The 560,826-nt window shown below is 56.3% G+C and overlaps 7 protein-coding genes and 2 long non-coding RNA genes across 20 annotated transcripts; 7 read left to right on the top strand and 2 right to left on the bottom strand.

Annotated features, from left to right (window-relative positions):
* Positions 1-3,228: 3,228 nt before the first annotated feature.
* PPRC1 (PPARG related coactivator 1) lies at positions 3,229-24,655 on the bottom strand. 2 transcript variants are annotated; one of them, XM_065552691.1, is made up of 14 exons: positions 24,262-24,655; positions 16,841-16,993; positions 15,966-16,118; positions 15,174-15,272; positions 11,295-14,370; positions 10,481-10,534; positions 9,867-9,927; positions 9,461-9,531; positions 8,450-9,185; positions 6,147-6,323; positions 5,554-5,620; positions 4,170-4,291; positions 3,802-3,953; positions 3,229-3,558 (listed from the first exon to the last, which is right to left on the bottom strand). In XM_065552691.1, the coding sequence occupies exons 1-14, from the start codon at positions 24,370-24,372 to the stop codon at positions 3,455-3,457; spliced, it is 5,136 nt and encodes a 1,711-aa protein (XP_065408763.1). In that variant the 5' UTR covers positions 24,373-24,655; the 3' UTR covers positions 3,229-3,454. The 2 variants fall into 2 exon arrangements, with proteins under 2 accessions (XP_065408763.1, XP_065408764.1); XM_065552692.1 differs by having other exon boundaries at positions 9,461-9,528; positions 24,262-24,654.
* Positions 24,656-30,593: 5,938 nt separating this feature from the next.
* On the top strand, positions 30,594-32,946 carry LOC135972815 (uncharacterized). Its single transcript, XR_010589356.1, has 2 exons — positions 30,594-31,268; positions 32,323-32,946. It is a non-coding gene; the product is annotated as an uncharacterized LOC135972815 (long non-coding RNA).
* A 13,722-nt stretch (positions 32,947-46,668) lies between these two features.
* LDB1 (LIM domain binding 1) lies at positions 46,669-88,355 on the top strand. 3 transcript variants are annotated; one of them, XM_065552690.1, is made up of 11 exons: positions 46,669-46,834; positions 81,749-81,851; positions 82,421-82,465; positions 83,115-83,190; positions 83,513-83,615; positions 84,052-84,224; positions 84,690-84,812; positions 85,134-85,217; positions 85,794-85,917; positions 86,198-86,340; positions 86,848-88,355. In XM_065552690.1, exons 1-11 carry the CDS (start codon positions 46,810-46,812, stop codon positions 87,076-87,078), a joined length of 1,230 nt encoding a protein of 409 aa, XP_065408762.1. In that variant the 5' UTR covers positions 46,669-46,809; the 3' UTR covers positions 87,079-88,355. The 3 variants fall into 3 exon arrangements, with proteins under 3 accessions (XP_065408762.1, XP_065408761.1, XP_023956220.1); XM_065552689.1 differs by having other exon boundaries at positions 86,198-86,346; XM_024100452.3 differs by lacking the exon at positions 46,669-46,834 and adding an exon at positions 68,389-68,527 and having other exon boundaries at positions 86,198-86,346.
* Positions 88,356-115,417: 27,062 nt separating this feature from the next.
* On the top strand, positions 115,418-161,295 carry LOC101944711 (prominin-1-A-like). Of its 3 annotated transcripts, none has more exons than XM_065552686.1 (25): positions 115,418-115,630; positions 124,928-125,171; positions 132,909-132,970; positions 133,423-133,628; positions 135,201-135,321; positions 135,565-135,628; positions 136,617-136,706; positions 138,586-138,776; positions 139,128-139,202; positions 139,750-139,813; positions 140,271-140,430; positions 144,530-144,682; positions 147,762-147,885; positions 148,472-148,563; positions 148,962-149,046; positions 151,671-151,814; positions 153,806-153,877; positions 154,171-154,263; positions 154,431-154,484; positions 155,923-156,003; positions 156,440-156,508; positions 157,023-157,112; positions 157,721-157,833; positions 159,275-159,298; positions 160,264-161,295. In XM_065552686.1, exons 1-25 carry the CDS (start codon positions 115,433-115,435, stop codon positions 160,313-160,315), a joined length of 2,721 nt encoding a protein of 906 aa, XP_065408758.1. In that variant the 5' UTR covers positions 115,418-115,432; the 3' UTR covers positions 160,316-161,295. The 3 variants fall into 3 exon arrangements, with proteins under 3 accessions (XP_065408758.1, XP_065408759.1, XP_065408760.1); XM_065552687.1 differs by lacking the exon at positions 115,418-115,630 and adding an exon at positions 122,764-122,900; XM_065552688.1 differs by lacking the exon at positions 115,418-115,630 and adding an exon at positions 124,826-124,843.
* A 4,205-nt stretch (positions 161,296-165,500) lies between these two features.
* HPS6 (HPS6 biogenesis of lysosomal organelles complex 2 subunit 3) lies at positions 165,501-172,210 on the bottom strand. The gene has a single exon (XM_005289431.4). The coding sequence runs from the start codon at positions 170,716-170,718 to the stop codon at positions 168,247-168,249; it is 2,472 nt and encodes an 823-aa protein (XP_005289488.2). The 5' UTR covers positions 170,719-172,210; the 3' UTR covers positions 165,501-168,246.
* A 19,868-nt stretch (positions 172,211-192,078) lies between these two features.
* On the top strand, positions 192,079-352,567 carry ARMH3 (armadillo like helical domain containing 3). Its single transcript, XM_008179796.4, is given in 29 exon segments — positions 192,079-192,129; positions 192,131-192,181; positions 192,714-192,747; positions 192,750-192,769; positions 192,930-193,024; positions 193,026-193,074; positions 194,055-194,162; positions 195,395-195,487; positions 201,624-201,698; positions 202,895-202,981; positions 214,290-214,346; positions 215,897-215,940; positions 218,553-218,613; positions 219,318-219,364; positions 220,152-220,227; positions 222,489-222,582; positions 228,246-228,347; positions 232,664-232,722; positions 234,510-234,575; positions 235,753-235,822; positions 237,078-237,138; positions 245,749-245,837; positions 263,556-263,638; positions 264,674-264,800; positions 271,420-271,495; positions 315,027-315,105; positions 344,695-344,811; positions 348,878-350,953; positions 350,989-352,567. Coding segments are annotated over 28 exon segments (2,064 nt in total). The 3' UTR covers positions 348,971-350,953; positions 350,989-352,567.
* A 23,628-nt stretch (positions 352,568-376,195) lies between these two features.
* On the top strand, positions 376,196-508,721 carry KCNIP2 (potassium voltage-gated channel interacting protein 2). Of its 6 annotated transcripts, none has more exons than XM_065552682.1 (9): positions 376,196-376,354; positions 494,000-494,095; positions 496,620-496,744; positions 499,084-499,153; positions 500,034-500,104; positions 502,940-503,047; positions 503,852-503,956; positions 504,709-504,771; positions 505,357-508,721. In XM_065552682.1, exons 1-9 carry the CDS (start codon positions 376,282-376,284, stop codon positions 505,402-505,404), a joined length of 759 nt encoding a protein of 252 aa, XP_065408754.1. In that variant the 5' UTR covers positions 376,196-376,281; the 3' UTR covers positions 505,405-508,721. The 6 variants fall into 6 exon arrangements, with proteins under 6 accessions (XP_065408754.1, XP_065408753.1, XP_065408757.1 ...); XM_065552681.1 differs by lacking the exon at positions 376,196-376,354 and adding an exon at positions 441,729-442,113; XM_065552679.1 differs by lacking the exon at positions 376,196-376,354 and adding an exon at positions 452,526-452,759.
* A 3,099-nt stretch (positions 508,722-511,820) lies between these two features.
* LOC135972952 (uncharacterized) lies at positions 511,821-514,008 on the top strand. The gene is made up of 2 exons (XR_010589568.1): positions 511,821-512,698; positions 513,136-514,008. It is a non-coding gene; the product is annotated as an uncharacterized LOC135972952 (long non-coding RNA).
* Positions 514,009-517,230: 3,222 nt separating this feature from the next.
* OGA (O-GlcNAcase) lies at positions 517,231-560,361 on the top strand. 2 transcript variants are annotated; one of them, XM_024100493.3, is made up of 16 exons: positions 517,231-517,309; positions 524,137-524,188; positions 524,518-524,615; positions 526,252-526,382; positions 527,457-527,628; positions 534,668-534,766; positions 534,924-535,208; positions 535,673-535,831; positions 537,146-537,756; positions 538,184-538,358; positions 541,994-542,079; positions 542,959-543,063; positions 544,820-544,905; positions 546,743-546,935; positions 557,025-557,184; positions 558,006-560,361. In XM_024100493.3, exons 2-16 carry the CDS (start codon positions 524,160-524,162, stop codon positions 558,140-558,142), a joined length of 2,526 nt encoding a protein of 841 aa, XP_023956261.1. In that variant the 5' UTR covers positions 517,231-517,309; positions 524,137-524,159; the 3' UTR covers positions 558,143-560,361. The 2 variants fall into 2 exon arrangements, with proteins under 2 accessions (XP_023956261.1, XP_005289448.1); XM_005289391.4 differs by lacking the exon at positions 517,231-517,309 and adding an exon at positions 517,336-517,823.
* The last annotated feature ends 465 nt before the right edge of the window (positions 560,362-560,826 follow it).

Below are 560,826 nucleotides of genomic sequence, written 5' to 3'. Positions count from 1 at the left end.
AGGCCCCAAGAAAACAGGCTGGGAAACAGGGCTCAGACAGCAAGCCTGCCCCGGGGCATGGCTATAGGGACCAGCCCAGAACCAAGGGGGATCACACCTAACCTCCCCCCAAAGCTCCTGGGGGTGCTGAAGGCCAGCTGTGCTGGTGGCCTGGCCCGGCCCTCCATCCATCAGCTGCACCGAGCCATTCCCAGCCGCCGATTGGCTGGGAGTTCGACCCAGGGCAGTAGAGAGGGCAGCAAAAGCCACGCCAGGCGCAGGTGGAGAGTGTCTCTGCACCCTGGGTCCAGCCTGCGGGATGCTGAGACCCTCCAGGTCACAAGGGCAGAGAGGAGACGCAACCCGTCCCCACCACGCACAGTGCGCCCGGGCTCCCATGCGCCCGCCCCCCGGCCCCATAGCATCCCATCCTGCAGCATGAAACAGGCCCCCCCACCGGGATGGTACGTTCCCAAAGCTGGCCAGGGCACCCAGACACCTCCGATCCTGCTTCTCAGCCGATGTCCTGAAGCTCCCCTCCCTTCCCTTGGTTTTGAAGCAGTTCCAAGCTCTTCGGCTTGCAAAGCGCTGGGGCAGGGCCAGCGGCAACCCCCCCCCGTGCTGAGCCTTCAGCTCGAGAGCCAGAACCCCCGTGTCTCGGTCAGGGAGGGGCAGGGGGCTGCAGGGCTAATGGCACCATTCTTAACCCTTCCCCTGCTGAGTGCGATGCCAAGCTGCAGAGCCCTGCTGGCCCTTGTTGCCCACCGTCTGCAGGGCAGCAGCAGCCAGAGGCCCCTGCCCGGCCAGGGAGAGCCCCTGCCTGGCCCCCGTCTGGCACCGGGCCCTGCCTGGCCAGGGAGAGCCCCTACCCGGCCCCCGTCTGGCGCCGGGCCCTGCCCGGCCAGGGAGAGCCCCTGCCCGGCCAGGGAGAGCCCCTGCCCGGCCCCCGTCTGGCACCGGGCACTGCCTGGCCAAGGAGAGCCCCTGCCCTGCAGAGCTGTCGGACTGGAGAGACTCCAGAGCAGCAGAGGGAGCGAGCTGGTGAGTTCCATTCCTTACCCCTGCCCCCCTTGTGCCCTTGGCCATCCATGCCCCAGAGCCCCCCGGGGCAGGGCCGCTACCAGGTGCCCGTGAGAGTGACTGAGGGGCAGTGCGTACAGGGGAGCTGCCAGCATCCCCCAGGCCAGGAGGGCGAAGTGCCTCTGTAGGCAGCTGGCTGCTCGAGAGCCGCAGGGTCCAATCCCCCCCCCCCACACACACACGCTGTGGACAGGGGCGGGCGGGAGCTAGGGAACTCCTGCTGCAAGCAGTGGCCTCCAGAAGGGAGGAGGGATGCAGGGCCAGCCGCTCCTGCTGATTTTGCATTTCAGGGAGGGGCCCGTTGCTGTACCCAGAGGGTGGGCAGGACTCTGCCCCCCATAGCAGGGGAAGGGGGAGCTCTCCCTCCAGCCACGTCCCATCTGTGAACAGCTCTGAGCCCAAGCCCTGCCCCTGTGACCGACGCAAACCCTGCTCCCCAGGCACCTGGGCTGGCAATTCAGCGCCAAGGGCTCCCACCGCAGCGCTCACTGGACAAGGCTGAGCCCTGGCAGGCGTGAGCGGCTCCTCCCCGGCCTGTGCAGAGTCCCGGGCCGGGGCACGGCGCTGGACGCTAGGTGCATGCAGTACCACCCTGTGGTGCACATCGGAACTGCAGCTCGCCCAAGGCGCCCCTTCAGCAGCAAGCGAAAGGGGGGGTTCCTGGCCACCATGGCTCTTTGCTCTGCCCTCGGGCTACTGGAGAATTGCTGGTATTAGCTCACAGCCACCCCTGGGCAGGCGGGCAGCTCCCCAGCCAAGGGAGCAGAGTGCATGCCCCTGCGCGGTATGCCTAGGGCACCCGCGTTATGCACGGCCTGGCGCAGGCAGAGCGCAGCTGCATGCTGTGTGCCATCCCCTTGCTGGACAGAGTGCACCAGCTCCAGCAGAGACAGGGCCCCACCATCCTGCAGGCCCAGAGCCAGGGGCAGGGGCACACGGACTCGTCCCCATCTCCCCCTCCCAGGTGTTGCAGAAACCCCACCCCTTCCTGGGGGCAAAACTGCTCAGCCACACCCCTGCCCTCGGCTCCTTCAGCTCCACCCCACAGGTCGGCCTCCTCCCACCCCACCTCTGAGCCTCTGTGCAGGCAGCCCTGCCTTGGCCCCCCCAATCCACTCTGCCCTGCTGCCTGCTCCGCACTCGTGGAGCCGGCTGGGGCCCAGGGCAGAGCCTGGCACTAAACAGGAGTCAACAAGCCATGCTCCCCTCTTCCCGGAGCCATCCCAGCCCTGCTGGTCCTCAGCTCCCCACGCCCGCCCTGGGCTTGGGGTACACAGGGGCTGCGCCCTGGCTTGTCAGGCACCAAACCCGCGAGTGCTAAAGCCAGGGACAGACAAGAGCCAGGTTCCAGCCCTGCCTGCCCGGCTGCAGAACCAGTGACCCCACCTCCGTGGCAGCTGCAGAGCTCTCGGGGGCCAGCTCCAGCTCTGTCAGGGCACAGCAGGGTTAGAGGGACCCTAGCGCAGGAATCTCTCTGGCCTGAGCCCTGCAGGCCACCTGGGACGATTAACCGTCCTTTCTGCCCTTGTGACATGGGCCCAGTTACTTTAGCTGCTCCAGGCCTGGCCCCGCCCTCCCTCAGTCTCTGGGGGTTCAGAGCCACGTCCCTGCCGGTTACAGGGTTCTCTCCCTGCGCTTGCTCTGGGGAAGCACCCAGCAGGACTGGACAAGATGACGCCAGGACAGTGACTGCAGAGGCCACGGGACGCAGGTCGGCCATGCTGAGGGAGGAGCACGATGCCGTGTCCCTGTGCCCCCCGGCAACCTGGCCTGGCGCAGAGAGAAGGTAAGTTCCCTGTGTTGAACCGTCCCCACAGAGGAGGTCAGACGCACAGCTCCAGCCTTACTACCAGCATGAGACCCCCCAGCTCACACGCATTCCACTCCCCCCCGGGAGGCCAAGGGATGGGACGTCCCTGGGCCGGGCACTGGCTCCCCGGCTCTCCCCTGGCACTTGCAGGCAGCTGCGGTGCAGGCTCAGCCGGGGGTGCCATGCTGGACCCCAGCTGGGCACTGCTGCCCGGTGCCAGGAACTGCCTAGAGACTCACTCCCAAGGCCCATCTCAGCACAGCCGCCCACACCCAAGCGCCACGAGGGGGCGCCCCTGGGCCCAGCCCACCCAGGGCGCGCCAGGCCCAAGCAACCGAAGGAGGGAGACAAGCCAGGACTGGGTTGGACCCGGGTTTATTAACCGGAGTGACTGGGCTGGGGCAGCCCCTCAGTTAACAGAGACAATTCATCTGCCTTAAATATTTGTTATAAAAACAAATGGTTTAAAAAATCTGGTTTGACACTTTTTTTTGTCTTTTTCGTTTCTCTGTAAAGCCCTGCTCAGCTGCAGCCAGGCCGGGACACCTCCCGCGGGCACCGGGCAGAGCCGCCATGGGCCCAGCGCTACCTCCGCAGGTTGCGCTGCGCCTGTTTCAATAAGGTGTCGAAGTCGAGGGAGTCGAACTTGCTCTTGATGGGGGCAGGGTCTAAATCTTCCCGGTTGGAATCTGGAGGAGACAAGGCTGCAGTGAGCGGCGAGGCGCTGGGGTGGTAAGGCACCGCGAGGGGGATCGTCCCCACTCCACAGAGGTCAACCCCCCACAAGGCAGTGCCGGACCTGGGGCTGCCGCCCCCCTGCTCAGAGCTCTCGGCGGCCCCAGGGGAAGGGGAGAGCTCTGCTCAGCAGACTCCTGCCGCGGGGCTCCCAGGGTGGCCCAGGCCCTGGCGACATCTCGGGCTCCCCGACTCACCCAGGTCCGCGTAGTTCCTCCGGCAGAACTGGCGGCGCCCCCCGAAGCACAGGTCGAAGGGCTGCTCGTCCGGGCGCCGCAGCTTGTGGCCGCTCTCGATGGCGGCGAAGGCCTCCTTGGCATAGCGGTAGGTGACGAAGCCGTAGTTGTCCCTGGGGGGAGAGGAAGAGCTGGTGACTCGCTGTGTCCCCTCCCATGGGGCCTGGCGACTGGCAGAGGCTTCCCAAGGCTGAGGTGCATGGGCCCGGCCGTGCCCACCTGGGCAGGGGCACAGCCTGCTCTGGGCAAGGACGGGGTGCCAGGAGCTACCCTGACATTCCCTAGGGAGCCCCAGCAATCCCCGTCCCCAGGGCAGGGCCCGGCCTCACCCCTCAGCCCGGAAGTGGAGGGTGCACTCCTCGATGTCCCCGAACACGGAGAAGCGGTGCCGGAGCTCTGCCCGCGTCATCCTGCTGGGGATCTTGCCGATGAAGACAACTCTCCTCTCCTCCTGCAGGGAGCACAGCACAATGCAACGAGCTGGGCACAGCCCTGGAGTTCGGCACACGCTCACCCAGCTCACCCCGAAAGCTGGCATTACAGACTCCGCCGCGCGACCCCGGCTGGTGCCACTTCCTGCCCAGCTCGGCGCCCGATGGGGCCCTAAGGCGGGGGTCCTGCCCCCAGCTCAGCAAGTCGGGGTGGAGTGCGGTGGGGCAGGGCCCTGCCACGCCCCCACTCCGGAGCAGCATTCACACCTGGTAAGCCCCCAGCCAGAGGGGCTCCGAGCCCCCTGGGGAAGCAGGGAGACAGTCCGGACACTCACATAGGACGTCCGTCCCCTTTCTCTGCCCCCGGGGGGGGGGGAGGGGGGGGCTCAGCTCTGAGCCCTGGTGTGGGAGGGGCCAGAGACCTGGTCAGCTGGGCTCCTCACACCACACACTTACCCCGGAGCTCCCAGAGACCAGGCACCCCCTGGTCCCTGCACGCATCTGGCCCATAGTTCCCAGGGACTGCCCCCCCACTCAGCACATGCCCCCACTCCCCTTAGACCAGCACATGCCCGGCCTGCAGCTCCCAGGGATTGCCCCCCACCCCACCCCCCATTGCACCAGCACACGCCCAGCCCATACTTCCCAGGGACCAGATCCTCCCCCCCCATACTTCCCAAGGACCAGATCGCTCCCCCCCCCCCGTGCATCCTGTCCCCCCTGCCCACATGTTCAGCCCATACTTCCCAGGGACCAGATCTCCCCCCCCCCCCCACGCCCAGCCCATACTTCCCAAGGACCAGATCCCCCCCCACCCCCCCACGCCCAGCCCATACTTCCCAGGGACCAGATCCCCCCCCACCCCCAGCCCATACTTCCCAAGGACCAGATCGCTCCCCCCCCCGTGCATCCTGTCCCCCCCGCCCACATGTTCAGCCCATACTTCCCAGGGACCAGATCTCCCCCCAACATGTCCCATCCCTCCCCCCCCACGCCCAGCCCACACTTCCCAGGGACCAGATCCCCCCACACCCAGCCCATAGCTCCCAGGTCCCCCGTCCCCCCCCCCACATGCCCAGCCCATAGCTCCCAGGGACCCCCCTGCCCAGCCCATAGCTCCCAGGTCCGTCCCCCCTCACCCCACATGCCCAGCCCATAGCTGCCTGGGACCAGATCCCCCCCCACATGCCCAGCCCGTAGCTCCCAGGTCCGTCCCCCGCCCCACATGCCCAGCCCGTAGCTCCCAGGGACCCCCCCCCGCTTGGTGCACACCCTCACTCACTATAGCACGTTCCTTGTGGAGGACTTTCGGGTGCTGGCAGTGATCCGGAGGGTCGCCGTAATCGTATCTGGCAGGGCACAATCAGGGCTGTTGGGAGCCAGGAGAGCCAGGACACCAGCCCCCCCCCCGTGACCGGCCCCCAGAGCTGTTCCTGGCTTTGGGGCTGGCGCCCGGGGGAGGCCACAGGCTTGCCAAGGGCCTTGGGCATGTACCCTCAAGCCCAGCGTGAGGCCACGGCCACCCCTGGCTGCACCCCTGGCTGCACACCTCCGGCCAGTCCCTCACGCGACCTAGGGAACAGGAGATGGGCCGGACGCTCCCCAGCCCCAAAAGACAGGGCTGGGGAGCCGAGGGAGGCTGCTGCTTCCCCAGGTTGGGGGTGGGGGGACAGGCACGGGACCCTCCCAGCCTGGAGACACCCGGAGAATATCGGGGCAGCAGCAGGACAGCAGAGCGGGGGTGGGGGGCACCACTGTTACAGTCGCTGCCCCAGATGTGCAGGGTAGGCAGCGGGGGCCCAAACGGCGCAGCACAGTCTGAGCCAGGAGGGCCTGGGGTGGGGAGGGACCAGCAAGTCCCCGGGGTGTCCTTACCTTCTCCTCCGGTTACTCCTCCTGCGGGGGGATGGGGAGCGGGAGCGGCTGCGGGAAGCCGAGGAGGATCTGGACGAGTAGGACGAGGACGAGGACGACCTCCCCCGGGACCGGCCGCACGACCCGCAGCTAGAGCGGGAGGAGGAGTGGGAACTACGGGAGCGTCTTGAGCGATACCTACCGAACAAGCACATCACCCGGTGAGCCCCGGCGCCTCCCACCACCGGTGGGCCCCAAGCCCCTCACCGCCCGCCCCAGCCTGGGGCTTCCTCCCATCCCCAAAGCATCGAGGCCGCGAGGTGCTGTCCAGACCCACACGCACAGGACACTCAGCACTGCCTGGGGCGCTCCAGGGGACAGCTTTCCGCCCAAGCCGACCTCCTGAACCTCATGACACGAAGAAAGCCTTCAAAACGTGCCCCTGGCAGGACAGCGCCTGCCTGAGTCTGCAGAGAGCCTGAGCCAACGGCCGTGTTCATTACGGTATGGCACCGACTCTGAAGCCTAACGAGCCGCTGGTGGCCTGGCCCGCACTAGCTGTCACTGAACGGTTTGGCTGCCAGGACAGAGGAGCATGCAGTGTTCGGCACCAGGCACCGGATCTGCCTGCAGGGCTAGCCGGGCAGCACGGCTCCCCGGGACGGGGAAGGGAGCAGGGTGGGCGGCCCGGACACGGCTCCACTCACTGGTTGCCTGGGGCGCGAGGTGGGGAGCAGACAGACACGCGAGTCCGGTGCCTGAGTCCACGCTCAGCGGCTCCTCTGCCTGCAGCGGGACCAGGCTGGGCTGGGCCCTGTCGGGGAGCGAAGGGGCTGATCTGACGCCAGCCCCCGTCCGGGCTGGCCGAGAGGAGCTGAGCACAGCGGGCGAGGGGCAGGAGAGGCACAGATCCTCTCGAAGAGCCTCCAGCCCTGCTGCTGACGGGCACATGTGGAGGGCAGCTGGGTGTGGTCATGGGCAGGCGGCTCGCGCGGGGGCAGAGTGGTTCCCTACGATCGATGGTGGCGGGGGAGTCCCGCACCATTCAAGGCCTCTTGCCCTGGAGAGGACAGTGTCTCTGGGGGTGCGTGTCAGCCCGGCCGATAGCCAGGGGCTGCAATGAAGACGGAGCGTTCGGGCCTGGCGGGGGGCAGCTCACAGTGCCTCGAGGCGGTCGTGGAGCACGCTGGCCCGGCTGTATGGAGAGGAGAGGAGAAGTGCCCCCGTCCCTGGCCTGCACAGCGGGACGTGGGGGCCGAGGAGCCCGATCCCACGGGGCCCAGGAGCTCCCCACCGCCTGGCAGTGCCAGCAGTGCCGGGCGGGGCACAAGGACAATGGGATTGAGGGGTACACACTGGATGGTGGGGAGCGCCCTCAGCCGTGCCAGGGCTGCTCCAGCCATTTCAGACTGGGCTTGGCGCTGGGGGAGCAGAGGTGATCATGCCCTGGCTGGAGGGACCGGGCAGCCCCCCCCCCCCCGCTTGCTCTGCGACGCCCAGCTCCGGAAGGCAGCGCCAAGCCCCCGGGCGTACTCGTGGGAAGGAGACGGGAGGCAGAGCTGTTCCCACGCAGCTCCAGGCCTCTCTGGCTACTCAGCAGCGACAGCCGGGCTGGGCACCCCGCCAGCAGTGGGACTTGGTCCGACCTGCGTGGGCCGGGCCGGGCGCCAGCCCCGCAGTGCGTGAGCCCTGGGGTCGGCGCGGACGTCCTGCCTACGCCAAGGCCTCCGGCGCAGGGGCAGCCCTGCTGAACGAGCGCCTGGCTCTGCCCGGGCAGACACAGCCCTGCTCACTCCACGGCTGGCCCGGTGCCCCTCGACGTGGCTACGACACAGGCGAGCGATGGACAGCCCATGGGCCCTGTGCTGCGCCGTGGCTGCAACCAGCCCACGCGGTGCTGCACCGGCGGCTTCCCACACGGCTGAGCGGGTGCAGAGAAGAACTTGGGCTCCGGGTTCTGTGAAAACCCCCTTCGACGAGGGACTCAAGAGCACCCCCCGGAGCTATCCCGCCAGCTTGGTGGGGGGCGCACATGGCCCAAGTCAGGGAACGAAGCTGCCCCCCAAGCATGGCCATGCTGGGGGACCCAAACCCAGAGTCACTCCCTGGCTGAGCAAGTCTGGCTCAGCGTGGGCGGGTCCCCCAGCCCTGGGGCATCACCCCGCCCTCCACATGCCCAGCAAATGCCATCACAGGGGCCCATCCCCCGAAGATCCCCCGGCGCTCTGCAAGGCGCGTCTCCCAGCCGCCAGAGGGCCCAGCCACACGACGGACAGACTCCGTGGGGACATCCAGCTACGGCGAACGGTGAACCTGCCACTTACCTTCGCCACCGCTTTGGAGGGGGGGACAGCGACCGGGACCGAGACCGGGAGGATGAGGAGGAGGAAGACGAGGAGGCGCTGGCCCCGCTGGACGTGGAGCTGAAAGAGCGGCTGGCGCGGGCCCGGGGGCTTGGCGAGGCCCCACGTCTCCGGTAGCAGCGCAGGGACCTCTTGGCAGCCAGCTGCTTCGGCTGCGGGTCCCGAGTCTGCGGCTCCTCGTCCCGGCAGGGGGACGCGTCCGGAGACAGCAGGACCGAGGTGGGGGGGCTGCTCCTGCCAGCGGCAGCCTGGCTTTGGGCACTAGTCCGGTGATCCAGCTGCTCGCTGGAGCCAGGGGCAGCGCCAGGCTGGGGGTTGAGCCCGGGCCAGGCCAGCGTCCGTGTGGAGAGGGAGGAGGGCAGCTTGATGGTGATATCCTGGTGATGTTTCACGTTCCAGCGGGAGCCCAGCTCCGACGGGGCCGGCGTGCCGGGGAGCCTGGCGCCCTCCTCTGGCTGGGCGGAGCCACGGACGCAGTAGTCATGGTCTCCGGAGCCCACGTGGCTGGGGGGTGGGCCGCACGTCGTGGGGGGCGGGCCCTTCCCCCGAGGTTTGCTCTGGGGCAGCGGCTTTGCTTCCATGAACTTGGCAGTTCTCTGGCTGCCCTCCTGGGGGGCAGCCCCAGGCTTCCCCAGCAGTGAGACGGCAGCCAGGGGCTTCCAGAGCTGGTGGGGCGGTGTCGCCGGCGGGGTGAGGCCTGCGAGGGAAAGAGGGCGTTCAGCGAGGCCCCCACGACACAGCATGCGCCCCAACGGCGAGCAGCATTCCGTGGCCTGGGCCCCCACCCCCGCTCAGCATTCCCCATGGCAGCTGCCAGCCGTGCCCCCCTCGGGCACTCGGTGCCCCCTCGCCTCCCTGTCTGCTCTGTGGCTCTCCCAGCCCCGGAGCGAGGAGCCGAACCTGGGCAGCGCTTGCCAGACGGATGCCAGATCCCCCCCACCCCCAGCAACCCCTCCAGCCCCAGGGCTTTACCGGCGACATTGGCCAACTCCGGGGCATGCAGGCTGTCCGGTGGGTTCTTGTCCTGGTGGCTCTCTGATCTGCTGGAGGGAGAGAGGGGTCAGCGCTAAAAGCGGCAACGGCCAAGACCCGTGACCTTCCGGGCCAGGTCTCTCTCACCCCCACCTCACTGGGGAGTGCGGGCTGGCGGGGCCCCTGCGCCCCACCCAAAGTGCCCATCACCGCAGCCCGGGGCACAGATGGCACAGGCCTGGGTGCCCGGGCAGGAGAGCATGCCCCGGGGGCACTCGCTGTCCGGCTCACAGCAGCACAGAGACACAGCACCAACCCATCCCCGGCTGCCCAAGCTCTGCCCGCACCCCTCCCTCAGGCCAGGAGCCCCAGGGCTGGGCAGCACTGTGGGCACCTCCAGACTCACCCAGCGTTCCCCAGCGCCAGCCTGTCTCTAGGGCGTCGCACGTGCAGCTCCTCCTTCGTGGCTGAAACGAGAGCGAATGCAGGGATGGCTGAGGGAGACGCTGCCACGGGGGGAGCCCAGCGTCCCCACTCCAGGGCCTGCTAGCTGGGAGAGGGGGCCTGGTTCCTCCTCACCCCTGCACAACACAACATCTCTGCTGGGGTCCCCTCCCTCCGGGCCTCATCTGGGGCCCCCCACTGGCCCAGTTAACATATGGGGCAGGGGTGGGGAAATGGGCCAGGTCTGCCCTTCACGGCAGTAACATTTGCGCACTGGCAGCCTTCAGGCTGCTCCGATTTACGCCGGGACCCATTGTTCAGCTAAGCCGGGAACTTCTGCTGAGCCACAGCCTCTGCCGTGGGGCTGCCCCACCCAGGCTGGGGACCGCAGTCCCTGCTACCCGCCAGAAACCCGACGCTTGCTGAGCTTGGGACGGAGCGTCGGCCAGGCCGGCACCTCCCTGGACGTGGGATTGCAACAGGCCTGTCGGGCTAGGGGCCGGGTCAGGCACATCCCAGCCCCGCAGAGCCTGGGGGCAGGCCGGGGGATGGCCGATCAGGGCACCAGCCGCTCACCTTCAGTCTTCTCAAACTGCTCCAGCAGGCTGGACAGGTCGGAGGCTTCGATTCCTGTGGCGGGAGAGGAGACGCGGCTTGTCAGGTCCCTTCCGGCCTGGGGTCCTGAGCTCGGGCAGAGGGGTCAGGCTGACGAGCCCCACCCCCGGCCGGAGCAGCGCCGAGGGACACTCGCTGGCACCGTGGATGGCCACGCTGCTGCCATGGGGCAACGGGGCCAGATCCGGACCAGCCGGGATTCTCGTGAGCCAGGGCTCCAGGGCAGAGTGCAGCAGGAGGGGAGACCCGCGGGGAGCAGGGGCCTTGCCATGTCCCGACAAAGGGGGGCAGCCTTTCCAGTGAGCAGGAAGGAAGGGGGCTCGGGTTCCTCCCAGGGGGCCCCAGGCAGCGGGGAACTCTCAGGCCGGATCCCCGCTCAGGGCAGCCCCAGAGATCTGGACTGGCCAGCCTGGGCCGAGCCCCCCAATCCCAGGGGAAGGGCTCTGCCGTAGACAGGTTCAGCTTTGCTGCTACGCACCCTGAGCCAGGCCCGCGACACGCCCCCTCGGCGCCCCCCCATGAGCCCCTCCCCCACCCCATCCTCGGCATCCCACTGCCTCCTCGTTGCCCACCCCCATCATCCTCACTGCTCCCTCCTCTACGCCCCGCCTCCTCCTCGGCACCCCACTGCCTCCTCCCTGGATGCCCACCCCCATCATCCTCACTGCTCCCTCCTCAGCACCCCACTGCCTCCTCCCTGGACACCCACCCCCATCATCCTCACTGCTCCCTCCCCCCCCACAGTGCCCCACTGCCCCCAGCGTGGCTCCCTCACCGATTTCACTGATGAAGGCCTGCACGATGTCCTTCCTGGCGCCAGGCTGGGCCGGGCTGATGAGGGGCTGGTGTCTCCAGGGCTGGGCAGGGGCCGGCTTGGTGGGCTGGCTCTCCTCACGCACTCTCAGCAGTGCCCCCGTTTTCCCAGGGATGGACGTGTGCCCAGGCGGCCGAGGATCTTGCAGGACAGCTCGCTTGGGGTCTGGCCGGGCCCCCTCCAGCCGGCTGGGCACTGGGACCTTTGCTGGAGCGGCAGCCTCTGCCCTGGGGCAGGTATCAGGGGGCGCCCCCACAGGCCGAGGGGCAGGGGACTCCCTTGTGGGCTGAGCAGGGGGATCCCGCACAGGCCGGGCAGCGGTTGATTCCCCCACGGGCCGAGGGGCAGCAGCAGAAACAGACTCCCCCACGGGCGGGGCGGTGGCAATTGGGGGCTGGGTGGCAGATGACTCAGCCACTGCCTGGGAGGCAAGGGGCTCCCTCATGGGCTGGGCAGGGGGCTGCCCCACAGGCCATGGGGCAAGGGGCTCCCTTGTGGGCTGGGCAGGGGGCTCCCCCACAGGCTGAAGGGCAGGGGGCTGCCTCGTGGGCTGGGCAGGGGGCTGCCCCACAGGCCGGGCAGTGGTTGACTCCCCCACAGGCCGAGGGGCAGCAGCAGAAACAGACTCCCCCACAGTCCGGGTGGTGACAATAGGGGGCTGGGCAGCAGATGACTTCCCCACAGGCTGGGGGGCAGGGGGCTGCCCCACAGACCAGGCAGCAGTTGACTCCCCCACGGTCCGGGCGGTGGCAATAGGGGGCCGTCCTACAGGCTGGGCGGCAGGTGACTCGCCCACAGGCCGGCTCTGCCTCCTGGGATCAGATGCCCGGCCAGAGGGCTGTGGCCCGCGCTGGGGGGGCTGGGCTGGCACCTCGTGCTTGGCAGCAGCGGTGGCCTGGCTGGCTAGCACTGGCTTCATTGGCTGTGCTGTGAAAGCGGAGGGCTCTTGGCAGCTTGGTGCCAGGGCGGCTGGGCTACCTGGGAAGGGGTTTGGCCCCGGGCTCTGCAGAGCGGCCCCTGGATCGCTGTACACCATTGGAGGCACTGGCGGCGGCAGGGGGACCCCGGGCCAGTAGGATGGCTGGAGGCCCAGGGGCCAGCCCATGGGGGCACACGACACCCCTGGGCCGAAGGGAGGCGGTGGCAGGGCAGGGGTGGGCCAGGTCACAGCTGGCGGGGGCAGGCCAGGCACCAGGTGAAAGGCGTTGGGTGTCCCGCCAGCGGCCGGTGGTGGAGGCAGACTGGGGTAGCTGGCAGGCGGGGGCCCAAAGCAAGGCCAGGAAGGCACTGGTGGGTAGAGGGCATAGGGCGCTGGGGAGGCCAGCGGGATCACTGCAGCAGCAGCCCCCAGGGCCGGCGGGAGGACAGGCAGCTGTGGCCCCGGGGGCACTGGAGCCGGCAGGGTCTGGGGGGGCCCCGCAGGTGCCTTTCTGGCCAGAGGAGGGGTGGCAGGGGGGCTGGCAGGTTTCTCTGGGCCCCTCTGGGAGCTGGGTGTCTCCACGGGCTGGGCAGGCTGCGAGGGCGGGGGGCGTACAGGTGCCATTAGGCACGGGATCTCGGCCAGCTCCGTGGGGGGCTCGGGGACGCTGGGCCACTTGCTCGCTGCCTGCTTCTCCGCCTCCTTCTCGTCGGCCCCACTGGGCTGGCGACGCAGCATCCGCAGCCGGTACTCGGTCAGGCTGAGTGCCCTGGGCTTGGATGGCCAGCCGGCAGCCTCCCCGCCAGCACTAAGGTCGTCGTGCGGGGAGACGCTCCCTTTGGTGGGGGCAGGCCGGCTCCCCTCACTGCACCCAGGAGCTCCCTCTCCCTGCTCGGCTGGGCCGGGTCCCACGGCAGCCGGCTGCTCCCCGGGGCTGGGCACGGCCCGCTCCGAGGGCCCAGGGGTCTCGGCGCTCTGCACAGCTGGCTGCGTGTTGGGCTTCTCAGCCTCCAGCACCTCAGAGCGACCCTTCCTCTGCAGGCCGCCCCCTGCTGCCGCTGCCCTCGGTCTCCCTCTGGCCGATCGCAGCTCCATCTGCCCTTCCTTCTTGGCCTGCTCCAGCTGCTTTTCCAGGAAGGTGGACACTTGCACGGACGGCCGGGCTGCCCGGCTGGGGGAGCGCTGGGTGGCTGGCGGCAGCACCGCGGACGTGGAGCGGAGCCTGTGCACCGCACAGTCCCCATCTGGCTTGGCCTGGCCCTTCTGCGATTCCTCCCTTTTCTTTTTCCGGCTTTTCCGGGCCCTCTCGCGCCCTCGGCCCTTCTCGGTGCCCTGGCGCTTCCTGCCCACTGGCGCCTCTGTGCTGTGCCGGGAGCTGCTCTCCAGATCCTGGTCTCTTTGCCTCGCCTCGTCCTTCGCTTCGGGGTCAACCCCCCGGGGGGACTCTCTCTCCTGGGTCGGGCTGGTAGTGTCCTCTTGGGGGGCCCTGACGGGGCCCCCAGTCTCGCACCCCTGGGCAGGCATTCCCACTGGCACCACACCATCCGTAGGCAACGGCTCCAGGGCACCATCCCCCTCGCCAGCCAGGCAACCGCTGGCTCCCTCCCCTTCAGCTGGGAGCTGGGCTCCTGGACCCAGCTGCTGCAGGACCACGGGGATCTCCAGGCTCTCGCCTTCGCCCGGCACGATCTCCAGCAGGAGCGGGCCGGTTAAGAACTCCTTCGCCACTGGCTCGCTGGCAGGGTCCAGGCACACGGTGAGTGTGGGCAGGCAGTACGGGTGCATGGACTTCACCAGCTCGCTGAGGGACCCAGCCCCCGTGCTAATGATGCAGGGAGTGTCAGTGTCTTCAGGCCACGCCGCCTCCTCACCCCCAGCTTCGGTGCACAAATCCATGGGGCTCTCCCGCAGACCGCCCGTCACTGCCACGCCGCCGGGCTGCCCAGGGCTAGCAGCCTCCTCCTCCTCCTCCCCATCGCTGCGCTGCGGCAGGGGCTGGGGCCTGGGGAGCTTCCGCTCCGCCCGGGGCGCTCTGCTGGGGCGCGGCTTTGGTGCTGTCGGCTCTTCGAGGCAGCTCAGTGGATGGTTCCAGGGCAGATCCACAGGGCCCATCTCCAACTGGCAGGGAAAGGGGGAAGAGGCAGGTGATGGTGCTGCCCCCCAGAAGCAGGGCAGCCCCGAGGCAGAGCCGTGCACCTCACATAACTTAGGAGGCGACTGCCAGTGGGCTCAGCCGCCCCTGCTAGCAGCCAGAGCAACGCCCTCTCCTCGTGAGGCGCGTGGACTGGCAGGGACCAGGCCAATAGCACTTTGAGCCCCATGGGGGGGCACTTTTCACTGATTTGCAACAGCCCCACCCTGCTCCTGCCCCTTGACAGGCTCCCGAGTTACGGCCAACCCTCACTGCACTGGAGTTGGCCGCCTGGGGGAGAGCATGCCCCACGCCGCAGGAGACAAGGGCTCGAGGATTTAGTCACCCTGCAGCCCAAGGGGCAACCGACCAGCGCCAGCAGTGCTGGGGTTCCAGTTGGCCAGGACTGCGAGCCCTAACTGCCTGGCCAGGCTCCTGCCCCCCGCCGGCCTGGCCCGGTGCCGCTCCCAGCCCCGCAGAACCACGCCAGCGGGAGGGGCAAAGGCAGGCGGCCCTTTAAGAGAGCGGCGCGCTACGAGCATGAAGATGCGTGTCCGGGCGCTGCGCGGCAGCTGCAAAGCCAGAGCAACCCCGCTTAGCCGGCCGGGCCACTCCCTGAGCTCAGCAGCGGCCCAGAAACCAGGGAGATACTGGAGCGCAGGCGAGGGCCAGCACAACCGGAGACCCCCCACCCATGGGTGCGAGCAGGACAACCAAGCCTGCTGATGGCTTCCCCAAACACCCGTGCTTGCCCCGGCCTCCGGCTCTCGCCGAGGAGCTGCCCTCTCACCTTGCCGATGGCGGCTGGGCCGCTGAGGCCCCACGGATCGTCTAGGGCGGGAACGCTGCGCTCAGGGGAAGCCCGGGACAAGCTGAGAAACTTCTGAAACTGATGGGTAGGAAGGAGAAGGTGGAAAACACAGACCTGCCAGTCAGAGCCTAGCCGGGTGCGGGGTGAAGCCGCATGGCCAGCAGCCTCCCTGCACCAGCCTCTCCCTCCCCACCACATGCCCAGCATGGCAACTGGCCCCCCATCTCCAGGATACGCCCCAGCCTCCGCAGGCTCCCAGAGCTGGAATCACACCCCGCTCTAGTGCCTGGCTCACCAAAGCATGAGCAGTCCGAGCTGCCTACATGCGCTGCCTACATGCCACGGCGGGAGCGCAGGCCGCTTCGCTTTGAGCATCTCTGCTGGTCTGTAGCCAACAGCAAACGAAGGTTTGTCCCACCCCCAGCCCCGCTCCCGCTGGTTTCCCACAGGGCAGTTCCTACATCTCACTGCTGGGGAGGCAGGTGACCGCCAGGGGGCGCCCTGCAGCCTGCCAAGGCGGTGCAGTGATATCACCAATGACCAGGCCCGGCTCAGGGATGGGGGGAAGGGGGGGTTTTCCATTACAATGGCATCGGGATCTGGAGCCTCCTTTCCCAGAGCCCCCCCCGGGGGGGAGCAGCCCCAGAGGCAGGAGGGTTACCATGTCTACGCATATGCTGCTGCCACGGGCCAGGGGCTAAGTGAAGCGGAAGGGGCTGGTCTAGGCACCTCCTGGGAAGGGAGGTAAGACGGGCAGAGAGCAGCTCGTACCGAAGAACTCTCGCGCTCCCGGGGCAGTGCCAGCAATTCGGAGTCCAGGGTGGTGTCAAACGGAGACAGGGTCTCGTCGTCCGTGCTGTCCAGAATCTCGGTGATGGCCGTCAGCAGGGACAGCTCGTTTGGAGCATCCAGACAGGCCTTGTTCTGGGGAGAGAAGAAAGCCCTCACATCAGGGGCACAGCCAGATACCAACCCCGCCCTGCCACTCTCAGGACATGCTCTAGCCACTCGTCTTCCCCTCTCTTCACACCTGTCCCTGGCCAGCAACACGGAGGCTCAGAAATGCGGGTGCCACTGAGGGGCCAGTGGTAACTAGCTCTGCCTCTTCCTCAAATGTCCTTCGAGCAGGGCCTGGCTAGGGAGGCGCCCCCAGGACTGGAACGCTCCCGTTAACCGGCACAGCGCTTGGCTCAGAACCGAGGCAGGGAGGCGCCCAGGATTAACGCTGCCGTGAGGCTGAGGCAGGGGAATTAGGAGCAGGCTAGCTGGAGTGGGGGCCGGCAGAGGTTCTTGGCAAAGAACCCTTGTGAGACGGAAGAAAAGGAGGGGAAGAGGAACGACAGGAGAGAGTTGGATCAGGGACCGACTCCTGGTCGCTATTCCTGGCGCTGCTCACCTCACGCCCAGCCAAGCGGGGCGGTGTCCGGCAGGGAAAGCAGCAAACAGAGGGGCCAAAGCAGGCAAGGGACGGAGATTCCCAGACCTGCCTTATCCTGCCTCGCCCCCCACCCCCCAAGGTCACAGAACTGGAGATGCCCCAGGCAGCTTTGGATCCAGGGCTGTGGCAGGTCCCGCGTTCACCCATCTCGCGGGCGGAAGGCCACAGCCCAGCTGTGTCCCCCGCCTCTCTGTGGGCAGCCCGTTACCTCGGTCAGGGTGCCGAAGTCCTCGATGATAGAGATCATGGAGGAGTCCAGGTAGCTCTGCATCGTTCCCAGGATCCCTTCGGCCTCCAGGATAGCATCGCTGCAGGCAGGAACCAAGTGCAGGCTCAGCTCATCTTCCTCCAGAGAGAAGCACTAGAGCGGGGCAAGAAGACAGGTTGGGGGGGGAGAAGCCAGTGCTCACCGGGCGATAGCCCCCGTTCTGTTCTGCACAACAGGGCCCTGCTCTACGAACATAAGAACAGCCAGACTGGGTCAGACCAAAGGTCCATCTAGCCCAGTGCCCTGTCTGCCGACAGTGGCCACTGCCAGGTGCCCCAGAGGGAATTAACAGAACAGGGAATCATCCAGTGATCCATCCCTTGTCGCCCATTCCCAGCTTCTGGCAAACAGAGGCTAGGGACACCATCCCTGCCCAGCCTGGCTAATAGCCATTGATGAACCTAACCTCCAAGAATCTATCTAGCTCCCTTTTGAACCCCGCTATAGTCTTGGCCTTCACAACACCCTCTGGCAAGGAGTTCCACAGGTTGACAGTGCGTTGTGTGAAAAAATATTTTCTTGTGTGTGTTTGTTTTAAACCTGCTACCTATTAATTTCATTTGGTGGCCCCTTGTTCTTGTATTATGAGAAGGAGTAAATAACACTTCCTGATTTACTTTCTCTATACCAGTCATGATTTTATAGACCTCGATCATATCCCCCCTTAGTCGCCTCTTTTCCAAGTAGGAAAGTCCCAGTCTTATTAATCTCTCCTCATACAGAAGCTGTTCTATACCACTAATCATTTTTGTTGCCCTTTTCTGAACCTTTTCCAAGTCCAATATAGCTTTTTTGAGATGGGGCGACCACATCTGCACGCAGTTTTCAAGCTGTGGGCGTCCCATGGATTTATATAGAGGCAATATGATATTTTCTGTCTTCTTATCTATCCCTTTCTTAATGATTCCCAATATTCTGTTCGCTTTTTCGACTGCCGCTGCACACTGAGTGGATGTTTTCAGAGAACTATCCACAATGACTCCAAGATCTCTTTCTCAGGTGGTAACAGCTAATTTAGACCCCATCGTTTTGGATGTATAGTTCGGATTATGTTTTCCAACGTGCATTACTTTGCATTTATCAACACTGAATTTCATCTGCCAAATTTCATCTGGAACGACAGGGGTCCCGGGGCGCTGTGCTAACAGAATAAAAGCCAGCCACCTTCGGGGCTCTATTTGCCCCTTAGCATCCTAGCCCTTGGGGAGGGAAGTGTCACGTTCTCAGACTTCTCGCCACAACCACGCAGGCCAGAAACTTATTTTTTCCAGTGAAAGAGGAGATAGATTGTGTGAATCACCAGGCTCCAGGAGCTGGGGCTTTAAGAGCACCACCAAGTATTGTGAAGCTCATGATACAGTTGAGAGTTGGCAACCCTGAAGCCCCTGCATCCAGCAACCAAGGAGAAGCACTTCAGCCCACTGCTGCTCCTTTAAATGATGAGCAGTGAAATAGCATTGAGTTGTTGACATTAGGTTTCAGAATTAACAGGGCTCGTGAGTATGCGGTGAAGAATTACAGCTTAGAGGACTAGTTCACCAGGAGACTTAGCACAACGGGGTCACGGGGATGTTGGAGTGTAAATCCCCCAGGCCCACCCCCAACTAGCAATGAAACTGCAGACGGACCACCACATGCTGGGATCTGGCCAATCCTTGGGCAAGGGGGACAGAAGTCCCATGAGATCTAACCCTGCTCCCCAATGCACATACCGCTCAGCACCTTGGGTTAATCTCAGCAAACACCACAGGTTTTATGTACTGGGTTTAGTGTAGCCACTGTGCCCGCGTGAGCCATGGCTTGGGGCAGAGATGCCCCCAGGCACCAGGGGGTGCCTCAGGGAGTAAGGGGGGTAAAGTCACTCCTGCAGCCTCCTCCTCTCGCAAGGAAGGATATGGGTACACTACAACCCTCCAGTGGCACAGCTCCAGCGCTCTGGCTGTGCCACTGACGCTTTCTACGTCGACACAAGAGGTTTTTCCATCGATGTACTTAGCCCTCCTCTCCGAGAGGTGCTAGCCAGCCAGCCGCGTCTACACAGGGTTAGAGCAACCTAGCCATGGCACACAGGGCGTGCAATTATTCAAAGCCCTGAGCGATGTACCTAGGTTGATTCCATTTGTAAGGCCAGGACGCAGTGCGGCAGAGCCCTTACGCTGGCCTAGTATAACCTGGTTACTTTGAGGGGTGTGTGAACAAGGAGTGTGCAGATTGGAGCGCGGAGTCATTTGCAGAGGTCTCCAGAGTGCTGGCCCTTCAGTCTGAACAGGCATGCCCCCCTGAGACGAACGGGGCAACACTTGCCTCTCAGGGCTGCTTAGACTCAAGAAGGCACCATCCCACTTCCAGCAGGTTTTCTTGGCCACCAGAAGGGCTAGGAATTTAAGCCCCAATTTTCCAATCTGTGCGCCTGAAGTTCTGCTTACATAAAGGTGACCTCCTTTACCAAGGTCCCAAACAGCCCCGACTCTGGCTGGAGTCACTGGCAACACCTGCAGCTCATCTCCACCTCTGACCTAGGAGCTGAACTTCGAAACCCAGGCTCAGGCATTCTACACGGAACGCTTCTGGTCTGCAGTCCAAGACCACGGGAAGGGGTTGGACTCTGTGTCACATGACCAGCTCCTCCGCCAGGACAGCACGAAGATCTTCTGTCCTGCCAAAAGCAAATTCCCCCGGCCGGCCGCTGCTGCTGCGGGGATCGATCATTTCTCGAACGCCAGAGCATCAATATTCCTGAGGCAAAGGCCCCTACGAAGTGAATTAAAGACAGAGAGGTTGTGATCTGTAGCTTGTGTTTGGTGGATTGCTTGACAGGCTGCAGATCTGGGCCCTGTACAGGAAGGAGATCCCTCTCCGGTCTCGTGCAGAAGACGAGTATTAGGTAGGAATGAAGCTGCCATAGTTCATTAGCTCGTACTACGCCAATACGCAGGGAGAAAGGAGCATGTAAACCCCAGCTTAACCCCACGCACGGCATTCCCCTCCAGAGCCCAGGACGCTCCATTTCAGAACACAGACTCTGGTGAATCATTCTAGAGAGATCAGGAAGGATCAAAGGAGCTGGGATTCATGCAGTACTAACACGCCCAGTAACCCAGCAGCTACTGCAGGGCTTGGAGTCAGCCGTAACAAGCAGGCGCATCTCACCCCAGGGAGGAGCCACGCGGTCGAGCAGGAGTTCGCAGGAGTCGGAATCGCCGCCGTCAGACCAGTCACCAGCTCATGCAGCGTCTGCATTTGCAGTCCAGTTCGTGAGGAACCCCACCCTGATGCTTCGCTATTGCAGCATCCAGGCCACTTCACTGTTCCAAATGCGTCACAATCAAAAGACGCTTTCAGGAGTTTAACGAGGGTTAGAAAATCGATTTCCCGTGGGAGGGGAGAGTGTCTCCTGCAGGCCTGAGAAGTCCGACAGCCACATGGGAACATATCAGTGGTCCGTCTAGTCCATTGCCCTGGATGTGCGTGGCCAACGCTGGATGCTTCAAAGGAAGGGGTTAATTCTCCCGCATCACCTCACTGCGGTGCTATGGTTCGGAGGGCAGACTCGTCCTGGTGCAGAGGTTACCCCCAGAGCCTTTGCTCGTACAGGCAGTGTCCCGGCCCCTGCTGTTGGGGCAAATGTCGAGCGGTCTTCGGAGAACTTACTGACTTGTTTGCCTCGGTATCCTGCAGCAATGAGTTCCACAGGTTGGGGGAGTCATTGGCTAATGAGACCATGTTCCCCAAAAGATCCCCTTGGAGCCATTTTAAATGTGGTGCCTTTTCAGTTCTTCCCACCTCCTCCTGTTCACAGATCACAGATGGGGTCAGTTCACCCCCTGAGGGTGCTACCCCATTCATGGAGTTACAGCTCTTTTACTACTGTCCTTTCCTTCCTTGACTTTTCCCCTCCTCTAACCCCACCACCTGACTGGTTTTTGTTGCCTCCTCTACAACTTCTCTCCCTCCCCAGAATGGGGGCACCAAAGCAGACAGAAACATTGCAGCTCGAGCGTTTGACGTGCCTGCAGCCAGGCTCCCAGGCTCTGGAGGGGACCAGTCAAAGACACTCTCCTTTGCTATGCCCAGGCAGAGCCAGCGCTCTCTGGGCCCAGGACATCGGCCCTCGTTAGAAATGCAAGCTGGGAGCCCACGCGGTCACTGGTAGCAGGAAGGGGCATTTGCCAGCCCCATTTGTGGGTGAGCGAGAGGAGAACCTCAGCCCTCACTGCTGCTAGCGAGGGCTCTCAGCGTCAGGCGCAGACCAGCAGAAGCAGAGAATCAGGTCTCCTGATGAAACCCAAAGGAGCCTCATGGAGCTGTGCAGAGGCCACCTGGCTCCACAGGCGCACGGCATGCTGGGATGCAGGTCCCACAGGGTGGCATCCATCTGCTTCACTTCAAGCCTGCTGGGCACAAAGTCCGATCCCCTGGTGAGCTGCCAGCCTGGCCTTACCTGGGCAAAGCTGGCCGCCCGTGAATGGAAGGTTCCCAGAGGACAAACCTCTCTCAGAGGGGCCCCAAGGTTTCCAGAGTCCCATTGGCACCACCACCAGCTCAGGCTGGACTGAGCCAAGAACCTGTCCCATCCTAGGGCTCTAGAGCAGGACAGGCCCCGGGGGCAGGTCTTCGCAACGGGCAAAACAGGCTCAAAAGCAGCCAGAGAACAAGTTTTCAACACAACTGGCATGACAGCCCCTCTCCCCAGACAGCCCCAATCCTGGCATATCCACGGGCCTGAAATCACTGGGCTTGGTGTTAGCAGAAAGAGGATCCCAAGACAAGGATGTGACATCATCACCCAGCAACTACTTGGGAGGGTTCTTGCATTGAATTTTGCCTCTATCACCAAATGCCTCCAGGACAGCTCCCTGTCTCGTCAGCTAAACTCCCACACAGCTCAAGCTGCAGCCGCGCTGCCAAAAGACAAGAGCTGCTGCCTACCCGTCCGCCAAGGCATCTCCTGGGATGCAGTTAAACAGGACGGCGTGAAGAGGCAAAGAACCCGTCCAGGATACAGGGCATCTTTGAAGAGAACTGACTTCCAGGCAGACGTGGGAACACGTGTGCTTTATAAAACATGAACAAAATAAACGCTTTTCCCAGAACAAGAGCGACACGGTGCGTGAGGGAATCTCTTTTCTTGGCCCGACTTCTGCTGGTGAGAGAGAGATGCTTTCGAGCTTACAGAGTTCTGATTCAGGACAAAGCCATTTCAGAATGGCAGATCCTCCACTAAAGCAGGGCCAGCCCCCGTCCATCATCCCAGAGAGCGGACAGCAAGTGCCTGCCACGCAAAAGCAACAACGAAATCAAGTCCTCTACCGCTCCCATAAATCTCAAGAGAAGCTAGAAAACCAGAATCTGTTCCCTGCATCTAGCACTTCTCATCCATACAGCTCAAAGCACTTTACACAGGACGCCAGTATCATCACCTCCATGGTAAATATGGAGAAACTGAGGCAGGGGGCTAGGGAGTGGCTTGCCCAAAGTCACCCAGCACATTAGGGGCAGAGCAAGAAACTGAATCGAGGACTCTTGAAATCCGGCCCAGTGCTCCATCCACTAGACCCCACTGCATCCCATGTTGTCCAACATAGCCAAGGTATCTTTAACAGGCCTATTGTTGAGGTATGCAAGCCCTGAACACACAGCTCAAGGGGGCAAGTCTGCGTTAAAGTGTCCTCAACTGTCCCCAGTTTCCAAAACTCTTATTTCTCTGGTCCCCACTGTGCACTCCTGAAGTCCAAGCATGGTGGCCCGGAAAGGGGGAGACTCAGGGAAAATTTCCCTAATCCAGGCAAGGCTTAAGTGTCCCATTCCCTAATCAGCCGCTGCCCGCCCCCAGGTACTACAGTAAGAGGAACAAGGGCCCACGCACTGCAGGAATGACACAAGGACACAGGTCTCGCCAAGGAGAAGGTGGGGGAACCCTGCACCCCTGGGTGACACTACAGCAGCTCCTTGCTAGCACAGGCGGCTGTCTATCCCAATGCTCCAACCCAGAATTAGGCATGCGCTGGCCACAAAGATTAATTTGCGACTCCTTCGCCAGCTGACCCAGTGTCACCTGGTTCCCCCCTATGGCAATAGAGGCGCAAGTCTCCTCCACACACACGCACCCCACACAGCACTGAGGATCTGTTCCCCCCCCCCCCCCCGAGAGAAGCCCACCGTGCTGGGAGGGGAGAAGATGGGCCAGAAGCAAAACTACAGTCATGTGGATGGTTAGCTTCTCAAAGGAGCTTGACAACATTAAGAAGTGAAACCGCTCCATGGGTTATTTCAGGCCGGATACAGGTGGTTGGCAGCCGGGCACCGGCGCTGTGGCTGGAGAAAGTCACACTCCCACGGCCTTTTGAATGCAAGAGCCAACAGCCCCCAGCCCTGGCCAGGCAGCACACCCAGGGGCCGGGCACCCAGGGCGCGGGAGTTGGAGGTGACAGCCGGCCACGCTGCTGCGACTGACGGCAAAACACCCACGTTCATCTCAAGCCCTGCAGACTAGGATCCCCAAGAAACCAGCTCTGCTGTGGTCTGCGAGGAGCAGCCCCCCCGGCTAGTTCTCCAACCAGCTTCTCCAGACCCCCCCCCGGCTAGTTCTTCAACCACCTTCTCCAGACCCCCCCCCCCCGCTAGTTCTTCAGCCACCTTCTCCAGACCCCCCCCCCCCCGCTAGTTCTTCAGCCACCTTCTCCAGACCCCCCCCCCCCGACTAGTTCTTCAACCACCTTCTCCAGACCCCCCCAGCTTCTAGGTCAGCCGGTCACTGCTCTGCACTGATGGTGCACGGTTTGGTGCCAGGTGCCTTCCACACCCAGGTGTGTGTGTGTGTGGGGGGGGGCGCTGTCACACCCAGGTACGGGGGGGCAGGAAGGGGGAGCGCTGTCACACCCAGGTACGGGGGGGCGGCGAGGGGGGGTCGCTGTCACACCCAGGTATGGGGGGGCGGCGAGGGAGGGTCGCTGTCACACCCAGGTCTGGGGGGTGGGCGAGGGGGGCCCAGCCCCCCAGGATGCCGGCGGCGGGGGCCGCAGAGCCCCAGGTCAGCCCCCGCACGAGGGTCACTCCGGATTGCCCGGGGGGCTGCAGAACGAGGGGCCCCCAGCGGCCGGGCTCACACCCACGTGCCGGCGCCAGAGCCCGGCTGGGCGGCGGGCGGGGCCCACGTGCGCTTCCCCCCCCCGGCCGGGCCCCAGGAGCTGCGGGGCGCCGCACACGTGGGGGCCCGGCCGGCTCCAGCCCGGGCCCCGCACCCCGCCCGGCGCCGCAGCGAGCCCCGCCCGGCTCCGGCCCGCAGCCTCCACGTGTCACCGGCGGCGCGGCCCGGCCCGGCCCCGCTGCCCCCGGCCCGGCCCGGCCCGGCCCGCGCCTACCTGCGGGGGGCTGGCGGGGGGCGGGGGCAGCTCCGCGCCGCTGCCGCCCCCCCGGCCCCGGCGGGTTCCCCTGGCCCCGGCGGCTCGCCCGGCGCCCCACAGCGCCGCCATCTTGGTGCTCGGCTCCCAGCGCGGCCAGTGCCGGCGACTCACTCGCTCGAGGCCACGTGATGGACGGGGCGGCGCGCGCGGAACTACAGCTCCCAGCAGGCCGCGCGGCGCCGCCTCGGCCGGGGAGGGAGGGGGGCTGAGTCGCGGGGCATGCTGGGAGGCGGGTTCCGCGGGGCGTCATGGGAAGTGTAGTTCCCCGGCACTGCAGCGCTATCGGTGTTCGGGACTGTTGTCTCCGGCGTCTGCACCTTGAGCAAGAAATTTGGACTTTGCCAAAAAATAATGGCCGGCCCCGCAGGGGAGGGAGGGGACATTTTGAGAGTGGGCAATGCGGGGGGCGGGGCTGACGTCGCGGCCATCTTTGTTGCGGGCAGCGCTGACCAAAACCCAGCCCCCCTGGGACCGCCCCTTCCGGGCGGGGGAGGGGGGGTGAGCGGCTGACGTCACTGGTGCACGGTGCCAATCAGCGCCACGTCATCCCCCGCCCCCCCGCCAGGCGCTTTTCCCGCGGATAGAGCCCAGGCTCCGCCCACTGCCAGCTGCAGCTTCCCGCCACGTGGGCTGCGGGGCCAGGCCCGGCTGCAGCTCGCCCGGGGGCTGCAGGGACCGGGGCCCCGAGCAGCAGGGCCGCCCCCAGGCTCGTCCCCCGGCTGGGCCAGGGCCAGGGCCGGGGTCTCCCCACAGCCCCAGACCCGGCTGCACCAGGCACCAGGAATATATAGCCTAGTGCCCGGGGTCTGCGGGGCCCTCGAGAGCCGTGTGACAAACGCCTTCCTCTGGGCAGCGCTTCCCCCCGCTCTGCACCACACGGGCCCCATGGCCGCAGCCAGGGCAAGACACTCTGTCTGCCACAGCGCGGGGCGGCCAGCGCCAACCGCCGGCCTGAGCCGTCCTCGCAGGAGAGGGCCCGTCTACCCCCCGAATCTGGTGGTGCTGAGTTCTGTGGTGTTCGAGCCCTGCCCGGCCTGCACCAGGCTGCCGCCTGGGTCTCGCACCCCTGCACAAGGCAAACTGCCGTATGGCCGGGGGAGTGTCAACATTTCTGTAAAGGGAAACTGTTGTACTTAAAGTACTGCACAGGATCTTTTCAGGGGGAATAAGGCAGAACGCCACATTTATTAGTAATACATGTATTCATTAACACTGTATCATATGCATATAATATATTACACTTACACTCACACACACACAAACACGCTCCGTCTTGTTGTTACCAATTAGTTGCTCCCCTTAACTTCACTGGCCAGGTGAGTTAGATGGGGGAGGGGGTGGAGCCGGGCTTCTGCAGATCCGGATCAATGCTCCCATGTTGACAAGACACCTCACTTTTATAGCAGCTTTTCTCTTATGCAAATCTATACCAGATTTAAACTCTGTCTGTGTTTATTGGTCCTTTGTGCTGCTTTCTTTTGAGTGTTGTCCCAATGCTGCAAAGAGGGTGTTTCCAAAAGAAGGTGCTTGCTTCTAACCCCCGAGGCCCTGGGTATGTCTGCTTGTCTTTAATGAGCCCACTTGACACGTTTTATTGTCCTTGGGTCTGGCTCCCAGCCCCTCTCCGAGGGTTGAGGCTGTCTGGAGGTGCTGCCTTCCACGCCTTGCTCATCCACACCTCATTCATTCAACAGGGCAATTGATTAAGGGGGGGGGGGAGAGCTCTTGTTCTACTGCTAGCAAAAAGAAATTTTTCTTCTATCTTATTCTATCCTTAGGGGCTATAATATTATACCAAGGGCAATGCAGAGTTTCTAAATGAGGCTTTGATACAAAGTCCCATGAAAACAGAGGTCACACGTGGGTAGACCCACCACAAGGTTATAGGAAGAGACACAATGTAAAGTTATATGAAAATTATCAGAGATTTATTTACAAAACCACCTGCTCACTGCCCAAGCAGCAACCAACCTGTCCTCCTCTTTGCCCACTGATTTGATCAGGTCACTCCCCACCCGCCTGCCTCTCTGGCCCTTTGTGAATGTCACATCACATTCAACAACCTCAAAACGCTGCCCCTCCCGACTGCCTTCATCTCACGCCACTTCACCCCTGCCCCACCCCTCTGCACCCCCAGTGCCCCACCCTCATGCACCCATTTGTCTTGGCAGCTTCTTACACAAACACCTTAGGTTCGTGCCTGAGGTCAGGGTTGAGCAGGCCAGGCACTGGCAGAGAAGGGGGGAGCCCAGGACTGGAAAAGCAGGGGGATGCTGCAGGTTTTGGACTGAGGGACATTGGCAGAGTTTTGGTGGAGAAGGGAGTGGAGGACTGGGCTAACAGGGGGCTGCAAGTCGGGAGTGAGGGGCACCGGCAGACGGGGGAGCCCAGGGCTGGGCTAACAGGGGCTGCAGGTCGGGAGTGAGGGGCACCGGCAGAGGGGGGAGCCCAGGGCTGGGCTAACAGGGGGCTGCAGGTCGGGAGTGAGGGGCACCGGCAGAGGGGGGGAGTGGGGAGCCCAGGGTTGGGCTCGCAGGGGCTGCGGGTTGGGGTTGAGGGCCACTGGCTGAGGTGTGGGAAAGGGACCAGATTAGAATAGGAAGGGGATTCGGGGGTCAGGGCTGATGGCTGGGCATGGGCAGAACTGAAGCAAGGAAGCTGGACTGGCACCTGCCAGTTCTGCACATGCTGAGGTTTGCAGGATTTTCCCCTCCAGGCTCCTGGGTTAAACCTGCCAGCGTTGGGGTTTCTGGCTGTCCACCCCAAGCTTGGCCCTGGTAAGCCCCAGGCAGGTTTCGCAAAGGAAGTGGGGGGCCCGTGCTGAAGGGCTGGGGTCAGGCAGGGGCTTGTCCAGCCCTTCATTGCCGCTCTGCCGGCTTCCTCTGCGCAGTGTGGGAGCGAGACGAGCAGGGAGCCGGGTCCCAGCAGCTGAGATCGCCCACCCAACACTGACCGGCCCGCAGGGAGCACAAGGCTGCACCCGCCTCAGTGGCCATGGCTTCCTCTATTGCTATATGGTGTGTATCCCCCTCCGAGTACCAGCCAACCTCCAGGAGTATCGGGCACCCCCCAGCTCTGCCCCGGGTACCCCGGTGAGTACTGGGTGCCCTGACATCCACAAGTACCAGACACTCCCCACCTCCATGTCCTGCCCCCTCTGAGTACCAGCCCCGCTGAGTACCGGGCATCCCTGCCCCTCAGCCCCCTGAATACTGGGCATTCCTGCCCCTTAGCCCCGCTGAGTACCGGGCATCCCTGCCCCTCGGCCCCCTGAGTACCGGGCATCCCTGCCCCCCTGAATACTGGGCATCCCTGCCCCCTGGGGCCCCTGAGTACCAGACACTCCCCACCCTCATGTCCTGCCCCCTCTGAGTACCAGCCCCCCTGAGTACTGGGGATTCCTGCCCCTCAGCCCCCCAGAGTACTGGGCATCCCTGCCCATTGGCCCCCTGAGTACCGGGCATCCCTGCCCACTGCCGTTCAGTTTATTTGTTTAATGATTTTCTTCTGGTTTTTGCATTTTTAAACACAACCTGATCAATTCCCAGGGAACGTCTAAAACCCGCCCCCCAAAGGAAGGGTCGGATCCATCCCGACCGGCTCCTGTGGGCTGGCGGGCATGGCTGGCACGTCCCAGCATGCCAGGTTTGACACGTGAAGAGGAATCTAACCTCCCCCGAACACTGCAGATGGGCAGCGTCAAGTCGCACAAGGGGGTGAAGGGCCCTGTGTCCAGGCCCCTGTCTCAGCTCGCCCGGGGCCCAGGGCCTCCTGCATCAGAGGCAGGCGATGAACTTCTCCCAGCCAGCGGACACTGCTGCACTGACCCGGCCGTGGGGAAGGCTTCGGCCTCACCCCGTTAGTGGTTGGCTCAAGTCCTGCGGCAGGGGGTGTTTATGGCTGTTTGTAAGGGGGACGCTGGCCTATGCTCTTCCTGCCCCGGGGCCGTCCAGCCGTGGATCTCAAAGCACCGTTCGTGGTGTTGCGTGAGGCGTAAGGCATCGCCTTATCATTGCTCCCATTTCACAGGTGGGCAAAGTGAGGCACAGCGCAGGGCCAGTGTCACACAGCAAGTCCATGGCCGAGCTGAGAGTAGAACCCAGCCATCCTGTGTTAATCGCTCGGCCCTCCTTCCCCGGCACACAACTGAGCCTTTGAGTGGGGCAGCCGGAAGGGCTAGAGACAGGGCAGAGTCCTGAGCGTTGTCACCGCCCGAGGGGGCCGGGCCTCCTCCTGCCAGCTCTACAGCCCTCCGCCTTGGGGGGCATCCGTGGACAGAGCTCACCCGCCAGGTGCCTGCCAGGCTGGGGGGACAGACCCTCCGTTGTGGCTCCCCAGTGCTGCCTGTAGGTGGCGCTTCTGCACTTTCGCCCCTAAACCAGAGTGTGCAGCCTCCTCCCAGCCTGCCTGGGGTGATATGACACACACACACACACACACACACACACACACACACACACACACACACACAACCCCCTCCTCCCAGCCTGCCGGGGGTGATATCACATACACACACACACAACACACACACACACCCCTCCTCCCAGCCTGCCGGGGGCAGTGTGACACACACACACACACCTCCTCCCAGCCTGCCGGGGGCAGTGTGACACACACACACACACACACACACACCCCTCCTCCCAGCCTGCTGGGGGTGATATCACACACACACACACACACACCCCTCCTCCCAGCCCGCCGGGGGTGGTATCACACACACACACACACACACACACACACACCCCTCCTCCCAGCCTGCCGGGGGCAGTGTGACACACAACACACACACACCCCTACTCCCAGCCTGCCGGGGGTGATATCACACACACACACACACACACACATGCCTCCTCCCAGCCTGCCGGGGGTGGTATTACACACACACACACACACACACACACTCCTCCCAGCCTGCTGGGGGTGGTGTGACACACAAACACACAGACACACACACACACACCCCTCCTCCCAGCCTGCCGGGGGTGGTATCACACACACACACACACATGCCTCCTCCCAGCCTGCCGGGGGTGGTATTACACACACACACACACACACACACCCTCCTCCCAGCCTGCCGGGGGTGATGTGAGACACACACACAGACAAACACACACACCCCTCCTCCCAGCCTGCCAGGGGTGGTGTGACACACACACACACAGATACACACACACACACCTCCTCCCAGCCTGCCGGGGGTGGTATCACACACACACACATTCTCTTGCAGTTGTTCACAGCTGCCCTGGGGAGCTGGAGGGAAGCACCAGTTCAGGCGGGTGCCCCCCTCCGCCCCTTGCTGTGCTCTGGGCCAGCTGCTGCAGTCGGGGGGGACCCGACCTCTGCCCGAGGAAAGACCCTGCAAACCAGAGCGTCGGCCCAGCCGGCAGCTCTCTGCCCTGTTCTAAGGGGATTTCTCAGGCAAGGACCACGCTAGAATCTCAGGGGCCATCAGTGCCCAGTGGCCTGGCATAGGCCTGTCTTGGATGGGGCAGTTGGGGGCGCAGCTAACATTCCCTGCCAGTTCCTTCGCCAGGAGGCTGAAGGCCCAGGAGAAAAACCCGGTCCCCTGCAGCCCAGGGTTTGCAGTGTCTGGGGGGCTGTCCGTGTGGCAGAAGGGCCCATGCAGGGCAGCCTGGATGTCAGGAGATCCTCTGGGGTGCTGTGGGGAGCCCTGGGAAAGGGGAGCTGGGTCCGCGTGTTCCTGTCTCTCCATGGCCGTGGCCATTTGAGCGAGAGATGTGAGAGTTTGCGGAGACCACCGGTCTGGCAGCTTGGCCGAAGGCCTGGGTGCAGGCCCAGAGCCAGGACAGCGCGGGCAGGGGGCACGGCTCATGCCCAACGTCCACAGGCTGCGTGCCCCAGCCCTGCCTGGAGTTGCTGTCTGGGCGGAAGGTCAAAGGAAAAGCTGGGTGCCTTTCTGGGAGAGCAGTAAGGGGCCAGGAGGCATTACCTGTGCTGGCTCTTCCCGGGGTGCAGAGCCCCCCTTCTCTCCTGCCAACCTGAGCACACCCAGCCTGGGTTTCCTGGCTGCTTCAAATGCCCCAGCTCCACCTGCCTGCAGTACCAGCACCCACCCGTGTCTCGGGATCCATCTCCTTCCTCCCGCCTGTGTCTGGGCACCTGTGATGCAGTGCCTGCCCCACACTGGGCTCTAAGGGGTTGATAGAGCTACGCAAGAGGGAGCCAATCAGAGAAGGGCTGAAGGGAGCAGCCAATCAGGGCCAGGCAGGCCCATATAAAAAAGGGAGGGCAGGGCAGAGGAGGGTAGTTTTCTGCTGGGAGCCCAGGGAGGGAGGGATAGACGGTCGGTCGGTCGGTGTCTTGGGAGGGCTGAGAGATCTGCCAGCACCCTGGACAGAACAGTGCTGCTAGCAGGGACCAGGGGAGCGAGAGACAGCTCCTGGCTGGCTGCTGGGTTTGCAGGCAGAGGCCCTGAGGCAAGGGCAAAGAGGATGCTGGGGCCACGAGGAAGTGGCCAGACAATTTGCTGTAGGAGCCACTAATGGAAGTGTCTGAACAGCGGCCTGCATGTCCCCTGGATGGGGGGAGCACAGTGGGTGGCATGGCTGGAGGGCTGTGTTGCTCAAGAGGACGCTGCAGTCCCTAGAGAGACATGTGGGTCCTAGAGCAGGAGTGATGACACCGCCCAAAGAGGGCGCACTAACACGCAGAACTAATTCCCAGGACAGCCAGCAGGAGGCACCACAGTGGTGAGTGAACCCCTGTGACAGCACCAAGAACTAAGATGTTTTATGCAAGATGGGTCATGTGAGGTATCACTGGAACGGTTATCATCTACTGAACGTGTTTTTCCAGTGCGTGTGCCTGTATCATTTCTGTATCTGAAGTTAGGAATATTGACCATGTAACAACTACAACTGTGTGTATTTGGGAGCGTGTCCACCAGACAGTGGGCAATCAGCACCAATGGGCCATTAAGAAGAAGAATAAGGCTGGTAAGATACGAATCTCCCGCCTTTCTGAGACGCTCCTGTGGTTGCTGTTTTGATACTACAGGGTCAGGTGATCACATCACCTGGTACTAGACCCCCCCCCCCCATCTTGGGCTTCCAGTGTTTTTTCCAGGGAGTGGGGGTCAGACTGGGAAACAAAAGATTCCCGCCTCACGTACATTCTATTTAAGGCTGGGGAGTAAATCAGTCAGGACTCTTCTCCATTGCCTCCCGGCCCAAGAAGGAAGATTGCTAAAAAACCCCGAAGGGAAAGGAACTAAGCTGAGGGAAAGGCCAGGGCTGAGTCCGGGCAGAGACGGGGTCTAGCCTGTAAAGAGAGAGAACTGGAACGCTAAGCTTCAGAAACTCTGCAACCCGCCCAAAACAACCTTTAGGCTGAGAAATACATTTTGTAACTGGTTTCTTGAGTGTATTGAGCTTAGTTTGCATGTTTTGTTTTATTTGCTCCGTGATCTACTTTGGTTTGTTTGCCAGCCCTTATAATCACTTCAAATTTACCTTTTTGTAGTTAACAAACTTATATTTTATTTATTACAAAACCCAGTTTATGCAATTCCTATCTGGGGCGGGGGGAAGCTGTGCATATCTCCTCCCACCCTGAGGGAGGGGGCGAATGTTTATGAGCTTGCGCTGTGCAGATCTTTCCATACAGCACAAGACATTATTATTTTGGGTTCATACCCCAAAAAAGGAGTGTCCGTGAGTGCTGGCCATTCCCCTAGCTAAGCCCTCCCACGGAGCTGATTTCAGCCTGTCTGCAGCTGGGTGTGGCCTTACCTGTGTGTGCTGGAGAAGGCTTGAGAGCCTGGCACAGCAAGAGCAGGGTGAGGAAACCCAGGCTTAGTGGGACCCCAGCACATCAGGTGGCGCCGCAGGAGGGGGTTCAACCTGTCTGTGACATTCTATACCTTGGGGAGCGTGCTGTAACCCCCATATTCCTCATTTTCCTGTCATGGTGATCTTCCCTTACAAGGCATGCTTCATATGTATCCGGGGAAAGGTTCTGATCTGCTGAAAGTCATTTCTCTCTCCATAGATGTGTATCGTTCATGCATACGACGTTATGAGAATTGTGTTTGGTTGTCACTAAAACATGCTGTGAGCTGGGGAATCGGCCAGATATTCGCTCCCCAGAGGCAACAGCAAGGAAAGTAACTAACGCCCGGGCGGGGAGTCGAACAACCCATCAGCAGCCATTGTCCAGCAAGGGAGCTACAATGCCATGACTCCCCTGCACGAGGCCACCCCAGGGGAATTGTTAACCTTGTTTGGAGAGACTCAGCAATGCCCCCAGACGTGCCTGGACTTGTGCTCCCCAAGCACATGGACTGAGGGTATAAAACAGGCAGTGTGGACACATACTGGGCCCTGCTCCTGCCCCCACCTCTGCTGCAAGCGACCGGGCCACTGAGAAGAAGACAAGACTCCAACACAGGAGACTGGCCCAGGTTCAGGGGACAAACCTGTGTACTAAGGACTGCAACATCCAGTGGGGTGAGAAACTGCGTCATCTACTTGCTGCCCAGCCTAATGGGCTGAGAGTTTCGGCTGCCAGCTTATGTTGTATTTTCTTTTGGTACCACTCTGAGTTGTTGTGCTTTGACTCGTAATCACTTACAATCTAGCTTTGTCGTTAATAAATCTGTTGGTTTATTCTACTGAAGCAGTGCGTCTGGCTTGAAGTGTGTCAGACTCCCCTTGGGCAGGAGTGGCGACAGGGTTTTTGGCACCCTAGGCGGGGGTCCTTCTGTGCTCCCAGTCTTCGGGGAACTTCCGCGGCGGGTCCCGGAGCGAGTGAAGGACCCGACACAGAATTGCTGCCAAAGACCCGGAGCGCGGAAGGACCCCCCCACTGCCGAGTTGCTGCACCCCCAAATCCTGGCGCCCGGTCGCCTAAATGGAAGTGCCGGCCCTGCCCTTGGGAGAACAAGCCTGGCACATACCAATTTCTTTGTTAAATTGATGAACTCATATAGGCTTGCGGCGTCCAGCGGGCACAACTGGACACTGCAAGACGGAGGTTCCTAGGGTTGTGTCTGGGACTGGAGATATCGGCTAGTGTCATTCGGTCGCACAATCCAAGGAGCAGTTTACACGCCAGAGGCTGTGCGTGACCAGCCCAGGGGTGAGGGTTCTCACAGCAGAGCAGGGTAAGGCTGGCTCCCAGAGTCGAGGGTCGGAGTGACGGAGCAGATCACCGGTCCGGATAACACCAGGGGAACGTCACAGTGGCAGTCCCAGCTCTCTGCAGGCGGCTGGCCTAGGAGCCCCTGGGCAAGCTCACGGCAGAGGGTGGGAGGGCACTGGGGAAAGTCCTTGGGCCTGCAGAGGGGGAGCTGTACACCGTCTGGGTGATCGGGTCTGAGCGTCGGGGAGGCCAGAGCGGAGGCGGGTCTGGGAGCACGGAGCCCCGCCTGCCAAGCACGGCGGAGCCAGCAGCTGCGCATGGCTTGGGCAGTTGCCATGTAACCAGAGCAGTGGCTGAAGCATTTGCAGGGATAAAGTAGGGTTACCCTATTTCAACACTGGAAAAAGACATTCCACGGGGGCCCTGGCCCTGCCCCTGTCCCAACTCTGCCCCTTCCCCACCCCTTCCCCAACGTCCCTGCCCCAACTCTGCCCCTCCTCTGAGCACCCCGCATTCCCCCTCCTCCCTCCCGCTCTGATCTTGGTTGGGGGTTGCTAAGTGCTTCCCTGCTCCCCACTTGCCCCCCTTCCCCTGCGCCCCCCTGCACCCCCTGCCCCTGCAGCCTCTGAGACCCCTGCTCCCCACTTGCCCTGCGCCCTGCAGCCTCTATGCCCCTGCCTGCCCTGCTCCTCCTCGCACTGCTCCCCACTCACCCTGCAGCCCCTGCACCCCCACCCATGCAGCCTCTGCACCCCCGCCTGCCCTGCCCCTGCACCCCCCCCGCCCCTGCCTGCCCTGCTCCTCCTCGCCCTGCAGCCTCTGCACCCCCCCGCCTGCCCTGCTCCCCCTGCAGCCTCTGCCTAGCGGGGGCTTCAGACGCTCGGTGGCGACCGGGGTGGCGCGGGTCCCTGCAGCCCTGGCCGCAGCCTCCTTCCTGCCGCCACCGAGCACGTTCCCTGGCCTGTTGTCCCCGCCGGAAACAGCTCCTGCGGCGTCGGGTTCTGAGCCGCGCGGGGCAACGGGGCCACAGGAAGGGTCCCCCAGTGGCAGGGGGGTCCTGCCCGAAAGGGAAACACGAGCCCCCCCCGCCCGAGCTCGCTACAATGTAGCCGGGGCAGCTGGGCTACATGTAGTCCCACAAACTTATACAGGATCGTTTTAGGGGTCAAGGCAAAGATGCCACATTTATTATTAATCTGTAACTATTAGCAAATACCTCAATGCTTATACACATACACTCACACACACACACACACACCAAAATGTTCTGCAGCTGCTGGATAGTTACCAGTCCTGAGTGTAGTTTGAGTTCACAGCTTGGGATCGTAGCTCGTGGCAGCTAACTGGCCAGGAAAGCTGAGCACGAGGGGGAGCCGGGTCTCTGTCGGGCGCGCACCGATGCTCCTTGATGTTGATAGCAGAACGTTACCCAAAGTCTCTCATTTCACCCTTCCTTTTTATAGGAGTTCTGGATTCAAAGTCTCTAGGTCTCGCTGTGTCAGGCCGCCTCTGGGTTTGGTACTTGATCACCAGTCAATTGCAGGCGTGACTGTCAGCCTGGGACCTGGCTTTGATCTTCCTTCTGTTGTTTCTTTTTAGGGTGGATGCTTCTTGCTTGAGTTAGGGCTGTTGTCTAGTTCTTCAGCCGTTGGTATTTGAACTTTATCTCATCAGGACCGGCTGGTGCTGGAGGTTGATTCTATCACCCATACATCCCTCATTCACACATCTTAACTAGACTAATAAAATTACAGCAGGGTTTGCAAAAATGGGGCTGCACGGCGCTGCGGACCCGGCCGATCATGCTGGGGCCAGGCGGACCCTGGCTTATGCCTCCCTATTTCCCTGGACATGTCGGGCTTTTTGGAAATTCCCCCAGACGGGGATTTGAGCACCAAAAAGCCGGACATATCCGGGGAACTCCGGATGTATGGTAACCCTAGGATAGAGCCTGTGACAAAGTGGGGGATTTTCTTGTGTTTTCCTTGGTTTTCCAATGGTTTGCATGCAGAGGGGGTGGGACTCAGTGTTACTGGTTTAATGAGGTGAGGGGAGAGGGAGTTTGTGGTTACAGAGGACCAGAGAGGTAACTTGGGACCCCAGCCGATGGCCTGGAGAGTGGGGACCCCAGCAACCGGTGACCTGATGACCTGGCGCCTGCCAGTTCTGGCCAGTGGGAGGACAACGGGCTGGGGAGAGAGGACCCCAGTGACCTGACCAGCCGGTTCCAGCCAGAGGAGGGCTGAGAAGAGAGGAGGCCCAGGTGACCCTGTTTACAACCCTGTTTCCCTGGAGAGAAGACAATGGACAGAGGCGGGGTTTGGGGCCGGGGATCTCAGATGCCCAGCTGGGAGCAGGGGGGCTCCGGACTGGAGAGGGGGGGCAGGCAGAGCCCACCTGGATGCAGAGAGACTGGGGTGTGCTGGGCTGAGAGAGGCCAGGCCTGAGGCCCTGAGAGTTTCCTGTGCTGGGTTCAACTCTCAATAAACCCTCCTGTGTTACGCTGGCTGAGAGTCGCTCTGGTCTAGAGAACAGGGTTGCATCAACCCCTTTGGGGGTGAAGGCCCCGGGGGTCCAGAGCGAGGGGACTCCCCGAGGGGGCCCACAGCAAAGACAGACGTGCTAAGGCTCAGAGAGGTGCAGCTCCAGGAGGTGGAGGGGCCTGACCCCGAAGGAGAGTGGACCCCCGAGAAGGGCTGTTGCACTGAAGAGGTTTCCCCCAGGGACCGAACGGGGCCAAGAGTGGGCGCGATCTGTCAGTCCGGGACAGAGCCCAGCCGGGGGGCTCTGGCCAAGCCTGCTATACCCAGACCAAGGCAGCTCCACCCCAGCAGTTGCCAGGCTGCGGCACAGGGGGCTGGTTGGAGGGCAAGACGTGGGGTCCTGGGACTCTCACTATGGCCAGCGAGGGCAGACAGAGCCCCCATGAAGGAAGGGGGGTGTGTGTCCGTCCCAGCTCTGCTCTGGGCTGTAGTGAGATCACAGCGCCCACGGCTGAGTGCTGTGCCCCTGGGGGGGCAGCGGCAGAGCCATGGGAGGAGATGGCCTGTGCTGCTGGGGACCAGGCAGCTCGGCGTGGCCCACGGGCAGCGGTTACCAGCAGCAGGACACCCGGCGGTTGAGGGGTGTGCCCTGGGCAGCACCTGGGGATGCTTGGCTTGGGCCCGGGCTCTCCGCCTCTCCAGTATCCCCAGCAGCTGTGGCCCTTGCGATTATCTGCTCCCTCCTTTGCTGCATTCAGGCAAAAGCCTTCGCCCGTGTCCCTCGTCCCCTCTCTCTGCCCTGGGATCTACCAGGTGTTCGCCCAGCGACGGGGGCTGTGGTGTGCCAGGTGCTGTGGGAGGAGAGGGGACACGAGCACAAGCCATAGTTATTGTCCCAGCTCTGGTCTCCAGGCCAACAATGATCCAGCGTTGCTTTTCTTCCACCGTGCTTGTTCCCAGTCGGGGTGAGCTAGCAGGATGGGGGTCTGGAGGGGCAGGTTAGGGGTTGCACGGGCACCCTGCAGGCAGTCCTTGTGTCAGGGCTGTTCCCCTGGAGTACTGCCCCCAAAGGGGGAGAAGGATCTCGTTCAAATCACGATTTGCAGCAGGGCAGTTTACTGGGCCAGCGCCCCCAGCTGGTGGAAAAGGGAACCACAAGCTCCGGGGCGGTGGGGAGAGCTCCTTGTGCAGCGTGGGTCCCAAACCAGAGCGCTGCCTTTGCCTCTGTTCTCTTTTCCGGCGCCCACGGATCATCGCGCACTCCGCACAGAACGGGGCAGTCACGGCTCTGTGCCCGCGGGCGCCAGGGAGCCATGAACGCCTGGCAGCGCAGGGCAATTTCTGGGCCTTTGGAAAGAGCTCTGGGGCTTGAGGCGAGCGACTTCCCTCATCAAAACCTTGGTGTAGCTAGATGGTGAGGGGGCGAATGAACTGTGCCCCCGAGTGCTTCCTCTAGCGCTTTTCCCGTTCTGCGCCTGCAGCTACACAGAGCCTGGTTTGAACCCTCACCCATCTGAGCAGGGCAGCTGGCAGCAAGGACACGGGGGGGGCATGTTGGCCGACGGTTGTGGGATTTGATATTTCCAGGGATTCTCTGGCACGGTTGCCGTTTTAAGCAGGCTGAGAGGGACGGGTTAGATGCTGAGGGGGGCTACACATGGTGATGCCCTGGCAGGATGCAGGCAGCACCGGTTAAATCCCCCCCCCCCCCGTACTGTTGCATTGTGATATCACAGTGGTTCTCAACCATGCAGGGGTGTAATCAGGAAGGCCAAAGCACAACTGGAGTTGCAGCTGGCAGGGATGTGAAGGGTAACAAGAAGGGTTTCTACAGGTATATTAGCAACAAGAAGGTCAGGGAAAGTGTGGGACCCTCACTGAATGGGGGAGGCAACCTAGTGACAGATGATGTGGAAAAAGTTGAAAGTACTCAATGTCCCCCCCCCCCCCCTTCCCCCGCAGTCTTCACAGACAAGGTCAGCTCCCAGACTGCTGCACTGGGCAGCACAGTATGGGGAGGAGGCGAGCAGCCCTCAGTGGTGAAAGAACAAGTTAAGGACTATTTCGAAAAGCTGGACATGCACAAGTCCATGGGGCCGGATGCGCTGCATCCGAGGGTGCTGAGGGAGTTGGCTGATGCGATTGCAGAGCCAGTGGCCATCATCTTTGAAAACTCCTGGCAACTGGGGGAGGTCCCGGATGACTGGAAAAAGGCTAATGTAGTGCCCATCTTTAACAAAGGGAAGAAGGAGAATCCGGGGAACTACAGGCCAGTCAGCCTCACCTCAGTCCCTGGAAAAATCATGGAGCAGGTCCTCAAGGAATCAATTTTTAAGCACTAGGAGGAGAGGAAGGCGATCAGGAACAGTCAACATGGATTTACCAAGGGCAAGTCATGCCTGACCAACCTAATTGCCTTCTATGAGGAGATAACTGGCTCTGTGGATATGGGGAAAGTGGTGGACGTGATATATCTTGACTCTAGCAAAGCTTTTGATACGGTCTCCCACAGTATTCTTGCCAGCAAGTTAAAGAAGTATGGATTGGATGAAAGCTGGCTAGATTGTCCGGCTCAACGGGTAGTGATCATCGGATCGATGTCCAGTTGGCAGCCGATATCAAGCGGAGTGCCCCAGGGGTCGGTCCTGGGGCCGATTTTTGTTCAACATCTTTAATAATGATCTGGATGATGGGATGGATTGCACCCTAAGCTGGGGGGAGAGGTAAATATGCTGGAGGGTAGGGATAGGGTTCAGAGTGACCTAGACAAATTGGAGGATTGGGCCAAAAGAAACCTGATGAGGTTCAACAAGGACAAGTGCAGAGTTGTACACTTAGGACGGAAGAATCCCATGCACCGCTACAGGCCAGAGAGCGACTGGCAGGAATGGCAGGCTTGTATAATTTTTGGTGGTGCCCAGAACAGGTCCAAGTCCTGCCCTCCCCCCCACACACACACCTGCCTAAGACTCTGGGAGGGAGTTTGGGTGCTGGGGGGTGGGCTCTGGGCTGGGGCAGGGGATTGGCGTGCAGGAGGGGCTGTGGGGGTGGGCTCTGGGAGGGAGTTAGGGTGCTGGGTGTGGGGGTTGGCGTGCAGGAGGGGCTGTGGGGGTGGGCTCTGGGAGGGAGTTAGGATGCTGGGTGTGAGGGTTGGCGTGCAGGAGGGGCTGTGGGCTCTGGGAGGGAGTTAGGGTGCTGGGGGGTGGGCTCTGGGCTGGGGCAGGGGATTGGCGTGCAGGAGGGGCTGTGGGGGTGGGCTCTGGGAGGGAGTTAGGGTGCTGGGTGTGGGGGTTGGCGTGCAGGAGGGGCTGTGGGGGTGGGCTCTGGGAGGGAGTTAGGGTGCTGGGTGTGAGGGTTGGCGTGCAGGAGGGGCTGTGGGCTCTGGGAGGGAGTTAGGGTGCTGGGGGTGGGGGTTGGCGTGCAGGAGGGGGTGTGGGGGTGGGCTCTGGGAGGGAGTTAGAGTGCTGGGTGTGGGGGTTGGCGTGCAGGAGGGGCTGTGGGGGTGGGCTCTGGGAGGGAGTTAGGGTGCTGGGTGTGGGGGTTGGCGTGCAGGAGGGGCTGTGGGCTCTGGGAGGGAGTTAGGGTGCTGGGTGTGGGGGTTGGCGTGCAGGAGGGGCTGTGGGGGTGGGCTCTGGGAGGGAGTTAGGGTGCTGGGTGTGAGGGTTGGCGTGCAGGAGGGGCTGTGGGCTCTGGGAGGGAGTTAGGGTGCTGGGTGTGGGGGTTGGCGTGCAGGAGGGGGTGTGGGGGTGGGCTCTGGGAGGGAGTTAGGGTGCTGGGGGTGAGGGTTGGTGTGCAGGAGGGGCTGTGGGCTCTGGGAGGGAGTTAGGGTGCTGGGTGTGGGGGTTGGCGTGCAGGAGGGGGTGTGGGGGTGGGCTCTGGGAGGGAGTTAGGGTGCTGGGTGTGGGCTGGGGTAGGGGGTGAGGGGTGTGGCACTTACCTTGGGCGGCTCCCGAAAGCAACCCCCCCCCACCCTGGCAGCGGCTCCTAGGAGGGGATATCCGCTGCCTGCAGGCACCACCCCCGCTACTCCCATTGGCTGCAGTTCCAATGGCAGAGTCGGTGCTTGGAGCGGGGGGCAGCGCGCGGAGACTTCCCCCCCCACACACCCAGGGGCCGCAGGGCCGTGCTGCTGATGGTGGCAGTAGGGGCCCCCAGGACCTTTTAAATTGCCCAGGGGCAGCAGGCAGGGCTGGGAGAGAGACCCAGCCCCGAACATTGGTGGGGCTGGGCCCTGAATATTCCTGGAGCCAGGGCACCACAGGCCCATATAACTCACCGCCCCTGCCGACTGGCTAAGCAGCAATTCTGCAGAAAAGGACCTGGGGGTTACAGTGGATGAGAAGCTGGATATGAGTCAGCAGTGTGCCCTCGTTGCCAAGAAGGCTAACGGCATTTTGGCAATGGTCCTACTAACGCAGCCCCGCAGATCGAGGGAAGTGATCATTCCCCTCTATTCGGCACTGGTGAGGCCACACCTAGAGTATTGCATCCAGTTTTGGGGCCCCCAGTACAGAAGGGATATGGACAAATTGGAGAGAGTCCAGCGGAGGGCAATGAAAATGATTAGAGGCCTGGAGCACATGACTTATGAGGAGAGGCTGAGGGAACTGGGATTGTTTAGTCTGCAGAAGAGAAGAGTGAGGGGGGATTTGATAGCTGCTTTCAACTACCTGAAAGGGGGTTCCAAAGAGGATGGATCTAGACTGTTCTCAGTGGTGGCAGATGACAGAACAAGGAGCAATGGTCTCAAGTTGCCGTGGGGGAGGTCTAGGTTGGATATTAGGAAAAAACTATTTCACGAGGAGGGTGGTGAAGCACTGGAACGGGTTACCTAGGGAGGTGGTGGAATCTCCATCCTTAGAGGTTTTGAAGGCCTGGCTTCCCTGGCTGGGAAGATTTAGTTGGGATTGGTCTATGAAGGGTCTGGGGCTGTAAGCAGGTTTCAGGGGATCTGCCAATTAGGGCCAGCATTAGACTCACTGGGGCTCTCGTCAGAAAGTTGAAGTCCCGCTGCATGGGGCTGAAGCTGTTGACCTGAATGTGATGGGTTAGTTGTTATGACTCACCGCTGATCGCATCCGACCAGAAGATTGATAGGTTCTTGTCCAATTCAGACGACAGGGGCCGAGAACTCAGAGCTCTGTAGCGGGAGAGGACTCGCGGGGTACTCGGCAAACCACTTACACTGAGGATAATACCAAATTGATAAAAACTTTATTGAGATTAACAAAAGAATAATAAATACTATGAAACTTATGACTGTAAAACAGTAAAAGAATTCCAAAACTCCTGGTGGTAACGTTCCTTTGAGTAGTTCCTACTCAAACCTTAACCTAACATACTCACACCCTTCCTTGAGGACCTGGTCAAGGAGGTGAAGGACCAGCCTTACTCCTGGCATGCGCGATAACACGATGGTGCTGGCTTCCCCAGTGGTTCGGGATGTTGAGTAGTTCTACTACACTGCACAGACTGAGCTGACAGTGTGATGGAAGATAGAATGATAGTCTATAGAATAGAGGGGAACAAAGAAAAGAAAAAGCTCCCTAAGATATCCGTACATGGTGCGTTAGAGGATCCTGACGCTATGTAATTCAGCCCCAACCTACTATCCCCAAATCTTATTTCCGTACCCTAAGACGTTTATGGGGGCCCTTCTCCTACAGGCTAGTGGATCATGACACTTACTCCCTCCATATTAATAAGGATGATCTCACTCCAAAAACTGCCAACCTAGGCTCTCTTGCCAACTTCCAGGTTTGTGGTGTGCCCTGCGGTTACCAACGCCGGATAAACCTGTTCAGTGTTGGGTGTAGTTCCTCCCTTCAGTTCCCCAAAATTCAGGGACCATTTCTATCTGTCCCAAAGGTTGCCAGCTTTTATGCTGACTTACTCTTAACTGCTCATACGTGTAGCTATTGAGCGGATCTTACCGGATACAGGCCGGTCGGCTTCTTGCATTTCAGCTAAACTTATTCTATGTATAATGATTAGGAAACACATATCATATGCCTCAACACATCCTAATTTCATAGGAATTAATACTGACAAAATATAAGAATCAGACATGAAATGGATGAATTCGGAAAGAGAAACACGTGACTTGATACGGCTGGCTGGATTAGTGGGATCGAATAGCTAGCCAAGTAACTCTATGGGCTACAAAGCCCAGGCCCTGACCCCGCCCCTGAGCTGAAGCTGAAGCCTGAGCAATGTAGGTTCGAGGGGGGCTCCTGTGGCGTGGGGGCCCCCGGCAACTGCCCTGCTTGCTATCCCCTAATGCCGGCCCTGGCTTTTATATGCAGAAAACCAGTTGTGGCACGGACGGGCCATGGAGTTTTTCTAGCATGTTGGGGGGGCCTCCGAAAGAAAAAGGTTGAGAACCCCTGTGATATCACACAATACTGACCAGAAGAGCTGCCCGCCCAGTGCTGGCTGGCTGGGTCTCGGTCTCCTGGGTCCCTGGCATTGTCTCTGCCTGGGCGCGCAGTGGGGTAACGGGATCCTGGTGGGTGGGTGGTCAGCTGGGAGACTGTCTTTATTTAGGGTCTACCGTCCTTCCCTCTTCTTGGGGCACCCGGCTTCAGGTCCATGCAGGCTCCGGGTCGGGGCAGCCTGCGGCAGTCTCCCAGGTGTAGCCGTCTTCCTCCTGCTCCCCACCCCTTCCCACAGCTGGCCCTCCAGGAACCGGTTAGCGCAGGATGAGCCGGGAATGGCTCTCCCCTCTCCGAGAGCGAGGCGGGGCCCTTCCCAGCCCCATAGCAGTGGGGAGCTGGCAGGACTGCAGGCAGCAAGGTGGGCGTGACAAGCTGGCCCGGAGACAGGCAGGGGTCGGGGAGGGAGCCGGCCCTGTGAGGGGATGAGGCTCGGCCTCCCCACAGGATGGGTTTTGGGGCCAGGCTCAGGTGGTGCCCATAGGATGCGCGAGCCTTGGAGACCACTTGGGCCTTCCTGCCTCGTGGGGCTGCTCCCTCAGACGCAGCCGGGCACCCGGGGCCACAGGGGAGGTGGGACAGGGCTCTCTGCAGCAGCCACGTGGACATGCCTGCCTTCCCCAAGCCGTGCCAAGCTGGGGCTGAGAGCACCCGGAGCACGCGGCAGGAGAGCTCAGCCTAGGCAATGCCCCAGCGGGAGGAGATGGGGCCAGGGTGACCCCTTCCTGGGACCCCTTCCCCTCCTGCTCATGGGGCGGTGGGTGCTGGCCAGGAGGGTGCCAGGCCTTTGGGCTGGAGTCACAGCCGGGAGGCTGCAGCCTGTCTATCTGGCAGGATCCGAGCAGGAGCCTCTCTCCCCACGTGCCGCCCCTGCAGATGGGGCTGCCTGGGGCTTTAACACCCCCCCCGCCCCGGGCTCGGGGAGAGCGCTGGGGGGGGGGGGGGGGAGAGAATTGGTGGGGGGGAAGGTCTGTGCCGGGAGGAGCCTGCGAGAGCTCACCTGACGGCTCCAGCTCTTCTCCCGCTTTGCGCTTCTCACCAGGGGCGGGGTGCCAGGGGCACTTCATACTAGAGACCTGCAACGTCACTTGGGCCCGTCTTGCTCCATGGGGCCTCCATGGGCTCAATTGCCCGTTGGGGTGGTGGGGTTAGGGCAGGGGGGTCAAACTGCGGCCCGGGGGCCACATCCGGCCCTTCAGACGCTTTAATCCGGCCCTCGAGCTCTCGCCGGGGAGCGTGGTCCGGGGCTTGCCCTGCTCCGCATGTACCATGGCTCCGCGTGGCTCCCGGAAGCAGCGGCATGTCCTCCCTCCGGCTCCTACGCGTAGGGGCAGCCAGAGGGCTCCACACGCTGCCCCTGCCCCTGCCCCAAGTGCTGCCCCACAGCTCCCACTGTCTGGGAACCAGGAGCATTCATGACCCGCCATACAATTTCCATACCCAGATGTGGCCCTCGGGTCAAAAAGTTTGCCCACCCCTGGGTTAGGGTCTGCTCCAGTCCCCCAGCAAAGGAGCCCACTGGAATGAAAGGGCAAAAGGCCAACAGCTGAGACAAGGAAAGGTCATGCACAATTCACTGTTAGCCTGCGGAACTCACTGCCACAAGGAACCACGGAGGCCAAAAGCTCATCAGGTTCCCCCAGTCGTTTCCTGTGGCTAATGAGAGGGTGTCCCAAGTGACATCACAGGGGACGTGGAAGGGCCACAAACCCTCCTGCCCCAGGGCAGAAGCCAGCCCCTGACTGCCACAGCCAGGGAGAAACTCTCCCCAGGGGCCAGATATTCTATAAGTGCCCATCGGGGGGCATCTTACACCTTCCCCTGGGGTCAGCCTTGATGCCGGGCTTGGCAGCCCCAGAACAGAGGCGGGGTCCCCCCTCCCTGCCCCCTGGGCACCAGCCCCAGCTGCCTATCCCGGGGCAGGCTCCGCCTGTCATTAGGGGCAGGGGGGAGGGTGTATCTCAAACTCCCCTCCCCTCATGAGGCCTGTGCATCTGGGCCAGGAGAGGGCTGGCCTGGTGCCAAGCAGAGGAAGTGGCCCAGAAGTGGCAGGGAGGGGGATGCCGGGAACCAGCCCTGTGGGGGCCCCAGCTCCCGCCCGTGCCCCTCCATGCATGTCTCCGGCAGCAGCTGGGCCCAGGGCTACGGCCCCGGGGCCTGGCAGGCAGCACTGGGTACGGGACCCAGGCCTGTTCTAGTGGGGGCAGCTGCAGAGGGCGAGCGCGGACCCCTAGCCCTGCTCCAGTGGGGACGGGGGTGGGAGCAGCTGCCCTGGCGACCCAGAGGCCCAGCTGAGGAGACGCAGCCGGTTCTGGCCAGAGGACAGAAGTGAGGAGAGGAGGCCCTGATTTACGACCCTGTTTACCTGGAGAGAAAACAATGGACATAGGGGGGTCTGGGGCCGGTGATCTCAGATGCCCAGCTGGGAGCAGGGGGGCTCGGGGCTGGAGAGGGGGAGCAGGCAGAGCCCCCCTGGATGCAGAGAGACTGGGATGTGCTGGGCTGAGGGAGGCCAGGCCTGAGGCCCTGAGAGTTTCCTGTGCTGGGTTCAATCACTCAATAAACCCTCCTGTTTCATGCTGGCTGAGAGTCACTCCGGTCTAGAGGACAGGGCGGGTGGGGGGCATTATTCTCTCTGGGGGTGGAGGCCCCGGGGGACCCAGAGCGAGTGGACTCCCCGAGAAGGGCTGTCTCACTGAAAGGGGCACCCCCCACGGACCGCACGGGGCCAAGAGCGGGCACGATCTGTGAGTCCGTGACACATGGGCACCTCTGGCCATGGCAACGCAGCGGGCGCCGAGGGGCTGCACAGGCAGCCATGACCAGTGATTGCCTGTGAACTAGAAACAGACATCCGGGCCCCAGCCCAGCCCCCCTCTACTGCCCTGAACCCCCTCACAGCCTCTTCCTCCCTGATCCCACGGTACACCTTCCCTTCCCCTCCCTGCCCCCCACCCCCTCTTCCTCCCTGATCCCACGGTACACCTTCCCTTCCCCTCCCTGCCCCCCATGCTCCCCGCCCCCCACCCCCCTCTTCCTGCCTGATCCCACGGTACACCTTCCCTTCCCCTCCCTGCCCCCCATGCTCCCCGCCCCCCACCCCCTCTTCCTCCCTGATCCCACGGTACACCTTCCCTTCCCCTCCCTGCCCCCCACCCCCTCTTCCTCCTAGACCTCCCACCTCCTTCCCCACCCCCACCTCCCTAGCCCTCCCCAACACGTTCCCGACCCCACTGTATCACCAGACCCCCTCTAAGTCCCCGCCTGGCTCATGTTACACCAGGCAGCCCATGGGGCCCCACGGCTCCGTTCGGGTCCAGCCCCTGTGTGCTGCTCTGTTAGCTCCAGGCCCAGGCCAGAGGGGTCAGCCAGTCCGACCCCCACGGGAAGGGGCTGCTGCACCCGGGCAATGTGGGGTGTCCTCACTCCTGTGCTGTGCTAGGGACAGCAAGGATGGGGTGCGCACACACATGTGCTCGCACACGTGTATGTGCGCACACACACATACATGGTCACACATGCATGTACGTGCACACACATCACCTGCACACACATGAACACAGTGTGCACACACACATGCATACATGGTCACACATGGGTGTATACATGCACACATACCTACATACACATGCATGTGCATACATGGCCACACATGTACATACATGCGCACACACATGGGCCTATGCACACACCCAGATGCAGTCGCACACACATGCACTCTGGCCCTGCCATCGCCCACCCCTCAGCCACGGGCACACACACCTACCTGCACACACATGCACATAGTGCACATACACACACACGCATAGGTGGCCACACATGCCCGTATATGTACACACACACCATGCACACACACGTCCACGTATGCACACAAGGATGTACACACACCTACACAGTCACACACGCAGGTATATGCACACACACGGCTCCATGCGCACACCCAGACGCGGACCCACACTGGCCCTGCCTCCCCCACACGTTTGTGCACACGCGCGCGCACACACACACACGTATGTGCACACGCGGGCCACGCATGCACACAGCGCGCCCCCACGCACCTCCACACGCATGCCCGGCCGCACACGCACGTACACACGCGCACCCCCCCCCCGGGTCCGTGCGCACCCCAGACGCAGCCGCACACGCACGCACGCACGCTGGCCCTGCCCCCGCCGCGCACACGCACACGCACACGCACACACTCTCACACACACACACACCCGCGCACGCGCGCGCGCAGCAGCACAATCACCATGTCAGAGATTTCGGCTCCGGCCCGGTTTTTTCCGCGCTGCGTCACGCGCCCGTGACTCCCCCCGGGGCGGCCAGCGCGTGGGAGCAGCGCCGCGGGGAGCCCCTGCGCCGGGGGGCCCCGCTCGGGGGGGCCGGCTCGTGTCCCGCTCGCCGAGGGCAGCCCATGCCCGGAGCCCGCCGCGGGGCACCTCCAAGCTCGCCGGGGCCCGGCCGGGCATGTGAAGATGTCAGTGGGGTGCGCCTGCCCTGGTGAGTGGCTCCGGCCTGTCCCCTTCGCGCGTGGGGGGGAGGGGTGCGCAGGGGCAGAGCCCGGCGCTGGGCACCCACGCGAGACGCGGGGCTGGGGTGCGCGCAGGAAACTCTCTCCGTGGGGCCCGGGGGGTACGAGCCTGGGGGTTGCAGCGCCTTTTGCGGGGGGGGGGGCAAGTGGCGGGCCCCAGGGGAGCTGGCATGTGGGGCCCGGGGGTGGGGGTCCGTGTCGGGCTGGTGGAGCACACGGGGCGGCGTTCCCAGCACAGGGGAGACGGACCCACAGAGTCTGGCTGCGTCTAGTGGGCGGTGGTGCCCCTTGGCCCGGCTGGGGGGGGGCTCGGGCACCGTGCCGGGGGGTGCAGTGGTGCCCCTTGGCCCGGCTGGGGGGGCTCGGGGCATTGTGACGGGGGTGCAGTGGTGCCCCTTGGCCCGGCTGGGGGGGGGCTCGGGGCATTGTGACGGGGATACAGTGGTGCCCCTTGGCCCGGCTGGGGGGGGGCTCGGGGCATTGTGACGGGGTGCAGTGGTGCCCCTGGGCCCGGCTGGGGGGGGGCTCGGGACATTGTGACGGGGGTGCAGTGGTGCCCTTGGCCCGGCTGGGGGGGCTCGGGGCACCGTGACGGGGGTGCAGTGATGCCCCTTGGCCTGGCTGGGGGGGGCTCGGGGCATTGTGACAGGGGTGTCGGGGGTACAGTGGTGCCCCTTGGCCCGGCTTGGGGGGCTCGGGCCATTGTGACGGGGGTGCAGTGGTGCCCCTTGGCCTGGCTTGGGGGGCTCAGGGCACTGTGGAGGATGTGCCAGACTGGCACTGGAGGTGGAGCCGTGGGCACCCGCCAGCTCTAACTCAGAGAGGAAATGGTTGTAACTACCTGGCTGTTGAGGGGCACAAGCTGGGTGCAGGTGGCACCTGGGGGCAGTGAGTGGGGAGAAGTGTGATGAGATGGCAAGGCCTCAGCTTTGTCCCAGCCAGGCTCTTGGCCCCCTTTCCCAGCCTCGGGCCCTTGCCCTGCAGGGAGGCTGCCCCGAAATGGCCTGTGGGGAGCGTCTCTGGACTCCGAGGGGCCTTTCACCCTGCCAAGCAGTGGGGGTGCCTGGGGCGATAGTGGGACTCCTGGAACAGTGCAGCAGGTGCCCCATGCTGGGAGAAGAAGCAGGCCTCAATGGTCCTCCGGCCCTGTGCATGGGTGCTGCGAGCTGGCTGGGGTAAAGGCGGAGGGTTGGGGCGGATGTGGAGTCGCTGGGGACGTGGGCAGTGCTGGTTCAGGAGTGTGGGGGCAGCGGGGAAGGGGTGAGATGTTGCTCATTCCCTCCCATTTCCTCACTCCCTTCCTCTGCCCCATCTGCCCAAAGCCATTTGGGGACCTGCAGGGCACTGCAGACTGCGGGGAGAGTGTACCGATGGGTTAGGGGCTGTCGTGGGGTCTGGCTGGCAGAGCCGACAGACAGTGAGGGGTGTGCGGGGTCTGGCTGGCAGTGGCGGGTGCCGGATCGGGCTGGCAGGGCCGGCGGGCAGTGGTGGGGGGTCTGGGTGGAAGGGCTGGTGGGCAGTCGGGGGTGCTGGATCGGCCTGGCAGAGCCAGCAGCCAGTGGGCGGTGCAGGATCTGGCTGGCAGGGCCGACGGGCAGTGGGGGGTGTGGCGGGTCTGGCGGGCAGTGGGTGGTGTGGGGTCTAGGTGGCAGGGCAGTAGGGGGTGCGGGGTCAGGCTGGCAGGGCCGACGGGCAGTAAGGAGTGTGGGGGGTCTGGCAGGCAGTGGGGGGGGGTCTGGCTGGCAGGGCCGACAGGCAGTAGGGGTGCGGGTGGTCTGCCGGGCAGTGGGGGGGAGGTGGGGTCTGGGTGGCAGGGCCGACGGGCAGTGGAGGGTGTGGGGGGTCTGGCGGGCAGTGGGGGGGAGGTGGGGTCTGGCTGGCAGGGCCGACGGGCAGTGGAGGGTGTGGGGGGTCTGGCGGGCAGTAGGGGATGCGGGGTCTGGCTGGCAGGGCCCACGGGCAGTGGAGGGTGTGGGGGGTCTGGTGGGCAGTGTTGGGGGTGTGGGGTCTGGGTGGCAGGGCAGTGGGGGGGGGTCTGGCTGGCAGGGCCGATGGGCAGTAGGGGTGCGGGGTGGCAGGGCCGACTGGCAGTAGGGGGTGTGGAGGGTCTGGCGGGCAGTGGGGGGGGGGTCTGGGTGGCAGGGCAGTGGGGGGGGTCTGGCTGGCAGGGCCAACGGGCAGTAGGCGATGCGGGGGGTCTGGCGGGCAGTGTGCGGGGGGTCTGGCTGGCAGGGCCAACGGGCAGTAGGGGGTGTGGGGTGCGGGGTGAGGCCCTTCCTCACGTGGGGCGTTAGCTGACGCTCCCTGAGCCTGGTCTGAAAGCTCTTGTCTTTGATGCGCCTGGACCCTGTCTGTGAGCAGCCGTTGGCAGGGCCCGGCCCGGGGGCTGGGTATGGGCTGAGCCCCCCCCAGTGCTGCCCTTCCCCTGACCGGGAAGGGTTTGGCTGGGGCTGATGCTATCATCTGTGGGTCCTGTGCAGACTTGGGGGGGTGGCTCAGGAGCCCAGGCACTAGCCTGGGGCCAGGCGACCTGGATTCAAGTCCCTGCTCTGCCACAGACTCCTTGTGTGACCTTGGGTGAGTCACTCAGCTCTGTGCCTCAGTTTCTCTGCCTGTCCAGCGGCTGCCTCGTGGGGCGGGTACAAGGAGAGTGTTACGTGTGGCCGTGCGGTTGCCCGGGCGCGATGTGGCTCCAGCCGCCCCCGCGTAGGGCTGTGCTGTGCGTGGGGTGAGGAGGTGTGCTGGGGGGGGGGGTCGAGAGCCCGAGCACAGGGGCCTGCCTGCCCCCCCGCCGTGGGGCCAGCCCCCCCAGCAGGGCACAGTGCAGGCTGTGCAGCCCCTGGGCCCAGCCCCCCATCCAGCTCCCCCTCTGTTCGGGGCAGGGGGCCCCTGGTGCCTGCCCAGCTGCCCCTCCCCCGCACTGGTTCAGGCGGCCCCTTCCCCCACCCGCCTCCCCCAGCTCCCGTGGAAGCTGCCAGAGTGCTGCTTCCTCGAGCAGAAAGTCACGTGAGCCTCCCTGCCAGCCCGGCCAGCCTTTAAAGGGCCAGCCCCAGCAGGTGCCCTGCAGCCCCCCAGGCCGGGCACTGCCCCACACGGCGCACAGGGCCTGCACCCCTTCTGCCCGTGCTGCCGGGGGGCCCCTTGGACCTGAGGCGGTCCCGCTGCAGCCTGGGGTGTGGCACCGGCCCCCCACCCAGCTGTGCCAGGAGGTTGTGTTGGGGGGCAGTGCCCGCTGCAGGGCACAGCTGGGGTGACAGGCGGGAGTTGGGGGGCACACCCTGATGCGGTGCAGAGCCCTGTGGGGTCACTGAGTCCGGCCCATCCCCCCACCCCTTGCGAGGGCCTTGGTAATCGTTTCCTAGGGCTCCCAGAGCACCAGCCAGTGCTGTCCTCCCCACACGTCTCCCCCTCCCCGACCGGGGTGTGTGTGTGTTATTGCCCAGGGGAAACAGCCGGGAGTGGATACACATGCATGTGTGTGTGCGTGTGTGCGTTCTCCATCCCTGCCTCCCTCCTCACGCAGGGCTCGAAATGCAGCGAGAGATTTCCCCGCCAGCCGCCTCCCCGGCCCCCCGCCCTGCCTGGGCTGTTTATGGGAATATAGAACAAGCAACCTCTGCCTCTGGCCGCCTGCCAGCCAGAAACATTTAATGAGCCGCTGGGCCCAGGCTGCGCGCTGGGGCTGCGTTAACTTGGAGGAGTTTCCTGCTTGGGATTGGCCATTGGGGGGGTCTGCTGCTCCTCCCCCCCCCGAGGAACCTCTCACCCCATGGATGGAGTGGGGTCCATGCCCACCCCTCTCCCTCTGCTCTGTTAGGGGCGAAAAAGCAACGGTGGGAGGGCAGATATCCTGTCCCCTGGAGGGAGTGGTCCCGCTCATCCCCTTCCTGCACCCCCCGATCTTGCATCAGCAATTCCCACCCCACCCCCCCGCTCTGAGAGAACGGAGCCTGGGGGCCGGTGCAGTGTAACGAGTGGGGCAGTGCCAGGGCCCAAGCACTGCCCTCGGCCCGGTGAGATTGGAGCAGCTCTGCTGCGTTGCACGGGGATCATAGGCCCTCTATTGCTAAAGGGGGGGGGATTCTCCTGCGCCTCAGGTGGCGGGGGAGGGTTGCTTTGTGGAGCAGGGGGGTCAGAGCTCTGTGCCCACTGGCACCGTGGATACCCTTGCGGACAGCGGTGGGCGTCGGGTGCTTGCCCCGGTTCCCCTTTGTGCTGAGCCCGCTGTGGGGTGAGGTTGAGGGGGTGAGTGTATGCGTGCCCCCTGCGCCCCTTCAACGGAGAGACAGCAGGAGAAGGGAACAGGCCCCACTAGGGGCTCGGCCCTGTGCTGAATCGCAGACCTTGGGGGGTGGGGGAGTCTGGCAGCTGCTGGAGGAGCCGGGCTGAGCTCAGACCCCTGGGGGCAGCAGTTTCCATAGTGCTCTGGGTTAGTCCCATGGTAGCTGAGTCACAGGCCCCGGGGAGGGGGGCAGTGAGCAGAGTTGCTCGCCCTGCCCTGCCCTGCCCTGCCCGCGGGCCAGGACCTCGCTCAGCCGCTCTGCAGAGGGGAAGTGACTTGCTGACGCAGGGACCTAGTAGCAGAGCCAGGGAGAGAACCCAGGTGTCCTGACCTGCAGGCTTCTGCTCTAAGTACTAGCCCTCCTTCCTCCGGTGCTCTGGGCGCCCCCGGCAGCCCCAGGACACTGCCCTAGATCAGCCCCTCAGTGCCTCTTGTCCGGCCTCCTCCTCTTGCCCAGCAAAACGGAGAGCGTGGGGGTGTCTGGGGGGCGCTGGCGTGGTTTGGGGGAGCAGGCGGGGTGTCTGGGGATGTGGGGCTGGCTAGGGGGAGATTTCCCAGCAGGGCTGGCTGTGGGGAGCGGGGCAGGGCTGGCTGTGGGGGAGGGTTCCCAGCACATGCGACAGTACATACACCCCCCCCCCCCGCGCACATGACTGCGCGCGCACACACACACACCCCCCTCTCCAGGGGTCTCCGACCCGTATCCTGTTGGCTGCAGGGTCTCCGGCGCGTCCCATGGGACAGGGTCTGTGGGGACTTGTCTGTGGGAAGAAGGCAGGGCTGGGCCCCTGCACTCCTGGTCCCCGAACCCAGCTCCCTGCTGTCTCTGGGTCTTTCTCTTTCGAAGCAGAACGAGAAGTCCTCCCCCCCCCCCCGCCCCGTTGCCTCCTCCCCCACGCTCAGCTGCTGGGCCTAGATCAAAACAAGAGGGACCGTTGGGGAAGGTTTGATCTCCCAAGTGTCCCAGACGCCAGCCGCACCCTCCGGGGCTCCGCCAGTGACCACAGATAACAGCCTGCCCCTCCCCTAGGGCTGCCTTTCCAGGGCCCTGGCATGGGAGGGGTGAGTCCCGCAGCCCCCAGGGCTGGGTGCAAGAACAGCAGATAGCCAGAGTGCAGAAGGACGTGTGTGTGGGGGGAAGCAGAGCTCCTGGTGTGGAGGGAGGGGGCCGTGGGGGCGCACAGAGCCCCTGGCATGGGGTGGGGGGTTGCAGGCATTCCCTGACCCCGAGGGGGATGCGAGCGTGGTGCGCAGGGAGCTTGGAGGCTGGAGGGATGCCAGGAGCTTGGTGGCAGAAGCTGCAAAGTGGGGGACCCGCGGCTTGTTTTACAGATGGTGATTTGTTATCTGATGGCGGCAGCTCCCAAGAGCCAGGCTCCCGCTGCGCCAGACGCTGTACAAACAGGGGACAGAGAGACGGTCCCTGTCCCAAGCGCTTAGGTGGAATGTTCTGCTTTATTTCACGCCCCCCATTGCGTCTGCCAGGGAAACGAACGGGAAAGGCCAGGGCGCCCTGGCTGGGGGCTCAGGGCGCCCTGGCTGGGGGCTCAGGGCGCTCTGGCTGGGGGCTCAGGGCAGAGTGGGAGCCAATGGTGGGGGGCCAAACCAAAGCGGGGTCAAGCTCCTGCAGTCGTCCCCTGTGCATGGACCCTGCTGGGGTTTGCCGGGCCCTGGAGGGGGTGGGGACGAGCGACAGCCTTGATGGAGGATTCTTAGAACTGGGAACCCAGCGTATTGTCCTGGGCTGGCCGGTGGGCGGAAGCAGAAGTGCCCAGCTGTGTGTCATAGGCACTTCACTGCATGCAGCGCGTGGGGATTCTCCCTGAGTGCAGGGGCCTGTGTTGTTGGAGGCTTGGCGCTATCCCCACGGGGCCTGCGGCTGTGAAGCTTGGCCTGATTGGCGAGGGCAGTGTGGGGAGAGGCGCGTGGGCCACGTGCCTCGGAGCCCCAGGTCAGCGTGTTACGTGTCCCCCTGGGGGGTCTGATCCACAGACAATGAGTCCGGTGTCTGGCTTTTTCGCTCCAGCTGTAGGGACTTGGGCTTTCGGCTTTGGAGGCCCCCTTCAGTGCTGAGGTGTGGGCCAGGATGGTTCTTGTCTCAGTGTCCTGTTTGCACCTCACCTTCCCCTTGTGCTGTGGACGCTGGCATGAGGAATCCCTAGTGAAACTGCCCCCCGGGCAGGTGTGAATCATGCGGGGAGGCCCTGGGCTCAGGCTCTGCAGGGCGGGGAGCTGGCGGCGCCCCTTGGAAGGGGCCCAGAGCGCACTGCAGCGGAGGATCGGGTTGTCTCTGAGTGGCTCCCGGTGCAGGCCGGCTAGCCATGCCAGGGCACTGCTGGGGGGAAGCTCCCAGCGCAGCACACGGCTCGGAGGGAGGTCGCGTGGCACTGGATTTCCAGCACGGCTCTCACCGCCATGGGGCCTGCCTGGCACACGTTGCTCCAAGCCCCGGAGAATCGCCTGCCGGTGCAGCAGCCCGGTCCCTCCTCCAGGCCCTGTGAAGGAGGAGAGGCTGCAGGCCTCACTGCCCCCTACCGGCCCGAATGCTGGCAGTGAATGGCTCCTCCCCCCAGTGCACATCACCCCCCCTTCCCCCCGGGGTCCCAGACCCAGCCTTCCGCGGGTCCCCCGGGTGTGGGAGAGGGGTGGAGTGTGGCCCAGGCCGCAGGACAGGCTGGGGCAGGGCTAGTGGGGACCGTGCCCCACTGGGGACTGCTGCAGGAAAACTCGGGGCCTCAGAACCATTGCAGCTCGCAGAGGGAGCCGGGGACAGACGTGAGTTAGTGGCTCTTAGGAGCCATCCAAGCCAGGGCCTGTGGGGTCTCTGGGGCAGCCTGTTAACATTGTGGAGGGGGCCAGGGCAGGGGGCCCTTGTCCTCAGCCTCGGGTGGGGTGGGGTGGGGGGCAGAATGCCCTGAGGGCAGAGGGACAGTGTCAAGCTTCCCCCTGGGGAGTGGGGGTGCAGGGATGGTTGCATCAGGACTGCCCGTGGTTCACTGGCAGCGCGGGTGTGTTCAGGAGCCCAGGGCTGGGGTAACAGGGGGCTGCAGGTCAGGAGTGAGGGGCACCAGCAAAGATGGGGTGGGGGAGCCCAGGGCTGGGCTAGCAGGGGCTGCGGGTCGGGATTGAGAGGGGGGGAGGCCAGGGCTGGGCTAGCAGGGGCTGCGGGTCGGGACTGAGAGGGGGGGAGCCCAGGGCTGGGCTAGCAGGGGCTGCGGGTCGGGATTGAGAGGGGGGGAGCCCAGGGCTGGGCTAGCAGGGGCTGTGGGTCGGGACTGAGAGGGGGGGAGGCCAGGGCTGGGCTAGCAGGGGCTGCGGGTCGGGATTGAGAGGGGGGGAGGCCAGGGCTGGGCTAGCAGGGGCTGCGGGTTGGGACTGAGATCACAGGGTCCCCGAGCAGCCTGTTGGTTTCCCCTCCGTCAGTACAGAGGTGCCTTGCCGTGCTGGTTTTGCCCACACCTGATCTCCGATTTGTGCCTGGCTCCCTCCATATCCTGGTTCCATTTGCTGGCTCCATCGGTGCGTTTGCTGGGACAGGTTGAGCTTGGCAGTGGCTTTAATTGTCCTCCCCCCCCCCCACCCCTTGAAACTCTGGCGAGCCCCTGGGTGTCGCTTGGCCCCGGCGTGTGGGACCAGGGCAGGGGTCTGAGCCCCCGTGGGTCTGCGGACTGTGTCTAAGGGGTCCGCGAAAGACTGAAAACTGATGCAACAGAACTGAACTATAGATACAGACAGTAGATTTCCAGAGGGGGCCTGTTGCGGATTGTGGGGGAGTTAGGGCCCTGCACCCCTCTTCCCGAGATTCACTGCGACTCTCAGCCAACCAGTAAAGCAGAAGGTTTATTTAAGGACAGGAACACAGTCTCAAGCAGAGCGTGTAGGTACGACCAGACCCCCTCAATTAGGTCCCTCTGGGAGGTTCAGGGAGCTTAGACCCCAGCTTGGGGTTCCCTGAGTTGTACCACCCAGCCCCAACCGAAACTAAACTCCCCACTCCTCCCGCTGCTCCTCTCCTTTGTTCAGTCTCCCGGGCAGAAGGTGTTAATTCTCCCCACCCCCGTTCCTGGCTCAGGTTACAGCTCAGGTAGCTTCCTTCAAGGGAAGTCCCACATCCCCACTGCAACCCCCCTGCAACATTCCCAGGTCAAATCTGCCCTGCTCCCTGCTCCGTCACAGGGCCGCACCTGCATTCGAAATGAAAATGAAAAGAGGTTGAGAACCACTGGGCTGGGGGATATTTCCCGCCCTGCAGCACCCCCGGGCAGGGCGGAGTTGGCGGTTGGGGTGCCCATCGGTTTGGTGGGCGCTGGCGAGGAGCTCCCGGCTGTGGCAGCAGGTCGCCTTCGGCCCAGCTGGCAGAACCGGGGCGGCTGTTCCACAGGAAGGACACACGTATCAGTAACAGGAAAGAAGCAGCAAAAGGAAACAGAAGCGATACATTATTGATGGGGCCGTTTGCTGCTGCTATATTCGGAGAGCCGCCCTTGAGCACTCAGCCGCCCGGCACTGAGCGGGGGAGAATGCGCGCAGTGAATGGTCTGGGGAAACACTGAACCCCGTCTTGCCCTCATGGGGGACGGAAAAGCCAATTTTAAAATAAATGTTTATAGTTTATGGAGTTAACATTCTCCAGTGGTTCGAGCCGGGGTGTCTGGGAGCCAGGACTCCTGGGTTCTGTCTCTGGGAGGGGAGTGGGGTAGAAATGGGGGGAGAGGGGGCTGAGAGCCAGGACTCCTGGGTTCTGTCCCAGCTCTGGGAGGGGAGTGGGGTAGAGCAGAGAACTGGCAATCGGATTCCTGGCTCTGGCCCTGATGGGCAGTGTGACTCTGGGTGAGGGAGGTGCCTCAGTTTCCCCTTGTGTAGCCTGGCGGTGGTGCTGCTCACGCTGGGGGCGTGAGGATTAGCAGATGGGTGCTGATGGCCTGAGGTGGAAGTTGTGCTGGGTTTGCAGGAGGCCAGGGTCTGTTCCCATCTATGTGTGGCTCCTGGGCTGATGTGACCAAAAAGCTCCCAGAGAAACCAATATAAATGAGGGGGAAACGCGCACAGTCCCGGGACACTGGCCCAGCCAGACCACCCTCCCACCCCCTTTCTGTGCGGCGATAGCCAGAGCGGACTGGCTGGTGAGATGAGCCTGAGGCTGGGAGACTGGTCAGAAACCGAGAAAATCCAGGTCGGGAGCTGTCAAACCCAGAGGTTCTGGCTGACTCGCCCAGGCCATGGGAAGCTGAGTGCCTGGCGTGAGTCAGAAATCCAGAGAATGGCAAAGACCTGCTACGGGGAGTCAAAAGACCCACTCGCCACGGGGGGCTGAGCCATCGATTTCTGCAGAATCTGACTTTTAACGTTTTAAAAAACCCCAACGTTTCTGGCCCTGGTGTTTTGGGAGCAGCTGTCCCCGTGGGCGAGCAGCGTAACAGTGCAGCGATACCTGCCGGAGACTGCAGACAAGGGCTCCCAGCCCTGCTGCTGCCCTGCCAAACTGGGAGTGAAAGTCACCTGGCTCCGGTCAGTTTCAGGGGGCTCTGCCAGGCATTGTGCCCGGCAGCGAAACTGTCAGGCATCAGGTCGGTTTCACCCTGGCCTCACTGCCAGGACCCAAAGCCAGAGGCTGGGGTGGGGGGACGCATAGCAAAGACCCCTCCCCCCCCCTTCTGCAGCTGCTGGGTGGCCCAGGGGACAGAGACAGAAAGCAGCTGGAGTGGGGGGAGCCCAGATTTAGCAGACAACATCTGGCTGGAGGTTGAGGGATGGAGCTGGCCTCAGGGTGCAGCTGCCAGCAGTTCCAGCCCCTCCCCATCCCCCCAGGAGTCTGAGGGCTTCCCCCTCCCCCATTCCTGGAGAGCTGATGGCAGCCTGATTCAGCTCCCTGCTGGGGGGGGTGTCTGACAGGTTCTTCCCCTTGCTCCTGCCTGCATGCCCAGCCGCTCCTGCAGGATGCTGTCCTGACTCCGCACACCCTCCACCCAGCCACGCTAGGCAATCCTGCAGCTGCGCCTTCCCCACGGGCCAGTTCCCCCAGCTCCCAGCACTGTGTGTGAGAGCGGCACCTAGCGCCCCCTGACCGAGATCCGGGCCCCGCTGTGCCGGGTACGGCACCTAGAGCTCCCCCCCCCCAACCGAGATCCGGGCCCCGCTGTGCCGGGTGCGGCACCTAGAGCCCCCCCCGACCGAGATCCAGGCCCCGCTGTGCCGGGTACGGCACCTAGAGCTCCCCCCCCCCAACCGAGATCCGGGCCCCGCTGTGCCGGGTGCGGCACCTAGAGCCCCCCCCGACCGAGATCCGGGCCCCGCTGTGCCGGGTGCGGCACCTAGCCCCCCCCCACGACCGAGATCCAGGCCCCGCTGTGCTGGGTGCGGCACCTAGCGCCCCCTGACCGAGATCCGGGCCCCGCTGTGCCGGGTACGGCACCTAGAGCTCCCCCCCCAACCGAGATCCGGGACCCGCTGTGCCGGGTGCGGCACCTAGAGCCCCCCCCCCCCCCCCCCGACTGAGATCCGGGCTCCGCTGTGACGGGTATATAATCAGAACCAGTCCTTGCCTGGAAGCGCTCGCAGTGCAAACAGCCAAAGAGAGGCGGGGGGGGGGGCAGGGTCTGTCTCCCCAGAGGGCGAGCCGAGGGGACCCCCCAGCTACAGAGGGAGTCTCTCTAGTTCTGCTGCTCTGTGCTGAGCTCCCCCCCTTTCTCCGTCTGTAATGTGCTGCGTGGGAGTGAATGTGACATTGCCGCTGTGGTTACACCAGAGCCTCCCTCCCACCCACCATGTGTGCGGCTCCGGTCTCCTTTGCAGCCGTCTCAGATTGCAAACTCCTCGCTGCCTGCTGTCACCCTGTCCCCAGCTTTCCCCGCTGGGGCTGGGGTGATTTCCCCGCCCCTGGGATTTACTTGTCTGTTTCCCAGCCAAGTCTCTCTGTCGCTATTTGTCAGGTCTCGCTGGATCCCCCTGGGTCATCTCTGTGCTCCCTGCCCTTTGCAGCTCCTCCCAGCTGGGCCCCCCTGCCGCCCGTTGGTGCGGGGGGCCCCCCACTGCGGGTGGTTGAATAAGCACAGTCCTAGTAACGATGGCTCTGGGCACCTCCCGGTCACTCACCGTCCTCCAGCCATTTTCGCTGCAGGTCCCAGAGTTTTGCCCTGGCCACTTGGAGTGCTTTTTCCCCCCATTCAGACTCCCAAGACACCGGATCCAAAGGGCTAATTGCAGGAGCCCAGTGGGATCTGATGTCCGCGATGACTCATTTCTATGCACAAATGTTGGGTTCACAGCACAGCCCAGCCCAGCCGCCTCGGCCTGATGATCCAGCGGGAGGTGGTGAATTTTCAGGGTGAATGATTCATTCTCTGTGAGGAATACTGTCTGTCTGTCTGACTGTGCAGCGCCTGGCATGGCCTGGGGCTCCTGGGGGCTTTGAGAATACAAATAGATAATCGTAAAAAGGCTCCATTCCCTCCTCCCCACCCCCCTACAGCCAGAAGCCAAAGGGAGTTCACAGACCCTTCCTCTGAACATTAGGGGGTGGAAATTCTCAGCGGAGAGCCCTCAACCCTGCAGCTTGGTCCCGCCGTTGGTTTGACACAGTCTGAGTCTGTTGATCTTCAGAGCACGATGTGAAGCCATAAGAACGGCCAGACTGGGTCAGACCAAGGGTCCATCCAGCCCAGTCTCCTGTCTTCCGACAGTGGCCAATGCCAGGTGCCCCAGAGGGAATGAACAGAACAGGGAATCATCAAGTGATCCATCCCCTGTCGCCCATTCCCAGCTTCTGGCAAACAGAGATTTCGGGCTACCCAGATCATGGGGTTGTGTCGCTGCCCATCCTGGCTAATAGCCATTGCTGGGCCTGTCCTCTGTGAACTGATCTAGTTCTTTTCTGAACCCTGTTACGCTTGTGGCCTTCACAACATCCTCTGTCAAGGAGTTCCACAGGCTGGCTGTGCACTGTGTGAAGAATTTCCTTGTGTTTGTTTTCAACCTACTGCCTATTAATTTCATTGAGTGACCCCTGGTTCTTGTGTTATGAGAAGGAGTAAATAACACTTCCCTATTCACTTCCTCCACACCAGTCATGATTTTATAGACCTCGATCATATCCCCCCGCCCCTTAGTCATCTCTTTTTCTAAACAATCCCAGACTTTTTAATCTCTCCTGTGGGAGCTGTTCCATACCCTTCATCATTTTTGTTGCCCTTCTCTGTACTTTTTCCCATTCTAATATATCTTTTTTTGAGATAGGGTGACCAGAACTGCATGCAGTGTTCACGGTGTGGATGTACCATAGATTTATATAGTGGCATTATGATATTTTCTGTCTTATCTCTCCCTTTCCTAATGGTTCCAACATTCTGTTCGCTTTGTTGACTTCTGCTGAACATTGAGCGGATGTTTTCAGAGAACTAGCCATGGTGACTCCAAGATCTCTTTCTGGAGCTAATTTAGACCCCATCGTGTTGGATGTAGAGTTGGGATTGTTTTCCAGTGTGCATTACTTTGCATTTATCAACATTGAATTTCATCTGCTATTTTGCTGCCCAGTCACCCAGTTTTGTGAGATCCCTTTATAGCTCTTCGCAGTCTGCCTGGGACTTAACTATCTGGAGTAGTTTTGTATCATCTGCAAACTTTGCCCCCCTCCCAGTTTACCCCTTTTCCCAGATTGTTTATGAACATGTTGAACAGCGCTGGTCCCAGTACAGATCCTTGGGGGACCCCGCTACTTACCTCGCTCCACTGTGAAAACTGCTTATTCCAACCCTTTGACCAGTCACTGATCCATGAGAGGACCTTCCCTCTTATCCCATGGGCAGCTTACTTTGCTTAAGAGCCTTTGCTGAGGGACCTTGTCAAAGGCTTTCTGAAAATCTAAATACACTATATCCACTGGATCCCCCTTGGCCACATGCTTGTTGACCCCCTCCAAGAATTGTAACCGCTTGGTGAGCCCGATGTGCTTTGCCTGCCGGGGTGGCTCGCAGCGACCTGTGTGTCTAGGTGCGTTATGTGATCCCAGGCCCTGCAGTACCTGAGCCCCCTCCCCACAGAGCAATCGTTCTCTGCTTGGGGGAGTCATGGAGAGAGTTAGATTTTTTTTTTTATGTGAATGTGAGTGAGGTTTGTGTGTTGTGTGTGTCTGTGCCATGTAGTGGGTGTGTGCCTGTGCCACGTGTTGTGTTTCCCTGCGGGGGTGTGTGTGTGAAGAATCAGTCCCAGCTCTGAGTGTCATGAGGCCCCATCTCTCCTCTCTCTTGTGGCAGTGAGTTCCATAGGCCCCGGCACCTGTGACAGTTCTGTCTCCCACGCTCATGAACCTTTCCTGATGGTCGATGGGGTCACTGGTCCGGTGGGGGACAGCTGTGGCAGGAGGTTGTGCTCACACAGCGGGGGAGGACGGGGTGTCTCAGAGGAGCCAGGGTTTGAATACCAGACACCTTGCACTGCGTCCTGGGAGCTGTGCAGCGAGGGGGCCCTGGGATGCTGGTCAGTACGGTGCTGAGGCCTGTCCCCGCTGGCGCTGGCCCAGGGTGCGTGGCAGCTTCGTTCCTAGGCTCGCTGATCCTGGCGGTGGCAAACGTGCGGGTCACCGTGACTGCGTCTGTGCCTGGCTGGAGAGGCCGGGCTCTCCTGGCCAGGCCGTCGGAAGGGCTGGCGGAGTGATTGGGGGTGGGGCCGAATTCTCTAGTTCTGCCAGAGGAGTTTCCTGATGTGAATGTGCTGGGACTCGATCGATAAATCCCCAGGCCTGTGTTTAGAGATGAGGCGGGGAAAGCAGCCGCAGGCATTGATGGAGCGTAATGCTCGGGGTGGGGTATTTTCCCGTATTAATTTACTTGCCTTAATGGCTGCAGGGGACTGCTGGGAATGCAAAGCATCAGGCTTTGGACTAGCTGGTGTCCCTGGAGCCCCGGGCTGAGCTCTCCGCCAGGCTCCCTCGCTTCCCCCGCCCGGTGCCGGCAAGGACGCAAGGCCTTCGATCGCTGTATTCGACTGCGGGGGCAGCGTCCGGGGCTTGGCTCCGCCTGTGCAGCTCCCAGCCCGAGGGGGCCCCTTCGGCCCCCCACACCAGAGACCCTGGTGCTCCAACCCCTGTGGCCAGTAGTGAGCAGCCAGCTGTTAGCCTCGCAGGAGCTGGCCGCGGGGCTGGGACGGAGTCACACACGGCTGGTGTTACCCAGCGGTCAGCTACTGACCTTCCAGCGTAAGGACCGTGCCTGGTGCAGGCTGGTGCCTGGGGTTTGGCAGTGTCTGCTCTACCTGGGGCTGGAAGATCCCGGCGGCGCTTTCTGGGAGGAGCAGGGGTTTCCCTTGATCAGAATATCCCCACTCGTGCAGCCTCGTTGCAGTGCTCCACCCCAGAGGTGGCTGCATTTCAGCAGTGCTGCGTGTGTAGGGTTTGTGAAGGGCTTCGGTCTGAGAGGCGTCATATACCTGTGACAGGTGGTTACGCCCTGCGAGACGAGCCCTGAGCGAGGTGTATGTATGGGGCGTGGCCCATTGGAGGGGCAGGAGGCTGGGCCAGCTCCTAGGTGGGTGTCCATACTCCCCCTCACTGCCCCCCCCGGGGTCTGCTGGATGGGACTTTGTTCTCCGCTCCCTGGCCCCCCGGCTGTCCCCAGGGCAGGGGCTCTGCAGGGCAATGGCTGACAGGCTGCCCTGGTGGTGGCCGCTGCCGTGTTGTGTGTGTGCAACACGGCTGGTGTGCGAGGGGAGAGGGTGCTGCATGCAGGGGCACTTCCAGCTCCTCCTGGGGGATCGGGGGCTGCAGGGCAGGACCTGGTCAGAGCTGGCTTTGCTCTGCCTGTACGAAGGCCTGGCAGGGTGTAGCAGAACAGAGGTGAGGGGGCTGGCAGGACTCCATAGGACTAGGGGGATCCCATGCTGCGGGGGGGTAGCCCCCTCAGGTCTGGCTGTGAGGGGGAGCAGCCCCAGGGAACGAGTGCCACCCAGGATTGCCTGGGCTGGAAGACACAGACTACCCCAGACTACAGGGTCAGATTTTGTAATGCCACCACCTGGCCTGTGGCCTCAGTGAGTCCGCTCTGGAGCCCTGTGCGTCTGGCTCTCCATTCCCCGCCCAGCAGTGCCAGGGAGCGGCCGGTAATTGGCTGGCTGAGCCAGGCCCCATGTGCAGTGAGTTGGGTGGGTCTCAGCTCGGTTCCTACCAGATCACAAGAACCCCCTGACTGAGGCTGCCTGGGGCCTCGGCTGGCTGCTCACCAAAGAGACCCCACAAGAGCAGGGCCCTTCCGGGGCAGGGCTGGGCAGTGGTGGAGCTACGCGGAGGCATTCGCTTCCCAGGGCTGTTACACGCTGGCCTTGGGATTGGAAACAGGCCCGAGTCCCCCCAGCCGCTCTCGGTGCCTCTGACGTGTTCCATTGGGTCTGCCCTGGGCCGGTGTGTGCGACACGCCCCTGCCAGCTGCTGCCTGTCTCTCAGCCCAAGACGGCCTGGGGGCCACCATGAGCCCCGCACTGCCGGCTCGGAGACCCTTCCCCCCTCCCCCGCACACCCAGAACGCACGGGGCAGAGCCAGGCTGTGGAGGGATCTGGGGGGCCACAGACAGAAGTGGGATCAGGGCCCCAGAGATGGGGGGATTCAAGGTGAAGGGGCCCCGCTGGGCTGCATCCCGTAAATGCAAGAAGGGGCCCCAGCGCCCCCGGAGGGAGGGAATGGACACGCCCCTCCCCAGCTGCATCCCAGCCTTCCCTCTCCAGCCAGCGCCTATTTAATTATTAACTCCGCTAGAACCATAAACAGCTGGGGCTGCTGCAGCCACGTGGACCCACTGTCGTCAGAGCCGGGCAGGACGGCGTGAGCAGCCCCCGAGGGCCGCGGAGCCTTTGGGGGAATCACAGGATGTACTCCCTCTGGGTGTCCTGGGGTACCCGCCTTCAAGCGCTCAGTGTGCGAACATTCGCGCATGTCTCTCTGCGCCGTGTGACCGTCACGCGGGCGCTGGAATCTCCGGTGCCCGGCTAGACCGTATAAGGGGGAAAATTGCCCAATTTTGCAATATTTGAAAATACAGCAGCAGCCACGTCCGCATCCCCTCTTAGCACAAAGAGCATGTAAACACGTGGAAACGAACAGACAAGTGTGGTTTCATTTGAGGCACCATCTGAACAGGGAACGTGTTCAAATACTTCTCTGCCTTCCCCCACCCATTGTTGTTACTGGGTGTGTGTGCTGTGGAAGTGTGTAGCTGCGAAGATCAGGGCCCCTCTTGTGCTGGGCATCGCACAGACGCAGAGATAGAGAGTGGCAGGCCCTGCCCTAAGAAGCTTGCTAGCTAAATAGGCAACGTAGAGAAAGGGTGGGGGCGGAGGGGAAACTGAGGCATGGAGCAGGGAAACAACTTGGCCAGGGTCATCCAGCAGGACAGTGGCAAAGTCAGGAACAGCACGGAGGTCTCCTGAGCCGCGGGCTAGATCTTTGTTCACCGGGCCGTGCTGCATTTCTGTAGCTTTCGGTGCCCAGGCCCGTCGGCTGCTCAGTGCATGGGCGCTGCACCAGACCTGATTTACGTTTAACAGCCCTTTTGGTCTGTTGGCGGCAGCGTGCGGCGTTAGACGCGTGTGCACGTCCACGTGCGCACGCAGAGGAAGCTGATCTGAGCGGCAGAGCCTTGAGTTGCCTGCCGGGGCCGTGGCACGCTACGGCAGGGCCGACGGAGCGGTGCTTCAGCATGATCTATATCTGTGCACCAGGTAGAGGGTGGCTGGCCATGCCTGGCGTGTCGGGAGGGCACAGAAGATCAGGCACAGCCTAGGAGCACGGTCATGCGGGGGCTGGGCGTGGGAGCCCGGCCAGCTTCCCAGAAGAGGGGACCAGCAGGGTGAGAGCAAGGCCACATGAGTCCCCCCCTGCCCTGGCTGATGTCCTGCGGGAAGATAGCTGGCCTCCTTCATGGAGTCCCCCAAGCTGCCTCCCCTTATTGGCTGGCTCTGCATGGGGTTTCCCCCGGCCTGGGGGGTCAGTGGGATGGTCACAGGGTGGCTGTGCCAGAGGGGTGGTCCTGGGTGGCCCCTAGGAGAGGGGTTAGCTCGGGCGTGACTGACCCAGGGCCCTGATCCCATGTGAGGAGTCTCAGCGGCTTAGTGGGAGTGGGCCTTGTGAGTATGTCTACACTGCAGTTAAACCACCGTGGCTGGCCTGACTCCGGCTGGCGGGGTCTAAAGGGCTGTGTAGATGTCTGGGCTCGGGCTGGAGCCCGAGCTGTGGTACCCTCCCCCCTCGCAGGGTCCCAGTTATACAGCCCCACCGCCCGATCCCTGTGAACCCGAGTCAGTTGGTCTGGGCTGGCCACGGGGGGTTAATTCCAGAGACAGGCTGGTGAGGACGCACCAAGCACCCCAACCTGCGTCGTGGGGTTAGCCGTGCATCTCCTGTGGGTACCACGGCAGAGATGTGTTACTCGGAGAGGGCCTGGCCGACTGCGTCCGCACGCATGGGGTCACGCGTTGTTTCCTGCCTGCCTCGGGGCAGGGAGGAACACGGGGGGACAGAGAAGTGTGAGGTGCCGCAGCATGCTCACATGGGGTCCCCCAGTGCTGTCTCCCTGCGGAAGAGAAGGGACCCCGTTTGCTACCTACGGGAGTGGCCCCCCTGTTACCATTCCTGGGAGGACAAGGAACCCCAATGCTGCCACCCCAGCCTCTCGGGGGAGGAGGGGGCCCTGTTGCCCACACTCCAGAAGGATGGTGGGGTCAGAGGGCAGAGCATGGGGGTGTCCTGGCCCCAGGTGTGGAGCTGAGAGCTGTGTAGACTCCTGTTTTGGGTCCAGAGGGCCTCGGTGTCACCCGGCTGGTGGCTGTGACGTAACACAGGGAGCCGGGTGAAGCTGATAACATCAGGGCGTGTGCGCAACAGCAGGATTGTTGGTGTGATAGGGGGTTGGTTTGTGCACGTGCTTTCCACTGGAGGGTTGCTGTTTCCTACCACCTGCATTGCCCGACGTGGACAACGCTTCAGTGATGGGCGCGCCAGAAGTACTGTAGGCAGACCGATGTCTTAACAGCCTGCCGCTGCGCCGGCACCCCCCTCCGCGAAGCAGCAGCGGTACAGGTGTGGGGAGTTGGGGGGGAGAGACTCAGTACAATACGTGTGCATTAGCTAAACCCCAGGGATAGTACGTTCTCCTGTCTACACCTTGTCCGTCTGGGCTGGGAGCTCCGTAGGGCAGGGACCTGGCCTTCTGGTCTGTAAAGTGTCTGGGTCAGCATGGCCCCGGGGGAGGTAAGATAACCTGGGCTGGGGGCTCACAGCACCACAAGCCGAATGCTGTACAGCGCTGAGCCCCATCCCCAGCGTCCGAACCCAGCCCAGCACTGGGGTGGCTGGAAAATTTCCATTCAAATGTTCGTTTTTCAAAATGAAATTGGATTTTTGACCAAATGCAGATTTTTCATGAAACCTCCCATTGAAAAAATAAAAAGGGATGTTTGTCAAGAAACTGGAAATATGCGGGGTTTTAGAAACTGAAAACCAACTTTTTAAAATTTCAAATAGGAAAAAAAATGTGATTTCCGGTTGCGGAAAGCTGGAAAAGATGCTGTTTTCTGATGAAAACCTGAAAAAAATCTAAGAAAAAAAAAAGAAACAGTAAAAAAATTGTAATTTTCTCTGGGGGGGAAACCCCACAACCATTTCCCGGCCAGCTGCGCTCAGTGTGCAGCTGTCTTCACCACACTGACGCTCCCCTGCCCCGCCCGGCCCGGCTGCAGGCATGTCACCGAGGGGGCCGGAGTCTCTTATCGCCCCGGAGCAGCAGTTCCCAGGCCTGGGTTGTATCAGCCGGTTGCAGAGTGTGGGCCTGAGCTCCGCCGCCATGAACGGTGGCTCCTCTTTAATACGTGCAGGCAGCTAGACGCATTTAGTTGCTGCATTTCTGTCGCTCCCCCTGCGCCTTCCCTCCATTCAGTGCCTGGCCCCGCTCCTGCACAGGGCGCGGTGGGAGAGGTGCCCCAGAATACCCCAGCGCAGCCATGGTTGGCAGGTGTGGTGGGTGTGACCGTGGCTTTGTCAGAAACCGCGGGGAGGGTTATACTGGTGCAAGGACAACTGAGCCACTGGCCACTTCATGCAGCCAGTGTCCCTGCTTCGTGCAGACACCCCGAGAAATGAGGAGTCACGTTGTGATGTGAGAACCTCAGTTGTCTTTCTTTGTTAGAAGTAAGTTCCTAGCCCTCCTGGTTGCAGAGAAGAGCTTGTAATAAAGACCCCTAATGCTCAGAACCTCAAAGGCGAATAAAAGACGCAAAACACGTTACTTTTAAAATCATGATTTGTAACCAATCTCATGATTTTTAGTGCTGGGGGATTGGCTGTGTCTGTTTTTTCTAGAGCAGCCCAGTATGAATGACTCTTCCATTTAGTTAAGGGGAAAAGAAGAAAGAACAAAAGCAAAGTCTCCAGGAGAGAGCACAGTGTGTGCGTCTCCTCTGGATCATACCACATCTGCGCCGCCTCACAAAATGGCAGCTGCGTCTAACCGGGTGAAATTGCCACAGGCAGCCAAACTGACTTGGCTGACATGAAATAGGGTTAGGAAGTGAACGGGGCGGTTCTTTTGGAGACTGTTCATTCCTAGCACTTTGCATCTCTGCAGCCCAGCCACTCCTGCCCCTCTTGGTGCATGGAGCGGGACAGAAGTGGAGGCAGGAGCAGGATGGAGAGGGGAAGGAAGCAGTATGGTCCACTCACCCTGCACAGGGTGGGGGGCCAAAGCCTGTTCCCGGCCTCTGTCTCTTGTTATAATGACTCGGCCTGGACACTCCTGCATCTGGGGGAGTCTGGCTCTGAATTTCACAGCGCAGGCCCCTCCCTTGTTAAAAATCCACAGCAGTAGCACAGATTAAAGGGGTCCTCCTCTCCCACCCCCGATCCTTCCATCAGCCTCCGTACCCGCTTTGTCCCAGAGCTGCAGGCCGCGAGTGCTGGTGAATATGTGATCAGATTGATTGTCATTTTCTCAAGGCCTTTTCTATTCCATTCCCAAACCACCCGCCTCTCAGAAAAGCCTCCGAAAGCCCCCACTTTATTTATTTATTTTGTATTTAAATGGGGCTGCTCCAGATTGATAGCGGTTAAGGGGAGGCGGGCGAGAGCCATCCCTGGGCCCATACACCAGGCTGCCTTCTCCTCCTAAGGACCCACTTTCCCTGTGATTCTAGTCATGCCCGTCCATCTCCCTGCCTCCCTCTCCTTCGGCCTGGGCTACAAGCCGGTTTTGTACCGATTTAAACAGATTTCAGAGTAGCAGCCGTGTTAGTCTGTATCCGCAAAAAGAAGAACAGGAGTACTTGTGGCACCTTAGAGACTAACAAATTTATTAGAGCATAAGCTTTCGTGGACTACACTACCACGTGGGCTGTAGTCCACGAAAGCTTATGCTCTAATAAATTTGTTAGTCTCTAAGGTGCCACAAGTACTCCTGATTTAAAGAGAGTTATATGGGTGCCACCCCCTGGCCCCTGTGGATGCAGGCACAGTGGTATGACAGGGCAGCTTATTTCCACTTTGATGGGAAGCACCTGGCACATCCCTGGGGCTCCTACACACAGACCATCCTTGGAGTGTCCCCGCCTGAGCTCTGGCTGGCTCCAGCCCCTGCTTGAGTTGAGCACGATCCTTGGCTCCCAGGCCGGAACCCGGCCAGCGTTGCCAACTCTGGTGTGGGGCTTAAAGCCCTAGCTCCTGGAGGCACGGGAATGAGGGGAGCCCCTCCGCCTTTAGAAAGGAGAGGACAAGGTCCTAGCCCTCCCCAGAGCGCCCCTGGGAAAGGGCAGGTCACAAAGGCTCAGGACTGGCACCCCCGTTTCTGATTTTTGAAAAGCCGGGTGATGTTTTGAAGCCGGGCGCCTGGCTCATGGTTTCTAGCCCGTGGGGGCTGGCCCTGCCTGGCATGACCCCCTTGGCACCCCGCGCCCAGGCTGGGGGATGGCTTTCAGGGCGGGTCGCTGCTCGGAGAGGGGCAGCCCCGGGCCCGGCGCTGCCCTTTGTCTGCCGGGCGGCGGCGCGGCGAGGCGAGGCGGGGCGGCGGCGGGGCCTCTCGGGCGGGCTCGGGGAGGGGGTGGGTCTGTGCGTGCGGAGCTCGGAGGCGGCTCCATCCCCCCGCCGAGGGCCTGGCAGGCGAGCCGCGGCAGCAGCCATTGTTCCCGGGGAAGCTCGCGAACAAAGGAAGGGGCTGCCTCGGCCCGGCGCCCCACGCGGCCGGCCCCACTCGCGCCCGCGGCCCCCCGTGGGCAGCCCGGCTCCGGCTCCGGCTCCGGCCCGGGGAACTTGGCAGCCGATGGCCGGCGGGGCGGGCGGGCCCGGGGCCGGGGCGCGCTAAGTTTCTGCCGGTCCCTGCGCTCGCCGCGGCGGGAGCGCGGCTCTTCTCCCGGGTAAGTCGGGCCGGGCCGGGCCCACGGGCGCGCGGCTCCGTGGGGTGCGGGGACCCGCCTGGGAAAGCCGGGGGGGCCCGATCCGGGGGCGCTGGGGCGGCGTGGCGAGTCCGTGGTTCCGCCGCGCGTGGGCCGGGCGAGAGGGGCAGCTCCCCCGCCCCCGGGAACTCCTTCATGGCGCGGATCTGCCGCTAGGTCCGGGGGGGGGTCCATGTACCGGGGACACCCCCCCCATGTCCCCACCTGCTCCGTGTTCCCGGCCCCCGGGGTCCCCCCCCCTTTCAGTTCTGCAAAGTTTGGAGGTGGGACAATGGCTGTTGTCTGGGGTTTGTCTGTCCTGAGCCCCCTGCCCTGGGGGGGCCATCCCCTGCTCCCTCCCCCCCGTCTTTGTGTTTTAAATTCTGGAGTGAATCGTAGGGCCCAGGGGAGAGGGACTGACAGCAGTTCCCCGGCCCCCTGTGGGGACAAGGGGTGTCCTGCTCAGCCCCCCTCAGCTGTACCCCCTGGCTGCTATCCCACGCCTGTACCCCACTGGGCTCCTTCCTCCTGGCCGGCTGCCCCCTTTGCTACTCCGCTCCCGCTGGCCCTGTGGCTTTGTCAGGGCCCCGCCGTCCCCCCCCTTTGGTACAGAACATTGCAGGGTTCCCCCGTTCCCCATGTGTGTGCAGTGACAGGGCAGGCGCTGCGATATGGTGGGCCAGTGTCCACAGGGACTAGGCTGAGAACTCCAAACTCATCCCACTAATGACTTTCGATCAAGTACAGTGTGTCAGGGATAGAACCCCCTGGGTCCAGGATTCGTGCCCCAGAACCGTGTTACTGTAGCACCCTCCCTTAGCGGGGTTTCACTCTCGGTGCTGTAGGATCCCCTGTCAGAGACAGGATCCCCGATTCGATGGACCAGTGGCTAGATCACACATGGCAGGACGCCCGGGCACTGCCACTGTACAAATTACTGCTGATAAATAGACGAAGCAAGGACCTGATGTGGGATGACGGTCCCGCTGTTCGTGGCCAGGACTGGAAGGGGTGTGCGGCGACCCACCGTCGGAGCCGGCCAAGCCCCAGAAACCACACAGAGCTGGAAATCCTGCTCTCCGGTGACACTGGAAGCTCTCTGGGGCAGGGACTGGCTATCAGCACGTAGGGTTCTGCTCCGGGATGGGGGATCATTGGTGCTAACACGGTACAGATTAGAATCACCCTCCATCTGTTGCTGTGAAATGAACGTGTGTGGGAGTGTTCGGCTGGTGGCGTTCTATCCGAGCACCCATTGTGACAGCCCTGGATACGGTACCGCAGACCCAGATGCTCCCTGAACAGTCTGGCCCGGGGCACCCCTGGGTGGGGAAGACGCTGCACTGTAGCAGGGGAGTTGGACTCCGGGTGAATCCCGCTGGGTGCTAGCGGACCCTTTCCGGCTAGCATTGTAACTCTCCATTGTGGAGCAGATTGTGTAGCATCGCACACATGCTAAGTAGGTGGAGTTGAATGTGAACTCACCCCCACCCACAACCCCCGTCTTGCCAGCTAGCACGTGTCTTGTCGGAGTGTTCGAACACATTAGCTAATGCCCTCTAACAGCCTGCCCTCCAATCCCGTATTGACTGCGTAGCCGTAATGCCCGGGTGCTGAAGTCATGGAGCAGGACCTGGTACAGCCTGTGAGCAGAGACAACAGGTGGATGCGAACAGACCGGAGAGGAGAAGAAAATGAGAAAGGACGGGTCAGCATGATAAACAGTGGTCTCAGGTCTTGGCCGGTTGTCTAGCACAGCTTCAGTTGTAAAGTCCGCGGGGCAGGGACTGTTTGCTCTGGCTTTGTCCAGCGCCTGGCGCGCTGAGGTCGTGGTCTGTGGCTGGGGCCTCGGGGGCTGTACCGCAATACAGGTGATGTGAGCTGTGTGGCGCGGACAGTCTCCCCTGAAATACCCCCAGTGCAGCAATCCGCACGCGGCTCAGGCGACCGGTAGCAAACGGATGAAGGTTGGAGGTGAGCCTGTGTTCCCTGGGATTCCCGCTGGGGCTCTCTTCTCACAGCAGGACGTGGAGGCCCCGGCTCAGCAAGGCTCTGTACCTATGCACAGCGGGCACGTCCACACTGCAGCGTAAGCCCCGGGTTCAAACTCGGCCTCAAACCGAACCCCTCTTCCGCCTACATGCCAGTCACGCTGACCCAGGCTCGGACGCAGGGCCTCATGGGGGCGGAGAGTCCGACCCTGAGTCAAGCCCGGACCCAGGGTTCAAGCCCTGTTGCTTTGCAGTGCGGACGCAGCCCCACTGGACCCGTGCTCTGGGAGCTCACCAAAAGTATCCCACAATGCCCCAGGACGACTTCCTTTGTCCTCGGGCCAGTCGTGTTCCTGCGCTGCCCCACGCCCAAAGGGCCGAGCGGCCCCGTTTCGGGAGGGCGCTGGGAAATCTGGGATATGGGTGGTTGGACTTGTCCCTGCAGAACGCTGTGTAGACGCTGGAGTCCGGGCTCAACAGTTCCACACCTGGGGTGACAGAGGAGTGGAGCTGCTCACGTCCCAGGTTAACAAACCCAGGGACTGCTCCCTTGAGCTCTGCTAACCCGGGGCTTGCACTCAGTGTAGACAGACCCAGTAAGAGCGAGTCTCTACCCCACAGAGCTCCCAGCCTAGACAGACAAAGGGGTGATTATGGGAAACTGAGGCACGGGAGATTAAGTGACTTGCCCAGGGTCCCGTGGTGAGAGTTGCGTGGGGATCTGGCTCCCAAACCCAGTTCATGCTACTTCCCCTGTCAGATTCTTATAACTTGTCTTCTCGTGCCTTCTAGTGGGAGCTAGGATGTTTGTTACTTCGTCCTGGGTATTGAGTGCAGCCTCTGATACCCGCTCTGCCAGAGGTCTGTGCCCTGCCTGGGGGGGCTGAGCCCCGGGCGTTGTAGTTAGTTTTCCGATTTAAAATAGCAAACCTATTTTGTGATCTGTCCCTCCCCCGCCCAAAGAAGTGGGGGGTCTTTGTGTGTAGCTGGGGTCGCTCCTGGGAAAAATCTGTTTCAGATTAAGCCCCCAAAGCTGCAGTGTATTGGGAATTAAAATAGTGGGGGTGGGAAGAAGTGCAGTGTGGATCCACAGCTTGTGAACGCCGGGGATACAGGTCTGTCTTCTTCCCTTTGGAGTCGGTGGGAGGAAGGGAGGCTGTCTTGTGGGTCAGGCCATGGACTGGGAGATCTGGGTTCAGTCCCTGGGTGTGTGTCCTTGGAGGAGTTGCCCTACGTCTGGTCTGCACCTGTGAGCTGGGGATAACATCACAATGACCCGGCTAGGGTGCCTGTGTTACTATTGCACTCTGCTGCACAGAGACACCTGCCTTGCTGTGTGTCATGGGCCCAGTACTGCAGGTAGCTGAAGGAGAGTCTCGGGTCCCTTTGGAGTAGGAAGTCCCGAGTGTTGCTGGGAAATTCTGACTCTCTCCTGTGTGCAGCAGTGAAGCGAAAGGAGCCTACAGATCCGGGAAGATACTTTACTCCCTCGCAACGAGGTGTGAGGGCTGGTTAATATTTGTCCAGGACTTGGTAGATGGAAAGCGCTACAGATATAGGGTGGGGTGATAAACCCACAGTATTCGGGTTGCCTCAGTGCTTGTGTGTTCGACTTGTGACTTGGCCCTGTAGGATCAGTGGATCTCTCTCTGGGACCCAGACCGGTAGCTGCCCTGCTTGTTGGACTTGTGAGTTCGTACATTCGTGCTTTCTCCTGCCATCGGAGCCAGAGCTGCTCTCGCCAGTCAGCATTTGGGGCCCGGGTGGGAAATGTGTAACCTCTTCCATTTGATCTTTGCTCTCCTCCCTCGCCCTTCCCCAGATCTGTCTCATCTCTCAGTCAAAGCACTGTACAAACGTAGGTCGCCATCAACAGACACTGCCTGGAGTGGAGAGGTTGGAGGAGCGTATGACTGGTGGCTGTTTTTTCTAGTTTGTTTGCTTTGTGCAAGTCCCTTTGCTGCCTCTCCTGCAGAGCGGGTTGTCAGCTTTCCTCATCTGTTCCCGAGTCTGGCACTTCTGGTGGTTTTCTCAGGCCCAGCTCTTGGAGTCAGGAGGTTCTGGGCAGACCTGGGCTTTTGTTACAGTAAATTACTAGGCCTTGTGGGAACGGACAGGGAGGACATCCTGAAGCTCTGACCCAAGTGTGACCATAAAGGCTCAGAAACTAGAAAGCAAGTGAGAAGACCCCCAAATTCATTGTTTTTGAAAGAAATCTCATGATTTGGGCGGCCTGACTCAGGTGGGGAAAGTGGCGCACGGAGGTGAAGTGACTTGATTAAGGCCACATGCTGAATGCCTGGCAGAGACAGGAGTGAAACTCCAGCGTCTTTGGCTTCCGGTCCCAAGCTCAGCTTTATGGACCACGTGTCTGTCTCTCTCTGTCATGGGACTTGTCGTTCCGTCACGCAGGAGCTGGAGCGTGTGTTGTTGTGCAGGAGATCAGAGGAGCGGATCGTTTAGACCAGAATGTATCCCTGTTCACCCTCCGGGTTCCCTTCTTTATCCCTGGAGTACGGGAGCACCCCCTCGTGGTCAGAGGTCGCTCTGCGGCACCCTGCCTCTCTTTCCCCCTCTTCACTGGGCACCAAAGAGCCACCTCCTCTCCTCTGGGATCAGGGCTGACTGAAGTTCCCACGTTCTGCACCAGCTTCTCCCCAGCTTAACAAGCTCTCGCTGCCAGGCCCTGTCTCCATTAAGTAGGTTTTATTTTTCCAGACAAGCACATAACAGACAGAACTGGCCCTCAGCTCACACTTTGTCCTGGGGCTTCTCAGCCTCCCTCCTGGGATCTCTGGTAATCCTGCTTCTTGCGGCTTCCCAGTCCCGCCAGCTCCCTTCTCACCGCCGGTTCGCCTGGAACCCCGGCCCCAGGGCGGCTTCCCGAGCACCCGGCTCCTTGTTCCGGAGACCCACCACTCCTCTGGCCTGGCGCAGCTTGCTCCACTCGCGCCTCCTCTTCCTGCCCTCGGGTAGGCCGCTCCAGCCCAGCAGTCCCCTGCCTCCTTTCACTGGCTGAGTTGGGTCCCCTGCTCTGACCCGGAGCTGGGCCTGGTCTACCCCCAGGGACCCACTATCCTGTGACAAGCCCCTTTCTCTTGCAGTTGGTCCTTACGCCCATCGGTGGAAGTTGCAGGAGCCCGTAAGCTCTTCCGGGCAGGGACCACGTTCTCTTCTGTGCACACGCAGCGCAGCGTATTACAGGAGCACTTGCAAAGAGTAGCAGTGCCGTGGGCTCCGGTGCAGGGGAGCTCTGAAGGCTGTGCTGGCCAGGGTGGCGGGAGCACCGCCTGGTTTCTCTGTATCCGGCTGGCCCGTGTGTCCTGTGGTAGCTTGGTAGCTTCCTTGACTATCCCGTAAGTTTTATGCACCTGCTCCGACAGTGGCCTTTGTGTCCGGGGAGCAGCCAGGGTCTGCACACAAGACAGAAAGTAGGGCTCCGGGGTGCTACCGTAACACCAGTAATTAATAATCACCGTCCCGTGTTGCGAATGAAGTGACGCTGTCCGAGCAGCAGCATCCCAAAGGTGTTAGCTCAGCGAGGAAACCCACCAGGCAGGCGTTGTTCACGGGCCTTTCCAGGCCCTGGGGAGAGGGATGGTCAGGGATTGTCATGGCACACATTGAGCTTTGAGCGAATGCCCGCAGCTGAGTAATACGTGGGGCTAACGCTCTGTCCCTAAGCCGCGGTCGTGGCCCCCTGAGCGTCCTGTATGTGGGAGCGACGCTCCAAGGGTCATTCCGCCCCGGCTACCTGGACGTCCAAGGAAGCTGCTCCGTGTTCTGTTGAAAGCAGAATCCAAAAGTTGTTACTCGTGTCACAGTAGCACCCAGAGGCACCAGTCAAGCCCAGGGCCCCGTTGTGCAGGCGCTGGACAGATGCAGTGATTTAAGGCCAGGCGTGACTTGGAACGATTGAGTTACCCGGTGCACACCCCTGCATGCACACTCTGATTTCTGTTCAAGAGCGGCTGATTTCAGTTTAGTTTACACTGATTCCTAATGGTCTGAAGCTAACCTGGAATAATCCAGAGTGGGTCAGGACCAAGTTAAATGAAACTGACACCACTTGTGCATGTAGACAAGACCGAAAGCAGTGTAACAGACAAGTGGAGAGCGTGATCGGAACGTGAGTTGCACACACTGGCCCTGGGGGTGCCCTGTCATTTTTGTCACTCCCACCGAGTAAACATTGCTCCTGGCGCGTCTCTCCTGGCAGTGGACTCTGAACTCTGCGCCCCGGATTCCGCTGGGTGTTGCTGAGCCTGGTCTGGGGCTCCCGGAGCGAACATCGCTGCGAGATGAAAGGGTCGGGTTGTTTAAGAACCCCGTCCCCACTCATTCTGCAGCCCGCCCTGTACCCCGACACGCAGCGTTGTCCAGACGCTCTGCGTCTCAGGACTTCCAGCGTTGTCCCATCTCGGCGCAATAGGCGGGAGCGTACCAGGGAGCTCTGAGACGCCGGCTCCATCAAATCCGCTCACCAAGAGCTCGCAGCGAGGGGCTGAAGCGTCACCCTGATAGGAAGGCAGCTGTCCTCGAGGTGGCTCCTGGAGACTACATGTCCCAGCATGCAACACTCCGCCCTGCTGCAAATCAAAACTGCTTGGCTCAGGATGGAGCACTGCATGCTGGGATCTCCAGTCTCCATGGGCTGGGTGGGTGCCCAGCTGGACTTGCGAGCAGGCTGGTGTTTCCAGACCAGCTCTGGGAGGAGACGCTGGGCAGATCTCTGCCTTTCCAGTCAGTCCTGAATGGTGCAGTCCACTAACACACTCAGGCAGGCCTGACACCAGCTAGCCAGAGACCAATACGCCAGACAAAGCGGGAGGAGAGTGCGTAATGCCCTGGTGCTCCAGCCCAACCCTCCAGCTGCCAGGGACGAAGGAAAGTGCTGGGAGGGCTCCCAACAGGCGCTGTCCTTGTGCCTGTTCTGGGGCGTCCGTATCTGGCTGGTGGGAGTCTGCTGGAATCCACACGCCCCCTGCTCTCTCATCTCCCCTATGCAGAGCCCCCCAACGGGGAGAAGAGTCTCCCTCGCGCCGCCTCCCCGGCCTCGGTGTTCTGGGCTCTGGTCCCGACGACACTCCAGCCGTGCAATTCATGACAGCCTCCCTGCTGGTGCCAGCCAGGGGCTCAGAACAGCAGCAGGGAACGTGGCCGGAGTCAGGCTCTGCTGCTGTGGGGAGATGTGCTGGTGGCACACGCAGGAGGACAGCGCTGGGTCAGGTCACCCGGGGAAGGTTTTCTTTGCTGCCACGAAGGTGAAAACCCCTTTTCTGAAGAGGAAGGCTGCCTGCTGCCCGGAAGGTTTTCTCACTGGCTGCTGGCAAGGGCGTTTTTCGAGTGTGTAACAGCACAACAGCGTTATTGGCTCAGCTCCGTAGCGGTGCGTGGTGCTGAATGGTCAAAGAGACCCTGTCACAAGCACTGTGGTTTGGAGAGGGCTCAGCGAGGCGCGGGGTGGAACGGGGTAGGAGACATCTGAGACTCTTCGAGGGGGTGGGGGGTGTCTAACAGGGTTCTTGCGGCTACCGTTGGCCAAGACTTGGAGCGTGGATCTTGTTAAAGAGACGGAAGTTTAAAGGGATAAATAGGGGCTGAGTGGCTATTTCTTGGAAGCAAAGGAAATTTGTGGGGCCGTGTCTGCTCTGGAGAAGAATTCTTCCGTCAGCCTTGCTGCATCTGCACCGGGGGTTGGGACAACCTCATGACCGCGCTCATGGGTGTGAATTTTTCACACCCTAAGCAATGTGTCTGCTTTGATCTAATTTTTAAATGTTAGACCAGGCCTAACTGACTCTCCAGAGACACCAGTGAGATTCAAAGCCCCGGTTTCAATAGGGGCTGGCACTGGGGGAACTCACTCCGTCAGTTTTACATCCGCTTGTTACCCCAGTGCAGATCCCTTCCTGGAGTCCGCTGGAGGGAGCTCCCTCTCCATGGCTCTGAATGAACTACAGGGAGAAGGGGGGGCCTGACGTTCCAGGGATTTCTACGGTGGAAAAGCCCCCAGCTTTCAGGTTTTGCTTATAGATGATAAAGAAGCAAAATATTGCCACAAACCCAACAGTGTAATTAACCCGCACAGCTAGGCACATCAAAGTCAGGAAAGGCAAGATTTGAAGTTGCAGACACACCCTTAACTCTGCCCCATTGTACACACGCAGTCTACAAGAATACCGCATCTACTACATTTTCTTCTGCAACTTCAGATGCACGGTTTGCATCCTCTGGTACTGCATCCCGCTCTGTGGGTCTGGTCCGTAGCCCATTGAAGGTGGGGGAATCACTGACTTCATGGATTTGGGATTAGGTCCTGTGTGCCCAGCACAATCCTTGTAAGTCCCGTACGTGAACTTCTCTTGCGTCATTTACTACAGATTAAGTACAGACTCAAGGGAAGGGGAAACGTGCTGGTGTGTAGGGGCTGCCCTTGTTTCCAACTAAGTTACCTGCTTCGTCCCCAAACTGCCCTCAGGAGTCTGTGCTGCAAATTGAAAAGAGAACGTCTATGACCGAGATGGTGACAATTATTAAAATTTGTGCCTGGGGCCTTGTCGGGGAAAAGTCCGAATCAGCCACAAGGCACCGGACCACGATGAGAACAGAAATAGTGAGTGCACGAGGGAGAAACCCTGGTGAGTCGCCACGCGTGTGTCTGCGCCTTGAAAGGGTGTCGTGGTGTTTGACTGAGCGCTTCTCCTCAGGCCACGTCTCCCTCGTGTGAGTCCGGCATCCAGCACGGCGGGGCCCTGATCCGGACACGATCCTTTCTGCGCCCTTGCAGACGCAGGCAGCCGGGAACTGTGCTGCTGTTGTGAGGAGAGGAAATACCACGAGGCGTCGCGATTCATCGCGGGCCAAGTGCTTTAGTTTTAGTGTCCACAGCTCCGTAGTGAAACTGGGGACGGAACCGTCGCTGTGGGTCTCGGAGCCTGGGGGCTTCAGCGGCCGAGGGCTTTCCGAAGGAGGAGAGCGGTCAGTAAGGATGACGGAGCGATTAGGGCGTGGGGGTCTCTCTCATGCACACACAGAGCTGGGGGTTTAGGAGGCAGTGAAGGTGCTGGAGACCGGGGCGCTGGCATGTGGCTCTGTGCATTGCTTGGCCTCCAGTAAGCACCAGTGTTAACGGCGTGATTGGCCAACGGGGCGAGGGGGGGGCCTATGGCTGCAGCTGTGTCTGATTTGAACATGGATGGTTGAGTGGGAAATACAATGGGGAAAATCTTGCCTTGAAGATGTTAGTGGTGATATGGTCCAGCACTGGGCAGTCACTGGACTTCTTTGGGTACAGAGACCTTGGCTGCTTGGCACCTTGGCAAATGCACCATTCCAATTTCCAACACCCCTGTTTTGGTCCATGAATTTTGGGCTCCGTTCCCCACAGCGCAGCCCTGAGACGAGGACACTTCTCTGTCCGTCTTTGCGTCGCTCTGTGGTGCCGTTCTCCGTCAGCGTTCGGGGTCAGTGGCTGATCTCACACTGGGGGAGCCTGATGGGCCCTGGTCGCTCCGGCAGCTCCAACACCGCCCTGCTGCTCCCCGAGGCTGTCACAGCCCCGCTGTTGGTCGTTTGGGTAGCAAGGAGGGTTCTTGGGAGCAGCCCCAGTGGAGGTTGTGGGCCTGGCAGTTCCAGGGGGCAGGATGATCCTGTGTGGATGGAGGTTGCCAGGTCTGCCTGGCTGCTCCCGGCTCCCGTCTGTGCCGCTGGCTCTGTGCCCAGGGGAGAGGCTGGTGGGGCGCCGGCTTGCGGCATGCAGAGGGAGCCAAGGATGGGAGTGACGGGGCCAGGGAGAATTCCCTCCCCACATCATGCGCCTCCTTGGCTCCAGCTACTCCGGGGGGAGCAGGCGTGCCGAGCTCGGCGCTGGGCCAGGGGATCAGGTCCCGCTGGGGCTGCAGGAATGGCACCGAGCAGAGACCGCTCTGGCAGTGACCCCGTGATCCAGGCAGGGCGGCCTGGTGGGGCACCCCACGCTGGCCAGGGCTGGATCCCACTGGGGCTCGGTCCTGATAGGATGAATTACCTGGGTCTGTCGGACACGCGGCCCTGCCAGCTGGGCCCTACGCACCCTGGGGGGCTTCCCCCCTTGGCCTGGGCATGCTGGGCACCTTTACTGTCTGCTCTGGTGGGAGCGGCTAGGGGAAGCCGGTACCTCCTAGCCCAGTGCCCCCTCGGTGCCCGCCCGTCTCGCCGCAGCAGGGCTGGGGTCAAGAGAAGCCGCTTGGGGCTGAGGCCCGATCGGTGACCTGCTGCCAAGGGCCCTGCTCTCAGAGACAGGGGTCTCCCTCGGGGATGGTGTCTTGGATCTGTCTGCCCGGACTGGCTCCTCTCCGAGCAGTGTCAGGCTGGGGTGCGTGTGAACCCGGCTCCGGCCGGCAGGGGCGCAGTGCCTGTGGGGGAAGGGCTGGGTGTGTGCTGGGGGGAGGCAGATATGGGGCTGCGAGCTCTGTGCCGTTCTGACGCCTGCCTGGCCGGCCCCAGGACCAAGCCTTGGGGGTGCTGGGCGAGGCCAGGCAGGCCCTGGTTGAATGGGCAGCAGGCCGGGTTGTGGGTGAAGCTGGCGGGTGGGGTTGCCGACCCGGCCAGGTGGCAGAGGGGGCTGGTATCCGTGTGGGAATGGCCAGAGGGCCCATCCCATCCCCCCCCAGTGCCCATGGCTGGAGGGGGCAGAGGGAATCTCTGGGAACGTGAGCCCCTGGGGCCAAATTGGGCCCGGAGAGCTCTCTGGGAGTGTTGGCTGGGCCAGTCCATGTGGGCAAAGCTCTGGCAGCCCCTGAAAACTGAGCGAAGAGCAAGGCACAGGCTTGTCATCGCTCGGGGGGCAGGGGGTGGTTAAGTGGTTACTGACCCGGTGCCTGGAACCCGCGAGCTTCCGAGCCAGACCAACAAGCCCTGCACGGACCTCCCAGCCCCCTTGTCCGTCCCAGAACCGCCCTGGCCCTGCTCACCAGAGGAGCCAGCGTGGCCCAGGATGGGCCTGGCCCCCCATGCCGTGCTGATGCGAAGACTCCTCTGAGATAGCGGTGACCCACTGATCCTACGAACGCCGCCTGCTGCCCCTGCCCCTGCCCCTGCCCTGAGCCTCTCCGGGGCGGCCGCCCGGCACCAGGTGTTTATAATGGAGCTGGGAGTCTCCGGGCTCCTCAGTGCGTCCAGCCACGCCCCAGACACGCTGGCTCCAGGGCAGGCGGGGCAGGATCAGTCACCCCTCCCCTCCCCTCCAAACTGATCTGTCTCCGCCTGCTGCCAGACAGGGACCAGAGGGGCGGGCGCGCCCCACGCTGCCCTGCATTGCTCACATTCCTGTTGGAGCCGTGGGGGGGGGGGGTCCCGGCCCTTGTGCCCCACCCCAGCCTTGTGCCCCACGGAAAGCTGGGGGGGGTGGGCTGGTTCTTTCGGACTGGCCAGAGCCTGAGCCGTGAGCTGGGCTCGCCAGTGACCCCTGCTGGACCCACAGTGTCAGTGCGGTGTGGGGAGCAGTGCCTGGCCCTCTGGGGCTGCTGTGACGCAGGGCCCTTGAGAGGACCAGGAAGGGAACAAAAATCTAGCTCTGTCGGTGCCCCTCACTCCCGACCCGCAGCCCCCTGCTACCCCCACCCCAGCTCTGCCAGCGCCCCTCACTCCTGACCCGCAGCCCCCTGCTATCCCCACCCCAGCTCTGCCAGCGCCCCTCACTCCCGACCCGCAGCCCCCTGCTACCCCCACCCCAGCTCTGCCAGCGCCCCTCACTCCCGACCCGCAGCCCCCTGCTACCCCCACCCCAGCTCTGCCAGCGCCCCTCACTCCTGACCCGCAGCCCCCTGCTACCCCCACCCCAGCTCTGCCGGCGCCCCTCACTCCTGACCCGCAGCCTCCTGCTATCCCCCCCTCCCCCCCAGCTCTGCCGGCGCCCCTCACTTCCGACCCGCAGCCCCTGCTACCCCCACCCCAGCTCTGCCAGCGCCCCTCACTCCCGACCCACAGCCCCCTGCTACCGCCACCCCAGCTCTGCCAGCGCCCCTCACTCCCGACCCGCAGCCCCCTGCTACCCCCACCCCAGCTCTGCCAGCGCCCCTCACTCCTGACCCGCAGCCCCCTGCTACCCCCACCCCAGCTCTGCCGGCGCCCCTCACTCCTGACCCGCAGCCTCCTGCTATCCCCCCCTCCCCCCCAGCTCTGCCGGCGCCCCTCACTCCCGACCCGCAGCCCCTGCTACCCCCACCCCAGCTCTGCCAGCGCCCCTCACTCCCGACCCGCAGCCCCTGCTACCCCCACCCCAGCTCTGCCAGCGCCCCTCACTCCCGACCCGCAGCCCCTGCTACCCCCACCCCAGCTCTGCCAGCGCCCCTCACTCCCGACCCGCAGCCCCTGCTACCCCCACCCCAGCTCTGCCAGCGTCCCTCACTCCCGACCCGCAGCCCCTGCTACCCCCACCCCAGCTCTGCCAGTGCCCCTCACTCCCGACCCACAGCCCCCTGCTACCCCCACCCCAGCTCTGCCGGCGCCCCTCACTCCCGACCCACAGCCCCTGCTACCCCCACCCCAGCTCTGCCGGCGCCCCTCACTCCCGACCCGCAGCCCCTGCTACCCCCACCCCAGCTCTGCCGGCGCCCCTCACTCACGACCCGCAGCCCCTGCTACCCCCACCCCAGCTCTGCCGGCGCCCCTCACTCCCGACCCGCAGCCCCCTGCTACCCCCACCCCAGCTCTGCCAGCGCCCCTCACTCCCGACCCGCAGCCCCCAGCTTAGCCCTCCCCCGCCCCCCCCAGCTCTGCCAGTTCCCTTCAGTCCTGACCTGCAGCCCCTGCTAGCCCAGCCCTGGGCCCCCCCTCTGGTGCTGTCATTATGCCCCCAGTGTGCCATCGCTCAGCGCCCTTCAGCCGAGGACTGTGCAGAGGTGATGCCTGGCTCTGCGGCAGTTTGCAGAGGTGGCGAAGCTGCCCCCGGAGCAGGCTGAGGAGACCCCGTCCCGGGGGCAGTGTCCTTCGCCCCCGGCGCAGAGCGGGCTCCTTCAGGTCCCTCGGCCCCTCCCGGCTGCACTGCCTGCAGGGCTGAGAGCGCCAGGCTTGGGGGGGTGGGGGCAGGCGGAGGGTTGTGCCTAGCCAGATGGGCCCGATCCTGCCAGGGCCCAGCTGCGATACACGCTGCTCGCTCCGTCACATGCCGAGTGCTGGGGGCTGCAGATCCCACTGACCTGCTCCCCCCTCCCTTTGTCTCTCCCCCCAGGCTGTTCCTCTAAGTCGTTCAAGCTGTACTCGCCAAAGGAGCCCCCCAACGGCAACGCCTTCCCCCCTTTCCACCCGGGCACCATGCTGGATCGAGATGTGGGGTGAGTGATGGCGGCGGGGCCGGTGACCTGCCGGGTTCAGGGTCTTCCCAGGCCAGGCCGCTGGTCTCCCCCCGTCCTTCGAAGCAGAGGGCGGATGTGGCGCGGCCGGGGCTGGGAAGGTTAGATACACGCAGGCTGAGGGGCCGGGGGGCAGGCCGGGGGTTAATAGCCCCGAGAGGTGGAAGAACAGCCCGGAAGACCCAGTGACCCTTGGGGTGTCCGACTCTCCTGGGCTCTGGGGGGAGCTGAGGGGGCTCAGCCTAAGGGCGGCGCCGGGGTGGGTTACTCCCCACAATGCAATGGGGCAGCCATTGGCACTCATGCCCCCGCTCCTGATGTAAAGCAGCAGATGGCTCCCCTGGGGCGGGAAGTGCCTCCAGCCTGCTCTCTGCTCCAGGCTGGGCTCGGGCCCGTGTGTGGGGAGAATCTGCCCCAGTGCAGAGGGACCTGCCAGCCCGGGCTGGGGGCAGAGACCCCCCGGGGGGCAGGGGGGCGTGGTGACAGCACAGGCTAGGTCCGAGGCTCCATGGGGTCCTGCCCTAACCGCCCGTCGTCGCCTCTCTCCGCAGACCTACCCCCATGTACCCGCCGACGTACCTGGAGCCCGGGATAGGGTAAGAGCTTCCGCCCCAGGGGCCGGGGGTCACAGCTCGCGCCGGGGGGGTCATGCCTGGTTGTGGGAGGCAGCAGGAGTCCTGGCGGTGCCACCCAAGCTGGGGCCGAGAGGGGACCGTGGGGGTGGCCTGGGGTGGGGAGCGTGGGGGCGGGCTGGGGCCGAGGCAGGGAGCGTGGGGGGGGGGGGGGGCTGGGGCTGAGGCAGGGAGCGTGGGGGGGGCTGGGGTGTGGGGCAAGGAACATGGGGGTGAGCTGAGGCGAGGAGTGTGGGACGGGGAGCGCGGGGGTGGGCTGGGGCTGAGGTGGGGAGTGTGGGGCAGGGAGTGTGGGGGTGGGCTGAGGCGGGCAGCGTGGGGGCGGGCTGGGGCTGAGGTGGGGAGTGTGGGGGTGGGCTGAGGCGGGCAGCGTGGGGGTGGGCTGGGGCTGGTGTGGGGAGCGTGGGGTGGGCTGAGGCGGGGAGTGCGGGGGCGGGCCGGGGCAGGGAGTGTGTGTGGGGGTGGGGCTGGGAGCATGGGGCGCGTGGGGTGGGGGGCGGGCTGGGACTGAGGCAGGCAGCGTGGGGGGCGGGCTGGGGCTGAGGCGGGCAGCGTGGGGCGGGCCGGGCGTGGCTGGGCCCCGCTGAGAGGCCGTGCTGTGCTTGCTTGTCAGGAGGCACACGCCGTACGGGAACCAGACCGACTACAGGATATTCGAGCTGAACAAGCGGCTGCAGAACTGGACAGAGGTGTGCGGCGGGGCTGGGGAGGGGAGTGTGGGACCTGGGCGCTCATGGGTAGCCTCATGCCCTCTCCCGGCCCCTTTGCGCTGGCCCTGCTCCCTCCTGCTGGGGGCTGGCTCAGGGTAGGGCGTTACCTGCTGGGCCGTGGCTACACAACCTGTGTCTACACTGGCAGAGCCCCTGCGAGTGACTGGCCAGACGCCAGGGGCCCATGGGCGTTCGAGCCGGTCTCAGCCCAGCCAGGATGGGGGGTCCCAGGCCCCCCAGCGGGGCGGGGCAGGTTAGGTTCTCTCCCCTCCCCGTGACACCGCCCGTCTCCCGCCCCCAGGAATGTGACAATCTCTGGTGGGACGCCTTCACCACGGAGTTCTTCGAGGACGACGCCATGCTAACGATCACCTTCTGCCTGGAGGATGGACCAAAGAGATACAGTGAGTGGCCGTGGGCCGGCTCCCTGGGCACTTACAGCCAGTCTGCGATGCCAAGTGCTGTCCGGGCTGGACGGGCCCCTGGGCTGCCGCGCTGGGTCTGTGCCCTGCGCCTCTGGGGCTGGTTCCGGGCTTGGCTCCAGGGTTACTCCGGGGCAGAGCTGAGCTCTGTGTCAGACCCTGATACCACGGTGACGGGCACCTTGCAATCCCGTGGACGGGGGCGAGGACCCTGCCTGTATGACCTCAGGGACAGGGAAACAGGCAAAGTGGTGGGGAGCCCAGGGCGGCTTCCTGCCACAGGGCCGTCTGGTCCTGCAGGCTGCCCACCCAGCACCTCTCAGGGCAGCTCCCTCTGCCCCACGGCTGCCGTGGGAGCCGGGTTCCTCAGTGCCTGGGGGCTGACTCTCTTCCTCCTTCTCTCCCCTCCCTGCTGCAGCCATCGGCCGGACTTTGATTCCCCGTTACTTCCGTAGCATCTTTGAGGGGGGTGCCACGGAGCTGTACTACGTCCTCAAGCACCCCAAGGAGTCGTTCCACAACAGCTTCGTCTCGCTGGACTGCGACCAGTGCACCATGGTGACCCAGCACGGCAAGCCCATGTTCACGCAGGTACTGCAGGGCTGGAGAGCCCATCCCGGGCCTGGCTCTGGGCACTGCGGTGGTGCTGGCCCTCGGGAGATGATTAGCCGCTGAGTACTGACCAGTGCGAGAGGGTATCTGGGGTTCCTGGGAGCTGCCGACGTACCAGCCTGGGCACCCCCTGTGTGGCTGCGCCTGCCCCTGCCTGCCCTGCAGCCCGAGATGCTGGCAGGTCGGAGCGTGTTTGGGCGAAGGGGGGCGGGTGCTGGTGCAAGGGGGGCCAGCAGGTGCCAGCCTGGAGTCTGTCTGGGGCTGCAGGCTGGCAGAGCGGGAGGCCTGTCTGCTGGCACCGTGGGTGAGGAGGCTTGAATGGCCCTCGCTGGGTGGGAGCCCAGGGGCGGTTTATTCACGGGGAAGGGGCAGCAGATCAGAGCCGGGAGGGTCGAGCTCGGCCGGCTCTTGGGTGTTTGGGTTTGACAGCCTGTCCCCCCCCAGGTGTGCGTGGAGGGGCGGCTCTACCTGGAGTTCATGTTCGACGACATGATGAGGATAAAGACGTGGCACTTCAGCATCCGGCAGCATCGAGAGCTCATTCCCCGCAGCATCCTCGCCATGCACGTGAGTGCCTGGCTCTGGGCCGGGGGTGCCCAGCGTGCGGCTGACCCAGGCCCCAGCAGGGCTGCGGCATGGCCGGGGGCAGGAGTCCAACCACACACAGACACCGCCGGGGCCGTAGGCGCGGGTGCTGTGACGCTCCTTGCTCAGCTGTCTCTTCACCATGCGACTCCCCGGGGGCTGCAGACCTGCAGGGACCAGCCTGGGTTCCCTGGGTGCACAGGCCGGGCAGACCAGAGTTCAGGTGGGGTGGGGGGCTGGGCTGTCTGGCTGCCGTTCCCAGCCCGAGCGTGGCTGAGGTGTCCCTGTCCCCCTGCACTCTAGGCCCAGGACCCCCAGATGCTGGACCAGCTATCCAAGAACATCACCCGCTGCGGGCTCTCCAACTCCACCCTCAACTACCTCCGGGTATGTGTGGGGGGGCTCGGCTCTGTCGCCAGGGGGCCCCAGATTCTTCCTGCGTGAGGGCTCTGTGGTTATCGCCCTGGGGGGCGGCTCTAGGACTCTGCCCTGCCACCCCAGGAGTCCTGCCTGGAGAGCAAAGCCCCCAGCCCTAGACACCACCGTGGTTGCTGGCTGGGCAGAGACCTGTGGGCAGGGAGAGGGGGACTTGAAGGGGTGGGGAGTGGTTATGCAAATATGGCAATGCATATTCATGAGCTGTGCACAATGTAGGACATGTCATGCCCCACAGGACCCCCCAGTGTTTGGTGGCCTGTTATTGCCCCGGGGAGTCCCACCCGCCTGGGGGACGGTCCAGAGCTCAGCCCCTCTGCCCTGGCACCACGGAGCCCGGCCCCTGTGGTGGGGATACGTGGGGCAGGGCAGGGGGGTGCGGGTGTGGCCCTGTGTGGCGGTGGCGGGGGGGTGGGGGGAGGGGCGTTCTGCGGCTGGGCCTGGGGTCCCAGGGCGCTGGCTTGGACGCAGCGGTGGCATCGCGCTGGGCAGCGGACGCTGAATCCTCCGCCCCCCCGTCCCCTCCAGCTCTGCGTGATCCTAGAGCCGATGCAGGAGCTGATGTCGCGACACAAGACCTACAGCCTCAGCCCCCGCGACTGCCTCAAGACCTGTCTGTTCCAGAAGTGGCAGCGGATGGTGGCGCCGCCAGGTGAGACCCCAGGGCCCGTAGCACCTGGGGGGGTCGGTGCTGTGTGTGCATGGCCTGAGGGTGCTTGGCTGGGAGCCGCGTGGCCTGCAAGGGGCTGGGCGTCAGGACTCCTGGGTTCTTTCCCAGCTGGGCAGCGGGGCTGAGAACCGGAGCAAGTGCCATGGGGCGCAGGGGCTGGGCAGGGCTCCTCGGGGTGAGGATGGGGAGCCAGCGAAGGGGCGGGCCGGGGCCCCCCCTCCCGCTCCAGCCCAGCCTGGTTAACGGCCCCCTCCCCCCGCAGCCGAGCCGGCGCGGCAGCAGCCCAGCAAGCGCCGGAAACGGAAGATGTCGGGGGGCAGCACCATGAGCTCCAGCGGCGGCAACGCGAACAACAGCAACAGCAAGAAGAAGAGTCCGGCCAGCACCTTCGCCCTGTCCAGTCAGGTACCTGTAAGCATCCCGTTTCCATTTCTCTTCCCCGTCCCGCCGAGCCGCCCCCGGAGCCCTCGCCCAGGCCGGGCCCATAGAGCCCCGTCTCCGGGGGGCTGAATGTGCAGGAACCGTCCATGTCCCGGCCCCCGACGGCCAGTTCCCCCGCATCAGGCTGGAGCTGGGGGGATGCGCTGGGGCAGAGCTCCCGTCCTGCCGTACCCGTCCGGGGCCACGTGGCATCCCAGGCTGGGCCCGGGGCGGTCCTGCTGGCGCGCAGCGATTCCAGTTTGTGTGGGGGTCCCAGCCCGCAGCGGAGCAGTGACCCGGGAGGGGGGAGGTCATAGGCCCAGCAGGTAACGCCAGGACCCCGCTGGTAATAGCGTGGGGCTGGGGTGTGGGAGAGGGGCTGTGGGAGGAGCGAGGGGCACTCGGGGCCGGAGCCCCGTCCTGTTGAGAGGGGGGCCGATGGCCAGGGCTGCCTCCGCCTCGATTATGTTTCGGGACCGTCTCCCCTCTCAGGATGTGATGGTGGTGGGCGAGCCCACGCTGATGGGGGGCGAGTTCGGGGACGAGGACGAGCGGCTCATCACGCGGCTGGAGAACACGCAGTTCGACGCCGCCAATGGCATCGACGACGAGGACAGCTTCAACAACTCGCCCGCGCTGGGCGCCAACAGCCCCTGGAACAGCAAGCCGCCCTCCAGCCAGGAGAGCAAGTCGGAGAACCCCACGTCGCAGGCCTCCCAGTAACGCCCGCCCGGCCCACGCCGGCCAGGCCCAGCCACCCGGACGCTTGCAAAGGAAAGGGACTGGGGAGCGGATCGGCGCTGCCTGGTACCAGGGCATGGGGCCCCCAGCCCTGCCAGCCGCCCGCCCCCGCTCTCTGCACTCCTGCCTTCCCATGGGGCCCCCTCTCCCCCACGCAGGGCTGGGGCATTGTAACCCCCTCCCCACCCCCCATGTTCCCCGGCCTGCCCTTGCCAAACGGGAGAGCCCAGCCCCGGGGGAGGGGAGTCTGCTTCCGTGGCCCCTGCCCGTTACCATCGGACCCCCTCCTTCGCTGGGGAAACCAGCAGCCGGCGAGCGCCTGAGGACCAAGGGTTGCGGTACACTGAGGCAGGGCGCGATGGGGAGCGAAGTGAGTGCGTCGCTCCAGCCCCACAACCCACGAAGCGGCTGCTTCCCCCGTCCCCCTGCGAGCTGGCCCGGTGCAGCCTGCAGCATCCCCTACGCGGGGTGGGTTGATTGGGCTTTGGGGCAGGTAGTCGTTCGGGAGGCTCGCCCCTGTCGCGCCCCCGCCCCCCCCCCGGCCGCTGGGGAAGTGGCAGCCGGGCAGGGCCACGTTTCCCTGCTCGCCTGGCTGGGAGAGGTTTGCCCTCGGGAGCGAGAGCGCCGGGCCGAGGTGGAGCGTTGTGTATATAGAAACCCGCCACGGAGACGAATCCCCTTCAGTCTGGGGCTGGGATGGGAGGAGGGGTCAGAGGCCGAAATGGGAAAGCGCCCCAAGTCCACGCCTGGTTTCCTTGCTGTTCCTCTCGCTCTGTGTGCGTCGGCCTGGGCCCCGTTACGGCCCCGGGCGCCTGGCCCCCCCAACTGTTTTTTTTTAAATAATAATATTAAAATTGTAAGTTTAAAAAAAAGGACCCCCCCCCCCCCACTCCTTCACCCCCATCCCCCCTCACCCTCCCCCCCAACCTGCCCTGATTTTTGTACAGGCTTCTAGGTCTCTTGGGAGTCTTGTTTTATATACAGTTCAGAGAGCTTCAAACCAAGGAGAGACTTTGCAGACATCCTTTCTAATCCCTCCAGGGGTGGGGGGGCTTCCCCCACCCCTCCCTCAATGTAAATCTTGTGTGCTGTAGTCCCCACTCCGCCCCCGCCCCTCGGGTTTGTGTACCTCGTGCTTGTACATTTCCGCGCTGTAGACGGTGTATGATCCTGTTCTTTCAATGTGTTCTCACTAGAGCAGCTGCCTCCTTTGATGTTAGGGGAAACCAGAAGAATAATAATGATTTTTAAAAGGAAAATCCTTCCCCGGCTTCTTCCGAGCAGGCAGGCGGGTGGAAGGGGGCACCGTCGCCAGTTCACCCCCGGGGCGTTCGCGGGCGTCAGGGCTATGCCGGGAGGTGGGGACAGGCGGGTGGAAGGGGGCGCCGTCGCCAGTTCACCACCGGGGCGTTCGTGGGCGTCAGGGCTGGGGAAAGGGGACACAGTCACCAGTTCACCCCCGGGGCGTTCGCGGGCGTCAGGGCTATGCCGGGAGGTGGGGACAGGCGGGTGGAAGGGGGCGCTGTCACCAGTTCACAGCCGGGGCGTTTGCAGGGGGTGGGGACAGGCAGTATGGCGTGGTTGCCCGGCACTCTGCAGAGGGAGGGGTGATGGTCGCCCACGACCCTGCGGTGGGGCAGCTCTGTGTGGCCAGGTGAATTACTGGGCGCCCGGCCGGGATGGGGTCAGGGCAGATCAGCTGCAGCAGGGCCGGTTGAGCCTGGGGGGCGGCAAGTGAGCGGGCGGGGGGTGGGCTGTCGGAAATGGGTAGGGGTGTGGGGTGGGTGTTCTCTGCTCCCACCCCTCCCCCACAGAGTGTGGTGGAGCAGGTGCCATCAAGGGGTGCCCGGCGGGGCAGGACTGGGGAGCGCGTCAGCAGCAGATCTCTAAAGCCCAGGGGCCCCCATGCCCTGGTGCCAGCCGCTTGGTGCAGGCCCCAGCTCCGGGCTGGGAGAAGGAGACCGTGAATTTCCCAGCCCAACCTGCAGTGTTTGGCTCCCAGTGACCACCAGGGGGCGCTGCTGCACCATACCAGGGGGCAGTGTCCCCATCCCCGTTCTCAGGTCACCCAGATGGGGGGCGGCCCCTGTGGGTCCCTCGGGTTGCCCCCTCTGGGGATGGGGGCTCAGCGTAGGTTCCATCTCCTGCCCCCCCGGGCTGCTCGCTCGTGTCGCTTCCCGCCCTCTGGGGGCCTAGAACCGGCGTCTGGGGACAGACGGGCCCTGGCTCGTCCTCTGCGCATCCCCAGCCCGACTCCGTCGCTGTCCTGAGCCGGGGGCTGGTCTGAGCCCCGCGGGGAGCCCCATCGATTCTGCTTGTAAGGCCCAGGGGAAAGCACCGCCCCACGGCGGGGGCAGCACCGTCCCTCTGCCATCCTCCCCCGTCCGATGGCCCAGACTAGCTCTCTGTCCGGGGGCCGTCCTTGGAAAGCCCCCCCCCCCCCCCTCCGGTGTCCTTCCGGCGTGTGTCCCCACCGAGCTGCCCGGCTCTGCCTGGGGCCAGGCCAGGTCGGGTCGGGTTCCCGTGGCCTGCAGGAGGCTGTGAGGGGAGCAGGAGGCTGGACGCTCGGGGGGGCCTCTCGAGGCCTCTCGGCTAAGATGGAGCATTGGGACCAGCCTGTCCAGGGCCTGGGGAGGGGCGAGGGGGGGGTCTGTCACTTCCCCATTGCTATGGTTTGGCATGAAATGGTGACGTGTGCCTTCCACATCACTCCCTGGGCATCATAATGTGCCCCCGCCCTGTCCCCTGCCTCACCCCTGGGCAGCCGTAATATGCCCCCGCCCTGTCCCCTGCCTCATCCCTGGGCAGCCGTAATGTGCCCCCCGCCCTGCCGCATCACCCCGGCACACCCTAATCCTGCCTTTTTTTTTTTTTCTTTTTTTTGGCCTGGTTTGTGCCATTTTGGGGTCATGTACGGTACCAATAAAAACGACTTTTTGGTTTGACGCTGTCCTGGGCTGTTCTTTCCGAAAGCCGCTCAGGCCTGGAGGCAGGTGCCCCCAGCAGACCCTGCTCTGTGGCCTGCCCGGGGTGGCACATCCCCCTGAGCGGGGTTACCCTGCCCCCAGCACTGCTGAGCGGTAGCCAGACGTCCCGGCCTTGTTGACTTCAGCCCAGTTTGCACATTGACTCCAGCCGAGGGCCTGGCCCCGCACGCAGGATTAGGAAGCAACGTTTTCCTCTCGGGCTCCTGTTCTCCACCCAGGCAGGGAGCCCCCGAAATGCATTGCCTGGTGCCTTCCTACTCCCACCCATGCCCTCCACATGGCCCCATCGCCTGGAGCGCTCTCCTGCTGTGCGTAGCCCCCCGAAGCTGCCGCCAGGCCCTGCGGCTCCTCTGCACCAGCTCGCCCCCATTTCCCGCAGGGGAACCGTCCGCTGGGATTCCCCCAGCTCTGGGGGCACGTGGGGCTGCAGCCTGGAGAAGGGCTGGGCGGCAGCGCGGTTACCACGCTCCCTGGAGACTCGCCAAGCTGCCGGCGGCTGGCTCCAGCAGGGACATGGTAGATCGGCTTGGCCTCGCGTTCTGCCCCAGCCTCCCGCTGAGTCCACGGCCCGGGGCAGGCACAGTGTGGGGGGACCGGTGGCCGTAAGGGGCCGGGAGCCTCAGCCCCAGGGAGGGTGGTGTCCAGGCTCGGGTTGTGCCAGCAGCTCCCCCGAGCGAAAGCCCAGCTTTGCTGGTGTAAGCGGCACCTGCTGGCCGCGCTATTCGGGGATCACAGCCCAGCACGCCCGAGCGACACAGCCGTGCTGCACATCCGTCCGGCAGCGCCAGGCATGACAAATAGCCCCTTGAGAACCCAAATCCCAGAGCCGAGGGTCGGTGTCTGCGCCGGCCCCAGAGCCGTCGGGGCCGCGGGTCAGGTTTCGTGGGCTGCAGGGTGTTGCGCTGAGCCAGCCCTTCGCCTTCACTGGGCCGCTCCGGCACTTCCTGCGGCTGCAGAACAGGGGGGTTGGGTGAACCCCGAGACTGGCACCTCTGTGCTGCAATCCCCCAGCCACCCACAGGGCGCGCCAGTGGGCACGTGCCCGTGGCTGCTTCGCTTGCCGGCTTCATCGTTACGGGCAGCAGCTTTTTGAGGTTTGTGTCTCTATGTAACACCAGCGATTGCAGACCATCCTCGCTCCTGGGGTGCCCCACAGCCCAGGCCCTGCCGCGGTGCAGGGCTGATGCTCGCTGCCCTCCACCTGTAGGCTTGCGGGGTGCCTTGGGCCAGGAGGGCCCCCCATCTCCGGGCAGGTGGGACAGCTCAGCCTTCCCATCCCGGGCAGATAACAGAGCAGGTTTTTGGCTTGGGGCCTGCACAGCTCGCCAGTGGGAGCGCGGCCTGTCTCAGCCAGGTGCCAGGATGCGCGGGTGCTGCCCATCGTGGAGTTCAGCTGGTGCAGACCCTCTCCCCACGGTCAGCCCTGGTGCCTGCCGCAGACCAGCTGGCAGCCTGACCTTCGGGCACGTGGCTGCAGGAGACCAGACTTCACGTCCAGCAGCGGGTAACTGGCAGGAGAGCCCTGCGACTGCCCAGAGCAGCTGCTGGTGAAGGCAGGGCCGTATCTACAAGGAAGGGCCTTCCTGGAAACCGAGGGGTGGGGGGAGTGAATGGGGAGCCAGCACCATGCGGGGTTGCACGGGAGACCTGTCTGCAGCCGCACAAGCCCCGACCTGCTGCAAGCCGGGCCAGGCAGAGGGGCTGGCACGTCTGGCTGGGCCGGGGATGGGCCGGGCACGTGGGGTGGGGCACATGGAGTCGAATCCACCCAGCTGCCTGCAGGAGCGGAGCTAGCAGCAGCCAGGCAGGCGGACTAGTGCAGACCAGCCCTGAGCAGGAGTGGGCCCCTGGGTACGGTCTGATGGGGACAGGGCCCCTCCGCGCTGGGAAGGAACAAACAGACCTGGGCCTGCCCAGCCTGGCTCCCAGCAGAGCCGGAGGCTGCCTCTCCCCTGGGTTTCCAGCTTCCACCCGCCCTGTGCTGAGAACGGTGATCGCGGTGCGTGCCAGGAAACGCGCCCGGCCAGGAGCCAGCACGGCAGGCAGGCTGCTCCGCCGAGGGGCTTGGGCCTGCTCCCGTGCCTGGCTGCCCTGGACCCACGCCCCTCCGCAGAGCCGCCGGCTTCCTGCGATTCACCATGACTCTCAGACGGCCAGTAAAGCAGGTTTATTTAGACGACAGGAACACAGTCCAAGACAGGTCTTGCAGGCACAGACAACAGGATCCCCCCCAGTTAGGTCCATCTTGGGGTCCCGGGGCCCCACAGCCCCCTTGGGGGAGGCAGAGCCCCGTCTGGGCTCCCTCCATTACCAGCCAGCTCCTGAAACTCTCCCTCCCTCCAGCGTCTCTCACCCAGCCTCCCCCAGCTCCTCCCCCAGCCTTTGTCCAGTTTCCCGGGCCAAGGTGTCACCTGGCCTCTAACCCCTTCCTGGGTTCTCACGTTACATGCTCAGGTATCTCCCCTCAAGGCCTGTCTCCCATCCCCAAAGCAGACCGTCCCAGCCAACCTCCCCACTCAGCATTCAAAGACCACATTAAGAACAGTCCCAGTTCGTCACAGGGCGAAGCCGGCTCTCCCGCCCAGTTCCTTCTTACCGCCAGGGTCGGTGCTGGAGCGCTCCCGTCCCTTGGCCTGCTTCCGCCTCTCAGCTGCTCGTTGCGAATGTCGCTGGTTGAGTTGTTAGTTTTCGAGTCCCCTTGGTGTGGTTTCGTGTTACACCGGACGGGATGTAGGATCCCCGGACTTCAAACCTTGCGACTGTTTCAAGAAGCCCCTGCCAGTCGGGGCCCCCCAGAGGAGCTGTTGGAAGTGCTCGGGGGAAGCCCACGTTAGCGACAAGTCGCGTCTGTGAACATTTCAAACCGCGGCCCGAAAAGGAACGGGACGCTGGTCTCCGGGCGCTCCTTATGGAGTCGGCCCTCGCATGGGCCCTGGGGCCAACCGGGTCAGACTCCACCCCCAGCGCCGTGACCTCAGTGTGGCGCACGCTGCCGGCACCAGCATCGACCCCCAGCCCCGGGACCGGGAGGGGACGTTCTCCTACGTCCCCCAAAGGGGAGGAGAGCAAAGACCCACGAGGGGCAGCTCTTCCCCTCCGGACGGCAGTGAGGCCCCAGCTCCCGTTGAGCAGGTGAGCCCACTCCCTGACCCGCCCACCACCGGGAAGCGCCCGACACCCGACGGTGCCGTCCACACCGGAGGCCTTTCAGGCCGCAAAGACCATCCTGTCCCTACCGGTACCGTCCACGCCGGCCACGGAGGGGCCTGCCTCAGGGCCCTTCCAACAGTCCCATGGGTGCGGGTCCGCTCCTCACCTCGGAGTGTCCCGCCAGTACTCGCCTGCGCAGAGCTACCAGACACTGGCCACAGGTCGGCCCACAGGCTAGAGAGCCCGGCGTCGGTCCCCACACTCCAGGCAACGGTCCTCGGGTTCGAGGCAGCGATCCGCAGTGGGTGGCGCCGACCTGTGGAAGGGCAGCACCTGTCCCCACAGCCTCGGTGCAGGGAGCGCCCGAGCCGGTCTAGTCGCTGAGTCCCGGGGCCGGTCGCCGGAGCGTTGTTACGGGTCGCCCAGGGCACGGCATCCATCCCCGACACAGCCGTCGTCTTGCACCGCTCATCACGCGGCAGGCGTAGATTGCCGGGTTACCGGCGCCGATCTGCCGAGTGCCGCCGCCAGTCACCGGGATTGCAGCATCCAGAGTCATCTCCCTCGCTCAGATCCTCAGCGGAGGTCCGGGGTCGGCACCAACGAGATTGGGGTGAGCAGGCGGCCTCAGCACCGGTGTGACAATGCGGTTCTGGCGGAACCCAACTGAGAGTGCCAACTCAGGACAAATTGCTCAAATAGGGCAGTTACAACCCAAGGCTGGGGTTTTTCCACCTCTAAGGCAAACCAAACCAGCCAGACTAAGACTTCGGTCTCCCCCACTGGCTAACCGCAAGTCTCACAAGCAATCTCCTTAGACACTCCAGTTTCCCAGTATTACCACCAGTGCCACACGTTATGGGGACAAATAGTTATAAAAACCAATACCCCCGTAAAAGAAAAAGGTTCTCCTGATCCCAAAGGACCAAGCCCCAGACCCAGGTCAATGTACAAGTCAGACCTTACCCACAAATCACGCTATTGCCAATCCTTTAGAACCTAAAATCTAAAGGTTTATTCATAAAAGGAAAAAGATAGAGATGAGAGTTAGAATTGGTTAAATGGAATCAATTACATACAGTAATGGCAAAGTTCTTGGTTCAGGCTTGCAGCAGCGATGGAATAAACTGCAGGTTCAAATCAAGTCTCTGGAATACATCCCCAGCTGGGATGGGTCCTCAGTCCTTTGTTCACAGCTTCAGCTTGTAGCAAAGTTCCTCCAGAGGTAAGAAGCAGGATTGAAGACAAGATGGAGATCAGGCACCAGCCTTATATAGTCTTTTCCAGGTGTAAGAACACCTCTTTGTTCTTAAATTACAGCAACATGGAGTCTGGAGTCACATGGGCCAGTCCCTGCATACTTTGCTGAGGTACAAGGCGTATCTGCCTTCTCTCAATGGGTCCATTGTATAGCTGATGGTCCTTAATGGGCCATCAAGCAGGCTAGGCAGAGCTAATCTCAGCTTGTCTGGGATGTCACCCAGAAGCATAGCATAAGTTTGCCATACAGACAGTATAGAGCCAATATTCATAACTTCGACTACAAAACTGATACACACATATAGACAGCATAATCATAACCAGTAAACCATAACCTTGTCCTAGACACCCCATTTGACCCCCTTTATACAAGATTTGGGTGCCACTACAGGACTTTGGTTGCAACAATGATCTATATGGTCCCAGTTTATGTCAATAACGTCACACCCCCAACGCAAAATTGATGCAGGAAGGGATGACACAAACATCACTGACTGCATCCCAAGAGCTCCCCATCCTGGGTTCTGTCCCACTACAGCTAGTATTGGGTTAGAAGCCATACCAGTGCATAACAGAAATGGTTTATCAAAATCATGTTCAACCACATGATTGAACCTCTTTACAAACTCAAGGTAACACTTAGTTAGAACAATAGTGAATTGGATCTGCTCTGGCAGCATGGTTCCTGTATGTGTCATGTGATCTTGCCAAGAGCTAAAGAAAACTGCTACTTTATCCATACAAGCTCGGGCCAATGTTTGGAACCCAATTAACATCGAATAAATGCAGATATTAATGTTCTTCATAGTACAGGAATCTTGGCATTTAGCCATGAAAGCAATATGGTAGTGTGCCTCAGTCTTCCTTTTCATACAGCACATTAGGTCTGGACTGTCCTTTCCCCTGTGAAAAGTTCCCATATTGTTTATATGCATTGCCTGTGAAACCCCAGTGTAACAAGGCCTTTTAACATAACGTGTGTTTTCATGTATTCCTTTTAACATGTTCAAGGAATTCTCCAAAAGATTAGGCACATTGTATATTTTTACAGTTTGTGGCAATAGCAACACATTAATTACAAAATCTAGCAATAACAACAAGTTCATTGCAAGTGTCCATCTACAGTCATGTTTGTCATGCCACCCCTTTGGCTCAATACCATTGGAGTTTGGGCATTTTAGGGTTAACCTGCGGCTTCCCTTTGCAAAATTCAGTTTTCTCTTTCCTCCTTGTCCTGCAGGATCAAACCCTGATTTCTCTTGCTTAACAGAATTCACTGGCTGATGGGGTGGGCCCTCTTTGCTAACAGCTATTAGCAAGTCCTTCCTTTCCCAGCCAGGCAAGTAATTTGCACTACCCCAGACCAGAGCCAGTCCACCAGTTTTCATATTCGTAACTGCTATCATCTCCAAGGCTGGACTCTGTCTTAAAGAGATACCACACAAATCCAAAGAGTCTGCGGGTGAGAGTTTGCTTCCTCTCCCCCGCATCCTCAAGCATTTAGCCATAAAACTGCTCTGCTCTGACACATCAGTAACCAAATCTGTCCTCAAACCCTGAAGCACAAACTGCTCATTTAAAGAATCAGAAAGGAGACATTCCTGTTCCAACACCATTGCCTCCCCAACAAGTTGGCCCCACACAGCCACTTGGTTATAGGGATGCCTCAATTCCTTAACAACTTTTACTTCCTCTGAGACCTTCTCAAAGCTACCCACACTGGATCTTTTACAAGGAAAGTTAGTGGATCCCTTCACAACAGACAATTTTTGGCTGCTAGGAACTGAAACTTCCTTGATTAAATCACTCTCACACCCTTCAATTGCAGGGAACTGCTTGCACCGAGTACCATGAGGATTCCTTTCTCCGGGAGCTTTTCTAAGCAGCAATTCACCCCTCACAGAAATTCTGCCCTTACCCTCTTCACCTAGGGCTTGCTCTAAAGGCACACTTTCCTGAGCAACAACAGACTCTGTCTGGGTCTTACTTACATTCAGGATCACCTTTGGCCCATCAGGCAGATCTCTACACAATCCCCTTTCAGGCGAACCCATAGACTTCCTAGATAAAAGGTTAGAAATATTTCCCTTCTCTTTGCCACACACAAGCTTAGGAATTTTTTCCTTTTTGCTACAAATTGTTAAACTGTCGGTAGGTAACACCACCAAATTACCTTTCTGCTCTCCTTGTGCCCTGGCTAGGGTATCACCCTGATCAGACAGAGTTGTTACACCCTTCTCCAACCACACATGAGCAACAGGCAAAATACAAGCACCAGAATTGTTTGGTCTCTGGGATTTTGCTAAGCCACTAACTGGATGCAACCTAGTTACGGGGCCATTCTCCCCAGCAGATGCAAACTTAGGACCATTCCCTTCCTGGGCTTTAGTTGAATCCAGAACCAACTCTGAGACAACTAAATTACTCTCAACCATCACAGGCCGAAAGGCACCTTCTGTCTGCTCCACAGACAAAAAAGAGTTGGAGACGCATTTTCCTTTACTAGACATACTGTTTGGGATTTCATTTCCCTTGTCCCAGCACCCCGGGCTGTTCACAGACAACTGCTTGGAGACTGGGGTAGCTTCCTCCATAGGCAAGTCAATACCCCTGACAGACACAGGCACATTTCCTTCACTGTCACTATTCTTCGCACAGGAAACAGATAAGGTATAGGGACACTCATCTTCCACTCTCCTTGCCTTCCCAAACTGCTGACTAGATAAAGCCATCAGCTCACAAGACTGCCTAGGCTCATCCAAAATCTCCTGGTTCTCCTCTCCCTTCGCTTGATCTAATTCCAGATTTACTTCTGAGACATTAGATAGACATTCAGAAACTTCATTCACAGCCGAACAGCTACTTTCCAAAGACAAACTTTTGGAGAAACCCTCCATAGGCACAACCTTAGGATCAATCCTCTCTTGTGCCTGGTTTGTATTAACTTGACTGACCATAGCTTTAATATCATTTCCAATCATAATATCCTTAGGGATTATGTCTTTTACTCCCACAACCATGGTGCCCTCCAATCCCTTCCATTTCAGGTGGATTTTAGCCAAAGGCACCCTGACAAAATACTTAGATAAGGCTACAACAGTTACATCTTCGCCTGGCAAATAATCTTCCTTCCTGACAAGACTTGCTTTAACCAGAGTAATATCTGCTGCGGTGTCCCTCCATGCCATACACCTCACTCCATTCACTTCTGCACTGCTAATAAACTCTGCATTATTTCCCCCATATTTAGCTTTAATGTGAGTTTTAAGGTCAAATCCTTCAGAGACAACAGAAACAGCATTTGCACACAGGGCACCAATGCTGGGCTCTGTGTGGCTTGCCTGTGAGTTTACAACAACAGGGTTAGCATTGGCCGTGGCATTTGGGGTTGCTGGTTTTGGGCTGCCCTTCAGTGTCGGGCAGTCTGGTCTCATGTGGCCCAGCATACCACAGCGATAGCATGTAACCTGCTGGGGATGTGAGTTCCTACCCTCCGGGCCCCCTTGAACTCCTTTAGAAGAGTCAGGTTTATTTTTAAATCCTTCCCTCCTCTTGAACTGGGGAGAATGGTGATCAGTTTTCCCCGGGGTTTTACACCCTTCTCGAGCCCTGTTTTGGGTATGGGCATCCGCAATCTCTGCCGCCCGTAGGACTGACTCAGGGTCCCTGTCACACACAGCTGCTCTCACATTGTCAGGCACAATGTCTAAGAACTGTTCCAAAGTTATTAAATCCAGCAGTTTTTCAAAACTCCCATGAACCTTGGCTCCCATAACCCACTTTTTAACAAAACCCATCAACTTATGAGCACATTCTACAAAAGTACAATCCTTAGGCATTTTAAACTCTCTAAACTTAACTCTGTAAGATTCAGGAGTAACCTTGAATCGCCTTAACACAGAATCCTTAAACCGCTCATAATTTAATGCTTCTTGTTCCCCCAAGTCATTAAACACCTCCCTGGCTTTTCCAGTCAGTCTGGTTAGCAGGACAGGCATTCGCTGACCCTCAGGGATCTGGTACAGATTGCAGAGGCGTTCAAAGGTAGACAAAAACTCCTCTATATCCTCAGTATCATTGTAAATGGGACACATCCTTTCCCAGTTTTTCTCATGGTGGGGGGGAAGTGGAGTACCAGGTGGGGATGACTTTCTCCGCTCTTCCATTACTTGGAGCTGAAGTCTGGCCGTCTCCTGTTCCATCCTGTGAGTCTCCTGCTCAGCAGCGAGCAGCTCTAGACGTCCCTTACGAGCTCTCTCTTCTCTCTCATCAGCCTCTTTCTCTCTCTCTCTTTCTAACTCTGCTATTTTTTGCTTCTCCAGCAATCGAAGATCTGCTAGCTTCTGTTCATGCTCAAATTGCAGTTTACTTGTCACCCTTTGCATCCTAATTTTTTCTGCATCTTCTGCAGCCTCAGGTAAGGGCTGTGCTCTTGCCCCCTGATCACTGGCTATTAGCAGATTTCTCAATTCTTCCTTTGTAGCTTTCTTTCTAAAGCTTATCCTCTTTTCTGAACACAAATTTTCCAGGGCTTTTTTCCCAAGTCCCTCATATGCTCTTTGCTCAGCCATTGCAGCAGCTCTTTAACCAACAAAACTCTCAATCCCAAAATTCAAATTTGGATAGCGTGGGGTTCTGACCCAAAGCTTAATTGACCTGGTTCTGTGGATCCAAGCACGACTACGCCACTGTGACAATGCGGTTCTGGCGGAACCCAACTGAGAGTGCCAACTCAGGACAAATTGCTCAAATAGGGCAGTTACAACCCAAGGCTGGGGTTTTTCCACCTCTAAGGCAAACCAAACCAGCCAGACTAAGACTTCGGTCTCCCGCACTGGCTAACCGCAAGTCTCACAAGCAATCTCCTTAGACACTCCAGTTTCCCAGTATTACCACCAGTGCCACACGTTATGGGGACAAATAGTTATAAAAACCAATACCCCCGTAAAAGAAAAAGGTTCTCCTGATCCCAAAGGACCAAGCCCCAGACCCAGGTCAATGTACAAGTCAGACCTTACCCACAAATCACGCTATTGCCAATCCTTTAGAACCTAAAATCTAAAGGTTTATTCATAAAAGGAAAAAGATAGAGATGAGAGTTAGAATTGGTTAAATGGAATCAATTACATACAGTAATGGCAAAGTTCTTGGTTCAGGCTTGCAGCAGCGATGGAATAAACTGCAGGTTCAAATCAAGTCTCTGGAATACATCCCCAGCTGGGATGGGTCCTCAGTCCTTTGTTCACAGCTTCAGCTTGTAGCAAAGTTCCTCCAGAGGTATGAAGCAGGATTGAAGACAAGATGGAGATCAGGCACCAGCCTTATATAGTCTTTTCCAGGTGTAAGAACACCTCTTTGTTCTTAAATTACAGCAACATGGAGTCTGGAGTCACATGGGCCAGTCCCTGCATACTTTGCTGAGGTACAAGGCGTATCTGCCTTCTCTCAATGGGTCCATTGTATAGCTGATGGTCATTAATGGGCCATCAAGCAGGCTAGGCAGAGCTAATCTCAGCTTGTCTGGGATGTCACCCAGAAGCATAGCATAAGTTTGCCATACAGACAGTATAGAGCCAATATTCATAACTTCGACTACAAAACTGATACACACATATAGACAGCATAATCATAACCAGTAAACCATAACCTTGTCCTAGACACCCCATTTGACCCCCTTTATACAAGATTTGGGTGCCACTACAGGACTTTGGTTGCAACAATGATCTATATGGTCCCAGTTTATGTCAATAACGTCACAACCGGCCAGCTCCCCCAGCCATGTATCCCCCTCCTCAGGCTCCAACAGCGAGGAGGAGAGCCTGCCTGCGGGCCAGAACCACCCATCGGGGGCACCGGCATTCCCCGCAGGACCACCAGGGGTAGCTTGGTCTCAGACCCAGGAGGTGAAGCCGTGTGAACTTCTTGTCTTGGAGACAGTTTGCTCACAGAGAGGAGACTTCACCAGCGTCCTGACTGGCTTTGTGGGGAGCAATTCCAGAGCATCGCCCGGGGACTCCGTGACACCAGGCTCACAGAGGGTTGCCTCAAATGGGGGCTGGAGGCCAAGGAGTTGGCGGAGCCCCGGCCTCCCTCTTTGATGTTTTAAGGTCGGCAGCCCCAGCCAGGGTGGCATTGCCGGTACACAAGGGAGTGGCAAAGATCAGAAAAACCCTGTGGCAGGCGCCTTCATCGCTGCCCCCCATCTCCCAGCGGGCAGAGCGTAAAGACTATGTCCCCGCTAAGGGGTACCAATATTTGTACACGCATCCTGCCCCAAGTGTCCGCAGTGAAGGAGCGCGACAGGCAGGGCCAACCAGGTGCGACACCCAAAAACAAAGAGGCAAAGAGGCTCGATCATTTTGGAAGAAAAGTTTCTTCAACTTCCAGCCTCCAACTGCAAGTGGCCAACCACCAGGCCTTGCTGGGCCGCCATGACTTTAACTCGGGCAGTCCATGGCCAAGTTCTGGGACTCGCTGCCAGGGGAGCCCAGGAAGGAATTCCTGGCCATCCTCGATGAGGGCAGAGGGGTGGCCAGGGCAGCCCTCCCAGCGGCCTCAGATGCAGCAGACTCTGTGGCCCGAGCCCTGGCCTCGGCCATCTCCATGAGGCGGGCGTCCTGGTTACAGTCATCGGGCCTTTCAACGGAGGTTCAGCAGTCTATCCAGGACCTCCCCTTCGGCCTGGCGCTGGTCTCTGAGCAAACAGACCCAAAACGGCCTGGTCGCAAAGACTCCAGGGCAGCCCTGCGCACCCTGGGCCTGCACACCCCAGGGCCGGCTAGGAAGCGGTTCAAGCCGCAATAGAGCCAGAGGTTTGGTAGCCAACGTCGGTCGCAGCCCAACTGGAAGAAGGGCAAGGGCTGTACGTGCCAGCAAGGTCACCAGTCAGCATCGTCTGCCCGTTGGAGCTCCACCTGCAGTCAACGGGGGGGACGCAGGTGTTTTGAGGGTGTGCTCGAGGGCGACCTTCCAGCCTGTGTCCTAGATCATGCTCCCCTGTTGTTCTCCAGCCACCTGTCCCCCTTCCTGGGCCTCTATAACATCAGACCGATGGGTCCTCAGCACAGTAGCGGGGCGGGGAGGGGGGCATATCCTCCAGTTTATTTCTACACAGCCCCCCGTATCCCTCTTCAGGGACCCATCTCATGAGCATCTGCTCGCTCAGGAGGCGCAAAGCCTTCTGCAGGTGGGAGCCATGGAAGGAGTCCCGCTGCATTTAAGGGGTTTTACTCCTGCTATTTTTTACTCCCACAGACCAAGGTGGGTCTGCGGCCCATCCGAGACCTGCGAGGCCTCAACACATATCTCAAGAAGATGAAGTTTCGCATGGTCTCCCTGGCCTCCATCATCCCTTCCCTGGTACGCCGCCCTCGATTTGAAGGATGCGTACTTCCACGTATCGATATTCCACGGACACAGACGTTTTCTGCGCTTCACGGTGGGGACCTCCCGCTACCAGTTTGCAGCGCTCCCGTTCGGCCTAGCAGCAGCGACGAGGGTGTTTACCAAGTGCCTGTTGGTGGCGGCGGCTTATCTCAGACGTCGGTATCCAGATTTCCCCGTACCTCGATGACTGGCTCAGCAAGGGCCACTCCAGGACCCAGGTCCAGTGCAGCGTCACCGTGCTGCAAACCACGTGCCGCACCCTGGGCCGGTTGATAGACGAGCAAAAATCAGTGTTAATCCCGGTCCAAAGGATAGAGTTTATTGGAGCGATGTTCGACTGCCCGAGCCAGGGCGTTTCTGCCACAGGCCAGGTTCAGGACGATGTCAGATTGTCTCAGCTCACCCGCTCACTGCGGCCCGGGTCGGCCTCAGACTGTTGGGTCACATGGCAGCGTGCACTTAGGTCGTCAGACTGCGGCCCCTTCGACTGTGGCTAGCCACAGTCTACTCCCCGTCCAGGGATCACCTGGACACTGTCATCCCGTCCCGCCGAAGGTACTTCCCTCTCTGCAGGGAGGACTGACCCAAGGTTGGTGCCGGAAGGAGCGCTGTTCCAGAGTCCATGGTCCACATTCTCCCTGATATCGGATGCCTCCGACCTCAGTTGGGAAGCACATCTCGGTACGCTGCAGATCCAGGGGATGTGGTCTCTAGAGGAGTTGGCGTTACATATAAACGTCAGGGAGCTCAGGGCCGTCCGCCTAGCCAGCGGTGTCTTCCTTCCCCAGTTGTCCGTCGGGTAGTGCAGGTGTTGATGGACAACGCGGCCTCGATGTTCTATGGCAACAGGCAGGGGGAAGCGTGCTCGTCGGTGCTCTGCCAGGAGGCCCGACGCCTGTGGGACTTTTGCATCCAGGACGCGATTCACTTGGAAGCTTCGCATCTCCCCGGCGTCCAGAACACGCTGGCGGATCGCCTCAGCAGGTCCTTTTCCTCTCACCACGAGTGGTCGCTCCACTCGGAGGTTGCCCGGACGCCAGTGGTTTCTCCAGGAATTGAAATTAGGGGGGGTTTCAAATTTACAGGGGGGGTGTCAGGGCCGATGAGATATATAAAAGAGATATGAATAAAGTAAATGTTTTGTTAGGATAATGCAAATGTAACATAAGGATAATGCAAGTTACACCAAAACACATAACAGGTCTAGATTTCTAAAAAAAATATAATTTAAAACAAAAAATTATTTAATTTAAATTGACTTTTGAAAAGTAAGCCATCATGGGATAAGAGGGAAGTCCTCTCATGGATCAGTAACTGGTTAAAAGATAGGAAACAAAGGGGAGGAATCAATGATCAGTTTTCAGACTGGAGAGAGATAAATAGTGGTATCCCTGAGGGGTCGACTGGGACCAGTACTGTTCAACATATTCATAAATGATCTGGAAAAATGGGTAAACAGTGAGGTGGCAACATTTGCAGATAGAACTGTTTCATAGAATCTCAGGGTTGGAAGGGACCTCAGGAGGTTATCTAGTCCAACCCCCTGCTTAAAGCACGACACATCCCCAAATGGCCCCCTCAAGGATTGAACTCACAATGATAGGTTTAGCAGGCCAAAGCTCAAACCACTATTCAAGATAGTTAAGTCCCAGACAGACTGCAAAGAGCTACAAAGGGATCTCACAAAACTGAGTGATTGGGCAACAAAATGGCAGATGAAATTCAATGTTGATAAATGCAAAGTAATGCATATTGGAAAACATAATCCTGACTATACATCCAAAATGATGGAGTCTGAATTAGCTGTTACCACTCAAGAAAGAGATCTTGGAGTCATCGTGGATAGTTCTCTGAAAACATCCACTCCATGTGCAGCGGCAGTCAAAAAAGCGAACAGAATGTGGGGAATCATTAAGAAAGGGATAGATCAGAAGACAGAAAATATCATATTGCCACTATATAAATCCATAGTACGTGCACACCTTGAATACTGTGTGCAGATGTGGTCACCCCATCCCCAAAAAGATATATTGGACTTGGAAAAGGTACAGAGATGGGCAACTAAAATGATTAGGGGTATGAAACAGGAGGAGAAATTAAAATGACTGGGAATTTTCAGCTTAGAAAAGGGACGACTAAGGGGGGATATGATAGAAGTCTATAAAATCTTGACTGGTGTGTAGAAAGTGAATAAGGAAATGTTATTTAATCCTTCACATAACACAAGAACTAGCAGTCACCCAATGAAATTAATAGGCAGCAGGTTTTAAAAAAACAAAAGGAAGTACTTCTTCACACAACATAAAGTCAACCTGTGGAACTCTTTGCCAGGGGATGCTGTGAAGACCAAAACTATAACAGGATTAAAAAAAAACTAGATACATTTCTGGAGAATAGGTCCATCAGTGGCTATTAGCCAGGATGGGGAGGGATGCAACACCATGCTCTGAGTGTCCCTAGCCTGTTTCCCAGAAGAATCATAGAATAGAATCATAGAATATAAGGGTTGGAAGGGACCTCAGGAGGTCATCTAGTCCAACCCTCTGCTCAAAGCAGGACCAATTCCCAACTAAATCATCCAAGCCAGGGCTTTGTCAAGCCGGGCCTTAAAAACCTCTAAGGAAGGAGATTCCACCACCTCCCTAGGGAACCCATTCCAGTGCTTCACCACCCTCCTAGTGAAATAGTGTTTCCTAATATTCAACGTAGACCTCCCCCATGGCAACTTGAGACCATTGCTCCTTGTTCTGTCATCTGGTACCACTGAGAACAGCCGAGCTCCATCCTCTTTGGAACCCCCTTTCAGGTAGTTGAAAGCAGCTATCAAATCCCCCCCTCACTCTTCTCTTCTGCAAACTAAACAATCCCAGTTCCCTCAGCCTCTCCTCGTAAGTCATGTGCTCCAGCCCCCTAATCATTTTTGTTGCCCTCCACTGGACTCTTTCCAATTTTTCCACATCCTTCTTTTAGTGTGGGGCCCAAAACTGGACACAGTACTCCAGATGAGGCCTCACTAATGTCGAATAGAGGGGAACGATCACGTCCCTTGATCTGCTGGCAATGCTCCTACTTATATAGCCCAAAATGCCATTAGCCTTCTTGGCAACAAGGACACACTGTTGACTCATATCCAGCTTCTCGTCCACTGTGACCCCTAGGTCCTTTTCTGCAGAACTGCTGCCTAGCCACTCGGTCCCTAGTCTGTAGCAGTGCATAGGAGTCTTCCATCCTAAGTGCAGGACTCTGCACTTGTCCTTGTTGAACCTCATCAGATTTCTTTTGGCCCAATCCTCTAATTTGTCTAGGTCCCTCTGTATCCACGTATCTACCACTCCTCCTAGTTTAGTGTCATCTGCAAACTTGCTGAGAGTGCAGTCCACACCATCCTCCAGATCATTAATGAAGATATTGAACAAAACTGGCCTCAGGACTGACCCTTGGGTCACTCCGCTTGATAGCGACTGCCAACTAGACATGGAGCCGTTGATCACTACCCGTTGAGCCCGACGATCTAGCCAGCTTTCTATCCACCTTATAGTCCATTCCTCCAGCCCATACTTCTTTAACTTGCTGGCAAGAATACAGTGGGAGACCATATCAAAAGCTTTGCTAAAGTCAAGGAATAACACATCCACTGCTTTCCCCTCATCCACAGAGCCAGTTATCTCCTCATAGAAGGCAATCAGATTGGTCAGGCATGACTTGCTCTTGGTAAATCCATGTTGACTGTTCCTGATCGCCTTCCTCTCCTCCTAGTGCTTAAAAATTGATTCCTTGAGGACCTGCTCCATGATTTTTCCAGGGACTGAGGTGAGGCTGACTGGCCTGTAGTTCCCCGGATCCTCCTCCTTCCCTTTTTTAAAGATGGGCACTACATTAGCCTTTTTCCAGTCATCCGGGACCTCCCCCGATCGCCAGGAGTTTTCAAAGATAATGGCCAATGGCTCTGCAATCACATCCGCCAACTCCTTTAGCACCTTCGGATGCAGCGCATCCGGCCCCATGGACTTGTGCACGTCCAGTTTTTCTAAATAGTCCCAAACCACTTCTTTCTCCACGGAGGGCTGGTCACCTCCTCCCCATACTGTGCTGCCCAGTGCAGCAGTCTGGGAGCCGACCTTGTTTGTGAAGACAGGCAAAAAAAACATTGAGTACATTAGCTTTTTCCACATCCTCTGTCACTAAGTTGCCTCCCTCATTCAGTAAGGGGCCCACACTTTCCTTGACTTTCTTCTTGTTGCTAACATACCTGAAGAAACCCTTCTTATTACTCTTAACATCTCTTGCTAGTTGCAACTCCAAGTGTGATTTGGCCTTCCTGATTTCACTCCTGCATATCTGAGCGATATTTTTATACTCCTCCCTGGTCATTTGTCCAATCTTCCACTTCTTGTAAGCTTCTTTTTTGCATTTAAGATCAGTAAGGATTTCACTGTTAAGCCAAGCTGGTCGCCTGCCATATTTACTGTTCTTTCTACACATTGGGATGGTTTGTTCCTGCAACCGCAATAAGGATTCTTTAAAATACAGCCAGCTCTCCTGGACCCCTTTGCCCTTCATGTTATTCTCCCAGGGGATCCTGCCCATCAGTTCCCTGAGGGAGTCAAAGTCTGCTTTTTTGAAGTCCAGGGTCCATATTCTGCTACTCTCCTTTCTTCCTTGTGTCAGGATCCTGAACTCGGTGCACATGTTCCCGGTGCACTACGCCATCACCCAGCAAGCCAGCGCTGACGTTGGGTTCGGCAGAGCTGTGTTGTAATCCACACGTCCATGAACTCCTTCCCGCCTCTGGTGGCACTGCTTGGGAGTCACTTACAACGGACATGAGCAAGCACTGGAGGAAGAAAAGACAGTTACCTGTTCCGTAACTGGTGTTCTTCGAGATGTGTTGCTCATGTCCATTCCACGACCTGCCCTCCTGCCCCTCTGTCGGAGTTCCCGGCAAGAAGGAACTGAGGGTGGGGGGAGCTGGCGGGCTCCAGAGGGCACCAGAGCTGGTCCACCGTAGGTAGTGCTGAGGGAAAAACGTCCAAGACCGGTGCATGCGGCGAGCGCACACCTAACATGGAAGGGACATGAGAAGACGTTACGGAACAGGTAACTGTTTTTTCCTCTGGCTGTTTGGCGGCGCTGCCCTGAGCTGCCGCAGCCATTGTCTTTCTTGTCCTCATTCCCCAGTGCCCACTGGGGCTTGGTGCTGCAGGAGCTTGGCCCATGGCGGGTATGAGGGCCCCCAGCCCACGAAAAGAGCTGGGCCATGCACGCGGTGCAACAGAGGCAGCAGGGCTGGGGGTGCTAAGCTGTGAGGAAGGTGCAGAGAGGGCCCGGATACCGTGGTGATGGGCACATGATAGCACTGGTGCAGGCTCCTGTAGGAAGGGGAGACAGGCTGGAGGAGGGGCCCAGACTTTGGGCAGGAAGCAGTAATGACCCTTGAGAGGTGCAAACAATGGGAACTGCTCTCGCCAGAGGGGCCTGGCCCCACGGGACAGGGTGCGGGGCAGGGTGGGAGCAGCTGGGATTCTGTCCTGGGGCAGGAGGGGTAGCAGGAGCAGGGACAAGACTCATCCCCAAGACCATGGCGTCTGGTGCTGGACAGACGCACCCCTGGGTCTGTCTGCTCTGACATTCCCAGGCCCTTGGGCTCCTACTGGCACCGCAGCTGATCCTGAGGGAGAGGGGGAGACCGAAGGCTGCAAAGTCCAGTCCCCACCCGAGCTGGGCCGGCGGGGAGACAAGCTGCCGCATAACCCTGAGCACGGGGGGAAGGGTGCTGGCAATTGGGAGGACAAGCCCTCCAGCTCGCCCACCTGTCCCCCACCAGGATGGTACCAGCCCTCATCCCACCCCCCTCGTCTCCACCCCCGGGGACCGGGGCCACCCGGCCAGTTGTCGGGGGCATCGTACCGGTTCTGGCCAGGGCACCTGCGAGGCCTGAAGCTGCCCCCTCTGCAGCGAGCCCCTGCGCAGGGCAGGGGGCTGTGCCCGGCCTGCAGTGATTGCCCCCCCTTCCCCAGGGGTTTTCAGCAGTCCCTGTACTAGGCCATCTCCTGCCCCAAGGAGATTCCCCCCCACGCCCAGCCAGCTCTCCCTGTGAGCCTCGCGGGTGAGGGGCGGGGAGGGAGGTCGAGGGGCGAGGTTCCCTGGTGTCCAGGCGGGTGCACCCCCCCAGCCCAGCTTGGCGGAGGTGCCATGCGGCCCCAGGCTCCCACCAGCTGCTCCTGCTGTCCATGGGGTTAGGGGCTGAACGCGGCCCTTGGCCAGCCTAGGGGCTTCATTGCTGGTTCGTTTCCTTAGCAACACGGCCAGGAACTCCTTTGCCGCTCGTCCCAGGGCCTGATCCTCCCTCCTGCCTCTGGAGACAGACGGGCCCCAAGCCAGCCCCCGCTGTGCCAGGGAGACCCCCGCCCCTGGGCCAGGGGGACGCCGATCCTGCCCCGTCCCCGGGGAGCCAGCCCCAGGAGGGCAGGGCACAGCCGCCAGGAGCCTCTGGCCTCCCCAGGGCAGAGCGGGGCCCGGGGCCCCGGGAATGGCAGCGTCTGGTGTCCCTGCAAGCTGGGGGAGACGCAGGCCCTGGCCCCAGTGCCCGGGATGATGCTGAGATGGGGGTGGGAGAGGCGGGTTAGTCTCAGGCAGGTGGGATTGGGAGCTGGCACAGGGCCCCCCACGGCCTGCCTCCGGGGCAGGAATCCAGCCCTCCCTGCAGGGCCCAGACCTCTGGGCGAGGCTGGCCCAGCCCCCATGTGCCGGCCGCTCTCGGCCGTAGTCCCGGGCAGAGGTGGGTTTGAGGCTGAGGATCGGCAATACACAAACCCCGAGGAGGCCCCTCTGTCACCCTCGGCGCAGGGGGCAGCCCCTGATCACCCTCCCCACCAGGGCCGGCTCCAGGGTTTTGGCCGCCCCAAGCAGCCAAAACAAACAAACAAAAAAGTTGCGATCGCAAATTCAGCGGGAGGTCCTTCACTCCCAGGCGGAGTGAGGGACCGCCCGCCGAATTGCCGCCGAATACCTGGACGTGCCGCCCCTCTCCTGACTGGCCGCCCCAAGCACCTGCTTGAGAAGCTGGTGCCTGGAGCCGGCCCTGCTCCCCACTTCACTTCCTGCTCCCGGGTCCAGGAAACCCTTCGCAGCGCTGTCCAGAGGCACCAGGAGCCGGCGGGCAGAGACCGGAGCTGGGCAAGGCCGGCCAGCCAGGTGCTGCGGGGCTTCCTGACGGTGGGGCAGGCACACGTGCAGCCCCGGGCCCAGGCGTCAGCTGATCAGGTCGGGGACATAACCCATGTCCCGGGCTGCTCGACGGGCCAGTCCCCTGCCAAAGGAGCAGGCCCTCCCGGGCCGGTGCGGGGCCGTGGCCAGCCACCAGTTGGGCAGGGCAGGAACAGATTGGACACGTTAGCTGGGCACCGAGGCGTGGTCCCTGCCCCACAAGGCTCCTGGTGCTATGCCACGCCGGGGGTGCAGGGAGCAGAAGCAGGGGGCTTGTTAAAGTGGCTGGGGGGCACTTGGGGCTCCTGCAGATGGCACCGGGGGAGGGGCAGGGCAGAGGGTGTCGGGGAGGGGACCGGTGGGGAGAACGTATGGAGGATGGTGGGTGTTGGAGGGGGTGGGAAGCTGGAGGGTAGGAGTCGGGGGTCTCGCAGCCGAGGGCAGCTGTGGCGCTCAGGGCCGAGGGGAGCAGCCACACTCTGCATGCGGGAGTTTTAACACCCATGGGTGCTGGTGCCGCACCAGCAGTTGGCAGACAGGAGTTTAAAGGTCCCGCCAGCGCTCACAGCGCAGGTCCCTGACCCCTCCCAGAGCCGTCCGCAAGGCCAGGGCAGAGCCGCACACCCAGCCCTGGCAGAATCATTCTCCGAACCACCCTTTCCCCTCGCTCCTGCACAAAGCAGCAGAACTGGGCACAAGCCCCTTGGGGAGCCCTTTGCAGGCCCCCAGTAGGACGCGGGGAGCCGGGAGCGGGGTTTCGGGGCAGGCCGGGCAGGGACGTGCGGAGCCGGGAGCGGGGTTTCGGGGCAGGCCGGGCAGGGACGCGGGGAGCCGGGAGCAGGTTTCGGGGCAGGCCGGGCAGGGACGCGGGGAGCCGGGAGCGGGGTTTCGGGGCAGGCCGGGCAGGGACGTGCGGAGCCGGGAGCGGGGTTTCGGGGCAGGCCGGGCAGGGACGTGGGGAGCCGGGAGCAGGGTTTCGGGGCAGGCCGGGCAGGGACGCGGGGAGCCGGGAGCGGGGTTTCGGGGCAGGCCGGGCAGGGACGTGCGGAGCCGGGAGCGGGTTTCGGGGCAGGCCGGGCAGGGACATGCGGAGCCGGGAGCGGGGTTTCGGGGCAGGCCGGGCAGGGACGCGGGGAGCCGGGAGCGGGGTTTCGGGGCAGGCCGGGCAGGGACATGGCTACACGCGAAGTTTGTTGCAGACTAACTTGAGTTACTTGGCATTAAAGTGCCATGTGGCCAGGCACGACGTGTTTGTTGTCAAGCACAGGCTGCGTTAACACCGCTGCTTTGGCCGTCTTGCACATCTGCTAAGTGCTCTTCCTGCTACCCCGTCACCGGAGTGCCGTCTCCCGCGCTGGGGCCATCCCGACTGGCCGTCACACCCCGTTTGGACGCTGGCCCGTTCCAGCCTGCGGGGTGTGTCGTGACCCTGATCATTGCCCAGCCATGCCTCGTGCTCACCGGGGCCCATGCTGAGGGCTCGGGCTGCCCTGCCCTCTGGAGAGAGGCATCCAGGCCCAGCAGTCGCTTGGCACGGGTCGCCCATTGGAACATTGGCAGGAGAGGGGGCCCGAGGAGCCAAGCCCTGGGTATCAGTGTGAGGAGAACAGGGACGGGACCTCTGGGAGAGAGCACTTGGTGTCTGCAGAGACTGGGCGTTCGCCAGAGATCCCATTGCTGTGGCTTTACCGACGTGGTCCTGACATAATTGTGTGACTGCAGATACGCTGGCGGCTGACGATGCTTCCCCAGCACGGCCAGAGAACGCTTGGAAAATAGCGCTGGCTGGCTCACAGAAAGCAGCTGGATGATGGGATGAAACAAGCACCATGGGACATAAGAGCGGCCAAACTGGGTCAGACCAAAGGTCCATCCAGCCCAGTCTCCTGTCTTCCGACAGTGGCCAATGCCAGGTGCCCCAGAGGGAGTGAACAGAACAGGGAATCATCAAGTGATCCATCCCCTGTCGCCCATTCCCAGCTTCTGGCAAACAGAGGCTAGGGACACCATCCCTGCCCATCCTGGTTAATAGCCATTGATGGACCCCCTTATCCCACCACCTAGAGACTTAAGAAATGCATAGGGGAAACTGAGGCATCCCTACAGTATTCAGAGGAAACATTAAGAACAGTCCCACTTCGTCACAACAACATCCTCTGGCAAGGAGTTCCCCAGGCTGACTGCGTTGTGTGAAGAAATACTTCCTTTTGTGTGTTGTGTTTAAACCTGCTGCCTATGGGAATTATTTAGTTCAACCCCAAGCCCCAGGATTGCCTTCCAGCAGACATCCCACAATGCATAGCACCAAAAGATCCCAGAGTGCATAGAGCCTCGTGGCGGAGCCGTGCACCAGGGGCTCCCTGCCTGGAGCGCTTGTTTCGAAGCAGTGCTGGGCTGCGTGGCTACAATGCGATGAAGCGAAAAGGCCTGAATCCCGGGATACCAACGCAGTGTGGACGCGCCGCTCGCTCGCCGGCGGTCACAGATCGTTTCATGTGGATACTCCAAACCCGCCCCGAACGTGCCTGACTCCTGTGACCTGGAAACTGGCCGCTGCTGTCTCTTTGCTCAGGGAACCAGCAGTGCAAAGACACCAGACAAAGGAGCCCACCTGCACTCTGCCTGCTCCATTTGTTTCCCATCAAATTGGCCCCGCCAGACCCAACCCCCCCGGGAGCGCTCCAAAGCCAGGACAGCCCGTTTCCTTTCTCCTGCCTCCAGTTAGGGGTAATCTCCGCCCGCGTGGGCGTCCCCTTGCCACACCCGCTCCTCAGCACAGAGAGCAAGCTGAAGGGGGTGACTCACTCCCAGGTACACTGGCGCTTTGAACTCCCGCCACGCCCGCCTGGGAACCTGTCTCCTTTCTCTGTTATCAGCAGACTGGAAACTCTTAGCTCATTGACCTCCATCTAGCTTATCCCGCTTCACCTATCGCCTGATCAGCACAGGAAAAAACTGGGTGGGTGCCTCTGATATGGTTTTCAAAAGGCTATAGCGGAACTGGAAAAGGTTCAGACAAAGGCAATAAAGATGGTCAAGGGCATGGAGAGGCTTCTGTACAAGGCAAGACTATACAGATCAGAACTGGTCATTTTAGAAAAGAGACGACTAAGCGTGGAAAAAGCCAGCGGAGAAGGATCGCTTACCCTTTCCCGCAATACAAAAACTGGGGGGTCGCCTGATGAAATGAACAGGCGGCAGATTTACTGCAGACAAGAGGCAGTACTTCTTCACACAACACGCAGTTAACCCGCGGAACTCATTGCTGTGGGATGTTGTGAAGGCCAAAGGTATAACTGGGTTTTAAAAGGAATTAAATAAGTTCCTGGAGGATAGATTCTGCAACAGCTATTGGCCAAGGTGGTCAGGGAACAACCCCAGGCTCGGGGCGACCCTGAACCTCGGCCTGCCAGAGGCTGGGAGGAGAAGATGGTGTGAATCACTCGATAACTGCCCTGTTCTGTGCACCCCCCCGTGCAGCTCTGGTACTGGCCAGGGTCAGAGGCAGGATACGGGGCTAGATGGCCCATTGGGCTCACTCAGTGTGGCGGGTGGAGAGGTTGTTAGAAGTCCGGGTCCCGGGTTTCTGGGTGACTCTCTGGCGAGCTGGGAGCTTTGACCCCTTCCTGGCTTCACAGCCGAATGAGAGGGGAGGAGGGGCTATTTAGGGGGCCACAAACGCTGTGTGTTTCTCATTCACAATGACTTCACTCAAGCACCAGAGCAAACAGGTGGGAGAAAATCTCGGTTGTTAGGAGTCCAAGGCCCTGCCCTCTCCAGTGAGGGGCTGAGAGGTGCCAGCAGGCGGCTCGGGGGGTCTCCAAGGGAGACCTCTGGCAAACGGGCACCAGCCTCAGCAGCTGCATCTCGCTCAGGGGAAGAACGAGCCAGCAAGAACCAAACCACAACATGAACAAGAACCCAATTTTCATGTTGCCTCTTCACACGCTCTGTACGTCCGCACCGTGTCCTGCGAGCACCCGCACTTCGGGCTAGCCTCCGGCATGAGCAGCGTTCCCGCAGGAGGCTTGTGCCTAGGGGCTCTGGCTGAGACCTGGGCCCCCAGGCGGTGGGTGCTGCACAGACCCCGACGGGGGGGTCAGAGACCCATGCTGCGCAGACCCTTGTGAGAGCCAGTGGCTGCCCCAGAGAGCCCGGTCGACATACACTCCCCTTTTCCCTGGCCCCAGTAGAGGCCCCAGCAATTTGTGCCCCTCTATTGAAGGGTGCGGAAGACCCAGCTGGTCCTGACCCCCCCACACTCTGTTCCCACAGGCAGGCTCCGTAGCCTAGACCAGGAAACGCCCTTGCAAATTCCACCCGCGCCAGGCCCTGCTGAGTCGGCCGGAGACGGGCTGGCTGGGCTGGGCTTGTTTGCTTCGGGAGCCATCCCGCCTCCTTCACGGGACAGGGGAGGAAACAGGCCCAGTGCAGAGATCCAGTCACAACTTGGGGGCTCCCCTCCCCAGCTCAGACACTAGCAAGGAGCAGCAGTGAGCGTGTGTGCGTGGGCACCCGTGTGTGCATGCACCTGGGGAGGGGCAGTGTGAATCGGGGAGTGAGCAGGGCCTGATGCTGGTCTCACACTCACGGGGTAAATCAGGAGTCGCGGGGTTCACACCAGGGTCCGAGCAGGATCAGGCCCACTACATCTACTGGGGGAGGGGGGTGGCTCGGATCCAACTGCTTCAGGGTCATTGGCAGCAAGTGGAGCCTAGCCGGGGGGGGGGGGGGGGGAGGGGGCGCTGTCAGGCTGCATCCTCTCCCCCCCCCCCCCCCCGCAGGAAGGAATTAAACTGCTGCAGCTCGATGGGAAGCTGCATCCCGCCCCCATGCTGCTCCCCATGGGCTGGGCCCATCCTGTGGGCTGAGACTGCTGCCAGCAGTGGCATTGGAGCAGTTTGTACAGTGGGGGGGGGGGGGGGGTGCTGAAACCCACTGAACCATGTATGTGATGGAAGCCACTCTGAGCCAGGGGGTGCTGCCGCCTCCCCTGCACCCCTAGTTCCATAGAATATAGAATCAGAGACGATCAGGGTGGGAAGGGACCTCAGGAGGTATCTAGTCCCACCCCCTGCTCAAAGCAGGACCAATCCCCAACTAAATCATCCAAGCCAGGGCTTTGTCAAGCCGGGCCTTAAAAACCTCCAAGGAAGGAGACTCCACCACCTCCCTAGGTAACCCATTCCAGTGTTTCACCACCCTCCTAGTGAAATAGTTTTTCCTAATATCCAACCTAAACCTCCCCCACTGCAACTTGAGACCATTGCTCCCTGTTCTGTCATCTGCCACCCCTGAGAACAGCCGAGCTCCATCCTCTTTGGAACCCCCCTTCAGGTAGTTGAAAGCAGCTATCAAATCCCCCCTCATTCTTCTCTTCTGGAGACTAAACAATCCCAGTTCCCTCAGCCTCTCCTCATAAGTCATGTGCTCCAGCCCCCTAATCATTTTTGTTGCCCTCCGCTGGACTCTCTCCAATTTTTCCACATCCTTCTTGTAGTGTGGGGCCCAAAACTGGACACAGTACTCCAGATGAGGCCTCACCAGTGCCGAATAGAGGGGAATGATCACATCCCTCGATCTGCTGGCAATGCCCCTACTTATACAGCCCAAAATGCCGTTAGCTTTCTTGACAACAAGGGCCCGCTGTTGACTCATATCCAGCTTCTCGTCCACTGTGACCCCTAGGTCCTTTTCTGCAGAACTGCTACCTAGCCATTCGGTCCCTAGTCTGTAGCAGTGCATGGGATTCTTCCTTCCTAAGTGCAGGACTCTGCACTTGTCCTTGTTGTCCCTGGCTGCCAGAGTCCTGTGTGAGCTGGGCCAGCCAGCAGGCGGGCGCTGGCACATGGCTAGAGAAGTCTGTGGCTCAGGAAAGTGGCGTGGAACATTTTAGCTGAAGGGCGCGGCACTGAAACCCGCGGGGCTGTTAAATCCAACCTGCAGTGGTTCTGTTGACCTTTGTGTCGGGAGGGGCTGTTTGGCCCAGGGTTCTTGAGTCACGGGGGGGGGGGGAGGGGAAAATGAGCGAGGAATGGCAGTGAGGGAGGGATCGAGAAACTCAGGTTTTCACGTGGGAAACGGCTGTTTGGACACCGTTCCAGGCCGGGAGAACGTTTGACGGGCTGGGTCCATCCCCGTTTGGAACACAAACAAATGGCCAAACCCCGAACATTGCTACACAAGGGCGTTGTCACCCTCAGGCCAGCTGCAACGCTCAGCTTGGCCCAGTCAGCTCTCATGCTTCAGGGCTTGACGGGTTGCTGCAGGGGTCAGGAAGGTCCCATCTCTCATAAGGCCAGGAGTGGGGAGGGGGTTGTCACCAGCTGCCCAGACTTCATGGTGTAATGCTTCAGGATGGGGTCCTGGGAGGAGATGCACTGACTCGGGGGAGGGGACATTGCTTGCAGTTGCACTGGTCTGTGGCCTCCTTTCACTATTACAGGGCAAGGGCACAGACAGAAGAGGGTGAGCGTGAGACCGGGGTGGCAGCACAGAGGCAGGAGAGTCTTTGTGGAGCCCATCCCCCTGGCATCCAGCCTAAGGTAAACACTGCCTCTCTGCTCTCACTGATTGAGGACAGCAGGCTCCCTCACACTGAGCCTGCCGTGGCTTCCCTAGCTGTGAGCTTGGGCTGCTAACTCGGCCCCTCTTCGGGGCATGCAGGAGATGGGGCGCTGACATTTGCAAAGAGCCGGGGGGCGGGGGGAGGGTCGATCCTGAGCAGCGCTACTGGGCGTAGCCTCGGCCGTGGGGTCAGTATCCTCAGCCCCAGGTCATGGGGGAGGAAGTTGAGGTGCAGAGCAGGGTGGGTTGGCCTATGGGAGGGGGGGCGCACGCCTCATTGCACTCGTGGCTGGACTGAGTCGGTTGCTGGCTCCAGGGGGGCAGCGTGAGCGGGGGGGGGACAACACGACACATTCAGGGTGCGCTGCCTGAACCCCTCACTCGATCAACTGGGTCACGTGATGCTGGTTCTGCGCCCCGATTGGGTGGCCTTCACTTTGCAAACGACATCGGCTTCCACCCAAAGCCAATTTCCTTTGTCTTGGGCGGGGCGGGGGAATGGGGGCGGCCTGAGCAGCGTTGCTGTGCCGAGGCGTCCTGGCTTCCAAGGCCCACAGCGACCAGCTGGCGTGACCCCTGGGTAGCCCAGGCCTGCGGGGGTCCCCGAATGACCCCTAGAGCCGAGCTGTTAGAAAAACAGCTGGACTCGATTTAGAGACTCTGGCCCGACCCTGGGTAAATGATTCCAGAGACCGATCACCCGCTCTGTTAAAACGTGCGCCTTGTCTCCATTAACGCCCCACCCCCAATGCTCCCCCGAATAACGGGGCCCAAAGGGAAACCAGGGGGAACCCGGGCTCCAGCGCAACACAGTTGGCAAGTTGTGACCTGGTCCCCAGCACCGGCTTTGCTCAAGGTCACCCACCGTGCAAGGACAGAGCCAGCCGAGGCCCCAAGGGGGGGAGAAGTTAAACACTAACTTGGGGGCAGGCTGCCAGGGAGGGATTTGCAGCTGCTGAGACCGAGAGTGTGGGGCAGGGAGAGGTTGGGCTGGGGCAGGGAGGGTGAAGTTGGTCCATATGCCCAGTTCCTCATTCAAAGATCAAAATTATCTGGAAAATATCAAGGTCAGCTTCAATCGTTAGTAACGTCGCCAACGTACAGGCTTGAAAGTGATCAAAATTGAAACACCTGGTTACAGATGTATTTATTACTTAACTAAGCAAATAAGGAACTGGGCTGTGGCTGCCCTGCGTCGCCCCACATGACATGGCCCCCGGCTGTCAGGAGCTGGGACCAAGCTCTCCCCTAAAGTTTTGTTGTTGGCAGGGCCGGCTCCAGGCACCAGCCGAGCTAGCTCGTGCTTGGGGCGGCAGATTCTAAGGGGCGGCATTCCGCCCAATCCTTTTTTTTCTGCTTCGCCGCTCCGGCCACCCCGCAGGTTTTTTTCTGTTTGGTTCGCTGCTCCGGCCGCCCTGTATGGGGCGGAGGAGGGGAGCGCCCTGCTGGGAGCGGGCTGCGCGCTCCCTCTGCCCCAGCTGGTGCCAGGTCTGCAGCAAGCCCGGCAGGGCAGCCCGCGTCCTTCCCTCCCCGCCGACCAGAGCGGCGCGGCAGTTGGGGCCGTGGGGCAAGCGCCCTGCTGAATCCCTGGCCGCCCCCCTTCTCTCTCTCCCCCTGCTCCCTCCCCCTCCCCCTGTTAGCCAGGGCATGCACTCCGCTGCCCAGGGCACGTCTGCAGCGCAGGGAGTCCCCCTGGCTCCGGCCACCCTGCACGTTTTTTTTTTTTTTGCTTGGGGTGGCAAAAAAGCCAGAGCCGGCCCTGGTTGTAGGGCGCTGGGCCAGCTGACCTCCATCTGGAATATGGCGTTTGACTAAGGAGCTGGCGTTTGGCTGGCTGGCTGTGATGAACTCGGTCACCCCAAGGGACACAGCCCAGAGCCGTTACACCGGTTTGCTGTAGCTAAGACAAGGAACGCCCTGCCGCGACATTGGTTCGGTGAGAACAGTTGTGGCCCATGTGCCCAGCCCTTCGCCCCCAGCACACAGACACCCCTTAGCAGGGCCGATGGAGACCAGAGGTCCGCAGGAGGAAGGGGTGGATCGTATGCCTGCAGGCAGAGGGCCATGGCGTGTGTTGTGTGTGTTTGTTCTCTGGCAGGGTTGTGTGGCTGGGCCCCGGTGACACAGGTCTGTGTGTGTCTCACAGAGGGCCTTGGCGCCCAGACCTTGGGGCCGCTGAAAGTCTCGACGTGGCTCTTCCCCCCGGTTTGCGAGCGAGTCAATGGCCAGGTGCAGAGGAGTGGCGAACTGGGTGGGTTTCGGTGGGAGTTTAGAGACAGTCTGGTTCCTGTTCTAGCGCCGGCTCCACCCCGGCTGGCCGATGCACAGGATGAAGGAACAAGTGCTGGGACTTGCCTGGGGTGTGTTTTCCTTTTCGCTGGAAGACAGACCAGCTTTCCAGTCTCTGAACTGCAAGCTGCTGGCCAGACTGGAGGAGAAAAGACACGGTCTGGAAGCAACACTGTGCGGCATGGGAGAAAATGAAGACCTCTTGGCCAGCCAGCTTTGGAAATCACTGTCACAGACACCACAAGGGGAAGGAGCGTCAGTAAGGGAACTGAAATACAAACCAACGAAACCGACACGCGATTTGTGACCAAGAGGGGTGTAACGATGCTGCCTTTGGTGGGACACTTCTGAGAGTATCAATTCAGGATAAATTGCTTAGAGCAGGGCAGTTATGGGCTGGGGTTTCTCCACTTCTAAGGCATCACCAAACCAGCCAGACTAAGAGGACTTCGGTCTCACCCCACTGGCTAACCACAAGTCACACAAGCAGTTCCCTTAGACACTCCAGTTTCCCAGTATCACCACCAGGGCCACTCGTTATGGGGATGAATGGTTATGAAAACCAATACCCCAGTAAAAGAAAAAAGGTTCTCTCGATCCCAAAGGACCAAGCCCTAGACCCAAGTCAATAGAAAAATCAGATCTTACCCACAAATCACGCTGTTGTCAATCCTTTAGAATCTAAAATCTAAAGGTTTATTCATAAAAGGAAAAAGATAGAGATGAGAGCTAGAATTGGTTAAATGGAATCAATTACATACAGTAATGGCAAAGTTCTTGGTTCAGGCTTGTAGCAGTGATGGAATAAACTGCAGGTTCAAATCAAGTCTCTGGATCATCCCCAGCTGGGATGGGTCATTCAGTCCTTTGTTCAGAGCTTCAGTTTGTAGCAAAGTCCCTCCAGAGGTCAGGAGCAGGATTGAAGACAAAATGGAGGAGTTTTCAGGGGCTATTATATTCTCTGCCCATGGAAGGACACCCCTTTGTTCTTATTGTGGAAAATCACAGTAGCAAGATGGAGTTTGGAGTCACATGTCCATGCATGACTCACTTTGCAGGCCGACGCCATTGTTTACATGTTAGTTTGGACATTCCCAGGAAAGTTCAGATGTGGATTAGCGGCTCCTAAAGGCCATTGTCAATTGAGTGTTTCTGGATTGGGCACTTACTGAAACTTTACTGAGAATAGTCCCTTTTCACAAGCTGCCCAAATGCTTCACTGAGGCTACTTAGAATCAAAACACATTGAGATACAAGTACAGAGTCAATATTCATAACTTCAACTACGAAAATGACACACACATACAGACAGCATAATCATAACCAGCAAATCATAATCTCTTTATAGACACCTCACACGACAACCTTTGTACAATATTTGCTGCAAATATATAACGGTGGTTCCAACCATGATCTATATGGTTACAGTTTCTTTCACAAGGGGAAAGAAAGCCAGGAGCCAAGCAACTTGACTAGTAGTATCAAAATGATTTCAGATACCCAGCTAGTCAACTAGAGAAGAACCTGTCTACAGAGTCATGGAAAAGAAAGCTACAGGAGGTGTACCTGATGGGTGTCCTTGCCAGATGAAATAAGCGGCAACCAAGATAGGTTCTTCACTCATCCTAAGAATGCAAAAACTCATAATTGGTAACGCCATATTAAAATGAGTGGCCAGAGAATTCAGCAAGGGACACAAGGACAATGGGAAGGTGTGCTGTCTGCCTGGAGTGAGGCTGGAGGGATAGCTCAGTGGTTTGAGCATTGGCCTGCTGCAGGGTTGTGAGTTCAATCCTTGAGGGGGCCACTTAGGGATCTAAGGCAAAATCAGTACTTGGTCCTGCTAGTGAAGGCGGGGGGCTGGACTCAATGACCTTTCAAGGTCCCTTCCAGTTCTAGGAGATAGGACATCTCCATTTATTTATTTAACCACAGGATTATGAAGTTGGCTGGTAAAACTCCACTGATGATGAAACTCATTGGAACCAATGACACAGCATCACATGGAGCCACGCAGATTATAGAAGACCTCAAGTATCTCGTCAGGGAGAGGAAGAAAGGGAAAGTCCAAGTGATCTTCTCAGAGATCCTATTGGTCCAATGAATGAGAGACGGGAGACAATACCGCAGATGAACTGTTGGCTGCGTGACTGGTGTGAGGCTGAAGGTTTTGGTTTTGTGGAACACTGGGCCCCGTTCCAGTAGGAGACGGGGGCTGTACAAACCGGATGGCGGCATCTCTCAGGTAGAGGGGCTACCATGGTTGGTTGGAGACCAGCTGGAGCAGCTAGGAGGGCATTACACAACCAATGCCAGGGGAGAGTGCTAAGGAGGCAAATGAGGTACAAACGCAAAGTGTCATCAGCAAATTGAGCTGCTGTGGCAAAGAGTCTGAAGAGAAGACATTTTTCAGTTGCATGTCTACCAATGCTGCGAGTCTGGGTCACCGGTAAGAGGAATTAGAAATTCTTATTTATGAGGGAAAAATGTATACAACTGGCATTACTGAACCGTGGTGGGACCCTTCTCATGACTGGTTATAACCTGTTGAGGGGGTAAAAGGTGTGTGTATGGGGGAGCACTCTACACCATTACCAGCAGGGTGTGTGTGTTTCCACAAAGGCGCTCAGCGTAAGGGCTGGCCAGCGAAGGAAGGGATCTCCACTCCACGAGGGACTCTGGGAATTAGGAAGGAGCGGAAGTGGAGAGATTCTAGCCACTGCCGGAGTTCTCCAATTCCATTAAAGCCTATCAAGCCATAGTGCTGCTGTACAAAAGACCCAACACAAATCATAACCCTTTTCTTTATATAACGTTTGATAAATGTAGCCATTTTTCCTATGCTTATTTGACTGAACACTCAACCAAAGTTCCTATAAACGTCTTCCTTTGTAACTGGCTTATAACTTTTGGGAAAACATTACAATTGGATTTGCAACAAATTGGCCAACTACTTACATGCATATTGTATGTTTCCTAAAAACAAAACCACAACATAAAACGTGGGGGAAATGTCAGACCAGAGCTAAAGGGTCACTGCTGGGAGTGACGTATCTTCATCTCTTTGTAACGAAATAGCGGTGGCAGGGATGTGTCACTTGGGGTGACCCAGATTTATTTTGTCATGTACAGCCAGTCAAACCCCAGCTCCTTACTGGATTATTTAATTAATAACTAACTAGTCATTTAAAGGTTTGTCACATTCAGTCATCAGTCTGATGAACTTTCCAACAAATGACTGTAGTCCACGAAAGCTTATGCTCTAATAAATTTGTTAGTCTCTAAGGTGCCACAAGTACTCCTGTTCTTCTTTCAACAAATGACTGTTACACTGATATATTGTCCAATAATATTGGCCTTTGACTAAGTTGCTGGGAATAAAGAACCAACTTCAGCCTGGCGAGGAGGGGGAGGCAGAAGAGGGGGAAGTGGGAAGCAAAGAGGCAGCCCCCCCCCACTCTGCCCCCCGCGGGCTGGGCCTGGCAGCCAGTGCCCATCTGAATGCAGGGTGCAGCCGGTGCGCAGAGCAGAGGTTGGCTCTTCCCAGGAGTGTGCATGGTGCCCTGTGTGAGGAACACGACTAACGGGCATCCGTGTGTGTCGAGATCCCGCCGTGCTGGGGGTCAGGGGCTCCCCAGCGCTATTGCCAGGGTGGTGGGTGAGAGGCAGGGACTGGGTGGGACAGTGGGGGGAGGCAGCAGGTGGTAGCATGGGCGGAGGAGATGGGGTGTGGGGGCAGAGTATGGGAGCAGGGTCTCACTCTGTGTGTGGGGGGAAGGAGGTGGGGTGTGAGGGGCAAGGCCTCTGTGTGGGGAGAACTGTCAGGGTGTGTGGGGAAGGAGGTAGTGTCTGTGAATGGAGCAGGGTGTGGGGGACAGGGTGTTTGTGGGGGGTAGGTCTCTGTGGGGGGTAGGGAGTTGGTGTGGAGGTCAGGGGGTGTGGGGCGAAGGGGTGGGGCTGGGGGGGTAGACAGGTCTTGGGGGGCAGGGTGTATGTGTGGGGCATGTCTCTGAGAGGTGGCAGGGTCTCTGAGGGGGGAGATGCAGGTCTCTGGGGCAGGATATGTGTGGGGGGCAGGGCAGGTTTATGTGAGGTCAGGATGTATGTGTGTGGAGGGGGTAGGGCTCTGGGGGGCAGGGTGTGGGGGGGCAGGTGTGTGGTGGGGCAAGGTCTCTTTAAGGGCAGGTCTCGGGGGGGGCGGGTGTGTGTGGGGCAGGGTCTTGGGGGGCAGGATGTGTGTGGGGCAGGGCTCTGGGGCACGGTGTGTGGGACAGGGTCTCGGGGGGGCAGGGTCTCGGGAGGGCAGGGTGTGTGTGGGACAGGGTCTCGGGGGGGCAGGGCTCTGGGGCACGGTGTGTGGGGCAGGGTCTCGGGAGGGCAGGGTGTGTGTGGGGCAGGGTCTCGGGGGGGCAGGACTCTGGGGCACTGTCTCGGGGGGGCAGGGCTCTGGGGCACGGTGTGTGGGGCAGGGTCTCGGGGGGCAGGGTGTGTGTGGGGCAGGGCTCTGGGGCACGGTGTGTGGGGCAGGGTCTCGGGGGGCAGGGTGTGTGTGGGGCAGGGCTTTGGGGCACGGTGTGTGGGGCAGGGTCTCGGGGGGACAGGGCTCTGGGGCACGGTGTGTGGGGCAGGGTCTCGGGGGGCAGGGTGTGTGTGGGGCAGGGCTCTGGGGCACGGTGTGTGGGGCAGGGTCTCGGGGGGGCAGGGCTCTGCGGCACGGTGTGTGGGGCAGGGTCTCGGGGGGGCAGGGCTCTGGGGCAGGGTCTCGGGGGGGCAGGGCTCTGGGGCACGGTGTGTGGGGCAGGGTCTCGGTGTCCGCCCCGAGCCCGGAGCTCGCCGCCGGGCAGAGCCGAAGTTCGCGCGGGCTCGGGCGGGGCAGGAGCAGCGCGAAGCCCGGCCCCTGGCACCCAGCGCTCCCCTGCCTCGCTCCGAGCCCGCGCCAGCGCCGCCGGACCCTGCCGGGTAAGCGCCCCCGCGCCGGGAGAGCCTGCCCCCCGGCCTGCCGCCCGCCCCCCGGCGCCCCCCGGCAGGGGAATCCGGCCCCCGCCCATTAACCGACGGGGGGGGGTCGCTCCCTGCTGTGACCCACCAGCTCCCCTCCCTGAGAACAGAACCCAGGAGTCCGGGCTCCCAGCGCCCCCTGTTCTAACTCACCAGACCCCCCTCCCCTCCCGGAGCCGGGGGAGAGAACCCAGGAGTCCTGGCTCCCAGCCCCCCCACCCCTGCTCTAACCACTACACCCCATTTCCCTCCCAGAGCTGGGAACCGAACCCAGGCATCTGGACTCCCAGTCCCGAGTCCCCCCCGAAGGACCAAGGGGGGTGGGTGGGGTGCATCTGGCTGCGCAGTCCTTGCTCAGGCTGGCCAACCTGCCCTCTGATTTGATGTACCAGTGGGTGCTGTGTACCCAGCTGGGAAGGGGGCTCCCTTCCTGGGTCACCCACCAGTGTGCTGTGACCCTCCCCTGCCTGCGGGTACCGCGCTGGCCTACAGGGTGACCCTCCCTCTTGGGGCTAGCGCTGCCCTTCAGAACAGGGCCCCTGCCCTCGCCTTGGGGGTGACCCTCTTGGGGTGCCCACCCCAGCATTTGGAGCGGCCGGGCGACGAGGAAACTCTGGGCAACTCGGATCAGGTTCTGAGGAGATTCCCAAGGGCAGATCCTGGCTAGGGGGGCAGGGAGTGTGTACCTGGGGGTCACCCTACTCCCTACCCTACCTTCGGGCACTGGGGCTCCCCCATTATTCCTGGGGGGGGGGCTGCCTCTAGCCGACGGGGAGGGGGCCAGGGAGAGGGCACTGGCCCAGGACTCGTGTTCGCTGCTTGGACACCCTTTGACCCCTGACCCACAGGGCTGCCCCAGATGTTACCCCCTAGGGGACGGAGTTAATGGCCCACACAGAGTGCAACAGCCCTGAAGGGGTTAACTGGGCCCAGCCTGGAGCCAGGTGTTTCCAGATTAACCCCTTGGTGGCTGCTGCGCAGTATTGCCCCAGGAGCAGGGCCCTGGCAAAGTCACCCTCCATTTCACCGTCAGAGGATTTTAAAAATCGTAAATGTCATGATTTCAGCTATTTACATCTGAAACTCCAGGGTGTTGTAATTGTAGAAGGCCTGACCCAAAAAGGAGCTGTGTGTGTGTGTGTGTGTGTGTGGGGGGGGGATTGCAAGGTTATTGTAGGGGGAGTTGCGGTACCGACACCCTTACTTCTCCACTAGTGCTGGCTGCCGTCCGAGCTGGGCGGCTGGAGAGCGGCATCTCTGGAGCCCGCTAGCCCAAGCAAGAGTGTATGACAATCAGGGCAAAAAACTGGGTGTGGGGGGTATATGGGGGAACCATGCTTCCCAGCAGCCTGCTAACGGGCTGGGCTGCGGGGAGAGTGGGGTACTCGGGGCATCACACACCCCAGCACTGCCAGACACCCCAGGGATGCTTCTGTTCTGGGGGGGCAGAATACCCATAACCCTCTGCCTGCGGATCCTCCACCTCAGAGGCTGCCCATGGCCACGGGTGAGGCAGGAGGTGACATTGAGCCAGATGTGGGCAAGGCCCTTGTGGTGGGGGGCAGGAGGAGCCGGGAGGGGGGGGGGTTGTTTTTCTCTCGTCATAAATTAACATGGGCAACCCACAAACCCAACCCGCTGGTGGCTGCAGGGCCGCGGGCTCGCCCACCTCTCGCGGGCAGCCGTTGGCACCAGGAGGCTGCCGGGAAAGGGTAAGGGCTGCTTCGGCAGCTCCCCTGCTCTGGAGTGTTATGGGGTGTCCCCAGCTCGCCCCTGCCCCCCAGGGGCTGCCCCACACCTGGCCTGGCCCTGCCCTGCCCTGCCCTGCCCTGCAGTGTGTATCCCTGCCTGGGGCTCCGTCTGACAGCCACTCCTCTTTCTTCTCCCCCAGCAGGAAGCAGCAGGTATTTTATCTCTCCCCTGCGTTTCCTGCTGGGCCCAGTGCCCTGCTGGGTCTGTGGCCTGCTCACACCTCTTGTCTGTTCCAGGAGCCTGGCCCTGCTGGGGAGCAGCGTGTGGAGGAAGGCCAGGAGCTAACTGCACCCCCAGAGCGGCGCGTTCCCCCTGGCGGCCCTTGGAGCTGCCCCGGAGCCCGGCCCAGGATGGCCCTGCAGAACCTCTCACAGCCGGAGTACCAGCCGGGGCCGGCGCCCCCCGCGGGCAGCTTGCCCGGCCTGTCCAGCATGGTGCGCTCCTTCCTGGGGCTGGTACAGCCAAATGCCTTCCCAGCCGGTAAGAGCATGGTGCGGGTGTCCCAGGCTGCTGCCCCCAGGGGCTCCCTCCCCCTCTCTGGGTTTCCCGGGGTGGGGTGGGGCAGGGCAGGTGGCTGCCGCTCCCAGGCACTGATGTGTGGGGCGGGGAAGGGTCGGACCCGGGTTACTTGGGTCCTTGCAGAATCCCGTTTGAAGAGCTGCTTTCAGCACCATCCACACACGTCGTCCCTCCGCTCCCTGCCCCGAATGTCCCCCCGGCCCTGTGCGCACCCCCAGATCCGCGTCTGCCACCCTGGCATTTGTCGCTCTGCATTAGCTGAACATGTTATCACGGGAGGCAGCATGGCCCCATGCCCGGGACCCCAGGCTGGGGGCAGGACTCCTGGGTTCTATGCCTGGCTTGCCGGCTGAGCTTGGGCTGGTCATGCCCCTGCCCCATGCCTCAGTTTCCCCACCGATCGGATGGGATTGTGATGCATGTGTGCAAAGTGCTCTGAGATCTATGGAGCCTGCGGCAGGCTGAGCCCGAAGGCAGCGTAGGCTGGCGGCTATGCAAGGAGCGTGGTGCAATGTAACAGACGGAAGGGCTGTGGTGTGAGTTACAGCATCCCGGGGAGGGGGATGTGCTTTCTGCTGGGTGGGGCCTAGTAAAGTGAACCATTTACTTTTGAATGGGCAATCCACTGCCTCTGGGACGGGATGTAGAGTCCTGAGGGATGGGAATGATGGGGGCTGGCAGGAGGCCATGACTGCGGCCAGTGGGGAAAGGTTTGGGATAGGGGACAAAGGGGGCACTGGGGATGGGGTCATTGATGGGAGATGGAGCAGAGACCCAGCGGGGGCAGAGGGTGCATCTCACTCATCTCCCCGCCCCACCCAGCACTCCACAGGCCTCTCGGCTCAGCCCTCCGCTCCTCGTTATCTGTGGGGCTGTGGGGGTGTCCCAGGAGGTGCTGTTCCCCGGAGGCAGCGGGCTGTGCTCAGCTTCGGGAGTGTCGCATTGGGGGTGGGTTTGTGATGCAGCCTAGTTTTGGGGGAACCGTTGGAAAGGGCAGGACAGTTCGCTCTCTGCCTTCGTTTGTCTCGCCAGAGCCAGTGCTGGGGGCAGATTTGCTCCGTGGGAGCCGGGCCCTGGCGTTGAGCTGAGAGTCCTGCAAGCAGTGGGTGGCCTGCGTGCTGTTTGTGATCCCAGCACTGGTGCATAGAGTGTCAATAAACAGGTTGCACGACAAATATACCCAGACTTCATGTCACCGGTTTCACCTGCAGGTCTCGAGACCTGCTCTCGCTTGGCGGGGGCTCTGTAAAGCACTCTGGGACCCAGTGTGAATGAAAGGCTGGCCCCAGAGCCCTTCCGCCTTGAGGGGGCTTGCGGGCTGAGGCCCGAGAGCCGTGTAGTGCGGACAGCTCCTGCAGCCCCACGCTGTAGCTGGCATCTGGCTCTGCGGGTGAGTTCTGTGGCGCTCTGGGTCGGAGCAGTGTGTGTGCACAGGGCGTGCTCAGGGCTGGGATTCTCAGGATTTGTATGTGGCTGTTTGTTGTTTATTTCTGTCTGTTACAAGGAAAAAGGGGTAAACAGTGAGCTGGCAAAGTTTGCAGACGATACAAAACTGCTCCAGACAGTTAAATCCAAAGCAGGGGGTTGGACTAGATGACCTCTTGAGGTCCCTTCCAACTCTGATATTCTATGATTCTATGATTCTAAAGCAGACTGCGAAGAGGTACAAAGGGAGCTCGCTAAACTGGGTGACTGGGCAACAAGATGTATGCAGCGGTGTCGTAGCTGTGTGGGTCCCAGGATATTCGAGAGACCAGGTCAGTGAGGTAATATCTTTTATTGGACCAGCTTCTGTTGTGATTCACCAACAGAAGGTGCAATAAAAGCTATTACGTAACCACCTTGTCTCTGGGCAACAGAACAGCATTGGCAGATAACATTCAATGTTGATAAACACAGCCTAACGCATTTTGGAAAACAAAATCCCAACTATACGTACAAAATTATGGGATCTAAATAAGCTCAAGACAGAGATCTCGGAGTCATTGAGGATAGTTCTCTGAATAAAAGGAAGTTCTTCTTCACACAGCGCACAGTCAACTTGTGGAACTCCTTGCCTGAGGAGGTTGTGAAGGCTAGGACTATAACAGCGTTTAGAAGAGAACTGGATAAATTCATGCTGGTTAAGTCCGTTAATGGCTATTAGCCAGGATGGGTAAGGAATGGTGTCCCTAGCCTCTGTTTGTCAGAGGATGGAGATGGATGGCAGGAGAGAGATCACTTGATCATTGCCTGTTAGGTTCACTCCCTCTGGGGCACCTGGCATTGGCCACTGTCGGCAGACAGGATACTGGGCTGGATGGACCTTTGGGCTGACCCGGTACGGCCGTTCTTCTGTTCTGATGTTAATGTTCTAAAACATCCACTCAATGTGCAGCTGCAGGCAAAAAGGCGAACAGAATGTTGGAACCATTAGGAAAGAGATAGATCATAAACCAGAAAATATCATAATGCCACCATAGAAATCCGGGGCATGCCCACACCGGGAATACTGCGTGCAGTTCTGGTCGCTCCATCTCAAACATGATATATTCGAATTGGAAAAAGTACAGAGCAGGGCAACAAAAGTGATTAGGGGCATAGAACAGCTTCCAAATTCAAAAGACTGGGGCCGTTCAGCTTGGAAAAGAGCCGACTGAGGGGGGACATGATCGAGGGTGATACAATCGTAACTGGAGTGGAGAAAGTGAACAGGGAGGTGTTATTTACCCCTTCACATAACACACGAACCAGGGTCACCCTATGAAATGAATAGGCAGCAGGGTTAAAACAAACACAAGGGAGTACTTCTGCGCAGTCAGCCCGTGGCGCTCGTTGCCAGGGGACGTTGTGAAGGTCAAAAGTATAAGTGGCTTCAGAAAAGAACGAGGTAAGTTCACAGAGGACAGGTCCAGCAATGGCTATTAGCCAGGATGGGCAGGGACACAACCCCATGATCTGGGTGTCTCTGGGCGACAGGGGATGGATCACTCGATAATTGCCCTGCTCTGTTCATTCCCTCTGGGGCACCTGGCATTGGCCACTGTCAGAAGACAAAAAGAACAGGTTTCAGAGTAGCAGCCGTGTTAGTCTGTATCCGCAAAAAGAAGAACAGGAGGACTTGTGGCACCTTAGAGACTAACAAATTTATTAGAGCATAAGCTTTCGTGGACTACAGCCCACTTCTTCGGATGCATATAGAATGGAACATATATTGAGGATATATATATACACACATACAGAGAGCATAAACAGGTGGGAGTTGTCTTACCAACTCTGAGAGGCCAATTAATTAAGAGAAAACAAACTTTTGAAGTGATAATCAAGATAGCCCAGTACAGACAGTTAGATAACAAGTGTGAGAATACTTACAAGGGGAGATAGATTCAATGTTTGTAATGGCTTAGCCATTCCCAGTCCTTATTCAAACCGGAGTTGATTGTGTCTAGTTTGCATATCAATTCCAGCTCAGCAGTTTCTCGTTGGAGTCTGTTTTTGAAGTTTTTCTGTTGTAAGATAGCCACCCGCAGGTCTGTCACTGAATGACCAGACAGGTTAAAGTGTTCTCCCACTGGTTTTTGAGTATTTTGATTCCTGATGTCAGATTTGTGTCCATTAATTCTTTTGCGTAGAGACTGTCCGGTTTGGCCAATGTACATGGCAGAGGGGCACTGCTGGCACATGATGGCATAGATCACATTGGTAGATGTGCAGGTGAACGAGCCCCTGATGGTATGGCTGATGTGATTAGGTCCTATGATGATGTCACTGGAATAGATATGTGGACAGAGTTGGCATCGGGGTTTGTTACAAGGATAGGTTCCTGGGTTAGTGGTTTTGTTCAGTGATGTGTGGTTGCTGGAGTACTTGTGGCACCTTAGAGACTAACAAATTTATTAGAGCATAAGCTTTCGTGGGCTACAGCCCACTTCTAGAAGACAGGACACTGGGCTAGATGGACCTTTCGTCTGACCCAGTCTGGCCGTTCTTATGTCCTTATGTCCCATGATGCTTGTTTCATCCCATCATCCAGCTGCTTTCTGTGACCCAGCCAGCGCTCTTTTCCAAGCGCTCTCTGGCCGGGATCCTGGTGTGACCCAGTCTGGCCATTCTTGTGTTCTCACCTGGCAGCTACCGGGATTGGGCTCCTCTCTGCAGAGCCTGACCTGAGTTCACGTGCCAGCAATGCCCCTCTGCTATGTACATTGGCCAAACTGGACAGTCACTACGCAAGAGGATAAATGGACACAAGTCAGATATCAGGAATGGCAATATACAAAAACCTGTAGGAGAACACTTCAACCTCCCTGGCCACACAATAGCAGATGTAAAGGTAGCCATCTTACAGCAAAAAAACCTTCAGGACCAGACTCCAAAGAGAAACTGCTGAGCTCCAGTTCATTTGCAAATTTGACACCATCAGATCAGGATTAAACAAAGACTGTGAATGGCTAGCCAACTACAGAAGCAGTTTCTCCTCCCTTGGTGTTCACACCTCAACTGCTAGCAGAGCCCCTCACCCTCCCTGATTGAACTAACCTCCTTATCTCCAGACTGATTTATACCTGCCTCTGGAAATTTCCATTACTTGCATCTGAAGAAGTGAGGTTCTTACCCACAAAAGCTTATGCTCCCAATACTTCTGTTAGTCTTAAAGGTGCCACAGGACCCTCTGTTGCTTTTTACAGATTCAGACTAACACGGCTACCCCTCTGATACTTGACCCGAGTTTGTGAGTCAGTAGCGGGTGGGGTCCTGAGGGGAGCACCCAGACCGGCTCTGTCCCCAGGGAACAGAGGCGTTTGTTGCGAGCCAGCTGGAAATAGCTGGGAATCCTTCATCTCCAAGTGCAGGACTCTCCTGTCTGCTTCGAACCGCTGCGGGAAGAGCTGCGTGTGACAGCCTACCAGCCCCTGTCAAGCCATAGGACTGGCAGCCAGGACTCCTGGGTCCCATGCCACACTCACTCTGTGGGCTGGGGCAAGTCGCATGAGGCCGATTTTTCCAGTGTCCACTGAATTTGGGATGCCTGGAGCCTGATCTGCAGAGCTCAGAGCGCCCGCGGGTCCCGCTGGCCAGAGGCGGGTTTGTGGGGCCCAGCCCCTCTGCGAGTCAGGCCCCTTTGAGGGGTCTCAGCTTGGGCACCCGTGGTCAGTGAAAACGCTGGCTTTGGGCTCTCTGTGCCTCGGTTTCCCTGCTCTGTAAAACAAGGGTAATGAGTCTTCCCCATTTGTAATGCACACAGAGGTGGGCCGGTGCTGGAGGGGTGACCTGGGTCTAGCGGGGATTGGGGGGAGACTGCCTAGGAAAGCTGGGGGTGCAGGCAGTGGGGTTGCTGATTCTTCCCTGTGAGCTAGAGCCCAGGGGGTGCTGGAGCGACCATCTCTGTAAGGAGCCGTACGACCAAGGTCCTGGCTGCTTGTGGTGAGCTGAGATCCGAGAGCGAGTAGCCCTGGTGTCTGCCTAGACTGGTCCTTCTGCAGCAACCATTGCAGACCGAGTTCCCTTTCGCTGCTGTTCAACAGCTGCCATGTTCCGCCCCCGAGGTGGCTGCACTGCAGTGGCAGGTGGAGCGATCGTTACACACGGTTCGGAAAGTGCTCTGGTTCCCCTAACCCCCACCCAATCTGGACCGGTTCCCCTGCTTTCTTCAAGGGCCTGAGGTGCTTTTGTTTGCTCCCTTTGTCTCCCCTGGGCCTGTGTTTCCTTGTCGCCCCATTGGATCTCCTGTTTGTTTTGCAGTTTGCAAACAAGCCGTCCGGTTCCTGGCAGTGACCTGACTTGTTTGATTTCATGGTTTGCTTCCTGCTGCCGCACAGGTGTGACGGTGCGCGGCTCTGCCCTGGAGAGCTTGGCGAATACACCGCAGCTCCGGGGGCAGGGGGATAAGTGGGGCTCCGGGCTGATGCAAGGGGAAAGCAGGACACGGGAAGGAAACCAGCCCCAGCTGGAAAGGGAGGAGTTTGTGCAGTTTGGAATTAGAGCTGTGGGGTTGCCAGGCCCGGCTGGACTCACTAGAAAACATCCCCTGGATGTGCCCCAGCAGGTGGAGTCCCTGGTGCCCACTGGGCTGGGGTGAGCCCGGCCCGTGTCTGCACATCAGCCCTGGGGAAAGAGACTGTCAGCTGAGCAGATCACAGCCCAGCGTGGCCGGACGTGATCCCCCCTGCAGTCCTGTGACCTCTGCTTTCTACAGGGGCAGATGCACCCCCAGTCCCTGCAGCACAGCACCCCGTACGCTGCACCGGGTGGTCAGCACTGCCTGCGAGGGGAGAGCGCCCCCTACTGAGCCCCCCAGCCCACCCCCTGCCCTGCACCGGGTCAGCGCTGCCTGCGAGGGGAGAGCGCCCCCTACTGAGCCCCCCAGCCCACCCCCTGCAGCACAGCGCCCCCTAGCCCTGCACTGGGTCAGCGCTGCCTGCGAGAGGAGAGCGCCCCCTACCGAGCCCCACCCCTGCTCCCTGCAGCACAGCGCCCCCTAGCGCCTCACTGGGGTATTGGGGTCAGCACAGACTGCGAAGGGAGAGCGCCCCCTACCGAGCCCCACCTCGCTCCCAGCAGCACAGCGCCCCCTAGTGCCTCACTGGGGTATTGGGGTCAGCACAGACTGCGAAGGGAGAGCGTCCCCTGCTGAGCCCCACCCCTCCCCCAGCAGCGCCAGCCTTTTGCTCAGCGGTGTCTCTTCCACACAAACCACCTGCCCTCGAGCTCCGGGTCGTGGGGAGGGAAGGGGCCGGGGTGACCAGGACCGGGGGGAGACGTGAGAGCACCAGGGGGCGGGGGGCCCTCCTGCTGGGCTGGGGCTCGCTGCGGGAGGCAGTGCTGCCTTGGCTCGGGGCTCTGTGCCGTGGCTCTTGGGGTTACTGGCTGTATGGCTGTGATGGGGCTGGCTCGGACTCGCCCGGGAGACGCTGCAGCCAGGGCCCGAACCCGGGACACGAGAGAGCCAGAGCCAGGTCCCCTTTTATCCGAACCCCGTGGGCTGGCGGCTGGCTCTGGGCATGGCCCAGCCGGTGCCCTGGTTCCTGGCTCCTGCTGACGGCTATCAGACGGGGGTGCCAGGCCAGGCAGGAGCTCCCCGGGTGCCTTGGCAGGGCCTGGCTGCAGGCCGGAGGCTGGGCTCTCCCGGCACAGCTCTGGACTAGCCGGAGTGCTGGCCAGGCTGGCGGGTAGGGCTGGCACGGTTATACCGGGGCCCATGGGGCAGGCCTCCGGTGTATCTGTGCGCCCCCCAAAGGTAAACAGAGCTGGTGCCGAGGTCACACTGGGGCCAAGCCAGCCGAGGGAGGGACCGTACCATGGCTTATGGGAGAGGCTGCGGGTTCCAGGCTCCTCCCAGCTCCTGCTGAAAGGGAGCTCGGTGGGTGGGTGGGTGAGGGGAGGGTGATGACACCCCCCCTCGCCCCCCGGCAGAGTCCCAGAGCCCAGGCTCCAGCCCGGACGTCTACACTGTAGTTTTACAGCCCTGCAGCCTGACCCAGCTGACCCGGATCAGCCATGGGCGTTTCGTGCAGTGTTAGTGTAACCAGGGATTGTCCCTGTAAGCTCTGCTCCAGCGCGGCCCCGGATTCCCGCACTCGAAGCAGGAGTCGCTGGGTGAATTCTCGGGCCTGGGTCACGCAGCCGATCGGACTGGGGCGGGGGGAGGGGGGCAGGACAGTCCTTTTGGGCGGTGGCGTCTCTGGGGTGCTAACCCCCCTCTCTGCTCCTTTTCCCCAGAACTCCTCACCAACTTGATCCAGCAGAAAAGTGACATTACGAACCCTGCCGTGTACAAAGAGGTGAGGGCCCTGGCGGGGCCATGGGGCAGGGCCTGGGGCAGGGCCCCCCATAGGCACAGAGGGAGAAGGTCGCTGTCAGGGCTCAGTGGGGACTCTGAGGTCAGCCATGCCCCAACTGATGCCCTCCCTGCAGCAATGCCATCCTGCTGAAGACAGGGGCAGCAGACTGGAGCGCTTTGGAAGAATCAAACCCCAAGGCATGTGGGCCGATTCTGGGCAGAAAGCCCAGCGGCCTGGCCAGGTTCCAGAGCTGGTGACTCCTTTCTGTCTCCCCAGATCTTTGCGCCTCCCCCACAGTGTTGCTCCTTCACTTCCTGCCCCAAGCTGCCCCGCTGCGTTCAGTGCTGGCGCATTCCGCCCCAGAGGCAGCTGCATTTTGGGGGGAGGAGTGAGGCCCAGGGCCGCGGGCGCTGCGGGGATGGACGTTGCTAACGCTCGCGCTCTTGCCCTAGGTGCTGGTTTACGAGGTGGGTTTCCTGGTCTGCACAGCCATTGGCCTCCTCTTCATCATCCTCATGCCCCTGGTCGGCTTTTGCTTCTGCTGCTGCCGCTGCTGCGGGAACTGCGGGGGGACGATGTACCAGAAACAAAGCAAGCGCACGGGCTGCCGGCGCAGGGCGCTCTTCGCCTCGGTGCTGCTGGTCACCACCCTCATCCTGTGAGTGCCGCGCTCCGGCCCAGCGCCTCCGCGGGCCGTATTTCAGTGTAGAGCCCGAGCGCCGTGGGCTCTGGCATTGCTGCCTGGCCGTGGGTCGCTGGCCCCGTGGGGGGTGCAGTTACCCTGTATAGAGGGGGCGGTTGGGAAGGGCCCCGGATGACCAGGCGTTACTAACCCCCTCTGAGCTAGGCAGATCCCTGGGTCCCCAGGCTGGTCTCGTCCACTGGCCCCGTCATCTCTTCTCGCACAGTGGGGTGGCCTGGCCGGCTGCTCAACCCCTCCCTCCCCGGGGGCTTTATCTGTGCGCTGAGGCTGTGATCCCACCCAGGGGATGAACACACGAGCGTGAGCGACCCGTCGCACGGAGCCCTGCTCGCCCAGGGCTGAGGTTCTGGCTGGAGAGTGGCTGGGACGCGGAGACCCAGCTCTCTGGAGCCAGGAGACACCTTTGGGTGGACAGGGGTTGGGTGCAAGGCCGGGGAGCTCAGCTGCAATGAGGGGGGGGAGGCACTGGTGCCTGTGGGGGAGAGCTGCTGGGAAAGCAGGCGGGCGGGGCAGGGACCCGCCAGGAAGTCCCCATTGTTCACAGGAGCAGATTCCTGCCCGAGGACAAAGGGCCGGAAGCCGCAGGAAGTTGAGGTCCGAGTTCAACCTGGGGTTAGAGCGTTCCAGGCTACGGCACCTTGGAATGACCCTGGGGGGGGAGGGGAGGACCCAGCTAGTAACCAGGAATGGGGGGCTAGCCCCCCGCTTGCCCCACGGAGTGTGAGCAGCAAGGTGATGCTGGAGCAATGGCCGGGGAGCTGGGATCCGGCACTTGGAGATCCGGCTGAGCCCTGGCCGGACTCGCTGGGGCAGGTTGCTCCCTTCTGCCTCTGTTTCTCCATCTCCCTGGCGGAGGATGGAATTCTCTGGTGCCAAGCGGGAGTTGATTGGTTAACCCGTGCAAAGTCTGGAGTGTCCCAAGGGGCTATGGGGGGCGGGTTCGGGGCCTAGCCCCCACTGAGCCCCTTAGAAGGGAGAAGGGTTCTAGAAGTGCTTGCCATGGACTGGCTAGCCACACTGCTCCCTACTGGGCAGGATCAGAGCTGCTAATCTGTGTGTCATAAGCCCTGTACCCTGAGTGGCGATTCTCCTTTAGCTCAGCCGATAGGGGCCAGGGATCGACCCCTGCTGTGGCAGTGAAGCTCGCAGGCTCAGTGTGTGCAGCTTGGAGACCTCCTGGGTTTGTGACGGTGCCGTTGTCACCCTGAGGAAAGAGGGGTCAGTGGGGTGACCATGGACCTGGGATCGGGACGAAGCTGCAGGGCTGGCACATTCATTGCGAGCCGCGCTTTACGCTGGCTTGTTAGTTATGCCCCCTCACCCTCCAAGGGTGGACCTCACTGGGGGGAAACTGAGGCATGGGGAGGGGCAGCGAGGCCCTGGCAGAGCCCAGGAGTCCTGACTCTGAGTGGCTGTGAGCCGGCCCCGCTGTGCATGGACAGTCTGGGGGCTCAGTGCACATAGCTAGGGCCCCCCCAGGTCTCCGTGTGCTGATGCCGCCCCCACCCCCTTTTCTCCTTCTCCCAGGGCTGGGAACATCTGCGCTTTCATCAGTAACAACCGCGTCTCCCGCGCCGTGAACGGCAGCTTTGGTGCCCTCAACACCACGCTGGACAACCTGGGCACCTTCGTCCGCTCCATCCCCCAGGTACGTGCAGTGCCCCCGCTGCTCACCTGCCTGCCGGAGCCCCCCAGCCCCGCCCATCCCGTGGGCCAGGACTGGATCCCAGGGTCTGCACAGGGCGGGGATGCCAGGGGCCTGCCCTGGAGTGACCCACACAGTCCCCTGAGTTAGTCCATTGCTGCTGGGTATGGTGCAGTCCCCCTGTGGGCGCGGGAGCCCCCTCTGCAGCCAGGCCCGTATTCACCCCCCTTTTCCTTGTTTCCGCAGCAAGTGGATTTCATCATCGCCTCCAGCGACGTGCCGGTGAGCCGGGCCAACGGCAGTCTCCAGAGTGAGTCTGTGCATGGGGGGCTGGGGGGCCTGGGGGTGTGGGGGCCAGGGGAGGGCGTGGCCCCAGATACCTGGCTCCGGGGCAGGTGACTGTTTGGGGCCAGAGCGTGGCATGGCTCTGGGGACCTGCCTCCGGGGCAGGGGGGATGGGGATGCGTGGCCTGCCTGGGCTAGCCCTTGGGGATGCCCTGCCCCAGCGCTCAGAGCCCTGGCGGGGGTTGGGCTGCACGGGGCTCTGCTCCCTGCCTGTACGGCCCCAGTATGGAGCCCAACACCCTTGGGCCCCAGGAGCCCGTTCCTGGCTGCAGGGGGCACTGGCTGGCCACCTGCACTGGGCCCCCTCCGGGCTTCCAGGCTCTTGCCCACCTGCCCCTCCCCTTTCCTCCTCTCCCTCTTGGGTGCTTTCTCATCCCACCCCCTGCCATGGCACAGCCCCCTCCAGCCCAGCCAGGGTCACTCTCCCTGCCACACCTGCCCATGGGCACCCACAGGGCCGGCTCCAGGGTTTTGGCCGCCCCAAGCAGCGCAAGAAAAAAAAAAAAGCCGCGATCACGATCTGCAGCAGCAATTCGGTGGGAGGTCCTTTGCTCCGAGCGGGAGTGAGAGACCGTCCGCCGAATTGCCGCCGAATAGCTGGACGTGCTGCCCCTCTCTGGAGCGGCCGCCCCAAGCACCTGCTTGGTAAGCTGGTGCCTGGAGCCGGCCCTGGGCACCCAGCAGGGCAGTGGCAGAGGGGTAAGGAACCCAGGAGTCCTGGCTCCCAGCCAGTAGCTTTAGCCACTTCCTCTCAAGGGACCGTAGCATGACATGGGCTCCGTGGCCAGCCTGTTCTGCGCCCGCTGCCCGCTCCCCCGTGTGCCCATGTTGGGGGGCAGGTGGGGCGGGGAGTGAACTCTCCGGGCCAGACAGGGGCTCGGGGTTTGGAGCCCTCCCTGGTGGCCGTGCGTCTGGCTGTGCCCGAGGTAACAGCGATGCCCCCTTCTTCGCAGACATCGGGCCCATCCTGGGCGGCAGGATCATCTCCGAGGTGGGAGAGGAGGCGTACGGGGCGCTGGCCTCCGCCATGCGCCTGCTGGAAGGTACCGGCCTTGGGGCTGAGGGGGGCAGGCATGGGCCGGGGGCTCCCCCAGACACTGGGGGGAACAAGCCCCTACGGCGAGGGGGTGGAGGACAGAGTAACCCTGGGGGTGTTTGGTGGGAAAGCTGCGGGGGCTCGGGGCGGTGCCAGGGGGCACACTATGCAGTGGGGGGCAGCGTAACCCCCTGTGACGTTCCCCTCTGGTGTTATCTGGATCGGTGATCTGCTAGGTCACTCCAACCCTTGACTCTGGGAGCCAGCCTTACCCTGCTCTGCTGTGAGAACCCTCACCCCTGGGCTGTTCACGCACAGCCTCTGGCGTGTAAACTGCTCCTTGGATTGTGCAACCGAATTACACTAGCCAGTATCTCCAGTCCCAGACACAACCCTAGGAACCTCCGTCTTGCAGTGTCCAGTTGTGTCCGCTGGACGCTGCAAGCCTATATGAGTTTGTCAATTTAACAAAGAAATTGATATGTGCCAGGCACGTTATCCCAAGGGGAGTCTGACACGCTTCAAACCACTGCTTCAGTAGAATAAACCAACAGATTTATTAACGACAAAGCTAGATTGTAAGTGATTGGCAAAAAGTCAGAGTGGTACCAAAAGAAAATACAACATAAGCTGGCAGCCGAAACTCTCAGCCCTATTAGACTGGGCAGCAAGTAGATGACGCAGTTTCTCACCCCACTGGATGTTGCAGTCCTTAGTACACAGGTTTGTCCCCTGAACCTGGGCCAGTCTCCTGTGTTGGAGTCTTGTCTTCTTCTCAGTGTCCCGGTCGCTTGCAGCAGAGGTGGGGGCAGGAGCAGGGCCCAGTATGTGTCCACACTGCCTGTTTTATACCCTCAGTCCCTGTGCTTGGGGAGCACAAGTCCAGGCACGTCTGGGGGCATTGCCGAGTCTCTCCAAGCGAGGCTGAGCAATTCCCCCGGTGGGGCCTCGTGCAGGGGAGTCATGGCATTGTAGCTCCCTTGCTGGACAATGGCTGCTGATGGGTTGTTCGACTCCCCGCCCGGGCGTTAGTTACTTTCCTTGCTGTTGCCTCTGGGGAGCGAATATCTGGCCGATTCCCCAGCTCACAGCATGTTTTAGTGACAACCATACCACACAATTCTCATAACGTCGTATGCATGAACGATACACATCTATGGAGAGAGAAATGACTTTCAGCAGATCAGAACCTTTCCCCAGATACCTTACAAGGCTGCTTTCTAAGTAAGATCACGATGATATGATATGGGGGTTACAGCACGCTCCCCAAGGTATAGAATGTCACTCCCCCCAGCCTCAACACCTGAGGGGCACAGAAAATCACAGGAGCCCCAGGGACCCTGGGCTGGAGAAACTCCCCCATTAACCATCCCCTGGGATCCCCCGATTCACCGTGGCCCCCAGGGCCTGGGCAGATGCTGCTCCCAACTCCTTCCCCCATCCCTGCAGCACGGAGCAGGGTGGGAGTGAGCAAGGTGATCTGAGCAGGGGCAGCTCCAGGCACCAGCGCAGCAAGTGCGTGCCGGGGGCGGCAAGCCGCGGGGGGCCGCGTGCCGGTTGCTGTGAGGGTGGCCGTCAGGCTGCCTGTGGGAGGTCCACCGGTCCCACGGCTTTGGCGGTAATTCGGCGGTGGGGACGCTGAAGGTGTGGGGCCGGCGGACCTCCCGCAATGTGCTGCCGAAAGCCGCCTGACTGCCGTGCTTGGGGCGGCAAAAACCATAGAGCCGCCCCTGGGTCTGAGACAGGCCGGCTGAGGTGCTGAGGGGTCACCTTAGGGGTGTCTGGGGGTCCCCCTTGTGGCACAGTCAGGGGGTGTCCCTGGGTTGGGGCACGGTGCAGACGGGACGAGGACTGAGCCGTGGGAGCCCCTTGCTGTCGCCCCCCAGTGACGGACCTGGCGGATCGGGAGCTCCGAGCCGTGAACCAGTCAGGCCTACGGCTGCAGCAGCTGCAGCGGGAGCTGACCCAGAACCTCAGCCGCCTGCAGGAGCGGATCAACCGGACCCTGCAGAGCTGTGACCCGCCCTGCGCCCAGGTGTCCGTCAGCGGCCTGGCCCCCGACGCCGACTTCAGCATGGTGAGGCGAGCACACGGGGGGCTGGGGGCTGTAGGGGGCACAGGGTGGGGTGGGGGGCATGGGGGCTGGATGGGTGCGTGGGTTACAGGTTGGCATGGGGGGCTGGATGGGTGTATGGGGTTGGAGGGACTGAAACCTCCCCGACATGCAAATACCCCCCCCAATATACCCGCTGACCTCCCCATGTGCACATACGTCTGTGCGCTCACATGGGCGCCGTCCTGCCACCCCTGCTGGGACGTACATAGCCAGGCCCAGACGGAGCCAGCTCCCAGCAGCACCCTCTCAGCCCGGCACCTCCTCCCCACGCGCCAGCCCTGCCGTCTGACCCATCTGCTCCTGTTTCCCCAGGTCCCGGACGTGAGCAGCCAGCTGGAACTGTTGAATAATCTGACCAATGCCAACCTGAGCGCCGCCCTGCAGCAGGTACAGACTGGGGGGTGGCGCGGGGCTAGCAGGACGTGGTTCTGACCGGCACCCTGTGGGGCTGGTCTGTAGGGGCATTGCCAGCTCTCCCTGCCCCAGGGTGCGGCTTGGCAGGGTGAGCAACCCAGCCATGCCTGCCTCAGCCTGCGTCTCCCAAGCCATGGCTCTGGGGCGGGGCAGGAGACCCAAACCACTGACGCCATGTGGAAAATGCCCACCGTGCTAGCCGAGCATCTGCCCCACCTGACCTGGAGCAGGCCAACGGTCCGCCCAGCCCAGTGCTGCCTGGGGCGGGGCTGAGAGTGCCTCGGTCGTGGTACCGCGCCCCATATGGGGAGAGCCCAGCAGCCCGTCCGGGCCAGCGCTGAGCCTATGGCATTGGCCAGTGCTGGGTATTTCTGACCATCCCCTGTGCTGGGGCATGTGGGGCTGGAGCAGGGCCGGGTGGTGCGTTTGCCCTCGTCCAGTGCTCTGCGTTGGGGCCCTGGGCTGGGATCTGAGCCTGTCTGTCTGTCTGTCTCTCCCCTGTCCGTGTCTGGGGCGGCAGGCCAACGAGACGCTGAACAAGACTCCCACGAGGGTAGAGGAGCAGGCGCAGAAGGTGGTGGCGGGTAAGTGGCGCTGCCATCTGGTAATACAGGGATGCCCACGAGGGACGGGCAGGGGTCACCTCGGGCACCTCCTCCCCCTCCCTCTGGGGAGACCTCTCCTGCCCCAGCCACCGTGGCTCCCTGCTCTGGGACTGGGCCCTGTAATGACCGGGGCCCTGCCTGTCCCCTAGGAGCCCTGCCTGTCCCTCCCCAGAGCCAGGGGTCCAGGACTCACCTTGGCCTATGAAGTGGGTCTGTGCTCTCCCCTCTGCCCCCCGCCATGTTCTCCCTTGTCCAATCTTCACAGCTCTCCCGTTCTCAGGCTCTCTCCACCTGCTGCCCCCTCAGATCTGTCCACCGCGGGCTGCGTCTGCCCCGTGCGTTGTGCAGGGGGAGCTGGAGCGTGGGCCCCAGAAGGCTACGGGAGCAGCCGTCAGTGCCTGTGCGTCCCTGACGTGCCCGTCCCTTTCCCCAACAGACGCACGGAGCCAGTTGGCTGAGGTCAGGCGGAAGATTGGTGGGGTGCGGAGTGAGATCCCGGTGCTGGACACGCTGGGGAACGTCACGGCCACGCTGGACACCATTGGCAGGCGGGCCAAGGAATACGAGCCGCAGGTCGCCACCTACGACAGCTACAGGTAGGGGCTGGGCTGCTGCCCCCCGCGTGGGGGCTGATCCCGCCTGGGGCTCCCTGTGTGATGGGTTGGATCACAAAAACCCAACTGCCAACTGATGGGCCAAGACTACTTCTGCCCCTGCTTTCCCTGCCAGCCTGGGACCCAGCACCCTGTCTTGCTGAGCCAGACACGCCCGTCTGCTCCAACACAGACCCAGGGTCTGAATTACTTGCCCCAAAGCTGCCGACTTAACTGAAAGCAGCTCACAGAAGTGTTCCTGTCTTTAACACTCAGATGCCCAACTCCCAATGGGGTCTAAACCCAAATAAATCCGTTTTACCCTGTGTAAAGCTACCCTGTGCACACCTGTTTGCCCCCCCTCCCCCGGTATTAATACATACTCTGGGTTAATTAATAAGTAAAAAGTGATTTTATTAAATACAGAAAGTAGGATTTAAGTGGTTCCAAGTAGTAACAGACAGAACAAGTGAATTACCAAGCAAAATAAAATAAACCCGCAAATCTAAGCCTAATACAGTAATACAACTGAGTAGAGATAAACTCTCACCCTCAGAGATGTTTCAGTAAGTGTCTGTCACAGCCTGGACGCCGTCCTAGCCTGGGCCCAGTCCTTCCCCGGCACAGCCCTTGCTCCCGCTCAGGTGGTAGCGGGGGGATTCCTCAGGATGGCCCCTCCTTTGTTCTGTTCCACTAGGGTTACCATATTTCAACAATCAAAAAAGAGGACACGGGGTGCCGCCCTAGCCCCGCCCCCTCCCACCCCCCTCAGAATCCCCCTACCCTAACTACTCCCAGGACCCCACCCCCTATCTAAGTCTCCCTGCTCCCTGTCCCTTGCCTGCCCCAACCGGTCTATACACCCCCTTCTCCTGACAACCCCCCAGAACCCCCGACTAACCTAACCCCCCCATTCCCTGTCCCTTGCCTGCCCCAACCGGTCTATACACCCCCTTCTCCTGACAGCCCCCCCAGAACCCCCGACCAACCTAACCCCCCCATTCCCTGTCCCTTGCCTGCCCCAACCGGTCTATACACCCCCTTCTCCTGACAACCCCCCAGAACCCCCGACCAACCTAACCCCCCCATTCCCTGTCCCTTGCCTGCCCCAACTGCTCTCTACACCCCCTTCTCCTGACAACCCCCCAGAACCCCCGACCAACCTAACCCCCCCATTCCCTGTCCCTTGCCTGCCCCAACCGGTCTATACACCCCCTTCTCCTGACAGCCTCCCCAGAGCCCCCAGCCAATGTAACCCCCCATTCCCCGTCCCTTGCCTGCCCCAACTGCTCTCTACACCCCCTTCTCCTGACAGCCCCCCCAGAACCCCCGACCAATCTAACCCCCCCATTCCCTGTCCCTTGCCTGCCCCAACCGGTCTATACACCCCCTTCTCCTGACAGCCCCCCCAGAACCCCCGACCAACCTAACCCCCCCATTCCCTGTCCCTTGCCTGCCCCAACCGCTCTACACCCCCTTCTCCTGACAACCCCCCCAAAACCCCCGACCAACTTAACCCCCCCCGTTCCCTGTCCCCTGCCTGCCCCAACTGCTCTCTACACCCCCTTCTCCTGACAGCCCCCCCAGAACCCCCGACCAATCTAACCCCCCGTTCCCCGTCCCTTGCCTGCCCCAACTGCTCTCTACACCCCCTTCTCCTGACAGCCCCCCCAGAGCCCCCGACCAATGTAACCCCCCATTCCCCGTCCCTTGCCTGCCCCAACTGCTCTCTACACCCCCTTCTCCTGACAGCCCCCCCAGAACCCCCGACCAATCTAACCCCCCGTTCCCTGTCCCCTGCCTGCCCCAACTGCTCTCTACACCCCCTTCTCCTGACAACCCCCCAGAACCCCCAACCAATCTAACCCCCCGTTCCCTGTCCCCTGCCTGCCCCAACTGCTCTCTACACCCCCTTCTCCTGACAGCCCCCCCAGAACCCCCGACTAACCTAACCCCCCCATTCCCTGTCCCTTGCCTGCCCCAACCGGTCTATACACCCCCTTCTCCTGACAGCCCCCCCAGAACCCCCGACCAACCTAACCCCCCCGTTCCCTGTCCCCTGCCTGCCCCAACTGCTCTCTACACCCCCTTCTCCTGACAGCCCCCCCAGAACCCCCGACCAATCTAACCCCCCGTTCCCTGTCCCCTGCCTGCCCCAACTGCTCTCTACACCCCCTTCTCCTGACAGCCCCCCCAGAACCCCCGACCAATCTAACCCCCCCATTCCCTGTCCCTTGCCTGCCCCAACCGGTCTATACACCCCCTTCTCCTGACAGCCCCCCCAGAACCCCCGACCAACCTAACCCCCCCATTCCCTGTCCCTTGCCTGCCCCAACTGCTCTACACCCCCTTCTCCTGACAACCCCCCCAGAACCCCCGACCAACTTAACCCCCCCGTTCCCTGTCCCCTGCCTGCCCCAACTGCTCTCTACACCCCCTTCTCCTGACAGCCCCCCCAGAGCCCCCGACCAATGTAACCCCCCATTCCCCGTCCCTTGCCTGCCCCAACTGCTCTCTACACCCCCTTCTCCTGACAGCCCCCCCAGAACCCCCAACCAATCTAACCCCCCGTTCCCTGTCCCCTGCCTGCCCCAACTGCTCTCTACACCCCCTTCTCCTGACAGCCCCCCCAGAACCCCCGACTAACCTAACCCCCCCATTCCCTGTCCCTTGCCTGCCCCAACCGGTCTATACACCCCCTTCTCCTGACAGCCCCCCCAGAACCCCCGACCAACCTAACCCCCCCGTTCCCTGTCCCCTGCCTGCCCCAACTGCTCTCTACACCCCCTTCTCCTGACAGCCCCCCCAGAACCCCCGACCAATCTAACCCCCCGTTCCCTGTCCCCTGCCTGCCCCAACTGCTCTCTACACCCCCTTCTCCTGACAGCCCCCCCAGAACCCCCAACCAATGTAACCCCCCCGTTCCCTGTCCCTTGCCTCCCCCACCCCCCGCAGGCCGAGGGGGAGCTGCGGGCTCCACGTGCAGCCAAACACTGGGGCGCTGCTCTGCAGGGGAGGAGGGAGTGGGAGGAGGGGGAGGGACTCTGGCTGCTAGAGGCCCCAGTGGCTGCGAGCGGCTTTCAATCAGGCCCAGCCGTCCAATCAGCTGTGCCGCACTCTGCATGAGGGAAGGGGGAAATCCCCCCCGGATGGCCATTTAAAGCTAAAAAAGCCGGACATGTCCGGGGACACCCAGACGGATGGTAACCCTATGTTCCACCCACTTATATCTCTTTTGAATAAGGTGGGAATCCTTTGTCCCTCTGGGTCCCCCCCCCCCGGAAAAGCACCAGGTTAAAGATGGATTCCAGGTCAGGTGACATGATCACATGTCACTGCAAGACTTCATTACCCCCTTGCCAGCACACACACATACAGGAAGACTCACAGGTAAAACACAGCCATCTGCAGACAATGGTCCTGGTTAATGGGAGCCATCAAGATTCCAAACCACCATTAATGGCCCACACTTTGCATAATGACAATAGGCCCTCAGAGTTATTTTTCATATTTCTAGTCCCAGATTCAAGAGTGGTACATTTATACAAATATGATGATCACACTCAGGAGATTATAAGCTTTGCAATGATACCTTACAAGAGACCTTTTGCATGAAGCATATCCCAGTTACATTAGCATATTTTCATAAAATCCTATAGAGTGCAACGTGACACCCCGATCCATCGGGGACTCTTGGGGGGTCGCCGGGGCCGGAGCTGCATAGCGCGTGGTGTGGTGTCCCCAGCTCACGCACTGCAGGGCTCCTTCCCTGCGTCGGGGTGTGGGACCAACGCCCGGGTGGGCTCGGAGCCCCCTGCCCTCGGAGGGGGGCGGTTGTTGGGGGGGCGAGGGAAGCGCAGGCTGAGCCCTGCCGTCGGGCTGGGGAGCGCCGCGGGGGAGCAGCCAGCCCTGGCTTGGAGCAGCCCACTGTCCCCCGGAGCACCGAGAGCTGGGGCGCCCTGGGGACGAGGGGGGGTCTGTTCTAAGGAGAGACCCCCCCCTCAGTCTGGCAGCAGGTTCCCCCTGCTGCAGGGGGTGACCCCCCGCCAGCCCCCAGACTCCTGCCCCACCAGGGACCGGGTCTCTGACGTCTCCCCCCCAGGTGGATCGTGGGCATCTGTCTCTGCTGCCTGGTGCTTCTGATCGTCCTGTGCTACTTGCTGGCCCTGGTGCTGGGGGCCCTCGGGCTGAAGCCGTCGGTGCTGCCCACGGCGCGCGGCTGCCTCTCCAACTCCGGCGGGGACTTCTTCATGGCGTAAGAGCCCCCCGCGGCCCCCGGCGCTGTTACAATGGCTCCCACGCTGCCCCGGGGAGCCCCACACGGGGCTGTGATGTCGGATAGTGGCAGGACCTCGGGCACGGCGCTGGGGAGACCTGCACCCAGTTGTGGCGCCCGCGCTGCGACCCAGACATGGACGGACTGGGGAGGGCTCAGCAGGACTGGGGAGCTGGGGAGAGCCGTGCCGAGCCCCATCTCCTCCGTTAGCCAAGGGGCGGCCCGGAGGTGACCCGACCCTGGTGGAGGGGGGCTCTGAGAGGGGGGCTCCTGGGTCTAGCAGGCAAAGGCAGAGGGGAGCCAGTGACGAGCAGTGAGCTACGTGGGCCCAGGACTGAGGGGGCATCGAGCTGTGGGGCAGCCGCACCGGGACAGTACGCTGGGGTCTGGTCTCCAGGCAGGTCATGAGCCGTGAAATGACCAAGGCTGGTTCGCAAGGAGAGGCCGTTGGAGTGGTATCAGGGCTGGGGGGATGGAGGGGCTGTTGGAGTGGTCTCAGGGCAGGGGGGAGGGGGACGGAGAGGTATCAGGGCTGGGCGGAAGGAGACAGAGAGGTATCAGGGCTGTGGAGGGGGACGGAGAGGTATCTGGGCTGGGGGGAGGGGGACGGAGAGGTATCAGGGCAGGCGGGACAGAGGGGCTCTTAGATGGGCACCGGGGTCTCTGCGTGCGGGGGAGATGGAGGGGCTCTCCGATGGGCCCCGGGGTCTCTGCGTGCAGGTGCCCGGGGTCTCTGCGTGCGGGGGGGACGGAGGGGCTCTCAGACGGGCCCCGGGGTCTCTGCGTACGGGGAGGACGGAGGGTCTCTCCGACGGGCCCCGGGGTCTCTGCGTGCGGGGGGGACGGAGGGTCTCTCCGACGGGCCCCGGGGTCTCTGCGTGCGGGGGAGACGGAGGGGCTCTCAGGCGGGTGCCCGGGGTCTCTGCGTGCGGGGGGACGGAGGGGCTCTCAGGCGGGTGCCCGGGGCTCTGCGTGCGGGGGGGACGGAGGGGCTCTCAGGGGGGCCCCGGGGTCTCTGCGTACGGGGAGGACGGAGGGTCTCTCCGACGGGCCCCGGGGTCTCTGCGTGCGGGGGGGGACGGAGGGTCTCTCCGACGGGCCCCGGGGTCTCTGCGTGCGGGGGGGACGGAGGGGCTCTCAGGCGGGTGCCCGGGGTCTCTGCGTACGGGGAGGACGGAGGGGCTCTCAGACGGGCCCCGGGGTCTCTGCGTACGGGGAGGACGGAGGGGCTCTCAGGCGGGTGCCCGGGGTCTCTGCGTGCGGGGGGACGGCGGGGCTCTCGGACGGGCCCCGGGGTCTCTGCGTGCGGGGGAGACGGAGGGGCTCTCAGGCGGGCGCCCGGGGTCTCTGCGTGAGGGGGGGACGGAGGGGCTCTCAGGCGGGTGCCCGGGGTCTCTGCGTACGGGGAGGACGGAGGGGCTCTCCGACGGGCCCCGGGGTCTCTGCGTGCGGGGGGGACGGAGGGGCTCTCAGGCGGGTGCCCGGGGTCTCTGCGTGCGGGGGGGACGGAGGGGCTCTCCGACGGGCCCCGGGGTCTCTGCGTGCGGGGGGACGGCGGGGCTCTCGGACGGGCCCCGGGGTCTCTGCGTGCGGGGGGGACGGAGGGTCTCTCAGGCGGGTGCCCGGGGTCTCTGCGTGCGGGGGGGACGGAGGGGCTCTCAGGGGGGCCTCGGGGTCTCTGCGTGCGGGGGGACGGAGGGGCTCTCAGGCGGGTGCCCGGGGTCTCTGCGTGCGGGGGGGACGGAGGGGCTCTCAGGCGGGTGCCCGGGGTCTCTGCGTGCGGAGGGGACGGAGGGGCTCTCCGACGGGCCCCGGGGTCTCTGCGTGCGGGGGGGACGGAGGGGCTCTCAGGCGGGTGCCCGGGGTCTCTGCGTGCGGGGGGGACGGAGGGGCTCTCAGGCGGGTGCCCGGGGTCTCTGCGTGCGGGGGGGACGGAGGGGCTCTCAGGCGGGTGCCCGGGGTCTCTGCGTGCGGGGGGGACGGAGGGGCTCTCAGGCGGGTGCCCGGGGTCTCTGCGTGCGGGGGGGACGGAGGGGCTCTCAGGCGGGTGCCCGGGGTCTCTGCGTGCGGGGGGGACGGAGGGGCTCTCAGGCGGGTGCCCGGGGTCTCTGCGTGCGGGGAGGACGGAGGGGCTCTCCGACGGGCCCCGGGGTCTCTGCGTGCGGGGGGGACGGAGGGGCTCTCAGGCGGGTGCCCGGGGTCTCTGCGTGTGGGGGGGACGGAGGGGCTCTCAGGGGGGCCCCGGGGTCTCTGCGTGCGGGGGGACGGAGGGGCTCTCCGGCGGGCCCCGGGGTCTCTGCGTGCGGGGGGGACGGAGGGGCTCTCAGGCGGGCGCCCGGGGTCTCTGCGTGCGGGGGGGACGGAGGGGCTCTCAGGCGGGCGCCCGGGGTCTCTGCGTGCGGGGGGGACGGAGGGGCTCTCAGGCGGGCGCCCGGGGTCTCTGCGTGCGGGGGGGACGGAGGGGCTCTCAGGCGGGCGCCCGGGGTCTCTGCGTGCGGGGGGGACGGAGGGGCTCTCAGGCGGGCGCCCGGGGTCTCTGCGTGCGGGGGGGACGGAGGGGCTCTCAGGCGGGCGCCCGGGGTCTCTGCGTGCGGGGGGGACGGAGGGGCTCTCAGGCGGGCGCCCGGGGTCTCTGCGTGCGGGGGGGACGGCGGGGCTCTCAGGCGGGCGCCCGGGGTCTCTGCGTGCGGGAGGACGGAGGGGCTCTCAGGCGGGTGCCCGGGGTCTCTGCGTGCGGGGGGGACGGAGGGGCTCTCAGGCGGGTGCCCGGGGTCTCTGCGTGCGGGGGGACGGAGGGGCTCTCAGGGGGGCCCCGGGGTCTCTGCGTGCGGGGGGACGGAGGGGCTCTCACGGGGGCCCCGGGGTCTCTGCGTGCGGGGGGGACGGAGGGGCTCTCAGGCGGGTGCCCGGGGTCTCTGCGTGCGGGGGGGACGGAGGGGCTCTCAGGCGGGTGCCCGGGGTCTCTGCGTGCGGGGGGGACGGAGGGGCTCTCAGGCGGGTGCCCGGGGTCGGGCCCGGTGCCCGGGGCGGAAGCTCACGGCTCGTTCTGCCTTCACAGGGGGGTTGGCTTCAGCTTCCTCTTCTCCTGGCTGCTGATGCTGCTGGTGCTGGTGACCTTCCTGCTGGGCGGCAACGCCGACACGCTCGTCTGCCGGCCCTGGCACAGTGGGCAGCTCCTGCCGGTGAGAGCCCGGCCTGGCGCCCCCGCCAGTGTCACTGCCGGTGGTGGCCCTGCCTTGCCCGGGGGGTGGAAACGGGCAAGGGAAGATCAGAACCTCCCTCCCCAACCCTGGGGCCTGGGGGTGTGAGTAGGGCCAGGAGGGAGACAGAAACACAGCAGAGTGGGCCTCCACTCAACCCCCAACCTGCAACCCCCGCTAGCCCAGCCCTGCCCCCCCCAGCTCTGCCGGTGCCCCCCAGTCCTGACCCACAGCCCCTGCTAGCCCAGCCCTGCCCCCCCCAGCTCTGCCGGTGCCCCTCACTCCTGACCTGCAGCCCCTGCTAGCCCAACCCTGGGGTCCCTGCCCTCCCAGCCCTGAGTCCTTCCCGGGCACAGGGCTGCAGTGAGGGTCGAGTTTGCAGAGGCCCCTCTAGAGAGGATCAGGAACCTCACAAACCCTTTCCACGCGGGAGCTGTGCCCGCCTCGGGGAGGGCAGGCTGGGGGGTGGAGCTCCTGCCCCCCGGGGCCTGGGATGGGCCGGTGCTGTGCAGCTTGGCTGGGGCAGGTCTCAGGGTCTCAGCCGCTCTCCTGACTTCTTTGCTTCCAGTTCCTGGAGACCTCGGACCTGACTGCGAGCTTCAACCTGTCGGAGATGCTGGGGCTGCAGGGCGGGACGGTGACCTTCTCCAGCGTGTACAAGTCAGTGCCAGCCCTGCCCGGGGACCCCTCCCGACCCTCCCTTCCTGCAGGGCCAGGCCCTTCCTGTGCCTCAGTTTCCCTCTTTGCACATGGGGTGGTGGGATGATTCTGATCTCTTGGGGACTGAGGAAGGATGCCCTGGAGCGGGCCCTGCATGGCTGAGCCCTGTAGAGCGCTGAGGGGTCGCACCATGTCCGTGGGGTGGGGGCTGGTCTCTGGCCTTGGACGCCTGCGTGGCTCAGCCCGCTGGGTGAACAGCCCCGGGGCCCACAGGATGGAGGGGATCCCGCTGGCCACATGGGCAGCGCCCCCTCCCCCCAGCCTGCCCTATGTCTGTCTACGGGGGGCGCCCCCCATCGGCTGCCAGCCCTGTCCTCAGCTCTGACGTCCACCCTCAGCAACTGCCAGCACAACGAGCCCGTGTGGCGAACCCTGCAGCTGGGCCGGGCCGTTCCCTTGGACGAACTGCTGAACATCAGTCAGGTCAGTGCGGGGAGTGCGGAGACCGGCCAGCCGTGGGCAGTGCCCAGGGCTGCCTGGTGGGGGCACAGAGACCGGCCCAGCTGTGGGCAGTGCCCGGGGCTGCCTAGTGGGGGCACAGAGACCGGCCAGCCGTGGGCAGTGCCCGGGGCTGCCTAGTGGGGGGCACAGAGACCGGGCTGCCTGGTAGGGGGCACAGAGATCGGCCCAGCTGTGGGCAACACCTGGGGCTGCCTGGTGGGGGCGCTGGCCTTGGGAGCAGCTCGAGGTCCCGTGGGACTCATAGACTTTAAGGTCAGAAGGGACCATTATGATAGTCTAGTCTGACCTCCTGCACAGCGCAGGCCACAGAATCTCACCCACCCACTCCTGTAACAAACCCCTGACCTATGTCTGAGTTATTGAAGTCCTCAACTCGTTGTTTAAAGACTTCAAGGTGCAGAGAATCCTCCAACAAGTGACTCGTGCCCCACGCTGCAGAGGAAGGCAAAAAACCCCAGGGCCCCTGCCAATCTGCCCTGGAGGAAAATTCCTTCCCGACCCCCAATATGGCGATCAGCTGAACCCCGAGCATGTGGGCAAGACTCACCAGCCAGCATCCAGGAAAGAATTCTCTGTAGTAACTCAGATCCCACCCCATCTAACATCCCATCACAGACCATTGGGCAGATTTACCGCTAATAGTCAAAGATGAATTAACTGCTATAATTAAGCTATCCCATCATATCATCCCTTCCATAAACTTATCAAGCTTAGTCTTGAAGCCAGATATGTCTTTTGACCCCACTGCTCCCCTTGGAAGGCTGTTCCAGAACTTCACTCCTCTGATGGTTAGAAACCTTCGTCTAATTTCAAGTCTAAACTTCCTAATATCCAGTTTATATCCATTTGTTCTTGTGTCCACATTGGTACTGAGCTTAAATAATTCCTCCCCCTCCCTGATATTTATCCCTCTGATATATTTATAAAGAGCAATCATATCTCCCCTCAGCCTTCTTTTGGTTAGGCTAAACAAGCCAAGCTCTTTGAGCCTCCTTTCATAAGGTAGGTTTTCCATTCCTCGGATCATCCTAGTAGCCCTTCTCTGCACCTGTTCCAGTTTGAATTCATCCTTCTTAAACAAGAGAGACCAGAACTGTACACAGTATTCCAGAGGAGGTCTCACCAGTGCCTTGTATAACGGTACTAACACCTCCTTATCTTTACTAGAAATACCTCACCTGATGCATCCCAAGACCGCATTAGCTTTTTTAACGGCCATATCACATTGGCGGCTCGTAGTCATCCTGTGATCAACCAATACTCCGAGGTCCTTCTCCCCCTCTGTTACTTCCAACTAACCTGTTTCCAATTTATAACCAAAATTCTTGTTATTAATCCTTAAATGCATGACCTTGCACTTTTCACTATTAAATTTCATCCTATTACTATTACTCCAGTTTACGAGGTCATCCAGATCTTCCTGTAGGATATCCCGGTCCTTCTCTGTATTAGCAATACCTCCCAGCTTCGTGTCACCCACAAGCTTTATTAGAACATTCCCACTTTTTGTGCCAAGGTCAGCAATAAAAAGATTGAATAAGATTGGTCCCAAAACCGATCCCTGAGGAACTCCACTAGTAACCTCCCTCCAGCCTGACCGTTCACCTTTCAGTACGACCCGTTGTAGTCTCCCCTTTATCCAGATCTGTATTCACCTTTCCATTTTCATATTGATCCTGGGGGGCTCCAGGGGCTCAGAGTAGGTCCGTGTGCAGCTGGGCTAGGCGGGGACTCGGGTCTGCCCCCCAGCCGCCCCTAGGGCCCTGGAGCCGTGGCTAGCGAGCTGCAGGGAGAGTCCTGAGCGCACACGCTGAGCCGAGGGAGGGGCAGAAACCCACCTGCTGGGGCCAGCCAGACCGTGCCAGGGCCCAAGGGCCACGGGGCGCGTTACACTGGGAATGGCACCTGTGTGTGAGCCCCCCCAGGCTCCCTACAGAACCAAGCCCGGTCCGGTGGGTCCAGCCCCATGTGCGGCCGGGTCAGGTCTCCATGGCAACGTCTGGGATTGGGAAAAAACCCGGGCCCCATGCTGGGTACCTGCCCTGCATATGCCAGCCTACGGCTCCCCAGCTCCTAGCCCCCCAGGGGCCAGGCCGGGGGCTCAGGCTGCCCGGGACACGCTCCCCAGCCCCCCAGGGGCCAGGCCTGGGGTTCAGGCTGCCGGGGCGCGCTCCCCAGCCCCCCAGGGGCCAGGCCGGGGGCTCAGGCTGCCCGGGGCGCACTCCCCAGCCCCCCAGGGGCCAGGCCGGGGGCTCAGGCTGCCCGGGGCGCAGGGCCGGCTCCAGGGTTTTGGGCGCCCCAAGCAGACAAAAAAAAAAAAAAAAGCCGTGATCCCGATCTGCGGCGGCAATTCGGCGGGAGGTCCTTCGCTCCGAGCGGGAGTGAGGGACCGTCCGCTGAATTGCTGCCGAATACCTGGACGTGCCGCCCCCCTCCGGAGTGGCTGCCCCAAGCACCTGCTTGCCAGGCTGGTGCCTGGAGCCGGCCCTGCCGGGGCGCGCTCCCCACTGAGCCGTGCTGCCCTGGCTGCTGTGGCGTGTTCCTGGGCCCCCCCGGATCCCTCACGGCCTCGCTGCTCCCCGCAGTACACCGGCGAGATCAGCGCCGCCTTCGACCGGCTGAATGTCAGCCTGGACCCCGTCACCTTCCTCAGCCCCAGCCAGAAGCAGCTGCTCCGGGACGTCGGCGCCTCCGGCCTGCAGCCCAACTTCACCGGCGCCCTGCAGCAGGTGGGCTGGGGGGGGCCGGGGGGGGGCAGGGCCTGTCTCAGGCTGGGGGTGGGGGCAGTTGTGGGATCTGGGGCTCTGTACGTTGGGGTGTTTCCATGGGGTCGCGTGGCCCCAGACCGCTGTTAGGCCCGGTCCCACACCACCTTCCTGGGGCAGCCAGTGGGGGTGCTCCCCCCCCCCGGGAGATCCCACCCCTCCTGCGTGGAGATGGGCAGGGGGGGCAGGGCAGGGTAGCAGGGGCTGGGTGGCGGGGGGGCAGGGGCTGGGGCAGGTCAGGGGCTGGGCAGCAGGGGAGGGAGCAAGGGCTGGGGCAAGTGGCGGGGGAGGGGGCAGGGCAGGGGAGCAGGGGCTGGGTGGCGGGGGGGCAGGGGCTGGGGCAGGTCAGGGGCTGGGTGGCGGGGGAGGGGGCAGGGGCTGGGGCAAGTGGCGGGGGAGGGGGCAGGTGGCGGGGCAGTGGGGTTGGGGGCAGGGGCTGGGGCAGGTGGCGGGGGCTGAGCCAGGCTCTGTGTGTCTTTCCGGGTCCCCAGGGTGGTCACTCTAGACACGCTGCTCCCCCCCACTGGCCATGAGGCCATTTGCCCCCCACCCCAAGGGGGCATCGTGCACACTGGGTCTGTGCTCCCCCCCGCCTCGGCCCAGGAGAGATCCCTGGTGTGACGGGGTCTGTCCCCCCCCCCCCGCCTCGGCCCAGGGGAGATCCCTGGTGTGACGGGGTCTGTCCCCCCCCCCCCGCCTCGGCCCAGGGGAGATCCCTGGTGTGACGGGGTCTGTCCCTCCCCCGCCTCGGCCCAGGGGAGATCCCTGGTGTGACGGGGTCTGTCTTCCCCCCCCCGCCTCGGCCCAGGGGAGATCCCTGGTGTGACGGGGTCTGTCCCGTCCCCCCCACCTCGGCCCAGGAGAGATCCCTGGTGTGACGGGGTCTGTCCCCCCCCCCCGCCTCGGCCCAGGGGAGATCCCTGGTGTGACGGGGTCTGTCTTCCCCCCCCCGCCTCGGCCCAGGGGAGATCCCTGGTGTGACGGGGTCTGTCCCCTCCCCCCCGCCTCGGCCCAGGGGAGATCCCTGGTGTGACGGGGTCTGTCCCTCCCCCCCGCCTCGGCCCAGGGGAGATCCCTGGTGTGACGGGGTCTGTCCCCCCCCGCCTCGGCCCTGTCCCCTCCCCCCCGCCTCGGCCCAGGGGAGATCCCTGGTGTGACGGGGTCTGTCCCTCCCCCCCGCCTCGGCCCAGGGGAGATCCCTGGTGTGACGGGGTCTGTCCCCCCCCACCCCCACCCCCGCCTCGGCCCAGGGGAGATCCCTGGTGTGACGGGGTCTGTCCCTCCCCCCCGCCTCGGCCCAGGGGAGATCCCTGGTGTGACGGGGTCTGTCCCTCCCCCCTGCCTCGGCCCAGGGGAGATCCCTGGTGTGACGGGGTCTGTCCCTCCCCCCTGCCTCGGCCCAGGGGAGATCCCTGGTGTGACGGGGTCTGTCCCCCCCCCGCCTCGGCCCAGGGGAGATCCCTGGTGTGACGGGGTCTGTCCCCCCCCCGCCTCGGCCCAGGGGAGATCCCTGGTGTGACGGGGTCTGTCCCCCCCCCACCTCGGCCCAGGGGAGATCCCTGGTGTGACGGGGTTTGTCCCTCCCCCCTGCCTCGGCCCAGGGGAGATCCCTGGTGTGACGGGGTCTGTCCCCCCCCCACCTCGGCCCAGGGGAGATCCCTGGTGTGACGGGGTCTGTCCCTCCCCCCTGCCTCGGCCCAGGGGAGATCCCTGGTGTGACGGGGTCTGTCCCCCCCCCACCTCGGCCCAGGGGAGATCCCTGGTGTGACGGGGTCTGTCCCCCCCCGCCTCGGCCCAGGGGAGATCCCTGGTGTGACGGGGTCTGTCCCCCCCCCACCTCGGCCCAGGGGAGATCCCTGGTGTGACGGGGTCTGTCCCTCCCCCCCACCTCGGCCCAGGGGAGATCCCTGGTGTGACGGGGTCTGTCCCCCCCACTCTCTGCTCATCTCTTCCAGCTGGAGAGGAACGTGACGCAGCGGGACCTGCTGGCGCTGGCGGAGCAGCTGGAGGGGCTGGCCAATGGGTCTGTGAGTGACGCCGGGAACCGCCCTGCGCCCGGCCCCGGGGAGCGTCAGCGCTGGCTGTGGGCTCCCCAGGGTCACTGGGGTGCTGCCTGGGGGGGCTCTTGTCATTGCTGATCGCTCCCCTCCCCTGGGAGGCGGGTGGGGTGGGGAGTGCAGGCCGGGGAGCCGGCTCCCCAGGGGCTGCCTGGCTCGTCCTGCTCTGGCTCCCCCCGGGCTGTGGCCCTGGGGACTGGGGGGGCGGGGGGGGCTGCTGGGCCGGGCAGGTGCCTCTGACTCTCTCCCCCCCCTCGGCTCAGCGCAACCTGACCACGAGGCAGGAGCTGCAGGAGGAGGCGTCTGACCTGAGACAGATCAATGGGCAGATCCAGTCCCGCTTCCTGCCGGAGATGGTGAGTGACTCCATGGGCCCCTGGTGCTTCCCCTGAGCTGGGAGCAGGGTCCCCCGGGGCAGGCAGTGGGGAAGGGCCTGGGACACGCCGCGTCCCCCTCCCTAGCTGGAGCTGTGGGGGGCAGAGGAATCCCCTCCCCCACCTAACCCACCTGTCTCTGTCCCCAGCAAACCCTGAACCGCAGCATCCGAACCCTGCAGGCGACGACCCCCCGGGTCCCGGTAAGCAGCGCGGGCAGGGGGAGCTGCGGGTGCTGCACTGGGGGGAGCGGCGAGGGGTCCCCAGCACCCTGCAGAGTCTCTGCACTGCTCAGTGGGTGCTGGCAGAGCTGGGGGGGGGTAGGGCTGGGCTAGCAGGGGCTGCGGGTCGGGAGTGAGGGGCACCGGCAGAGGGGGGAAGCGGGGAGCCCAGGGCTGGGCTAGCAGGGGCTGCGGGTCGGGAGTGAGGGGCACCGGCAGAGGGGGGAAGCGGGGAGCCCAGGGCTGGGCTAGCAGGGGGCTGCGGGTCGGGAGTGAGGGGCACTGGCAGAGCTGGGGACAGGAGGAGCCCAGGGCTGGGCTAGCAGGGGGCTGCGGGTCGGGAGTGAGGGGCACTGGCAGAGCTGGGGACAGGAGGAGCCCAGGGCTGGGCTAGCAGGGGGCTGCGGGTCGGGAGTGAGGGGCACTGGCAGAGCTGGGGACAGGAGGAGCCCAGGGCTGGGCTAGCAGGGGCTGCGGGTCGGGAGTGAGGGGCACCGGCAGAGCTGGAGGGAGCCCAGAGTTGGGCTAGCAGGGGGCTGCGGGTTGGGAGTGAGGGGCACAGGCAGAGCTGGGGGGAGCCCAGGGCTGGGCTAGCAGGGGCTGCGGGTCGGGGTCGAGGGGCACCGGCAGAAGGGGGAAGTGGGGAGCCCAGGGCTGGGCTAGCAGGGGCTGCGGGTCGGGAGTGAGGGGCACCAGCAGAGCTCAGGGAGCCCAGGGCTGGGCTAGCAGGGGCTGCGGGTCAGGAGTGAGGGGCACCGGCAGGGGGGGAAGCGGGGAGCCCAGGGCTGGGCTAGCAGGGGCTGCGGGTCGGGAGTGAGGGGCACCGGCAGAGGGGGGAGCCCAGGGCTGGGCTAGCAGGGGCTGCGGGTCGGGAGTGAGGGGCACCGGCAGAGGGGGGAAGCGGGGAGCCCAGGGCTGGGCTAGCAGGGGCTGCGGGTCGGGAGTGAGGGGCACCGGCAGGGCTGGGGGGAGCCCAGGGCTGGGCTAGCAGGGGCTGCGGGTCGGGAGTGAGGGGCACCGGCAGAGCTGGGGGGGGTAGGGCTGGGCTAGCAGGGGCTGCGGGTCGGGAGTGAGGGGCACAGGCAGAGCTGGGGGGGAAGGGCTGGGCTGGCAGGGGCTGTGGGTCGGGGTCGAGGAGCCCTGTGCTGTCGGGTGGAGCCTGTGGGGACTGGCGGGGGCAGCAGTGTCTCTGCTTTGCCCAGCACCCTGCAAGGGGCTTTGAGCGCCGGGTGTCCTGAGCCGACACTGGGAACCCGACGCTGCTGAGAAGCTGCCACCTTGTGGCCATGTGGGGACAGGACGCCCGGGGGCGACTCCCCTTGCCAGGCGACTGCCCGCCAGGGCGGGTGAGGGGCTGCCGGGGGCTCCCCCTTCTGCACTGGGGCCCAGCCCAGGTCCCATCCCGCTCCTTGCCCCCCAGGCGCAGATCAATGACACGCTGCAGCGGATCGAGGACGCTCAGACCTTCCTAGACACCAGGGCTGCGGAGATCATCAGCAACGTGAGCCCCTCCCAGCCCCTTCCGGGGAGGGGGGCCTCGGACGAACACCCCACGGCTTCGGGGGACCCTCCCCTCTCCCAGGGCTGCACAGCGGGACCCGGGACTGGGAGGAAAAGCCCTGTGTCTGCCGTGGGGTTCCCTGCACACACACCCCCGCGAAAGCCTCGGGGGGTGCCCGGGGGCAGGGCACTGGGAAGGTTCTGACCCCCTGGGGTGGGGATGGGCGGGGTCACGGCACAGAGCCATCCCGTCCCAGCAGAGACCTGAGCCCACGGGGGGTCCTGCCCCCCCCCCCCCAGCCACTCGGGGCACGAGCTGCTCTGAACTTTTAATACGCTCGTTCCGCCTCAGCCCCCCTCCCTGGGGGGATCCCTGAGCCCAGGCTCACAGCCGCTGGCCCTGGGTGCAGCACCTCACCCCTGTCCCCCTCCCCCAGGAGAGCCGGGCCTTTCTGAACACGCTGCTGGAATACTTCAATTCCTATGTCGATTGGGCGAAGAGCACGGTGAGTGACACCCCGACTGCATGTGTGGGGGGCTGTCCTGCCCCCTGGGCAATGCCAGGGCCCTGCCCTCCCTCACTGTCTGTGTCCTCGTGCACCCCGAAGCCCTTGTGTGCCCACACGCTGCCCCCTGACGCCCCACACTGCAGGCTGCCACCGACTCCACTGAAGCACGTTAGGGACGCTAACGAGCTGAGCCTCCCGGCGCCCTGGAGGCAGGGCGGGCTGCGGTTATCACCCTGTTTGGGAAACTGAGGCACTGAGAGAGGCAGGGCCTTGCCCTGGGCACGCAGCGAGTTGTGCCCCTGGGGGGTTCCCTCTCTAGCTGGGCATACCCCAGGCTGCTGGCACTCCCCTTCCTCATCCTAGGGCAGCTCTCCTCTCTTGCCTGGGGTGTGGGGGAGGGACGGGGGGCTCTGGGGGCTCCCTGCCCAGTGGGGGCAGGTTGGGAAGGGCAGGGGCCCGTGCCTGACATGATGCTGACGGGCCGCGTCCCTGTCTCTGGTTCTGTCCCCAGCTGACGGGAGAGGTGGGGCTCTGTGGGCCTGCGGCAAAGACAGTGGACGTGGCCGCGACCGTCGCCTGCAGTTACGTGGTGGATTCCCTGGTGAGGGGGTTTCGTGGGAGCTGGGCAGAGGGTGCTGTGTGGGGAGCGTGGCTCTGGGGGGGCGGAGGGAGCTGTGGGAGTTACATGGGGGCTTTGCGTTCCTGACGTGCCCTGGGGTGAAACCCCCAGCTCCGGGTCCTGGGCGACAGCCGGGCTCGCTGACGCTGCTGGGCCCGGCTGGGTAAGGAAAGTCCCACAGGACTTGCTGGGTCTGGGCCCTGAGGGCGTGGGGGCTGCACTGAATGCCCCCCAGACTCTGGCAGCACGGCCAGGCCCTGCCGGCCCCGTGGGAGCTGGGCACCAGGCCCTGGCTGTTGAGTTGGGAAGGGTTCAGTGCTCACGGGCCCTGCTGCCCCTTTCCCCTGCCCATCCCTGGGGGTGAGGGCAGCCACCTGGGTGCCAGGCTCTCAGACCCTGCCTGCGGGAGGCACAGCTGTTTGCTGACTCACCCTGCTGGCCGGATGAGGCGGGTCCCATCCTCTCTCCCATGCTGTGCTTATGAGCCAGCCCAGCCCCACGGCTCCCGCCCCATGCTGAGGAGGGGCGATCCAGCCCACGAGGGGCTGCTGGGCGGGCGCTGACGACTGGGGGCTTCTCTCTCCTGCCAGAACGGCTTCTGGTTCAGCCTGGGCTGGTGCACGATGTTCCTGCTCCCCGGCGTCATCCTGGCCGTGCGGCTCGCCAAGTTCTACCGGCGCATGAAGATCGCCGACGTCTACGAGTAAGGAGGCTCCTGTGCCCCGGGGCGTGAGCACATCGACCCCCCGCCACGGCCTGACCCCTCCCCCAACCCCCTCACACCCCCACCACGGCCAACCCCCTGCCACGGGCGACCCCCACCGTGGCCGAGCCCTGCCCCAACCCCTTCACACCCCTGCCGTGCCCCCAGCCAGGGGCCAAGCCCCTCTCACGCCCCCTGCCGGCCCTTAAGCCCCTGCCACATATTCCACTGCCGCCATGGCCAACCCCCGCCATAGCCAAACCCCTGCCCCAACCCCTCTGACACCCCCCGCCCCGACTGACCCCTACCATGTGCCCAGCTCCACACTGTGCCTTGGAGCAGGCTGTGAATTAACGCTGGCCCCTCTGTGCCACGCGCTGGTCCCCTCCCATGCGCCTCCAGCGGCACAGGGCTTGTGGGCCCCTGCCCAGCCCAGCCCCACTGCTGCACCTGGGAAAGGGGTGAGGGAGGAAACATGGCTGCTGTGAAGGTGGCAGGTTCACAGGCTTCTGCCCATGGCCTGCAACACAGTGGGGCCACAGAACCAACCCTCCCTCCCGTGGGCACGGAGCTGGGGATTTCCTCCGCACAGCCGCGCAGAGCGCCCTGCCCTGCCCTGCCCCTGCCCGTATCGTCCTGGGGCAGTGTGGCTGTGTGTGGGGCTGCCCCTGGTCCCGCTGGCGCCCTGCCCTGCCCCCGCACATACCGTCCCGGGGCAGGGTGGCTGTGTGTGGGGCTGCCCCTGGTTCTGCTGGTGCCCTGCCCCTTTGCGCTCTCTGGGCAGGGCTCTCTGGCCTCCGCCAGCCCCTGCACCTGCCCACGGGTCCCTGGAATCAGCCTGAGCCGGCTCCTGGAGACGCAGCGGGGGGACCTTGCTGGTTTCACTTCCTCCCGGAGTTCCTTCCCCCATGTTCGAGCCAGATGGGGATGTGGTATTGGTCTGACCCGAGGCGGGAGAACCAGCACCCCTCGGCTGGCCATGGGCCCGGAATAGCCCAACACCGGCGGCTCAGGCCGGCCCTGCCTCCTTTCCCCTGCCTGGGGTGAGGAGCCGGCGGGGCCGGGCCATCCCGGGGATCCCTACGGCCAGTCTGCCCTCCCCTCTAGGCACCCGTGAGGGCGCCAGCTGCGACTGGCACTCGGCCGCCCTCGCTGCCCCAGTGGGTCTGGCAGGTGCTGGTTCTGGCCCATGTGCGGGTGTGGGGGTTGATGCTGGGGCCCGGGGTGTCTCGAGGAGGCCAGGCCCTTCCCCTTCTGGCCCGGAGCTGCCCAGCTGGGTCCCTCCAGCCCAGCCCACCCTCCCTGAGAATCGGGGGTACGTGCCCCCAGCCCAAGGCCCGGTTGGTGGGGCCCTGCCCTGCGCAGATCGGCTGCCAGCGCTGTGGGGCGGGAGTGGGGGAGCGCGTCCATCCCCACTGACAGCCTTCCTCTCTCCTGCCAGGAGCAACGGGGAAGCCCTGGAGATGTAAGTACCTGCCCCAGCTCCCTCCGCAGGGCCTGGGGGTGAGGGCGGCGCTGCCAGTAGCAGAGGGTCTGGGGAGGAGAGGGGCTGCGAGCGGGGGGGCTGAGAGGGGGGAGGCTAGCGAATATCCCAGAGGGGCGCCCTGGGGTGTGGAGGGGCCGACTGGCAGGGGTGTTGGAGCCCCTTGCAACGGGAAGCAGGGGGCTTGTGGGGGTGTTGGGTCCAGCGTGTGGGGGGGCAGGGGGCCACCGAGCCCTGTGCACCTGAGGGCCCCAGGCGCCCCTGTGGCTCATGGGCACCGTTCACCGAGGAGGCTGCAGCGAGGGGCATGGCTGCAGGTGGAGGCTTCCCTGGCCACGTCTCTGCTGCATGGGCACCGTCCCAGCTCCCGTGCGGCAGGGCCCAGCTCGCCGGGGTGGGCGGAGAGGCCGTGCTCTGCTTGGCCCTGGTGAGGAATCTCGGGCGACGTCCCCGGGCATTACAGCCTGTGGTGCCTGACTCAGCCTTCGCCCGGGCCCAGCGCTAGGGACATCTTGTCTCGGCCCCTCTGCTTTTGGGGAGGTGCTTTTCCCCGGGCGCTGGGATGTGCCGGGTGCCAGGGTTATCTGGCCGCTGGGACTGACCCGGGCGCTGGGGTGAGCCGGGCCCTGGGATGTGCTGGGTGTTGAGGTTATCTGGGTGCTGGGACTGACCCGGGCGCTGGGGTAAGCCGGGCCCTGGGATGTGCCAGGTGCCGGGGTTATCTGGGCGCTGGGACTGACCCGGGCCCTGGGATGAGCCGGGTGCCGGGGTTATCTGGGCGCTGGGACTGACCCAGGCGCTGGGGTGAGCCGGGTCCTGGGATGTGCTGGGTGCCGGGGTTATCTGGGCGCTGGGACTGACCCGGGTACAGGGATGTGCCGAGATGAGTCGGGTGTTGGGGTTACCTGGCCGCTGGGGTGACCCGCCCCCTCTGCTTGGTTTTGCAGGTCTCCGTCTGCGACGCTGTTTAAAATCCCCCGGGTGGAGACGAGGAAGTAGCAGGCGCCCCACCTGCACCCAAACTGGCCCCGGCCTCGAGCCCCCGCGGGGAGGGTGCTGCTGAAGGGATCATGGGGCGGCCACCCACTGATCTGATTAGACACCTGGACTTCATGGGCCGAAGCAGCCAATTTGCCGTGCTGGCTCCAACAAGCCCCGCCTTCCCCCTCATTTGTTCAGCCAATCACAAGACTCCCCTGGGTGGGAGTCATCCTGCTTCTCGCCCCCATGGCTATGTCGTGGTACATAGACCCTGCACTGCACTGCAAACCCAGAGCCGATCGACTGGGAGAGAAAGGGGGAAGAACCCAGTAGCCCCTCGCCCTACAATCACCATGGGAATCCCGCTATAGGGGCATGCCTCGTTGCGATGGAGCAGCTGGGCACTGTCCAGCCCCACAGCACCAAGGGGCTGGGCGCAGGGGTTGGAGGGGACGGGGTACCCAAGCTCAAAGCAGTGAGGGGGTGGTGTCAATACACCCCCATGCCAGAGGGGCCCTGCGTGTGCAGCCGTGTGCGCCCAGGCTCGTGTGATGAGCCATTTCAGCCTCCCCACCCTTCACCCCCCATGTCACAGCCCTGTCTGTGTCCCCAAGCGCCCATATCCCAGACAAGCAGGCCTCAGCGCCCCCTCTCCCTCCCAGACCTGCCCCCGGAGCACAGTGGGTGCCGGCTCAAAGTGGGGCCGCTGGAGGCAAGTTCAGAACATCCCGGTAGCCATGGCTGGGCCTGACATTAGCAGCCCCCGCTGTGCTCGGGGGGGCCCTGCTCTGCGGCTGGAGAGCAGAGCTCGCCCCAGGCCGGGTGCCCTGCGATGAGGGGATGGCCCTGCCCCCTCCTGCCTGCCCCTGGCTCTGTGCCATGCCCTGGTTGGCGTGGGGGCCGCGCTGTGCAGACGCTGAGTATTTATTTTTGTACGAAGGGGAGTCGCTGGCTGACACGGTGACGTGCTGTTGAACCAATAAAGTGTGTGTGCTGCAGACAGGCGCCGGGTGCTTCCCCATGGCCGAACAGAGAGCCTGGCAACGGGGGGCCCTGGAGCAGCGGGGGGAATGGGGGAGGGGTCTGGTGTGGGGGGAGCTCTTGAGCCCCCCCTTACGTTACAGAGGACACCCCAGCCCGTGCTGCTGAGCCCCTCTACCCCAGCCCCCCTCACGGGCAGGGCCGTGGCCCCCGGTGCTGGGGCTCGGCGGGGGTGGGCCGCACAACGCGTGCTGGAACGAGGCAGCTGGTGGGCCTGGCGCCGCGGCCATGACCCCCACAGCACGGGGAGCGGAGCTGCTGCCCCGGGGCCGTGAGCACCTGCAGCCTGGATGCCCGGGGGGGCTCAGGGCCCGGCAGGGTGGCTCGTGACAGCAGCCCAGGAACGCTCGCCTGGGAGCGGGACCAGCCAGCTGTGGGGCTGGATGGGAAACCCGGGTACGGGGCTATTGCTCTAATGGGGGAGCCCTTCCTGCCCCGGGCCTGGATTTCCTCCCCTGCACGTGGCAGTACAAAGCAGTAGGACGGGACAGCGGGCTCGGCTGAGGGGCAGGCCTGGCCAAAGTGAAGCCAGCCGGCCCCGTTCGGGCTGCAGGGGATGCTGTGTCCAGGGGTCACCCCCGGTTTCAGAACCACGGGGTGGAGGTGAGGAATCTGTGCAGCCCAGCAGGCACTGCCCCACGTGGGCTCATGGGACCGGGACCAACCTGGCGGGTGCCAAGCCCCACGGGTGGTCCCCAGCCGGGGCTGGTAGCGAGGAAGCTGCTGCTGGACTCTGGCTCCGGAGGGTGCCTGCGGGCGGCTCAGTTCCAGGTTGTAGTGTAGACACGGCTGCGCTGGGTCAGTGGCAGGGCGAGGCCTGGCCCAGAGCGTTGGAAGCAGGGTCCCTGGAGGGGGGCAGGGGCATGGCTCGGGGCCAGCCCGTGCTGGGGCAATGGAGACCCTGGTGTCAGCAACAACAGGCAGCCGCTGCCGAAGCTGGTGCCCGGCTGCCTCCTGGCGGGGGTGCCGGGTCCCTTCTTTGGAGTGGCTCCCCCAGCCGCTTTCCCGCTCCCAGGCACAGCTGGGCCGTGGCGCCGGGCGCAGAGGGTTGTGCCTGCGTTTGGCAGCGGTAACGCCGCCGTGGCCCCAAGCCGGGACACCCCCCCCCAGTGCAGCTGGCAGCCCCAAGGGGTGTACGTGGGTTCCTCGGGGCGGGGGGTGTGTGTGGCATATTCCGCTTTTGGTGGGGGAGGGTCCCACCGCAATGGAGGAGGGACAAGCAGCTTGAAAAAGAGGAAAATGTGGTCGTGAAACCACAGCAACCGGCGGGCCCCAGAGCTGCCTTTCGCTTGCGCTCTACTGGCCTCCAGTTCACAGGGCCCGGCCTGGGTCTGGCCCCGGGTGACTGACCGAGCAGGACCCAGCTGGGAGGACCCCCACTGCTGGAGTCATGGCTTGTTCTAGCCCGAGCTGTGGGGCCCATGTGTCCGGAGGCCCCTGGCAGCGTTCCTCCCTTTCCGTAACCACGGAGCGCGGCTCAGAAACAGCCCCGGGGAGGGCCAGGCGAAGGGCTGCGGCTGGGGCGGGTGAGGCCTTAGTCCCAGTGGGGGGCAGGGCCAGTCTGTCTCTCTGGCACCCGTCCGTGCACCAGGGACCCCAAGCAAGTGGCTCTGGCTTCAGCAGATCCAGGAGCAGCGTCCGGCCCATTGGACTCTCCCCCTGCAGGCAGGAATTCCCCAGCCCCACGGAGCCAAGGGGCCAGCTGCCCTGGCTTGGAGGGGCCGGGCGAGGGGGCCCTTGGGGGATTCTCGCTAACAGTGCCCAGCCCCAAAGCTGCCTTGGGGACACCCCTGCCCAGCTTCGGGAGTTTCAGCCCCCCTGCTGAGCCTCCCCGGCCTGACGTGGGGGGCAGAGCCCTGCCCCCAGGACATGGAAACCCTATTGCAGCCCCCGGCAGCCTGCACGGGCCTCTCCCTGGCTGGGCTCTGGCGTGGTGGGATCGGCCAGGGTGCTGAGGGCTTCGGGCCGGCCCAGCTCCGCCAGTGGCAGGGTGTGGGAGGCCGAAGCTGTAAGAGAAGGAGGCCCTTGGAGGCAGGTGCCAGGGAGAACTGGGTCCGCTGGGCTGACGATAAGCTCTCTCCCTGCACCCGGCCTCTCTTCCTGCACTGGGCATGACCCAGTAAGGGGCAGTGGGGAGAGGACCCCGTCTCTGGGGTGTGGATCCCACTGGCCGCCAGCCCCCAACCCGTCACTGCCCGGTAACCAGAGCTTGCCCGCCCCAGCCAGCCTGCCCAGGGGAATGCCACAGTCCCAGGCCTCCTCCCTGCCTGGCTCCAGGTAATTTAGACCCAGGAGCAGCAGAGGATGCTGATTAGCTCACAGGCCACGTCCCGACTTCCCTTCCTGGAGTTTCAGCAGCAAACCCAAGCTCCACCTGTGTAGTGTTGGCAGGCCCGTCTCGCTTGCCCCATGCCCTGCTCTCGGCTTGCCTCACCCACCTGGACACCCCCCCTTCATCTAGCTGCAGTATTCTTCACTTCCTGTCCCAGAATGTTGTGTACCTTGTTAAACAGCTGCCCTGGGCTGCTTCAGAGGGGGCTGTATGACAGCCGTGGGCCTAGCAACGTTGGAGTCTTGGGATCAGAGAACTGCCTGAAGGACGTTGGTCTGTCTCCCTGCTGAGGGTGGGCGGAGAGCAAGGGCCCTTGGGCACAGCTCCAGCTAGCCCCAGGTGGCTCCTCATGCGACTGCAGCTTGGGTTCGGGCCCAGAACCAGAGGGCGTCACAGGCGGTGCGGGAAGGAAGGTGGACACCAGCCAACAAGCAGGTTAAAGAACAAGGAGCAATGGTCTCAAGTTGCAGTGGGGGAGGTCCAGGTTGGATATTAGGAAACACTATTTCACTAGGAGGGTGGTGAAGCACTGGAATGTGTTATCTAGGGAGGTGATGGAATCTCCTTCCTTGGAGGTTTTTAAGGCCCGGCTTGACAAAGCCCTGGCTGGGATGATTTAGTTGGGAATTGGTCCTGCTTTGAGCAGGGGGTGGGACTAGCTACCTCCTGAGGTCCCGTCCAACCCTGAGATTCTATGAAAGTCCCAACAGCTCTGTCCCAACTGAAGCCAGGCCAGTCTACGGCACCTGCGCCCCCGCTGGCCCAGTCCACGGCTGGGGCCAGAGGGCAATGCAGAGCTCTAGCTATTCACCCCTCCCCTCATGGGGGTGTTCTGGGCCCCCCCAAATCCAGATGGGCGAGGCTGTGCCCTACTATAGCTACAGGCCAGGAGCCTGGCCATCTCACATTGCCAGGGAAATGGGGGGCGGGGGTTACCTTCCTGTGCAGCCTGGAGCCCAGGTCACCAGCGAGCATCAACTGGGCATCCCAGTGCCCAGGGCAGGGGCCTCAGCTCCCCACGGTCTCTGCCGCCGCCCCAGCAGTTTCCTGAGGACTGAAATGCTGGTGTGGGCTCAGGACAGGGGCGTCTGGGTAAATGCGACAGCCCGTGCTAAGCAGGGGGTCGGACCAGAGGAGCCGATGGTCCCTGCTGGCCTAAAGCTCTACGGGCCGGGGGCTCTGTTTCCGCTGAAACCCTAAACTAGGGCCAGCCCATCACCAAGCCTGGCATGCACCCAAAGGCATTGCCTGACCGGCCTGCTCAGGCCACTCGATTTTGTCCACTTACAACTCCCTCAGCTGTTTCCTTCACTTCCTGTCCTAAACAACGGCTTAAGATCAGCCTCCCTCCCCCAGCTGCTGCGCCCCACCCCATGGCCCCTGCAGCGCCCAGCGCGAGGGGCAGCCGGCTGCAGTGAGTCCCGGCCCCCGTGCTGAGCTGGGCCGCTGGGCACTGCTGCACAGCCCGTTGGAGCGCTGCGCCCGGCTCACCGGAGCAGAGCGAGGCAGAACGTGCCCCACTTCCCCTCTCTGCCACAGAGCCAGGCAGCTGCCCTGCTGGGCTGCAGCGGGAACAAAGCTGCATTGATAACAAGCCAAGCAGATTGTTAACGGCGTCAGCAGTTCCTCTTCCCCAGGCCCAGCGAGGCGTTTGCACACGGGTATGCCGCCCGCTACAGGGACTTTCCACAGCAGCACAGGCAGGAGGGGGTCGGCCGCTCTTCGCTGAAAAGCCCCCGGCCTCCTCCTACAGCCACGGCGGCAGCTGCCAGCCGAGCGAGCCTGCACCCAAGGGCCCGCAGCCAGGGCAAGACAGGAGATGGACGGTCGCTCGTTAAACACCTTTTAATATTGCATACAGGACAACAGCAACTGGACAGTGGCCTGCAAAGCCAACAATTGCATTCAGACTCCTCCCTTGTGCAAACAGATCCGCCCAATTCAGCCTCAAACTCTGTTCTCTCGCCGGAGAGCGATGTTTGCCAGCGGCGGGTTAATGACACTTGCTGGAAATCTAGCAGAGGGAGGGCCTGCTGGCCGCCCCGCAGCGGCAGCTGGGTAGGCAGGGAGCTGAGCTGGTCCCCGGAGCAGCCCCTTCCCCGACCCCCCACCCCTTACACCACCAGCTTCACTCGGCCAGGGAGCGGCTGCAGTCGCCGGCCCAGCAGCTGCCCGAGGTAGCAAAGCCCCTTCGTGCTCCAGGGCCTGGGGCGTAAGGCACAGTAATGAGGGCAGAAGGGGCTTGGCAGGTACAGCTCCTCTCTGTTTTGGAAGTCACACGGCTGCCAGGCCCTGCACTGCCTCCTCCACCCCAGAGAGCCGTCTACACTACGGCTTGAGCCCTTGGTTTAATGTGCTCACCCATGGGATCAGGTAAGTCAAGGTGAAGGGCTCTGGTGGAGACAAGCCCCAAAGCACCCACCTCCCACTCCTGAGCTTTAACGCAGACGGGACCAGGGACCCGCAGGCAGCTCTACAGCTTAGGGGGCTGCCCCACAGACGGGCTCCGCGCTAGACCCCTGCACAGAGGAGGACGGGCAGTCACAAAGACACCTCCCCTCCCCACGACCTATAAATAGCCCCCTGCCAGCCCAACGCCTGAGCACAGCTGACAGCCTGCAGGGGCTGCCCCTAGACCCGGCAACCCCAGGGAGCCCAGCACTGGAGTCTAGCTGATTGCATCCGACCCGTGCGACCTCCCGGCTCCGTCTGGGGTGGGGCTGGCCACAGCGAACCCCACCCCCCAGTGGAAAGGAGAGGAGGCTCAGAGCCTTTGTCGAGTCGACTCGATTTCTGGCTGTTGGGTGGCAGGAGCTCCGGGGGCAAGGCCCTGCTGGAAGGGAGGGGGCAGAGCCCAGAGGAAGGCACAGGAGAGCAGTGGGGTGAGCGAGCCACGAGAGGGAGCAGCTGATACAGCACAGGCTCTGCCCCTTGCCTGCCCTGACCCACTGCAGCTGGGCCCTGGGGGGTGGAGACTGGCTGAAGCACCATCCAGCGCCCTCCTTGTGCCTGCTGGTGGGACACATGCAGCCCTCAGGAAAACTCCTCCCTGGCCAAGGGCTAGCGCCCGACAAGCTGCCGGCGGTTACCTGGGGTGCCCAGAGCGCGGACAGCGCCACCAGTGGGGATCTGGGCTGGAGGCGTTAGCTCCAGCCAGCTCCCCATGCCTCCCTCCTCCAGAAACCGGCCGGCCGGCAGCCCCCACCTCACGCTGACCCACACAAACCCTTGTGCATGCTCCCAGCCTGTGCAGTCAGTCAGCAGGGCTGAGCGCGGCCGACCCCAGCTGGAGCACGTGGGAGCCCCCGGGGCTCCGCACCCAGACAGCCAGGCCCCCTCTCCCCGCTTAAATAGGTGCACGGCCACGCTCAGCTGCCGTTAAACCAAGCGCCGCCCCAGGACCCTTCACGTTTAAAACGAACCCTCGGGCAGTTTAGGTTTCTTTAAAATGTTTCCTCACACACTTAAAAAACAACCCCCCTGGGGAGGAGCAAACCAGACGCGCTTCCCCCAGCCCAGCCTCAAACAGGGGCTGTGAGAGCGGCCAGGTCTCCAGTCACTCGCCCCGAGCCTACCAGTGTCTGGCATCCCCCCGGGAGAGAAGGAACCTGGGCAGGAGCGGGACCAGACCCCTGTACCCTGACTTAGCCAGCAAAGGAGAGGGGGGCAGGCCGGGGAAGGGCCAGACAGCCCGGACACGGCATCTTTTGTTTCTCAGAAGGCTGAGATAAGGTTAGAGCCCAGGGCAAAGGTAGAAGGGCTGGGAACAGAAAAGGACAGGCCAGGTCTAAGTTTGCCTCCTGCGCGACAGCCACAACAGGAAGGGGACAGCCGGGGCCAAGCTGCCGGCCCCAGGCCTAAGCCCGAGCAGGGCAGCGCTCGCACGGTCGGTTTTAGGCCAGGCTGGGATGCAGACAGAGCTCGCTCCTTTGCTGTGGTTTCATAAGGGGATCGGCCATTCCCTCACCCAGGGCAGCTGATCCCATGGGGGAGGGACAAACTAGCAAGGTGGTAAACAGACGGCTCAGGGACACCTCCATCCTTGGAGGCCCAGACAGAGGTCCCAGGAGCAGGACATAGCCCCAGTGGGGAGGTTTTAGAGACTGGGTCCAGGCCAGCAGTGCCCGCGTGAGCAGGTTCATCCCCCGTGATCCCGTGCTGCGAAGGGGCGTGCCTGGTCCTAAACAGCCTGGCCGTGGGCAAGTCACAGGACAAATGAAACGGGAATTTGGGTTAAGACTTTGTACTTTATCCCCCAGGCTCTATTTCTAGAGGGCGGGAAGCCAGCGTTTAGCTCAAAGGCCAGGAGAGGGGGCTCTCCCGTGCAGTCAGTGCTCTCTCTTGCTCTCACACACCGCTCCTTCGCTGGGGAACTGCCTCAGCTGTAAACCCCCCCAGTCACTCCAGTGATCCTCCCCCCGCTGACTCATGCACCGTGCACTCTCTCAGGAGGTTGTTTGAGGCAGGAAGGTGTAACTAGAGTTGGTCTCTGCCTTTGGAAGTGGGGGGAGGCTGGCGTTTGCTGCCCCTACCCCCGCTCGCTAGGTTTTCGCTCCCATTCTGTACACACGGCTTTTCATACAGCGTCGCTCAGGTTACAGCCCGGGAAAGGAGTCCTGCACGCTCCCGCCGGCTGCAGCATTTCTGGGGCTGCCTTGGGGCCAGCCCTGTGCTGTCTCGGCGGGGCAGGCGGTGGGAAGGGAGGGCCCTGCAAGTTGTCGGCATAGGGTTCGTCCTGAGTGCACTGGCGCTGCGCCACCTTGTGCAACAGCGGCTTCAGCAAGGCCAGGGTCAGCGGGGCCCCCCCGGCACAGAAGGGAGCAGGGTCGCCCTCCGAGCTGGGGAGGTGCTGCAGGACGATGCTGAGAATGTCCGAGACGGTCAGGTCTGCAGGGCACAGCTCCCACAGGGCGGCCAGGTACGGGTCCAGGTCCCTGTGCTGGGCAAACTGCGCCAGGAGGGTGGTGAAGATCTCCTTGTTGAGCAGCGGGCTGAGCTTGGAAAACTTCTCGGCCGCCTCCACCACCCGCTGCCACCGGCGGTGGCGGATGAGCAGCTGCACGGCTTGCAGGACGGCTTTGGGCCGCGCGCTGCACAGCAGCAGCTCGATCTCCAGCTCGCGGTCGCTGGCCGTGCGGAGGCGCTGCCTGTCGAGAACGGCCAGTGCTCTCTTGTAGAGGGGCACCCCGCCCTCGGGGCCCTCTTTGGTGCTGTACGTCCAGGAGGCCCCAACGTATTGCTGGGTCAGCTCCACAAAGCTGGGCAGCCACTTGGGTTTGAACCGGTGCAGGGAGCCGCAGATGAGCTCGAAGAGCGGGACCACCCCGTTGAGGCCCATCTCCTCCGGCTGGGACCAGTTCGGGACTGGCCCCCCCAAGACCTTCTTCCAGAGGTCTGAGGTGGCCCTGGCCACCAAGAGCCCATCTCCATTCTGCTGCAGCTGCAGGCTGCTACGGATGGCTTTCCAGGAGGCCTTGGGGAAGGAATTGAAGACAGCGTTCAGATAGGCCAGGTTCTCCCTGTCCAAGTCCAAGCGCAGGAGGCGGCTGACCTCCTGCTCCACCAGCTCCTCGCAGCACCTGTCGACTTCGCTCTCCGAAGCGCCCACGAGGCAGGACTTGAGAAGCTCCAGGCTCAGATAGCTCTGGAGATCCGTGCTCAGCGTGCTCAGCAGTTTGGCGTAGGTCTCCGGGAGGCCTTTGGCTACCCTCTCCTTACGGGGGAGGCTGTGCTGCAGGATGGAGGAGAGAGCAATGGGGGCCTGGAACATGTCCCCCTTCTTCAGCTTCTCCACCGTCAACTGGGAGCTGCTGAGGCTCCGCCTTTGGTAGTACTTGCAGGCTTCCTCAAAGACCATCTCCACCAGGGTGGGCTCAGGCCTGCCGCCCTCCTCCGGGCTGGAGAAGCCGAAGCAATAGATACCGGTTGGGGTGAGGAGCTGGATCTCCTCCTCCCTGCTTGGGGACTCCAGGAAATGCACCTCTCGGGTGCTCAGGAGTTTTTTCTCAATCAGCCTCCCACTGGTCAAGTCAATGAGATACAAGACCCCCGCCAGCACACAGGTCAGGGTGCTGCCAAAGGCCTTCAGCGGCACGGGGTCTCCTTGGGCCAGGCCGCTGCCCCCCAGATCATAGACGTGTCTCCAGGTCCCGTCTGGCTGAACCAGATGCACCGTGCCTTGTGTGCTGAGCACCAGAAGCCCCCCGCAGCTGGACAGGGCACAAGTATGAATGTCCAGAGGGGCCACGGGCAGCAGGAGACCCACAGACCCAAACACGAGCTTCTTGAAGTCACTGGAGTGCAGGACTTCACTGTGGACGAACCTGCCAGATGGGGCCACAATGGTGACTTTAGCCTCCCGGGGGCACCAGATAAGCAGGAACGTGGAGACGCTGGCAAAGGTGGCACCGGTGGGCACCAGGAAGACGTGCTGGGGTGAGGCCAGGACTTGGTACTGGGGGCTATTGTGCACCACTATCCTCATGGCGCCCAGGTGCGCCCCCTGCTCCCCCACCTCCAGAGCCCTGGTGCAGATGCAGTACCTGAAGGCCCCCCTGCCTGGGTCCAGATGAGCGTCCGAGGGGGGCCTCTCCTCACACCAGACCAGGCTGCTTCCCTGGCTGCAGATGGAAACGATGCGAGCCCGGGCCCCATGGCACAGCTCCAGGGTCTGCTGCAGCTGCCAGCCCAGCGCTGGCACGAACCCCCAGACCTCTGTCCTGCCCTGCTCCCAGACGACGGCCAGCACCCAGGAGGTCAGCGCTGCGGGGCTCTGCAGGAAGAGCAGCCCCGTGATGGGGGGCTGGGGCGGCTGCCAGCTCCTCTCCAGGTCCCCTGCGCCGGTGCCCAGGCGCTGGAAGGCGAGCACCTGCGGCTGGAGCACCGGCCGACCGCGCAGGAGCAGCAGGAGGTGCTGCCCATCCGGGCTGGTTTGGACGTGGCGGGGTGCCTCGCCCGGCCCACGCTGGCTCAGCAGCTCCCGCAGGCGTCGCCCACTCACGAAGTCGCTGAAGTCGGAGACCTGCCGCAGCGCCCCGGCTCGCTTCATCTCGGGGTGCCTGGCGCCGCCCCCGCCGGCATGAGGCGGGGCAGAGAGGGCCCTGGCTGCCAAGCTGTCACCACTGCCTGAGGGTCCTGAGACTCCCGTACACCCTGACTTCCTTGGGGGCTCCCCAACCCCCCCCACATGCCCTGACTCCCCAGTCCCCCCCCACACGCCCCCTAACTCCCCCAGGGGCTCCCCCTGTGCGCCCTGACTCCCTCAGGCGTTCCTCGTGCGCCCTGGCTCTCCAGTGGCTCCCCCACGTCCCCTAACTCCCCCAGGGGCTCCCCGTGCGCCCGGGCTCCTCCGGGGCTCCCCAGACCCACCCCGTGCGCCCAGGGGCTCCCCAAACCCCCCGTGCGCCCGGGCTCTCCAGGGGCTCCCCAGACCCACCCCGTACGCCCAGGGGCTCCCCAAACCCCCCGTGCGCCCGGGCTCTCCAGGGGCTCCCCGTGCGCCCGGGCTCTCCAGGGGCTCCCCAGACCCCCCGTGCGCCCGGGCTCCCCAGACCCTCCCACGCCCCTTAGCTTCCCCCAGGCCCCCCGCGCCCCCCGGCCTGCGCGCCCCGGGCCCCCTACTCAGCCCCGCTGCGATCACGAGGCTTCCGGGCGGAGCCGCGTCCCCAGCCCGGCCGCTCCGGCCCTTTGACTTCCGTCCCGGCCCGATGAGGCTGGAGCCCGAGCGCGGCGGAGCGGCCGTAGGCGGGGTCCCAGCCCGGCCCCGCCCCGCATTAAAGGGCTGCGGCCGGGCAGAGACGGGGCCTGGGCCGGCCTGGCTCCAGCGGGGCCTCGGCTGCTGCTTCCCCCCACTCGTGTCGCGAGTTTGCGGGAGCTCAGCGGCGGGCGGGTCAATGGGGCGCCCGGCCGGGAGCCCAGGTCTGCACCCCGGGGTACCGGGCGGAGCAGGGAGAGATGGACTCTCCCGGCCCGGAACAGCACCTCCCCTGGGACCCTGGCCTGGGCGATGAGCGTGATCGGGGCATGAAAAACACCCTCCCGGGAAGAGAGCTTGACAGGGTGGGAAGAATCCTCGACCTTAGCGCGGGGAGGAAGAGAAGGGGTCCGCACACAGGGGTATAAAATAACCACTGGGCTGCGTCTCTTCTCCCTGGCTCCGAACAGGCGAGCAAGGGGGATGGCTGGTTATGCTGAAAGGTGGCAAATTCGCACCGATAAAAGGAAATACTTCTCCACCCAACCCATGCTTCAACGGTGGAACTCCCCGCCACAGGATGTCTTTGAGGTCAAGAACTTCTTAAGATTGGATGTGGGGTTGACCGTTGACGTGGAAATGTCCAGAGTTGATAGTTGATGCTATGAAAGTTTTAGAGGAGACGCAAACCCTCGTGCTTCAGGATTTAAACCATCTCTAATGAAGAGGGGTTGGGATGAGACCTTCACAGTGTGCCTATGTGGGGGGTTCCTGCACCTTCCTCTAAGAATCTGGTGCTGATCACCATTACCAGAAACAGGATACTGGACGAGATGGACCCTGGGTCTGATCCTTTTTCTGACCTTACCTGGGGCCTCTGGCCCATAACTGTCCCCAAGGCGGCTTCTTTCCCTCATTCACTTCAGGTTTCTGCCCTCAGGCTGCTGATTTTTGTTTTTGTAATTATTGCTTAGTGCCCAGTATAGGTTATGGGGCGGGAGGGGGAAGGGGCGCTTGGTTGGTTGCTACACACTAGCCTGGCTGCCTGTGTGAAGGTTTTCGGATGCAGTGCTGAGACTTGCACTGTACTGCAGTAGACGTGCTGAAAGATTGTGCATTGGCGTGAGAAATGACAGAAATTCTGACTGTGCCCCTGATCCTGCTACAGGGTCTGCACTGAGCCAGGACTCCTGGGCTCTGTCTCTGGGAGGGGAGTGGTGTTCAGTGGTTAGAGCAGGGAGCTGGGAGGGGAGCCAGGACTCCTGGGCTCTGTCTCTGGGAGGGGAGTGGGGTTCAGTGGTTAGAGCAGGGAGCTGGGAGGGGAGCCAGGACTCCTGGGCTCTGTCTCTGGGAGGGGAGTGGGGTTCAGTGGTTAGCGCAGGGGGCTGGGAGGGAAGCCAGGACTCCTGGGCTCTGTCTCTGGGAGGGGAGTGGGGTTCAGTGGTTAGCGCAGGGGGCTGGGATGGGAGCCAGGACTGCTGGGCTCTGTCTCTGGGAGGGGAGTGGGGTTCAGTGGTTAGAGCAGGGAGCTGGGAAGGGAGCCAGGACTCCTGGGCTCTGTCTCTGGGAGGGGAGGGGAGTGGGGTTCAGTGGTTAGCGCAGGGGGCTGGGAGGAGAGCCAGGACTCCTGGGCTCTGTCTCTGTGAGGGGAGGGGAGTGGGGTTTAGTGGTTAGAGCAGGGGGATGGGAGGGGAGCCAGGACTCCTGGGCTGCCCTGGGGTAAATAGGACTGCCCCCGCGGTGCTGCTGCAAGGGTCCGGGGAAGCCAACCCCCACCCCCTCGGAAATAGACGCGCGCTAGGACCCGGCGGCACGCGGGAGGTGGCGGGACTGAAGGGCTCCCGCAGAGCGCACGCGCAGTGGGGAGGAGAGGCCGGTGGCGCCTGCGCGTTGCGGGCTGTGAGCCGCTTGCCCTACGGTAGGTGCAGGGGGCCCCGGCGTCTCCTTGGCCCCTCGGCCCCGCCCCCGCCCGCTGGACCCCCGTCGCCATGGTGCCGTGGGGTCCCGCCCCGCCCCCAGGGCCGCCCCTGAGCCAGGGGCCCTGCAGCTCGGGGGGAGGCAGTGTCTGTACTGGGGGAGCTCTGCCCTGGGGGCTCTGCCCTGGGGGGCTGGTTGGCTGGGGGGGGTCTGGGGGCACTGCCCTGTGGGGGGGGGGGGTCTGGGGGCACTGCCCTGTGGGGCTGGTTGGCTGGGGGGGGTCTGGGGGCACTGCCCTGTGGGGGGGGGGGGGTCTGGGGGCACTGCCCTGTGGGGCTGGTTGGCTGGGGGGGGGAGTCTGGGGGCTCTGCCCTGTGGGGCTGGTTGGCTGGGGGGGGCTCTGCCCTGTGGGGCTGGTTGGCTGGGGGGGGCTCTGCCTGTGGGGCTGGTTGGCTGGGGGGGGCTCTGCCCTGTGGGGCTGGTTGGCTGGGGGGGGCTCTGCCCTGTGGGGCTGGTTGGCTGGGGGGGGCTCTGCCCTGTGGGGCTGGTTGGCTGGGGGGGGCTCTGCCCTGTGGGGCTGGTTGGCTGGGGGGGGCTCTGCCCTGTGGGGCTGGTTGGCTGGGGGGGGCTCTGCCCTGTGGGGCTGGTTGGCTGGGGGGGCTCTGCCCTGTGGGGCTGGTTGGCTGGGGGGGGCTCTGCCCTGTGGGGCTGGTTGGCTGGGGGGGGCTCTGCCCTGTGGGGCTGGTTGGCTGGGGGGGGCTCTGCCCTGTGGGGCTGGTTGGCTGGGGGGGGGTCTGCCCTGTGGGGCTGGTTGGCTGGGGGGGGGTCTGCCCTGTGGGGCTGGTTGGCTGGGGGGGGGTCTGCCCTGTGGGGCTGGTTGGCTGGGGGGGGGTCTGCCCTGTGGGGCTGGTTGGCTGGGGGGGGGGTCTGGGGGCTCTGCCCTGTGGGGCTGGTTGGCTGGGGGGGGTCTGGGGGCCCTGCCCTGTGGGGCTGGTTGGCTGGGGGGGGTCTGGGGGCTCTGCCCTGTGGGGCTGGTTGGCTGGGGGGGGTCTGGGGGCTCTGCCCTGTGGGGCTGGTTGGCTGGGGGGGGTCTGGGGGCTCTGCCCCTTGGGGTTTGGGGGCTCTGTCATGCACAGTGAGGGAGAGGCTCCTGGATCCAACTCTCCTCCCTCGGGGTCCATGCCCCTCACTGGCTGTGGTTGCCCAGCACGGCCTGAGCCGGAGCGACCCGCCCTTACTGCTGCAGTTACCCTGTGCCACCGGACGTGCCAGGACGCAGAGCTCCATTCCCGGGAGCTTTATCACAGTAGGGTCCCCGCGGGTGTGTTCTTCCCCTGGGACTGCATGAGTGTGAGGGTACACCCCCTTTGGGTCCTAGGGGTGTACCGTCCCCTTGAGTTGCTGCCGGAGGCCAGGGTTCACCCCAGTTGGATTCTTGTGGGTGTACCACTGCCAGTGGCAGACGTTATTTGGGGATGTTAGGTCACAAATCCAAGGAACTGTCCAGTTTGAGGCGTCATTAGAGGAGGTTTGGAGCAAATTCATAAACTAAACCGTAATAAGTCACCAGGACCAGATGCTATTCACCCAAGAGTTCTGAAGGAACTTAGATGTGAAATAGCCGGACTACTAAGTGTAGTCTGTAACCTATCATTTAAATCAGCTTATGTACCAGATGACTGCAGGATAGCCAATGTGACGTCAATTTTTAAAAAGGACTCCAGAGGTGATCCCAGCAATTACAGGCCGGTAAGCCTGACTTCAGTGCCGGGCAAACTGGCTGAAACTATAGTAAAGAACAAAACTGTCAGACACATAAATGAACATAATTTGTTGGGAACGAGTCAACATGGTTTTTGTAAAGGGAAATCATGTCTCACCAATCTACTAGAATTCTTTGAGGGGGTCAACAACCATGTGGACAAGGGTGTAGTGCACTTTGTCAAAGGCTTTCTGAAAATCAAGGTCCCCACCAAAGGTTCTTAAGCCAAGTAAGCTGTCATGGGATAAGAGGGACAGGCCTCTCATTGATTGGTAACTGGTTAAAAGATAGGAAACAAAGGGTAGGAATAAATGCTCAGTTTTCAGAATGGAGAGAGGTAAACAGTGGTGTAGCTCGAGCCCCGCCAGCCCTTGTCTCTCCCCCCTCCCCCCCCGCTCCCCGCAAATATAAGTAAAACTATGCCTATGCCCAAGCCCCTCCTCCCCGCCCCGGCCCGGAGTCCCTTGCTCCCTGCCCTGCCCACTGGGCCCTGGCGTTTTTATAGCATGTTGAGGGTGGCCTCAGCAAGAGGTTGTTGTGAAGGCCAAGACTATAACAGGGTTCAAAAAAGAACTGGATAAGTTCCTGGAGGATAGGTCCATCAATGGCTATTAGGATGGGCAGGAACGGTGTCCCTAGCCTCTTTGCCAGAAGCTGGGAATGGGCGACAGGGAATGGATCACTTAATAATTCCCTTTTCTGTTCATTCCTTCTAGGGCACCTGGCATTGGCCACTGTTGGAAGACAGAATATTGGGCTAGATGGACCTTTGGTCTGATCCAGTATGGCCGTTCTTATACCTGTCATTCATCTGATAGGTGTATGGACAGAAACTTAAAGTATGATAGATAGATTTCCCCCCCAAGTTACATGGAGCTTGTAAAACAATTGCTTTTTGCTATGAAGTATTGTATAGCAACTGTCCTGTGGACGGAAATGTTTTAATATGAGCACTGTAGTTCACTAGTATTGGTAATACCGTATTTGCAAAAAAGTGACCTGTCACAGACGTGTTCTGGTGTTGCTGGCAGAGGGGGCTGTGCCAGAGTGTCTCAGTGGCTTCTTCTAATGTGGCCCTGGCTGGTTCCTTAAAACTTGGTTAGCATAAAATATTAGTTTTACAGTATATAGTCTTCAGAGGGGTAGCCATGGTAGTCTGTATCAGTAAAACCAAGGAGGAGTCCTTGTGGCACCTTAGAGACTAACAAATTTATTTGGGCATAAGCTTTCGTGGGGTATAACCCACTTCATCAGATGCATGGAGTGGAAAATACAGTAGGCAGGTATAAATATACAGCACATGAAAAGATGGGAGTTGCCTTACCAAGAGGGGGGTCAGTGCTAATGAGGCCAATTCAATCAAAGTGGATGTGGCCCATTCCCAGCAGTTGACAAGAAGGTGTGAGTATCAACAGAGGGAAAATTAGTTTTTGTAATGACCCAGCCACTCCCAGGCTTTATTCAGGCCTATTTTGATGGTGTCAAGTTTGCAAATTAATTCCAGTTCTGCAGTTTCTCGTTGAAATCTGTTTTTGAAGTTTTTTTGTTGAAGAATGGCCACTTTTAAGTCTGTTATTGAGTGTCCAGGGAGATTGAAGTGTTCTACTGGTTTTTAAATGTTACAATTCTTGATGTCTGATTTGTGTCCATTTATTCTTTTGCATAGAGGCTGTCCAGTTTGGCCAATGTACATGGCAGAGGGGCATTGCTGGCACATGATGGCATATATCACATTGGTAGATGTGCACATGAACGAGCCCCTGATGGTGTGGCTGATGTGGTCAGGTCCTATGATGGTGTCCCTTGACTAGATATGCAGACAGAGTTGGCAATGGGGTTTGTTGCAGAGGTCCGTTCCTGGGTTAGTGTTTCTGTTGTGTGGTGTGTAGTTGCTTGTGAGTATTTGCTTCAGTATATACCCCCGATACTTGAGTATATCCTCTGTTTTCCTCTAATTACTGGTTGCGCCTTTCTTGGATTAATCACAAGATCACTATTGTGAATAGTGTGTTGGCTGTATTGCCATAGTACCTCAGTCAGGGATCAGGGGCCCCACTATGCTAGATGTTGTACAAATATAACACAAAGCTGGTCCGTTTCCCAAGGCCTTTACAATCTAAGGCAAGAGACAATGGTGTGAATACAACAAACAAAGGGGGGAGGGCAGGAGCACAAAGTAAGAAGATTAAGATCAGCCTGATAGGCAGTAGACACAGCACACCGGCTGTTTAGGGTGTTGTAGGCATCATGGCAGAGGACAGTTTTAAGGAGGGATTTGAAAGAGGACAAAGAAATGGTTTTATAGTTGTTTATGCACGCTCCTTCCATACAGAAGGGGCAGTATGGGAGAGAGCAAAAGGTCCTCACGGGAAATTTGACAAATGGACAATCAAGACTGACTTCATTGCCCGATCAGGGGGTGGGAGTTGTCTTCTTGATAGCCTGTGAGAGGTAATAGGTTGGGCTGGGATAGCCTGCATGGATCCTGAAAAGGACAGACCACTACTTTGTGCTTGATGCACTGGAGAAGGGGGAGCCAGTGAAGGGATGTGAAGAGTGGGACAATGTGGCTGTGGTGTGGAGGCAGGAAACTGATCTTTGCAGCAGCATTTTGAACACATGGAAGTGGGCCTGGGTGACATTTGTCAAGTCCAGAGAAGAGGTAGGAGGTGGCTGCAGCGGTTGATGTGCGGGATGATGAGGGCCTGACTGAGCATTTTATCTGTTCAAACACAGAGGAAAGGCTGGATCTTACAGCGGTTGTGCAGGAAGAAATGGCTTGAATTTGTGGGTCTAGTATGAATATTTTTCTTTCTTTCTTTGCTTCGTATAGTGGGGTGTGATGGGAGGAAGTATAGCCGCATCTACACCAGCTCATTTGTTCTTCAGCAGTGGTGTGAACTCCAGGTTAGGCCAGACAGAGGCATTTTACCACAGCTCTGAGGGCGTTAGATGATCTATTGACGAGCATCCAGTCTACACTAGAGCTTATGCTGCTTCAGCTATACTGCTGATGAAAAATGGATAGGAAATTTTCTAGTGTAGACAAGGGCTATATGTGAGATACCAGCTCAGACGTTTTCTTGTCAACGAGTCAAACTATAAAGGTGATTTGCTTTTTGTGTAGAATATGGCATGGAGCATTTGGGCAACTCCTGCTGGAAGTATAGTCTCGGCTGCCATATAAGCCCAAACTTTGAGGGGTCCTCTTTTTATTTTTATTGTTGGCGTTGCACTATTGGTGCGGTGGGCATTTTACAGATGTGTAGGAAGACAAGATCCTGTTCTGAGCAGTTTTCATTCCAATAGACAAAGTACAAATAAAGGTTATAAGCGAAGTTAGCCAAAATGAAGGATGTCTGATTTGCAGAAATGTAACATTTTCCAAGGTTGGTTTTTGTTGTGAATGAGAGTGAATCCAAACTTTAGTGAAATTTCCCATGAACTGGAATTCCCCCTCCCCCCCCCAACTTCATTTCAGAAACACTGAGGTGTTCACGAAAGGAAGTCTGCTCCCCTGGCTGGAGAGCTGCTGAATGAAATCGATGTTCTTGTCAGTTTTCATAGCTGCTAAGAGCAGCCAGAAAGCTGACAGGAATGTCAATTCCACCTAGCAGTTGTGGGGGCTCCCAAGGTCTGTGTCTTTGGGAAGTGCCCCGAGCTGCAGATCCTGGGAGCTCGTCTTAGGCTCCTGGCTCAGTGGCAGGGAGCCTGGAATGGCAAGTCCTGTGTCTCTCCAGCTTCCCGGACTTTTGCGGGGAGGCAGAGAACGGGGGCTGTTCAGCTCCTGGCGCTGATGGGAAGGCTGAGCACCCAGGCATTGTGCTTTGGCAGCCCTCCGGAAAAGGTTTTCTCAATTTCCATAGTAAAAAGTGAAGCTGACAAGAGCCTGCCGTCTGACTGGCCTGCTAGTCCAAGCATAGGAAGCAGGCTTTAAAAAGATGCAGGGTGTGAGCCAGAGAAGATGGCAGGATTCAGTAAGGATGGAGCTGCAGAGTATAGCGCACAAAGGGTTGTGGTGGGAAACCGAGGCAGGTGGCCATGGCACGGCACTCTATAGAGCCCGGGATGTGAGGTGCAGATTTTGAACTGGATGTGAAGAAGAGCAGAATCCCTCCTCTGGCGCCAGGTCTGAGGGGATGCGATTGGCGTGGTTAGGGGGGAGAGGGTTTTAGCTGCAGCACCCTGAATGGATCATTGAGGGGAGAGATGACAGGCCAGGAAGGAAGGGGTGTGGGTAAAGGTTACAATGACAAGAGTTATGCTTGTGGGGATAGAGAGGAAGTGGCACATGCTGGAGATGCTATAAAGGCAGAAGTGTCAGGATTTGACGAAGATTTGGATGTGAGCAGGGAAGATTAAAGAGGAGTCAAAGATGACCCCAAGGTTGCAGGCTTGAGTGAGCTGAGATCACTGTCCACAGGGTGGGGAAGGAAGGGAAGGATTGGAGGGAAGCCAAGGGGAGCTGATGAGAGACAGGAAAGGAGATGTTGTGAAGACAGGTGATGGAGCGAGGGAGAGATGGGTTTGATTTACTGTCATAAGCTGGTATCGGAGGTCATGGGAACAGGCGAGCTCACCTGAAGAGAAGGAGGCCCCTGGACTTACAGAAGGGATCAGTGACTTTGAGGGCAGTTGTGGCAGAGTGGATGGAAGCTGGATTAGAGAAAGTTTGGGTAGTGGGGAGTCGTTGAAAAGTCAGGTCGTATCCAGAGAAGGCTATTTTTTTTTTTAAGGATAAATGAGACAACGGTATGTTGGAAAGAGGATGAAAAGGAGCGTGAGGAGAGAGAATGGCAGATGAGGGGCTAGGAAGGCGAGGAAGTCTGAGGGGCAGGTTAAGGGGTTAGACTCGCAGGGGTTCCCAAACTGTGTTGTGTGTCACACTGGTGGTGTGTGGGCGTGTTCCATCCATTCATCTGAGCATTTTTAAGAAGGTCGTACGTGACCCAATAAAGTTTGGGAGCCACTGGACTGAAGGGGAGGGAAGAGGGCGAAGGATGATAAGGATGAGGAGGACCTCCCTCATAACTTTTTAGCTCAGTGATTAGGGCACTTTTCAGGGATGTGGGAGACCCAGGTTCAGTTCCCCCTCTGCCTGAGGGGTAGAAGGGATTTGAACAGGGATCTGCCTCTAACCACAGGGCTGTGATCCCCGCTACTGGATCGGGCCCCGCATATGACTTAGGCAGCCGAACCCCTATCTTCCCCTGGTTTGTGACTCACTCTGGGGCTGAGGTGGGTGTGCTGATGCCTTGATGGAGGCAGTAGTGTGCATGGAGAGGCAGAAATGTGGCTGCCTAGGGAACTTTTATTGCAGACACGACGGCGTTTAGGTGCCTACAGGGGTCAGAGTGAGTTCTGTGAATCGCAGAGGAGCCGAAAGCTGGGATTTAAGCGTCTAAGTACTTTTGTGCCTTGAGGCCTAAGAGCCCAAGGTCACTCAGGAAAGCTGTGGCAGAGCAGAGAAATGAACTCGGGTCTCCCAAGTCCCAGGCTAGCGCCCAGTGTTCCTCTCCATATTGGTATCAGAACTGAGAGGAGGAGAACGTTGACAATTAAGCAGTGGTAGGTGGGGAGAGCTCCTGCTGAATATTGTTAAACTTGGTCTTGCGGATTGAGCACAGGACGGGGAGCCAGGAAATCTTCCGTTATAATTTAGGCTCTACTGACTTAGCTGTGTCTCCTTGGGAAACTCATGTCACACACCCCATGCCTCAGTTTCCCCATCTGCAAATGGAGATGTGCCTATCTGCTGCTGCCACTTTCTTCTCCCCCATATTACATCAACTGGGATCGGTTCATAAGAATGGCCACACCGGATTAGACCAAAGGTCCATCTAGCCCAGTATCCTGTCTTCCGACAGTGGCCAGTGCCAGATGCCCCAGAGGGAATGAACAGAACAGGGAATCATCAAGTGATCCATCCCCCGTCACCCATTCCCAGCTTCTGGCAAACAGAGGCTAGGGACACCATCCCTGTCCATCTTGGATAATAGCCATATCCTTCTATTTTGAACCCTGTTATAGCCTTGGCCTTCACAACATCCTCTGGCAAAGAGTTCCACAGGTTGACTGTGCATTGTGTGAAAAAATACTTTCTTGTGTTTGTTTTAAACCTGCTGTCTGTTAATTTCATTTGGTGACCCCTAGTTCTTGTGTTATGAGAAGGAGTAAATAACACCTCCCTATTTACTTTCTCCACACCAGTCATGATTTTATAGACCTCAATCATATCCCTCCTTAGTCGTCTCTTTTCCAAGCTGAAAAGCCCGTCTTTTTAATTTCTCCTCATACGGCAGCCATTCCATACCCCTAATCATTTTTGTTGTCCTTTTCTGAACCTTTTCCAATTCCAATATACCTTTTTTTGAGATGGGGCAACCACATCAACACGCAGTATTCGAGCTGTGGGCGTACCAGGGATTTATATGGAGGCTTTATGATATTTTCTGTCTTATGATCTATCCCTTTCTTGATGATTCCCAACATTCTGTTCGCTCTTTTGACTGCCGCTGCACATTGAGTGAATGTTTTCAGAGAACTATCCACAATGACTCCAAGATCTCTCTCTTGAGTGGTAACAGCTAATTTAGACCCCATCATTTAATATGTATAGTTGGGATTATGTTTTCCAATGTGCATCACTTTGCATTTATCAACATTGAATTTCATCTGCCATGTCGTACGCAACCCCTGAGATGTTATTCTACACTCTTCCAGCACCCCCCAATCTAGACTGTGTCTCACGTTCAAGCTTGCCATCTTCTGTCACCCAGTCAACGTGATCGTTCTTGGGGTACCCAGGACTTTGCGTCACCTTGTTACCTCTTGCCTCCAGTGCGAGGGAGGCTTTCTTGGGCTTAACTGGGTATCAGCTTCCTGACACCATAAGCCTGTCAACACCCCCCTCCCCCCCCCCCCCCCCCCCCGGATAAACTTCTCTGCGCTAGGCCAGCCTGCCCTGTGCCTTGCAGGTTAACAAAATGTACATCCCAGTCCCTGAGCCCCTTTGAAGGGTTCCTCTCTGATATCCAGCCCTGACACTGGCTACTCACAGAATTACCAAGTTCACTGATTCCACGCAGGATCAGCACTTAGCTTAACCACAGCACTGAGACACATTTATGAAGAAAACAAGGATAAGTTTATCATGAAATATTCAAGTCGTGGTGAATGCGAATATTGGAATCAAATGTTTACATATAAAACAAAATCATAACATGCTTTCTAGAGATGGAGCTTAACAGGTTAACCTCCTGTCTAAAGAAGTTTTCTCTCTCACCCAGTGTCTTCTGCAGCTTTTCAACCAAAGTTGGCTGAGATCCTGTTTTCACGAATGTAAATGCATTGCTCGTTTACTTCCTAGGTGCAGGACGATGGGTGTCGTCTTTGCCTCATAGATATATTGTTAAGCTTATTGTCAAACCGCCTGTGGTGTGTTTGGCCTGTGTGCTCCTGCCTTGTTGACTTCACATCTTTCTGCTAACTTGTGACTTTGTATGTAAACGGACATCCGTAGTGTTAGCTTACAACGCTTGATTTACATTCTGACCGAGGGATCCGTATCTGACCTCCTGTTTGGAGGAAAACGTATTTTTCTTTGATACAGACTTAAAGCCATATATTTAGTTTGTAAACATAATGCCTTACATCGGGGTAGGCAACCTATGGCACGCGTGCCAAAGGCGGCACGCAAACTGATTTTCAGTGGCACTCACACTGCCCTGGTCCTGGTCACTGGTCCGGGGGGGGGGGGGGGGTTCCTGCATTTTAATTTAATTTTAAATGAAGCTTCTTAAACATTTTAAAAACCGTATTTACTTTACATACAACAATAGTTTAGTTATATATTAGACGTATAGAAAGAGACCTTCTAAAAATATTAATGGATTACTGGCACGCGAAACCTTACATTAGAGTGAATAAATGAAGACTCGGCACACCACTTCTGAAAGGTTGCCTACCCCTGCCTTACATAGTGTCTGTACATACATTTCACAACAATATTAATGACCAGTGTGACCCCAACTTCCTTTAAGACCTCACATGATGTTCTTTGATGAGCTGGAATGTACTTTGATGAAGTGAGACTATTCTTAATGTTTCCTCTGAATACTGTGTGGGTGCCTCAGTTTCCCCTATGCATTTCTTAAGTCTCCAGTGTGCATAAATGGCCGACACTCTGTCTCCTTGCAACAAATGGCTGGGGCCCTTCCCCCCTGCAAGGGAATAGCTAAAGGTGAGCAAAGAGATCAGGTGACCTCCTGGCCGGGAAAGAGACAAAGGCCAGAAAGGAGGGGATTTCAGTTTGGAGCTGGCTGGGGACAGGAAGTGAGGGCAGACGGGGTTGTCTGGCTCGCTGGGCCCCAGAATGGACCTGGCTGAGGGGTCCTGTTCGCTGTACCTACAAGCTCTGTTTTAGACCATGTTACTGTTATCTAATAAACCTCTGTTTTACTGGCTGGCTAAAAGTCATGTCTGACTGCGAAGTAGGGGTGCAGGACCCTCCATCTAGTAATGGACGAGTACTATTATCAGGACTCTTTCCCTTCAAATATATATTTAAAAAACTCCTTATTGTCCTTAATTCTGCTGGCCACTGATTTCTACTTGTCTCTTGGCTTCCCTTATCAATTTTCTACAATACCTAACTTCTGTTTTATATTCATTAGTATCAACTTCTGCTTTCTTCCATTTCTTATATATTATTTTTTATTTTTTTACAGCTACCTTCGCTTCCCCTCTAACCCAGGTTGGTTTTTTAACCAGCACAGACTTTTTCCTCAATTGTGGGGGAGTGGCTTTTTCTTCATATAGTAAGGTGTTCTTAAATAATTCCCAGTTACAGGTCTGTTTCATCTTACGCGCATTAACATGAGCGAATTCAGCTTTACATGGTCGGCAAAAACAAAAAAAAAAGAGAAAAATAACAATTTAAATACTGTACCTGCCTGTTTTTGTTTGTTTGTTTGTTTTGCTGACTACTTTCAGTGTGCCACTGTAGGGGGCAGCGGCGCGGAGGAGGGGAGCGGCTGCGCCCTGCTGGGAGCGGGCTGCATGCTCCATCTGCCCCGGCCGGTGCCAGGTCTGCAGCAAGCCCAGCAGCCCGCGTCCTTCCCTCCCTGCCAACCGACGACTTTCAATTCACCTGCAGGCAGGAGCGGTGCGGAGCCCTCCTGGCAGGTGGCGCGGCGGGAGGGGCCGAGTGGCGAGCGCTCCGGCTGAAGGAAGCCCTGGCCACCCCCCTTCTCTCTCTCCCCCCTGCTAGCCGGGGCGCGCACTCTGCTGCCCAGGGCATGTCTGCAGTGCAGGGAGTCCTGCTAGCCAGGGTACAGCCGCTGCCCACCCAGAGGCTCGCCAGCGCGGCCGGGGGAGGCAGCCGCGAGCTGCCAAGTAAGTGGCACCGAAAGTTTGCACCCTGTTGTTTTTTTGTTTTTTTGTTTGGCCGCTCCGGCCGCTCTGCACCCTGTTTTGTTGTTGTTGTTGTTGTTTGTTGCTTCGCCGCTCTGGCTGCCCTTATTTTTTTGTTTGGGGCGGCGAAAAAGCCAGAGCCGGCCCTGCCTGTAGTGCAGGCAATTCCGCCCGCCATTACACTCAATGTCATTCTGACTATACGCGATTTTCACTTTACGTGCTGACTGCGGAACGTAACCCCAGCGTAAGATGAGACAGACCTGTATTCTTGTTTTTCTGATTATATTCTTCCTACCGGCTAATTTGGCTCATAATTGTTTTCAGCTTTGTGAAATTGACCATATTAAAGAAGTGTGTGTGTGTGTGTTGCTTGTCTGGACTTTATTCTGCTTGCACATTATAAGTGTGATCAAGTCATCATCATTTGTACCTAAGCTCCTATTAATTTTCAGTTATGTGATCACTTCTGGGATCATACAGGGCCTAATTTGTAGATAGTGGCGTTGCACAGGTGTCACTGTGAGCGTCATTTAGCCTGCAGAATCTTTATTATAGGTCACGACTTGCGTAGTGAAAAGAATCCAGCCTCACAGACTTGGGGGGGGGGGGGGAAGCGTGAAGGGCCATGGGTTAGGAAAAACATTGTTTTACTTGCAAACTGGGCACATTTGCAACGGAATCATTGCGAGATGACAGATGTGGAGCCTCACAATGGGACCTTACAAAGTCAGTTTTCATGACAGCTCTGTGCTTCATAATGCAGGGGCTAGTTTTGTATTTGCACAACTGCAAAAATAAGTTTAGAAACAAACCCTGGTTGGTATGGGCCTAGCAGTCAGTGCTTGGTGCTAGGAGCATTCACTAGTCTTGAAATCATTTGTATGGGTGAGCCCAGCCTTTCTCGCAGTGCCAAGTTGAAAGACATTGGACTTTAAAGCAAGTATCAACTAAGTCCACGTTTTTCAGTGTATTTGTTGCCATTGAATATTAACTCCATATAACAAGTCCTGGGTTTTGGACTAATGTAGATTTCATACCCTGCAGTGCTGTTTTCCTGCTCTGAAGAACAGTGTGACGCTGCAGTGGTGAACAAGAATGTGGTTATTGAGCATTGCATGCTAAAAAAATTGCAATGGTTTATTTCTAGGACTGTGTACTGGAATGTGTGTGTGTGTGTGAGATTGCTCACAAACACGAAAATATTCAGGTTTATTAGACAAGGAAACAAAATGCAAAGCAATGCTAATGCAACGTTCACATTGAGATGTACATACCAAAGTCTGGAAATTCAAAGATATGGATCGACCAGTAACCACATGTTGGATACGTGGAGTTTAGAGTTGTTCTCGTTAAAACCATATACAGTAATATGATTTTTGCCATTACAAGAGACAAAGTATGTATTTGCGAGGGGGCTGCATTACGGCTGTTGTGGAAATCGTAGCTTTCGCTGGCCAGGTTTGTGTGATCAAAGCCCCAGCCTTAGCATTGTTAAGGTTTTTGCTTGCAATTTCTGTGGGTATTTGAGTGACAAGTTAATAATAGTGTGTTCATTTGAACGTCACATGTTTGGTTTGCGGAACTCTGCTGTGGATTCTAAAATGAAATGAGCGGTAGATGTGCTAAGCATGCCTTGTGCTTGGCTGCCCATTCAGTGCCAAATCATGCTGAGCCCAGGATTGGCAGTAGGTACTCTGTGGTGTAGACAAGGCTTTTCTGCACGAACACTTACCTACCATGGCTTTTGTGTCTCCACTTTCATGATGCCATGTCTCTTTAGTCCCAGATGAAGTGTCCTGAACTTCCGCTGTGCAGAGAAGTGGCTGGTGTACTGCAGCTCTGGGGGGTAGCTCTCCTGGCGCTCAGCTGCCACAGCTGCCTGTGAATAGAATTGTCCTTCTGAACCCAAGAGTATGAAAACATGTTGATGCCTTTACATCAGTCATCTGTTTGAAGGAGAAGCTCTGTTAACTGCAGCCAGTTAGTCCCATTGTTTCTAAAGTCTGCTCATTCAGCATCTCTAGCATGTATAAAAGTTTTCAACAACAAGATTATAGGAATGTTCAATATTTTCTGCAGGTGCTTAGAAAGCCCTCACCAGCTAAATGCAGCTGTTAATTTCTAAAATTTCTATTTCTTGCTGCTAGGTGCATCGTATAATTGCATAAAATGAAAACAAAAACCCATTAGCGCTGGCTGATGGTCCTAGGTCATGAGACCAGGTGCTTTGGAATGAAAGGAGAGTTGAACTTTTCTCTTCTGGTTCCTCCGCATGCTCATTTGTAGTCCCTGGAATAACAAATTCTAAACAAAGGCATTATTTTATTCTTGCCTCTAGCAATCTTCTGTGTGTGCTTTCCCTGTCACTTAGGTTAAGAGATGCCAAATCCCAGTCCTTATCTTGACAAAGACTTGGAGTTTTACATGATCTCGTCTTTCTGATGCTAGCCTGGCAGCAAGCATTGTTTCGCTTGGCGTTTAGAATCTGCTGTCTTTCTAGACATGCGAGAAAAGTGCTAAAACATATTGCACCTCTCACAGCTCTTTTGGTCTGCATCATGCACATGGAGTGTATTGATTCCCCTCCCGCCCCCCCAATTTGGTGCAAGAACACAGACCCAGGAGCACTGCAAATGAGTTTATTAGCATTGACATTGAGATTCATTAGCTGTAATCCAATTAGAAGCACACTGATAGATGTGTTTGTGCACTGGGGCTGTGTGCTGTTTTGGATACAGAAACTTGTGATTCCAGTTGGAGAGCTTGTTTTGGGTAATCTCATGCAAGATCTGTATCTCCAGGCTCGGAATGGCATCAGTTTTGATTTGCTTGCTAATAGAAACCTTTCTGTTTCCAATTATTTTTCTTGATTGGGGAGACAACTTATTTCCCATGACACAGTTAAAAAGAAATGGAGAGTCTCGAGGAGGGAAGCCATCAAGATGATTTAACAATGTTTTCTTTCTAGTTTGTTTTACTTAAACTTCCCTCAGATCTTAATTGGATGAAGGGCCTGCCAGGCTATAAAAGTGCTGGTCCAATAGCTGTAAGATGTGGTTCAGTAATTACAATACTGTGAAAAGAACAAGAGTACTTGTGGCACCTTAGAGACTAACAAATTTATCGGCGCATAAGCTTTCGTGTGCTACTGCCCACTTCTTCGGGTGCATATCACATGATTCACAGTGCTGTGAGGCACTCCAAGCCCTGTGTCGGTAGCAAATGAAATCCAAATCTCTGTTCTGAAATGGACACCCATTAGTCATTGAAAGCTGCTCTTTGAGGGAATGGTAGCTTGCTCTTTGAACATACCGTGGAAGGAGTCTTGGAAAAGAGACGACTAAGGGGAGATATGATAGAGGTCTATAAAATCATGACTGGTGTGGAGAAAGTAAATAAGGAAATGTTATTTACTCCTTATAACACACAAACTAGGGGCCACCAAATGAAATTAATAGGCAGCAGGTTTAAAACAAACAAAAGGAAGTATTTTTTCACACAACGCACAGTCAACCTGTGGAACTCCTTGCCACAGGATGTTGTGAAGGCCAAGACTATAACAGGGTTAAAAAAAGAACTAGATAAATTCATGGAGGATAGGTCCATCGGTGGCTATTAACCAGGATGGACAGGGATGGTGTCCCTAGCCCCTGTTTGCCAGAAGCTGGGAATGGGCGACAGGGGATGGATCACTGGATGATTCCCTGTTCTGTTCATTCCCTCTGGGGCACCCGGCATTGGCTACTCTCAGTAGACAGGACATTGGGTTAGATGGACCATTGGTCTGACCCAGTCTGGCTGTTTTCATGTTCTTGAGGAGTCCAGGCATTCTGCTTTGGAAGCTGAATTCCACAGCTGTCTCCATGACTGCAGACTTGGGAAGCTCAAGGGGCACCAGAAATGTACTGCAGTGCACTTACCTCTGTGTGCATAATTTATCATTGCTGACTTAGCTGCTGCAAGCGCCTGCCCTTCCTTTCCTGGAGGCTGCTTCCGCTCTAATCTGTACTGCCGGGTGTGTTGCCTGTGCAGGCAATGGAGTTCTGTAAAACCCCCATTGGTGGTATGGGGAGAGTGGCAGAGAGTTCAGAAGGCCGCGTGGGGTTTGAGTGAGGCGAGGTACTCCATTCCCTCCATGCGCCGGTGTGATGCGTAGAGAAGGTTAGGAGGTTGCTAAAACGTTTTAGTGTTTGCTTGGGAAATGTTTATCCTATGGAGTGATGTAAATAGGTAATTTGGAATAAATCTCATATACTGTGTAGCATCAAAATTACTGTATTGATTGCAACATTAGACGCAGGCCTGTGAGTACCTCGGAAGGTTCAGGGATCGAACGCCCAGGCCTTGTGACACGTTTAACAATCGCAGGCACACGTCACTAGAGCAGGGCAATAATTGTTTCTTTATACAACAGTCAAGCTGGCCCAACACGACTACCAACAGTGAATAAGGGGCAAATCATCGGTGTGAGGAAGAACCAGAACAATGAAATAGAAAATTATTAATGTAAGAAACTGTGATGTTTCCTGGGGATACCCATGAGGGTGAGGCATCTTGCTTCGCCCTGCCCTTAGCGTGAGGTCTGTGCCTGCCGTGTGTCAGCTCCCTGACTCCACTGGCCACGGTCAACACAAGCACTCCCTTCTTAGCCTGCCAGGCTCTGCTGTCCCTCTGCAGGTTAGCGGTAGGCACGCCCCAACCTCCGAATGTCCAGCCCCTGGTCTGCTGAACACTCTCAGATTTGCTGCTCGCCAAGGAACAGTATTCCCCCCCCCCCTACTAGTTACACCCGAGATCGCAGCGCCACTTCCCACACAGCACTTGGGTATGTTTATCGTGAAAACAAGCAAAAGCTTATTTAATATAGAGTAGGGATTCAAATGAAAAGTAGAAATATTGGAAACAAATGGTTACATGTAAAATAAAAACAGCATCTCTTATATGGCAATGCTCAGCCCAGATCCTTCCAGTTTATTACAGCCAAGCTTGGCTGTGATCTCCCATTCATGACACTGTCCTCTGGTCTCCTCAGTGGAAAGATGCGGGGGGTACCTCTCCCCCAAATATACTCCACCACTCCATTGTCTTCATGGCTAACCAGGATCTCCCCTGTGCCTCTTTCTTGTCCATTTCACAATCTCTTGATTAGCATCCAGCTCAGACTGTAGACAGGCCTCCATTGTGGAGTGGATGATACACACCACACATGACCAGTGAGTGAGAGAGAGAAGCATTTATCCCCGTCTGGTGACCTTCCTTAATTCTCAGACCTTAAGAACATAATTTTCAGTACGGATACGCAATTCCTTAAACAATATCCAGCCACACGTTTCACAGTGATTATGCAACCAGTGGGCTATTGGCTCTTCATGGAGATCTCATGTGCCACCTTTTGATAAACTTAATATGCATACATCTGACCGAGGGGATCCCTGTGAAACTCTATGCACCCCCTATGCCCTCTACCATAGAATCATAGAAGATTAGGGTTGGAAGGGACCTCAGGAGGTCATCTAGTCCAACCCCCTGCTCAAAGCAGGACTAATCCCCAACTAAATCATCCCAGCCAGGGCTTTGTCAAGCTGGGCATTCAAAACCTCTAAGGATGGAGATTCCACCACCTCCCTAGGTAACCCATTCCAGTGCTTCACCACCCTCCTAGTGAAATAGTGTTTCCTAATATCCAACCTAGACCTCCCCCACTGCAACTTGAGACCATTGCTGCTTGTTCTGTCGTCTGCCACCACAGAGAACAGCCGAGCTCCATCCTCTCAGGTAGTTGAAGGCTGCTATCAAATCCCTCCTCTTCTCTTCTCGACTAAATAAGCCCAGTTCCCTCAGCCTCTCCTCATAAGTCATCTTCCCCAGCCCCCTAATAATTTTCGTTGCCCTCCGCTGGACTCTCTCCAATTTGTCCACATCCTTTCTATAGTGGGGGGCCCAAAACTGGACGCAATACTCCAGATGTGGCCTCACCAGTGCCGAATAGAGGGGAATAATCACTTCCCTCGATCTGCTGGCAGTGCTCCTACTAATGCAGCTCAATACCCTCTTGGCAACAAGGGCACACTGTTGACTTGTATCCAGCTTCTCGTCCACTGTAATCTCCAGGTCCTTTTCTGCAGAACTGCCACTTAGCCAGTCAGTCCCCAGCCTGTAGCAGTGCATGGGATTCTTCCGTCCTAAGTGCAGGACTCTGCACTTGTCCTTGTTGAACCTCATCAGATTTCTTTTGGTCCAATCCTCCAATTTGTCTAGGTCACTCTGGACCCTATCCCTACCCTCCTGTGTATCTGCCTCTCCCCCCAGTTTAGTGTCATCCGCGAACTTGCTGAGGGTGCAGTCTGCTTGATACCGGCTGCCAACTAGACATGGAGCTGTTGATCGCTACCCGTTGAGCCTGACGATCTAGCCAGTTTTCTATCCACCTTATAGTCCATTCATCCAATCCATACTTCTTTAACTTGCTGGCAAGAATACTGTGTTGGCACAAGTTGGCGCCAAGCGGTTCCTGGGTTATAGAGATCCTGTTATAATTTTGGAAAATAAATTCCTTTTGCTCTAAGAAAGGGTCCACTCTAATACTTAATGTTGTTAGGTATTTGTGACCATCAGTTGTCAGGCATCTTGCAACCTACCTAGCTTCTGGGTACAAGGAGAGAATTTCCATTCACAGCACTGTCTCTTTCCTAACAGCTCATTAGAAACTTAGGCCCTGATTCTGTAATTGGGCCTCTTGGGGCTGGAACTGTGTGCTTCTGTGAAGCCCCAGTGACGCAGTGAAAAATCCTGAATACACTAGCATTTGATATGGGGGGCAAATCTTTGCAGCTCTTGCACAAGTGGGCGAGCATTTTGCATTGGATTTTGGTCAGGATCTCAGCGGTGTAATGCACTGTAATGTTTGCCACCCACTTTTTTTCCAGGGAAGAAATACAAAATAATACATGCCGTAGAGCAGGTTGATCAGCACTTCTTTGCTTTCCTTCTCCAAACATAAGAACAAAGGGATATTGAAGCAAATTGGTAGGCAGCAGGTTTAAATCCGATAAAAGGAATTACTTTTTCGCACAGTCTGTGGAACTGATTGCCACAAGATGTCACTGAGACCAAGCGTTTAGCAAGATTATAGTAAGGACTTCTTTAAAAAAAACAAACAAAAAGTTGGAAGGGACATAAGCTCTCCTGCCCCAGGCCACAAACCAACCACTGACTGACGGGTTAGGACGAAACTTTCCCTATAAGCAGGCTATTCCATATCTATTCTGCAAGGTTTGTTGCACCTTCCTCTGAAGCAATCTGGTGTTGGAAACGGAAATAGGATCTGGCTAGCTGGACCGTTGGTCTGATTCAGTGTCTGGTGTGGCAATTAACCCCCCTCCATTTCCTGCATGTTAGTGGCTGTTAATATGTTACTCTAGGGTACAGAGATATCAGGGCTATGGCGGACAGAACACTTTGGGAAAAACATCCGTGCAGGGGACCATCTGTTTGTTTGGATAGTACCTAGCACAATGGGGTCCCGGCCGTGACTACAGCTCCTAGGTGCTGTGGCCATATGCTGCCGCCTCCTGCGTTCTCAGTAGTTGGTCTCTGTTCTTACGCCTAGGCTGTACACCATGGCCCAAGCAGAGAAGAAAGGTGGACTGCTCTGGAAATCTTCAGCCTCCACAGAAACCATTGAAAGAGAAAGTTGTGCTAATGTACGATGAGATCTTCATGGTAAGGACTGGGCCTTTTTTCCTTTGTCCCTTTGGTTTGCTGAGAGAGCTCCATGTGTCGGATTCTTCTCCATGAGACAGGGCGCGCGTCTATCAAAGCCAGGCTGTCCCATAACGGTCTCCGATGACATGCCTTCCTCTGCTGCCTCCTTCAGTTTCACTGAGTGGCGTTCCCCGGGGCTGTAGAGTGCGGTGCCCATGAAGCTAGGAAAGGAGCGGCAGGCCAGGGGAGCCAATGCAGTAGGAGGAAGGGACTCCATAGTGAGGAGCTGTGAGGAATCTTCTCCTTTTCGGTTTGGGGGAGAGAATATTTCTGGGAGACAAGAACGAAAGCTGCTCAGGCGAGAATTGCTTCTGCAAATCTCGCTTTTGGGAATCTGCGTTGGCAATATATTGTACTTGGAGAACTCCAGTGACAGGTGAGTAACCTTGTCTTCCGGAGTCTGAACTATTTACGCTGATGTTCTGTCGGTGTGCTTAGCCTTTCTCCTAGCTGTACTATTTGTTCTCACGGGGTCTCCTTTCTCTTTCAGACGGAGGACCCCAGTAAATGCAGCCCTCGGTTCTGGAGGAGCTTTTCCTCATGAAGGTACCGTAAGAGTTGAAAGCCATCCTCTTATCTTTTGATTCGCCTTTGCTTGTTTGCCCTGGGATGTGGCAGGGATTTGCCCACCTGGGGGTCTCCACTTCCTTTCAGCAGCTGGGTGAAATGCATTAATTGGTTTTTCCTTCATTCCTTGACCTGACAGGTGAACCTGGAGTATCTAGAAAGCAAGCTGGAGTCTCTGGATGGAGAAGAGTTAATGAAGATAAAAGATAACATTAACTGTTTGTTCAACACTGCATCCAGGCCTTGGAGAAGAGCACCCAATCCGAGTAGTCAATGCGTTACAGGTACCACAGCTGATGGCTAGGGAGCCCGTGTGAGTGGGGCCGTTTATTGATACTGTCAAGCACCTTGTGCTAGTTTCTTTAGTGTGGCTGAGAGGCAGTGGACACTCACTGGTAGCTTTTATTATTTATTTGTTTGAAGGTTAGAGACATTCAAAATCCTGTCTACCTTGGGAAATGTAAATTGCCTTTAAAATGCAAATTCTGGGATTCTGGAATTGTGAGGAAGACCACACGCAGCGGGATGGGGTGGAAGGGAGGAAGATGAGGAACTCCGTGCAACAGGGAACCCGGCTGGGAGCTGAAGGGTAGTCCAAGAGACAGTTTTTCTCTCTTCCCCCCCCCCCCCCCCCCCCCCGCTCCCTGCCCCTCATTGAGTTTCCCGACAGAGGAAATGAAATAAAGTTCTGGAGAAGGTGGAGTGAAATCTGTACAAGAGACCAGGCTTATTAGATGACTGCTTGTCTGATGAAAGTGCTCCAAATGTCCCTAAAGATATGGATACAATTTTGCTCTATGCTTTAGAAATATTTTCTTTTAAAGGAACATCAACAATTGCTAAGCAGCGTGACAGGTGCTGCCCCAGCCTCAGTGTCCCCTTCTGGGCCTTGGCAGTCACACTTCTCTAGTCTGTAAATGTCTCTCTCCCTTGTTGCTGGGCGGGGCACCCGAGGAAACTGTCTGACTGTACAGGCAAAGCAGCGAGAATGGCTGTCTGCCTGGTGGTGTCAAATGTGCACACTGAACACACTGGAAAATATGTATTTTCTCTAATCTCCGAGTTCTCCGAACCTGAGGAGTTACAGAGAACAACGGGAAGGGAAGAGTTCAGACAGGAATGGGACCTAAATTGATGGTGGCCCTTGAAGCACCTGTTCTTTGTCAGTCCCGGGAGCAGGGCTTGGAATGGGGTTTGCTGGGCGAGCCGGAGGTGTGGCCTGATGTCCTGTGCTCAGCTGCATCCTTCCCTCTTTCCTTCACAGACGTTATGTGCGTTGATTCGCGGCGTCCATCAGAAGAACAAATCCACCTCTGGGTTTGACATCATCAACATGCTCATGGGCTTTGACAAAGCCGAGCTGTGCATGAAGGTAAGGGCTCTGGCATCAGAGGAGCCGCATGCTGCTCGCCAGCCCTATGCTACAGGGATGTCCTCTGTAGACGGTTGCCGTTACGAAGAAGCGCATGCACGTGTGTGAACACTACAGTGAATTATTAAATGCAGCTGCCCTGGTGTATTCTGCCTGCCGAAGGCCCAGCACAAGGGCGCTTGTAATTCATTACATATCTAACGTAATGATGGAGGGAGGTTGTGCCTTTCCTTTCACTCCATGGTGTTGTTTCCTAGATTGTCATGAATAGAATTTAATGCTAGAAGGGACTGTTAGATTATCCGTAAAAAGAACAGGAGTACTTGTGGCACAGAAGTGGGCTGTAGTCCAAGAAAGCTTATGCTCTAATAAATGTGTTAGTCTCTAAGGTGCCACAAGTACTCCTGTTCTTTTTACGGATACAGACTAACACGGCTGCTACTCTGAAACCTTAGATTATCTGGTCTGACCTACTATATAACACAGGCTGGAAAATTCCACCCAGTTACCCCAGTATCAAGTCCAGCTGCTGAAGGTAGCAATCTTTTTTGGTGCTTCGATTTCCCTCAGTACAGCTGGGCAGGTGGGAACTTATACAGCGTAAACTCAGCCAGCGTCTGACCTTTGAATCTTTTACCAGTGAGTGTAGTTGCTTGAGCAGTGTTAACTATCCACTGGCAAACTCTGTCCTGCCGCTACAGTGTTAACTATACAGGCAAACTCTGTCCTGCCGCTAGGCTGCTCACGTACACATGTCTGGTTTATAGCAGTCAGAGGTCAGAATGCCTCTGTCCATGCTGGCGTCTGAGCTGTAAATCAGTTACAAGGTGGGGTGGGCTCTTCAGGGGATGAGCTGTTGGAACAGACGCTGCTTTTGAATGCCACCTCCTGCCATGGGGGGTGATAGAAGGGGACAGTTTAATAAGGCTTTTTTGTGTCAGTTATGGAGTAACCCTTCTATGAATGATGAGATTTGATGGTTCGCTGTGGAACCGCTCCAGTGGGGGTGGTGGGATAACTGGGGCAAATGTGCTGTAAGGATTAACGTGATCCAGCAAGTTAATGTCACATGTGACCTAGATTGTGGCTGGTACCAGTTCCTCCCTGACTCCTGACAAGGCTGAGGGAGGGATTTTAGTGGTGGTCTACGTTTGGTAGCCAGACTGGCGTGCTATACGTAACCGGATGGATTCAGGCCGCCAAGGCTGATTGTGACTATGTCCCTTCCTCAGAATCTGATGGAGAGCTTGGACTCGCTGCTTTGTGCAGAAGGCTCCGAAAGCCTGAAGAGTTTGTGTCTGAAGCTGCTTCTCTGCTTGGTAACGGTAAAAACACACAACTGACGTTTCGCTTAGAAACCTCGAAGGGCAGGAGTGCCGGCGAACTGACCAGAGTGCCCCTGGGGCAGGAGGACGGGGGGATCTGGGAGTGCAGAGGACAAAGTGTGGTACAGGGTACAGTTGCTGGAAGTGCTGCTTCCAGAATGATCTTACTTCCCGCGCTGACATTGCAGTGTCAGTTGATCAGTGTCTTTATGGCCATGTGTCATTTCCAGAATTGTTGCTTTGGAGAGCAGCTACGTTAAAGAGCCCCGGGGTGGCGGCCCCGTGGAAGGGCTGCTGGCTAGCGAAGGGCTGGCCCGTCCTGAGGCACAGATGTGCTCTTCGACGGTTACTGGGATGATTCCGGGCCCGCTCAGTCGTTTCCACCCTTTGGGGCCAAGGGGCCTGGGGCTGGGAGTGTTATTCTGTCTGTTGTTGTGTGATGAGTTGTTGCGGAGTGTGGGGGAGTTAGGGCCCTGCACCCCTTTTCCCGAGATTCACTGCGACTCTTAACCAGCCAGTAAAGCAGAAGGTTTATTTAAGGACAGGAACACAGTCTTAAGCAGAGCGTGTAGGTACGACCAGACCCCCTCAATTAGGTCCCTCTGGGAGGTTCAGGGAGCTTAGACCCCAGCTTGGGGTTCCCTGTGTTGCACCACCCAGCCCCAACCGAAACTAAACTCCCAGCCCCTCCCGCTGCTCCTCTTCTTTGTTCAGTCTTCCGGGCAGAAGGTGTTAATTCTCCCCCACCCCCCGTTCCTGGCTCAGGTTACAGCTCAGGTAGCTTTCTTCAAGGGAAGTCCCACATTCCCACTGCAATCCCCCCTGCAACATTCCCAGGTCAAATCTGTCCTGCTCCCAGCTCCGTCACATCTTTCCCCCCCTTCGAGACTGAAACTGAGCGGGGGTTACTCTGACCAGTGACCTGGGGAAGTTCAGGGCTCCCTCTCCGGGACAATGCGTCCGCTATTAGGTTGTTACGTCCCTTCACATGGACCACGTCCATGTCATAATCCTGCAGGAGCAGGCTTCATCTCAGGAGCTTGGCGTTGGCTCCTTTCATCTGGTGCAGCCAGGTCAGGGGAGAGAGTGGTCGGTGTGCACGGTGAAGTGACGCCCAAAGAGATATGGCTCTAGTTTTTTGAGGGGCCCACACCATGGCCAGGCATTCCTTCTTGATGGCCGCGTAGTTCTGCTCCCGGGGGTAGCAACTTTTTGCTCAGGTACACGATGGGGGTGTCTCTCCCCCTTTTTATCCTCCTGCATTAACACCGCCCCCCAGTCCTGTGTCTGAGGCGTCGGTGAACACCATAAAGGGCTTGTCAAAGTTTGGGTTTGCCAGAACTGGGCCACTGACCAGAGCCTTCTTCAGCGCCCGGAGAGCCTCCTGGCACTCCTCGGTTTAGACCACTTTGTCTGGCTTCCCCTTCTTGCACAGCTCAGTGATGGGGGGCGGCTATGGCGCTAAAGTGGGGCACGAACCTCCGATAGTACCCTGCCATCCCAATAAAGGCTTGGACCTGCTTTTTGGTTTGAGGAGCGGGCCAGTCTTTGATCACCTCCACTTTTGGCTGGTTCCGGCTTTAGGCAGCCGCTTCCCACCCGGTGGCCTAGGTAGGATACCTCAGCCATTCCCACCTTGCACTTCTCCGGTTTTACGGTCAGCCCAGCCTTCTGGAGTTGGTTCAGCACTTGTTTAACCTGGGATATGTGGTTCTCCCAGGTTTGGCTAAAGACACAGATGTTATTGATATACGCAACGGCAAAACTTTTCATCCCCCTTAGTAGCTGATTCACCAGGCGCTGGAAGGTGGCCGGCGCTTTCTTGAGGCCGAAGGGCAGGGTCAGGAACTCATAGAGCCCCAGAGGGGTGACAAAGGCCGATTTCAGCCTGGCATCTGCATTTAGCGGCACTTGCCAATAGCCCTTTGTAAGATCCATGGTGGTAAGGTACCGAGCACCTTCCAGCTTGTCTAGGAGCTTGTCCGGTCTGGGCATGGGGTAGGCATCGGCTACCGTGATGGCATTGAGCTTCCGATAGTTTACACAGAACCGGATCGACCCGTCCTTTTTGGGGACCAGCACCACCGGCGAGGCCCAAGGGCTGGAAGACGGCTGGATCACCCCCAAAGCCAGCATGTTATTAACCTCTCTTTTCAGGTCCTGAGCAGTTTTCCCTGTGGCTCGGAAGGGGGAGCATTTTATAGGCGGGTGCGATCCTGTCTGCACCCGGTGGACAGTCAGATTAGTGCGTTCAGGCTGGTTGGAAAACAGCTGTTGGTACAGATGCAGCACCCCTCCGATCTCAGCTCGCTGGGCAGGGGTTAGCCGATCAGAGAGGGGAATTGCTTCCAGGGGAAAGCCAACTTTTGTCCCAGGGAATAGATCTACTAAAGGGTTATTTTCCTGCCCCTCCCACTGTCCACACACGGCCAACACCATATTTTCCCTGTTATAATATGGCTTTATCATATTTACATGGTACACCCGGTGGTGGTGTGCCCGGTTTGACAGCTCCACCACATAGTTTACCTTGTTTAGTTGCTTGACAACCTTGAAGGGCCCTTCCCAGGCGGCCTGGAGTTTGTTTTTCCTCACGGGGATGAGGACCATCACCTGATCCCCAGTGGCGAAGGCGCGGGCCCGTGCTGTGCGGTTATACCAAACCTTTTGCTTCCTCTGGGCTCTGGCCAGATTTTTCCTGGCCAGGCCCATGAGCTCGGCAAGTCGTTCCCGGAAGGTCAGGACATACTCCACCACCGACTCTCCGTCAGGAGTGGCCTTCCCCTCCCATTCGTTTCTCATTAGGTTCAGGGGCCCCCTTACCCGCCTTCCATATAGCAGTTTGAAAGGCGAAAACCCAGTAGACTCCTGGGGTACCTCCCTGTACGCAAACAGCAGGTGAGGTAAGTACTTGTCCCAGTTCTGCGGGTGCTGATTTATAAATGTTTTTAGCATTATTTTTAGCGTTCCATTGAACCTTTCCACCAGCCCGTTGGATTGGGGGTGATATGCTGAGGCCCAGTTGTGCCGGACCCCACATCTCTTCCACAAGCACCGGAGTAGGGCTGACATGAAGTTGGACCCTTGGTCCGTTAAGACTTCCTTGGGGAACCCCACTTGGCTGAAAATGGTCAGCAGCGCATCCGCCACAGTGTCTGCTTTAATGGACGATAAGGGCACTGCCTTGGGGTAGCGGGTGGCGAAATCTACCACCACCAGGATGTATTTTTTCCCAGACCGGGTCGTCTTGCTGAGAGGTCCCACTATGTTCATGGCCACCTTCTGGAAAGGCTCCTCTATGATGGGCAAAGGTCTTAATGCTGCCTTCCCCTTGTCCCGGGCCTTCCCCACCCTCTGGCAGGGGTCACAGGATCGGCAGTACTGCCGGACGTTGGTGAAGACCCCGGGCCAGTAAAAGTTTTGTAGCAGCCTTTGCCTGGTGCGCCGGATTCCCTGGTGCCCTGCGAGAGGGATGTCATGGGCCAGGTACAGTAGCTTGTGGCGAAGCTTCTGGGGAACCACCAGCTGCCTCCTGATCCCCCACAACTTCACTTCCCCCGGGGGAGCCCACTCTTGGTACAGGAACCCCTTCTCCCACAGGAACCTCTTCTTGCATCCTCTCCTTATGGTCTGTACCACACTGAGGTTAGCCAGGCCCCTTAGCTTCCGCAGGGAGGGGTCCTTTTGCAACTCGGCCTGGAACTTGGCAGCTGGGGAAGGGATGGGGACCTGCTCCCTCTTGTCGGCTGGGTCGGAAGCTCCAGCCACCCCGCGGCCTGTCCTTGGGTGTTTCCTCCCCACCCGGGAAGGGTTCGGTGCCTCCGGTGGGACATCCTTCCCAAGGTCAGGGCGTAGTGCCCCTCGCCGGCTCTGGCTACGGGTCACGACTAAGGCGGTCTGGGGGCTGCTTGGCCAGTCCTCTAGGTTCCCCCCCATCAGCACCTCAGTGGGCAAATGGTGGTGCACTCCCACGTCCTTGGGGCCCTTCTTGGCCCCCCATTTCAGGTGTACCCTCGCTACGGGAACCTTGAATGGGGTCCCGCCCACCCCGGTCAGGGTTAGGAAGCTGTTGGGCACCACCCGATCTGGGGCCACCACCTCGGGCCGGGCCAGTGTTACCTCTGCGCCCGTGTCCCAGTATTCATAAACTTTCTTTCCATCCACCTCCAGGGGAACAAGGCACTCGCTCCGCAGGGACAGCCCCGCGCCAACCCTGTAAACGGAGAACTTTGAATTCGGAGCATCTGGCCCCCCAGAGAAGCTGGCCGGGGGCCCTTTTCTCTCTTGAGCAGTTGATAAGCTGCCAGCCCCTTTTGCGTGGGAAGCCTGCCCCTTGTCCATCTGGGCCTCTACCAAGTTAACCCGGTGCGGGTTCGGTTTGCTCAGTTTGTTTTTGAGCTTGGGGCACTGGGCCCGAACGTGGCCTCTTCGGCCGCAGTAATAGCAGCTCAGGTCCCGTGGGTCCCCTCGAGCCGGTCAGTTGTTCCTGATGCTGGGTATTTCCCGTGGGAGGGGATTTCCCATATTCCCCCTTTGGGAGGTCCCAGGGTGACTTTTTCTTTGCATCGCGGCGGGCCTGTTTCTTTGGGGCTTCTTTCTGCCACCCCCTGACCGGCTTTTTACAAACTCATCAGCCAGCTGCCCGGCGTGTCGCGGGTTCTTTGGCTTTCTGTCCACCAACCACAGCCTTAGGTCGGATGGGCACCGCTCATACAGTTGCTCCAGTACCAGCAGTTTAATTAGGTTCTCCTTTGTCTGGGCCCCACCAGCCCACTTGCTGGCGTATCTTTTCATGCGGACGGCTAGTTGCAGATATGAGATCTCAGGGGTTTTATCCTGACTCCGGAACCTTTTTCGGTACATCTCAGGAGTCAGCCCAAACTCACGTAGCAGGGCCTTTTTGAATAGTTCGTAGTCCCCTTTCTTTGTTTTTTCCAGTTGGCGGTACAATGCCACGGATTTGGGGTCCAGTAAGGGGGTAAGGACCCGGAGTTTGTCCGCGCAATGCGCAGCCGCCTCTGCTTGCACAGCTCCACCAGGTCGCTCTTAAGCCGCTTGGCATACATCTTCCTGCTGGCCACTCACCGGCCTGTGTGCTCACAGCTCCCCACAGTTCCCAGGGGGACCCCTAGTGTGCCAGCCCTTCTCGAGGTCACAGCCTTTCTGCCAGGGTCGAGCTGCAGACTCCTTCGCCCCTGGGACCACTCGCTGCGATCCCCCCGGGGGACCCTGTTACTGCAAAAGTTCTTCTCGCTGGTCACACACTCCCAGGGGTAATAACCGTCTCTCTCTCACTCTTCAGCAGGCCTGGTCCCCGTCAATTCCCCTTTGTTTTACTGCTCCCCAGTCACTTACTGCAGGAAGCGCCGTCCACGGGGTGCAGTAGATCCCACCGCTGCCACCAGTTGTCGCGGAGTGTGGGGGAGTTAGGGCCCTGCACCCCTTTTCCCGAGATTCACTGCGACTCTTAACCAGCCAGTAAAGCAGAAGGTTTATTTAAGGACAGGAACACAGTCTTAAGCAGAGCGTGTAGGTACGACCAGACCCCCTCAATTAGGTCCCTCTGGGAGGTTCAGGGAGCTTAGACCCCAGCTTGGGGTTCCCTGTGTTGCACCACCCAGCCCCAACCAAAACTAAACTCCCAGCCCCTCCCGCTGCTCCTCTTCTTTGTTCAGTCTTCCGGGCAGAAGGTGTTAATTCTCCCCACCCCCGTTCCTGGCTCAGGTTACAGCTCAGGTAGCTTTCTTCAAGGGAAGTCCCACATCCCCACTGCAATCCCCCTGCAACATTCCCAGGTCAAATCTGTCCTGCTCCCTGCTCCGTCACATGAGTATATAAGGAAGTTGGTCTGTCCCTGGGACTGAGAGTTGCACACAGCAGCGTGGAAGTTTCCTGCGTTGCACAGAGTCTGAGACGCTCCTGGCAGATGCAGGGATTGGGGGGCACACAGGAAAGGAGTCGGGGTGCTGGGAGGAGGGTGAGCGTGCACAGCTATTCCCACTCTGCTCTGCTCTAGTCCTACCCGGCTGTTCAGTAGGGGAACGTGCCTGTTTCCGTGCACACCGGAGGCAGTTATAGTACATTAGAGATTATGGAGTTTCAGTCATCATTTTAAAAAGCCTTTGATTGCTTCCAGGTGACAGACAACATCAGCCAGAACACAATCCTGGAATATGTGATGATTAACAGTATATTTGAAGCTATTTTACAGGTAAGTGTTTCTCATCTCCGGCTGGTTAGGTCTTTTCCCGTAGTGCCAAACTTTCATCCGTACATTTACTGTTCGGTGTTTAAATACAACAGAGGCTCGCTGGTGTTACATGTCAACCTCTTATTCCTAGCTTGGCGGTAGATTTTTATAACGCTGCCGCCTCCTTACTCCAGTCTGTTGGTTTCAGTCACTGTTGGGCTTTTAAGATTGTTACACTTGTGCCTTTTATGCTTAGAAAGCAGGTGAATAGCTCTGTGGGTCTAATTTCACGGAGGATTTCTAGACTAGAGGAACTTATTATGACAGTCAGCCTGGGTATTTCCAGTGATTTTCTCCCCTTTGATATTGGAATGCTTTGTAGGAGAAGTATTTGAGTGTATACTGGCAATACACTGAGATACTGTCTCATCCAGTGCTGGGTGATGCTGTGGCTGGGACAATTTGCTCTCTGTAAGCCTGTGCTACATAACTGGCTCTCTTTGGTTTCTTTTAAGCATTGCAATTCACTGTTTTAAATCTCAGACAGACCGTTTTAAATCCTTACCAAATTCACAATCCATTTTGGTAAATTTCATAGTCATAGCATTTAAAAAATCTTCAATTTCATGTTTTCCGATATTTAAATCTTCAATTTCACAGTGTTGTAACCGTGCGGGTCCTCACCCAAAAGAGGGTCAGGCAGGGGGTTGCAAGGCTATTGTAGGGGCGTCACGGTATTGCTACCCTTACTTCGGCACTGCCTTCAGAGCTGAGTGGCTGGAGAGCGGCGGCTGCTGGCCAGGAACCCAGCTCTGAAGGCAGCATCCCGCCAGCAGCAGTGAAGATGTAAGGGTGGCAATATAATACCATGCCACCCTTACTTCTGCACTGATGCTGGTGGTGGCACTGCTTTCTGAGCTGGGTGCTTGACCAGCAGCCACCACTCTCCAGCCACCAAGCTCTGAAGGCAGTGCCGAAGTCAGGGTAGCGATACTGGGACCCCCCTACAATAGCCAGATTTCACAGGGGAGACCAGATTTCATCATCGGTGACGTTTTTTCACGGCTGTGAATTTGGTAGAGCCCTACTCATACGTCACTTAGCACATAATATGCTGATATGTTACATATTGTTCTGCTTGGCCTTGCTTCTTTGGGAAACTAGCTATGTTTCATAGTCAATTACTGGGTAACATTCATTCCTGCTTCTTATTTCAGATTCTGTCCAACCCACCTTGTCGCAGGGAGCATGGTTATGATGCTGTTGTCCTTCTTGCTTTGCTAGTTAACTACAGAAAGTATGAGGTAGGTGTTGGATGCAGAGAGCCATTTTGTTATGCTGATGTCTTTCTTCAACCAGTTTGTCCTTGGGATGCGAGCCGTTGGTGAGTGCTAAAATACACTTGGAAAGGCCAACCACTGCGCCGGCAGCTTGAGACCTCCTTAAGCCCTCCTTTTATTTGCTGCTTAGAGAACAGCCCTTGGTGCTGTGAGACTAAAATCTGTTTCCTATCAGCAGGTGGGCTCTCTATTGCGTGAGTCCGCACTGGCCTGCTGTTGTAAGGTTCTGCACGAGCTGCAGTGCTGCCATCCAGATCATTTTTAGAAATAGGCATTGAAACGTTTAGCAAGGTAAAAACGGACAATTACAGGCACTGGGCACAACATCTGCATGCTCATTGGCAGAGAACATGTCAGCAATTTCCCCATCCCATTTTGACAGTATCTGTTATATATGTTTCTTTTACATGTACATGTCTATTCAAAGGTGCAGGTGTTCAAAAAGTTATTTATAAGTACAAAGGAGAGCTGTTCAGGGGATTTGCACTTTATCTATGGAAATACTTTACTTTGATTTGCAAGAAGCCCTCTTGAAAGAATCGTTAATGTGTAGCGCACGTGTGTGTAAAATATATTTTCTCCAAAGAGAAGTAAGTTGTTATAGAGTTGCCTTGGGTTTCAGACCCCGGACATGTGATTTGGAGCTGACTATCAAGTCAAAAGAATTTAGAACTCTCCGGGGAGATGTTGGTCATGTGACTAAAGGATGAGCTGAAATGTTACAGCCTACAACTCCTTAGGAGAATGAGAAATGTGGCTCTGTGTCTCTCTAATTGCTGCTTTCTCAAGAAACACAATTCTCCTTTCCTTTTCCAAGCTGGGATGTTGTATTTAGTAATCTGCTTGTGTTTCTACAAAGTTTTTTTTTTTTTTTTTTTTCTGCTGATCTTATTCTTAAGAGAGAAAAGGAAAGAAATGTTAAAATACATGTGAAATATCAGTGTCTCTTTACATGAGGCATGATATTATAATTGTCTGTCTTAAGAGTTTTCCTCAGTGTCGGGATTTTGAATTTAATTGTTTGGAAACATGAGTTCTGGACTCGTAAGTTTTGCACTAATCATGAGACATGTTTCTATCTGACCTCATTCCTGACTGAGGAAGAGAGCATATATATTAAGGTTTCCTCGTGTTTGTTCATATTGCTGTACTGTTCACAATATGCTAGGGGCTAATCATATGCAGAGGAAGAACGACGTATCTAAATGAAATGCAGGGGGGGTTTAGGCAATTTCTCATGTTAGAATTTGGCTGGGACGCTAAGGTTGATGAGTCAGTGTTTATTAAGTGTCAAATTGTGCTAGTCCTCTGTTTTGCCTTCAAATTCCGTGTAATACAATGCAACGTCAACCCCAGCAGCACAGAAGTAAAGCTTGATCACTGAAAGATGGCAACGTGAATCGGCTTTGTCCCACGCTGTGCAGATAGTGATGCCTGTAATCAAGGGTGCTGAGCACTGTCTATCCGATCATGGTTTCAGTTGTTTATAGCTTTGCCAGTTATGAACTTGAACTGTTTCCAGGCTGCGGGTCTGCCTTAGGCTGAATTGATTTTTTTTAAGGATTCAGCCATTTCCTACACGACGTTAGGTTGTTTTGCCCATTTAAAACAGAAGCGGCCCTGTGCTTTAGAGCAGGAATTGAAATTTGGCTGTGGGTGGCTGTGGTGCCTTTCACCAGCTCCATGAAGCTCTGCCCGCATCTGACCAATTGATAAGCCTCTGAAAGTCTCTATTTGCACATTCTCAGCAGAGGTTTGTTAGTGGCAGCTAAAGTCTCCAAAGATTCTGTCTGCACTGAGCGTGCTCCAACCCCTCACTGCTCCTGACCGTCCCCGCAGAGCACCTGAGCTGGATGCAGCCCAGGGATGCAGGGGCTGAGCAGGATTGGTCCTGCGCTAAGTCTCTGGGCTGCCAGGGGTCACTATTGTGCTAGTCACCAGAACTGAGAACAGGGAGCGAGGAGGAGGAGGACCGAGCAGCCTAACTCACGTGCAGATGGGTGAGGAGCAGGGCGGCGGGCAGAGACCGGAGTTGAGGGCGGGGGGATGGATGGATAGGAGCAGTGGGGGCAGACAGGGACAGCCGGTGTTGGGGAATCAAGGACAAAAGGTTCTATAGCCATCAGAACACACGCATCTAGTCCATGGAATTAAATCACAGATTCCTGAGTCTGAACACTCCTCTGCTATCTAGCAAGTGGCTAGGAATCCCACTGGCAAAATGTCTCTCCTCCTCCACCTAGAGGATACATGTTATTCATGTAGCACAAGTGCTGGACGTCTGTGCTGTGAGCCAACAAGTTCCAGCTCTGTGGTCTGTAGAACCCTATATGCCCAGGTGCTGCAGTGCATCTCCTCAGCAACGTGGGCTATTGTGAGCACATCAAACTTCTCCTCTGCTCTCTGCACTGGCTTCCCATGGAAGAGAAAGTCAAGGCTGAGATCTCAGTCCTTACCTCAGGATGCCCCGGCCTAGCACGTCTGAAAGAGCCTAAGGCTCCCATTGAAGACTGTAGTTCACAGCTCTGCTCCTCAGACAGACTGGAACCTTTTACCATAAGATGATGTCGTTTTCATGGGCCTCAGCCCAGGACCATGGAATGAAATCTCCCAGAAACTAAGGACCAGCCACCTCCCACCACCTTCCACTTCCAGATCAGGGGGCATGTCTTCAGCTTGCCTCCTCTAATGTAAACACAGAGCAGCATGGACATTAACACCCCACCCCACTGAAACAAAGCACTCCACAGCACACACAGTTCTTCCCCCAGGAGAGAATGAGAGAGAACCATCCATGGGTGGCAAATGTTAGCTGCACATCAAGCGATATGGCTGGAAGGTGCTCTGTTACTGCAGAGATTAGGGTGAGCTAAGAACCTGTATGGAACAGGACAGTGGTCCTGCTCTGACCCATGTGGGGTTATGTGGTTCCGTGTTATGGAATTTGTTTTTTCAGTCAGATTTTTAAAAACCATAGGAAATTGCACACAAAAACATGTTGCCTCCATATAAATCCCTGGTACGCCCACAGCTCGAATACTGCGTGCTGATGTGGTTGCCCCATCTCAAAAAAAGGTATATTGGAATTGGAAAAGGTTCAGAAAAGGGCAACAAAAATGATGAGGGGTATGGAACAGCTTCCGTATGAGGAGAGTTTAATAACACTGGGACTTTTCAGCTTGGAAAAGAGACAACTAAGGGGGGATATGATTGAGGTCTATAAAATCATGACTGGTGTGGAGAAAGTAAATAAGGAAGTGTTGTTTACTCCTTCTCCTAACACAAGAACTAGGGGTCACCCAATGAAACTAATAGGCAGCAGGTTTAAAACAAACAAAAGGAAGTATTTCTTCACACAACGTACACTCACCCTGGGGAACTCCTTGCCAGAGGATGTTGTGAGGCCAAGACTATATCAGGGTTCAAAAGAGAACTAGATAAGTTCATGGAGGACAGGTCCATCGGTGGCTATTAGCCAGGATGGGCAGGGATGGTGTCCCTAGCCTCTGTTTGTCAGAAGCTGGGAATGGGCGACAGGGGATGGATCACTTGATGATTACCTGTTCTGTTCATTCCCTCTGAGGCACCTGGCACTGGGCATTCTCAGTAGACAGGATACTGGGCTAGGTTGACCTTTGGTCTGACCCCGTATGGCTGTTCTTTTGTTCATTAAAAGAATAATATGCTTGCAAAGCACTCAGAAGCTAGGAGATGACAGAATTTGTCTGTCTGTGCAATCTGAATTCAGCCCCCTTGTGTATACATTATCGTACAGTCTTTAATTACATGATCACATACTGTTTCTTCCATAGGACCCCGTCTCTTTCTTCCATGGACTCGTTCTGGGCATGAATCAGGGTTGTGTAGTGGAGGTGACCGTTGTCTGTAGGACCCCTGCTTCGTTTGTTGGAAAAACTGGAAAGTGGCAGTGAATGAGGCAGTGTGTTGCAGGACGAGAAAAGATGGTCTCCTGGTGAAGGCAGTCGAATGCTGCCCTGGAGAACTGGATTCTGTCCCTGCCCCTGTCCCTGAGTTCCTGTGAGTGCTGGGCTGTTCTTAAACCAGACTTTTCACAAGTGGTCACTAACCGTTTGTTCCTCGTTTTCTGGGTGCCTGACTTAGCCCCAGGGTTGTGATTTGCAGAAGTGCTGAGCACTCACAGCCGCAGCTGAAGTCGGTGGGAGCTGTGAACATATAAAGCAGGGCTTTGGAGCTGTGCTCCAGCTCCGGGCAAAACCCTGCAGCTCCGGAGCTGCTCCGCGCTCCAGCTCCGGGCAAAACCCTGCAGCTCCGGAGCTGCTCCGGGCTACGCTCCAAAACCCTGCTATAAAGTGCCACACCATGCTAAGTACGCTGCACAATCAGGTCCTGGGCATCTCCAATTGGGCATCCAAAATTAATGAATTGCTGACATTTATTCTCTTTTTAATCAGCCCGAGGCAGACATCCGGCAAGGAAAATTTCAGCCCAAACAGAGTTTGGCAAAGTTAAAAGCAACTGAAAGCAGGGTCGACTCGTGGGTAGTGTCAGGAGCCTTCTGTGTTACCAGCTCTGCCTGTAACAATGCAGCAGTTCTCCTGGTTGTGAGGGAGACTAGGCATCTTTCCCTTGCCTTACGTGGGCGTTTTTAGAGTTTGGATTGTTTGGTGCTTGGCTGTCAGCATGTCAGATTGTTCCATGGCTTATTTTCCTTTGCATTCCCGTCTGTCTCTTTTCACTTTGACTGTATTACTGACTCTCCGTTCCCTTTTATTTTGTCTCTCCTAGGTTGCTAAATTGTTGTTCCAGGTGCTTATGGAAATCTAATTGGGCTGAGAATTGATTAGTTGCCTATGATTTGTGTGTGTCTGTCTGTCTCTCTAAAGAAAGCAGCAGTGTGTTTGAATGAACATGTTATTTCAGATTTGAGCTCTGTTTTCTAGTCCCCTTTACACCTCCATGGGGAATACCTGTCCAAGATTTCATAACCAGTGCAGCTGCACTATATATCTCAGTTCTCTGATTAGCTTCTGTTCTAGGAACCGAAGAGATGTGTGTTCTTTATACAGAACTATAAAGGGACAACATCAATCTGAAATCCAGTCATGATCAGAAACCGAGTTTAAAATAGTTCCAGGTTATGATACCTGACCAAGTCCCTCTGTCACTCCTGGTAGTTTTATAATCATTCTTATTTCAGAGGAAATATTTCACTCTCGTTGCTTTGTGAAAGACCCACATGAACAGGGGAAATTAAATAATTGACTACACAAGGGAGGTAATGAAACTAGCTATACACAGGCCTGTCAAATGTAGAAAATAAACTTGGGCAGAGAGGGAGAATAATGTTTTTTTCTCTAATCTGTACTATTTCTAGCCACCTGAAGTGTTACTTGTGAGGGTAGGAGATGAAAAAACGAAATTCAGATGGAACAGTGACTTAAGTTGATATATCCCTTTAAAAAACCACATCGACTTGAAAAATCGCATTTCTGCCTGGCAGTGTTGTGCCTACTAGAGTTACAAACATTGCCTAAGATGAGGAGAACTGAAAGATGGTAGCTAAAATATTTGTCTCTATTGCATTGTTTGCTGTTTGCATGGCTAGAGCCTTGCAACTCTGCAGATATCCGTGGACCGTGTTTGAGGATCGCAGATGGATGCGAATCTGCGGATATCTGCAGACCATGTTTGTGGATTGCAGATCTGATGTGGATACAGATTTTGTATCTGTGCAGGGCTCTGTGCATGGCAGCGTTTTGTTGTGTCTAGTGAGTTTCACCGATTCCAACTAATCAATCTTCTCCTTGAAAAAGACTCTTTAGCAAGGAGGGAGCAGCAAACCTGTTATCACATCTTTTGAAAAGGAAAGTCGGAGGACATGCCGTTTGAAAGGAGCTCTATCAGAAATATGAATGATTTGAAATTGGTCTGTTTAGAAAAAATGAGTTACCCTTCACATTTTCTTATAAGACATGGGAGTCAATGTTTTCAAGGGGAGTCAAACATTTGAAGGGGGTTTATTTCTCAGTTTGTTTCAGTTCCTGTGCTTGTCTAATTAGCTGGTATTGTTCCTTTGGTTGTTAACAGCAAAACTCTCACACAATCCCCAGCCTAAAAGAAGTCAGTTGGTTCTGCTTTTTCCTCTCTCAGGCCTCCAGTCCTGGGCTATTTTGGTCTCTCTATCAGCTTCGCCGCTGAGCTTTCAGCGTGGTTGAGGAGTCCGGCTCCCCAGACCCCAGTTGTTGGCCTAACTGACTGAAGAGTGGGATGGGGGATTCCAAGGCTCCATTTAAACAGGTCACACACACCTTCTCCCTCCATTCCCCTGCTTGCACCGAGGAGCTTGGAGGCTCCACTTAGCAGTCTGGGTGACTCCTTTTTCCCCTCGTTCCTCCTTTCTCTGTTGCCCTGTGAAAGCAGTTACTTGGTGGCTGCGTATCAGTGAGGGAGAGAGGCTCTAAAACTGTGCCCCCTAGTGCCATTAGGGAGATGAATGGCTCTGCCCCCACTCATCACTCGGGCCAAAGTTCCCTGCTTAGAAGACCTGGCTGTGGAGCGAGACCCTCTGGCCGGGGAGAGGGTGAATTGCAGGGGTGGCTGTCCAGCTGTGTGATTCCACCACGACTGTGCAGCGAATGCATAAATGAATGGACTCTGGATTTAGGATGACCAGACAGCAAATGTGAAAAATCGGGACAGGGGGTGGAGGTAATAGGAGCCTATATAAGAAAAAGACCCCAAAATTGGGACTGTCCCTATAAAATCGGGACATCTGGTCACCCTATCTGGATTGCATTTGTATGACTGACTAATATTGTTGAGATTGTGTATTTAGCCTATATTTCTCCTTTGTTTTCTTAGTGAAGAATTTCTGGTTTCCGTTGGTTTATTAAATAGCTCAGCTACACTTGTGGAGGAATTCAGAATGGCTTTGGTCACTTGGCTGCATGGCATTCATGGAGGGGGTTCTGCTCCGTTGAACTCGTAGCCGGGCTGTCCTTGTGAGGTTCCCTGACTGTGCATGTTTCTGCTTCTCTGTGATTTATCAGTAATTGCCTTTGGTAGCTTATAAGAGATGTCCCCTGAGTGTGTATCATCTCCAGGAATGAGGCTCTAACTCCAGTCTGGTGAATAGAGCGAGTGCTGCTTCGGTGAAGGTCGCGGGTAGAAAAGATCAGCTTCCTCCGGAGTGCTGGGGTAATACGGTATTTTTCTGGTTTCTCTCAGGAGAGGCAGTTGGAGGCTGAAGATCTATCTCAGCCCTCCTGGTACTACACCAGTGATGTTCTAGTGGCTTCTCAATACTTCTAGCTTACTAGGAATGCTTCCTACATAGCTTCTAAGGCTGGGACCCACAGGGGGAGATAGGAAAATGGCAGGTGCAATTTATTTACTCTCCTAAAACTTGAGCAAAAGTCTCTTGCAGGAGAAAATAAAGGACACTCTGAAACTGTGGGGAGAGATGAGAGGTGAGCGAGGAATGCCAGGAGGGCCTGATGTAAATGGATACCTGGGCAACTCGATGTCAATTCAGATAGGTCATAGTGCGAGCTAATGCACACAAAAAGTAAGAACTGGTATTAGTCCGATACATGGGTGGGTTCAGAATGAGTTGTAACATCTCCGAGTAGGGGACAGGTCTGTAATTCACTGTGGACAGCTCAGGGAAATAGTCTTCTCAATGTGCTGTGACAGCCCTCACAAACGAGAGTGAGGGAATAGAGAATAACGCCATTTTATAAACCAACAGGGTGTGTGTGCGCGTCTGTGATCACCTCCTCTTGTTAAAGGCATTCCAGTAAGAGAAGAAGCTCACAGAAGGGTAGTGAAAATTAATTAGACACACGAGAAGGGGCTCCCTTGTGAGGAGAAGTTAAAATGATTTGGTCTGTCTAGTTTGGAAGGGTGTGAATAAGGAGAGAGGTGACAGAGGTATAGAAAGTGATACTAGATATTGAGAAGACTGTACTCCTTGTTTCCCATCCTTCTAGTAGTAGAGCAAGAGAACACTTGAACTTAGCACACTCAAGAAAGGTAAAAGGAAATGGTTGTCAGCTGCATATAATCAGCAACTGGTGGAACTCACTGCTGCAGGATATTACCAAAGCAAAGACTCTATTTAGTTTTTGAAGATTATATTTATATGAAGAATGGCATATGCAGTACTCAAAGGGCTCTTTCCTCCAGCCTCAAGGCATAAGCTGGGGGCAGGAAACTTCCCTATTCTTTTCCCAGGAGGTAGTGTTTCTCAGTGAGGTGCATTGTGGGGGTTTTCTGCCATTGTATCAAACATATAGTACTGGACATTATTGGAGACAGGATATCAGGTTACCCAGACCATTGGTCTGTCCTGATATACCATCTCCTCTGGGTTTAAACTCCTAAATGTAACTGAAGAGGAAATGTAATTGTCACAAAGCTGAAAATTTGGGATGGGGCTGGGCTCTGCCCTGCCCTGTTCCTGACTCAGTGTGACCTTGAGCAAGGAACCGCATCTCTGACAAGCTAGTTGTAAAGTTGGGTAACTCAGTGACAAAATGTTTGATAAATCGCCGCTGCAGCTGAAGGATCTTTGCTGGGTGTTTATAACCTTCCCCTGCCCCTTTTTTGTTTGTTCGAGCCAGTCCCAAATTGCCTTGGCTAGTCTCTGCATTGACAGGGGTAAACAACTTGGAATAAACAAACGTATTTTACTAATGAAAAATGCTATTTAAAATATTAGTGGCATCTCTACAGGGGCTTAGTCTGGACATTTCCTTCAGCTGGGAGTTCAGATGAACATAAGAACAGCCAGGCCAAAGGTCCATCTAGCCCAGGATCCTGTCTTCCGACAGCAGCCAGAGCCAGGTGCTTCAGAGGGAATGAACAGAACAGGGTGGTTATCGAGTGATCCATCCCCTGTTGTGCAGTCCCAATTTCTCACAGTCAGAGGCTTAGAGACACCCAGAGCATGGGTTGCATCCTTGACTATCTTGGCTAATAGCCATTGATGGACCTGTCCTCCAGGAACTTATCTAATTCTTTTCTGAACCCAGTTATACTTTTGGCCTTCACAACATCCCCTGGCAAGGAGTTCCACAGGTTGACTGTGCATTATGTGTAGAAGTACTTCCTTGTATTTGTTTTAAACCTGCTGCCTATTAATTTCTTCGGGTAACCGCTGGTTCTTGTGTTATGTGACGAGATAAATAACACTTCCCTATTCACTTGCTCCACACCATTCATGATTTTATAGACCACTATCATATCCCCCCTCAGTTGTCTCTTTTCCAAACTTAATAGTCCCAATCTTTTAAATCTCTCCTCATATGGAAGCTGTTCCATACGCCTAATCATTTTTGTTGTCCTTCCCTGTACGTTTTCCATTTCTAATATATCTTTTTTGAGAGGGGCTGCGAGAACTGCACGCAGTATTCAAGATATTGGCGTACCAGTGATTTATACAGTGGCATTGTGTTGTTTTCTGTTTTATGATCTATCCCTTTCCTAATGGTTTCTAACATTCTGGTCGCTTTTTTGACTCCCGCTGCACATTGAGTGGATGTTTTCAGAGAACTATCCACAATGACTCCAAGATCTCTTTCTTGAGTGGTAACAGCTAATTTAGACCCCATCATTTTGTGTATATATAGTTGGGATTATGTTTTTCAAAGTGCACTGCTTTGCACTTTTCCTCATTGAATTTCATCTGCAATTTTGTTGTCCAGTCACCCAGTTTTGTGAGATTCCTTTGTAACTCTTCACAGTCTGCATTGGACTTAACTATCTGGAGTAATTTTGTATCATTTGCAAACTTTGCCCCCCTCACTGTTTACCCCTTTTTCCAGATCACTTATGAATATGTTGAACAGCACTGGTCTCAGTACAGATCTTTGGGGGACACCACTATTTACTTCTTTGTATTGTGAAAACTGACCATTTATTCCTGCCCTTAGTTTTCTATCTTTTCACCAGTTACCAATCCATGAGAGGATCTTTCCTCTTATCCCATGACTCCTTACTTTGCTTAACAGCCTTTAGTGAGGGACCTTGGCAAAGGTTTTCTGAAGGTTGAAGTACGCTGTATCCACTGTGTCACGGAGTGTGGGGGGACACAAGGCCCTGCACCCCCGGCGTCCTGCGATTCACCATGACTCTCAGCCAGCCAGTAAAGCAGAAGGTTTATTTAGACGACAGGAATACAGTCCAAGACAGGTCTTGTAGGCACAGACAACAGGACCCTCCTCAGGTCCATCTTGGGGTCCCAGGGCGCCCCAGCCCCCTTGCGAGGTCAGAGCCCCGTCTCCCTCCCAGCCAGCTCCCGAAACTCTGCCTTCAGCAACCTCTCCCACAGCCTTTGTTCAGTTTCCTGGGCAAAGGTGTCACTGGCCTCTAACCCCTTCCTGGGTTCTCATGTTACATGCTCAGGTATTCTCCATCGGTCAGTCTCCCATCCCCCAATGCAGACTATCCTAGCCACACTCCCGTGTCAGCATTCAAAGACCACAGTAAGAACAGTCCCAGTTCGTCACACACTGGATCCCCCTTGTCCACATTTTTGTTTGACCCCCATCTAAGAATTCTAGTAGATTGGTGAGGCATGATTTCCCTTTACAAAAACCATGTTGACTCTTCCCCAACATATTGTGTTTATCTATAGTTTCAGCCAATTTGCCTGGTACTGAAGTCAGGCTTACCGGCCTGTAATTGCCAGGATCACCTCTGGAGCCTTTTTTAAAAATTGGCATTCTGCTAGCCATCCTCCGGTCATCTGGTACAGATGATTTGTATGCTCCTTGGATCCCAAGCTTTCAGCAGTCTGAACTAGAAGGATTGAGCTCTAGTTCTGGCAGTTTGTGATGGAAGGGTCCTTAACACTATCAGGCCTTCCCTGGTGCTTCACTCAAGCAGTTATTGGCATAGTCACAAGTCTCAGACCGTGGTAATGTTCAGCTCCTGCACCACTACCTGGGCCTGCTGCATAGTGCCAGGTGTCAGTAATGGAAGGGTTGCATGATGCTTACCAAGCTATCAGAATTGGTAATAAAAGATAATATTGGATGCGTAGCTGAGCCAGGGGTGGCTCGTCTCACCGAGGGCAAAGCCAGAAAGACGATTGATTCCTTGGGAGGCTGAGCAGACGGAGGGGAACCAGAGCCCAGTGGTTTAAATGCAATCAATGGCTCCTGTTGGATTGTGGGTAGGGGCAGTGGGAAGAAACCTCCAGGGGAAGCTGTGGGAACTTTGCTGACTAGCCAGTAGGCTTTTTTTAACCAGAGACCAAACTTTCCTTTCTTCTCTTGTTCAACAGTCGGTGAATCCCTACATTGTGAAACTCTCTATTGTAGATGACGAGGCCACACTCAACGTGAGTAACCAGCTCCTTGGAACTTTCTCGTGGGCTCTGTGTCCTTGTGTCTTGACCTAGCCGGGACGGGATTGTGCTACAGCAGAGAGCATCCGCATGATTGGCCTCCCTGCTAGCGGCACTTTTGAGACTTAAAATCATAGAAGATTAGGGTTGGAAGAACCTCAGGTCATCTAGTCCGTCCAACCCTCTGCTCAAACCAACCCCAACTAAATCAACTTCTAGGAGTGGGGGAGAGAGATGGATTCCTGATCAAGTAACAATTCAATGTTTCGTTGGAATAAGGACCTGGATGGGTCGAAAGGAACATGCTAAAATCGGCCATCTGTGTCCTTGGGGTTTGCTGCCCAAAGTGGCTCTTGCAGTCATAGGTGCTTTCTCGCTGTAATAGAATCAGCTGTGCAGAGTGTAGACTACTGCCTGGTGCAGGACAAACATACCATTTGTATCCCCTCCGTCCCGTGTCTGCCAGCACGGGAGTGTGACTGAAATGAGAACAACCCCTGGTTCTTCTGTATTGACGCTTACTTTTCCTTAATGTTGCCGAGTGGATATCCGATATTAAAGCTTCCTTCTGAATCGTGTGCAGGGAGGGTTTGTTGTCTAGGGGTAAGAGCAGGTGACTGGGAGCCAGGACTTATTCTGTTGGACACCGACTCACTCTGTCCTTTGACCTAGCTCTGCCTCAGTTTCTCCAGCTGTAAAATGAAGATCAGACATAATTCTCAGAGCTACCCTGAGATTTATTTAGGTTTTGAGATCTACTGACGAAGGGGTTTCTCAGTGGTAGCGGCCATGTAATTTAAGATGATTTTGAGCTCCTGTTTCTTGTGTCCCATACAGACTCAGAATTGTCCCAGATTCATGTAATTTTAACAGATGATGTTTTGTCCTCCTGGTTATGTGGTTGATTTGGAAGCTTTTTAAAGTATCTTGAGTTTAAATATCAAATTCAGGCTGCATTTGCAGGTGCGGAAGGTCTGGTTCAATGGTTTGTCCTACCACCTGTTACTGTAACCGTCATGATGTCTGGAATATTGAATTAGGAAACCTTGCGCGAACCCAGGCTCATTTGGACTTTCCTGTTTCTGTGCCGGGCTGTTGTCTGCTCATAAGACTGAACTGCTATGACTGTATCCCGTCAGTCTCTACGGTGGTCGATGGATTTTAAGCTGGCTCTGTTGGGTTTTTAAAGCCTGCCTCTATCTGAGGCTTTCACTGTGAGCTGGGGCTTAGCATCTATCTTTGCTCTGACACCGGCTGGCTTTTAAGGCTCTCTCCACTGGACTGAGGTTGGTGGATGAGCACGCTTTCACGCTGGCAGCTCCTTGGAGTAGATCTCTGTTTAACTTTCCCAGACCTGGTTAGTGTTAATCCATGCTGACCCCTGGCTAGGGCCCTGGCTTTTTAACTCTTTGACTCCGTATTTCGCACACTAAATTGTGTGTCGCACCCTGGGATGTGGGTGGGGGAGAAGCTTCATCCAGTCAATATCATTTGGTTCTCTGTGGTATGGGATTGCAGTGTAAAGCTGTTCTGTATTCTTGCAGGGAATGGGACTGGTCATCGCCCAGGCCTTATCCGAGTACAACAGGTAAATCCGCCTTCGGAACCAGCTCCTTGGTTCTGAACCCAGTGGGGAGTTGCTGTCCCCTTCCACCAGCATTTTCTGTTATGGCGGCCGCTCATTGCGCGGCGCTCCTGGTGCGGGTGGGGATGCCGGAACTGCCTTGTGCCCTCAACCCTCTGCAGCTGTTACTGCTGCTGTTGCCAGCAGGAATCTGGCAGATGCACTTCAAGAGAGGCCTGGCCTTAGGGAAAGCCAGACAGCTCTGCAGCCTATGTTTCTACCACCGTCTTTGTGAGTTACCTGCAAAATCTCACGTTGTGACTTGAAAATGAATGATTCATTGAGTGCCGCTGTGCCAGAAAAATCATTGACAGCCCATCGAAAACAAACTCAACTATCTGGGAGTGCAGGAATTGCCAGAGTGGATCAGACCAGGGTCCATCTAAACCAGTACCCGGTCTCAGACTGGGGCCAGGACCAGCTGCCAGAAATCCAGCCGTAGGAAGCGAGAGGATAATCTGCGCCTGGGGAAGTGTCCTCTTAACCCCGTTAAACAGATGTTGATAGCTCACTGTGCTGGAGCACTGGTCGCGTGCTCCGCTGCTCTCCTGCCTGCCCTGCAGGTGTAGCTGAGCGGAGGCCCCGTTGCTCCTGTCTCTGGAGCAGACCAAAGCTGTGCCCAGTTGCAGGAGAGTTCAGTAGACAGTGTCAGGTTAAAAGGAATGGCCAGTATTCGGCACCTCTATCGAAGTGACTGGACGCTCAGAAGCACTGAGCGCGTGCAGCTCCCATTGTAGTCATCGGAAGCTGTGAGCTTTGAAAGTTAGACCACTCAGATTAAATGCTTCTCTGTGTGCCCCAGGGCTGGAAACCGTCAGGCCACGTAATGAAAACCGATTTCCAGAGTTGCCCACTCTCATGATTTGATTTTGGATCTTGGGATATTTGGTGTTTTTCTTAAAGCCCCAGCTGCTGGAATTGGGAGAGCACATGAGAATCTTGGCTTTTGTTACCAAAAAAACCTCAAACAAAACAAAACACACCACAGAAAAGTAATTTTCTAGCCCTCGTGGTTGTGGAGAAAATTAGAAAAGGTGAAGTGAGTACAGCCCAAAGGCCAAGAAAATAGCCCCAGATGCTCGGTTTGTAAAATCTCTCATGTTTTTTGAACCCTTGGGGTTAGTGATTCTGGATTTCCTTACCGAATAACACCCTTGGTGTAAGAAATGCTGTCAGTTCATATCATCTGGTTTGCTTTTCACCATGTAGGCGGTTTACTTTTTGTATTTCGTTCATCTGGACAAGTGAACGTGTGTGGTCACTTTTGCGTTTGTTTATTAGATAGTTTCACTTTCAGGTTCTCATGCAGCAGCCCAATGCTTTGTTTTTTGTGTTGCAAATGCTGCTGAAAACCTACTTCTATGACAACATCCACAAGAAGTCAGTCAATAGATCCCTTAATATGGTCATTAGATTTATATTTATATATAGTGAAGCAAAAAATAAAAAATATCCCTGTACTGTGATGCCCCCACGCCGTCCCGAAAAGCTGTGCAATCTCTGTTCCCTGTAGCCTGCTTTTCCTCCCCAAAAGCAGTTGGTTTGTTGCCCTCACTTGTCGCATTGTAAGTAATTGTAAGCTCAGATGGTCTCAGACCCCACTGGGGCCTGTGAAATAGTAAATTAATATTGAAGTCCAAACAAATGACTGAAACCAGTTTTTTTTATGAGTTAGGGTTTTAATGAGCCGTATTTCCTGGCAGGTCAGTGTCTCAGCTATTTGGGAGCATGCCTTTCAGATTGCCCTAGCTCCCCCCTCGTCTCACTCCAGACTGGGTGGGGCTTGGCTGAGCAGCGGTGTGACCTTTGCCTCAGAACACAATGCTCCCCTTTCCTGTTAGCCCCCAGACTGTCCCCTACTACCGAAGCCGAGGTGGGGGACGGGGACCAAGGTAATACCTTTGATTGGACCGGCTTCTGTGGGGGAGAGAGACAAGCTTTCCAGCTTGCACTAAGCTTCTTCCTCACTCACCTTGTGTCTCTAATATCCTGGGACCCAACCTGGCTACCCCACCACTGCATACCTTGATCCAGGGGTTGGCCACCTTTCCGAAGTGGGGTGCCGAGTCTTCACTTATTCACTCTAATGTAAGGTTTCACGTGCCAGTCAGACATTTGAACGTTTTTAAAAGGTCTCTTTCTAGAAGTCTATAATATATAACTAAACTATACCATGCAAGGCACTAAATTTAAAGTATTGTTGTATGTAAAGTAAATAAGGTTTTAAAAATGTTGAAGAACCTTCAGGTAAAATTAAATTAAAATGCAGAGCCCCCGGACCGGTGGCCGGGACCCGGGCAGCGTGAGTGCCACTGAAAATCAGCTCGCGTGCCGCCTTCGGCACACGTGCCATAGGTTTCCTTCCCCTGCCTTAATCCATGGGCTGTCCGTAACAGAGATTTGAATTCCCTTCGTAGCTCTCTTCACAAGCTCCTTGAAAAGTAAACGTGAACGTTGACGCTCTCTCCAGCTCTTATCCTGACCTGACGTGTCTGTTGTATAGGGATGTGGATAAAATAACCCTGTTTCCGTGTGTAACACCCCACTTTCTGTTGCTGTTTCCCTGTTTTGTTCAGGCAGTACAAAGATAAGGAAGAGGAGCACCAGAGTGGCTTTTTCTCAGCCTTAACCAATATGGTGAGTGAGGAAAGAGCATTTTTTGAGTACTTAAAAGATAAATAAAGTGTATGGGACTATGTGAGGCCTTGATTCAAAATCCACTGAATTCAGCAGGAGTCTTTCCATTGACTTCAGTGAGCTTTGGATCAGGGTGTGTGTGTGTGTGTGTGTGTGTGTGTGCGCGCAAACGACACCACAGATCATATTGCTGTGCTTTGCAAGGAGCTAAGTATTTTTTGGCTGAGAATCAGAAATATTTTCTTCTCCATCTTCATTTTTAAAAGCTGCATGACTTTTTTTTAAACAGCCGTTGTCATAAAAAAAATAAATCGCCGCTCTTCTGCAGGAGCGGCCGGACCCAGAGCAGTGTTGCTGGCACAATGCGATGAGAAATGCATTGCCCTAAACCTACAGTGTTTTGTCTGTGGCTGTATGGGGAGCCCCTTGAGAGATCCAGCTCTGGGAATCAGTCATCGTCTTTTGTCATTTGAGCGGGGGTTAGCTGTAGCTACGAGATGTGTCCTGGGGGAGGCTTCTTCCAAGGGCAGCTCATGGCCACCTGGGGAAGGAAGCTGTGGGACTTTCCTTGTCCTGCTCCTCGTCTGCAAGCCTGCCAAGGCCTTTCAGGTCCTGTCCAGGCCTGCTCTTGCTAGCTGCAAGCAATGGCAACAGCTTTTCCTAATGTGCTTCATAAAGCTGTGCAATACTATTTCCTTCCTCAGGTGGGCAGCATGTTCATAGCCGATGCCGATGAGAAAATCTCCGTCCAGTAAGTACACAGATATTATCCGTACAGTGAACGGCAATTTACCTTGCTGGTTCTGAATTGCAAAATGTCACCTGCTGCGGTTCCATTATGGGGCCATTTTAATGTAGAAAAACAAGCCGAAGCAATGTCCGCTCTGGCTTGGCAACCAAAATTGTACCTTGCAACTGCAAACGACGGGCGAGGCTGGGACTCGAATGAAGCGCTGGGGCTGTAGGAGCCACGGGCTGGCTGTGTCGGGAGCATTCTGTAATGCTGTGCGCGAGTGTTGGAGGTAGGGAGTGGGAGGGGAATTACTATTCATGGAGCACCCCTCTTGTGTTTGGTGTTGGAGATCATAGTGGTGGACACGGTCTCCTGCCCCAAGGAGTGCTTTCCTTTCAAATCAGGAGGGAAAAAGCTGTACCTCCATCCCCAGCCCAACATAAATAAGGGATGGTGGAGGCAGCTGGCTGCTCTGTGCTCTCAAATGCAGGGACTTTAAGGAGGAAGCAGTGCTTGAGAGTGAGGAACAAGGTGAGTCCTTCGGTGGAAGGTTGAGGGGGTCCAAGACCATAGCCAAGGTCTTCAAAAGTGACTAGTAATTGGGGGTGCCCAACTAATGCACCTTAAATAAAAAGCGCTCGGCTCTCAGAGGGTGGGCGTGCGCCACTTCTGAAACTCAGGCCCCTTGAAGGTGTTTCCGGCTGGGCTCACCGAATCATGAGTCACTTGGGAAAGTCCTTTGCTCTGGTGGCTGTCCCTGGAGTGCAGCCCTTAATGTAACTCTGCTTTTCTGCTGCTCTTGTAGAACGAATGAGGCAATTCTTCTGGCCCTCTACGAAGCCGTTCACTTAAACCGGAACTTCATCACCGTGTTGGCACAGGTGGGGCCCAATTCAATGTGTTTCCTTTCCATGTCTTTGAGTTGTGGGGAAGCTTAACCCCAAAGCCCTTCAACAGCCAATCCAGGGCAGGGCTGGAGAAGACCAGTTAGATCAGTCAGTCGGTCTTTTCTTTCCCTGGATCATTTGGGGTTTCGTTATATTCCTAGTCTGATAGAACCAGAAGCAGGCTAGGGCCCGGATTCAGGGTGTCTTAGGAAATGCAATGCCTCTTATTTCCCACCCCGCCACAGAAAAGAATTAAAAAGGTTTTTGGGAGAAGTTTTCTGGGGGATGCCTCGTGTCAGCCTGACCCATTTTTGTGTCTGGGGCAGGCTGGATGTGACTCCCTCTAAACCCTGTTAATGCTGCCCTGCGGTTGGCTGGAGGGTCTGATCAGAAAGCCCTGGGCGAGTGGGCTGTTCCCTGCTAGCCTGGAAGTTAGGAATCTAACCACAGTTCAGCAGTTTGTTTTAGAGAGTAAACAGCTACTGGAAGAGTCTTGTTTCAAACACTAGTTTCTGTACAAAGCTGCGTGGAGAATGTGATGAAATTAACCTTCTTTGTAGGTAAATTGTCCTGTCTTGAGAACTAACAGTATCAGTCTGTGAAGCGGGACAATAAAGCCGGGTTTGTGTCTGAAGAGCAGTGGATGCATCTGTAGATTTGATCAGAAAGCTCAGGCTGGTTCTCTGAATGCCCCGTGGGTTTGCACACCCAGAAAACATGGTGGGGGCAGACAGTAATGAGTCTGGTCATGCCACCAGCCCGTGGTTGGAGGCAGCCCTAGAAAGGCCCAGCACACACTGGGATGTACCAGTCTGATGAAGCCATTGGGTGGATTGTCAATAACCCTTGTCCGAAGTAGGGCATGACTTGCCTTAAAACTCCCCAAAAATAACGGAAGAAATGTATGGCTCAAATCACATTCTCTACCTGCCCCAGTATTGCAGGAATCTCCAACCACTAATGTCTAGGGATGGCATGAGGCATGGCTAAACTTAGATCCACATTGTCCTTGTAGCCCCTAGTACCCTGCTCATTCTAATCTCTTGCTGCTAGGTGGTGCTATATACCTTGGCTGACAGCTGAATTATTTTTGGGGGGGTGGGGGGGGGGAGAGAAATCCCTTGGTTTTATTCCATGGGAGAAAACATATTTTCAATGGAAAATGTATTTTAAAGCTATATTTCCTACATTGGACTTCGAGTGGTAGCAAGTGCCCATGCTTCCCATAAAATGTGTGGGTTTTCATCCATCTAGTAGTTCTCGAGCACTGTCCCTAACTTTCAAATCCTTTGTGTACCGCACATTGTATTAAGCATTGTGAGATGCGTCTGTATGTAAGACACAATATGAAACAGTCTTGACTACGTCACAGCCGGATTAGAACAGACTAGGTTGCTCATGTCGAATCTCCCCAGTTCTACCAGCTGACTGAAATAAACAGATGCCTGTTGCGAATCAGGTTCAAGCAGTAATTAGGCCTGGAGCAGTTCGTGAAGATGAGCTGGGGGGAAAAGGCAATTGAAGGAAGCAGAACAGATCGATGATGTTTCCATAGTGCTGTCTTCTATTGAACCCTCGCGCTTTTCAGCAGGACAGGAACATAGTCAATTGCTGTTGTCTTAAAATGGGAACCCATGAAACACATGAGAATCCCATTTTAAAAGGGCAGAGCAGGATTGGAAGGGCAGGTATTAAACATTCCAGGGTCATTCTGAAAACACCTGGGCGGGGGGGGGAGGGAGGAAGGAGTGACCAGAAGGTCTAAGAGGAGTGGGTGGGTTTGTGTCTTTTCCCCATCACTGTGGTATCTGGGTGCCTTACAATCCTCTCACCCCCTGTGAGGTAGGGCAGTGCTCCTATCCCCACTGCACACACAGTCACAGGGATTAAGGCCAGCAGGGACCACCAGGTCATCTGCTCTCCTGTATGTCCCAGATTGGGGAATTGATGCAGAGAGGCTAAGTGACCTGTCCATGGTTGCACAGGCAGGTTGTGGTGGAGCAGAGATTTGAACCCACATCTCCCAACTCGGAGGCTAGTGCCCAAACCACTGGGCCGTCTATCTCCCCCCCCCACCCCCCCCCCCCCCCCCGTGCTGTTCAGGGTGGTGGTTGAAAGCCTGCTGCCTTGAGCTCTGGTGTCTGCCAACACATCTGCAGCCTGTCTCATCTGGGGTAATATACCTTGTGGGTGTTGCTCCATATTACTGTGGTGTATAAAATGTGTTTGTTTGAGATCATGTGTTTTTGTTTCAGAGCCATCCAGAAATGGGGTTGGTGACAGTGCCGATAAGCCCAATTCCAACAACGCCAGTCACTCCGCTCGGGACCACTCCGCCTTCTTCAGACGGTGAGATGTTTAATCCTCTTTTGGGGGTTAGCATTTAAAATGAACCATAAAATAAATGGCAAGGCAGTTTTTCAAGGTGGCAGCTAACCCATTCTAGCTGGAGAGAGATTTCCTGTCTTCCTGGGAGACCTGGTTTGTTAAGCAGAACCAGATGACACGTTCGATGGCTTTTTATTTCTGCTTATAAGAAGAATTACACCGACTCTCTGCTCTTGTGTACGCTGCCCAGAGGAACTGCTGGCATCTTTCCCAAAGCCATAGCTAAAGCCACATCTTGCTAGAAGGGGACTGACACAGCCCTCCTGTCCCAGTGTGTCTCCACACGGATGCAGCCACCCAATTAATGTTTTTTTTAAGGGCTTTGTTTATGGACATGTCTGAGGTTTCGGTGGAGCTCATCTCCCAGGCAGTTAGTCACAGTGGGCGCCTACTTGTCACTAATGAACTTGTTTCCAGCTGGAAATTAACCTAGGATTTGAATCCAAGCTGTTCGAGAAGCAGCAGCTATTTCTCTATTACCTCTGCCCATTCTTCAGACCGGCTTTTTAAATGACGGCTTAAACTGAGATCTGGGAGCCTGGTTGTTCTAAACAAGATACTTTAATGTGTGCATAATGCATACGAGAGCTGTATGGACCAGCTCTTTATTTGAGATTGTGTAGACTTAACCCACTCTGAGAAATCCAGCAGGATTACACCATCGGTGTCTGAAGAAAGCAGTTAACAGAAGAATGGAGTCTGTTTGAACAGAGCGCAATTTGGCAATGTCTTGAAGTGAGAGCAGCATGGGTTACCCTCTTGTATCTGCTGTTCAGGTCATTTGATATCCCGGCTGAAGACTATTCTTCTCCAAAAGGATGAATTCTGCCTGGTTACCATGGATATCGAAAGCTTCAGTTAAAAAAAAGATGTCTCGAGCCTCCCCGTGTATGTGTTTTGTGTGATGCAGCGGGCCCGGCGCTTCGTACGCTTCCTTTCAGACTGTTCATTGCTAATGTATCCACCCACGCACTTTATTACACAACCGACAGGACTGTGCTTACCTACAACTAGCTCCTTTTTTTCTTTTCTTCATTTAGTGAAAGAAGTCAGCCCACTTTGAACAGACACTGCACTCAGCCTTCGCTGCCGGCTCCCTACTGCTCGGAGGGTTATTAAGCTTAAGAAAAGGGAGTTGATCTTAACTTGCAGGGATCATGTTGAGAGGCATTTTTCATTTACATTCCCTGTCGTCTTATCTCTGATCCAGCCTCTCTGCGATGCCAAGCGCTGGAGCCTAGGTTTGGTTAAATTACTGTGTTGCTTCCCAGCTACGTCAGAATTCCTCTCATTTTGCAGGATTTACAATTCAGCTGTAAAATTTGCTCTTGGCTTAGAGTTAGCACAAGACATTTCAGCTTTCGAATGGACGGCTTTTTTTCTTTCTGGTGCACTTAAAAAAAAAAAAAAAAAAAAAGGCCAAGCTATTTTCAAGATACAAAGCATGGAAAAATCCATGTATGGGTTCCAGGCACTCTTCTGTGCAACTTGGGTTTAAAAACAGGCTCATGTTCCGAATTGAAATTCCTCCGGCTGTCAGCCTGTAACATGAATTAAGCCTTTAAAATTTCAAAATAAAACCCTATGCCTTCATAAAAAAGCTACGGCTGTAGGGTTAACTGGGTTCAGCAGGGCTGGGTTCTGCAGAGTGAGTTTTTTTCATAAGACTGTTTGTTTGCTATGAACTGTGCCTCTGTAATATACAAATCTAAGGTGTCTGTCACCATGGTATCTAAATGCTGATTTGTTTACTGTTTAATATTCATCAACAGCGTACATCATAGCGGCTCCGGTAGGAGCCATTATGGATGTGAATGCATATTACCGACCTTGGCTAAATCTTCATGAGCAATTCATAATGTTGGGGGTAAGAAAGTTTCCAGTCCCATAGCAGAGGGGTGCATGGACTTGGCTGTTTGAGAGTCACGTTAGCAACATGTCAGGAGCCTCTGCATTAAATGGAGCAGCTTGCAGACCCTGGAGAAGTGCAGCCCCCAGAAACTGAAGGGCCCATCCTGCACTAGTCCAGTTGGATTCAAACTGCCAGGCCCCATTGGCTGCTTGGCCCTGTCATCTCTGTGGACTGCAGCTTTGTATTAGAGATGAGCACACAGACCGCCATGAGCTGCATGTAACTCCCACTACTGTTTGGGCCCCTCTGCATGTCAGTGCCAGTTTTGATCCCCTTATTTCCTGCCTTACACATGCTGGAATGTTAGATGGCTTTTAAAAATGAAAATATCTGAAGGGATCTGACTTAGAGGCGCAGAGCCAGACATCAGAATTGGGGCTGGAACTTTCTCGTGAGTTCAGTCCCCCGTTGCTGGGCATGGATCACTGGTCTCCTAAGGACCGGGTGTTGCAGTGCTTGGGGACAGTCCCTAGAGAAGCCCTCCTGTTTGGTACTTGGAGCAGAGGCCCTTGGCTCTGGGCGCCTGGGTTCTATTTCTGGATAAGTCCCTTCCCCCTTCCGAGCCTGGTTGCTCCTCCGAGCTCTAACCCTTACTTATCTCGCCGCGGGGTTTAACAGGCACTTTGAACAGGGAGAGGCGGTCTGTGTATTTATTTAGATTTATTGATGTAAAGGCTCCTGTCCCAGCCTCCAAGTGCATTTTACATAAATTAAAAACACAGTCGCCTAAAGGATCAAACCAGCAGCCTCTTCTCACCCCAAATCCTCGTGCAAGCTCCAGCTACTTTTCTCTCCCCCAAAGGCCAGGCCAAGAGATAGGCTGAGTGCTTGCTCTGCAGGCAGATGGAAAAGAGGGCGTGGATTCCAGAGACGAGCACCCCTTGGAGCTGCTAGCAGCTCCTTCTCCCATCCAAAAGTGGGTCCAGCGCATGCCTCTAATGAGACCAGGTCTATGGCCGTATGGCCTGAAAAAAGGGGTCCCGCAGGTAAGCAGGTCTCAAGCTATTTAGGACTTTAATTGGTCTAAAACAGCACCTTGAACTCCAGCTGGAAGCCCCCAGGCAGCCAGTGCAGATCACAGAGCGGTAATGTCATGCGGTGCGGCTTAGCAAACAGACTGCCAGGTCCTGCACCAGCGTTGGTTCCCCTGCCGATGTAAGGGGTAGCCGCTGTGATGGCCGTGGAGCTGCGAAACAGACATGGCCCCGGTTGTCGAGAGAGCCGGGCTACATGTGCGGGGGAAGGGCACGCATAGTGCTTTCGTTCGGGGGGAGCTGTCGGACGAGCAAAGCAGGAGAGCAGCGTAAGGGGCAATAGAGAAGCAGCCTCCCAACAAACACTGGGGGCAATTGCAGGGCAATGGCGCCAGCCCCCAAGGACACATCTGCTTCGCCAGGCAGGAACTAACTAAACCCTTTTCAGGAGCGAGATGGGGAGTGGTCCGTTGCCAGGAGCTGCCCAGAGGGACAGGCCGACAGACGCTGTGGAGACAACTTAAGCTAGTTGGGTCTTCCGCAGCTCTTGGTTTAAGACCTGAAATGGCCTGGCTCTAGATAAATAATGCTGTGCTGGGCGCAGGCTGTTTGGCCCCTGTGCTAACCGCTGGGCACTGCTCCTGGGGGCAGTGCTGGCTGTGCAGCATACCACAAATAGCAGTGTGGCCCTGGCGGCCTGCCTGAGGCTAGCCACCCTCGCGTGTACCGAGGCTCTCGAATGGGATTGTACTGGGGTGGCCGTTCACTGCTCACTCGGCTATTTGTAGCATGCTAGCTCGATCCAAGCCAGCGCCCGTATGTCTTCCTGCGCTGGGAATCGCACCTCCGACTACAGCGTAGACGTAGCCACTCAGACCTGCTGAGATGAGCAGGGCTGATCACAGGGTGCTGCAGAGCAAGAGAACTGCCTGAGTCCAGCCCCAAACCGAGGTGACTGGGGCCTGGGACCTGAGGGGAGGGCAGTTAGCCGGGTAACTGGCAGCACACGGCAGAGGTGTCTCGTGTTGAGGTGTCAGAGGCATGGGGGACGGGAGCAAGGTCTGTATCAGAAATGCTCACCCCCTCCCGGCCTGATGCAGCTAGGGGCAGATGTCTCCATGTGGCTGTTTAGTTTCACTACCATAAACCGTGATCTGCCTGAACTTGGCTTCTGCCTGCTGTAAATCTGTAGAGCTGCTGCCCGTAAAGCTTTCGTTTGGGAAACGTTGGTGGGCATTTAAAAAAAAAAAATCTCTGCGTTGACCTACAGCAAAGCTCCTTGGTCACGCAGCACCTCTCTGTGCTGCAGCTTTTCAGCTCTGGACTGTTCCTGCAGGAGAAGGGGGCAGTTTTCAATGTCCCAGAGAGAAAGGGGAGGGAGCCTGGCATGCAATTGGCACTTACCTCTTCACAGTTGTTTCTTAAGGGCTCAAATCCTATTATTGAAACTCAGCAGGGCCTTTCCCGGGCACGTTCCTTTCCAAATGAAATCGGTGTAAGCCTCCTCTGCACGGACTGCTGGAATTAGTCACCTGTCGCCTCCGGGCTTGGTAGGCGCTGAAGTGCCAAAGCAGGAGCGTCATCTGCACTTGTGGGGTCTGGAGGAGGGGAGAGCTGGGACCCCTAGCCAGAGCTTGGAGCAGGAGCGGTGGGCTCTGGAAGGAGCTGTTCCCTACTCACTGTGACACAAGACCTCTGACTGGGGAGTGGGGGATCAGATGATCTCTACAGTGTTGATAAATGCAAAGTGATGCACATTGGAAAACCTAATCCCAACTGTACATACACAACGATGGGGTCTAAATTAGCTGTTACCACTCAAGAGAGAAATCTTGGAGTCATTGTGGGTAGTTCTCTGAAAACATCCACTCAATGTGCAGCGGCAGTCAAAAAAGCAAACAGAACGTTGGGATCATTAAGAAAGGGATAGATCATAAGACAGAAAATACCCTATTGCCTCTATATAAATCCACGGGATGCCCAGATCTTGAATTTTGCGTGCAGATGTGGTTACCGCATTTCAAAAAAATTATATTGGAAAAGGTTCAGAAAAGGGTGACAAAAATGATTAGGGGCATGGGACAGCTTCCATATGAGGAGAGATTAAAAAGATGGGGACTTTTCAGCTTTGAAAAGAGATGACTAAGGGGGGCGGATATGATTGAGGTCTATAAAATCATGACTGGTGTGGAGAAAGTAAATCAGGAAGTGTTATTCACTCCTTCTCATAACACAAGAACTAGGGGGTCACCCAATGAAATTAATAGGCAGCAGGTTTAAAACAAACAAAAGGAAGTATTTTTTCCACACAATGCACAGTCAACCAATGGAACTCCTTGCCAGAGGATGTTGTGAAGGCCAAGTCTATAACAGGGTTCAAAAAAGAACTAGATCAGTTCCTGAAGGATAGGTCCATCAATGGCTATTAGCCAGGATGGGCAGGGATGGTGTCCCTAGCCTCTGTTTGCCTGAAGCTGGGAATGGGCGACGGGATGGATCACATGATGATTCCCTGGTCTGTTCATTCCCTCTGGGGCACCTGGCATTGGCCACAGTCAGAAGACAGGACACTGGGCTAGATGGAACTTTGGTCTGATGAAGTATGGCCGTTCTTATGTACAAATGTGTTCATTACACCCAGACCCTAACGTCTGAGAATCAAGTTCCTTGAGTATCTTCCCCTTGCTCATTGTATGTGATATGCAGAGGATAAATGCGTTTCTTCTGCTTTATTCCAGTTATAAGCTCTGCAGAGCTGCCTTTGGATGCCGATGTGCAGACCAGCAACCTGCTGATAACCTTCTTAAAGTACAGCTCCATTGTCATGCAGGACACAAAAGGTAACCAGATCCTATTGTCGAGGGAGCCGTGGGTCCAGGCAGTGGGGCGGTGTTAGCGTAACTCATACAGAAGCTACCTGGTCTCCCCGGGAACGCTCTGTACCTTGAGAGAATGAACTGATTTCTCCTTGCCAGATGGTAATTACGTGGCTCTTGGGGAGACCTAGTGCTGGAGGGAGGGAAGCCAAATATAGAAGGGGAAAATTGTAGTGCATGTTAACCGAGGGAGTCTCAGCAAGGCCCTCTCTAGGAGGCATAAGCGGATCCAATTCCAAACTCTATGGGAGGGGAGGAGAATTCAAACCCCGCAGAGGTGGATTTTTAAGAACTTTAAGGGACTGACACAGGAATCTGAACTCCGCTCCAGATGTGAAACGTGTGCCCTTCAGCACCTATGGGTAATACGAGGGGCACTTGAATTAGTAAAGGGGGCTTCAGTGATTCCCCGTTGTAGTTAGATTTAGATGCTGCTGGGCCAGGTGGTATGTTTACATCTTTGCTTTGTGTTGCCTGGCTTTTTACACGTTGGAGTGGAAGCTTTGGTAACGTGTCACTGACGCGTCACTGGCCAGGTGTGCACAAGACTGCTCAGTTAGCACCACTGCACCTCATCACTCGCACGAGCAGTTACTGCACATGTGTGAACACCTTTTTTGTGCCAAATTTCAGCCTGTTGCAAACGCGCTGTTGTCTGTCCAGTTTTACACTGGCTGAAGATAAGTAGATCCCCACAAATAATAGTGCTGTTATGTATTATTTGAGCGCTAAGTACTCAGCACTGTACAACATACATCTGTGGCGGGGATTTCTTCCTAAACCCAGGCAGCCCATGGCCGGTTTGTCCTGATGGATGGAGGCTGGGGTCCCTATATATGTTTTCCCCCTAGCTTGGGTACCCATGTTTGAGGTTTGTGTAGGGTACGTCTGTGCAGCCCACACAGTGCGTTTCCCAGCCTGGCTCACCGGATTTGGGCTTGCGGGGCTCGTGCTCAAAATAGCTGTACAGGTGTTGGGCTCAGGCGGGAGGGTGGCCTTGAGAGCCCGAGCTGCACTGTCCCCGTGGCTATTTTGAACCCGCTAGCGCGGGCCTGGCTCTGTGCGCCAGGCTGGAAGGCGTGCTGCTGTGGGCTGCCCCAGGCTTTGCAGGCTCACCCTCGGTGGCTAATCCCGTGAAGCGATTTGCCATGAGAGTGGCCTGTGACAATGAGCTCCACAACCTGATCATTTAAAACGTGGAGCCTTTTAATTTCGTTGGGTGTATCCCTTGGTTCTCTTTTTTGAGTGGTAAATAGGGGCTCCTAAGTGACCTTCCCTTGACCATACGTTTGATGAGAAGAGGAAGCATTTAAGGCCAATATCCCATGGAGGGATGGGAAAGGAGAGAACCAGTGATGCTACAGGATCACTTCTATCTCGGGGTGATGTCCACTTGCTCTGACTCCAGGCCTGCACAGTTGTTCCACCCCTGCCCTGGAAGGTGTAACTTAAAACCCATCCATTCAATCAGAATCCCGTCTAATTAACCCCTCTCTGCCTGACCCCATAGACACAGGAGGCTTGAGAGGGACCATCTGTAAACTAGGGCTCAGATTGGCGAACATCCCACGGGAGCTGGGATGTTTCCCTACTGTACTGGATGTTTGTAAAGGGCTTTCAGATCCTCTGCTGGAAGGTGCAAAGGATTGCTCTGAATAGCAGCCCACCTCGCCCATAGCTCGTGGCTAGAAATGACCAGCCATTCACAACCTGAGCAGGAGAACGCATGAGTACTTAGTGCGTGGCAGGAACACTTTCAGCCTAATCCCCGGAGAAGAGACGTGGAAGCAGCACCTTCGAAATAAGCCGTGAGATCTTGCAATAGAAAGATAACAAGGCTCTCGTGTATTGGAGTTCCCGAAGGCCACTGCTCCTCCTTCCTGAAGAGAGAAACTTTTCCCTTCTTTTGAAAACAGTCTGGCTGCTGTAGGGAAAGGTGCCGCTGCACCCCAGCTGTGCCCCTACGTTTACTCAATACAGCAGGTTAAAATTCACACCCCCTGGGGCTTATTTTCCCTTTAATAATCACATGTCTCAGCACCGATTATAGAGCAGAGCGAGCAGCCCGGAGTCAGATCTGCTTGCAAACTCAGTGCAGGATGTTTGTATGCAGTGTCCTGAATGCAGTCACCAAAGGCTTTTGGGAGGTGTGTGGCTTAACACCCTTTTCTGCTGTATGAAGGCGGCCTGTGTTTTCAAAATCTTTCTTCTTGTGTGTTACTTTAAAACCAGCCAGAATGTCCAGTCTGGTCTTCCCTGGTGTTCTGGAGGGTTTGTTGGAGGTCTCAGAACTGTGGCTTGGGAGCTGTCTTTGCAGGCTGGGGCATAGACTCCGTACGGGGATTCCTTTCTCCCCCGTGGTTCTCAATTATTCGATCAGTGATAATGGAAAACAAAATAAAAGCAGAGTTTTAAACAGTTTGAATAAAAATTGCTTCCCCGCTCAATCAGTTCCTTCAGATTTATGATCGGATAACTCTGCCAGAGTCTTCCATGGCAGACAGGGCCTGAATTTCTAAGGTGAAAAACAAGTGGTGGGTGTGGGGGAGCCCTTAACGTTAAAAATAAGCCCTCCCAGGCTTTCTAGCCATCATTCTGCCCCTAGGGCAAGACTCTCGGCACCCCTGAGTCTATGTGACTGCTGGGGATAGAGCTCAGGCCTTTGTCTATCGGCACTATGCTCAGTGCACTACTGCCCTGCCCGTCTGCCAGAGCTCTTCGGCGTAATGTACCGGCTGGCGTAAGCAACAGAACCGATCTCCCTAGAAGAGCTGATGCCAGGGCAGTTGTGGTGCTCGAGGAAGGGCTTTTCACCGGGAGTGTTGGCCAGGGGCGAAGCTCTGCATCCCGAATATTTGGGAAAGGGACGGGTGAGCCAGAGAGAGACCCCTCTGTGACGTACCAGGGTGCAATCCAGACTAACGAGCATCTGTGTCACCCCCTTGGGCACCTTTCAGTGCCTTGCTGCAGTAGTTCCCACCTAGGCTGCTCACAAACAGCCTCCTAGCGTGTGTGTGTGTGTGTGTGACTGCAGCCTGCCAGCCACACTTGGGTTACACTCTGGCTCTCACCAGCCTTGATTATACTGCAGGGATCCCAACACACCCCCAGTCCCAGATTCTCTCTCTCTCCCCCCCCCCCCCCCCCCTCCAAATGTATGTCCTGCACTGCCCAACCCTCTCCTGGAGAGAACAAAATATTTTGTCTGTTATTCCTTAAAGGGAATAATATGCCTGTTTATTATCTCAAGTAATGATTCAGACCCTTCAGCTTAAACACGCTAGATTAGATAAAACAGTAAAACAAGTTTATTAATTACAAAGAGATTTTACGTGAGTACAGGTAATGAGGCATAAAAGTCAGAAACGGTTACAAGGGAAATAAAGATAAGATGTTTACTAATGCCTAATTTAACAAACTAGACTAGATTCAAGCAAAATTTCTAACCATGTGCTTTCGGCAGTCTGACTGACCGAACCCTGTAGGTCAGGACCCCTCCCCCAGAGTCCAATGAATGCTTCCTGTGTTCCTTCAGGTGCAGTGAATACGATGGGCAGGAGGAGAGAGAGGGGTGCCGTTGGGTGTTTTTTTTCCTCCTTTTTATAGTTTCAGTCCCCCTCTTGAAAAACATTTCTGGTTGGGCACTAGGAGACAGAATCTATGCAGAAGGATGTTCCCTGCTGCCTTTTTTCACCTGGTTGAGGTTCCTTTGTTTCCCTCCCTGCTTGATGGCTGTTTACTGCTTAAATGCAAGTTAAGCAGAGCACACGTTCCTTTGTCGAGGACAGACCCGTTTGCTGACTTCTGTTGGAGCAGGGCTGTGGGGTTTGGAACATGTGTTAATAACACCATACAGGGGAATCTTATCACTTCACATACAGTGTTGTCACATATTTCCTCCGGACAATACTGACCAAAAAATTGAGTTTACCTTACAAGGCACGCTTTGTCCCAAGATCATAACACTAGTGAGTAGGGTGTGACTGCAGGGTGTATTCTGTCACACTGCTGAGAAAGAGATCAAGTCTGACATGGCGTTGTTAGCAGAGACTCCCGATAGCTCAGTGGGGTGTAGAGGTCTGGCTGCTGGGGTGATGCCTTTAGGGCCACGGTGAGACTATTTACTCTCCCAGGGTGGGTGAGTAGGTGTATGAAGTTTGATACTCGGCCTCTTGTCCTGTTTCCACCAGGGAGGGTCTTTCTGCTCTGAGTCCACACGCCGACCTGTCGGCACAACAAGGCCTAGTGGCTCACGTAGGCTTGTTTTTGTTCATTTGCAGACGAACACCGGCTCCACAGCGGCAAGCTCTGTCTGATTATCCTGACGTGCATAGCAGAGGTAGGTCTTGTGCATGACCCCATCTCATGTGGCAACCTGGCTCCACGCGGGTGCCCCTTCCCCTCGCTTCCTGTGGCTTGGGCACTGGAGAACTGCAGGGGGGTTGGGAGATGGAGACCCTGCTAGAGATGGTTTAATCCTTTGCTGTGAAGTCCAGCACTACTACTGTTAGCACTGAGCCTAAGCTAGCAGAGCGTTGCCTCATTTCAGGGAGCGTCGGCTTCTCGTGTCACACGTGGGGAGCACGCTGAACTCAGACCTGTTCCCCTTTCATTTAGCGCATGTGTTAGGTCACTAGGGGGCACCGTGAGCTGTTCCAGACCCTGATGACACCTGACTCTGCATTGTTCATGCTAAGCAGATGGTGCTGCTTTTCAGCCATCCCATGAGAGGGATCAGGGGCTAGCATTGGAGGGAGTGGCCATGGCCTCCACAGACAGGGACCACGTTGTCCCTCTCCTGCCTTGAAGGAAGTGGGTGTTGTCAGCCTGCTGGGCAGACTGCTCAGGTGGGGAGCCAAGCAGCCAGGTCCCGACTGGAAAAGAGTTTTGGTTGCACACAAGTAAAAACCTTCCCTTTAGAGCAGTGACACTGTCACTGAGGCTCGCAAGTGGCTCTTTAATGTGTCTCCTGTGGCTCTTTGCAGCACGTGATATGGAAACACTGTGTGATGTAATTATTAACCAATCGGCTTTTACTGGGTTATTAACCAGTTGTAGCTGATAAGAATAATATAGATAAACTAAATATTTCTCTGTCACACGGTTTGAATAGGAATAGTACAATGGTGGACCACTGGATGATTACCTGTTCGTTCCCCCAGGTGGGGCACCTGGCATTGGCCACAGTCGGAAGACGAGACTGGGCTAGATGGACCTTTGGTCTGACCCAGTCTGGCCGCTCTTATGTTCTAATAGCGCTCTAGTAAATGAAATGAAGCAGTCCCACTCCTGTGGCTCTTTTGAATAATATTGATCGCTAATTTGGCTCCCAGACCGCAGAGGTCTGCGTGTCGCTGCTTCAGAGCCGCAACGTCAGCATTACTGCGCCGAGTGCGCTGCTTTTAAAGTCATGCTTCATCAAGTGCTGCAGAAGAGCTAGTTAACTCTGATTTCATTACAGATGCTAGTAATTAGCTATTCTTAGCACCTGAGCTCATCAGAAAGGCCTGTAGACAAGGGGAGAAGAGAAATATGGCCTGTGTCTAGCCAAGGCATGTTTGACCCTGGTATGAAATGGCGAGGAGATTTAGTACCGCACTTGGCTGTGTAGTAGCCGGAACGCCGTTTGATTTAGGGTGGATTTGGGAATGAGATTGGCCTGAGGATTGGAGCGGCTGAGCTACCTACTCGCAGCCTGTGCTGCAATAACTTCTGCCGTGATGGGTCCATCAAGCTGCCACTATAAACCTTCCTCTTCGCTCGGTCATGGGGACGAGGAAAGAGGCAGGCAGGAGAACCTCCTTGTGCATTTTACAGCCCACATTAAAATGCTCTTGGCGCTGTCGCACGTGGAGTCCGCGACGCGGGCGAGCAAAGAAAGGCATGGGAAATAAACGACTGTGGGGCAGGCGTTTGTGCCAGTGGAGTCGCTTGGGTTGTCTGACTAGAGGCATAACTGGGGAACAGGGAAGAGAAGACTCAGGCAAGTGCCTCTTCCTGCTGATGGGCAACTTTCTAACCCTCGAGTTGCCTGCAGCTGCCAGTTTTGCCCTGGGGCACGTGGGCTTTGGCAGGGGGGTTGCTGCAGTGGATGTTGCTCACCTCAGGCTTTGCTCTCTCCAATAGGATCAATACGCTAATGCTTTTCTGCATGATGACAACGTGAATTTTCGAGTAAACCTGCACAGAATGGTGAGTCCTCCACCGCAGGTTCCGTCCTCTCTCCTTGGGGTGGCGGAAGCCAAGGTGTTGGGTCCTCAGCTGGTTGTGTATTGTGGCACAGACACCCCGCCTGGGGCCAGCGCGCGGGAGGACCCAGCCTGCCCTGCTGGTGGGGGCGTGGGGAGGAAACGCCGTCATGGCTCGAGACTCCTCGTCAAGGGAATGAGCTGTGCTGGGGAGCAAGCAACCTGGCTCCTTGCTGGCTCGCTCAAGGAGCTGGGTGAGGGCTGGCTTTTGAGCTGCGTCTGCCCGGGGTAGCCAGGGAGAGGATGTGTAATGGGAGGTCTGTGGGGACCGGAGGCATTAGTGCATTCTGGGGAGCAGTCTGCCTTAAGCTTCAGCAAATGTTAGGCCCCATGTGATCCATTGATGTACAGGTCGTAGTGGACCCCAACTTCTTTGAGCTCAATTCACCCCCTCTTTCAGATGGGTGATTCGCCCCTCAAGTGGGGGAGCGGGGGGGGGGTGTTTTTACCACTGTCTTGCCCCAGGGTTCTGCTGCAGGAAGGCAGCTTTCATTTGCATCCAAGGGTCCACAGGAGCCCCGCCTGTAGAGGCAGCCCAGAGGATGTTGTGAATTTGTGCATGCTCCCTCTGTGGGACTTGGCTGCAGGCTCCACACCTCCGACCTACGAGGTGGTCATTCCACCACTGGAATTGCTCTCTAGGGGAGTTTTCCCCCATTGGCGGCCTGGGAGATGGTGGTGTGACCACTCCAGGACAGACTCAAGCCCTCTGTTTTTAAAGCAAGCGTAGCCCCAAGCTGTTAACCCTTCTTTCTCAGCAGCAAGCATGGAACGGGCATCGTCTTTTAGAGCCGATGGAGGAGCTAGTCACTGAGAGTGCGAAAAACAAACTTCTGGGTCGGGGGAACATAAGGGAGAGCACTGTGCCCTGGTGCGACAGTGCCCTCCAGTTACACAGCTCAGAATCAAAGTAACCAAAGCGCCAGCTGCTGTCTCCCTGGTAAGCGGGGACCCTCTGTGCCCTGGTGCGACAGCCATAGAGCCAAGGTGGCAGAAATGGAAGAGCCCAAAACTACAGGCGAGCCTGTGGCAGTGGTTTTATTTGTATGGAAAGCAGGCGATAATGCGCTGGGTGCCATGCAGGCATCTGCTGACTTCCTTTCTTCTTTGTGTGTTTGAAGCCCATGAGACACAGGAAGAAAGCCGCAGACAAGAACCTGCCCTGCCGCCCCCTGGTGTGTGCAGTCCTAGGTGAGTATTGCTGGGGTGGGATCTTCCAGAATCGACCCATCTCCTGTGACGAGGTGGAAATCAGCTTCGTTTGGGGGAGTTTCCTGGCTACCTATTACCTGTGCGAGGAATTTCAGTTCTCAGCAGGGTGCATTTCATCCCACCCCCTCACTTTCCTCTAGTGAGATTAGGTAGGAGGATCGGTGCCATGTAACGTGCTGCGGGAGGGATAGCTCAGGGGTTTGAGCATTGGCCTGATAAACCCAGGGTTGTGAGTTCAATCCTTGAGGGGGCCATTTAGGGATCTGGGGCAAAAATCTGTCTGGGGATTGGTCCTGCTTTGAGCAGGGGGTTGGACTAGATATCTCCTGAGGTCCCTTCCAACCCTGATAGTCTATGATTCTATGATCTTGTAGATCTGTGGAAAGCCACATTCACTGTCAGGTTTTCCAAAAGACATTGGACACCTTGCTTCCATTGCTGAACGAATGTCAATAATGGCATGTTCGTTGGCTAGTCCATTGAAACGTTGAGGTGGGGGAGGTGATGCCTGGGAACCAGCAGTCTCTGGGTGATTGAGCTGAGAAAAAGCGGATGGGAAAGAAACAGATGTTTGGTGGTGGAAGTGAGTGCTGGGCACCTGCCCTGCCTGGAACAGACAAACGGGGTGAATGTGACTAGCTGGAGGGCTGGTTTGCCTGTCTCTCTTGCTGTTCTAGCACTGAGGCCACTTAAATGTACCCCTTGTGAAACTGACCAAGATTAAAACTGAGTAGTATGTAGAAGACTTCAGTCATTCTTGAGGCAAGACTGGATTTACTTTGCTTCAGAGCCGATTCTGTAGATATATGGATGTCCTCTACGTTATCGTCTCAGAAAACAAAGCTGTAAAACATATCTGGCCTCTGGTGACAACAGTGTTCTAAAACCTATTTCCTACTGGTGCCAAGGTTTGAGCGCAATTCTATGCATCAAAATTAGTGATGTGTTTTTTATTTAAACGGGGGGGGGGGGGGGAGTGCGTGGAGGAAACCTGTCTCGGAGCCCATCGCATTCAAATGCCAGGCAGCTCTCAGTAGCTTTGTCCTGGGCTTCCAGAAGAGATGCCTAATTCAGACACAGCTCTTAGTAAATTCTCTCTCTTGCTTCTAACCAGGATTGCTGTCTGGGGGCATAGTGGGGGCTTGGGTAGTTGGATATGCTGCTTGTTGTCTGCCAGTTGTTTACTGTAGCTAGTTTTACATTTACTTTGTCGTTTTCCTCCCTGGTCTCCTAGATCTGATGGTGGAGTTCATCGTAACACACATGATGAAAGAGTTTCCTATGGATCTGTATGTGTAAGTGACTGGGGGCTGGCTGGCTGGGAATTTATCCTCTGGAATGAGGGGTGGGGGGCAGGCAGGGAAATTACATCATGCATGTCAGGCCAAAATAACGTTTTTCGGGCAGGTAGGGCTTTCCAGAAGCTCCTAGGTCTGAGCATATATTGTTGAGATGTTCAGTGTCAAAGAACTGAATTTCCCCCATCAGACAGCTGTCCTAATCTGTCCTAATCTGCCTGATCAACTACAAAGAGCTGCACAGTGGGTAAAATTGTCACAAAACATTGCGCCAACCACCAAAGCCAAATCCGGAGCTGGAGACAAAAAGCCAATTTCGAAACACCAAGGACAGCTAAAACAGGGACGTGAAGCCAGTCCGGCAATCGGGAGTCAATTGCAAACATTGCTGAAGCGTCCTCTGGTGCAATGAGGGTGAAATTCACCACTGCGCAGAGGGGACCAATACATAGTCTGTGCCCCACTCTTATTTCACCTGGCCAAAGGTCCACGGCTGAAGTGGGTCGTAAATGGTCCATTGGCCTTCTGTCGCGTCTATGCGCAGTGGTGAATTTCACCCAGGCTGAGCCAGCCCCGTAAACCGCAGAATAAAGGCAAATCTGGTGCTCTTACCTAGAATAACTCTTAGTCACACATTTACTTAGCCCCAAACAATCCCGCCACTACAGAAAGCAACCAGCTCCTTGAGAAATCATTCTGAATTAGTTGTTGAGAGATGGGGTGGGGGAGAAGCTCGAGTCAAGGTAAAAGCACTTTTTAAAAAGACATGAATAAAGATAGCAAACAGCAGCAACTACCAGTGGACGTCCATATCCATCGGTTCCAGCGTGTTTACACAGGCCCCTCATTAAATTCCCATCTGAGACCATCCTGCAGCAGACACAATTATTGCAGGTGAGAAGAATGTTACGAATGCACAAACCGTGCCGCGTCAGCTGGCAAGTACATTTAGAAGGTGACTGTGTGGGGCTATTATGGGGAAGGTACATTGATATTCTTAAGAATAATTCAGACTGCTTTGACCTAGGGGGTGAGTGTGGGTCCATAATCGGGGATGTGTTATAAATCTGCAGCACATGCTCTGTCAGCCTCCAAAATGCAGCTGACACAGGTCACAATCCTAATGCAGTGCCCTCTGGGACTAGGTAGGCCTGGCTCCAGGGGCATTGGGTGTTTGGCCAGGGACAGGATTAGGTACTCTTATCCACCCTCCCTGTGCTCCTTGTCTCATTTGGTTCCACCACTGAATGGGCCTTGCTGTTTGTAGCCTGTAGCTTCCAGTCCCAAGGTGTTCCCCGGAACACTGACCATCAGCTGCTGTTGATTTCAGAGGGGTAAGAGAAATGGTTTAGCTTTTATCAGGCTTCCCCTTGGCATTGCCTGCATAGCTGTACTCCAAGACTGATCCGGGCCCAGCAAACAGACTTTGGTGGAATGGTACTGTGCATAGATGTTGTACATCACCCCGTGCTGCTAGCATCGGTGCTAGCAACACTGTCCCAGAGGACACGCCGAACCTGGCTCGCTGCTTCCGTTTGGTTCCTTTTCCCTTTGTAAATAGAGTCCAACGTTAAGTACGTAGCAAATGCCATGTTCAGCTAACGTTTCGGGTTTACATGCTAACTAGGAATTTCAGCCCTTCCTACCGCATCTTAGTACTGCAGACGATCCTCTAACAGTGGCTGATGAAATGTGTATGGACCATGGGTCTGACATTTGTAGCCAGTTTTTAGTTTAAGCCCAGTTTTGAACAGCCTCCCTCTCCAGTTAGAAAACTTTTTCAGAAAGAGCTCCTTTCTGGGGTGTGTGTTTCTTTCTCTCTTTGTGCAAGAGACCTTTCCAGGAAATGGTGCTATTAATCAGACAAGGCGTCTTTAAGAGAGGAGAGTTTGAACAGCGGGATTTTTCCTCATTGAAGTTATTTGGAAAGCTAAAATCAACCTGATCTAGCAAGTTCAAATTGGTATTTTTTAAATTTTGTCCTTAATGAGATCTGGTGCCCAGGACAATTCTCCAGATGTTGGGTAGTTAATTCTGGAGTTAGTCACTATGAATATTTGAGCTTCCGGGAGCTCTGCAAAGTCTCTGTGGAGTTTAGAAAGCCTGCAGGGTTTGGAAACTGCTCCATCCAGAGAGCTGTGGTCTAGGACATTGCGAAGTCTGCAGGCAGAGCAGCAGAGTTCTTAAGCTCCATAGTCAATTAGTCTGCTATAGACACTTGGAAGGATCGCAGACATCCCTGTTGTAGTTCTTAAGCTCATTAAATAAGTATCTGATTGAAGGAGATGACGAATGCTGCAGCCATAGTCTGAATGTGTAAATTCCTTTAGCCCAGTAGTTGGGGTGGGGATTTCAGAAGGGGTTGGAATGGGGGCAGGGAAGGGGTGGGAAGAGGCGGGAAAGGGGCGGGGCTTCATGGAAGGGGTGGAGTGGGGGCGGGGCTGAGGGTGGCGGGGGGGGAGGTGTCAGTAATGCGACCCTCGGGTCAATGAACTAGTCCTCATGTGGCCCTCATGGTCATTTGAGTTTGAGATCCCTGCTCTAGAGACTAACTGGGTGGGGTTTGCACACTCTGGGAGCCAAAGAGCTCCTGCTCAAACACCCGGGGTTTCTATTCACAAACTTCTCCTCTGAATGCCTGCACACATCCCTTCCACTTCCGGTGTCTGTGCGCCCGGAAACCGACACTGGAGACCTTAGTCCTCTACGGGACCTGCTGGGGCATGCGCCCTTCGCACGCTTGTTCTGCCAGCCAAGGGTAGAAAGGGGCCAAGCTGCCCTGACCCCTCAGTTCCTTCTCACCGCCTGTGGAGTGTAGTCAACGCATATGTGATCTTCTCACATTCTTTCTCATTGTCCCTTTAGAAAACGGTCAGAGATTTGTAAGGTGAGGGGTAGTTTAGCTGGCGGTGTAGCTGTAGTTTAGATAGTAATACTCGTTTCCTAAAGAATCCTTGTTTTTAGCTTCCTTTCCTTCGAGTTTTTGGCTCTGTACTGGGGCATGCCAGTATCTCGTGGATTGAAGCGCCGTTCTGGCGCTAGCAAATCTGGCCAGTCAGCGAGCTTCACTCACAATGCTTAAAATGTTTGGGAGAAGGACACGTGAGGCATCAGTGCCCTATCTCTGGGGGGGTAAGACCAAGCAGGGCCGCCCAGAGGATTCAGGGGGCCTGGGGCAAAGTGGGGGAGCTGCGGTGCTTGTACTCACCCAGCGGCGGTCTGGGTCTTCGACGGCATTTTGGTGCGGGGAGCGGGGGCCTTCAGTCGCTCCGTGTCTTTGGCAGCACTGAAGGGCCCCCCGCCGCTGAAATGCCGTGGAAGACCTGGACGGCCACCGGGCCAGGGCTCGCAGGGTCCGGGGCCTGGGGCAAATTGCCCCACTTGCTTCCGACCCCGGGCGGCCCTGAGACCAAGACTACAGTTGAGGAAGTTTGATGTTGAGACACCCTGATGGAAGCAGCTTTGCACCTGCATTGGGAACCCCACCACATGATATGCAGGAATCTGGACTCGACTCAGAGCGAGCCGCCAGACTAGGGGCTGTCCTGGCGTTGAAGGGCGCCAAGGACACCATTCTTCTTCTTCAGTACAGCATAAAAACAGACGCCATCCAGCACTTTTGGCCTCTTCTAGCCAGAAGGAGCCTCTTCGAGGGTTAGGTCCCCTACAGACTTTCACCAGGAGGCTGGTACCAAGGCTAGAGCTAAATCCGCTCCTGCTAAGGTGCTCCCTGGTAGCACATTCTAGCAGTAGAGAGTCGTTGATTGTGGCACCTTATGCCAACTCCGTTACTGGGACCTTCAGTGGCATCAGCTTCCTCTGCGATGCACCCTGGTATATCGGTGCCAACGATCTCTGAGGTTTATGCAGCGGCCAGGGACCTTTTGTGCCTGTCCGTGCCGGACTCCACTGATGCAGGCCAAAGTCCAGGTACCAACTGTTCCTGCCATGCAAGCCCTGGTTGGGATCTTCGGCACCTACGCATTCAGCGCCGTCTGGAACTGAGCCTTTGTCTACACCATCAGGGTCTGGAAGCTCTGTTGTGCAGCAGACTAAACCTATGGTCCCTTCAGCAGGAAAGGCTCGGATGCTTCCTCTGGCACCGTCCACTGCTTGTTGGTCCAGGTGTTGGTCTCCAGCTACTCCATCTGGTACTGTGCTGCCTTGGCATTCGAATGCTGACTCTTCCTCAGAGCCTTACATATTGAGATCTCATTAGAGGTCTTGAGCGTCTCCTCGTTCCTCTTCATGCAAGTCAAGGCCCAAGTATTGTGGCTCTGACAGAAGCAAGTGCAGAGGTAGGATGCCGTGAGGTTCGTCCTTGGTACCATGTCATGTACAGCAGTGGCCTTTCTGGAATCCATGGGGAGTTCCTCCAGACTCAAGGTCATCTTCTCCTAGACGCGGCTCTACTAGGTCCCCAGGAAGGTGCTGTGCTCCATCTGGTACTGGTCTCGGTACTGACACCCAGTAACCAGCAACTGAGGGATCTTATCCCTCTGGGTTCTGACCCACCTGCTATGGCTGTTCAGCAAACAGTGGCGCAGACCGACACTTTAGTGCCTCTGCTCAACCCTTCCCCATCGTCACCACATGACCCTACTGTTCTGGAACAGTCTTTCCCAGGTCTGGTACATTTTATAATCGTCTGGGAATTTCTGGAAAGGATAGCCACCTCCCGGGTAGTCAGAGTGAATTGGTGCAGGATAATCCACACAGATTGGTGGATATTCAGCCTATTAGAGCCCACCAAAATTCTTTGGCAAACTCCCTCTTCTCTGACACCCACTGCCAAGAGAACAAAGGAGAGGCCCCAAGTTCCATCTCAGGGGCATGAGTATTTTTATTCACATCCAGACCTTTGGTAGTGGCAGCTGTGAATGAGAAACCAAGGCCAGGACAAAAATGCAAAAGAAGCTGGACTTATTTGGGAGAATGGTTTATTTGTCTTCAGGACTGCAAACCATCCGACAGGCCCTCTTAGCCCATTAGGATTATTCCAGCTGGGACTCAGTGTTCCAATTTACAGACAAGCTGCCAGATGATGCTAAAGAGGAGTCCAGAGTGCTACTAAATGAAAGCCACCTGGTGTCAAGACCATCTTTACAGGCTGCATTGGACAAGACAGACTTGGCAGCGCAAGTGTTGACAACAGGAATCACTGTGCATTAGGTTTTTTGGCTGCAGTTATCGAGCATACCAACAGAAGTCCAGCAAACAATTGAGGACTTGCCATTTGAGGGCCTGAATCTGTTCTCGGGGGGGAAAACAGATGAAAATTTGCACTCTTAGAGATTCTGGGCAACCCTAAAATCTTTGGGCATTTATACTCCAGGCCCTAAGAGAAAGTTCTGCCCACAGATCTCAGAAGCAAGCTCAGAATCATTAGCAATTCTAATGGAGGACAGGTGAGGTCCCAGAGGCCTGGAGAAGGGCAAACATAGTACTTATCTTTTAAAAAGGGAAAGCGAGGACCCAGGGAATTATAAATCAGTCAACCTAACTTTGATACCTGGAAAAGTACTGGAACAAATTATTAAACAATCAATTTGTAAGCACCTAGAGGACAATAGGATTATAAAAAATAGGTAACGTGGGTTTGTCAAGACCAAATCCTGCGAAACCAACCTCATTTCCTCCTTTGGCAGCGTTCCTGGTCTAGTGGATACGAGGGAAGCAGTAGACGTGGTATTTCTTGATATATATATATTTTTTAATAAGGCTTTTGGTACAGTCCCACGTGACATTCTCATAAGCAAACTGGGGAAATGTGGTCTAAATGAAATGACTATACAGTGGATTGACAGAGCATACTCAGAGTGATTATCCAGGGTTCACACCTGGGAGGGCATATCTAGTGGGGGCCCGCAGGGGTCATTCATGGGTCTGGTACTAGTCAATATTTTCACTAGTGACTTGGATAATTGAGTGGAGAGTATGCTTCTAAAATGTGCGATGACACCAAACTGGGAGGTGTTGCTAGCACTTCGGAGGACAGGGTTAGAATTCAAAATGACCTTGACAAATCAGAGAATTGGTCTGAAATCAACAAGATGAAATTCAATAAAGACAAGTACAAAGTACTACGTTTAGGAAGGAAAAATCAAATGCACAACTACGTGGCTAGGTGGTAGCACTGCTGTAAAGGATCAGGGGTTACAGTGGAACACAAATTGAATGAGTCAACAATGTGATGCAGTTGCAAAAATGCTAATATTCTGGGGCGTATTCACAGGAGTCTCATGTAAGAAATGTGAGGTAAATAACTGCTCTACTCAGCACAGGTGAGGCCACAGTTGGGCTATTGTGTCCAGTTCTGGGCTCCACACGTTAGGAAAAATGTGGATAAATTGGAGAGAGACCAAAGGAGAGCAACAAAGGGGATAAAAGATTTAGAAAACCGGGCCTATGATGAACGGTTAAAAAAACTGGTCATGTTTAATCTTGAGAAATGAAGTCTGAGGGGGGACCTGATAAGTCTTTGAATATGATAACAGTTGCTATAAAGAGGACAGTGATCACCTGTTCTCCAAGTCCTCTGAACGTAGGCCAAGGAATGAGCTTCATCTGCAGCAAGGGAGATTTAGGTTGGCTATTAGGAAAAAATGGTCTATAAGGGTACTTAAACTCTGGAATAAACTTCCAAGGCTTTGCCAGAAGCTGGGAATGAGCGACAGGGGATGGATCACTTGATTCCCTGTTCTGTTCATTCCCTCTGGGGCACCTGGCATTGGCCGCTGTCGGAAGACAGGAGACTGGGCCATTCATATGTTCTTAAGGCAGGTTGTGGAATCCCCCTCTTTGGAGGTTTTTAAGAACAGGTTGGACAAACACCTGCTAGGCATGGTCTAGGTACATTTGGTCCTGCCTCAGTACAGGGGGCTGGACTTGGTGACCTCTTGAAGACCCTTCCAGCCCTACTAAAATTTGTTGTAGCAGATTTTCATTATTGGTTTATGGTCCTCCCCCCTTTGACTTGCCATCAGCCCTCGAGGTGGCACCCATATCTGGATGACTGGCTGCTTTGAGGTCGGTTTCAGGCAATATTGGATCTATGCACGAACTTCAGGGCATTTCCTCGTCCAACAGTCTCCTGTGCTGACGGGATGAAAGGACAACCTGTCACTTCAGGGGATGTCTTCCTGGGTCTCCTCTTGCATTCATCTGTGCTATGATAGTGCTAAAGTTTTTCTACCTCAGAGACTTTTAGCACACTTTACAAGAGCTCATGCTGCATCAGCTGCTTCCTTGGGTCACCTACCCATCAATGACTATTGCAGGGCTGCATCTGGGTCAGACATTCACTCCTCATTACGCTGTCCCCCAGGCCTGACGAGAGGATGCTAGATTTGGGAGAATGGGGTTGGACTCCTTGATGGGTAGACTCCAGTACCTTCCTGCATCTGGAATTACTTATGCCGTGTGCAGACACTGAGATAAAAATAGTTACATACCTGTTCAGTACTGTTGTGCTTCACGATACACTGCACATGTATTGTGCTGCTCAAATCCTGCATTTGGGCCGGGGGTTAGAGGAGATCACCCTTGCGGTCCCTTCTAACCCTGTGATTCTATGTCCGTTCCACAACCCACCCTCCTTCCACCCTGCATCAGAGTGGCAGCAAACTCTGGCTTCTAGTGTGATTCTGCCCCTTTATGCCCTTGGCTAGCAGCACAAGTGTGTGGAGGGTGCATGCACCGCCCTGACGGGTACCGCTATGGGGGAAAGTTCTCCGGCTTTGGTGGACGTGCACCTGAAGTGGAATGGATATGTGCAAAGCATCTTGAAGAAGAACGGTTACCAAACAGGAATGCAACTGTTTTCTTTCAAGATCCTGCAGACTTTGCCCAGTAAGCTTCACAGATGGACTCGTTCCTAAAAAGTCTGGAGGGGCTCAGGCACGCTGGTTGTGAGTTCAGTAGGAAGACTCAGATATGCCGTAGATCTGCCAAGTGCCATGCTCACTGCTTTGGAGCTGGCAGTGTCTGCAGGCGATGCCTCTGGCGCTTATTCAGCACGGGCAGTGAGCTCAGTGCTGTCTCCTGGACGCCCCCTGAGTTTTGCTTGGGGACCTTGCAGGGACCTGTGTGTGCTTGTGATGCTGTCGTGTGTGTGTGTGTGTGTGGAGCTGATACGGTCTGTTGCACCTGTAACTGCTCCCAGATTCCAGGAACTTGCCAGCTCACTGAACTCTGGCAAAGCCTGTCAGTTGTGCGAGCCTCGTGGCTCTTACAGGCGCCTCACGCCAGGGCAGTGACTCTCCCTGTGAGGAAGACTGTCCAAATTTGAGAAACCAGCCACCCAAGAGTGCCCCGGGCACTGTTCTGTAAGTGTTTCTGTAGCACATTCAGTCACCGGGAGCTTGAACGCTGCCCTACAAGAGGCTCTCTCCAGGTGGTCCTGCTTCCCTCAGGGCAGCGGGCCTGAGAGAGTGAGTCGAGCCCTCCTAGCTAGGAGCTTGGTTCAGCTTGCCCCAAGAGACGCACCCTGCCATCCGCTGGCTCGTCCCTTCCTGGAAGGCGAAAGGTCTGCTGCGTAAGGGTTTAAAATGGCCACGGCCGTGTCTCGTGGTGAGTGATAATCTTGCTGTCCTCTCTCTGTTCCAGGCGGTGCATTCAGATCGTGCACAAGCTGCTGTGCTACCAGAAGAAATGCAGAGTGAGGCTTCATTATACCTGGCGGGAGCTCTGGTCAGGTACCTGGGACCCTTTGCGTTCACCTCTTTGTGCATGCTGCAGGAGCTGGGCCCCCTCGCTCCGAGCGCTCTTTCCTTGGGAACTTTTCAAACCCCAGCTTGTGTCAAAACTGCTCTGTTTCCTTTTAAAAATCACTGCCTGGTAATTAGATCCCCTTCAAAAATCCTCCTCCTCCTCCTCCTCCTTCTCTGTATCTGTCTTAGATTCTTCTTGGAGCCTTAGAATAGTAGCTAATCTGCCTTCTTGTCTGGCCTGGATTGCCATGGTATCCAAGTGCCTCATGGTTTTTATATGTCATATCAGTCCTTGGAGCCCCACTTACCTGCTGGGAGCAGCATTCCTAACAGAGGCTGTTTCTCCCTCCGACGGCGGGGAGTAGCGGGGGGATGCGGTGCGGGAGAAACTGGGTTTGTCGCAGCAGGTGGGCTATGGAGCGGCTTGTGTGAGGCGCTGCGCAATCGCTTGCCCACAAATATCAATGGGAAGGAGGAGATGCATCTAAACTCTGGCCCTTGTGCTGTCCGCTGCGGGGGCACTTTGTGCCACGCCCCCCGCCGCGCAAGAAAAGGCCTTTTAGAGGCCTGCTTTTGTGTTCCAGTAAAGGGAGTCAGTTCACATGAACGTGGGCACAGCACTGTGTGCTTTTATTGGGCGGTGCAATCTTTGTATTCACTGCGGGCGATGGACCAAGTGCCCTAACAGGCCTTGTCCTTGGCTAATTTCCAAGCTTCTCTTCCAGTCCTACACGCAGCTGAGCTAGGAGGGTGCAATTACTCCCCTCGCCTTTGTGGGTGAAAAAGGAGGTTTCTGCACATTGAAGGAGACCTGATCCCCTGTGTCCTGCTCTGGGAGTTGTGGTTCAGGTCTGGGATTGGTGGCTTGGCTGGATTCATGCAGCTCTCGCCAGGAACTTGGCTAGAGGATGGCTGTTGAAAAGATGTGCTGAGGGGTTTCTGAAGTGGTTCTCAATTCGCAGTCAAGTACTTTCCTTCGGTCGCTGTGCCCAGCTGGGTGCAGGGACATGGAAATGCACTAACAATCAGACTCCTTTTCAGTGATTTCATTTGGCCTTTTGTGACGTGACCCAGCCTGCCTTTCTCGGTTTATTCCTGTAGGGGGCGAAGTGGGTGCCCTTAATTAATTAGTGAGTTCTTTCCAGTTGCTTTCTTCAGAACCGAGCCCCCAGAGGACTGGTTGTGTGGCAGTGAAATCAATGCCAGTAGAAACGGTACCAGGCAGTGACTGTGCTGTAATTGCAGGATGGAACGCACACCTCCCTGTTAGCTCAGTTCTGCCTGGCCATGGCAGGCTGTTCCCTACAGCACGTTGATCAGGGCTTTACCGCGTCTGCTTCTGCAAGTGCCGAGCGATAACCTTTGCACCACATCCCTTAAGAGACTAGTCCATAGTTTAATGATCTCACTGTGAGGAATCATCATAAACCTAAACTTTCCTTTCTAAAAATTTCATCCCCTTCCCACTTCACTCTGAGACTCAGGGCATGTCTTCACTGCAAAGTTGAGGTGACTTAAGTTGCGCTAACGTACAGCCACCGCAGTAATTAAATCAGTTGTGTGTGTCCACACTAGTGTCTTCTGTCGGCGGTGCATGTCCTCGCCAGGAGCTCTTGCACCGACTGTCAGCGTGGGGCGCAGACAGCCGCAGCCCTGCCAGGTGGAACAGTCAGCGCTGTGTCTACATGACGCTGCGTCGACCTAAGTACACCGACCTACGCACCACGCCTGGCGCGGGGGCAGAGTTAAGTCGGTGTAGTGGGTGACTTACGTTGGTGGGAGCAACGTTGTGGCGTAGACCGCAACCTAACTGGGGGGTAGACCAGGCCTTCATATCCAGGGCCAGTTTTGTTAGTGCCCACTAATGAGGTGCTGTTGATACAAGGCTCAGGAAAGTGAAGTGCTGCTTGCGCTCTGAAAGGAAAGCCGGGCAGAGTAAAACGCTCGGGATTGGTCGAGTGTGGGTGTGCTGACGTACCCTGCACACTTGAAGAGCTCAGTGTTTGGGTGAGATTCTGGATGCTCAGTGAGCTCCTCTTAGGAAGAAACGTATTGCAGTGAGGATTGTGCTGTCGTTTTTCCTGCAGGGGAATGCCACTCATCAGCAGCTGCTTCGCTAATTCACACAAGCCCGGGGAGACTGGAATTAAGACACCGCACCTGTAACAGGTGTGAGTTTCCTGAACGATGTCTAGGGCAGGCTGATTTCCGAAAAGCTGGCTCTCCCTGGGGACCCATTGGGTGGTTCAAGTGATATTGCTTCACCAGGGAGCTGTTTGATTTCCCATGATGCTCCTGCCCCGGCACGAGTGGACGGGGATGTTTTGTCCGTGGTCTGTTGGCCAGCTGATGCCCTATCAGGATACAGAAATCTCTGTACCCTGCTCTGTCCTTTCTGAGCCCCCGGCTGGCATGCTCCCTATCTGCTTCCTGTGCCAAACCACAGAAACGGTTCCTCTCGCTGTAGTGCCACCAGGGCTCTGCAGAGGGGAGCTCCAGGTCTGCAAACCTTCAGAACTGTGGCGCTCCAGAGCGACTTCGGCCTGAAGCTCCAGAGATGCCTAACAGAGAGCCCTAGAGGCCTGCCTCAGTCCCTTCCTAATGCAGGAGCTGCGCAGACTGAGGCCAGGGCTCTGTGGTGAGCCCTGTGGCGTAGCGATAGTGAGACCCGGGCAGAGATACGGGCTGGCAGACAAATGGGAAGACTTGTGAGGAGTGACTGACGGGCGGGGAGGGAGTTGTGCATGGCATATCGGAGGAGGAAGGCTGCTCCAGGCATAGAACTGAGTGGGAGAAGGAGACAAAGCGTTGTGCGGAGAGGAGGCAGCAGAGTGTAGGGTGTAGAGGAATTGAGATGAGAATTGTAGGCGACGACGGCAGAGTTGTGCAGAGCCATCTCTTCCCTTCCGGAGTCTAGTGTTGGCGGGTCAGACAGCGAGTGTCCCCTGCAATGGCGAGAAGCTCTTCCTCTGGGCACGGGAGGCCAGCAGCTGCGGCGCCTCTGAAAACTGTTGCAGTCTCCTGCTGGGACTTGAGCTCCGGGCGAGAGCTTCAGTGAGACGCGGAGGAGTCAGGTCGCCGTGAAAGGAAACACAGCCACAAATACAACCCACCCTGTTGTGCTGATGCTGCTGTCAATCAGCGTGTGGACGTCCTGTTGGACACCCTGCTCCTGGGTACATATTGGTGCTTACATACTGTCACACAGGTGGCTTTCCCTTTTCATGCTCATGAGAGTTTGCAGGAGAACGGTCTCTGGTCCAGCCCTTAGCTGCCTATCGGATTTATTCTTTTACCCCCGCCCGTTGTATTTCGAAATAAATCCATAGCACAGGGGGTGCTCCGTAGGTATTAATACATCGTGGCCGGGAGCATGCTATCCGTCCCCACCTAGGTGGGCTCAGATGCCCACACCGATTGGCTGGCTGGTGAAGAATGAGGGAAGGGTCCAAGTGTCTTACCATGAGCAGCGTGGGTGTGAAGCTGTCTGGGGAGCTGACCCCTTTGACGTTTTCTTGCCTTTAAAAATATTTCTAGTTGCATTTTGTAATGATCAGCCAAGTCCTGAACGGAGCGGCTCCTTCTGTGTCCACCAGAATCCTCTGCTCCGAGTATCCAGCTTATATCCAAGACCGCGAACAAAAGAAACAGGATAGCATAGGTGTCATGGTGACAGGGGCGCTGCGCGTCCCTCCCGAGTGCTGCCGTCTTCACCCTCCTCCAACCACGTGGTCCCGGCACTCTCCAGCTGGCTCTCTGGGCTTGCAGCCCCGTTTCCCAGCTGTGCTAACACGACAGGCCCACCGCCCTTTACCTGTGGCACCCAGACTCGAGCAGCTGATTAAAGTGACTCAGAAACCGCTTCTTTGAAGCAAAGTATTTATTCACCCAAAGGCCCACAGCCAGCAGAGCAAAGAGATAAAACAGGGAAAGGCCTGTACGCCTGGGTCCTGCCAAAACGGTATCCTTTCCCTTGGGTCAGTTCCACTCCGCCTAGACCCCTCCTCCTGGCCTGGGAGAGACAGACAGCCCCGGTCGTGTTCTCCCAGCGTCCCTGCCACAGCCTCACTCCAGCCACTGCTGCCCCCTTCCCCCCTCCTCCCTAGGCTGGGGTCTTTCGTGGTTTGGTGCCCCTTGGATCCTAGGCCTCGGAAAACCGAACCCGCTAACCTGGTTGGTTTCCCAATTAACAGCTCCCCCCTTGTTCCCCGAAGGACCCTGGGTCTTCCCTCTGGAGGTACCTTAGCTCTGTCATTGTTTCGTTTCCTGTTTTTCTCCCCAGCAGCCTCCCCTGATTTAGCTCCATGCAGTCAGCAAGGATAATATCAAACAAGGTGAGGTGCAGGTGATACTCATAAATACAGATCGCTCCCTCGTTCTCCACAATCGGTTTTGAACCCTGCTTTCTCGTTTGAGCACAGAGGTCTCTCTTGAAGCAGCATACAGCTTTCTGATTTCTGTCTTTCCCACTGTTGGCTGTGTGCATAATGATCTGTTGTAATACATAATGACCACCTACCCTCGTGGGCTTAAGCTGTAGAGCTGTGCATTGCTGTTGCACGTTGCGTGGGGGAGTCAGTGGTTTGTGTTGCTTTGTCAGGAATTTAAGTGAAACCGTTGTTGTGGAGCTTCTGTTGCCACAGCCAGTTAATCACCAGCTTTGCCCAAAAAAGGAAAGGCCAAGCCGCTGAGTGTGGTAATCGCCTCATTGCCGTGTTTGCTGTTCTATTGCTATTGCTTTTGCTCAGAAGAATTGGTGTGTTACCTCCTGAGACCATGGACGCTGCCCCCTTGTGTGTATCATTCCAATACAATTTGTAATTACATGATCAACATAAACAAACTAGGGCAATGCAACCTAGATGGAGCTACTATAAGGTGGGTGCAAAACTGGGTGGAAAACCATTCCCAGAGAGTAATCATCAGTGGTTCACAGTCATGCTGGAGGGGCATAAAGAGTGGGGTCCTGCAGGGATCCGTTCTGGGTCCGGTTCTGTTCAATATCTTCATAGATGATTTAGATAATGGCATACAGAATGCACATATAAAGTTTGCGGCTGATACTAAGCTGGGAGGGGTTGCAAGTGCTTTGGAGGACAGGATTAAAATTAAAAATGATCTGGACAAACTGGAGAAATGGTCTGAAATAAATAGGATGAAATTCAATAAGGACAAATGCAAAGTGCTCCACTTAGGAAGGAAGAATCAGTTGCACACATACAGAATGGGAAACGACTGCCTAGGAAGGAGTCCTGTGGGAAGGGATCTGGGGGTCACAGTGAATCGCAAGCTAAATATGAGTCAACAGGGTAACACTGTTGCAAAAAAAGCAAACATCATTCTGGGCTGTATTAGCAGGAGTATTGTAAGCAAGACACGAGAAGTAATTCTTCCGCTCTACCCCGCGCTGATTAGGCCTCAACTGGAGTATTGTGTCCAGTTCTGGGTGCCACATTTCGGAAGAGATGTAGACAAATTGGAGAAAGTCCAGAGAAGAGCAACAAACATGATTAAAGATCTAGGAAACGTGACCTATGAGGGAAGATTGAAAAAATTGTGTTTTGTTTAGTCTGGAGAAGAGAAGAATGAGAGGGGACAGAACAGTTTTCAAGTACATAAAAGGTTGTTACAAGAGGAGGGAGAAGAATTGTTCTTCTTAACCTCTGAGGACAGGGCGAGAAGCAATAGTCTTAAATTGCAGCAAGGGAGGTTTAGGGTTGGACATTAGGAAAAATTTTGTACCTGTCAGGGTGGTTAAGCGCTGGGATAAATTGCCCAGGGAGGTTGTGGAATCTCCATCACTGGAGATTTTTAAGAGCAGGTCAGACAAACACCTGTCAGGGATGGGCTAGATAATACTTAGTCCTGCCTTGAGTACAGGGGCTGGACTAGACGACCTCTCGAGGTCCTTTCCTGTTCTATGACTCTATGATCACATCCTATTTCTCCTACGCACAATACGCAACGTGCTCTACAACCATGTAGTATGTTTCTGGTATATTTGATGGTCACTGTCTCTCTTTGGTGGACACAATAGCTGAGGTTGCTACATGTGTATGTTGTAGGTTCTAGAAAAAATGGTATGATGCGTAGTATTGGAAAGAGCAAATGTATTCATGTAATGAACGACTTTGTAGTGTGCGCACACAAGGGGGCAGAGTTAAGGGTGCTTTGGTATTTTCTGACTATTGTGTGTTCACATTCTCTTAATATAGTTGTGTAGTAGAACTGTTCTGAACCTTTTAAAGTTAGCAAGTTATTGGCTTTCTGTTTGAGACCAAGGTTGGACCGTGGTCACTCTGGAAGCTTCTTCCGTTCTCTAAGGAAAAACCTTATTTGCTTCTGCAAGAGTTTATGTACCATCGTAGGTGACTCAGCTGGAAATCTGTCTTGGGTCATAAGCTATGATGAATGTGATGGCATCCACCTATTCCTTGGCAGACATTTTGACCACTTTTCAAAACAGCTGCACTGTTTGGCACGTCTGGTAATCAGTACTTGTGAAGGACTTGCGGTTATTGAAGGTCGAGATCGAGGTGAATTGACAGAGCTGCCGGAGGAATTCTGATCAGATCCATCCAGTTCCCTGCTGTGATGAATATTAAATTCTGCTCCCAGCTCTGTGAAAATAAGATAAGATGTTGACTTAGCTGGTCATGAGGGAGGGGTCTGTGCATGTGAATTTCATTGAACACTTTTCTAATTAGTTAATGTTTGTACAGCACTTTGGAGATGGAAATCGCTGTAGATGTGCTGGTTGATATTGTTTCGCATGTATAAGCTATTCTGAAAGAGTTGTGACTCATTTAAGCCTTTATATAAAAGACCTCATTCCTTCAACTCCTCCCACCTCAAAATTAGTGATGCTTGAGCAATTCCCCCAGAACTTGTAGATACGGATAACTTCTTCAGAGCTGCTATGGTTTGCTTTAAAGGAAAACCACATTTATAGGAATAGGCGAGAGATTCTAATGTCTACACATAATAGCAAGAATAAGTCGCTTTATAAGAAATCTTAAATATAATAAAAATGATGAAACTGCTATTTAACAGGGCAATTGATTGCAAAGTCGGATTAAAAATCATCTTTGCATTAGAAAGCATTGACTCAGTTTCTCCATTATTGTAAGGTAAGCGCTGTAAGTTCTTAGTTTATCTTGCTTAGTTCAAACAGTTGCTGAACCCACTGTTAAAGCGAAAACACTTGAAATGCACAGCACCTTCTACAATGCCAGGATTTTTATACTAATAGCGAAGCAGATTCTTTCTATGCTACTAAAAAGACCTCGTTTCTATTCCTTATGCCGACTTGCTCTGTGACCGTGGGCATGTCACTTAAGCTTTCTTGTCCTCAGTTTTCCTATCTGTAAAATGAGGATAATTCCCGCTTTTGGCAAGGGCTTTGGGTTCCCTGGATAAGTGCTCTAGAAGTGCAAAGTTTGCTGGTGGAAAGTATTAAAATGGCAGCCCTACTAACTGAGCAGAGACGAGGAAACAGTGAAAGGTATTTTAAAACTGGCTTTCGATACATGTAATACACAATCTCACTGGATCAGTACATCGTTCAGGTTGCATTATTAATCACGGGAGTTTGGGGCTCGGGTATTGACCACCAAGAGCATTTGTCACTGATGTCATTTCTTGTACTCCAGTAATGGATCAAGACCGATTCAGTTCATTGATTCGTGTTGCTGGGCAGTTTTTGAACCAGTTCTTTCCAGACTGTCACGGGCTGCAGTAGCTGTCTAGCCTGGGAAGCACAAGGGGGGAGAGTGGAGTAACAAGTGTCTCAGTGAATCGGCTAGGCGAGGTGGGAGATACCATGCATGTAGCTGCCAGCAGGAGCATGACTGAAGAGCCGATTGGTCAAATGGTGAACGGCTTGGAAAGAGGTTTTAGTAAAAGAAAGTAAAGGCCTAAAATTTAACCTCCCTTCAAGCTGATCAAACTTTATTGTGACCAATGTTCTCTGGCTTTTGAGTGTCCACGTACTCATTCAGAAATACACGCAGGGCTGGAGGCCCGGCAGAACCGGGCTGTGAGCACCACTTGCTGGCTCCGGAGGAGCAGAGAGTTATGTATCGCTCGGCATAGCTGTCCCATTCCAGCTGACCCAGTGATGATGGTGGCTGCACCAGTGTCTGTGCCAGGAGGATACAGAGGCAGGGAAGGAAATGCTTCCAAGCTTTAGAGATTGCTGCAAACGGGAAGAAGAGGCCTGTTGAACATTTCCTTCCAGTGGAAATAGTAAATGATCTCTTGGTCAGCCTGGCTTTTTGTAGTGCAGCGACGGATGGGCACGAGGAACGAGAGCTTGTGCATTTGGGTGAAATTAAACCCATGACTGATACAGGGGGAAAGTCTGTTCAGCTCCCTTGTGCTAGATCGTAATACTCAAAGTGCATCGTTGTGAAAGAAAAGTCAATGACACAAGACTTGACCTTTCAGATACCGAACAGCAAAACTGGACAAACTCTGCATTGCTGCTTTCCAAGCCCACTCAGCTTCTTGTAGACTTCAGCAGCCTGGAGAGCTGGGGCTGGAAGCTGGCAGCCTCGAGGAGTGAGCTCTTCCCTTCCTCTGGTCTGTCTAGGTTCTTCTATGGCACTCATTACTGTAGCCTCTGAGTGCCTTCGAGACGTGCATTCATTCACGGGACTACACAGCTGGTGTTTGTTCTCTCAGCCACTCCCCAGGGGGACAATATGCAGTGGAGTGGCTTGTTTTGGTAGGTGTTTTTTTTTTTTTTAAATATGCATGTTGCTTTGGGTTTATGTTAAAGAAGGCAGGTCAAAGAACCATGGACCTTGGAGCAGAAGATGGTGAGGTTTGTGATCGTCCTTTGTTCCGGAGGGAGTTCATGTCACAGGCTTGGCCTGGCCCCTGAGAAGGTTCTGTCTTCTTCACAGATGAACTTCACCCTTGTTGTAGAGAGTTGCATCGTGGCAGCAGAGTGTAGCTGTTGGCCATGGTCTTCGTCCTGGAGCTCTAGGTTCTTTTACATTCCCGGGTCCCAGGCCATGGAGCAGCATGAAGATAAGGACCGAGACCTTGAACTTAAGTAAAAATTCTATAGGAAGCCAGTGTGGAGCGTCGAGGTCAGGTCTGATGTGCTCGCAGTAGCCTGTGTTGCGAAGGAGACTCCCTGCAGTGTTCAGACTATGGACTGAACTGACCAACGGTGGCTGTGTACTTGTAACCAAAGGAGATTGCACCATGGCTGAAAACTCTTCCGAAAGCTTTCCCCTGCACACCAGCATCACCTCTCTTTTGCTTGGGTTCAGCTTCAGATGCCTGTGTTTCCTCTGTGAGCTGATCTCACCCCCGCACTGGGTCCTTGGGGTTGTATGTGGTGAAGGATACATAGTTTTGTGCCATGGGCATGCTGCTGGCTCCTGAGTCCATGTGGTCTGACTAGTTCCTCTAGTGCAGAGGTTCCCAGATTTGCCATTTTAATGCAGTCTTTCCGCCAGGACCCCAGGCAGCATGGAGGTGCCATTTTGAAGAACAAAATGGCATCCTCTGCACAGTAGGGATCGCCATGACCCCGACCCCCAGTTTGGGAACCATCATTCTAGAGGCTGCACTTCTGCCTAGTTCCACTTCTTCCCTCGGCATGTCCTCTTCCTTTCTCCCATGCCTCGTCTGTCTGAGCCCGTTGCAGTGCTGCTGGTGTCGCTTACGGCTCCTGGCCATGGCTTTGCCCGAGGACCCATCTGAAGCTATTGCAGCCTTCCCTTCCTGGGCGCCTGGTTAGCTCAGTGAAGGAGTCTGCGCTGTCACGTTGAGTGTACCCTGCTCAGGAGGGTTGGCCAGGGTAGAAATAGCTTGGCCCCACCTTATCTAGTGCCTGCGCTTGTTACGGATGAGATCACAGTTTTATTGACTTACAAAAAGTTTTGGGTTCACCTGACCTTGGCCCAAAGTTAGAAAATTCAATTTGTCTTAACTGCTGTGATATCAAAGAGCCGTTCAAACGAGCCCCGGTCCACTGCCTTGGCCTCTGTTCCAGCTGGTAACGTTCCCATTACTTCCCCCACTTCCACTGGTGGCTGGGACCTGGGGTGGGGCAGCAGGGGACAGGCTCGGGGGTTGTGTAGAGAAGAAAGTACTGGGGCAGTTTTACATCAGGCTGCCTAGTTCTTGGAGCTGCTGCTGTCTTCCCCCCACCTGCCCGCGGCCGGCTCTGGCAAGCTGGTGCAGTTATTTCTCAGCCCAGTGACTCTTGTATCCTGGGGAGCTGAGGGGAGCAGGAGCAGGTGATGGGGAGCCTGCCCATACAGACTGTCCGTACCCCTGACAGGCACCAGCTGAGCGCTAAAACCCGACCGCAGTTACGGAATTCGGCGCTGAATGAAGTCAGCCGTGGAAAACGGAGCAGCAGCAGCCAGCTGATAGAGGAGCAACCAAATCCCGCCTTTAAAAGGCTCAGGCTTCTTTCTGGAGCTGTAAAACCACAGCGCGGGAGAGCCCCGTTGGGAAGAGCAAAGGGCAGGAGAGCCGGCGATCAGTCCCCATCCTATCAGAGCGGGGAAAGGGGCGCGAGCTGCGTTAAGCAGGGATGCGGATGGACTCCTCATTGCTTTCGTTCCTCACGTGACGAGGGCAGTCGCTGGTGTCTGGGCTGCCCTCTGTCAGGACCCGTGAGAAGGTTTCCTCTCCCCACACATGTGGGCGCTCAGAGCCGGGGACGAGCCAGCTGATGCGTGAAATGTATCCCTCTGTCGTCTGTGGGCTCCCCAGCACCCCTCGCCCCCAGGGTCTCCGCTGATTGACAGTAAGTGGGCCAGCACCCACACCACCCCTGGGTAACTGGTTACCTTGTCCCTGGACGCCGGGCTGGACGCTGCCTCGGGCAGTTTGTAACAGCGCTGCAGCTATTTCCAGCCCACACTTCCAGTTCGAAGCCCGTCTCTTGAGAACGCTGCTGGCAGTTCTTTCCCGTCAGACCCTATTGTCAATTTTCATCTCCCGAGGAGTGGTTTGATCACTGTTGTGCAAAGCTAATGTGCACACTTAACATGACCAATTCCCCCACCCTAGGAACAAACTCGGGCTACCTCAACAGACAGTTGTCGAGCCCTGTTGCTTCCCTGCCTTCAAGCCTTTCTTCAGGCAACACAATTACTGTGGTTGTGGATTTGTATTGTTCTGGGGTCTCCCTTTTTGTCCCCATTTAGAAAGACCTTTAATGTATTGATCCTCACAACACTACTGTCAAGGTGGTAGGGAAGTGCTGTTCTCTCCCGGGATGGCCTGGTGGTTGATATGCAGGGCTAGGAGACAGGACTCCTGGGTTCCATCCCTTGCTCTGTCCCTGACTGACTGTGAGACTTGGACAAGTCATGTCGCCCCTCTGTGCCTCAGTTTCCCCACCCGTGAAACAGAGCTGGTAATTCTCCCTTGCCTCACAAGGGGGCTGAGATGCTGAATTCATTATTGGGGAGTTCTTCCCTTTAGCCAGGGGGCAGCCTAGTTGTACCAGCCCCGGTGGAATTGCCTTCCACTGCTTTCTCAAACCACTGCCCTTTGCCGGCCAGCTAACTACGTCTGACCTGGGCTGGGAGCTAGGAACAGCGTAGTGCTCCTTTTGGTGGGGTTCCCAGCCCCCAGCAGTGGGTTATACCAACCCCCTCGCCATCGGTCGTACTAGCACTCTTACAACCTTGGAGCGCATCTTGGACCTCCTCCTGTACTGCAAGCCCCCTTTCACCTCCGCATCCTCTTCTGCTCTTCCAGCCAGCCACGTGCCCTGTTTCCATGAACACCTTCCCAATCCAGGGGCTCCTCACTCAGATCCTGCTGCCTCCACAATGTCTACAAAAAGTCAGTCGTTAATGAGTCAATCTCCTCCTCTGGGCCGCGCGGTGTCCTGCCGTCTGTGTGAGTCGGGACGTTGCGTGGTGTTCGTGTGTACTGTCCAGCGCCGGGGTCAGCTCCCTCTGCTCACAGGGGGTGGGGACTCTTCGACATCAGTCTGAACGAACTCAGCGCCCCTGCCTGTTCTAGCCCTGCCCGAGCGCATGTCCCATCTCTTCGTAAATCCCACTCCACTTTGGCCTCAGCGGTTTAAGCAGCTGCTGCTCAGACTCTCCCCCGACAGACGCCCACACGCAGCTCTCCCGGGTTAAAAGAAGAAAATATCTCCGGCCTGGGCGCTTGCTCCCCACCTGGGGAGATGGGGCTCTCCGCGTGAAGCAGGCCCAGGTTTATTTGTCTGCTGCTGCTGGGTGTGGGAAGCTTATTCACCCTCTGTCCCGTGTGAAGGTTACAACTTTCTCCTGCCTTGACTGCGCTGCTCCTTCACAGCCGTCCGTGCCCTCATTCCCATAGCGTATCGGCACCTCGCGGTCGTCACTATATTGAGCTTCACAACCCTGCTCTGAAGCAGGCAGGGCCGTGTGGTTAGCCCCATGGCACAAATGAGGCGCTGAAGCACAAGGAAACAAAGTGACTTGGCCGTGGTGTCACAAGGAGTCTGTGGCAGAGCAGGGAATTGAATCCAGGTCTTCCACCTCCAGCCCTGCTGCGCTAACCACTGGCCCGTCCGTTCTCTTCCTTACTGCCCATCTTGGACGCCAGGCGCTGCCGCTGGCACTATCCACGTCAGGAGTTTTTCTCCTTGTCCGAGGGAGCAGCCTGGCTGCAGAGAGGTCACGTGGACTGACTGTGCTGCGTTACCGGAGAGGAGGCCGAGGAATTCCCTGGGCTGCACCTGCCTGCAGCAGTGAGCACTCTGAGGCGCTGCCTTGCCAGGTGCCCCCCGTGGGGCCAAGCTGGGAGGAGAACACCCCGCGGGGGTGAGTTAGAAGCAGCGCCATGCCCTGCTTTCCTGGCTCTAGAAGGGGGCGTGAGAGCGGGAGACTGTTGGAGCTGTCGTCCATTGTGCAGGGAAATAGAGCTTCCTTTCCCACGCTGCCTTGCCGGGAGCATCCGGGGACCATGCTGGAAGGTTTGATGGGCTCAGTGGCTCTAGTTGCACAATACTGTATTTTATTTGGCATTACCCAGCTAGCTGAGGGGAGCCACATGGCTTCCTGCCCCACTCCCTCTTTGGTGACCATTGGTGCACCATTCCGAGGACTAGACTTCTGAACTGGGAGCATAGCAGGGACGGAAAAGCAATGCCCCAGCTCCTCCCCATTCCCACGGTCCATTTCCCTGGATTCGACAGCAGCGTCTCTCTTGGGACTGGTCCTTTTTTCGCTCAGGTGTGCAATAGCCTGCCGGAGCCCCGAATGCTCTTGGCAGAGTTTGCGCTTCCGTTGCAACTGGCCTAGGGGCTCTGCTGCCTTCCTCTTCCATGGGAGCAAAGAGCCCACCCCCCGCACATACGGCATCCAGACCAGGAACAGTGAGGCAGTAACTAGAACGGAAACGTCTTCCTGAGCCCAGATGCTCCTGGGCTGAGTTCACTTCAGTTCAAAACGAGGCTTGCAGAGAAAATGGTCCGTTTTATGCAGTGAAGGGAAGCAAAATCTGTTGGGGTGGGAGAGAAGGGGAGGGACTGTCAGGCAGGAGGAATCCTGTGCTCTCCAGGGGCTGGAGTGAGAGGAGCTGGCACCCCAGTAGCAGAAGGGCCGGTCTGTGCAAACAGCTCTGTACTGAAGGAGCTGAAAGCTCCGCCAATTTGCAGTAATTTCAGTTTAATAAACCAGGAGGGAATCTTAAATGCCAGTGGTCCTATTTCCCATCCTCTGGCTGTAACGATTCCTGGGAGGGTAAACTGCCTGAGAGCGGAGACCTGGAGACTGACGCCAATCACCCGTGCAGCCAGTCACATGCCTCCTCTCGTAATACCCCTTTTATAAGGATCTGCCCCACCACCTTTGAGTTCCTGAAGTTGTCGGTGTACATGTGGGAGTTCAGGCTCTTTCTTCCTGTGGTTTGTTTAGGAAGCACTGCCAGTGTGCTTGGCGCTGTACAAAATGGAGACCCAAACCAAACATTTATTCAGATTAGGTAGGTTAAGGCTTACCCTGCTTTTGTTGCTAGAGCAGCTGTGGCAACCTCTCTGCTGGGCCCGAGAGTCAGGCCCGGGGAAGACGGACATGCTGTGTGAGGGGGTGAAAGAATCACAGGAAGGCAGGAGAAGCCGGATGACTCTTGGGAGGGGAGAACCTAGGTGGTTTAGTAGAAACATCCCCATTTTCCAGTTCATACATGGAACAAACCTATCACTCGTTAGCAGCTTTCCCATAGCTGTTAATAAAACTGGAGCACAAGTTTTGGGTGACGTGACCAAGCACAACCAGAAACCACGATTCTCTGAGCTTCCATGACTGAGAAATTGATCTGCTGCTCCGCCAGGGGGCAAACATGCATAATTTATTGGCGTGGTACTGGGCTGAGGGCAAGCTGTTCATGTGCTGCATGTAGAGAGCAATTCCCTCTAACGAGGAAGAGGTGATGCACTTCGTCTGGCATCGGGCTGCTCAGTTATTCAGAGCTTGGGGTGCAGCCGGTGTACCTTCTCTCGAGGTTATTTTAGGGCGGTGTCATCATTGAAGAGCGCTGGATGTCAGCAGCTCTGTAAGTTTTATTTGCCCTGGAAACACCATGAAATGTATCGGCAGGTCCTGCCTCATAAACAAACTCCTAGGACGTCTGTGCTTACAGCTTCGGACCGACAGTCCTTCAGAGAGTGTGATGTATGATGTGCCTGGGTGACAGAAGGCTAACAGTACTGGTAGCACTGGTGCAGTGCAGCTGTTAACTGGGGGCTTCATAAATGTCTTCCACACCTGGGCTTCCCAAAGAGCCAAACTATCCAGTGACCGTACGCCTGGTGGGGCTTTAGTCCCTGAGCTGTCTTTGCTGTGGGTTTGTCTGTTCCCCTACCCAGCACGCTAGAAAGACGTTTGGAGTGGGCAATGGTTTGGTGCTATTCAGATTCCCAGAGTGATTTTAAGCTGCAGTAAGATCTTGTCTCTTCTGACAGAGAAACTGGAAATTAAGCAAGTGGGCACATTTGTTACAGTGAGTGAAGCTGATGTGCAGAGACGGGAATTGTCAGTCCAGATCAGAGCAGTCGCCCGTCTAGTCCAATATTCTGTCTCCAACCCAGTGTGGTACCAGATGCTTCTGAGGAAGATTCGGGAAAGCTCCTTCTGAACAATTACAGAATAACCGGCCCAGAGGAGAAGTTTTTTCCCCAGCCCCCTCTCTGTTAATTGACCTCTGCCCTGAAAAGTGAGGGCTGGTATCCTTTTTGAAACAGAAGTGCCCTCTACTGACAGAGGGTATTTGTGCTCACTGTCTCTGCGCGTTTCATACAGCTCAGTGGATTGTCTATGCACTGTACATCCATCCCTGCTGCAGTTCTGTTAGGAAAGTGTGGGTGTGTGTGTGTGTGTGTGGGGGGGGGGGCGTTTCCTAGGCTAGGGAAGAGGTAATTCAAGGGCCATCTTCTCGCCACGTACGACCAATCCGGAGCGCCTTGCTGTTCAGCTGCTGCGAGTTCAGCAGCAGCACCTAGGCCCGAGGCGTGGCTAGGTGAACTTCTGTGGGCAAGGCTGGAAATCAAGGCTATTGTCTAGCCCCTCGTCTCAGAAATGCCTCGTAAGCTGCTGTGACATTGATGCAGGGCAGCTGTCTTCAGCCCGAAGTACTGATTGTGGGAGACTGCGGTGTTCGCCAGGAGGCTTAGTTACCTTGGAAACCTGTTTTAACTGGATCTCGGCTCCAGTGAAGAGCCCATCTGTACCTGCTCTTTCTTTGTTCGCAGAGAAGTATTGGCCTGAAGTCCTCCCAGGGCTGAATTCCTGTGGAAAGGAGGCCCTGACCACAGTTTGATTCAGAGGATGAGCTGTAGTGGGGGTGGCCCTTTGTGGCTGAATTTGAATGTGCTCCGGGAGGGAGGCTGGGGACGCAGTTCCCCTCCCTTTGGGCTGGTCGAGGCTCTCTGCTGATATTAGTGAACTTCTGGCATTGGGAGCAGAGCTTTCAGGGCTTTAGTCAGGCTCCGTTCAGACGGCTGTCACTCACTCCTTTTTCTGCATGCTTGAGTCTCTGGAAACCCAAAGAAATGGACAATTTCCCCCATATCTTGTTGCTTCCCCCCAAATTTCCTGTCCCGTAGCTATGTATGCAGAGCCAGTAGTTCTGCCTCATCTGAAAGCTAGTTTTCCGGTTCTGTACAGCACCCTCCCAAATCAGGGCTGGTTTGCTCCCGTGCCCTTGAGAAGGGACGTTAGAATTGATGTGTGTAACACGTACAAGTTACAGGACTAGCTTTGAGGGCAGTAGTGGGTGAATTCTGTCCAAGGATTAATTGGTCCCTATGTGCTGTATTGCCCAAAGGCTGAGGCAAATATTGAACACTCACAGGAACTATTTCAACACACGGGCAACTCTCCTCCACCCCCCGCTCCACCCCCCCGCCGCTCCTGCCTTCCAAGTGTGCAGTGTTCACTTCTTGACTCTGTTACATGCAGGTGGGTGATGGCTCTGAGTGAGTCTCCCAGAGACCTCGCTGGAGCTTCCAGGGTGGGTTTTCCACCAGCCGTCTTTCTCCAGCACCCATTGCTGTTCCTAGCCTGCTTCTGCTGCCCTCATTTAGCTGTTTGCCGGCCTTACTGCTGCTGTTGTCTGGTTGAGCTGGGTCACGGGCAGCGGCATGTGCTGGATGGCAGGATTGCCGCAAGCTGGAATGCTGGCTTTGAAAAAGATGAATCCAATCCAAGTTGTACCTGTAAAACCGAGGGCTCAGCCTGACGTGAAGCTGTTAGCTCCAGGTACTGATCAGTAAACAGCCTTTTAAAATCTGCTTTTACAGCTCCCTAACTCGCACGTCCTGTCCACCTCATTTGGCTGTCTTAAAGTCCCAGAACCCCATTCCCGACGGCTGATTTCAGAGCAGAGACTGTGTTTAGAATCTCATGTAGACAGACCCACAAAATAGGCTTTGGTTCCCGACCGTATCCAATGTGGTGGGGGGGGGGGGGAGAGGAAATCTCTATGATGCTAATAACTACCAATAATCGTGATGGTCTATTTCCGTTTTTGCAAACGTTCATAATGCAGTGATGCTTTGTAAATTGGACAGGCTTAAAGCCCTTTAATTAGATTAACGGAGTTCAAATGAAAGGGCTAATTATCTTTCACTAGTTTCAGAGTATCTTTCACTAGTGTTGGATGAGCCTTTATTGATTTATTTGTCTTCAGGAGATGAATCTGAGCTGGATTTATCGTCTTCCCTGCACAGCCGTAGATAACTGGCACAATAAAGTACCAGGTCCTTACTAGTGCCATCACACCATCACAGAGGCAGCAATGCTGCAGAAGAGCCGTGCTGTGTGTTCTGCCTCGTGTGTCGTCAACACAAGGGACAACAGGGTTCCAATTGCACAGCCTCATGTTGATGGTGTATGGAGCAGAAAGGAGACGGCTGGATTCTCCGGGTTCCAGGCATAGCTTGAGGTGATGACAGGTAGAAAAACCTCATTGTCAAGAGACTTGACTGACAAGTAACTCCACTTGAAACTGACAGATTTGATCTGGAAGTTGGTGGAGGAGAAATAAACCTGGGACGATGCTAATTTCCAGTCATTTATCAGAGCAGAATAGCATTTTAACTAGTAAAGGCATTAGCAAGTTTGAGTACTTCCTGATCACTGGGCCAGTGGCTAGGATGGTGAAAATGCACTTGTATTTAAATGGCTTCTTGAAAAAAGCTTTGATTACTTCTATCCTTTCCCTTAGCTCTGATCAACTTGCTGAAGTTCCTCATGTCCAATGAGACTGTGCTATTGGCAAAACACAACATCTTCACCGTGGCGCTCTTGGTGAGTGTAGAGAAAGTGGGTTCACGTTGAATGGCCCAGAGGAGGAGGTTCCGTGGGGGGCTGGGGCTGGCCTGCTGAACAGGTAGTTAAACTGTGCAGAGATCAACGTACAGATCTCCAGCTTGGGAACCTATGCATGCTAAGGAGACATTGGAGAATCCCAAAGACAATACTCATTGGGATGAGGGGTGTGGACAGAAGGATGTCTGGGATGACTCGTACCGGGGACCTTAGAGGTCCTCCTGTTGGGGGCCAGGGCAGTGGTTTGCCAGACATCTGTGCTCCGTGGGAACTGAAGGGGGATAGAAAAGCAGGAGAAGGGAGATATTAGTCTTTCATACCCAGATGGGGTGAAAGCCCAGTGGTGTAGACAAGATTGAGTTGTCTCCCTGCCTTTGCCAGTCTGGGTGAAGTGTGTTTTGTGGGAGAAACCAGGAAAAGCCAGCTTGGGATGGGAGACCCTGAAACTGGAAAGAGCTAACCAAACAAAGGGGTGGGGTGGGGACTTGTCTTAATAACCTATAGAAAATTACTGGCCCAGCTAGCCGCTGGCCTGTTTCTGATAGTAGCTCACGGCAGATGCTTCCGAGGGAGGTCCGAGAAACCCCTTAATGGGTGCTCAGTCATGTAATAAGTTTGCTCTTAAGGGAAGTTCCTTTCTCATCCCAGGTAGTTGGTGGCTGGTTTATTCCCTGGAGCAGGCAGAGTTGTAGATCGTTGGATTCTACAAGCTCATGCCCCGAATTCATTAGCTCAGTTTTCCGAGTCGTGGTAACGGTGTGCATGCTGTATTCTCCCCACTCCGCAAAGCGTCAGAAATCTGCCTGTCTTAAGGTTTTATCCACATTCCACATAAGAAATGACAGAGCAAGAAGGTGGCGTATGACCACTCTTTGATGGGCTAAAAGAATGTTGTCCAGTGTACTATGGGCTGATTACTCTGAAGGTTTTAAACATCATCTGGGTCTGATTGGAGTCTATTGTAAATTAGATTTTGTGTAACGATCCCCTATTGTAATTGTAATTTTTTTGTAGGTAGTGAACTTGTTCAACATGTTCATCACCTACGGAGACACCTTCCTCCCAACGCCCAGCAGCTACGATGAGCTGTACTACGAGATCATCCGTATGCACCAGAATTTTGATAACCTCTACTCCATGGGTGAGTGAGTGGCCTATTTGAGATGCCATTGATAAAAACAAGCAAGAAATAAGCTGTGTGAGAGATGCGCGGCGGTGCATGTTTGGGGGGGGGGGGGGCGTGAATATACATGTTTCTGTATTTGCATAGATACCCAGTAAATTAAGACTTGAGAAAGGGATAAATCTGTGAAAAGAATAAATTTCATTGGCTCTTCACCAAAGGAACAGGCCTGTTCAAGTGATCCAGGACGGTGTACAAGAGGGCACCTGTCGAACAAGCATGTGTTGTTAATGCAAATCTGTATTTGCCATGTGACTAAATATGTGATATTGAAATGTCATCAAAAACACCCTGAACCCTCATGTAGAGTTAACCAGCCTATAGTTTGTCTCTGCCAAGCCGTGTTGCGCTCCCAGCTGGGAAAACATGCCTTCATCCCAGGTTGGAGAGCAAACACAAGCTGCAGAACCAATCAGCACAGGGAAATGGGCATTGTGAACAAAAGGGGTGAAAAGCATTTGAGAAATGCATGACAAGAAACCCGCTGCCTTGGACAAATCACACGCTGGGCTCCTGCGGCGCCAGAACAAAGCCAGAGAGCAGCCCCCACAAACCCACGGGCCGGGCGGAGGAAATCGCTGGACAGAAGAATGCGCACACTGGCAAAGCAAGGAGAAACCATCCTTCAAAGAGAGAGGAGTGCATTGGAATACCACCAAGTGAACCCAGCAGGGAAGCAAGGAACAAAGGAGAGAAGCAAAAAAACATGTGGAGGCATAATCAAGCAGTACACAAACGAGCCTGCATTGAACAACCGCAGCAGGGCTGGTTTAATGCCTGTGTGCTGGAAGCTGCGGATAAAGGGATGTCTGTGCCTCTTTGTCTGCCCCTCTCCTGAGGGGTATGTCCCCCCGGTCACTCCCACTCCCAGTGTGAACATGTAACTGCCATTGTAAATAATGGGAGTAACACAAGCACATAACAGGGGCTAGAAGACCTGGAAGAGAGAGCCAGCCAGCCACGGTGCACTACAGACTAGATGCAGAGAAGCACCCCCATTAAAATAGCTGTTTCTTCCGACTGCAATTGAATTGAATCTCTGCAGAATAAATGACATCTCATCTCAAAAGAAATCCATTAGCACTGGAAAAGGTATGGAGAAGGGCAACCAAAGTGATAAGGTGAATGGAACAGCTTCCGTATGAGGAGAGATTAATAAGACTGGGACTGTCTAGCTTGGCAAAGAGAAGACTAAGGGGGGATATGATCAAGGTCTATAAAATCATGGCTGGTGTGGAGAAAGTGAATAAGGAAGTGTTTGCCCCTTCCTATAACACAAGAACTAGGGGTCACCCAATGAAATGAATAGGCAGCAGGTTTAAAACAAACAGAAGGAAATACTTCTTCATACAACACACAGTCAACCTGTGGAACTCCTTGCCAGGAGATGTTGTGAAGGTTAAAAATATAAGTGGGTTAAAAAAAGAACTAGCTAAGTTCCTAGAGCAGGGGTGGCCAACCTGTGGCTCCGGAGCCACCTGCGGCTCTTCAGAAGTTAATATGCGGCTCCTTGTATACGCACCGATTCCAGGCGCCAACTGTCCAATGTGCCAGGGGGTGCTCACTGCTCAACCCCTGGCTCTGCCACAGGTCTGGCCCCCAGTCCACCCCTTCCCGTCCCCTCCCCTCAGCCTGCTTTGCCCTCACTCCTCTCCCTGCCCCCCACAGCCTCCTGCACGCCACGAAACAGCTGATCAGGGGAGGGGAAGGGGGAGGCGCTGATCGGTGGGGCTGCCAGTGGGCGGGAGATGGGAGTTGGGGAGCTGATGGGGGGCTGCTGACATATTACTGTGGCCCTTTGGCAATGTACGTCGGTAAATACTGGCTCCTTCTCAGGTTGGCCACCCCTGTTCTGGAGGACGGGTCCATCAGTGGCTGTTAGTCAAGACGGGCAGGGACACAACCCCATGCTCTGGGTGTCCCTAAACCTCTGACTGCCAGAAGCTAGGACTGGATAACAGGGAATGGATCGCTCAATAAATTCCCCTGCTCTGTTCATTCCCTCTGGGCACCTAACACCAGCTGCTGTCAGAGACAGGATACTAGGCTAGATGGACCACTGGTCTGACTCAGTCTGGTCGTTCTTATGTTCTTCCGGTTTTATCCCTCTGGTGTAAATTACCTGTATTTTTTTGTCACCCATGCAAAGTACCAAAGAGTCAGTGGTGCTCACAAAGCAAATGCTGCCGCCCTTGCCTTTGGAGCCAATCACTGCCCAAGGACATGTCTGCACTGGGCAGTGGGTGAAGCCAGAGAAAAGTGGAACGAAGGAATAACACGCTCATACTCTCTCGACTGGGCAGCAATAGGCATGTCTGACCTGCTGAAACAATTCATTTCTCACATGAATACGTTTTCGTTCCGCTCTGTGAAGCGAAACCCCGTGAATTAACACTACAGATGCCTGAGTGGAAACCCGCTCTGAATTCATCGCTGCCGGTGTCAGAAATGGGATACTTGCTCTCTGACAAAACAGCGTTACACAGAGCTGGCACCTTCTTTTCTTCTAGAAAACTGCAGACGTCTGGGGCTCCGGAAAGCGAGGCGCTAGAGCTGTGTCTGGCTAGGCATAGTGTCCAAGGAGCTTTGCCAATGTGCTCGCTCTGCACTTGCCCTCTTCTGGGCCAGTTGTGGGTAGAGACTAATAATAGAGCCAAAGGACAGGGTGCTTTTGTAAAGTGGACCAAATGTCCCAGTTCATGTAAAGTTCATGGCACTATATGTGAAAGAAAGCATAGAATCAAATGAAGTAAAAATCTTAAATGAACCAAACTACCATAGAATCTCTGATAGGAATTCCATGCTTGGATAATAAGACTCTAGCAGTGGGGATATATAACCGACCACCTGGCCGGGATGTGATAGTGACTGAAATGCTCAGGGAGATTAGAGAGGCTATTAAAATAAAAAACCTCAATAATAATAATAATGGGGGATTTCAGCTATCCCCATATTGACTGGGTACATGTCACCTCAGGATGGGATGCAGAGATAAAGTTTCTTGACACCTTTAAATGACTGCTTCTTGTAGCAGCTAGTCCTGGAGCCCACCAGAGGAGAGGCAATTCTTGATTTAGTCCTAAGTGGAGCACAGGATCTGGTCCCAGAGGTGAATATAGCTGGATTGCTTGGTAATAGTGACCATAATATAATTACATTAACACCCCTGTGGCAGGGAAAACACCACAGTGGCCCAACACTGTAGCATTTCATTTCAGAAAGGGGAACTACACAAAAATGAGGAGGTTAGTTACACAGAAGTTAAAAGGTACAGCGCCAAAAGTGAAATCCTTGCAAGCTGCATGGAAACTTTTTAAAGACACCATAATAGAGGCTCAACTTAAATGTATCCCCCAAATTTAAAAACATAATAAAAGAACCCAAAAAAAGCCATCGTGGCTAAACAACAAAGTAAAAGAAGCAGTGAGAGGCAAGAAGGCATCCTTTAAAAAGTGGAAGTTAAATCCTAGGAGGAAAATAGAAAGGAGCATAAACTCTGGAAAATGAAGTGTAAAAATATAATTAGGAAGGCCAAAAAAGGTTCAAAAAGTAATAGCAAAAAAATGTTTAAGTACATCAGAAGCAGGAAGCCTGCTAAACAACCAGTGGGGCCACTGGATCGAGATGCTAAAGGACTACTCAGGAACGATAAGACCATTGCAGAGAAACTAAATGAATTCTTTGGGTCGGTCTTCATGGCTGAGGATATGAGGGAGAAACCCAGATCTGAGCCATTCTTTTTAGGTGACACATCTGAGGAACTGTCCCAGATTGAGGTGTCATTAGAGGAGGTTTTGGAACAAATTGATAAACTAAACAGTAATAAGTCACCAGGACCAGATGATGATCACCCCAGAGTTCTGAAGGAACTCAGATGTGAAATTGCAGGACTAACAACTGTCATCTGTAACCTATCATTTAAGTCATCTTCTGTACCAGATGACTGGAGGGGAGCTAATGTGATGTCAACTTTTTAAAAGGGCTCCAGAGGAGGCCCTGGCAATTACAGTTCGGTATTCCTGACTTCAGTGCCAGGCAAACTGGTTGAAACTATAGTAAAGAACAAAAATGTCAGACACATAGATGAACATAATTTTTTGGGGAATAATTAACATGGTTTTTGTAAAGGGAAATCATGCTTCATCAATCTACTAGAATTCTTTGAGGGGGTCAACTAGCATGTGGACAAGGGGGATCCAGTGGATATAGTGTGCTTAGATTTTCTGAAAGCCTTTGACAAGATCCCTTACCAAAGGCTCTTAAGGAAAGTAAGCTGTCATTGGATAAGAGGGAAGGTCCCCTCATGGATTCATAACTGGTTAAAAGATAGGAAACAAAGGGTAGGTATAAATGCTCAGTTTTCAGAATGGAGAGAGGTAAATAGTGGTGTCCCCAGGGGGCCTGTACCGGGACCAGTCCTATTCAGCATATTCATAAATGATCTGGGAAAAGGGGTAAACAGTGAGGTGGCAAAATTTGTAGATGATATAAAACTACTCAAGATATTTAAGTCCCAGGCAGACTGCGAAGAGCTACAAAAGGATCTCTCAAACCTGGGTGACTGGGCAACAAAATGGCAGATGAAATTCAATGTTGATAAATGCAAAGTAATGCACATTGGAAAACATAATCCCAACTATACATATAAAATGATGGGGTCTAAATTAGCTGCTACCACTCAAGAGAGAGATCTTGGAGTCATTGTGGATAGTTCTCTGAAAACATCCACTCAATGTGCAGCGACAGTCAAAAAAACGAACAGAATGTTGGGAATCATTAAGAAAGGGATAGCTCATAAGACAGAAACTATCCTATTGCCACTATATAAATCCATGGGGCGCCCACATCTTGAATACTGTGTGCAGATGTGGTTGCCCCATCTCAAAAAAGCTATATTGGACTTGGAAAAGGTTCAGAAAAGGGCAACAAAAATGGTGAGGGGTATGGAATGTCTGCTGTATGAGGAGAGATTAATAAGGCTGGGACTTTTCAGCTTGGAAAAGAGATGACTAAGGAGGGATATGATTGAGGTCTATAAAATCATGACTGGTGTGGAGAAAGTAAATAAGGAAGTGTTATTTACTCCTTCTCATAACACAAGAACTAGGGGGTCACCCAATGAAATTAATAGGCAGTAGTTTAAAACAAAGAAAAGGAAGTATTTTTTAACACCATGCACAGTCAACCTGTGGAACTCCTTGCCAGAGGATGTTGTAAAGGCCAAGACTATAACAGGATTCAAAAAAGAACTAGATAAGTTCCTGGAGGATAGGTCCATTAATGGCTATTAGCCAGGATGGGCAGGGATGGTGTCCCTAGCCTCTGTTTGCCAGAAGCGGGGAATGGGCGACAGGGGATGGATCACTTGATGATTCCCTGTTCTGTTCATTCCCTCTGAGGCACCTGGCACTGGCCACTGTTGGAAGACAGGATACTGGGCTAGATGGACCTTTGGTCTGATGAAGTATGGCCGTTCTTATGTATGTTTGTGCCCTGAATCTTCCTTTACCCAGGTCTGCAGAGCTGGTGAGCACTGTACATTAACCCATCCTGCTCATGGATTCACGGGCTTTGTTGAAGTAGTATTGACTTCCCTAGTAGTATTATAGACAGGCCTAATGAGGGTGCTGTGCTCAGGGGCGAGAAGCTGTGTTCATGTACCAGGTACCCCTTTTCAGAAAATCCTAGCTCCAGGCATGGCATCATAAATGGATTATTCCTTGACAGTACGAATTCACCCACAGTTCCGGCAGAGCACACTGCATCACGAAAACGCCCTTTGTTCTGGATTTCTTCACTGCTTCGCTACTGGGTTTGAGATGTGGGTGCCGAGATGATGGGCTGCCTGGAAACACTCTGGACCTGAATAAATACCTTGGACGCTCTGTCAGCAGCACGATGGGCTTCCAGAGACGTTCTGCCCGGTTTGGAGTGTTTTCAGCTCTGCTCCCTGTCTCTGTGAGCCAGAGGGGGCGTGCTGGTCTCTCTGGGGAGCAGGCTTCTCCCCATGCCGGGGTATGATCTTTCTCTGCAAGGCTGATTAACAGAGCCAAAGAAACTTTCGACATGGGGATAGTCTGAAACTACAGGGCGTGATCTAGAACAGATGGAACCCTGAATAAATAGGAACTGGAGCTGAGCAGAAGGGGAGCAAATGTGGAGTGAGATACCAGAGAAAGTGGCATGAGCAGAGAGCAATGAATGAATCCAAGACGCTAAGCTCTCCTTTCTGGAGGAAGGGGATCTGGAGACATGGAGATGAAATCAGGTCGGCAGGATTAATTCCCCTCTCACCCCGCTCCAGAAAAGGAGGCTGCGCTTTGGCCTATACAGCTTTTTTATATTCCTAAAATCTCTGAAATGGCTTCAGAAGAGGCTGCGTATTATGGCCTGAGAGTGAGACCCTGAACCCAGGTCGTGACAACCAGAATGGGGGCGGAGGGCGGGGTTCTGTTGGCTCTCTCGAAGGCTGGTCTCGTTGTGACTTGGATCTCCAGCTGCTGTTTTACTGATTAGAAAGTGTCGCTCTGTTGGTTCAGTGCCAGCAGTCTTAAGGATCTCTCTCCCTCTCTTTCAGTGCTCCGGCTTTCGACCAATGCCGGTCAGTGGAAGGAGCCCGCCAGCAAGGTGACGCATGCGTTAGTCAATATCAGGTAAGGCGTGGGAATGAATAGCAGCCTTGGAGTTCTTGGGAGGTGTTCTGTGCGGCTCGGCCGGTTTGACACTTCCATGTTTGTTGCACAGAGTTTGTTCTGGAATTTAAGTTGCTGCCTTAAGCAAAGGGGGTGGAGGGTTCATGAAAGTTTGAATTAATTTCTATAATAATAATGCTTAGCTCTTCCAGGGGGCTCTGCGCGGTCAAAGCAGGAATGAGGTCATCCTAATTGCACCCCTGGCATGCTGGCAGGGCGATTGTGGGTCAAAGGGGCTTTCACTCTTGCTTGATTCCATTGCATTCATGAGACTACAATCGCTGCTTCTGAGTCACCTGCTCGTGGTGTCAGTCTTGCCCACAGAGAACGCCTTTGCAGAGCCCATGCAGAGGCTTTAAGCCAGTTCCCAAACCCCTTTCAAAACTGCAAGGAATTAAAAAAAAGTACAAATGCTTATTTAAAGATGGTTTCAGTTGGACCTATTGAACTCTCCTGCCCCAGGGCCACAAGTCAGTCACTAGCTGATGGGGTTCGGGAGTAACTGTCCCTATTACCACGTTAGTCCACAGCTGTCGAGGCTTCCATCATAGCTTCAGGGTTTCTTGCTCTGAAATCTCTAATCTCTGGCCACTGCTGGAGACAGCACGCTGGGCTGGATGGCCCATGGGTCTGACCCAGGCTAGTTGGAAGGTGGAGGGAGGGGAATTTAGTGTTTGATCACCATAAAAAACCCATGTCAGCTACCAAGGCTTGTACCCAGCAGCACCCCAGTCACTCCTTGAGTGTGGGACCCCTTTCTCCCACCTTTTGGTGTGTTTTTCTCATTGCCGATGGGGTGCTCCGTGGGGCAGGCACTGCACCGTTCTCTGTGTTTGGGAGGCACCAAACACGGTGTGGGCACCACCGTGTAAATAATCAGTGGCATTGGCCATATTTTCCAGAAAGGGAAACTGAGGCCCAAGTCAACACTAAAAGTCAGGAGCAGAGTCAGAATTGGAACTGCACCGAGGCATGCTGCCTTCCTGGGAAGCAGAACGTAGCTTAATGGAGCTGTCTCGGTTCTTTGCAATTCCCTCACAACAGACGACAGTGTGTACAAGGCAAACTCTCAGGGCACATTTCAAGGAAATATGTGTTTTATGTGTCTATAAGTCACCTTTGAAGGTTTCCTCTGTAAGCTTCATTTCCTCACATAGAGGTTCCAGAAGACTTTTATTTTGTTCCCATCTTTATTTTTCATAAACAGATCTAAATGAAAGCTTTGTGGGCAGATAATCCTCCCTAAATGAAGCTGCAGAGCAGATAGCGTTTAAAGTGTCACAAGTGTCTGCCCTTGGAGTGCTCTGGAAACGCCGAAGCGTCTCTAAACTGGGAAGGGAGTATTCACAGGTGGAAAGGACGTGGCTGCCCGGTTTCTAGGCTTGCTCTGTAGCATGTAAACGAGCAGGGTAACTTTCCCTTTTGGGCGCCCCGTCTCCCCAACACTGATTCGTTAAAACTGATCCTCTCAAGCAGCTGAAAAGATAAAAGCAAACAATTGGCAACGTGATTTCCTTCCCACTGCTGCCCTCGCCGGGGGTATCCAACAGCCGGCAGAGCGGGTGGATGGGGGAAACTGGCCCCACGGGTTCCTGTTTTAGCCTTGAGATAGATTTTAGTTGTTGTTGCTCCGTGCATGCTGTTCTTCCACCCTCCCTTTCAGTTCAGATCCCTTCTTTGTCATGAATTGTTGTTCCCTACGGGAGGATGTCAGGGTGCCGGCCTGCCTCAAACACGTAGTTGTCAGGTGTGTGCCTGAGGAGGCACTAATTAGAGCCCCTCTTCCTGGGCTAAGGTTGTTGAGTAGGTCCTGGTAACGCAACTACAGTATCACGTAGAACCCTGGGATTTCTTTAATCCATATTAACCGGGTGGCCGGCCTGGGTGCAGCCCAGACTGCGCTTGGGGGAATGGATCTTCTAGCAGTTGACAGAGGTTGTGTTCATGCTGCTTCAGCTTGAGCAAAGCTCGCGTGGACTTACCTGCCGACCCTGACTGGGGTGGAGTGTTGGGTTCTGTTGTGAAGCTGTTGTGAGGGAAAATTTAGCAGGCCTTAAACTTTAGTCAAGGCCCTGAGTTTGGTCAAGCTTGCTTACAGGCCTTAAACGCGTGGATCGATTTTTCCACATCACTATGTTCTTCCGTCTCACAAGCAGGACTTCGAGAGACACTTTCATTTCAGTGAGCCGTGGCCGGGGGTGGGGTGGGGGAACAGACGGACGGGACACTTTCAAGACTATCGCACGTAAACCATCAACCTGTTTCCCATTTTAGTCTCTGTAATTTCCCCTCGCTGCTCTGTGCTGTCTGCTGGGGCCTGCAGAGTCTGCTGGTCACACGTACTGTGTGAAAGGCAAGAGGGGCTGCGTTTCATCCAAGGAAGGCAAGACTTTCAGATTTAGGCAGGTGGTTTATGCACGTCTCAGCTGGGCAAAATGTGGGCACTCCTGCATTTTGGACTGGCGTATCATGGAAGCTTTAGAAACTGGTTTTTACCCTTAACCCGAACCAATGCCCTGGTGCCAGTGGGCCATTGTCTACTGTTGGCATGTCTTGTTCAAAGACTCTCAGCTCCTACCGTCAAGAACACATATCATGAGAGATTCGGGTTGTTCTCTGCGTACAAGCAGAGCTACGTTTTGGTCCTCATTGTGATGGCTAAAGTTAAATTACTCCCAGGATGGGAAGTTGGTGGTTGCCTAGGGATCAGTGATCATGGCCTGATTGCTTTCAATAAAGGCAAATGGAGGACAGTCCCAGCCAGTGATATACATACTTGGTGCTTCAAAAGGCGTCATTTCCCAAAGATGAGGGAAATTATCAGGGAAATTTGGGAGGAAAAATTTAGACGGAAAAATATGCATGTAAAGTGGGAGTACTTTAACTGATTAGGTGGCCAAAAAGCCACAACTCCACAATCAAGAAAGAGGACAACTTTGGCTAAAAGCCCATCCTTGTTCATTTGGGGGAGTGAAAGCAGAGATTAGAAATAAAAAAGCAATGTCTAGCATGGGGGAAAAGGGGAAATAGATAGCAATCGATATAAATGAAGTCATGAAGTTTAGAAAATTGATAAGGTAAGCTAAAGACAGGGGAAAATCTCTGGCTGGCAGAGCCAAGGGCAATAAGGAGTTTAAGTATATTAGGAATGAAAGAAATCCAATTGATGGTATAGGCCCATTATCAGATGGAGCTGGTAACATTGTTAATGATGCAGAAAAGGCAGAAATTTTCGAGATATTTCTATTCAGCATTTGAAAAGGAGCAGGATGATGTATTGAAATCACACGAGGATGAGGAATTATTTTCCAGTCCATTAGTAGTTATGGAGAACAGTGGTACTGGAACAGTTTTTATAATGGGGGTGCCGAAATCATGTATTTGGGTTGTTGCTCCCACTTCAAGCCAACAGGTCAGCAGCACCCCTGGTTCCAGTACCTATGATGGAGAATGTTAAAACACATCTGCTAGAGATAAACATTTTGAAATCTGCAGGCCCAGATAACTTTCACCCAAGAGTCCTAAAAGAGTTGGCCGAGGAGATGTATAGCCTGCTGCTGTTAAATTTTAATAAATCTTGGAGTATGGGGGAAATTCCAGAAGACTGGAAGAGCGCTAATGTTGTGCCAATATTCATGAATGGCAAGTGGGATGACTAGGGTAACTATAGACTGGTTAGCCCAGGCAAAGTAATGGAAAAGTGAATCCAGGATTCAATCACAAAAAAAATAAAGGCTAGGAATATAATTATTGCCAATAATGTGGTTTTTTTGGAAAATAGTTCTTGTCAAACAAACCTAATTTCATTCTCTGAGATAAATTTCATTGATAAAGATAACTGCAGATGTAATATACTTAAACTTTGTAAGAGGTTTCACTTAGCATCACATGACTTTCTGGTTAAAAAATAAGTGCTATGCAATATCAGTGTACCATACATAAAATGGATTAAGAACTGGCTAAGTGACAAAACTCAAAAAGTAGTTGTAATGGGGAACCATCAATGAATGGGGGAGTTTCTAGTGGGGTCTCTCATAGAATGGAACTAGGCCTGATGCTATTCAACGTTCTCGTCAATCATCTAGAAGTAAACATAAAATCATGGCTGATACAATTTGCAGATGACGCAAACGTTGGCAGAATGGTGAATGCTGCTGAGGACAGGGTAGTGAAAAGCGTTCCCCTCGCCCAGGTGCGCCTCCTTGTGCCTGGGTCTGGGAATTAGCTCTCCCCTGTCTGGTGACCCCTTCCATTGGTTGCTCACACTTTGGCTCCCCTCTCTCTCTCTCCGTGACTCAGCCCTCTGGCCAAGTCTCTGTATCGTTCCCACCCTTCCAGGGAAACAAGGTCCCACCGGACAAACTGTCCAGATGCCTTCTCAGATGGTCTTCGTTCCACTTCTCCAGGTCCTGTGTCTGTTTCCCAGTGGCTGGCAGGCAGGCCCAGGTTCCCCTACTACTCCAGCTTCCAGCCCAGGGTTCTATGACTAGCAACCTACGTCTGCTCGGTCCCGGTGACTGTTTCCCTGGGCTTCTTCCTACCACACCTCTCTATCTCCTTGACTATATCTGGAGTTTGCCACCAGAGCTTTGTCCACTCCCTGTGGCTACTTCACCCCTCTTGGCCTCTTGTCAAGACTCCTTAGGCCAGGGTAGGACCCTAGGGTTTACTCACCCCCTGGATCTCCTCCTTGGCCCTGGCTAACTCTCTTTCCTTCTTGGAAGTGACTGCAGATCTCTTCTCTGCAACCTCTTCCTGCTCTGACTTCCTGTTTTATAATCCCGCCCGCCCCCAGCCTTAGGCTGTATCAGTCCCTACTTCCCCTCCACGTGCAGAATATATAGTTAATTGGCTCATGTGATTTGCCCCACACTGGGCACTAAGAGGTTAATCGAGCCCTCGGGCGGCTACGCGGAAGGTAGCCAATCAGAGAAGGCCTGAGGGGAGCAGCCAATAAGGGTTGGGCAGGCCCCTATAAGAAGATCTGCAGGGCAGAGCAGCTTCAGTTACTCCCCGGAGCTCGAGGAGGACTGGCTGCCGTGCAGGCTGAAGGTGGCAGATCCTGGCGGGCTGCAGGGACCTACAGGCTGAGGCCCTGAGGCAAGGACAAAGAGGGTGCTGGGGCTGTGGGGAGTGTAACCCAGGGAAATCTACTGAGGAGGTAGAGGGGATGCAGCAGCCTTCTACAGGCTCCCCCTCGCCACTGGGGAAGTGGCTAGACAGACTGCAGTCACCACTGAGAGAAGTGGCTGGCCAGGGATTGCAGAGACATCCCCCGGAAGGGGGGAGCACAGCGTGTGTCGCAGCCAGAGGCCGAGGACACCACAGTGCTTGGAGGGACGTGGGTCCAGGAGCAGAAGAGGTGACGGGCGGAGCACCACCAGAGCAGTGCGCACTGGCTACCAGAGCTAATTCCCATATCCGCCACAAGGAGGTGTCGGAGTGGGGCGTGAACCCCGTTACAGCTCCTTCTGCCCACGTTAAACTCTCCGTGCTTGTGTGGGGTGGTCATGCGGAGCCATCTGGATCACTTGTTGAGCTGGGCCTGTTCAAACAAAACGCTTTTTAATACAGCCAAATGGGAAGTTATCCATTTCGGAAGACGGAATGCAGGCCAGACCCACAGAAAGGAGGACCGTGTCTTGGAAAGCCGTGACTCCGAAAAGGACCTAGGGGTCAGAGTAGAGGTGCTGCGGCCAAAAAGGGCCAGCACAGTCCTTGCAAACATAGCTAAGGGAGTAATGAGCAAGGGCAGGGAGGCAGTTTTACCTTTGTACACAGCATTGGTGAGGCTGGGAGTGGAATACGGCATCCAGTTCTGGTGTTCACGTTTTAAGAAGCATGTTGGAAAAATTGGAAACAGTGCAGAAAAGAACCACGAAATGATATGTGGTCTGGAGAAAATGCCCAACACTGAGAGACTTAAGGAGATCAGTCTGTTTAGTGTATCAAAAAGAAGACCAAGAGGTGACTTGATGACAGTGATTTATGGGGAGAAAATATTGGTACTAAAGGGCTCTCAATCTCCCAGAGAAACTTCAAACTAGAACCAATGGCTGGAAGATGAAGCCAAACAAATCAAATTAGAAATTGGGAGCATATTTTAACTGTGAGGGTGATTAATGCCTGGAACAAGATCCCCAGGGCAGTGGTGGATTCCCCATGTCTTGATGTCCTCAAATCATGGCTGGCTGTTTTTCTGGAAGATGTTTTAGTCAAACTCAAGTTATTAGTCTCAGTGCAGGGATAAATAGGTGAAATTTAATGGTCTCTAATATACAGGAGGTCGGACTTGATAATCTTATAATCCATTCTGCCCTTAAAGTCTGTGACTCTGCAGATGTGGAGGCAGCAGGCCACGGAGGAGCTAACAGAGGAAGAGAGACTTCCTCCAATTTCTACACTCGCCAGTGCCTGACATCGGTCTGATCTCTGCAGGGTGTTGGAAGAGTCTCTTTGAGTCGGCCTGTCGTCCATCCCAGACCTTGCACCTGTGACTCATGAGTTTAGTGCCAGGGCCCAGTAGTGCACTGTGTGGGGACAGCTGTGAGTGTACAGTGGAATCTCGCCCACATTTGTTGCTCTCCCCTGTGCCACAAAGCTTCTTGCCAGCTGAGAGAAAACCAACATTTGGAAGAGGCAGCCTAGCGGCAGGGGCTGGCGGCTCGGGCCCGGCTTAGTGGAGTACATGCTCCATCAGTGGTGGATTACACTGCTGTGCATGGGTTTGTTGGGGTCAGGCACAAGTGGTTGAATTGTGTTGGTTTTCCAATATGTCACAGCTGCATTGATTGGCTGAAATAAGAAACCCCAGTAGCTAGTGGATGGAAAACTGACCTTCACACCTAGGAGGAAATAAGCAACTTTCAAGGCAAGTGATTTTTTTGAGGCTAACGAGCCCCTTTGTGTTAACATCTTGCAGGTTTGCATTTAATGAGAATTTTATTACAGCTGAGTTCAAAGGGGACATCCTGAGATTGCTCACACAATGAGAGAGGTGGCGGCTGAATCCTTGTAGTCTTTTAATAGACTTTCTCCTAATCAGTAATTTTCTCAAGGTGAATAAATAGATTAACCCAATGATTAATAGATTGAACTGCCCCATTATCTGTAATGCAGTCACATCATCATTGTTTTTAAAGTCATTTTATTTTTCACTGAAACAGTTTTAAAATGGAGAATGTTGGCAGCAGGTAGCGAGGTGTGGTAGGTCTTTTGATTCATGTCTTAAGGGATTGTATTTGTGCTGGTAGAACCCATCTCCGCTTGGGCATTCTGACGCTAGCCAGTCTCATTCCATGGTAGCTGCCCTTGGTGGTACTTTTCCTTTGTGCGGAAGGCACCGCGGGTTCTGCAGCTGCTGTCTGAGCCCTCCCAGGCAGCGGAGTGTGCAGAGCATCACTTGGGCATACCGAAGGGATATGCTGGCCGGCAATCTGTGTGAGCAGCCAGACTGTGTGAGAATAGCTTCATTTAAGTTTGAGACTGTGCTGCTGTTTGCATTAGTGTAGCCCTGTCTCCCAGCTCTCAAACAACAGCCCCTGGCCGTCTTTCGGGTGCTCCACAGAATGAACTCAAGAGCCGGGGACTGGAGCGCTGGGAGAGGCAGCGGGTAACCAGAGTTCTCTTCTCTTCTCTCTGGGGGAATATGGAGTTTACACACTTTTAGTTACAAAACTATTAAAATAATTAAAGAACAATGTAATTGTTAAGTTGGTCTGTGAGTGACTGCCAAAAACACATTGTAATGGCACTTCTCATGTTTGCCTCCAGTGTAATCATAGCCTAAACCAGGTGTAGGCAACCTATGGCAACGCGTGCGGAGCTGATTGTCAGTGGCACTCACGCTGCCTGGGTCCTGGTCACCGGTCCGGGGGGCTCTGCATTTTAATTTAATTTTAAATGAAGCTTCTTAAACATTTTAAAAACCTTATTTACTTTACGTACAACAATAGTTTAGTATCAGAGGGGTAGCCGTGTTAGTCTGGATCTGTAAAAAGCAACAGAGAGTCCTGTGGCACCTTTAAGCCTAACAGATGTATTGGAGCATAAGCTTTCGTGGGTGAATGCCCACTTCGTCGGATGCATGTAATGGAAATTTCCAGGGGCAGGTATAAATATGCTGGCAAGAATCAGTCTGGAGATAACGAGGTTAGTTCAATCAGGGAGGGTGAGGGGCTCTGCTAGCAGTTGAGGTGTGAACATCAAGGGAGGAGAAACTGCTTCAGTAGTTGGCTAGCCGTTCAGTCTTTGTTTAATCCTGATCTGATGGTGTCAAATTTGCAAATGAACTGAAGCTCAGCATCAGAGGGGTAGCCGTGTTAGTCTGAATCTGTAAAAAGCAACAGAGGGTCCTGTGGCACCTTTAAGACTAACAGAAGTGTTGGGAGCATAAGCTTTCGTGGGTAAGAACCTCACTTCTTCAGATGCAAGTAATGGAAATCTCCAGAGCAGTTGAGGTGTGAACACCAAGGGAGGAGAAACTGCTTCTGTAATTGGCTAGCCATTCACAGTCTTTGTTTAATACTGATCTGATGGTGTCAAATTTGCAAATGAACTGGAGCTCGGCAGTTTCTCTTTGGAGTCTGGTCCTGAAGGATTTTTGCTGTAAGATGGAGGGAGGGATAGCTCAGTGGTTTGAGCATTGGCCTGCTAAACCCAGGGTTGTGAGTTCAATCCTTGAGGGGGCTATTTAGGGATCTGGGGCAAAAATCTGTCTGGGGATTGGTTCTGCTTTGAGCAGGGGGTTGGACTAGATGACCTCCTGAGGTCCCTTCCAACTCTGATATTCTATGATTCGATGGCTACCTTTACATCTGCTATTGTGTGGCCAGGGAGGTTGAAGTGTTCTCCTACAGGTTTTTGTATATTGCCATTCCTGATATCTGACTTGTGTCCATTTATCCTTTTATGTAGTGACTGTCCAGTTTGGCCAATGTACATAGCAGAGGGGCATTGCTGGCACATGATGGCATATATAACATTGGTGGACGTGCAGGTGAATGAACCGGTGATGTTGTAGCTGATCTGGTTAGGTCCTGTGATGGTGGTGTTGGTGTAGATATGTGGGTAGAGTTGGCATCGAGGTTTGTTGCATGGATTGGTTCCTGAGTTAGAGTTGTTATGGTGCGGAGTGTGGTTGCTAGTGAGAATATGCTTAAGGTTGGCAGGTTGTCTGTGGGCGAGGACTGGCCTGCCTCCCAAGGTCTGTGAAAGTGAGGGATCATTGTCCAGGATGGGTTGTACATCACTGACGATGCGTTGGAGAGGTTTAAGCTGAGGACTGCAGGTGATGGCCAGTGGAGTTCTGTTGGTTTCTTTCTTGGGCTTGTCTTGTAGCAGGAGGCTTCTGGGTACACGTCTGGCTCTGTTGATTTGTTTCCTTATTTCCTTGTGCGGGTATCTTAGTTTTGAGAATGCTTGGTGAAGATCTTGTAGGTGTTGATCTCTGTCCGAGGGGTTGGAGCAGATGCGGTTGTATAGTTTAGTTCTATATTATAGACTTATAGAAAGAGACCTAAAAACGTTAGAATGTATGACTGGCACATGAAACCTTAAATCAGCACGAATAAATGAAGACTCAGCACACCACTTCTGAAAGGTTGCCAACCCCTGGCCTAAACCCAGTTCAAAACGAGGGTACGTCTGCACCCCCTTAGTACCTACCTTACCACTGCCTGGCCTGCAACGCCGAAAAGGTCAGCGTACCCACTTCTTTTTTCACCACTCCACCACCGGAGGAGGGGCCGTAGGATTCCGTAGAAAGCTGCAGCCTGTCTGGGGCACAGCTGTGGTACGTGCCATACAGCGAGGAGTCAGTAGGTCAGAGTGGGGCGAGACCGGCTCGTGCTCTAGGAGGCTTGTAATGAATGGCTGTTGGGTTTACGCAGGCGCCAGGCCATGGGAGTGCTGGGGAGACGTTGTGCTTCTCTGCGGATCACAGGCAGCTTCACTCAACTTGAGAGTGCAAGGAGGGGTCCGTGGTGAGCAGCAGACGAGTAGAGACAGAGGACGAGCTTTGGACTGCTTTGATGGGAACTCAAATAGCCAAGGGAAGTGTAAGATAAATAGAAATTTACCCTAGTGCTACCCTCAAGCACTAACTGAGCAGTTGAAGAGGCAGAGGGAGCTTGCTTGGCTGAAACCACGTTAGGGGATCAAGCGACCAAAGAGGCTGGCTGTACACAGTGTGGGACCGGCTAGTGCCTCTCAGATCCTCTTCCCTTCCGTTGTGATGGGCAGTGACCCACGGTGGTGGGCGAACATAGCCAGGCCTAGGTGGAAGGACAGTTAGATGTTCACCAGCACACTATGCAGCCAGGCCTCTGGCTGGCAGTGGGAGTAGTTGCGTGGGCTTTGCTCTGACATTCAGGCTGGCTTGGTTTGCTCTCTAGGTCTGTTGGTATTGATTGGTATGCCCAATTGTAAATGCTGGCTAGTGACAGAATAATGAGTCAATTAAACTGCTCACTGAGGTATGTTTTAACAGTAATGACCTTTGGCATGTTGCCACTGCTAATCAAACCTGGCTGATCTTGTGTTACAAGATAGCAAAAGGCCTTTAACTAACTAAAACAATTACTCCTGGTGCCATTGGTAGTTTGCTTTCAAATCCTCACCCTGTTATTGCCTCGGTTACAGCTGGGATAGTTACAGAAATGCAGTCTCATAAGAGTGCTCCCAGGAGTGAGCTAGCAAATGTCTTTTCTCCAATAGATGCTGCCCTGTGTCATGCAGACTCCTGTTAGCAAGACACCAGGCTGGAGGAGAGGAAAGAATTTTCCAAGCTGCTCGGAATAGAGCTTTTTTAATTTGTTGTGTTAAAATCCCTTTGCACCTACTTTAATTAAGCTTCATGACTCCCGTGAGAGGGAGCTAAGTGTAATAATCCTTCTTTTCCAGATGGGTACCATGAGGTGCAGAGATAGTGACGCACTCAAGTGAAGGCATATTCTAGGAGTAGAACCCAGGAGTCCTGGACTCTTGGTCTACTCTACGCATTAAGCTGCTGTTTGAGTTGGGTTGGAAGAGCTCTTCTTGTGTATCTCATCTTCTGCAGTGTTTGTTGTGAGGGACTTTGGCATGGAAAAGCAGAGCTTAGACGCTGTGGTGACTGTGGCAAGAGAGGAGCTTGGTTCCTCTGAGTTTATCTGCTCTTGCTGCTCATTCTCCACCTGACCTCACGGGTCCCTATTAGTGAAATCTTGGAGCTCTCTGCAGCAGGTAATCCTGACGTAAGCAGGATTCTGGCTTTAGCTGGGATGGAGCAGTGGGAGTATATGGAATCAGGAGCAAAGACCCTGTTTTTCCATGCCAGCCTGGCTAGTAATTTAAAATGGGAGGATGGGGGGAAAAAGCAGCAAGTAACAAGCATCACTGACTACACATGGGTTCTTCCAGTTTGCCATGGAGTCCCCACCTGTTCTTTCGCGACTTTTTCACTAGTTTCTTGTCGTTTGTGTATAACTCTGCCACAGAGGCAGCTGAAAATCACATCTGTTCGTCATAGTTGTGTTGGTTTCCATTTGTTGCTCTATCATTAGTTGACTCACCTTGATTGGTTTCTCTTGGGGAGCATGAGCCCGTGTCATTCTGCCTTGGTTTTCCTTCACCCTTCCTCACTCATGCAGCAGCTTAAGTCAAATGCTGTCGCTAATGGCATTGGCCCAGTTCCAGGAATAGGGCTGGTTAGTTGTGGCATTCTGAGGGCCGGTTCCAGCCGCACAGAAAGGACAGTGCAGCTCCCATCTTGTGCAGATCAGGTAGGAAGCCATCCAGTTTCACCAAGGGACGCTTCCCCTCTTTCAGCCACTTGATCTGTGCTGGCATAGCTGTCGGCCAGGGTGTGCCTTTGACGATTCCGCTCTGCCGGCAGAAGCCCTAGTGTAAACGCGATTACATTGGCACTCGAGTTCTTTGGATGTACAGCTTACTTCGCTTGGGGAACTGGTGTATCAGTTGTACAGGGAAAAGGACTCTCCTGCTGATGTAACCTGCATCCACACTCGGGGGGTTAGTGGTGTCACTGTACCAGCTGAGCAGCGTAGGCCTCCCTCCGCCCGGGCGCTGTCCCAGATGGCCTCTGAGGGAGCATGGCAGCGTAGGAGGCTGGCTGCCACGGGTGCACCAAGGCTGTGGGCTCTGGTTTTCTGGCAGCCCGAGGCACTTGCCAGCCCCAGTGTTGCTGTTCTGCTTTTAATGGCTTTGTTGCTCTTTTGGGTTAATTCTTTTAGGGGGTGTTGCCTCTTGGACAAATGGAGGTTTGTGGAGCTAGCCGAGGTGCTGACTGAGCCGGCTCGTGCTGCAGGGGAGCAGGCCCCGGCAATGCGGCTGTGACTCCCCCTTTTACAGGGAGAACGCAGCCTGCAGGGGTGCAAACACCTGTTGGTTCACTTGGCAATCCTGCTGCCCCGGTTACCCTCCCTCTCATCTCCCCGTGGCCGCAGTAAGCCGACTCCTGGGCATGTAGGCCCACTCAAAGGTGGGGAGGAGCACTTTGCTCCCGGGTCACTGCCAGCTTCAGCCAGGCTTTCTGGGCTTCTCGTCATTGCCTGTAATTGGAGGAGCCCCTTCTCTTCTCCTCACTCAGAAAGGCAACAAGGCAGGGCCGGGGAGGGTGATTTCCAAGCAGACCCCTCCCTGCACTCTGGGAGCCTACTGCCTGCCCTCTTCAGGTGAGGGTCCGTTCTGCTGGGAGAGCAGGGCTCCTCTGCTGCAGAACTTCACCAGTCAGCTGTTTGGGAATATCTTCCTGTAGTCAGCAAACACGCCAGCCTGGCTGTGTGGGCCTTAGCAGACAAGTATTCACCTACCAAGCTGTTTACCTTCCAGTGAACCTTTGTCCTCCGGGCCCCCCCGCTGGGTCCCCTTCCTCTGGGCCCCACTCCCCGCTGGGTCCCCTTCCTCTGGGCCCCCCTCCCCGCCTGGTCCCCTTCCTCTGGCCCCTCCCCCCCCCGCCGGGTCCCCTTCCTCCTTAAGGTGGTAACAGTTTGTGAGGCTTGGGCAGGATCTGCTTAGCTCATGTTATTTGCATCCCCACCCTGTTGCTTGAGGTCCTGCTGTGCGGATCCCATCTGTTGTGCACCATGGCAGCAGGGCTGGGAAGAGGGCAGTCCTGTCCGGCGATTCCTTCCTGTGCACTGCAGACACCTGCCCTGCAATTGTGTTGGTTAAGCTGCTCATTACCTGTACACAGGCGCAAACCTTCAGATGTGGAAGTCACTGGGAGCAGCTTCTGTGGGCAGAGAGGGTGGAGGAGGGGAAAGTATTTCTCAGTGCGACTGGGGTGACCGCTTGATTGCACGGGAGTGCAGCTGACCCATCTGTCCTGCAGAAATGTATTAGCAGGGGAGAGCTCCCTCTCTCGCTTTGCTGGCTCAATGCTGCCTCTGTCGAGAAACACAAAAATTGCACATTAGCAGTGGCTGGGTTTTTGGGCAGTAGTGGTGAATAGTTCCAAGCCACTGGATGCTTTCCTTCTAGCTTCAGACAGGTTTGTAGAAAATCACCTTTTGGACCTAAACTGCTTGACTAGACTGTATTTCCACTGTGTGCCAATCATGGGTGTTGTCTGTGATAGCGTTCCACCCATTTGTCTCTCTGTTTCATGTTCCTCTGGGTGGAAGGGAACATGCTAATGGCCTCTTTGGTTTAAGTTTGCTGCTAATGGCCCAATAATACACCAGCAGGGGATGCCTTACTGGGCATGCTGATGGCCTCTTTAAAGCGGCTCCATCTGCCCAGTCTGAGGTGACTTCTGGATCTTCCCTGGCCGTTATTACTGGTTAGGTGTGAAGGCAAGAGTGTCAGAGGTACGCTTGATATGTAACCAGTAATAAAAGATTTGTCTTTTGCAAAGCCAGGATGTGTGTTCACCAACATGTTTCCCACAACTTAAGGTGGTTGTTCAATGTCAAAGACAACCGAAAACACATGGCTTTGGTTTCCTTTTTTAGGCTCTCTTGTTTTTACCAGCAGGGTCCTAGTAACTAGTTCTGTGGGATTGCGGATGGCCTCGGTCCAGTTCCTAATTGACAAGTGTCACCCTCATTCTTGACCCCTTTGGCAGTCACAGCCTAGCAGAGAAGCCAGGAATGGACCCTGTGACTGGCCTGCTCGGCCCCTGCTGTTGGTCCTGCCAGGTCAGGGTTGAAGGAAGCTTGTACAGATTCAGCCCATGCTGCGCCTTTTTTGAGAATAAATACAGCGTTCCTGTCTCCACTGGTGCCAATCTAGCCGTAACAATTCACTGAAATGAAGGGAAATCATTGAGCGCTTTTCTTCATAACCCAGACAACGTAAACATAGTTGTGAGCGGGTGATGGCCTTCCTGACCTGAACACCAGCACAGTGACGCTGCTGCTCTGACGCCCGTTTCGAGGAAATCTGTTGCTCTCTGAAGAATCACAGCCACCTGAATTATTCTGCAGTTTGCTTTTTCACTAGAAATGGAAACGTTCTCTTCTCTTCATTTTTCCTTTAGGACTAAATTGACAAAGTACCACCTCATTAAGTACATCTGCTCATTAAGATAATGAAGTGCCTACCTTAGTCGTGTACTGAAAGCAATGATAATAGATCACTAGCATGACTCCAAAAGCTGCAATCAATTTGAGGATTACACCAAAAATGTGGAAAACAGTCCCCAGGAAGGCACAGAAAGCTAAAATAAGACTTCTGTTTTATTAAAAGAAAACAGACCATGTTGGTGGAAATGCATCCTAGCTTTCAAGGTTTAAGATGTTTTGATTTCAGGAGCTCTCTGTGATGTGCATGGAGCAGACTGTGTCACACCGGTAGAAGTGGTGTTAGGGTCACAGCAGCCAGTGAGCGCCTGATGGCACAGCCGGAGATGCTGAGAAACCAGAACACTGGCGATTGGAAAAAGGGGAACTCCAATTAATTGTTTTCTCTCTACACATTTAAAAAAGTCTCGTGGGTTTTGGCATCTTTGCATCTAATTTAGAATATTGCAGGGCTTGAATTGGGCTGAATTATAGTGTCTCAGAGAGCCCAGACCCATTTTCTGGGAGGCCACCATCTTGTGCTCCAGAATGTGAGTGTGAGATTTCAAACAATCGCTCTTGCCCTGGGAGCTGGAAAGATCATTGTCAGGCTGCGAATGGGGTGAAAACTGATGCAGATCTGTCTGCGTGATTTTGCACACATTTAGAAGCAGTAGCTTTGAGGTCTGACTTGCCCCATTCATCTCAATGCAGGGTTAATACTGAAGGCTCTGCCGTTGGAAATGGCAATTAGCTATTTTGTTGCTCAGCGGGAAGGATGATGATGGTCTTACGAAGAACTGCACAGTCGGTTGTGTGTGCCATCTCATGCTGATGTGAGGCATGTGGGGCAGAGCTTGAGAATCCCATATGACCCCAGTAGTGCAGTCCTTGCTACTTTTCAGCAGGGCATCCTGAGAAGAGGCTCTTCCTTATGCTGGCCAGGTCTGGAGAGGGGATCACAGCAGCCAGGGCCAGCTCCAGGCACCAGCCCACCAAGCTTGTGCTTGGGGCGGCACCTGGAGTGGGGCGGCGCGGCGCTCCAGCTCCGGCCACCAGGGAGAGCGGAGCCGCAGTGGGCTCGCCGCCCTCCCCTGGTGCTCAGGCCGCCGGGGAGAGCGGAGCCGCGGCGGGCTTGCCCTCCCACCGGTGCTCTGGCTGTCAGCGGAGCCCCGGCCGGGCTCGCCGCCCTCCCCCCGGCACTCTGGCCACCAGCGGAGCCGCGGCCGGGCTCTCCGCCCTCCTCCCAGGGCTCCAGCCGCCAGCGGAGCCCCGGCTGGGCTCTCCGCCCTCCCCCCGGTGCTCTGGCCACCAGCGGAGCCGCGGCGGGCTCACTGCCCTCCCTCCTGCGCTCCGGCTGGTCGGGGAGAGCGGCCTGTGGCCGGGCTCGGTGCCCTCCCCTGCTGCGCTGGGGGGGAGGGGTGGGCGGCGGGAGGCTTTTTTGCCTGGGATGGCAAAAAAGCCAGAGCCAGCCCTGACAGCAGCAAACTCCCGTTTTGTAGGAGAATAAAAACATTCTTGCCAATGTCTTTTCTTCGGGGAGTTTGCTATGGGGAGGGCTCTGCAGGGCACCGGTGACATTGCTGGCAGAGCCTGAGCCCCAAAGCTACATCTTGTTGTGTTAGGGATTCATTGGGCCATTGCTGTGTGCGTTAATTACAACGCTGTGTTTTCTCCTCCGTAGCTGGATTATGAAGAGTTGCTTGGGTCTGTTGGAACGGTTGGGGTGTCATGCAGACTTGGTGGCCAAGGAAAGGATGAGTTCAGCTGTCAGGACCATTAAAAAGCAACAGAGGGTCCTGTGGCACCTTTGAGACTAACAGAAGTACTGGGAGCATAAGCTTTCGTGGGTAAGAACCTCACTTCTTCAGATGCAAGTAATGGAAATCTCCAGAGGCAGGTATATATCAGTGTGGAGATAACGAGGTTAGTTCAATCAGGGAGGGTGAGGTGCTCTGCTAGCAGTTGAGGTGTGAACACCAAGGGAGGAGAAACTGTTTCTGTAGTTGGATAGCCATTCACAGTCTTTGTTTAATCCTGATCTGATGGTGTCAAATTTGCAAATGAACTGGAGCTCAGCAGTTTCTCTTTGGAGTCTGGTCCTGAAGTTTTTTTGCTGTAAGATGGCAACCTTTACATCTGCTATTGTGTGGCCAGGGAGGTTGAAGTGTTCTCCTACAGGTTTTTGTATATTGCCATTCCTGATATCTGACTTGTGTCCATTTATCCTCTTGCGTAGTGACTGTCCAGTTTGGCCAATGTACATAGCAGAGGGGCATTGCTGGCATATGATGGCATAACCATAATGTCAGGACCATTGACTTTCAAGGATGGTTTTGGTTACAGTAATAAGAACTGCTGCCCCTCGGGGCAGGAAATGTAGCTGGTGGTGTGTGCTGTGAGGGGCAATAAAAGCCCTTTATTCCAAAGAGACGAGTACAAATGATGGTGCCCAGACATCGGGGGCGGGGAGGGGGGGCGCGGAACCTTCAATTGGATCTTTCTTCCTGAAGGTTGTGTGTTGTACAAATTAATGGAAAGCTTTCTCTGCTGACATGAGGGTGTGAACACGATACACTTTATTTTATAGACCATTCTTTACGCAGTGTCTCCAAAGGCTTATGGAGCTTATCAAACAGGGGCATGTGCGTGTATTCAAAAGACCCATTGCTTTTATTTAGACTTTTTCCTCTGGTGAATTATTTAATATCCTGCTTATAATTTGGTGGCATAATTGATTTGCTTTGGAGTTAAAACTCTGCATTAACTTTTTATGGACATTTGAGATAAGCACACGCTTCCTCCTAATTCCGGCAGCCGATGATCTGCCATATGTTTCCAGGTTCTTCAGGCGTTAGCATTTGAAAGCCCTTGCTGCTTTGAGGTCAGCCGCTGTGTGACATGTAGCGTCTTGGTGGTGGAGTGGAGACAGGCTGTGGAATTTGCAGTGGCTAATATCTGTTCTTCCATGTCCCGTGGTTTCTATAGTTCCATACAAACATTTTCTCACGTGGGGGGGCAGAGGTAGGCCCCCCCCCATCCTGGAGCTGCTCAGGACCTTGTCATTGGGCCAGGATCAAGGTCGCTTGCTTCACTTTAACTCTGCACTCAGTGGGTGAAGGTTTGTCGTGTCAGGAGCGATGTAGTCACTGGCAGCCTTGTGCTACATGCTAGCTTTGGGCTGCCTGCCAGAGGTGCTGAGCGCAGCAACACCTGGTCCCATCAGCGGCGGCTGCGGGCACGGACCATCTCTGAAGATGAGGCCCTTTTGTGTTTTGAAAATGAAAGCCCAAATCCGGTTGGTAAATGGGTTAGAAGAGAGAACGCTGAGAATTTAGCTTTGCAATTGCCTAATATGCACTCGTCAGGAAGTTGTGTCCTGTTGCTGAGACACACCTCTGTAGCTCAGTCATTTGTGAGCGGAAACCCTCCGAAGCGGGCCCATGCCGAGGGAGACAGAAAGCTCCCTGTCAAACGCTGCCTGGAATCTTCTAGTCCCCTGCCCTTTTTCTGGTTTTTCTTTCTTGTATGTTTTTCAAACTTTGATTAGGGTCTGGCCCAGGGTGATCCTTTGTGATACATACAATGCTCAGAACACACTTGACCCAACAGAGAGATGCCTCCTGCCTGAACAGAACCTGTTTATCACCTTCTGGTGGCCTGTCTTAACTCACGTGTCTTAAGAACAAATGTAGTTTTCAGGCTACTTATATAAAGCCTTAAATATTATCCAAACATATATTTGGCAATGATTATGACGACCAGTAAGCTTCTGGCTTATATGCCACCCTTACTATGCATATACCTGGCCAGAAGGATCCCTGTAACCCTTATGCATGCCCTCTGCCCGTTGGCATGAAGGGGGTCCCTCGGTGTCACTCCTCTACAGATGTTTCTTGCTGTGAGTGTTTTAGTGCAGATCTGGATTAGTTTTGCATTTAGAAATTCTCTGCTGAGCCTTCATATACAGTATTTGACATTGTAGCAAAGGGGGATTTTGTTGCCGCTAGTTTCATGTAGGACTTGTTCTAACTGGTGTTTGTATGGCGCAGTAATAGATGAACCTGATCTGGAACACGGTCTGTGGATTTTTTTACCGCACTATACGCCAAAGAATATTTATTTAGCTTTGGGTTGGCAAGAGGCTACTTTAAATTCATGTCTTTCCTCTAGGTTGAACGTGGCAGAAATGTTAGGGATAGATGAAGACCAAAGCAGCTAGGATACGTCTCATCCCCCTGTTGTCAGCAGCACAACTCTGCAGCCAGCAAAGATCTGTCATTTGAAACAATTCCCAGCAACAGTAGAGCCAGGGAGGAGCTGGCAGCAGCTGTGTGTCTAGAAATCTTGTTTCACATCTGGCCCACGGTCTTGGATGAATTCAGTGAACTTTGCTCAGTTTCATCCAGTTAAACAAAACTTCCCCACGTGGTGTTTGACAAAGTTTAGCAGTCCTTGCTCGGACTGAGTTTGCATAGCAATTGACTCGCTCTCCTGGCCCTTGGCGTGTCTAGTCGTATTTTTTAATGTGGTTGGCAGGGTTGCCAGCGGAAGCAGCCTGCGGCCCAAGGACAGTTAGAGGACTTGAGCTTTCAGTGCTTCCAGTCAGTTAATCTTCATGAGCCAAACTAGTCACTCAAGGAGAAGAACAAAAACATTTTTTGCGCAGTGAGGACAAGGAAACAATCAACAGAAAATCTTCCCCTTTGGGGAAAGAGCATAAGGTGCAGTTTGAACTGATTTGATACAGGAGTATTGAGAGCCAGCGAGCCGCTGGGAGAACCGTCTCGCCTAAAGTTCTTAGCAGACATGCCAGGGTTTCCAAAGGAGCTAAGCCATCCCCTCAGAAGGGTTGGTGGTGCCCCCCCCATCCCCAAAACACTGGTCACCCTCATTAGAAAATGATCCAAGTGGGCTGCTAAACACTGGGGGGGAGGGGTTCTAAAGCATGAGGTGTGGGAATGCATCTTGTTTGGGTCTTTGGGTGTTGTCCTTACGGTGTCAGTAATGGGATGATTGTGGTGGTAGTCGGGGTACTGGGGTTCCCGTTCTGATGTTTAACGTGAACACCTGATGCTGCTACCTTCGGTCAGTCGAAAATCACTTTTCAGCTTCAACAGGGCAATAAATGTGTCCTGTAAAATTCAGGGGCCGGCCAACAAATTGCCAGTTGGAATCCATACAGCTGATGAATGTGATCTCCTTAAAGGGAAATATATTCATTTGACTTAGTGCTTCCACGATTAATAGCTTGCCAGATTAAATTGCTCCATAAAAGTGCACACTACTTTATTTGATCTCCTCCCGGTGTGATTAGCTAGGCCATACTGTATGTTAATTACATTGACATTTTTCTCTTCTTTAGTTTAATTATTTTATAAACGTTTAGCTCAGCATGCTTTCTCTTAGCATGGGTAAAAGCCATTATGTTTTGCTTTTTGGGCCACTGCCTTCTGCCTTTTTCTCCAGAAAGATCCTGGATGCTTTATAAAGGTAGCAACCTGCTACAGAGAACACACTTGGGGACCTCTTCTTCTGCCACTGAAACAGAGCAGCTGCATTAACAGCACGCAGCTGCACTACGCAGTCACTTAGAATAAGAAATGAAGAGCACGTGTTTCCAAGTGACGCTCTTGGTGCAAACACCCAAACAGGAGTTTGTCCAGGAGGTGAGACTAGCCCACCTCCTTTTGCAGAAAGTGCTGTGGACTCTTTATTGACCCCAGAAGGTCAGGTCCTGTGTTTTGTGTCTGCACCTGAAAGACAGCAGCTGAGCATTCCCAACTAGGCTGGAGTGTCGGCTCAGGGCTGGTTTAGGCCTCATTCTTGGAGGACTCCTACTCAAATACTGACCCGGTTAAAGCCTGCTTTTCTTACGGGGTCTGGCCGAATCACAACACAAAGTGCGAATGGCAGCACCACCTATGCAAACGGCCTAAGATATTAAGGGAAGTCAACACTAGTCAACTTGATGTAGATTCCAGGTAAAGCCATTTGGTGTGTGTGTGTGTGTGTGTGTGTACACGCACGTTATAGGTATAAAAATTACCTCAGACTCCTGAAGTAGCGGTTCATTCTCCTTTCCTTGGCAAGATATCAGAGTTTTATTGTACAGTACAAACCTGATTACTTGCACACACCCCAAAACCACTCTAGGTTGATACAATATTAAGCTTGGGAATTTCAGTGCTCACAAGTTAATGTTCTCGCAGCAATGTTAATAAGGCCTCATTTCACAGTGGTAAACTGGTTACCGCTTACGCTCACTAGATAGAGTATTTACAATGTGGCCAAGTTAATACGGGAATTTGTGTTTTTATTCTCTGACTTCTCTTGATCTAAGGCTGAGTCCCTGTATTATCTGTCTGCCCTTTATCTAGTTTTTTTCCAGATAGGTCAGTGTGTTGCCTTCCCATAGAATTTATCCCAGAAGGTTGACGCAGGCTTTCATGTTAATGAACCTATTGTTTTACTGACCAGGTCTCCAGAGCCCAGGATGTTAAATGAGTGCCTAAGTTTTACCTCTGTTCATAGGTTTTCAGGAGCAGTCTAATTAGTTGTTTGCTTCGAAGGCTGTAAGAAGGACAAGGTGCATTCAAGACCTCCATTGCCTGCTGGGTAAAGGATTGCATCCTATCTGTTTGCAATCACAGCCATCGGCCACATATATCTGGTCAGATATATCATTCCTGTTCCAATATTTCAACCCCAAGAGCTTGGAGGGTTTGAGGTATCTACCTTCTCTGAACATTGTATATAATAGGGAAGAAAGGGGAATAGATAGTTATGAATTTTGGATATTAGGAAACACTATTTCACTAGGAGGGTGGTGAAGCACTGGAATGCATTACCTAGGGAGGTGGTGGAGTCTCCTTCCTTGGAGGTTTTTAAGGCCCGGCTTGACAAAGCCCTGGCTGGGATGATTTAGTTGGGAATTGGTCCTGCTTTGAGCATGGGGTTGGACTAGATGACCTCCCGAGGTCTCTTCCAACCCTGAGAGTCTATGATTCTATGAAATATAAATCAGAAGCTAGGAATTGTAGAAAATGTATAAGGGAAACAAAGGGACAGAGACATCTATGGTCAGCAGAGATGAGGACAGTAAAATCTCCTCCTTAAAGTATATTAGGAATAAAAGAATCCTAAGAATAGTATTGTGCAAACAACTGCAACAGTGGCAAAGCTAAAGCCAATGTGGAAGAACAAGAACATCTCCCTGGAATCCAAATTGAAACTGCGGTACGCACTGGTAGTCTCCATTTTTCTGTATGGTGCAAGATATGGACCCTTATGGCAGAACTTGAATAGAAAATACAAGTGGTAGAGATGAAATACTTCCGTAAAATCCCGGGCATCTCCTACTTCGATCACGTCACTAATGAAGAGGTCCGCAACCTCATCGCCCAATGCGCTGGGTCATATGAAGATCTCCTGACAATCATGAAGTGCAAGTTGAGGTGGTACGGCCATGTAACAAGATCTGGCCTATTCAAGCTCATCCTCTAAGGGACAGTACAGGGGAAGAGGAGAAGAGGTAGACAGAAGAAGAGATGGATTGACAACATAAGACTGGGCAGGAATGGACTTGGCGGAGACTCAAGCACTGACACACAATCGTCAGGGTGGAGACAATTGGTTGATTGTTCATCAGTGATGGTGCCCCAGTGACCAGTGTGGTTATAGGAGTGATGATGAAGAATAGTATTAGTCCATTACTAGATGGAAATGATAGAATTATCAATGATAATGCAGAAAAGGCAAAAGTGTTCACTAAATATTTGTTCTGTATTTGGGGAAAAGCCAGATAAGGCAGTTACGTCATGTACGAAAATGAGGAAACGCGTTGCATTCCAGTAATAACTCAGGAGAATGTCACAGTAGCTGCTAAAGATGTTTTAAAATCAGCATAGAAGAATCACAGGAGATTAGGGTTGGAAGAGACATCTAGTCCCACCCCCTGCTCAAAGCAGGACCAACCCCAACTAAATCATCCCAGCCAGGGCTTTGTCAAGCTGGGCCTTAAAACCTCTAAGGGTGGAGATTCCACCACCTCCCTAGGTAACCCATTCCAGTGCTTCACCACCCTCCTAGTGAAATAGTGTTTCCTAATACCCAACCTAGACCTCCCCCACTGCAACTTGAGACCATTGCTCCTTGTTCTGTCATCTGCCACCACTGAGAACAGCCGAGCTCCATCCTCTTTGGAACCCCCCTTCAGGTAGTTGAAGGCTGCTATCAAATCCCCCCTCACTCTTCTCTTCTGCAGACTAAGGCCTGGTCCCCACTAAGCCCCCACTTCGGACTAAGGTACGCAAATTCAGCTACGTTAATAACGTAGCTGAATTCGAAGTACCTTAGTCCGAACTTACCGCGGGTCCAGATGCGGCAGGAAGGCTCCCCCGTCGATGCCGTGTACTCCTCTCGGCGAGCTGGAGTACCGGCGCCGACTGCGAGCACTTCCGGGATCAATCCGGGATCGATTTATCGCGTCTTAACCAGACGCGATAAATCGATCCCAGAACATCGATTGCCTGCCGCCGGACCCTCCGGTAAGTGAAGACGTACCCTAAATAAGCCCAGTTCCCTCAGCCTCTCCTCATAAGGTCTGGAATTCAAGAATTTTAAAAGATCTGGCTGAGGAGCTCTCTGGGCTGTTAATGTTGATTTTTCATTAAGTCTTGGAACACTGAAGGAGTTCCAGAAGGCTGGATGAAAGCTGATGACGTGGCAGTATTTTATAAAGGTAATTATAGGCCTATCAGTCTGACACAGATCTGGAGCAAGATAATGGAGTGGCTGATACGGGACTTGATTTATAAAAAACTAAAAGAGGGTAATGTTTATTTGCATTAATTATATCGGTTTATGGAAAATAGGTCCTCTCAAACTAACGATCTCTTTGATAAGATTACAAGATTGGTTGATGTAATAGACTTAGACTTTTGCAAGGCGTTTGACTTGGTACCACATGACATTTTGATTAAAAAACTAGTGATATAAATAACGTGGCACATGCTAAATGGATTAAAAACTGGCTAACTGAAAGACTTAAAAATGTAATTATAAATGGGGATCAGAGTAACAGCCGTGTTAGTCTGTATCCGCAAAAAGAAGAACAGGAGTACTTGTGGCACCTTAGAGACTAACAAATTTATTAGAGCATAAGCTTTCGTGGACTACAGCCCACTTCTTATGCATCCGAAGAAGTGGGCTGTAGTCCACGAAAGCTTATGCTCTAATAAATTTGTTAGTCTCTAAGGTGCCACAAGTACTCCTGTTCTTCTTTTTATAAATGGGGAATCGTCATCAAGTGGGTGTGTTTCCAGAGGGGTCCTGCAGGGATCTGTTCTTGGCCCCAGGTTATTTAACATTTTTATCAATGACCTGGAGGAAAACACAAAATCATCATGGATGAAGTTTACTGATGACGCAAGAATGGGGGGAGTGGTAAATAACGAAGGGGACAGGTCAGTGATTCAGAGTGGTCTGGATTGCTTGGTAAACCGGGCGCCAGTAAACAATGTGTGTTTTAATCCAGCTAAATATAAATGTACACTTCTGGCTATCAGAGGGGTAGCCATGTTAGTCTGGATCTGTAAAAAGCAACAAAGAGTCCTGTGGCACCTTGTAGACTAACAGATGTATTGGAGCATAAGCTTTCGTGGGTCAGAAAGGGTTACAAGCAAATAAATGTGAAAACGTGCATCTGAAAGGCTAAAATTTCATTTAGCAAGGTACAGGCTTTGCTTAAGATGATTTCTCACTTATATTGTGTTCAGTTTCCAGAGACTTCAACGCGCTCCCCTCTTTCTCCCCCATTGGCTGAAGGACCCATTTTTCTCAGGATGCAAGAGCTGTGTTCTCCTGAGTCCTGTCTAGTGATGGATGCCAAAGATGGCTTCTGTTTTTGCTCATATCTTCCAAAGTTCAATGACTTTGTTTCAAGAGGCAGGAAGACCTCACGCTATTCTTCCATTCCTGTGGGCTTCCCATCCTCTTGCTGGTTTGTGTCAGTGGCGCTTCTGTTGTTTTTGGTCAGACCTTGCTTAATCTCACTGGAGATAGGGAGATAGCTGCCTTCTCTCCTGTCTAGGAGGGAACTTGTTTCTCCCTGTTTGGCCATAGACTTTAAAGCATAATATCATTAAGTATGCATATTCCCTCCTATACTGTTCATATGTACATTTCACAATGATACTAATCACTGGTGTCATTAGCGTGCAGAAAAGACCTCTCTCTATACTAGGGTTACCATATCTCATAAATAAAAAAAGAGGACCCTCCACGGGCCCTGGCCCTGCCCATTTCCTCACCCCCAGCCCTGCCCCAACTCCGCCCCTTCCCTGCCCTAACTCTGCCCCCTCCTCCCTCCCACTCCCAGCCACGGGGAAAGGGCTGCCCCAGCGCTACCGGCTTCACGGTTTGCCGGGCAGCCCCCAGACCCTGCGCCCCCGGCCGGCGCTTCCCCAGCGCAGCTGGAGCCCGGGAGGGGAAGCGCCCAGCCGGGGGCGCAGGGTCTGGAGGCTGCCTGGCAAACCGTGAAGCCGGTAGCGCTCGGGCTTTGGGCAGCCCCTATGCCTCCGGACCCTGCGCCCCCAGCCGGGCAATTCCCCTCCCGGGCTCCGGCGGCGCAGGGTCCGGAGGCATGGGGGCTGCCCGAAGCCGGTAGCGCTCGGGCAGCCCGGCTCTTAAACAGAGCCGAAGAGTCGGGGAGGAGCAGAGCCACCACGGCTGGAGGCTCTGCTCCTCTTCGGCTCTGTTTAAGAGCCGGGCTGCCCGAGCGCTACCGGCTTCGGGCAGCCTCCGGACCCTGCGCCGCCGGAGCCCGGGAGGGGAAGTGCCCGGCCAGCGACTGGGGTCCGGAGGCAAGGGGGCTGCCTGAAGCCCATAGCGCTCGGGCAGCTTGGCTTTTAAACAGAGCCGAAGAGTCAGGGGAGGAGCAGAGCCGCCATTTTCCCGCACATGTTCGGCTTTTTGGCAATTCCCCCCGGACGGGAGTTTAACTGCCGAAAAGCCAGACATGTCCGGGAAAAAGAGGACGTATGGTAACCCTATCTATACACTTTGTATACACTATTACTGTATTACAAATCACTTGATTCAATAGCTCATCACTTGAAGTTCATCCCCCTGTCTTTACAGACCAGTAAACCTTTGCAAAATGTTCTTTGAAAAGCAAATCCCAGACCAAGTTCTCTCTCTGGCTGTGGCATAGATGCCGTTCTGTCTCCTCCCCCAGCTGTTGGCTTAAGAACGTTGTTTACCTAATATGTAAAAATGGATCTTCATTGTCTTTGCCTGAAGACCAGGCTGGTCAGAGAATCAAATACACATCCCTTTGTCTGAAGCACCTGTGCTTATACATTGCTGGCCAAACACATGTTAATGTAATTCTAGTGCATAGTCACAACTCTTTTTGTACACACTGTGCATACATCATCCAAGAATATTGATGATTGAGTCGTTAGTTTTCCAGTGCTATCTTACATGACACACTTTCAGAGTGCGTTGGGATATGCGGACTTGGTCAGGCCAGCTGAAATGCATTACCTGACAACAGTGAGCCACTGGCATGGGAGGGTCACACCATGGTCCTTATAAAGCGGCAGGAGGGCCAGCCACTGGCTGACCTGGAGGCAGCAGGTCTGAACCCTCTTTCCTGGACAGGGCATCTGCCACCATATTTGCTTTTCCCTTTATATAAAAGAAACCTGTTTTGTCCCCTTTGTGTACAGTCTCCAGGACATAATACTAGAGTATCCACAATTTCACCTCCCAACTTGTTACAAGCATTCATAGTGCTATCAATGACCAGTGTGGGGTTAGATTTCAAACAGTCTATTACACGTCACCGTTTAAATCGGTATCCTGACACCAGTGCGTGAGGCGTAGCCAGCATGTCAGGCCTGACGAGTTGTTGACACAGAATCATGAACCACAAACAGGCCTCTGTGTCACAGGAGCATAAACAGGGGCATCTCGAGTAGAAGCAGAGAGATTTATTTTATCTTTATATTTGGCACTGGGGCGATCGCTGCTGGAATATTGTCTCCAGCTCTGATGCCCACAAATCAAGAAGGATGTTGATAACTTGGAGGGGGGCAGAGAAGAGCCCCAAGAATGATTAAAGGATTAGAAAACCTGCCTTAGAGTGAGAAACTCACGGAGTTTAATCTATTTAGCTCAACAAGGGGACGGTTAAGTGCTGACTTGATCAGTAATAATTATAATAATAATTAATGGAGATATCCCATCTCCTAGAACTGGAAGGGACCTTGACAGGTCATCGAGTCCAGCCCCCTGCCTTCACTAGCAGGACCAAGTACTTATTTTGCCCCAGATCCCCAAGTGGCCCCCTCAAGGATTGAACTCACAACCCTGGGTTTAGCAGGCCAATGCTCAAACCACTGAGCTATCCCTCCCCCTCAGTCTGTAAGTACCATACATGGGGAACCAATATTCAATACTCGGCTGCAGCAGAGAAAGGTCCAAGATGCACCAGTGGCTGGAAGTCGAAGCTAGAGGAATTCCGACTGGAAATGAGGCGTACATTTTTAACAGTGAGCAGGTTCCCAAGGGTCATGGTGGAGTCTCCATCACTGGCAGTTCTTAAATCAAGCTTGGCTGCTTGTCTAAAAGCTCTGCAGTAGGGACTGTTCTGGCCTGATGATGAGCACAATGGGTCCTTCTGGCCTTGGAATCTGGGATGACTTTTCAACGCTTTTGTTTCTTGTTACCCCAGTTTAACTCAAACACCTGAACAAACAGGTGGGTGGGAAGATCATTGCTAAGCATTCAGCATCCTGTGCACCTTCAGCTAAGGGTGAGATTCATCATGGAAGAAGCAGAAGTTTTATTGTGATGGGCCCGATCCTTTCAGGCAGCCTTTCTATAGCAAAGAAGCAAGCAAGGGCCCAGTCCGATTGTTTGTTGCACAGCACCGTTATAAGTGTGTGTGTGTGGGGGGGGGGGGGGGGGGGGGGTCACGATAACTATTCCCTTCTCCCTCTGTAGGTCATCAACTGCCAGGCTATAAATAGCCATTCAAAAGGCAGTTTTGCGCAATTCTCTGTGGGCAAACCTCAATTTCATTAAATCTGAAATAAATGGTCATCCGTTTTGATCCAATGTGCCAAGCAGACAGGATAGAAAACCAAATAGATCGGGGTCAGAGACCCCAGCTGTAACTCGGCCTCAAACGATCCCGGATTCTTAGCCATACGCTCTTATCTGGGGAGCCCAGCCGAGGTGACTGTGACTGAAAGGAGCTAGACAGGCTGATCTGAAGGTTTTTTCTATAGAGCCTGTAATGTATTCTGCTGGCACCTGTCATCCTAAATCTATGCAGCTGTGGGCTTGGATGTTTCTCTGTGCGGGCGGGGGAGACGCACTCACCTGCTGCTAAACTGTCACTTAAAGGCTCCAGCCCATATTTCTGTCCATACCAAAGCTAGCCTTACCGCCTAGCTCAACCCGTCCATCTGCGCTGCCCCTAAGCAAACGCCAACACAGCTGAGATCTGGAACAGTCTCCCTCGACCCAGTCACAAGTGCCGACCGTGAATACAACTCCCATCCGTCTCTCCTCCAGCCGAGATGCCTGTGCCCGGCAAAGCCATCTGTTCCAGCCTTGCTGCCGTAGCCCAGTGAGGGAGCTGGCCTGTATTCCCATTGCATTATTTATACTCAGTGTGAAATGGGCTTAGGGCCCGCTCTCTTGATTGCTGGATCCCGGGTGCGGATGTGACTCTGAAGGCGCTGACCTCCCGAAGCAATAGGCAACATTCAGTGAAGTGCCGGCAATTGGAATCTCTCCTTGCTCCGGCTTTTCTAAGCAAACCTCCCTGCTCAGGCAGTGTTTCCGCTGAAAGACTGCTCAGCATTGAATGCTGCTGCTGCGACAGAACCCCCCAAAGACCCCATCTGTTAGAGCTCATATTGATCGGTATCTCCATTTAGAAAAGCCTCCAGTTCTCCTTGAGTAAGTGCCATAAATAATGCCGAGACACTAGAACTAGTGTGCTGTAGGCACATCCTAGGGATTGGGTTGCTTTAAGGTTATCTGATCCAGGTTAGGACTTTCTCAGTTAACCAGAGTAAGAAGTAGATTGTTTGTTTGCTTACATGGTTACTGCATTAGTAACGACTCAGGGACGGGTAAGCTATACCTCAGAGCAGTAATCAACCATCTAAAGCCAATAGCTTTGAACATACAAATATTGCAGCACTTCATTTCAGACTAGCCAGAAATCAAATCCGTGCAGGGGAACCACAGCCAGATCCAGTCCCAGGTCTGTGTCCTCGCTGCATAATCCTCACATTTGTACGCCCTTGTTACCCCAAAGATCACAGTGCTTATAGGCTGTGTGCACGTGTATAAAATAACTCGGAACAAACAGCCATTTTGCACTAGTGGCACTGCAGAGCACGTTTCATGATGGGACGGGATGTATAATTTATCCATTTGAAATCTCGTGGGGCTTTAGGTAGCCAAAATATAATTATTCCAACTAGAATGTATCCAGCGCACCTGTATGAAATCTCCCAACTCTCTTGCAAAAGGTGCCTGGGATCTTTAAAGGTGCCCTGCAGATGGAAACAGAATTGGCTTTGTGCCCTATATTGTGTGTCTGTGATGTATGTAGAAGTCTGGGAAGATGGATAGATGTTGGGTTTCTTTAAAGAGGGAAAAGGTTTTTCCCCTGTTGACTTGTTATGTTGAAAAGAGCAAGAATGTCACGGCAGTTTGAATCTTTAGCAAAGAGGTTTCTTCTCCCAACTGTTTAGTAAATATTTGAGCTTGAGGTCCTGTCTACATTAGCAAGTTCAGCCAGGGAATGATTCCATCAACTGGGAGAAAATACCCTTTCTCTCACACACCAATTCGCTCCAGTCTGCGTTTCTCTGGCTGCTGTTCGTTACAAGTTACCCAGATCCAAGTTGGGGGGGTTGGTTTTAGCTCTGTTACGTTTGGTCATATCCCACTTCCAGTGCTAATAGTCCTCCTCCCGCTGTCCCTAGTGCCCAGTTCCTCCAGAGGTGGCCTGTCTGGTCACTTGTCTGCACTCCGCTGAGCTGTGACACTGTGTACCTTCCCCAGACCTGCAGAAGAGCTCTGTGTAGCTCGAAGGCTGGTTTCTTTCACCAGCAGAAGTTGGTCAAATAGAAGATACTACCTCCCCCACCTTGTCTCACTAGAGGTCTCGTTTGCCATTTAAATCTAAACATGAACAATCCCCGTTCCTGCACCTGAGGCTTGTATTTCCCTGTTGTGAAAATGCTGCTCTTTGCCAAGCGTCCGACAACTATCAAAATCCATCAGCACAGCAATTAAACTAAATGACCGTGCTGGAAGCAGGTTTGGAAGAGCTGTCCCATAAAAGGTGCAGTCCAGTGAAACAGAAGATGCTCAATAAGACATCTGTAGGCTGAAAACCTCTGATTTTTCCCAACAAGTGGTTTTTGCCTCAGTTGACAGTCCCAGCGATGATCATACATGAGGAGGTGGGTGTGGGGGGCGGAGGGGGCCTACAGAGGAGAATGTAGATTGGAGAGGAAGTGTTGGGGGCATTGCTGCCAGCAAGTTGTGGGGAAATCAGTCCCTAGCCTGGCCTCCTGGTCAAAATGTCGGGTTTGATCTTATTTACGTGTTTAGCCACACCCGGTTCACACCATCTCCAGGGGAGTTGGGGATTTTGCACCCGGTGGCAGGTTTATAACCAGTGCATTTATAGCACTGGGGAGCCAGAGTGCAGCAGCGTTGTGATCATTCTTTTGTTTGGTTCGGTTGAAAAAGAAATGTTTATCCAAAGTGATGTAATCGCGTAATCCCACAGGCGGGGAACTGTCCGAGCTGAGCAGTCCCAGTGCGGGGAGAGAAACAAGCTTTCCTCGCTCCGAGACCCCTCATATCTTCCCGGAAAGGGGGGAAGTGGGGCCAAGTGCAGCTCAGTTCAGCATAGTCTCTATCGCCTTCCTTAGGACTTCTGGAAAAGGCTAGCGAGACAGCATCATACTGCAGCTGTTCTTAACGGTTGTGTACTCCAGGGTGCCCTCAGCCGTGGCTGCCCTCGGTGCAGGACGTCAGGATGTTTCCTTTGTTAATGACATTTAAAATTGCACTTGTCAGCTTGGCCGACGTGTGTTGTGAAATGCTCTCCTGGTGGTCCCGGTTGCTCTGCACAGCGTGAAGTCTGCCGGCAGGGCGGTGGAGGGAAAGTCACGTTTGGAAATGAGTTCTGGGGCCAGGTCTCTGACGGCTCATTTGGCGGCACAGAATGAAACCAGAGTTGACAGGTGAAGTAGTAGGAGGGTTTAGAGTGTCACAATGGGATAATGCCAAAGCCCTTCTCCTCTGGAGAGCGTATGCCGTGTGAGCAATGATTTAGCCTTGTCTCTTGCACAATCGGGCACCGCCTGGCATGCTCCAAGGCCAGGCTTGGGCGCACCATGGCTCAGGACAAAATGCATTTGGAAGAGCTCTCCTAGCACCTGCCCATTGCGTGCCTGGCACTTGCAGGAGGCATCCCTCCCCGTTCTTTCACGAGCTCTGAAAACCGAGGCTGAGGAGCGATTACTCTGTGAGACGCACCTTGTGAGCACCAGGAAGCCCAGAGGAGCAGGCGCTGAATCTTTGGTGCCCACAAACAAGGAAACCAAGTCAAGTCGGCTGCATAAAACCCGTCGTGACCTTGTTTTACTGGCTCATAAACAAAAGTGCTGCAGCAAATGGCTTCTGCGTTCGGATTTAGGGATTTTTTTGGTGTGAGGTGATTAAACGAAGCAGGACTGTGCCTCAGCAGAGTAGACTTTGCTGAATCCCAATTCCCTCTAGAGTCATGAGAACCTGATCCAAAAATGTTTAATTATCTGAACTGGCTCTTTACGAGGCAACTAAAGCCACTTAAAAGTGAATTATTGATAGTGTGTTAAAATGTTTTTCTTTAAAAGGAGAGAAGAAATGCAATTAGCACTTCAACACAGCAACTCCTGTGGAATCTTCTGGGTCTAAGGTTTTGTTTGAGGGCAACTTTAAACAACCACCTCATTTGGATCCCTGATTACTTGCTCCCTATTCCATAACCTTGAGGGTGTGAAGTGTGGGTGGGTGAGTGTGTGTGTGTGTGTGTGTGTGTGTGAGAGAGAGAAGTACATGCATCTTTATTCTTTTTCATGCTGTCCCTCTCTCCTTTGTGTGTATTAAAGAATGGAAGAGGGGTTTTAACTCCATAAGTTGTTGAGGGTTGTTGACATTTTCCGGCTTGTCATTGCTATCCCTGAGGTTAACTGTTCTCTGTTTACCTAGCTCTCTGCTGTGTTACTCCGGTTGGGAAGAGACAGGCTCCTTGTCTCTCTGGTGTCTTTCTCTGTCGCTCATTATGCAGGATGAAGCCTCGGAAGCTGGGTGAATATTAATTTTTCAGGCTCTTTAAAGAGAGTTCTGGACAGTGAAGGTCAGTTGTGATGCAGCTGGCTTTCTATAGCAGCCCTGCAAGTATTCTGAGCCGTGTGCGTGACAACCTACCACAACTTTGCCCAACTGTGGACAACTCTGGCAACTTGCCGGGAGTCTGCGGCCACGCTTAATTTTCAGGAAGTCATTCAGTAGAGGAGCGATCAGATGCCCTCACTTTTTAATGCAGAGATGCTGCCTCTGACGATCCTGTCAGTTGTTCAGTTGACTAGAACCGGTGGTGGTAACCAGGGAGATGGGGGCTGCTCTTTGGGCCATCCCTGAAGTAGGAGAATTGGATTGATTTGCGATGGGGACTGTATGGCCAGCTTCGCTGTGTGCACCTGGGCCGTGTGATGTCAAACCTTGTCCAATAGCAAGTGAATTTATTATTATAAGTGAAGCTGGTCGGCAAACCTTGGATAGCCATTTTCTGCTGGAAAATGCAGTTCTGAACAAAATGGAAACACTTAGGAAAATCCTACCTGGTTTGCTGAAATTTTGTTGTGGAGAGAAAATGGAGGGTAAAAGTTTGGCTGTTTGTTAAAATATCCCGTTTCAACACTGTCAGAATAAAACTCCTTTTCCTTTTCCTTTTCCTTTTCCCTTTTCTTTGGCAATAACTTTTTGTTTAGAAATGTTTCATTTTCATTTTTATAATCTAATACAATATAAACATTTTTCTTTTGTCAAAACAAAATTTTTTGATTGCTCTGAAATGGAAATCTTTTCAGAAATGTCCTCTGTGGAGATTGGGGGTTTCACTAAGAAACAAAGCTAGATTTGAAATCTGAAAACCTCAGTTCTCTAATGACTCAGATTGGTTTTACCCCTGGGAGGTGGCTAATGTTGCCAGCCCAAAGTCCAGTGACCTGTTCGTCCATTCCAAAGCACAGGAGAGAAGATGGCCAATACAATTTTTGAAAGCACGTGGAAAATTTGGGCATAGGAAAATGAAGCCCATATGAGGAGAGTGTGCATTTTTAGCAGCCGAGCCGGGGGCAGTGTGATTGTTCTGTGATGCATTTACAGCATTCCTGTCGCAAGTTAGACTAATATTTTCAGAGCAAGATCGTAGCAGTGCTTTATTACCTAGTGTAGCAGTTCAGAACCAGTGTTAAATTATCTAGGAAAGCGTGTAGCTGTACATATATATAATACACGCGCACCCTTAAATAATATCAGTGTGTGCACAGATTGCCAACAATGGCGTGGAAATCCCACAGTTTGTATTTTCCAAGTATAGGGGGAATTATGGCATGGCCCATACCACTGGGGAGCAACTATTGGCCATTTTTGGCTTTAGTAGTGACCTGAGTGTGTGAAGACTTTTTTGACATCCCCATTTCGTTCCACTCACCCCACAAACCTACCTCTCCTAGTGAGCAGCTAGGTGTGCAACAATAACCTTGTTTAAAATATTTTCCTGTGCTGGGCAGATGTCGGTGGTGATGGGTCACAAACAAGAACATAAGCAAAGTGCCATGTTAATGCCAGCTCCCTCAGAACTACGGGGGAAATGAATTTACAGGCCAACTTCAAGGGCAAAAATGGGTCTGAAAGGAACATTTCAACGTTCTCCGGGGGGTGCTGAAAGGGATAGAGAAGAAACAAATACTGTAAAACAAGCTGGCACTGTAGTTTTGTTAATGCAAGTTTAATATTAAAATGACAATTCATTTTGGGTCAGATCCCAGAATTTCCATCAGCTGAGGGTCTGGCCTCTATTTTTAGCATTTGTTAATTATCAAACATGGAGGAAACATTTTGCCTGGCCTTTTTTCCATCAGTTTTGCTTGTGCTTTTCCTGAATGTTCATTTTATTGACGAAGGCTAAAATGTTCAAAGGTGGCCTCCGTTTTTGGATGTCCAGTGTCAGATGCTTTGGGCCTGAGTTCAGGGTGCTGAGCGCCTGCAAGTCCTATTGGCTGCCGTTGTGGGTGTTCAACATTTCCAGAAATGAGGCCCAAATGTTTCCGGTTGGGCATCCCAAAACGGGACCCGTAACATCAGTCGCTCCCGGCTTAAGCGTGTAGCCGTCTGTAGCAGCTTGGAGCTTTACAAAGTTGTATAATTGCAACTCATGTGATCCGTTTCATGCTGTTGACCTGAAGATCTGACATTCCTCTCTGGACATTGCAGTTTCACGGTAATTCCAGCTCCACGGTAAAAACACGGCTGCATCTCGTCAGGGAAATTTTACTGTTGAGAGGTCAGAAGCAAACCTCCTGCTCTGCATTCCTACGGAGGAGTCTGGGACTTGTTGTGTGCCAGTCTTCACTGCCATTTTATGTCCTGTGTAATGATGCTTAGGAACCATCTGCAATGTCTGCTTTATTTTGTTACATTTTTTATCGACATTTTGTTGTTCTAAAACCAGCAGACCGGTAAAATAAGGTCATAGACGGCTTATTTTCCAGAAGGCCCTTTTGTGGTGCTGCATGTCAATATCATAGGAATTTTAACACCGGGCCCTTTCTCCAGCGACTTGTATGGCAGAAAAAGTCAGCAAATAACTTTGAATAGTCTCTATACCTCGCCACTTTCCATCCCACGTAGAAGATGTGCTCCTTTAACCTTGCCTTCAGTAATAACCACACGCAGCACAGCAGATGGAAAGTAAATAGATATAAATGGAAAAAACGGAACACAAACTGTCACCTCTTTTCCCCTTTGGCTAGAGAGCGTGTTGCTTAGGGCACTGCGGGAAGGTGCTCTAATACCACGGGGACAAGGGCCGGTCGAGACGGGAATTGTTTCCAGTCCCGGTTGCAGCACATAAAAGTCTCCTCCCAACATGTGCCAGCTTTTGTCTCTGACTTGCCCAGTCCAGTTGAACATTTTAGTGTCTGGTAGAAATTGGAGCGGAGCTACTGCTGGGCAAGGTGCCCAAAGATCACTCACGCCAATGCCATGGCCCTGACTGCCCTAGAACAACACAGAGCAGGTAAGGGAGATGTGGGCATGGGGCAGATAGAGGGTATCTTGCTGGCAAAGGGGTGTAAAGGGCAGAAAGGAGGACTGAGGGGGCACAGGGTGAACCCTTCCGAGTCCTCCACCCCGAGAGTGGAAGAGACGTGTGTTCAAGCAGAGATGGAGATCAGAGCGCTTGCAAATCCTCAGGCTCTCAGTCTGGATGTAGCTGCTCAGAGAGGGCTGGTTCTGTGACTTTCCCTGGCAAAGCATCTCCGTGGAAGATTCCCCCCCGCCCCTTAGAAATGACCTGCAAGTTTGCGTTGATCAGTGACGCTTTGTTTATGCCCCAGGTTTGGCGTTTGAGTTCACATCCTGCTCCCTAGGTCTGCAGAACTATGGCCCAAACGGGTTCCATTAAACATTCTCTGCCGCCGCTGAGCACTGGCAGGCGAATTTCCATTTGCATTCGTCTGATGAGAACCCGCTGCCAGGCTTGTCTCTGCAGAGACTGGCGCTGTAAATAACAGGTTTCAGTCTGCGTAGCAGCAGGTAGAGTCTGGGAGGTTAGGATGGGTTTGAGAGTTACACGGCTGCGCTGACACAGCCGTAACCGACACCACGGGTGTAATTATTAACTCGGTTAAATATCGCTGTGCGGCTACGCTTCTCCTCCCTTGACTGAGGCTGATTCTTGCTCAGTCAGTGAGTGAGCCCTACCCTCAAGAATCCTTCAATGCTTTAGCCATTTATGGCTTGCTCATGTTCTGACCATTCATCCACCCAGTCCTGAAAAGGACAGCGGCTTCTCAGCACCTTCTCTCGGATCCTGTCACGGGTGCAGTTTGGAGGGGCAGGTGCTCCATGGCAGCCAGTCTCATGCTGGAGGCAGTGGAAGAAATCTCCTTTCTATGACCTAAAGAGAGGGGCTTTTCTCTCACTGGCACCATCTGTAGGGATGCAGCTGGAGACCCCGCACAACACCTGGGGGCTGAACCCTGACGGAACAGCACAGTAAGAGTCATCTGCATTCACTTTAAGTGACACGGAGTTTATGGTAAATGTTCAGTTGCTTAATTAGCCCAACAGCCTCTTTGATTGCCTCTCCCAGGGAGCTTTACATGGGCCTGGTGGGATGGAGTATAAACTTCTTAAATTTCATTCATTGCTTGGCGTGTTTGGAAGCCGGTGCCTGCGAGCCATATGGTATTCAGCAGTAAAAGAAGCCTCCAACGAACTAGGTATTCTGTTTTTCTTAAAGGTAAATGTCCTGTACTAAAATGACTAATTAGGCTACTAATGGGCATAACGAGTAATTAAAATGTTCCAGCTTTCACAGGCATGCCAGGTTTTGCAATGTTTTGAGTCTCGAGAATTGGAATCTAAACCTGTCATGTGAATTGTGAGGCAGCTGGTGGATGATGATCCAATTTCAGTGGTCGCTATGAATAAATCAATATTTGTCCTCAGTTATTAACTGTTGTCAGCAGAGAGGGAGATGGTGGCATTCAATACCTCTGTACGGTATCTGTTGGCAAAACTGACTTTCTGCGGGCAGTCACTGTACATCACTGGACTAGTGGACTATCCCTGCCCTGTCATTTGCTCCTTCCCTACTGGTTGCCTCAGGAACTAGAGAGTTAAGAAAATAGCCTTTAGTAAGAGATTACCTTCAGTGATTTCACTCAGTGTTTTGGCACATTTCACTGCTGTAAAATACATGGCTGTTGGTGCTGGGGGGATCCTGCTGTTTGCGCCAAAGGGGGCAAAATTGGTTGGGTGCAAGGTGCTTAAGATGCTGCGAGAATCTGGGCCTGTCTGGTAAATACCCTGTATCTTTGCCTCCTGGCACATTTGTAAGATACAGGCCAGTTACTGGAAGGGCCAGTGTGGGAACTACCCTGGGCAAGAGGTGGCTGGGGCCTGGGGTGAGAGGCTAGTTAGGATCTGGAAGGGACACCTCGGTGCTGGTTGGTTGCAGCCCCCGCTGTGCTAGGTGATTTGAACGCACATAGTAAGGGAGAGTCCCTGCCTACAAGGAGCGTGGCCCAGGCATTTAGAGAGGCTGCTGGATGGGGTTAGAGGGGGAAGAGATGGCCTCAGGTATGCCTGCTGTGACCTGTGCTTGTATCAAAGCACTCTGACCCTTCTAGCCCACCCCCAAAGGGCGTGTCAATCAGCACTTTGGGCAGGCTGGACCTGCCGAGCTTTGTGCTCTGCTGTCGAACAGCCAGGAACCAGATGACAAGCTCTAGACGCTGAAACGGCTCTTGGTGTACGGCGTTGATCAGGCAGCACCCATCGAAGGAGGGCTGACCCTCCGAAGTATCTCCCAGCGTTAATTCTTGCTTTTGGAAGCAAGGTATGGAGGGAGTGTTGCCTCTCCTTTTAACATGGTGATCCCCTGGACGTTGCGTCGCTGAGGCAGGATCTCGTCAAAACGATGAAGTCAACGAGCAGTGCGCTGGCCGGGGAGAGGGCACGTTAGCCCCATTAGTCTCCTATGCTAGGTCTGAAATTCTTCCCGTGCATTAATACTCATGATAACATTTGGCGTTTAAGAAGCCTCTGACAATGTTTTGATCATTTATGTTGCTTAATTTAGTAAAGCCATTCGCTAAGGCTAATGAGTAATTCTAACACTCCAAAGGGGAGCTCGCTGCCCGGAGCGCCACAGTCTGTGATTCCTAGGCCGTGGAGGGCACTCGGCTGAGCCTTGCTGGCAGGATTCCCGCAGCAGACTGGCCGTGTGGAACTACTGCTGGGGCTAGAATCCCAGGTGCGGTCCAGGACACCTGGATTAACTGCTGGCACTGTGCTGGAGTAGTTCTCTTCTCCCCTCGCTGATCGGCCTTAGACAAGAAGCCTAGAGGAAGCGACTTAGGTGAAAGGGTGGGACTTTGGCATCTCACTTGGCTTAAATCTCTGGCGATGAGCCATGCTAAAGAAAATTAGCTCATCCTTCGAACGAGGCTGGTGTAACCAATTGTTTAATATCCCACAAGTGATGAGGTGGAAATGCACATTGGAGAGAGACATGGATCAGGTTAGAAATCACCACCACTCTGCATGCTCCCCATCCGGGAAGGAGCTGGATCAAATGAGGGAAGCTGGAAACCTGCCAAAGCTCAACTCCCCCCACGCTTACGCTTCTGTCCCCATCTCATTAAATAAATAGGACGTGCGTCTCCACCTGACACGTAGCCGGTCTTCACAATCAATAAGTCTCAGTGTGATAGAACTGAACAGGTGTAGCGGGCTTATTTCTTCTACCAAATGACAACAGTGCTGAGTCAGATGTTTCCGGTGAGCTGAAATCTGAGCTCTCTTTTGATTAAAATAGCCCTTTGTCTTGTCTTCTCCCCTGCCGTCTCTTTGTGTGGCGAGGAGATGCGCTCTCTCAAGTTGTGGACTTGGTTAATTGTGGGCTCATTAAATTGAGGGAGCTGAAGAAATCCAACAGCCGGCTCAAAAGTAGCTGCCTGTGATGAAAGCAGAATAGGGAGGAGAAGTTCCTCTGCCATTCCAGATGGTTTGCTTGTGTTTAATCCTGCCTGCTTTTGAGAAATGCCCTTGTGACGAAGTGGAAATGCTCTTAATGTTTTCTCTGAATACTGTGTGGGTGCCTCAGTTTCCCCTATGCATTTCTTAGGTATCTAGGTGGGAGGGGATCAGGATGTATGATTGTTGCTGAGCCCAAGAGGGCCCCTGTGATACTGTCTGCACAGAGAATGGCCGACACTCTGTCTCCTGGCAACTAATGGCCTGGGCCCTTCCTCTACAAAGGTGCCAACTGAAGGTGTCGGAGAACAAAGAGATCAGGTGACCTCCTGGCACCGGAAAGAGACAAAGGCAGAGGAGAGGCTGGAGAGTTTCAGTTTGAAGCTGGCTGGGAGGCCAGACAGACTTCCTGGCCTCCCCTGGCCCCCCAAGATGGACCTGACTGAGGGGGTCCTATTGTGTGTACTTGCAAGATCTGTCTTGGACCATGTTCCTGTCGTCTAAATAAACCTGCTTTACTGGCTGGCTGAGAGTCATGGTGAGTCGCAGGAAGCCGGGGGTGCAGGTACTTTCCTCCCCCAACTCCGTGACAGCCCTATAGGCATTTGTTTAAAAAACGAAACCTTAATTAAAGTGGCCTGTTACCTCGACAAAGGTCAAAGAGAAATGAGGATGGTGTTGAGTTACTTAGACTTGGGGGAGGGACCAACTTTTTGCTCTGTGTTTGTACCGCTTCTAACAGGGTGCACGGGGGCCTGGTCCCCGGCAGGGACTCCTGGGGGCTGCGGCTATACAAATAGTCATAACGCTTGGTTGGGGTTCTGGTTTTGATGCTAAGCGTCATGCTGTGCACAGTGTGGCCAGAGGTGCCGCCAATGCTGCACAAGACTCTCACCACTGTTCAGTTGAGTTGACAGAACTGTTGTGGGCATAGATCACACCTGTGCAGCCGTGAAGGGATGAACGCCAGCCAGTTGGGGGTGATGCTAGGAGCATTTCACAGCCTCTGAATGCTGAGTAGATTGGAACCCTGGCCGACGGGAGCTGCATTGGGGTAAGAGAGAAAGATGAGCTGGTGATGCCGCTTTTGTGCGTGAAACAGCTCTGGCTGCAGATTGCACTCTGTGCCCAGCGCTGGTATTTGACCTGCCTTGGACTGGGAACAACAAGGGCTTGATAAATGGACTGAACGGAGGCCAGTATTGCTGACTTGCTAACAGGCTTCCTGCTCCTTTCTGTAGCCACCTGCCACACTTCAATTTCTGAGCAGGGAGAGCCCCCGAGTCAGCGATCAGCAATGCAATTCCTGGCCACATTTCAGCATTGCTGCCCCTTTTGCCTGCCTCACTTCGCTCCATTTTGCGGCCAGCACAATGGTCAGGGAAGCCAGCCGGGTCTCACGTGCCTTGATGACAGCATGCGACGAGTTTGACAAACCCTGCAATGACATTTAGCCCTTTACCCCTGCCAGGGGGCTGCGTGCGGCATTTTGCTATAGGCTTCTTCCTGATGCAGCACCCATTGCCTCTGGCTGTGTTCTCCCCACGGGCCCAGGCCGGACACACAGAAAACACATTCTCCAGCGACGAGGCACTGAGACATGGAAGATTTCGGCTAACGTTTTCGGAAGCGGCAAGTGATTCAGGAGGCTAAATCCCACTGGCTTTCAATGAGACTTAGGCTCCTAAGTCACTTCTGAAAACTTTGCCCTTAGCTCCTGTGTGCTCGCCCACCAGCCCCCACCCCGGCTCCCAGTCAACAAGGTCTACAGCACAGATGGTACCCGATTGCTGGTCCTTCTTTTGGAAAGAAACATGAACTTGTCCTTTGGTTTCTGGGTGCTCGCGTGGTCCCCGAGTGCCTTTCTCTGCTCGAAATGCTGCACAGAGCAGGTATGAGAGCCGAGGGAGCTGTGATACTGGACTTGACTAGTCAGTGGGCAAGGGTCCTCCTAGGTAGGAGGAGGAGATCAGTGCAGCTTATTCTGAGCCCCTCTGCACCTCTCGCTCTTCCGGGTGTTCACAGGTGCGTTCTCCCTCGCTGCATTCGGCCTTAACCCAAAGACAAGGTCAGCTGGGATCCACTCTTGGATGGTTGGGCCCTCATTTCACTCTCTTCCCTCCTGCAAGCAGCGACAGCCTCTGCTCTCGCCGGCTGGAGACAGCGGCCACTGCGCTGTAGATCAGGCAGGGCACGTGGTGCTGGCGGACAAGAGGCATCTCCTCCATGGAGTTGCTGAGTGCCACAGACCCTGGAGAAGGGCATCTCCAGGTTGCTCTGAAGTCTGCCTGATAAATAGCAACACGGGTGCGTGCAGTGTGGGACTAGGTTAGCGTGCCCAGCGTCAGAGGCTGGACTGGGGATCGAAACGTTTCCTCCTGCAGTCAGAGCTTCACGGTTTCCTCACTGTTCAGATGTGCCGAGGAGCTCGCCAGCTCCTCACGAATACCGGGCGCAGCGCGCTCTCTCTCTCTCTCTCGATCTTTTAAAATAGCTCTGGGCACCTCCACGCACTGGGTCCTGTGATCCGTGCTACTGCTGGGTGAAATTATCCCAGCCCCCAGAGCAGGGAGCTGTATGGGGGCAACGCAAGCCAAGAGAGCGGCTTTGTTGCCCGTAAGGGGAGTTTGTGCAAAGAGCTGCTCTTCTCCCTATGGCGCTTGGCTGCCGCAGCCTGTGGAGTAGCTGCGTTGCCGAGTGACATTCCAGCTGGGAACGAGACGTACGGCAGCTCTGAGGTGCATCCCAGGGCAGCAGATGGCTCCTAGTTTCACGTCTATACGGCAGAAGTTTTGAGGGGTAAAACACCGAGAAGTTTCCGAGTTATCTCCCCTTTGATGGAGAAAGGAATCCCGCGCAGCAGGGCTTTGTGGGAGGCTTGCAGTAGCCCTGATATGGCTCTGCTGTGAGGATGGGGGCGAAGCAGGGATTGGGGGGCCCAGGCAGGGGGTGTCTGCACGCCACGGAGCCCAGCGCCCATGTGCTGCGCAGAGTCGCAGCTGCAGAGCGGGTCTGTTCCCATGTGCTGTGTCCACGGGGACCGAGAGAAGAACCCGGGTCTGTTCCCATGTGCTGGGGACCGAGAGAAGAACCCGGAGAGGCAGGCCCAGATTTCAGCCTGGGTTGTTCTCGCTCTGCTGTCCCGAGGAAGGCAGCACCACAGCAGAGCATGCTGGGAAAGCGCGAGGAGGTTTGTTAAAGAAACAAACCGGCTGAACATGCCCACGCTCCCCAGCGCCTCCTCTGGCCCGTGGGACGTGTGCTTTAGTTAAAGGCTTTCCAAAGCCCGATTCCAACCGAAGCCAGTTCCCCAGGGTGATTGCGGGTACCGCTCCACGAGCGCAGAGCTGAGCAGGGATCAAGCAACAGCCCGTTCACAGTGCTTCACAGCCGTGGGTCCAAGTGACTGCTCAGTCTGTGCCTTAACAAATGCTGGCACCACGTGAGTGCACCGAGTCCCACTGAGCGGCCAGCCCTTGTGGGAGTTGTTGTGCGTCTTTTCTTCTGTTCCTGTAGGGTAGCCGTTAGGGGTGTAAACATTACTCCAGCCAGCTTGAAAGCCACAGCTGTCAGGAGGCCTGGCTACTGGAGAGGGAGGTTCTCACTCACTGATGCTTCTGTCATGCAGGTGAAATGGGAAAAGCTAGGGCCCTTCGCCACCAGCCTCCGGACTCCCTTCCTCCCTGCAGGGGCGATCAGCTGCCTGGCAGGCGACCTTCCGCACTTGCATTATCCGGTGTCATCTGTCAAAGGAGTGGAAACCGTAATGAGGGTGGTGGCAGGGTCTCTGCGTATCAGAGCTGTGGGCTCGGTCTTCACACTGATTGCCTGCTGCGTGTGCACTGGAGACCTCGCGCCAGTTGGCTTAGGGTCACTGGGAATGTTACGGGAGGAAGGAGATGGCAGAGTCAATCCTGCTTTCAGGTTTCCCTGCCTCTGTTCTTTATTTGTCTGCCATGTAAGCACTTAAAGATGCTCCCAGGCAGCCTCACTCCCTGCTGCCTTTGCTTGGCACCTTGCAATCTCAGCAGTCCCTGAGCCTCTTAGCAGCGAACAGGCCTTCTGGGGCCTGCGGGGGGACCAGGAGGAGGAGACCCCATTAGACTGCAGGTGGGAGACTGAGTGGATTTTCATGCTGATTCCATAGAATCATAGACTCTCAGGGTTGGAAGGGACCTCAGGAGGTATCCAGTCCAGCCCCCGGCTCACAGCAGGACCAACCCCAACTACTGCAATTTGCATGAGACCGAAAGGCCTGACTACTGGCACAGCATAACAGGGCTGGGCAAGCTTCCTCCAGGCCACTATCACAGCGCCCTCGGTTCTGAGCCGCAGCGAAGGCCATTGCGTTCCTGAGCTCCGCCTGGCACAGGGCGTTGGCCAAGTGTCAGTTGCCACCAGCGCCATCCCGGCTGCCTCCCGGCAGAGACTCGGTTGGTTTAGCATTTGTCCTGCCAGTGGCACCATGGGGAGCCCGATGGGAGGTCAAGAGGAAATCTCCTGCCGTGGCTTGCTGTGCTCAGTTTTAGATTGCATTGAGGGCTCCCCAGCCCCTACCCCTGCTGCCCGCCCAGGCTTGGGACCTTCTGCTGGTGAAGTGAACGAGACGAGAGAGACCAGCCTTGCAGCTGCTGTGCTGGGCTCTGACTCCGAGGGGAGGGCCCAGCCAGACCTAAGGCCTTGGGCTGGGAGGGAGTGCAGGGTTGTGGCTGGAATGACCAGTGCGCAGAGGCAAGTGGGAGTGGAGGTGGGGATCCTCGCAGACAAGCAGGTAGCAGCAGCAGGCTTGGAAAGTGCCTCACTGGCTGGGGAGAGGGATCCCTCCGAGCAGGGCCTGGCTGTGATCCCCACCTTCATTATCTGCCCACTAGGTGCAGGGTGAATTGCAGCCTGCCCTGGCACGGGGATGACGCCCTGCCCAGGCAGCTGGGAGCGCAACGCCTGGGGCCAAGCGCCGTGTTTGACAGAATCACCGGGGGCTGGCAGCACGGTGATTGCTGCTAGCATCACAGCCTTTGGAAGACCCCCCCTCCCCCCCCGCACCCCATGCACTGGCTCATGTTGCTAGAGAGAATCGTGTCCCCTGGAATCTATTCCTAACAGCCTTCCTCCTTCTCTTTCAGAGCCATCATCAACCACTTCAACCCAAAGATCGAGTCTTACGCTGCAGTGAATCACATCTCCCAGCTCTCGGAGGAGCAGGTAAGCTGCACACCTGACGGCCCTTTTTCATTGCTGCCGCATGGCGTTCAGGTGATTCCCGCAAGCACGTTGCCCTGAGCGGTGTCAGCTGGAGCGTTAATGTCCAGGCTTCCCCCTCTGCTCATCACTCTCGCTAGGCTGGTAACGCAGCAGCAGCTTCAGTGGTACGCAGGGAAGGGGCCAGGCTGGCCTTCCCAGGACTGTCTGCAGATCACGGCTGCCTGGTCCATGCAGAAGGGAGAGCAGGTGGGGAAGAAGATGGGGTCACGCTGGCAAGTGCGGTGGGTGGCTCTCGGTAGTTCTGGTATTTGGAAATGCGCAGTGGGATCTTGGCAATGGCCCTACCTGCTAATTAGAGAAACGCTGAATGCAGCTTCATTTGAGCCGCGGTTGGGCTCATTAGAACATATGCTGCAGTTGGTAGAGATTTTCCAGGATAATTTAATTCACAATGCCCTGAACAGCTATTCTGCGGTAGATTTTTAAACAGGAAGGTTTTCGTAGGGAGGGTTGATTGTTAGGGGCTTTTTCCCTGTAATCTAGTCTGATTTCTCCTCCTCCTGTCCAGCCTGAATTGCGTAAGTGTGGAAATGGGGCCTCCCGAGGGCAGGGTGATGTTCACGGCCTCCGGAAGGGAAGAGGTGGTCTATTTTCTGGGATAAAATATTCAGGCTCTTTTCATAGAATCATAGAATCATAGAATATCAGAGTTGGAAGGGACCTCAAGAGGTCATCTAGTCCAACCCCCTGCTCAAAGCAGGACCAATTCCCAGCTAAATCATCCCAGCCAGGGCTTTGTCAAGCCGGGCCTTAAAAACCTCCAAGGAAGGAGACTCCACCACCTCCCTAGGTAACGCATTCCAGTGTTTCACCACCCTCCTAGTGAAATAGTTTTTCCTGATATCCAACCTTTTGAAGCACTGCTAGGAGAAGGAGCATTGAGGGCTGTGCGGGACGAGGTGCGTCAGTGGCACTCGCCAGGTGCCAGTGCACTGGTATCCTGCGCTGGGCCTGTCAGAGCAGAGACCTGGGTCGTGCTGGACTGGGACTGAACCCCTCTTCACTTGCGACGCTCTCAGGATACGAACCCATGGCTTGGTCTGGAAAAGGCCCTGACCACTAGCCCCGTTCTTCCCATCCTCCCTCTCGCTCTCCTCCGGGGATGCTTTGCCTGGAGCCTGAGGCTCACCCCCTCTCCGCTGTCCTTTCAGCAGCACCCAAAGGCCCCCGCGGGGTGTTTGTACAATGCCCAGGAAGCCAGGCCCTGCTGCCTTTCACTCTCTCCTTGCTCGCACTAATCTACAGTTTCTGCAGCGGCTAATTTGCTCGACTCGATTTCCTCGCCTTGCTCTGCCGCCGAGAGTCCCGTGCTCAGTAGCGTGTTCTGTGATGTTTCATGCTCTGTCTTCTCATTCACTTTCTGTACATCATCCGATGCCAAAAAGGGGGTGGGGGGCTCGGATGGGGGAGGCATCTGTGCCGTGCTTGGGTTCATATGTGAGTCTGAAAAAGGAAGGGCACTTTTCGCTGTCAGCACAGCACAGCGCTCCTCCTCCAGCAGATCAGGGAGGTCACGCTGAATTCTTTCTTCTTCATACGCTGCGCTGTAACTAAAATCTCCGGCAGCAGGCAGCTCATGAAATCAGTTCTGACGCGCTGGGAACTTTGAGGGAGACGATTAGGAAGCAGAAAGATGGTGTGAGTTCTTTTGGTCAAAGTTTAGTGTCCCCCTGAAGCAGTGAAAGCATCAAGGAAAAGCAAAACAATTCCAAGCCCTGGTGAACTGCACGGGAGGTGGAAACCTCACCGTGGTGAGAGGTCCTGAACACTGATGAGTGTGGGGCGTGGCCCCTACTGTGCGATTTACTGCACCAGAGGATTGCGTAAAAGCAGAAAGTCAGACTCATTTGGGGCAGAGAGGCAAATTCCACTCTTAAGTAGAGTCCATGAGCTGGGGTACGTATCGAGGACCACACACTCCCTTCAATCTGCAGCCATCTCCCATGGATGGCGGGTGGGGGCTGCACAGACATCAAGAGTAGAATCTGACTTTTCTGTAGTAACCGAACTCCCAGTAATCGTTGGGTATTTGTTCAGTACTTTGGGGCACTCAGCATCATTCAGTAGGGAAGTCGGCTCGTTGGTAGGGCTGCTGCAATTTCTGCCTTTAGTTTCTCTTCTTTCTCCATCCTCCTTTCTTTGCGTTTCTCTCTCCCCCTCCTTTATTTCCTGCTGCAACTCCAAATTGCCACCCCCCTCTGCATCCAGTCAAACGAGCAGCGATGAAATGTTTAATGCTGACATTTAAAGCACAGTCATTAAAGTTTAGAGTCAACGCGCACAGGTTAATTTGGGGACTGGGTCGCTCCAGCTCCGAGCTCTCGTTCCAGGCTGTCTCTTGTAAACTCACAGGGTAGCTCTGCAGAGGTTCGGCTCAGTTCACATTTTGACGTTGGCTTTCACAACCATGAGGGCTAGAAGCGTTTTCTGAAATGAAAGCTTGGATTCTGCATTGGATCTAGACTGTTCTCAGTGCTACCTGATGACAGAACAAGGAGCAATGGTCTCAAGTTGCAGTGGGGGAGGTCCAGGTTGGATATTAGGAAACACTGTTTCACTAGGAGGGTGGTGAAGCACTGGAATGGGTTACCTAGGGAGGTGGTGGAATCTCCTTCCTTAGAGGTTTTTAAGGTCCGGCTTGACAAAGCCCTGGCTGGGATGATTTAGTTGGGGATTGGTCCTGCTCTGAGCAGCGGGTGGGACTAGATACCTCCTGAGGTCTCTTCCAACCCTGATCTTCTACGATTCTACAGCATGCGAGTGTCTGTCTCTGCTCCTATGTGGGCTCCCCTTTGTTCTGGCACCTGTGCACCTCCCACAGTCCAAGGGGGCATGGGCTTGCCATGACTCTTACCCCGCTGCAGTGTTGTGTTCCTTCCAGTTCTCCTGATCTCCCCAGCTCGGGGGCTTCTCCTGGGGCCTGAGAGAGATTCACCTCCCCTTTGCATGTCCTGGAGGAGTTTTATTTCTTATATTTGCTTCGTTAATGTCCTTAAAGGTATCTAATTGATTGGCTGAAATAGGTTTTGCTGGGTCTTGTTCTTTCCATAAGTCTAGTGAAGGTTTTATTAGCTTGTTAATCACTAATGTCCATTTCTTACCATTCTCAGTCTGCCGTTTAAGTGCTCTCTCTTCTTGTTTACTGATGAGCATTCATGTTAACATGCAGCAGACTCGCTGCATCTTATTTTATTTGCAAAAGCCGCCAACTTTCTACTCAACAGAAACCATTATAACAGCACTGGGCCCAATGGCTGAGTAAACCAGCAAGGACATGATGATCCAGGAAGCGCTCCAGGGTAACCAGATACAGCCGGGCAGAATAACTGCACAGTTTTGTCTGACCCGAGCTGTGGAGAGCGTCACACAGCTGGCCTTTCTCGCCGAAATACCAGGTGCACATCAGCTGCACTCTGGCTGGACCGGCTGTCTCGCTAACACTGTTCCTAGAGCTGCTCAAGTGAGGGGGAAAGACCTAAGTACTGAGCTCTCCTTGGAGCCAAAATGCCCACTGATCCCTTCCAAGGACAGGTGTGTGTCGTACCAATCTGCTGGAGAATCCGGACAGGAAACGGCGAGTTCAGATCAGGTTCTTGGCACCATTCCCGCTATAATCATCACTGCGGGGGTTTAAACTTGTCCTGCAGGAGTGCTGACAGCTACTTGTGGTCCTAAGCAGCTGTATCATTTTGTAAGAGACGGTGCCCCTTCCCCTTCTTGACCACAGCAGAGACATCCGGGAGTGCAGGGCTGCAGTACAAGGCCTGTTATGTGCATATCGGGGCAGGCTGCTGGGAACACCCGTGTGGCGTGCATTAGCCTGATAATTGCGGGGAAGGAGGGCTAGCAACCAGAACAGATTGTGACTGCAGAGCAGAACTACTGCATCAGCTGAAAGCATGGCAAATGAGGGCACCGCTTGGCTTGTTCCGCGGCATAACAAGCTTATCATTCAGTGAGCTGCAATCCAGCTTCCATTCGGATAATCGCAGAAGGCCGTTTTTCCTCTGGCTCAAATCATGCTCCAGCTGTTCTCTTACCCCCCCTTACCCCCCCAGTTCTTGCATTTAATTGGCCCTCTGTTAGCAGGCAGGGCTCTGAGGGACTAATCCAAAGTACAGCTCAGGAGGCCTCCACCACTGACTTAGACAGAAAGCCACAAGGCCGCGTGATCGGTTTGAGATGCCCTGAGCTGTGCTAACGGTGGGAGTCCATTTAGTCCATTTGCTTTGCTTCCCACACTAGGGAAAAAACTTCAGTCCATTATAAGAAGCTGTGTCCCATCGTAGCAACGCCTTGCAGTGGCACTAGAGCCAAGGGTCTCTTGGCCAACGTGTGCGTTTGATTGGCTGGTGTTTTTAAAACACCCCGAGGATTAAACCTGTTCTGTCATTGGAATCTCATCATAACGTGCCACGTTAACATAGCACCTTGGGGAAGCTCTTTAAACATGGTATGTGCAAGAACCAGATCGCTCCTGAAATGCAGCTACCCCTGGGGTAGAAGGCAGCAGTCCAGTGACATGCAATGCAGTGCACAACTGTGTGTGTGTGTGTGTGTGTGTGTGTGTGTGTGTGTCTTCAGCTGAGGAGACTGGGGCAAAACCCAAATCTTAGATCTGTAACGTCCATGCAGGAGAGGCAGGAATGTTGGGTTTGATGGTGTCATTGTAAACACCCACACATGAATTGCTTGAAAGGCGACTGATCATTGCAGTGTGAAGAGATCTGAATCCATGGTTCCAGGGAGTCAGTGTAGTTCAGATGCTCCCGCTAACCCATCCAGACTGGCAGTGATGGATCTGGCTGATAAGGTGGCTTTGCAGTTTGTTAAATTGCCCCCTCACCCCTACGTTTTGTAGCGTACCCTAGGAACGACAACGCTGAATAATGCCCTTGGGCAGCTTTAAGGCAGTGAGGCAGGGCTGACTGTATCTGGGCAGAATTCAGGCAAAAATGCGGGAGTGCAAACCGGAGTTAAGCTACAGAGCAATCACTTAGTGCTGTTTAGTGCCTTTCATTAGGCTAATGCATTGAATGCAATTAAACCAGCGTCCCTGGAGCAGTGAAAGGCACAGCTGAGATGTGCTGGAAGGACAAGGGAAAGGCTCTGTTCTCAGAAGCGGCCATTGAAGGATGGGGAGATCTGACCCGTCCCACCCCAGCAGTCCCAACATAAAATGGAAGCCCCCCCCACAAGCCCGCCCCCCTCCTGGAGGCTCCATACAGCCAGTCTGCCCAGCAGACCCTTCTCCGGCACATAGTCAGCGTGTGGTAGTGGCAGCTTGATGGGTGGCACCTCCCAGAAGGATGCACCCCTGTTCCCCGTGCCTGAGAGTCTGTAAGCTGCTCGGGCGTTTCACCCCATTCTCCATCCTAGCCCACCGCACCCTGGGAAGGCCTGGCAGAGGGGAGAGGCCTTGCCATGTGTCCTGAAGGTCCTGGGATCTGTCTCCTGGCAGACTACAGAGGCAGGTGGAGAGCTCAGGGTCCCTTGCTAAGCATGTCCTGCTCCTAGCCCTTCCTGTTGCAAGCTGTCGGCTGGTAACTCAGCACTGCAGAGGACAGCTGCTGCGGCCTGGTCACATGAAGAGGAGTGTATCGCAGAAAGCCAGGATCAAACTCTTTGGGGTTTTATAGTCAATGCCATCACTTCGCTCAGCCGCCGGCAGGCAGTCGGTGCCAGTCTCAGGGCACAGAGGTGGTGGCTGACGTCGCGTTTCTTGCCCACAGTGCGCAGCCCACCTTGCCAGGCACTAGCTGCGCTTGCCAGGGCTTTGAAGGTGTTGCTCCACGCAGAGTGCAACGTACCGTCTCCCTCCAGGTGGGGAAAGCCTGAGAACCACGTCAACATTCACGTCCAAAAGGGAAGGCTGTGACCTTCTTGCCGTGTGCCAGGGTCAGGAAGCACACGGTACCTGCTGCTGCCTGAGTGCCCAGGTGCCGCGGGATCCAACAGGACACCCAGCGTGTACAGCTTGGCAACTGGCAGCCCTAGCAATGGAGGGGGCTGATGCAACTTCTGCTGCTGCTTCCATTGGCTTTCGACAGCCCCCGCGTGTGCCTCAGTGTCCGCTGAGCGCTGGGTACGTCATTCCACCCCCCTGCAGGGCCAGACGAGATGGGGATATAAACCAGGGTTCAGCAGCCCATCCCTCCTTGCTGACTCCCTTCCCCCCATACCCACGAGCCCCGAATCACACCCTGAACAAGAGGGCTGATGAGACAGGACCCTGCAGGAACCCGCAGGAGAGCGCTCGGGGCAATTGGCCAGGCCTTCAGAAGCTTTGTGACGCTGGTGCCCAGTCCGTACGTGTGGCGGGAACAGAGTCAGTTCAGATATCGCACTCGGAACAAGTTCAGCTCAGAAAATTTACAATCAACAGTTCCCAGGTCCTTGGTAAATTCTTAAAATCTTTGTTTTCTATTTCAGACCTAGTTCGGAGCGGGAAGGGTGTAGCAGAGAGCAGGGCTTGGGCATCAGTGTTCCCGAATTCCCTTTCCAGTGGTTACTGAGTTGCTGTGTGATCTTGAACAGATACATAAGAACGGCCATTCTGGGTCAGACCCAAGTTCCAGCTAGTCCAGTCTCCTGTCTTCCGACAGTGGCCAATGCCGGGTGTCCCAGAGGGAATGAACAGAACAGGGAATCACTGAGTGATGGATCCCCTGTCGCCCAGTCCCAGCATCTGGCAGTCAGAGGTTTAGGGACACCCAGAGCATGGGGCTGCATCCTTGACTATCTTGGCTAATAGCCATTGATGGGCCTGTCCTCTGTGAACTGATCTCGGACTTTTTTGAACCCTGTTATAGTTTTGGCCTTCACAACATCCTCTGGCAAGGAGTTCCACGGGTTGACTGAGCGTTGTGTGAAGAAATACTCCTTGTGTTTGTTTTAAACCTGCTGCCTATCAATTTCATTGGGTGACTCCCGGTTCTCGTGTCACTAGGCAGCCTTGTGGCCTATGTTTCCCCATCTGGAAAATGGGGTGATGGTGTTTGTAAAGCACTTTGAGCTCTTTGGCTGAAGGATGTGGTGTGAGTACAAAGCAGAATTCTGCCAGTCTCACCATTACTCATCTGTGTAGGCCGGAGAGCTCCTCCGAGGGGCACTGCCGAACTACCAGAGCCACCTGCGTTTGTAAAGTTTAAATTACAACTTTCCACAGCTGAGATGAAAGGAGAAGCTGTCACTGGCCATGTGAGCGCTCGGCTCAGTTTGCATTTTGTAAAACTTGAGATTCGCTTTTTAAAGAAATCCCTCAGGAAGCCAGGGGAGCAATAGACGCGGGGCGGTTGCCAGGCATGTAATTCATGCAGGAGCTGTGCAGAGTTCCCCTGACTGGCTGTGTCAGTGTGAGCTCATCACACAGCACCCTCTGTCGCTCCAGGCATGTGTGCACCCGGCCAGCTCTCGCCTGCCTGCCTGCCTGCCCGAGATTCTGATCAGACACGGCCTGGATCCTGGGGGGGGGGGGGGGGGGAATACGAGGCTCCGACCACGCCCTTCTGTGCACTTGCCCCTTCAGACTGGCGTTGGCTGCTGCTCTCCCGACGTGGGCCAGGATTGCCGGAGTCCGTGGCACCACTGGGGTTTGGGATTTTCCGTTGTCCTAAAATGCATATTTTTTCATCAGGCCAGTGGCTTAGCCCAGGCCCACGGGGCCTGAGACTGATTTATTTAAAGAAAGCAGAGCCCGACCACACCGCCTCCCTGCAATAGTCGTCACTGTGCTGTCACCTTCCGCCCATGCTGTCCCCAGCCTGGCTCCGTTCACACATCTGGTTCTTCCCCAGTGCTCCATTGGCACCCCCCTCCTTTAAAGCAGAGCTTCTCCCCTTTCCAAGCCTGGGCTGGCCTCTGGGTCCCCGTTCCTCTGCCGTCATGGACCGTCTCTGCTCCCGGACGTGGCTGATGGATTCTGCACTGACCCCTGGGCAGCCGTGTGAGCTGGGGCTTGTCTGTGCTGTGAATTCGAGCACACCCCGCTGAAGGGACCAGGCAGCAGTCTCGCCCCAGGTCCAGTCCGCAGGCTGGGCACTGAGGTGGTGCCGGGGTTTGCAGGGAGGTGGGCTAGCGGATCTCCATTCTGGCATCTCTCCGGGGGTCCAGAACCACCAATTCACACACACTGGAGCCTTTCTAGCTGGTTCACAACGCTCGGCTGACAGGTCTGAAATGGGAGGCTTCTGGCTCTGGCATTGTCTAGAAAGACGTCCCCTGTGCAGGTGGCAGGCTTCGGGTGCCCCGGCCATCAGTCCAGCCCCGCTTCCCAGAGGGAAGGAGAGTAGCAGAACCGAGGGGTATGGCTGGGCTGTGTCCCATACCTTACAGGTCTTCAGCTTAAATTATAACCTTTGGCACGTTCTTAGCCTTTTACCAGCAACCTCTGCCTGCCTGCTAGCAATGCAGTGCCGGCCGCCCGCAGCGCTGACTGCTCCTTGGGGAGAAGCCCGCCTGCCTTGTGAGGGCTGTCCTCTCTGACCTCCCTTGCTGGGAGTGTGCCATAATGTAGACTAGCTGCATTTTTCTGCCTTCCTCCATTCAGATTTTTTCCTCGCCCTCCTGTGCCTCTTGTAGGATCTTCTACCCCGAGCTGCATCCATTTTCCTAAGTGACAAACTAGGTCATTGCTCTGATTTCTGAGTGGGAACCAAATGGAGCTTTGCAGTTACCGTGCAAAGAGAGAACAAATGCTACTGATGCAGAAAGGTGCAGCGTCTGCAGGGAAACCAAATGAAATTACCGTGCGGAGCTCGGCTCAGTCGGAGGATTTGACTCTCAAGCACTCGGCATTTGGACATTGAGCAATTAAGTTGAAATGCAGCCAGCAAGGGAGCTCCACGGGAAACCTCGGAGTGGAGCAGAAAGGGAACGTAGCCTTCCCGCCTGCTGCGCTGAGCCATGTCACCACTCCTGCCTTCGCCAGTAGGAATGCTGAGTGAACGAACACCAGTCACTTGGAGCCAGCGTGCGGGGAGCTGGATCCCCCAAACGCCAGCGTCTACAGATCACCTCCGTTCCTGTAGGCCGGGTGAGCCCTGCAGATGCGTGCGATCTCCATTGGCTCAGGGAAGCTTCCTGAGAGCAAAGCATGGCTAGCAGCATGTGGCCACATCTGGCTTGTGGCTGGAGCCAATGCAGCCCCGCTGCAAGGCTAGGAATCCTGAACAAGGTGTTCGAGTTTACCTGGCTGCTTGTTTTTATAAACACCCTTTTATTTGTACATAAATCACGGACTTCAATTCAATACAAATGACTGTAGGAGAGGGGGACTGCCAGTAGGAAGTCCCTCAGTAACACTGCTGATGGCACTCGCTAACCAGCGGATGGGAAGCACGTCAGGTTTCCAGAATAGGGTGTGACCTCAGTGGTAAAAAAGCACCGAGTCCTGTCCACACGACAGCTTCCATCAGCGCTACCCCTGTTGGCAATTACAGCTTCCCTAGGTGCAACTTACGTGTCTATCCTGTGGCTGCACCAGACAGAGATCAGGTGGGGCAACCTCCCACAGGAAGAGCATGGGCTTCAGAGAGCCCCACGCCCCCCTGAATGCATTCCAAGCAGTTGACACCCCTTGGGAGACTGACAGTGGTGGTGGTTTCCAGTAGCACCCACAACACTTCTCGGGGCGCAGAGCTGGGAACTTCTAACTCTTACTAAATGCAACCCCCAAACAACGAATCATTGCGGTTGAAATTTCTCCATGCACAAACCACAGGGTATCCCCCGAAATGTCCCCGCAGCTGCTGTAATTCAGTCCCCATGTGAGTATTTTTAGAGCTTCTGATCTTTGGAGTTTTTTAATTTAATATTTTAGTGTTTATTTTAAACAATTTTGGGATTTTATGTCCCAAAAATTGGGGATGAGGGGGAGGGGCTTTCGCTCTATATGTAGTGTACTGTGTAGTCTCTCTGTAATGTTCCCTAGTGTGCATTAAACATCACTATGTCATAGCACTAAGGAACCTTTAGAGCACACCAGCGGGGTCTACGAGGACCAATTAATACACAAAACGTATCATAGATTAGGGTTGGAAGGGACCTCAGGAGGTATCTAGTCCAACCCCCTGCTCAAAGCAGGACCAACCCCCAGCTAAATCACCCCAGCCAGGGCTTTGTCAAACCTGACCGTAAAAACCTCTAAGGAAGGAGATTCCACCATCTCCCTAGGGAACCCATTCCAGTACTTCACCACCCTCCTAGTGAAATAGTGTTTCCTAATAGCCAACCTAGACCTCCCCCACTGCAACTTGAGACCATTGCTCCTTGTTCTGTCGTCTGCCACCACTGAGAACAGCCGACCTCCATCCTCTTTGGAACCCCCCTTCAGGTAGTTGAAAGAAGCTATCAGATCCCCCTCACTCTTCTCTTCTGCAGACTAAACAATCCCAGTTCCCTCAGCCTCTCCTTGTAAGTCATGTGCACCAGCCCCTTAATCATTTTCATTGCCCTCCGCTGGACTCTTTCCAATTTGTTCACATCCCATCTGTAGTGGGGGGTCCAAAACTGGACGCAATACTCCAGGTGTGGCCTCACCAGTGCCGAATAGAGGGGAATAATCACTTCCCTTGATCTGCTGGCAATACTCCTAATGCAGCCCAATATGCTCTTGAGAAGTCACACCCCTGTACTCCACATCACTGCTTTGTGTGGACAAGCCCTTAGATACAAGTCAGCTTTTCCGGTGTTTCTCAGATAAACACCCATTTAATTTTTTTGTGTCCGAGGTGTTTTATTGGTGTTCATTGGTTAAAACCTAAAATCAGACGCCCTAAGTATTTTGTTGTTTGTGATGTTGCCTTAGGGCATGTGCAAACTGCTCTAACACCCGCTGCAGGCCGGTGCCAGCTGGCTCGGGCAAAGGGGCTGGTTAATTGCAATGTAGACGTTCGGGCTTGGGCTGGAGCCTCGGCTCTAGGGCCCTGCGAGGTGGGAGCTTGAATACCTACACCGCAATTAAACAGCCCCTTAGCCCAAGCCCCCGAGCCTGGGCCAGCTATGGGTATCTAACTGCAGTGTAGACAGACACTCAGAGGTCTCTACGTATGTGGCAATGTTAAATGCTAGTGAAATCATAACTTTGAGTTTCCTGACCTGAGCGTGTTAAGGCAGGAGGGAGGTGGGGGGGGAGCAGGCAAAGAGACCCTCACAGTCAAATACACACGTGAGAGTCAGTGTGCACCGCACCGCACTGGGCTTGCCCAGTTGCAGTGGGAAGCCGTAGGATCAGACTGACAGCCTGTGGTACTGGCCGGGTCCTTTGGCTGCCTGCGTCAAGGGAAGCAGGGAGATTGGAGTGGTCTGCACAAGAGGATGGGTGACTAGGTGTGGATAGTGCTGCAGTCGCACACGTGCATATCTGGATATCGACGCCTGCCTGAGTCAAGGAGACAAATGCACAGCCCGTGTAATGAGGTCACTGAGTATTGACATAAATCCTCTGACTACTCCAGATGCTTTTATAGCTCCACATGCTCGACTTCTCATAGTCTGAGTTACCTACTGGCTCGCAGACTAAAGCGTGCTGAGAGACAGAGCAAGCCAAGGCGAATCAGAGCCTGCCCAATGGGTCAGCCATCCACGTGCCTGCCCCCAATTTCACGGGCCCTTCTGATTGCATCCATAGACACCATTTTTCACAAGTGCCGCCACATTTGTGCATGCAAATCAGGTCCCTGGATGTCCACTCAGTGCCCACTCTCGCAGGCACTGTCAGTTGCATATGGAAAAACAGACTGGGGATGAGGATGTGGCTCCTCACGACTGGGATGAAGCTGGAGGGGCGTTGGGCTGGGATGATGGAGATGGGAGGTCAGCAGCAGATTAAACCCAGCAGAGGGAGCTGGGAGAAGTGATGAAGCAACTGAGAGGCTGGGCAGGAGCCACTGGCCACTTATGGCCCACAACACTGAACAGCTCACATTGTGATGGAAAGACTGCCGTTGTGATGGGGCAGTTACCTGGACAAGTGAGATAAACACAGAATGGGATGTGTCTTTTAGCTTCTTGTAACAAGACTTTGGCATCTGAAAGCAACCACTGGTAGGACAAGGACCGTGGTCTGGGAACCGCACTGCAGAATACGGGGACTAAGCCACGCTCTGATGAGTGTTGCACTGCGCACCACCATCTCCAGTCCCTTCTGGGAGGCAGATACCCAGCACCAATAAGCCCCCAGTCCTCCTGCAGGAGAAGTGCTGATGTCAGTTGTTCAGTTAGAAGTTGTTGCCCTTCTTTTACCTCTGTCAAAATCAATGTTCCACACTCCGGACAAAGCCGTTGCTGCATGAATGCAGAGGTCATGTATGGACAGCATTCGGCACGCTTTCACTGCTGTTCCTCAGGACGACATGCCAGCAGCAGTCTCCCTCTGTAGTGCTTGCAGGAAAGTTCTGCCCTGTCAGAGGTGGTGAACGTGCCTCGTCTTCCACTTCTCTTGTGCACCAAAAGGCATGTGCAACCCTTCCAAAACCAGGGTGCCTCATGCTTTGCCCAGCACAGGGTCACGCTAGCAAGCTGCTGGGAGCCAGAGACTTCTACCTAATCTGGGTAAGTTGTAGCAAATTGCTGTCACCCTCAACTTTTAATACAGAGGTGGAGATTTCAGATACCACATCCAGACTGTTCTGACGGAGATGGAGGATTGCATGCTAGGACCTGTAGTCTTTGTCCATCACATCACGCACAGCACAATCCAATGGCTGGAAGTTGAAGCTAGACAAATTCAGACAGGAAATAAGACGTAACATTTTTAATGGTGAGAGTAATTAACCATTGGAACAATTTACTAAGGGTCGAGTGGATTTTCCATCCCTGATCATTTTTAAATCAAGATGGGATGTGTTTCTGAAATATCTGCTCTAAAAATTACTTTGGGGCAGATCTCTGGCCTGTGTTACGAGTAGGTCAGACAAGATGATCACAATGGTCCCTTCTGACCTTGGAATCTGTGAATCTCTATTGAAAATGAAGGCAGGCACAGGTTGCATGGTAGAACTCCCTGGTCACGTATCACCTGCAGGCTGTATTTGGCCTCCCCTGTTCTAAATAATTAGTTCATTCTTTCATTTTCAACATCTGGAGTCAGTGGGACAAGAGTGATCTGGAAGCAGGGATATGGTTTGTATGCAGGTTCAGGGTAGCCAGGTTGGAAGTTTGATCTGTTGAGATTCACTGGCTTCTCCTAGGACTCGTATCTCCATCCTGGTGTCTGCCGTTTTTTAACTCCCTCTCTTTGTTGGAGATCTTCTATGCAGCGTGGGTAGTGCTGCTGAAACATCTAGCCACGTAACCACCACGGACTTTTCAAGCCTGCCTTCAGCCCCATGGAGTATCTCTCCCTACTGCAGATGGTTTGGAACAAGCATAGTGCCACTTCCCTGAGTGCCATTTGACACATGTGGGAGAGTGGGCAGCATCTGTTGCTGAGTTAAACTCTTTCACAGGGGAATAAAGAGATCTACCTTAATTTCTAGCTCTCCGCCTTCTCCAAGACCCAAATGTGTGACGCACTCAAGCAGCGCTGCAGGGGAGGACGTTGACATGATGTGGGCATCATGCCTTCAGCTTTTAGAAACTTTCCCACGGCCTCCATTGCATGACTCAGCCGTTCTGCTCTCAGCCATGCCCAGAGGGAGGAGAATGCTTCAGGTCTGTTTTGCGGGAAGGGACTGAATGTCAGACCTCTCAGAATCTGATATGGTTCAGAGTTTGAAGCCAGGGCTCCCTGTTGGTACCGTAAATACAAATGGGACTTGGGTGGTGGTGTCATGAGAGGAATCACCGCCCTAGGAAGTTAATTAGTCACTGCACCTGCTGCTGACCATCCTTTCCCACCAATTACCTGCCCTGAGCCTTGTTGTTCAGTTACACCAGAAGCCCGTGGGCTTGTCTGCACTGGAGTGTTCGCTCGAGGTGTAGCTTACCCCAGCTCCCGTCCACACACGCGTCTCTAGCCTGAGCTAAGTGGGGCTTTAAGCTCAAGCCGACGGGCCCATCGAGGGGTCTGGGTTGCAGCTGAAGTGCTGCTGATGCTCAAGCTAGTAATGCAGTGGGGAACGCAGCTTGTGCTAGCGGAGAGCACCGTTCTGTGATGCGTTTGCATGGCAGCAGGTTAAGGTGGTTGGAGAGAAATGGCTGATCGGTCCTGACAGCTGTTTAAAAACAAGCTTCAGGAAGCAAGTCTAGCTTGGGAGAGGGGTGGGGCCTTTGGTTTGTTACCCTTCCGTGTTCTCTGGGAGGGTGTCGAGGATCCCGTGTGTTTTGTGAGCTCCCTTGGCAGCTCTAAACCGTGTTGTGGTAGAACGTCCTCTGAAGGGGTAGGTTAGGCTCTTGTGTGAGAGCAAGGCTCCTGGAGCGCTGGTCTCTGTGCAGGGGGGGGCGGGGCGCGGCGCTTGTGACTCTCAGTACTCTGTCCGGTCCAGGAGCTCCCTGAAGAATCAAACTCCAGGGCACCTGACAGCTGCTGCAGCACCTCTTGTTACAGGATAGGGTCCAGCAGAGGGTTAAGGAAGACTCTTAAAGGTGCATCTACACTGCACCCTTCTTTCAGCAGTGGTTGGTGTCCAGGCCCATGGAGCCACCCTGGCATGGGTATAAGGAGCAGTGTAGATGGTGAAGGGCGTGGGTATGCACCTGAGTACCTGTGCTACACGCCTCACTACTCACCCGAGCCAGCCTCCCTTGCTGCACTGCTGTTTTTAGCAGTATTGGGTCCTGCTGCTGGAGTCTTTCCCCGACACAGGAAAAGATGTGGCACCGGGGAGAGGCTCTGGCACCGGGGGGCAGCGGGGAGAGGCTCTGGCACTGGGGGGGACAGTGAGGAAAGTCTCTGGCAGTGGGGAGGCACCGGGGAGAGGCTCGGGCAGCAGGGAGAGGCTCCATCAGTGGGGGTGGGTAGCGGGGAGAGGCTCTGGCACCGGGGGGGGAGCAGCGGGGAGGGGCTCCGGCAGCGGGGAGAGGCTCTGGCACTGGGGGGGGAGCAGCGGGGAGAGGCTCCGGCAGCGGGGAGAGACTGGCAGAGCCTTTCATTCACATGTGTAACTACAAACTGCAGTGTGGACGTGATGCACTTTTCACTGTGGCATGTAGCTAAACATACACTATGTGCCACCACCAGTGGCGTGTAGTGTAGATGGAGCCTAATGATCACTTCCCGTGGGCACTAGTGATCGGACTTCTCCCAGTGCTAAATGCCAGCGGATGGCAAGGAATTTCGACAAGGCTCTTCTGTTACTGGCTGGTTGGGATTGGTGGATGCAGACTTCTTTCAGCTACGCGCTCCTGTTCCTTTTCCTCAAGTTCTTGTGCTTGTGTCCTGGCTTTGGGGGAGCAGGTCTCCCTGTCTTTGTCGCACACCTGGTCACGTGCGCCATCCTGCTCCCTACAGCACATCCACTGGCCGTGGGTCCTTCCCTGCAGCCACCTGCCTTCTCTGGTGTTTTAGAGTCTTCCCTTTTCACCAGAGGATGGTACTGTATAAAATAGATCACGTTGTTCCCTTTTACTCCTCTCACTTCTGCTGCTCTTGTGATCTTCAGAGCCTGGTTCTGAGACTCGTGACTGGGTGCGGGCCTGGTTCAGGACCTTGCTCCGAAGACTCAGTAGGTTTGGATCAGGCCCTAGGAGAGCAACTGAGGCCACCTCTTGTTCTGCTAAGCCTCCGAGCCCCTTAGCCACCACGTTAGCCGCTGCCGTGGAAATATCCGAGATAGGTGGCAGCCTTCTTAATGCCCAGCCTGCCCTTGTTAAGTAGCCTCTGGCTGCTGCCAGTCCTGCCCCCGGTAACGCGGAGCTGGTTCTAGCTGGCAGAGGGAGAGGCTCCAGCTGGTGGGGAAATTCCCGAGGATACGCCCCGGGGATGCATTTCCCCAGTGCCTTCAGCCAGCTGAGAACTGCAGGTGTCTGGGCTAGCCACTCTCGGAAGCGTGGCAGCGTGAGTGAAATGTTTTGTTCGCTCAGTGTAACAACTGATCACCTGCGTATCCTCGAGTTTGTACCTGCCGTCACGCAGTCGTGACCCATCATCAGCCAGTCAGATTCCTGCTTTCATAAAGCCTCTCTAGCGTCTTAGACTGAGAGAGAGACAGGTGGGTGAAACCGCTGGCCCAAAGCTCTGGTCCCTCTCCTAGCTGGGTTGTATCTCTGAGTGGGGCCACTTCGTGCTCACTCGTGATTGGGTAGGAATCGCTGAGTCGCATTGGAAGAAGTGGCCAACTAGTGTAACGTGCTGTTTGAAAGTGTGTTATCCAAGTTTTAAAGTTCCTCTCGGTGCATCTGTAATTCTGCTCATACTAACTAGACTGAGAGGGAATTGCAGCAGGAAATACACAGTTCAAAAAAACGAGAGACAACAATGGTTGTGCAAAGAAAACATCCAGTTGACCCAGAATAAATTAGTGGTTTTAAAATCTGGAAAAAAGCAGCTGGGATATTAATCCCTGAAGTCCTTTTAGTGAGTGACGTCCGCTCGTCGTCTAATCCCTGTGAAACATGGAAAGCACAGCCCCACGGCGGCTCCCTGCGCTTCGTCAGAAGAGGAAATTAACCAGACCAAGTGAATACAATAAATACATAGATTGGCAACAATAAGGAGCTGTGTATGCACTGTATCTAATTGCTTTTTTATATTAAGACTTCCTCTGACTTCTTGGGAGAAGCAGGTTTGTTGCCTGCATATGCAAAACCATGCTAAAAATACCCCAGTGGGGCTTTGAACCTGCGTGTTCAAAGATCATTGTGTGCATCGCCTTCTATTGCTTTAGACAGTTTCTAATGGGGCCGCTGCTCAGCGAGGCTGAATTTATGCAGCCGAGATTCATGGTGAAATTGAACACTCCTCAGAATCACGGAGTAAATCCAATCTCATTTCCCTGTGTGCGAAGATGTGGGCCGTGTGGCTCCCCCCACCCCTCTACTGCTCAGCAATTTTCAGATTGCTCTGTTCTTATCCTGCCAGGTCAGAAACACCTTCCTTCGCAGAGTGCCTGGCGCTTTGCTGAGCCTTCTTCAAAATCCAGTCCGAGATAACAGCTTTGCGAATGTTGGCTGTCCCGCCGGCGCTTGGGAACACTAAATCCGCCCGGGGATCTTCAGGCTATAGAGCAAGGAGGCCCTCGGCGCTTTGCAGAAAGCCCAGTGGAGGCAGCCTCTACCACATGGGCCCTGCAGATTCTTATCCAGGATCTGAGGGAAACTGGGATGAAAAAGGATGCTCGTTCAGCATCTCCCTGCCCCCGAGAGAGAGAGAGAGAGAGAGAGAGAGAAATCTTCCTTTACTGCACAGAGGGGTCTTGTCCTGCTGCCCAAGGAGACTTGGAGGTGGGTCTGCTTGGAGCCAGTCAGCACAGCACACAGGTGTTCTGGAGCCTGGGTCCCAACCCTAGATGTCCCCACTTTGCAGCTCAGTGCACTGCCGCTAGCCCATCTGTAGGGTCCTTTGAATTCAAAGCCCAAGGTTTTTCTTCTCTGCGTCCTTTAGGAGAGAATGGATGTAGCATCAGCAAGGAGTCCCCTTTTCCCAGAATGCCAGGCACGGAGCCAACGGCATAATCTCCTCTGGCCCATCTGGCCCCGGCCTCCCTGTCCATCCAGAATCGGAAGCCAGGCAGAGAGACGTGTCCCTTTCTCAAGGAGATGCCTCGTCTCTGACAGCAGGGATACGCTACCTTGGTCAACCTGAACGGGTTTGTTTGTAGGGTGTCCACCACTGCACCTGAGGGGGGAGAAGCTGCTGGAAGACCTGGAACTAGAAGCTGACGTGCTGATTCCCAGGCCTGTGCCCAACCCTGGCACCAGCCTTCCTCTCTTTGTAAGTGCAAGCGTCCTAATTCAGCACGGCGCCAATCCTGCAGGCGACATTCCTGCCCCGAGCACCCGGTCTGGTGGCTGGAAACCCACCCAGTCAGCTGTTAGCGGCAGCTAGAAAACTGCCCACATCCCTACCCGCACGGTGCACTACCACTGAGCAAATGGGTCCTTCCTGTCCTGCCTGGGCCCCTGGATTTGAACACCGCTCTCTCTGGTGAGCGGGAGGAGCAGACCAAGACAGCTGGCGCTTTCCTTAGCTCCCTGGAAGGTGTGCAGAGAGCACCAGGACTCGGTCTGCCCCTTGCTTGGCAGTGTGGTGAGACTGGTACTGCTGAGCTAGGATGCAGCTGCCAGATAAAAGCCTCCCCTGGAACAGGACGCCTGGAACGGCCGGTCACGTTCAGCACTTGGTTGCATTGAAGCACAGTGGGGACATCAGAAAGGCCAGGCCAGTCCATAGCTGTCTGCGCTGTGTTCTCAAGGCTTGGCAGAACTGCACGTGCGGTTACACACCTTGCCCAGAGAAACACTCATAAATGGTCCCAGCTGGAGAGAAGAGTTCAAAGCTTCAAAACGTGCTGTAACTCGGAGAGCTTTACACACCTGCCATCACTGTGGCGTCTGGCCGCCTTCCACAGGAACTAAGTCACTGGGGGCCTCCACGGGGTGTCTGGCACCTCCCCTTTTGGAGGGAGAGCTCTGCTGCTGCGGGGCGGGGGGTGGAGATCGGCTTTGCATGTGTGGTCTTCGGATTTCATTCGTTTACTCTTGTAAGTTGATTTGTTTCAGGGGCCGTTGGTGCGTGTGGCTGTTTGTCTTTGGAGAGTGTGTTGCACAAATGGGGGTGTCTGTTGTGAGCGGCTCCATGATTCTGTCAGAGATGGAAAAGACCAGAAAGTGCACGAGCGATGTACAGATTTTTGTGACTGTACGCCGGCGAAACTTGCATTGGCCAAAGCCTCTGGCTTTTCAGCCCTGGTCCTGCAGAGACTTGACACGTTTAATTCCACTCACGTGAGTTGCTGCGTTGAAGCCAGTGGGGAGAACTACTCCTGAAGAAAGCCAAGCCTGTGCTCAAGTGTTTGCAGGACCCGGGCTTAGACTATATGTTCTTTGGAGCAGAGGCAGTGTCCTCCGCTGGGTTCGAAATGCATGGAGTGTACTGTAGGCACCGCTGCAGGCCTGTGTGATTTTCAGTGAGCCGAGCTGGATTTCAGTCCGTGAGTCCCTGACCGTACTGGGTGTCCTGCTGCCCCGGTGACGGCTCAGCAGGCAGCCAGCAGGGATTTTAGCGTCATCAGTATCTATTGTTCATACCCGTGAAAAGGAGCCCCTCTGAATCCTGCATGTGGCTTGTCTGTGTAACCATGTATCTCCAGCACTGTTACCCCCGTCCCCTCTGCTTGTTACAACCACGGATGAATCTTGTCTTGGCGCATAAGCTCTTGGGGTTAGCACCTAGCGTGACGGGGCCCGGATGTTGGTTGTCACCTCGGACTGTTATAGATATAAATAATAAATGACAGTGTTACACAGACTGTGTGGCTACTGTCCCTGGCCACTTGTCTATACGCTGATGACCAGCTGGACCGGGAGGGGGGAGGGAAGAGATCTTCCAACCTACCTTTGGATGTAGACCTATACAATTGACCAAGTGTGGCATGGAGTTTTCACCTTCCCCTTTTGTCAGCCACAGCTGGATTTAAGCTATGGAACTAGGTGGACCATTGGTCCCTTGCCGTATGGCAGTCTTACCTTCCCCTCCAAGGATCAGCGCCACTTAACAAGTCACTATCAGTGTCTCCAAGTCTGGGGCTGGCTCCAGGAAGGTGTCGTAGTTCTCACTTGCCCTCTTCATTCTTGGACAAGGAGAATCCACTCGTGACCCCTTACCCTGCCCCACCTCTTATTCCACAGCTGGAATTATATCACTTGTGCTTCGGAGACTGGAGAGCAATGGGAACAGCACTTGCTCCCTTTTCATCCAAGAATAGGAAAAATCCTTGTCATTCCATCTCGGCTAACCCCACAGCAGGAGCCCCGACATGTCCGTCAGGCCATGCGTTCTGCACCAGGGGAGCACACTGGGCCTGATGTCATCAGGATGCTTGTGAAAGCTGTGACCATCCCAGGTTCGTTAGTCCGTGGTCGCTTTCTCCGCCATTAAACTCCGCATAGAGCCCAGCGGCAGAGGACTCCAGACCCAGAATAGGGCGCCATTCTTGCTGGCCACAATCAACCTTCACAAAGAGCTTGGATTGCAGCAGTCACTCTCAACATGAGCTTATAACTTATTCATCCTCTGAGAGCGCGGCCGGGGGAGGGAACTTAACCTGCTCCCCTCTGGTTGTGACAGGAAATTGTCCGCTTTGTAGGGCTTGTTCCTTTCAAGCTCACAGATCTCTGTATAACCGTTGAATAAACACCCAAACGCCTGTAAATCATCTAAGGGCAACAGAGCAGCTCAGCGTTGGAGGGGAGAAGGGACCTGAAATTTCCCTCCTTGATGTTGCTGGTAACTTTCTTTTATCTAACTTCAAATAATTTGGCCTTGTGTGGAGACGAGCCAGGCCCCGATTTCAAGGCAGCTCTGATCTGAATTTGCAAAACCTGTTCCCCGTGAAGGGTGAGGATCATGGGGATTTGGGGAGGGGGCTTCTTCCCTTGAATGAATGTGTATGTGCAATGCCCTGGAACCCGGAGGGCATTGCAACGAGTGCAGCGTCCGAGATGGAGCCCCAAGCACGTGTGCCTGGTAGAACGCCCAGAGCCGAGCCAAATGGGAAAGGACCAAAGTGATGGGGGAAGACGTTGTAATTCAGAGGCTTGGGAATTAAAACGGAGAGCTCAGGAAAGCAGCATGTCCTGGAGAGCTGGGACTCTGAGAGAACGTTCATTAATGAATGCCAGCAAAGGGTGTCACTCACCTGTATTTCTCCCTTGGGCACCCACTTGATGCTCCTGGCTCCTTAGCTTGGGCGGAGACCTGCTCCTCTCCCCCTGCTGCCTGGGGGTTTTCCAGGCCGCTCAGTTCCCTGGCTACACTGGGCGCTCCCCAGCAAGCCTCATGGCCTAACCAGGCCAGCCTTGGCACTTTGCGTACTCTTCGAAGGTTATGAACAAGGTAATTGCCCGTACTTGTAAGCTACCACGCAGCCCTATCTCAGCAGACACATGTATTCTTAAGGTGAAAGCATTACAGAGAAAACCGTTAAAAGAACCTACACGCAGCTAATAAGCTCACCAGAGATCGCCCCCTACTCCAGCCAGGACTCTGGCAGGAGTCAGTCCTTCAGCGCCCCCCACGGGGTTTGTCTGTGGTCACAAGTTCATAGCTGCTTTTTCTCAGAACGAGAAGCCATGCACGTAGGTTAGCCTTCCTTTCGTACACGCAGGTCTCTGCTGTTCAGAGACCGGGCCTAGGTAAGCAGCCGGACAGTAGTTCTCTCCTTGGGGCGTAGCTTCGAAGGGGTCGGTCTGGAAATGAGAATTGCATTGACCTCCCCCCAGGGATTTCTAGGAACCCCACTTGACTTTGTCTCCAAAGTTCCTCCTACTCTGACACGTCGTTTAAAACAGTCCTTTGCCTCTCCTGTCTCCCAGGGTTCCCACTGGCCACGCTCCCCCCCGAGAAGCTGGCACCCCCCAGTAATACATAAACTCTGCATTTATAATACAGTGGGCTGCAAAGCTAGCTCATCTGAATTCAGTGAGGTTTCCCAAGGAGCCGGTGGGAAGTTGCCGGCTCTGACCCAATGGTCCGTCGGGCAAATCCCTTGATAGTAGCGGGAAACGCTGGCCCAACGTCAGCAGACTGCTCAGGGAATGAACAGGTGCAGACCTAGCCACCGGGTCCCTGTCCCCTTCTCCTGACACTGCTCCAGCCACAGCCCAGCTGCTCTCCTTTGAGTGCTGCTGCTTGGCCTTTGGGATGGGATGCGTTTTAATAGCTGAGATGTCCTCTCTGTGGGAGTTCAGTGGGAAGATAGGTCTCTTCCGTGGCTGCCTGCCTGTGCTCCGAGTGCTAGTCTACTGTCACACCAACGTTCCCGCCCTCGGCCCATTGAGAGCGCAAGGACAAGGGAGCAGTGACGCACCAAGGGGCGGGGGGTGGGGAATGACATCAGCAAACTTGCAGTTAGCTGCTGGCATGTTGTCGAGGTAGGAAAATGGCCCATCAATATAAAGCCCTTTGATCCCCTTCTCCCATTTTGGAAGGAGCCCAAGATCAGACGGCTTCCGTGAAGCAGCCGCAGTACGTTTTGCATGTGGGCCGGCATGGGTGATGCCGGGTTGGCATTTGGCCACCTTAGTGCCGCTCGTCTCTAAGCTCCGCCCCCACGGGTGGGGAACGAGGCTGAGCCGCGCAGAGCTGGTGACGTTCAGGGACGAGGCCTGGGCTTGGCCCAGTCCCACTTGGCCTGGACATGCAGAAGCTGTTAAAAATGTGCTGAGTGGGTGTTTGTTTTTATTTAACTCCTCATTATTTCGCTCTGTGCTTTGTCTTTGGCCCTTCCGGGAATTAATTCCAGTGGAGTCTCCAGCCTGCATCAGCAGTTTTGAAGTTGCTGTACAAAGCCGCGTGATGTGATTTTGTTAAGTTCTTTTCCATATTAATTAGAACATGACCTGGTGCTTTATCATGGCCAGGCGGTCTAATCATCGGCATTAAAGGGGCAGCAGCCTTTCTGTTATCAAGAGAAATGGTCCCATCCATCTCAGTTCCGCCGGAAACGCCCCTTCGAGCTAGTTGGTGTGTGTCTGGGTGTGGAAAAGGGGGGTTTTTTGTGCCAAATATGGGCTCCGTTGGGCAAGTCATTTTGGAGAGAGGCGTGTAAAAAATCCAGCTGCTTTTCCCCCGGTTGGAAAATTCCTCGCACCTTTTGGTCCCGCAGCCGGCCGTCCCATCAGCTCTGCCGGCTGTGTGTTAGCCACTGCAGGGGGATTCCTTGTGCCCATGGGCAAGGCTGGGCACATTCCAGCCTATATAAAAGGCCAGAATCAGCAAAATGGGGGACAGTAACTGCTCAGGCTCTCCCATCCCCCTCCTGTGCCATGCTGGTGCAATCACGCCACCATAAACTCGCCACCACCACCACCCCCCCCGGCAGTATGCCTGGCGCCCTGCGGCCTGGCCTTTCCTACTCACGTGGGCCCAGTGTGCACAATCTAGAGAGGGCATCCCCCTGGGCAGTGAGGCTGGGGCAGAGGGGGCTGTATTTCAAGCTGGGGAGTTTTAGCCTTGTGCGTGTGGCAGGTCCCCTGCGCAGTGAGTTTTCCAGTCTGTTAGGCCTGGAAATGCTCTGGTGCGGTGCAGGCATGGCTGGCTGACTCGGTTCATGGTGCTCGACTGTAACTGATTAGAAAGGCAGCCTTGAAAGACCTGCTTTTCCTCTTCCTTCTTCCCCTCCACACCTGCATGTGTCTGTGCTGTGTGGCTCGAAACCCATGGAAGCCCGCCGCTCTGTGACCTCAGGCCCCGTGGCCGTGTGAGGAGGGGATGCATTCCTAGGTCACTATCCCTGAGCGTCCGACGGCAGCTATGGCAAGGACGCAGAGCCTGGTGAGAAGGGGGCAGTCGGGGCATGCTGGGAGAATATCTATTGGCAAATGAACGTAAGGCAAAATATGGGTGGTTCTGTGTGAAGAACGAAACAATGTCTCGAAAAGAAGCCAGTTGCTTCCCTCCTTTGAATGGCTGCGAATGCATGGATGTCAGCCGTTTCACACAGCAGCCGTGCGCGCAGGAGGCAGGTTCCCGCAAAGAGCCCGATGATTTTAGGCTCCGAAAGACTAGGAAGCCAACAGATGTTTAAAATAGTCTTGCTCCACTGTGCGCAGGGGTGTGGGATTGGAGGAGTTCTGTGGGGAGCCAGTTCCCACCTGGGCCGCTAGTTGTTACACAGCCGGTGGGGGCTCTAGCAATGGGGGCTGGTGGGTACCAGCTGTCTGTGGATCAAGGCTCTAGCATCTTTCCCCTGCAGGGAAGGTTTTGTTAGCTAGAATCACGCAGAAAGCTGCAAAAAGCGATTGCCAGTCAGAGCAGCATTTTAAGATTTTTTTTTCATAGAAGATTAGTGTTGGAAGAGACCTCTGGAGGTATCTAGTCCAACCCCCTGCTCAGAGCAGGACCAACCCCAACTAAATCACCCCAGCCAGGGCTTTGTCAAGCCGGGCCTTAAAAACCTCTAAGGGTGGAGATTCCACCACCTCCCTAGGTAACCCATTCCAGTGCTTCACCACCCTCCTAGTGAAATAGTGTTTCCTAATATCCAACCTGGACCTCCCCCACTGCAACTTGAGACCATTACTCCTTGTTCTGTCATCTGCCACCACTGAGAACACCCGAGCTCCATCCTCTTTGGAACCCCCCTTCAGGTAGTTGAAGGCTGCTATCAAATCCCCCCTCATTCTTCTCTTCTGCAGGCTAAACAATCCCAGTTCCCTCAGCCTCACCTCATACGTCATGTGCTCCAGCCCCCTAATCATTTTCATTGCCCTCTGCTGGACTCTTTCCAATTTGTCCACATCCCTTCTATAGTGGGGGCCCAAAACTTGACACAATACTCCAGGTGTGGCCTCACCAGTGCCGAATAGAGGGGAATAATCACTTCCTTCCATCTGCTGGCAATGCTCCTACTAATGCAGCCCAATATGCCGTAGGCCTTCTTGGCAACAAGGGCACACTGTTGACTCATATCCAGCTTCTTGTCCACTGTAATCCCCAGGTCCTTTTCTGCAGAACTGCTGCTTAGCCAGTCGGCTAAGAGGTTAGGATTTGGGATGCTACCAGAGTAGAGAGAGCCAACATTTTGTTCGTCTCATGTGCACACACATGCACACACGAGTACAGAATGGGCTGAAACGTGAATGCTGCTCTGGGATCTCCGTAAAGCAACGTCTGAGCGAGAGGTGGGGCAGAGAGCTAACTCTGACGGCAAGTTGTCCCCTCCATCAGGCTGGCGCAGCTCCAGCGAGTTCAGGGGCCTGGCGCTGGTGTATGTGAGAGGCGAGTGCAGCCCAGAGCGTTAATACTCACAAGTGAGAAGGATTCAGCAGCCCTAGTTTTCCATGTACAGGACCAGGTCTGTATTTCTCCTGCGGGCTGCCTCCAGCATGCTGAGCCTTTCATCCCTTTAATGGTGATGAACAAAGCTGAAAGCCTGGATTTGTCCTGCCTTTTCCTCGGCCTTCTCCTGCCTAAAGAGCAAGGAAGGCTAAAAAAGATTAAAGTTCTTGTCTATATTTTTACCTCGGCAATCTGAGCCATATCTGCTCTGTTCCTTGCTGAGGGTCTGTCTCGTTGGAGTCCGAAGATCTCGAGTGGGAGCTTTCTCAGCTCTTACTCGACACTGCAGATGTGTAATTCAACAGCTGCTGAACCCAGCTACAGAGCCCATCCCCTCTCCGTTGTTCAGGTTTCACTTGCAAGGTCTGTGTAATGTTCTCCTCCTACTACTTCTCCAGCCTTCCATCCCGGCTTCCAGGAAGACCAGGTCAGACAGGTCCTGAATGGCTAATGTACAAAACCAAAAAGAGAATATAAGAAAAAGAGCCCTTCCGGAGCCAACCGAAAGAGGCAGGAAAGGCCCCAACTCAAGTTTTCCCCTTTTGCTGGGCGCCCTTGAGGCGAAGAGGGTGGTTCTGCGGTGGTTTCCTTGAGCAGCACTCCGTGAGGGCTGCAGGCAGGATGCGCCAGTGACGTACATCGGACACAAGCTTGTGCTGTGCAGGGGGTGATGAGTTGGGGCTAGATCTGTCCACGCTGTGGATTCCGATGGATAATGGGAAGTTCTGGTATGAAAATTTGCTGTGTCGTGAGTGCCTACATAGCCGTGGACCCTCCCCTCTGAGGAGTCTTGTAGGTATGCACCAGACAGATACACTAGAAGGGGCTTGGGATTTAACGACCCTATCCAGGTGCAAACATCTGGGACGCTGGATGAGCAGCATCCTTAGAAAACCACTTTAGCCGATTCCTCTGAAGGGTGGGAGCTGGTAGGAGCAGTGGAAACTTAGCAGGAGTCGAACAAAAGCGGCCACATGACCGGGAGGGGTTTAAAGAAACACAGGAATGGGGGCCAGACAAGAAAAGGGAAGCGTGGGGTCGGGAGACAGCAGGGTCACAGAAGCTGGTTGAGGGGCCTCATGGCAGTGCGCTCCTGCCCGCTTTGCTGAGCCCACGTGGCTCCAAGGACTCTGGACAACCCCAGGGACTTGGAGCCCAGCCCAGAGAACTCCCTGGAGTGATGCAAGAAGGGAGGCAGGGACGTGTGCCAGATGTGCGTTGTGCTCTGTGCTGTACGTGATGGAGTATGAAAGAGCAGAAAGGTGTTAGACTGTGCGCCGTGTGTGTGTGATGACTGCCTCGCAGCCCTGCCTGCCCCTGAGCGCACTAAGCAGTAAACCAAACGCTTCACATCTGTTGCGGGAAGGGCGTGTTTGAGTCGCTGGGGTATCTCGGGGTCAGTGCTGGTCCTGGAAGCCTACGGCAGGTGGGCTGAAGAGCCCCACTTCCGAGAAGACGGAACAGATGGAGAGTCAGTGCCCAGGGAATGGGCCAGAGGCACCAAGAGAGAAACCAGTGATGCAGCGTGACACGCCCTCGGGGACCCAGAGCAAAGAGGGTTTTATTCCCCTCCCAGCCGTGCGAGTAGGTAGCAGGAAGCGGGTGAGGCAGGGGAGGTGCATCTTAACGGCGCCTAAAGACACTGTAGAAAGGATTCCCTGCTGCCTTTCAAACCTTCCTCTTTGATACCTTTAATACCTGTCCTTCCTTTAACCCTTCCCCAGGGCCCTGTCTCTCAGCCGCCTCTTAGTGCATTACTGGCAAGCAGGAATCTTGCTAACAATTCCCTTCCCTTACAGGTTATGAAGGGAAGCCATCTGTAAGTGGGTTTCTCTCTGAGACAGCCCACGAAAGGTTTTCTTCCATCGGCAGCGAGCGAGGGAAATTAGCAGGAGATGGAGAGGTTTATTTTTAACTGCACCCCTCTTTCGAAGTTTGAGCTGCTAATTAAAAGGAGAGCGCCGGGGAAAGCTGGCAAACTCAAATATTTAAATAAGAGATGATCTGATTCTGAAGCTCACTGCAGTGCAAAGATGTGATCATGCATTTGTAATACAGCAGGGACTGATGGGCTTATCTGCAGCGCCTTCTGATCCCTCCCGTACTCTCATTTGAGCAGCTAGCTGCGTTCTTTGCCTGTTTGTCATATGCGATGTAAGCGGATTGCCCAAGTCGCGGCTGTGCAGCACTTATCTGGCCAGCTGCAGAGGTTAGGGTTACTGTCTCTTGGCTGTTCAAGGAGGCCACTGGGTTGAACGTGATGAAGAGAACTCAACTCAAAGCTAGCCAGCCATTGTGTGTGCACAATGCACGTGCGAAACACTCCTGTCCCCGCTGCGTCTGCATGCACGTGCTCACCCCCAGCCTGGGCACAAGCGCACAAAGCAAAATCAAAGAGGAGCCCAAGGAAACCAGTGGAAACTTAGTGCACATGTGAAATGCCCAGCCCTCGAGTGTGCGTCTCCAGCAGTCCCACTCTGCCTGTTGGGTGGAGTTTGGCTTCTGTCCGTTGTCAGTCTTGGGTGGCTTGAGCTCCTCAGATTGGCTAGAGGACAGCTCGTGGATTCAGGGACGCTCTCTTTTGTTGCTTGGAGAAAGGAGTGTTGTGCTGCTACCGGTGTCTACTACACTCCCAAGGTCAAGTATTCCTCCTCCGAGGCCTGCTCCACTCACCGGAACTCTTGGCTCAGAAATGCTCGTTGTTGTGTCCACAGCCTCCGCACATGTGCACGAAAGGGTCTGATTCACTGGTTGAGAGTTGTTCTGACTGGGGGATTCTGTCCCTCTGCCAGGAAACCCGACACAGGGTTAAGAGACGAGGCCATTTGAATTGGCCGAACGGTGAGCGGACACTGACAAACTGTTCTGAAGTGGCCTTGCAGAACACCATCGTTTATCCTTCCCCTTTCCTCCGGCCGTCTGTGACTCAGTCTTAGGCCCCAGGCATGGCCGCTAACCCGTGAGCTGCATCCTAGCCAGCTTTCCGGCTAGGCGCTCACTGACGTCTACGGCTCGTTGAATGAGTAAGGACTTGAGGGTTTGGTCCAGTGCCACTAGGAAGTGTACGTGCCGAATGCCCCTATCGGAGTATCTTAGCGCCACGTATAAAGTCTAGGGGGAAACAAGCAGGGGATAAAAGCACTAAAGAACCCTAAGTAAGCAAAAACTGAAGGGCATAGTGGCCATTCAGACGGCCGGGGGAAAGGCTGCTAGCTGGGTAAAGGGGCTGTCTTGTGTATAGTCCGACAGACAAAGGATTGAGCGAAGTGCATCTCTCCTCCCCGGCCGCTGGACATGTAGGTGCAAATCTGCCGTTATCCGCAGACCACGTTAGATCAGATCAGATGCGGATACATGTTTTGTATCCGTGCAGGGCTCTACTTGTAGGTTTGATCCCTTCTCCCAACCTTTCCTGGCCCTTCTCTTCTTAGGCCGGCAGCTCTACGGGGCAAGATGTCTGTATCGCTCCCAGCACAACAGGCTCCCGATCCTGGCACACAGTGTCAGTAATGAAGCTCTGACCCCGCTCAGCAGCGAGATCAGATAAGCCAGCAGCCTGCGAAGGCCTTGGACGTTTTTCAGAGAGAATTGTTTTGTGAACGTTTTGCCCAGTAGCACAAAGGCCGTGTCCCTTGCTAGGCGATTATCGGTGCGGTGGGAACGATCGCTATTTAACTACTTCCTGAGGGGGATTCCTAGCGTCCGCGCTGCGCTTTGCAGAGAGAGCAGTGAGTGAGGAAGTGAGGGGGCTACTCCCTGGCTAGAGAAATGAATCGTGCAGATGTCGAGAGGGCTGTCATGAGCCTGTGGGAGGTTTAGTTGTGTGTCAGAAGGAGAGACGGGAGAGTTGAAATGTAAACTGCTGTAAGCTCCTTGGGGCAGGTAGCATCGTCTTGTTCTGTGTCTGTACAGCTCCTAGCGCGACGGGGGGCCTGGGCCGTGACTGGGGCTCCTGGGTGTTATGGGAATGCAAATAGCTAATGATGGGGTGGCCAAGCGGCGGCAAAGGGGGTGTGATAAAAGGTAGCTCTCGAGTGTAAAGGCCAGCACGTTAACCCCCACAATGGCCTTGCTCTTATCCCAGCGCCTACCAGACGTGTGTCTCCAGCACAAAAGAGTCGCACAATGTGACACGCAGCACACCTGGAGTGGAAGGCAGATTGAGCCTGGTGCAGGGAGAATCTGTGGGACGAGGATAGCGGGGGCTGAGCGTCGGGATGGAGGTGCCTTGGCAGTGCAGGATGTGGGGAGCCCTGAACTGGAATGGCTGGGGGCAGAGCTGAGAGAGGCAAGTTTGCACAGTGCCTGTAGTTTTGTCCAGATTTATCCAAGGTGCCCAACCCCTTAAGTTCATGAGCTCGTGGTCATTAGGAAAAGTAGCTACGGTAGCTGGCCTGAAGGCTGCAGTATGCAGGGCTGTGTGCGACCCACTAGCGGGAATTCCACTGTCTTGTGTTTTTTCACAAGTGGGGAAGTCCCCTAACTCTTGGGTCTGCTCCTGAGCCGTAGGGTCAGGGATTTCCCCGTGTCTGCCCCCTTATGTGTGTGGCTAAAGCAGGAGCCAGAACTGCATTTCTCCCAGCCACTTTGGCTCCAGGCCTGGGTCCCTGGGCACTGACTCCCCATTCTCGTTCTGATGCCATCTGCAGGTCTTGGAGGTTGTCCGCTCTAACTACGACACGCTAACCCTGAAGCTGCAGGACGGGCTGGATCAGTACGAGCGCTACTCGGAACAGCACAAGGAGGCTGCCTTCTTCAAAGAACTGGTGAGCTGCCTTCCTGGGTACAACCCCCTAGCACCTCACTCCCCCAGCCTCCGGCCCCGGCTCAGCGGACAGTCACAGCCGAGCCAGGCCATTCCTCTTCTCTGTGCATGCAAACTGGAGGAGGGTTTGGTTTTAGGCCCTGGGAGGTGGGGCAGCAGCGGGTTAGAATCAGGAGCTTGCAGGTCTCCACAGACCCAAAAGCCCTGGAACACCTAGTGCTGAGTATGGTTTGGCTAAAGCCCCTCGGAACCCCTCCGTGCCGCAGGCCGGTCGGTCTGTGTCTCCCTCTCGCCTCGGAGAGCCGGGCAGTGTGCAATGGGGAGTTTGCATTAAAGGGAAGCCTGCCAGGGGCAGCAGACAAAGCAATTTAACATACTTTTCCTGGTGTGATAGGGCCACAGAAACACGAGTGAGCAGGATGCACAGCTCTGGCCAGACACCCTCGTCCTCGTCCGCCCTCTCTTGCAAAGCGGGGACTTGAGCCCAGCAGGAAAGGGGAGAAATGCCCTCCTGGTTTTCCCAGGCAGACGAGCGCTGGGATGGGGGAAGTGTACAGTCACACAAGCAGCACCCAGACGGGATTAGATTTGGAGTAATCCGGTTGGTTGGCCAGGGTCGCCAGGCAGCCCGCTGGTTGGGCTGGGTCTCGAGTGGTTCCGCTCCCCTGATTGGATCCCGCAGGAGCCTGCGCCGTAGCTGGCTTGGTTTGATTGTCCCTGTGCGGTGTCTGGGATCCCGCTTTGACTCCCGAGATGGGAAGTTCTCTGACTCCCGTGGGAGCTTGCGCCACTGCTGATCTGCTGGTTCTGTCCTGGCTGATGGATGAGTAACTGCTCCCTGCCCACTTTATCACAAGCCGGGGGGGCGGGGGGGGGCTACTAACCTTTGCTCTCCTCTCAACGCCTGCCTGTGTGTGTGTGTGTGTGTGTGTGTGTGTGTGTGATGGGTGAACACACAGTGCAAAGAGATCCACGTAACGGCCTCCTGCGTTCTACACTCGGCTCTCAGCAGGTGCTGGGACAGCAGCTCGCACCCCACCCGCTGCCCCTCCCCATTCTCCAGCCTTTCTCCGCCTGATTGCGTCCAGCTTGGACCATTTACACGGCCTGATGGAACCTCAGGCGGCGTTCGCAATTGGCCAAGATTTTCTCTTGAACCATCTGCCCTCCAGAATATTTGCAGCCCTTCCCAGTTTTGTCTCCTCTAGGAATCTGATTAGCGTGATCCAGTCCCTCCTCCAGCTCCCTTATGAAAATTCCCAGAACAGGTACCTCTGGGGGCTTCCTTCTGCCAGACAGAAGAGCACTGATAATTACCCACCTGTGTATCTGCTTAATCCCCATTTCTCTTCTTCCCTGAGACTAGCACGTGGTGCCACCTTAAACCTTCCTGACTAGCAGCCCTAGAACATCTGCTGTATTTCCACTAAGCTTGTTCTCCCACCACTGAGGGAAACCGAGTTGATTAGGTTGATTTGTCTTTGACAAACCCATTTAGCCGCCTTGTCATCACTACGGATTATTTTTCCTCTCGGTGTATAGAATCTGATGGCTTTACTAATTGTTCTAACAATGTACCACGAGCTCAAGTTAAACGTACCCGTGTGCCGTTCCTGGCTCTCCCGTTCTGCCCCAGAAAAACCGGCGCTCTCCCAAGCCCCTGGATCTTCACTAGGCCCTTAGGGACAGCGCCTGTGCTGGGAAATACATGGCCCGTAACTCCACTGGTGCAAGCTGCCGCCGAGCTGAGCCTTGGGGGTTTTACCACCACGCCAAGATGAGACAGACACGTCCTGCCCGTGCTGCACTCTCTGGGGGAGCTGGCCTGGAGGCAGCACCACTCAGCTCTCGTGGTTCCTGTACTCCTGCTGAGCTGAGTCTGTCTATTCGTGACGTGACCTGTCCCTCGCCCTGTGCCCCTGCCTTAAGCATCCTGCTGCAAGAACCTTTTTCTGCAGGGAGTGACGCACAAGAGCCACTTCTCTCTTCAGCCTTCTGGCCGTGTCCCCTTTGCTCCTCCCTGCGAAGCAGTGAGCACAACTCCGCGTAGTCCTTCTGTGCTTAAAAACCCATGTTCCCCCTCCAGCTCGGCCTTTCCCTCTCCGCTACCCTCTCTCACTAATGGCAGGGAAAAGCGCCTGGCTTCTACCATCCCCTTTGCACCAAGTCCTCAGAGGCCCGAGGTGCTGCAGTCACATCGTGGCGAAAGGTGACAAACACAGCGGTGGGGTGGGGGGTGCAAATTGGGCTTTCAGTGGATAAAAGACCCCTGGAACGTTTGGTTTTGTTTTTTCCTCTGAAATCTCAGGGCCCCCAGCCCCCTCCGGTTTTGTTAGGGGTCTCAGTGGGTGTGTTGAGGCTTTAACAAAGGCTTCCTTTCCCAAAAATGTTAATTGGTGGTTGTCGTTAAAGAGCTGTTGACACAAACCAGAGTTTTAGACAGTTTGACTCCGGGCTTGTCGCTGGAGGAAAATTGCATGAATAATTAAAGCGGCATACGCCCCAGTGTGCAAACTCTTATTCTGGGGTAAAAGCTGCATGTCAGTTGGGAACAGGTTTAAATGTAACCCCCAAAAAGGCGCTCTTAACCCAAAACAGGAGTGCCACACGGGGTAGACGCAATATTGGTTTGAATTTAAATTAAACCAGTGCAACTTTCCCATGTAGATAAGGCCTGAAAATCCCTCCCCCTCAGTCACTCCGTGTTCACCCTCTGGGCTCCGATGACCCCATCCTTGCGTTAGTTCTCCTGGGACCTGAGCTCTCCGTGTGAACGCAGTCCAGTAACAGGAGGCCCCTCTCTCCTCCACCAAGGAACAAGACGGCCTGAGCTCAGTTTCCTCCCGCTTTCCAGCCCGCCTAATGAGGCTTCATCTGAGCTCGTTACCAGCGCAAATTTCGTCCCATTTCTAAAACCCCCCCAAGCCTCCTGGCAGGCTCTGGATTGGTCGGGTGGGTCCGAGCGTCAGGGGCTGCTGAGCCACACCCCACGGACAGGCCGCCCCCAAGGTCACTCAGAGACTCAGTCCCCTGGTGCCACGCTGTCCCCAGCCCAGAAGCCTGGAGGACTCCCTGAGCTGAGCCCTGGTCCCCAGCACCAGAGAGTGGGGGTCAGTCAGGTACTCTGAGGTGGCCTGGTAACACCTGGGCAGCTGGCGTCTCTGTCCAGCTGTTTGGCTTGTCGGGAGCTCCGTGGGCCAGACCCTGGGAGCTGCAGAAGGTGGCTCGGGGGCTCTTCGTTGCCGGGTCTCGTCAGTGGGTCCAGGAGAGCTAAACAACGTGATCTAGCCGTGGTTTCCCCTAAGCCCCTGCTGTCACGCAGCCCGTGTCCCTCCCCTCCTGCCCCATGGCTCATGAGGCCTGCTGCTGCAGAGGAATGGGGTGGAGGACATGCCCCCTCCCACTGGCTGTTGCTAGCCCCAGGGCCACCAGGGGTTCCACAGTGCGAAGGACTTTTAACCAGCTGCAGCCGTATGGTGCCAGGCTCGCAGTCTCTGGGAGCCCTGAGCCGGGCGTTCTCGTCAGCGTTGCTTTGCAGTGTCCCTGTGATCTGAGACAGTGGTTCGGTTTGCATGGAGCAGGCACGGCGGGGCCTGTGGGGGCAGGGCATGCGTACGTCCATGGTGGCCGTAGATCCGGGTGGCAGGATTCTTCTGCTGACCTGGCGCTGCCTACCTGGGGAGTGAGGTGAGCGTCACTACGCCACTCAGGGGTGTGGTGAAACTGACTTCAGGGTCTAGTGTAGACCAGGTCTGAGTGTATCTGGGGAGAAGATTCTGCTTCAGACGCAGCTGGTGATCAGGTTCTGCCCCAAGCCTGAGGCCCGCGCTCCCCTGTCATTCTCTCCTCCCGGCTGGGCTGCCACTACAGACGCTCCCCCTGCTTCTGTAAAGAGCGAATCTGCTGGTGCTCCTGGCTCAGCTCTCTCCCACTCAGACCCTGCTGCAGCCACTTCCACAGGTTAGTTGTCCGGGGTGTGGAAAATCGGAGCCCCGTGGGGTCGCTGCTGCCCCGTTCACCGGGAGGCCGGGGGCATCTGGCTGAAATGGCTGTTTTCTCTCCACCAGGTTCGGTCCATTAGCATCAACGTGCGGCGGAACCTTGCCTTCAACACGCTGAGCCAGGAGGTCCTGCTGAAAGAGTTCTCCACCATCTCTTGAGCCAGAGCCGCTCAGCTGCCGCGGGGGGCTGGCAGGACAACGGCCCGTCTCGGTGCAAACACCCCAGAGCTGCGGCCGCCTGCCCCTCGCCTGCGGAAGGGACTGCACTTCCTGGGGGCAGCTTCCCGTGCGGGCATTCCTGCAGGACTCTGTGCTCACGGAGAGACACTCCCATCCAGACACGCGGGGGGCAGGTTTAGCTGAAGCAGGGACACTGATGCGCCGGAAGAGCAATGGCGTCATGGTGCCAGGGAGGACGTTAGATGCCATGGGTGTAGGTAGCTGCTTGGGCTGCAGTTCCGGCTGAGGACTAGCTGAGATTCCCTTGGGGGTGGGGGTGGGGGGGGCACATTAACAAGGCAGAGAGCAGAGCTGGGTTTTTTTCCTCCCCTGAGCAGGGTCACTCCAGACGTGCTGGGAGAGATCACTCAACTTTCTCTGCAGGAAAAATAAATTTCCCGCCACCCCCGCAAGAAGGGGCAGGCTGGCTAAGCATGGGCTACGTGCATGGGGCCGGCAGTGAACAGCCATCGTGTGCTGGGAGCTGCATGGGCGTTTAGCATAGATCCCCTAGAGCCCCTGTCAGCCGTTCTCCCCCGCCCTAACTCACTGCCCAGCAGACTTGGGGTTCAGAAGCCTCATCACACCCAGGCATGGGGGGGTCTCGCTTCCAGGGCACTTGGCTGAGTCGCTCTGGTCTGATCCTGCCTCCTCCAGCCTGCCCGTGACGTGCGGCACCAGAAGGTTGTGCGTGGGCTGCAGGCTGGTCCTACCGTCGCCAGCGTCTCCCCGGGCCTGGTCTCAGGAATTTCTCAGCTGGAAAACGTCCCCACGACACTCACTGCTCCGCGAGTTTGGTTGTAGTCGCTTTCACTCTGCTCTGGCCTGTCAAAGCATTAGATGTTCCCAGGGCTTTGGGGAGCAGATCCAGCTCCCCTTCTCTCTCCCCCTCCCCCTTTATTACCCCCCAGAGGCTCTGCACTGCCACAACTCCCGTCCCCAGAGGGCTGGGCTAGCCGAGCCTGCGATCCCCACTCTCCGCATCCCCCAGTGGCCCAACGGGCCCAGCTGCTCAGTGCCCAGATCTTCAGCGGGGTGGCTGGAGCGGCCAGGGGCTCCTGGGCTGTCAGATACGTGCACCAGCATAACGGGACGCGTGGGAGGGTGTTAGTTCATAGGCCGGTCCCACCTCCAGCCTCTGCAAAGCGCTTAGGGAGACCGGGGCAGAGACCTCTCCTCGGGGCAGTGTGAAATGCAGCCTTTCGGCTTTACCTGCTCAAGCACCCAGCCTGTTCAGAACGGCCCCTCTGCACCGATTCCCAAGCTGGCCAATGGCTGTGCCAGCCTGCCCTCGAAATCAAACCGGGCCATGCGCCCCGTCCGCTCCACGGCGTGAGAGCACATTGCAGACGTACTCAGCAGATCCCGATTGAAGGGCCAGCGCCGTCATCTGCATCCACCTTTTCTAGAAAACGAGAAAGTGCCTCGGTGCGGGGAGGCTGTGACTCACCCGGCCTCGCTCTGAGCCACGGCTTCCACACAAGCGTTTTTCAACAGTTGAAATAACATTCATGAGCCGGCTCCCCACATGGGCAAGGGAACTGTCCCGGCTGAAACGGACCCTTAGCCCCCTGCTGGCGCACCAGGGGCTGCAGAACCAGCTGCCGGCCGGTGGCTCGCGCTGCTCTGAGCAGACGACAGTTCGCCTTGACTCAGCGCTCCCTGGCTTGGCGCAGCTGAAGCCGGGCGTTTTGTATTGTTGTCCTTCCTTTGCGTGTGACGGCGTCAGCGGGACGGCCGGCAAGCAGCAGCCAGAGCTTGGCTTGCCCCAAGCGCAGCCCGGTCAGCCTGGTGTGCCCTGATTCTTCAGCGGCGTGTAAGCGAAAGGAGCTGGAAGGGCCAGCGGCAGGTGCACTGCCATCTCCTCTGAGCCCCGGGGAGACCCCTGCCCGCTTCAGCTCTGCTGGGCTCACTTGGCTGAAGGTGACTTGAGCTGCTTCCTTTGGCCTTGGTACCAGCAACCCCCCCCCCACACACACACACAGGGGACTGAGGAGGACTGGAGCACTGGGTCCCTCTTGCTGATTCAGTTTAGGCTGCACCTAGAAAGGGGGCTGGGCTGGGAGCAGGGCTGACACCTCCAGAGACCAAGGCAACGGACGCGGTGTCTCAGCTTGTCCATCGACCGCCACGCGATCCCCTCTCCGGCCACGCCCCTTCTCTGGCTGACGGGACGGCGGCAGGGCCTGCTCTGGGATCAGGGCCGAGGACAGCCGCTTAGCCAGCCTGCAGGTGCCACATGTCCTGTGGAGCGTCGCTGAGCCCAGCACTGTCAGTGGGGGTCTCGGCATAGCCCAGAGAGCTAAATAAACGGGAACGTTCGCTTCCACGGGTAGTGGCTGTGTGTGCGCTTTGGGGAGCGGGGGTTTGACTGGGGCCTGTTCTGGAGCGCTGGCCTGCCCTCAAACCAGCCAGGAATAGTGGTGGGGCAGAGCGAAGGGGTTTTGCTGGCCCTGCTTCTGGCCTCCCTGTGTGTGCAGCACCCTGCTCCTAGCATGCACAAGAGACTGATCCTGCAGCCTCTCGTTCCCCGAGGGTCTGTCGTCACACAGTGCCAGCTCCCGAGCCCCTTCCCAGCCACACACACAACTCTCCCCCTAGGCGAGCCCAGCTGCTGTATTCCCTGGGGCTGGTAACCCGCCTGCTTTGCAGTGCAGACACAGGCTAAATCACTTGCATGCTGCTAGTCCTCCAAGGCCTTCCCACCATCCCCCCTCCCCCGCAGCTCACTGCAGCACCAAGACCCTGGGCTGTGCCCCCAGGAGTGCCAGCGACATGCCCGGGAGCGCAGCAGTGGTGAGGACGCAGTCACTCGGGCAGGGCTGGCCATGGGCTGCTCGCACCCCGGGAGGCTAACCCGGGGCTTAGACCTAATCACTGGATGACATCCCCAAGTGTGGTGTCCTGGAGCCAGGATCACAGCTGTGCCCAGCCCTAGGCATTACCGGGACTCCCGGCTCTCACAACTGGCCCATTCCCTGCACTCCGCAGCGGGAGGTGCCCCCGCTTTGGTCCCTGGTGCCCTCCCATTGGGTTCTTCCTGCCCTAACCCGCGCTGGGGGCTCCAGCCGCCCGGGCCCTGGACACACACACGATGGAGGTGGGCTGGTACCGCCTGAGTGCCATTGACGAAGCTGGGCCCCCACTGCTGTGAGTGATTGATGCAGAGAAATCCTGCCCCGGTGCATAATGGAACGGTCTCCGCGGCTTGGGCCCAGCCTGTCTGCTCATCTCCCGCCTGCCTGAAGGGAGGAGCCATTTAACGCTAATGTTCAGCATTAAAGCCCGGCTCGAGGCTCAGGATTTCCACAGGGCTGGGCTGAGTGGTTGAGTAAATTTGGTTCTGGCTAATTTATAACCCAATCCTTCCTGGGAAGAGCCGTTCCCCAGCCGCTCAGAGTGTGGGGAGAAATCAGATCCGGCAGGCGATGCAGGGAGACAAATATTTAAAAAAAAGAATGACCTGTCCTCTAGGTGAAAAATTGAGTTTGAGCTAAAATGTGGCTGGAGATATTAAAAATTGATTTTTAAGCACGACGGGGTTTTTTTTGTATCAATTTTCCTTCCCTCGTTCTCACAGGTTCCGTTTTTCATACACAAATGAGAGCTTTCGCTCCTCGCAAAGGCGGCAGGTCGGTGTGTCTGGTTCTAGCCTCGCCCTCCCGCTCTGGTGCCCCAGGTGTTAGCGGCGAGTCACTGTCCCTCTAGGTGGGCGTATTGCTGCAGGCAGCGCCCCCACATCAAACCACGTTCCCTTGAAGGCAGCCCGGGGTGAGAAGTGGCTGCGGGCCAGTGAGGGACGTATGGGAACAAGTCGTGCTTGGGACTGGCCGCTCTGGGCGGGCGAAGGTCAGACAGGAATTAAGATACACAATTGGAAGTGGTGATAATTAGCTGGGTTTAACCCAGCCCGGGGGCGTGGTGGATTTTCCATCACTTGGAGGCTTTATGTGACGTTTGGGTCTCTCTAACACGGGCTGTAGCCCCACCCCAAGTGCAGGCTGGAGGCAGGGATCGAGGGCTGGGTACCCCGGGGGTCAGACTGACCGGTCGCTGCTGGCTTGGAGCTCTAGAGGCTGGAGGCAGGGATCGAGGGCTGGGTGCCCCGGGGGTCAGACTGACCGGTCGCTGCTGGCTTGGAGCTCTAGGGGCTGGAGGCAGGGATCGAGGGCTGGGTTCCCCGGGGGTCAGACTGACCGGTCGCTGCTGGCTTGGAGCTCTAGGGGCTGGAGGCAGGGATCGAGGGCTGGGTGCCCTGGGGGTCAGACTGACCAGTCGCTGCTGGCTTGGAGCTCTAGGGGCTGGAGGCAGGGATCGAGGGCTGGGTTCCCCGGGGGTCAGACTGACCGGTCGCTGCTGGCTTGGAGCTCTAGGGGCTGGAGGCAGGGATCGAGGGCTGGGTTCCCCGGGGGTCAGACTGACCGGTCGCTGCTGGCTTGGAGCTCTAGGGGCTGGAGGCAGGGATCGAGGGCTGGGTTCCCCCGGGGTCAGACTGACCGGTCGCTGCTGGCTTGGAGCTCTAGGGGCTGGAGGCAGGGATCGAGGGCTGGGTTCCCCGGGGGTCAGACTGACGGGTCCCTGCTGGCTTGGAGCTCTAGGGGCTGGAGGCAGGGATCGAGGGCTGGGTTCCCCGGGGGTCAGACTGACGGGTCTCTGCTGGCTTGGAGCTCTAGGGGCTGGAGGCAGGGATCGAGGGCTGGGTTCCCCGGGGGTCAGACTGACAGGTCCCTGCTGGCTTGGAGCTCTAGGGAGCTCTGCTCAGTGGGGCTGCGGCTGAGGTGGTCTGTGTGCCGTGGTCCCCACAGTTTTGTTAGCAGCCCCCACCCCCCAAGGCAGAGAGCGCAGCTTCTCCAGGATGCAGAGCTGGAGATGGGCCGAGAGCCCCTGCGTGTCCCTGGCCAGAGCTCCGCAATGGGGCCGGATTCTGCTGCTGCAACTTGCCAGGCTGCCCTCCCCATTCCCTGCCTCTGCCATGGTCCCTGCCTGTGCGAGAGAGGGACAGCTGAGATAGCGGGCCGGGCTCCTGTCCTTGGCAGCCTGCAGGGATAGAAGAGCCTTCTCTGCGACATCCAGGCCAGCTCAGGCTCCCTGCCAGGCTGCCTTTTGTCCCCGATCTCCACTCCGGTGACTCCATCAGATCCCAGCACGCTCCTCCTCCGCTTCATAGCTCACCTCTTCTGCCCCCGCCGCCTGCTCAGCGCTGGGCTCCGGTCTGTAGGGCAGGCGAAGGCACAACTCGGCGTAGCCCCATGTGGGGAGACAGCTCCCAGCCAAGTCGCACGGGGCCATGGGGCTGCATCGGGCCCCTCTCCCGACACCTGGTGGGCACAGACCTGGGTTCTGGACGGTGGGGCCCAGCGGGTAGCATTTCTGGTAGTTCGCCCTAAGGGGCTGGGTTCAAATCCAGGGCAGCCCTACAGGGAGCGGCTCGTTGGAGTCGTTAAATTGAGCTGGCAGCCGGGAGCACTTGGGGTGACGCCCGGCTCCATCAGGTCTATGGGCAGGGGATGTGTGAGCACCATTGCTAATGGCATGAACGGGGCGTGGGCTCTGTGCTCCCTTCGCTCTGCCTTGCCAAGCTCCTGGGCATGGGAAAGGTGCGTGCAGAGCCCTGGCCTTTCCGTGTGACGTGGGGCAGAATCCGAGGCCCGGAGCGGACGTTGTTGGGGTGGAGCTGGTTTGCTCACCATCCCTTCCACGGAGACCTGGCTTGGTGCTGCCCGGGGCTGGTTCACAGCAGGGAGGTGCCGTGGGTAAGTCTGGCGAGATCAGGGTTCCCACCATCCTGAACGGGTGCCGTGTGGTGCCAGCCGTCACGTGTCCCCCGCTGGCCCTGGCACCACGGCAGACTCTGAGCTCAGCTCGTCGGCTCTTCGGGCTGCACTGGGCGAGTCCCCTCTTCTGGGGCAGCAGCCCGTGGCCGTGAGCCCCGCTGCTGGCTAGGAGGGACGGAGAGGGGGCTCTGCCCCGGGGTTCTCGGGGGATAAAGCCCTGTTCTCACAGTACGTGTCCCCCCAATTGTTCCTGAGGGTTAATGGGATGCCTGGGTGTCCTCTCCAGGGCAGAGATTGGGTCCCCGGCTGCCTGGGGGAAGCACCTTGCACGTCATGGGGCCTAGTAACATGCCAAGAGCCTGCTGGGGTGAACAGTGTCTGTCCACCCGCTGCGCTGCTGGGTTGCTGCCTGGGGGCCCCGAGGTGGCCGGCTTGGCTCTTCCTTTTGGAGTCTGTCAGGCCAGCGCAGGGGGGCTCCGGCTACCGGGGAGTCCGGCGGCTGCGTCGCTTTCAGAGCAGGGTGCGATCAGCAGGCACCTCGCTCGGTGGGACGCGGGAACGTTCCCTCCTGTTGGGCCGTGACTGCCCCGCCCGTGTGCGGGGGGAGGGTCTGCAGGCCCGTGGGCCAGTGTGGCACAGCCCACAGCAGGCCCAGGCGTGCCAGTGGGAAGGGGCTCCGGTTAGACCATCGGCGCCAGGCTACTGGCCGTAGATCGAAGGGCTCTAGAAACCCGGGCGTGGAGCAGAGGCAAGCGCGGGGGAAGCCGGCGGGCGCGTTCTGCACACGGCACATTGGGAGCAGCTGGGAAGCGCCGTTCGGCAGTGGGTGCCCGTGGACGAGGAGAGCAGGGAGCTGCCCCGGTGCGTTGCTCTCCAAGCCTTGAGGAGGAAGAGGAATTTCACAGGCACCTTCCTAGCGTCTGCGGAGGCTCGGCTCTTCTCCCAGGCCCCACCTGGCTGGCAGGAGCGTCCCAATTCGCCCAGGACGCTGGGCCTGCCCGGCCACTGGCCTTTCACCTCGGGGACCTGCTGGCCTCAGCATGCCTGGTTTGCATTAGTTAACCCCTCCCCACGGACGTTAGGAACATTTGGAAAGGTCTGAGTTTCCAGGTGGTTGGAAGGGACGGGCGACCGTAGCCCCTAGCGCCCCTGCCCGCTGGGCCCTGGCTCGTTAGCGCTCACACAGCCAGCCAGCTCCGTCTCCGCACGCCCAGGCTGCGGCTCGGACCGGCTCTGGGTCCGGGAGCAGCTGCAGCGCTGGGGATGGGCCAAGGAGCCGGGCCGAGCTGTTGGCACCCAAAGCGGGATGAACGGGGCGCGTGTCCTTGCTGCCCCGGGCCAGCCTGCCATGGACTCTCCTTGCTCCGAGCTAGCCCCCGAGGCAGGCCCGTCGCGGGGGCCTGGGCCCCCTGCTCCTGCCACGCGGGGGCAGCTTGAAGGCGAGATTTATGGCTCACGCTTGGCACCAGCGAGCCGCTCTCCATCTGCGCGTCGGCACTAATGCCTCGCTGTTTATTCCAACTTCCTCTCCTCTGGGCCCTGTTGTCTCTCTCCGCGCCGGCTTGTGCAGTAACATCGTGCTCTGTTTGTACTGCCCTGGGGGGCCAGCAGGCGGGCAGCCCAGACACAGGGTGTGTGTGTGTGTGTGTGTGTGTCACAGTCAGTCCCTGTGTGTGCATGTCACAATCTGTCCATGTGTGTGTGGCACAGCCAGTCCCCAGATGTGCATGAGGGGTGTGTGTGTGTGCCACAATCCGTCGGTGTGTGTGTGTGTGTGTGTCAGCCAGTCCCTGTGTTTGCATGTCACAATCTGTCCCTGTGTATGTGGAACAGCCTGTGTGTGTGTGTCACAGTCAGTCCCTGGGTGTGCATGATGTGTAGGTGTGTGTGTCTGTGTGTGTCACAGCCAGCCCCTGTGGGGGTGTCTCCCTCTGTTTCTCTCTCACCTCCAGTCCCTAGGCAGACACCCAGAGATGGGTGTGCTCCAGGATGCTTGTACCAACATGACGAGGTTGTGTTGTCCCTGCCAACAGCCCATCTCCTACGTAAAGGGACACGGTCGCCTTAACCCTCCCCTGGCTGGCTAAAGCCTTTTACCTGTCCAGTCACTTGCACCGCGCTGAGATGATTCACACTGAAAAGTTAGGTGGTGAAACCATCGTCTCGAGTTGGATCCCAGCCCACGTCTGCTTCCCCTGCAGCATCTGGGGGTGTGCAGGAGCTGGCTGTAGGGCGAGGGGGTTGGACAGGAGCCGGCTGGGGCAGCGGCTCTGTCTCCCGATACAGGGCAGCACCCCGCTCAGGTTGCACTGTTGTGTCAGTGATGGGCGTTTCCGTGCCTGGCTGCCGGATTTGAACCCAGGACTTTCCAGCCCTAAAGACAAGGGCTGCCCTTGGCCTGCCATGCTGTGTCTGCCTCCCCGGGGCCTTCGGCAGGGGTGCTGTGTCTGGGTCCCGTCCAAGGAGTGGGCTGGCACCTGCCCCCTCCGTCTCCTTCCCGCCCGTCCGCGGCCGCTGGAACGCAGGCCCCTGCTGCTGTCCGACCCCAGCGCTCTGCTCGCGCTGTCCCTCCAGGGCTAATTGAATCAAGTGCCTGGAAATTGAATCCAATTGAATAGATTAAATGAGCCGGGTGCGTCGCTGCCGAGCTCGGTGCCTCGGGCCCATGGCGCTCTCAGGAGCCCGGCGCAGCACGGGGACGGCGAGAGGCAGGCCGGGGGTGGGGGGGAGGGATAAGCCCGCACTTCTCCACCTCTGGTCACAGTCGGCTGGATGCAGCTGTGCCCAAGATCCCCATGCGCCCCCCCGTGCTGTGGAGCGAGCGTGGACTCACTCCAGCTCCAGGGGGGTTTCTCATCACTGCGCTTAACCCACCGCCCCGAATTCTGCCATTGGCCTCGTGCTGTCTACACCAGGGCTGGGTCGGCACGGCTCCGTCGCTCGGGGGGGGAGGGGAGGGGTGTTGTCACGCCCCTGAGCAATGTAGCCGTGCCCTCGTGCGTTCCCTGTGTAGCCCGGCCCCGGTCACGCCCAGGCCGTGCTGCTCCCCTGGCACGGCCGAAGCACCCTCTGTCTGGCTCTGCGCAGCGATTCGTAGCTAATGAGCCAAGCTGTCCCACCCCAGAGCTGCTGCCCGGCCAAGCCGTTTCCCCGTCTCTCTGCTCTGGGCTATGGCGGTGAAGGCGCGTGGGAGCTGCACGTAATGAGCCGTGCCCGGGCTGCTCACGCTCGGTTAACTTCCGCTGCATCGGCTCCGAGCAAGGCGGCTTCGTGCCCAGACCCCCAGCTGGCGTGACTGGGCCGTAGCGCCATTGGAGTCAATGGGGCAGACCCCCAGCTGGCGTGACTGGGCCGTAGCGCCAGTGGAGTCAATGGGGCAGACCCCCAGCTGGCGTGAATGGGCCGTAGCGCCATTGGAGTCAATGGGGCCAGACCCCCAGCTGGCGTGAATGGGCCGTAGCGCCATTGGAGTCAATGGGGTAGACCCCCAGCTGGCGTGAATGGGCCGTAGCTCCATTGGAGTCAATGGGGCAGACCCCCAGCTGGCGTGAATGGGCCATAGCTCCATTGGAGTCAATGGGGCAGACCCCCAGCTGGCGTGAATGGGCCATAGCTCCAGTGGAGTCAATGGGGCCAGACTCCCAGCTGGCGTGAATGGGCCGTAGCGCCATTGGAGTCAATGGGGCAGACCCCCAGCTGGCGTGAATGGGCCGTAGCGCCATTGGAGTCAATGGGGCAGACCCCCAGCTGGCGTGAATGGGCCGTAGCGCCATTGGAGTCAATGGGGCAGACCCCCAGCTGGCGTGAATGGGCCGTAGCGCCATTGGAGTCAATGGGGCAGACCCCCAGCTGGCGTGAATGGGCCGTAGCTCCATTGGAGTCAATGGGGCCAGACCCCCAGCTGGCGTGAATGGGCCGTAGCGCCATTGGAGTCAATGGGGCAGACCCCCAGCTGGCGTGAATGGGCCGTAGCTCCATTGGAGTCAATGGGGCCAGACCCCCAGTTGGCGTGAATGGGCCGTAGCGCCATTGGAGTCAATGGGGCCAGACCCCCAGCTGGCGTGAATGGGCCGTAGCTCCATTGGAGTCAATGGGGCCAGACCCCCAGCTGGCGTGAATGGGCCGTAGCGCCATTGGAGTCAATGGGGCAGACCCCCAGCTGGCGTGAATGGGCCGTAGCGCCATTGGAGTCAATGGGGTAGACCCCCAGCTGGCGTGAATGGGCCGTAGCTCCATTGGAGTCAATGGGGCAGACCCCCAGCTGGTGTGAATGGGCCGTAGCGCCAATGGAGTCAATGGGGCAGACCCCAGCTGGCGTGAATGGGCCATAGCGCCATTGGAGTCAATGGGGCCAGACCCCCAGCTGGCGTGAATGGGCCGTAACGCCAATGGAGTCAATGGGGCCAGACCCCCAGCTGGCGTGAATGGGCCGTAGCGCCATTGGAGTCAATGGGGCAGACCCCCAGCTGGCGTGAATGGGCCGTAGCGCCATTGGAGTCAATGGGGCAGACCCCCAGCTGGCGTGAATGGGCCGTAGCACCAATGGAGTCAATGGGGCAGACCCCAGCTGGTGTGAATGGGCCGTAGCACCATTGGAGTCAATGGGGTAGACCCCCAGCTGGCGTGAATGGGCCGTAACGCCATTGGAGTCAATGGGGCAGACCCCCAGCTGGTGTGACTGGGCCGTAGCGCCATTGGAGTCAATGGGGCAGACCCCCAGCTGGCGTGAATGGGCCGTAGCACCATTGGAGTCAATGGGGCAGACCCCCAGCTGGCGTGAATGGGCCGTAGCACCATTGGAGTCAATGGGGCAGACCCCCAGCTGGCGTGAATGGGCCGTAGCGCCATTGGAGTCAATGGGGCCAGACCCCTAGCTGGCGTGAATGGGCCGTAACGCCATTGGAGTCAATGGGGCCAGACCCCCAGCTGGCGTGAATGGGCCGTAGCTCCGGTGGGTTGAAAATGGAGCTGTTTTGTTTGGCAGTGGTAGATCGGGCCCGTATCCCAGCAGGCTGCAGGGATCTGGCTTGCAGGGCCCCATTGGCTGTGGGTGTCTGGCTCCCAAAGGCCGAGCCCCGCTGGCTGGGGGGAGCCTGGGCTGAGCCTGGGGGGAGGCGTGGGGCGGTCAGTCGTTACTGCCCGTGCACATGGGCTCGGGGAGCTGGTGGGGAGGGGTCCTGGGATCCTCATCAGAAGCACACGACATGTGCAAGACACCACGGATCTGCCCTGAGCCCCAGACGCTTGGGAATGGAGGCTGAGTCCAGGTCTGACAGTTAGAGGCGTCCATTTGGTGCCCATCCCCATTGTATCTGGGCATAGGGTGACCAGACAGCAACTGTGCAAAAACAGGACAGGGGGTGGGGGGTAATAGGCGTCTATATAAGAAAAAGTCCCCAAAAACAGGCCTGTCCCTTTAAAAACGGGACATCTGGTCGCCCTATCTGGTGACCGCCTTCCACAGACCGGGCGCCTTGCACAGACCAGCCGCCCCCGCTGTTGCAGATCTGTCCATCGGGTGTAACGAGGGAGGGAAAGGAGGAGGCGTCTGGCCCCGGTTCCCTGCAGGGTTCTGAGCCTTGCCGTAGGCCCAGGCAGGGAGCAGGGGGGCTGGTTAATTCCCGGTGATCTGCCCGCAGGTGCAAACAGCCTGAGCCATCAGGCTGTGACAGGGCTGGGACTGATGGAACTACCCATGAGCTCTGCGCAAGGGCTCAAAAATCACAAGCCGGACCCTGAAGATCTTGAGATTGGTTTAAAAATCTGGAGCTGATCCCAAAAGGACAAATGTCGGTTCCTGTTCTTTGCCCGCTGGTGCCTGACCAGGGCTGCCCGTCCAAACCATTCGCCAGCCAGCACGGCCGGAAACTTGCTTGTTGGGTTTTTTCCAATGAAAGCCAAGATTCTTGCTCACGTGACTCCAGGGGCTGGGGCTTCATGAGACACAGCAGAGCTCTGAGTCTGGGAGACACTCTGTCCTCCCCGCACCCGTCACCCTGGCAAGGCGGGTCATGGGTCACTCCCCAGCCTCCATTGAGGTCGATCGCCCCCCATGTGGGTTAGCTTCATGCACAGGGCCCCCCAGCCACTCCCTGCATCTTGTCAGGGCTGCAGAGCCCAGCAGAGCTGCCTGTCTAGGAGCCGTTGTCTCCAGCCCGTGGGGGCGAGGGGCTGCTTCTCCTGAGGGTGAAATGTTTGAGAACCACAAGGCAGGATCGTTCAGGGGAGTTGATCCCAGGTACGTGGGTATCATGTCTGTGTGACTATGACGTGTGTGTGTGTGTGTGAGAGAGAGAGAGAGAGAGAGAGAGAGAGAGAGAGAGAGACGTGTCTATAGAGCTCAGATGCCGATCTCAGTTCGGACGGGGTCAGTGCACAGTGGCTGATGCCAGGGGAGTTACCCCAGATTTCCCGGGGAGCGAAGCTGAGCTCAGTTACCCCAGTAAACGGAAGGGGCTTTCAGGATTGTTTCTATGGGCCCCATTTGTGTGCACACGCACCCTACATCCAGAAGTGCATCATCACGGCAGCTTCCAGAGATAGGGCAGTGGGAGTCTCTGTGACGGAATGGGAATGGTCTTAATGTTTTCTCTGAATACCTGTAGTGTGTGTGCCTCAGTTTCCCCTGTGGGTTACTCAAGCAAGTATCTAGGTGGTGTGACCGTTGCAGAGACCCCTAGAGGGCAGGTGTGACTGCTGATTGGCTGCCTGGCAACAGAGACCAGCCGACACTCTGTCTCCTGGCAACTGATGGCCAGAGCTTGTCCCCTGCAAGGAGCCAACCTAAGGTGCTGGAGAACAAAGAGACCAGGTGGCCCTTTTGCCTGGGAAAGAGACAAAGGACGGAGGAGGGGCAACAGGAGTGTCTGAGGCTGGGCTGCTGGGAGCGAGTCAGGCTCCTGGTTTGGGACTCCGGGGGGATCCCCCCAGATGGACTTTTGTGAATGTCCCGATTTCTGTGCTGTGTTCTACGCTGTGCTCCCGAGCGATGACTAATAACCCGTCTGTGTCCCACGCTGGCCGAGAGTCACTGCTGGCTGCGGAGTGGGGGGCAGGGCCCATGAGGGGCCCATGAGGCTTCCCCGGGTGTCCGATCCAGGGGCACTCGCTCCAGGGGGCTCCCGGGGTGGGGTGAACAGGGGGCTGAATGCTCCGAGGTCAGACCCAGGAAGCAGTGATGCCCCGGAAGTGTCTTGCCCTGGGGAGCGTGTGCCCTGAGGGGAGCCGCCCTGCACCGGAGCCCTGCCTGACTTCATTCGGGGCAGTGCCCGCGCACTCTGGGACAGCCTCTCTTTCCAGCGGGGCCCGGAGGGGCTAAGTGACGTCCCCAGGGTCACGCCGGCAGGCCGTGGCTGAGCTGAGAACTGTGTCCACGTCTCCTGAGTCCCAGCTCGGGGCCCGCCCCGCAGGCCCCTCTCTCCTCCTCTCCGTTCCGAGTCTCCCCGCGTATCTCAGCACAGGCAGAGCGTGGACTGAAGCAGGAGTAACGGCTTGTTTGGAGGATCGTTGCTGACGAGCCCCGGGTTCGAAACGCTGCTCACAGGAGATAGAGTGCCGGGGATCTGTCTGGGAAATGTACCAACTACGGGACCCTGCGCTCTGCTTTTCCAGTAGAGTGACTCAGTATTTAAAGACGCAATCAGCCCGCAATGGGGCTGGGAACAGAGATCCATGGCTTGTGTCCCGGAGTCCCCGGGCGATGCTCTGGAACTGCTCCCCACAAAGCCAGTCAGGACTCTGGGGAGCCTCCTCTCCCTTGGAGCAGACTGTCTTCAGGGCAAGAAGCTCACACGGCTTCACCTCCTGGGTCTCCCCTGGGAGCATTCAGCATATGCCCCTCCGTGCGCTTCCCACAGCGAGTCCGCCCAGGCGGGGTCCTGGGGAAGCCAGAGGGTCCTGCACCCCCACTTCGCAGTCAGACGTGACTCTCAGCCAGCCAGTAAAACAGAGGTTTATTAGATGACAGGAACATGGTCTAACACAGAGCTTGTAGGTACAGCGGTGAACGGGACCCCTTGGCCAGATCCATTATGGGGTTCAGAGAGCCAGACACCCCTGTCTGCCCTCACTCCTAGTCCCCAGCCAGCTCCAAACTGAAACCCCCTCCAGCCCCTCCTTCTCCCGGCTTTCTCTCTTTCCCAGGCCAGGAGGTCACCGGATCCCTTTGTTCACCTTTAGCTATTTCCTTGCAGGGGGGGAAGGGGCCCTGGCCATTTGTTGCCAGGGAGACAGAGTGTGGGTGATTTATGCACACTGGCCTATATTCCAACACCTAGAGACTTAAGAAATGCATTGGGGAAACTGAGGCACACACAGTATTCAGAGGAAACATTAAGAACAGTCCCACTTCGTCACAGGTTGCATTTACCCAACCGAGTGTTCAACTGGGGCTGTCTCTCCCCCTAAGACCTGAGTTTGTGGCAGGAGAGCGGGGGTTTCTGGCTGTATCTGTCTGACCCTGGGGCAGTCGGGGGCTGGGTTGGCCTCTGCAGTAAATCGCTCTTGTCCTTTAAGTACTGCCCTTGCTGCCGCAGAAGGGAGGAGCGCGGGTTTCACACTGAATTTTCTCATCCTTTTCTTTGAGCCCGGGATTTTCGGGGTCACTTCATTAGGCCGGAGCAGAGGCTGCTTGCTTGAGACAGGGCGAGGTAGCATGGGGCCAGGAAGCGTGGCGGGCTCTGGGATGCCAGGGGGATGGAATTGGCACTGTCTGCATGACCCTGTGTGGCCACCAGCTGCCACCAGTGCCCCTGGGTGGGGAGGGATGGGGCAGTAACGTGGCCCGGCCCTGCAGGGAGCGTCCAGCGTGGTTACGGTTCTGGGGACACAAGCTGCCCCGTGCCCAGGGCGTGCCGGCCCCCGGGCTGCGGTTTGTGACCTATCCCTCGGTCGCTGCGTGGCACTGCCCCCTGCTGGAGACTTGCCCTGTTCCGCTGCACAGCCCGGGGCTCCCAGACCCCCACCCCCAGGGGACAGGCAGGGGAGGGCACGTCACTGAGCCCCCAACAGCCCCCAGCCGCCATGGGACACACGGTGGGGCTGGAGATGGGTGCTGGGGACCGTTCTCCCATGGCAGCCTCCAGTCCCCCGCTCACCCTCGGGCACGATTTCCCACCCTCCCACGCTGCAATGACCGGCCCGGCGGCCTCTCCCAGCAGCCACACAAACCCTCTGCAATCTCCCGCCCATCCTCCTCGAAACTCCTGTGCGCTGCTCCTGGCAGTCCTGCCTCCCTCGCCAACCCTCTTAGCCCAGCCCTGACGGGCAGGCTGGCCCCCGGCTCCCTCCCCAGCCCATGTGCCACAGGGACGCCCAGCCAGGCCCCCCCGGGAATGCTGATTGCATTTCCTGCGGCCCCCGGGCTTGACCGTTGCAACGGTCCTGGGATAATTGCTCTAGCCAAGGTCTGGGGACCTTAATTCCAGGCCCAGCTGGGACCGGGCGCAGCAAATTGATTTTCAATCCTTCTCATCTGTCGCCAGGAAGAAATCTTGGCAACGGACTCTGGCTGAAAGAGAAGCAGGAACCCCTCGCCTCTGAGAGCCCCTGCTTCATCCCCCGCAACTCGCCTGCCCCCGCCTGCCCACCAGCCTCCCTTGGGTCAGTAGGGGGCGCTCTCCGTGAGCCAGCGCTGAGCCAATGCTGCTGTGTGGTGCTAGAGGTTGTGGGGTCCCTTCGTTCGGCCAAGCCGCAACCCCGAGACCCTGACTGCTTGGGCTCATGAAAGGCGACGTGGTGTTTTTATCTCCATCCAGCCGTCTTCTTGTAACTGAGACTCAGAACTGAGGCAGGAGGTAGATTCCCGCTTACATTTCCAGCCCCTAAATCCCCCAGGCCTGGCGGTTGTTGGGTACTATCGCTGGGTGCTGCCATGCCCCCCCGCCCCAAAGGCTGCTGCCTTTCGGTGCTGGGGAGAAGCCGTCCCTGTGCAGAGGGTGACGGGTGTGAGACGGGTGAGTCAGGATTGGAACGGCCAGTGTCCCCCGGGCTAAAGGAATGCGTCGCATCTTGGGGTGCACAGAGGTGACCTGCACAGGGGAGCGTCGAGCGAATAGCTCGGTCCCGCTGGGAGACAGAAAGGAGGCCGGTAAGATTTCATTACAAACAATGGGCGTGTTGATTCCATTCGAGATTTAGGTCTTGTCAACACTACTTTTCCTGGCAGACTCGATGGCTGTCATATTAACACACACAGCGGCATGTGCTTTAAGTTAGGGCTGCTACTCAACCTTGAAATTAAAACGTCTGTGATCCACGGGACACTATGGTTAAAAAGGCCTTGGCTTTACAAGGACAGGCGTGAACAGTTAGCAGGCCCGGGGGCCAGTTAACACATATCCCTTTAGTGTTGGGCTTCTAGGAATGGTGCAATGGATTGGACACTTCATCACGCCTTTCCCTCCCCCACTGTGCTCATGTCCCCAGTTAGAAATGCTTCCTTTGTGGAACAGTTCCTGGTATAACTCATTTTAAATAAATCTAGTTTGTTACAATTGCTATGTAAAACATTACGTTAATGGCTTGTTTTAGGATGTTACTCACTGGAGTAACCTTAACTATAAGTTCACCAAGTGATTTTTTGGGCTGGGAATTTCCTTTTCCTTTGAAAGAAAGATGATTAGCAGCAGAAATTGGGGATCCAGCAGGACTCTCGATGGCTGCAAGGCCCCGTCAGCCTTCCTGCTTTGGAGAGTCCTAGTTCGGGGCAAAGAAGTCTTGGGGGGTTTTGGCCACACTACATCTGGGCAAAATTTTTCAGCCAAATAGGTTTCTTCACCCCAAAATGCAGATTCTGGTTGAATGAAACATTCGCAAATTCAGGTCGAATTCAGCAAATAGTTTTGGCCCCAAAAAAACAAAGAAAAATTCAGAACTCGCAAACCAATCTGCCTTTTTGTCCTGGGCAGACTTTTCATGTCAGAATGTGCCTACGTTTAATTTACAATTTTTTTAAAAGCCTCCAAAATGGAAATATACAGTTGAACGGTTTTTGTTTCAGATCTATGACTGCTTCAGCCAATCCAAAATGAGTTTTGTTTTTAAATTTGTTTTTATTTGGTTCAACCGCCAAACCGAAAAATTGATTCTTTGCACAGCCCTAGGCCACGCGCCCGTCCCGCAGCCCCAGTCGTTGGGGTATTTCTGAGCTGGGGCGCTGAGATACACTGCATGGGAAACGGGGTCACCGCACGCCCAACCTGACTGCAGCTTGGGACGTCAGGAGCAGCAGATGGGGAGGGAGCAGTGGACCGGGACCGTGGCACTTGCGCCACCATTTGTTTAAACCGTTCTATGCGTAAGAGCCTGCGTATAGTGAAGTCTTGTTCGCCTATAACTAGGGCCCTACCAAATTCACAGTCCATTTTGGTGAACTTCACAGTTGTAGGATTTTTAAAATAGTAAATTTCATTATATCATTTATTTAAATCTGAAATGTCATGGCATTGTAATTGTAGGGATCCTGACCCAAAAAGGAATTGTGTATGTGTGTGTGGGGGGGGGAGAGGGGATCGCAAGGTTATTGTAGGTGAGTTTGCGGTATTGCCACCCTGACTTCTGCGCTGATGCTGACGTTGGCGCTGTCTTCGGAGCTGGTTGGCTGGAGAGCTGTGGCCGCTGGCCGGGAGCCCAGCTCTGAAGACAGGACAGAAGTAAGGGTGGCAATACCGTAATGCCCCTAAAATAACCTTGCAACCCAACTCCCTTTTGGGTCAGGCCCCCAATTTGAGAAATGCCGGTCTCCCCCGTGAAATCTGAATAGTATAGGGTAAAAACACACCAAAGACCAGATTTCACAGGGGAAGACCAGATTTCATGGTCCAAGATGCGTTTTTCATGGCCATGAATTTGGTAGGGCCCTACCTATAATGTGGTGGGCTGTTGTTTTCAGCCCATAAAGACACCTGTTCGTAACACTGTGTGTGACTGAAACCCTCCAGCAAAGCTGCGACTTGTCGAAGGGGCTCGCTCCGTCCCGGCTGCCGTGCCCCAGGCTGCGCTGCAAAGGGACCCATGTCTCCCCGGTGCGCTCTGCCGGCTGTCCCGGGTCCGGCCTGTGCGCGCGTGCGAGTGCTGGAGCTGCTTGGCAAACATGTCATGACATTCTTTTAAAAAACATATTTCTTGTTTTCTCTTTAAATGGGAAAGTTTGAAAACCGGTCGGTTCCCTGTGGTGGCCGCTCTGGCTACCAGCACCTGCACCGAGTCCCAGACCCTTCCCGATGGCTGCGTGCACTGTGCAGATGGCTGGGACTGAACCCCCGGGAGTCATAGACTCATAAGACTGGAAGGGACCTCGAGCTGTCATCTAGTCCAGTCCCCTGCACTCATGGTAGGACTACGGAATAACTGGCCCATCCCTGACAGGTGAGTGTCCGACCTGCTCTTAAACACCTCCAGCGACCGAGATTCCACAACCTCCCTGGGCAATTTATCCCAGTGCTTCACCACCTGACAGGATGTTTTTCCTAATGTCCAACGTAAACCTCCCTTGCTGCAGTTTAAGCCCATTGCTTCTTGTCCTGTCCTCAGAGGTTAATGAGAACAATTTACCTCCTTGTAACAACCTTTGTTTTCTAGATCTTTAATCATGTTTGTTGCTCTTCTCTGGACTTTCTCCAATTTGTTCACATCCTTCCTGAAATGTGGCACCCAGACCTGGACGCAATACGCCAGCCGAGGCCATAGCAGCGCGGGGTAGAGCAGAAGAATGACTTCTCGTGTCTTGCTTACAACACTCCTGCTAATACAGCCCAGAATGATGTTCGCTTTTTTTGCAACAGTGTTACACTGTTGACTCATATTTAGCTTGTGATCCACTGTGACCCCCAGATCCCTTTCCGCAGTTCTCCTTCCTAGGCAGTCATTTCCCATTTTGTATGTGTGCAACGGATTCTTCCTTCCTAAGTGGAGCACTTTGCATTTGTTCTTATTGAATTTCATCCTATTTACTTGAGAGCATTTCTCCAGTTTGTCCAGATCAGTTTGAATGTTAATCCTGCCCTCCAAAGCACTTGCAACCCCTCCCAGCTTGGTATCGGCCGCAAACGTTATAAGTGTACCCTCTATGCCTGTGATGAACTGGGACTGTTCTTACTGTGGTCTTTGAATGCTGAGTGGGGAGGTTGGCTAGGACGGTCTGCATTGGGGGATGGGAGACTGACCGATGGAGAATACCTGAGCATGTAACATGAGAACCCAGGAAGGGGTTAGAGGCCAGGTGACACCTTGGCCCGGGAAACTGAACAAAGGCTGTGGGAGGGGTCGCTGAGGGAGAGTTTCAGGAGCTGGCTGGGGAGATGGCTGGGAGGCAGACGGGGCTCTGACCTCCCAAGGGGGCTGTGGGGCGTCAGGGGGTTTGGAAAGCGCCTGGCACCTGGCGCAATCTCCGATCGGCGGAGCTGGAGCTGGGCGCTCCCTGGTCATTTAGAAATGGACGAGTGACTCATTGCACGTGACGCTTGCTGCTGACCCCAGTAGGGGGACAGGGCCATGCCAGGGACAGCTGAGCAAACGCGCTCTGCAGGGGGGCCCTCGCTTACCTTTCCAGCACTAGACTAAGGCGCAGAACCTCTAGACAGCCCCAGCTCCTGTGCCGGGTGAATTGGCACATTCTCCGCTTGCCCTTTGTTTTTTTAAGTACATTGTGGGTCGTGGTGGAAAATCAGCTGCACACGAGCTCCCTGGGTGATGCTGGGGCCAAAACTGCTCATGGGATCCTTGGAGGCACACATGGGAATCTTGAGTAGCAGCAGAGAGGTTATCTGAGCTCTGGATTTGGCGGTGATGCGACCGCTGCTGGGATCCTGTGTCCGGTGCTGGTGCCCACAAGTCCAGACGGCTGGTGATGAATTGGAGGGGTCAGAGAAGAGCCGTGAGAATGACTCAAGGGTTAGAAAACCCGCCTTGTGGCGATAGACGCAAGGAGCTCAAGCTATTTAGCTGAACACAGAGCAGGTTAAGGGGTGACTGCTCACAGTCTGTAAGTACCGACAACAGAAAACTATTTGATGGGGCTCTGCAGGCTAGCGGGAAAAGGGCTAACGTGGTCCAATGGCTCTGAACTGAAGCTAGACTCACCCTGGCGGATGGGAAAGAAGGCGCAGATGTTTAACAGTAAGGGCGATTAACCAGTAGCAGCATGTACCCAGGGTGGCGGTGGATTCTCCTTCACTGGCAATTTTTAAATCGAAATGGGATGTTCTTCTCAAAGCTCAGGAGTGAATGAATGAGGAATGAATGAATGAATTCAGGGCTGTCCTCTGCCTGCGTTAGCCAGGAGTCAGAGCAGAGGATCACAGCGATCCCGTCTGGCCTCAGCATCTATCAGTCCAGCCCTTGTGGTTGCAAAGAAACCCCTTCCACATGTGATCCAAGAGCACCAGCCCCAAGATCTGTCTGAATTTCCAGAGAGCCTGGAGCTATGCCTGGGTTGGGGGGAGCTGCCCCATGACTCTCAGTGGGGTGTTCATTTCAAGACTCACTGCTCTGGGGGAGCCACCGGCCCTGCCCCAGCAGGGGTCTCTGGGGGGCCGATTTTCTTGCATCTTCCTGGTGCAGGAGACTGTCAGAAACGGGTCCTGGGCCAGACAGACCAGGGTCTGAGCCAGTCTGACAATTCACAGGCAGGCGCTGCTGCTCCCCCTTGCACTCCTGCCACTGCACCCAGGGGGAGCTGGGAGCCTGTAGTGAGGTGATCTGGCCCTCCCCAGACACAGAGGAAGAGGGTGGCTCCACCCCCTCGTGAGTAGAGCCCAGCCCCCTAGCTCCGCCCCCCAGAAGCCATGGGGCAGGGCTAAGAGTATAAAGACGGGACCCGGAAGCTCAATGGGCACCAGCCACTGGAGGGGACAGACGCTTCCCCTGAGCTCTCGCACTGGGAGACGGCAGCAGGCCCGCAGAGTGCAGACGACTGGCCCAGGCCACCCGGACCCTGGACTGACCCGGCCCCACAGCAGACAGACGACTGGCCTGGCCTGTTGTCTGGCCCAACCCCGGCAGAGCTTCTGCTAGCAACTGAGGGCCCCACCTTCCACCCCCGCGGAGTGCCTTACCTCACCAGAGCACCCATGGGGAAAAATTGTGGGTGCCCTGCACCCCCCGGTAGCTCCCCGCCCCCCCGCCCCAGCTCATCTCCACTCCGCCTCCACCTCCTCCCCTGAGCGCGCCGCGTCCCCGCGTCTCCTCCCAGCGCTTGCTGCTGCAGAACAGCTGTTTTGCGGCGTAACCAGCTGTGGGAGGGAGCGGGGAGGAGCGGGAACGCGGCACGCTCAGGGGAGGAGGCGGGGCCAGGGCGGGGATTTGGGGAAGGAGTCCAATAGGAGCAGGGAGGGGGCGGAGTTGGAGCAAGGACTTTGGGGAAGGGGTTGGAATGGGGGCGGGGGCGGGGCAGGGGTGGAGTTGGGGCCGGGGAAGTCGAGCACCCACCGGCGCCAGGAGAAGTTGACGCCTATGGCTGATGCGGTGGCAGACCCTTCCGCCGCCCTTGGGGCCCTGGGCCGGGGCGCAGCGGAGTGGGAGGGCCTGCGTCCCCCTGGGGGGCAGTCTCCCCCTCCCTCAGGCTAGCTGAAGGAAAGCCTGAGGTAACTGACTCTGGATACAGGCCCAAGAGAGCCTGTTTCCCGCCCAGCTCTGAACCAGAGCCTGGCCTGATGGACTCTTTGCAGCGCCCCCGGCTCGCACCAAAGGAGTGCGGCTTGCCCTGAGCGAGGGGCTGGACGACGGGCTCTAGACTGCCGGCTCTCCCGGAAAGGGGGAGGCAGCCGGGGGGCCGTGCCCTAACGAGGACGCTGCGGTCCGGGAGCGACACGGGCCCCCACCGAGAGAGGAAACAGCAGAGCAGACAACGGGTGAGACACCACCAGTAGAGGGCGCTCCAGAGCCAGACAGAGCTAATTCCCGGCGCTCCCAGCAGGAGGCGCCGCGGTGGTGAGCACAACCTGTTACAGAGCCCCTTGCCCCCCCGCATGGGAGGGGGTGGGGCCATAGTGTGGGGCTCTGGGGGGCCTGCCTGACAGCCGCTCTCCTACTGACCGAAACGTTTCCACGATGGAAACATCCGACGGCTTTACCTGCTCTGTCGGGGGAGTCCCGAATCTCAGCCTGACCCCCTGACCCCAGGCCCCAGCGCTGTACCTGTCTGCCCTGGGAAAGAGAGCTGGGCGTACGGGCGTGGCAAAAATGGAGAAACGTGAGTGCAAACTGCCCAAAGCCAGGCACGGCACAGGGTATTAACGCCCCCCCCAAGCTCTGCCGGTGCCCCCCATAGAATCATAGAAGATCAGGGTTGGAAGGGACCTCAGGAGGTATCTAGTCCAACCCCCTGCTCAAAGCAGGACCAATCCCCAACTAAATCATCCCAGCCAGGGCTTTGTCAAGCTGGGCCTTAAAAACCTCCAAGGAAGGAGATTCCACCACCTCCCTAGGTAACACATTCCAGTGTTTCACCACCCTCCTCGTGAAATAGTGTTTCCTAATATCCAACCTAGACCTCCCCCACTGCAACTTGAGACCCTTGCTCCTTGTTCTGTCATCTGCCACCACTGAGAACAGTCTAGATCCATCCTTTTTGGAACCCCCCTTCAGGTAGTTGAAAGCAGCTATCAAATCCCCCCTCATTCTTCTCTTCTGGAGACTAAATAACCCCAGTTCCCTCAGCCTCTCCTCATAACTCATGTGCCCCAGCCCCCTAATCATTTGCATTGCCCTTCACTGGACTCTTTCCAATTTTTCCACATCCTTCTTGTAGTGTAGTCCTGACCTGCAGCCCCGTCCTGGGTTCCTGCTCTTTCAGTGTGTCTTGAGTCCCCTTTGCAGTGCCAGCCTGTAATTTCAGGCCTGAACGCCGGCCGCAGCCCCCACAGTCCCCTTCTAGTCCAGGCCTGAGTCCCCATCCAGCTCCGCTGGTGCATCTCAGCACTGGCCTACTTACCTCTTCCTGCTCCATTCCCGTCCGTCTCCCCTGCCCCCAGCCCTGCCAGTGCAAAGCGATCCTGACCCGTGAGCTCCCCCTCCTCTCCACTCTGCCCGTTGCCCCCCAGGACGCTGCTAATGCGCCCGGGTCGGGGCCGCCCACCTGGCCCCTCGCTTGTTCCTGGCTCGTTCTGGCCCTGCTGCGAGCTGCGTTTAACCAAACTCTCGCTGCCGAGGGCTGGTTCCACCTCTCTCATTTCCATTTCCATCTGCTCGCTCCCCGGGCGGGGCGGCAAACAGGCGGCACGGCTCTTCCTTTAGAGCCAAAGATGCTTCAAAGGGGGGCGGGAGGGAGATTTTCTGAGCTGGTGCTTTGTGACATTCCCGACTCCGAAGAAGGAGCTGCCTGTCGCTCGCTCGCTGCTGGAGCCTAGCGCGCAGGAGTCGCTGTTGATAAAGGAGGGAGAAACCACAAATGAATAACCCTCCCACTAACCATCAAAGGGACTGGGTGCGCCAGAGCGAAATGATTGTAGAACAGGAGGCTGGGTCGAGCAGCGCCACCAAGAATCCGCTGCAGGCCACGGGCGAGTTGTGTCAGTCGGGTCAGCTGCGAGGGGCTGTTCCTTGCGGTGACCCGGAGCCACATGCCCCAGAGGAACGCAGGCGCGAGAGCTGGGGTGAGGCCTGGGGTCTTAGTGTAGAACGGGGGGCTCCCCTGAGCCCGACGCTGGCCGGGCTTTGCACGCAGCAACCCCCTGCGTTCGGCTTAGATGCTGGCTATTGGCATGTGGCGAGAATAAGACGTCCGCCACGTGGCTTTGACTGACTTGGCGGTGAGCTCTCCAGTGCTCTGTCTGCGCTAGGGCGCTCGCTGCTGGGGGGGGGGCCCTTGCTGCAGTTCCCGAGGGGAGAGGAGGCCAAAGAGAGGATTGGGGACCGAAAGTGGGGGTGGCAAGCTGGAGGGGGAGGCAGTGTTCTGAAGGGGAGATGGGGACGACTGTAGATCCCTCAGGCCTAAACCCTGGACGCCTCAGGCCAGCGCTGCTCCCCCCTCTGGTCAATCAGCCCCCATCAGGCTGAATTAACAAGGCCATTTCTCAAGCTGGCCTGAGAATCTCTCGGCTGCTGGCCTGTCCACGTGGGCTCCCCAGGTGAGGTCAGAGCTCAGGGAGGGGCTCGGGGGGACGTGTTTTCCAAGCAGTTCTGAAGCATTTCTCTGGTGATTCAGTAAATGGCTCTTATTTTTAGCTCCAATCAGTTGCTAAGCAGTTCCCCAAAGCCGGGTTTGCTGCTTCACTTGGGCAGCTGAGACGCGGCCTCAGAGCCCTGCACCCTGCAGTCCTTGGGAATCTGTCATGGGGGTGTCCAACTTCTCTTCTGCTCCACGTCAGGGCTTCCAGGACAGAAGGCACGGACCTGGCTGAGTGACCGCCCGCCCCTGGCCCGTTCTCTCTCTGCCCAGTACTGGGCTAGCCCCCAGCAACCCCTGTGTCTGCAAGTCACCCCCTGTGTTCTTCCATCTGCACGGTGCAACGGGTGCCCTGCGTGAGGGAGGGAAGGAGCTGAGAGTAGCTGGAGCTGGGGAGGAGCCCATCGCTCGGCACGCAGAGAAGGTCTGGGCGTGCTGGGGCCAGTAAGCCGCTGGCTCGTGTCCCAGGGAGGCTCAACCCGTGTTCTCACAAAGCTGCCGTCTCGTCCCCTTCCACGCGCGTTAACCCCGAGGGGCGGGGGCTGCTTATAAAGCCACCCGCCAAAAGTAAATGCAAATGAGCAAATTGTGTCACTGCGTTTGATCTTCCACGGGGCTTTGCGCAATCTCTTCCCTGCCACTGAAAATCAGCAAGAACACGAATACAAGTGACGCGTTGATCGGTGCGGCCCCTGTCAACCTGAACCAGACGCTGCCAGCACCGAATGCAGAGACACTAGTGAATGAAGTCGTGTGGGGCGGGGGGAGGGGAGAAGAGGCAGCAGCGTCCGTGCACAAAGTGAGGGCCGGAGAAACCTCTGCAGTGCCAATAATGTGTCTTCCTCTAGCACCTTTCATCCCAAAGTGCCTTACGAGTCATGTGCCCAGCGATCGCTTTACCGGCAGTCCCTGGAATGCAGCCACCTCTGGGGTAGAACCTCAGCCGTTTAACAGTGTACAGCAACGTTGCACGCTGGATTTATCCTATGAAAGCTGCTTAGCACCATGCCTGCTCCCGGGTGATTCAAAGGGCAGTGCTCTCTCTAATGAATCGTTGCAGCACCCTGGTTTGCTTCGGGACGCTTCCCAACCATGCTTCACGTCTGGGAGCTAACACATGTCGGCCCCAGACGGCGCAGCTGCGCTGTGGGAAGAGGGAGCAGGCTCTTGGGTGCCATTTGGCATGACCAGCTTGCTGTCTGGCACTGCCAAACGCCCTGCGTCCTGCCCCAGTTCCACAAATCCCAGCACGGTGTCTCTAGCGGCTGCACGGGGGGGGAGGTTATTCAAGCTGTGAGCCCCCTCAGCACCTTGTGTGTCTGCCCTGGCCTGCCACCTCTGAGGCCCCGTGTAACACCCACTCTCCTGGGGGCGCCCTTCAGCGCAGAGCGCTATCTGGCCAGGACACCGGAGACCCAGCCTCAGTGCTCTAGCAGGGTGGGGCTGCCCGTTTGCCACTAGCCCAAAGCGCAGGCGCCGAAGCACCAGTAACCCGGCCTGGTGCCCTCTGCGTGGCTGCCAGACTGGCCCTGAATCCAGCCACACCCACGGCTGCTTGTGCGTCCAGCCCGTCACACCAGTCGCTCCCGCGTGCCAGCTGGCCACGCTGCCTAGGGTTGGCGTGAGAAAGGAGGGGGACAATGGACCAGGTCGCTCTTGACATCCATCGCTGCGAGTGGCTGCTCTGCGCTGCGCTCTGGGCCAGTCCCCTGGGGCGCTGGGTAGCCCCCGTCTCCTTGGGCCGCTCCCTGACAGAGCGGTGACCTCAGCGTGCCAGCGGCTTCCCAGCTGTCCGGGTTCCCGGCTTCTTCCCCTGCCAGCAGCTGGCGCCACCCAGAGTCCTGCCTGGCTTCTCAGAGCGCGTTCATCACCGTGGTGTGTGCCCCTGCCCCCAGGGCACTGAACACCACCACTGAAACCTGCCAGGCGCGGTGCATTTGCTCACGCTGTCGCCAGGGGGGTGCAACGCCGGGGTCTGGAGCGGGTGGTCATGGCACAAGCATATGGATTTGCTCGTCACGTTTGCAAGTGCATGTGGGTGCATATATGTTTGCACGTGTGTGCAGGGCTGGATTTAGGGGTAGGCAACTCGGAGACCATCTAGGGTGCCAGGCTTGGGGTGCTGTTTTGGTTGTACAGATCCTAGCGTGCAAATTGATCATCGTACATGACAGGGATAAATCACGCGTGCAAATCGTGCACCAATGTTGTGAAATGGGCAACAAATGCAATACAAAAATAAGGTGTTTAGAAGTTTAACGAATGAAGGGGAGCATCGAAGACACTCCTTGCTTGGGGTGCCGTTTGGCCTAGGGCCGGCCCGGGGTGGGCGTATGGGCATGTTTGTGCGCTGGGTGCACACACGTTTGTATGCCCGGGAGGGGTCAGCGCTGGCCTTGCACAGGGGCGGGGGCTCTGGCCAGAACCACACGTGTTTGGCGGGGGCGCTTTGCACCCCTGTGTGAGTGCAAATCCCCCGTCCCCAGCCGTGCCTCAGTTTCCCCTCTGGAGCAGCCCCGGAGCGGCGCGGGCGGGGCCGGGCGGAGCGCGGAGGCTGCGTGCGGAGCCGAGGGGGAGGAGAAGCGGCGGCGGCGGCAAGACGCGGCTGGGCTGCACCCGGCTCCTCACCTGCTGCTGGCGCCCCACAGCCGGGCTCCGAGAGGCGAGTCCCCCCGCGCCGCGCACCGAACCGGGGCCCCTGGGCGGGGGGCTCGGGGGCAGCCCCGGGACAGGAGGCGGGCGAGGCACCGCATCAGCCCCCGAGCCCCCGGCTGCCGGGTCCCCCGGGAGCCCCCCGCAGCCTCCGGGAGAAGCCACAGCCCGCCCCCCCATCGGAGCCCCTGCCCCAGCCCTTTCCAGCCCCCTCTCCCCCGAGCAGCCCCGGCCCCCTATCGCCCCTTAGCAGCCCCTGCCCCCTCCTACCTCCAGCAGCCCCATATCCCCTGTCCCCTACCGCCCCCCGCAGTCCCCTCTTCCCCCTCCCACCCCCAGCAGCCCCCTCTCCCCCGAGCAGACCCATATCCCCTGTCCCCTACCGCCCCCCGCAACCCCCTCTCCCCCTCCCACCCCCAGCAGCCCCCTCTCCCCCGAGCAGACCCATATCCCCTGTCCCCTACCGCCCCCAGCAGCCCCCTCTCCCCCTCCCACCCCCAGCAGCCCCCTCTCCCCCGAGCAGCCCCGGCCCCATATCCCCTGCCCCTACCGCCCCCCTAGTCGTCCCTGCCCCCTTCCATCCCGCAGCCCCCCCCGCAGCTCCCTTCCATCCCTGAGCTCCCCCCACCCCCGCCGCCTCGCCCAGCCCCCCCCCCCCCCTCCGCCCGCAGGCAGAGCGGGGCCGCCGGGCTCTGTCCCAGCCCCGCGCCGGACTCGGGACGATGCGGAGCCAGGGCAGGAAGGAGAGTCTGGCCGAGTCCAGGGACCTGGACGGCTCCTACGACCAGCTGACGGGTGAGTCCTGCCCGGCGGGGGGGGGGGAAGGTGCAGCATCCGCTTAGCAGCACGGTGCGGGGCGCAGCCGGGTCTCCAGCCCCCCAGACTGCCCCGGCCAGGGCAGGTGCTTCCCAGCAGGACCCTTCCCTCCACCCCCCCAGGGTGCTCCCTGTGACCCCCCCCGCCCTGCCTCTTTGTCCTACACAAAGTTACTCTAGGAGAAGGGGGGGGCCCCGCCCCGGGCTCTGGGCACTTGGCCATGGGGAGGGATTGAGGATGGGGATGGGAGAAGGTTTCTGCTTCCACATGATGTGTCCTGAAGTTACAGCCTGGAAAATAGGCTAGTGACAGTTGCTGGTGTGTGTGTGTGTGTGTGTTGCTGGTGTGTGTGTGTGTGTGTGTTGCTGGTGTGTGTGTGTGTGTGTGTTGCTGGTGTGTGTGTGTTGCTGGTGTGTGTGTGTGTGTGTGTGTGTGTTGCTGGTGTGTGTGTGTGTGTGTTGCTGGTGTGTGTGTGTGCGTTGCTGGTGTGTGTGTGTGTGTGTGTGTAAGGGGCGATTCCCAGGCGGCTGGGTCTGTGCGAGTGGGGGAGTTGTTTGCCGGTGGCACCCCCGGGGCTGGGGAAGGGCCCGTGGCCTGGCTGGTTTGGGGCTCGCCTGCTCCTTTGATGCTGGCCAGAAGAGTTCTTCCCCTCGTCCCTGTGCAGCGGAGCCAGGGCACTGCGCTAGCTGGACCCTGTCTTCCTCCCAGAGACGTGGGAGCTGCCCCAGGGAGAAAGGACCCTGTCCTGCTGCTGCCAGGTGGGGCCGGGGTTGGCGGGAAGTCGGGTGGCTAAGGCACGTTGGGCAGAGCTGCCGCTGGCATCGCTCCTTGAGCCATCTTTGATTCCTCCGTGTGCCCTCTCGGTGTCTGCCAAGAACCGCCTGCACATGGAACGTCCCCGGGGGAGCAGCTGCCCCCTGGACCGGACTCCGTCCCTGGCGGGTCTCCAGTGACGTTACACCAGGGAGGGATTTTCCCCTTGCTCTGTATTGCTCTTCCTGCCCCAGTGCCAGCCCCCAGGTCTCTCCAGCCTTGCCCGTTGCATCCAGGGCAGCGAGGGAATTAATTCCCCTCCTCTGGCAGGAACCCGGCTGTCCCCGCTCTGCCAGCGCGGGGGTTGTGCAGGGTGTGGCGTTGGCAGGGGCGGTCTCCTCCGCCAGGTGCTCTCTGCCTTCCTCCAGAGACAGGGGTGTTGTTCTCAGGTGCCCGGCGGTGCAGCCCCCCTGGGCCGGGTATACTCTATTCCTCCTCAGAGCCAAGAGCAGCTTGGCCGTGCGTGCCACTTGCTCTGCACAGGGCTAGATGCACGGCACGGGAGTCGGGCCCCGGGGGCAAGCTGCAGTTAATAGCCTACCTGCCTGAGGTCCCTCTCCAGTCACAGGGCTCAGGGTAGCTGCCATTCTGATACCACTGGGGGCTCGGATTTAAACACAGCCGCCCACCGGGAAATCCGGAGTGCGGCCTAACGCACCCTGTGTGATGAATTCCATTGTCCTCGCGGCACGTTTGCTCCTTAGGAAGGATGGTCCTGTGGTGAAGATGCTGGACTGGGCGGCAGGAGCTCTGGGTTCACATGCCCCCTGTGTAATGGATGATTTCTCTGGGCCTTGATTGTCCCCTCTGTGAAATGGGATTAATGCTCCTGACATGCTTCCTGGGGATGGCTGTGGAGATGAATCCATTTATACCAAGTGATGGTCAGATCCTGGGGCCAGGGGGTTGTCCCTCGTAGATAGCTAGATCCCCGTTATGCGCCTTTTCCTGCCACACAGTGGGGTGAATTTCAGGCCTTGACGGTGAGTTTCCAGAGGCCTGTGGGAGTTGAGCCTCCCCCCAACCCCCTCCAGTTTGCTGAGCAGTGTTATGCGTGTGGGGAGAGCGGCTTTGCCGGCGGAGATGTGCTGAAAGGAAGATATTTTTGAGCCGTGTAGGAACTTGAAACCCACACAACTTTCAGCTTCTCTGGGAACTTCACGGTGTCCGTATGGATTTAAATCAAACCTCAGTTAAAAATAAACTCCGGTCTCTCGCGTGCTGAGATCTTTCCCTGGGACTTGGCTGTCAGCAAGTCCCCGTAGCAGAGCCCTGACTGGAAGAACACTCTGTAGTTCAGACAGCGTCTTCCAGCCAGACTTCAGTGTTTCCAGAAGCCCCATGACCCCCCTGGGAAGCTGGGCAGTCTCGTTATCCCAGTGTTGTGAGGGGGAAACCGAGGCACAGAGCAGGGAAGTGACTGATTGTCCCCAGATCGTGTTTCACGGCTGCTAATGAGAACGCAGGTCCAGCTTTAACTTAGAGCTGGCCGCCGCCTGCTGAGCCCTGCCACAGGCCTGCCTTTTCCCCGCCAGCTCCCCCTCCATCAGCCTTTCAAACTGGGTACAAAGACTCAGGTGCATTTTGTGGTGAACTTTGCTCCTTAGAACGTCAGCAAAGAGAAGCTGCTTTATGCTGGGGACAGTGTAACTATGGCACAGACAAAGCTGGTCAGTTCAGCCTTCCCATGCCTCTGCTTTCCACTGCTGCCCCAGGGCAGCTTAGAAACGCCCCTGCTTTGCAACCTTGCTCACTCATCCAGTGACCAGTCTCTGCTCTAGGCGAGTGGTTAGTTTGCTCGGTGGAGTGGTGCCGTCCCAGGTCAGGCCATCCCTTTTACTGCCCCTGTGATTCTGCAGGGCTCGCTGCTCTGTGTTTATTCCCCAGGCCAACAGCAGCATTTAGGCCGAGTCACATGGTTTAGATGGACAGTAGAGTCACCAGGAGAGAGCACGGTGTGTGCATCCCCTTGGCCTCCCCAACACACAGCTGCCTCTGCAGATGGCAAGTTGGTAGAAACGTAAAGGTGCAGAACACGGAGGACGTCGCTAGGTCCCAAGAAGACGCGGGGTTTTACGTGGCCTTGTGTAATCGACAGCTGTAGTGGAGGGGGTGGGGACCCAGTTAAAACCCAGTTCGGTGTAGACCGCATCCCTGCACCGGGGATAAAGCCTGGGACTGTCAGGCTCTAACCCAGCTGTGGGGACATGGGAAGGTCCCATGTACAGTGCCCTGGCTGGGTTATCGTGTAGGTGGGGCCTCCAGGGTCACCCTGAGGTTAGTTTATTCCTGGGCTTAGATGGGCTGCACCGTGGGTGTTTAGAAGTTTAAAAACCGACGTGCTTCGGATTCATGAGTCAGCAAGGTCTAGTCTAGGGCTTGACTGCTCTGCCCTCTTTACGGCTCTTCACCCAGGCCTCTTCCGCTTTGTCCCCCTCGAGAGGTGACCCGGGGGCGCCTCCCGCCAGCCGCAAGACAGCGACCGAGACCGTTTACTTGGAAAGGCTTCACAGCCTCTGTGCTGCACCGGCCGAAATGGCACGTGGACAGCGCCTCCTCTGCCTGCTGCCTCCGGAGCGATACCCAGCACCTGGCACTGCGAGTGCCCCCCCCGCCCCCCCCCCCTCAGGGGGCAAAGGATGTGGCACTCGCAGGGTGGAGGGGCGTGCTGCCCGCCCCAGCCCTGGCTGCATGGAGAAGCTGGCTAACCTGCCCCCTGTGAGATCGCAGGGGGGGAGGTTTTTCCGTCCCTCCCCCTCTCTGGCGCGGAGGGGGCGCCGTGCTGTGCAGAGAGTGGAGTCCCGTTGTGCCTGCAGCAGCGGGTCATTGATTTTGAATTTAAAGAGCTTATGAAAATTGCTCTGTATAGACAGCACAGAGCAACGCCTGGATGCTAAACCTGCTCTGTCCTTTGCAGCGAGCCTCTGCCAGCCTTAACCCTCTGCACCCCGGCAGCCGTGTGCAAGCGTGTGTACCCGTGTGTGTGGTGTGTGCTGGGGACGTGAGCACACGCTCTGTGCGTGTTGGGCATGGGGGTGTCTAGGTGGGCTCTGTATGTCTGCGTGTGCGGTGGGTATGTGGTGTGTATGAGAGACATTTAATGAAAACGGTCCGTTTCTGGGATGTTTAGATGATGCTAGCAGCAAATAAAAGCCATCTATAAATGACATTGTTCCTACAACCCCACTGGCGACAGGAGTGATTCTTTGGAGGCTGACCACGCTGGTGTTGAGGGATCTCTTCAGACGCAGCCTGTGGCAGGGGAGAAATGTGATCTGAGCGCCGAGCGCTGCCCTGGGACAGGAAAGGTGTGTCCTTCTCACTGGCATGCCCATATCCCCTCCGGGAGGGGACAGTTACCGGTGCATGCCCCATTTCTGGGGCTAGAGGCTAGAACAGCCCAGCAGAATGAATCTTATAACATAAAAGATCAGGGTTGGAAGGGACCTCAGGAGGTATCTAGTCCAACCCCCTGCTCAAAGCAGGACCTATCCCCAGATAGATTTTTGCCCCAGATCCCTAAGTGGCTCCCTCAAGGATTGAACTCACAACCCTGGGTTTAGCAGGCCAATGCTCAAACCACTGAGCTCTCCCTGCTGGGCCCTGTCCCTGTTTGTCCCAGTGGAGTATCCCACACGTGGGCTGTGAACGTGGCTTTTTCCCTCCAGCACCACTCTAGGTCTGCACACTGGTTTGTGGTTCTGGGGCAGACGGGTGTGCTCCCCTTCACACCACCCCCAGACTCTCAGGAGGTTCCCGTCGCTGTTAGTAGGCGACACTCCCCTTTCCTTCAGGCAGAGCCCTGAGCCCTGTCCTGAGCCCTAGTGGCCGTTAAAATTCCCGTGTTCCCTTTCAGAAGGATCAGGGAATTCGCTCTGGTGTCTTGGGAAATTCCAGCTCTGGTACCTACATTCTACCTACTGTGGATTCGATGGGCCCATCTCCCTTGCTACCAGCTGTTGGCATGTTGCAGGCATTGAGCGGCTGTTGTGTTCCACCACACAGGCAGGTGCATTGGCGTGGTTGATGAGCGCTCACCAGAGAAACAGCTTGCAGAGTGGTTCGGGATCCTTGTGGCCCTATAAAAACATACGGTTCTTTCCCTCTGTACCCAGGACAGATACAGAGACTCAGTACAATCTTAGCATTTCTGCCCATCACCTAGCGGAAATGAAAACTGTAGTTAGTAACGGAGTAAGGGTGCAACGTCTGGCCCAGGTCTCAGCACCCGCAGAGGGGTGGTTTAAAAAACCCAGTTCTTCCAGTACGAAACAAAACCGAAGGCTAAGGCGCTCCCCAGCGCCCCCCTGGAAATGTTTCTGAGCAGAGGAGCTGGGATAATTGGGTTTGTGCTAGGAATGCTGACCAGGCATCTCTCACGCATGAGTTATAGGTTAGTCCCTAATATAAGACAAAAACAAATATGCCCCCTTGTCCACTGCAAGGTATTTGCTGCAAACACACACCCGGGTGTGAGGCAGATCTCATCCCAGACCTGGCTCATTTGTTCATCACTCTAGTCTTACCAACTGGTAACAGAGGTAATAAACTCAGATCCTCCCCTAAAGAAAAATCTCCACTAGCTGTTAGCAGTATAGGGCTTCTGACACACAGTGGAGTAATTCTATCCTCTAGAGACTGCTCATGGACAGGCCGGGGGGGGGGGGGGGGGCACTCGCACACTAGCCAGTTCACAATGCTGTTGTGACGGTGCAGGGAGCGGGGCGGATTTGACCTGGGAATGTAGCCTGGGAGGTACATTGAACTACCTGAGCTGTAACCTGAGCCAGGAAGGGGGGTGGGAGAAGTGACACCTTCTGCCCGGGAGAGGAACAAAGGAGAGGAGGAGCAGAGGGGAATGGGGAGAGAGCTGCTGGAGGGTTTGGGGAGTTCTTCAGTTTTGGGCTGGGAGGTGCAACACAGGGAACCCCAAGCTGGGGTCTAAGCTCCCTGCACTCCCCAAGAGGACTTGATTGAGAGGTCCTGGTTGTATCTACAAGCTCTGCTGTAGACCGTGTTCCTGTTATCCAATAAACCTTCCGCTTTACTGGCTGGCTGAGAGTCACGGTGAATCGCAGGAAGCCGGGGGTACAGGGCCCTGAGTCCCCCACACTCCGTGACAGCTGTTTTCTCCACCTCCCCTCTAGCTAGAGGAACCTCATCAGCAGGCAGCGGGAGAATCGCCTTGTGGATATCACCCCTTTAAGGATCCTCTGGGCTTCATTGCAAACCACGGGCCAATGCCTGTGCCCCTGGCCTGACCACGTTCCAAAGGCCCAGATTAGATCATCAGTGACCCACATCAGTAGGGCTCTGCCTCTGGTCGAGTGGGGAGAGCCGGGCTTTCTTCTGTACTTTGCTGCTGATTTGCTGTGTGATGCGTTGTCTCTGTGCCTCAGTTTCCCTGTTTGTAATGCAGGGGTGCTTTCAGCCCAGGATCCCAAAGGCGCTAGCAGAGCAGGCACGTGGCTTGATGAATGGGGCCCCCTGGGCGAGAATAACAAGAGAGAGGCAGGGGGCCGGTTGTGTGTGTGGCAGGGTGTGGGGTGTGGTCATGCGCATGTGTGGGCGCAGGAAGGGGTGGTCTGCCTGTGGCGGGGTGTGTGCTGTGGGGTGTGTGTCTGGCGGTGTGTTGGGTGCGTGCTGGGGTGACGTGTGTGTGTGTGTGTGTGTGCGTGGTGGGGTGTTGGATGCACGGGGGGGGGTGCATGTGTGGTGGTGTGGGCTCTGCCAAACACCCCCAACGCTGCGTCCCAGAGGAGAGCAGTGGCTGGGGGAGGGGGCCGCGTTGACCCCGCCAGGTGCAGATGGACTCTCCCCGTGGCTAAGTGACCCTCCCCCATTCCAGCAGGCTGGAGGTTTCCTGTGCCCGGGGGCGGGGGAAGGGGCAGAGCCCTGTCCAGAGATCAGGCAGGCCGGGCACACGCCCATCTGGGTAGCACAGTGGGCAGCAGTTCCACAGCGGGGCAGGTTCAGGGGCAGGTTGGGAAGTTAGCGCCAGAGGGGGGCCGGGTCTCTGCAGCATCCGGGGAGTAGATGGGGTCGGGCAGCTCATCTCAAATGCACACAAATGAACCCCCCTTTTCTTGTCTGGCCGCTTTTGGGGCAGTGTTCAAATCTCCCCGAGTGCATCGCTCGGGGAGAGCCCTTCCCCTCTGCACGCGGGACTCCGCTGCTCAACCCTTGGAACCGCCCCGCCAGGATCATCGGCAGGGCTGGAACCCGGCAGCTTCCGCACCACAGCCCCGGCCTCCGCTGCTGGCATGCAGGGAATGACTCCACTAGTGCGGAGCGGTAGTAGGCTGTTATCCGGTAGGGGAGCAGCTGCTAGGAGGGGATGCAATAGCACTGAGACTCCCTGTTCACTCTGGGATCTGGTTCAAGCCCTGCCCTGCCTGACTAAACCCCTCTGTGGCTTTGCACCGGGCAGTGTCCCGGGCTGCTTCCTGCTCTCCTCCGGGGCTGTACGGCCGTGAATGAGAACAGAACCTGTCCTGCTACCTCCCTGCCCGCCTCCCTCCTCTCCTCCAGCCCTCGCCTCCCCAGCACTGGCGCAAGAGCCTTCTCCTCTGCAGCTCCCTCCTTCAATCACCTGCCCCGCAGCCTCCCCGTCCCCATGACTCCTCTGTCGCCCCTGGGGGACCCTGCTTGTTTGGTGGTAGATACAGTTGTGTCCCGTTCCCAGAGCGGGGCCTGGGGCGCTGAGAGGCCGTCCCTGGCTGTGCGTTTAGGACAGACCCTGGCGGGTGCTGTGAGGGGAGCAGAGAAAGCGCTGTGCCCTAAAGGGATGCTGCACCTTTGGAAAGGGGGTGGGGCTAACGCTGCCAGAACGTCTCCCCCCTGCCTGCTGCCTCCCCTTGCCTTGCACCGGTTTCTGTCGCTCTCCCCACTTTGCTGTCCTGGCTTGGTCACGCCCATCCGGAGCGAGTCGGTTGCGTCCCACTGGGACATCTGATGGCGCTTTTCTTTGTTTGTTTCCTCATGATTGAGGCCAGAGTCTGGTGGGGACCAGAGGTGTTCGCAGGCCGGGACTCTCAGCCCCACGGGGAGGAGGGGCAGGTAGGGTTGGGCAGGGTTTGTTTTATTCCTGGATTCTGCCTCAAGGCGCTCGGCGACGCGGAGGCAGCCGGGCCCGTGCCAGGGAGCCAGCGAGGAGCATGTGCAGCAATTGGCGCAGGTAGCATGAACTGAGCGGGCAGGCGGCGGGGGGCAGGGGTCCTGGCAGGGCCCTGCCTGCAGCCGGATTTGATTTTTCAGGGTGACGCCCGGGCAGAGGCGGTTGGGAGGCTGAGTGAGACAAGGCTGGTTTCTTTGGTGGTTGCAGTTGAAACATCTGATTTTGCAGACACTGGTACATGACTCATGGGCACGGTGACTTCAAGCGAGGTGCCCATAATGGGCTGGGGAGGGGATTTTCTGGTGACCCCCCCCCCGCCTCTGGGCCTGTGTGGGGAGCCCAGATCTGCATGCTTGGCTCGGTCTGCAGCGAGGATCACAGAACGCGGTGCGGGAGCTTTGGAGGCCAGTGGTTAGCGTGCTGGCACTCGGCTTGGCTTCGAATCCAGCCGCTCTTCCGACGACGTGAGCGATCTGGTCTCAGTGGCCTAGCGCTCCTGCTGCCCAAGTGATGGGCTAGAAGGGGGGCTGCGGGTCAGGAGTGAGGGGCACCGGCAGAGCTGTGTGTGTTTGGGGGAGCACAGGGCTGGGATAGCAGGTGGGGGCTAAGGGGTGCTGGCAGAGCTGAGTTTTGGGACTCACTTGCACAGAGCTTCCCCTTGGTCACTGGAACACAAAATTCATGCAGAAATAAAGGGGAAAAGCCCCCAAAAGGCATCGGATTCTTTCAGCCGCAGCTTTGCCGCGTGACTCCGGGATCCAGCTCCCTCCACGCTGCCCGAAGCCCCGAGGAGATGCAGCTGCACCTGCACCAGCTCCCACTGGCCTCCCTCTTTCCTACAGTGCCCACATGGGCCATACTGGGTGATACGGCCCTACGGAGAGGGTGGAGCTTGTGGAGCCAGTTCTGTGCCATCTGTCAGAGGGGAAAGCAGCCGCGCTCCCTGAATGAGCCCAGACGATGCTATAATCCCAGGGGTGGGGTGCATGTGGGAGATAGGAGAGAGCCCCCCCACCCCTCCCCTGGCTGCCTCTGCTCATTAGTGGTACTTTCATTAGGGGAAGTGGTTTGGTTTAAGACAAATTGCTGTGCTTGGGAGATGATGAATCCATCTGCCGGCTGGTTGCTGGGACAATCCGTGGGGGTGAGGAGGTGCTCCAGACCCTGCACTTTAATCACATGGGTTAGCCACATGACTCTTCTCTAAAACAAACACGAACCCCCCACCCCACCCTGTCCCGTGCTGCGGCAGGAGAAGGGTTGTGGCGCTCGGAACCCCCAGCACGGACCCTGCACCCTGCAGGGAGATCTGTCCGCCCACCACTCATCCTGCGCGGGGAACGCAGGCCGAGTCTGTGAAGGGTCATGAACCTCGAGGGCAGGGACGGGCCCAGGTCCCCACCCTGATTTGGAACCCCCCCAGATTTCACCCTGCGTCCATGTGAACCTGGGGCCAGTTGGTGGCTTTGAACCCACTTGTGGCTTCTTAGTGAATCTTAATTCCTTGCACTGGATTCATTCCCTTGGAGGGGGCAGGCATGAGGGTCCCGAGGCACAGCCCCACGAAGCCCTGGGCGTGTGGAGGGGATGTAGGAAAGGGTTAATCATGCGCATCTCCCCATGCTGACCCTGCTGCTCCCTTCCATGGAAAAGTCCCTCCAGATTCCCCTCCGGCCCGGCGGGGCTGTTACCCCTTCCCCTGCCTTCCTGGACCAGGGTCATTCTCTGGGTTGTGGAGCTTGTCATGTGCGAATGGTGACAAATCCCACGGGAGGTCGCTTTCTTCTAACACTGAACAAGGAACTCTAGTAGAATAAGGAAAGCAGCTTCCGTAAAGAGATCTCGGAGTCATTGTGGATCGTTCTCTGAAAACATCGGCTCGATGTGCAGCAGCAGTCAGAAACGCCAACGGGAACCATAGGAAAGGGATAGATAAGAAGACAGAAAATCTCATGATGCCACTATAGAAATCCATGGTATGGCCACACCTTGAATACTGCCTGCAGATCTGGTCACCGCGTCTCAAAAAAAAAAAAATTAGAATTAAAAAAGGTACAAAGGAGCAATGAAAATGATGAGGGGATGGAACAGCTTCCATATGAGGAGAGATTAATAAGACTGGGACTTTTCTACTTGGAAAAGAGACGACTAAGGGGGGATATGATTGAGGTCTATAAAATCATGACGGGTGTGGAGAAAGTGAATCAGGAAGTGTTATTTACTCCTTCTCATAACACAAGAACCAGGGGTCACCCAATGACATTAATAGGCAGCAGGTTTAAAACAAAAGGAAGTATTTCTTCACCCAACGCACAGCCACCCTGGGGAACTCCTTGCCAGAGGATGTTGTGAAGGCCAAAAGTATAACTAGGTTCAAAAGAGAACTAGATCAGTTCACAGAGGACAGGTCTATCAATGGCTATTAGCCAAGATGGACAGGGACACAACCCCATGCTCCGGCTGGGAGTGGATGACGGGCTGGATCACTCGATAACTGACCTGTTCTGTTCATTACCTCTGGGGCACCCGGCACTGGCCACTGTCAGAGACGGGCTCCTGGGCTAGACGGACCATTGGCCTGGCCCAGTCTGGCTGTTCTTAGGTTCTTATAAAGCCCCTTGGTCTCTCTCTGCCTCCGGCAGAGCTTCTGCCCCCGATGTGTCCAACCTGGCTTCAAGGCACAGCCGCACACACCAGCTCTCAGCCCAAGGTTAGTGGCCTGGAGGGCACCGCAGGGTCCATAGTGGGGGAGAGGGAACAGCAGAGGGGTGACGTGCTCTCAGGGCTGGGGAGGATGGGATTGGCTGGCCTCGGTATCGGTGCTGTGAGTGGGGGCTGGCAGGCTGTGGCTAAGTGGGGCCTCGTTACCAGGACCCTGAAAGCTTCCGTCCTGAGGCCGAGGCGTCTCTGTTTGTTTGAGCGTTTAAGTAAATTTGCCCTTTGCTTCAAATGAAAATGCATCGGCGCAGCCCCCGAGAAAGGCTCCCGAAGAAGGCGTTTGCCCTGCGGGAGGAGGGGGCGGGCTCACGCGCAGGGTCAGTGCACTCGGCAGTGTGCCCCGACGGGGGAACGTGGTGGAGCCAGCGTCAGCATTAGCAGGTGTTCACGTTGTCTGTCCTGGCTCCTCTGATCTGATCTGGAGGGGTTGGTTACAGTTGTGAATACACGTGTGTGCACACTCTTGCACCAATGCAAGCCCCTGTGTGTCACTGATTTTGGGTTGAGTGGCTTATTTTGCTCCTAATTTCTTCAGCTAAACTGCTCTAAGCCCCGTTCAACCAGCAATCAGAGCGTCCGCACGGCCGCTGACTAAATCCGTTTGAAACCCTCTCATTGAACGGGAGCGGCTCTGTGTATGGACGAGGCCTCAGCCTTGGGTTGTGGCGCACGCGCAGGCCAGTGTGCGATACCGGAGCCGTGCAACAGCTCGTGCTAGCAAGGCGTCCCGGCTTCGCTGTGGGCGAGATCTTCCTTCCGGTCTCACACGTCACCAGAGCAGTTTAACACTACCAGGACGGAGTGTCGTTGCTAACCTCACCTGCCATAACCTGTTGGGGTGCGGGGCGGGGACATCAGAGCATGCACTGCAGTGCCTTCCCCTTGGACGTAGCCAGTGTGCCTGGCTGCACGGTAGCCGTGAGTTCCTTGGGTTGGGCTGTGAGCATGAATCAAGCAGGGAAGAGACCCTCTTGGGCACATGAGGGGATCGTGACCTATGGGGCCCGGGTGTGCAATTCCAGCAGGCTTTGGTGTGGATGTCCTGTGGGCCCAGCTCCCAGCAAGGACGAGCTGCTGGCTCCGGAGTGGATGGTTCTCAGCGTTGTGAGCCCGAGCTTTGGTGGGGAGAGAGCAGGGTGTTTGGGGAGGCGGGGGGCAGGGTGGGAGCTGTGAGGACCCCCGGAAGAGTCCCTATCTCAGCGCCACAGAGATGGGGCCCAACGCTGTGCGGTCCCGCTGAGGAAGGCAGCTGCAGCCCGGCTGTGAGTGTGAGTGTGTGCGTGGGGGTTGTGCGTGCAGTGTGCAGAGGGTTCTCTGCCGCTAGTGCCAGCCCGACACTTTCCTTCTGGAGCCGATCGCAGTGATGCTGCGAGGACAGTATCTTCCCAGAAATGGATGGGTTTGGCTGAGACCGTGATGGATTGGACAGCTCTGCCGGCCCGAGCTGCTCCAGCCGTTACCTTCACGGTGGCTGCTGCGGATTTTCTGTATTCCCTCACCCCACGTTTACAGCTCCCCGTGCCCCAGGCCTCTGCTTAGCACCCCTCTGCCTACTGGGGGGACAGCTCACCAGTGTGGCGAATGGGGCACCCATCACCTGGCTTGCTCTGGAACAATTCTCTGGATGCCCCCTGGTCCCTAACCCCACTCCCCTCCATGCTCACTTAGATACAGAATTAGGAATGGCGTCTCCTGCTCACCCTCGGCCCTACTAAAGGATTAAGGGGACATGCTGTGACCTGGAAAGAGGGCAAATATAAAGGGAACAGTTGACCTGTGGAACTCACTGCCACCAGATGTAATGGAGGCCAAGGTTTTTAGCAGGATTTGAAAGGGACTGGACCGTTGTAGATCGTGAGACCAGCCAGAGCCATTAAAGCAAAGCTTATGAAAGCCACTGTGAACCCCCATCTTCCTCGAGGCAGGAGCCCCAGTCTCTGGACAGTTCAGCCCAGAAATGCTGGCTGCAAGGTGTCTCATTGCTTCCCCCGCAGCAGCTGGAGTGTGGCTGCTGTCCGAGCTGGGAGGCCACTGGGCCGGAGGGACCGTGTCTGGGTCAGGCTTAGCAAGTCCCACATTGGCGATGAGCCAGTGGGGGGCAGAGCTGGTCAAACGCCAGCCTGGAGCCAGGGGAGGTTTATTAGTGACTGACAGGCAGGGGCACAGACCAGGTCAGGCAGCGTTTTCCAGGGGCACGGCCGGGGGGGGGGAGAGGCCCCTCCTTGGCTCACTCTGCCCCCATAGGGCTTTCCCCAACCAGCTTCCCGGGCCACCGCCTCCGCTCAGTGGCTGCCAGGGGCGGAGCCTTCCCGCTAGCTCCTCCCCTTGCCCCAGTAGGAGGTGGGGGCCGATGGCCCCCGCAGGAGCCCAGCTCCGACCCCCCACCTCAGGGGACTGAGCCGGCGGAGTCCTGCCCGGTTGCTGGCTCCCTCCAGGGGCAGGGGGGTAACGCCCCCTCGCTCCCAGTCACTGTTAAAGGGCAGTACCAGCCCATGGCTCAGCTGAGCCCAGCACTGGGACCTCTTTGCCCACAGCTGTCCTGAGCGCCCCGGGTCTCCTGCTCAGACCCCTGTGCCCCAGCACGGTTCGATTGCGTTCCCTTCGCCCCGTCCCGTCCCGCCGAACGGACGTGCAGCCCTGACCGGCCTGGCAGGGAGCAGCCGTCTCCGCAGCGCAGCGGGAGGGCAGAGGGCGAGTGCTCCAGCTACCTCTGAGCTCTCCACAGCTCCAGCACGTCCACTGATCAATAGCTCATGCTCCCAGTGGCGGCCGGGCAGCGCGTCTGGGGAGCCCCCGGGGCTGGACAGGTCCGTTCCCCTGGTTCTTCCAGGCCATCAGTCTGTGTCTAAGTGACGCGAGAGCCGCTCCGGTTACCCACGTTCCTCTCTAACGAGATCTGAGGGCTGAGCCGCCGCTCCAGGCCCATTTGGATAATTGCTTCTCTCTAGATTAAATTGTTAAAAGTGGCTTTGCCCATAGAAAGCCCTTCAATGCGTTTAAAGGGAATAATCTAGCCGGCCCCTCATCTCATGTGGGCTGCCTCCCTCCACCTAGCCCCAGCTCGGGGAAGTCCCTTGTGCGGTCCCACGCCCAGCACGGCCCCAGAGGCCGCTGGCCACGCTGGGTGCAGCCGGGGAGTGTCGCCGGTCCCGCATCTGGCTCCATTGCTGCTCACTTACTCCGGGAAAAAGGGCAATGAATTTTTAATGGTGTGAGTGAACGGATTCTCATGGTGGCAGATCAGCATCCCCGCCAAGGCTTCTGCTACAGCCAGTGCGACAGCAGTCGCAGAGGGGGACAGGACTCCTGCCCCTTGAGCTAAGGGAAAATCCCCATTAGCCACTTGCCTTATAGAGCCTATGACACACACAGATGAGCAGTTCTGATCCGATCCGGTAGAGGTCAAGGTCGCCCTGTCTCCATTGAGCACTGACACACACCTGGCTGGCTCAGCCTAGCTCACCTGGGCCTTAATGCTGGTGAAATGGGATCAGCACCTGTTCAGTGTTTAGTTTAGTGTTTATGGGATGCTCGTGAGCTGCTGCCGGCATTGATCTCCCTCACAGCACCTGCATCCCCTGGAGTACCGGGGTATCTGAGCAGTGGCTGTGCGAGCCTCTGGGCCGTGTGACGCACCCGACAGGAGAGAGCCCTGGACCCGTGTGAAGTGCTGGGCTCCCACCGAAGGAGAGATGTCCTGGCCCAGAGGGACCCCAGTGGAATGTTAAAGGGGACAAAACACTTCATTGTTATCTCAGTCCCGAGTCTTGCCACATCTCTGCCCCAACCCATCCTGGAGCAACGGGCAGGCCCCTGTGTGTCTGGGCCCTCGCAGCTCAGAGGGGAGAGGCCCGGGGGCTAGTGCGGGATCTTCCCCGATGGGTTCACTTTGAAAAGCTGCCAACACGGCCCCTAGCTGGGGCGAGCTCACATGTAATAGCTCCCCTGCGCCCGCTGCCCCCTCCTGGGCACGCCGGCGGGGTTGGCGAGAGCCGTGCGGGGCCTTGGAAAGCTCTGCCCTGCAGCTGCAGGGCCTGTGTTTGTGAAGGGTGGGTGTGACCTCCCCCAAGAGGATCACAGCCGACGGCTGCCGCCAGCTCACGGGGTCGCTCCGTTAGCTCCAGTGGAGGGGTCTGTGCGGTGGGGCTGGAGGCCCGGGTTCTAGTCCTGCTGAGGGCTGGGCGTGGCTCGTTCTCTTCCCAGTAGCAATGGGGCACCTGGGACATATGGGCTGGTGCAGTAAGAGCATGATTCGAACCACAGTTAACGATGTGGTGAGTGTCTGGACACTAACGCATGTCCCAGGAGAGCGGTGCCCCCGCCGTGGGGGACTAGGGACCGGGCCCCTGGACACCGCCCTTGGCAGGTGCCTGCCTCCCCCAGGCTCCGTCCCAGCCCCGGGTCTCTGAGTTCCTCATTCCTCCTCCGCCCCCTTGGTTTGGGCACACGCGTGTCTCGGTGGCGTGGGGTGATCCTGCCCTGAGTGTCTGGTGCCTGGGCATTGCTATGGTGAGGCTGTGTCCATTAGTGGCCAGCTCCCCCTCAGTTAATTCCCCCCCCCCCCCCCGCTGCCGCTCCCTCCTCGGCCGGATATTAACTTAAGATGCTGCAATTGGCGAGAAGGCGTCTAAGAGGATTGGGGCTGGGAGCGAGAGGATTTAACGAAGGGAGGCAGCTGCTCTGACGTCACCAGCGGGGCCGCGTGCTTTGAGACCACGGGCAACACAGGGCAGCCTCCTGGCCGAGCGGGAGCGGGCACACGGACAGGTGCCCCCCATACCTGGGGCCCTGTGTCCAGGCTGTGCTGCTCTGCCCCACTCGGGTGCTTTTGCTCTCCTCGTCCCGACCTGGGGGCTTCGCTCGCTCTGGCTGATCCGTGACGATGGGGCCGTGTTGCGTTCAGGCCTGGGGGGGCAGGTGATTAGAACCTTCCCGGGGCGGTGGTGGGGAGGGGGCTGTGGGCCCCAGCATGCGGGATCGGAGCCTGGGCCCATGGGAGCAGGTGGAGAGCTCAGGGCGGGGGGCTCAGCGGGGCAGGAGCTGTGACTTGTGCCCGTCCGGCTGGTAGCAGGTTTGCCCGCCTGGCTCCCCAGGCAAGCAGCATCCGGCGCTGTGTATATCAGCAGCTCTTGAATGCTGGAAGGATAAAGCCAAAGGTGCTGGCAGAGCCGCTGTACTGCAGGGCCCCTCGGCACCTGATGGGCGGCAGAACGTGGGGGGCTCCTGCACCCCATCGCCTGCCAGGGCAGGGAGCTGTGTCCCCCGTTTCCCGCGAGCGTTGCCGAGGCTGCAGCGGGGAGGGGGAGCGGGGTTGAGCCTCTCTTAGGACGCAGGTGTTCTGAGCTCTAGCTCAGAGCAACCGTGGCACCTGCAGCGTGAGTGCCAGGGAGCTGCCCTCCCCAGGGAGGGTGTGATGGAGGCATGGCATGGAGTGGTTAGAAGGGGCAGGATGTGCAAGTGATGACTTGCTAGGGGCCTTTGGATATGCGGCTCCCCTCCTTCTGAGCCTCAGTTTCCCCTTCTGTGCAATGGGGCTAACACTGGAACTCACTGGTTAACGTGTCTCTCTGCACTGCTGCCCTCTGCTGGTGGGAAGCAGAACAGCTCTGCTGTGTGTCCTAGGTCCTATATTGCTAACAGCTGGTGGAGATTCTCCTTTAGCTCAGGTGGCAAGGATCGGATGCATTTGCGGCAGCAGGATCTAGGTTCTGTGATGGTAGAGACTTGAGGGGCCCTGGCCCACAGCAAGACCCAGGAAGCCTGATGTGACCGTGGATTTTGTAGTGTGCCAGTGGGGACTGCATGTCAGGAGGCCGTGCTCACTCGCTGGGCAGAGGGTGCGAAGGCAACTGAAAGGCTGGATAGCGATTTACTCCCGCCTGGGAGAAGCTAAGCAGGGGCAGGGCTAAGGGTGCAGATTTCGTGGGGGCAGCGTGTTATTGGGGTTTCAGATGGGGTGGGTGGAGTTTGGGGCACACTGACCCCTTGGCAGCAAATCGAGCCCAGCCCCGGTGACTCTTGCCAGTAAGTGTCAGTGCCCCTCGGAGGTTAATGGAGGGGACACGTAGCCTGACTTGTGAATCAAACAATAATCCCTGAGGTCCCCAACCCCAGCAACGCCTGGCTCTGCAGAGAGGCCCCTGCCGGCGTCTGATCCTGCGCTGGGGACACTGTGATGGGCTGGGGAGCAGCGTTCACCCACCCCCACGCCCCAGTCTCGCTCTGAGCCCTGGGGATTGTTTCTGCTGCCAGAGCCCTGCTGGGTGACCGGCTGAACCTGCCTAGCAGGTGCCCCTGAGTCCAGCCGATTGCCACCCCAGCCCCATTGGTCTGTCCTCACCATAGCCCCAGACACAGAGGCAGCCACGGGACATTCAGCAGAATTGTGTCCTGCAGCACCCAGGGGGCATTCGAGGGGCAGCCCATCCGAGTGGCCCGGGAAGCTCCGAATAGCAGGGCCTTGCACGGAGGTCCCAGGCTGGGCTCATTGCAAACGCTCTGGGGCATGCTCTGGGGGCCCGGGTCTCTGTTCGGTTGTTCCAATGTCCTGATGAGAAGTCGTCTTCCTCGTATGGCTGCTGTAAATATAGAACAACAGCTAGAATTTTACCCTCGGATGGTTAAGCCAGACAACTGCGTCTGGCGTAGCCGAGTGTATGGCTGGGATGCCTCCCTCGGAGCTGTGAATCGGGCACTGAGCAGTTATGTGGGCCGTGTTGGTCTGTTCTGGGCGACTGCAGCCGCACACTGGAGGGTCTTTAATTTTCCATTTGTGCAGCAAGTATCCGCATCGGCCATGGTTTGTGCCAATGCGCTTTAGGGCTGCCCATGAATGAGGGAGGCAACCTAGTGACCGAGGATGTGGAAAAAGCTGAAGTACTCAATGTTTTTTTTGCCTCTGTCTTCACAGACAAGGTCAGCTCCCAGACTGCTGGACTGGGCAGCACAGTATGGGGAGGAGGTGAGCAGCCCTCAGTGGTGAAAGAACAGGTTCAGGACTATTTAGAAAAGCTGGACGTGCACAAGTCCATGCGTCCAGATTGAATGCATCCGAGGGTGCTGAGGGAGTTGGCTGATGTGATTGCAGAGCCAGTGGACATTATCTTTCAAAGTTCGTGGCGATCGGGGGAGGTCCCGGACGATTGGAAAAAGGCAAATGTAGTGCCCATATTTTAAAAAGGGAAGAAAGAGAACCCGGGGAACTACAGACCAGTCAGCCTCACTTCAGTCCCCAGCAAAATCATGGAGCAGGTCCTCAAAGAATCCATTTTGAAGCACTTGGAGGAGAGGAAGGTGACTAGAAACAGTCAACATGGATTCACCAAGGGCAAGTCATGTCTGACCAATCTGATTGCCTTCTATGAGGAGATAACTGGCTCTGTGAATATGGGGAAAGTGGTGGACATGATATATCTTGACTTTAGCAAAGCTTTTGATACGGTCTCCCTGTTGCGGATTGTGGGGGAGTTAGGGCCCTGCACCCCTCTTCCCGAGATTCACTGCGACTCTCAGCCAGCCAGTAAAGCAGAAGGTTTATTTAAGGACAGGAACACAGTCTCAAGCAGAGCGTGTAGGTACGACCAGACCCCCCTCAATTAGGTCCCTCTGGGAGGTTCAGGGAGCTTAGACCCCAGCTTGGGGTTCCCTGCGTTGCACCACCCAGCCCAAACTGAAACTAAACTCCCAGCCCCTCCCGCTGCTCCTCTCCTTTGTTCAGTCTCCCGGGCAGAAGGTGTTAATTCTCCCCACCCCCGTTCCTGGCTCAGGTTACAGCTCAGGTAGCTCCCTTCAAGGGAAGTCCCACATCCCCACTGCAACCCCCCTGCAACATTCCCAGGTCAAATCTGCCCTGCTCCCTGCTCCGTCACATCTCTCCCCCCTTCGAGACTGAACTGAGCGGGGTCACTCTGACCAGTGACCTGGGGAAGTTCAGGGCTCCCTCTCCGGGACAACGCGTCCGCTATCAGGTTGTCACGTCCCTTCACATGGACCACGTCCATGTCATAATCCTGCAGGAGCAGGCTCCATCTCAGGAGCTTGGCGTTGGCTCCTTTCATCTGGTGCAGCCAGGTCAGGGGAGAGTGGTCGGTGTGCACGGTGAAGTGACGCCCAAAGAGATATGGCTCTAGTTTCTTGAGGGCCCACACCATGGCCAGGCATTCCTTCTCGATGGCCGCGTAGTTCTGCTCCCGGGGTAGTAACTTCTTGCTCAGGTACACGATGGGGTGTCTCTCCCCCTTTTCATCCTCCTGCATTAACACCGCCCCCAGTCCTGTGTCTGAGGCGTCGGTGAACACCATAAAGGGCTTGTCAAAGTCTGGGTTTGCCAGAACTGGGCCACTGACCAGAGCCTCCTTCAGCGCCCGGAGAGCCTCCTGGCACTCCTCGGTCCAGACCACTTTGTCTGGCTTCCCCTTCTTGCACAGCTCAGTGATGGGGGCGGCTATGGCGCTAAAGTGGGGCACGAACCTCCGATAGTACCCTGCCATCCCAATAAAGGCTTGGACCTGCTTTTTGGTTTGAGGAGCGGGCCAGTCTCTGATCACCTCCACTTTGGCTGGTTCCGGCTTTAGGCAGCCGCTTCCCACCCGGTGGCCTAGGTAGGATACCTCAGCCATCCCCACCTTGCACTTCTCCGGTTTTACGGTCAGCCCAGCCTTCTGGAGTCGGTCCAGCACTTGTCTAACCTGGGATATGTGGTCCTCCCAGGTCTGGCTAAAGACACAGATGTCATCGATATACGCCACGGCAAAACTCTCCATCCCCCTCAGTAGCTGATCCACCAGGCGCTGGAAGGTGGCCGGCGCTCCCTTGAGGCCGAAGGGCAGGGTCAGGAACTCATAGAGCCCCAGAGGGGTGACAAAGGCCGATTTCAGCCTGGCATCTGCATCCAGCGGCACTTGCCAATAGCCCTTTGTAAGATCCATGGTGGTAAGGTACCGAGCACCTCCCAGCTTGTCTAGGAGCTCGTCCGGCCTGGGCATGGGGTAGGCATCGGCTACAGTGATGGCATTGAGCTTCCGATAGTCCACACAGAACCGGATCGACCCGTCCTTTTTGGGGACCAGCACCACCGGCGAGGCCCAAGGGCTGGAAGACGGCTGGATCACCCCCAAAGCCAGCATGTCATTGACCTCTCTTTCCAGGTCCTGAGCAGTTTTCCCTGTGGCTCGGAAGGGGGAGCATTTTATAGGCGGGTGCGATCCTGTCTGCACCCGGTGGACAGTCAGATTAGTGCGTCCAGGCTGGTTGGAAAACAGCTGCTGGTACAGATGCAGCACCCCTCCGATCTCAGCTCGCTGGGCAGGGGTTAGCCGATCAGAGAGGGGAATTGCTTCCAGGGGGAAGCCAACTCTTGTCCCAGGGAATAGATCTACTAAAGGGTCATCTCCCTGCCCCTCCCACTGTCCACACACGGCCAACACCATATTCCCCCTGTCATAATATGGCTTCATCATATTCACATGGTACACCCGGTGGTGGTGTGCCCGGTTCGACAGCTCCACCACATAGTTTACCTCGTTTAGTTGCTTGACAACCTTGAAGGGCCCTTCCCAGGCGGCCTGGAGTTTGTTTTTCCTCACGGGGATGAGGACCATCACCTGATCCCCAGTGGCGAAGGCGCGGGCCCGTGCTGTGCGGTCATACCAGACCTTCTGCTTCCTCTGGGCTCTGGCCAGATTCTCCCTGGCCAGGCCCATGAGCTCGGCAAGTCGTTCCCGGAAGGTCAGGACATACTCCACCACCGACTCTCCGTCAGGAGTGGCCTTCCCCTCCCATTCGTCTCTCATCAGGTCGAGGGGCCCCCTTACCCGCCTTCCATATAGCAGTTCGAAAGGCGAAAACCCGGTAGACTCCTGGGGTACCTCCCTGTACGCAAACAGCAGGTGAGGTAAGTACTTGTCCCAGTCCTGCGGGTGCTGATTCATAAATGTTTTCAGCATCATTTTTAGCGTCCCATTGAACCTCTCCACCAGCCCGTTGGATTGGGGGTGATATGCTGAGGCCCAGTTGTGCCGGACCCCACATCTCTCCCACAAGCACCGGAGTAGGGCCGACATGAAGTTGGACCCTTGGTCCGTCAAGACTTCCTTGGGGAACCCCACTCGGCTGAAAATGGTCCGCAGCGCATCCGCCACAGTGTCTGCTTCAATGGACGATAAGGGCACTGCCTCGGGGTAGCGGGTGGCGAAATCTACCACCACCAGGATGTATTTCTTCCCAGACCGGGTCGTCTTGCTGAGAGGTCCCACTATGTCCATGGCCACCTTCTGGAAAGGCTCCTCTATGATGGGCAAAGGTCTCAATGCTGCCTTCCCCTTGTCCCGGGCCTTCCCCACCCTCTGGCAGGGGTCACAGGATCGGCAGTACTGCCGGACGTTGGTGAAGACCCCGGGCCAGTAAAAGTTCTGTAGCAGCCTCTGCCTGGTGCGCCGGATCCCCTGGTGCCCTGCGAGAGGGATGTCATGGGCCAGGTACAGTAGCTTGTGGCGAAACTTCTGGGGAACCACCAGCTGCCTCCTGATCCCCCACGACTCCACTTCCCCCGGGGGAGCCCACTCTCGGTAGAGGAACCCCTTCTCCCACAGGAACCTCTCCTTGCATCCTCTCCTCATGGTCTGTCCCACACTGAGGTCAGCCAGGCCCCTTAGCTTCCGCAGGGAGGGGTCCTTCTGCAACTCGGCCTGGAACTCGGCGGCTGAGGAAGGGATGGGGACCTGCTCCCTCTCGTCGGCTGGGTCGGAAGCCCCAGCCACCCCGCGGCCTGTCCTTGGGTGTTCCCTCCCCACCCGGGAAGGGTTCGGTGCCTCCGGTGGGACATCCTTCCCAAGGTCAGGGCGTAGTGCCCCTCGCCGGCTCTGGCTACGGGTCACGACTAAGGCGGTCTGGGGGCTGCTTGGCCAGTCCTCTAGGTCCCCCCCCATCAACACCTCAGTGGGCAAATGGTGGTGCACTCCCACGTCCTTGGGGCCCTCCTTGGCCCCCCATTTCAGGTGTACCCTCGCTACGGGAACCTTGAATGGGGTCCCGCCCACCCCGGTCAGGGTCAGGAAGGTGTTGGGCACCACCCGATCTGGGGCCACCACCTCGGGCCGGGCCAGTGTCACCTCTGCGCCCGTGTCCCAGTATCCATAAACTTTCTTCCCATCCACCTCCAGGGGAACAAGGCACTCGCTCCGCAGGGACAGCCCCGCGCCAACCCTGTAAACGGAGAACTTTGAATCCGGAGCATCTGGCCCCCCAGAGAAGCTGGCCGGGGGCCCTTCTCTCTCTTGAGCAGTTGATAAGCTGCCAGCCCCTCTTGCGTGGGAAGCCTGCCCCTCGTCCGTCTGGGCCTCTACCAAGTTAACCCGGTGCGGGTTCGGTCTGCTCAGTCTGTCCTTGAGCTTGGGGCACTGGGCCCGAACGTGGCCTCTTCGGCCGCAGTAATAGCAGCTCAGGTCCCGTGGGTCCCCTCGAGCCGGTCGGTTGTCCCTGATGCTGGGCCTTCCCCGTGGGAGGGGATTCCCCATATTCCCCCTTTGGGAGGTCCCAGGGTGACTCTCTCTCTGCATCGCGGCGGGCCTGTTCCTTTGGGGCTCCTCCCTGCCACCCCCTGACCGGCTCTTTACAAACTCATCAGCCAGCTGCCCGGCGTGTCGCGGGTTCTCTGGCTTTCTGTCCACCAACCACAGCCTCAGGTCGGATGGGCACCGCTCATACAGTTGCTCCAGTACCAGCAGTTTAATCAGGTCCTCCTTCGTCTGGGCCCCACCAGCCCACTTGCTGGCGTATCTTTCCATGCGGACGGCTAGTTGCAAATATGAGATCTCAGGGGTTTTATCTTGACCCCGGAACCGTTCCCGGTACATCTCAGGAGTCAGCCCAAACTCTCGTAGCAGGGCCTTTTTGAATAGTTCGTAGTCCCCTTTCTCTGCCTCTCCCAGTTGGCGGTACAATGCCACGGATTTGGGGTCCAGTAAGGGGGTAAGGACCCGGAGTCTGTCTGCGGGATCCACCCGGTGCAGCTCGCAGGCCGTCTCAAAGGCCTCCAGGAAGTCATCCATGTCCTCCCCCTCCTTGTATGGGGCCATGATGCACTTATCAAAGCTCCGTGCAGTCCTGGGTCCCCCCTCACTCACCGCAGCCGGGGGTTCGCTGCCCTTCAATCTCGCCAGTTCCAGGTCATGCTGTCTCTGTCTCTCTTCATGCTGTCTCTGTCTCTCATTCTCCTCCCGTTCATGCTGTCTCTGTCGTTCACGATCCTCCAGCTCTCTCAGTTTTAGCTCTTTCTCCCATTCCAGCCAATTCCGCTCCCCGGATGCCGAACGTCGCCGGGAGGATCCTCTGCTGGCCGGCGAGCTTCGCCGGGGGGACCCCCTGCTGGCCGGGGGGGTCACAGCGCCTTCGGTATTTGCTGGGCTCCTCCCCACCCTTCCCCTAGGCATAGGAAGGAGGGGTCTCGGGAAGCCCTCAGCAGCGGGCTGACCACTCCCAGCTGGGACAGACACTGGTGCCTGCGCTGCATTTGCCAGGCTGCTTCCCTGAGACACAGGGATCAGTTCATTCGCACGATCTTCCGCCTCCAGCTGGGCAATGAGCTGTTCTTTGGTGAGCCTCCCAATGCGCAGCCGCCTCTGCTTGCACAGCTCCACCAGGTCGCTCTTAAGCCGCTTGGCATACATCTTCCTGCTGGCCACTCACCGGCCTGTGTGCTCACAGCTCCCCACAGTTCCCAGGGGGACCCCTAGTGTGCCAGCCCTTCTCGAGGTCACCACCTCTCTGCCAGGGTCGAGCTGCAGACTCCTCCGCCCCTGGGACCACTCGCTGCGATCCCCCCGGGGGACCCTGTTACTGCAAAAGTCCTTCTCGCTGGTCACACACTCCCAGGGGTAATAACCGTCTCTCTCTCACTCTTCAGCACGCCTGGTCCCCGTCAATCCCCCTTCGTTTTACTGCTCCCCAGTCACTTACTGCAGGAAGCGCCGTCCACGGGGTGCAGTAGATCCCGCCGCTGCCACCAGTTGTTGCGGATTGTGGGGGAGTTAGGGCCCTGCACCCCTCTTCCCGAGATTCACTGCGACTCTCAGCCAGCCAGTAAAGCAGAAGGTTTATTTAAGGACAGGAACACAGTCTCAAGCAGAGCGTGTAGGTACGACCAGACCCCCCTCAATTAGGTCCCTCTGGGAGGTTCAGGGAGCTTAGACCCCAGCTTGGGGTTCCCTGCGTTGCACCACCCAGCCCAAACTGAAACTAAACTCCCAGCCCCTCCCGCTGCTCCTCTCCTTTGTTCAGTCTCCCGGGCAGAAGGTGTTAATTCTCCCCACCCCCGTTCCTGGCTCAGGTTACAGCTCAGGTAGCTCCCTTCAAGGGAAGTCCCACATCCCCACTGCAACCCCCCTGCAACATTCCCAGGTCAAATCTGCCCTGCTCCCTGCTCCGTCACACTCCCACAGTATTCTTGCCAGCAAGTTAAAGAAGTATGGATTGGATGAATGGACTGTACGATAGATAGAAAGCTGGCTAGATTGTCGGACTTAACGGGTAGTGATCAATGGCTCGATGTCTAGTTGGCAGCCGGTATCAAGCGGAGTGCCCCAGGGATCAGTCCTGGGGCCGGTTTTGTTCAACATCTTCATTAATGATCTGGATGATGGGATGGATTGCACCCTCGGATGACACTAAGCTGGGGGGAGAGGTAGATACGCTGGAGGGTAGTGACAGGGTCCAGAGTGACCTAGACAAATTGGAGGATTGGGCCCAGGGCTGGCTCCAGGCACCAGCTTACCAAGCAGGTGCGAGGGGCGACACGTCCAGCTGTTCAGCGGCAATTCGGCGGACGGTCCCTCACTCCTGCTTGGAGCGAAGGACCTCCCGCCGAATTGCCACCGCAGATCGCGATCACGATCGCAGCTGCTTTTTTGTTTGTTTGTTTGGCTGCTTGGGGCGGCCAAAACCCTGGAGCCGGCCCTGATTGGGCCAAAAGAAATCTGATGAGGTTCAACAAGGACAAGTGCAGAGTTCTAAGCGGCAGTTCTGCAGAAAAGGACCTGGGGATTACAGTGGACGAGAAGCTGGATATGAGTCAGCAGTGTGCCCTCGTTGCCAAGAAGGCTAACGGCATATTGGGCTGTATAAGTCGGAGCATTGCCAGCAGATCGAGGGAAGTGATTATTCCCTATTCGGCATTGGTGAGGCCTCACCTGGAGTACTGTGTCCAGTTTTGGGGCCCCCACTATAGAAGGGATGTGGACAAATTGGAGAGAGTCCAGCAGAGGGCAACGAAAATGATTAGGGGTCTGGAGCACATGACTTATGAGGAGAGGCTGAGGGAACTGGGATTGGTTCGTTTGCAGAAGAGAAGAATGAGGGGGGATTTGATAGCTGCTTTCAACTACCTGAAGGGGGGTTCCATAGAGGATGGAGCTCGGCTGTTCTCAGTGGTGGCAGATGACAGAACAAGGAGTAATGGTCTCAAGTTGCAGTGGGGGAGGTTTAGGTTGGATATTAGGAAACACTATTTCACTAGGAGGGTGGTGAAGCACTGGAATGGGTTACCTAGGGAGATGGTGGAATCTCCTTCATTAGAGATTTTTAAAGCCCAGCTTGACAAAGCCCTGGCTGGGATGATTTAGTTGGGGATTGGTCCTGCTTTGAGCAGCGGGTTGGCCTAGATACCTCCTGAGGTCTCTTCCAACCCTGATATTCTATGATTCTATGAGCTTTGTGGGAGATCGAAGGTGGGGATCTTCTGGTCAGGTCTTTCACGAGGTGTGTGTTTGTGACTGCTTGTGAGCTCCATTCGGCTCCATTGCTGAAGGTTAACCACAGGGTCCAAAAGGGCTCACATGACTTCAGGCGCTTTTCTCCCCGGGGAGGTGTGTGCCAGGCGAGGGGGGGCTCTGCCTCGCGGCTCTCCCCGGGGAGGTGTGTGCCAGGCGAGGGGGGGCTCTGCCTCGCGGCTCTCCCCGGGGAGGTGTGTGAGGCTGCCTTGCTGGGGCCTTCGGTCTCTCTTGCCTGGGCGGTGCCTGCCTGTCGCTGCCAGCAGCCAGAGATCCTGCACCGGGTGGGAAGTGGTGCGAAGCGACCCTCTGGCCCGCCTGTGAGGCCTGTGCCTGGCCCAGAGAGGGCAGGGAAGTCCCATCTGGTTAGTCACTGTTTGTTTTCTCCCTCGCCCGCCATGCATTAATTATACGCTGCCGCGTGCAGCCACTATCAGGATAATCAGTCTTTCTTTTTCTCATTGGTTAATTAAATAACTGGCTGGAAGTGAGGGGCCATTAGCACTTCATTAGCCAGAATTAATCACCTGGGTAGAGCTGGGAAGTGGGAGCTGCAGGGGGAGGGGTCTCCCCAGGGTTTGATGCCTCAGAATGAAAATGCAGGGCTGAGAAAACGTCTCTTCAAATTCACCAGGGGCTTTGCCAGGGGCCAGGAGCCCGCGGCAGGGCCTGGTTAGAGACCCATGTGTGTGCACCACATCGGCCTCTTGGCCGCATGCACCAGCGAGGGCGTATGGGCAAGTCTCAGCCACGTAGGGTGACCAGATGTCCCGATTTTATAGGGACAGTCCCAATCTTTGGGTCTTTTTCTTATATAGGCTCCTATTACCCCCCACCCCCGTCCCGATTTTTCACATTTGCTGTCTGGTCACCCTACAGCCACGGCTTGTTGGGTGAGAAGGTGGCTGGGTCGGGGACCAGGGGAGCAGCGGTTGGAGAGGCGGGAGCCTGCTGGGGGCGTCAGCCCACCTAGCGTCTCTCCTGCGCTGCGTTGCCCACATCGCTCCGGCCAGCCGGCAGGTCCCTCCTCGGTAGCGTCGGGGGTTACTCTGTGTGACGAAGTGGGACTGTTCTTAATGTTTCCTCTGAATACTGGCTGACCCTCTCGCCTAGCAACTAATGGCCAGGCCCTTTCCCCCTGCAAGGGGATGCTAAAGGTGTGGGAGAACAAAGAGGTCAGGTGACCTCCTGGCCCGGGAAAGGAACTCAGCAGAAGAGGAGGGGCTGCAGGGGGTTTCAGTTTGGAGCTGGCTGGGGACGGGGAGTGAGGGGAGATGGGGGTGTCTGGCTCGCTGGGCCCTAGAATGGACCCGGTGGAGTTCTCTGGACCTACAAGCTCTGTTTTAGACGGTGTTCCTGTCATCTAATAAACCTCTGTGTTACTGGCTGGCTGAGAGTCACGTCTGACTGCGGAGTTGGGGTGCAGAACCCTTTGGCTTCCCCAGGACCCCACCTGGGCGGACTCGCTGTGGGAAGCGCACGGAGGGGCATATGCTGAATGCTCCAAGATCAGACCCAGGACGTGAAGCCGTGTGAGCTTCTTGCCCTGAAGACGGTCTGCTCCGAGGGAGAGGAGGCTCCCCAAAGTCCTGACTGGCTTTGTGGGGAGCAGTTCCAGAGCATCGCCCGGGGACTCGGTGCCCGTCAGAGGGCAGCTTTATCCTGGCTGCTCCGGGCTCAGTCTCTAGGCACCGGCCCGACGGGAGGGGATGTGTGAAGTTGGGCCGAAGGGTGGCTCGTGGGCGTGGGCTCGGGAAGCGTGTCTCGGATAGGGTACGTAGAGGGGTGGGTGGCCAGCCAGGGCAGCGGGGGCTCTCCCAGCTCTGGGCTGGGCTCATGGGCCAATCCAGAGCATCTTCAATGGAGTCACTCCGGATTTACCCCACCGACGTGTACACGGGGCACCTGGCACCAGGCCTGTCACGGTCCCCTGCATCACACTCCCCAGGATCCTGCCTGTAGGCCGATGGGTCAGTCTGGTGCAGGCAGCGGGGGCAGCGGGCCCAGCACCAGCTGTTTGCCGGGCCCCTCTCTGCTTTCTTCCCATTGCCAGCCTCTCGGTCGTGTTCTGGGGTCTCTGCAGGTGCCGCCCCCTCCCCCGTGCAGCTTTCCTTCAGCTCTTCCCGCGCCGGCATCCGGTCCCGCCGACGAGCCCAGCGCGCCGTGTGCAGAACCAGTGTCGCTTGGCCCAGGTCAGTGACCCTGGGAATGTCGAGGACATGCAGCTAAGCTCAGTTGTCTCCCGCCTGCACGGGAGTGCTGGAGCCGGGGCGGGGGGGATTTGGAAGTAGTTCTTGCCGATGGGAGGTTGGTGCCAATTACAGCCGAGTGTCTCGTTCCGTGGTCGCGCCGGCAAATCCTGCTTGCACTCAGGGGACGCTGGGGCAAATCTGCCACTAATTAGACTTGAAAGTCCTCCGGTGAGCTCCGAGGCTTCCTGGATATTTCTGATTAACATCGTTATTTCTGAGCTGGGCTGCGGGCCCTGCCTTGCGGGCCCCACACAGCCGCCCTGGCGCGCTCGCGGACGGAGGTAGCGGGGAACTACCAGGCGTGTCTCGTCCCATCGGAGGCATTTGAGGGGAGGTTCGACAGCGCCTGGGGAAAGGCGAGTGGCCGAGGGACGTGACCCCCAGGAAAACAGCCCTGAGCACCTCCTGCTGTAGGGCTGGGCTGAACTGCAGGGCCTACTGATCTTCCTCCAGGGGAGAAAACCCTCCACTTGCCAGCCCCCTAAATAGAGAGAGACGGAGTGGAAATGGCCTGGTCTTTTAACTCCAATGGTGTCATCAGCTTTGTTGCGGGCCTGGGTGTTTTTCCTAAAGCCCCAGCTCCAGGAATCAGGGGAACACCTGAGACTCAGCGTTGGTATTTAAACAAAACTAGTATGTTCCTCACCCTGCTGGTTGTCTGGAGAAGCTGGAAAAGGCTGACATGCCAGCTGGTGAAGGGGAAGACCCCAGGTGGGTTCATCTTTAAAATCTGGTTCTGCAGCCAGTCTCAGGGCTTCTGGGGCCCGAGTCGGGCGGTTGGAGTCCACCGAAGGAGGTGAGCGCTGAAGGGTGGGTGTCTTCCCAAAGGGGAGCGGCCCTTCCTAAGTGAGAGGGGAGACGGCCCTGGTGTGATCGCTGGGGCTGGGGGGGTGCGTGGGCTCTGCTGGATCGTGTGTCAGGGTTTAGCAGCTGAGGGGAGCACAGGCCCCCTCCCTTCTTGGGGGCTGCCGGCTCAGTCCCACTGCTCTGCGCTGCCCCTTCTCCGATCTCCAGTTGTGTGCGGCGGTTGTCTCGGGCGGGGCAGGTGGGTGTGTTATTGTAGGCTTGCGTCCGGCGGCTGTGTCGGGCGGGGCAGGCGGGTGTGTTATTGTAGGGTTGCGTCCGGCAGCTGTCTCGGGCGGGGCAGGGGTGTGTGTTATTGTAGGGTTGCGCGCGGCGGCTGTGTCGGGCGGGGCAGGCAGGTGTGTTATTGTAGGGTTGCGCGCGGCGGCTGTGTCGGGCGGGGCAGGCAGGTGTGTTATTGTAGGGTTGAGCGCGGCGGCAGTCTCGGGCGGGGCGGGCGGGTGTGTTATTGTAGGGTTGCGCGCGGCGGTTGTCTCGGGCGGGGCAGGCAGGTGTGTTATTGTAGGGTTGAGCGCGGCGGCAGTCTCGGGCGGGGCGGGCGGGTGTGTTATTGTAGGGTTGCGCCCGGCGGCTGTCTCGGGCGGGGCAGGCGGGTGTGTTATTGTAGGGTTGAGGGCGGCGGCTGTCTCGGGCGGGGCGGGCGGGTGTGTTATTGTAGGGTTGAGCGCGGCGGCTGTCTCGGGCAGGGCAGGCGGGTGTGTCACTCCCCGTTGGCTGAGGGCACGCTGGGTTACCCCCGTCAGGGGCATGGCAGGACAGCCAGGGCCAGGCTGAGCTACGGACTTTCTTCCCCACCTGGAGTGTCCTGGAAAAACGCCTGAGTTACCGATCTGTGAAAACAATAACAGGCCGAGATGCCCCCTCCCTGGCCCGGGCTCAGCCCTGCCATGCCCCTGCAGTCAAGGTTTGTCGGGGGTCAACGCTCACCCCCCACCCTCTCTTCCCTGCCAGTTCTTGAGGTGTGGCAGTGGTCGGCCCCCGTGGAGGCCCTGCCCCTGGGGGGCCAGCAGCTGAGACCGTTGGCGTCCGTGGCCCCCCGGCTGCCACCTTGCTGGCTGGCAGGGCCGATCCTTCTGCCGAGCGCCAGAGGCCTTTCTCGGACAGGCAGCGGCCTGCCATGCAGCACCGTGTGCCATCCCAGTGCCGGGACCTGCCCCTCCCCCTCCGCCCCACCACGCAGCGGGGGAAGCTCCAGCATGGAGGGTCCTCGCTGCATCCCGGTGCTGGCACCGACCTGCACATTTTGTGCTGTGGCGGCCGGACCTCGGCTCGCCCTCGGGTGGTCTTCCTTCCACCTGGGGGCCACACGGCTTCCCTCTGTCATCTTTCTATTGAACACCGACTCGGCCACATGTGCACCCGCATGCACACACCTGTACACGGACACGCACATGGCTGTGCACATATATATCTGTACATGCACACACATGTCTGTGCACACACATCTGTACATGGACACGTCCATACAAGCACATACACGTCTGTACATGCACACGCACATGTCTGTGCATACATCTATACTTGCACGCACGCATGTCTGTGCACAGACACGTCTGTACATGCACATGTCTGTGTGCACACACGCCAGTGCATGTTCCCTTCCCCGAAGGGCCCCTGTGTGTGCACTGGGCCCGGGAGGGGGAACACGCTCCTTCGCCAGCTGACCTGCGAAGCTCCCTGCAGCGCCAGTGCCCGCGGCCCGTTGCTCTCTCACGGATGAGCTCACGGCACCCTCAGCTCTTGGCAGCTGAACCCCCTTGGCCCCGGGGCCAGTGGGCAGCAGCTTAGCCACACTCATCACCCAGTGTCCGGGGGGGACTGTCCCTGTCTCCTGTGTCCGTCCCCTTGGTACACAGGGTGGATCCCGCCTGCCCCGGCCACCGGGCATCTCTGCCTCCCCCTGCTCTCTCTGCCTGGCTTGCTGTGGTTCTGCACAATGGGCTGTGGGTGGAGGGGGGGCCAGGGCTCAGGGCCAGCGGTGTTAATTACACTAAACGCTGTCGCTGCAGTTCAGGCGGGAGCTGCAGCCGGGTCGCTCTGGTGGGGAAGCTCCCTGGCATTTCAAAGACATTTCTTCTCCTGTGATCCCTTATCTCCCCTTCCCAGCTGTGCGGCCGTGCCCTGGAGAGCGCGGCGTACATCACGGTGCTAACCGCGTCCCCCCGGCTGGGCGTCTCGCTGCCGGGCCGGCTCTCGGGCACAGCTGTTCATGCTCCGTCACCTCTGTCTGTCCTGGGGTTCTTCCACCTGCTCCAGAAAAGTAGTCCCTTGGGGGGAACCAAAGGAAATGATATTGTAACAACTCTGGGACTCTGCTGCACTCCAGGGCCTCTCACAGCATCCCAGCCACAGCAGGGATAGCGCCGAGATCCCCTGGCTATGAAAGCACCTGGACCTGGAGCGAACGGAGAATCTCCACTAGAACTTAGCAGTGCGGGGCCTCTGACACATGGGTGAGCAGGTCTGATTCCATCCAGCAGAGGGCAGCGGACGTACTTGCTCTCTCCCTCATGCCTCCATTTATGTTTGATCTGCGTTCGGGCTGCGAAAGTAGAGCAAAAGAGAAGAGCTGAAATCTCTCTGCATGTAACTTTTAGCCTGTGTCTGGCACGGGGAGCCCAGGCTGGTGCACGCAGCCCAGTGGGATCCTGCGGGAGCGTGTCTGGTGCTGCCGGATCCCACGGGATCTGTCAAGCCGTCCTACAGTGGCTCATGAGGGCGGGACACAAAGCCGTGGTGACACTGGGTCGTGGCTGTGCCCTGTGGCTGTCACCACGGCAGGCCCATCCCGTCCCCACGGCGTGGCTCGCCAGGCAGCGTCACTGCAGGCTGGCGTGGCACTGGCGTGGGCGGTGACTCAGGGAGAGGTGGGAGGTTAGCGCCTGGGCGGCCTGGCTTGTGGGAACCGTCCCACAGCGCTCACCCCCTTGGCCATGGGGACAGCTCCTCCCCGGGCCAGGCGGGATCGGGGTGAGCAGAGTTCCACAGACCTGGGTTATTCCATGGCACTCTGGGGCTTCCCGTTCTAGGCTCCAAGTGGCACGTGCCCGGGCAGCTGGTGAAGGAGGGAGGGCTGTGTCCATCTGGGGGAGCGGGATCAAAAGGCTTGCTGCATATTGAACACACAACCAACCCCAGGCGGCCTGCTGCTTCCCCAGCGTGCTGTGGGCCGGGCTGCGGGGGAGCAGTGCCAGGATGGAGCCCGGCGAGTGGGAGGGGAACTCTGCTGCCGGGGCGTCGCTGATGGCTCCAACTGATGAGGCACTGGGCTGGGAGCCGGGGCACCCGTGTTCATTCCTGGCTCTGCCCTGACTCACTTGGAGAAGTCCCGGCGCCTCCTTGTGCCTCAGTTTCCCTCTCTGAAGTGGGGAAAAGAGTCTTTTACTTCCCGTTGCAAAGCACTGTGGGGTCTGTGAATGGTGCTGGCCCGATGCCGCTGCGCTAGCCCCCTTCCCGAGCCCTCGGTGAGGGGCGGGATGGTGGAGTCGGTACGACCCCCGTATGTGGGGAGTGGGTGCTGTGAATTATTCATCCCCTGGTGGGCAGGCGGGCACTGCCTGCGTGTGTGATGCCGATCGGGTCCGACGTGCCGCGGCACCCAGAGAGCTTTTCTGTGTAAATCCCTGAAATATTTAGCAGAACAGCCTTAAAAATACAGCTTTGCATTAGCTGGTGACTGCATAACCCCGTGCGCCTGGGGAGGCTCTGAGACTGAGCGGGGCGTGGGCACGGCTGCTCCTGCAAGCTGGGCTGGGAGCCCCCTGAACGTGCCATGGAGCATCGGGGGTGCATGGCTGGGGTCAGCTCCCATCTGCACTGCGGCTGCCATGGGGGTAGCATCCCATCCACCCCCGTCCCGTCTCGGTGTATCCCACGGCCTGGCTCCCCCGTAGCAAGCTCTGCTGGCACTGGGGGCTCACCCTGGGTGCACCTGGCATGAAGCCGAGGTATTTAAACTGGGCAGGGTGGGGGCCGTGCTAAGGAGACAGCTGGGGAGGCTGGGGAACCTACAGAGGAGGGGTCCTGAGCCGGCAGACCCCCCCCCCCCGACCACCACCACCAGGGGGAATATTGACCCTCCCCACTGACACCCCGACCAGGCACACAGGGTTTAGAGGTTCCCCTGGGTGGCAGGCCACAGGCTTCCTTGTAGGTGTTAGAAGTTGGGGGGGCCAATCCCAGGCAAGCCCCAACCTTGCTGGTTGCACTGTGCCGCCCTCAACTCCTGCAAATTCCCCTAGATTTCACCTCCTGTCCTAACGTGCCTGCCCGGGGTGTTGCTGGGAGTGTTAGACGCTGCCGCTGGGCTCCGCCCTAGAGGTGGCTGCATTTCAGTGGCAGGCAAAGTGTCCTGAGTGCAGTGAAGTTCTGGGGCTGGGCCGGGCCGGGCTGGGGAGACTTAATGCATCGCTGGGGTCCACAATGAGGGGCGTGAAGAGGAGTCGGTGAGGGTCCATATTGTGCCTGCCGCCCCCCAGCACCTCTCTTCTTGCATTGCCCCTGCAGGGACCTGGCGCACCCACCCCGCTGGTATGGCTCAGACAGCAGCGCCCTGTGACGAACTGGGACTGTTCTCACTGTGGTCTGTGAATGCTGACAGGGGAGTGTGACTAGGATGGTCTGCATCGGGGGATGGGAGCCGGCCCAAGGGAACATACCTGAGCTTGTAACATGAGAACCCAGGAAGGGGTTGGAGGTCAGGTGACTCCGGGGCCCGGGAAACTGAACAAAGGCTGTGGGAGGGGTCGCTGAGGGAGAGTGCGGGAAGCAGGCTGGAAGCAGGCTGGAAGGAGGCTGGAGAGATGGCTGGGAGGCAGAGATGGCTCTGACCCCCCAAGGGGGGGTGGGCCGGCATGCCCTGGGACCCCAAGCTGGACCTAACTGAGGGGGGCCCTGTTGTCTGTGCCTGCAAGACCTGTCTTGGACTGTATTCCTGTCATCCAAATAAACCTTCTGCTTTACTGGCTGGCTGAGAGTCATGGTGAATCGCAGGAAGTCGGGGGTGCAGGGCCCTAACTCCCCCACAATCCGCAACAACTGGTGGCAGCGGTGGGATCTACTGCACCCCGTGGACGGCGCTTCCTGCAGTAAGTGACTGGGGAGCAGTAAAACGAAGGGGGATTGACGGGGACCAGGCACGCTGAAGAGTGGGAGAGAGACGGTTATTACCCCTGGGAGTGTGTGACCAGCGAGAAGGACTTTTGCGGTAACAGGGTCCCCCGGGGGGATCGCAGCGAGTGGTCCCAGGGGCGGAGGAGTCTGCAGCTCGACCCTGGCAGAGAGGTGGTGACCTCGAGAAGGGCTGGCACACTAGGGGTCCCCCTGGGAACTGTGGGGAGCTGTGAGCACACAGGCCGGTGAGTGGCCAGCAGGAAGATGTATGCCAAGCGGCTTAAGAGCGACCTGGTGGAGCTGTGCAAGCAGAGGCGGCTGCGCATTGGGAGGCTCACCAAAGAACAGCTCATTGCCCAGCTGGAGGCGGAAGATCGTGCGAATGAACTGATCCCTGTGTCTCAGGGAAGCAGCCTGGCAAATGCAGCGCAGGCACCAGGGTCTGTCCCAGCTGGGAGTGGTCAGCCGGCTGCTGAGGGCTTCCCGAGACCCCTCCTTCCTATGCCTAGGGGAAGGGTGGGGAGGAGCCCAGCAAATACCGAAGGCGCCGTGACCCCCCCGGCCAGCAGGGGGTCCCCCCGGCGAAGCTCGCCGGCCAGCAGAGGATCCTCCCGGCGACGTTCGGCATCCGTGGAGCGGAATTGGCTGGAATGGGAGAAAGAGCTAAAACTGAGAGAGCTGGAGGATCGTGAACAACAGAGACAGCATGAACGGGAGGAGAAAGAGAGACAGCATCAGCGTGAAGAGAGACAGAGACAGCATGAACGGGAGGAGAATGAGAGACAGAGACAGCATGAAGAGAGACAGCGTCAGCATGACCTGGAACTGGCGAGATTGAAGGGCAGCGAACCCCCGGCTGCGGTGAGTGAGGGGGGACCCAGGACTGCACGGAGCTTTGATAAGTGCATCATGGCCCCATACAAGGAGGGGGAGGACATGGATGACTTCCTGGAGGCCTTTGAGACGGCCTGCGAGCTGCACCGGGTGGATCCCGCGGACAGACTCCGGGTCCTTACCCCCTTACTGGACCCCAAATCCGTGGCATTGTACCGCCAACTGGGAGAGGCAGAGAAAGGGGACTACGAACTATTCAAAAAGGCCCTGCTACGAGAGTTTGGGCTGACTCCTGAGATGTACCGGGAAAGGTTCCGGGGTCAAGATAAAACCCCTGAGATCTCATATTTGCAACTAGCCGTCCGCATGGAAAGATACGCCAGCAAGTGGGCTGGTGGGGCCCAGACGAAGGAGGACCTGATTAAACTGCTGGTACTGGAGCAACTGTATGAGCGGTGCCCATCCGACCTGAGGCTGTGGTTGGTGGACAGAAAGCCAGAGAACCCGCGACACGCCGGGCAGCTGGCTGATGAGTTTGTAAAGAGCCGGTCAGGGGGTGGCAGGGAGGAGCCCCAAAGGAACAGGCCCGCCGCGATGCAGAGAGAGAGTCACCCTGGGACCTCCCAAAGAGGGAATATGGGGAATCCCCTCCCACGGGGAATGCCCAGCGTCAGGGACAACCGACCGGCTCGAGGGGACCCACAGGACATGAGCTGCTATTACTGCGGCCGAAGAGGCCACGTTCGGGCCCAGTGCCCCAAGCTCAAGGACAGACTGAGCAGACCGAACCCGCATACGGTTAACTTGGTAGAGGCCCAGACGGACGAGGGGCAGGCTTCTCACGCAAGAGGGGCTGGCAGCTTATCAACTGCTCAAGAGAGAGAAGGGCCCCAGGCCAGCTCCTCTACGGGGCTGGATGCCCCAGACTCAGGGTTTTTGGTTTATACGGTGGGCGCGGGGCTGTCCCTCCGGAGAGAGTACCTTGTTCCCCTGGAGGTGGATGGGAGGAAGGTCAATGGATACTGGGATACGGGCGCAGAGGTGACGCTGGCCCGGCCCGAGGTGGTGGCCCCAGATCAGGTGGTGCCCAACTCCTACCTGACCCTGACGGGGGTGGGCGGAACACCAGTCAAAGTGCCCGTGGCAAGGGTACACCTGAAGTGGGGGGCCAAGGAGGGCCCCAAGGATGTGGGGGTACACCCGTATTTGCCCACTGAGGTATTGATGGGGGGGGACCTGGAGAACTGGCCAAGCAACCCCCAAAAGGCACTGGTTGTGACCCGCAGTCAGAGCCGGCGAGGGGCCCTGCGCCCTGGCCTTGGGGGGGGTGCCTTGCCTGAGGCGCAGGACCCTAACCTGGTGGGGAGGGAACGCCCAGGGACGCGGCTCAGGGAGGCTGCAGCTTCGGACCCAGCGGGCGAGAAAGAGCAGGTGGCCATCCCTGTCCCAGCTGCTGAGTTCCAGGCCGAGCTACAGAGAGACCCCTCCTTGCGGAAAATAAGGGACCTGGCCGACCTCAATGCGGTACAGACCATGGGACGAGGTGGCCGGAAAAGGTTCCTGTGGGAGAAGGGGTTCCTGTACCGAGAATGGGCTCCCCCAGGGAAAATGGAGTCAGGGGGGATCAGGAGGCAGCTGGTGGTACCCCAGAAGTATCGCCGCCAGCTGCTGTGCCGGGCCCATGACATTCCCCTCTCAGGGCACCAGGGAACCTGGCGTACCCAGCAGAGGCTGCTACGGAGCTTTTACTGGCCTGGGGTCTTTGTTACTGTCCGACAGTACTGCGGATCCTGTGACCCCTGTCAGAGGGGGAGGAAGGCCTGGGACAAGGGGAAAACAGCTTTAGGACCCTTGCCCAGCATAAAGGATCCTTTCCAGAGGGTGGCCAAGGTTAAAAGGGCGGCTCTAAACCAAGAGAGCCCAAAGCACAGACCTCCAGACTGGAGTGCTGGGAGAAGACCACAGCCCAGTTGGAGCCCCAGAGGTATGGGGGTGGGAAAAGGGCACAGGCCGCATAAACCTTCCCACATGCGAACTGCGAGTGCCATCAAGCACCCCCGACCTAAGGGGGGGCGTGGAACGGAAGGGGCCTGGTGTAACTCCCACCAAGGAACTGGAGGGATGCGGGGGCATCCATGGGAACGGGGGTAGGTTCGAACTTCCCCGGGTCACTGGCTAAAGTGACCCTGCTCAGTTCGGTCTCGAAGGGGGGAGAGATGTGACGAACTGGGACTGTTCTCACTGTGGTCTGTGAATGCTGACAGGGGAGTGTGACTAGGATGGTCTGCATCGGGGGATGGGAGCCGGCCCAAGGGAACATACCTGAGCTTGTAACATGAGAACCCAGGAAGGGGTTGGAGGTCAGGTGACTCCGGGGCCCGGGAAACTGAACAAAGGCTGTGGGAGGGGTCGCTGAGGGAGAGTGCGGGAAGCAGGCTGGAAGCAGGCTGGAAGGAGGCTGGAGAGATGGCTGGGAGGCAGAGATGGCTCTGACCCCCCAAGGGGGGGTGGGCCGGCATGCCCTGGGACCCCAAGCTGGACCTAACTGAGGGGGGCCCTGTTGTCTGTGCCTGCAAGACCTGTCTTGGACTGTATTCCTGTCATCCAAATAAACCTTCTGCTTTACTGGCTGGCTGAGAGTCATGGTGAATCGCAGGAAGTCGGGGGTGCAGGGCCCTAACTCCCCCACAATCCGCAACACGCCCTCCAGGGGCTGAACTGGAAAAGACGCCTACAGTTTTTCTGGAGCTTTCAGACTTCCCTTCGCCTCCGCTCGCTGGCTGGGCCTTGTCCCGCCCTGCCTTCAATCCTGCCTGCACTTGGGGCTGTCTCCAGGGCGCCAGGTGCCGGGTAGCGTCCTGGAGCAGCCCCGGCCCCAGCCCGGATTGTTACCTGCATGCACCTGCTTAGCTAATAGGAACCAGGCTGGACTCCTCTGACCCCCCTTTCCCTCCTCTGGCTCGTGCTCCCAGCTCCGCGTGGCTGGCAGCTGATACCTCTGGGGCCGAGCGGGACCGGGCAGGGACCCCCCCGGTCCCTTACTCTCCAGCAGCCGGATGGCTCCGCACGCATTTTTTAACGAGACCCATTCACTGGGAATGAGCTGAACTGTCAGAGCAGGTTTGTGATCATAACCAGACCCGGCTGGCAGACTGCCAGTGGGGTGCAGGGAGGAAAGGTGCCAGGCTGTCTGGGAAGGGGGGGCTATGGAGCAGACCATTCCCTGGACCCCCCTGTCCTGAGAGTGGGCTTTTGGGGTAGGCAGGGGGCTCCTCCTGCATCCCCACCCCTAGATCTCACCTCCCTGAACTCCTCAGGACACCCCACTCCCTTTTCTCTTAGCTCTTTGGGGACCCCCCGCCCCCGCTTAGCCCTTTGCATGAGGCTCCTGGCTGCAGCGCCTGGCACCTCCGGGCACGAGAGTGAGCCGGGATTCCAGTGGGGTTCACAAAAATGAGTTTCCAGAGCCCCAACCCTCCCCTCCCCCCCCCCCCCCCCCCGCAGCCCTGACAGATGCTCCAGCTGCTCGCGAGCCCTGCAGGGGAGTTTGTAAGTTCTCCACCTCCCCGCGGAGCGTGTAAATGGTGCTTGGGGCGTTTCTGGTCCCAGGGTGCCGCGGCCGGGGAGCTGCTCTTGGGGGGATCAGACGCAGGGCTCCTCTGGGAGGTTGGAGTCATCAGGGAGACTTTGCAGCATCCAGGCTGATTTTCTTACTGTAGCACTGATGTGCCCTGCCCAGCTCCAGGCCCCCCTGCGTGCCAGCCTTCTTTGCAGCCTGGTGAAGGTAATGCTTCCTAAGCCGGGGAGCACCCGGTGGGGGGGGAAAAGTGGAGCGTGAGGCCCAGGCGCGCACTGAAGTTCTGCATCTTGCACGGCTGAGACTTTGCCCTGCAAAGAGCTCTATTCTTACGGCAGGAGACAAAAGGGAACCCAATTCTGGGTGAAAGAACCTGTTCTGGAGCTGGCGGGCTGAGGGTCATGGGACCCGTGACCGCGCAGAGTGGCTGCTGCAGGCCCCAGCCAGTGCCGGTGGCACACGCCATTAACACGCAGGGCCCCAGAGAGAGGGGAGAAGTGTGAAAACATCGCTGCTTCGCTTTGGGATATTAACGGGACTCTGCGCTCCGACAGGCGTGCCGAGAACAGGCCGGCCCATCCCGGCCATGTCACCAATCCCAGCCCTGACTTGCGGGTCTGCTTGGTTCCATTGCCAGGCCTGGATTTCAGCGTGTGGCACGTGTGTGTGGTTCCAGCCCATGGCCCCTGATGGGAGGCAGCGTGATCTAGTAGTTAGAGCACAGTAGGGGGTCAGGACTCTGGGGTTCTTTCCCCGACTCTGCAGGTGACTTACTCCCCTTGTCCGTGCCTCAGTTTCCCCGCCTGCTGAGCAGCACTTCGCTGCCTTCTGGGGACAGGTTGTGACCTTTGAGTAGCTGGTGTCTGAGAAGTGTCGCAGTGGGCGTGTGGTTACTGCTGCCCGCCGCCACCATCTGATCCAGATCAGCTGCTCAACCCCCAGGCTGGGGCTTCGGCGATGACATGTGATGCCAGCAAGTCCCAGGTCGGTGATTGCAAATCCAGGCTGCTAATGGCTATGCAAATTAGTTCATTATCGGCCTTGTTTCCCCCAGTGCCGCATTTTGCACATTTAAATGAGTCCTTTGGGTTATTGCTTGGAGGGATGGTGGGTCGCCCACACCACTCCTCCAAGCGGCAGCGGGGGTGGGGGGGGGTGTCGCTCCAGTTTCCATGGAACGTTCCTGATGTCGATGGACCCATTCTGACACATGCCATGACCCCAGAACTGGGTCCCAGCAGCCCACGCTCACTCACATGCCCATGGCAGTTTGGGCAAGACCACGGCGTTACCTGACCAAACCCCAACCTGGGCCCTTACCTTCTGAGTCCTCAGATTGCCCCTGCAGCTTCATTTGACCATGATTTTGTTCTTCACGTCTGCCCCAGACTCCTGTACTGTGCACCGTTGAGCAGCTGTGCTGTTCCACCCCAGAGGCAGTTGCATAATTCCTCACTGTCCTTTTCAGTCCGCTCACAAAAAGCTTTGGGATTCTCTGGGTCGAACGGGCGTCAGAAATGAGCAGCGTTACATTGATACCCTGTCTGTTGCTGGGGCCTGTTAAACCACTGCCACGTTCCCCTCCAGAAGCAGCTACACAGTCCAGCCCTGCGGCGTTTAAGGCTGGCGGGAGGGCACAGTGTCAGTCCAGACAGAAGGATGTGGCTGGGTTGTAACACTGCAGCACAGGGTGATAATCATATCCTGGGATAAAGGCAGGCGGCTGAGCATTGGCCCCGAGGGGAGCTATACAAACCCCCAGAGACCCAAGGAGACTTTTATTCATTAAATAAGGCCTTTGATCACGGCGGGTGATGGGTAGAGGGACAGCAGGAGCGCTGTGGGTACGTCCCTGCAGGCGCAGAGGCCGAACAGGGGTTCTCTGCACTGGGGCAAACATCTCCCTACAAGCTTCTCCTGGAGGGTTAGCAGCGCCAACCTGAGACCCTGAAACTGACTAGAAACAAAGGTGAAACTGAGCGGCCTCCCCTCTGGTTGCAACCTGAGCCTGGTGCACAGAACAACCCCTCCCCTGGGGAATAGCAGTAAGTGTGTGTGGGCTGCGTGTGTGTGTTTACAATTATTGTCACAAGCTCTGCATGTCGCTGGGATGGAGTGGGAATTTTTCATGCTATTTGGTTGAAGATTGTGTGTGACTCAGTTTCCCCTGCGTGATGTGTGGTTAACTGGATGGTGGGAAAAGGTTGTTTACTCTTTGCCGAGACCCGGGGTGAGAGATTGATGCCTGTTTGGGGCCTGTGACACAGTCGGGAGCGGGGCGGATTGACCTGGGAATGTCGTTTGCTTTTACTGGGTTGGGAGAGCAGGGGATGACTTTAGGTGAGGGACGGTACCTGAGCCTGTAACCTGAGGGGGGGGGGCAGGTGACGCCTTTGCCTGGGAAACTGGACAAAGGGAGAGGAGGAGCCGGGGGGAGGGGAGTGAGTCGGCTGGGGGCGGGTTCTTTCAGTTTTGGGCTGGCTGGGAAGAGGCAGGGAACCCCAAGTCTGGGGTCTAAACTCCTTGCCCCCCAGAGGGACCTGGCTGGGGGGTCCTGGTTGTACCTACACGCTCTGCTTGGGACTGTGTTCCTGTCGTCTAATAAACCTTCTGTGTTACTGGCTGGCTGAGAGTCCCGGTGAATCGCAGGAAGTGGGGGTGCAGGGCCCTGACTCCCCCACACTCCGTGACAGGGCCTGGGCCCAAACAATGGCCTGGTGATTTGGTACCACGGGGGCCTTCCCCCTGCAGGCAGCCAGGGGGCCGGGGCAGGTGACCGGGTTTGCCCAGGAACAAGAACAAAGGACGAAGCAGGGGCCCTTTGGGGTGGGCCTGGAAGCAGGACTCATTCTTCTGAACCGGGACAAAAAGAGGCGTCAGAGGAGGCTCTGGGCTCGGGACGTTGCTGTAACTCTCTGTTACTGACGGAGTTTGTTCCAGACCTTTAATAAATCCTGGGTTTACCCCGCTGGCTGAGAGTCACTCGAGTCCTGATTGAGGAAACCGGGGGTGCAAATCTTCCCCAGTTGTCCAGTCCAGGTGGACTCGCTGCATGAAGCTCATGGCGAGATGCAGGGGGCTGAAGGCTCCGAGTTCAGGCCCAGGAGGCGATGAAGCCAAGGGGCTGACCCCAGAGAGACTGTGACCCTAATGGGGCTGACGCACTGAAGGGGACCTCCCAGAGACTGCTGCAGAGCCGTGCAGAGCACCAGGCCTGGGGAGCCGGGACGGGCGCGTGGGTGGGGCTTTCCCCTTGTCAGTGTCCCTTGAACTGGGTGAGAAGATAAGGGGGGGGGGAAGGGAGGGTAGGCCACCGATCCTGCCACTGCATCCCTAGGGCTCTGCCTTGGCTTAGGGGTCTGATGCCAGGATCGGGGGCCCTGCCCCAATGGTCTCGATCCAGCTGGTCTCTCAACATGTTGGGTCTTTGAAGCCGTGGTGCTGGGTTCTGGATATTTAGTGTCTGTTCATCCTGCTCCGGCTTTCCTTTTGTTTAGCTTCTGCCTTTAATTATTTTCCTCCTCTTAGCGGCTGAGATCATGAATATTTCATGGCCAGTCAGCACCAGGATTCCCCAGGCTGATCCCCTGCTCCGGGCTCTCTTGCCGCAGGTACCAGCACAGATGTTGGTGGATTAGGAAGATACCATCGCTGGGGGAGGGGGAGGCTGGGCGTTGGCTTGGCAGGGGGTCCTTGTTCTCAGTTTGAGGCCCGGCGTGTGAGGACACCAGAGCTTTGTCCCAGTCTGTCTTTGCCGCGCTCAGACTGTGGTCAGGGTCTCCATCCGTGCAATGAGTTTGTCGTTCTTGGCTGCATGGGAGGCCCCATGTCACTGCACATGATTAGCTCACTGGGAGGGGGAAACCGTGGTTGGTCCCCAGGAGTGGGGCAGGGGCAATACCCCAGATTTACGGGCCCCAAGCCATGGGGGCTCCATGAGGCTTCCTCCCAGCCAGCCCCCTCCCTCGCACTGTAGCAATAGATGGGATGGAGCTGGGGGCAGGCTGGAGGAAGGGGCCCGTTAGCTAAACCCCGCAGGTTTCCCAGGCCTGGGGAGCAGTGAGTATCCCCCCCAAGCCAGCCTGGGCTCAGCGAGCGGCTCCCGGCTGGCGCCCGGCTCGCTGCCCCAAACTGCAGTAGGATGAACACCTGGAGAGCCTGGCTTCCCCCTGCCCCACTGGGCCTCGCTGAGCAGCTCCCTGGTCCCTCCTTCCTGCGGGCCAGGCTGCAGGGAGACCGGGAACGCAGCGCTACGGCCCTGGGTGACCGTCCACTGTGTCCCTGCCAGGCAGCACCGCAGCACCGCGCTGTTTGCCAGCTGCCGGGCTGCGCCAGCAGCTTCCTCCCCTCGCTGGGAGCCGGGCCCCCCTGGGTGCAGCGTGTGTTGTCGCAGCCGGGCCGTGAGATGGTGTCTTGTGGGGCCAGGCGGACAAGCAGGAGGAGTGGGTTGGGCTCGTCGCCTTCCCATGGCCAAGCCACCCGGAGCCTCCATGCTGAGCTGCTCTCGAATGTCACCTGGATCCAGGCGGGCTCGGATGTGGCGCACCCGGCGCTGGCTCTGTCCTGCCCCCGGGCGGATCCGCTCCGGTGTCTCTTGGCTTTATCTGTGTGGCGCCCCCGGGCTCCCTCTGACCCCCGCTCCCGCCCCCCCCCCACTATTGCCATGGCGTTTGTGTTGGGCCGTGAGGGGGAGGTGACGCACGCAGGCACAGAGCCAGGCCAGCGCGGGAACCAACCTGCATCCCTAGCTTACCCCGTCTCTCCGGAGCAGCCGCTTGGCCTGGGCGATGGCCGGCGGCTGGGCTCTGCCAGCAGGACTGCAGTGCCACCCAGTGGCAGCCTGGGATTCTCTCTGTGCCAAGTGGGCGGCATCCCTGGCCATCCCCGGCAGCGTGGCAAGGCCAGCACGTGCCCCGCCAATGGGCACGGGTTCAAAGCGCAGAGCGCGCCGCAGCTCCCAGGCACTTTGCAAACTCTGGGCAGTCCCCACCATTCCTGGGCCCTAGGCAAAGGGACACTTCTGGGCCCGGCCTTCTCCTGAGTGACAATAGCCGGCCATGTCGTCCGCTCACCACAGGGGGGATGCACAGGCCCGGCTGCTCCTTGGGGCACCACTCGCCGTGATGGAGGGGCGGCTGGGTCAAATCTGCGTGGTGCCGTCACCCTGGCCACTGGCTGGGCCCCAGGCTCCCCCCGTGAATCCAGCCCTGATCCCCACCGCCCCCCGAAGCAGATAGTTAAACACCCTGGCACCCTCCCTGCTCAGAGGTGACCTGCCAAGGGGCTGGCCTGGCCCGCTCGCCCCCTGGAGTGGCACCAGGCCCCTGTGCAAAGCGGCTCTGCTGAGCCGGTGTGACAGGTGCAGCTTGTTAGCTCCGGCAGGATGTAAGGGGGGAGTGGCCCCCCATCGGGGGAGCTGGGGGCAGGGGGTGCCTAGGACTCCCAAGCTACGGGAGAAAGCCCAGGCTGAGGTGGGCCTGTTGGGTTCCTGGTCTCTCAAATACCAGGAAAGCCGGCAGCCATAGGGTTGATTTGGGGAGCAGAACACACTTGTCACGACCAGCAGGTTTGTTCTTGGGGGGCTCCCCAGAGGTGAATGAAGAGCGGTGGGTGAGACGCACAGAGAGCCTCTGTGAGTTATTAAGACAGCAGGCAACAGACGCCCAAGCCCAGAACTCGAACCCCACGCTGAGAACGGCAGCTGGCCCCACGTCCCGTACGCTCCCCCGCCCGCGGGGCTGGGTGAACCTGGAACGGGACCTGGGTGCTAAGGCCGCCGCCGGGCTGCTGTCCCGGGGGTCGGGCTTGATTCCCTTTTACACATCTGTCACAGAGTGTGGGGGGACACACGGGGTCCTGCACCCCCGGCTTCCTGCGATTCACCGTGACGTTCACCAGCCAGTAAAGCAGAAGGTTTATTTAGTCGACAGGAACACAGTCCAAGACAGGTCTTGGAGGCACAGACAACAGGACCCCCCCCCCCAATTAGGTGCATCTTGGGGTCCCAGGGCACCACAGCCCCCTTGGGAGGTCAGAGCCCCGTCTGCCTCCCAGCCATTATCCCAGCCAGCTCCTCAAACTCTCAGTCCCCCAGCTAGGGTGACCAGACAGCAAGTGTGAAAAATCGGGACCGGGGTGGGGGGTAATAGGCGCCTATCTAAGAAAAAGACCCAAAAATTGGGACTGTCCCTATAAAATCGGGACATCTGGTCACCCTACCCCCAGCATCTCCTCCCCCAGCCTTTGTTCAGTTTCCCAGGCACAGGTGTCACCTGACATCTAACCCCTTCCTGGGTTCTCATGTTACATGCTCAGGTATTCTCCGTCGGTCAGTCTCCCATCCCCCAATGCAGACTATCCCAGGCCAACACTCCCCACTCACCATTCAAAGACCACATTAAGAACAGTCCCAGTTCGTCACATCATCTACCCCTTACGCCCCCCGATTTCCGGGTCTATATTCCAGTAGGTCTCGGCCTCTTGTCCATATTTGCCGTCCCTGCTCCCCGTTTTGTGGGGTTTGCGCAGAGAGAAGGTTCTCTACCCCAGGCGGTTCCTGGAGCCGGGCTGAATCTGCGACCCCCGGGGTCCGTACCTGTGCTAATGTTTAGTGCGTCCTTACATGGGCTATTCCCACCGCTTGGCCCTGGGCTCAATCCGAGGCCTGCGTCTCCCCGCAAAGCCCGCTACGCAGCAATCGGCACGTTTCCGCTCGGACTCCTCTGTGCGTCAGCGCTGTCGTTTCATTTGCACTAATTTCACGCTGTCGAAGGTACAAATGATTCTCCCTGAGTGGAGATCGTGGGTCAAAGGGCAGCAGGCCAAAGCGCAGGGAGTGGTCTCGGTGCTGACCCTTGCTGGCTGAAACAGCTTGTTGTCTGATTAACCCACGCACACGCCCCTTCCATGGCATTTGAGTTTTTGTGACCCTGCTAGTTCTGCTGGCCAGGGCCTCCCAGGCTGGCCGGGACCTGAATTTCTTCCATAAAAGACAGGCAGAAAGATCTGAATCCCCCCCCCGACAAAGCGCTCTGGTTTTCCTCTGACAGAGGGGAAACCGAGGCAACTTCCCAGCTCAGCGACAGAGGCTGGGTTTCAGAGCCGGGACTGGAACCTGGCTCCCTAGCTCGTTCTCAGGCCAGTGCCCAGAGACGGGCCGCACCAGACGTGCTGAGCCGGACTCTGTATGATGCTCCACTCACCCTTCTCCGTCACTGCACCTTGTGCTGAGCAAAGCTAGGGGGCGCACGTCGTACCCCAAACAGCGCCCCCTGCAGTGTTATTCCTGAATTGACCAGTCTTCCCCGCAGCCCCAGGGTGACTGTGCAGCTCCCTTCTTGGGACACTGTAGCCTCCGTGTGGGTGCAGGGGGGTGCCAGACAAGCCAGCACTGTGCACCCCAATCCCCAGCAGGCAGGGGGAAGGTGGGGTGGATGGTAGGGGGCCGGGGGAGGCTTCTAATAGCTGGAAACATCCACTCTGGGGTTTGCTCAAACGTAAAAACTGGGAGCTGAAACCAAAGGGCTGCGAATGGGGAATTCAGAGGGGGTGTGGGGCCCTTTAAGATGGGCTTACAGTTTGGCATGGCCCTGTTCAAACCGCTAGGCATTGTGGGGGTTGTAGTCTCCAGGGGCACTCTGGGAATTAGAGGCTAGAGTGAGGAATGCTGGGGAATGGGCAGGGATATAAATACACCCCTTGTGGCACAGCAGGAGAGGGCTGTGTAGTCCCCGAGGAGAGTGCAGAGATCTGAATCTTCATTTGAGCTTTTGTTTCCCTGAGATGGGACGTGCTCCAGTTTAATCAGGGAGTATAACTACCTGCCTGAGAGGGGGAAACTGAGGCAGCTGTGCCTGGCGATGGTCAGGTAAGTCACTGCTTTGCTCGCTCTGATTAGCCCTACCTAGCAGGAGGTGGGTCTGGTGGGTGCTCGGCTGGCTTGGGGTAACGGCTGCGTGATACGTCTGGGGGGCTCCCGCTGCAGCCTGTTGGCAGGTGCGACGTGACCGTGGGTGAGCCAGACAACCATAGGGCCGGGCTGTTGTGGCCCTGACTAGCCCCGTTCCTGGGGGTAACGAGGCAGGGCTCTCAGGTCACTATCTGCGGCCTCTGATGGTAGCGCCCCACAAGCACGTGGGGTGGGCTGGGACTGTTTGCAGACCGTTCCTTCCAGCAGCGTGCTACGCAGGCGAAGTCACGGCCTGGGGTTGCCGCTCTTTGATTGGCTGGCTGAGGAGCCTTACCCCGGTGAGTAACGAATGGTGACTCCTTTGGGAGGGGTGTAACTATGGTAATTGATTGTTTCTGTTGCGGTTGCACCCGGGGCCCCTGCGCGCTATGGTTCTGCCCCAAGCACAGACCCAAGAGATGGTCGGTCTGCTGCCTACTTACAAGTGCATGCAATTCCCTGAACTATTGGGGTGCCTTGCAATCTGCCAAGTATTTATCCTTGCTGCCCCAGTATGGCAGGGCTGTTATCGCCAGTGTACATGTGAGGAAACTGAGGCACGGAGGCTGAATGACTCACCCAAAGTCACAGAGGGAGTCTGTGGCGGAGCAGGGACTTGAGCCCACGTCTCACAAGTCCTAGGCTAGTGGCCTGGCTACTGGCCCATCCTGCCCCCACCCTTGCTTGGTGTTAAAACCCATGATCATCCTGGCGTGTCAGTTTTCTCACTGCACGCCCCACGCCGCTGTCCAACTGCTCATGTACAATGAGTGATCTGACCCCCAGGGGGAAAACAGCTGTTAACAGGCCTCTATTCGCAAAACTGGCTGCTGATCGGAGGGGTGTGTTTTGTGTTAACCAACTCCGCTTGGGACGTGGACGGTTACACTTGTGCTGCCCGTGGGAGCCGGCTGAGGTCACTCAATCAGGCTGAACTGCGAACAGAACAAGGCAGAGAAACCCCAGACGCTGGTGGTTAGTCCAATACTTAGATTTACCAACCAGCCCAACGCAGCTTCTATAGTACCGCACTGGTTACTCAGAGTCCAAACAACGCAGTTCCCTTAAAGTGCCCAGCCTCAGGCCTCCGTCCACACACACCTGTCCGATACGATGATGGTTACTGAAAATTTTATCTCCTCATATAAAAGAAAAGGTTCTTCCAACCCCAAAGGATCAGCCACACACCCAGGTTCAATTATAACTTAGATCTTACCCAGAATACACACTATAGTCAATTCTTATTAACTAAACTAAAATTTATTAAAAAAAGAAAAGAGAGAGAGTGTTGGTTCAAAGATCAATATACAGACAGACTTGAATTCAATTCTTGAGGTTCAGATACAGAGCAGAGGTGAGCTTGTCGTTGCCAAAAGTCCTTTTAGAAATAGTCCGGAGGTTATAGTCCAATGTCCATATTCAGGGTGGCTCCAGTCAATGACTGGGGATCTCAATCCTTGTGGCTTAAGGTTTCCCCCTCTTGAAACCCAAAGCAGATCTAAGATGAAGTAGGATCGTGTCCCAGGGTTCTTGTACATTTCCAGCAGCCTTTAAGCCTATTGTTTTCTCAGGCCGAATTCTCCTTCCAAACATCCTGGCAATTAGCACAGGGTAATTTATCCATTAAACAGTTCAGATACAGGTTACCACAACCTTCAAAGAGACACAGAGACAATAATACTATTTCACTCAAGTATCATCAGACATGTTAATATTCCTTTTTTGATCTTTGAATTAAAGTTACAGCAATAGACAAGAATTGTTTGCTTGCATCACAAGAGCAAACCCCTACCTTTCCACCTCTAACAATGCAGACTTGAATTTCAAAGCTCTATTCATTTACCTGTCTTCCTAACCAGTCTCTACAGGTCAGCCATGGGTCAGGGCAGTCCGTGAGTTAATTAACTCTTTCTGGCCCTGTCCCCTTTCAATTAAATATTATATTACACTCATAACATCACACTGGCGTGGCCAGGGTGCATCCCCTCGTGAACTGATAGCGAGCCAGAGGGTGGGGAGGTGGGGGTTAGTACAAGGAAATATCTGTGGATTATCCTTCACTATCCTGGCCCTCGATCCTGCAATATTTGCCACATGGGTGGGGGGAACCTTATCTGGAACCTCCATGCGGGTTGTGGGTCCCCTCTGTGTGGCACACATTGCAGGACCAGGGCCCTCGAATAAAATCGCTCCATTCGCCACAGCTACCACATCTTGCAGTCTGTCTCTGAGGTTCTGGTGCCCCCGTGTGGCCATTCTGCATCCCCTTGGAATCTCGCTTTCCTTCCTCCCTTCCCTTCTTCAGTGGGGTCATGCCCTGAGCTCTGCACAAAAAATGGATCAAACACTTCAAAACAACTTGCCCAGATGATGCAGCAAAAAAATAAATTGGAGGGAGTTTTATATTTTAAAGGGACACTTTTTTTTTTTCTTGTGTCTTCAAAAGTGTGATTTAAAAATCTCTTGCCATGCTGGGAGTCTAGTCCCATAAATGCAGGGAGGCTGTAGAGCCTATCGGGTGCCCCTACATATGTCATACTCCCCCACCCCGAAGCAGGGGGGGAAATGCCAGTAATATTGCGCTGGGAGATGCTAATGGCTGTGCTGGGGTAAGATTGCCTGCAGAGGAGGGACCTGACTGGAATAGCTCCAACATGGAGATACTAGTTCAGAATAAATATGGCTTTATTATGGAATAATTACTCTGCTTGGGAAGTGCACTAAGTAGTTTGGCATAAAAAGGAATCTTTTATTTCAGCTGGAGTGTTGATGTGGGGAGATATTCTGCAGTCGCGGTTCTGGTCAAACTCCTCATGTAGAGAAGCCCTAAGTGTGTGTGTGCCACTTTAACTATATCCGTGAAGTAGCTCCCCGGAGAGATGTAATTATACGTCTGGAACTGCAGTTTCCTAGCCCTGCTGGCAGAGGGGGCTCTGCAGGGAAGCATGTGATCTGGGCAAAGCTCCCGCAGTCTGCAGCCAGCCCGTCTATAGTAATGTGGGATGAGTTGTGCCTCTCTGCCTAAGGCAGCAGCCTGTTTTGTCTCTCTCTGTTCTTGGGCTCTGGGTGGTCTGGATTCTAAGAAACGCAGTTGTTAGACCATCCAGTGAGGGTGTTGGTTTGTAGCTAGCTCCTCGCTGCAGAGGCTTTGCTGGTGGAGCTCGACCGGCAAAGCCCCGGTCGAGACGCAATATGTTTTGGCCATAGGAGTTCTTTGCTGGTATATGTTGTCTACACGCAGAGCGGGGGAGGGATTTACTGACCAAACTTTGTAGTGGCTCAACAAAGCACAATAAGCTAGATGAGTTTAAAGCTCCTCATTCCAGTGTAATTGCATCTACACTAGGGCTTGCACTGGCGTAACTGTGGCCATAAAACAATCGCACCCCTACCTGACATAACTGCTGGTGAACCTGCCAGGTGTAGACTGGATGACGGGGTGCCAGGCACCCTTCTTCAGACTCAGTGGAAGGCGCTGTTGAGGCTGTGTTACATGGTGGAGGCAGCTAGGAGCAATGGAGGGCTGCCCAAGGCATCTGAGCTAAGCCCTGGGGGTGAGGAGTGTCCCTGGTTGTGGACGCCGGGACTGGGAGCTGGATCAGCGGCTGTGTATGTTGGCGGCAGGGAGCCAGGACGCGGGGCTTCTTGGGCACAGATCTCACTGGAGAGGCAGACGTGGGGTTTCTGAGCAAGGATGTGGCCTGCTGCCTCCGCCGGCTTCGGGGACCCAGGCCTGTGTCTGCTTCTCTTGACACCTCTTGTCAGTGAATATGATGGGTAGAGGGGTGCCGTGGGGTGTTTATTCCCCATACTGGAGAATCTTAACTTCACATACAGTGTAGCTCCACATATTTTACCAGCAAATCATGAGTCTTCAAATGCTACCTTACAAGGCCTATTTTGTACAAAGATTGTTACACACAGGTGTGAACACAGGGGTGTATTCAGTCCCACCATGTTTTACTGCTGCAAGTCACTTTCTGGTGCAGTCCGTATCCCACCACCTGGCCAGGAATGGTGCTACGGCCCCAGCTTTGGAACAGCTTTGAGGAGGAACCACTAGGGATCTTGCGCTTCCTCACATGCCTTCACCGCCTCCTTAGACTGGACTTCGGGGCCTGCAGCCCCCCTGCTTCGCCCCGTGAGCTCCGTTCAGCAAGTCCCACTGAGACAGACCCCGTTGGAGACTTTCCCACTCTGCAGGGACTAATGCCCCTCGCCCAGCATTTGCAGAGACGCTCACACAGCGTTGTCAGGTTTATTCATTAACTGGGCACAGCCTAGGAAGCCCTTAGAGTAGCTCAGAGAAATGACGGTTAAAGCGTCGTCCATTCTGGGGAGTCGGAGCCCAGCCAAGCTGCAGTGAGCCCCCTGGCTCAAGCTCTCAGACCCTCCTGCTGAGCCCAGGTCTACACGACACGCTTACTTCGGTATAAGTGCATTGCTCAGGGGAGTGAAAAATCCATCCCCCTGCGTGACATTGTTACAGTGACCTTAACACCCGCCCCCCGAGAGCTTCTCTTCCCCCCAGAGCACTCTCCCTCTGTGATGAACTGGGACTGTTCTTACTGTGGTCTGTGAATGCTGACAGGGGAGTGTGGCTAGGATAGTCTGCACTGGGGGATGGGAGATTGCCCGAAGGAGAATACCTGAGCATGTAACATGAGAACCCAGGAAGGGGTTGGAGGCCAGGTGACACCTTGGCCTGGGAAACTGAACAAAGGCTGTGGGAGGGGTCACTGAAGGCAGAGTGTTGGAAGCTGGCTGGTGAGATGGCTGGGAGGCAGAGATTGCTCTGACCTCCCAAGGGGGGCTGGGATGCCCTGGGACCCCAAGATGGACCTAACTGAGGGGGGCCCTGTTGTCTGTGCCTGCAAGACCTGTCTTGGACTGTATTCCTGCAATCCAAATAAACCTTCTGCTTGGCTGGCTGAGAGTCATGGTGAATCGCAGGAAGCCGGGGGTGCAGGGCCCTGAGTCCCCCAATACTCCGTGACACCCTCAAACTATAGACTGGTGTAGTGTCAACCTGCCCTGAGAATCCCTGACTGCCTCCAGCAGCCAACATCTCTCCCCACCTCACACCTCTCCAGTCCCGTCTTCCCGAGCTGGGCAAATGCAGCTTGTGATGAAGTGGGACCGTTCTTAATGTTTCCTCTGAATACTGTGTGTGCCTCAGTTTCCCCCATGCATTTCTTAAGTCTCCAGTCTGCATAAATGGCCGACACTGTCTCCTGGCAATAAATGGCTGGGGCCCTTCCCCCCCCCCTGCAAGGGAATAGCTAAAGGTGAACAAAGAGAGCAGGTGACCTCCTGGCCTGGGAAAGAGACAAAGGCCAGAAAGGAGGGGGTTTCAGTTTGGAGCTGGCTGGGGACGGGAAGTGAGGGCAGACGGGGTTGTCTGGCTCACTGGGCCCCAGAATGGACCCGGCTGAGGGGTCCTGTTCTCTGGACCTGCAAGCTCTGTTTTAGACCATGTACCTGTCATCTAATAAACCTTTGTATTGCTGGCTGAGAGTCACGTCTGACTGCGAAGTAGGGGTGTGTGCAGGGCTTCTGGCTTCCCCAGGACCCCGCCTGGGCAGACTCGCTGCGCACGGAGGGGCAGGGGATGCTGAATGCTCCAAGGTCAGACCCAGGAAGGTGAAGCTGTGTGAGCTTTCTTGCCCTGAAAACGGTCTGCTCCAAGGGAGAGGAGGCTCCCCAAAGTCCTGACTGGCTTTGTGGGGAGCAATTCCAGAGCATCGCCCGGGGACTCAGACAGCTCACCCTCTGTTGCGAGGCGGGGGAAGTTCACATCCCTCTGGGTCCTCGGTTGCTGGGTATCAATGTCCAGGCAACTGGATTTGCCATCCTCTCTTCAGAGGTTCCATTGATATGGGGAGCACCCAGGCAGCTTAGCAACACCCATATGTGTCTCTCCATCTGCCCTGAGAGCAAACAGCCCTCTTCCACCCCCTAGGCAACAGGGCGCAGAATTCCCCCAGGAGTACTATGGGATAGGAATTCCATGCTTGGATAATAAGACTATAGCAGTAGGGATATATAACCGATGTGATAGTGACTGTGAAATGCTCAGGGAGATTAGAGAGGCTATAAAAATAAAAAACCTCAATAATAATGGGGGATTTCAGCTATCCCCATATTGACTGGGTACATGTCACCTCAGGACGGGATGCAGAGATAGTTTCTTGACACCTTAAATGACTGCTTCTTGGAGCAGCTGGTCCTGGAGCCCACAAGAGGAGAGGCAATTCTTGATTTAGTCCTAAGTGGGGCACAGGATCTGGTCCAAGAAGTGATTATAGCTGGACCCCTTGGTAATAGTGACCATAATATAATTACATTTAACATCCCGGTGGCAGGGAAAACACCACAGCAGCCCAACACGGTAGCATTTAATTTCAGAAAGGGGAACTACACAAAGATGAGGAAGTTAATTGAACAGAAATTAAAAGGTTTCAGAGGGGTAGCCGTGTTCGTCTGTATCAGCAAAAACAACAAGGAGTACTTGTGGCACCTTAGACACTAACAGATGTATTTGAGCATAAGCTTTCGTGGGCTAGAACCTACTTCACCAGATGCATGCAGTGGAAAATACAGTAGGAAGATGTGTATGTGTGTGTGTGTGTGTATATATATATATATATATATATATATATATATATATATATATATATATATATATATATATACAGAGAACATGGAAAAATGGGTGTCGCCATACCAACTATAATGAGACTAATCAATTAAGGTGGGCTATTATCAGCAGGAGGGGAAAAAAAACCTCTTGCAGTGATAATCAGGATGGCCCATTTCCAACAGTTGACAAGAAGGTGTGAGTAACAGTAGGGGGAAAATTAACATGGGGAAATAGTTTTTACTTTGTGTAATGACCCATCCACTCCCAGTCTTTATTCAAGGCTAATTTAATGGTGTCCAGTCTGCAAATTAATTCCAGTTCTGCAGTTTCTCGTTGAAGTCTGTTTTTGAAGTTTTTTTTGTTGAAGAATGGCCACTTTTAAGTCTGTTGTTGAGTGTCCAGGGAGATTGAAGTGTTTCTACTGGTTTTTGAATGTTACAATTCTTGATGTCTGACTTGTGTCCATTTATTCTTTTGCATAGAGACTGTCTGGTTTGGCCAATGTACATGGCAGAGGGGCATTGCTGGCACATGATGGCATATATCGCACTGGTAGATGTGCAGGTGAACAAGCCCCTGATGGTGTGGCTGATTGGTCAGGTCCTACTGTCAAAGTCAGACTCGGACTCCCAATTTGTTAGACCATTCTGTTTATTAGCAAAGTGCTCTGCTAATACACCCAGATAGTTTGAGTCTTGCATGGTGCTCACATTATCTGATTTATACAGATAAAAGGGCACAAACTTAACAAGATAACAAAAGGAAGCCGAACTGATAAGCTTATTTCCTTACTAACTATTACCGATCTCCTGTTAATGTCCCACCATTAGCTTAAGTGGATCCATTGTTTCATACCTTAATGTTTCTCTTCCTGACTACTATATTTCAACATTCCTTATTCCTGCTTAAAGGAACATACAGCATTTCTTTAATCCATTTTATTTTAACAATATAAGTCATTCTACTTTCACACTATGATGGTGTCCCTTGAATAGATATGCGGACAGAGTTGGCAATGTGGTTTGTTGCAGGGATTGGTTCCTGGGTTAGTGTTTCTGTTGTGTGGTGTGTAGTTGCTGGTAAGTATTTGCTTCAGGTTGGGGGGCTGTCTGTAAGCGAGGACTGGCCTGTCTCCCAAGGTCTGGGAGAGTGAGGGATCATCCCAGGGCCAGATTAAGACCTTTTCAGTGCTTAGGGCCTCTAAAGATTATGGTGATCTCCCATATGTAATTCAAAATAAAAACAATACTATACCATAAAATTTTATTTTTCTAAATGACACAACTTACATGTATGCTGAAATTAAAATAGCTTCTTTCTAGATTTTTCTGATTGCAAATTCTGGATAAGTTCATTGAAGCTGACTCAACGAAGCATGTCCGCTTCCATACGCAATAGGGAAAGTGAATCAAGTCTGTCCTGACACATTGTTCTCTGAGGGTTTTTTTATTCTTTTCAGCTGAGAAAGAGTGTTCTGCAGAGCAGTTAGTAATCATCAATGTTAGAAAAATACGTCGTGCGATCTCTCCATTTGGAAATACACATTGTATTCCGGCTTTCAATATTGTGTCATGAAGATCGATGTGACTGAATTTCATTTTTCCTGTTTCATTAAACATTGCACAGTGGAACTGCCGTACTTCTCCACAGAGATTCATGTTCGAGTCAACAGGGTCTGAGTCAACGAGCTTTCGGGAGCCTTGTGAATATTGTTCATCAGATAAGTCCATATCGTTTAGAAAAGAAAATCTACTTGATACTTTGTACACTTCATCTCGCCTCTTCATATGAGCTTCAAGTGTATCAGTTATAGCGTAGTAAGTAGATACGCAAAATTTGTCTCTAGGATTCAATGCGGTTTCTGTTGCACTGCGATCATTTGCTTGTTTTTTCCTGATTCGCTTGCGGGACTGGGCTTCTTTGTAGTTAGTATCAGGCAAGATATCTTTTGATATGTCTTCAAATCGTTTGAAATCATTCCTCAAAGTGTGTAAGTGCTCTGCTAATGATTGACAGAGGTCTGCACACGTTTTCAAATCCAATTCTTTTTCTTGGAGAGCTTGACTTGTGTGGTAAGTGTTGTAAAATTTCATTCCACATGGTCAACATGAATACAAACTCTAGTGCAGGGGTCGGCAACCTTTCAGAAGTGGTGTGCCGAGTCTTCATTTAGTCACTTTAATTTAAGGTTTCGCGTGCTGGTAATACATGTTAACATTTTTAGAAGGTGTTTCTAAGTCTATATTCTATAACTAAACTATTGTTGTATGTAAAGTAAACAAGGTTTTCAAAATGTTGAAGAAGCTTCATTTAAAATTAAATTAAAATGCTGATCTTATGCCACCAGCCTGCTCAGCCCGCTTCCAGCCTGGGGTTCTGTTCACCTAGGCCTGCAGTGGGCTGAGCAGGGCCTGTGGCCGGGACGCTGGCTGGCAAGGGGCCGGCAGCTGGGACCCCAGACCTGGGCGGGGGGGGTTCAGGGGTGAGGGCAGTGAGGATATGGGGGGTTCAGAGCAGAAGGCCAGGGTTGTGGGGGGATTCAGGGGTCAGGGCAGAAGGCTGGCAGGTGTGGGGGGGTTCAGGGGTAAGGGCAGAGGGCTGGGGGGGTGTATGTGGGGGTGCAGGGCAGAAGGCTGGGTGTTGGGGGTGACTCGAGGTCAGGGCAGAGGGTTGGGGTGTGTGTTGGGGTGGGGGTTGCAGGGCAGAGGGCTGTGTGTGGGGGGGTGGGGGTCAGAGCAGAAGGTTGGGGGGAGTCTGGGCGGGTCAGGGCAGAGGGCTGGGGGTGTGTGTGGGGGGGGAGGATCAGGGCAGAAGGTTGGGGGGGTGTGTGTGGGGGGGGAGGGGGGTCAGGGCAGAAAGCTGGGATGCTCGGCTCGTGGGGGTGCTCCCAGCCCCCTGCCCTGAGTGGCTCATGGCAGGGGGCTGGGAGGGATATGCCCAGTTCCACCCCCTTCCCCCAGGCCTGTCCCTCCCTCTCTCTGCCTGCTCTACGGAGCAGCAAGCACACTGCGCTCTGCTCCCCTCCCCCTCCCCCTCACAAGCGCCATCAGCTGATCGGCGCAGAGAGAGGGAGGGGGAGGAGGAGGGGCAGGAAGGCACCACACTGGGGGAAGAAGCGGGGGAGGGGGGAAGCTTGGCTGCCACAGGACCAAGCTTCTGCCCCTGCAGGGGAGAGCGGTGGGCGGGGGGCTGAGTGGAGTGGGGGGACGGGACCCCCCCCACCACTCTCCCCTGCAGGGGCAGAAGCTTGGTCCTGTGGCAGCCAAGCTTCCCCCATCCCCCGCTTCTTCCCCCAGTGTGGTGCCTTCCTGCCCCTCCTCCTCCTCTCACTGGGCAGGCAGCGTGCCCCTCAGAATCAGCTCGTGTGCGGTGTTTGGCACGCGTGCCATAGGTTGCCGACTCCTGCTCTAGTCCTTGCATCTTGTTTGCAATGTTTTCTGCCTCTCGTATAGTTTCTCCCTTTTGTGATTGGTCTTCAGCTATACTTTCGAATGCATCCACAATCTTTGAGTGGGACTCCAGAATTGCACTTGTTGCCACTGCGTGCGCCTCCCAGCAAGCACTAGAAAGATTTCGACACACGATCATTGCCCAAATATGTTTTAAGAACTGCCCATTGGTGTGTTGAGGCAGAGAAAAATGTATAAATTAACTGGCCTGTTGAGAAAAACCTTACTGCCACCGGACAACACTCAACGGCACTGCGGCCAGCAAGATTGAGAGGGTGCAGCACGTGGTATGAATATGGCATATTTGTTCTGTTCTAAAAGCTTCTTCTGCATTCCTTGATAACACCCTGACATGTTGGCAGTGTTGTCGTAAGATTGACCTCTGCACTTTGAGAAATCTATTTTGCAAACTTGGCACAGATAATGCAGTACTTGATTTGCCACTTCTTCACCAGTGTGGCTTTTCAAATCAAGGAATGTTCTAAATCGTTCAACTGGCTTTCCATCTGTGGGAGACACATCTTAGTACAATACTCAGTTGATCAATATGTGAAAGACTGGTGTAGAGTCGACAGATACACTGAAGTACCCAGCAGTACTTATTTCATCCACAATAGCTGAACGAACTTTGTCTTGGATAAGTATGAGGGGTTACCTTTGCCAGCATTCCCACATTCTGAGATATGGCCTGCTAAAAATGGGTCAAACTGAGCCACCAGCTCCAACAATCCCAAGAAATTTCCATTCTGCAATGATCCAAATGTGTCATTTGATCCCCGGAAACGCAGACCACGTTCAGCTAATGTTTGAATAACGGCTATAACACACGGCAAGACGTGTTGCCAGTATTCACGCTCCGCTTTAATTTGTTCTTCTAATTTTTGTGTCAATCCAAAGAAAGGAAAAAAAGAATCAAGGATATAAACTCAGAAGAATATATTAATAATAAAACATAAATGTATTGCAATACATGACAGGATCTGATTTCCTCGCATTATTTTGATCTGTTAGTAGGATGACCCCCTGGTTTAGGTGAGGATAAGTAATAAAAAGAGAACAGAAAAACGGGAGATGAGTGTGTAGTGGACTGTAAGGAAGTCGAACAAAGTTCTTATTTTTTCCCATGATGACTACTTCGTTTTTTAAATCAAATTTTTTCAAAAAAAAATTTTTTTGGGTGCCCCCTGCTTTGCTGGTGCCCTAAGCACGTGCTTAGTCTGCCTATTGGGTAATCCAGCCCTGTCCTTCAAGTTAGGTTGTAGATCCTTGATGCACTGGAGAGGTTTTAGTTGGGGGCTGAAGGTGACGGCTAGTGGCGTTCTGTTACTTTCTTTGTTGGGCCTGTCCTGTAATAGGTGACTTCTGGGTACCCCTCTGGCTCTGTCAGTCTGTTTCTTCACTTCCCCAGGTGGGTATTGCAGTTTTAAGAATGCTTGATAGAGATCCTTGTCTCTGTCTGAGGGACTGGAGCAAATGCGGTTGTATAAATTTGTTAGTCTCTACGGTGCCACAAGGATTCCTCGTTATTTTTAAAAATAGCTAAGGCCTCTACAAAGGCCCAGGCACAGTTTTGCAAACCCTGCAGCACCTCATTGATAAGCCTCTGCATTAATTAGCCCAAAGGCAGAACCTTAAACTCAGAGGCCAGGTTCCAGTATGAATACTGACTTCTCCTGGGCATCGGCATCTAAGGGAATTTGCCAATACCCACAAGTCAAATCCAGAGGGCTGATGAATTTTGCCCCCCCCGCCCCCCCAATAGATTGAGTAGGTCTTTTATCTGGGGTGCGGGGTAAGGGTCAGGTTGGATGATGGCGTTTTCCCTTCTAAAATCCGCACAGAATCTCATGGCTTTTATCCCTGTTAGGAGCCATCACAACAGGAGATGCCCAGGACCTGTTTGATTTAGCGATTACCCCTGTATCCAGTCTGCTTTCACTTCCTCCTGAATCTGTCTTTGCATGTCTCCTGTGGCCTGGTATGCAGGGTGTCACGGAGTCCCTGGGCGATGCTCTGGAACTGCTCCCCACAAAGCCAGTCAGGACTTTGGGGAGCCTCCTCTCTCTCGGAGCAGACTGTCTTCAGGGCAAGAAGCTCACATGGCTTCACCTTCCTGGGTCTGGCCTCGGAGCATTCAGCATATGCCCCTCCGTGCGCTTCCCACAGCGAGTCTGCCCAGGCGGAGTCCTGGGGAAGCCAGAGGGTTCTGCACCCCCCACTTCGCAGTCAGACGTGACTCTCAGCCAGCCAGTAAAACAGAGGTTTATTAGATGACAGGAACACCGTCTAAAACAGAGCTTGTAGGTCCAGCAAACGGGACCCCTCGGCCGGGTCCATTCTGGGGCCTAGCGAGCCAGACATGCCCATCTGCCCTCATTCCCCGTCCCCAGCCAGCCCCAAACTGAAACCCCCTCCAGCCCCTCTTTTCTGGCCTTCGTCTCTTTCCCGGGCCAGGAGGTCACCTGATCTTTGTTCACCTCTAGCTTTTCCCTTGCAGGGGGGAAGGGCCCCAGCCATTTGTTGCCAGGATACAGAGTGGCAGCCATTTATGCACACTGGAGACTTAAGAAATGCATAGGGGAAACTGAGGCACCCACACAGTATTCAGAGGAAAGATTAAGAACAGTCCCACTTGGTCACACAGGGTCGCAATGCAAACACTCAGGTGTGCCTTTCCATTACAGGGTACAGAGGTTGTAAGTGAGATTCATGCTGCAGCAACTCACAAGTATTCCATAAACTCTGAACCCCAAATGCATTCGTACAATCCTTATACCTATTTTACAAATGCTCATGCCCAGGTGAGCCAGACTCATCCCAGCTGTGTCAGGGTTCAGCTGAGACATGGGGCCCTTGGCATAAGCTGGCACCTGGTCTGCCAGTGTCACCTACCCGACGCCCCCTCCCCCTCCGAAGCACAGTCAGACCCATTGTTTGTATTAATGGGAGCAAGGTGGGTGTGCTGGGGGCCGGAGACTCTTCATTGGGGCCTGGGGCCCTCTCCTGATATTGTGGTGTTGTAGGAGTGTTACAGGGTAGTGGCAGGGGAGCCATGACACAGCAGGGCTGAGCCAGGTGCCCGGAATCGGGGAGTTGGGAGGGCCCCTTGGACACAGCTGAGCTGGGGAGCAAAGGGCAGGGCATGGATGCTCCTGGATAGGTTGTTCTTCTCTTCCCCTCCTTACTGCTGTGGTGGGGAGCTGTCGTGTTGCCCCCCAGAGGTGGCTTCATTTCAGCAGAGGGGTGAACCCCTTCTCTGCCTCCCAGGGGAATTGGGATGCCAGCACAGAGTGGGCAGGGACCCCTTGGCTGGCTGGCGCTGTAGAGCCAGGGCCTGGGTAGGTCCCAGATGCTCCTGAGTGCCCCCCGTGCCGGTGCATGGCCAGGCCCTTCCTTCTCCCCCCAGAGGGCGCTGGCTCATTATTGTAGGGTCTCTAGGGGATCGGGCTCCGAGCACACTGCTGGGGTGTCGTGGGACTGCGCTGATTCCTCTGCCACAAATTCACTCTCTCCAGTCCTGCCCTTGGTAGCTGGGCAGTGTCTCCAAAGCCAGCCCCCACTGCCTGCCCCCCACCCCCCTGCACCTGCTTCCTGTCTGCGCAAGATCCACCCCCTTCCCCTGCACTGACCCGCTTTGCTTCCCGCCCTCCACCTGCCCCGTGACCTCTTCCTCCCTCTGCTTCCCCACAAGTGCCCCGTCTCCCCTCTGCCTCGGACCCACGGCATGGGTACCCGCTGCCTGGCGTTCCTCTCCTCCAGCTCCGGCCGGGATCCCCGCCAGCCTGGCCTCTGCACCTCCTCCAGGCCAGGCCTCTGGGCCTCTGCTGGTCCAGGCACCGAGGGCTGCTCCCGCCTCCCTGGGCTTTCACCGTGCTGCCTCGGGCCATCACCCCTGCTCACGTGGCTCCAGCCCCCGCCCCGCCCCGTGATGGTCTCTGTTTAGCCCGGGATCACTCTTCAGCTGAATCCCAATGGGACCTCTCTTCCCAGCCCTGCCTCCAGCCTGGGGCTCGCTGATGCCCCCCTTGCACAGCCAGGCCATGTCTCAGACTTGCCACCTCTTCGCCTGCGACACCGTGAAGAGCCGACCTGAGCTCTGCCCGATAGCTAGATCTGCCCCCACCCCCGGAGTATCCCTGCCATCCCTACCACCCGTGTTGCACCCTGCCCCCCATTCCCCACCTCCCCTTGCTCTGACTGTGCCATCCCCTGTTCTGAAGCCATCCACACCAAGCATCCCCATCTAACTCTGCTCCCCAACCCGCTCTGCTCCACCAGCGGTGCCAGCCTCGCCCGCCACCTTGCATGCCACCCACTGTGCCTGGGCTGGGCTGGTCACCTTGGGCCCTTTCACATGTTCACCATATGGGTCCCCGGAAATGTCCTGGCACCGTGCAGAGACAGGAGCCTCCCAGTCCACTTTGCCTGCATGTACTAGCCCCTTTCCTCGCTGCCCCCTGCCTCTGTCTAGGTCATCCATTCCAAGGCCAGAAGAGACCACTGTGATCTTCTAATCTGAGCACAGGCCACAGAATTTCCCCTCAAAAAATTCCTAGGGCAGATCTCTTACACAAACATCCAATCTTGATTTAAGGTGTTACGCTATTTGCGGCAGGGACTGTGCCTTCTCTTGTAACTGTACAGTAGACTATGAGCGCTGCTAGAAACACACGCTGGTAACAACTGAAATAGTTAAGCGTTAACTTTTCTGCTGGTGTCATTAGGTTTAAAGTATCAGGGGGTAGCCGTGTTAGTCTGTATCTACAAAAATAACAAGGAGTCTGGTGGCACCTTAAAGACTAACAGATTTATTTGGGCATAAGCTTTCGTGGGTAAAAACCTCACTTCTTCGGCTGCATAGAGTGAAAGTTCCAGATGCAGGCATTATATACTGACACACGGAGAGCAGGGAGTTACTTCGCAAGTGGAGAACCAGTGTTGACAGGGCCAATTCAATCAGGGTGGATGTAGTCCACTCCCAATAATGGATGAGGAGGTGTCAATTCCAGGAGAGGAAAAGCTGCTTCTGTAATGAGCCAGCCACTCCCAGTCCCTATTCAAACCCAGATTAATGGTGTTAAAATTGCAAATGAATTTTAGTTCTGCTGTTTCTCTTTGAAGTCTGTTTCTGAAGTTTTTTTGTTCAATGACAGTGACTTTTAAATCTGTAATAGAATGACCAGGGAGACTGAAGTGTTCACTTACTGGCTTACGTATGTTACCATTCCTGATGTCCGATTTGTGTCCATTTAGTCTTTTGCGGAGGGACTGTCTGGTTTGGCCAATGTACATGGGAGAGGGGCATTGCTGGCACATGATGGCATATATAATATTAGTGGATGTGCAGGTGAATGAGCCCTTGATGGTGTGGCTGATGTGGTTGGGTCCTCTGATGGTGTTGCCAGAGTAGATATGGGGACAGAGTAGGCAACGAGGTTTGCTACAGGGATTGGTTCCTGGTTTGGTGTTTCTGTGGTGTGATGTGTAGCTGCTGGTGAATGTTTGCTTCAGGTTGGGGGGTTGTCTGTAAGAGAGGACTGGCCTGCCTCCCAAGGTCTGTGAGAGTGAGGGATCATTTTCCAGGATAGGTTGTAGATTGTGGATAATGCGCTGGAGAGGTTTTAGCTGGGAGCTGTACGTGATGGCCAGTGGTGTTCTGTTATTGTCCTTGTTGGGCCTGTCCTGTAGTAGGCAATTTCTGGGTACCCGTCTTGCTCTGTCAATCTGTTTCCTCACTTCCCCAGGTGGGTATTGTAGTTTTTACGAATGCTTGATAAAGATCTTGTAGGTGTTTGCCTCTGTCTGAGGGGTTGGAGCAAATTTGGTTATATCTTAGGGCTTGGCTGTAGACAATGGATGGTGTGATGTGTCTTGGATGGAAGCTGGAGGCGGGTAGGTACGTGTAGCGGTCAGCACAAGATCCACCCCACCAAGGTGAACAGGAAGAGCTCATGACTTTTAGAACTGGTCCAGCTGTGGGTGGGTGGGTGGGTGTGTGTGTGTGTGTGTGTGTGTGTGTGGCTTCAAATGAGCCCATTGCTGCTGTGTCTGGACAACAAGGGGCACAGCACCTGTTCCTCCCTTGTGCTGCCTCGGGGTTGCATTTGGAGGGTTTCCTGGGCGAAGAGGAGGGTGAGATGCATGAATCTTGCTAATGAAAACTGAAATCCTGCCACCGCCGGCTGGTGCTGCACAGGCTGCTTTGCCAGGGCGGGGTTGCTCAGGACCAGCCGTTGTTGTTGTGGGGTTGCTCAGGGGTGTTGTCAGGGGGTTGTTCAGCACGCGGCTCTGTGCACTGGCTTGGAGGCTCGCTCGGGAGCACTCTCCTGTAGGCGCAGGTTTGTTATTGTAGGGTGCTCATGAACACTCGGCCGCCGTTCAGGCCTTCATTCGGGTGGGGAAACACAAAGCCGAAGGAGAGTTCAGACGCGGGCTGGGGAGGCAGGGCAGCATGTCCCTGGACCCTGGCCAGTGCATGCTGGGCTGGGGGGTTGGTCTAGTGACCCTGATTGGGTCATGTGTGGGGATCGGACCTGGGACCTCCGGCTGGACTAAGCATGGGTCAAGCCCATTAGCTGGGAGGCAGTAGCGGACTCACATGTGATCAGCCACTCGAAGGGGGCAGAGAGCTGCAGTGTAGTTATAACAGGCTAATGGGAGACTGGGGCAGGGGGGGTGCAGCCTGACCCTGCTGAGGAAAATTATCCAAACCCCAGCTCCTGTGTGGCAGGTGTGATGCCAAGTGAGATGGAGGGTGGTGAGCTGGTGCCATGGGATAGGAGCTGCTTGGAGACCTGCCAGGCGAGACCTGCTCTTCTGGGGTGAAGTGGATTCTACGTACCACACCCATCAGTGCTATCGGAGCCTCTGACCTTCCCGGTGGCTGGCGTCATGTGACGGGTCCCAATAATCAACCCCCTTCCTTGCTTCCCCCCCAACCCAGTTCCTGGTTCCTCCCAGTGCACGGGTGCGACCCACGGAACCAGCGGTTATACTGTCAGAATGTGACAATAAGGCAGAACCCACTGACTCACTTAGGCTTTCAGCCGGTCTGCGACCGGGTCCTCACACGTGGCCACGACGGAAGGTAAGGGAGGCAAGATATCATCATGGAGCAAAAAACTGGCTGAGACAGTAGGGTTGGTCAACATTCACCATGGCAGGAGGCTGGTGCCTCTGTTGCTATGGCCTGTGTTTAATATATTTATTAATGATCTGGAACGGGGGGACTTGCAGATGACACAAGGTTATGTAGGTTGGGCAGGACCAGAGAGACCCAAATCCAGCCAAGGGAATGGACAACATGAGGGCAAGTGACCCACACTGTGGATAAATGCAAAGTAATGCATGGTGGGGGAGGGGAACTTTCTAAAGTACTCCGACAGAGGCCGGGCAGAGTTGTTGTGTAGTTTTTGGATGTATAATACTGATGTTTGTTTTTAAGCTTTTTTTTTATTGATTTTTAAATTTTCACCATTGTGGGAAACCCAGGGGGTGTATGTCAAGCATGTAATGCCTGTAGCTGCTGAGATGCAAAATGTTAAAACGTTATCGGCAAAACCCAAATTGTCGATATCCCCTGTCAAAATAGATAAAGTAAATATCCTTAAATCGACCCCTAAGAGTCTCTCGGGCAGCGCTGTTCTTCGTCTGATCAGCACCGATGGAAATATTTTTCCATTGGTTTGCGCATATGGTGAAATCCAAGTTTACTGACACTTACTGATAACAATCTAATCCTTCCATGCCTACTCGTACATTACCTAGGGCCCTAGATGAACTGTATCAGGGCTCTGGGCTCATTGCTGACAGCTCAAGGAGACCTCAGCTCACGGTGCAGCTATCACTTAAAAAAAACCCTAAGCAGGCGTTAGGATGCGTAAGGCAGGGGCTGAGAATATTCTAATGCCAGCAGATAAATCAATGGTGCAGCCTCATCTGAATCCTGAGTGCAGGTCTGAGCACCCCTCTCCCACTGAACTGGAAGTGGGGTCAGAGGAGGGTTGAGAAGGGTCCAGGCCTGCAGAACTGCTCTCAGTCCAAAGAGAATGAGAAGAGCAGGAGTGTTGCCTGGGGCAGGCAATAAGAGGGGCGAGGAGAAAAGTCTGTAAGAAATGACAGGCCACCAGCAGGGAGCTTGGGAGCTGTTGGCCCTGTCCCGTAATACACGAACCTGGCCATGCCATGTGAAAGCATTTCCACCTCTTCATTTCAGTGAGCAAGATTAGCATGTGGAACTCACTGCCACAAGACTTCACTGAGTCCAAAGACTTGGCAAAATGCAGAAAGGGACTGGACATTTTCTATGGATAATAGAAACTCGCCCTAGCCCTGCCAGAGCATCTCCCAATGGCTATGGGGGTGGGGGGGGTACACCCAGCCTTGCACCAACACACTGTCACCAGGGCACACTGGAGCCTCTTTCCCCTCCCCCCCCCCACCCCTGTGTGCGCCGTTTCTCTACCACACCCCTCTGGCTCAGGGCAATAACCCACTGCCCACACGCTGCCCAAGGCTGAGGGAGAGGCTGAGCCCAGGGTGGGGCCTGCATGGGGCACTGGGGGCAGGCCCTGTGCAGCCCTCCCCTACCCCCATGCAGCCCCAGCTATAGTGAGAGCAGCAGGGCAATTGCTGGTGCCCGGGCTGTGGGGGGTGCATGTGGATGTGTCCTGCTGTGCCCAAGCCCGGCTGGTGTCCATGGAAGGGGGGGCTGCCTGGCTGGTGCCTAGGGAGGGATGTCCCCAGCCTGGCTGGTGCCTGGTGGGGGGGGGAATGTGCCCCTGGCCGGGGGGGGGGGGGATGTGCCTTGCCCGGCTCTGCCCGGGGGGGCTGTGCCCCTGGCCGGGGGGGGGATGTGCCTTGCCTGGCTCTGCCCGGGGGGGGGGGGAGAATGTGCCTTGCCCACGGGGGGCTGTGCCCCTGCCCGGGGGGGGGGGGGAATGTGCCCCTGCCCGGCTGGTGCCCGGGGGGGGAAATGTGCCTTGCCCGGCTGGTGCCTGGGGTGGGGGGCTGTACCCCTGCCCGGCTCTGCCCGGGGGGGGGGGATGTGCCTTGCCCGGCTGGTGCCTGGGGGGGTGGGGGCTGTACCTCTGCCCGGGGGAGACGCGCCCGCCCCCGCTGCGGAAGGCGCATCCCTGCCAGCGCCGGGAGGCCGCGGGGGGGGGGGGGCGGCGGCGGCGCCCATTGGTCAGCGGGACCTGTGGAGTCTGGCCGTTGCCATGCCGACCGCGGCATCCTGCGCGTCCCCCGAGCGGGGCGCCGCCCGCCGGGGCTGCCCCATCGCGGCTGGGCAGAGCCCGGCCACAGGCGGGGACGGAGCGGCCGGGGCAGCGGGTCCTGCGCCCCCTCCCTGCAGCGAGCCCTGGCGGGGCTCTGCCCGGCCGCTGTGCCCGTGGGGCCCGTGTCTCCGGCGGCTGGGATCGGGGCCCTGGGGCTGGACCCGCCCCTGATGCCCAGGGAGCCTTGGGACCGGGCAAGGGAACTCCCGGGCCCCCCGGCTGCCCCGGCTGAGAAGGGGTGTGGCCGGGTCCTGCCCCTGCCCGGGCGCTGCCCGCGGGCACCATGAATCGCTGCCAGCGGCGGTGCCACCGGCAGCTGCGCCGGGGGATTCGCTTCTTCTACCACTTGGTCACCGGGACCCTCTCGCAAGGTAGGACGCCCCGTGGGCGCGTGTCCCTGGTGGGGCCGCCCGCACGGTGCCCTGGGCCCGCGTCGTGGAGGCTGGCGGTGGGCAGCAGAGCCCGGGTGGGGCTGGGGTGCGTTTACTGGGCTTGTCTTTAAGGGGCTGAGGCTGGAGTCTCTTAGCAGAGGGGAAGGGGGGGTTGTCAGAGCCCGGGGGGGGGTGTTTACGGGTTACGGGAGCTGTTATGGGGGCAGGTGGCGTGGTATGGGGCACCACAAAGGGTTCTGTGTCTGGATGTGCAGGAGATTGGGGACAGGGTTGCTACAGAAGTCAGATCCACCGTGGGACCTGTGGGGTGTGTGTGTGTCATTCTCACGCACACACCTGGGGGGGGGGCAGAGCACTGGGGATTGAATCACAGCCTACCCATGCCCTGCCCTGCCCCCCCAGGAGAAATGATCTGGGGGGCTTGGGGCATGGGTTGGGGGTAGGGATCCAGTCTCCCCTCTACCCCCAGACCAGCTTCATGCATATGTCTGGCCCCAGCCCTAGGGGTTGCAGGCTTGGGGTCAGTCCTCGGGGAGCCCACGCCCTGAGTGCAGGGAGCAGGTTGTCTTTGATGCTGAGTTACAATCCAAACCTCCCCTTTCCCTGGATCCAGGACACCAGCTGCTGCTCCCACAGCTGCACCAGGAGAGACCCCCACCCTCCCTGGCTGGGCGCCTGCCTCAGCCCCTTGCTCTGTGGCTGGGCTCACCCTGGACACCCCAGCGATATCATTTAGCAAAAGTCACAGACCCGGTGGGTGACCCCAGGACTCCCTCTGCCCCACAGGGAAAAGGGGTGAAAGCCTTGGCTCCCATGCCCCTCCCTGGACAGGGGTCTTCATCCCCCCCCACCCATTCGCTGCCAGCAAACCCAGCCCCCTTCCCCCCGTAATAGGCGCTAGATTGCTCTGGAGGTGTCTCTTGGAGGGGGAGTCATCAGCCGTACAGAGCAACACCCCAACCCAGTGACGCATGCACAGCCGGCAGCGCTGAGTGACTGGAGCCTGCCCCCCGCCTCAGGGCGTGTCTGCCCCCCGCCTCAGGGCGTGTCTGCCCCCCGCCTCAGGGCGTGTCTGCCCCCCGCCTCAGGGCGTGTCTGCCTTGCTTGAGAGCCATCTGCGCCCTCTGGGTCCAGCTAGTGCCAGGCACGCTGGTTGGGCTAACCCAAGAACTGACCCGAAACCAGAGCCAGCCCTAAACCCCGGACTCCCCTATGCATGGGGCTTGCTGAGCTCTCCCTGGTCCTGTGCAGCCCCTGCCCCTCCAGAGCCCACCTGGTCAGAGGCTGCACCTGGGCTCTCTGACCCGGCCTGCAGACCTAGGTCCTGCTCGGCATCTGCACTTGTAGCCACTTCTCCAGCTAACCATCTCGAGCTGCTCATGGAGCTGGGGATGCGCAGCGGGGTGGGGCTGTGGCCGGGTCCCCTTCCCCTGGGGATCCCCGATCTCTCCTCCCTGCATTGGGGTGACACTCATGCTGCCCTGTGGGAGCCCGGCTCCAGTGTCTCGCTCCCTGGGGCTGACGGGGTGGGTGCTGCGAAGGTAGGATGCAGTGTGCTCCCTTGGGGGTGCTGGAGGGGGGGAGCTGGATCGCTCTATAGCCAGGCTCTTGGGCTCGTACGGCCGCGTCGGCGCTGGGTGAGGGCGTGAGACTCGCAGTGTGCCCCGGCCCGTCACACCGTCTGGCTTCGTCGTGTTGTCAGTCTCACTCCACAGGACTGTCTGTGGCAGAGGCTACGAGGAACCCACCGCTTTGGCGCCGTGCCTGGCGCTGGGCTGACAAGCTCTGATTTCACATTCAGCAGCTGTCCTGCCTTGCGGGGGAGCCTGGCACGTCTCGGGAGCCGAGCAGGCTCGGGGCTGGGAGGAGAGAGCATGCAGCCTGGAATGAGTCGGACGCCTGCGGGGGGGCGAGGGGGGCGGCCTCTCTCCTCAGTTGGTGCTGACTCCAGGGTCCCAGGGCAGGGCTAGGGCAGCTGGAATTGCAGGGGGAGGGGGCTTATTAAGGGGCATCTCCTTTCAGTCAGCTGCTCCCAACCGGGGGCTGGAGGTGCCTTCTAGGCCAGCGAGAGCAGGCAGGGATGCCAGCAGGGGTGTGAATTGCAGCAAATCGCGCACCCTGCTGTAAGCAGTACCGGTGTGGTGCTCGCTGGCCCTGCCTCTCCTTCCCTTGGCTTTTGGACCAGGGCCAGTGGTCTGTGCTGGGGTGAGTGAGAAGAGGCGGGGGCCCATGGGAGGCCAGCTGAGTTTCTGGGCTGCCGCTCTGCTATGCTCATCGGCTGCCCGCCTTTCCCCGCCGCGTGGCCTGGTATTGGGGCTTGGCTGCTGCAGTGACATCCATGCAGGCCTTTCAGAGAAACCGGCACCAGCCCATGTTCTGCGCCTCGGCGGCCGGGAGGTCACATAGCCGCCTGCTCCACCCCGTGGGCCCACCCGCAGTGGCACCCAGCCACCCGGATTGCAGCATTGTCAAACGCCTCGGCCGCTGGCCAATTGCTCGGCCGTCGCTCCCCCGGTGTAGTCGGCTCACACACGCGGGCTCTCAGCGAGGAAGGCGTAGGTGTCTGACAAGCCGGCGAATGCAATCCCCCGAGCCAACGGAAGTGCAGCCATTTGGAGCCCAGCCCGCTGAGCTCCTCGCTCCGCATCAGGCAATTACAGCCCCATCCGCTCATTCTGGAAGGTGGTGATAACTTCCCGGCCCCACCCCAGAGCATTGCCACGGGCTGGCCCGGCCCACGCCTCCAAGGGCAGCCTGGAGAACCATCACGGCTGGTTCCCTGCTGCTTGCAGCAACTGGCTCTTAATTACACACACGCTCCTCCCTTGTGTGTGTGTGTACACGCTCGTGCACCCAGGGTGCTACCCCCAGAGAGAAGGGGACGATATCGGGAGCGTTCCCCTGGAACAGTCGGCGGAGTGACCTTCACGTGCCGCGTGTCCCTGCCAGCCCAGTGAGAGGGTGACCTTGGCCTCCGATAGCTTGTGAAGGTCCTGGAAGATGCATAGTGCCTGTCCCCCAATAAGTGGGGTGGGTGGCAGTGTTTGATGAATGGGGTGGGAGCAGATGGATTTTAGCAGAGGAGATGGCTTGTCTAACACCCTGCCGGGGGGGCAGTAAGAAGCCAAGCCAGCCTGATGGATCTGCCGGCATTGGGCAGAGCGAGAAGTCTCTGCTACCTTGGTCTGTTTTTCTGACCTAACATGGGCTCCCGCTTCTGGGGGCGCCCCAGCCGCGGCTGGGAACAAGGCATCCCCTGGGCTCTGTCCGGGTGCGCTCTGAGCTGTGGGGCTGCCTTCCTGCTCACGGCCATTGCCCCCGCTCCTTGCAAGGGGCTGGTGCGGGGCTCTTCCCCCTCCGAGCGTTCTCCAGCTTCGCTGTACGTGTGCGTGGGGCTGAGCCTCGCCGCTCCCCCTTGTGCTGTGCTCAGCAGTCACGCACAGGGGGGCTGCAGGCTGCCTCCGCCCTTCAGGGGTCGCAAGGCAGCCTCCGCTCTTTCCATGCCAAACTCAAGTTCCCAGGGACCTTCCCCACCTGCTGGCCCTTTGGCAGTGCTCCTAGCCAGCTGCGCCAGCTCTCGGGGCTGCCTGCCGAGAGACCCGACAAGACCCCCCCCCCTCCCCCCAGGTCATGGAGCAGCTCTTGGTTGCTTCCAGCTAAGGCTGGCTTGGACCCGGTGAGCTGGAGGTGAGCGAGCCGTCTGGTCCCAGCCCTCCTCCTCACCAGCCTGGGGAGATGATCGCACCAGCCCCAGCTGGCCAGGGATGGATCCAGAAACCAAATCGAAGACACGAGAGAGGAATCTCCCGCCATCCTGCCCAGCCCCTGTGTCCCCCGGGCAGTGTGGGGAGCTCCTCACACCTGGAGGAAAACGAGAGCTGACCCCCCTGTGGCAATCGGGACTGACGGATAGTTCAACTCTCCAAGCTGGGGTGCCCTTTACACTGTGAGAACAGCCACTCCCCGTCTGTTCACACACCGCCTCCAGCATGCTAAATCACTCCCAGCTTCTAGCCAGCCACTCCTGAATCCTATTGCAGAGCGACACCAGCAAACTCCCCGACTTGTCCCCAGAAACGTGCATCTCGTACGGCCCAGCTCTGCCCTTCGGTGTAATACAAGATCACGGAAAGGCCGTCATTTCATTACCAGCCAATGAGATGCACAAACCCAGTTATCTCAAATGGAGGTTCCCAAACACACACTGGCTTAGAGAAAACAATAAAACAAGTTTATTAACTACACAAAGATAGATTTTAAGTGATTACAAGGAATGAGGCATAGAAGCCAGAACCAATTACAAAGAAATAAAAGGTAAAATGCAGACTAATCCCTAATTTAACAACCTCAGTGAATTTAAAGTAAAAGGTTTCTCTCCCCACATGCTTACAGCAATTTGGCTAGATCCCTTCAGCCAGGACCCCTCCCCAAGTTCAATGATGCTTTCTTTTCAAATGTTGTTGAGTAGAGCTGAGGGTAGAGAGGTGATCTGGGGCCTCTGTTCCTCATTTTTGTATCTTTTTCTCCTCTGAGAATCATCTACAACAGCTAGTCTGTTTACACAGGAACCCTCGCTGTTCCTTTGCCAATATGTAAATCTCTCGCTCACACCCTTCTTCCTGCCAAAGAACGGCCGCTTACCCAAGGGATAGTTCATGTGATTAAGTTGACACCTGGCCGAGGCATCAATGTATCTTTGGTCTCTGAGGAACTGGATTATGCCTGCTTTTCTAAACTTGGAGCATGTCTCAGCAATGTCATACAATAGAATCTTATACCTTTTCATACAATGTTGCCACACACATTTTACCAGGACACTAATGGTCAGCAGATTATGAGTTTTTCACTGACACCTCACACGGTATACTTTGTACAAAACTTATCATGGACTTGTAAAAAGGGTGAACATAAGAGTACAGTCTGTCACGCCCCCATTCGAGCCCCAGGCCCAGTGAGTCGAACGATTAGAAGGGTCACCTTCAAACAGCTGCCCAACCCTGCGCAGCAGGGAATAGGGAGAGGGAGAGAAAGGGTTAACTGAAAATCCAGGAGCACACACCTGTCTTCTCTGCTCCCTCCATAAGCAGGGAATGTAGCGTCTCCCTGAGGACTGATGGGCTGAAGGTCCACTTCTGGAGTCTGAGCCTCTAGGCGCTTCCAGGTGCTTCTCTGAGGCCATGAGGGCTAGAAACGTTCTGATCTGTGAACTGAAGGGGAGATTCTCCCTGTAACGCTGCCTGCAGTGACTTGGATGCAGATACCCGACACGAACCAGCCACAAACCCCACAATGGCTGTGTGACGAACTGGGACTGTTCTTAATGTGGTCTTTGAATGCTGAGTGGGGAGTGTTGCCTGGGAAGGCAGGGGGGTTTGGCTGGGACGGTCTGCATTGGGGATGGGAGACTGGCCTTGAGGGAAGATACCTGAGCATGTAACATGAGAACCCAGGAAGGGGTTAGAGGCCAGGTGACACCTTTGCCCAGGAAACTGAACAAAGGCTGGGGGAGGAGACGCTAGGGAGGGGGGAGTTTCAGGAGCTGGCTGGTGAAATGGCTGGGAGGCAGACGGGGCTCTGACCTCTCAAGGGGGCTGTGGTGCCCTGGGACCCCAAGATGCACCTAATTGGGGGGGATCCTGTTGTCTGTACCTGCAAGACTTGTCTTGGACTGTGTTCCTGTCGTCTAAATAAACCTTCTGCTTTACTGAGAGTCGCAGAGAATCGCAGGAAGCCGGGGGTGCAGGGCCATGTGTCCCCCCACACTCTGACAGGCTGTGAGTTCTGTACTTAGATCTCACCCACCAATTATCAAGTGTGAGTGGAACGGGCTGACCAGGGAGTCCCAGACAGTACCGTTGGCTCGCCGGGCTGTCTCGCCTCCCCGGTGAGCTGCCTCTGTGATAGCCGGGCCCTTACCCCAATGATCACAGCAACATTCAGGCTACTCCCCATCCCAAAGGACCCGTCACTTACCCCAGGTCAGCTGCACCTTAGAGCTGGCACCAGAGACCACGCTGCTGGCGAATCCTAGAATTACCTATAGACTAAATCTGATGATCGTTTAAGGAAATACGAGTTATTGATAAAGTGCAAGCAGAACTCGGGCTTAAGGAAAGTGACCAATGTGGCGAGACTCCTGATCTTATAATCTCGGGCTGGCAACGTTGGGGCAGCTGCTCCATGAATGGAGAAGCGTCTGTGTCTCTGGGGATGTTTCCACACAGCCCTGGCCGATGGGGGCGTGAGCAAGGCTGGGAGCTCCTGTTCTAATTTTCCAGGCCTGTCGGTGTGACCCTGCCCCCCGGCCATTCGGCTACACATCCGTCTCTGTGGCTTTGCTTGGGTTTTGACGTGGCTGTCTCGGGCAGGGCGTGAATCCTGTGTCCATGGCTGCCATGTTCCTCCCGTGCCTTTAGAGAAAGGGCTTTGGGCTGGGTTGTGAACCCAACTATTCGTAAGGTGGCTGGTGCAGAGGCCCCCCCAGCGCCAGCCAATGTTCCCTCTCATTTCTTACGTGCATGTGCAGAATGAATTTTGTTCTGTGGACCAATATAGAGGTGATGGGGGTGGGGCCGAGGGGTTCAGCATATGGGAGGGGGCTCTGGGCTGGTGCAGAGGGTTGGGGTGCAGGGGGGTGAGGGCTGGGGGTGCAGGCTCTGCGGTGGGGCTGGGGATGAGGGGTTTGGGGTGTGGGAGGGGGCTCAGGGCTGCGGCAGAGGGTTGGGGTGCAGAGGGGCGAGGGCTCTGGCAGGGGGTATGGATTCTGGACTGGGACTGGGGATGAGGGGTTTGGGGTGCAGGCTGCCCCAGGGCTGGGACTGGGGATGAGGGGTTTGGGGTGCAGGCTGCCCCAGGGCTGGGACTGGGGATGAGGGGTTTGGGGTGCAGGCTGCCCCAGGGCTGGGACTGGGACTGGGGATGAGGGGTTTTGGGTGCAGGTTGCCCCAGGGCTGGGACTGGGGGAGAGGCCTCTCTCCCTGCCTGTGCAGCCCTTGGTAGCCGGCCGCGCGGCCAAGCAGCTTAGAGGGAACTTAGGCGCCAGCAGGAACTTCCCACCCCCCGAGCTCAGATTTTAACCATGGCCCAGGGAATCGCAGCCTCTCCTCTGTCTGTTGGCAGGGTTCTTGCCAGCTCATCGTGGCTCTGAAACCAGCCATCCGGGGCACGCAGACAGCGCAAGCAGAGCTGCTCTCCATCCCCGCCTGGCTGGGCTACAGCGCGGCGCTCCCCCCTTGCGGCCACTGGGCAGGGTTATAATTCTGCCTGCTGCTGAGTCAGTGGGCAGTAGGGACACCAGATTGGATGGGCCAGCGCTCTAGGCCGGGGCGCAGGAGGCAGGATGCCAGGCTAGATGGGCCCATGGTGTCGCTGCTCCTGGCTGGGAATCTTAGACTGCTTTGGAAAGCTGGAGCCCGAGCCTGCCTGGTCCGTGCATGGTGGCGCTGGGCCCTGCAGGGGTGACAGCAGGGCCGGGGCCAGCGCAGGGAATGCTCTGCAGGGGCCCCCAGGCCAGCCCGCTCCCTCTCTCCGCAATCCCGGTCTCTGAACCGCGCTCGCCCGTTCTGCTGCTCCGGCCCCCACAGAGTGCTTGTGGCTTTGCTATTTGCCAGTTCCCGCTATGGATCCCGGGCATGTCACCCTGAACCCTTCCGGCGTGCCGTTCCCTGCCCCCTCCCACGCTGGGGCTGCCTGTGCCGCATCTCGGGCCTGTCTGGGAGGGGAATCTGTCCCAATTCCATCCCCGGCGATGCCACACCGGGCCAACCTCCCAGCAAACCCGGGCAAAGCTGTGGCCGGCATGGGTCCGCTGTAATGCCGCTGATGCCAGCTCAGCACGACCTGTCCGCGTAGGGGCTCATGCTGCAGCTGGCATAGGCCAAATTTCCCCCCCCCTGCCCCCGCCCAGGGGGCCCAGCGAGAGCCCGTGGCGTCCGGGCCAAGGACGGGGCGAGGCTGGGGCAAGAGAAATGACTCCATCAATTTACCAGGTTAAAACGGTGACTTCAGCACCCGAAAATAGACCGGCGCCGATATGCTCATGTGCTGATTAATAACGTGCCCCGTCTCTGATTAGCAGCTGGGTAATAAGGGAGCAGCTGTGACCTAAATTTAACTCTCCTAATGGGTGATGGAGAGAGGGTTTTTTTTTTTTTTTTGGTTCTCAGGCCATCAGCCCCCCCTGGCTGCTTGGCCCAGGTCCCGCCCTGCTCTGGGAGGAGGCCGGGCTTCCAGCCAGGGAGCAAAGAGCCCCAGGGGACTCTCCGGAGCTGACCAGGGCTAGCAGCAGCTGCCGAGTCAACGGGCTGTGGCCCCCGTGCGGCCACAACCCGGCGTGGGAGCAGAGCTACAGCCCAGTTTCTCCAGGGCTTGTCTCTGGGGGCAGCCAGCGGGGCCCCCCATGGGAATGGGACCCCGCAGCACCCTGCTCCAGAGTGTGCCCCCTAGTGCCTGGGAGTCCCCAGGGGAGCAGGGCGGCTTGCCTGGGCCATGCTGAAGGATCCCCCGAGAGTCCCTGCCAGCGTCTGTCCCTTGCTGCCCTCCTGCGGCGGGGAGGGAGTTACAGGGGCTGAGTCATCCCGGGTGGCGGGGATGACGGAGCCGCAAGGAGGCTGCATCCCGTTGCAACTGGCCAGGGTGGCGATGGAAGGAACCACGGTTGTGGGCAGCTCTCCCCACCTGGTATCTCTGTGACACCCCCACGCCGCACCGGGCAGGCAGAGAGCTGCCCCCCACCCAGCCCCCGTGGCTGGCCATGCCATTGGCTAGTGGCCCCGGCCCCACGAGGGGGGACTGCGTGGAGACTGCTCCGACGGCTGCATCTGGGCGAGGGGCCCTGCCCTCGGGCACGGCTGTTTATACCCTGCGTGCGATGGGCTGGCGAGGCGGCTAATTTTAGCTCAGTGGCAGCGCTGTGCTTTGGCGGTAGCACCAGTCAGCGGGGGAAGGGGGCGTTCAGAGCCTTATTTTAAAAACCCAGGCAGAAAGTGGGACAGCAGCGTCTGCCGCTCGGCTCCGGCTGGGTCTGAACACGGGCCCGGGGCTGCGGGGGTGAGGGAAGCCTAGAAACACAGAGGTTTACGCACTCGTCTGCTATAACTCCCCCCGGCCTGGATCTGCCCCCGGGGTCAGTGGGGCCTGCCGGCAGCATGGAGGGGGGATAGAGGGGGGGGTGTCTCTTGCACAAAGCCCCCAGGCTGTCACTGCTCAGGTCTCAGCTGGCGTGAGGGGCTAGGCTGCTGGGGGATGAGTCAAGACTGCTGGGTTCTGATCCGCTGCTGCAGCCGGGGTGCAGGATCTGGGTTCTGCACGTGCCCCTGGCCCGGTCGGGGGGATGGATGGAGACCACGGCTCGCCAGAGCAGGCGGGAGCGTCACGAACGCTGCGCTGGCTCAGCTCGGGTCGCCAGGAGAAATCCCAGGGCAGCCGAGGCTGTTTGTAGCTTCCCCTGTATTTGCGGCTCGAGGTGACGGGCTTTATCTTGCCCTGTAACTCATGTGGCAACCACAGCCTGCCCTGCCTTCGCTAGCATCTGGCCTTGGGGTAACTAACTCCAGTGATGAATGCACCTCGTTTTCCCCGTGAAGACAAGGCCTCGGAGGATCTGTCTACACTGAGTGCAAGCCCCGGGTTAGCAGAGCTCGAGGGAGCAGCCCCTGGGTTTGTTAACCTGGGGCGTGAGCGGCTCCACTCCTCTGTCACCCCAGGTGTGGAACTGTTGAGCCCGGGCTCCAGCGTCTACACAGCGTTCTGCAGGGACAAGTCCAACCACCCATATCCCAGATTTCCCAGCGCCCTCCCGAAACGGGGCCGCTCGGCCCTTTGGGCGTGGGGCAGCGCGGGAACATGACTGGCCCGAGGACAAAGGAAGTTGGCCTGGGGCATTGTGGGATACTTTTGGTGAGCTCCCAGAGCACAGGTCCAGTGGGGCTGCGTCCGCACTGCAAAGCAACAGGGCTTGAACCCTGGGTCCCGGCTTGACTCCGGGTCGGACTCTCCGCCCCCATGAGGCCCTGGGTCCGAGCCTGGGTTAGCGTGACTGGCGTGTAGGCGGAAGAGGGGTTCGGTTTGAGGCTGAGTTTGAACCCGGGGCTTACGCTGCAGTGTGGACGTGCCCTGGGGAACTCCTCCCCCAGGGGCTGGGAGGCGACAGGCCAGAGGGTGAGGGGTCTGGGAGAGGTTCCTGAGCCTACATTGGCCGCAGAGGAGGACCAGGCCCTGTATCTCCGCAGGCTGGTGGTGAACTGTCTCGGGCTGGCTCGTGGGGAGGGGCTAGGCCGGCCCCCCTCTTGTGCCAGCTGGCAGTGCCGGGCTCCCCTGGGCCGGGTGGTTATTTTTAGACGGGAGCTGTGTTAGATGAGAGCAATTACGGTAATTGGTTTGGGAGCTCGGCTATCGTGTGTCGCTCCCGACCCCTTTGCGGGGAGGCAGCGAGTCCCAGCCCAGCGCCCGCGCTGGCAGGGGGGCGCTGGCACCGGGGGGCACCGGGGCAGGCGCCAGGGATGGAGCCATGGAGAGGGCATCCCCACACAGCGACAGCCTGCTCTACGCCTCGCTGATCGTCATCCTCCTCCTCATCTCCTACTGGTTCACCACCAAGTGCTTCAAGATCATCAGCGGCATCGACGGTAGCGGGGGCAAGCGGGGGGGCCCAGGGGGATCTGGCGGGGGAGGGCAGGGCTGGGTCTGCGCCGGGTTGGGGTGACCCGAATCCCAAGGGGTTTCCCAATCGCCCGGCAAGGTTTGTCTGTGGCTGTGGCTGCCAGCCTACCGGGCGGGTTATTCCCTGGCTCTTCCCCGGCCCGCTGTGTTTGTACCGTGCGATGCCAGTGGGCGGCTCCCTGGCAGTGCCCCGCTCTGGCAGAAGGAGCTGGCCGTGGCCTGGCCGCCCCTACGTGGAGACGGCTGCCCTGCCCGCGGGCAGTGCTCAGTCCCGGCTTCCCCCCGTCCCAAAGCAGGCTGTGGCGTGGCCGGGGTAGGCTGGCGAGGGGTCTGGTGCCGTCACTCTTACGCTGGGGATCTCCTGTGCCAGCCCCAGGCTGCTCTTGGCTGGGAGCCCCTTGGGGCGGGACCTACATCTGCGTTCGTTTCATTCGCCTGGAAATGGGTATTTGGAGGGGTCGGGTGCACTGGGCGCCCCAAGGGGCTTCTTACCCCCCCCTCCCCTCGATTCCCTGTCCCCGTCCTTCTGAGCCGGCACCGGTGGGGCTGGCAGCTGGAGTGTAGCCTTGCGTCCTTTCCTTTAAGGGGGAGTACAATGGGGCCGGGGGGTGCAGGGCACTTCACCTCTAGGGCGGCGCTCCGTGTCTGTCTGTCTGTCTGTCTGCGTCCGGCCAGGCACAGTCACTGAGCCTTGCTGCCGGCCGGGGGCCAGCGGTGTGATGCGAGTTGCTAGTTCTCAGCCTGGCTCCCAATAGGCAGCTGTCCACGCGGCATCTCCAACCCTCAGCGCTGAGCGGCCCCGTCGGGCAGCCTCCCCAGGGGGCCTCTGGGAAAGCCAGGGCTCTGGGAGGTGCTGAATCCCACCTGGAGGCCCACCAGCCGTCTGTCTGCCGGGAGTCCAGGGAGGTGGGATTCAGGCCTGGCCTAGGTGGCTTCTCTGGCTCCCAACCAGGTTCGCTAGCAGGGGGCCCAGCCAGCCCCCTGCTGGGCTGTTCCCAGCCAGAGCCCGGGGTTGAACCTCCCCAATGACTAAAGCCCTTGGGGTGCTTTAACGAGGCCCGGGCGGTGTGCAGAGACTCCCCAGGGACTGCAAGACCTAGAGCAGATGCGAAGCGCCATCATCATCTGCCCCAGCCCCCCCGTGCAACGAGCGGGGGTGGGCTCAGCTGTTTAGGGAGCCCCCCTGCAACACAGCTCAGAGCAAGACCCCGGCACTCCGCGGAAGCCGCATTTCCCTCCTGCAGGGAGGGGCCCGTCTTCTGGCCGCCCCGCAGCGCCTGGGCTGAAATTAAACACTGGAGGGTTTTAACAAATTCAACATGGAAATTAATAATTCAATCAGCACAGCAGCTGCCGTGTGATTTATCTTGTTTGTAAATCTTCTGCGGAGGAGGCAGGTTGTGGTTGGGGGATAAGCAGGCTAGCTAGGATTCTGTTCCACCAACCAGCCTGGATGGAGCTAGCTGTTACAAGTAACAATTGTCATTGTTAGGTTTCAGAGTGAACACCCTGGTGCTGTTACAGTGCAGCCCGGTGGAAAGGGGGGACCCCTTGTTCTAGCCTCCAGTTGTGGCGGGAGGTGAGATCTGGCCTCATCTCCCCAGCATGGCGCTGGGACAGGGGTCCTGGTGTGGCCTCTCCCATGCACGTCTGCCCACGATCCGTATCCCCAAGCACCAGGAGTCTCCCCCGGCCTGAAAGGGCCCGTGGCCAGGAGGAAAGCAAACTCTGTCTTGACAAGGGGAGATTCCTTCCATGGCCAAGCCGCTGTGGGGGCTAGCGGCCAGCAGGCCTGCATCCCTCGCTGAAGGGACATGAGGTGAGCTGGGCTGGGGCTGCTGCTAACGTCTGATCCCGATTCCTAGACGGCAGAACCAGGCAACGCCCCTGCACGCGCGCACACACACGCACACACACACACACATGCGCGCACACACACCCACACCACACCACACAAGGGAAGAGAGAGCTGCCGAGACAGGCAACGCAGTGTCTGTTTCTGGGCTTGCCTTTCGTTTGTAACCTCTCTGCTGGAGAAACCCGGGCCCAGCCCACGGTCTCCTCAGCCACCCCGAGACCTGGCAAACTTGTACCAGCGTCGGGCTGTTCGGGGCGTTGCATTTAGGGGCCTCGTTTTGGTGAAAGTCTCGCAGCAGCTGTTGGAAAATCTCCAGGCGTAGCGGGCTAAGTCAGATGCTTCTTAGACAGAAGGCAAACGGGGGGGGGGGGGGGGGGGGGGGACAGGAAACAAGGTGGGGAAGGGAAAGGACACGGGGGCGGGAGGTGACAAAGTCACATTCTGGGTGGGCTTTAGCTGGAGCTGCTGGAGGTGGGGCTCCCCCCCTCGGGGGCTTGCCAGAGGCCGTGCCCCAGGTGGGATCCCAGGGCTGGCTGCCCCCAGGACTCCTCGGCTGGGGGTGACTGGAGAGCTCCTCCCTGCAGCCCCCTCGTTCTGGCTTTACACCAGCTCAGCTTCCTCCTCCAGCCCCGACTCTCCCCCAGGTGCACCGGGCACAGGCGAACGGGCCCTTTTCACCTGCCCAGGCGGGGGTGAGGTGGAGACCCCGCCACGCCCCTGCTCGGCTCTCGCTAGGCCAAGCTCCGCCCCGGGCGTCGGTGTGGAGTCTAGATGCTGTGGACAGACGCCCGTTCCCCCGGGCTTTGCCTCCGTTCAGCACAGACCTCGTCCACACATGCGGGTTTGCCCGGGCACCGGTTTGGCTAGATCGGTGTGAGGCCCCCCTCCCCCGAGCTCCCCACGTGGCCCGGCTCGGAGCCCCCCCAGGACAGGAAGGAACAAGAATGATTAAAGGTCTTGAGAACATGACCTATGAAGGAAGGCTGAAAGAACTGGGTTTGTTTAGTTTGGAGAAGAGAAGACTGAGAGGGGACATGATAGCAGTTTTCAGGTATCTAAAAGGGTGTCATGAGGAGGAGGGAGAGAACTTGCTCACCTTAGCCTCTAAGGATAGAACCAGAAACAATGGGTTTAAACTGCAGCAAGGGAGGTCTAGGTTGGACATTAGGAAAAAGTTCCTAACTGTCAGGGTGGTTAAACACTGGAACAAATTGCCTAGGGAGGTTGTGGAATCTCCGTCTCTGGAGATATTTAAGAGTAGGTTAGATAAATGTCTATCAGGGATGGTCTAGACAGTATTTGGTCCTGCCATGCGGGCAGGGGACTGGACTCGATGACCTCTCGAGGTCCCTTCCAGTCCTTGAATCTATGAATCTATGAACCCCGTGCGTGGGAGGCCGATGGGGAGGGAATGCGCCTGATGCCCCGCGCCGGCCCAGATTCCCTCTCCCACTGGTCTTGCTCCGGCGCCCGCAGTGGCACTAGCACCGCCGGAGGCTGTGGGCAGCGAGGAGAGCGATGCCCTTTGTCTGGAGGGCCCGGGCGAGGCCCTGGGTTTGCAGGCCCCAGTCTCGGCTCGCTGACCAGGGTGGGGCCACGCAGTGTCTCCAGGGGGTCTCCTGCATGGCGATGTGGGTGGTGGCGCGGGTCACGCTGCCCGGCTGCCAGCTGCATCCGGGGGCGACTCGCCCATTTGCTCCCATCGCTGCGGGTGACTCTTTGGCATTCTTGGCGTCATTGCGTCTGCCTCTGGCTCCCCGGCGTGCGGCTCCGGCAGCGTTCGCTGGCATGACTCCTAGGAGCTGCTAGAGGGGGGCACTACGTTCCGACCCCCCTGCCGCCGCCGTGCTCCCCACGCCCTGGGAAATGCATTGCCGGGCTCCAGCGATGCTACACCGGGTCCCTGATCGGGCCCGACGGAGCCGCCAGCGCGTGTTGCCGCGTGTGGTGAGCGTATAACACCCTCCTCTGGAAGCCCGGCGAGCGGCCTGCGCGGTCCGGCGCTCCTTCATTGCCAGGCAGTACGTTGGGCAATTCAGAGAGCCGGCGAGCTGCCCTCTGCTGACGAGGTCTCTCTCCCGCCCGGTTAGCCTGTGCCAGCCTGGGGGCCGCCGGGAATCTCACGTCGTTCTCTAGTGTCCCGCTACATGCAAATCACCCGCTCGGATCCCTTCCCTTCCCTTCCCTTCCCTTCCCTAGCACCACTCCTGCCTGGCCGGGGCAGGACGCCCCCGCGATGCGCAGGGCCAGATGGGCCCCGAGGATCGTGCTTCGCTTTTCTGGCCTAAGGCTGTGATGACCCGGCCTCCTGCACCGCAAATCCCATCGTGCCAGGGGTGTGATCTCCTCCTGGCATCGCGGGAGGGCGGGGGAGAGAGTGGAATTGGATTTCCAGGTCAGGGGCAGGTGCCAAATGACTCTACCCCTGCCCTGCCCTGCCCTGCCTGCGGGGCTGGGTTCGCCCATCTGTCTGTCTAGAGTCCCAGGCTGTCGGAGAGGGGAGAGATGCTGCTTCCTAGTGCATGAGTCAGGACTCTCCCCTGTGGGCAATCGATGCAGCACAGCCCGAGAGCAGGCACCCAAGGGAGCAACCCGGCGTGTGCTGCCCTGACAGCGTCCTCCCCAGCCCAGGGAACGAGGCGCAGCCCTGCACGGGCACACCTGTGATGGAGGGAGCTTGCAGCGAAGCAGGGGATTTGTTGCGTCGGTCACGCAGCCGGGCGGGGTGCGTGGCACAGTGCGTGGTCCCTGTCCCCCGGGAGCCGACAGCCATTGGCATGGGTCCAGCCCAAAGGGGTGAATCGCCGGCGCTCCAGGCTCAGGGAGGGCAGGCCGTGGGCTGCAAGGGGAGCCCCAAAGACGAGCGGGGAGGCTGCTCCGCTCAGAGGGGGCAGCAGGAGCTGGAGCTTTGCATTGTCCAGCTGCATTTGGGGTGTTCCCTGGACTGGGTACGGGGGCCTCTGCCGGGCCCTGAACCGCCCCCACTGGGTCCTGGTGGCAGGACTGAATAGGGGCTGTTTGCAGGACTCCGGGGCACCAGCGGGTCCATGGGCAAGGCACTGAGTCTGCCTGGCAGCTGGGCCACGGCCCAGTGTTTGTCAGACCCGGGGCGGGGGGGAGGGGGGAGGCAGGGCTGCAGCTGCAACAGCCTCTGGGTAGATCTCAGCCAGCCAGGGACCACATGCAGCGAGTTCGGTCACTTTCCATCCCGCCCCTCTGCACCCTTGGCCACAGCTTGGGTTGATGGAAGTGTAAGGAGAGGCCAAAGACTGCAACAGCAAGGGGGCTGCAGGTCGGGAGTGAGGGGCACCGGCAGAGCTGTCGGGGGCTGGGCCGGCAGGGGGCTGCGGGTCGGGAGTGAGGGGCACCGGCAGAGCTGTCAGGGGCTGGGCCGGCAGGGGGCTGCGGGTCGGGAGTGAGGGGCACCGGCAGAGCTGTCAGGGGCTGGGCCGGCAGGGGGCTGTGGGTCGGGAATGAGGGGCACCGGCAGAGCTGTCGGGGGCTGGGCCGGCAGGGGGCTGCGGGTCAGGAGTGAGGGGCACCGGCAGAGCTGTCGGGGGCTGGGCCGGCAGGGGGCTGCGGGTCGGGAGTGAGGGGCACGGGCAGAGCTGTCGGGGGCTGGGCCGGCAGGGGGCTGCGGGTCGGGAGTGAGGGGCACGGGCAGAGCTGTCGGGGGCTGGGCCGGCAGGGGGCTGCGGGTCGGGAGTGAGGGGCACCGGCAGAGCTGTCGGGGGCTGGGCCGGCAGGGGGCTGCGGGTCGGGAGTGAGGGGCACCGGCAGAGCTGTCGGGGGCTGGGCCGGCAGGGGGCTGCGGGTCGGGAGTGAGGGGCACCGGCAGAGCTGTCGGGGGCTGGGCCGGCAGGGGGCTGCGGGTCGGGAGTGAGGGGCACCGGCAGAGCTGTCGGGGGCTGGGCCGGCAGGGGGCTGCGGGTCGGGAGTGAGGGGCACGGGCAGAGCTGTCGGGGGCTGGGCCGGCAGGGGGCTGCGGGTCGGGAGTGAGGGGCACCGGCAGAGCTGTCGGGGGCTGGGCCGGCAGGGGGCTGCGGGTCGGGAGTGAGGGGCACCGGCAGAGCTGTCGGGGGCTGGGCCGGCAGGGGGCTGCGGGTCGGGAGTGAGGGGCACCGGCAGAGCTGTCGGGGGCTGGGCCGGCAGAGGGCTGCGGGTCGGGAGTGAGGGGCACCGGCAGAGCAGTGGGCAGGGGGAACTCAGGAGGGGCTGCAGGCCGGATGCCATAGGAAGCCCGGGCTGCTTGTTCCGTCGGTGACCAGGGAGGGCGCTCTCCGGCCAGGGCCTGGCTGCCGCACCCTGCATGCGGCCAGGGTGGAGCCAGCCTGGGGAGGGGCCTGTTTTCTAGCCCCTAGACCGGCCACCCCACTCAGTGATATGTGGAGAAAGGGTGCCCCCTTGTGGCAATAAATTGGAGTGGCAACATTGCAGAGTGTGGTGTGGGGGGGTCCGTCTCAGCCCCGTCCGGGCAGACACCGGCGCTGGTCGCAGAACTAAACATTGACGGCAGCTTAGGGACAAGGGGTCCCGACTTGGTCGCACTTCTCCTGTGCACACAGAGGAAAGGCCGGACCAGCGCCAGGCGGACTTGGTGCTTTAACGGGGCCAGTTTCACAAAGCTACAAACAATTATGAGCCGGACCAGCTGGGAAGCAGAATTTATTCAGAAAAAAGTGACTGATCATTGGGAATTGGTTAAGAACACTTTGCCAGATGCCCTGAAAGCCACGATGGAGGAAGAAGGGTGACCTGGTTAAAGGGGACCAGGCTTAGAGGTAGGGTTACCATATTTCAAAAGGAGGACACTAAGGGGGAGCTGGACAGGGGGTACAGTTCGGGGAGTTGGAAGGGGTACCTGTGGCATGGGTACTCACTGGAGGTGAGGTGGGGCAGTGTCGCTCCCTGTCACGTGGCAGGGCAGCTGGCACAAGCCCGGGATGCAGCGACAGCCGTCAGTCAGCACCTCCCTGTGGAACCCCCTCCCCAAGGCTAGGAGCCAGGACCTGGGTGGGTAGGATCCGGCAGCTGTGGCTGCAGGGGAATGAACCAATCAGCTGCCGATGCAGGGGAGGGACCAATCAGGAAGTGGGCCAATCGGGGCTCTTTCTGAGCTGCAGCATCTGCTCTAAAAAAATCCCAGATACTGCCTGTTATTTGAAAAATCCACCTGGACAGAGGACGGAGCCTCAAAAAAGAGGCAATGTCTGAGAAAACCTGGATGCACGGTAACCCTATTTAGAGGGGAAGTTAAGGAAGCTATAAAATCACTCTCTCTCTCTCTCTCTAGAGAGATAACAAATGGAAGCAAGGGGAAGTTGATAGTAATGAATATAAATCAGAATCTAGGAGTTGTAGAAAATTGATAAGGGAAGCAAAGGGACACAGAACTCTATGGCCAGCAGAAGGCATTTTTAAGTGTATTAGGAACAAAAAGAATCCTGAAAATTGTACTTGTCCATTTGTCATGGACTCGCAGATCGTGCCCACTCTTGGCCCCGTGCGGTCCATGGGGGGTGCCCTTTCACTGAGACAGCCCTTCTCGGGGGTCCACTCTCTCTCGGGGTTAGGCCCCTCCACCTCCTGGAGCCGCACCTCTCTGAGCCTTAGCACGTCTGTCTCTCGCCATGGGCCCCCTCAGGGAGTCCACTCGTTCTGGACTCCTGGGGCCTCCACCCCCCGAAGGGTTTATGGAAAATAGGTTCTGTCAAAGTAACTTAGTATCTGGTTTTTGATGAGATTCCAAGTTTGATTTTAAGGGTGATGGTGTTGACGTACTAGACTGCTGTAAGCGGTTTGACTTGTTACCGCACAACATTTTGGTTAGAACAATATAAAATTCCCATGGCCCTCATTAACTGGATGAAAAGCTGCCTGGCTGTGAGGCATCAAATGTAACAGTAACCGGGGACACCTCATGGACGGGGTGCCTTTCTAGTGGGGTTCTGCAGGGACAGATTCGTGGCCTGCGCTAATTAACATGTTTTTATTAACGATCTATGCAGCGCTGGTGTAGCCATGTCGGTCCCAGGACATTAGAGGGACAAGGTGGGTGAGGTCGTAGCTTTTATCAGACCGCTGCTGGTGGTGAAAGTGACAAGCTCTCGAGCTTACACAGAGCTCTTCCTTCGCTCTCAGACACGCGTCACAGCTAAATAACTGGTGGAACAGAGTGTTTAGCATAAGGAGTTAACACACATTTCAAGGGACCATTCAAGGTGAAGTGGCCTGTTAACACCCTCCAGTCATGGGGGGAGTTGGGGATGGGGGGCTAGTGGGTTACAGTTTGTGGTAATGAGCTATAAATCCCATGTCTCTATTAATCCATGATGTTTAGTGTCTAGCAAAGTGATGAATGTAAGCTTCCAGGCTCGTCTTGTGAGGACTGAGAGGTCAGCGACAGAGTGATCGCTGTGTGAAAAGTGTTCGCTCCCAGGTGACCGGGTGGGTTTGTCTTTTATCACTTTTCTGTGAGAGTTCATTTGAGAGCATAGGGATTGTCTGGTTTCACCCACAGAGTTGGAAATCTGTGAGCAGGGTTCGGTTGTCTGTCCAGGGGATGAGAATATCCTGGCTGGAGCTCAGGGGTCTCGTTGGTTTCCTGGTGCACTTGTCCCGAGGTGACCCGTGAAGAGGTCAGCACCCCGGGGAGCCGTCCTAGCCCCCAGGGCTGTTCCCTGGGTCCCAGCCCAGCCCCGCCTGCTCTCTAGCAAAACCGCTTCTCAGCAGCCGGCTGGATCCTACCACCCAAAGTCACCACGACCTCGGGCACCCACCAGCCCTGCCCCCGGCCCCACTCCCTGCTGGGGGGAGTTGATCCCGTTCAGCTAAAAGAAAAATCACCCTGAACATTCCCCCCATACTAGCCACCACCTGCTCCTGCCCCAATTCCCCTCACCCCGGCCCGGCCCCACTGCTCCCCTGAGTCCTCCAGCCTGGGATGCAGCCGGACCTGCGTTAAACTGGGCCCTGAGACTTGCCCTCTCTGCTGCCTGGGGGAAGGTGACCCTGTGCCCACAGCACCAGCCTGGGAGCCAGGACTCCTGGGTTCCATCCCACACGGGCTGATTCTGGCCGAGGAGCCATGTCCCTGCTCCGTGCCTCAGTTTCCCCCGCAGTTACAGGGGACAGTGACCCCGAGGCTGCCCGCTCTGCCATGGAAATGCCGAGCATCAGTACTGCCACGCCCAGCTGCCCTGCTCTGGCCATCGCTTGGCAGGGAACACTCCCCGAATCCCAGAGCAGGGTCCGTCCCCTGCCAGGGGCTGGGCCCGGGGGGTCAGTGTCCAGTGCAGGCAGTGGGGGCCGGAGAGGTTCAAGGGGCTGGACTGTGAGCCCCAGGGGCTGATTCCTCTCCCTAGAACCGAGGCAGCCTGGGTGGCAGCTGGGCTGGTCCCGACCCCGCTCCAGCCCTGCCCCAGCCTTGGGTTCGCAAGGCCCAGGCCCTCTGTGGCCTCTGCTAAGGGGCTGCTGGTGCCACGTGCAACCAGAGGCTTTGGTCACAGCCACGAAGAACGGGACCCACCAAACAGCCAGCAAACAGGAACCCCGGGGCTTGCTATCCACTTGGGCGGGGACAGAGAGAAGTGGGAGGAGGAGAGTCCTGTTCCTCACGGCCAGCCCCCTGAAGGGCAGATCCATTCACCTGCGGAACTCGCTGCCGCAGGACCATAGCGAGGTACAGAGAGAGCCAGGCAGTCGGGTGACCAAAGCAAAGGAGCGTTGGTGTCAATGGCTGTAAAGCCAGGTGCATTCTGGGACCTGAGTCCTGAGACACACTAACTGGGGGGAGGGGGGGCAAGGCAAGAGGGGGGAAGGCAGCAGACCCCCCCACCCCCCACCCCGAACTGTCCCTATGCCCCCTGCATGCAGGCTGGCACAGTCCTGGCCCCCAGCCTAGGTGGCATGTTGCTCTCCTCCCATGCTGTGCCAGGCATCTTGAGGGCAGGCATCAGGCAGAGGATGGCACCGGGGGGGTGCATGCCCCCCCCAATAGCTGGCTGGGAGCAGCACTGGGAGGGGGGGCACAGAGGATGTACCGGAGCCGTTCCTCCCTGTGGATGTTTAACCCAGCGTCCCCGGAGGGGAGCTGAGATCCTCTTAATATCTGTGGCCCGTTTGCTTAGCAACCGCATTAAGCAAATCGATGGAGGTGGTGTCATTGGAATGGGAGGGCATGGCTCCCCCCCACCCCCCCGCACTGCCTCCCTCACTCCCTCTCTACTCGCACACGTCCTCCAGCCCCGCTCTAGCAAGGTGGACGGCTCCTTTGGGCTGCCTAGGACTGGCCAACTCTCTGCCCGGCACAGTGGGGCACCTCCGCCGTGGGGTTCTGGACGGCAGGGGCTGGTCCGGTGCCGGATGGCGGGGGCCCCCCAGGAGGAGGGGTGAAGGCTGATGCCCCCACGGCAGGCCTGGCGGCTCCGTGGAGATGCGCGTCCCGGCGGTCGTGGCGTCTGGCTGATTGGGGCGCCGGGGGGAGCTAGCCGGTCGGGGGCCGGGGGGGCCATGCCCTGAGCTCCCCTCACCATGAACCTGGAAGGGCTGGAGGTGATCGCTGTGCTGGTGGTGCTGGTTCTGTTTGTCAAGGTGCTGGAGCAGTTCGGCCTCTTTGAACCCGTCTCCTTGGAAGGTAACGTGGCGGGCGCAGCGCTGGGGCACGGGCCAGCCTGGGCTAGCGAAACCCACCGGCCTCTTGGTGCCTCACAGGAGGGATGATGGGGTGAGCAGGGGACAGCCTGGGCAGCCAGGGCTCTGCCCGGTGCCCCAGCTTGCCAGCCAGGGTCCGGCAGTGCCCAGCAGTTTGCGAGGTGCCCAAGCCCCTCGGTGCCCTGGGGCTGGGAGTTGGCTTGAGCCCCCAGGAGAAGGCAAGGGGCTCTCTGCTCCGAGCGCAGGAAGCTCACAGTCCAGGGCAGGGCGAGACGCTGCGCCCCACGGGCAGGGCCCCAGTGCGGACGGGCACTCGGGCAGACCCCCACCAGAGTCCCGGCAGAGGCAGGGACTGAAAGGTGAGGGCCTGGGCTTGCGTAGCTGGTGCCTGTGCCCACGCGGGCGATAGGGTCGTAGGGCTGTGCGAGGGATGCCTTTCGGGTGCCTGGGGGAGGGTGGAGAATCCCAAACCCTGTAGCCAGCCTGCGCCAGGCCCTGGGGATGCTGCCCTCCCCGGGCAAGACGGGCAAGGTGGGGCGAGCCGGGCTGCGGGTGTCTAGCTGCTCAGCTCTTCTGGGGTGGGGGTGGAAGGAGCGGGGGGCTAGGCTCCCTCTAAGGCCCCGGTGAGTTCAGGGTGACCTGCAGTGGTGGGGGGGCCCAGGGCCCCATGCACGTCCCACAATCCGCTCTCTAGGGCGGCGCCCTCTGGCAGTGGGGCTCCTCCCCCAGGACCGGTCCCGTGGCCCCCCAGAACTGGAGTACGCTGGTGTGTAGACGTGTGGACCATGGTCACCACGCGGCCTCGGGGCAGAGCCTAGGGATGTGGAGGGCTGGGTAGGGCATGTGTGTGAGCCCCCCCCTTCCCTCCCTTCCACTCCCCTTCCCTGGGTGCATTTGGAACTGCTCTGCTGTGTGTCCGAGCCCCTGCGTGCTGGTGGATCTTCATGTAGGTTGGCTGCGGGAGCGGGACCTGGGCTGCGGGAGCAGGGGGGGGCTCTGAGCTCTGTACTTGGTGACCCCATGGAGCTGTGAGTGAGCCAGGATCGGGGTTGGGAGAGCGTGATACAACCCCCTCCCAGCCTGGCCCCATCAGAGGCCCCTGATGAGCTGTGTCCAGTCCCGGTGGACAATCAATGGACAGGCTTCCTCCCCCAGCAGAGCGCCAGCCTGCGGAACTCACCGCCGCAGGAGCCTCATGGCACCAAGTCCTGCAGCTGGGGCCAGCCAAGGTCGGGTCTGAGACATCCCTCCCCATCCAGCTGCCCCATGGGCTCGGGCTGGCCTGGGAGCAGCTAGCCGTGCTGCAGAGACCTTCCAGGCTAGTCCTGTCTCAGTGGCACAGGCCCCCCCCTTGTGCCAGCCTCGGGAGCTCTCTGCAGGACCCCGCTCCACCTAGGAATCCCGTGGGGCCACAGCCCCCTACCAAGCCCGACTCCCCCTCTGCGCTCCATTCAGGTACTGGGGAGTGTCCTTTGCCGGGGTGGGTGGCTTAGCACAGCCGCTATCTGAGGGCCGGAAGCCATCTAGTATTTCCCTCGAACCCGCTCAATCCGCCCGCACGGCCCCGTGCTGGCAACACGCAGAGTTTCCAGGCACTGCCCCACTGGGCAGCTCCAGCACAGAGCCGGGAAGCAGCCGGCCCCCGGTCACGCAGCAAGTCGGGCGGAGCTGGGGAGAGAACCCAGGAGTCCTGCCTCCTACAGCTCCCATGGGGAGCTGGCCCCTAGCCCCACCCCCACTCAGGTCCTTGCAGCCAGACAGGGCCCCATGTCCACATCACCCCCCTGCCCTGGTGCTGGTCTGGCCGCCCCAGCAGCAGGTCTCGTCTCCTCTCCAGACCAGCCACTGGAGGGTGACAGTGAGTCTCAGGTTAAATCCATTCGCAGCCTGGGCCCCTCAGTGCAGCTCCCCTGCTGCTCCCGTCTGACCCAGCACGGGCCACTTCCTGTCCGTTCCCAGCTCCGCCGATGACCCCATGGGCTCCCTCAGCCCCCTGACAATTTCAGCCCTGGACTCCACCCCCCAGCTCTGCCAAGTCACTATCACCATCTCCATGGGAAAACTGAGGCATGGAGGGGTGGCGCCTGCTCGTGGTCACTCGGCGCGTCTGTGCCAGGGCTGGAAATAGAACCCAGGAGTCCTGGCTCCTCATCCGGGGTTTGATTTCTATGGATGAAGCCACCCTGACTCCACATGGTGGAGCCGGAGGGAGTGAAGGTGGCGGGGGGGGGGGCGCACTGGTTATTAACAGTGAGTTGCACAGGAGTGGGGAGCAGTGTCTTCGGCCGGACGCCCAAACCCCTGAGTTTCGGCACCAAAGTCACAGCATCGATCGCTGGCTGCTCCGCACTGCGATAGCCGGAGCTGGAACGAAGGCTCCGGGGCACTGGGGTGGGGTGGGGTGGGGGGGCAGCTTCTCTTGTGTTCCCTGCCTCCCCCCGCCCCCCCCCAGCACTCAAGCAGCCCCCTGCCTGCACCTCCGGCTCTGCTACCGTGCGGCTGCTCCCTGCATCTGGCCTTGTCCAGGGGGCCATGCCCTGGGCAAAGCCTCTTCCTGTCCCCGTGGCGACAGGAGGGGGTGTCCCCGTGGCGACAGGAGGGGGTGTCCCCATGGCGACAGGAGGGGGGTGCCCACCAGCCCTAGGGCAGTAGCTGAGAGCTCTGCTGTCCCCGTCAGGCATCAGAACCCTCCTGCGGCTGGTGGGGAGCTGACGTAGCCCCACGGGGCCTGTTCTCCTGCCCCCCGGGTGGCTGGGGAATCCCCCCCCCCTTGGCTGAAGCTGGCTCTTCAGGGAGCAGGGCCCTCCGCCTGCCTGTGCCGTGCTGGGGCTGCCGATCGCCCCTCGCACCCGTGCAGGGAAGGGCGGTAGCTGCAGTGGGGCCCAAAGCTGGCCCACGCCCCACAGTTTTGGCCTGGGCACGTCTGCGGCTGGGCCAGGGAGCGAGGGGCAGCGAGCGGCGCGATGGTGTCTCCGCACGTGTCCCCCAAAGGGCAGTCCCCCCCGGTGAATTGGCTGCCGCTGCGGATCAAGTCTCCAGGGTGGCCCTTGGAGGGCGGAGGGGGCAGCATCGCTGGGCCGCTCTTGCTTTCACTGCCTCGAAAGCCCCCGAAAGCCCCCGGCTCCTCACCACCCCCACCCCTGCTGTCCCATTAGTGCAGGCACATTCGCTACCCCCCCCCATTCCCCTGGTGCTGAACAGCTCCCCGCTTCCCCCGGGGGAGGGAAAGGAACCTGCAACTGCAGGCCTGGTCCCAGGGCTTAATTTGTGCCAGGGCTAGCCAGGCTGGGTCGTAGCCCCGGCACCTCCGGGCCTGGCGGTTCGTAGCCCCAGCACCTCCGGGCCTGGCGTGCCAGGTACGAAAGTAAAAATATTGCTTGCGCCCCGACACCTCTTTCATTACAAATGAAGCACTGCCTGGCTCCCATGGAGACGCTGCCCCCCAGCTGTGGGTTGTACGGGGGGGACACTATGGGCTAAGGGTGCAGATGTCAGGACATGTATCATGGGGGGTAGGGGGTAGGGCTGTGCCGGCGATGCGGGGTCAGGGCTGCTAGCCCAGGGAGGGGGCTGGAGGCCGTACTGTGCTCCTCTCCTGGGACTTTCCCTTTTCTGTCTGGGGATCTCCGAGCACTTTGCAAACTCGCTCCCTGTCTCCGACCCACAGCTGGGGAGACGGAGGCCTGACCGACGGGCAGTGTCGCCCCATGGTTATCACATAGACTTGTGCAGCAACGGACCTGGGTTCTGCTCCCCCGGCTGTGTGACCTCGGGCGAATCGCTCCCCCCAGTGTCTCCACAGCTGTGCAATGTTCGGAGGCCCAGGGTGGAGTGAACCTTATTTCATGCCGGGGGGCACATAACTCGCAATGCCGGGGGGGCACCCCGCTGCCTGTCGAGCGCCCCCTGCTGCTCCCTCCCCTGTCTCCTCACCAGCTCTGCGCTGCCCCTGCCTTCCCCAGCAGCAGCAGGCGCCAGTAACCGGCAGGCACACAGTCACTTATATCTGTCCCCGGGGACGAATTTCCACCCCTCTCCTCGAGCAAATTTTCCTGTCCCCGGCACTCTCCCCCCGCCCCCCCCCCCCCGGCCGCCTCCCCCCATGCGTTATTTACGAGCCCTGCCAGGGCATCGCTGTGACCACAGAGAGCCCGGCTGCATCGCGTCGGCGGGTGAACTAATACAGCTAATGGCTTCAGGCTGCTAATGGAGCGCCAAGGCCCTGCCATCCCTCTGGCCGATCGATGCAGCCTGCCCTGCTCCCTCCCCACCCCCGCAGGCGTGCGGAGCTGGCACCGCTGGTCGAAAGCGCCCGATGCTGAGCTAGGGCATCAGGGCTTGGAGCTGGGATCCTGTTCTGCTCCCCTCCCCCTCTGTCCCCCAAAGGTGGGAGCCAGAGCCCCCGTGAGCGGCCCATGGGTGACTGGGATGTAGAGAGCGATCCGTTCGTGTGGCTTGGCCTTGTGGGGACCTGAGTGGGACATTCCATGGGGCTCTTCATCAGCTGCCGCCTTCCAGCTCAGAGGTGGCTGCCTGTCAGTGGTGGGCATCTTGTGGATGGAGCTAAGGAGATGGAAGCAGGCACTGCCCTGGCACCCGGTGTGACGGAGCAGGGAGCAGGGCAGATTTGACCTGGGAATGTTGCAGGGGGGTTGCAGTGGGGATGTGGGACTTCCCTTGAAGGGAGCTACCTGAGCTGTAACCTGAGCCAGGAACGGGGGTGGGGAGAATTAACACCTTCTGCCCGGGAGACTGAACAAAGGAGAGGAGCAGCGGGAGGGGCTGGGAGTTGAGTTTCGGTTGGGGCTGGGTGGTGCAAGGCAGGGAACCCCAAGCTGGGGTCTAAGCTCCCTGAACCTCCCAGAGGGACCTAATTGAGGGGGGTCTGGTCGTACCTACACGCTCTGCTTGAGACTGTGTTCCTGTCCTTGAATAAACCTTCTGCTTTACTGGCTGGCTGAGAGTCGCAGTGAATCTCGGGAAGAGGGGTGCAGGGCCCTAACTCCCCCACAATCCGCAACAACTGGTGGCAGCGACGGGATCTACTGCACCCCGTGGACGGCGCTTCCTGCAGTAAGTGACTGGGGAGCAGTAAAACGAAGGGGGATTGACGGGGACCAGGCCTGCTGAAGAGTGGGAGAGAGACGGTTATTACCCCTGGGAGTGTGTGACCAGCGAGAAGGACTTTTGCAGTAACAGGGTCCCCCGGGGGGATCGCAGCGAGTGGTCCCAGGGGCGGAGGAGTCTGCAGCTCGACCCTGGCAGAGAGGCGGTGACCTCGAGAAGGGCTGGCACACTAGGGGTCCCCCTGGGAACTGTGGGGAGCTGTGAGCACACAGGCCGGTGAGTGGCCAGCAGGAAGATGTATGCCAAGCGGCTTAAGAGCGACCTGGTGGAGCTGTGCAAGCAGAGGCAGCTGCGCATTGGGAGGCTCACCAAAGAACAGCTCATTGCCCAGCTGGAGGCGGAAGATCGCGTGAATGAACTGATCCCTGTGTATCAGGGAAGCAGCCTGGCAAATGCAGCGCAGGCACCAGTGTCTGTCCCAGCTGGGAGTGGTCAGCCGGCTGCTGAGGGCTTCCCGAGACCCCTCCTTCCTATGCCTAGGGGAAGGGTGGGGAGGAGCCCAGCAAATACCGAAGGCGCCGTGATCCCCCCGGCCAGCAGGGGGTCCCCCCGGCGAAGCCCGCCGGCCAGCAGAGGAGCCTCCCGGCGACGTTCGGCATCCGGGGAGCGGAATTGGCTGGAATGGGAGAAAGAGCTAAAACTGAGGGAGCTGGAGGATCGTGAACAACAGAGACAGCATGAAGAGAGACAGCGTCAGCATGAACGGGAGGAGAAAGAGAGACAAAGACAGCATGAAGAGAGACAGAGACAGGAGAATGAGAGACAGCGTCAGCATGAACTGGAACTGGCGAGACTGAGGGGCAGCGAACCCCCGGCTGCGGTGAGTGAGGGGGGACCCAGGACTGCACGGAGCTTTGATAAGTGCATCATGGCCCCATACAAGGAGGGGGAGGACATGGATGACTTCCTGGAGGCCTTTGAGACGGCCTGCGAGCTGCACCGGGTGGATCCCGCGGACAGACTCCGGGTCCTTACCCCCTTACTGGACCCCAAATCCGTGGCATTGTACCGCCAACTGGGAGAGGCAGAGAAAGGGGACTACGAACTATTCAAAAGGGCCCTGCTACGAGAGTTTGGGCTGACTCCTGAGATGTACCGGGAAAGGTTCCGGGGTCAAGATAAAACCCCTGAGATCTCATATTTGCAACTAGCCGTCCGCATGGAAAGATACGCCAGCAAGTGGGCTGGTGGGGCCCAGACGAAGGAGGACCTGATTAAACTGCTGGTACTGGAGCAACTGTATGAGCGGTGCCCATCCGACCTGAGGCTGTGGTTGGTGGACAGAAAGCCAGAGAACCCGCGACACGCCGGGCAGCTGGCTGATGAGTTTGTAAAGAGCCGGTCAGGGGGTGGCAGGGAGGAGCCCCAAAGGAACAGGCCCGCCGCGATGCAGAGAGAGAGTCACCCTGGGACCTCCCAAAGGGGGAATATGGGGAATCCCCTCCCACGGGGAAGGCCCAGCATCAGGGACAACCGACCGGCTCGAGGGGACCCACGGGACCTGAGCTGCTATTACTGCGGCCGAAGAGGCCACGTTCGGGCCCAGTGCCCCAAGCTCAAGGACAGACTGAGCAGACCGAACCCGCACCGGGTTAACTTGGTAGAGGCCCAGACGGACGAGGGGCAGGCTTCCCACGCAAGAGGGGCTGGCAGCTTATCAACTGCTCAAGAGAGAGAAGGGCCCCCGGCCAGCTTCTCTGGGGGGCCAGATGCTCCGGATTCAAAGTTCTCCGTTTACAGGGTTGGCGCGGGGCTGTCCCTGCGGAGCGAGTGCCTTGTTCCCCTGGAGGTGGATGGGAAGAAAGTTTATGGATACTGGGACACGGGCGCAGAGGTGACACTGGCCCGGCCCGAGGTGGTGGCCCCAGATCGGGTGGTGCCCAACACCTTCCTGACCCTGACCGGGGTGGGCGGGACCCCATTCAAGGTTCCCGTAGCGAGGGTACACCTGAAATGGGGGGCCAAGGAGGGCCCCAAGGACGTGGGAGTGCACCACCATTTGCCCACTGAGGTGTTGATGGGGGGGGACCTAGAGGACTGGCCAAGCAGCCCCCAGACCGCCTTAGTCGTGACCCGTAGCCAGAGCCGGCGAGGGGCACTACGCCCTGACCTTGGGAAGGATGTCCCACCGGAGGCACCGAACCCTTCCCGGGTGGGGAGGGAACACCCAAGGACAGGCCGCGGGGTGGCTGGGGCTTCCGACCCAGCCGACGAGAGGGAGCAGGTCCCCATCCCTTCCTCAGCCGCCGAGTTCCAGGCCGAGTTGCAGAAGGACCCCTCCCTGCGGAAGCTAAGGGGCCTGGCTGACCTCAGTGTGGGACAGACCATGAGGAGAGGATGCAAGGAGAGGTTCCTGTGGGAGAAGGGGTTCCTCTACCGAGAGTGGGCTCCCCCGGGGGAAGTGGAGTCGTGGGGGATCAGGAGGCAGCTGGTGGTTCCCCAGAAGTTTCGCCACAAGCTACTGTACCTGGCCCATGACATCCCTCTCGCAGGGCACCAGGGGATCCGGCGCACCAGGCAGAGGCTGCTACAGAACTTTTACTGGCCCGGGGTCTTCACCAACGTCCGGCAGTACTGCCGATCCTGTGACCCCTGCCAGAGGGTGGGGAAGGCCCGGGACAAGGGGAAGGCAGCATTGAGACCTTTGCCCATCATAGAGGAGCCTTTCCAGAAGGTGGCCATGGACATAGTGGGACCTCTCAGCAAGACGACCCGGTCTGGGAAGAAATACATCCTGGTGGTGGTAGATTTCGCCACCCGCTACCCCGAGGCAGTGCCCTTATCGTCCATTGAAGCAGACACTGTGGCGGATGCGCTGCTGACCATTTTCAGCCGAGTGGGGTTCCCCAAGGAAGTCTTGACGGACCAAGGGTCCAACTTCATGTCGGCCCTACTCCGGTGCTTGTGGGAGAGATGTGGGGTCCGGCACAACTGGGCCTCAGCATATCACCCCCAATCCAACGGGCTGGTGGAGAGGTTCAATGGGACGCTAAAAATGATGCTGAAAACATTTATGAATCAGCACCCGCAGGACTGGGACAAGTACTTACCTCACCTGCTGTTTGCGTACAGGGAGGTACCCCAGGAGTCTACCGGGTTTTCGCCTTTCGAACTGCTATATGGAAGGCGGGTAAGGGGGCCCCTCGACCTGATGAGAGACGAATGGGAGGGGAAGGCCACTCCTGACGGAGAGTCGGTGGTGGAGTATGTCCTGACCTTCCGGGAACGACTTGCCGAGCTCATGGGCCTGGCCAGGGAGAATCTGGCCAGAGCCCAGAGGAAGCAGAAGGTCTGGTATGACCGCACAGCACGGGCCCGCGCCTTCGCCACTGGGGATCAGGTGATGGTCCTCATCCCCGTGAGGAAAAACAAACTCCAGGCCGCCTGGGAAGGGCCCTTCAAGGTTGTCAAGCAACTAAACGAGGTAAACTATGTGGTGGAGCTGTCGAACCGGGCACACCACCACCGGGTGTACCATGTGAATATGATGAAGCCATATTATGACAGGGGGAATATGGTGTTGGCCGTGTGTGGACAGTGGGAGGGGCAGGGAGATGACCCTTTAGTAGATCTATTCCCTGGGACAAGAGTTGGCTTCCCCCTGGAAGCAATTCCCCTCTCTGATCGGCTAACCCCTGCCCAGCGAGCTGAGATCGGAGGGGTGCTGCATCTGTACCAGCAGCTGTTTTCCAACCAGCCTGGACGCACTAATCTGACTGTCCACCGGGTGCAGACAGGATCGCACCCGCCTATAAAATGCTCCCCCTTCCGAGCCACAGGGAAAACTGCTCAGGACCTGGAAAGAGAGGTCAATGACATGCTGGCTTTGGGGGTGATCCAGCCGTCTTCCAGCCCTTGGGCCTCGCCGGTGGTGCTGGTCCCCAAAAAGGACGGGTCGATCCGGTTCTGTGTGGACTATCGGAAGCTCAATGCCATCACTGTAGCCGATGCCTACCCCATGCCCAGGCCGGACGAGCTCCTAGACAAGCTGGGAGGTGCTCGGTACCTTACCACCATGGATCTTACAAAGGGCTATTGGCAAGTGCCGCTGGATGCAGATGCCAGGCTGAAATCGGCCTTTGTCACCCCTCTGGGGCTCTATGAGTTCCTGACCCTGCCCTTCGGCCTCAAGGGAGCGCCGGCCACCTTCCAGCGCCTGGTGGATCAGCTACTGAGGGGGATGGAGAGTTTTGCCGTGGCGTATATCGATGACATCTGTGTCTTTAGCCAGACCTGGGAGGACCACATATCCCAGGTTAGACAAGTGCTGGACCGACTCCAGAAGGCTGGGCTGACCGTAAAACCGGAGAAGTGCAAGGTGGGGATGGCTGAGGTATCCTACCTAGGCCACCGGGTGGGAAGCGGCTGCCTAAAGCCGGAACCAGCCAAAGTGGAGGTGATCAGAGACTGGCCCGCTCCTCAAACCAAAAAGCAGGTCCAAGCCTTTATTGGGATGGCAGGGTACTATCGGAGGTTCGTGCCCCACTTTAGCGCCATAGCCGCCCCCATCACTGAGCTGTGCAAGAAGGGGAAGCCAGACAAAGTGGTCTGGACCGAGGAGTGCCAGGAGGCTCTCCGGGCGCTGAAGGAGGCTCTGGTCAGTGGCCCAGTTCTGGCAAACCCAGACTTTGACAAGCCCTTTATGGTGTTCACCGACGCCTCAGACACAGGACTGGGGGCGGTGTTAATGCAGGAGGATGAAAAGGGGGAGAGACACCCCATCGTGTACCTGAGCAAGAAGTTACTACCCCGGGAGCAGAACTACGCGGCCATCGAGAAGGAATGCCTGGCCATGGTGTGGGCCCTCAAGAAACTAGAGCCATATCTCTTTGGGCGTCACTTCACCGTGCACACCGACCACTCTCCCCTGACCTGGCTGCACCAGATGAAAGGAGCCAACGCCAAGCTCCTGAGATGGAGCCTGCTCCTGCAGGATTATGACATGGACGTGGTCCATGTGAAGGGACGTGACAACCTGATAGCGGACGCGTTGTCCCGGAGAGGGAGCCCTGAACTTCCCCAGGTCACTGGTCAGAGTGACCCCGCTCAGTTCAGTCTCGAAGGGGGGAGAGATGTGACGGAGCAGGGAGCAGGGCAGATTTGACCTGGGAATGTTGCAGGGGGGTTGCAGTGGGGATGTGGGACTTCCCTTGAAGGGAGCTACCTGAGCTGTAACCTGAGCCAGGAACGGGGGTGGGGAGAATTAACACCTTCTGCCCGGGAGACTGAACAAAGGAGAGGAGCAGCGGGAGGGGCTGGGAGTTGAGTTTCGGTTGGGGCTGGGTGGTGCAAGGCAGGGAACCCCAAGCTGGGGTCTAAGCTCCCTGAACCTCCCAGAGGGACCTAATTGAGGGGGGTCTGGTCGTACCTACACGCTCTGCTTGAGACTGTGTTCCTGTCCTTGAATAAACCTTCTGCTTTACTGGCTGGCTGAGAGTCGCAGTGAATCTCGGGAAGAGGGGTGCAGGGCCCTAACTCCCCCACAATCCGCAACACCCGGTCTGCTCATGGGCTCCGGGTACAACTCACGTGCACCACGCCCGATGAACGTGCCAGCTGTTGTTCCTGTGAGCGGGGTGTGGGGGGATAGTACCGGAGCTGCTGGGTCTCATGTGGGGTTCTCTCCCTGCCCCCTGTGCCTTGAGCCCGGGGGGCCAGGCATGCTTTCAGTGCCAGGCACCTTTGGCCAGTCGGACTGCACCGTGCACCCCAGGCCGCTGGCTTGTCCAAAGCGTGCCCCTCCCCCGATCTCTGCTGGACGATGACTGGGGCGCACGCTCCACTGTGAAACTCCCCCCCCCCCCCCCCCAAGCTGGCCTTCCCTCGGGGAAGAGGCGCGTTTCACGACAGGCCCCCTCCCCACCGCAGGAGAACCTGGGATGTGACGATCCCAGCCAATGCGTCCGTCCCCAGCCAGGCCGACCCGCGGCCACCATCGCTGCAGCCCGAAGCGGGTTCTGCGGTGTGGCGGACTGGCCCCACTGGGAGCGATGCTGGGCGCTTTGCAGCCTGCCCTGAGAAGACGGCGCGGTGCCGGCCCCGTGCCCTGGCGGCCATCACTGACCCGGGGCTTCTGTACCTGCCGCCAGCTGTGCCAGCGAAGTGAGCGAAGGGGAGCCGGGCGGCCTGCGGGTTGGCACCCTCCACACCCACAGCTGGAGGGTGGGGGATTCTCTGGGGCTGGGCCGGGGGGCAGACAGCTGCGCTGGAAGGCTCTGGCCTGTGTCTCTGCAGATTCAAACTGGGACACAAGTCAGGGCCAGCAACTTCTAGGTGCTTAGCCAGCGCGCCCCTCGGGGGCGTCCCCCGGGCTGGGCTAGGACCTCTGGTTAGTGTCCGAACGCAGCCGGGCGATGGCCGGAGACGGGGACCCCGGGCCAGCACAGCTCCCTGTGAGCCGGGGCCACCCGCCGGGGCCTTCTCCGCTAGTGTAGAACAAGCCCCTGCAGCGAGTCTGTCCATCAGTCTGTCCAGCTGATCCTTGTGCTCCCCCCCCCCCTGTGCTTTTGATGTCCCTTTGTTACCCGGTGCTCGCGCCAGGCTCAGAGGCAGGGGGCCTGTCCTGGTTTTGACCTGGGAGCTTGACTCGTTAGTGATGTTAATTAACGGGCGCAGGATTAAATGACACCCCCCGCTATGCCCCGGGGAGGGGAAGGGGCTGCTCTAAAGCACTTTCCAATATGTGCTGGCTGGGCCCATCTGTGGGGAGAGTCGCTGGCTCCTGCTACGGGGGGGCCATGCCATACCCCCCCCCCCAGGGCTCTGTCTAGCCTGGGGCAGTGTCACTAACCTGGACTTACAGCTGGGCTAGACGCAGGGCAGCACCTTTCATCGCGACCCAGCTCCGCCGGGGCTGCCCTGCAGGCAGTCCCAGGGTCTGAACCGAACTGTGTTCCCTGCCCCCCTGCCAGCCCCCCGAAGGGGTGAGGTGCCAATGGGGCATCCGTTTTCCGGCTAAGCGGGGAGCTTGCCGTTCGTGGGGCCACGCAGGCAGATCCCACGTTTACCCGGCAGTGTCAGACCCATCGCTCAGGCCGTGCCTGGCTCTGATTCTTAACTGGGCAGCCGAACAAGGCATGAGGTCACGTCTGCCGCAAGAGAGGCCATGCGGCCTAGTGGATGGTGCATGGCCTTGGCGCCTGGCAGCTCCCAATCCCTGCTCTGCCATTGGCCTGCTAGGTGACCTCGGGAAATTCATTGCGCCGCTATGTGCCTCAGTTTCCCCATCTACAAAATAGGAATAATATGAACCTCCTTTGTGCCCTGTAGCTACTCTACATGAAAAAGGGCAGGGCCTGCTGGAGCTCTGAATCAAGCACTACGGAGCTTTGTCTGGGCCATGCTGCTGGCAGTGTGACCATCACGGCTGCCTGCTCAGGGCCACTGCCGGATGCTTCTGAGAGAGGCAGCATGTGCCTGGCTGAACCAAACTCCCCCCTTGGAGGAGTGTTTCTTCCTGACCCCCAGCTGGCGTGCCGCTCGTGCCCTGGAGCCTGCGGCTGGTGTGCCCTTGTAGTCTCGTGCCGGCGTGGCTGCTATGTATATCGCTGCCGCGCCCGTTGGCTAGCTTGCCTGGCACTCGGCAGCTCCTGTTTAAATAATCACAATGATCTCGCCGGTCATTTCTGGCCAGGCGCTGCCCGGCGGGCCGAGTCCAGCCTGCGGCATGCCCGGCTGGCACTCCTAGATGGCGAGGCAGCGCGCACCAGAGGTTGGCCATGGGCAGAGCTAATGGAGCTGGCAATCAGTGCCAGAGCTAGGCAGCTGAGAGACCCATGAATCATTGACAGTGCGTCAGACAGCTGCCCGACCCTACCCTGTGCCCAGGAGATCTGCGCGCTCCCCCCCCCCCCCCCGGACGTGCCCTTGCCCCCCTACCCCTCGTGACAGACAGCGCAGGCGGGCGCTCGATACGCCAGGGCGGGAGGCAAAGAGCAAGCGCCATCGATCTGGCGGCTGAAGTGCCGTATCAATAATTCAGCGAGGAGTGATGGGCCCTGGCGGGAGGAAGGAGGGGCCGGGGAGGGGCCGGCAGGGAGATAAAAGGCCGGGAGAGCCGCCCGCGTAATTGAGCCTCAGAGGAATATTCGATGAGCTGGGCCTCGTCACGATTCGCCTCGGCCCGGGGGGGCAGGCTCGCCTGGGCAAGCTGAGCAAGGCCCCCAGAAACCTCGACCCCCTTCACCCCGCTGCTGCTTTTCCCCTGAGCTGCCCATTCGGGCCAGGCCCGGGGCTGAGACATCTGGGGCCGGGGCTGACCCCTGGAGCCGAGTCACTGAGCCCAGACGGGGCGCAGAGCACAGCAGGGGAGCCACCACCCCTGCTGGGGCCTGGCGAGCGAGAAGTAGGTAGGAGGGATCGTCCGTTTCAGTGCCAGCGCGGCTGTGCCCAGCAGGGATCGGCTGCTTCTCTCCCCCTGCCGTTCATGGGCCTTGGGATGCACCTTCACGCGGTGCCTGAGATTCTCCTCCAGCCTCCGTGAAACTCCACAGGCGTCAGATGCACAGGGAGTCGAGGTGGGGCAGATCCAGGCGCTTCGGGGCAGCCCCCCACCCCTGTCTCACGTGCCACCTGTGGACCAGGGGAGGCAGCTCCCAGGGAAACCATCATCTTCTGCAAGCATCAGGTGGCGTTAAAATCTCTTCCTCGCAACCTGAGTCCCGGCTGCTGCTGCCAACAGCCCCCTTGGGGCGAGAGCAGCGCCTGGCGCAGCCGCTCGGCCGAGAGCCCGGTGGCACTGGAGAGCTGAGACCGGCTGCCAGCCCGGCGCTACGCTCTGCCCCTGCGGCTGGTGGGCGAGATGCCAACAAGCACGGTCAATACAGGGGGTGGGACGGGCCTGGGGCGAGGGCTCGGTGGTGAGCCCTGGGAGACTCAGCGGCCAGCTCTGTGTGCGCCAGAGCTTTGATTTGTCTGAGAGCATCCTCTGCTCGAGGCGTCCTGGGGCCCCGGCCCTGCGCTCCTGCCCCCGCGAGTCCCTGGCCTGGGAGGGGCCTTTCCCCGCAGAAGAGAGCGGTGCTATGGACCACCCTGGTTTCTTGCTTTCCAGAGCGCTGATTAGGCCTCAGCTGGACTATTTGTGTCCGGTTCTAGGCACCACATGTCAGGAAGGATGTGGACAAACTGGAGAAAGTCCAGAGAAGAGCAACAAAAATGATGAAAGGTCTAGAAAACATGAGCTATGAGGGAAGATTGAAAGAACTGGGTTTGTTTAGTCTGGAGAAGAGAAGACTGAGAGGGAACCTGAGAACAGTTTTCAAGTACATAAAAGGTTGTTACGAGGAGGAGGGAGAAGAATTGTTCTCGTTAACCCCTGAGGACAGGGCGAGAAGCAATGGGCTTAAACTGCAGCAAGGGCGGTTTAGGTTGGACATTAGGAAAAACTTCCTGTCAGGCTGGTTAAGCACTGGGATAAATTGCCCAGGGAGGTTGTGGAATCTCGGTCGCTGGAGGTGTTTAAGAGCAGGTTGGACACACACCTGCCAGGGATGGACTAGTTATTCCGTAGCCCTGCCGCGAGTGCTGGGGCCTGGACAGGCGACCTACTGAGGTCCTTCCGGTCCTGCACGTCTGGGATTCTGTGGTTTTTAAGGTCAGAGCTGGAGCGGGTTCACGCTCCCCACGCTGGGCACTCTCGGTGCAGATCAAATCCAGGATCGATGGTGACTCTGCGGCAGGATCAAAAGGGATTTTTAGATTAGATGGCTTAAAAAAATCACCTCAAAGAGACTTTCTAATCAGCCAGGCAGCTGGCTCTCAGCGGCGGTGCGGAGCCGCTTGCTAAGATGGGCTGGGCCTGGCCCTGGCCAATACTTGGGGCAGACCTCAAGGAAAATGCAGGGGTGGGAAGCAGCAGTTGTTGCTGTTTCTAAATATGGTGCTTTCCCCGCTAAATGAATCCTGAGCCAGTCCCTCTGCCGGCTGCAAGGGGGCGCTGTGCTGCCGGGGGTGCCACGTGTAACACGGACGCTCTGGCTACTCGAGTCACTGAACACCACATGACTTCATTCAGCGAGAACGGGGACGTTAGCTCCAGTGTCCTGGCCGAGTCCTGGCCTAGCGAATCCCATCCTGCCTCCCTAAACTTCCCCTGCAGTTTCAATTGGATGCAGCATCCTCCTGCACTTTAAACCCCAACTGCCACCCACTGCTAACCAGCTGCTGCGTTCTGCCCCAGAGGTGGCTGCATTTCAATGTCCTATCAAGACCCTCCCTGGCAGGCCCCCGTACCTAATGGACCAGAAACCCGCAGTCAGTCAAGGGCCACCTGCCAGGTTCCCGCGTGTAGTTCTCCCCCCTTGGCTTGCAGCCATTGGGTGTAGTCCTGGGTTTGCTGGACACATGTTTGTTCCAAGTTATCTTCCCTCATTGCAATCTGGGTTTGTGCTGCTCTGGGTTTGAACCTCGTTCGCAGCCGCGCCCGTGGGGGCAGGAGCGATGGGAATGGGGCAGGACTGGGAGCAGCGGCTGGGGTGAAGGTTGCAGGGCTGGGCCCATCCTCAGCCCCTGTTGCAATTGCTTTTCCAAAACATGGGCTGAAATCTTTCCAGCTCGGGCTGGGACAGGCCGGGGAGAGCCGTGCTTGAGAACAAAGAGTGGAGTAAATGCACTTTTCCCACTCATGCAAAACCCTTGGCACCATCTCTCGGAACCGCTGCCGGGGTTCGGGAGCTGACATTGGGCAGGACAATAGTCCTCAGCGAGGAGACGGGTGGAAAGCTGGGCCTGGTTTGACTGAGTTCCATGCCTGTGGAAATCACGTCCCTGCCAGGCCAAGCAGACGTTTTGGCCTCTGTTGTCTTGCTAAGCCCAGAGCGCCCACGCTTGTGAGAGACAGCGGCTGTGCACTGCCGGGGTGTGCTGCCGCAAAGGCGCCGTGAGCTGTTGCTCAATCCTCCCGCTGCCCGTGGGACACGGAGCAGGACCATCATGCTGGACGAGGCTGCTATCGCAGCGGGGCCTGGGGCTGAACTGGGCAGCTGGAGAGCTGGGAGGGAGAAGGGAAATGGTTGAGAGCTTCGGACCCCAGCAGAGCAGAGAGTTAATTAGCCGACAAGGCGCCCTGGCCCTGATCAGTTACGCTCAGCGGCTCCCAGCAAAGCCAGGACGGGGAGCAGGAGTTCCCCTGCGGGAGGCGGCTGCTGGATCAGAGGGGCCAAGAATTCCACACCCGAGAGGCTGCAGAGCAGGTGCGGATCCCCTCCCCCATCACCTGCCATTGGTTAACCCCTTAGCTCCCAGTCAGCAGGTGCACAGCCCTGGAGCCTAGGGGGGGAGGGCTGAACACTGGGAAGGGGGTTGGCGCACCGATTGGGAGAGGGCTGGGCAGGCAGGAGCAGGCTCCCATTGCCCGGCAGGGTCCAGCGGGGAGCTTTGGGGGACGGAGACATCCTGTGGGGACGGGAGGTGGGTAGCTGGCAGGTTGGGCAGCGTGTGGTGAGGGGGAATTGCCCCAGGTTGCTGGGTGGGGCGAGAGGTTGGGTCTGGGGGCCAGCGGGAGCGGTAGCTGCAGACAAAGGCAACGGTTGGGGGTCTGGCGCACAGTCCGGCAGTGAAGTGGTTAAAGAGCAGAGGGGTGCGGGTGGGGCTGGTGGCGGGGCCAGGTGTGCCAGGCCCCCTCTGTCAGATGGCAGAGAAGTGACCACAGGGACTGACCCAGGGCTGTGTGGGGTAAGTGCCAATAGACTCCTGGTAAATCAGAACTGGATGAGTGGACTGATCCCTAGGAACGGGGGAGGGTCTAGCCCAGTGGTCTCAAACACGCGGCCCGGGGAGTTATTTCCTGCTGCTGCCATAGGCGCCAACTCCACCGGCAGCCAAGCTCTTCCCCCCCCCCCCCGAATTCATCTTGTCCCCGCTCCTCCGCCTGCCTCCCAGCACTGCCCACCGCCAAACAGCTGTTTGGTGGCGCTTAGGACTTTCCAGGAGGGAGGGCAGGAGCAGGGAGGCGGCGCACTCAGGGAGGAGGCGGAGAAGAGGCGGGGCCGGGGCGGGGATTTGGGGAAGAGGTTGGAATAGGGGCGGGGACTTCGGGGAAGGGGTGGGAAGAGGCGGGGCAGGGGCGGGGCCTCATGGACTAGACGAGCAGTCCAAGGTATGCGACCCCCGAGCATGCTCCCAATACTTCTGTTAGTCTCAAAGGTGCCACAGGACCCTCTGTTGCTTTTTACAGATTCAGACTAACACGGCTACCCCTCTGATACTAGTCCAAGGTATGAAGTTCAGCATGTCTGATTCTTTGCTGTGAGTAGTTGGGAAGCATGTTTGTTAAAAGTGCCGGGCCGGCTCCAGGCACCAGCGCACCAAGCAGGTGCTTGGGGCGGGCAAGGGAAAGGGGCGGTACGTCCAGCTCTTCAGCGGCAATTCGGCGGCGGGTCCCTCAGTCCCTCTCAGAGGGAAGGACCTGCCGCCGAATTGCGGCCGAAGGATTAAGCAGCGGCGGTAGAGCTGCTGCCGAAATGCCGCCAATCGCGTGTTGTTGTTGTTGTTTTGCCACTTGGGGCGGCAAAAACGCTGGAGCCGACCCTGTAAAAGTGGCAACGTATTTTGTATGAAGAGTTACTTTTGAAAGTTCCTGCCATTCCAGCTGTGTTGATAGACGGTTAGTGTAGATCATCATCAGTTACTGACCACATAAGGAATAGTTACAGGTGTCTATATTTTATTAAAACCCCTCTTCGCATGACAGTTTTAAAAAAGTGAACACATTGACTTTTAACAGCATACTATGTTACTCTTCCTTTTTTTCATTTCTGACTATACTTTTGTATCGTTGTATGAAAAGGTGTCAGGGATGCGGCGTGACGAACTGGGACTGTTCTGACTGTGGTGTGTGAATGCTGACAGGGGAGTGTGGCTAGGATAGTCTGCATTGGGGGATGGGAGACTGACCGATGGAGAATACCTGAGCATGTAACATGAGAACCCAGGAAGGGGTTGGAGGCCAGGTGACACCTTTGCCCGGGAAACTGAACAAAGGCTGTGGGGGGAGAGTTTCAGGAGCTGGCTGGTGGAATGGCTGGGAGGCAGACGGGGCTCTGACCTCCCAAGGGGGCTGGGGCGCCCTGGGACCCCAAGATGGACTTAACTGGGGGGATCCTGTTGTCTGTGCCTGCAAGACCTGTCTTGGACTGTGTTCCTGTCGTCTAAATAAACTAGGGTTACCATATTTTGAGCCTCCAAAAGGAGGACACTCCACGGGGCCCCGGCCCCGCCCCAACTCCGCCCCTTCACAAAGTCCCCGCCCCAACTCCGCCCCCTCCCCTGCTTCCTGCGAACATTTGATTCGCGGGAAGCCTGAGGCAGGTAAGGGGGGTGTGGGGGGAGGAGGCGCGGCCCAGTCTGGCCCCCCCGGCGTCTCCAGCCTGGGTCGGCTCGGGCCCTGGGGTGCCGGCCCTGGGCCCGGCCCCCGGCCGAGCACCCCCGGCCCACCCAGCACTGCCGGTCCCCGGCCCGGCCCCTGGGCCCCCGGCCGAGCACCCCCAGCCCGGCCCCCGGCCCCAGCCTCCGGCTCGGCACCGCCGGCCCGGTCCCCGGCCCGGCACTGCACCGCCGGCCCGGTCCCCGGCCCAGCCCCCGGCCCCCAGCTTGGCACCGCCGGCCCGGCCCCCGGCCCAGCCCCCGGCTCGGCATCGCTGGCCCGGCCCCCGGCTCGGCACTGCACTGCACTGCCGGCCCGGTCCCCGGCTCGGCACCGCCGGCCCCCAGCTCGGCGCCCCCGGCCCGGCGCCCCCGGCCCAGCACCGCCGGCCCCGCATGTCCCGATTTTCCCAGACATGTCCGGCTTTTGGGGATTTCCCCCCGGACGGCTCCTGGAGCGGGGGGCGCTTGGGGTAGTCTCCCTGGCTGCTCGCTCCCACTGCCCATGCTCGAGGGGATGCGATCGTGGGGCTGTGGGGGGGCTGGGGAAGCAGCCGACCTAACCCTGCTGCTGGACACCTCGGTTCCTCTGGGTACCTGGGGGACTCCAGCCCTCCCTGTCCACCCCGCAGCGTTGTCAGCCAGTGCAGGAGGGGTCTCGTTCCCAGATGGACGGCTCCCCGCTGCCCCCGATCCACCTATGTGGGGATCAGTGAGGGGCGCGCGGGGTCACCGCCTGCAGCCAGGCTCGGCTCGGTAACTTACGAGGGATGAGCCGTTCCCCCATGGCTCTGAGCGGGGCAGGGAGGCTGTGGGACCCCCCTCCACCGGGTTACCCATCTGCAGCTCTGCCACGGGCTGCTGAGAACTCTACTCATGAGCCAGCGCCTCTCGCTCGCCTGCTGGAACACAAGGAAATGGGGCTCCCGCAGGGCGAGGCGCCGGTCCACGTTGGAGTCGAGGGGCGGGAGGCCCCAAGTCCCCCCCCGTGGTGGGTGGGTGAAATGAGTTGGTGGGGGCTCGCTCCCATCGCTAGCCGCGTGCCCTCTGCAGACCGGCCAGGCCTTAGAGCGATGTGAGCACAGGTCCCAATGTTAGCAGAGGGCCGGGACGGAAGGTGAGATATGGCGTAACCCACCGCATACAGCAGTAAAGTTGAATGTTCGGGCACCAACGGCACAAACTGCCCTGTGCCCTTGGCCCCGGCCTCCCAGCCCCCCAGGAGGCACTTGAGCATTACCCCGACTTCACAGCTGGGGTGAAGACCGAGATCCCGGCTTGGCCATCTGTCCTAACCACTAGGCGAGCTAGCCGCCCGTCACACAGAGGCCCAGGGCTCTGCTAGGCTCCTTGTTCTGTTCAGCAGTGAGTGGTTCAAAGGGGTGCTCTGGGGAGCTAGGATCCCCCCCTCCAGCTACAGACCGGCTGTCCCAGAGGATCCCCCCCAATCCCAATGACAGTAGCTACAAACGGATTCACCCAGGGCTGCTTGCTTCCGGCTCAGGATTGTTTCTCCTGATGAAGCGTCTAGGCTATGTCTTGTCTTGCATGCTTTCCCTGGGGGCCTGTTTTTAAGTTGGAATGATGAAGCTGGAGCTGGGTCTGTAAGAGACCTGACGAGGTGGAACTGCCATGGGAAGTTATATTTGGAATTAGACGTATCTCCGCTCCTCTCCCTTTGCTAGCACCCTTCTGCCGAGGAGGATGGAGTTAGTGAGTCAGTCAAGTCTACACAGCTTCAATGCATAAGAACATAAGAACTGCCAGACTGGGTCAGAGGAAAGGTCCATCTAGCCCAGTATCCTGTCTTCTGACTGTGGCTAATCCCAGGGGCCCCAGAGGGAATGAACAGAACAGGGAATCATCAAGTGATCCATCCCCTGTCGCCCATTCCCAGCTTCCGGCAAACAGAGGCTAAGGACACCATCCCTGCCCATCCTGGCTAATAGCCATTGATGGACCTCTCCTCCATGAACTTATCTAGTTCTTTTTTGAACCCTGTTATAATCTTGGCCTTCACAACATCCTCTGGCGAGGAGTTCCACTGGTTGACTGTGCGTTATTTGAAAAAATACTTCCTTTTGTTTGTTTTAACCCTGCTGCCTATTAATTTCATTGGGTGACCCCTAGTTCTTGTGTTATGTGAAAGGGTAAATAACACTTCCTGATTTACTTTCTCCACACCCGTCATGATTTTAAACACCTCAATCATATCCCCCCTTAGTCGTCTCTTTTCCAAGCTGAAAAGTCCCAGTCTCATTCATCTCTCCACATACGGCAAACTGTTCCATGCGCATCAGGACATTGTCTGCCTGTAGGATCTGAAGTTAAACACCTTGCAATCTTTAACACATTTATGCTCCCAGCGCCCGTGAGACAGGGGCTTACAGATCCCCATGTTATCGATGGGGAGCGTGAGGCACCAGGCGGCTAAGTGACGTCCCCGAGGTCACTCCGGGAGTTTGTGACAGAGCAGGGAGTGCCCTACCCAGTTGGCCATGCTGCCTCTCCCTGGTATTTCATCCTTGCTCACTAGCGCCCTCCTGTGATGTGTCTGATACTGCTACTGGGCCCCACTAGCAATTCCTGTAAGGGGAGAAGTGTCAGAAGAGACCAAGCCACCTGCTGCTTGCTGGGTTTTGTGCATAACACGAGGCTTGGGGGCTTGTATTTAACACAGACGGTCCCGAGAATTGTGAGCTGAGCTCTCGGTGACAAACCGGAATCTCCATTGCAATTTGTGCCCTTCTCTCTGCTCTGCAGCATGGCACCTAGAAGCGAGCGCCGGGTGTGACGGCGCAGGGAGCGGGGCGGGTTTGACCTGGGAATGGAGCCTGGGAGTTACATGGAGCTACCTGAGCTGTAACCTGAGCCAGGAAGGGGGGTGGGAGAAGTGACACCTTCTGCCCCGGAGAGGAACAAAGGAGAGGAGGAGCAGAGGGGAATGGGGAGAGAGCTGCTGGAGGGTTTTGGGATGTCTTCAGTTTTGGGCTGGGAGGTGCAACGCAGGGAACCCCAAGCTGGGGTCTAAGCTCCCTGCACTCCCCAAGAGGACTTGATTGAGGGGTCCTGGTTGTATCTACAAGCTCTGCTGTAGACTGTGTTCCTGTTATCCAATAAACCTTCCGCTTTACTGGCTGGCTGAGAGTCACGGGGAATCGCAGGAAGCCGGGGGTACAGGGCCCTGAGTCCCCCACACTCCGCGACACCGGGCCGTGGGTGTCCAGCTTCGGGCTGCGAGGCGGTTAGCTCTCTGCGGGAAGCAGGAGGTGTCAGCGGGCGAAATGGGAAGTCTCTCCCGTTAGAACCCGTGTAGCTGCCGGGAGCGGGGTAGGGGATTTGGGAGGTGGCACTCGGTTCTGTGTCAGATACTGAAACCCTAGTGTGGAGTCAGACATACGGGGGGCTCGGAGATGCCGTAGTGCAGATGCAGCATGAAATCAAGATTCTGCTCACTGGTGGTCATGAAAATCCCTGCGGCAGTCAGTGCCCCCTCCAACCCAACCCAAGGCCCGATCCAAATCCAACTGGGGGTGGCTACTTCCGGTCACCCAAACATACAGGTCAGTTTCAACTGAATTTAAAAATAAATCTTCACCTCCTGGCCGCGCAGTGTTGCTGTGCGCCGTTAAGTAGTTGTCGTGTGCCACCCCAGAGGTGGCTGCATTTCAGCAGTGGGCTCCCTAATTCCTTTGTATGGCTTTTGACTCTTGCAGGCTGAATGGTGGTATTAGTGTAGTTAGATAGCCCAGCAGAAATCTTTCTCAAATGCAGACACGAACACCAGAGGAGCAGGCAGCCCGGGAGTTCCCTCCTTTCCCAGGGGTAGTGGGGCTTGGGCTTCCGGCTTCAGCCCTGGGGCGCTGGGTGGCAGGTTCCAGCCTTGGGGCTTCGGGCTCCGGCCCCGGGATCACCACCCTGCCCCATCGCCTCTGGCCCCCGCTGCCTCCCCCAGCCCTCTGTTGTCCCTGCCCCCGCCGCCTCTACCCACCTCTCCATTCAGGGCTTAATTTGCCCCCTGGCTTGCCAGGGCTGAGTAAGTCTGCTGTGAAAAGCAAAATTAACCAACACAAATATCAGTTTTCACAGCAGCAGACTTACTAGCCAGCAAGTCCTAAAGAACAAACCAGCAGCCAAAACCCCCAAAAGAACCAACAACAGAAAAGACAAGGACCTGCAAAGCCCCTTGTTTGGGTCTCTGGTCTGTTTAGGGCCAGTAAAGAATAGCGACAACTGGACGGGATTTTTATTATTGAGTCTGCAAAAAAATAACCCCACATAGATCAACGGCACTGATCTGGACGTGTCTAGGGGCAGATTTATTTGCTTTTTCTAAAGTTAATTAAGTATTTTAGGAGCAGTTCTCAGAGCGGCTACCGGCCAGAGTTGGTGGCCGCACTCTGAGGCCACCAAAACGTTTCTTGTGAGCCCCCCGCAGGGAGAGAGCCAGGGGCTGGCTTTCCAGGAACAAGCGGTTGCCTTATTGCAGGAAGCTTTGCTTTGTGCAAGTTACAAAGCGCGCACCTCCCTGCCCTCCATTAGCACGGAAAACAGCTGGAGGGATGTTTTATTTTCTGCCTGGGAATCCAGTGGGATTTCACCAGGTCTAGAGGGCTGGCACGTGACCCTAAAGTGCTTCCCCCGCTTCCGCGTCCTAAGTGCTCTCTGATCAGCATAGCTCCCGGCAGCCACCAGCACCGGGTGTGGATGGGTCTGACTCCAGCTGCTCACCCAGGCCTTTGAGCAGGCGGCTTCCTGGCTCACTCCACGCCACCCGGCAGCCGTCCTTGGTGTAGCTGCCCGGCAGCGCTGTGTGGCGAGTTCTCTATGGCAAAGGAGCGTGGTTAGTCCGGACTCCTGGGTTCACTCTGCCACTGTGTGACCTTGGGGGAATTATGGGCACTGAAAGGAACGACGATGCTTTTAACTGAGGCCACATGCAACGTCGGATAGCAGGAAAAACCTCTGTGCTTCTCTCCCCAAGGCTGCCTGCTGGGACAGGGGTTCCCAGGGGACTTAGCTGTAATCTGCAAAGGACTTTGGGCGGGGAGGCGCTGAACGGGGTGGCGTGAGCAGGTGGGTGACCTGGAGCCCCAGGGCGAACCCACCCTGACCTGCAGGCTCTCAGTAGAGCTGGGCAAAATTTTCCAGACCAAAATGGCAGATTCGGCCCCACCCAAAACATTTTGCACATTTGTGTCTTTTTCACCAAATTGTCCCGTGCAAAGTGCCGGGTGTGGCGCACGGCGGATTTCATTGTCCCTGGCCTAGCCCTGCATAGCTCCCCGGCCTCCCTCGGCAGCTCACTCCAGTCCTGAGCGGGTCCTGTATCGTTTCCCCCCCGAATCTGTAACCAGGCGTTCCCCGCCGCAGGTGACTTAACCCAGCTATGGCTCGTTCAGGTATTTTACAGCGCAGGAGAATTATTTGCACTGGCTGGAGCGGTGGGGCTGGAGCGGGTGGGAGCTGGAAAGTCCCCCCATAATCCTCCCTCTCCCATCACCGTAGCGGGTCGATCTCCACCTCTTCTCCCGACCAAGCTGATGCTGCCCACTGCCCTTGCTGGCTGCTCTGGCCACGCTCCGTTTCAGCCTGGTTCCTCGGCTCCGAGTTCCTCTCTGCTCCGGAAACGCACCCGCAGTCCCTGTGGCCCAGCTCTGCGGGAGCTGGGGGACCGGAGAGGCTGGGCGAGCTGAGCTGAGGATGGTGGGGGATGAGCCGGGGATGGAGCACAGGATGACGGGCGATGAGCCGGGTGCTGGTGGGGCTGAGAGGGGGGAAGGTGGGGTGAAGGGCAAGGGGATGGGGGGGAATTGGGCATCAGCCGTATAAAAGTAGCTGGATTTGACTCCTGCCACATCCCACCCTTAGAGGAGACGTGCAGGGGCCACGGTCTCAGCCCGGGCGCCCCAGAGAGGAGTAGCCGGGGGCGCGAGGGGCAGCTGGTCACCGGAGTCAGAGCGGGGGGGGAAGGGGGCGTGACCGAGCTGCTCAGGGGCCATGCAGTCGAACGCGGCCCTGGGAGCAGGGAAGCCGGGTCGGGAGGGTGACGGGGTCGGCGCAGTGCAGGACACACCGAGTGCCCGGGGGCAGCCGGCTTCTGGGTGCAACGGGCCCCGGTTTGCGATGGTGCGGAGCGGCACGGGGGTGACAGTAACGTGGATCGGGCGGGGCACTAGCCATCGAGTGCTGGGGGCTCAGGGGAGCCAGACCTGAGCCCCGTCGAGCCGCTCCAGGGCGGAGGCATCGCGCGCCATTTCAGCCCAGTGCTTGGTTGGTTGTAGGAGCAGGGGGAGCTGTGTGCTGGTTGGCATTGTAGCGGGGGCTGGTGCAGTGCGTGTATGCGCCTGGTCTCTGCACACTGGCTTGTTGGCGCAGGGTTGGTCTGGGGCTCTGGTTTGTTTTCGTAGGGTCCCTTTTGAGGGCTGAGTTCCCTGCTGCGAGCTGGTTCCTCACGTGCATGCGGCCCAGTGCTGAACAGCTGCCGCGCCCGTTGACGTCAGTGGGTGTTGGAGATCCTCAACGCGCAGGCCAGGCTGGGATGTCCCGAGTGGCTTTGCAGGCTGTGCCTCCGGGGAGGGCCCTGGGGCACCAGCCAGGCCGCTGTCCAGTTGGCTTGGCATTCGGCTAGGTGTGGAGCGGCTGATCCTGGGGGTGCAGGCGTGGGGACGGCCCAGAGCCGCGCTGCAGGGGGAATGGGGATTACCTCGTAACGATGGGATCCCAGCTGGGACCCACTCCCTTTCCAGGCTGATAGGGAGAGCGAACTCCTGAGCTGGGCTCCCACCGATCCAGGCTGGCAGAGATCACCAGTAAGTAGCCACTCACCAGACCCACCAGCTACCCACCGGCTGGTTAGAAGGGACAGGGCGCTGCCTGCATTCAGCCAGGCACAGTGGCCCGCGGCGTCTCTGCTTCCTTCCCCCCGTGCCCTGGGAGTCAGATTCCTTCTGAACAGTGCTGGGAGGTTCCGTTTCACGCGGGGCATCGGCCAGGGTGCAGGCTTGTGCGCTCGCATGTCTGTTTCTTTTGCTAAACCGCTGAGCTGTTGGGCACCGCAGAGGAAGTGACAGGCTGTTTAACCCCACAGGCTTCCCAGTGGCAGCTGAAATACTCCCTGAGCCACGTCTGGGGCTGGTTATTTGCTAGGTTTAATGGGGCGTGGCAAGGCGGGAAGCAGACCGTGCGTGCGGGGTGTGACGCGGGCTCAGTAAAGAACAGTCTGGTGACCCGGTGTACGGGCAACGTGTCGTGGGCGGGTAGGATCCCTTTGAATCGTCGGAGAGGCCCCCCATGGGCTTCCTGCCTTCTGCTAACGGAGCCACAGCTGGGCGTCGGGTAGTTAATACAGGGGGGATCTGGAACCCAGCCGGGCCCCTGTGCTTTCCTCGTGGCCTCGGCGTTGTGTAGAGAGAAAAGACACAACCAGGGGCTAACCCCCGACGGGCCCATCCAGCCCAAGGGGAGAGCAAAAGCCAGGACAGCAAAAACCAACCCAACCCCGACAACCGCCCTCCCCTCCGTTGTCAAGCTGCATGTGCTGAAATTAGCCCCTCCTCGCGGCCCCCCGGAACTGGCCCTGTTCGATTTCCAGCCTTACGAAATGTCCATGTGTTTTGTTTCTTCTTCTTTATTTTTACAAACTAAAGTGTAACTTGCACTCGACTTGACCTGCTGCACGTGCATTTACCTGCTGCCTTTGTGAGTTCAACCGGAGTTTCTTCTCTGTTGCATCTTTCTCTGTGTGTGATGGTTCCTCTGTCTCTCCCTCCCTCCCCCGCCCGTCCTTCCTGGATGTCCTGCCCCCGTGGTGCGATGCACAACCATTCTGCGTTGCATTGCTTGGGTCGCCTTTTGTCCCTGGGTAAGGTGAATTCCCACAGCCCTGCTGAGAACAGGGCACAGAACTAGCCCGGTGAGACTTGAAGGGTGAGATTCGCCGCTCTGCCTACGACACGGCCTGGGCGTTAGTGTGGTGCACACGCCTTTTCAGACTTGTGCTGACCCTCGGGTGAATTTCACCTGCACGGTGCAGGGTCCCTTTCCCCTGCAAGGTCAAGCCCCTGAAAAGCAGCTGTGTCAAGATAGATCTGCCCCCTGCCAGACAGACAGAAATGAATAGTCTGGCCAAGCACAGAGACAGCCCCAGGAGGGCGAGCTGGCTTCTCCGGTCGGATCGCACCATGCACACGCCAGGAAAGACCCAGCTTGTGTTTCAGATCTCAGGGGCGTTTGCAGGGCTGGTAATTTAATCCGGAAGAAATTGACTAGGGCTGGTTGACAATTGTTTTTGTCAGGGGGGGTTTTTGTAGGTGACGATTTTTTTTAATGAAAAGTGACTTTATGAATAACACAAAACGTTCCCACCCAACATTTCTATTGTGTGAAATTTCCCCTTTTTTGTCTGAAATTGGAAACAGAAAAAAATCATTTAGAATCAAAATCAGCTTTGGGGTGTTTTCTTCTTCTAACCCCCCCCCCCCCCCACACACACTTTTCTTCCACTAGCAAACAGGGGTGGAAGAGAGAAAGTGGGAAACTCCCCAGGTGCCCCATTCCTGGTTCAGTCGCGTTTGGAACCGGTTCATTGAGAAATCCGAAAATTCAGGACATTTTTTTTTTAATGAAAAGGACATTGGTTCAAATCTAGCTCGGGCAGGTCGCGGCAGCGTCGTGCCTGAGGACTGCTCAGCGTCTGTGACGACCTGCTGGTCCCAGGGAATCCCCCGCCGCCCGCCCGAGCCGAGGGTTACCTGGGTCACATGAGTCCCGTGTCCACAGGGAGCAGGACCCGCTGCTGAGAGGGGCTGTCGGTAAAACCTCTCCGGGCTGGTGCTGCTCCCCCCACAGGCCTGGGGCTGGCAGTATTGATGCTAGTGTAGATGGGGGGGGGTCTAAGGCCCCGGCCTTGCGGGGGAGAGCCGTGCATAGGGAGCCCCAAGGGACACTGCACCTGTCAGCATCAGTGTCCCCCCTCTCCTCCCCCCCACAGCCATTCCTTTCCTTCGGGGGGGCCATGTCCTGGTGCTGCTCTGTCCCCTCTTGTCCGTGTCGTGCGGGGAGGCTGCTGCGCTCTGAGCCAGCTGGCCTGAGACAGCCCGAAGGGGCCGCGGGGACAGGGAGGCCGCGGGTGGGCAGACCCGGGCGTGCCAGCGGGAGGGGCAGGGGCCCAGTCCAAGGATTTCATTTGGGGTCGAGCGACTGCTGAAAGCCCAGACGCTAAGCAAGGAGGGCAGATGGGTGCTGCTCTGTGGGGTGTCCGTGCTGCCTGGCTCCTGACAGCCTCCCTACAAAGCCCGGGATTCGCCCTCCTCCCCCCGCAGCAGGGACAGCTCAGTGCAGGGAGCTGCATGGGGGGGCCGGAGACACATGTACCCCCTTCCCTGCCATGTCAGCATTCAGCAGAGGAAGGAGCTAGTGGAATGGTGTCTGGAACCCTGGAGGGGGCTGCGGCAGTGCTGGGGGGCACTGCCCTGGGCAGGGGGGTGTAGGGCAGAGGTCCAGGGCAGAGTGGGAAGATGGAGTCAGAACAGGCCCTTACTACTGACAGGGCCGAGAGGACAGCTGGGAGTGAGAGCAGCACTGCTCAAGAGCAAGGATGCTGGGCCAGGCTGGGCTATCAGGGGCTGCGGGTCGGGAGTGAGGGGCACCGGCAGAGGGGAGACCCCAGGGCTGGGCTAGCCGGGGCTGCGGGTCGGGAGTGAGGGGCACCGGCAGAGGGGGGAGCCCAGGGCTGGGCTATCAGGAGGCTGTGGGTCGGGAGTGAGGGGCACTGGCAGAGCTGTCAGGGGGCTGGGCTAGCAGGGGCTGCGGGTCGGGAGTGAGGGGCACCGGCAGAGCTGGAGGGAGCCCAGGGCTGGGCTAGCAGGGGTTGCGGGTCGGGAGTGAGGGGCACCGGCGGAGCTGGAGGGAGCCCAGGGCTGGGCTAGCAGGGGGCTGTGGGTCGGGAGTGAGGGGCACCGGCAGAGGGGGGAGCCCAGGGCTGGGCTATCAGGGGGCTGCGGGTCGGGAGTGAGGGGCGCCGGCAGAGCTGGGGGTGATGGTGCAGCTCTTTGGCTCACATTAATCCTGGACTCTCCGTCCCAGCACAGAACCCAGAGTCCCATCTCTGGAGTCCCCGGGGGTGAGGATTGAGCCGTTTCTGGCCCAGATCAGTCTCGGGGACGGTGGCAGTTTCCACATCTGAAGCCCGGGGGGTTCTTGTGGGGTCTGATGCTGTCATGTGCCTTGTCAAGGCCCCACGGAGCAGTGGCAGTCTTACGCCCGGCTCCTTCTGGCTGTCTCAGACCAGGGCCCTGCGGGTCTGATCCCGCCCGCCTGCCCGTCCACCCATCCGCCCATCGCCCTGCCCGCCTCCCTGTCCGCCCATCCACCCGCCCGCCCACCTGCCCGTCCACCCATCCGTCCGCCTGCCCATCTGTCTGCCCGCCTGCCCGTCCACCCATCCGCCCGCCCGCCTTGTCCACCCATCCGCCTGCCCGTCCGTCCGCCCGCCCATCCACCCATCCCCCCGCCCGCCGTGCTGTGCAAGTTGCATGTTGCAGTTTACTTTGTGCGGCTCTGTTTTGTGTTTTATTCATTTTAAAACAACCGTCGCGTGTGGGGAAAGGAACAAACCCAGCCCCACTCGCAGCAGCTTCCCCCTCCCTGGCCCGCGCCTCTCGCCCCCCAGCCTCACAACGAGCCATCAGTGGCCGCTAGTCTGAAATCACAGATTCCTGTCTCGGACATGGTCAGTTCCTCCGTGCACCGATCCCCTGGGATCTTAGCCGTCCCTGACCAGCCTCCCCAGCTTCTGCACCTCCCTGGGGATGCTGGGGCAGGCCCCAACCCCCTACCACATGCCCTGGCCCAGCTCCCCTCCTAAGCCCACAGCTGGCGATCGCTTGTGACCCAGAAGCCCTGGCATTAGGGGTCTAATCCCACCCATGGGCCGAGCTGCCATCAGGAGGTGAAGCCCTGATCCTGGTGTCCTTGGTGGACATTGATTTCAGTGGGGCCAGGGCCTCCTCCTGGGGGAAGAGCCCCTGTCCTGCCCCCCTCCCTGGCTCATAGGCCAGTGGCTTGGAGCTGTTGGTTGACCCGGGCGATTCTGTGGTGTGCTTGCCCACATGGAGTTACAGGGGTGTCCCTGGGGACTGTCACCAGCATGGCCTCCCCTATCATTCATATGTGAGGAGCAGGGCGGGGTGCTGGCTGTGGGGGGGAGGTCCTGGCTACTGCAGCCCAGCCTCTCCCAGCAGGGGGCACTCTGGGGAGTGGGGCAGGAGCTGGCTGTGGGGGGAGCTCCCGGCTACTCCAGTCCCAGCCTGTCCCAGCAGTGTGTCCATCCCACTGCCCCTTCCTGCCCCACCATCCTCCTCTTTCCCCCCTTCTGCCTTCAGAGTCCCAGCTGGGAAGGTTAGAAGGGGCTGTGCTGACCGTCCAGTCTGACCACCAGCATCACCCAGCCGAGAGAGCCACCAGCCTCCAGCCCAGAGCTCCTGGCTGGGCCAGCCCATCTCGCCATTCTCCCGCTCCCTTGGTGAGGCTGTGCCAATGGCTAATTCCCTCCCAGCGAAAAAAGCCAGCGGTTCTGCCCCCTCCCCTTAGCTCCTGGCCAGCAGCACCTCCCCCCCGACCTGTGGGCAACCACAGTCCGTGTGCTACGTCTCCGAACGGCCCAAGCCGAGACCGCGCACAGACACTACCCGCTCCTGCGTAACTCGCCAACTCTCCCGGGACCAACGCACAAACAGGGTCGACCTTGGATGCCAATGGCCTCTCTGGATCCAGTCCAGAGCAAGCCTGAAAATTCGAGCTAGCCTATCGCCCGCTCCAGAGCGGGAACAACCTCTCCTCTCCCCAACAGCAAAGCCGGGACCCCCTCCTTCTGTGCTAAGGGAAGATCTGCCTATGGGCACCCCAAAATCCCTCGGACCCTGCAGCCCAATCGCCACCCAGCTGGTTCCCCACCCTCCAAGCTAGAACTGGGCTGGCTGAATATGGGTGGGGCTGTGGGCAGGCGAAGGGTTTGTTCCTATTCCCACAGGGCTCGGGGAGAGCTGGGGGCAGAGCTGGGTCCTGCTGCCCCATTGCTCTCCGGCTGCATGCGTCTCCCCCGGCCCGCAGTGCCCGGGTCTGGCATGGCTGGCTCGTCGCTGGGGGTGGGGCAGGGGCCGGGCTGCGGCTTTGTTAACTCTTCTGCTTGGTGATTGTTGTTTTTTCTAGGCAACCCGCCCGGCCAAACCAAAAAAGCCCTGAAGCAGCGACTCCTCAAACTGCTGCCCTGCTGCGGGCCCCAATCCATCCCCTCAGTCAGCGAAAGCAAGTGCCACTTCTTCCCTTTGTGTGTGTGGCCCCGGGGGGGACAAGGGCCCCATCGCCCCCTCATGCAGCCGGGCCGCGGGGATATGGCCGGGGCGATCCTGCCCCAGGCCCCGGGGATGGACTGGGGGGTACAGGGCTAGGGTGATGCATTGGCACAGGCAGCGTGGGCCTAGGGTAGCAGCATCTCGCAGGCAGACCTGGGGGGCTACCAGCCGGACTGGCCAAAGCCCCCGTAAACATGCAGTCGCCCCAGGGAGCCAGGCAGGGGGGAGCACGTAGGTCTTGGCTCCTTCCCGACCCGTCCACCCTCCTGGCTGGTCTTGTGCCGCTGGTCTCAGTGGGGCCCGGCCCAGTCTCTGCGCTACTGGCCGGATTTGGGTTCGGGTCTTGCTTCCGCCACCCTGTCTACACGCATCCCGGCTCGAGCGCCTCTCCGCCCCGTTCCCCGGGGTCAGCGTGTTCTGCAGGCCCCAGCCGGTGTCCAGCGGCTAAAACCAGCGGAGCGACGCTGCCCTGCAAGGGAATGTCCAGATCTGCTGGGAGCAGGGTCCTGGCCATGCTCCGAGCCTGGGTGCTTCCACCCTGGTGTCCTGGGGCCCCAGGGGAGGCGCAGCGAAGCACTGGCCTGACTGATCCTTTCCATCACGAAGGCCCATCCAGAGCCCCAGGTGCCGTGCCGAGGGGAGCCGGTGCCAGTTGCAGGGGGGCTCTCCTCGGCACCATCCAAACTGGGCATCGATGTTAAAATCTCCAATCCCCCTCCAGCGGGAAGGGTCAGGAGGGACCAGCTGGTGCCTACCGGGAACGCTGACGTGCACGAATGTCAGCGAGGGGGCAGGATGGGGAGGCGGGGGGAGGATTGGGGGGTGAGAGGGCAGGACAGGGAGGATTGGGGGGGAGGATTAGGGGGCAAGGGGGCAGGACGGGGAGGCGGGGGGAGGATTGGGGGGTAAGGGGGCAGGACGGGGAGGCGGGGGGAGGATTGGGGGTCAGGGGGCAGGGACAGGAGGGTGAAAGAGGGGGAGGAAGCAGGGGCCCCACATCGATTGTGCCAGTCGCTCGTTCTGGGCCCGGCTCTCTGCAGTCCAGCCCCTTGGGCCGACCGAGCCCCAGGTGGGGCCGCGCAGAGACCGGATATGTGGGGTTTGGGGGGGCAGCAGACCCTGGGGATGAGCTCATTTGCCTCCCATCCTGCCGCCAACCACCCCCCCACGGGGGCCTGCGGCCCAGAGGCGCTGAGGCCCCCCCCCCCATGTTGCCTTGCCCAGCCTAGCCAGACCCTGGCAGCCCAAGGCCGGGCAGTGCCAGTGTGAGGCGGCTCCCTGGGGGGGCGCATGGGGGGAGCTGCCTCTCCTGTGATTGAGCCCACGGCTGGGCCCTATGAGAGCAGCTGGCATAATGGGGGGCTCAAGAGGGGGCAGCCGGCGCCGTGGGGGTGCTCGGGAGGGGGTCACCGGCACCATGGGGGGGCTCATCAGGGGGAAGTCGGCGCCGTGGGGGAGGCTCGGGAGGGGGACACCGGCACCAAAGGGGCTCAGGAGGGGGCAGCCGGTGCCATGAGGGGGGCTCGGGAGGAGGTAGCTGGTGACGGGGGGCGGGGGTCTCGGGAGGGGGTAGCTGGCACCGTGGGGCGGGGGGCTCGGGAGGGGATAGCCGGCGCCGTGGGGGGGCTCGGGAGGTGGAAGCCGGCGCCGTGGGGGGGCTCGGCAGGGGGCAGCCGGCGCCGTGGGGCGGGGGGCTCGGGAGGGGGTAGCCGGCGCCGTGGGGGGGCGCGGGAGGGGGTAGCCGGCGCCGTGGGGCGGGGGCTCGGCAGGGGGTAGCCGGCGCCATGGGGGGGCTCGGGAGGGGGCAGCCGGCGCCGTGGGGCGGGGGCTCGGCAGGGGGTAGCCGGCGACATGGGGGGGCTCGGGAGGGGGCAGCCAGCGCCGTGGGACAGGGGCTCGGCAGGGGGTCACCGGCACCAAGGGGGCTCAGGAGGGGGCAGCCGGTGCCATGAGGGGGGCTCGGGAGGGGGTCGCTGGTGACGGGGGGCAGGGGTCTCGGCAGAGGGCAGCCGATGCTGTGGAGCGGGGGGCTCGGGAGGGGGCAGCCGGCACTGTGGGGCGGGGGGCTCAGCAGGGGGCAGACGGCGCTGAGGGGGGCTCGGGAGGGGGTCGCTGGTGACGGGGGGCAGGGGTCTCGGCAGAGGGCAGCCGACGCTGTGGAGTGGGGGGCTCGGCAGGGGGCAGACGGCGCTGAGGGGGGCTCGGGAGGGGGCAGACGGCGCTGAGGGGGGCTCGGGAGGGGGCAGCCGGCGCCGTGGGGGGGCTCGGCAGGGAGCAGCCAGCGCCGTGGGGCGGGGGCTCGGCAGGGGGTAGCCGGCGCCGTGGGGCAGGGGCTCGGCAGGGGGTAGCTGGCGCCGTGGGGGGTCTCGGGAGGGGGCAGCCGGCGCCGTGGGCTCGGCAGGGGGTAGCCGGTGCCGTGGGGGGGCTCGGGAGGGGGCAGCCGGCGCCGAGGCTCTGAGCTGCTCTCCCCCTTGCAGACAGCGTAGAGGACGAGTTCGAACTCTCCACCGTCTGCCATCGCCCCGAGGGGCTGGAGCAGCTACAGGAACAGACCAAGTTCAGCCGGAAGGAGCTGCAGGTCCTGTACCGGGGCTTCAAGAACGTGAGTCACTGGGACGGCCGGGGGGGCTGCCTGGGGGGGCTGCCTCTGGCCCCAGCGACAACCCCCCCCCCCCCGGCCTAGGGTGCCAACTGTCTGATCGCACAAACCCAAACACCATTGCCCCGCCCCTTTTCTGAGGCCACGCCCCTGTTCACTTGATTCCCCCCCCCGCTCCTCCTCCTCCTCCTCCCCCCTCCATTGCTCACTCTCCTCCACCCTCACTCACTCACTCCACCCACTCACTGGGGCAGGGCATTGGGGTGCAGGGTGCGGGCTCTGGGAGGGAGTTTGGGGGCGGGCTCTGGACTGGGGCAGGGCATTGGGGTGCAGGGTGTGGGCTCTGGGAGGGAGTTTGGGGGCGGGCTCTGGGCTGGGGCAGGGGGTGGGGTGCGGGCTCTGGGAGGGAGTTTGGGGGCGGGCTCTGGGCTGGGGCAGGGGGTGGGGTGCGGGCTCTGGGAGGGAGTTTGGGGGCGGGCTCTGGGCTGGGGCAGGGGGTTGGGGTGCAGGAGGGGTGCAAGTTCTGGGAGGGAGGCTCAGGGCTGTGGGTTGGGGTGCGGGAGGGGGTGCAGGACAGGCTCCGGCCAGGTGGCACTTACCTCGGACGGCTCCCAGAAGCGGCGACATGTCCCTGTGGCTCCTAAGATCAGGGGCGGCCAGGCAGCTCTGGGCGCTGCCCCTGCCTGCAGGCACCGCCCCCACAGCTCCCATTGTCCGTGGTTCCCGGCCAATGGGAGCTGCAGAGTCGGTGCTTGGGGCAGAGGCAGTGCACAGAGCCCCCCTGGCCACCCTTGCACCTAGGAGCCGGACACGCTGGCCACTTCTGGGAGCCGTGCAGAGCCAGGGCAGGGAGGGAGCCTGCCTTAGCCCCGCTGTGCTGCCGACCGGACTTTGAGATTAAAATCTCCCAGACAGCTTTCAATAGCAACCAGGAGACACAACAGACCACAGGCTCCAATGGTATTTCCCAAAACACCCCCCCTCCCACTCCAGTGCAGCAGGCTGCGGGCTGGTGGTTTGCCATGTTCCACCCCAGAAGTGGCTGCCTTCCAATAGGGATGTGTGTCTAGAGTTTGCCGAGAGCTCTGGGATCCTAGAGGATGCAGGGGCTGTGTGGTGTGGGTGCGCTCTTACCCAGTTGCTGCCTTCCACCCCAGAGGTGGCTGCATTCCAGTGGTGGGGGAAGCAGCTCCTAGACAGACAGAGCTTTGGAGGGTGGGAGCTGTGTCACGGACTCCCAGGTTGTGCCCACTCGTGGCCCCGTGCGGTCCGTGGGGGGGTGCCCCTTTCAGTGTGACAGCCCTTCTTGGGGGTCCACTCTCTCTCGGGGTCAGGCCCCTCCACCTCCTGGAGCCGCACCTCTCTGAGCCTGAGCACGTCTGTCTCTGCCGTGGGCCCCCTCGGGGAGTCCACTTGCTCTGGACCCCTGGGGCCTCTACCCCCGAAGGGGTTGATGCAACCCTGATCTCTAGCCCGGAGCGACTCTCAGCCAGCATAAAACAGGAGGGTTTATTGAACGATTGAACCCAGCACAGGAAACTCTCAGGGCCTCACGCCTGGACTCCCTCAGCCCAGCACATCCCAGTCTCCCTGAATCCAGGTGGGCTCTGCCTGCTCCCCCTCTCCAGCCCGGAGCCCCCCTGCTCCCAGCTGGGCCTCTGAGATCCCCGGCCCCAAACCCCGCCTCTGCCCATTGTCTTCTCTCCAGGTAACCAGGGTTGTAAACTGGGGCCTCCTCTCCTCACTTCTGTCCTCTGGCTGGAACCGGCTGGTTCGGTCACTGGGTCCTCACTCTGCAGCCCATTGTCCTCCCACTGGCCAAAACCGGTGCGATTCCTGAGCTGGGTCTCCGGGTCCGGTCGCTGGGGTGTCCATCCTCCAGGCTGTTGGCTGGGGTCTCACGTTCCCTCTCTGGTCCTCTGTAACAACAAACTCCCTCTCCCCTCCCCTTGTTAAACCAGTAACACCCAGGGAAACTGAGTCCCTCCCACTCCGCATGCAAACCATTGAAACCCCACCGAAAACAAGAAAATCCCCCACTTCGTCACAAGCTGGAGTTAGCCTGGGAGCCCTTTGGGACAGGGTCTGTGACCCAGAACTCTCTGGGGCCTGCCCCCCCCCACCCCCACCGAGACATGCTGTCCTGAGCTCAACCAGAGGGGGAAGGCAGGAGTCTATGGGGAAACTGAGGCACAGAGCGGTGACATGACCGGCCCAAGGGCCCGGAGGGAGAGATTCCCGAGGAGAGCTCAGGCAAGCCGGCTCCCCGTCCTGTGCTCAGACCATTCCAGCCCTGGCTGTTTGGAGGGGGATGATCTTGTCTGTGGTTTTCCCTTTGGCAGGAGTGCCCGACTGGCCTCGTTAACGAAGAGAACTTCAAACAGATCTACTCCCAGTTCTTCCCGCAGGGAGGTGAGCTCCCCTCTCAACTCCGGCTCCTACAGGGTGCAAAATGGGGCTCAGGGCGGGACAGTCCCCATGGGCGGGGGGTCACCCCAGAGGTGGCTCCCACACCCCCACACTCGGACCCAGAGGGCCAGGAACGTAAGGCTGCCTTTGTGTAAGCAAAATGTGCAGCTAGTTTGCACGTGCAATTACCGTGATTGCCTGTGCAAGTCGGGTACCCGGCCATGCAAATAGCCAAGCCAGGTGCAGTTGCTCCTCCATTCGTGGTGGCTCCTGCCCCACGTTCTCAAAGAGGAGCTCTGGTTTTGGAGGGGGGGTCAGGCCATGGGGAGGGGGGAGGGGCTTGCTCACAAGGAGCCGCTGGGGCTCAGAGGGTCAGAGCGTGTTAGAGCAGCTCAGGCGTGTAGTCTCCAGCATCCCTGGAGCCAACTTCTGCAGCTTCAGTGCTCTCCCCAAGGCAATCGCTGTGCACTGACCCCCACCTGCACCCTCCTGGTGTCCTGGTGCACTCTACAAGGGAATGTGATAGTGGCACATGCTCAGGCCATGGGTCTCCCTGGGCTAGCGCTGGGTCTCTCTCTAGCTGCTGCCTGATGCTTCAGAGGAGGGTGAAAAGAAATCAACCACGTGCGGGGCGGAGGCTGCCACCATCAGCTAAGGCCCTGGAGCATGAGAGTGGATCACCCTTAATGTAGTTTAGAATGACTATGACCAAATTAGCCAGGTGCAGTACTGAGGCTGTCTGGATTCCTGTGGCAGTGAGTTCCCCAAGTCAGCCTCCGAAAGCTGGCTCTGTTCCTTGCTTAATATCAAGTCATTCAGACATCGGGTCGAAGTCAGTAAGTCCTGTCCCTGTGTGACTCTCTCCATTTGGCTGTTCCCGCAGACTCCGGCACGTACGCCGCTTTCCTCTTCAACGCGTTCGACACCGACCATGACGGCTCTATCAGCTTTGAGGTGAGGCTCTGCACCTACCTGGTTGGGACGGGACCCGGGGGCTGGGGATAGAGCCTTTGAGTCTGATGCTGTCGGGACTCGGGCGGAACGAGTATCATCAACTCTCACTAGCAATTGCGAGTCTCGCACTAGTTGGTGTTAACGCCCTAGCTCCTGGAGTCAGGTGATGACGTGAGACTCTCAGTGTCTGTCTTTGAAACAGCACGTTCCTAGCCCTCCTGGTGGGGAGAAAAGCCTGCAAATGGGACTCTTAAAGGCCATTAGACGTCAGAAGGCAAAGAACCAGAACCCCAGAATTTTAAGCTGATCTTGTGATTTTTTCCCACCTGACTCCTGATTTTTGACCTATTGGGCACGGCAGTGCTGGTAACGCAGCTTTTATTGGGGCTGTCAGACCCAGCCACCCCCTGTGGCTCTCTGGGGCTCCTCTCTTGACAGCCTGGGTGTTGTGGTGCCAAGCCCCAAGCAATCCTGCATTACCCAGATGACAGTCCAAGCTCAGGCCGGGCGATGATGGATAATGCCGAGTCGTGCTGGGGGCTCAGGGATGAGGTTCCAGTGTTTGCCTGTCAGAAGCCCCTGGGGACCCCATGACTCAGAGATACCTGGGGACCGGGGGGTGATCAGGAACGAGCCGCGTTTTCCACAAGGAAGAGGATCAGTCCATCAGGCTGTGAGATCCCTAGACCTCGCCCTGCCCCTCTCTTGGGGGGAAACGCAGGCCGTGCTCTCCCGGAAGGTGCAATCTCTGTTAGCAGGCACAGGGGAGACCAAGCGCCGCGGTTTCACTGCCTGTTTGTGCTGAGCATCTGAACAAACAGAAGAAAGGCCTGATCGGGTCAGAACAATGAGCCCAGTGCCAGGGTCTTCAGAGGGAACGAACAGAACAGGGCAATTAGCGAGTGAACCGTCCCCTGTCGTTCACTCCCAGCTACTGGCAAACAGAGGCTAGGGACACCATCCCTGCCCACCCTGGCTAATAGCCATTGCTGGGCCTGTCCTACGGGAATGTATCTAGTTCTTTTCTGAGCCCAGTTATACTTTTGTCATTTACAGTATCCCCTGGCAAGGAGTTCCCCAGGTTGACTGTGCATTGTGGGAAGAAATACTTCCTTTTCTTTATTTTAAACTGCTGCCGATTAATTTCATTGGGAAACTCCTGGTTCATGTGTTATGAGAAAGAGTAAATAACACTTCCCTGTTCACTTTCTCCACACCAGTCATGATTTTATAGACCTCGATCATATCCCCCCTGAGTCCTCCCTTTTCTAATCTGAATAGTCCCAGTCGTTTTAATCTCTCCTCATACAGAAACTGTTCCATCCCCCTCATCATTTTTTTTTTTTTTGCCCTTCTCTGAACCTTTTCCAATTCCAATGTATCTTTTTTGAGATGGGGTGACCAGAACTGTACACAGTATTCCAGCTGTGGGCGTACCATGGATTTATATATGATATTTTCAGTCTTATGATCTATCCCTTTCTTAATGGTTCCCAACATTCTGGTCACTTTTTTGACTGCCGCTGCACACTGAGTGGATGTTTTCAGAGAACTAGTCTTGATTTTATATGTATAGTTGGGATTATGTTTTCCAATGTGCCTCTGTGACGAAGTGGGAATGTTCTTAATGTGGTCTTTGACTGCTGAGTGGGGAGTGTTGGCCGGAGAAGGTTGCAGGGGAGTTTTGCTGGGGCTGTCTGCATTGGGGATGGGAGACTGGCCTTGAGGGAGGAGACCTGAGCACGTAACATGAGAACCCAGGAAGGGGTTAGAGGCCAGGGAACACCTCTGCCCAGGAAACTGAACAAAGGCTGGGGGAGGAGCCGGGGGGAGGCTGAGGGAGATGGTTGGAGGGAGTTTCAGTTTGGAGCTGGCTGGAGAAATGGAGAGGAGGCCATACAGACCTCCTGGCCTCCCTGGCCCCCCAAGATGGACCTGACTGAGGGGGTCCTGTTGTCTGTGCCTGCAAGACCTGTCTTGGACTGTATTCCTGTCGTCTAAATAAACCTTCTGTTTTACTGGCTGGCTGATAGTCATGGTGAATCGCAGGAAGCCGGGGGTGCAGGGCTTTGCCTCCCCCAAACTCCATGACAGCATCACTTTGCATTTATCAACACTGAATTTCATCTGCCATTTTGTTGCCCAGTCACCCAGTTTAATGAGATCAAAGGGTCAGTTTTCAGACTGGAGAGAGGTAAATAGTGGTGTCCCCAGGGTCTGTACTGGGCCCAGGCCTATTCAACATATTCATAAATGATCTGGGAAAAGGGGTAAACAGTGAGCTGGCAACATTTGCAGACTATGCAAAATTACTCATGGTAAAGTCCGAGGCAGCCTGCGAAGAGTTACAAGGGGATCTCACAAAACTGGGAGGCTGCGTGACAAGGGGCAGCTGATATCCCGTGTTGCGAAGTGCCAGGTGATGCGCTTGGAAACGGAATCGCAGCAGGCGTGGTTTAGGCGGTGCATGCCAGGTACATCTCGAGAACCTCTCTCCAGCACAGGGCTATGTGGCCCTTTGTGGGGGCACCGTTCATACATCACACAAGAATATTCATGATCAGCGAGTTCGTTTTGCAGTGCTACGTTACCGCCTGTTGGGTACATATCATGACATCAGCGGGCCAGCTGGCATTGGGGTGTTCTCAGGGTCACCTGAAAATACCCTGCTCTGTTCGCTCCCTCTGAAGCATCTGACACCGGCCGCTGTCCAAGACACGACACTGGGCTGGGGGGCTGCTGGTCTGAGCCTGTTTGGCCCTTCTTATGCTCTGTACCCTGACGGCCCAGGGTCCTGTGAGAGCGTCTGTCTTTGTAACCCCCAATTCTCCACAGGACTTCGTGGCCGGTTTGTCCGTGATTCTCCGAGGCACCATAGACGACCGGCTCAGCTGGGCCTTCAACCTCTATGACCTGAACAAAGACGGCTGCATCACCAAAGAGGTGGTGTGAGAGAGATGGGAGCTGGGGGGGGGGGGGAACTGGGAAACACTGACACTGCTGGGCCACTTCATCTCAGGAGATGTAGGCTGGGGGGGCAAAACTGAGGGGCTTCAGCAGAGGTAGCGGGAGCCAGAGCTGGGAGCTGCGGGTCGGGATTGAGGGGCCCCGGCAGAGCTGGGAAGGGGAGCCCAGGGCTGGGATAACAGGGGGCTGCGGGTTGGGAGTGAGGGGCACCAGCAGAGCTGGGGGTGGGGGGAGAGCCCAGGGCTGGGATAACAGGGGGCTGCGGGTTGGGATTGAGGGGCACTGGCAGAGCTGGGGGTGGGGGGGAGCCCAGGGCTGGGATAACAGGGGGCTGCGGGTTGGGATTGAGGGGCACCGGCAGAGCTGGGGGTGGGGGGGGAGCCCAGGGCTGGGATAACAGGGGGCTGCAGGTCGGGAGTGAGGGGCACCGGCAGAGCTGGGGGGTGGGGTGCCGAGGGCTGGGCTAGCAGGGGGCTGCGGGTCGGGACTGAGGGGCATCAGCAGAGCTGTGGGGGGGCAATAATCAGTTTCCAGTCCGGGCCCCCCAGCTCGTCGTCTCTCCCTGGCAGGGGGAGGGGGTTGCAATCCTGCCATGTCACTTGATTGACCCCCTCCCGGTGCGGGTGTCTCTGGTTCCCTTGGCTGGCACCAGAAGCTGCCCAGAGCGTCCCCAGCTGATGGGTGAGGTGGGAGGGCCCAGGTGCCTCCCGCAGAGGGGCATGGGGGCCTCTCTGTGGGGCCAATGCTGCTAATTGTTCGGTTCTGGGCCCCTCCCTCCAGGAAATGCTGGACATCATGAAATCCATCTACGACATGATGGGCAAATACACGTATCCGGCCATGCGTGAGGAGGCCCCCCGGGAGCATGTGGAGAACTTTTTCCAGGTGAGACGTGTGGAGCCGGCTCGGGGGTCCCTCTGGGAGCAGGCAGAGGAGTCAGTGATCAGAGGAAGGGCCCAGGGGCTGGAGGTGGGAAGGCAAAGGAGAGATTGCTCAGAGCAGCATAGAGAGACGGAGGGGGGAAGCCCCAGGTGAACCCCTCCTCTGTCCACGCTGCCCCAAAGGGGGAAAGCCCCAGGGGATCATAGGCCCAGATCAGACCCAGACTCCATCCAGCCCAGCGTCCTGGCTCCACGCTGAGGGAGGTGCCGGGCTCCTCCCTGTGGGGTGAGCTGCCCCCTGGCAGGCTCCCAACCCGAACCCCTCCTGCCACTGGCTGGCGCCCTGAAGCGGGAGCTGTGAGCTCCCTTCTCATTTCCTGGGGGAATTAACGAGGATCCTGGAGTACCCCTGGGCTTTGTTACCCACAGACCTGCCTCCTCCCCCGAGATTAACCCTGTGCTCACCTGGATCTGCCCAGGACGGGGCTTTGGGGTTTAGACCTGGGGGGAACCCTGGGCTCTCTCAGCCCACGGAAAGCCCCGTCCTGGGCAGATGCTACTCGGGCTGCTGGGAATGTCGCCTTCTCTTAGTCCAAATGCAGCCCACACAGGAGGGATTCCCTGTGGGATCAGAGTGGGGGGCACTGTCCCCCTGGCAGGGATCAGAGTGGGGGGCTGTCCCCTGTTGGGCACATGCACCCTCTCCCCCTGTCTCTGGACCCGCTGCCGGCTCCGTGACGCTGGGTCTGTTTGCAGAAGATGGACCGGAATAAGGACGGGGTGGTCACAATCGAGGAGTTCATCGAGTCCTGTCAGAAGGTAAAGTCACAGCTCATTCCTGGGCCGGGCCCTTCTCCCGCTCGGCTCCTCACCCCACAGTGCCCCTGCCCCTGCCCCGAACCTCCTGGGCACTGCTGCCCTGTGCTGCTGCCCAGCTGCTCCTCCCAGAGCTGAGAAGCTAAGCGAGGCCGGGCAGGACCCATGCTTGGATGAGAGACCTCTGAGGGGCCCCAGGACTGTGTGGGAAGTGGGGCAGGGCCCAGTGCACTCCCCTAAGAGCCAGTAGCCTGGCGTAGTGCCAGTGGGCGCAGGGCCAAATGTCACCTTTCCGACGAGACGTACAGCCGGGGGCGCCCTCTCTTCTCAGCCTTTAAAGGCCCCCAGCGCTTTGCCCACAAGCCTTGGCCTTAGCCACAGCATGCCAGCTTGGTGCTCTGGGGGGTGCCAGGACAGCTCGGTGAGTGGGGACCCTCTGCCTGGGGGGCACTGGACCCTAGACACGGGTTTTGCTGTCGGAGTCGAGGTCCCAGCAGACCCACTGAGCACGGGTTTGAGTTTGGGGTGCAGGGTGCGGTTGGGGGGAGAGCCTGGCCAGCAGATGCATCTCCTCCTCCACCCCTGCAGGATGAGAACATCATGAGATCCATGCAGCTCTTCGACAACGTAATCTAGCCTCCGCCGGCCCCGCCACCGGGCCAAGCTCCTGCTTCTCTCTCGTCTCTTCCTCCGAGACCCTCCCGTCCTGGCTGCCAGCCCCCCTGAAACGGGCTTGACGGCGCCGCAGGGGAAGGATTTCGTCTCCGGGAGACACGGTGGCGGCACCTACGATGAAGGGACCTTCCCTTGCCCTGGGGCTAGCTGCGGCTCGGCCTGCCATGGGGCAGCTGCTCCTGGGGGTGGAGCGTGGGCACAGCCTGGCAGAAGGCAAGCGCTGTCCCGGGGCATCTGGGCCCAAACGGACCTTCCTACGCCCATAGCGGAGAAGCGGAGCTGCCTGGCTCCGGACAGCACCCACCCCGTCCTGCTAGGCCTCCACCGCGCAGCAAGCAGCTCCCGCACCCCGGTTCACAGTGACCCCCCTCTGGAGGGTTCAGAGCTGGCTCCCTTCCCTCCCTCGTCTCTGGCCCCAGCTCCAGGACGCCATCTGGATGGCCTGCGCATGGGTTCCTCTGTAGCTCCAGCCATTGCCAGCAGGGGGCGGCATGTGTCCCACACCCACCGGTTCCAGGTGCTTTCGTCAAACCTGGGCCAGACCCCGTCGCCGTCCATCACGGGGGCCGTCACCCCGCCCGCGGGGTGGGCAGAGGGGCGGTGCATGGATCCCCTGCAGGAGGCAGGCAGGCTGGGCGCGTCCCTGAGCGCTCTCGGGGTGGTGGCCTGCGTTAGGCATCGGGAGCAGGAGACTGGGCTGGGCTTGGCCAGCGACAGGGGAATGAGGTGGCCCCGAGAGCCCGGGGTGGTGAGTGGCTGGGGAATGGGCCGGGAAGCCTTTCACCATGAGGCCTCCGTCCCATCAGGGGCGCTGGGGCAGTGACTGTCGGGGCCGAGCCAGGAGGCGCCGGTCTTGCACCACGTCCCGGCCGCTCGGTGGGCCCCGCGGCTCGTGGCAGAGGGGCTTGGCTGGGAGGGCGGGTTAGCGTGGCGGGCACCGAGCACAGATGAACTGTGGGGCAGCTTGCCCAGCCTCCCCGGGACGGCTGGGGGCAGAGGGGGCATCAGGCGCCAGGAACCCAGCTGGCACTTTGTGCCTGGGTGAAACATTTCCCTTAAATCATCTAACAGAGGGGCCCGGCCCAGGTTAGCCCCAGGGGTATCACCGGTAGTGTGGGGGGGTGTATTGGAGAAGCAGAGAGTCCAGTCATGGCCAGCCTCTTTGACCGGCTCTTCGGTTCCTTGCGCTCTGTTGCTCCCGGGCCCTGCTCTCTGCTGGATCCAGGCACAACCGGCTTCTTTCCTGCCTGCGGCTCCCCACTGCCACTTCGCTCCGGTCAGTCGCAGCGGGCGGCACGCGGCAGGGCCAGTGGGTGGCTCTGGGGCCTCCCCCGCCCAGCTGCTGAGATCTCACCCCCCCAGCCCTGAGCAAAGTGGGGCCAAGGCTGCACCCCAGATGGAGGAAGGGGCTAGGAGCCCAGAGGGTGTCGCTCAGGCACCTGCTGGGGGCCCCTGTGCTCAGGCCGACGTGGGCGGGTGATGGGAGCCGGGGGGCTGCACAGAGGGTCCCAGAGAAGCCCAGAAGCGAGAGGACACCGTGAGCTGGGCAGACGATCAGGTTCGCGCTGGTTGAGGGGGAAGAGCTCGGCAGCCAGCCGGCCGTCTGCCTCGGGCTGACATGGGGCAGGACAGGCTGGGAGCCAGACAGAGCCACGGGGCTTGTGCGTGGCCAGTGCATGCCCTTCCTAGGCATCACAGCCCAGCCAGTGCCGCCAGGGATAAAGTCCCTGAGGATATTTTATCACCAGCAGTGGCCAGTGCCTGGGGCTTCAGAGGAAGATGTGGCCCCATCTCCTGCGCTGCACATGGGGCAGGTGCCTCCGGACCCCGCCTGCAGATTAGCTCCAGCCCTGGCTCTGAGACGCCACAGCCGCTGTAATGCTCTCTGCAGACGCGGTTCCTGGTCACAGCGATGGCCTTGTTGGAGCCGTGCTGGGCCAGCTGCCATTACAATCTCCTGCAGCGGCAAGTTCCACAAGTCAATTGCATGCTGCACCAAGGCGCTTCCCAGGCTCTGTCCCTCAGGCTGGGGCCTGCTCCCCATTCCTGATAGCTGAGTGGAGCTGTTCATCTGGGCAGGGAGGCGGGCTCCATGTGCTCCTAGCCTGGCAGGCCTCGGCAGTGGTGGGAGCGGTGGGTTGAGCGCTGCTGTCAGGGCTGAGGGCTGCGGCACAAGGCAGAGCAGAGGCAGCCTGGGGAATCTCCCCGGGGAAGCGGCTACATGACCAGGGCCCATCAGCTGGGAAAGACGGGTCTGCCGGAGCCCAGGGCAGCAGACGGCCCTGGCCAGCCATCACCACTGGCTTTGTAGGATCATTCCCTGCCAAGCCTGCATGGCTCTCGGCCTGTCCTGCTCTCAGCCTGGGTATGGGAAGGGGAGCGCTGGGCCCAGTGCCGCTAGAGCTCAGGTGGTGCACGGGGGCAGACAACCCACCCAGCCCGGCTGCCCAAGCTGCAGCCTCTTCGTCAGGGACCGGTAGCCGAGGGCTGGGCTGGAGCCATCTTAGCAGCACCCAAGCGGGGGGAGGCGGGAGGGCTTGTGGGGGCCGCTGCTGATTAGCAAAGGAAACGCTCCTGGCTGGAGCCGCCCTTTGCATGGGGCCCTGTCCCTAGATGGGGACAAACTAGGAGGCTGGCACCAACCTTGCCCCACAGGTCGCTGGTGCTCAAGCCCCGCATGCTCTGGGCCCGGGGCAGGACCGTTCCCCTGTGTCCCCTTCAGGGCTTTTTGCAGGCTGGGGAGCCGGGGCTCCCTCCCATGCCCCGCGAGCCGTTCCCCAGCAGGGTCCGGCTCCCGGACCATGGCCGACAATGCTCCCTCATCCTCCTGCCCCAGAGATCTCGCTGTCCGGACGGGTTTTTAATGTTCCTTCGTTCCATCCCCCTGGCCCTGCCCCAGGGCCCAGCTCTCCCCCCACCCCAGAGCCCCGGCACCCCCCACCCACACATTCCCACGCCTCTAGCCTGAGCGAGGGCCCCTTTGTGGGTGGGGCCGAGCCTCACTCTCATCCAGACAGCCCCGCCCCCTTCCACCTGGTGGGGCTGGGGTCGCTCTGCGTTGGAGGGGAGCATTGTCCTTTCGGCTGCCCTCTTGCTCCTCTCCTGCCCCGTGCGACAGCGTTCAGCGCCAGTGCCCTGCCCCGCCCCCGGCCGCATGGCGTGTGCCCCACACCGGGGCGCTGGGCCCCACTAGCCGCTTTGCATTTTCAACTCTGTATATTTTGTATAATAACAATGATCAAAAGTACAATAAAATCAACCACAGTCGCTATGCACCACCCTGCTGTGTCTGGGCATCTGTGGGGTGGGGGGGCAGGGGGCCCAGCCACAGAGTGCTACCTCGAGGGGGGGGTCCCGGCTAGGACCTGGCGGGACAGGGGTTGGTTGGGGGGTGTGCTCTGGGGGTGGGTGCGGGGCTCGGCACACCACCCCGGGCAGCGCTCCTGCCTTCCAAGACCCCTCTCCAGCACTGGGGCTGCCAGGGGCGCTGCAGGGCGGGTGCCCACCCATGTGCACTGCTGGAGGTGTCGGGCCCATGCGGGCATGTGCAGGGGCTTCACGGGGGGAGACGCTGCAGGGGCCCACGGTGTGATGGTGACGCCCGGCTGGGGGCATTAGAAAGGCCCTTGATTCACCCGCGTGCAGGGAGCAAGTCTAACCTACCGGGTGCCCCCACCTTGGGGCCCGAGCCATGCAGGGCCGAGTCCGTCCCAGCCCCAGCGGAGGCCCCTTGGAGCTGCGGACCCAGCTGTAGCAGTTCATGCTTGCCGTAGTGAAGGGCCCCGACTCGATCCGGGGGGTGGCCACGGGGCTGTGTGGGGGAGGACCAAAGGGGCAATTTACGGAGGGCCCCCCAAAATGGCGGAAGGGTGCGTGAGTGGTGTCGTGACGTGGTGCATGGCGTTGTGGCACCATCAGCGCCGGGAGCTGCAGGGAAGGACTCGCCCACCTCAGGTGCCCGTCGCCCCACTGGCATCGTTGTGCTGGCCTGAGGCCACCCACCAGGCCGAGCACTGGGAAGTAGGGATGGCATCTGGGGGGTGGGGGAGCCCAGAGCTCAGGGAGAGGCAGGACTGGGAGCAACCCCCTGGCTACATGTGGGACACAGCCCCCTAGCCCTGGCGGGGGGCGGCGGGGGGGAGGGCAGCAACCCCACAGGCCTGGGCTCTCTTTGACCCCTGCCCCCTTCTTACACTATTTCGTTTACTCTGCACTGCAGGTTTTTGGAAGGGGGGTGGCCTTAGGGTCAGGTTTTACCCCAGCCCCCCCCCGAACCTCTGGGCAGCCATCGGCCCTGAATCCCCATGAGCTGGTGGGAGGTTCAGCGCCTGGGGCAGCCACCTGACACCAGCACTTACTGCACCCCCGCCGGGAGCGCCTGGCTCAGGTGGGACGGGTTAAAATTCCCGCTCTAAGCTGGGGCTCATCCGCTGGAAACCCCAGAGGAGGGGCTGTGGCCTGCGATCTGCAGGAGGGCAGACTGGCTGAGATGCTGATGCTAAGATGGCGGCTGGACCATGTGTCCAGTTCTGGTCCCCCAGGTTCAAAAGAGCTGAATGCTACCGGGCGCAGGCGCGGAGCCGGGCCGCGAGGCTGAGCGGGGCCATGCAGCGCTGTGCTTACATGCGGAGGCTAAGGGAACAGCTCTGCGGCCAGGGGGCAGGGGCATGCCCAGCTCCAGGCCACATGCCCGCAGCACCACTTCAGCGTGAGCACTAAAACCAGCATCTGGCATGGCAGGAGGAGGCAGCCAGCCGGGAGCGTCTGGCGGCTTGGCCAGGCTCGTCCTTGCACCACGGCAGCAACGCTACAGGGATGGCTGCAGCACTGGGACTGACGGCCAGCGCCCAGCATCGCTGTCCCAGAGCAGAGTTGGGCTTGTTCTGAACGGCCGAGCGGGCCCCGCTTGCGCATTCGAAATCCGACGGCGGGGAGGCGCTGCTGAAGCTAAGGGACAATGTCGGCCCAACAACGCATGGGGATAAACCGGCTGTGAGCAATTCAGGCTGGAGTGGAGCAGCAGGCTTCCCATCACTGGAGGGGTGAGGGGCTGGACCAGCCTCCCCCTGGGAGCAGTGGGGCAAACACCTGAACTAGCTTTAGGATGGAGCGTGTGATGTCTGGGAAGGGGCTGCTCCGACGGGGTTGCTGCGATAGGGGCTGGAGGGTCCGGGACGGGGACCGTCTATGGCCCATGTTCTCATGTCCCAGGCGCACTGGGGGGCTGGAACATTTTTTATAGTGGGGGGGCTGAGAGCCATTGAACCAAACGCTAAACCCTGTGTATAAAGGAAACCAGTTCAAGTCAGGGGGTGCTGCAGCCCCCTGCACTCCTAGCTCCAGCCCCTATCCAGGCGCATACTGGCAAACAAGCGTTCGTGCTCAGCAGATTCCCGTCCGACGGCCGGGCTGATCGCTGGGCCTTGCTAGTCCTGTCAGCAGGGCGAGGGCAGCCTCCCAGCAGCCTGACCACCCCCCCCATATCCTGGGCCTGTGAACCCCCCAAGGGGATGGATTTGGGGGGGACAGACAGGGAGCTGGTCTCTGGTTTTTCCAAAGGCCTGTGCAGAGATCGGGAGAGGGCAGACAGATCAGGCCCAGCCAGGAGCCGGTGTGAGGGGGAAGGGAGCACGCAGGATGCACATCTGGGGGTGGGGGGCGGCTGCGCCTGGGGAGCACAGGCCAGGGGACTGGGGAGCCGTCCCGGCAGCATGGAGGTGGGTTAGATGGGGGTGGGGGTGACTTTCCGCTCATCTCTCCCCTGCCCCCTGGAGCTCCAGCTGGGCTGTGGTCGCAGGGCGGGGGGGGGGGGGTGTGTGTGATTGCCCCTGTGAGCGCGGCTGGGGCCGTGGGGGGCTGGCAGTCGGGACGCTGGGAGCGGCCTGGCAAGGCTAGTTTGCGGGGGGCCCAGCTCTTGCTCCCGGGGCAGCTCCATCCCCCTTTCTTGGGGTGCTCTGGGCGTGAACCGGGCCAGGCCAGGCCCTTCACACCCTGCCCAGCTTGGCCAATGGGACCTAGAACCGGGCCTGCCATGGGCTGGCTCAGAGTGCCCCCTTGTGGCAGAGGGATGCTCAAACACCTCCTCAGCACCCCAAACCCACAGGGCCCTCTTAGCTCCTTGGGTCCTCCCCGTGCCAGGCTGGGAGCCGGTGCCCTGCCGCAGGCGATGGCAGACCCTAAAGCGCTGCATGCATCTTAACGGCCCATCTATCCCCCCTTCTGTAGCATGGGGGCCAGGCTGCGGCCTGACCCCGGGAACAAGGGGTTAAGCTCAGACCAGCCTGCCCTGGCACCGGTGTTGGGGGAAGGGCTCTGAGAAAGGCCAGCAGGGGGAGGGGAGGGGAGTTGAGGTTGGGTAGGCAGGGGCTGACGGGGGGCTGGAGCCCCCTCCGGCAGACTTTCCCTGGCTACTTGCAGACCCCCACTCACAGCTGAGCCGCCGGCCTGAGCCAGGTCAGCACTTGACAACCCAGCACTACGGAAACGAGAAATAATTCTCTGGGGAAGATGCGCCCGGAGCTTTACAAAGCCAGACCACGAATGGGGTCTAATGGCACAAGCGCCGGCCTGGCAGTCAGGAGCTGTGAGTTCTTGTCCTTGCTCTGCCACTGAGCTGCTGGGCAAATCACTTCTTCTGGTTCCCCTCCCTCCCGCCCATTGTCCGGCCTGTCTAGGCGGGAGCCGCCTGGGACAGGGACTGTCTCTGCGTTTGCACAGCATCGGCCACAAGGGGGGCCTGCTCTCGGCTGGGGCCTCTGGACGCTCAGATAACTAATAATTCCCGCAGCTGACACTATTGCATGAGCTGATCAGCAGCAATCAAACCAGCAGCCGGTTCTCTGCCTGGAACAAGAGAGTGACGCGCGCTACATTCGCCTGCCTCTCTCCCCAGGCCATGCTGCGGTCAGCAAGGGTGCTTGGCCTGGGATGGCTAACAAGGGGCTCTCCGAAGGCTCCGGCACTCTGGAAATTGTTTCCCGTACACCCCCTTGGTCTGACTTTCTGGACATGGTGCCACAGCTTAATTTGTAATGAAAGACGTGCCGGGGCTCAAGCAAATTTTTTTAGTTTCATAACTGATGCGCCAGGCCCAGAGGTGCCGGGCCCAGAGGTGCCGGGGCTCGGCCCTGGCACAAATTAAGCACTGCATGCCGCAGAAGACCCTGTTTGAGAAGGTCTCTGGAGAGGGCTAAGAGTCTGCTTCCTAGATGATGAAGGGGGAAGGTGGCTGGCCAGCCAAGTTCCTGTGGAGCTGGTGAGTTTAATGCTGCTGAGGTTTAACTGTATTTCCTGTATAAATAACGATGCCAGAGCGCATCCACGTGGCAGAGTTGCCTGCCGAGAAAGCACTGACGTTGCTGTCTGTGTCCCATGCCACTAGGCTGTGCCTGGGAGAGAATCCCCCAGCCGACGCCTGTAAGTGTGCAGGACAGAGTGATGTTAGCACTGGCTCACAGCTGTTTGCTAGCTTCCATTTTGCAGGCAGTGCGGGGGTGACAATCAAACTACTGCATGGCTTGGAGGTCGGCTCGAAATTGCTGCACAGGGGCTGCAACCGAAGCCTGAGCGTGCTATTGATCAGCAGAAGGCATTTTCCAGCCCTGAGGGTAGGAATTACAGCGGCCTAGAATGCAAGGGAGCCAGGAAACAACGCAGCAGTACTGTTGCTCCTGTTTCTGTTCTCTCCCCAAGGGTATTGATGAACCTGTGGCTCCAGTGAACCGGCACTTTGTCTCCAGGTGCATGTCCGTCCGTTGGTCTCTCAGCAGGGTGAATGATTATCTAATGGGGAGTCACCACCAGCAAACAAGATGGGCTGCTGGCTGCAGAAAAATGATAGGCACCAACGCCATCAGCCTACAAGACAAATGGTGATGGTCCAGAAATAGATCCTCCAGGGACCTCAGCTGCTACGAGTGGTGGAGAGGTCGTCCCCGCCTGGCTGGCATGAATCAACTGTCTAAAGACAAGTGATAGGTGTAATCTGGACACACTTGATGGAGAGTTGGCATTGGACTCTGAGTTGTCAGCCTCTTGCATTTCATGACAGCGAACCTCTCAGGAGACTCCTCCCAACTCCCTAACCCCGTTGCTTTTATTCTGCAGATTTTATTCTGCAGACCACAGCTCGAGAACGTTTCAGGTTAGCCTGGGTTTTTACAGCTGCTACAGGAAAATTAATTTCCCCTAGAAGTACAGTGGATTTGACCTATGGCCTCCATGTCACAAATCCATAAAGTATAGGTAAACTATAGACAACTGTAACTTGTGTAGATTAGTTATCATTTCTAGCTGTGGTGTATTTAGGACAGCTGGAATTGCAATCTATCACCTCAAGAAGGGGGCATGGGGGTTCCCTGGTCCAGCTTGCAGGCTAGAGGGGTCTGTAGCAAAGTGTGTCAGCAGATAGTTGTCTGGAAAGAGCCTCCTTAAAAGTAAAATTGGATGAGTTGTGTCTCTCTCTGCCTTAGGGAGCAGTCTGCTTTCTCTCTCTCTGTTTCTGGGTTCTTGTATGTTCTCCTTCTGAATTCTCAGAATAAAATAGTGCCACGTTGCAACTTTCAAGCAAGTGTTTTGTTTTGTTTTTAAATCTACTTCTCTGTCTGTATACCATGAATAACACTAGTTTTACCAGGATGAACTCAACCCAAGAGAACTCGCTTTCTCCAATGTCACATATTTACACGGAACACACCTGTTCCCCTGACCCTACTTAAACTCAGGGGTGCCAATCAGCTGTTTCCTCCTGGATACATGTCGATTGCCCGCCAAGGAACAGACATGCAGAAAGCTGAAACAGGGTATTTTCCTGTCGCCTCATGCCCGCTCCTTGTTTTTTGTCTTTATGGGGTTTCAAGCGCTGAGGAATTCAAGCACCATGTCCCAGATCCTTCAGTTGCTCCTGTGAAACCTGCTACCCATCTCTAGCTTTTCAGGTTCATTTGATCCTGTAACTGAAGCTCTTCATTTTAGTTCATTATATTTTCAAAGTGTGTTGACTTCTTGCTATCCTGAGAAGTAGCACTGCCTAGTGGATAGGGCATTGGACTGAGTGTCAGGAGACCTGGATTTTATTCTTGGCTCTGTCATTGACCTGTGACCTTGGGGAAGTCACTCCATGGCTGTGCTTCAGTTTCCCCTCCCACTCTTTGCCTGTCCTGTCTATTTAGACCGTGAGCTCTTCATTACAGCGATTGTCTTGCTGGGTGTGTGTGCAGTGGGGTCCCAGGTGCTGTCACACAGATAACTAATATTCCTTTTACAAAGTTCTCTGTTCATGATCTCTCACACCCCAAATCAACCAGTATCTGGGGCACAGGACAATGTGTCTGCCCCATGCGCTAGCCCGTGAACCCAATGTTATGTTTCAAGCCACGCACAGAGAGGAGCTGGCAACTTCTTTTAAGAGCAGCTTGTTCAAAGAGTATTTTCAAAGTAACTGAGGATGTTCTCTCGTAGATGAGTGGAGCTTTGCTGCTTCCTCTGGCTTGGGCTTAATTCTCTCTTTGCTGGTGCACTGTCTATAGGAGAGCTGAACTATTTGTAACTGAAGTGATTGGACAGGACTGGCTTAAGCACAGTTCAAGGAATTCAACAATCAGGCGTGCTGATCTGGTTGAAGAACCAGAGCCGGATTGCCCTGCATCCACAAGACGCCATTCTAAACTGTTTCAGTGCCAATGGCTTCTGGCTGCATACCTAACCCACACATAAGAGAAGCAGTGGATTCTGGGAGACTGCAAAGGACCTGCAGTGCACTGTGGGACAGCCGCAGGAGGACTAATTGAACCGTTTAAATTGGTCCATGTCTGCAGTGGCTCGGAAACCAGAGTGAACTAGTTCTCAGACTTGTGTAAATCAAGCCTATCCCAGACTGTAAAAGCAGCTCACGTACTTTTGTGTTGATAAGTGTTTTGACAAGATTCATCAATTCCAAGGCCAGAAGGAACAACGGTGATCATCTAGTCTGACCTCCTGCATAGCCCAGGCCAGAGAACTGCCCCAGAATAATTCCTAGAGCAGAGTGTTGCCGGCAGAGAGGGCCCGAGGACAGCAACAGCGGGGTTCGTTGCCCGGTATACTTCGCGCCAATAAACACACCAGGGTGGAGAAGCAGTCAACGTTTATTTGGGATCCCAAAGCGGTGCAAGGAGACTGACACGTCTCAGATCAAGCACACTATCATAAGCAGTTTCTTTCTTCTTATACATTTTACAGCTAAGCCTCAGCCCCCCCCACCCCACCCTTCCTCCCCCTCTACCCCTCCCTTCCCTGGTAACAGTTACTAAGCAAATAGCAATTACATTTAAGCAGTTAAGTCATTCTTGGCAGCTATAAGCCTAGCTTGTTAGTAACTTCTTTAAACCGTTATCTTGTCCTTTTTCCCTTTGAACTGTTATTTTCCCTTCAGCCACAAACATGCAGGCTTCATTATTACTGCTTGATACCGGTGTGAGCAGGGGGTTGCACACAGATAACTGGTTGCTTACATATTCCAATTGCACCTGGCTTGTGAGGTCGATTCGAGTTTAAACATGGGAGAAGTTTGGTTCTTTTGGGCCTAGTGCAGGAAGGCTTCATTGACACTAGTGGCCTTCCACCCTCCCGAGTTACCTGGGGTTATGCCTAGCGACACCAACACCAGCAAGAGCTTGTAGAAAAACATCCAATCTTGATTTTAAAATGGTCAGTGATGGAGAATCCACCACGACCAGGGTTCTAGGAGGTTTGAATGGTACATTTCTGTAGTGTAGACCAGACTTGTGGGACCAGAATTGAGTTCAGTGTCACTCATATTTTCTGCGACCTCACTTTCTCCCGGGAGACTAGAGTCCCTTAGGCCTTTGTACTTCTCATTCCTAAAGAGGGAAGCAAAATGTGCCAATCCTACAGGTCAGTTACAGCAATGAAATTCAGAATAACTCCAGCCCTTGTCACATGTACTTCGCATACAGACTCAGAGAAGGATCTGGCCCCTAATGTCCGAGGCCTCATTAGTTCTCACGTACATTCCTCTCAATCCACGGCTGCTGCATTTTCACTCCCAGCGATAGCAAATGGGGCAGCAGGCATCTGGTGTTCTTACAAAAAGAAGAACAGGAGTACTTGTGGCACCTTAGAGACTAACAAATTTATTAGAGCATAAGCTTTCGTGGGCTACAGCCCACTTCATCGGGTTAGCCTTAGGGTTTCCTATCCCAGCCCCTGCAAGGGGTGACTTCCCGCTGCAGGGGAGTCTTGTCACTGGCTGGCTGGGTAAGTCCGGTGCAGGCTGTTCCCCTTGGGCAGCATTCGGTCTGTGCTTCTCTTCCCCGTGTAGACGGCCAGGGTTCAAGGGAGGCGAGCACGGGGTCTCCCATCCAGGGCTGACCCAGCCGGGCCCTGCTTAGCTTGGGAGAAGTGGCAGACCTCGCGCGGCAACAGGCCACTCAGCCAGCCTCGGGGGCGGGGCAAGGCGGCTGCGGAAAGTGGGTCAAGCGGCGCCTTTCCTCCCCCTGCACATGCGCACTGAGCTACCCCATCCGTCCAGCGGCTGGCCTCTCGCGAAGCCGCCATGGGCTACCCCGGGCGGGAAGCGCGTGCGCGTACGCAGAGTAAACACACGGACCGCTGCGAGTTAACTGCGCATGTGCCCTTCTCCTCTCGACGCTTGCGCATTAACATTCTGCCGCCTCTCCCCTCCCCCCCTCTGGCCTCCGAGACATGCGCACTAGCGCGCTATCGTCTCTGCGCACGCGTAGTGAGCCGCCACTTCATTTCCCCCTCCCCCCTCGGAGCCGACGGGCATGCGCAGTGGCACCCCCTCGCCGGGCCTCAGGCTGTACGCATGCGCGCTAGGTGGCTGATCCCCTGTGTTCCCCCTGAGGTAACACCTTCGCCTCAGCCCGTTGTCCCCTCCGAAGCCCTGCGGCTCCCGCGGTGCCAGGCCGCTGTCGGACCGGACGCGAGACCCCCGGGGCGGCGGCGGCGGCGGCGGCGGCGGCGTCTCCTCCCGAGCGGGCGGGGCGGGGCGGCTCCGGGCTGGGCGGCGCGGACCGGTTGGGGCCGGTTCCCCGCGCAGGCGCAGGGCCCCATAAACAGGAAGCGGCGGCTGGGGCGCCCGGGTCGGCGCGGGGGAGCCGGAGACAAAGGGCTGGGCCAGGCCCGGCACAGGCGGGGGTCCCCGGCGGCGCTGGCGGGCGGCAGCATGGTGCAGAAGGAGGGGCAGGCGGCGCTGGAGGAGCGGGAGCCCCAGGGCAGCCCCAGCCCGGCCGGGGTGCCGGTGGCTCCGCTGGAACCGGCGGGGGCCTCCGCGGGGCCGGGCCCGAGCGGGGAGGAGACGGACACGGAGACCGAGACGGTGGCCGGGGCCCGGCGCTTCCTCTGCGGTGTGGTGGAAGGTAAGGGGGGGGGTGTCGGTCACCAAGGCAACGGGGGCCCTGGGCTAGTCTCGCCTCACTGGGAGCAGCCCCCGCGTGGGGTCCCGCCCCGGGCCGCTCCCTCTGCCCTGGAGCCCGGTCGCCTCCCTCGGGATCGGCTTCGCGTTCAGTCTCCTGGTTACTGCTCGTGCACAGCCCTCGGTCGGGGCTGACTGCAGGGCAGGTCCGCCCCACCCGGGGGTGCCTGGGGGGGGGGCACACCCGGCCCCACGCTGCGGATTCGCCCCACCCTGGGGTGCCTGGGGGGGGGCACATCCGGCCCCACGCTGCGGATTCGCCCCACCCTGGGGTGCCTGGGGGGGGGCACATCCGGCCCCACGCTGCAGATTCGCCCCACCCGGGGGTGCCTGGGGGGGGGGCACACCCGGCCCCACGCTGCGGATTCGCCCCACCCTGGGGTGCCTGGGGGGGGGCACATCCGGCCCCACGCTGCGGATTCGCCCCACCCTGGGGTGCCTGGGGGGGGCACATCCAGCCCCACGCTGCAGATTCGCCCCACCCGGGGGTGCCTGGGGGGGGCACACCCGGCCCCACGCTGCGGATTCGCCCCACCCGGGGGTGCCTGGGGGGGGGGCACACCCGGCCCCACGCTGCAGATTCGTCCCACCCGGGGGTGCCTGGGGGGGGGCACACCCGGCCCCACGCTGCAGATTCGTCCCACCCGGGGGTGCCTGGGGGGGGGCACATCCGGCCCCACGCTGCAGATTCGCCCCACCCGGGGGTGTCTGGGGGGGGGCACATCCGGCCCCACGCTGCAGATTCGCCCCACCCGGGGGTGCCTGGGGGGGGGTACATCCGGCCCCACGCTGCAGATTCTCCCCACCCTGGGGTACCTGCGGGGGGCACATCCGGCCCCACGCTGCAGATTCGCCCCACCCTGGGGTGCCTGGGGGGGGCCACATCCGGCCCCACGCTGCAGATTCGCCCCACCCTGGGGTACTTCGGGGGGGGGGCACATCCAGCCCCACGCTGCAGATTCTCCCCACCCTCGGGTACCTCGGGGGGCGGCATATTCGGCCCCACGCTGCAGATTCGCCCCACCCTCGGGTACCTTGGGGGGTGGGGGGGCACATCCGGCCCCACGCTGCAGATTCTCCCTACCCACCCTCGGGTACCTTGGGGGGGCACATCCGGCCCCACGCTGCAGATTCTCCCTACCCACCCTCGGGTACCTTGGGGGGGCACATCCGGCCCCACGCTGCAGATTCTTCCCACCCTGGGGTACGGGGGGGGGGGGGCATATTCGGCCCCATGGTGCAGTTTCTCCCCACCCCGGAGTACCTGGGGGGGATGCAGCTGGCCCCACCCCACAAGCTGCTCTCTAGGCTGGTAGATTAATGGGCTTGTAGTGCAGGCATAGTCTAGCATTCCTGGCTAGCTCTTATATGCGGGGGCGGAGACCCAGTCTACAGGGCTGTCCTGCAGTAAGGAAACCCGAGCCATGCTCCCTGCCTGCATGTTAGAAGTTCAGACTTCTGTGTAAGAAATAGGCGATTCCATGGGCGTCTGATCTCACATTAATACTAAGTAAGTCCCTGTTCTCTGCTGTCACTTGTCATTTTAATTGTATTATGGAGTAATCTGCATTTCTCGCTTGGCATATTTGTTTCACTGAGATCTTGCACGAATTTTATTATGGTGAAAGCTGTAAAATAAAAGGTTTCAGAGTAGCAGCCGTGTTAGTCTGTATCCGCAAAAAGAAGAACAGGAGGACTTGTGGCACCTTAGAGACTAACAATTTTATTAGAGCATAAGCTTTCGTGGACTACAGCCCACTTCTTCGGATGCATATAGAATGGAACATATATTGAGGAGATATATATACACACATACAGAGAGCATAAACAGGTGGGAGTTGTCTTACCACCTCTGAGAGGCCAATTAATTAAGAGAAAAAAAACTTTTGAAGTGATAATCAAGCTAGCCTAGTACAGACAGACAGTTAGATAACAAGTGTGAGAATACTAACAAGGGGAGACAGAAAACCAGTGGGAGAACACTTTAACCTGTCTGGTCATTCAGTGACAGACCTGCGGGTGGCTATATTACAACAGAAAAACTTCAAAAACAGACTCCAACGAGAAACTGCTGAGCTAGAATTGATATGCAAACTAGACACAATCAACTCCGGTTTGAATAAGGACTGGGAATGGCTGAGCCATTACAGACATTGAATCTGTCTCCCCTTGTTAGTATTCTCACACTTGTTATCTAACTGTCTGTCTGTACTAGGCTAGCTTGATTATCACTTCAAAAGTTTTTTTTCTCTTAATTAATTGGCCTCTCAGAGGTGGTAAGACAACTCCCACCTGTTTATGCTCTCTGTATGTGTGTATATATATCTCCTCAATATATGTTCCATTCTATATGCATCCGAAGAAGTGGGCTGTAGTCCACGAAAGCTTATGCTCTAATAAATTTGTTAGTCTCTAAGGTGCCACAAGTCCTCCTGTTCTTCTTTCTGTAAAATAAAGTAGGCTTCCGTACTTTTCATTAATTGCTGAAAAATTTGAGGCTTTTTTGACAGTGATTGAGGTGGATGCTTGTAATCTGGAAAGATAAAAGTTTATTCTGGACATAATTGTTGGCTTGGAATTGTTTGAATTGTTATAACTAGACTGGTAAGTTTTAGATTTGTAGAGAACTTTTTCAGTTGGACAACAAAACGATTAGTGGATGCAGTGGGGAGTGAAATGGGTTGTTTATCAAAGTCAGCATTTACATTGCTTTTGTTCATGTCTAAAAGGAAAACACCCTTTGGCTGCAGTAAATATTAACATAACATAAGGATGGCCAGACTGGGTCAGACGAAAGGTCCATCTAGCCCAGTATCCTGTCTTCCGACAGTGGCCAATGCCAGGTGCCCCAGAGGGAATGAACAGAACAGGGAATCATCCCCTGTTGCCCATTCCCAGCTTCTGGCAAACAGAGGCTAGGGACACCATCCCTGTCCATCCTGGCTAATAGCCATTAATGGACCTATCCTCCATGAATTTATCTAGTTCTTTTTTGAACCTTGTTATAGTCTTGACCTTCACAACATCCTCTGGCAAGGAGTTCCACAGGTTGACTGTGCGTTGTGTGAAAAAATACTTCCTTTTGTTTGTTTAAAATCTGCTGCCTATTTAGTGGCCCCTAGCGCTTGTGTTATGAGAAGATGTAAATAACACTTCCTTATTTACTTTCTCAACATCAGTCATGATTTTATAGATCTCTATCATATCCCCCCTTAGTCTCTCTTTTCCAAGTTGAAAAGTGTTATTAATTATGGCAGCTGTTCCATACCCTTAATCATTTTTATTTTTGCCTTTTTCTGGATATTTTCTAATTCTAATACATTTTTAAAAAGTGATTAAAAAAGATCTATCAATTGTCATTGCTAATATCTGTCAGGCTTTTTGGCACTTATTAGCCCTCAGCCAGCCTAGGGATATTCAGGTCTACCCAAAATGTTCATTACTGAAGTAGATTTTTACCTTGTAGTGAAAGGTACCAGATTGATAGCACTGGAGATAAGCACAGATGGCAGCAACGAAGGCCTTTTGTATTCTTTCCTGTACTAAGATGAGTCAGTTTTATATAAGATACTGAATAGGTGTCAGATGGTAGTAAGCTTCTGATCACTTCTGATTGATTTGGTTTGAATCCGAGACCTAGAGGTGAAAGGCTTTCTATCAAATTACCCATTTCCCAGTCTCTCCCTCTCTCCATTTTCTCACCTTCCCACAAGACCATTTTGTTTGTTTATATAGTGGTACCAACTAGACTCTAGGTCCCAGCCTCATTGTGCTAGGTACTGTACAGACATGTAGCAAAAATATCTCTGCTCTGAAGAGCTTTCAATCTAAGTATAGGCAATCCGTGGGAATCAGGGTCTCAGTAACGTATCGGAGAGAGAGAGATGGCGAAGTTTGTGTAACATGATCAAAGCGATGAGTCAGGAACTGTTGTTGCAGTGGCAAAGTGGGCCACGATGGCATTGGTCAAGGCCAGAGATGAAAAAATTGGTAGCTTAGATACTGAGGACCTGGACAAAAGCTTTTGCTGTAGGTGGGGAGGAAAGGCCTGAAGTGGACACATTGCGACAAGAAGAATTGTCAGGGTCTAGACTTTTCCCGAATCTGATGGTCAAATACAGCAACCAGATTAAGACCCTTAGTGACAAGGAATGAGGGTATGTCTGGGAGGATGGGAATTAAAACTCTGTTCTGCCTATGTTTAATCTCACTGCTGGACACCCACAAAGAGAGATGGGAAAGACGGACCGAGTTCTTAGCTCGGCGAGAAGGATGTTAACATTGTCCCCAGCTGACATGTCTTAGTACTTTGATTTAAAGGGATGCTGTCAGGTTAAAATATCTTAATACACTACTAGCACTTTAGTTTAATATATTTTAATCTAAATTTACTCTTCATTGTTTAATACTTTAACCCTACCCATTATCTTTCACTGCCCCCTTTTTTTTTTAAGTTTGCATCTTGATTTCACTTCAGGTTACTATACGATTAGTTTTCAAATTGTGTTCCGATGTTCAGAATGCTCTACATACATAGAAGTGCCAAGTATTGACTAGGCACCACATTAATTAGGTCCCTTTGTGATTAGGTAGGTCTGTTTTACTAATTTAGGACCAAATTAGCCTGCCAGTGACAATGCAACTCTATTACATTTCTGTAAATGAGAAGAATTTGTCTGTTACCTTGTTTGTTCTGTGCACACCACTGGGCCTCTTTATTTGCTCTGCTGTTTCACTGTCCTCCATTTGTCACTTCACAATTGCAACCAAATGGGAGCGGTAGTACCTAACTTCACCACTTTGTGGCACTAAAAGTAACTAAAAATTGCTCTGTTAAGAATAACCTTTAAAAGTTGAGCTTATTTAGAGCTCCTCAAACTTAGTCCCAGGGTTCACTTTTAATAGGTAATTGGAGTCCATTTTTTAACATAGGACACTCTCAAATTGTACCTTGTTTTAAAAAGTCAAGCATTAGTCTAATGAACAAAGCCTGTCTAATCTTTCTATTTAAAATGAAAGTGCAAATATAGTGATAGTGGGTGATCAGGTCTGGAAATAGGACTGTTTAACTTCAGGCTAGTGATGTAAGGGCTTGTACATGCTTTTGCTTTGCCTTGCCAGTTGCATCATTCATCAAGCAGAGCAGTTATGTTGGATGAAAACGAAAGCTTTTTACATTTCACTCTTTTAGTCTTGGGTCTCTCCCTCAGACTGCCAAACTGAGACTTTCTAATATGAAGAGTGTCCACTTGTGATTAAAGGTGTGGATCTGTTGGCGCTCAATACTAAATGAAATTGCTTTAATAATGGTAGGCTAGTCGAGATCATTGCTTTTCATGAAGTGTCATTCATAGAGGGTAGATTGGGAGGAACTTATTAAATTTGAAGTTTGAGGCAGATCAAACTTCTGGATTTCCATTGAAATAGTCTGTTTAGGCGCCTCTCCATTTTTCACAAGCTGAAACTTTATATCCTTGGGCACAGCGTAATAAGGTGCCAGCATTTCCTAGTTAAAATAAAAAAGGGAACAAATCTTACGTATCCATTTGAGTCTGGCCCTCTATTTGCTCAAACCCCACCTCCCGTATATTTGAGCATAATATGTGTAGATTTAGGTAATATAACCTGTCTGTATCAAGAAACACTCTTGCGCTGGTAATTATTTTCAGAACTGTTCGATATTCCACTATTAAAGTTAAAGCTGCTCATCAGACTTCTAGAATGATAGCATAATTGGGTTATTGCTGTTGGGGCTACTAGTGTAGTAGTGCTGACCTGACTTGTGAAGGGCATCTGCTGAGGACTTCTGCTTGGATTCTGAAAATTAATTGCTTCAGTGGCTAAAATTATCAGCATGGATCATAAATTATGGAGGGTGTAATTAAATTGAAAATATAGATCTTTTAGTATTTCCTTTATGATTTTTTAGTATGTTATGTTTTTATGCTATTTTGATTTTTTTCCCCGATTGCTAGATTTCTGTTACATTTTAAACTGAATGTAATAGAAACATCTTTTGGGAGGAGGAGGAGAAGAAGAAAAGTGGGTCTCTGAGCTCTGGTCAAGTGTAGGTAGTCTCTTGGTTTATCCAAGGCCATGATCAAGTGTCTAGATGTTTTTGGTCTTTTGGCCTTGAGATGAAAACCTTGTCTTTGCTTCTGGGACCTTGAAGTGAGAAAATATTCTCTTAATCTTTGTTTCATGAGACAGATACAGTCTGATGTATAACTGGATAATTTTAATCTTGTTTCCCACAGGATTTTATGGAAGACCATGGATTATGGAGCAGAGGAAAGAACTTTTTAGAAGGCAAGTCACGTTTCCCCTTGGTTTGCAATGTGCTCCAGAACAGTAAAACTATCATCTTCCACTTAGTAGACTATTAAGGATACTCAGGCCTGACTTAGAGCAGCATTTTACGTATTATTTGTATTTTAGCTGATTACATTTCCCTTCTAATCTTGCTCAGGCTGTTCTGGATTTGTCTAGTCTCTCAAACTCTTGCAATACCATTTGAATTAGTAGTATAGCGGTGAATGTTCTCAAAGACAAATGGATACATTTGAGAATGAGATCTTATAAAATGCAGCTTTGTTGCACTTGTAGAATACTAATGGAGGCTTTTCCCCCCGTTACAGGCTTCAGAAATGGGGACTGAATACCTACTTGTATGCTCCAAAAGATGACTACAAGCACAGGATGTTCTGGCGAGAAATGTACTCTGTGGAGGAAGCTGGTAATTGCCTTTATTCCCCTCAGTATTTTCCATAAGTAGTTGCTGAATAAATCAGTCACTGGTACATGTGCTTGGATGTTTAATCATTGTATCCAGTTTTAAAGGTGAATGGCAATGCAGAAAGCATTAGGTCAAGGTTTATATACTGAATGCCCCTTGCAAGCTTACTTAATAGGGCTTGCAAAATACGTTTGGGTTTTCCTTCACTTTAATTTTAGCTTTGCATTTCACCTCTAAAACTCCGTTTAAGACTAGCTTTAGTTTTATTGTGGGATTCACTCTCCTTCAACTTTCCCTCTTCTGGCAGTGAGAGGGGTTCATTTTGAATTTTTTCCTTATCTGTATTGGTCATCGGGACCTTATTGTAAGGAAGGGGAAAATATTTCCTTTTTAAAATGGAATGAGCATTGCTAATGTCTCTGGTTGATCAAGTGCGCACACACACTAGTGAGGGGAGCCATGACTGGAACTTCAACTTCTGGCTTAATCAGAACTTTAAGGTAAAAAACAGAAGTTTTGACATTTGGGATTTATTTAGTAGCTGGTGGTTTTCACAAGAAGGGGTTACTCTTCTTTCTCTTCCCTGATTTCCTAGCTAGCATAACTACGGTGTTCTTGTCCAGTAGTGCCCCAGTGTTGCCAGCCCTAACAATCTGAAAATAAGTAAAATTGTACAGTCTTAGGGCCTGCACCTAGGAGTCTTGCTGCTGACTTCATTGAGGAGAGGAGATGGCCCTTACTGAGTTTTAAGGTGCTCTTGTCACCAGTGGAAAAGAGCTATTCTGTCAGAGCACAGAGGTTTGTTGGCTAACAGGGCATTTGTAGGAGTCTCTTCCTTGGGTGAAGGAGAGAGACGATAACCACATCAGAATTAAATCTTGTAGGGGCTACTTTGAATGGTTTTAGGAATAAAGTTAAAGGGATGTTGGCAGATTACAATTATATTTATAAAACAAATTTTCTTACCTGTTACCAATAACACTGTGGGTTATAACAGGTTCCAAAAAAATTATTTGTTTACTTCCGCTTCTCTCAGCTTGGAGAATGAAATTTGCCTTTTTTAGGATAACTTCTACTCAGAGGTTTTTAAAAGCCACTATTGATGCATCCTGTAGCTCAGCAGTATACAAATATTGCAGTTGAAAGCATCAGACAAAGAGTTCAACTGAACAAATCCTGTTTGCAAAAATTGATTACTACATTGGATCAGTTCTTTAATATTTTTGACCCATATGGAAATGAGTAACCGTTTCAGAGCTTTTAGGTTTGATTCCATATAAACAGGTGAAATGCACCCATGTTTGCCACACAGGATCAAACTGGCATATTCTCATTCTTTTAAAAGGTTTCTAAAAATAATGATAAATGTGAAATAAAGCTTAAACTACAAGACAAGTATTTGTTACCATCCTTTTAATGTTGTTTCTCTACACAATTTGCAATACAGCTTAGATTACTGATGCAGCAGTAAGCACTTAGAACATTCAAAATATTTGTTAAAGCTACCTGAAACCCTTTCTTGGCTTCTAGCAGTGGAGTAATTTGCTTTTTATAATGTATTTCTTAATATTTATGAGGAGGTATCTTAGCTTTCTTATTGATGAATCCTTCTGAAATACTTGGATTTAACTCTTAGAGCAACTCATGACCCTAATCTCGGCTGCCCAAGAATATGAGATAGAATTCATCTATGCCATCTCGCCTGGACTTGATATCACTTTCTCAAATCCAAAAGAAGTGTCCACATTGAAACGCAAGCTGGACCAGGTAGGTCTTGTTGAAACTCTCAGCCCATGTGATTTAAGAATGTTTGGAACTTCCAAAATAACTCAGTAACTCATGTGTCTGCTGTACACTTGGTGGCATTTTTTGACCAATTTTGCTTTTACGTATTGAACATAAGTGCCAATGTCTGTATAATACTATGTCTAATAATATTCAGAGTTTCTCATAAAATGAACAATGAGGCTTTGGGATTGAAACTACTGCAAGCATCAGGAAGGACTTTTTCTCCCATGTTAGATTTTGTACAGTTGGCCAGTGCACTATGGGAACTTCCTTAGAGGCAGGATGCTGGCAGTGATCTGATCAGGAATAACAATTCTTACTAACTGTTGTTTGGGAATTTTGGTCCTAAAATCCTTTTTTAAAAACCTCAAACTAAGACTCCTATCCAAAGGGAAGGATGGTATTCCTCCAAGAAAAATTTCAATGGGGAAGACCTAAAATGTGCACATACCTTCTAAGTTCCTGTGATGTTCTGCTCCACTTCACCTGAGGTCTGTTGCTGAATTTGGTCTTTCCTAGTTGTCTGCTTCTCCTATGAGATAAGACTTGGATTGGGAAATTGGAACAGACTGCCAGTCTCCAGTGATATCCTTGAGAAAAACATAATGGTGGGTCAGAGTCATGTATTGGCGATAACTGCCAAGGCATTCCTCTTCCTTCCCTCCCCCATTCCTCTAGTCCTTCCTTTATTGGAAAGAGTTTTGAATTTGCAAGGCACACTATGGTAATGGAAGCACTCCAACATTCGTCACTCATCTTGCAATGCTGTGCACTTTATGCAGGGTACTGTGGATTTGATTTAAAGGTTGACATATACTTGGGAATTTCAAGTGTATTTTTAGATTACAAATTACAAACTGAAAACCAGTGATTCCTCAAACAGAAATTGACTCATACTTATTTTGTGGGCTATTTTTTTTTTTTTTTGGGCTGGGGGGAGGGAAGGAATGTTGGCTGATCCTGTTAAAGGCAAGTTAGCTTTTAGAACTTTTTACTGTTTGTTTTCTTAATTTTCTAAACATTTCTCTTCACTTCTTTCCCCTTCTGCTCTAGGTTTCCCAGTTTGGCTGCAGATCCTTTGCACTGCTGTTTGATGATATCGATCACAACATGTGTGCAGCAGACAAAGAAGTCTTTAGCTCCTTTGCTCATGCCCAGGTCTCCATTACTAATGAAATATATCAGTATTTAGGAGAACCAGACACATTCCTATTCTGTCCTACAGGTAAAACATTAGGACTAATTTTACTTTGTGATAGCTTTGAAATTAATGAGCCTTCTATTTTACTGCACCCAGGTCAATGAAGGCTTTCCCTAGAGCAGTCACTAAACATCTTGGAGCAATCTGGAAGAATTGACATTTAAGGAAAGCGTAAAGAAACTAAATGTGTGTGGCTTGGGGCATATGATGACTAAGGGGGATATAAGTCTATTTGAAGGGTGTAAACATGAAGTAGTCGGAAAAATTATGTTGCAAGATACAAGAAGGTTCAACTAGGAATGAGACAAAACAAACTTTTTTCTAGTTTAGCTTGTATGAAGGAATCCAAATCATGTTTTGGAACTCTCCACAGCATGGTCAAGGTATAGGATGAATGGGACTTTCCCAAATTTCTCATTTTTAGCTGTTTTGTATCTTGCGTCAGCATTTGACTTGACACTGTCAGCAATGGTATTTTTTATATTGGGCTGTAAACAGGGCCACCCAGAGGATTCAGGGGGCCTGGGGTCTTTGGCGGTGGGGGACCCCCACCGCCGAATTGCCGCTGAAGACCCGGCTTTTCGGTGGCAGGTCCCGGAGCGGAAGGACCCCCCGCCGCCGAATTGTCGCCGAAGACCCGGAGCGGAAGAAGCTCCGGGGGCCCGGGCCCCATGAGAGTTTTCTTGGGCACCTGGAGCGAGTGAAGGACCCCACTCCAGGGGCCCCGAAAAACACTCGGGGGGGGCCCTGCGGGGCCTGGGGCAAACACAGTCTTGAGTTCTATCAGTAGGCTCCTTTGTGTGGACTAATTCAGTCTTTCTGTCTCCATTTCATACCTCTTTCCCATTAACATTTGTTACAGGTTATTGTAACCTTTTATAAACTTTACAGTTGAGCTCACAGTTAGGATAAATTGGTAGGCTAATTTATCCTAATACTCTGTTTCGTCACAAAAATACCCCAAAAGAATCTGACGAATTCCATGTTGACAAAACAAACAAACAAAAACCAGATCTACCACTTCTACATTAGCTCAGGATTCAGGTCTTCTGTCCAAGGGCATATTGAGCAGCAGATGTCAGCAAAGACCACAGTCTTTTCATTGCTAAACTGAAATTAAAACTGAGAACGTTCAACTTTAACATTGAAAACAAGAGTGCTGTGAGTAATTCCATCTTGAACTATGGAACAGGTTTGAGGTGCTGCCAAAGCAGAGGAAGGTAAGACACAGATTGGACTTAAAGAAAAGTGGGCAGCAGTCAGACCATGAGAGTCAAGCTGCAGCAGATAGTTGTCTATCAGCATAGACAAAACAAGACTTGCGTAAGCCAAGAGACTCCCTGAGGAAAGGAAAGCATTCAAAGGAGTACAAGGAAGTGAAAAGCAACACAAGGAAAGATAGATGGAGATATGTTGAAGACCTCATAGGAAACCATACAGCTGTTCACTAAATGTCTAAAATCGTGTGTGGAAAACTCAAAATGTATCAATAAAAAGCAACGGTGGAAAAATGTTTACAACTGAGGCAGAGCAGAAAAATAGAGGGCTGGAGCATTTCAAAGAAGGCTTCAACGGATGCAGCCTTACCTCCGCATCCGATATATTAAATGCGTGAATCTGATCAACTTGCCGTTAACATCAATCCAATAGAGATGACAGTCCAACTAGAAGTATAGGCTGCAGTCAAGAAACTGGAAAAATAACAAAGTAGTGGGAGATTATCAAATTGCAGCAGCAATGCTAAAAGCTCTTGATACCACCACCCTAATGAAACTTGCAGAACTGTTTAATGAAGTCTTTAAAAAGAGACTCTTTCTGGCCAGTGGAAACATGGAATCTTTGTCAGAACACCCAAGAAGAGTGATCTCACTGACTGTAACAACTGGAGAACAACACAGAATAGTGTAAGTCTTCGGCAGTGCGATACTACTCAGGACAAAAGAGGCAGTAGATGCAAGCTTAGAGAACAACAATCTGGATTCAGGCCCAAGGGATCCTGTGTAGATCTGATATTCACACTAAGGACCATCGTAGAATGTATAGAATGGCATGTTCTCATCGTCAGTTTCATTGTGCAGCTGCCAAATGCCTTTTGAAAGTCAGTCATACATTCTGGCCTATGGAATCCCACCTAGAGTTGTCAATGTCATTAAGGCCGTGTATAGAGATGTGAAGTGCTCTTTAATGGTGAACATCCAGATGAGTGGTTCACAATGGACACTGGTGTGAAACAGAGATAAAATGCAGACCTGCTGTTTAAAATATTACCATAGAATGGATAATGAAGTGTATTAGCAATACAAACCCTGATAAAGTATTGGTTGAGAGCAAATGCCTAGAAGATCTAGACTTGGCCGATATTTTGCAACTGAGTGACAGCTCATGTCCACTAGAATCAGAAAAAAGCACTGGACGTAATTGGGGTATGTGTTATGGATGCCAACACTCAGACTCCCACATGAAGTCATCAAGTGGAAACCTACTGGTGAGAGGAAATGAGTGCCCAAGAGAAACTTTAAGAACCCTTAGTAGGGAGGGTAGAGCAGTTGACCTCAACACCATAGAGCAGATGGAAGCAGCAGCAAATGACAGAGAGGAATGGAAGAGACTAGTGTCTGCCTTGTGCACCAACAGTGGTACAGGAAGGATGTAATATAATTAGATATTCTAGAATAGCCTTTCCTTGTGTGTGAGCTAGAATTAGCAGTTCCAGTAAGCAATGACTAAGTTGAGAAATGGTTCCTCTAAACTTTGTGCCATTGTACCATTTGACCAGTAGTTGACGTTCCCCTGTGTGTATTTATAAAACGTAAATATTTTAGATTATGCTGCCTGTTTGTACTTAAACCGCACACTGCTTTCTCTAGAATAGCAACTTGACACTTCTAAGAAAAGACTAAACATTTTCAGGTTTAGACTTGACTATTCATAATTTATCCAGAATGTATCATTTATTTGTGGCAGCAATCTATGCTCTTAAACATAACTAGTTTGAACGCAACATCCATTTTAACAGCCTCTACTGGCTCCCCATCAAATTTCATATTTTTAAAAAGCTGTCACTTAATGGTGTGGCTCTCATGTTTTACAGTCATTCTCCAGGGGATGTAAAACTAAACCAAGTATCTGTTTGCCATTGGGCTTTCCATACTATCATAGAAAGGAAGTGCTGGAAGGCACCTAAAGAGGTCATCAATTCTAGCTGAAGCCAGACCAAATAAACCTAGACCTTCTATGACAGCTTTGTCCAATTTGTTCATAAAAATCTCCAGTGATGGGGATTCCACAACCTTCCCTGGAAGCCTATTCCAGAGCTTAACTACCCTTCTAGTTACAAAGTTTGCCTAATATCTAGCCTAAATCTCCCTTGCTACAGATTAAGCTCCTTACTTCTTGTCCTACTTTCAGTGGACATGGAGAAGAATGGATCCCTGTCGTCTTTGTAACAGCCCTTTACATACACCTCTACCCCGATATAACGTGGTCCTCGGTGAGATTTTTCAGCTCCCGTGTTATAGGTGAGACCGTGTTACATCGGGGTAAGGAGAGGAACCACTCCCTGTCCCAGCTCACCTCCGCTCTGCCTCCTCCCTGAGCGCGCTACTGCTGCTCCGCTTCTCCCTCCCTTCCAGGCTTGCCGCACCAATCAGCTGTTCGGCGGGGAGAAGCGGAGCAGTGGCAGCGCGCTCAGGGGGAGGAGGCGGAGATGAGCTGGAGTGGGGAGAGGTTCCTCTGCGCCCCCCGTTACTTGCTGCGGCCCTCCTCAGGCCCCCCCCCCTCCGCCCCAGCTCACCTCCGTTTCTGCCTCCTCCCACGAGCACGCCACAGCTCCGCTTCTCCCCCCCTCCCTCCCAGGCTTGTCGCGCGGCAAGCCTGGGAGGGAGGGAGGAGAAGCGGAGCTGAGCGGTGTGCTCGTGGGAGGAGGCGCAGTGAAGGTGAGTTGCGGCGGGGAGCAGTTCCTCTGCCCCAGCTCACCTCCGCTCTCGCTCTGCCTCCGCCTCCTCCCACGAGCACACCGCTCAGCTCCGCTTCTCTCTCCTCCCTCCCTCCCTCCTAGGCTTGCTGTGCCAATCAGCTGTTTGGCGCGGCAAGCCTGGGAGGGAGGAGAAGTGGAGCTGTGGTGCGCTCGTGGGAGGAGGCGGAGGCAGAGCGGAGGTGAGCTGGGGTGGGGGGGCCCGGGGAGGGACGCAGCAAGTAATGCGGGTGCAGAGGAACCGCTTGCGGTAACACGAATTTGGATATATAGGACTGCATTATATTGGGGTAGAGGTGTAGTTGAAGACTGTTTGTTTGTTTTCAGGTCCCTCTCCTCAGTCTTCTTTTCTCAAGTCTAAACATGCCCAGTTTTTTAACCTTTGCTCATAGGTCAGGTTTTCTAATCCTTTTATCACTTTTGTTGCACTCCTCTGGACTCTCTCCAGTTTGTTCACATCTTTCCTAAAGTTTGTGTCCAATTTTGTGCAGCAGTATTGTAGCTGAAACCTCATCAGTGCTGAGTAGAGTGGGATAGCTACTCACCATGTCTTCCATATGACACTCATGTTAATACGTCTCCGACTATTAGCCTTTTTGCCACTGCATCACATTGTTGACTCATACTCAATTTGTGATCCACTAGACCCCCCCCAGTTCCATTTCAGCAGTACTGCCACCTAGCCAGTTATTCCCCCATTTTGTAGTTGTGTATTTGATTTTTCCTTCCTAAGTGAAACTTTTTTTTATTGTATTTTCATCTTGTTAAATTCAGACCAATTCTCCAATTTGTTGTGGTCATTTTGAATTCTAATCCTATCCTCCGAAGTGCTAGCAACTCCTCCAAGCTTGGTGTAGTCTGCAGATTTTATAATTCTGCACCCCATTATTCAAGTCATTTAATGAAAATATTAAATAATACTGGACCCAGGTCTGACCCTGCAAGAACCCACTAGATATGCCCTCCCAGTTTGACAGCAAGTATGGTTTTTCAAGTTGCTGTGCCCCCACCTTATAGTAATTTCATCTAGTCCACATTTTCCTAGTTTGTTCATGAGAACGTCATGTAGGACTGTATCAAAAGCCTTACTAAAATCAAGATGTACCCTGTCTACTGGTTTTTTTCCCCCCTATCCACTAGGCCAGTAACCCTGTCAGAAGGAAATGGGTTGGTTTGCCATGGTTTGTTTTTGACAAATCCATGCTGATTATTCTTTATAACCCCTTTATCCTCTACGTGCTTACTAGTAAATTATTAAACAATCAATTTGTGTCATTCCAGGTATCAAAGTTAGGCTAACAGTACCTGTCCTGAAAAAGGGGACAATGTTTGCCCTTCTCCAGTCTTCTGAGGCTTCACCTATCCTCCATGAGTTTGCTAATGGTGCTGAGATTGCTTCAGTTCCTTAAGTATCCCAAGGTTAATTTCATCAGGCCCTGCTGACTTGAATATATCTGACTTATCTAAATTTCTTTAACCTGTTCTTTCCCTATTTTGGGTTTGTGTTCTTTCCCATTATTATTACTTGTGTTAAGTATCTGGTCACAATTTATCTGTTTAGTGAAGACTGAAGCATAATAGGCATTAAACACCTCAGCCTTGATGACATCAGTTATTAACTCTCCTTCCCCTCTAAGTAGAGGGACCTACACTTTCCTTAATCTTTCTCTTGCTCCTGATGTATTTAAAGAACCTGCTCTTCTTGCCTTTTATGTTTCTTGCTTGGTGTGACTCATTTTGTGCCTAGTCTTTCCTTGTCCCTACATGCTTGTACTATTCTTTTATACTCCTCCTTAGCAATTTTCTCCATGTTTCCACTTTTTGTAGGATTCCTTTCTGATTGTCTTTGAAACTTTAATAAAGAAGTTTTAAAAATTCCATTTATAGAGCATCCTTCAGTGGTGTTGGGGGAATCAACTTGTGGAATCGACACAGCTACAACACTGTTCTTACATGGCATCCATCAATGTACCTGTATACCTATATGTAAAACTTGAAGGGACAATAAGCCGTTTTTGAGCAAGAGGGAGACCAACGTTAGATAAATCAGAGTAGCAAATAGGGAAATTCTTGTGACCTGTAATTTTGAAAACAGTTTAACAAACCTTCAGATGTGTACAGCCTTCTTTGCCTTAGGAATGTGGGAATTTTCAGGCCAAACCACTTTTCAGGCCAGCATTAAAAGAGGGCAAAAATAGGCTATATAATGGAAGCTGTCTGCAGTCTTTAACTGGGGAGAGATTGCTGTATCTTCATGAGGCATTTAATATATCTCATTCAAATTTTGGGGGGTGGGGTTTGAGTGCTGTGGAGTATAAACACATTCTGTGCTTAAGATGGAAAACTGTCTGAAATTTTAGGCTGTGGAATAATCCCTGTAAGGGAGCAATTGAGAGCCTCATTGCTTGACATTTAGAATTGATCCAGAGACTAATTTAAAATATACTGAGATGGCAGGAATTCTGAAGTCCTGGTTTCTCTTGTTTCTACAAGTTGTCTAACCCTACCAAACTAGAGACAGAAGGGACTTGACTTCTGATTCATGTGCCCCTCTCAGTATGTGTAGCCACATATGAGATGAGGTGATTGATGATCCTTTTTGTGGCCAAGATACCATCTTGTGCATTAACTGGATGTTCATGTACTTATTTTCATGTTGCCTTATATGTTGGAGAGGAAGGTGAATACTACTAGTAGGAATTGCTTCCTAACGGGTCTTACGGGAATGACCAGTCAGATTACTGCATGCAGTAGTGTTGAGCCGTGTTGGTCCCAGGTTACTAGAGAGAAAAGGTGGGTGAGATAATACCTTTTATTGGATCAACTTCTGTGTAGCTTGAAAGCTTGTCTCTCTCATCAACAGAAGTTGGCTCAATAAAAGGTATTCTCACCCGCTGCATCTTAAACTACTTTCTGTACTGCCTAATTTGAAGATGAACCTTGTCCCCTATCCACCTGTACCACTGGGCTATTAAAAATGCCTAGTAAAACTCCATTATTCCAAGACTGTCATGTCTGTTTTCACAGTACATTTCTTTCTAATGATTGTCATTACTACTAGGATGTATTTTTCTTTTTCCCCCTCTCTAGAATATTGTGGAACTTTCTGCTATCCAAACGTTGCCCAATCCCCTTATTTACGGACTGTAGGAGAGAAGCTGTTACCTGGCATTGAGGTGTTGTGGACAGGTAGGAATCATGATCTTTGAGTTGATTAGTAGCCTTAAATGAACTCAGGCTTTTAGTAAATGATTTTATTGCACCTGTGAAATTACTTTGTTGCTTTCATGTATGAGTGCTTCTTAACTATATGTAAAGTCCTCTAATTATCCAATTGTACATCTAGGTCCTAAAGTTGTATCTAAAGACATTCCAGTAGAATCTATTGAAGAAGTTTCTAAGATCATCAGGAGAGCTCCAGTCATCTGGGATAACATTCATGCTAACGATTATGATCAGAAGAGGCTGTTTCTTGGGCCATATAAAGGTCGATCAACTGAACTCATCCCTCGACTGAAGGGAGTCCTGACCAATCCAAACTGTGAATTTGAAGCCAATTATGTTGCTATTCATACACTTGCAACTTGGTACAAATCCAACATGAATGGAGTGAGGAAAGATGTGGTGATGAGTAAGTAGATTTTTATGGTTTAATAGTTCATTGTCCATTGAGTTGGGACAAGGGAAAGACAACTGGACCAACTTGTTATAGGTCTTGTAGAAATGGCTTTAGTGGCAAATCATGGTGTTGTACTCTTACTCTAATCAGTGCTTCCAGGTGCCAAGCTCACAGTTCCCATATATTCTGCTCCTTTTTGATCTAAGAGGCCTCCACTCAGATCAAGAACGAACATTGTATGATTGGATTTGTAGTCTTTGTTGCTGTACTTCCATGTTGAAGCTGAGGGAGGCTGCAGTTTGCTCCATTTTACACATTTTTGATGCAGCAGTCGGTTCTGTTTTTGCAAAATGAGGCTGTGTCTGGCAAAGCTTGGGTTTCCTGGGCTAGCACTCTTATTGAGAGTTTAAAAAAAAAATCTGATTTGGAATCTTGCATACTAACTTATGTGCTGTTTTCTCAATTTTTTCCTTTAGCTGACACTGAAGACAGTACAGTATCAATTCAGATTAAATTGGAAAATGAAGGGAGTGATGAAGATATTGAAACTGATGTCCTGTATAGCCCTCAAATGGCTCTGAAGCTGGCCTTAACAGAGTGGCTGCAGGAGTTTGGGGTACCTCACCAATATAGCAGTGAGTTGCATTCGCTTGGTTTTCCTCCGGGCACAGTAGGAACACTGTCAAATGGGTATAAAGGTTTAGGTTTGGGGCTAAAGAAAATAGTTTTACAAAACCAAAAATATTTCCATGAGTCGTTAAGCAGAAATGGAAGTATTATCAAACTTTTTTGTTCAGGAGCTGTTAAACCATTTTTATTAAAGAGGTCCTGACTGAGCTGAGGAAAGCATCTCTTATGGTCCCAGAAGTTCCAAGAGGCCATTCTGTCTAGAAAAGAGGATCAACAGAGGTCATACTGTCATATCTGACTGGCCCCAATGCAGTGCACTTCCATAGATACTGGGGGCCTGGGAAAGATGGGGTCTCCCATGAAGGGGATGTGAGACGACTTAAAACCAATAACAATGTCCCGTGGAAGCTGTTGGATTGATTCCTCTGATGCTCATTTTCAGGAATGGTGTCCCCTCAGCACAATATGGATGAGTCCTCTCTGCAGTAGGAGCCAAATTCTGAGGTAGAAACCATGGATCTGTGGGGCCCATTGTTCCTGCCAGATCAGAGCTTGGCTTTATAGTTGTCATTTCTGAGAGAATCAGGGATCCCACTATGCACCAGTGGGTGACGGACAACAATGTCTTGAGTGATTCAGTTGTCCCTTTGGACAGCTCCATGGTTCAAGTCTTATCAAGGATTTAATCTAACTGGCTTTGGCAGGGAGTGGTGATGAGGCGAAGGTCTCTATCCATTGCCTCTTCTCCCTGTCCCCTCAAAAGACCTACTCTGCCTGAACCCTCAGGATCAGAAGTGCTACCTGATGTGGAGGCACTCTCCTCTCGTCAGTGATTTTTACGGCTATGCCTGGATTTGAAGAAACTGAGGGACAGTTGAGGGTGGACTGTATTACCCTGGGCTCTAGGAGTAGAGTTCTGTAACCTCATGGCAGGGCACCCAATCTCAATATGGTTCTACAGGGCCATGCAGTCAGAGAATTAATGTTGCTTTAATTGATAACCTTTTTATTCTCACTTTAGTTACAAATGGTGCTGTAAGTGCATAAATATTAACTAGTCTATTTAGAAAGCTGCTTCTGTCCCATTTGTGCCACCAATCATATATGGAATGGGGAAAATCTCCAATTCAGATGTCTGTCATAGAAGATCTCTTGAACAGGCTTTATACTTTGACAAATTTATATTCTTAGTAGCACTGTAAGGGAGTCACTAATGATCGTTTTATGTACCTTGACAACTGATCATGCATATTATTCAGAAAGGTTGATTTGGTGTTGGTAGGGATTGCAGACTTTAAACTTGTTTGTTCTATTCTCAGGTAGGCAAGTGGCCCACAGCGGTGCTAAAACCAGCGTAGTTGATGTGGTGCCTCTGGTTGCGCCATCCTCTGTAAATGTAACAACTGTGGTTACTACTGTTTACCAAGAGCCCATCATGAGTCAGGGGGCAGCACTGTCCGATGAGCCACCAGCACTAGTCAAGGAGGAAGAAAAGAAGCAGTCTGAGGAGGAACCAATGGACATGGTCGTGGAAAAACTAGAGGACACAGACAAGAATGTTAATCAAATACTGACCGATATTGCTGAAGCTAAAATGTCTGAGGAGCTAAAACCAATGGATACTGATAAAGAGAGCATAGCTGAATCTAAGTCCCCGGAGATGTCTATGCAGGAAGACTGTGGCAGTGACATTGCCCCTATGCAGACTGATGAGCAAATGAATAAGGAACAATTTGTGCCTGGGCCAAATGAGAAGCCTCTCTACACAGTAGAACCAGTGACTCTAGAGGATCTGCAGTTACTTGCTGACTTGTTCTACCTTCCTTATGAACATGGGCCCAAAGGTGCCCAGATGCTGAGAGAGTTCCAGTGGCTCAGAGCAAACAGCAGTGTTGTCAGCGTTAATTGTAAAGGAAAGGACTCTGAAAAAGTGAGTGTGACTAAGTCTTGTTTTTCTTTCCTTAAATCATAATTCTGAGGTGCATTACACATGTCCTATAATACAGGGAGATTGTGTCCCTGGCAACTTCCTAGAAGCCCAGGAGCTGCATGTCATTATTTTTAAAAGAACTTAGAGTAGATCATCTAGCCCAAAGGCATGCTTTGTGCAAGGGCTGTAAGGGCATGCAAAGATTGCTGGCATTTGGCCAGAGAAGCACAATTTGGCCTTCCCTAATGTAGCAGAAGTAGTGAAAGGGTATTGAACAATGGTTGTGGGTCAGAACTGTGATGAAAGAACCTGTACAACTTTAAAAAAAAAAAAAAAAAAGTACAGCATAGTGCAGTTTTTTTGTTTGAGACATCTAGTCTCTAGAAGAGTATTTTTGATCTTGTGGATCTTTTGTCTCCCTCAATAGATTGAAGAATGGCGCTCCCGAGCAGCCAAGTTTGAAGAGATGTGTGGATTGGTCATGGGAATGTTCACTCGCCTCTCCAACTGTGCCAACAGGACGATCCTTTATGACATGTACTCCTACGTCTGGGATATCAAGAGTATCATGTCAATGGTGAAGTCTTTTGTGCAGTGGTTAGGTAGGTGCACTGGGAACAGTTTTACACTCCGATAGTGTACCTTTTTTGTTTTTAATTAGCCCACGGAAAAAATATTTCACAAAATGCATTATTTGTGGTGTATGGTCTAATTTGATCTTCATTAAAATCTTTCCTGCCTCCCTATTCTGAAATACTGTTCGCTCTACTTTGAATTCGTACTGATGTTATGAGTAACAGTGTTCAGGCACTTAAATGAAACTTCAGGTTTTTTTTCTTGGGCTAATGAAACTTAAATCTCATCTCTGAAACGTAAGTGCTGACTTTAACTTGCTCTGACTGAATGCACACTGGACTATGCCATGTAACTCCCTTGACACCCTGTTATGTGATTGGAAATGACACTATGAAATGTGACCGCACATCAGCCATCTGCTGCTTGCTCTGTCTTGATAACATTATTGCTGTCTTCAACAGAACAATTGCAGAAGTGACCTTTCAATGGGCCTGGCCAAAAGGAAGCCGATCCTCCCAGCCCGTGCGCATGCGAGCTTTAGCATATAAGGCTATTCTGGTGCAAAATGGTTTGCTTTAACATTTTCCAAATCGCTGATTTTTGGCAATGGGTGGAAATTGGAGAGCTCTGTAAGTCAGCTTTTGTCCAGATGTAATCGGAGACTTTTAAACAGAGCTTGAAAGACTTTTTTTGTATGCAGCTTTTTTTTGCTGAAACATGTTTTTGGGGGATCCGAAGTTGGCAGATAGCACCAGCATGGCCTGGGTTCTTCTAGTGACCTCATTTTACTTTCAGGTTTCAATCCAACTGTAAGGAATATGCTGTGGACTTGCTTGACATACACAGCAGGCCGCAAAGCTGATGGTCTCACGTCACAATTTTTGTAGCTGTCACAAACCTCACAGTGGATAACCATTACACAGCCTTCGTCTAGTTCTAGCGTTTCAGTTGTTCTTAAGTCCTACTAACTTGTAGATAGATTTAAATAGTTTATCATTTAGAGACAGAGAAGACCTAGCAGGTCATCAAGTCAACTCAGCTAGGGCAAGGTGAAGTTCATTTGCACTTTGTGCAGTTGAAATATCCACTGATCCCTTGAGATATGAAACATTTTAAAAAGAGGTGAGCAAATAAATATCTGCCTTTTACTGTGTAAAGGGAGCAAAAAATAATAGCTGTAAGGTCTTTGAAAAGAGACTGGTAGCATTTAGTGTGTTAACAACATGCCTACATCTCCGTGCAGCTTTAAAGCTTGACTTCATGATTCCTTAAAACCTGTAAGATGCAAAAATGCTTAGTATTGTTACTCTGACTTTCCATTGAGATTTAAGCAGAAAGTCTCTCTTTGATAGCTCAATTATTTGTTTAAAAACCTAGGCCAAAATTTTCAAAAGCGGTCATCTGAGTTTTGGCTGCTTCGAGTTTTGGATTCAAGTTTCTAATTTGTGACCCCTTGGGCCTGATTTTACAAAGTTGCTAAGCATCTGTTGCTCCCAATGACTGTAGCTAAAGTCATGAGTTCTTCTTTGTGCCTTTTGAAAATCGGATCTAAGCTGTCTCAAGTTATGCACTCAAAAAGTGAGGCAATCCATATCAGGAGCTACTTCTGCAAATATTAGCCCTGTTCAATCTCAGTCCCAAAACTTGTCTTAAGTAGCCAGAAGACCTAGTAAGAGTTCTGACTGTTGTACAGGCTGATTCCCATGCCCCAGGAATGTGATTTGGGAGAGGAGATACTTCAGTCTCCTCATTCTTTTTTATTTTATTTGTTTAATTTTACAGTAGTTTAAAAAATGCATAGTTGAGGAAAAGATCTTCAACGGGAATATATTTCCACAGCTCGTATTAATATAGCTCATGTAGGTTAAATACACTGAACCAAATTAGTTCCCACAATGGTGTGTTCAATGGTCCACTGAAAGTTCATTTTCTTCACCTCTCCTCCCAGTCCAGCTAGCATTCAGTCCCTTTAAATAGTGTGGTTGTACAGTACTATGGATTACTAATGCCTTCTATTGTCTTCTTCCCCACTGTGTACAGATGGGAGAATCCTCAGCACAAGTTTCTACTGCTATTGGATGGACAGCGCCAGATGTTCGCAGCGCGTCGTCATTAATTAATTAAAATGGAAAGGTTTTGTCTGTGAGGCAGCTCAGATAGATTAGATGTGCACTAGGCATGAACTGAAGTCACATTTGCGCAGCGACTAAGGCATTAACTATGTTTTTCATTTACACAGCTCTTCATTCACGAGGCTCTTTACTGTAATAATTGGAAGTGCTAGTTATGTTGTAGTCTCAAAGGAGAGACAAATATTGTCTTCCAAGTTAATGACTAAATCTTATAGTTGTAAAGGGTATCTTTTTACATCAGACATTCAGACGTGGGAGCATGCTAAACTTAAATTCTGATATTTGGATTATTTTCTAAATTTATCATACTAAAGTCTTTTTAAAATTTATTACTCAACTATCATATGTCAAACTTGGTACATTTTGGGACTCTCTGACTAGCACAACATAATTGACTGTATTGATCTGAGACTGTTACTTGAACAGGAGGTAGATTGCTGTCCACAAAAGGAAAAGAACTTTTGCGCTGCTTATCTTATCAGAAAACTAGGCAGGTAATTTTAATCTCTATTCCAAACATTCATCTAATCTTTCCCTCTGTCAAAAATGTCATATATGTTAATTGGTGTTAAAGGCTGAAATGCTTGGCTAATGGAACAGTCTTAAATGCTAAACTTGCTGATGAAAGTAGATTTTCCAGTACTTAAAATGCTCAGCATATAATATGTATTAATGGGCCTCGTGGTTGGTTGGTAGGAAGCCTAGTGTTTCTGACATGCTTGAGGAGGAAGAAATAAGATGCTAAAAAGAAAAAATAAAAAGGTCTATGCTCAACAGTTCTTTACTAATTACAATCAAACTGTGAATTCATTGCAGTTAACTTACTGGCCTCTTCAGCATGTCAGTAGCACTGTAAATACATGGGCCAGAACAGAGTTAAACTGGCCTTTCTCGTCTGTTGGAATGAGACCACTGTTCCATACAGCTGTTGTAGCTGTCTCAAGTGAGTCAGACCATTCCGTGCATTTATTGCCAACCCTAGTTTTCTGACAAGATTAAAACAAATAATACTAAAATGTGACTTCAGACAGGCCCAATTTTTTCAAGGGGCTGTGGTAATGGAATTTGTCTTGTATTATCTCTTTGAAATTTGCAATAGTCGCTATTAACCAGGCCATATTGCTTCCAAAATGTCCTCTTTTCACTAAGGACATGATGCTTCTGCCATAAATGTACAGGCAAAAGAATGTACAAACAGGTCTGGGAAGCTTATATCCTTGCACAGATCTCATGCCTCCCAGTGTGGGATGAGGTGTGCTATTGGCTTTTTAAATACTTAATTGTCTGCTCTTTAGCCCATTATCTGAAAACAGTAACATAGATATTGCAATTTATTTATCCATTAAGGGCATGAGCACTTAGAATCTTTACAAATTGTACAACATTATTACAGCCTCCCCCAAAGTCCTGGATTATAGCTCAGTTAGAGAGCTTTTTCCACAAAGTGTATGTTAGCTTTTTGGACATGTTAGACCCCCCAGGAAATCCCCCTTCTCGTAACGTTCTCCGCTTGGATCTGATCTCAACAGGGTGTCGTAGTCAATCTTCAGCACAGTTCTTAAGTGGAGACCAAGAACCCTGGGCCTTTAGAGGTGGTCTAGCAGGAGAGTTCCAGGTATCAATATGACTTCACAACTGAATGACATTTTCTTTGTTTTATGAGAAACCTTTTGTTGCACAACCGAAGTCTGGAAGGATTGGTCTGCCGAAGGCTTTCTGGTCCAAAGTCCAATTAGCCTTACAGCTTTGTTTTAAAATAATTTTCCTCCCCTTTCCACAGTAATTTCTCAAGGAGATGCTGCGTGTCCCATGCGCCCGCGAAGCGCAGCGGCTTTAGTTGTACATTTCACATTGTTTCTTTGCAGGTCGCACAGCGTTTTTATCTGCGCCCGCAATTGCACAATGCGCGCATGCTTGTCTGCCAATGGGAATTCCATGAGCAAGAGCGTGTCACTGACACATGTTTTGATTCTTCTCTAAACAAAGTTGTAACTCATTTTACTGGGAAGCTTTCAATTGGAGAATGTTCTTAAACCTCTGTTACACCATGTTCGGATTTGTTCATGGATTTTTCAAGTGCTGTACTTTTTCCCCCTCACAGGTGCTCTGCGCGCAGCGAATAGAATCAGCGCATTGCTTTTGGGATAAAGTGTCTCCTCTGGCCAGTTAACCCTCTTCAGACCAAACCTTTCCTCCTGACATGCTATGTTCTTACCCAGAGATAGTGTAGATATGATTGGTATAAGTATGTTAAAGCAGAGATGAGCTTAACATAAACACCATTAATGTGCTGTTACAATTGCATATTTTAAAACACCAATTGGATAATTCCTATTCAGATAATAAGGTCTTTGTATTTGTAAAGCAATACCAACCCCACCTTCTGGGGTGCCTGCAGTAGCAAATGTTAATTTGGGAGTCTGCAGTGCACATGCCAGAGTGCGATGTGTCTCTTGCCTTTCAAACACTCAGATTAAGTCTTTTGTTTTCACAGCGTTTGCTGCCTATTGATGGGGCAAATGACCTCTTTTTTCAGCCACCTCCGTTGACTCCAACTTCCAAGGTTTACACTATCAGACCCTACTTTCCAAAAGATGAGGTAACTATATGCCCCTGATATTAAGGAACATTACTATTGAGCACTGATTCCACTGGGTATTATGCTACCCCAACCTGCTATATTCCCTTGGTTAATAATATGCTGCTATGCTGCTTTTACATATCGATTTCTAAAAGCAGTTCATGTACTAGTAAGCCTCCTAATCCTCCTGTGAGATGCAAGTGTCCTTGTTTTACAGATTGGGGGGAACTAAGGTGAAATGATTCTCCCAAAGTGTCACACAAGTCACTCTCGGAGCCAAGTCCACAATTCATAAATCCAGACACTAGTCACCTTTTCTAGCCATTAGCCCATTCTCCCTCTCTAAAATGAAAACTAAGTAGTAACCTATTGCAGGATTTCTTTGGCAGTGTATGTAATATAATGTGCTGTAAGTTAATCTTTTTAGCAACTGTGTGCGCGTGCGCACACCCTCCCTCCCTCTCTCTCTCTCTTCCCCCCACCCCCCCACTTGAGGGTCAGTCTGGTAAGTGCCACTGAATGTTCAGCTTCTGCATAACCGAATTACTTGAGGAGTTCATCACCTCTGGTTAGCTGCTCTTCCTGTTTTGTGGACTTACAAAGTAAGCACTTGGATTTTCTTAACGTGCTTAACTTCCCTTCAGGTTGTTTCTCTCCCCTCCATCCCCCCAGGAGTGGTTTCTAAATGGGATTTGAGACTGTCATTCTCAAATAAGTCTTATGCTGTAAATTTACACTGCTTTACTGTCTTTCCAATAAAGATGTTGCCCTGTGCCCGTGAACAGCAATATAATCTAAGGCCTTGTCTAAACAAAATTACACTGCCTTAACTAAAGGTGTGATTTAATTGGTATAGTTAAACCAGTGCAAATCATTGTGTGGACATGTATCTGTTTAAGTGTTTACATTGGTTTGATTTACATTTGTGTATTGACCGATACAAGCTAAACTGAGAAGCCAGGTTCTAATTGAAAAAAGAAGGAACACACAGGGCTTTGCACACGTTTAATTGAATCTTTAGGGGTGGAATTTAATCATCTAAGTGACTTAGGAGCACCGGCCCCGTTGACTTTCAATGGGACTCGTTCCTCCTAAGTCCCTTAGTCAGATTTGAAAATCCCAACCTAAAATTATACCTTTAGTAAAACTGATAACTTTTTTGCATAGACCATACCTAAGACATGCTGTCACAAAGAATACAAGTTTCGGAGAGGGAGAATCTGATTAATGAGAAGGGTGAAGACGCATCATTTAGTCAACTTGTATTCAAAGCAAAACCTTGTAAACTCCATTTAAAATGTCTGATCTATAAATAGGCTAGGTTTTCAAATGGAAAAATTCTGCTGCTGAAGGGCATCTGTCAGGGCATAACTAGCCCTTCAGAAGTACCTTATTTTGGTTGAATATAAAACATCCCTGTAGCTATTTAACATTACAGCCTGTTAAATATACCCAGAGAGCACTTTTAGTAATTAATGAGCATGTTTAATGCTCTTCATGGTTGTGACAGATGTTGACGTGACCCTCAGCATTGTGGGTGTGAGGTTTTTTGAGGCAGAGTTTTAACTAGTTGCAAGAAAGATCTTTGAAGAGTCTTTAATAGATAAAATATGCTTTACATGGATCCATACAACCAAACTGCATATCAAAACTTGTTCCACAGTGGAGACTACATTAATGAGCTCTCTAAGGCAAATTTGCTAATCAGTGTGTTTATTTTAAATAAAAGGGTGTTTTGGAACTAGAAAAATAATCATTCTGTGTCTGTTTTTAGGCATCGGTGTATAAGATTTGCAGAGAGATGTATGATGATGGAGCTGATCAACCTTTCCATAGTCAGCCAGACTTAATTGGAGACAAGTATGTAGAACATCCTTACTTTTAAAATTGGCATGTATGTCTGCAGCCATTGTAATTTTGGTGTGTTGATACGTGTGTAGCATCAGCAGTGTGCTGGGTGCTTTGAGTCTCTGCATTGAAGAGTTTTCTGTGTAAAGCATAGATAATTGCAGAAATGGTGAAACAAACAAAATAGCAGAGTGGTAATAGAAGGGTTTTTTGTTCACTTGTTTTTTCTATTCAACAGCTTTAGTTTTCAGAGATGGGGGGGCTGAGTTAGGATGTTTGGGTCTCATGGAAGAAGCTTGTGTTCAGAAGTGATTTGTCGGAGAAAGCAGAGATGTCATGGACCAGGTCTTAGAAGGTTGTGGTAGGGCATAAAATTGAATGGAAAGGAAAATAGAAGGGATAAAAGGAAAAGTGTAAAAAGATGAGAGAAGAGACAAAACTACACTCCGGAGTAGACTACCACTCCTTTTCCACTTCAACCTCTGAAAGGTACAATTGAATGGCAGTCAGACTTCCAAGACAGTAGTTGTTACTCCATTTATGCTCAAATACCTGTTTTATTGAAGGTTTTACTTCCAATTCTTGTCTCCGTACGTTTCCCTGATGTAGACATTCTCACCAGTGGTTTAGCTGAACTGGTGGTAGCACCAGTGAGAATTCAAGTATAAACAAGGTTCCTGCAAACTGACCCTTTTATCAGTTTTTGGTTAGATCTACTTTCAGCTGCTTTAAAGTCGTGGGAAACCCTTCTAGCTGTTGCTGCTGGACCTTCTACACTAGGGCTTCCACCGGTTCAGATCTAGTGATAGCACTGGTGGAAGTTTTCTTTAATGTAAATGTGGTTTTAGTTATCTCTTGGCCTTTTTGCTTTAGCTTCCTTTCAGAGTCTCGTTTTATATTGTGTTTAAATCCCTGAGTTTGTCTTGTAAAACATTTTACTAGCCATCATCTATCTTTTGAAGGTACATAAATGTGTATTATAAAAATGTGAGGTGCATCACAGATGAAGACAAGATGTACTCTGCACACTACGGCCTAAATACTAGATGAAAAAATGACAAGTGAGATGAAAGCGGAAGGGAAGACTGAGCTTTTATTTAACTTCTTGAGCATGAGCTATTTGAGTTCTCAAGAAGTGGGCTGTAGTCCACGAAAGCTTATGCTCTAATAAATTTGTTAGTCTCTAAGGTGCCACAAGTACTCCTGTTCTTCTTTTTGCGGATACAGACTAACACGGCTGTTACTCTGAAACTTCCCATCTTGTTAATGTTTTGATGTATTGAAGTTCTCTAATGGGGCAGCTCTATCGTGGGGGACAGGAAGAGATGAGTATAAATGGGATAAAAAAGAAGGTAGAATAATGGTGGAGAGCAGCATGGACATGTCTGCAGGACCTATTGGAGGGGGTTGAAAGAGAGGAGAACTACGTTGTGGACGGCTGGCAGGGCATGTCACTAGAAGATTCTATTCTTGTTCTCTCAGCTCCATGGCTACGGGCAGGGTGGGCTGACTGAGGCCCGGGCAGGAGGAAGCCTGTCCATTGCAATGGAATGGCAGCTGGGTCTTAGTCCCCTTTCTCTTTGCTGCTGAGCCGTGGCCTGAATATTTCCTATTTGATTCTCCACATCTTCATAGCTGCACTCGCAATTTGTGCAGTGTTGTGCACAGTGGTAGTGATTACATGCAGTATGGAAAATTTGGTCCTAAGTGACTGAGTAGATCAATGCCTTCATCTCCCACCCTTGTGTGACTCTCGTTCCTTGGGTACAGTATCCTGACTATTAACCTACAGTGACAATACCTTTGTTTGTGTGGTGAACTCAACCTGATACTTCTCTCCTCTCTGCAGGTTAGTGGGAGGCCTGCTTTCCCTCAGTCTGGATTACTGCTTTGTCCTTGAAGATGAGGATGGCATATGTGGCTATGCTTTGGGCACTGTCGATGTAACGCCCTTCATTAAAAAATGCAAAATTTCTTGGATCCCTTTTATGCAGGAAAAGTACAGTAAGCCAAATGGTGATAAAGAACTGTCTGAAGCAGAGGTTAGTAATCCCATGAGATGGAACTGTGCTAAACGTTACAATCCTGTTTTTTAAAGCAGGTATTTGAGAAAGCTCATAAGGCAAGTAGATAACATCATTAGAATAGCACGCGTCTATCTGTGTAAACATTTATACCATGCCTATCACCATGGTATCTGGGCATTTTACAAGTAAACTAAAATTTTTTCTTCACTACAGAATCATATATGAATGTGAGTTGTAATTGATAGTGTAGCCATGATGACGGCACTATGTGCATGTACAATAATTAACATAATTAGAATGGTATCTTTTGGTGCTTATGGTGTGCTAGGAGCTTTCCAAGCAGAAAAGGTACAGTTCCAGCTCAGGAAACATCACCATTCAAAGAAAAATTAAGATGTAACCAGTCAAACTAAAAAAGGATTTCTTCTCTCTTCCCCCTCACCCACCCTCCCAAAACAGCCTGTCACATGAGTGCCTCTGAACACCCTTGCTTTTTCAGACCCAGGAGTTGAAACAAAGTTCTAGAGAGAAGGGTCCTTCGCTGAGACTGCCCTGCCTCCAGTTCTGACATTCAAATCTAAGAGTTGTTAATGCACATCAGTTGTGACAGCAGCATGTAGGGTGGGGGAGGGCCTCTTGTTTGGTATGGCTTAGGTCCTAGGCACATCCTTGAATTGGTCTTGGAAAAGAATAGAAAATGAGCACATGCTTCCGAGAACTGGTATAATACTTGTGTCGTACAGCTATGCAGCTGGTCAGAATGCAGCTATGCAGATGGACCCTATCAAGATCCCCACTGGAGAGATCTGGTATCTTTACCAGATGCAGATAAGACATTGATCATCAGCTACACTTGGAAATCAAGAGCCAGCCTGGGAATCCAAAAGCAATTTAAATGAAGTGCAGACAAAACCCTTCAAGAGAGGCAGACAACACTGTGCCAACTAGTAGCCTTCCTGTTGCCTCTACTAGCATTACCTTAATCTTGTTTGGATTGAGTGTGTGCTAACTGTAACTTTCTATTGTGGTTAGAGGTACTAGAAAAGCATCAAGGAAACACCCTTGATGCCTGACAGGCAGCTTTTTGTTTTTCAATCATCCACATAATCATAGCATTGTCGTTCAAATCATCTCATTATGTCCCCAAGCTGCTAGAGACTCATGTTAAATAGTAGAGGTGTCAATGGAACCCTACATGAAAGCCTTCAAAGCAGGTATGCAGTTACCAGCTTCACCTTCTGTCATTTGTCTGTGGAAAATTGAACCACTTGAACGATTCTTGTCTACTCTCGGGTCTTCTGAGTCATCAGAACCTTACGGTTGGTATCAAAGGTTGCCAGATGGTCTAAAGGAATAGTCTTCTGCCAAGATTAGTGCAGTCTCTGGCATACCCTGGCTGAACCAACAAACAGTCCAGTGCTCAAGCTCCCTCAGTAAAGCTGGCTGGAAATGGGAGGGGAACATGCATGTCCTCTTCTGACGCAGATCTGCAATACAAAAATGCCATCTGCAAACCCGATCCAATTGACCTTGCCTACAAAATAGAGAATATTGTTTGCTGTGAGGAGTTTCATTTCTAAACAGCTATATACTCTGTCGAATGGGTTTGATTAGCAGCTGTCTTGATTATTTCCTCTCCTATTCTTGAGGGTAGACTGTGTCTGGGAGGTTGGTGCTCCAGTTTATGCACTCATTCTGCAGAGTGGAGACTTCGTCTTGACTGTTCTGGAGTCTATAATCTCTGCTGTTGTGATGTATTAAGTTTCAACCTTGAGCATTTGATCCATTTAAAACTAGATGGAGCAAAGCACTACTGGAAAATACACTGCAGTAGAGGACAGGTTTTGCATTTCCAGAAGATTAAAACCAAATTTGGTGTCTTGCTCTCTCTACCAATGGACCAACTTCAGATAGAAAATTCTTCAGTTGGTGAGACCACCCCACTCACAGTTGCATGGTGTGCTGCACTTGGTCTTCCAGTAACAGCTCACAGGACAGTGAAACACCTCCAGGAGCCATACAGAGGCAACTGCCTTTGAGGATCAGGAAAGGAAGTGCTGCTTTATGGGACAGAATGGGTTGGTTTCCCTTTACAGATTCCCACCTTTTTAGTGATCTCTTGGATTCCACGTTGGCCGACATCAGAAGAGTGTTTCTTCCATTCATAGCTTCTCAGACAGTTTGACCCAAAGTGCTCAGTCTTCTTGGAGACCTTTTCAGTTATGCATTTCCCACGTCCAATACCTCCTTAAGACCAAACTTTATGCAGGTAATGGATCCTCTTGTAAACAAGGAGACAAACCCAGATCCACCCAGTCTTACTGCACTTTGCCTATTTTGGGATTTTCCTTCCAGATTGCAGTCTGAGAGGTAGAATCTTCTTTTCCCAGGACCAGTGATCACTGAGCACAGTGGATAAATGGTCCTCTCTGAACATGAGCTGCTGCAGTTTCCTTGTTCCTCTCACTCATCAAACTGTTGTTCATTTCTCCCTTCTAAACCGTTTTAATTTGAAAAAGAGGGCACACCTATCTTTGCCCACCTAATTTAACTGCCCCATGTTTTTAATATCTATCCCTTGACCATCTGGTTCCGGAGCGTACTTGAGTTAGCTGTGGTAAAGAAAAGACCAAGGAGAAAAAGGTTCATTCTAAGCCTGAAGTGGTTCAACCAGTTTGAAGTAGCAACAATTCTGAATGGAGACCTTGCATACCATTTTGGTAGCTTGGTAGACGTCATAGGGACTCTGTTATCTCTAGACTTGAGGGACACATTTAGACTTCCCCTCTATTTAGATCCATCAGTGACTTTTGCATATCACCCTGCACAATCCCTACTGCTGTCATTACTCCCAGGCTTTTGTTGCTGACATACTCCAAGCCATGGCTATAGTCATGATGCTTCTCTTTCTGTTGTTCCTTGTTTGGAAAGCTAGCTCACTTGCACTAGTGTCAAGGAAAGATCTTCGAATACAGTGACCAGGGAAAGGGGAAGCTGATTACATTTCAGGTATCAGGCCCTGTCCTCTTGTTTCAACTTCTGCCCTATGTCTCCTTTGAGGATGCTCCTCTCCCTCCTGGACTGCACAGTGTCCTGTTATGACCTGATTTCATGGACACGGGACTGCTGGGAACTGCAACAGCTGGTGATTGCTACTCTGAGGATCAGCAAAGATGACTTGGGCTGTGTCCCCATTCCACGGCTCTCCAGCCAAAATGCTTCTGAAATAAATGTAGTCAAACTTTACTAATTCTGGGTCACTGAGAACAAAAATGATGCTTAAAACTGATTGGCTCTAGTTTTCAAGATATGCTATTGGGTCAGTATATACGACCCTTGACTTGGGAATGGCGGAGGATAAGTGAGTTATAAAGGGAAGGGATCTCAATTTAAACCAGAAATGACTAAAATACATCTTTGACTGGATCTATGAATAAATCTGTAACTGGGTTTGGACAGTACTTGCTTTTTAGGCAAAACAATGAATGATGCAATTTGAAGCTGGTATTGCGTCATACATGATATGAATTGCCTCATGTTATTCCTAGAAGTCATGGATGATGCAATCATAACGAAGCTTACATCACTCTGCTGAACAAATTGCCCTATATCCGCCCTAGAAATCATACAGTGTCGTGCTCTCTTATTTGTCAGTGTTTGATTTTCCAAAGGGACACATTTCTGTTTAGCCAAAGTGAGCAGAGATGCCTCGTACTTGTGTGAACAGTGCAGATAACTTCTGCTATGTTTGTGGTGAAGTGACTTTTGCATCACAAAAGCGCAGTATAACCACTATGGTTAAGAAAGCCTATCACCTTTATTTTGGCTGCAAAATTGGAGATCAGGACAAGAGGTGGGCCCCACACATATGCTGCAACACTTGTGCAACAAATCTTCGCCAGTGGTTGAACAGGAAAAGGAAATCTATGCCTTTTGCAGTGCCAATGATTTGGAGAGAGCCAACAGATCATACCAGCAATTGTTACTTCTGCATGGTGCCTCCAGTTGGGAAAGGTGTGTCAAAGAAGAAAAAGTGGACTGTGCATTATCCAAACATTCCATCAGCTATACGCCCAGTACCCCACGGAGAAGGGCTGCCGGTTCCTGATGCACCAGAATCACTCTCACTTGAGGAAGAGGATGAAACTTCTGGTCCTGAACCATCAATGTCACAGGACCCACATTTTTTCCCATCCTCCTCCTCTGAACCACACCTCATAACACAAGGTGAACTGAATGACCTTGTCAGGGATTTGGAACTCCCCAAGAGTAAGGCAGAGCTGTTGGGCTCCAGAGTACAGCAGTGGAATCTCCTAGCAGGTGATGTTAGGGTTTCCATGTTCCGTGACGGTCAAAAGGATCTTGTCCCATTCTTCTTCATGGAAGGTAATCTTGTAGCCTGCAACAACATCGATGGTGTGATGGCAGCCCTCAACATCGTTCACGATCCAGATGAGTGTGGAGACTGTTCATTGATTCATCGAAGACGAGTCTTAAAGGTGTTTTACTGCATAATGGCAATGTTTTGCCATCAATTCCAGTTGGTCATGCAGTCCATATGAAGGAAACCTATGACAGCATGAAACAACTTTTGAGGTGCATAAACTATGACCAACATCAGTGGCAGCTTTGTGGCGATTTGAAGGTTGTTGCTCTCTTGCTTGGTCTGCAGACTGGATACACAAAGTACTGCTGTTTTCTCTGCGAATGGGATAGTCGTGCAAGAGATTCCCACTACATCAAGAAACATTAGCCACTCCGACAGTCATTGGAGCCTGGGAGGAAAAGTGTTCAGCATCCACCACTTGTTGAATCAAGGAAGATTTTGTTACCACTCTTACACATCAAGCTGGGTCTGATGAAGAACTTTGTCAAGGCCATTGACAAAACACAAGCAGCTTTCAAGTACCTCCGTGGAAAATTTCCAAGGTTAAGTGAAGCGAAGATAAAGGAAGGTGTCTTTGTTGGTCCTCAGATTCGTGAACTTCTTCGAGATGATGCATTTAACCATGCACTGCGTGGCAAGGAAAAGACGGCATGGAAAGCCTTCCAGTTAGTGGCAATAAATTTTCTCGGAAACAACAAGGCAGACAATAGGTTGTTGGTGGAAAACCTCCTCAAGGCATACAAAAGCCTTGGTTGCGACATGTCACTAAAGATGCATTTGTTTGCACTCTCATCTAGATTTTTTTCCACCGAACTGCGGAGCAATGAGCGACGAGCACGGTGAGCGATTTCACCAGGACATTGCAACAATGGAGAAACGCTATCAGGGCAAATGGAGCCCATCAATGCTTGCAGACTATTGCTGGACAGTGACAAGAGATGCTCCATTTAATGAATACAAGAGACAAGCCAAGAAGCGCCGAGTAGACACTGAATAGGACTAAACTATGTACAGAATAGTTTTTTGCCTTTTGTTTCATAATAAATTTTATTTATATAACCCTTTTGCTGATTTTTAAAGTGTTACATAAACAGGACAGGTGAAATATTATCATGTAAAGCAACCATAAACACATGAAAAGACCTAGGTTTACGATTTATGATTAAAACTCTACCATCTACACAATATACATAGACATAAAATGTAAAAACTTAAATATCTTAGAAACAGTAGCCAATCAGTTGTTTTAATTGTCATGTTTGAATTCAGCACATCAAAATACATAATAAATAGCACATTTTATCTCTGAAGCAGATGACTTCTCAAAAATTGTAGACCGACCAGTGTTATCTGTGGGTCAGGTCTTCTCTGATATGATTGCATGACCACTGGGCCCTTCTGCAGGAAGTTCCCAAACAGACTGCAGATTACAGTAAACCTTGAGGAATAGGACATACTGCCCACGGCATAATACCATGCTGTTGAGTGTCTCCGAGACAAAGGGAACCTTCAAATAAATGTCCTAGTACTACATGCTGGGTGACTGACTCTGCCCTTAAGATCAGTGCAGAGGTCGCCACATTCTGATCAGGATGGACAATATGGCATTGGTGGCTTATCTCCGTCACCACTGAAGCAGCAGGAGCAAGATCCTAGCAATGGAATCAAATCTTACTTAGGCGGGCAGGAACTTTCTGGGCCTTTGTGTTTCTGGAAATCCAACATTGGATTGAATTGATTGGCATGCAGCAGGTGCCTCCAGGGGAGTGCTCCTCTAAAGACTCCTCTTTTAGATAACTGTGGACGCAAGGGAACCCAGGTACGGCAGCAGGTAATCAGACAGAAGCTTTCACTCAGGATGTATTTTCGCTAGATGCTTACACCTTCCCTCAGCTTCTACCGATCAGTAAAGCATTAGTCTCCTGATCCATGTTATACCACACTGGCTGAGAAAAATTTGGTTAGCAGTTTTCTTGGCCCTGTCCAGAAGACCAGCATCTCTGTAGCTGCTTATTCATAGATTCTAGGACTGGAAGGGACCTCGAGAGGTCGAGTCCAGTCCCCTGCCCTCATGGCAGGACCAAATACTGTCTAGACTATCCCTGTTAGACATTTATCTAACCTACTCTTAAATATCTCCAGAGATGGAGATTTCACAACCTCCCTAGGCAATTTATTCCAGTGTTTAACCACCCTGACAGTTAGGAACTTTTTCCTAATGTCCAACCTAAACTTCCCTTGCTACAGTTTAAGCCCATTGCTTCTTGTTCTATCCTTAGAGGCTAAGGTGAACAAGTTTTGTCCCTCCTCCTTATGACACCCTTTTAGATACCTGAAAACTGCTATCATGTCACCGCTCAGTCTTCTCTTTTCCAAACTAAACAAACCCAATTCTTTCAGCCTTCCTTCATAGGTCATGTTCTCAAGACCTTTAATCATTCTTGTTGCTCTTCTCTGGACCCTCTCCAATTTCTCCACATCATTCTTGAAATGCGGTGCCCAGAACTGGACACAATACTCCAGTTGAGGCCTAACCAGCGCAGAGTAGAGCGGAAAACTGACTTCTCATGTCTTGCTCACAACACACCTGTTAATGCATCCCAGAATCATGTTTGCTTTTTTTTGCAACAGCATCACACTGTTGACTCATATTTAGCTTGTGGTCCACTATAACCACTAGATCCCTTTCTGCCGTACTCCTTCCTAGACAGTCTCTTCCCATTCTGTATGTGTGAAACTGATTGTTCCTTCCTAAGTGGAGCACTTTGCATTTGTCTTTGTTAAACTTAATCCTGTTTACCTCAGACCGTTTCTCCAATTTGTCTAGATCATTTTGAATTATGACCCTATCCTCCAAAGCAGTTGCAATCCCTCCCAGTTTGGTATCATCTGCAAACTTAATAAGCGTACTTTCTATGCCAATATCTAAGTAGTTGATGAAGATATTGAACAGAGATGGTCCCAAAACAGACCCCTGCGGAACCCCACTTGTTATGCCTTTCCAGCAGGATTGGGAACCATTAATAACTACTCTCTGAATACAGTTATCCAGCCAGTTATGCACCCACCTTATAGTAGCCCCATCTAAATTGTATTTGCCTAGTTTATCGATAAGAATATCATGCAAGACCTTATCAAATGCCTTACTAAAGTCTAGGTATACCACATCCACCACTTCTCCCTTATCCACAAGACTCGTTATGCTTGTTTGGAGGCCTCTGACTCACCCCAGCCCAGGTGCTCTGAAGCTCTTGGTCTGTGACAGGACACTACTGAAGGACGTGAATAGGGCACTACTGAATAGGGCAGCCTTTGCCATGATGTGCTCCAGGAAAAAAAAACTATTTTGCTTAAAATGAGATGTGTGGGATGTCTCTCCGGTTGGTGTAGACAGCAGGGAACTTCAGCCCAGAATGCCTTCTCTCCGTTTCTGCAAGAAGTATTTAAGGATGTCTCAACTTCCTAGAGGTCCTGTCTTTCCCCATCAGCACATTGAGGGATCCAGTGAAAAAAATGATTTTCCAAGGGGGTTTCCTAGTGTTCCTCCAAGACAGTAGTTCTCCATCGATAGCCCAGCTTTCTCTTTGATGGTGATGTCAGAATTTCACTTCCAGAAATCTTCCTTCCCAGCTGAAAACTAGGAAAGATCTGGGCTGACTTAAGGGCCTTAGGATTTACCTGCTCTGATCCTAATCCTTTGGGAAGTTATTTGCCTTGTTCATACTCAGAGTTGCAGGAAGGGACTTAAGACCTCTCGAAGGGTTGTTTTGGTGAATGGGTCAGCACTTCTATCTAAGAGGCTTATGTGTTAGCTGAAGTGCAAGGCTTGCTGGCTAAGCCTCTGCATCCTGGGCAGAGTGGCACCAGGCTTGAGTGAGTGAACTTTTCAAGACTGCCAGATGATACTGCATATCCAGAATGTATCCGCTAGTGCTGCCACTGGGTGGAGAGTGCTCTACTCTTAGTGATTCCTCAAGGAGTGTTCCTTTCCAAGAGGGTGGTGCTCTCCCTGTTTCACATTTCCTATCCATCAGTAGCCTTCCTGTTGTGTCTTCCTCGTCTACTTGCAAGGACTGCTAGACAGAAGCCCTGAAGCTGTGCCTTGAGTCAAATTTTGTTCCTTACCTGTGAATTTGTCTTGTTTGGTCAAAAAGGAATAGTCTTCCCAAAGAGAAACTGTTTGGCTGGCTTGAGACTTAAGACCTTTCCAGAACTGGAGAGTTAGGTAGTGGACAAATTTAGTCCTTTGACCGCTTATGGAATCTTTCCCTGAGAGTGCAGGTCACTAGTAACTAAAGGGGCAGAGAATCTTCGTTCTGATTGGCCAGTCTGTGTCAAAGAATGAATGCCCCACAGTCTGTCTTTGCCATTGGAGCACAGGCAGCAAATCAACAGGGAAGGAACGCAATTTTTAACTCTTCCATCTGTCAGATACGTCCACATCTAAGAACTCTGCTATGGTGTCAGAACAGGTGGCTCCAATAAGTACATGCATCCATTAGTCCAGCTCTTGAACCTGCCAGCTGATGTGGTCTAGTTTCAAGTTCATAAAGAATTGATCTTGCATTTGTTACTATTATCACTGTGCTGCCTCGTTTTGTAACTGACTTGCTGCAAAAAATCAATAGAAATCTTCTTTGGGGAACAGTCCTGCACTGAACAGGCGGTGAATGGACTCTACACTCTTTCTGATTTTGATTGATGTCTGTGTCCAGGCTGGATAGAAACTCCCTCATCAGTAGTCAGAATTAGAAGCCTGTCCTGCTTGCATACGTCTGATGGCATGTCAACGTACTGGGGAAGAATTGTAACTTTAGAATAGTAGCAAGCAGCTTGATAACTTCCCTTCAGTGGATTTGGCTGCAAACTGCTGGGCAGGACAGCCCATTTTGATTACCCATTACGCTGCAGTCGTTGCTCTAAATGCTGGTTACGTTTTTCCCCCTTGCAAGTGGGTATTGTTCCCCCGTATGAGAAAACAAATCCTTATTGGGCTTTGTTTTGTTCAGTAGATTACATATTATGGTAACACTTAACCTGAGTTGCATTCCTACTATGCCACCACTGCCACACTTTAGTGTGGTATAAATAACGGTTCTGAGTGCACCTAAGAGCGAGGGACTTCAAATGATCTCTACCAGTAGATCTCTCCCCTACTGTCACTGTACCAGCACCCAGTCCCTAAATTTCACTAATGCAGAGTTCCTCTTCCGAAGTGAGGTCGTCTTCTAAAATTCTTGTCCAACTCCCTGGTAGGACTGATGGAATCTCCTCCTTTATGGAGCATATCAGCTGAGCAGTGTAACTTTCTACGATGTTTGGTTACTCAGTTATTTTTGTCTTTCCAACATTAATACAGCCTCAGGCACTTGCCTGACCATTTTATCCCTCTGTTAGAATTCAAATCTTTGCTACCCTGGTTGCATTTCTAACTGACTGGGAATCAGACTCCTGAAAAGAGAACTTGCTTTTATTTTAAACAGCTGACTTATTTTCCTGTGTCAAGAGGTAAAAGGCTAACTAGCACTAATTACAGGATTCAGTGAATGGTAATTTCATGCAATTCCTTACAAGGCTTGTTTTGCTGGTATATCTGAAGTGCCTGGTCTCTGCTGATTTGTGTGTGATGCTCTTAGAGGCATACAACCCTGAGCAAAACAGCCCACATCAGCAAAACTGATCATGCTGAAAAGACTGTTCCTTTCTGTCCTCTTTAGAAAATAATGTTGAGTTTCCATGAAGAGCAGGAAGTATTGCCAGAGACATTCCTCGCCAATTTCCCGTCGCTGATAAAGCTAGACATCCACAAAAAAGTGACTGACCCAAGTGTGGCCAAAAGCATGATGGCCTGCCTGCTGTCCTCTCTGAAAGCTAATGGTGAGTTTTTGCACTTGGAATTGTTGGGGGTGCTCTAGGTACAGTGATTTAAGAATGACCACAGCATTTCATCCCCTTGGTGTTAGGCAAACTGGGAGTTCTAGGATTGGGGGTGCTGATGCATTTTGCATTCCCAGGTCAGTGTGGGAGATCTGATTTCTGCTAAATTGGCACGTGAGGTTGTTTATAAATTGCTTTCACATTCTAGCTCTAATGCTACTGTCTGTCTTCTGTAAAAGATACTATTATTGTAGCGAATATTTTGCAAATTAGGAAATGGGAAGAACTGAGGGAGCAATTTGGCTAACTGAGGTCCACAGCAGCCACACAAATCTTTATATTTCCCGGGCTGAAATCCTTGAAGCCATTTCCGAAGTGTCATAGTATGCTGAGATCTTCCGTCTTGAATGCTGGAGGCACTTGGCCTTTTGCCTCGCTGCATACCTGAGGCTTGCAGTTATCTTGAGCAATTCACATGCCCTTTTGTGGTGCTGTTCTCTCAGCCGGTGCCTGAGCTTCAGGATGTTTTCATGTGAAGCGGGCCTGTAGAGGCAATTTGACTACAATCTGCTAGGCTGCAGTCTACAAGCCAGCAACAGAAACGTACAATCTTTGTGGAAAGGTATCAGCTATGTTACCCTAAATCTAGCCTCCGTTTCTGGCAGTAGGTATACCAGGTATGGCACTAGTTCAGTGATATGATCGGTTTTAAATGTTAAAATAGATGGAAAAGAATCTAACGATGTTTGCAGAGTTTGGGGGTTTTGTTACAATAACTCTTCTCATCTCCTCCTCCCCCCCCCCCTTTTTTTTTTCTTCAGGCTCCCGTGGGGCTTTTTGTGAAGTGAGACCAGATGATAAAAGAATCCTGGAATTTTACAGCAAGCTGGGTTGTTTTGAAATAGCTAAAATGGAGGGATTTCCAAAGGATGTTGTTATCCTTGGAAGGAGCCTGTGAAGTCCTTGACAATGAACTGTTCGAATACTGTAGTCCCTTAACAGCTGGGCGGGTGGTGGTGGGGATCTTCATATGGTCTAACTGCACAAACACAGCAGTCAGCCAACTTGCTAGAAGGGGCTATGTGAAAATCCACCCATCACACATTTCAAACGTTAACTTGTTGGATGAAGAGAGTGCTGCTGAAAACCCAGCTCTGAAAAAGAGAAACCTTGTTGTCGTCCTTTCCTGGTCTTGCGTGAAGTGCCAAGGAATCTTGCGTGGGCTGTATCCTCTGGGAGGAGCCCCCCCTTCCTGCCCAGTGATGTGGTTGGTAGCAGTTCTTTGCATCCAAATATGCAGTTAGCAGAATGGTGTTCTTTTTCTGAAGTAACTGTTAAGATCTGATTTTCTTTTTCCCTGTGTCATACAGCAGGATGTGAGGAGGGAGGGGTGTAATTGGGGTACTTCATGTTACAGAGATGGGAAGGATTACGTGTCAGTCAGCAATTTAAAGACCGGTATTGACGGTTCTGTTTTTGGCTATCTTTATGCTTGTTTATAAGGCAGTGACCAGTTGTCACTGCTAATGACCATTGGTTCAGGCTTTGTGCTTTGTAGGGACAAATGTGCAGTTGTCTGTGGCAAAAGTCACTAATGACAGACTTGTAAATGTCAGTGTATATAAACTAGCTGTATGCTTAATAACTTCTTTGTGTTTGCTGGTTTTGTAATTTTTTTCTTCTGAAAAGTGAAATGGTATTGGTCCAAGATGGCACTTTTGACTAACGTCAAACCACAATGGAGAATGACTCTGTCCTCGGCGTTGGCTTTTTCTACTGTGCCTCCTACCCAGGGCTAGAAACTGACCATGTTGGGTAAGAGGTGCTGATCCAGAAGGATCATTCCTTCAGAGGACAGGCAGTTCTGTTGCAAGGCTGCCACGGCCTGGTGCTATCATCATTCTCCTGGAACTGAACCAGCAATTCAGTGGGAGGCCTGCTGAACCTGTTAATTTTGGTGGCAGTCTCAAAGAGGAGGTGGATGGAGGAAGTGAGAGGGAACTGGTCCATGGTCAGGATTTGTCCTTGGATCAGTCTCCTGCTTCAAAGACTGTTCATACTGGTTTGCCTAAATCAGGGTCTTCAAATCCTGCATGTTTGTATCAAAGAATTTTTGTAGAAGAAACATCACAATAAGCACATTTTTACAAATTATTTAAATGGTTACCTAATTAATGTAACTGCAGATATTCTGAGAGTTTAATGTTTTTACCCAGATCTGATGTATTTGACTAATGTGATGGAGCCAGCATGGTTAGGGGATCTGGTAGTGAGGTAGTCACACCATTTGTGGGGGTTATTGATTTTTCTGTAGAAGCCCTGTGTTCCAGAGATGTAATTGGCCAATAATATACACTTTACATTACATTACATTACCTTACTAATTTCACCTGCTACCATCAACTGTGTTTAACTTCCTTCTTTTTAAATGTCCCTCTTGGTTTTGGTGGCAAACAAAAGACATTCAGGTCCTTATTTAAGCTCCCATCTGTGTAGCTTTGAAGAAGTTTTACGAGCTATAACAAATGGCATTAGGCTGCAGTAATGTCTGCAATCTGTAAGGAGAAGCTAACGTTTGGCCTTCCGGTGCAGTCACATAGGATATTTTTCTTTTTCAGAATGTGAATAATTTTTTAATTTAGTAGCGAAGTATTTAAGTTTAAACAAGTTCATTTCATTGACAGAGAGAGGTATAGGGTCATGCTATGGGATCTCATGTAAATCAGAGCTGAATGTCACTAGTTTTAATACAGCTTTGAGTAAGTAGCTGATCCCTTGGTTTTAGCAGGTGGAAGAGTTGTGTGTTTTTGTTTTTGTTTTTTTATGGATACCAGAGTCAACTTACTACTTGATCTGGATTCATAGCATTACAGGATAGGATGCTTGTGGCCTTATATCTTGGCTTTAAGGAGTTGCCACAATCTCTTCCTATAAATTTTATTGTTACAGAAGTTAGTTGTACAAACGGATGGAATGTCCAGGCCAATACCATCACTCTAGGATTGTAAAGTGATAAGTTGACATATCTTTCATGGTTATGAATTTTCATTAAGGTTGGAATGCCACTTTCATTAATCTGTTTTTAGATCAACAGTATCTGTAGCAGAAAAATGAGCTGTAAAACTGTATTTGAAGACCATGCAAGAAATAGAATAAAAATAGAGAAGTGAATGTAAATAAGCAATGTGTTTAGTTTGTAAAGCTGTCAGGGGTGGATGCAGGGGGAATACACCTCTTCCATCTTGCTAGGTGTTTTGGGCACCCTAATGGTAAACTCTCTTCTGCTGCTTTCCATGTGATTGTCCTTTTTGGGGGGGAGGTGGATGCTGGCTGTTCTGAGAAGCATTTAACCACACTAACATTCTTCGTGGGAGGGGGATGTTGGATGCTGTTGACCCTTCAGAACACTTTGAAATCAACAAGTGAGATCCTTTTAATCCAAATTTAAATAGCACTAGTTCTGCATTTCTACTTCTACAGGCTTTGGGAGGACCATACATAGGCTCACACAAGTAGTTCAGTAAAACGATGTCCTCTGGAGTGTCTGGGAAAAATCAATCCGCGTTCCATTACAACAATGTTTTAATAAATGGCCAATCCGTTTTTATAAGGTATTTACCAGCACCCAGACAGCTAAGTATT

Source organism: Chrysemys picta, chromosome 7, assembly GCF_011386835.1.
Source record: "Chrysemys picta bellii isolate R12L10 chromosome 7, ASM1138683v2, whole genome shotgun sequence".
In the NCBI taxonomy this organism is placed as follows: Eukaryota; Metazoa; Chordata; order Testudines; family Emydidae; genus Chrysemys; species Chrysemys picta.
The sequence above is the reverse complement of the archived record's forward strand: the minus strand, read 5'-3'. Positions and strand labels throughout refer to the sequence as shown.

What these genes read in the sequence shown, in the direction of transcription:
- PPRC1 (XM_065552691.1), bottom strand. Translation starts at nt 24,372, where the DNA reads ATGGCGGCGCTGTGGGGCGCCGGGCGAGCCGCCGGGGCCAGGGGAACC. An exon ending in CCCCCGCCAGCCCCCCGCAG is followed by an intron (nt 16,994 to 24,261) that starts GTAGGCGCGGGC and finishes GCCCCGCTCTAG; the next exon opens with TGCTTCTCTCTGGAGGAAGA. An exon ending in GGCCTTCATCAGTGAAATCG is followed by an intron (nt 10,535 to 11,294) that starts GTGAGGGAGCCA and finishes CTCCCGCCACAG; the next exon opens with GAATCGAAGCCTCCGACCTG.
- LDB1 (XM_065552689.1), top strand. Translation starts at nt 46,810, where the DNA reads ATGTCAGTGGGGTGCGCCTGCCCTG. An exon ending in GCAGCATCCTCGCCATGCAC is followed by an intron (nt 84,813 to 85,133) that starts GTGAGTGCCTGG and finishes CCTGCACTCTAG; the next exon opens with GCCCAGGACCCCCAGATGCT. An exon ending in CCACCCTCAACTACCTCCGG is followed by an intron (nt 85,218 to 85,793) that starts GTATGTGTGGGG and finishes CGTCCCCTCCAG; the next exon opens with CTCTGCGTGATCCTAGAGCC.
- LOC101944711 (XM_065552686.1), top strand. Translation starts at nt 115,433, where the DNA reads ATGCTTCAGGATGGGGTCCTGGGAGGAGATGCACTGACTCGGGGGAGG. An exon ending in TCGTCCGCTCCATCCCCCAG is followed by an intron (nt 135,322 to 135,564) that starts GTACGTGCAGTG and finishes TTGTTTCCGCAG; the next exon opens with CAAGTGGATTTCATCATCGC. An exon ending in TGAGCGCCGCCCTGCAGCAG is followed by an intron (nt 139,203 to 139,749) that starts GTACAGACTGGG and finishes CTGGGGCGGCAG; the next exon opens with GCCAACGAGACGCTGAACAA.
- HPS6 (XM_005289431.4), bottom strand. Translation starts at nt 170,718, where the DNA reads ATGAAGCGAGCCGGGGCGCTGCGGCAGGTCTCCGACTTCAGCGACTTC.
- KCNIP2 (XM_065552679.1), top strand. Translation starts at nt 452,642, where the DNA reads ATGGAGAGGGCATCCCCACACAGCGACAGCCTGCTCTACGCCTCGCTG. An exon ending in ACGGCTCTATCAGCTTTGAG is followed by an intron (nt 500,105 to 502,939) that starts GTGAGGCTCTGC and finishes AATTCTCCACAG; the next exon opens with GACTTCGTGGCCGGTTTGTC. An exon ending in ACGGCTGCATCACCAAAGAG is followed by an intron (nt 503,048 to 503,851) that starts GTGGTGTGAGAG and finishes CCCTCCCTCCAG; the next exon opens with GAAATGCTGGACATCATGAA.
- OGA (XM_005289391.4), top strand. Translation starts at nt 517,631, where the DNA reads ATGGTGCAGAAGGAGGGGCAGGCGGCGCTGGAGGAGCGGGAGCCCCAG. An exon ending in AGGAAAGAACTTTTTAGAAG is followed by an intron (nt 524,189 to 524,517) that starts GCAAGTCACGTT and finishes CCCCCGTTACAG; the next exon opens with GCTTCAGAAATGGGGACTGA. An exon ending in CCTACTTTCCAAAAGATGAG is followed by an intron (nt 543,064 to 544,819) that starts GTAACTATATGC and finishes GTCTGTTTTTAG; the next exon opens with GCATCGGTGTATAAGATTTG.